Source organism: Macaca mulatta, chromosome 7 (genome assembly GCF_049350105.2).
Source record: "Macaca mulatta isolate MMU2019108-1 chromosome 7, T2T-MMU8v2.0, whole genome shotgun sequence".
Lineage (NCBI taxonomy): Eukaryota > Metazoa > Chordata > Mammalia > Primates > Cercopithecidae > Macaca > Macaca mulatta.
In genome coordinates this window covers 132,513,319-133,026,647 of record NC_133412.1, presented here as the reverse complement: position 1 = coordinate 133,026,647, position 513,329 = coordinate 132,513,319, and the positions used below count along the sequence as shown (strand labels likewise).

General features: G+C 39.5%; 7 protein-coding genes across 9 annotated transcripts; 5 read left to right on the top strand and 2 right to left on the bottom strand.

The window, feature by feature from the left end:
• Positions 1-28,885: 28,885 nt before the first annotated feature.
• RTN1 (reticulon 1) lies at positions 28,886-309,829 on the top strand. 2 transcript variants are annotated; one of them, XM_015143801.3, is made up of 9 exons: positions 28,886-29,272; positions 154,777-155,550; positions 173,542-174,291; positions 298,353-298,560; positions 300,364-300,502; positions 301,974-302,043; positions 302,645-302,691; positions 302,779-302,837; positions 309,031-309,829. In XM_015143801.3, exons 1-9 carry the CDS (start codon positions 29,032-29,034, stop codon positions 309,071-309,073), a joined length of 2,331 nt encoding a protein of 776 aa, XP_014999287.3. In that variant the 5' UTR covers positions 28,886-29,031; the 3' UTR covers positions 309,074-309,829. The 2 variants fall into 2 exon arrangements, with proteins under 2 accessions (XP_014999287.3, XP_014999288.1); XM_015143802.3 differs by lacking the exons at positions 28,886-29,272; positions 154,777-155,550; positions 173,542-174,291 and adding an exon at positions 275,071-275,252.
• LOC702514 (small ribosomal subunit protein eS4, X isoform-like) lies at positions 142,313-143,198 on the bottom strand. The gene has a single exon (XM_001094914.5). It carries the CDS (start codon positions 143,173-143,175, stop codon positions 142,381-142,383), a length of 795 nt encoding a protein of 264 aa, XP_001094914.2. The 5' UTR covers positions 143,176-143,198; the 3' UTR covers positions 142,313-142,380.
• A 15,593-nt stretch (positions 309,830-325,422) lies between the features above and the next one.
• On the top strand, positions 325,423-387,945 carry CCDC175 (coiled-coil domain containing 175). Its single transcript, XM_015143798.3, has 20 exons — positions 325,423-325,579; positions 327,169-327,254; positions 329,440-329,551; positions 333,930-334,065; positions 337,411-337,639; positions 338,825-338,947; positions 341,445-341,554; positions 345,046-345,127; positions 353,130-353,266; positions 354,975-355,085; positions 357,237-357,308; positions 359,151-359,286; positions 359,836-359,967; positions 366,075-366,213; positions 370,703-370,782; positions 372,450-372,602; positions 376,135-376,237; positions 380,206-380,249; positions 381,204-381,366; positions 386,641-387,945. Exons 1-20 carry the CDS (start codon positions 325,423-325,425, stop codon positions 386,685-386,687), a joined length of 2,352 nt encoding a protein of 783 aa, XP_014999284.3. The 3' UTR covers positions 386,688-387,945.
• JKAMP (JNK1/MAPK8 associated membrane protein) lies at positions 386,613-409,044 on the bottom strand. 2 transcript variants are annotated; one of them, XM_015143763.3, is made up of 7 exons: positions 408,965-409,044; positions 406,649-406,722; positions 405,631-405,785; positions 397,957-398,163; positions 394,189-394,370; positions 390,705-390,781; positions 386,613-388,121 (listed from the first exon to the last, which is right to left on the bottom strand). In XM_015143763.3, exons 1-7 carry the CDS (start codon positions 408,966-408,968, stop codon positions 387,903-387,905), a joined length of 918 nt encoding a protein of 305 aa, XP_014999249.1. In that variant the 5' UTR covers positions 408,969-409,044; the 3' UTR covers positions 386,613-387,902.
• A 58-nt stretch (positions 409,045-409,102) lies between these two features.
• On the top strand, positions 409,103-420,952 carry L3HYPDH (trans-L-3-hydroxyproline dehydratase). Its single transcript, XM_001094065.5, has 5 exons — positions 409,103-409,750; positions 414,255-414,424; positions 417,372-417,494; positions 417,583-417,720; positions 420,453-420,952. Exons 1-5 carry the CDS (start codon positions 409,243-409,245, stop codon positions 420,576-420,578), a joined length of 1,065 nt encoding a protein of 354 aa, XP_001094065.3. The 5' UTR covers positions 409,103-409,242; the 3' UTR covers positions 420,579-420,952.
• A 3,021-nt stretch (positions 420,953-423,973) lies between these two features.
• GPR135 (G protein-coupled receptor 135) lies at positions 423,974-430,055 on the top strand. The gene has a single exon (XM_077941074.1). It carries the CDS (start codon positions 428,303-428,305, stop codon positions 429,800-429,802), a length of 1,500 nt encoding a protein of 499 aa, XP_077797200.1. The 5' UTR covers positions 423,974-428,302; the 3' UTR covers positions 429,803-430,055.
• Positions 429,789-439,770, top strand: LOC144330265 (uncharacterized). Its single transcript, XM_077941075.1, has 4 exons — positions 429,789-432,543; positions 434,523-434,669; positions 437,318-437,398; positions 437,764-439,770. Exons 1-4 carry the CDS (start codon positions 432,517-432,519, stop codon positions 437,908-437,910), a joined length of 402 nt encoding a protein of 133 aa, XP_077797201.1. The 5' UTR covers positions 429,789-432,516; the 3' UTR covers positions 437,911-439,770.
• Positions 439,771-513,329: the final 73,559 nt, after the last annotated feature.

Sequence of the window (513,329 nt, the reverse complement as noted above, 5' to 3'; positions counted from 1 at the left end):
TAATGCCCTTGAAAATAATAGTAAATACAATAAAAGCTTATTTTATATATGTATAATAGAATATATCATATGTATTTGCATTTGTATATATGTATTTATATATACATATAAGAATTTTACTTAATATAGTAGATTTTGTATTAATTATCATAGTTTTAAAATTGTGTTTTGGGGACATTGTACACTAATTTAATTTTTATCTTAAAACAATTACACTTAAAATCATCCAAGATACACTTTCTTTGGAAGATATATTAACAATCTTCTATTCTGATTTAAAAAATACCTGCTGTCAGGACATTCACCCCATGCCTAACCTAAATCTGGAATGCTATAGTGTCTGCCTTCTTTGTTCTTTTTGATCTTCAGTGAAGACAGCTACTGACTTGATATCTATATTAAAAAGTTTATATTCTAGATCAATGTTGTTCCATAGAAATAATTCTAGATGTTTTATTAGCCACATTAAAAGTAAAGATAGATGAGGTTAGTTTTAACAAATATTTTAACCCAACAGAAGACAATATTATTTCAACATGTAATAAATATAAACAGTTACTAATGAGCTAGTCTTTTTTTCATACTAAGCCTTCAAAATACAGTGTGTATTTTATACTTACAACACACCTAAATTCAGTCTAGCCACATTTGAGGTGCTAAAGACACATGCGGCTACCATATTCAAGTATGCAGTTCTAGGTAATTGTTTTTAATTTTTTCATTTCGAATTTAAATTAATATTTGGTTTTAATTTGGTAACAGAAAACCAGAAATAATCATGACTTTATAGAGATAGAAGTTTATTTATATCTAATACAAAGTTGGGAGGTAGTAGTCTGGGTTAGCAAGGTGTCAGGAACCCAGACTTTAAAAAAAAAATCTTGTTGCTTTGCTACGTGTGTCCTCTATTAGGAAGGTCACCTTATGGTTCAGCTCAAGTCACCACATCAGCATTTCAGCCAGCCAGCAAAGAGGGGTAAAGGAAAGGAGGAAATTTCATATATAAGCATGTTCCCTGAGCCAGAACTTAGTCACAAATCCACAGATAACTGCAAGAGAGGCTGGAAATTTTAATGTTAATTTAAGGCAGCCCTATTTTCATTTTTTAAATGGGGGTTTTATTACTACAGAAGAAATGGAAATGGATAATGAGGGGGAAACTAGTAGTCCTCATTTCAATAGGGTCTTTGAAAACTTGATCGATTTTTGAGGAGGTTGCCTTATATATACCTGTCACTGTTTGGAGGTGAAATGAGACATCTCTAGGGTTATACTCACTTTAGAATTAACCCATGAATGTGTTAGTTTGTGGTGAATCTGCTGATATTTAACATTTCCACAGCAGAGAATCCATGTGACCTTAGAACTATGATAATGAGGATGACTGGAGCTATGCTTGTGTAATATTCAGAGGGATTTCTGCCACAGAAGAAAGGTCCCCTCAATCTTGGTTTATAACTGGATCCTCTGACATGACTTTTTTGTCTTCAGACATGCAAACATTTAAATGCTTAGTTTAAAAATATGTGTTGCCATGTGTCCAAGAATGTTACCCTGTTGAATTGAGAGTTTTTCTAAATGTGGAGCTATCTTCTGGTGAAACAACTGGCTAAGTGGAGGGTAGACTCCATTTTCTTTCTTTCTTTTTCTTTTTCTTCTTCTTCTTTTTTTTTTTTTTTTTTTTTTTTTTTGATGGATTGCTTTGTTTAACCATTTTGTTAGGTATCTTTTTTTCCTTCCTAAATATCTTCAAATGCCCAGAAGGCAAAGGCCTGTATTTTATTGCTTTCGTGTTTTCCAGACACAACTTTAGTACAGCATTGGAATAAATAGATACTGAATATCTCTAATTAAATGTACTACTATGTTAAAGCTATGAAATCTAAGGCAAATATCCAAGGGTTACTATTAAAGATGGTACAAAAAACTCAAAGCTATACTCTTCCTGCTTTTCTTCAAAGCCAGTTTTTCTACACTCTCAAGATATATCTGTTAGGTTTTGAAGGGAAGGGGAGGGTTAAAGAAAGCGAGAGAGAGTTGGCAGCTCTTTGGTAATGCAGATTTTTTTTCCAGCACAAGACCTGCAGAGGTCAGGGAAGCCAGTTTTTCTGTCTCCCAAGATATATCTGTTATGTTTTGAAGGAAAAGCAAGGGTTAAAGAAAGACAAAGAAAGAGTTGCTAGCTCTTCAGCAATACAAGTTTTATTTCCAGCACAAGACCTGTGGAGGTGGGGGACCCACTTAATGCCAGAGCTCACTGCTGCTTCCAGGCTGGGGTAATTTATAGGTCTAGGGGAGGGAAACAGCGGTCTGGGTGGTCTGGCTTTCTGCCCAGCAGGATATTGATAAGATGTTCTTATGATCAGGTGGTTTGGCCCTTTTTCTGGTGGGATGTGATAGGATGTTCCTTGGACCTTTGCTCAGCGGGATATGATAGGGACGTTCCTTCAGTTGGGACTTTGCCTGGCAGAGTATGATAAGGATGTTCCTGTGCCTTGTGGTCAGTTGGTCGTGGCCCAAACCCCTGTGGAATGTTTCACTCTGACCAAGACTGCGAAATGGCAAGGGGCTTACAAAATGGTGCAGTTCGGACTAACACTCTCCTAACAGTTGAAATAAAAGTCCTCTCATTCTCCCTCCCTCAATCAATCTTCTTAATTTCTGGTCCAAGAAAAATCATCACTGTCCTCAGAAAATTACTTAAATTGTGTGAAGACTTGAAGACTGGTGATAAGCAAATGAGTTTCCAGCTCAGGTTTTATGGCATCTCAGAGTGACTTCTATAAACTAAACAGGTGTAGTAAAATTTTCAAAATAAATTCTTTTTATTTGATTTTAATTTAGTAAATGAACACATTAGTACACAGTGGGCTTTTTGGTTTGTTTGAGAAAGGGAAGGCAGAGAAACCAATGAGGGAAAGTAAAATGGCATACAATTAAATCAATGGGAAAGATTCACTCTGTCAGTCTGAGCCTCACCGTTATCTTCTCCGCTAGACTGGGCAGCTCCCAGTTGCAGGGCCCCTCTCTCAGTTCTCTCCGGGCCTCAGGTCTCAGGAGTGCTCCTTCCATGTAGTGGTTACTCAACAAGTGTGAGTTGTGAAATGACAGAACAGTTATGACTCTTATTCGGTATAGAGACCCTAGGAAATAACTCCTGAAATTATGCCAATTTCCTTTTACTAATCAAAGCTGGTTGAGTTACAAAAGATACTTGAGCAAAAATGATTTTAAAGAAATCACTGTCAACTTTCCCACACGAAACTCTTTTTCACAAGTTTAATCATGGTTACAATTCTCATTTAGAACTATTTCAGCAGCCCCTTGATGTAGTTCAAAGGGAAAGTAGACTTTAGAAGACTTTAGGCTTTTCTAAAGTTGTAGATCAGAGAATGGAGAGGAGAAAACAAATGAGATGATCGCACATGAGATCTTTGTGTTCTTCAGTTGTAGATGTTTCTCATTCCCCCAGGTGCACTTTATATCTTTAATTCCTCACTTATCATTTTTACTTATTCCTAATTCAACTGAATTGCTTATTTAATTCATCTGCAATCCTTGTTTTGTATGCCTCAATTCTTCAGATTGTCATTTAGAATTTTCCAACTGGATGTTCCATTTAATGAAATAAAAGTTTATTTCTTCAACACTTCCTAAACATTCTTTATTTTGCTCACTGATTTTCTTCCTGTTGATGGTTTCTACCTCTAATTTAAATGAGTTGCTAAGCATTAATAGTTTTGTTAGAGCCACGAATACAGGGAGTCAAGTGTGAGCTACAACGTATCTTGATGAATAGCCATGAGTGATTGACAGGTGTTTCTCATCACAAGTTATTGGGGCTTTTTGGTGATAATAATATCGAAGCATATTTAATGATAGCTTTTAATTTAGAGTTTCACCACAAAGATCTTTTGATTAGAAACAGCTATTCTCCAACTTTCTGGTTTCCTTCATACTCTTAAAAATTACTGAGGACCCCAAGAAGTTTTTGCTTATGTGAGTTACAACAATTGATGTTAATCATATTAAAAATTAAAATTCAGAAATTTAAAACATTTATTAATTTTGAAATAATAAACTCATTGCATGTTAACATAAAAACATGTTTTTATAAAGATACTCATATCTTATGAAACAAAACTGTAGTGAGGAACATGATGTGGTTTTACATTTTTTTAAAAAAACCAATGTCTGACTTAAGGGAAATCATTTACGATTCGCATACTGCTTTCGCAGTCAGTCTGTTACAAAATCTCAGATCATGTAGCTTCTGGAAACCTCCACTATGCAGTTGTGAGCAATGAGAGTGAAAAAGCAAATAACATCAATATTACTGGAAAAGAGCTTACAAACCCTGAAAGTCACTAGCCACACACTGAGAACTACTTGTTTAGAACAATATTTGGTTCATGAGGGGAAATTGTACAATATTCATAATTGAGAGTGAATCAGTGTAGAACTATAGGGCTAGAAGGTGTCCTATTAGTTATTGGAACATGGTTTAAAAAATATATCTTAAAATAATTTACTGTTTAAATTTTAGTAGAAATTAGTTTAAAAATTCTAAAAACATCACATATTTGACATTATTGAGTGGCAAAAAAACAAGGATATATATACATTGAGCAGCACTTTAAAAAATAACAGTCTTTAGAAGTTACCATTTGTGTCCTTGCTACTTGAACTAGTTACTACCATCGTATTACCTGATCAAGTCATCATGGTACAGTAGAAAGAGCTCAGAAGTCTGAGTTCTAACTTCCAATTTGACTGGTTTTATGAATTTGGGCAAATTACTTCACTGCCCTAAGTTTCAGTGTCCTCATTTGTGAAATGGGAGTAAAAGTACCTACATTGCAGAATTGTAAGGTAGGGGAATGGGGGAGCCGTGAGTATAATGATTAAGCTCCCACCTCAATATTTAGCACAGATTTTGATGGACACCAATATTGAATTCCACCTAGAAACAGGTGGGGGCAGTGGTGAACTGCGTGAGTAGGGAGGCACTGACAAATCTTAGCTGCAAATAGCTGCAAAGACCCTAGTGAAAGAGTATCAGGCCCCTGGACGTGGTGGCTCATGCCCCTAATTCTATCATTTTGGAAGGCTGAAGCAGGAGGATCCCTTAAGTCCAGGAGTTCAAGATCAACCTGGGCAACATAGTGAGACTCTGCCTCTGCAAAAAATAAAAAAATATTAACTGACATTGTGGCACACACCTGTGGTTTCAGCTACTAGGTAGGCTAAAATGGGAGGATTGCTTGAGCCTGGAACGTCAAGGCTGTAGTGAGCTGTGATGTACCACTGCACCCTAGCCTGGGTGACAGAGCAAGACCCTATCTCAAATAAAATTACAATAAAATATCAGGCCAAATCCAAGCTTGATGCAGCAGTGGCATCAGAAGACCAGACAGATCAGAGTAACTATGAGGTAAAGAGATACAGAAGCCAGAAACCAGGGTGAGCACAGGAACCAAAGCCAAAGAGCAAGCTACCATGTCACAGAGGGGAGAGTCAGATCAAGGCCAGGAACCAGGAGTAGGTTAGGTCCAGGAGGGGGTACAAAGAATCCTGAGAGAGAAATCTCGGGCCCTGGGTGAACTTGATGAGGAGTGAAGCACTAGGAAGTGGTAGCCTTGGCTAGTCACATAGGCCTAGGCTGATCCAAAGGACAATCAAGAAAGGGGCAGGTTGGGCCTCTTCCCACACTTCTACCCAGGCATCAGATAGATCTGGCCTGGGCGAAGTCAATACTCCCCCTGCTTCAGCCCCTCTCACCTCTTCATCTTGTAACAGAAGTGCTCTTTCCTGTGGAGAACTCATTCCAGACAAAAAAAGTAAGGCTGACTCCACCTAGGGTGACCAAACTTCCTGGTTTGCTTGGAACTGAGGGAGTTTCCTGGGACCTAGGACTTTCAGTTTTAAAACTGGATGAATCCCAGGCACTGGGATGAGCTTGTCACCCTGCCTTATACTATAACTGCCCCTACCCTAAATGAGTGCACATATGCCCCAAGTTGGGCTGATGGAGAGGCTCCCCAGGACATTCGTCTCCGAGCTGTCAGTAAAGATGGTTCTATTACTTCTGGCTGGACTAAGTCGGTGGGATAGATGTTATCTGTCAACTGCCATTTCATTGACTACAGGAAGAATGTCTGTCTGAGAGATGAATATAAATCCCTATCTCTGATGAGCATCTCAATCCTGCTGAACCTGAAGCAAGCACTGCCCAGGAAACTTTCAGCGACATGAGCTTATGAATTCTTTCTTCTGAAGTTTGGATTTGGTTTCTGGCCTGGCTTAATATAGTGGGTACTTTGAATATAAGGCAGATATAAATCATGGTATATACTTACAGGCATTTAGCTACCAGAAGACTCCCTCACTTCATGAGACATTATAGCTCACTGGGTTAAAAGCTATAATATAGGACTGCCTAAATGACAAACTCCTCTGCCTTGATCAATATCACACAATTGCCTATCTTATGGTGTTTTGATGTGTGTGTCAATATGGCCTTCTTTTTCTGTGTTAGCTTGTTCTTTGAATTCTTCTGTTCCTTGAATTCAGTGCCTTCTTTCTGCCCTAAACTGTCCTCAGTGTCTCTTCATTCCTCTGTCTCACCTCCTCTAACACCATACCTTGCTCTAAATACCCAATCACATTTCCTCCAGCTGCCTCCTGGTATTAAATACTCCCAGCTCTGCCAGTCTTTCTGGGTTCCTAGCTACAAAGAGTTCTCTCTGCCCTATCTAACTATACATGGCACCAAGAGGGACTTAGAACCAATGAGTGGACATTTGGCTTAATCTTTGGGTGATTGGATGTTGCTCTCAGTTGCAAAAGCCTGTTGTTGTCATTATTGGAAACATGGTCCTCTTCCAAATAATGCTTTCAGGATTTGTGTCGTTTTAATGTTCAAGAACTTTCCATCACATATGACATAACTGACTGGGTAATTGAGTAGGGGTAGGGGATAGAGTGTGGAGAATTTGCAGAATAAGTTTGTGAAAATGCTGAGTCAGAGCTGAGTTAGGAAGGATGCTGCCACAGCTACAGTTTTCAAATTTTACTGCATATAAAAATAACTTGAGGTGCTTATTTAAATTGCATGTTCCTGAGCCCATCTCCAGTGAATCTGATTCAGTAGCTCTGGAGTTGAGCCCAGGAGTAATCATGTTAAACAAGAACTTCAAGTGATTCTGATGTAATCTGGTCCCCAGACCATACTTAGAGAGACATTCCTCCACCCTGTGTTTAGGAACTATGCTTGGGGGAGGAAAGACCCTGAAAATCAGGATGTGTTAGAACAAATGCAGGATAGATCATCTTTGAGTTTTTGTGTGTTTGTGTGTGTGTGTGTGTGTGTGTGTGTGTTTTTAAATGCCTTTTGAGTGTTTTGGAATGCTGGGCTTGCTTTCCTTAAGCAGTTTGGTAAACTTGGAAGTCAGGATAGGGAAATATGGTGGAAACTACATATATGTTCCATGTCTATCCCATAATATTGCACACACCCCAAAAGTGTTAAGGACTGTTGGAACTCAGTGGCCTGCCCAATCACACATATCATGGAATGTCTTGAGCGGGGGTTATTCTGGATAATTGACCTTTACAATCTTATATTTTAAATTATTCAACTCAGCAAAGAGCCAGCATTGCTAGCAGCAATTTCGGGTTATAAGGGAGAACGGGTCAGGTGCCTGAAGTTGTGAGGCGATCGTCTGGAATATGATGCATACTCCAATTCAATATGTATCAAAAGATCCATATCCTCAGTTGGAGCACTGTCATAGATTGGTTGGAAGGAAGTCTCAGGGTACCTGGATCTCTTATTCCGGGATGGATGGAAACATCCCATCAGAAATGCAAGCTCTTAGCACCAGGACGATAGTGTCTATGGTACTACTAGTGTACTGGAAGTGTTGGTAATTCCCACATATCTCAGGAAGGCTTTGCTTGACTCCTGGCTTCTGGGTAGAGTCCAGGAATCCCACAGGCCTTACTAGGTGAGCAAAATGCTAGCTCTGGGACAGACTAAAAATTCTGAGACCTATAGGAAAATTGTAGGATATATGATGCATTCAGTGTGACAGTCTTTTCTGAAACTAAATATTTATCATAAGTAGTTTATTCTCAAGGTTGGTTACCAATGGTTTCAACACCAGTGGAGCAACAAAGGCTGCTGCTGTGTTTGATTCCTAAGGATATATACACATAGAGTGCAATGGGCATGGAGCATCAAGGAATATTTTTAATACGATAACATTGGGAGAAACATTGAGTAAAAATATATATGATCATAGGTTATCAGCCCAGGTTTATAGTTCTTGAGGCTGCTGAGGTTGGTGGAATCTGTTAGGGGAACTGTAGGGCGATAGATACAGGTGCTGGTGGCTCGAGGATGAGACAGACTTTGCTAAGGACCTCAAAATTGACCAAAGCTGATTTTTTTCTGCTCCCTCTCTCCACTTGGGGCTTGTAAATGGCATAGTGACTGGCTGTCCAAATGTAAAGAGGAAGAGAAAACTGGAGTCTGGCCAGCCTAAGCATATCAATTTAAGTTGGTCCCTAAGAAGACCATCAACTCCAAGAATAATTATGTAGACACCTGAGCTGGCATTTAACGGGTGTTGAATCAGCTTCAAACAACGGGTGTTGAATCAGCTTCAATCAGTAGGCACAGTGATCTGGACAGAATCTTAATTATCTCCACTTAGGTGGCCCAAATGGACTGACTGTTCAGAACTTCCCAAAACTCATTATCTAGGTGGCTTTCTTCCATTCCAAACTTAGTGCACTACATTAAATAAGCAATCTAGGCCAAGACTAAGATATGGCTCTACTATCACCACTGAAGCTTTCAGACCCAGCCATAGCCCCTGGGCATCCTTCAAAATCAACCCCACTTTAGCTGTGGAGGATTCTCCATAGCAGTCAAGCAGGAGACTGTATTTATTATCACTGGAGTTTTAAAATTCTCTATCTGTCTTTCACAGTGGTTTTGGAGGAAGCCCAAACTTCAAGCCACCTGAGGTGAAATGATTTGAAATGTAGGCCAAAGATTTTAGCTAAAGCTACAGTCATGCCAAAAGGTTGGACAAAGTCTTTTGTTTCTTTCAAATATCTTTGGAAGGATGAAGGGGAGTATTATAAGAGGATCAAGAGAAGAATGCGATAGACCTCAGTTTTCAAAATACTTGAGTGCTGTGACCTTCATCCTGCATGGCCTTGGGCTGGGGGCTGTTTTCCTCTGTGCATATTGGTGTTAATGAGTAGAGATGGCATGGACTGACAGTCTGAGAGGTTAATCTCAGAGCCTGCAGGTGCCACAGCTGCACAAGGGTCTCTATCCTGTGTGTAATGGCCATAGGGAGCAGAAAGCTCAGGAGTGGAGAGTTAGTGACTCAGACTTATCGAGGAAGCAGGGGAGAATACTTGCAGGTGAAAAGAGGTTGATGAGGCAAGGCCAAGTCATCAGGGTTGAAGCCGTATCTAAGGGAGAAACCAGGAAAGACAGGGATAAGGAGCCAAAGTCTAAGCCACACCATCTCCAGAAGGTCAAAGGACCCAGAATATCACAAGACCTAGAGGTGCCTGCTGGAAACCCTGGGCTGATATCCCAGGGCTCATAAGGAGGAGCAGTGTCCCTTGGAGGAGTTAGGCTAAGGGTTCTGTGATCCTGCTTAGTCTAAAGGATCCCCAGTGTGTCTTGTTCTTATGGAATTCTTCATACTTCATTCATTTATTCAGTCATCATATATTAAGTATCTACTATATGCCAGTTACCTCTATACAATATGCATGCAAATTAGTGAGATAAAAGGACATCTGAGAACTCAATGATACCCTGTTTAACACAACATACAGGAAGAAGTTCATTTGTACAGGACCAGAATAACTCTTAATCAATATGTATCAGTCTTCACAATGCTCTTTCACAATAGTGCTCCTGGCAGCATGCCCAGCAGGTCTGCCCAGCACTGCTTTTTCTTGGCATTTTGTAGCCAAGCTGCACATCATTGCCTTTGGCTGTGTATCCATTGATTTTATGCAGTTTCTTCAGCCTGCAATTACTTCAATTTTTTTTTTGTTCATGTCAGAGTAGCTACTTAAAATCTTGCAGCCATTTGTGCTTTATGTGTGTTCTGCTCAGGTGCTGTAAGATAATTTAGTTCTCAGGAGCCCAGCTTGCTGCAAATATGTAAAGATGCCTTTCGTTAATGGTGTTTGAAATACTGGCATTGTCAAACAGGCTTGATCGTCAAATATTTAATACTGCATCAAAATCGTCTTGAAGAGACACTAAAAACTTTATTTTTAGAAAAATTTAGAACTGTTAATTGAGAGTGCTGTGTCAGGCATTGTGCTGAATACTTTACATAATAATAATACATAGTATTTATTAAACCCTATATATCAGACACTACATTAAGTGCTTTCCATTATTTCACTCAACCTTCACAACAGTCCTGTGACGACATGCTATTATTCTGATCTTGCAGATGAGAAAACTGAGGTATAGAGAGTAGTTTACCTAAGGTCTCACAGCTAGACAGTGGTAGAGCTGGTATTAAAACCCAAGCAGTCTGTTTGCAGAGCTCATGCTCATAACCCTATGTTATGGTTTATTTATGCTATGGCTCATTTTATGTGACCTTCACAACAGTACTGTAAGGTCTACATTGTGACTACTCTTTAACCAGCTATATTATTATTATAGATTTTATCAGAAACTGAGGCTTTGGGGAGTAATTTACCTAAACTGAGTAGGTTGAATAGTCACAATCTGAACCCAGGAAGCTGGTTGTCACAATTCTCTTCTGCTAAACTATTCTCTAGCAAGTGGTGCAACAGGTTTTCAAATCTTGCCTGACTTCAGAATTCCTAGCCAATCCAATACTAGTCCATCTGGAAAATCAATCTCACATGGTTTTCTTTGTCATTTTGTTTTGGTTAATGATTTTTACTAAGATCTAGAAGTAGTGGGATTGCTACTGTGGCCGTTTAAACATTAAACTCCACTGGTGTCAGTGAGAACTTTTAGAAATAGAATATCTTAAAATGCTTTGTGTATGTTCAAGTTGATTATTCATTTCATTATTATTTTCTTCTACAGAGAACACATTAGAATGCTTTGGATAAAGAGCATTCAGAAAGCTCTTTAATCATATTGGAATTCTCCATTTGAAGATTTAGAACCTAAAAGATCTGAGTAAGAATGTAGTGTAAAGTTATAATGGGGAAGTCAATTGGGAAAAGCAATACAAATTACATACAATAGACTTACATGCAACCTTTCTTCTCCTGAAACCCCATCCTTGCTGGCTTCATGCTTTGCAGATGACTCTGCCTTATGAAAATCATAAGCCATAGAACACAAACCTCCCTCATCTTCAGCTTGAACTTTTTCTCAGTCTTCATCTGTCTTGTGTTTTTTTCCATCTATGGAAAAGAATTAATTTTTCTACATCCAAAATTTAATCCTTACCCTCAAATGCTTATACCAGGTATGAGGTCCCACAGTGAGACTAGATGGGGTAGGGCATTTTCCTAGCTAAGATGGGAGTTGCCAAATTTCAAAGGGTTACTGTGAGATGTGCACCAAGAGGGAGACCAAAGTCATCGCTGGAGACAAGTATCAAGCATCTATTGCACAGAGAGCTTTCAAAGCTATGGGGAAGGAGTCAGAATCTAGGATCTAAGAAAGGCAGAAACATATCAGAATGTGTTCATTCATATGAAATGGCTTAGGATCTAGGCAAGGACAAAGGGAGTGAGTTGGTACCTGCTTCTTTTTGGTGATGAGTACGTGAGATGAGGAAAATCATGTGCTTGTTCCACTCTTATCCACTGGCTTCATCAATTATCTCCTCTCTTTCTTGAATCTACAGTTTTCCCCTTTCCATTGTATTCTCACCCTCACCCCTTTAGGCTATACACTTTCCTCTCCCTTTCCAAAAACCCACTTTGCCCCTTTAGATCTTCAAGCAGGTGTCATCTTTTCCCCACTCCACACTCCCCAACCCCCAAAGGCTACAGTCAATGGTTTTGATCAGTCATGATGCTCATGAGGCTCTTTGTGGCATTAAACATTATTGAACATGCCCACTTTTAAAACTCCTCCCCTCGTTGTGCCTTCCTCCTGCTTCTTTGGGTGTGTTTTCTTTCTTCTTTTTCTTTGGATCTTTAAATATGTATTTTTATAAGGATATGTTATTGGTCTACTTCTCAGCTCTATCTGTACTGTCTTTTCTTTGGAAGACTCATCTAATTTTATGATTTGGATTCTTCTCTCTACCCAGGTGACTCCTAAATCTGAATTACCAGCTTTGACATTGATCTCCCTTTTCTCCCTTTCACATTTCTAGTGGCCAGCTAGCTACTTGCACCTAAGCATCTCATCTGCATTAAGTTCTACATGGATAAACATACACTCATTATTTTTCTACAACCAGTTTCTCTTCATGTTTTTTATTTATGTTAATAATATTTATGAACTCCTAGTCTTCTAAATTCTAGACCTTTGGGTCAAGATTTACTCTTCCTGAATTCAGTCAGGTACCAAGTTCTGTTGATTGAAATATTCCTAATATTTATCTCTCCTTTTGATTATTATTTCTTCTTTCCCAATGAACTTCATCAAAAATAACTTCAAGTAGCCTGCTAGCTGACCTCCTTACCATTAGTTTTCTTTTCCTCCAATCCATTTTAATTAATTGATTCTATCAATTTCCAAATAATATCTGTCATATCTCTCATTTAAACTCTTCTCCACAAACAAGTCAAACACCCTAATCTAGCATCCTAGGTTCTTCACATTTGACCCAACAGATTTTTCTATTTTTATTTCCCACTTTGCATACCCTTTGCTGTAGAAAAAAATAGACTGACCTACTCTTCTCTGTAAATGCCTCAGAATTTCTCTCTCCCATGCCTTTGCTGTTCCTTTAGACCAGAGTGAGCTCTATTCATCAACTCCTTATGTACAAATCCTACATCATTCAAAACCTAATCTGATACCTCTCATCCCATGAAGGTTTTCTTGATGTCTTTAGGTGGCAGTAATCTCTATAGTTTCTGACCTGCCATTGCACTTTTTCTCTGAGTTTTTCCTAATTCTTATAACTTTCTAATTTGCATTTCAATTATTTACAGACACATTTTATCTCCATGGTTTCACTGTAAACATCTTGAAAATGGTTCAGACTCTGATTCATTTTTGTATTCCCAAAGTGTCTTGTGTAAATATTTGAACAAAGTTGATAAGACTCACCAAATATTACACAAACTTACTTAATTCCCCAGCATTCCTTGCTGTTCAATTCAGGGCACATGATTAGTCTTGGTGAGTACTTTATAAAAGTTATGTGTAACACTTCCAGTTTGAGGTATTTTGGAACAGAGGAGAATTATCCACTCTTTCATCCCTCTTTCCCTTCTACAACACTGTGTGTTCCAGATGGCCTGTCTACAAGTTGGTGGAGTTTCTATAAGCCTGAGTCCCTTATTGCCCCTGTGGATCAGAGCTCCCCCTGAACTTTACTAGATGTGAGTCTAAGTGAAAAATTCCATTATGTTAAGCCACTGAAATCTCAGTGTTAATATGTTACTGCAGCATAGGCTATCCTAAGCTGACTAACAGAGGAGATATCCAATAAATTTATGAATATGATCAAATGGCAATTGTGTTGCTGGAACTGTTCAAGAAACTTGATCTACAGTTGTTAGGAAGTTACAGTTTCATAGCTGAACATCCCAAAAGAACAATATCATCAGATTATAAGTAGTCTACCATTTGATTACAAATCTTACAAACCTGTTGCCTTAAAAAATTTATTTGGTAATCTATTACGCATGTAGTTTCATGTTTTGTTTTCAAGTAGTAGAATTTAAATTTAGGCACTAGAGCTGCATTTCTCATTAAAAGGTATAAATGGGGTTTTCTTGACGTAGTCAAATGCGTAATCTTTATTGTCGTTGGCTTACTGACAGACAGTAGTGTTCCTTTCATGAATTGATTCTTGATGTCTAAGATGACCTTACAGGTATAATTTATAAGCAAAATGTATTCATATTTAAAGAATGCTGGCTGATTGAGACATCTTTAGTGTAATTTATTTTTTCTTCAAGAATTCAAGAAAGAAGGAAAAGTTTAAATAAACTTATTCACAACCTAGAGATAACTTCTGTTACCCTATTACAGTCTTCAAGGATTATTGAGCATGTTTACAGTTTGTCAAAATGTATTCAGCCCTGAGGAAGTTGAAACATTTTCCTCTGGCTCTCAAGGGCTTGTGATTGCAGTTTCCCAGACTGTTTTTCTTGCAGAGTGTGAAGTGCTTTGGATATAGCCTCCTCCCCTTACCAAAATCTAAACACAGCTTAGTACAGCTGCCTGATAATTTACTATGAGATATTAATACTATGAATGCTGAGTTACCTTTCCTGAGCAGCCTGCCATTTATAACAGTACCAATCTACCAAATCTATAAAGTCAAAATGTTAATTTCCATGACAAATGACAGGCTAGAGTAGGGGCAACATTTGGCACAGAGATCCTTCTAAAGTCCCCAAAACTAAGTTGCACAGGAAGCCATGACTGTTTAAAAACAATATTATTCCAGAGGGTCATCTAGCTGTTCCTGCAGATCAATTGTTTCCCTACATAGCTGGCCTAGCACTTTCGAAACAGAAAGCTAGCTTCTGGACTGAGGTTCTAGTATGCTGTGCCCATTTCAAAGAGACAAAGTTCAAGGTTCTCTTTCCTTTTTATTTCTTCAAATTAAATGAAACAGACCCAAAGTGTTTCTGCTTATTACTGACTGTGCTATGTCTCCTGGACTATCTTCATGCTAAAGACTTTTGTTTGGAACTTTCTGCTACCATCAGGACTTTCACAGAGGCTGTTTTCCCACTTGTGATAGGCTTATCCTGATTTATCACTGTCTTATACCTGTAACCAGATAAGGCCACTGTGGGACAGATGACCAACTATTCAGTACAACTCATAAGGGCATACAAGCACAGAGTTTGAGTGGTCCTATCTGCTCTATGATACCAGTGGCCAAGTTATAATATATTCCATATGTATTATGGTGCAAATGGAATTATAAATACATCTTGACTCTGCCCTTTTATATCAGTATTTACCCCAGCTTTCATTGGCACTCTAAACTTAAGCTTCAACCAAGTATTGCTTCAGGTCCCCATTTACAGTCCAATCTCTAAATGTGGATGGAAAGGCAGCCTTATGGATAAAGGGATCCAAGAAAGAGGAGAAAGAAAACAATTATACTTTGGACTGGCCTAACTCCAAAGAAGCTCTAGGGACCTAGGAGTTTCTATCATATTTGTTAGGCTCAAAGATGAGAGAGGCCATGTCACTTGACAAAGACTATGAACTCTTAGACGATGGTATGGCATTTTCCCCTGGAGAGGCTGGAGCCGTATAAATAAGGTTAGAGCCCTTTAAATTGGAATTAACCCCATAACGTATGAGATTTTAACTACCAGTCTGAGGTTTCAACTACTGCAGTTTAAAGTTAGATGAAAACTGGTTTTTTTTCCCATGTTAACTCAGAACTGCCCAGGGTTCTGCCTGCCACACAGGACATCGGTATTGTTTCTATCCCTGGTCTTGATGCTGGTGTTTTGCTTTAAATTCTGCATACTTTGGATATGGCCTGTGATCACAAATCTTGACTATCTTTGTAGTTTATTGTGAGCTTTGCTAAGGTAGGCTCTTGTTAATGGCATACTGCATAAAAACTGAAAAAGTGATTACAATAGTTCAAGATTTTTAAATTGGGGATCATGAGACATAGCCAGAAGACTTAGACTTTAGTAACAGGTATATTAAGCATGTGACTTTGGAGAAGTCTCTGAATTTTTCTGATAAGAATCTAGCTTTTCTTATCCCTGAGCAATAAAATATGAAAAATATTTGCAACATAAATGCCAATATTCAATACAAAGAACCTTTAAAAATATAAGAGGAAAATAATGCTTGATTGGGACAGTAAGCATAGAACACAAAAGGCAACTCACAAAGTAAGAAAGACAAATTACCCACATGATATACATGAATTAATTAAAAATGGGTCAAAGGCCTAAATGTAGACTTAAAACTACAAAACTCGGGCCGGGCGCGGTGGCTCAAGCCTGTAATCCCAGCACTTTGAGAGGCCGAGACGGGCGGATCACGAGGTCAGGAGATCGAGACCATCCTGGCTAACCCGGTGAAACCCCGTCTCTACTAAAAAATACAAAAAACTAGCCGGGCGAGGTGGCGGGCGCCTGTAATCCCAGCTACTCGGGAGGCTGAGGCAGGAGAATGGCGTAAACCCGGGAGGCGGAGCTTGCATTGAGCTGAGATCCGGCCACTGCATTCCAGCCTGGGCGACAGAGCGAGACTCCGTCTCAAAAAAAAAAAAAACAAAAAAACCAAAAAAAAACCCTACAAAACTCTTAGAAGAAAACGTTGGTGTAAATCCTAAACGTTGGTGAGATTAGGCAATTTTTTAAAGATATGACACCAAGTCTATAAGCAACAAAAGAGAAAATAGGTAAGTGAGACTTCATAAAAAATTAAACAGTCTTGTGCTCCAAAGGACACCATCAAGTAAATGAAAAGACAGTCCACAGAATGAGAAAGAAATTGCAAATCATGTATCTGCTAAGGAATTTATATCCAGAATATATATTTTAAAAAACCTTTTATAACTCAATAATACAAAGACAAGTCAATTTAAAAATAGGCAAAGTACCTTTGGAGAATAGACATTTCTCCAAAGAAAATATACAAATGGTGAAAAAGAACATGAAGAGATACTCAAATCATTAGTAGTCAGGGAAATGCAAATCAAAACCACAATAGATACTACTTCACACCCACTAAGTTATCTTTAAAAAGACAGAAAATAACAAGTGTTGGCAAGGAGGTGGAATAATTAGAACCTTCATACACTAACAGTGGGATTTTTAAATGGTACAATTGATTTGGAAAACAGTCTGGCAGTTCCTCAAATGGTTAAACACGAGGTCTCCATACAACACAGCAATTCTTATCCTAGATTTATGCCCAAGAGAAAAGAAAACATGCCCACAAAAAACTCATGTATACATAGCAGCATTGTTTGCAATATCCAAAAAGTGGGAAAACCTAAATGTCCATCAATTCATGAGTAAATAAACAAATTGTGGTGTAATCATACAATGGAGTATTATTCATCAGTAAAAAGAAAGGGAACACTGATACATGTTACAACATGGATGAACCTTGAAAACATCATGATAAGTGAAAAAATAAATTGTCTGATCCCATTTATGTGAAATGTCCACAGTAGGCACATCTATGGAGACAGAGAGTAGATTAGTGATTGCCTAGGACTGGACTTGGGGTTTTGAGGTTAGAGAATGACTCTTAATGGGTATGAGTTTGGAGTGATGAAAATGTTTTAAAATTAATGGTGGTGATGATTGTATAACTCTAAGAATATACTAAAAATCATTAAATTTAAAGTATATGCTTTAAATTGTATAATATATAAGTTATCTCAATACCATTATTAAAAATACAAATTAACAAACTCATGAAAAAGCTTCCAATTCATTGGAAATAAAAATTAAAATTAGCATGAGACACCATATGTCTCATCAAATTATGAATGAAAAGTGCATGTGTTAAATGCAATATATATGTGTATATACTCTGTAAACTGCAAAGGAGTACTTATAAGCAATTTACTTCTATCATATCTATTTTGGTTCTGCTTCTCAAGCTCAGAATATGTTAGACGTTTTTATTGTGAGCCCAAAGCATGGATAATTCAAATTACAGACTTCCTAATGTTTTTTTTTTTTTTTTTGCCCAAAGAAATAAAAAATATTTACAGTTTTACAGAAATGTACAAATAAGTAAAGAAAGAGGAAACTGGGTTCAATGAAAAGTGGCCAACTTTCTTCTTCCCACCCCCTGCTGGAGGACATTAGAAGCATCTATGCTTTATCCCTTCAGATGGCAGATTAAATAACAGCAGCCACTCTCCATAGACAGAAGGAGCCTGGTGTGTTCCAAATGTGTTGTGTGGCATTTATGAGTGCTGTAGTGATGTCCTGGAGAAAACACAGCTGTCTCATGCACCAGCCTGTAGCCTCTATAAATTAGTGTCAATCTAAATATTCTTTCCTTGCATTGGGAAATGGAGAACTCTTTTCTGTATCAAATTCAAGAGCTTCCACACGTTGTAGAAAGTGAAAACTACGTTACAAAATGATTTGGATGCTACACAGACAAATTAAGCCCTAAACCAACTCCACATAGATTGATTTCAGAGAAATTTGAGGCACCAGAATGAGTTTCATCTTAAGTCAAACATTTATCTTGCTAAGTCACGGGAGTGATTCCACCATTGCATTCTCTCTTAAAAGGTTCTAAAATAGGCCCTTAGCTTGGATGCTGATAAGCTTAAATATAAGCCAGAGAAGGAAAATATTTGGCATGTGTTGTTGCTTGACTCCTTCACTTACCTGAATGTAGCTATTACTTATCCTTCTAGACACATCTATGGAATCTGAATATGGCCCAAGATTCTTTCTTAACACAGCCCTCTCAGCATTCATTACTAATTAGTCAACGAACCCTGTTTGCCTTTCCTGTTATAGGTTATTCAAAGTTGAAATGTATGTGTATATATTTTTGACCCAACTACTTAAAATCACTTTAAAAGTATATTTGTCTTTATATAAGGTTTACCTTTTGGAATATAGGAATTGTACGTAGAAACAGTCCAGTGGTTACTCAATATAGGGGAACATTCCTCATCTAATTTGCTTTAAGTGCCTGAAGTGGTTACCACTGACTCTTTGGTCTGTAACAAATGTAAATACCCAAGTAGAACTTTTAGCATTATAAGCCATTTCCTAGAAATGATTTGGCATGTGCTATTATCATCTTAATTAATAATATGCTTTAAATATGTCAACCCATTTAGTACTCTCCTAAAGCCCCTGCAGAATGTACAGTTAAAATCTCCAGGGAGAGGCTGGGGGTGGTGGCTCATGCCTGTAATCCCAGCGCTTTGGGGGACTGAGGCAAGTGGATCACTTGAAGTCAGGAGTTCGAGACCAGCCTGGCCAAACTGGTGAAATCCCACCTCTACCAAAAACACAAAAATTAGCCAGGTGTGGTGGCACATGCCTGTAATCCCAGCTGCTCAGGAGGCTGAGGTAGGAGAATCGTCTGAACCTGGGAGGCGGAGGTTGCAGTGCAATTCCGCCACTGTACTCTAGCCTTGGCAACAGAGCGAGACTCCATCTCAAAACAAACAAACAAACAAACAAATAAGTAAACAAAATCTCCAGGGAGAAAAGGCAGAGCAAGATGGCAGAATAGAAGCCTCCAGCGATTCTTGCACCTCCCACAGGAACACCACGTTGAACAACTATCCATATAAAAAAGCAACTTTATAAGAACCAAAAATCAGGTGAGTGACCACAGTACCTGCTGTTAACATGATATTAGGGAAAGAGGCTCTGAAGAGGGCAGGAATGACAGTCTCGAATTGCCTACACCAACTCTCCCCAATTCCCTTGGAGTGGCCACATGGTGTAGAGAGAGAATCTTTGCATTTAGGAGAGATAGCACAGTGATTGTGGAACTTTGCTTTGGAACTCACTGCTGCCCTGTCACAGCAGAAAGCAACCTGGGGAAGAATTTAGCCAGGGCCCATGGAGGAAGTATTTAGGCCAGCCCTAGCCAGAGGTGAATCGTCCATCCCAGTGGTCAGAACCTGAGGTCTAGGAAGCCCTGCCACCATGCACTAAAGAGCTCTGGGATCCTGAATAAATTTGAAAGGCAGCCTAGGCCACAAGGACTTGCAGTTTCTGGGCAAGTCCTAGTGCTGTGCAGGGCTCAGATGCATATGACCCAGTGAGACACAAGCCGGGGTGGCCAAGGGATGGCTTACATCACCCTTTCTCCAATCCTAGGCAGCATGGTTTGCAGCTCTAGGAGAGACTCCTTCCCTCTGCTTGAAGAGAAAATGGAGAGTAAAGAGGACTTTGTCTTGCAACGTGGATACCAGCTCAGCAACAGTAGAATAAGGCATCAGGCAGAGTCCTGAGGCCCCAGTTCCAGGTCCTAACTCCTGGACAACATTTCTAGACACACCTTGGGCCAGAAGGGAACTCACTGCCTTGAGGGGAAGAACCCAATCCTGGCAGGATTTATCATTTGCTGACTAAAAAGCCCTTGGTCCTGAATAGTCATCAGTGGTATCCAGGTAGTAGTCACTATGGGCCTCGGGTGAAACTCAGAGCTATGCTGGCTTCAGGTGTGATCCAGCATATTCCAAGCTGCTGTGGCCATAGGGAGAGACTGCTTCTGCATGAGGAAAGAAGAGGGAAAAGGGGATTTTGTCTTGCAGCTTTGGTACCAGCTCGGGTACCAGCTTGACCACAATGGGGTAGAGCACCAAATATCTCCTGGGGTTCCTGCCTCTAGGCCTTGTTTTCTGTATGGTACTTTGGGACATACCCTAAGCCACAGGAGTGCCCACTTCCCTGAAGGGATAGACTCAGTACTGGCAGCATTCACCTCAGACTGAACTAAGAGCCCTTGGACCTTCAGTGAACACAGGTGGTAGCCAGGCAGTACTTGCCATGGGCCACTGGTGGTGATGGCCATGGGGAGGGTCTCCTCTGCTTGAGGAAAGGGTAAGGAAGAGTGGAAAGGGCTTTTTCTTGCAGCTTGGGAGCCACCTTATGTGCAGCAGAATAGAGCACTGGGTAGATTCCTAAGGATCCCAACTCCAGGCCCTGGCTCCCAGATGACATCTCTGGACCTTTCCAGGACTGGGGGAGCTTACTGCCCTGAAGGAAAGGGCACAAGCCTGGCTGGATTTGCCACCTGCTGATTGTAGAGCCGTTGGTCCTTGAGTGAACATAGGTGGTAGCCAAGTGGTGGTCACTGCAGGCCTTAGGCAAGAGACAGTGTTGTGCTGACTTCAAGTCTGATCCAGTACAATCCCAGTGGTGATGACCACAGGGTGCTTTTATCACCCCTCTCCCAGCTCCAGGCATCTCATCACAGAGAGAGAGACTCTGTAAAGTAAGGGAAGACAATAAGAGTATCTCCTTGGTAATCCACGGACTTCTCTCAGATCTGACCCAAGTTCAGCAAGGCAGTATATCTATGAGTCTGCAAGAGCCATAGCATTACTGGGTTTGGGGTGCCTCCTAATGCAGATATGGCTGCAGTGACCAAAGACTTAGATTACAATGCCTAAGTCCCTCTGAATACCTGGAAAGTCTTCCCAAGAAGGATGGGTACAAACAAGCCCAGACTGTGAATATAAATATTTAACTCTTCAGTTTCAAAACAACATACATCCACAAGCATCAGGACAATCCATGAGCTCATGAGATGAACTAAATAAGTCACCAGTGACCAACCTTGGAGAGACAGAGATGTGCGGTCTTTCAGACAGAGAATTTAGAATAGCTGTTTTGAGGAAGCTCAACAAAATTCAAAGTAACACAGAGAAAGAATTCAGAATTCTATCAGACAAGTTTAACAAAGTCATTGAAACAAACTTTAAAAAGTAGAAATTCTGGAGCAGAAAACATAATTGACATACTGAAGAGTACATCAGAGTCTCTCAACAACAGAACTGATCAAGCAGAAGAAACAATTAGTGAGTTTGAAGATGGGCTGTTTGAAAATACACAGAGAAGACAAGAGAAGAAATAATAAAAAGAATGAAACATGCCTACAAGATCTAGAAAATAGCCTCAAAAGGACAAATCTAAGAGTTATTGGCCTTAAGGAGGAGATAGAGAGAGAGATAGGGGTAGAAAATTTATTCAAAGAGGTAATAACAGAGAACTTCCCAAATTTAGAGAAAGATATCAATATTCAAGTACAAGAAGATTATAGAACACCAAGCAGATTTGACCCAAATAAGACTGCCTCAAGACATTTAATAACCAAACTCCCAAAGGTCAAGGATATAGGATCGTAAGAGCAGCAAGAGAAAAAAAATAACATGCAAAAGAGTTCCAATACATCTGGCATTAGACTTCTCAGTGAAAATCTTACAGGCTAGGAAAGAGTGGCAAGACATATTTAAAGTGCTGAAGGTAAAACAGCTTTTATCCTAGAATAGTATATCCAGCAAAAATATCCTTCAGACATAAAGGAGAAATACAAATGTTCCCAGAAAAAAACAAAAGCTGAGGTATTTCATCAACACCAGACCTGTCCTAGAAGAAATGCTAAAGGCAGTTCTTTAATTTGAAAAAAGTCAACTGAAGGTACAATACTCACTGGTAGTAGTAAGTACACAGAAAAACACAGAATATTGTAACCCTATATTTGTGGTGTGTAAACTACTCATATCTTGAGTGCAGATACTAAAAGATAAACCAATAAAAAATAATTACAATAAGTTTTCAAGACCTAGTCAGTACAATAAGATATAAATAGAAACAACAAAAAGTTAAAAAGCAGGGGGATGAAGTTAAAATATAGTTTCTGTTAGTTTTCTCCTCGCTTGTCTGTTTACATAATCAGTGTTAGATTTTCATTGGTTAAAAATAATGGGTTATAAGATAGTATTCACAAGCTTCATGGTAACCTCAAATCTAAAAACACATGACACACACAAACAAAAGCAAGAATTTAAGGCATACCACCTGAGAAAGCCACCTTCACTGAATGGAAGACAGGAAGGAAGGAAGAAAAGACCACAAAACAAGCAGAAAACAAATAAAATGCGGGAGTAAGTTCTTACTTATCACTAATAACACTGAAAGTAAATGAACTAAACTCTCCAATCAAAACCACTTCAATACAGTGGTTGAATGGATTAAAACCCAAGACCCAATAATCTGTTGCCTACAAGAAACACTTCCCCTATAAAGAACTACATAGACTGAAAGCGAAGGGACAGAGAAAGGTATTTTATGTGAATGGAAACAAAAAAAAAAGCAGAAGCTATACTTATACCAGATAAAACAGATTTAAACATGGTAACTATAAAAAGAGACAAAGAAGATCATTATATAATGATAAAGGAGTTAATTTGGCAAGGGGATATAACAATTATAAATATATTTACACCCAACACTGCACCCAAATATATATAGCAAATATTAATTGAGCTAAAGAGAGGGACAAACCGCAATACAATAATAGCTCTAGACATGAACACTCCACTTTCAGCATTGGACAGAACATATAGATAGATAATCACAAAAGAAATATTAGACTTTATCTGCACTATAGACCTAATAGATATTTACAGAATATTTAACAAATGGCTGTAAAATATACATTCTTCTCCTTAGCATATAGATCATTCTCAAGAATAGACCATATGTTAAGCCACAAAACAAGTCTCTAAAATTTCAAAAAAATTGAAATCATGTCAATGATTTCTTCTAATTTCTTTATTGAAATTCAGAATGAAAAAAATGTCTTAAACTACATGAAAATGGAAACACAATGTACCAAAACCTATGGAATACACTGAAAGCAGTATAAGAGGAAAGTTTATGCAATAAGCCGTACATCAAAAAACTAGAAAAACTTCAAATGAGCCACATAATAATGCATCTTAAAGAATTAGAAAACCAAGAGCAGATCAAACCCAAAGTTAGTAGAAGAAATAACAAATATCAGAGCAGAAATAAATGAAATGGAAACAAACAAACAAAAATAAATGAAATGAAAAGTTGGGTTTTTTTGAAAAGATAAATTGACAAAGCTTTAGACAGACTAATAAAAAAGAGAGAAGACCAAATAAATCAGAGATGCAAAAGGAAACATTATAACCGATACCTCAGAAATGCAAAGGAACATTAGAGACTACTATGAGCAACTATATGCCAATTAATTAGAAAATCTAAAAGAAATGGATAAATTCATAGACACATACAACCTACCAAGACTGAACCATAAAGAAATCTAAACATGAATAAACTAATAACAAGTAATGAGATCAAAGTTGTAATAAAAGTCTCCAAGCAAGAAAAGCCTGATGCATTCATTGCTGAATTTTACCAAACATTTAAAGAAGAACTAATACTAAACCTCATACTATTACAAAAAATAGAAGAGGAGGGAATACTTCCAAACTCATTCTGCCTGGCTAGTATTACCTTGATATCCGAACCAAACAAAGACATATCAAATTAAGAAAACTACAGGCCAATATCCCTGATGAACATTGATGTAAAAATCATAAACAAAATACTAGCAAACTGAATTCAACAACATGTTAAAAAGATCATTAATCATGACCAAGTGGGATTTATCTCACAGATGCAAGGATGGTTCAACATATGCAAATCAATCAGTGCAGCACATTGTATCAACAGAATGAAGGGCAAATACCATGTGATCATTTCAGTTGATACTGAAAAAGCATTTGGTAAAATTCAACAATTCAACATCCCTTTGTGGTAAAAACTCTCAAGAAACTGGATATTGAAGGAACATACCTCAACACAATAAAAGCCATATATGACAGACCCAAAACTAGTATCATACTGAATTGGGTGAAAACTGAGAGCCTTTTCCCCAAGATCTGAAACATTACAATGATGTCCACTTTCACCACTGCTATTCAACATAGTACTGGAAGTCTTTGCTGGAGCAATCAGATAAGAGAAAGAAATAAAGGGCATCCAAACTGGAACAGAAGTCATCAAATTATCCCTGTTTTGCAGATGATATGATCTTATATTTGAAAAAATGTAAATTCTCCACCAGAAAACTCTGAGAATTGATAAACAAATTCCGTAAAGTTGCAGGATACAATATCAACATACAAAATCAGTAGCATTTCCTTTTTTTTTTTTTTGAGATGGAGTCTCACTCTGTCCCCCAGGCTGGAGTGCTGTGGTGCAACCTCGGCTCACTGCAAGCTCTGCCTCCCAGGTTCACACCATTCTCCTGCCTCAGCCTCCTGAGTAGCTGGGACTACAGGCACCCACCACCATGCCTGGCTAATATTTTGTATTTTTAGTAGAGACGGGGTTTCACCGTGTTAGCCAGGGTGATCTCGATCTCCTGACCTTGTGAGCTGCCCGCCTCAGCCTCCCAAAGTGCTGGGATTACAGGCGTGAGCCACCGCCACTTGTCCATTTTTGCTTTGGTTGCCTGTGCCTATGGGTTATTACTCTAGAAATCTTTGCCCAGACCAATATCCTGGAGAGTTTCCCCAGTGCTTCAATGTTTTCCTGTTTTTGTTTGTTTGTTGGGTATATACCCAAAAGAAGGCAAAAGTATATTGAAGAGCTATCTGCACTCCAATGTTTATCGCATCACTATGTTAGTCACACTAGCCAAGATTTGCAAGCAACTCATGTGTTCATCAAGAGACAAATGGATAAAGAAAATGTGGTACATATACACAATGGACTATTATTCATATGTGGACAAATAGGATCACATCAAGTTAAAAATCTTCTGCAGCAAAAGAAACAACAAAGTGAAGAGACAACACACAGAATAAGAGAAAAAAATTGCAAATTATCCATCTGACAAGGGATTAATAACCATAATATATAAGGAGCTCAAATAACTCTATAAGAAAAAATATAAAAATGGGCAAAATATCTAAATAGACATTACTCAAAAGAAGACATACAAATAAATACCAAACAGACATATGAAAAGGTGCTCAATATCATTAAAAAGGTGCTCAATATCATTTTTATGATCTCATTCATAAAAAAGAATGAGATCTTGTCATTTGCACAACATGGATGGAACTGGAGGACATTTGTTAAGTGATATAAGCCAGGCACAGAAAGACAAACTTCTTATGTTCTCACTTATTTGTGGTAAATTAAAATTAAAACCATTGAATTCATGGAGATAGAGAGTAGAAGGATGTTTCTCAGAGGCCAGGAAGTATAGTGCTGGGAGGTTGGTGGGGGCCTGAGGGGCACGGAGGTGAGACAGTTAATGGCAGATATAAAAATATAGTTAGATACGAGTGAATAAGATCTAGTATTCACTAACACAACAAGGTGCCTACAGTCAACAATAATTTATTTTATATTTCAAAACAACAAAAAGATTATAATTGGATTGTTTGTAACACAAAGAAAGGTGAAATGCTTGAGGTGATGGATACCTCATTTACCATGATGTGATTATTATCCATTGTATGCCTGTATTAAAATATCTCATATACCCCATAAATATATACACCTACTATGTACCTACCCACAAAAACTAAAAAAAAAATCTCCAGGTTACAGCTGGGATGTAGATATGTTCAGTAACTTTAATAGTGAGGCTGGAAAGAATTTCATGTTGGTTAAAATTTGTTACTTGCGGCGCTCTTCCTGCATGTCCCCACACCCTGTTTCCCCATTATACATGGTTTGGACTAAGTTAAGAAGCTAGTGCTAAATAAATGCTCCTCATTCCTTCTTTTCAAATGATGAACAAAACTTCTTTTCCTGAAAACAAAAGCTGAAAACAAAACCTGACAGTTCTTTTGTCTCAACTCTTCTCACTCAAAAGCATTTTAGAGTAATTCATAACTTAGAGCAACTTGTAAGCCCCAGAATCCCATTGCCGACTGTGTGTTTTGCCCATAAATCTTCAAATTAGTCAGGCTTTGTCAGTTCAGAGGGGTGCAAGTCATTTCAAGTCATAGCATAAACCTGAAAATTTCTTCCCCCAAATAGATAATTTGTATACATTCAAAGGTGGAGTCTAATAAGGAAAGTTAGTAATGAAAATTGCTAACACTGAAATCTTGTGTCATCTCTTTTCAGCAGTGTAAAACAGAATACTTTATCAAAATGGAGCTGTCAATAATGGTCAATTTCCTTTAACAACTACACTCTAAATAGATTTAACTGGCTATTTCCTTCACATGTTCTCAATGAGAGTATTGAGCAGTATGAAAGAAATATGACAAATAATTAGAATCATATCCCCAAACTTCCTATCTAATCATAAGGAAAAAAGAGGCTTGCTTAAGCCTCCTAGTTTTTTAATGATGACTTTCATTTATGTTTCTCAGAGAAACAAAAGAATATACTTCCTATTATTTTGTATGTAACTCCTTTGCATAGCAGTTCTCAAATATTAGTATTCATCAATAACCACTTTAAGGTTATATCATTAGAATTGCCTATGTTCTTGTCTTGTTATTAGTAATAAAACCATGATAAATTCCCATCTAGTATTTCTGAAGCTTTAGGGAATACTAAGTAATAGATTTGAAAAAAGCTTATAAGTGCCCTCTAATTACAAGGCAGGATAGAAAGACAGCAGTGGAATAAGCTTTTCAACTTAACGGTTTCTTAAATACGCTCTTGTTTTCCCATGGAAAGATATTTAAAAATCTTTATGATTCATGATAACCAATTATTTTGTTGTTTTTGGATGAGATTATTTTTATAGCTTTATTGAGGTATAACTAACAACACATTAAATTGTTCATATTTACAGTAAACAGTAAGTTTTGACATATGTATGCACCTGTGAAGCTATAACCACAATCTAGATAGTGAACATTTCCATCATGAGAGATAATTTTGAGTATATCAAAAATGTAAAATTTTGGTGACCATCAGATTTCCAGGATATCTGGCTTTAGGAAGCCATATTTATTGTTTAGTGAATGATTTTTCTCTAATTTATTGTCATCTGTTGAACATTAGTGCACTAGCAGAACAAAAGATTAGGCAGAATCTGGGCTTTTTCATTTTAGCATTATTGAGGAGCACCTGAATGGTCCTGAAGTTGGCCTTTGAATATACCAATGGACAGGTATGAAATCCTCAAGATAAGCATGGTGGCCTAGAGTCCCACAGTCTCACAGTGTGCTGTACCGTCTGCGCCCTCCTTTTCTAGAGAAGAAACAGTGGATAAACCTATTCCTTCACCCTGTGTGTTGTGGTGAATCTTAGTTTTTAAAGGCATATTATTTTATTATTATATAAACAACTGGGGAACCAATAAAACAAGACATTTGAAAAGATGGGTCTTCATATGGGCATAATACATGATAAGGCAAGTCACTTTCCTCCTCTGAGTTTGGGTTTATTTGCTATCTTCCATTTTGTCGCAGTGAACTGTAAAGAAAAAGATGCAAGCTTATGGAATGTCCAACTTCTGAAATACAACAGACTGCAGAGACAACGTATGATTAGGATGGCCTTGGCTCAGTGTTTCTGAAAGGATATGTACAGCTTTTGTCCTGCCTATTGATATCCTGTTTGCACTCAGGGCTGGTCAGGGTGAGATGTGTTAAGCTTTTTTTGGAGGCCGTCCTGATAACTCATTCCTTTACTCCACTATTTTCAGGCCCATTCTGGAAACGCAGGATTTAACCTCGGGGTTGCAGCTTCCCTGGTCTCCATCTGCCATCAGAATCCATCTCCACCCCTTCCCCGCTCAGACCTGTGTCCCCTCCACAACTCATACTGCTCACTCTCAGAACTGTGGCCCTGAGTTCTCTAGTTTTTCCTCTTTGCCTCGGGACCCAGGACACCAGTCGGGGCTTAACTTTCTGAGTTGGGAAGGCGACGCTGCTGGTGGCTGCTTCTACCTGCTGGTTCTTCCTTTTTATTCCTCCCCAAACGAGAGGAAGATTCGAGTGGATTTGGCACATCCCCTAACCCGGGCCTGCCATTTGCAGGTTGGGGGCTGACGTGCCCAGGAGGACCCGGACCAAGCAGGCCATTTTCACCTGCGTAATAACAGGCTTGGGAGTAGCGAAGCGGCGGCGGCAGCAGCGACTGGAGTAGGAGGAGGAGCGCAGGCAGCGGCCGCGGCGGGGCCGGAGGAAGAGGAGGGGGGAGAAGGAGGAGCTGAAGCGGGAAGAACAGCAGGCAGCGGCTCGGCGGAGTTGCAGCAGAGGCGGCGGTGGCGCTGAGACACCGCAGCTTCCCCGAGCGCCGAGTCCCTCCGGGGACAGCAGCAGGGAGCGCCCGCGCAGCCACCGAGCCTCGGCCCAGCCAAGCCGCCGTCGCCGCGCCGGGGGACCGCCAGCCATGGCCGCGCCGCCGGATCCGCAGGACGAGCTGCTGCCGCTGGCCGGCCCCGGGTCCCAGTGGCTCAGGGACCGGGGGGAGGGGGAGGACGAAGCGGTGACGCCGAAAGGGGCCACGCCAGCGCCGCAGGCTGGGGAGCCCAGCCCGGGGTTGGGCGCCAGGGCCCGGGAAGCGGCGCCGCGGGAACCCGGCTCGGGCGCCGCCCGGCAGTCGCCCGTTGCCATGGAAACTGCATCCACAGGTAAGGCGGGCGCCGCTGCCCCTCAAATGGCGTCGGGGACCCGGGCCCCCCAGTCAGTCCCCTTCTGCGCGGCTCTCCTGGGCACCTGCCTCGCGCTTTCTGCCTTGAGCGCCAACCCCACCCCCGCGTCGCCACGGGCGACTGGGAATATTCGCGGGCTGGTAGAAAACAACAATTTTATTTTTCCCAAAGGCTCAGAAGTAGTCAAGATGCTTTTGATCCTTTTATTTCATTATCATGATTATTTCCGCTTTAAAAATTGTTCTCATCGACAAACCGCAGCATTCTGACTGTTGGCGAGTCTGGGTACAAGTTTCTCCTTCCTGCCAGGGGGCTCCGAGCTGTAGGGCCCGTTTGACAGGTTGTGGGGATTTTGGGGGGCGTGTTTGCGCGCGGTGTGCGCGCCGGCTGCAGGAGATGCTGACAACCCAGCGGCAGGCAGGCCCGCAGCCCCTGGACCCGGCTCTGTCCAGGGCAGAGATGTGGCTGTAACTGCCCCTTACACTTGCCCTCCACCAATCGCCACCATACCCTACTCCCCCCACATCCCTTCACCTTTTCCCCCGCAGAAAACAAATCCCAGGGAGTTTGTCCCTAATTCGGAAGGCACAGCTTTGCAAGGGTGCTGTGGCTGCCCCCGCCCAAAACCTGTATTTCGTCGCTGCCCGGATGGCCCCACCTTGCAGGGAGCGTTGAAACTTGGAAGTCCGAAATGCGGCGGACCTGGCTGTGGGTTGTAGGGCTTGGGTGGTGGTGAGTGGACGTAGCACAGTTTACCAGCAGTCTGACCCGCCCGCCCCGCCCCCCCGTCTCCCCCCAGGAAATTGCCCTGGGTTTGGCCTTTCTTCGCCTGACGCCCTATTCGAAGTTTGAGCGCGCCAGTGTCCAACGGGAGGCCAGGCCCCTGGCGCATCCTGGTCAAAGAATCCAGGAAGCGTGCTTTGAGGCTGCCGGCCTGGTTAACGCTGTTTCCAGAGAGAGGAAAGGGGATGCTGTGTGGTGCTCTTTCCTGAGAAAGCTTTGCTATGGTGGAGTGGGAGCTGTGTAGTTTTGGCAATGTAGAGCTAGAAGGCCTGGGGTGGTGGGTGCTCCCAGAGGAGGGGAAGGGGAGTGTGACTGGTGTGTGTGCTCTTGGTGGTTGATTTAAAGAAACCCCTTTTCGTAAGCTTCTCTTAAGGGTTATGTGGAATGCCTAAGGTAATCGTAATTAACCGCCCTGGTACAAAAGATCTAAGCTGGGGAAAAGAGGTTTGGAGAATGCGTTGAATAAAATTTGTCAGTATCCTGAAGGGAAGAGAAAAAGTGGAGACCCTATATAAGAAAAAAGAAAAAGAAAGAAAGAAAAGTACTCAAAAGCCCCAACGCCAAACGCCAGTGGTTGTATGTTAGTTATTATATCCCTGGGGGTGGGGGAGGATTTAAGTCTAAGAATGGCTGCGCAGTCTCTCCTTCAACTTCTGCATCCAAATGGAAACAAAACTCTTTATAATTGCAAAAGAAGATGGCAAATGATAATAGACAAAGGAAGGTAGTTTTTGTCTTTACCATTCTTTGCTGAGGCTAGACTGCTCATAGTTCAGAATCTTTATCCACTGTAATCAAAGTAAATCGTTTCTTTATGAAACATTACCCACCTCCTATTAATGCCACCAAGATTATGTGAACTAGAAAAGGGAAGCTAAGTGCCCCATGTTCAGTAACATATCCACAAAAGTTATTATATAGGAAATGCTTAGAATATATATTTGTGGGGTACAGTGTGATGTTTTGATATATGTCTGCATTGTCAAATGATTAGCTAATTAACAAATCCATCATCTCATGTACTTATTTTTTGTGGTAAAATCATTTAAAATTTACTTTTTAGCAATTTCAAAATGTATAGTGCATTGTTACAGAAAAGTGGCTGTAATAAGTAACAATGCATTTGGCATTTTTAGTATTATTATTATAGAAATACCTTGCTTTATTGAATGTGTTTAGGGTTTTCTATCCTAGGCAACAAATATAGTAATAAAATCAAACATGATACTACTACGTTTGGATAGGAGAAGAATGAAGAAAGATGGAAGGAACACATTTTGCATATTTATATAGAAATTTTTTAGTTTATGATTGTGGCTTGAAGGAATTTCTGATATAGTTGTTGATTGGTTAATGTCTTAAATCTCTATGTTTCTTATTAAGTAGACTGGATGTGCTGCTATAAGAGACTCAAATGCCAGAAATTATATATAAATAAATAGCTAGATCTTAAAATTCCAGAGAAATCTTGTCCAACTTCCTGGTCTGTTATTTTGGCAGTTCTATTGCTATAAGCAAAGTTAGCAGGTCAGCCCTCAATTGTATCAGAGACGCCTATTAAGCACACTACTTTACACTGTATTTCTTAATTTACTTTTTTTTTTGGCTTATACACAGAAATTTATTTTCTCACAGTGCTAGAAGCTGAGAAATCTAAGATCAAGGTAGAAATGGTGTCTGGTGAAGGTCTGCTTCCTGGTCCATACACAGCTGTCTTTTCACTGTGTCCCCACATGGCAGAAGAGTGCTTTTTTTTTTTTTAAAGAGTGATGCTTTTTGGGACTCAACTCAAACTAAGAACTAACTTAGACTTCGAGTGTGATGCACTGTAAGCAGAGTTTGTTTCTTTTTCAGATGGAAATTTAAGACAGATATTGATGTTTTAAAAACTGTTTTTCTGAAAAACATCACCAATCATGCCATCTGGACAGATATTCTGTTATTTATTTTTATACATCGATGGTAATTAAAATTCTCCCAGGAACATTTCCAAAAATATTTCTCAGCAGTGTCCTGGAATGAATATATGTTTAAACATCATTAAAACTGCACCATAAAACGCCATCCGTCCTCTATTTTCAGGTATTCTCATTGCTTCTGTCCCTTTTGTGGCGTGGAAATAGTCTCAACAAAATAACACTGTCTTCTAAAATTACAACTTCATTTCTAAATTGATAATGGACATGTGAAATTATGTCTGTTGACAAGGGAACATTTAATACACCGTGGTAGCTACAACATGTTAGTGTTAATCATACAAGTACCATCATCTAATAACTTTATACAAAGAATGTTAAGAGCAACTGTTTTGTTTTTTCATGATCAGTTATTTTATTCCTGGAAACTATTCAAAAGGAGCATACAATAACAAAAGGAAAAAAGAATGGTCCTTTGTTTAAAGAAAGAATTTTAAATAGAACATTTGAACAAAATGAAATAGAAGTTAACTCATTGCATGCTTTGGAAATTAACTCATTGACTGCTTAACATATGGAAAGCAAAATCAAGAACATGATGGAGAATGGTCAGGAAAAATCAGTCCAATATGATTTGCTGCCGTGATATCAATTTATAGATAATTTGACTTAAATTTCAAGATAATTACAAAAAGCATTTTCCAATTTACTTTCCCATGGACCATATTGTTTATATGTCTGCATTTTTCAAATGCTAAATGTGATGCTGTATTGGAAAAACTATTCTCAGTCTATCATGATTTAAATAACTTTCAGAAGGTTTCATATACCCTGTGTTTATTCTACTTAATATAACAAATCTAAAGAACTATAACACATTGCTAGTCATCTTCTAAATTCCATTTGGAGGCTAGATTAACTGTCTTCACTTTTGGATGTGTTTGACAGATGTGTGGACATTTTTTATTTGGAGTCATTTCCAGGTAATCCCCTTCAGAAGGTATAAATTCCAATCTTCTTTCTTTTGAGAAAGCTACAGTTCTATTGAAATGGTAAGGAACATTACACTTTGCTATTACTATTTTTAAAGAAACATGTAAGATGAATAAAAGTTTGGAAAACGAATGCAATTTATTTCTCTGGGCATATCCTCTAGATACAATCAATACCATTTCTGTAAGTAAGTACAATATATATTCTTTAATACAGGGAATTCAAATTAGGTTAAATTAAAATTTAGAGATGCTTACATACTTTAAAAGTACATTGATAAATATTATAAAGGCTTTCAGCTTAACTTTCCCTTCATGAACTTACTGTTCCAACAAAACCACCCTGCTCATTACCTTGGTCGTAGGCTCTCCTCTCTCCTCTTTTTTAATTCCGATTCTGAGGGTTGAGAGAAGGGTTGTTGGTTATCTTGCCCATTTTATTGTCTATCCCTGGGAGCGTGGATTACAGGGATTACAGAAAGCTTTTATTATCTTTTGTAAAGTGAGAAACCATTGCAGTTCAATTCAACTTAGTAGACATATTAAATGCCTCCTTTGTGTAAGGATCTGTGCTAAACACAGGTTGGTCATGGCTTCCTAAAACATGTGCACCTTTCTGATTCACAGTATTTACTTTAGCCAAATCATTCCTTTCGTGTTATTTTTCATTTTCTTCATTCCCAAGTTATTGCTGGAAGCTTGACTAGAAGGGAATTATAATAATCTAACCCCATGGGCACAAGGGTATGAGTTAGTGTTCTGAGATCAACACAGGATAAGTAAATATGAGCACAGCTTGCTCAGACTGTGAAAGACAAAATCTGCCTTTTTGTCTAGCTGTGAAAAAGAAAATCTTTCTCTCCCTTTATTTCTATCATCTATCTCATTCTCTGCATCTTCAAAGAAATAACTGGCTAAATGTTACATCAAGATCTTTGGATTAGTTAGTTGTGATTTTATTCAACAATTAGATTATTTCAGTGGTGACTAAGGGAGTTTTGAAAACGATGCTGGAAAATTCAGAGAGCAGTGAAAATAAAAGACATTTCAAGAGACTAATATATCTATATAGGAATGCTGTGCACTAAAGTCATTATAAAGAACATGGTCCAAAAATGAAAGACAACCAGTTTTGTTTGGTTAAATAACATTTGAGGGCAAGGAGAACGGTGAGAAGAGTGCGAGCCAGAGAGGCCCACTGTTTGTGGAAGATGCTGTAGTATTAGGATATGAGAAAAGGGAGGGAAGAGCTTCTCAATTCTTATTTGAGCTCCCTAATTTAAAATGGACAGTGATTGTTAAGTTGGAAAATCGAAACATACAGAAAGAGATACCTGGATCCCAGGATAAGTAAACAGAAGGTAAAATCTTGTATTACTACTTTGATGAGATCAGTCCTTCACATCCAACTACTTTACATCTCATGGAATTGAATGAGTGTGCTGAGCAGCTTTAAATTCATTCCCAGTATCTTTGGAGAATAAGACTAGGGCTAGAAAAGCTGAATTTGATAAGTGATTTTCAAAAAGGGGAAAATGGTGGATTCTTAAAACTTATAAACCAGTATGTTTGACACTGATTGCTGGTAGAATCTAAGAATGTGTTATTATGCTAAATATTCATAGACCCTTAGAAAAGAATGAAAATGTTGTTCAGAAATTCCCTCTAGTTCACTAAAACATAATGCCTGTACAACATTATTTCCCTCTTTTTCAGATTTTGAATTACCAACACGCATGTAGCACTTCCTATTTCTAGGAACTTACAAAATGCTCAACTTACATAAAGATATAGAAAGCATGTTCTTTAATTTATAAACTGCACAAAATTTCAAAGGATAGCTGATATGCTACAGGGTAGCATTGCTATGAAAAAGAATCTTGATTTTAATGTTTATTCAAAAGCAACAAGATAAATCTGTTTATTAAAATTATTTTTGCCCCAATTTTAAAAATTGGGGGAGGGTAGAAAATACATATACATGGTATTAAAATCTAAAAGGTGCAAAGGGGTAAGCAGAGAAAAGGAAGTCTTCACACCTTACCTTTCAACAGTCCATTGCTCCTCTCCAGAGGTAACCATTGTAATTAGTTTCAGCAAGAGAGCATTACTTATGATTATACTACTGTTTATTGAACTCTTGCTATATGTCAGGCATTGTCTAAGCACTGAGGATTATAGTACAGAAAAGGACAGATAAAAGCCTTTCATCCATAAAATATACTTTTTTTCTTGGTAGGGGCAAGGAGAGAGTAAGGAAGGGCAACAGAGACCAGAACATCTATATCAAGGGATGATAAGTATTATGAAAAAGGTCAAAACAGAGTAATGGGAATGAGAGGGTTAGTCAAAGAAGACCTCTTTGATAAGGTATCTTTAAAGCAGAGACTTGAAGAAAGTGACAGAACAGTCATGCAGATGTCTGAGAGAAGAACATTTTGGGCAGAGGGAATATCCGTTGCAAAGGTCCTGGGTGGGAGTGTGCCTAGCACATTCAAGGAACCACAGGAAGAGCCATGAGGTGGAGTAAGCAAGGGGAGAATGATAGAGGATGAGCAAAGGGTCAGAGGTAGAGTGGAATGGATAGATTAGGTCCTGTAGGCCCTTATAACAGCTTTGAATATTACTCTGAGTGTGATGAGAGCCACAGGAATGGGAGAGGTGTTAAATAGAGAAGGAACATATTTAGAGTTCAGTTTTAAGTTTAATGACTCACTCTAGTCTCTGTATTGAGAATCTGACATGGGGGTGGTGGTGGTTGGTGTGGAGCAAGAATGACCTACTAGTAGGCCATTGCAATAATCTGAGAAAGAAATCATGGTGGCTTGCACCAGAGTAACAGCATTGGAAGAGGTGAAAAGTGGTTGGATTCTAGATATATTCTGAATGTATATAATGTGTTAGAAAGAACACAAGGGATGTGCCGTGATTTTTGGCCTGAGTAAACACAAGAATGGACTTGTTATTAGCTGGGGTTGAGAAGACTTTAGGAAGAGCAAGTTTTAGGGAAAAACCAGGAGTTTGGTTTTACAAATGTTAATTTTTGAATGTCTGTTTGATGTCCAAGTGGAGACGTCAAGTAAGCAGTGTAGAATGGGGCTGGGGAGTGATCTGACCTGCACGTATACATTGGGAGTTGTTTGTATAGAGATGAGATCACCAAGGGAGTGAGTGTTGACAGTGACGAGGTCAAGGAGTCCTGGGTCACTCAAATATTCAGAGGTCTTTCAAAGAAAACTGAGTAAAAGTGGGCAATGAAGTAGGAAAACTGAAAGAGACTCCAGAAGAAAAGATCGTTGGAGGAGTCCAGAAGAAAGGTGAAAATAGGAGTGAAACAGTCACCTGTGTGATTTATGACATCACAATGAACCATGACAGATCCTGGGAGTTACAGTAAACCAGACGCTAATGGATATCTTTAGGAAGGGACATAATGGCCTAGGATTCTGCCTAGGGGCGTTTAGAGGGAAACAGTGGCCTGTAACATTATAGATGTAAAATCTTGACTATAAGTTCTGAAATTTCTATTTAATATGTATAGAACGTAGGAGATGCAACTTAAAATAGTTCATGGTGGGGGTTGGGAATTTTGAGGATTGTAATTAGCTAAATATGAGCTAGTGGTATGGTGAAAGTACTAAAATATCTTACATAATTTCAGGTAGTATTAATAGAAAGTCTCAGGTGCACATTATACAAGGTAATAGCTCCCCTATATTCTATTCTAGTCAGGCCAAATTTGGAGTCTCATACTAAAGGTTAGGTGCCATGCTTTGAGAGACATTGACGAGCTATAATACAGTGAGAGCAGGGCAATTGGGAGGCTTTTGGAAAACATGACGTTTGAGAGATAGCTAAAGAAATTAAGAATTTTTATCCAAAAGAAAAGAATGGAGATCTGAATGTTAAATACTAGAAGAACTTTCACGAAGCAAAGGAAGAAGACTTGACCCGGCTGATTTCACAGAGCAAAATTAGAACTAGTGATTTGGAGAACTAGATTTCTTCTGAATGAAAGAAAATATTCTAATAATTAGAACTTATCAGAAAAGAGAGATTCTCTCCCAGTTAATGACATTCAAGCAAAAGCCAGGTTGCTGTTTTAATGGGGGAAATGCAGAAAGAAAGTCATTGGTTACACTAAGATGTTTATATCTTCCTAAAAGACAATTCCTAACTTGACATTGTTATTGTTACATTATTACTTGTATTAGTCCATTTTCACACTGCTGATAAAGAGATAACCCAAGAGTGGGCAATTTACAAAGAAAAAGGTTCAGTGGACTTACAGTTCCATATGGTTGGAGAGGCCTCATAATCATGGCAGAAGGCAAGGAGGAGCAAGTCATGTCTTATGTGGATGGCAGTAGGCAAAGAGATTGGGCAGGGAAAATCCCCCTTATAATACCATCAGATCTTGTGAGACTTATTCACTATCATGAGTATAGCACGGGAAAGACCTGCGCCATGATTCAATTACATCCCGCCAGGTTCCTCCCACAACACGTGGGAATTCAAGATGAGATTTGGGTGCGGACACAGCCAAACCATATCATTCTGCCCCTGGCCCTTCCCAAATCTCATGTCCTTACATTTCAAAACCAATCATGCCTTCCCAACAGTCCTTCAAAGTCTTAACTCGTTTCAGTATTAACTCAAAATTTTATAGTCCAATGTCTCATCTGAGACAAGGCAAATCTCTTCTGCCTATAAGCCTGTAAAATCAAAAATAACTTAGTTGTTTAGATACAATGGGGGTACAGGTATTGGGTAACATAACCATTTTAAATGGGAGAAATTGGCCAAAACAAAGGGGCTACAGTCCCCATGCATGTCTGAAATCCAGCAGGGCAGTCAAATCTTAAAGCTTCAAAATGATCTCCTTTGACTCCGTGTCTCACTGATGCAGGAAGTGGGTTCCCATGGTCTTGGGTATCCAGGTCACACTGATGCAGGAGGTGGGTTCCCATGGTCTTGGGAAGCTCTGCCCCTGTGGCTTTTCAGGGTACAGACTCCCTCCTGGCTCCTTTCATAGGCTGGCATTGAGGCCTGTGGCTTTTCCAGGCACATGGTGCAAGCTGTTAGTGGATCTGCTATTCTGGGGTCTGGAGGACAGTGGCCCTCTTCTCACAGTTCTACTATGTGGTACCCCAGTAGGGAACCTGTGTGGGGATCTGACCCTACATTTCTCTTTTGCACTTCCCTAGTAGAGGTTCTCCCTGAGAGCTTCATCCCTGCAGCAAACTTCTGCCTGGACATCCAGGTACTTGCATACATCCTCTGAAATCTAGGCAGAGGTTCCCAAACCTCAATTCTTGATTTCTGTGAACCTGAAGGCTCAGTACCACATGGAAGCTGCCAAGGCTTGGGGCTTGCACCCTCTGAAGCCACAGCTTCAGCTTGTTGGCCCCTTTCAGCCATGGCTGGAGTGGCTAAGAAGCAGGGCACCAAGTCCCTAGGCTGCACATAGCACGGGACCCTGGACTCACCTGGGAAATCATTTTCTCCTAGGCCTTGGGGCCTGTGATGGGAGGGGCTACTGTGAAGACCTCTGACATGCCCTGGAGACATTTTCCCCATTGTCTTGGGGATTCACATTTGGCTCCTTGTTACTTATGCAAATCTCTGCTTCTGACTTGAATTTGTCCTCAGAAAATGGGGTTTTCTATCGCATTATATCAGGCTGCAAATTTTCCGAACTTTTATGCTCTGTTTCCCTTATAAAACTGATGGCTTTTCATAGCACCCTGGTCACATCTTGAATGCTTTGCTGCTTAGAAATTTATTCTGCTAGATACCCTAAATCATCTCCCTGAAGTTTGAAGTTCCACAAATCTCTAGGGCAAGGGCAAAATGTTGTCAGTCTCTTTGCTAAAGCATAACAAGAGTTACCTTTGCTCCAGTTCCCAACAAGTTCCTCATTTCCATCTGAGACCACCTCATTCTGCACCTTATTGTCCATATTGCTATCAGGCTTTGGTCAAAGCCGTTTAACAAGTCTCCAGGAAGTTCCAAACTTTCCCACATTTTTCTGTCTTCTTCTGAGTCCCCCAAACTGTTCGAACCTCTGCCTGTTACCCACTTTCAAAGTTGCTTCCACATTTTCTGGTATCTTTTCAGCAGCACCCCACTCTACTGGTATCAATTTACTCTATTAGTCAGTTTTCACACTGCTGATAAAGACATACCCGAGACTGGGCAATTTACAAAAGAAAGAGGTTTAATGGACTTAACAGTTCCACATGGCTGGAGAGGCCTCATGATCATGGTGGAAGGCAAGGAGGAGCAAGTCATGTCTTACATGGATGGCAGTAGGCAAAGAGAGAGATTGGGCAGGGAAACTCCCCTTTATAATGCCATCAGATCTCATGAGACTTATTTGCTATCACAAACAGCACTGGAAAGACCTGCCCCATGATTCATTTACCTCCCACTGGGTCCCTCCCACAACACGTGGGAATTCAAGATGAGATTTGGGTGGGGACACAGCCAAGCCATATCATTATTTTAAAATTATTACATATTTCTCAAAAATGAACCACACACTAATGAAACTGGAAACTGTCCATCACAAAAACCATAGTTATCCCAAATTGACTACTTAAAATGTGCTTTTCACAGAATTGTGGCCTTTTAAAAATCCTCCTCTAGTTCTCCATTGTCAAGAAAACTCCGTAATGTGACATATTTGCTTCTTAAGAACTACATAATTTTATCCAGTTTTGGATTATTAACATAAATATAAAATATGCTATCTGCAAGTATCTCTTTTATTCTTTTTGCTGAACTATCTTCTTCATTTTTTACTGAATCTAGTTTCATAAATATTCAACATATTCTAAAATGTTTTGGAAATTCATTAAATAATTTTGTAATGCTAAAAGCATCATAAGATCCTTTCCTTCTTTCTCTGCCTCACTATCTATATATTTATGGCAGATTATTCATTGGAAAACCATGTTTCCTGGGTTGCTTACTGAATTAAATTTTTAGCTGGAAGAATTCTCCATTCCAATTTCCACATCCAATCCCCAAATGCCTTTTCTAATTCATCTATTGCATGAGATTTTTTGTAAAATCAGTTATAGACCAAATTCTTGCTTTCTGAATTTCGAAAATTTGTTGAATGTCACATTCTCCAAAATTCCTAGAATTTTGTTTTATGCATAGCAAATCTTTGGCTTTCTTTTTGTTTGTTTTTTTTTTTAAACTACTCTTGAACAACAGAAAATTATATATATTTGAATGATTCCTGATCTAGTTGATAAGCAAAGGAATAGAAAACAATGTCATGTCTGCCTTCGGCATTAATTTTTCAACTCACTCTGAAAAAATCAGGGCTTCTCAAAATACGGCCTGTAAACTACCTGCTCCAATATCACGTGGGGTGACCACAGACCTCATCCTAGGGAAACAAGCCTACCAGGTGCATATTAAAGCTATAAGAAGCACTGATTTATTGGCTTTCCTGCTCATGCTTGGCATTTTATAGGAGATGTGGGGAATAGAGGAGCATGAGCCATGTCCCCTTTCCCTGTTTCTTCCTGGGCTTATTACCATCCAGTTGGGAGATATGGCGGACTCCCACAAAGCAAAGATGAATAACTCAGGTCAGCATGCAGCTTGTTCCTTGGATGGATGGTAGAAACTATATGTGTGATGGGAATTTCGTGACTGTATGGGTTCCAATGTACCTGGTCTCTTGAAGAATGGATAGAATTGGAAGGGGGCAGAAGTGAGCAGAAAGGCAGTCTGAGTATGGGGATGATGATAAGGAAGTGAGCAATGATGAGCTCAGTTTCGTAGCTCATCCAGATGAGGAGAAAGAAGATTCTGGGGGGCTTGATGGCTACACAGAACTCTAGTCTCCTTTTCTATGGATTCTGGGATCTTTGCAGGCTTATATGTAAGGGAAGTAATATCACAGAGCTATGTTAAGGAAGATTAGTCTGACAGTAGAACAGAAGATGAATTCAATGAGGATAATCCTAAAACCTGTGAGTTTTGCTGGAAGAAAGCCAACCCAGTAACATCAATTTCAGGGCCTTGAATAAGTAGCCATGGGAATAAAGAGGGAGGTATATGGGAAGAAAGATGAGAGGCTTCACAGGAACAGTCAACAGGACTTTGTGACTAACAGACATGATCTGGGGACGAGGGGAGGAATAAATCAAAAATGACTACAGTTTTGTGCCCTATGGCTGGGAGAAAGTTATGCTATAAAGGGTGGGAGGGGGAACTGGCTAGAGGAGTGAGGATAATGAATTCACTTTTAGTCATATGAGGCTTGAAATGACGACAAGCCATTTGAATGGAAATTTCTACTTGGCAACTGTAGATAAAGAAATGGATTTTGCAGGTGAAAACAGGATTGTTGATATGGATTTAGAAAATTAGAAGAGAAGCCATAGCGATTATGTAGTATGGAAAGGACAGAGGGCCAAAGACAGAGGAAATGCTCCTTGCCCCTCATTTTAAAAAGCTTAAAGCTTTAGCTTTAAGCTCCCTGAGCCTCAGATTCTATAGTAGGTATATATGGTATTAGATCCTGTGGAGTGCCTGGCAATCATATGGTAACTACAGGTACTCCTGTTATTATAGTATCACAGAAGCCAAGATGACATGGTACAGAATGAGTCCTGACTGAGAAATCAGATTTATCTAGCCTTGGCTTTGGTACCTAATATCATGTCAATGTGGGCAAGTCATATGACTGCTTTATGTATCAGTTTCTTCATATATGACATAACATGAACACAATACCATTCTGGCTATCTTACAGGATTATATGAAGATAAAATGAGATAACGTAAGAAGATGTATGGAAATGGCAAATAACTCTGTATCTGTAAGGTACTATTAATAGGAAGCCTGGTCAGCAGTGTCAGATGCTGAAGAGAATGAAGATTGAGAAAGAACCTCAGCCTTAGATGTTTTACTATAAAATGCTTGCTGTGTCCAGCTGGACCTCAGCCAAATAGCAATGGGGAAGGACAGTAGAGCCAGGAAGGATGGGGGTGGAGATAAGTCAGTTTTGGTAATCCACATGGGAAGATATTTTGGAGGAGGGCAGTAGGAGTGGTGATCTGCTGCATTTCCCATGTCCTGATGAATGATCTGTGAGTACAGGGCTGAGGTGTGCCCATGGGTACCAGCTGGAATGAGGGAGGACAGCAGATGGAATCTATTCTGATTCTCCTGTTCAGTGGAAGGGCAATAAGCCTAGGAAGCTGTCCCAGGTATGTGTGGGAGTTGGTCTGGAAGAGGCTGCTTCTCTTACTAGAGAAGGCAACACAGTGAAAGCTAGCTCCTGCTACGCCCAAGTACAGGGCTAAATCAACTGGCCCTGTGGGCTTGTGAGAATCTGCAGGCTAGTCTTATAACTCAGTAGATTAATGTCTTACATAAAAGCATGATTGCTCTAGAAAGATGGGGTCTGTATCCCTTCTGCTAAATACAGCTAAAAATCCTGGACATTTCATGTGAAATAAATAGAAAGGGTCTCTGAAAGGTGAATGAAGAGAAGAAGGCAGACTTACTAGAGACCATGGGACCTGTGGAAGGACACAGCAGTAGGTTCTCGGGGTTTTCTGTTTTCATCCTATATCTCAGGCTGGATACTGGAGAAGCCAGCAAGCAGAAAATGCCAATGGGCACAGACAAAAAATACCCACAAAAAAATGGGTGTTTCTAGTGAAAGGATCAGAAAAGGGCAACCTAGCAGGATAGAAAACTTTTAGACAATAATCACTGTATCGAGCCAAACACCATGAAATAAACTGAGGTCCCACCTCCATGCCCACCGCAGAAGCTAAGTAGGGAGATTTGCCTGCCAGCTAATATGGTGTTAGAGGAAGCCTAGAGGAGAGTCAGGAGTTTCACCACTGCTCAATGATGAGACTGAGTGGAAAACGTGGACTTCTATTTAAGTAAGATACATAGTCTCAAGATATAATACCAAAAATGTCCAGGTTTTAATGGAAAATTACAAGAACCAGTAGGATATGAACTTGAATGACAAAAGACAATCGACACCAAATTAACACAGATGGTAGAATTATCTGAGAAGGATTTTAATGTAGCCATCACAAAAATTATTCAACAATTACAAACACACTTGAAATAAATAATAAAATAGAGAGTCCCCAGCAGAGAAATAGAAAGTCCCAGCAAAGAAATTGAAAGTCTCACCAAAGAAGTAAAAGCTATGAAGAACTAAATTGGAATTTTAGAACTAAGATATACAGTAATCGAGATAATTTTTATAAAAGCCTCAGTAGATGGGCTTAACAGCAGAGTGAAGAGGAAAGAAGAAAGTGTTAGTGAATTTGAAGAGAAACAATAGAAATGACCAATCTCAACAACAGAAAGAAAACAGAGAGAAAATAAGAGGGGATAAATAATAAAATCCCTGTTCTCTGCAGCACAGGAATGTTTATAGGACATGTTCCCCTTTTCTGATGTTCATTGAGTATTCATATTAATAAGGTACAGTGAAAACAGACTGACCAGGTGTATTGCCTCATGTTTGCTAAATGCATAAAATCTAAGCTATGTTGGTCCAGATGTGGGCTTCAGGGAAAATAACCATATAGTGCTACTTTTAGTTGTTGAGATGTTTTCCACATTTACAGTACTTACTGATTTCCGATCTGTACTTATATGCACACATAAGCTAAGTTACTTATGAAACGAGCATTTCTATAGGACTTACAATGTGTTCTGGGCTCTTTACATTTAATCCTATCCTTAATCTCAATGAAGTAGGTATGATTATTTACCCCATTTTACAAGTAAGCAAACTGAGATAGAGAGATATTGAGTGACCTGCCTATGATCATATAACTAGTAAGTGACAGCACCCAGATTTGATGAACCTTAGCAGTCTGGATCTAGGGTTCATGCTCTTAATTACCTCACTCTGTTGCCTGTTTTAGGCTTTTCTTGTGCAGCATCTATTTTTTTTTTTTTTTTTGAGACAGAGTCTTGCTCTGTCACCCAGGCTGGAGTGCAGTGGCACACATCTTGGCTCATTGCAACCTCCACCTCCTGGGTTCAAGCGATTCTCATGCCTCAGCCTCCCGAGTAGCTGGGATTACAGGCAGGTGCCACCACACCCAGCTAATTTTTGTATTTTTTGTAGAGATGGGGTTTCACCATGTTGCCTAGGATGGTCTTGATCTCCTGACCTTGTGATCTGCCTGCCTTGACTTCCCAAAGTGCTAGGATTACAGGTGTGAGCCACTGTGCCCAGCCGCAGCATCTATTTTATGATCTGTGCAGTAAAAGTTGCATATTAAATAAGGAATTAGCTTGCATGAAAATCTATCTGAACTACGGTGAGCATAAATCTGAATGGGAAAGACAGTGGTTAAAACTTGGGTTGACAGAACTTGAGAATTTTTAAGAACCTCAGCCAAAAGCAACAATTAATTGCATTTAAAAAGTAAAAGTTTTACTGGGTGCTGTGGCTCACACCTGTAATCCCAGCACTTTGGGAGGCTGAGGTGTGCGGATCACCTGAGGTCAAGAGTTCAAGATCAGCCAGTGTAGTGAAACCTCATCTCTACTGAAAATACAAAAATTAGCCAGAGGTGGTGGTTCATGCCTGTAGTCTGAAGCAGGAGAATGGCTTGAACCCGGGAGGTGGAGATTGCAGTGAGCCGAGATTGTGCCACTGCGCTCCAGCCTGGGCAACAGAGCTAGACTCCGTCTCAAAAAAAAAAAAAAAAAAAAAAAAAAAAAAAGGAAAAGTTTAATAGGGATAATTGCAAAACCCTGCAATAGCATCCCCAAACTAACTGCATGGATAGACTGGGAGGGCCATGCATAGTGGAACTGCAACATAAATAGAGAAAAAACAGGGATTTTTAGTTAACTTTAAGTTCACTTTAAGTCAGTAGAGTGAAGCAGCTGTCCCTGACGTGATAAATGTTAGTCTCGTTAACTCGAGATGCCCAGAACAAGTAGGAGAGAGCTGCAAATACTTGTTTCAACCCTCAAGATGGGAGGGTTGGAACATGTGCAGGTCTGGGCAGAGTTCTGGGTACACTGAATGATGGGGTAGAAGTCATAGTAGAAACCTTGACTGTGGTTGAAAGAGCTGAGGGTTTACAGACTGCTTGAAAGAAGATAGGATGGGTTATGACAGCTGTCTAAAAATACATGAAGGGTTGTCAAGTGGCATAGATTCTGGGCATGTTTATGTGACTCTGGCAGATGGAGCTGTGGTCAGTCAGAAGTTACAGGGAAGGAGTTAGAGCCTAGTATTCATCAGAGCCATCAAAATAGCCTAGACTGCCTCATATGGTAGTGAGTTTTTTGTTACTGGAGATGTGTAGCAGAGTTGGGTTGATCATGTCTGTGACAGAGGGGTTATAATAGAAAAGATACATTAGATTAATAATTTAAAAAGTCTTTTCATGATCACAGACCCCCACTGGAAAATCTGTACAAACACCCACAAATTCTGGAATTTTTCAGAGGCTTTTTATGGATGGGGAAATGAAATAACTTTCTAACTCTTAAATCAATGATTCCAGATACTCTCATAGAGATCACTGTTTACACAGGGGCAATAGTTTTATCGTTCAATAAAATCTCAATCATCCATTTTTTATTCAACAAGTATTTATTGAGCATTTACTATATATATATATGTCCACAGACACAAAATGTGCAGTCGGGTAGATGACACAAATACGTAATAAGAATATATAGATAAATTCAGTAAAATAACAATATGGTCAGACTATGAGGAATAGCAGTCTAAATCAGGCAAAAGGTCTGCATTCCATAAATTTTGATGTATTAATTTCAAGAATATACTCTAGCAGAATTTGTGGCTCTCAGAGGATTACTATGGAGAACTGAGAGAAAGAGAGAGGATTTGGAGATTCCATACTGGATTCCAGTCATGGCTCTACGAGTAAACAGTAGCTAATCTCAGCCTCTGAGAAGGGCTTAATGATGGGTCTATGTGAATATTCATTGCCCAGGTAAGTGATGTATCATCATTCACTGAGTCTGTGTACACTTCAGTCACTGCCAAAGTTTTTGGAACCAAATGTTGTTTTAAGTAGATTAGACAACAGTCTTTTACCATTATTATTAGGAAATGTTTGGGGTGGGACTAGGAGAAGATGTTAATTCTCCCTCTAAAAACATCAGCCATCTAATGCCACCCTCAATAAATATGTGTTCTTTAATGTGGACGATCATTTTTTCTCAATTTTATGTAAAGTATGCATATGATGTTTTTTAAAATCTGCTCTACTTTTATTTATGTATGAACATACCATCAAAGTAAAATCAGAGTGCTTCTCATGCAAATGCAGCTTCAAAATAAGTCAACTGACTTCTATAACTAGATTGTAGCCCCTATGTGCCATTATATGTAGAAAATTTGGAGTTGCCACTACTTACTATACTATCAATTTGTTTAGCAAACCTTTTATTATAGATAATACAAGAGTGAATTACAACCCATTATGTTTGAATTACCAGAATTGAACTTCTGTGAGTTTCTTTTAAATTGAATCCATGGTGTTAGAGAACTGTTCCTATTTTACCAAAAGTCTGGAAAGAGCAAATGCCTAATATTGCTTTCTAGAAATTGTACAATATTTTAAAACCGAGCAGTTTCTGTTTACAGTTTGGATGTTTGCATATCAATTCTCAGAAATAAGAATTGGTTCATTCTTTTTTTTTTTTTCTGAGACGGAGTCTTGCTCTGTTGCCAGGCTGGAGTGCAGTGGCGTGATCTTGGCTCACTGCAATCTCCACCTCCCAGGTTCAAGCGATTCCCTTGCCTCAGCATCCCGAATAGCTGGGACTATAGGCACGTGCCACCACACCCAGCTAATTTTTGTATTTAGTAGAGGCGGTGTTTCACCGTGTTGGCCAGGATGGTCTCGATATCTTGACCTTGTGATCCGCCTGCCTTGGCCTCCCAAAGTGCTGGGATTACAGGCATGAGCCACCGCACCTGGCCAAATTGGTTTATTCTTATAAATAACATTAAGGAACAACAACAACAACAAAATCATATTTTAAAGAAGTACAGAAGTAATATACTTTCTAGGGCAATAAGCCCCAGACAACCCCTGTTTTGAAAGTAAATGTGCTGTCAAGGCTCTTTGTGTTGCTATTATTTTTTAATTATACTAATCTGCTCTGTGCTTATTTAACCCCTATGTGGTATAGTAACTCCCGGGAACATGGGTTTCTAAGAGGAGTCTTTAACAATCTGTTAAAATGAAATTCTCTGCCATTCTATCAGACAGGAGACATCAAGGTCAACCTTTAAGTGTATTATTTAACACATAATGATTATGTTTCCTAACAGTAATGATTGTGTTTCCACTGTGATCATTTGTGTGACAATGTCACACAACGTTTATTGAAAGATATTGAATGATATGCTCCATGTATTATCACATCAATATGAATCTTTTGAAGCATTATTTTCTGTTGAGAAAAGGGAAAGTTGGTACATAGGTTGATCACAACAGCCTGGAGTTTTTTTGTTTTTATTTTTTCTACGAATGACCCTGCACTGCAGGGGAAAACAATCAGTAGACAACTGTGTATAATAAAACTGAAAATTCAGTCAAGTTTCTTAGTGAAATAGAAATGCTCAACTCCACAGCCTCGTTTTAAAATTGTAAAAACAGTGATAAAAGAAACTTTTGCAAGAGAAAAAAACCTACCCATGATCCCACCCACTTTGCACATTCTCAGTGCCCATGTGATGGTTTGAGGATTCAGTGGGCTTCTTTGAAGTGCTTGGAACAGTGTTTGAGACATAGTAAGGACTGTATAAATATTTGCTATTTTTATTGTTATGCTCTATCAGTTGTTGTTTATTTGCATAATAACCACTAACCTCTTTCAAGTGGTTGGAACACTGACGTCATTTATTGAGTGATCCCCATTTTACATTTGTAGATTCTGAGAGAGGGCAAAGCCACATCTCTGACTCCCAAGTCTCATGCTCTCTTTATTATACTCCCTGGCTTTCTGTCTTCAAAATGTATATGGTCCCCAATTTAAAATAGCTTAAGATTTCTAACTTTACAGTGGTGCAAAAGCAATATGCATCCAGTAGAAACTGTACTTCATGTACCCATACAACCATTCTGTCTTTCACTTTCAGCACAGTACTTAATAAATTACATGAGGTCTTCCACACTTTATTATAAAATAGGCTTTGTGTTAGATTATTTTTCCCAACTGCAGACTAATGTAAATGTTCTGAGCATGTTTAAGATAGATGAGGCTAAGCTATAATGTTTGAGATACATTGTGTTTTCAACATATGATATTTTAAATTTATGACTGGTTTATGAGGATGTAACCCGATTATAAGTGGAGGAGTGCCTGTGTAACATAAGGAAAAATAGAACCGTCCTACAAGACAACAAAGCCAGGACATGGAATTCAGCTTTACTTTGCAAAGAGGGAAGAAAGTAATGAGTGTCAGCTGAAGAGACAGGAGAAGAGACACCAGAAGCGGAAGTGAGGGTGAAGAGAGGAGCAATGGGGCTGGGAAGAGGTGGCGGTGAAAGGAGAGGCTTGGCCCCTGGAATGGACACAAATAGACAAAAGGGAAGAGGAAGTGGAGGAATTCAGAAAAGAGAAAAGAGAGTTAACAAAGAGAGAAGTACACAGAGAGGGGGAAGCCCTTTGAGGAAGCAAAAGAAAAAAAAGGAATGGCTTTGTAAAGAAGAGGAAAAGAGAAGTAGATAAGAAGACTTTCCTAAATTCTAGAACCTAGAGTAAGTGAGAGTGGGAGTTCTTGGCTTTACTTCCCTTAGAAATTGTGATTCATGTGTTTATGATTGCTTAGATCCTTAAACCAGGAGAAACTTCTATAAGTGGGGTGACTCCAGCAGGCCCCTGGGGCTCAGGGGTAGGAGCCATTCTTGGGGTTCTGTACAGGGCCACCCAAAGCTTTCTCACCCCCAGCTGAATGAAATCAAGCAGTGGGCTGAGTCAGGCCTGTGGGCTGAAATGTTCCTTCCTCGGTCTGGGGATTTTCCAAAAGACTCACATTAACTTTATCTAAATGGAGAAGAATTTAGCTGAGGGTTTTCCCTCAGATATAAGGGTGTATTTATATACTTTTTCTCTTCTGCATGACTAGCCTGGAGATTTGCAAATGCAGTGTTTGGATAGCAATATCAGGGAGTTAATTGGTTTTTCTTTTACCATGCTCAAATATTAAAATGTACTCTATACTTTGGGGAAAAGAGAGTAGTTAAGGAAAAGAGAGGAAATAGATAAAAGTGAAAGAAGTTGACATGTATTTAGCACCTAGTGCTAGGCAGGCAGGCACTGTGATAAACATGTTATATACTTTATTAGATTAGATTTATGATCTAATGGCCTATTGAATATATAGCAGAGTATTGAACTATGATTTGGTTAATCTAAGTAGGGGTGACAACTAATTTGCATAATTCTATTGTTTCCAACCAAGGCCATAAACTACATATAGAAAAGGAGTCTTCCAGCAAGGTCCTGCTAAGTTGATCGGGGGATGAGATATTGGGGTTCAAGTTATAGCTGGTAACAAATGTGCGTTTTCAGGAAAGTAAACCACATATTCTTCCTGGGGGGTGGGGACTATTGAAATAGATAGCTAAGGATTTGGAGTGCTTCCTGTCCTTTCGTCAGTGATGATTTGTGTACATGGACTTTGTACTGTATCAAGTGAATTAATGTTTGATTTCCTTGTCTAGGCAGAAATTCCCTTGAGGTAGAGGTTATGTCTCCGATAGTCTCTATAATTCCTTGCAGACAGCCAAGCATATAAGTACCAGAGTTTTATAATTTGGTGGTGTATTTTTTTCTTTGGTTACATAAAATAGTCTTAATACCATACTGGGATCATAGCACATTTTCAAAAGCTTTCAAAGTTCACAGAATCAATGACTATTCAAAGCCTTTAGAAGCAGGATTTGGATCTTTTATGTATGACTCATATGGCCAATCTTAAATCAATTACAGTGTAAATTCTTGCTCCTATTTATATGAGTTATAAGAATAATCAGCAAAAACCTTCATATGTTATATCACTTTGAATTTCTTTAAAAACTCTAGCATGCTAACTTAAAAAATAAAACAATTCTTGACAGTTATGATTAAAACTATGATGATAAATGAATTCTGTTAACATTTTAAAAATTAATTGGATGAATGTCCTTGATACAGCATTCAATTATCTTGAGAATTTATATAATAAAATGCAGTAGTTTGTGCTGAGATTAGTTTGACACAATTGCCATTAACAACTCCTCCTCCTTAGCACCTAGCAGTGCACCTGGATGCTCAGTCCTCAAAAAGGCGATGCTGCATTCAGGTGGTGACCATTACGAGTTAGATCCTAATTTTCTGTTGATAAAAGGCACAATAATGGTGAATTGATGTTTCATTAGTTTGTGGAGAGGAAGACTTGATGGTCTCTTCAACTCTAGGCCTTCAAAATCTGAGGCATTACTCAGATGAACGATGAAAGTGGTTGCTAAGATGAAGGAGGCTCTAATGAAGTGGGGCTTAGAAGCAGGTTTGGGCCTGGTGAGAAAAATTATTTCAGGTCTCCAGCAGAGTGGCCTGGCTAAAAGTCTTCACGTGGGATTTGTAAACAAATTCAGGCCCTGGGCCCACTTCCTGACTGCTGGGCTGGGCAATCTGTGCCAGCTTCCTCTGCAGTCTCTTCATATGCAGGAAAGACTGTGGGTTCAGGTGTTAGAGCTATTCCAAAAAGCATGTGGCATGAAGCAGGGCGTTCTCCAGCACTGGAAGGGTCCAAGCAGAGGCTTCATGACCACTTACTGGGGAGGTTTAGAAGGAGGCATAATTTTTTAAGTGGGAAGTCAGTTGAACTTGATCACTTCAAATGTTCTTTATATTCCTTTTGTCAGGATTCCATGATTTTATGATAGAAAGTAGATAATTGTTTTGCACTAAGTCCTGTGAATGACTATAAAATGACGCACATTTTAAATATTGGGGTTTTACACCTTTAGCTAAAACTTGTATGAGCCCACATAAGCAAAACAAAACAGCAACAATGTAAATTAACAAGTAATTTTAACACTTAAAAGGATTTCCGTTTGTTATATTTATGGACATGCTCAGATAAAACATCTGATTAGTCAAATGGAAACATTGGTTAATCACTATGTACTTTAAAATACTCTTGGTAGACAAAAATATTGTATAATGTAGTGCTTATAGAGAACAATGCTGAAGAGATGGGGACTGTTTTTCATTGTTATACACTTATCTGCCAGATATTATTATGCTACATTTGTGTGGATATAAAGGTTTAAGAAATTATTTCCTCAAGAAAGTTATAGTCTAATGAAGGAGATAAAGAAACAATGATATTTTATGTGAAGAAATATGATAGAAGCATGTACATGATCTACATCAAGCATCTAAGCAGAAGGGAAAGTCAGAAAAAGCTTTTTACTGGAAAAGGTTCTGGAAATGAGTTTTAAAGCATGAGAAATTAGCAAGATGAAGCATGGGGAAGGCTATTCAGAGAGGACAGCACCACTTAAAACTGTTATTTCTCCCTTTTTGACTTCTTCAATGAGGAATTTTGTTTTTCCTCTCAGACACTCGGTTTCTAGAATGGTGAGGAAGGGGTACAGAGCTCTTCATTTACATTTATCTTTAAGCCTCCAGGTTATTCCTGGTTCTCAAGCAAAATCAGTGTCATCAAAGTGACTGCTTCTCTGAGAGTACATATGGCTGTCAGAGTTGGACAGACTGTGCATCTCAAACAGGTGTGCAGACACCTGGCTACAAACCAAAGGGCACTTGGAGCCAGACTACACAAAGTCCCTTTTCTCCAGTAGTAAGCCATTCAAAACACTGTTTTATTACAAATAAATGTATGCATCAAGGAGTAAAAGCACACGTAGTTTTAAAATGTGAAGCTTTAAATAAACTCCCTGTGTCATGGGTGTAGGCTACATCCAAAGGCCCTTGGGATACACACTTACTCTTCTTTTCCATTATGCTTACTTGGTAACCATTGAGAAACACTAAACAGAAAAGTGTCTGGGTAGGGACTCTGAGGTGAATACTGAGACTGCAGGAACAAAGTGACAGATGAGTGTGGATGTGTGTGGTACACACGTGTGTGTGTACACACATATGTGCATACACCAACTCTGATCCATGGGCTGTGGCTGCACAGATATGGGTGCTGGCATGAGAAGAGTGCTGTGGAAAGAATGCCTGGCTTAATGAGTGATGTCTGCTGTAGGTGAGCAATGAGGAGGGACACAAGCAGCAGATGGACCAGGATTTATCATCTCAGTTCATTCTGTTTCTTCTTCCACAAAAAAGCACCACTGGGGTAAGGAAGAAGTCACAGCTCAGCTCTGGTACTGGTTCTTTTCTTGCATCATCCTCATTCTGTAGCACTGTTGACCTTATCTTCAATTCCTACCTGATTGACATCCTATAATGACCCACCTACCCCTGGCTGACTGCTTACAGACATCAGGGTTGTTATTACTGTTTTTTGGCAATTGTTCCAAGCTCAGATTTTTAAATACAGAGACTTCATCAGCTGTACGTTTAGAGTTCAAGCTTCTGCTGTTCCTCATCTACTATAGTGCAGATATGTATGATGCTGGAATTTAGGATATATATATTTTTCTCCTCTAGCATGTTCTATGTAGAATTGTCCATGGCAGCTGCCTGGCCTTTCAACGATGTCATATGCTGGAAAATTGTGGTGGGGGTTTGGGGGAGTCTTCTAGGGAAAGTGTTCAGTGGGTCCAAAGGAATAGACTTGTAAAGCTGGCATAATCAGATATTGACAAGTACTAGTTCTATATGTGACTAGATCTTCCTGGGGAAGGGGTAGCTGAGAATGGAATGGCAGACAGGCCAGAGTAGGAACTTTAGATTTTATTCTCTGTTAACAATAGAGAGTAATTTGGTATTTTTGGTGATATAAAAGCCCTCTCAGATTTATGTTTATAAAGCACTCTAGCAATGTGGAAGGTTGTAGTAGAGTACGGTGAGGCATGAGAGGTTAAAGAGACTTCCACAATTAGACACAGTGAGGCCGAAACTGTGGCAGTGGAGAGCAAGAGGGATTGGGAAATACAGTGGTTAGAACTTGGAGTGAAGAAGACTTAAGAATTATTTAAGTTTCCGGCTCAGACATGTGGGTGGATAGTGATGTTGTTAAGTGAGATGCGGATACAGGAAGAGAAAATCAATGTAAAAACACTTTCAAAGATAATAGCACTCCATTGCAAGTGTAATGTATTAATATTAAAATCATATTCACTGAACTTACCTTTTAGTTTAATGGTTATAAAGAGTATTGATTAAACAGATACAGAGAAACCATTAGGAATCACAAAGCTAGTGCTTTTGCAACACTGTACAAAAGATGCAAACTATGAACCCTTTAGATTTTAAATTTTTGATTGCTGCAGGAAATCTACAATGTCAAGTTCATTTATAAAGCGATTAAATTTTACTTTGATCATAGATTTTACTTTATTAGCACTTTATGATGTGGAGAAACATTAACTAGTTCTACTGGTTGGCTATAAGTTGACTGCACAGTTGCATTCTTATAATTTCATTATTTGTAATCCGTAAATATTAAGTGAAATTTTAAAGTCTTAACTAGAGCAGAAAATAAAGTTTGCCAAGAGCTAGTAAGATGTATTAGAAAGACCTCGATCATCTATTAACTCATTTAATAATTTATTAAATAAAACAATGGAAGATTTATCTATATGTTTTCCCTAAGTGGTTATCTTTTTTAAAAAATATTTTTAATTGTGGCAAAATGCACATAACGTAATATGTGCCATCTTAATCATTTTTTAAGTGTATAGTTTGTGGTGTTAACAACACACCCGCTGTTGTGCAACTGTAGTGACCATCCATCTCTAGAACTCACTCTGTAACTATTAAACATTAACCCTGCATCTCTCCCTACCTTCCTGCGCCTGGCAACCAAACCACCATTCTACTTAAGGTCTTCATAAATTTGACTACTCTAGGACAACTCATTATTTAAGCAAAAGGGAATAATATAGGTTCTCTAGAACCTCTTGTTGGTTCTGTGTTGGCTTACGTGTAGCTAACTATATGATCATTTTAACTATTTTAAAGGTTTTAAAATAGCAGAGTGCATTGGCAAGCGAGCTTTCAAGACAGCAAGAAAAAATTAGCTGAATTCATCCTTTTATCAGAAGCCCACTCCCCACTAACTAACCCACACCTGTGATAAGGACATTCATTCGTTCATAAGGGCAATCACCTCTTTAAGGTTCCACTTCTTAATATAGTCACAATGACAGTTAAATTTCAACATGAGTTTGGGAGCGTACATTCAAACCATAGCACATTTATCCCCCTTCTATACCTGAGGCTGTGTTTATAAGGCCTGTGCCTCCAAGAAAAACCTTTTCTTGTTCTTTTGCCTAGAAAGGACTCACTCCTCCATTGCTAAACCAGCCTGTACTCTTGCAAAGAGGCAGGGAGCAAGGGAATCCCAAGAGAATGCCGAGATTCTCACAGCAGCCTTTCTCATGGAGCAAATTAAGGACGAATACAAATCATTTTGGGATTTTGACCTAAATCTTAACCCATTTATTTTCTTAATATAAATCTCTTTTTTCCACTAGTGCCTTTAAAATGTTTATAAAAAAACACTAGGCTACAATTGTTGCTTGCTAAATTGAAGGCTTCGAAAACAAATGACATTAGTGACAAAACTCCCAATGGCTGTATCATTTATGAACATTTTCTGAAGTTCATCAAGACATTTATAGGACACAGGCTTTATGAGTTCTGTGTTTCTTCCAGTGTCTTACTTTAGATAAATTGTGCTCACATTTCTCCCACTCTTTCACAAATGCGCTTTTCAAATCACGTGTGCATTCCTTTTTCAACTTTTTTTTAGCTTGTCTTTCCAAGTGTGTGCAGTTACACGAGCTTAGCAGATGTTAGTAACAGGTATATAAGTTGAATAGCAGTAATAGCTATAATGTATTAAACATCATTTACCTGTCAGACTGATTCTGTGATTTAACTTAATTATACCATTTAATCTTTTTAAAAATACTGAGATATAATTCACACCCAGAAAAGGAAACAGATCTCAATTGTACAGTTTGGTGGATATATACCTTGTAACCACCCAGATCAGGGCAGATCAAAAAAGAACATTTCTATCAGTAGGGAGCCTCGTTCATACCGCTCCTCCTAGTCAATCTCCTATTCCCAGAGGCAACCATTATTCTGGCTTCTCTCAGCACAGAGTGGCTCTGCCTGTCTTTGGACAGCATAGAAAGGGAATAATTTTGTGTTTCTCTTCTTTTGCTCAATATAATGCTTTGCTAAACATTATTGTGTGTATTGAGAGTTTTAAAAATTACTGTGCAATATTCTACAATATAAATATATCACAATTTGTTTATCCATTCACTTGTCAATGGAAATTTGGGACTTTTTAAAAGCTATTATGAATACAACTGCTATGAACATTCTTGAACATATTTTGTGAACCTGTGGAAACATTTCTCTTGAGTATGTACCTAGGAGTATAGCTTGAAGGCTATAGGGTAGGCTAATGTTTAGTTTTATTAGAAGCTCCTAAACAGTTTTCCAAAGTGCCTATACCATTTTGCATTCTTATTTATAGTATATGAAAGTTTTAGTTGTTTTCCATCCTCACCAGTACTGATCAGACTCTAATTTCAGACATTCTAGTGGATGTGCAGTGGAATCTCAATCCTCCCCACCAATGAGGTGTTCCAAGATGTAATTTACATTTAATAAAATGCACTCATTTTAAGTGTATAGTTTGATGTGTTTGCAAAAGCGTTTAAAACCATGTAACTATTAATACCACCCCAATCCATTTTTAGGTATAAATGTTCTATAAGTGCCAATTAGGTTAAGTTAATAGATAGTGGTTTTCATATTTTCTCTATCAACCGTTTGCAACTGGGCTCCTCAGATAATTAAGCCCGAGTGCCTTAAGACGTGCATTGTATGGATCTAGAATGGTGCTAGCTATGTCCATCTTTAGGGAAAATTGAAAAAAAAAGTCATTCAAATTATTTTCCAAGTGCTGAAATTTCTCCCACAAATCCAGTTCTCGAGGCTGTTCTAGATTCTTGCTTTTTGTCTATTTATTTTGTCTATTATTGAGAGAGGGATTTCTAAATATCTAATTATGATTGTGCATTTTTCTATTTATTCCATTAGTTTTCTTAGGTTTCCTTCATAGAATTCAAGTTTTGTTATTAGATTCATATACGTTTATGAATGTTATTCCTGGTAAATTGACTCTTGCATGATTATAAAATTATGCTAACACTCCTTATTGTGACGTGTACCTGCTCTACTTGCTTTCTTTTTTCTTTTCTTTTTTAAAATATTTTTCAAGATGGAGTCCTGCTGTCTCACCCAGGCTGGAGTGCAGTGGTCTGATCTCGGCTCACTGCAACCTCCACCTCCTGGGTTCAAGCGATTTTCTTGCCTCAGCTTCCTGAGTAGCTGGGACTACAGGCGCGCACCACCATGCCCAGCTAATTTTTGTATTTTTAGTAGAGATGGGGTTTCGCCATGTTGTTGGCCAGCTGGTCTCGGACTCCTGACCTCAGGTGATCCACCCGCTTCAGCCTCCCAAAGTGCTGGGATTGTAGACGTAAGCCACTGCCCCGGCCTTGCTTTCCTATGCTTATTGTTTGCAGGTGTATTTTTGTCTACTCTTTAACTTTCTATCTATCTAAATCAATATTTATAAAGCATATCTCCTATCAACAGTCTTCTAGAGTCTGCTGGGTGTTTATTTTTTTTCTTTTTTTTTTTTTTTTTTTTTTTTTTTGATGGAGTCTTGCTCTGTTTCCCAGGCTGGAGTGCAGTGGCGCAATCTTGGCTCACTGCAACCTCTGCCTCCTGGATTGAAGCGATTCTCCTGCCTCAGCCTCCTAAGTAGCTGGGATTACAGGCTTAGGCCACCATGCCTGGTTAATTTTTGTATTTTTGTATTTATTTTGGCAGAGACAGGGCTTCACCATGTTGGCCAGGCTGTTCTCAAACTCTTGACCTCAAGTGATCTGCCCACCTCAGCCTCCCAAAGTTCTAGGATTATAGGTGTAAGCCATGGCGCCTGGTTGAGTTTTGCAGTTTTATCCAGTCTGACAATTTCTTCCTTTTAATTGGAGTGTTTAAATATTTATATTTGTGTAATTATAGATATGACTGGGCTTAAATTACCATTTTTCATTCTTATTTGTCTCATCTAGGTTTTATTCCTTTGTTACTTGCATCTTCTGTCTTTTCAGCTAAAAAAAGGATTTTTTACTTTCCATTTTACTTTATCTATTGTCTTTTTAGTGGTCCTTAACCTATCAAATTCTATTCAGAGCTGATATTCAGCACTTTTCACTATTTCATCTTCACTTCTCCTTATGAGGTATATATTATTATCCAGACTTTTTAAATAGATAAAAAAATGGAGATCCAAAGAGGGTGAGCTGCTGAAAGTCACGTATGGAAAGGGATGAAGCAAAGATGCCACCTGAAGAATGCTAATTACTTAAATGACCCTGGTGATACTTAATTCAGTGGTTCTCTCTATATGGTCATTGCTTGTGCAAATTACTTTTGTGAACGGCATGAAAAAGTATTTGTGCTAAGGACTTGGTGAATTTCCGTGTAAGTTATCATCAAAAGCTCCTAATAAAAGAATTTGGCATCTCAGTGCCTACCCAGTTTGGCTGCTTTCTTGTGAAAAATTTCTTTAATTATGAGAAAATATTATTGCTAAGTTTCCCCAAAAGGGCACATCCATGAAAGATGAATTACAGTGGGAAAATGTTGAATGTTTTGAACAAGAGAGATGGGAGAATATTTTAGTTTTGGAATTATTATACAAGTGAAAGTCTGAAATAAGATATAGGGTAACAAACATTTCTTGATCATGTAGTATATACTAAGTGCTTTTCAGATACATTGCATGTACTCCTACAATAACCATACGTGGTAGATACTTCTTTATCTCTAACTTGTAGATGAAGAGATTGAGGCACAGAGAATATGAGATTGTGCCGAGGATCACACAACTGAAAAAAGCTAGTCACTTGAAAGCATGTGCTCTCTGCCACTATACAAATTGACGGTGGAGAGCACGGGATGGCTTTCCATTTACAGCTCCTCTGGACTGTATTTTATGTAAGCCTCACATCAACTTTCTGAGTGGATAAATGTGATTCTTGTTTTTATGGATGGGAAGAAAGAGACAGTGGCCATGAGCTTACCAACATCCAACTTCGCTATCAATAAAAGTCTGCTGAGTCCAGGTCTCCTCCAGTGACCAGGATAGACCCATCCTAAAATGGAATAGAATCAGAAGTAGAAGAACTGCATTCAATAAAGGGCAAAGCATATGATGGGCTCCGAAGGCCAAAAGTGGAAGAGTATGAAAGTGAGTCTGGAAATTGGTCTGGAAAAGTTTGGGACAAAGGAAAAAAAGGAAAAGGTGGAGAGAAAAGTTAATTATGGAACACCAAGAATTGAGGTAATCTTAGAACAGAGAGGACAGGTTGATTTTATGAGACAGAAAAGAAGCAATTTAAATGATTTTTTTCTGCATGTGTAATACTAAAAACATATTTTTAATGACTCTTTATATGAATGAATTAGATATATTAAATTATTAAATTAGATATATAAAATGAATTAGATATATTAGAGAGAGAAAAAACACCTGAGTTGTCTCTGTGAGTCAATTTGAGTTGGTTAAATTTATCCCAAATTTATGGAAAAGATTTCCTGCATCAGAATTGGAATGGTTAAAGGTTTTGAGTCACTTTTGACTTATTTCAACTGAGTTTTTCATATATAGATTAAAACTTTGCAAAGCCAGAATAAATTTTGCTAATGGGCAAAAGTTTTGCTTTTTTGAACTTTTTCTTTTCTCAAACTAAAACAAGTAGATTAGAGAGTGCCAAAGGATAATAGTCAAACAGTTAACCTGCGATCCTCAGGAGTGTAGGATCTGGATCAGAAGAGGAAGATTATCAATTCTTAATATCCCTTTGGGTTGCAATAGGCATGCATGACTTTGAAATAATAGTGATTATACAGTAGTAATAATAAATGAAAGTCATTATGTATTGTATGAGCTGAAGCTAAAGACAGGCTAATGAGTGTTTTAAACGTTTTTAAAGGAAGATAGGGTTCCTGTAATCAAAAGTTACTATTATTTTTTTTAAATTATACTTTAAGTTCTAGGGTACATGTGGACACCGTGCAGGTTTGTTACATATATACATGTACCATATTGGTGTGCTGCACCCATTAACTCATCATTTACATTAGGTATATCTCCTAATGCTATCCCTCTCCCCTCCCCCTCCCCACAATAGGACCCGGTGTGTGATGTTCCCCTTCCTGTGTCCACGTGATCTCATTGTTCAATTTCCCACCTATGAGTGAGAACATGCGGTATTTGGTTTTCTGTTCTTGCGATAGTTTGCTGAGACTGATGGTTTCCAGCTGCATCCATGTCTCTACAAAGGACACAAACTCATCCTTTTTTATGGCTGCATAGTATTCCATGGTGTATATGTGCCACATTTTCTTAATCCAGTCTGTCACTGATGGACATTTGGGTTGATTCCAAGTCTTTGCTATTGTGAATAGTGCCGCAATAAACATACGTGTACTTGTGTCTCTATAGCAGCATGATTTATAATCCTTTGGGTATATACCCAGTAATGGGATGGCTGGGTCAAATGGTATTTCTAGTTCTAGATCCTTGAGGAATCGCCACACTGTTTTCCACAATGGTTGAACTGGTTTACAGTCCCACCAACAGTGTATAAGTGTTCCTATTTCTCCACATCCTCTCCAGCACCTGTTGTTTCCTGATTTTTTAATGATTGCCAATCTAACTGGTGTGAGATGGTATCTCATTGTGGTTTTGATTTGCATTTCTCTGATGGCCAGTGATGATGAGCATTTTTTCATGTGTCTGTTGGCTGTATGAATGTCTTCTTTTGAGAAGTGTCTGTTCATATCCTTTGCCCACTTTTTGATGGGGTTGTTTTCTTCTTGTAAATTTGATTGAATTCTTTATAGGTTCTGGATATTAGCCCTTTGTCAGATGAGTAGATTGCAAACATTTTCACCCATTGTATAGGTTGCCTGTTCACTCTGATGGTAGTTTCTTTTGCTGTGCAGAAGCTCTTTAGTTTAATTAGATCCCATTTGTCAATTTTGGCTTTTGTTGCTGTTGCTTTTGGTGTTTTAGACATGAAGACCTTGCCCATGCCTACGTCCTGAATGGTATTACCTAGGTTTTCTTCTAGGGTTTTTATGGTTTTAGGTCTAACGTTTAAGTCTCTAATCCATCGTGAATTAATTTTCGTATAAGGAGTAAGGAAAGGATCCAGTTTCAGCTTTCTCCTTATGGCTAGCCAATTTTCCCAGCACCATTTATTAAATAGGGAATCCTTTCCCCATTTCTTGTTTCTCTCAGGTTTGTCAAAGATCAGATGGCTGTAGATGTGTGGTATTATTTCTGAGGGCTCTGTTCTGTTCCATTGGTCTGCATCTCTGTTTTGGTATCAGTACCATGCTGTTTTGGTTACTGTAGCCTTGTAGTATAGTTTGAAGTCAGGTAGCGTGATGCCTCCAGCTTTGTTCTTTTGGCTTAGGATTGTCTTGGCAGTGTGGGGTCTTTTGTGGTTCCATATGAACTTTAAAACAGTTTTTTCCAATTCTGTGAAGAAAGTTATTGGTAGCCTAATGGGGATGGCATTGAATCTATAAATTACCTTGGGCAGTATGGCCATTTTATAGTAATACAGAACTTTGATTTCTAGTTTAAACTGAGTTACATCTGCATATATTTGTTAGGAACATGAAAACATAGTAGAAAGCAAAAAAAAAAAAAAATACTAAAGATTATCTATTCAAATGAACTCACTTGGTAATCTGATTCTATTGATCATTTGAAGCCTTTCTTTTTGATTCATAATGAAGAATTTCAACTTGAGAAATCTGCAAGATTTTGCTAGTAAAATAGTTTTGGGACAGCATCTCTTTATTTTGGTATGATGCTGTTTCCCTATGAAACTTTGTAATATATACTATACTGGACAGTCAGCAGAAAGGGCAAAATAAATAAAACTGGACCATTCTGGAGGGAAATTGAAACATTTAAAACAAGCAGAGACAAATTCATAGGACATTTTGTAGGACAGAAATACAACTATATTTCAACGATCTTAATCTTCTCAATTATGTGGTGCCTTTAATGACCAAAATATTACATATGGTTTTTTGTGCCCTCTCAATTTTCACATGGTATTAACTCTTATGGTTGTGTTGCCTACAGTTATGTACCCTGGAGAACTTCAGTAGATGAAGTAAATTCATATTTTGGTATGTATCCTTTATATCTTAATATACAGCCATATATACATGTGTGCCAAAAACATTTGGGATCATCTTCTACGTACTGTGTACTGGCTTAATTTGTTTTCAGTTTTCTGGTATTTTCAACATCTTCTGACATCATTAGCTATTTTTCATCTTCATGGTTTTAAAGTTTGCCTAGTATTCCATCCTATAGATGTACTACAATCATCAAGTTTCATATTACTGAGCCTTCAGATTTTTCCCATTTGAAAAAAATTATAATACCCCCTGATATGGAACATTCCTATACGTGGTTGGTTGTGCACTTTTCTAGTTATTTCCTGTGAATTCCTGGAAGTTCTGGGTCAAAAGATGTGAATGTTCTTCAAGTTTTTGATGCAAATTGTCAATCCTTTCAGAAAGGTTGAACTGACCTTTGCAGCAGCATAGATGCAGCTGAAGGCTATTATCTTAAACCTAAGAATTAATGCAGGAACAGAAAACCAAATACTGCGTGTTCCCACTTCTAAGTGGGAGCTAACCATTGGGTACACATGGACATAAAGAAAGGAACAATCGACACTGAGTCCTACTAGAGGGGAGAGAGAGGGATAGGGCCAAAGGCCGAAAAACTACCTATTGTGTACTTATGCTCACTACCCTGAGTGATGGGATCATTTGTACCCCAAACCTCAGTGTCACACATTATACCCATGTAACAAACCTGCACATGTACCCCCTGAATCTAAAATTAAAATAGGCTTTATTTTAAAAAGACCCCAAACCCCCCAAATCAAGGCAAGACCCTCCACCAGCAAAAAGATTATGACTTGCTGAAGACTCAGATGTTCATTAGCATTTTTTCAACAATAAAGTGTTTTTAATTAAGGTTAAAAAAAGGGTTGACCTGATACGTATTCCCAGCAGTATGGTATGAGATTGCCTGTTCTAAAAAAAATGGATATTATTATTAAAATAATTTTTATCAATTTGATGGTCAAAAACATATTATTTATTTGATTACATATGAAGTCAGTTTTAAATGTTTACTGCCATTTGCATTTACTTATGAATTCTTAGTTCAGATCACTTACTTGAATTTCTACTGGAGTGTTTCTCTTGATAAAAGTTCTTTACATTTTAAAGATATTAACTTTTCTGTTATTTACATTTATATATATTTATCAGTTTGTTATTTGATGTTTTTAATGGTGTTGACATATTAGAAATATTGTATGTGGGTGTGTGTTCAAATCTATTACTGATTTCCTTTCTGTTTCTTCCTGTAGTTTTATGTTTAAAAATCTCAGTTTGAGGTTAAACAAACTCACATTTTTTCTATTTCTCTTAAATATTTTATTTTTTTACATTTTATCATTTAATCAATTTTGAATTTGTTTTGGTTAATGAATGTAGAAACCCATGTTTTTTTCAAATTAACCAATCATCAACACCATTTACTGCTTATTTATTATCATGTAATTTGAATTACTATCTTTACAATCTACTAAATATTTGCTTTCGTTTAAGTCCGTTTCTCTTTTTTTTTTTTTTTTGAGATGGAGTCTCACTCTGTCGCCCAGGCTGGAGTGCAGTGGCGCAGTCTCGGCTCACTGCAAGCTCTGCCTCCCAGGTTCACGCCATTCTCCTGCCTCAGCCTCCGGAGTAGCTGGGACTACAGGTGCCCACCACCACGCCTGGCTAATTTTTTGTATTTTTAGTAGAGACAGGGTTTCACTGTGTTAGCCAGGATGGTCTCCATCTCCTGACCTTGTGATCCGCCCGTCTCGGCCTCCCAAAGTGCTGGGATTACAGGCGTGAGCCACCGCACCGGGCCTGTTTAACTCTGTTTCCAAGCTACCTACTCTGTTACATTGATCTGTTTAGTGCTATACTCGTTGTATACTATTTTAATTACTGTAGCTTGATGATATGTTTTATTACAAGGTAGTCTTATTTCTCCTTTAAAAAAAAAAAAAAAAATATATATATATATATATATACACCTGACCATACTTACTGCTTATTCTTCTGTGTGGCAAAGTATTTTTCTTAGGCTGCAAGTAAAAAAAGTCAGCAAAGCATTTTATTAAAATTTCAGGGGCATGATATGCTCTCAGTATATTCATAAAACATGTCTTTTTATGCTTTTCAGAAGAGTTTGACAGCTTTTATCACGTACGTTCTGTAATTTCTCCCCTTTACTCCCTTCCTTTTCAGCTAGAACCTTTTGGATTGATTTGTCTAAGCACCCCTGCGATGTGTCACCCTGCTCAGCATTGGCTTTCTTCCTCCTTGACCCATCTTTGCCTATTGAAGTGTGACTTCAGGACCCTGTTTCCCGCCTTCTCTCTCACTACTCCCCAACACACCCTTTGCCCTGTCATTCTGATTCCTTGCTGGTCCTCAAAAATGCATTTTTGCTTTCCTGCTGCCACCATTTTGTTCATACGATTTTAAAAATCTGGGATGTCCCTCCTCCTGTTTTCGTCAATTTTTTCTAATAGCAACAGATTTTAGCCCATCCATAGATGAAAGCAAGAAAGCCAAAACCTCTGAAAACCATGACTTACAAAGAAGTTATAAGAACTGGAAAAATTAGTTGTGTGATGTGGGGAGTTCCTTAATCTCTCCTCATCTCTGTAATGGGGACAATGGGACCAACCTCATGGGATTGTCAGAATGGTTCAGTGGGATGATGCGTGTAAAGCCTTTGGCAGCATGCCTGGCACATGTGAATGCCGAAAATGTTAACTGCGATGGTAGGCAGAATAATGGCTCCCAAAGGTATCCACGTCTCTAATCCCTGGAACCTATGAATATGTTACCTTATCTGGCAAAGGGACTTTGCAGATGGCTTAAGTTTAGGATCCTGAGTTGAAAAGATTAGCCTCAATTATCCAGGTGGGCCCAGTGCAATCACAAAGGTCCTTCTAAGAGTGAGGAAGGAGAGTCGGAATGAGAGGAGATGTGATGATGGAAGCGGAATTGAAGTGATTGGAAGGAAGAATAGAGCCAAGGACCTGGAAAAAGGCAAGAAAGCAGTTCTCCCCTAGAACCTCCAGAAGGAATACAACCCTGCCGACACCTTGATTTCAGCCCAGTGAGACCCATGTCAGACTTTGGACCTACACAGTTGTAATATAATAAATTTGTGTTATTTTAAACCCCTACATTTGTGGTAATATGATATAGCAGCAATAGAAAAATAATACACCTGTTATCATTAATTTTATCACCATGATCGTAATTATTGTGAAACCTAGAAAAGAGAAGCCTTAGGACATAATCACAGTCTTAACATAATTAATTAATTTTCTGGTTGGTTCAGGGGATAGAACCAAAATCAATGGTTAGAAGTTACATGGTGCTTGAAATGCTCTCTCTCTTTCTCTCTGTATATAATAGGTATATAGAAATACATACATAGAGGATATATATTAATAGAATATATATCTGATAGTAGAATAAAATAGCAAATTACCAGTATATTAGAGGAATCATGCAATGATGACCTCTTATTAGATAAACTATATATCCCGTAAAGAGTCAGACTAGATTTTGGTCTTTGGTTTGGTGAACCATCCCCCAGAACCTACCTCTAATGGCTCCCCTCTCATTGTTATGATACCATCATGATCTCTTGGACTCTCTCTCTCTGCTTTATCCTCATTATTCTTAATTGTTCCACTTCTATGATATTCATCACATATGTCCTTGGGTTAAATATTAAGATTCCAAGACTCTTGAGCATCAGGGCAGTAGTATTTTGCACACCTAGTAACTTACCCATGGCTTGGCATGGTTTCTTGAACTCACCAAGCACATGTTGAAAAAAATTCATCACAGTTCAAGTGTGTAAAATACTGAAATTGCTATTCATTTTCTTTTGAGTTGATTCACAGGATCAGAGAACTTTTCTGCAATTGGTTAAATGTTGGTTCAGAATTTTATTGATGACATCATGAAATGTAGGGTAGGCGGATAGTACCTATGGAAAGGAGTGTCCCTTTCTCCACCTCCCCTTGTGCTTAAAAACATTGCTTGCTTCCTATTACCGTATGCTTTCCATTTATCTTTTACGTGATTTGAAGTCAGTGTGTTCTCCTGGAAACCTGAATTCTATTTCTGAGCAGTACCACTCTTAGACCATTTCAAAAAGGGACCCTAATTTGAGTCCTGCTTTTAAGAGGGTTCTGCATATCACACTGAGAGATAAACACCTCTAAAAAAATTTTCCCATCTTGTAAAAGTTATTTTTTTTCAAGTTTAGGAACCAGGTGAGCAAATGACCAGGACTACCTGAGCCTGCAGGCCTAGACAAGGATGTAGATGTGAGAGTGCAGGAGTCCACCGAGAGGAAGAGGGAAGTTTCAGCCTCTGTCTTAGACACCAGCGGGTGCCTAGGCAGATAGAGCTCCCCAGATAACTGCACTCCGGTCCTCTGCTCTGCCCAAGCAGTGTAGTTTTGGGAGGCCATCTGGAAATCCTGTGTCTGGAAAGTGAGGCCTCAAGGAGACCCAGCTTCCATCCTGTCCCAGTATTTTCATGTCCTTCTTCAGGCTTGTGAGTGACAGGGCTGCCCCGGGAATGGGGGTTCTTAGCCTCAGGCTTGTAGGGCCTTGGAGGAAGTGTGGGCTGGGCTGGGGTACAGCTTGATTGATCTCTTCAATATATTAGACATTTGCTGTGGGCCTTTATTTGTGCTCTTGCCCTGGGCCCTGCAAATGCTACAGGAGGGCCTGCTCCAGACTCTGTCAGTTTCTAACTTTTTTTTTACTGGCCTTAAGTAAATAACTTTATGTATAAAATACAGATACTATTTTTATTGTATTTTGTCCAGTTTGATCACTATTGAATCCTAGTACCTACAACAGTACCTGGAACAGAGAAGATGCTGAACAAAGTTTTGCTGAATAAATGAATGAAATTATTATTGTCTTTTAAAAAAGTTTTATTGAAGTAAAATCAACATAAAATAAACTACACATATTTAAAGGGTACAATAAATTTGACATGTGTACAGACCTGTGAAGCCATTACCACAATCAAGAAATGAACACATCCATCACTCACAAGTTTCACTGGTCCTGCCCTCTCCCTGCCCCTTTTCTGTCACTTTTCGTTAGTTTCCTTGATTTTTATATAAATGGAATCATACCATATATGCTGTTTTTTTTTTTTTGTCTAGCTTCTTTCACCCCACATAATTATTCTGATATTCATATTGTTGGGTGTATCAGCATTTCATTCCTTTTTATTGCCGAGGGGTACTGCATTGTGTGGATACATCACAGTGTGTTTACTCATTCACCTGGTGATAGTCATTGGGGTTGTTTCCAATTTGGGATATTGCAAATGAAGCTGTTAACATTATATACCAGTGTTTGTATTAACATCTGCTTTCAATTTTCTTGAATTAATACTTGGGAGTAGAATGGCTGGATCATAAAGTAGGTATACATTTAACCTTCCAAGAAACTGCCAAACTGCTTTCTAAAGTGACTGTACTATTTTACATTCCCACCAGTATACAGGAGTTCCATTTCTTCACATCCTTACCAAGATTTGCTATTGTCAGTCCTTTTGATTTTGACCATTCTAATAGGCATGTAGTGGCATTTCACTGTGGTTTTAATTTGACTTTCCCTAATGAATCACGATTTTGAATTTTTTCTTTGCTACTTGCTTTTTCTGTGCTACAAATGCCATATATCTTCTTTGCTAGCCATATGTCTTCTTGGGTATCTGTTCAAAACTGTTGCCCATTTCACTATCAGATTTTTTCTTATTATTGAGTTTTAATAGTGCTTCATGTATTTTGCACACAAGTCCTTTATCAGGTATATGATGCGCAAATATTTCTCCCAGTCTGTGGCTTTTCCTTTCATTCTCTTAACAGTCTGTTTTAAAGAGGACAAGTTTTAATTTTTGATCAAGTTCAATTTATCAATTCCTTCTTTTATGGAATGTGCTTTTGGTGTTGTATCTAAGAAAGCTTAGCCTAACCAAAGATGACAAAGGTTTTTTCCTGTGTTTTCTTCTAGAAATTTTATAATTTCAGATTTTATACGTAGGCCCATGTTTTAAGTTAATTTTTGTATATGATGCGAGATATGGATATAAGTTCATCTTTTCTTTTCCTTTTTGTATTTGGATATTCATTTTTTTCCAGCATCATATTTTGGAAGACTATCCTTTCTCCAATGAATTGCCTTTATTGAAAATCAGTTATCCATTTATGTGGGAGTCCAGTTATGGACTCTCTATTCTGTTCCATTGATCTTTCTATCTATCTTCAGGCAAACACCATATGCTCTTGATAACTCTAGCTTTATAAGTTTTGAAATTAGGTAGTAATAGCCCTCCAACTTGGTTTTTCTTAAGGAAATGATTTTTAAATCAAGGGAAAACTGTGAATTATTGGTTGTTTAGAAGAATCTTGCAATGTTTCAGAGATAGCTTTTGCTTTGGGGAGTAATATGACTGTGTGACCTTTCTTATTGTTTGTGCACTGAATAAATGGAAATTGCCATATCGTTTACTAGAGCCTGCATATTCTCTAAAATTAGTGTACACAAAGAAGGGAACAATAGACACCAGGGCCTACTTGAGGGTGGAGGGCCGGAGGAGGATGAGGATTGAAAAACAACCTATTGGGTACTATGCCCATTACCTGGGGGACAAACTTATATGTACACCAAACTCCCAAGACACGCAATTTATCCATGTAACAAACCTGCATATGTACCCCCTAAATATAAAATAAAATTTGGAAAGAAAAAAAAAATTTTTCAAATAAAATTGGTGTGTAAATCTTGTCACTTTTTCACAATTATTTAATATTTTCCTATAATTTAGTTTTATATATTACTGCATTGAACATTTGTCAATCACCATGAGACAGTCAAAATTTATTTTTTGTTTTTCATTATTTCTGTCCCTCTTAGACTTACATCTCCCATAGGAATTCATTTGGATATAAATGTCCCATTTTCAGAAATATATCTCTGAGTTATGAACTGTTTCTCTAGTCTTGTAAGTTCTGCTTCTTGGAAAATATTTATTCAGGCTTCAGTTTAGCAGTTAACCCAGATGTATCTTATCATTATTTTTTCTCCTGAGGCCCCATTGTCGTATTCCCTTCCAGACATGCTGGTGTACCTCAATTATAAAGATGCTTCCTGATGTGTAATCATCTTAGAGTGCTTTCTTGATTTGCTCTGTATAGTTCTTTTCTTGACACCCTACACTCTAAGGGAAGCAGGAGAAAAAGAAATGGATTCAATGACCATTTATGGCCTCTGGGAATTCATAAATAAATAAGGCACAATCTTCATGCTGGAAGAGCACTTGGACTCCATAAGGAGGAAACAGTAATTATAATACAGGGCACTGAGGGATGATAGGGGTGTTTGCAACATGCTGAAGCAGTGAGGAGACGAGGGAGTTTCCATAACCAACAATAAGATCGTGAATCTCCGGAACCTGTCTAAGGCAGAGGTCATTGTAGAGCCTTCACAGAATAAGAAGTAATAGAAATAATGAAAAAAAAAAAAAAAAAGATGTAGGGAACTTTATTTTTTCTTAAAATCTTGGAGCTCATGCACCCAAATTGTTCTTCAATATGGAAGAGAGGGTTGGTTATTTGTTTATCATACTCTATCTCATTCCCACAGATACAAGGATCTGAAGACAATGTGTACTTCCTTACACTGGGCCTTCATTTTTTTTGGTCCATATATATTTAATTTTGGTAGTATAACCTACCAAATGACCCTTTTAAGATCCTTGTAACCGTAAATTCAGATTATAATTTGTTCCATCACTGCCCCTGTGGAGCTTGGCATGTATTGTGACTCTCCAAAGCCCATGGTCTTCGGTCTAAGTCAGTTTTACCAGAGTGTGGAGAGATCATCAGTGTGATGCTAGAGACATGTTGCCTCAAACTGCCTTGACTAGGAGGGCCGTCTTCTGTGCCACAGAGAGTGAGGGGGAAACAAGGCAGAGTGTCGGCTGGTAAGTTCGTGAGTGTTCTCCAGAGAGACAAAACCAATAGGATGTGTGTGTGTGTGTATATATATATATGGATTATATGTATATATATATACACACATATATATAGATCCTGCCCTACTGCCATGTTCTGGGACTGCCAAGAGAGCAACAGATAGAATGAAAAAGAGATGTAGGACACTTTCTTTTTTCTTAAAGTCTTTTCTTGAAATTCATATTATACATATACACACATACATATGGAGAGAGAGAGAGAAAGATTGATTTATTGTAAGAAATTAGCTCACACACAGTTATGGAGGCTGACAAGTCCTGAGATCTGGAGGATGAGTCGGCAAAACCTGAAGACCTGGAAGATCTAATGATGTAGTTCCAGTCTGAAGGTTGGCCAGCTTGAGCCCCCAAGAGAGCCAGTGTTTCAGTTTGTGTCAACAAGGATGAAAAAGCCAGTGTCTCAGGTTTAAGGCAGTTAGGCAGAAGAAATCCTTTCTTACTTGAGGGAGGGTCAGCCTCTTTGTTCTGTTCAGGCCTTCAACTGATTGGATGAGGCCCACCACATTACGGAGGGGGATCTGCTTTACTCAGTCTACTGATTTAAATGTTAATCACATCCAAAAACATCTTCATAGAAACACCAAGAATAATGTCTGAGCAGGTATCTGGGCACCCCTGGCCCAGTCAAGTTGACACATAAAATTAACTACCACAGATGGGTTGAGGAGGTATGTCCTTCTTTCAAGTGTAGATGAAGAGAATTGGATTTTTCTAATGTCCAGAAGCTAGCAAAGTAATAATTTAAAATTTTTTCTTTTGACTCATAACTGATACCTTTAACTTTTATCTTTAAACTCATACTCATTGGGAAACTGATCTAAAACATACTTATATCTTTTCATGAACTGGTCCAGGACACAGAGCTGAGAATTTGGAGCATTGCTTCTCTTTCTTCCTCTTAGATTAATAATAGTAATACCAACAATGATAATATAGATAATAATTATTTAGCCTTTGTCACATGCTAGGCACTGTTCTCAAGGCTTTACATATGTTAATTCATTTACTCCTTAAAACCACCCTATGAACTACATCCATTACCATCCTTATTTTGCAGATCAGAAAATTAAGGCACAGAGATGTTAAGTACGTACTGAAGGTCACATTGCTAATTAGGGACAGAGCTGGTATTCAAGCACAAATGATCTGGCTCTTAATTTGAAAAGGCCTCAGAGATGACCTGAGATAATCTCCTGATTTTAAAGATGAAGAAAAGGAGGCCTGGAAAAGGTAAACTATTTGCTCAGAGGAGGCAACCTGTAGGAGGCACCTCTCTAGTGCCTCTCTAGTAGGCATCCTGGTTCTTTCCCATGATGCTGCCCTGACTATAGTCACCTTACTTTTGGGCTCCTTGGTCCTCATTCATCACTTTCATTCATCACTATTGCTACCCAGATAGAGACTTCCCTAAGCTTCCTTGACTTTATGAAGGATGCTAACGTTGCAGACTTTGTGAGTGAGAGCATTAGTTTCATTGTGGCTTGCTGTTTGATAATCTTCTTACAGAATGCGCTTGAAGAATCAGCATAGAACATCTTTAATGTTGGCACTGAAGATCTTTGGCCACTTTAAAATTCAGATGCATATCCGATGTAGTTGGGATTACTTTCCAACCAGCATTATCCACAATGATTCATATTCTGTGTAATGCCTTCAGGAAGGAATTGTAACAGCAGAGTGCTGTTGGTGGGCAGAGGGCTAAACAATGGAGAGAAGGCCGCATAGTTATTCCACAACTAATCAGTTTGGGTGACTGTGTTCTAGATTAAATGCATTTCAGAGTTTGCCTTGTTGTTATAAGAAAGTCACACAAGACTAAACACATGCCCCCCAAAAATACATGCTATTTTTTGAAATAAAAAACTCTCAAACCCCAATGACTCAGCATACAGTTTGTGTCTTTGGGTGCAATATTCATTACTGCTATTTGAGAAATATTTTTGGTTTTTCTCTGGGTACATTCCTGTCCCCTGGAAGTTAGGTATGGCCATATGATTTGGTTTTGCTAATGAAACAGGAGTGGAAATGTTGTGTGCCTCTTCAGGGTAAAAGTTTTAAGAGTGAGTGTGTGCGTCACCACATTTCCTTCCTCTTGCTTTGCGGAAGCACAGGAGTGGGGCCTCCCTCTGCCTGCTCCCTGTGTGAGGACTGTGGAGAGCAGAGTCCCCAAGCCAACCTGCCTGGACAGGGAGCATGAGCAGGAAATGAAAGGTTGTTTGGTCCCCTGCCCTCCACCTATGTCTAGCTGTCTTCCATCTATCTATTTATATTTTTAAGTATAGATTTACAGGAAGCTGCAAAAATAATAGAGAAAAATCCCTTATAGCCTTCTTCAGTACTTCCCCCATGGGTGTAACTTACATAACTATAAAATATTTAAGTCACTGAGATTTTGGGGTCACCTCAGCATTAACTATTCTATTTTGACTAATAGAGGTGTTTTTTTAAATGCATACCTTAATTACAGGAGCATGAAACTCTTCAAACCCCCATCACAGTTTGATTGCCCCCGCTTTTGTGCAACAGCGTGTTTTTCCCTGTTGTAGTTACGTATATTTTTATTGCTCATCTGCCAGATCACAAGCTCCCTAAGAGAGTACATCTTATTCATCTTTAAATCCCTCCCAAAACATTGTTGTAGAAGGCACTTTAAAATGTTAATGAATGAATGATGTATTGCTATGTAGTTGCTAGCCTTTTAGGTATAAAGGATGGGAAATAAACAGCTCATCTGGAGACTTAGAGGGGTTAAGTGTCCTAAAGTCCATCATTATTCAGCTGCTTCAGTATTGAGCAGTGGGATCATCCAAGGATATGGTGGAAGTCTGGGAGGTTGAATAATAATAATAATATTTGGCAGAAGTATGGCAGGCAGAGAGAGAGATTCCATTAGGCATAGAATTAATTCTACCTTGCATTTACAGGCCACATTCCTTCCTTATTTGCCAAACTATAGACTTTCAGTGCCTTCGAAAATTTATCTATGAGTATATGTATCTTTTGAGTTAAGATTTTCATTCTGAAATCATGTTACTTCCCTCTCCCCCACTATGAGATTTTTGTAGCCATCTACCTTTGGGAGAAAAATCATACCCCAGTTGAAGTTGAAGTCAGCAGTGCATGTTCCCCTGTGGCCAGGTGTTTTGTGATGGGGACACTTTCGTAAGGACCTCTGTAGTGGGCTATTGCCTGAGACAAAAACTGGAAAACAACTGGACCACTGATATCTGGTTTTAGGGCTGCCCATTTTTCTTGTGCTGCTGGGATGTAAATAGAAGTCTGCAACCTTCCCTCTGGGCCCCATAATACCAGCTCATCCCCACCGATCTCTTCTTTCAGATCTCTGTCCAGTCTTCCCTCTGTACTCTAGCCGGCGTTCTCCACAATCCTCTTAAGGTGGGCTTTGTCCAACCCAGAAATGAGCACAGCACTCTAGAGACTGAACATTGTAAATCCCTGGCTTCTGTTCAGGATTTACACTGGTCTTAGGCTCTCTCTTCCTCTCTCCATTCTAATGATGTATGGTTAACCTAGTACTTCAATATTGAGAGAATAATTTGATCATGGAGTAGTTGTGATCATATTTGTTTAATTTTTTTTTTTTTTTTTTTTTTTTTTGAGACGGAGTCTCGCTCTGTAGCCCAGGATGGAGTGCAGTGGCGTGATCTCAGCTCACTGCAAGCTCCGCCTCCCGGGTTCACGCCATTCTCCTGTCTCAGCCTCCCGAGTAGCTGGGACTACAAACGCCTGCCACCTCGCCCGGCTAGTTTTTTGTATTTTTTAGTAGAGACGGGGTTTCACCGTGTTAGCCAGGATGGTCTCGATCTCCTGACCTCGTGATCCGCCCGTCTCGGCCTCCCAAAGTGCTGGGATTACAGGCTTGAGCCACCGCGCCCGGCCGTTTAATTTTTTTTTTTTTTTTTTTTTTGAGACGGAGTCTCACTCTGTCACCCAGGCTGGAGTGCAGTGGCACGATCTCCACTCACTGCAAGCTCCGCTTCCCGGGTTGACACCATTCTCCTGCCTCAGCCTCCTGAGTAGCTGGGACTACAGGTGCCCACCACCACACCTGGCTAATTTTTGTATTTTTAGTAGAGACGGGGTTTCACCATGTTAGCCAGGATGGTCTAGATCTCCTGACCTCGTGATCCGCCTGCCTCGGCCTCCCAAAGTGCTGGGATTACAGGCGTGAGCCACCGCGCCTGGCCATATTTGTTTAATTCTTTGGCTTTCCTTTGAGAATAAAAACTGAGGACAAATATTTGAAGGTCTTCAGAAGATGATTTCAAAGATACACAGAGGGAATGTCAGTGTCAGAAGAAATGATTCTGAATTATCATTCAAGATGTAAGATTGCACTTGCTAAGCCACATTCCAATATAAGGTGAATAAAAGTAAACAAGCCTCACCTGAACTCATTTCCTGGGAGATAGATAGGGTGGTAACTTATTTTGGTCTTATATCATAGCTCATAAAACACAGGAGCATTCTGCTTATCTTCTTGTATGGGAGAACTTAAATTAGATACCACAGATGAGTAGAAACAAACTGTACATAGGCTGCAGCTTCTGGGAGTATATCTTACAGAAATATTTGAAATCAAAAGACGTGCCCTGAATGCAGATATATCCAGAGTGAAAATAGGAGAGTTTGACTACAAAGCGTAGATAAGAATATCATCTGGTGTCAGGCAGGGCTATTATAAGTCACTTGGGTTGGCTGCCCTGAGCCTTTTGTTGAAAGCAAGATATAAACTGGCTTGAGGAGGCCGAGCGAATTGTTTGTGAAGGATAGGCAATGACCGAGGATTTCTCCTGGGACAGGGCTGCCTGATTTATTATCAGTTACAGCTTAATAGTCCTTGGAGCTGATGCAAAGAGTTAGGGACTCTATTGTTTTCTAAATAATGTTTCCATGACTAGTTGCTAGGATTGGGTAGGAGCAGAGTGTGGGCTGAGGAGTGACTGGGTGGGCAAAATACAGTGATCTGCCCACGTTGTTATGGCAGCCAACAGGAGGGCAAACCCAGTGAGAAAATGAACCCAAGTGATGCAAAGAAAGAAACTGCAGTAAGAACCACATACGGCCAGGCGCGGTGGCTCATGTCTGTAATCCCAGCACTTTGGGAGGCCGAGGCAGGTGGATCACGAGTTCAGGAGATCGAGACCATCTTGGCTAACATGGTGAAACACCGTCTCTACTAAAAATACAAAAAACTAGCCGGGCGTGGTGGCGGGCACCTGTAGTCCCAGCTACTCAGGAGGCTGAGGCAGGGGAATGGCGTGAACCCGGGAGGCGGAGCTTGCAGTGAGCGGAGATCACACCACTGCACTCCTGCCTGGGTGACAGAGCGAGACTCCATCACACACACACACACACACACACACACACACAACAACAACAACAACAAAACACACATATATACATGTCCTTGTTGGCTATAGATTGATTTAGTGTCCTCAAACTGTCACCTGGCTGGATGCTTCTTGTCATCCAGCTACCAGCCCAAATGCCGCCTCCAGGGCTACCCATTCTAAATATTCTGCTTCCACCCTCCCTCTCTCTCTAACAGTCAAGTCTATTTTATTTCATTTTTTTGCACTCATCACTGCTGATATTATAGTTTAGTTATTTTTTATTGTCTTCCCTACACTAGGATGTAATAACCATGAAATCAGGGCTCTGTCCTTTTTCCATGATATCCTAGAGACTGGTATAGAGCCTGGCACACAGTAGGTACTCAATAAACATTTGCTAGATGAAAAACTGTGTGCTGCCTGGGAAGAACACTATTTTCTTCATATTTAAAGTTTGAATTTCTGGCTAAAAACATTTGTTTAGCAGAAATGCGCCTCTGTGAAGCAATGAGATTATCCTTGCGATCTTTGTGTTTCTCATAGCTTGTTCACAGGAGCCATTAGTCAATGCAAAGTCAGGGGGAGGAATTCTGGGGCTTCCAATGAGCTTCTGTAAGTGATGGTCACATAACCAGACTGGGACTGGAAATATGGCAGTCTGAATATGGAGGTGACATAGACATAGCTCACTGGAATCTAGGACAACAATCAGTAACAGGTATGAAGTGCTTACAGTGTGCCAGCTGTTCTGCTGAGTGTTTTATATACAGTGTCATTTCACCTTCACAACTACATAATGAGATAAATTCTATCACTTAGCCCATTTTATTGATGAGGAAACAGGCACAGAGAGTTTAACTTACCAAAGGTTATCTAGCTGTTTAGTGGTAGAGCTGGTCTTCAAATGCATTTCATAGGATCATGCTGAAAAGTACTGAGATCATTAGTCTGAAGTGTTTAGTTTGTGCTTAGTATAGTTTGTGCTCAGCAACTGTGTCCTCTCTCTCTCTCTTTCTTTTTTCTTGTTAGTGCTTTTCTAAACTCCTGATATTGTGGTTTCTTGCTTTCCCATGGACTGCTCTTTTTGATTGGGTGTTGAGGAAATATAAGTATTCTATGATATGTTTAATAGTGCAAAACATGCACGTGCAAATAGAAAAGTCAATACTAATGAAAGAAATGTCTGAACTAGGGTACTGGGAATGGGTACCACAAACTGTTAGGTCCCTACTCATACCATTCCTGGAATGAGTGGCCTGTGACAAGGTTACAGGCTCCTGGTCTGAGTTCAGTCACTAAGTAACTTTGAGAGCTTGGGTAATGCCATTTAGTTTCTATGGCATACCCAAGGTCTATGTTTTATTTTCTCTAAAATGAAGGGTAAGATGGGGCACTGAGGAAGGTAAACTCTAAAATTCTGTGTAACTCGAAGAACACACAGTAACACTATTCCTTGGCCACTGTGCTTTGTGTGGACTCCGTGGTTTGATGCAGCACTAGGCTGGCCTTCCAGCAGGGGTGCTTCTGGAAGAAGGCCCTGCTGCGGCCAGCTGCAAGTCCAGAGGGCTGGGACACAGCCGCCTTCCTCTCATGCTGCTGGCTACACCACAGGCAGCTTCCCCTCAGGCTGATAAAACTTTGACAAAACAGAAAACACATTGTAACTATTTCTAAAACTATTTTATGGCAACTTGCCCTGAATCAGAGCATTTTCCTGGATACCTCAGGCTGCAGGAAAGAGCTGGGAGAAGCAGAGCAGTCATTGCCTAGACCGTATTAGGGCTGGTAAGCAAAGGCTATAGGCCAGGTAACACAGAGGTCAGATACAAGATGGTGAGCTAAGGTTCTCAGATGGGGGTGGGGAAGCAGTTTTTCTCCCCAGGGGAAATTTGTCAGTGCCTAGAGACATCTTTAATAGACATGACTCAGGGGTGCTATTGGCACCTAGTGGGTAGAGGCTAGGGATGTTGGTAAAGATTCTGCAATGCACAGGACAGCTCTCTAGAACAAGTTAATTTCACGTGTACACTATAGTATTATTAACTGGAGTCACTATGCTTTACATTAGATTTCCAAAACATATTTATCTTATAACTGAAAGTTCTTACCCTTTGACCAGCATCTCTCCATTTCCTCCCTCCCCCACCCCCTGGCAACCACCATTCTACTCTGTTTCTATGAGTTCAGCTTTTTAAGATTCCACGTATAAGTGAAGTCATGCAGTATTTGTCTTTCTCTGCCTTTTTTCACTTAGCATAATGCTCTCAAGGTTCATCCAATGAGAATATAAACTCTAATGACAACTTGAAATTGGAGATCTAGATTTTTTAGTTGGCAAATAAGACATTAAAAAGTAAAATGCATTGTAGTAGCTTTTTAAACTAGATGTCAACCCTTTTTGTAGCTGCAGTACCTAAAACTATTTGGGAAAAAAACCCAGTGACTTCTTGAATAAAAGTGAAGGACTCCAGCATGGGAGCTGTCACCACATTTTTCTTCAGGTGTCACTTGGCCAAAGGGAAGCAAGGGGAGTATTTTCCTGTAAAACAGATTTCTAGAGTCACATGAATACAAACATTTGCAGGGTAAACACTGTATAATATCTTACTTTTCTGAAGATCACTTTTTGGGCACTTTTAGGAAATGATTGTGAATCAAAGAGTGAACTCTCCACCCTCTACACATTTTAATCACCAAAATCATTGTCACAGCATTCAGAAAATAAAGCTACAGTATTAGCAGAGGCCCATAGGCCCTCTTTCACAAGTATTTATTTTATAAAGCCATCCATACAGTAAGAACAAGCAAAATTAAGATAATAAAGAGCATGGTAGAATAAGAGAAAATATTTTCAATCATTTCATCAAGTTTATGTTTATTATAATACATAAAACATAATAGGAGTACTTACAAATCTGAAAGAACACTAAATTGACAATGGATAAGTAGACATTATAGTTATCATCTATTGAATCTTTACTACATCCAGGTATTGGGTTCAGCATTTTAAGAACATTATTTCATTGATTCTTAAATAACACTGCAGAGGTGGGTATGTTTGACATATGAGGAAACTTAAGCTTAGAGAAGGTAAATAATTGGTTCAAAATGACATACAAGAAAGAAAACCCAGTAAATTGGCATTTGAAACTATTTAATAACAAAATGAACAAAATATCTGAGAAATATTGGATTATGTAAAGATACGAAGCCTGCAACTCATTGGTCTCCCTAAAAGAGATGGAGAGAGAGCAAGCAACTTGAGAAACATTGTTGAGGATATTGTCCACCAAAATTTCCCAAACCTTGCTAGAGAGATTGACATGGAAATTCAGAGAACCCCTGTGAAATACTATATAAGACAACCATCCCCAAGACACATACTCATCAGATTTTCCAAAGTAAATGTGAAAGAAAAAACCTCAAAGGCAGCTAGAGAGAAGGAGCAGGCCATGTACAAAGGGGACTTAATCAGGCTAACAGTGGACCTTTCAGGAGAAACTTTGTAAGCCGGAAGAGATCGGGGGCCTATATTCAGCATCCTTAAGGAAAAGAAATTCCAACCAAGAATTTTACCCACCAGACTAAGCTTCATAAGTGAAGGAGAAATAAAATCCTTTTTAGCCAAGCAAATGCTAAGGGAATTTATTACACACAACTGCCTTATAAGACGTCCTTAAGGGAGTGCTAAACATGGAAATGAAAGACCGATATCTACCACCACAAAAACACATGCAGTGACACCCATAGGCTCACAGTAAAAGGATGGAGAAAGAACTGTCAAGCAAAAGGGAAACAAAAAAGAGCAGGGGTTTCTGTTCTTATTTCTTTTTTTTTTTTTTTTTTTTTTTTTTTTTTTTTTTTTTTTTTTAAGACGGAGTCTCGCTCTGTAGCCCAGGCTGGAGTGCAGTGGCCGGATCTCAGCTCACTGCAAGCTCCGCCTCCCGGGTTCACGCCATTCTCCGGCCTCAGCCTCCCGAGTAGCTGGGACTACAGGCGCTGCCATCTCGCCCGGCTATTTTTTGTATTTCTTAGTAGATACGGGGTTTCACCGTGTTAGCCAGGATGGTCTCGATCTCCTGACCTCGTGATCCGCCCATCTCGGCCTCCCAAAGTGCTGGGATTACAGGCTTGAGCCACCGCGCCCGGCCTTCTGTTCTTATTTCTGACAAAACGGTCTTTAAACCAATGATGTAAAAAAAAAAAAAAAAAAAAGGGAACAAAGAAGAACATTACATAATGGCAAAGGGCTCAACCCAGCAAGAAGACTTAACTCTTCTAAATGTATATGCACCTAACATTGGAACATCTACATTCATGAAACAGGTTCTTAGAGATTTGTGCAGAGAATTAGATCACTACACAATAATGGTGGGAGTCTTCAACTCTTCAGTGACAACAGTGTTAGATAGATCACTGAGGTAGAAAAGTAAAAAAGATACTTTGGACCTAAACACGACACTTGACCAAATGGACTTAATAGACATCTACAGAATACTCCACCCAACAGCAACAGAATATACATTCTTCTCATCAACACACAGCACATACTCTAAGATGGACCACACCCTTGGCCGTAAAGCAATTTTCAACAAGTTAAAAAAAAAATTATATCAAACTTACTCTTGGACCACAGCACAATAAAAATAGAAATCAATACCAAGAAGATCACTCAGAGTCATACAATTACATCAAAATTAAACAACCTGCTCCTGAATGACTTTCAGGTAAAGAATGAAATTAAGGCAAAAATAAAAAAAGTTATTTGAAACTAATGAAAACAAAGGTACAAACTTACCAGAGTCTCTGGGATATAGCTAAAGCAATGTTAAGAGGAAAGTTTATAGCACTAAATGCCTACATCAATAAGTTGGAAAAATCTCAAAATTCACAAGGTAACATCACACCTAAAGGAACTAGAACAACATGGGCAAACCAACCTCAAAGCTTGCAGAAGAAAAGAAATAACCAAAGTCAGAGTGAGAGGTGACAACATGCTAGCAGCGCTCGTTCTCGATGCCTCCTCGGCCTTGGCGTCCACTCTGGCTGGGGGCTCCAGGAGCCCTTCAGCCCACTGCTGCACTGTGGGAGCCCCTCTCTGGGTTGACTGAGGCTGGAGCCGGCTCCCTCTGCTTGCAGGGAGGTGTGGACGGAGAGGTGCGGGTGGGAACCTGGGCTGCACACAGCACTTGCGGGCCAGCGTGAGCTCCAGCCCCGGGCAGTGAGGGGTTTAGCACCTGGGCCAGCAGCTGCAGAGGGTGTGCCAGTCCCCCAGCACTGCCGGCCTGCCCGCACCATGCTGGAATTCTCACTGGGCCTCAGCTGCCTGCCTGTGGGGCAGGGCTTAGGACCTGCAGCCCACCATGGCCGAGCCACCTGCCCCTGTGGGCTTCCATGCGGCCCTAGCCTCCAGGATGGGTCCTGCCACCCACTCCCCAGTGACCAGTCCCATTGACCGCCCAAGGGCTGAGGAGTGCAGGCACCGGACTGGCCCAGTGGTGGGATCCACTAGGGGAAGCAAGCTGAGCTCCTGAGTCTGGTGGGGACTTGGAGAACTTTTAGGTCTAGCTAAAGGATTGTAAATGCACCAATCATCACTCTGTGTCTACCTCAAGTTTTGTAAACGGACCAATCAGCTCTCTGTAAAACGGACCAATTAGCTCTCTGTAAAATGGGCCAATCAGCTCTCTGTAACGTGGGCCAATCAACTCCCTGTAAAATGAGCCAATCAGCAGGATGTGGGTAGGGTCATATTAGGGAATAAAAAGCAGGCTGCCCGGGCCAACAGCTGCAACCTGCTGTGGTCCCCTTACACACTGTGAAAGCTTTGTTCTTTCCATCTTTTCAATAAACCATGCTGCTGCTCACTGTTTGGGTCCGAGCCGCCTTTTTGAGCTGTAACACTCACCGTGAAGGTCTGCAGCTTCACTCCTGAAGGCAGCGAGACCACGAGCCCACCAGAAGGAAGAAACTCCGGACACATCTGAGCATCTGAAGGAACACACTCTGGATACACCATCTTTAAGAACTGTAACACTCACCGCGAGGATCCGCAGCTTCATACTTGAAGTCAGTGAGACCAAGAACCCACCAATTCCAGACATAAGAGTAGAACTGAATGAAATTGATATGTGAAAATTGATGTAAAAGAACAACGAAACTGCATGTTTGTTCTTTGAAATATTAAACAAGATTGATAGACTGCTAGCTAGATTAATAAAGAACAAAAGAGAGAAGATCCAACCAAACACATCAGAAATAACAAAAGTAACATTACTACCAACCCCACAGAAATACAGGAAACCCTCAGAGACTACTACAAACACCTCTGTGTACACAAACTAGAAAACCTAGAAGAAATGTATAAATTCCTGGAAACATACAACCTCCCAAGACTGAACCAGGAAGAAATTGAAATCCTGAACAGACAATTAACAAGTTTCAAAATTGAATCAACAATAAAAAACCTACCAACCAGAAAAAGCTCCAGGCCAGATAGATTCACAGCCAAATTCTACCAGATATACAAAGAAGAGTTGGTACCAATCCTGTTGAGATTATTCCAAGAAACTGAGGAGGAGGAACTCCTCCCTCACTCACTCTATGAGGCCAACATTATTCTGACATGAAAACCTGGCAGAGACACAATGAATAAAGAAAAATTCAGGCCAATATCCTTGTTGAACATAGACGCAAAAATCCTCAACAAATTACTAGCAAATTAAACCCAGGAGCAGATCAAAAAGCAAATCCACTATGATGAAGTAGGCTTTACTCCTGAGATGCAAGGCTGGTTCAACATATGCCAATCAATAAATGTGACTTCTCACATAAACAGAACTAAAAAGAAAAACTACACAATCATCTTGATAGATACAAAAGGAGGCTTTCAATAAAATTCAACATCCCTTCATGTTAAAAACCCTCAACAAACTGGGCATCGAAAGAACATACCTCGAGATAGTAAGAGCCATCTATGACAGACCTACAGTCAACATCATACTGAACAGGCAAAAGCTGGAAGCATTCCCCTTGGGATCTAGAATGAGACAAGGATACCCACTGTCTTCATTCCTTTTCAACATACTGTTGGAAGTCCTACCCAGAGCAGTCAGGCAAGTGAAAGACATAAAGTACATCCAAATAGGAAGAGAGGAAGTGAAACTGTCTTTGCAGATTATATGATTCTATACTTAGAAAACCCTATAATGTGTATCCAAAGGCTCCAAGAACTGATAAACAACTTTAGTAAAGTTTCAGGATACAAACTAGAAACAATGTACAAAAATCAGGAGCATTTCTGTAGACCAACAACATCCAAGCTGAGAGCCAAATCAAGAATGAAATCCCATTCACAATATCCACAAAAGGAATAAAATACCTAGGAATACAGCTAACCAGGGAGGTAAAATATCTTTACAATGAGAACTGCAAAACACTATTCAAAGAAATCAGAGATGACATACGCAAATGGAAAAACATTTCGTGATCATGCATAGAAAGAATCAATGTTGTTAAAATGACTGTACTGCCCAGAGCAATTTACAGATAGATTCAGTGCTATTCCTATCAAACTACCAATGTAATTTTTCACAGAATTAGAAAAAAAACTGTTCTGAAATTAATATAGAACCAAAAGGAGCCCAAATAGCCAAAGCAATCTTAAGCAAAAAGAATAAAGCCAGAGGCATCACACTACCCAACTTCAATTCTGCTACAAGACTACAGTAAACAAAACAGCATAGTATTGGTACAAAAACAGACACAGACCAATGGAACATATTAGAGAACCCTAAAATAAAGCTGCATCCCTACAACCATCTGATCTTTGACAAAGTTGACAATAGCATATGATAAGGTTTGGCTACGTCCCCACTCAAAGCTCATCTTGAATTGTAGTTCCCATTATCGCCACATGTCATGTGAGGGACCCCATGGGAGGTAATTGCTAATACAACATGCAATGGGGAAAGTACTCTATTCAATAAATGGTGCTGGGATAACTGGTTGACTGTATGCGTAAGATTGAAACTGCACCGACCCCTTCCTTTTGCCATATGCAAAAATCAACTCAAAGTGAATTAAAGACTTAAGTGTAAGACCGAAAACTATAAAAACCTAGAAGAAAACCAAGAAAATACCCTTCTGGGCATATGTCTTCACCAAGATTTCATGACAACGTCTCCAAAAGCAATTGCAACAAAAACAGAAATAGGTAAGTGGGACCTAATTAAAGTATAAAGCTTCTGCACAGCAAAAGAAACTATCAATAAACGGACAACCTATAGAATGAGAGAAAGTATTCACAAGCTATGCATCTGACAAGGTCTAATATCCAGAATCTCTAAGGAGCATAAACAAATCAACAAGCAAAAAAATAACCCCGTTAAAAAGTAGGCAAAGGACATGAATAGACACTTCTCAAAAGAAAACATAGATGTGGCCAACAGGCATATGGAAAATTTAACATTACCAATCATCAGAGAAATGTAAATCAAAACCACAATGAGATGCCATCTCACACTAGTCAGAATGGCTATTATTAAAGAGTCAAAAAATAACAGATGTTGGTGAGGTTGCAGATAAAAGGAAATGCTTATACCCTGCTAGTGGGATGTAAATTAGCTCAACCACTGTGGAAAGGAGTGTGGAGAATTCTCAAATAACTTAAAACAGAGCTACCGTTTGATCCAGCAATCCCATTACTGGGTATATACTCAAAGAAATATAAATCCTTCTGCCATAAAGACACACACACTCATATGTTCATTGTAGTACTATTCGCAATAACAAAGACATGGAATCAATCTAGATTGAATAAAACATCAATTTTAATATTTATTCAATTGAATAAAAATGTATTTATTAAATAATAATTAAACATTTTGAATTAATATTGAAATAAATATTTATTAAGCCTCTGACTCTGTCTCAGGCACTGTGTGAGTGCTGGAGATACAGAGTTGAATAGGATTCCATTCTTGTTTCCTAGGAGTCCCCTGGGGATTGGAGAAGGCAGGTGGTTCACCTTGTTACCGTGTGGTCAGCTTTCTAGTGGTAGAGAAATGGACAAAGTGCTAGTGGAGATGGGTGAGAGTGGACAGAGGCCTCCAGAGAAATGGTTATGCCCACCAATGGTGGACTGGATAAAGAAAATAAGGTACACACACACCATGGAATACTATGCAGCCATAAAAAAGAACAAAATCTTGTCCTTTGCAGCAACATGGATGCAGCTTGAGGCTATTATCCTAAGTGAATTAACACAGAAAGCCAAATACTGCATGTTCTTACTGATAAACAGGAGCTAAACATTGAATGCACATGAACACAAAGATGGGAACAACAGACACTGGGGCCTACTTGAGTGGGGAATGTGGGAGGAGGGTAAGGGTTGAAAAACTACCTATCAAGTACTATGTCCACTACCTGGATGACAAAAACATTTATACACCAAACCCCAGTGACACACAATTTACTCATGTAACAAACTTGCACATGTACCCCTGAACCTAAAATAGAAGTTGAAGAAAAAAAGAAAACTATTTGATCTCACAATAAGGAAACAAGTGTTAAGCACTGGTTTATATCTGTTTAACTAGCAAAAATGGAGAAGACAACACAATGTGCTGCCAGCAAAGCTATGGACAAATGGGTGCACTTCGACATTATACATGGCAGGACACTAGGCTGGCACGGTGGTCAAAGAGTCATGGAAATGTTTATACTATTCATGCAGCAGACTTGCTCTTCAAAATCTTTTTTAAAAAAAATCAAAGGGAGATGGTGTGTAGATAGATGGATGCTTTAGTATATCAACAATTTCCCATTAATAAGGAAGTGGTGGAGGACATTGAAGCATGTTTATTAAGAGGGCTACATGACAGTCTTTACAAAGAGAGTAATGAAGACTGTCTTCTTCAGGACACCCCCTTTGTCAGGATCATGGACTGCAGGGCTATTTTGACAGACATTGTAAGAGACAATAGGGCAGCTTGATGACTTTTGAAGAAGCTGATCCAGGTTGGTCTTGTTTTGTGTCTTTAAAAAAAAAAAAACTAGCCGGGCGAGGCGGCGGGCGCCTGTAGTCCCAGCTACTCGGGAGGCTGAGGCAGGAGAATGGCGTAAACCCGGGGGGCGGAGCTTGCAGTGAGCTGAGATCCGGCCACTGCACTCCAGCCCGGGCGACAGAGCCAGACTCCGTCTCAAAAAAAAAAAAAAAAAAAAAAATGCAGTTTTCCCCCTATCAAGCATCATCTTGGTCAGATCCTCCTGTAGATAGTCTCATGGCATCCTTTATTTTTTCTTCATAGCACTTACCACAGTTTGCAATGACATTTTCATTTTCCTTACTACTAGTTAATATTATTTCCCCCACTAGACTATAAGAGGTCCTGTGAGAACTGGGACCATCACTCTCATAATCCCAGTGTTTGGCTTGGTGCCAGTCACACATAGGCTCTTAGTAACAATCTCCTGAATAAGTCGGGGAAAAAAAAAGGTGCATTAAATATTTTTCAAGATGCCCTCTCTTATTCTCTTGTAGGTTCACCAGGCACTATTTGTCATGCCTAGATTTACCGTTAAGATGTACATAAGACAACCCTTATTGGTACTGTGTGTTTTATTTTATTTAATTAATAATTAATTGATTTTGAGACAGAGTCTCTTTCTGTCACCCAGGCTGGAGTACAGTGACGCGATCTTGTCTCACTGCAACCTCTGCCTCTCAGGCTCAGGTGATCCTCCCACCTCAGCCTTCCGAGTAGCTGGGACCACAGGAGCGTGCCACCACATCCAGCTAATATTGTATTTTTTGTAGAGGCGGGATTTTGCCACGTTGCCCAGGCTGACCTTGAATTTGTGGACTCAAGCGATTCATCAGCCTTGGCCTCCTAACGTGCTGGAATTACAGGCATGAGCCACTGTGCCCGGCTAGTTCTGGCTATTTTATAACTTGATCCTCCCCACTTCTCATCCCCGAACGCCATCTTAATTTTATCTTGGATGTTGATCACAGCCTGATTTCCTGGTTTGAATCCTCCATCTCAAAACTCATTTCTACATGCGATAAATATTTATTAAGCCTCTTACTCTGTCTCAGGCGCTGTGTGAGTGCTGGAGATATAGAGCTAAATAGGATTCCATTATTGTTTCCTAGGAGCTCTCTGGGAATTGGAGAAGGCAGGCAATTAGCCTTGTTACCATGTGATTAACTGTAGTGGTAGAGAAATGGACAAAGTACTAGTGGAGATGGGTGAGAGTGGACAGAGGCTTCCAGGGAAATTGTTATTTTGTTCTTTACTAAAGGTGTGTATCCATTCACACCTTTAACTGAGTAACTAGTGTATGTGTTTGTGTGTGTGTGTGTGCATGTGTGTGTGTTTGCATACCTTAGTCTCTAAAAGTATGCATGGAGCAGTAAAAATAATCATAAAAGAAACAGGAAATAAGGATCCTAAACTCAAGTATTAGGGAGAGAGAAATTGTGCTTCTGTGTATTTGGTGATGTTGAATAAACTATGTGGTGTAGGGATTAATCAAGGAAGGCTGCATGAAGGCACTTCATATCTTGGTTGAAGAGCAGGTGGTATAAGTGATTGGCATTTGTGATTGGTTAGCAGGAATAATACCCTGAGCAAAGGCATGAAGGGTGGGACAAGTGAACTACATAGGAAACAGCAGATTCATTGGGCAACTGGGGACAGTTGCGGATATACAAGGGCCCAGTGAGACCTTCAAGGGATGGAAATCAGTAATACGGGAAGGAAAAATGGACTCTAGGAAGGAAGGTCAGGTATTGAAAAGGCTGACCGCCGGATCCAAGTTGGGAAGGGAGGAGTGCGAAATCAGTTCTCCAATAGGACAGGAGAAGGCCTGAAGGTTGGAGAACTGGGATGAGCCGGGCACCTTTGTGTTCCTGTGAGGTCACAGAAAAGAAGTGCCTTCTGCAGAAGTACCTGGCTCAATGGAAATGGGTCATTAGGCAATGAGCTTTTGGTGAGACTAAGAGAGTAGGAGTTGAGGAGGTGAGGACAGCATAAATTACCACCTAAGAATCTTGTGAAGAGAATGCAATAGAGAGATCATGGAAACTGTAGGGGTATTTAGGATTCAGGAGGAGATTTTTAAAGTCTGGGAGAGATTTAAACATGAGAGGGAAAGGGGATGAGCAGTGAAGTGACAGCTCCAAGGAAGTGACAAAAGGAGGGCTCCTGTGCACAGGGACACTTGCACTGTGTGCTGTTGGCCCTCAAATGCTCTGCTTCACTTCTTCCAGAGCTATCACCTTCCAAGTAGAAAACCCAAGAGGGAAAATTCTATTTTTGTTTCAAGTTATAGAATGGAGCTTTACACAGTGCAGGAGGGCATTATTAGGATGGTCATCAATGCCTATGATAGTAACTCAAAGAAAAAGCTTTCTGAAATGAAATCATTTTTCAGAGTAAATAGGAGCCGTCTTTTTCCAAGTGATTGCATCTCAGCTGTAATATATTACATGCCCTGTTTGGAGTAAATGAATAATGCACAAGACTGTGAGTCTTGAGCAATATAAAATAGCTTGAATACACTGTTGTGAACAATATATAATCTTGGCTTTAAGTTTTACTACTATTTCTGCTGTTTTAACAAAGTGGCTGATTCTAACTACTGCAGAGCAAAAAGCCCAAAAATATTATATATGAGAAAATCACACTGAACATAAATCAGGGTAACTTTTCCTTATAAGGATAAAATTATCCCAGAGAGAATTTGGCTGTCCTTCTCAGCTGTGAACATTTATACATTCTGTGTACATTTCCTTGTTTGGGTTGCTTGTAGTAGCCTAAAATCATGGAGGTTGATTTACATGAGTGAATGAATGAGATCATTTGAAGATTAACTTTCAGCATTTCTAATCAGAGTTTTCTCAAAGAATATGTTGAAGTTGGCACCAATCTGTTTTGTTGAAGCCATAGATGACCAGATATACTATTGTTTGCAAAAATGAGTTAATGGATTAAAAAATGTGAGAGTGATAGAACTTGGAAGAATGTCATTTAGCTTTTCCTTTTCATAGTCTGCCTTTCCAGAGAAGCTGCCAACTTGATCTCTTCAGAGCCTGTGCTTTCAGATGCAGAGTAGACTCCACTATACAACTGCCCTGACTCCAGTCTAGGAAATGGTTGACATCAGCCCTCACTGCCAATATGCAACCGCTGTCTATCAATTGAGCTTTTTGCTCACTTTACTACAGTGACTCTTGTGGATGCCCAACTTTCAGCGTCTGCCTTGATATAAATCTAGTAAGAGCCTTCCTGCTCTTGACCACCCTGGATCTTATTCCCCAGGTGCCTAGCCCTGGGGTATTTGTTCTGCTAATGTGAGTTCTGCCTTCTTTCCCTCACTTTTCCCTCTTCTGCCAGCCTGGAATGTGGACATGATGTCTGAGGGTACAGCAACCATTTTGTGTGCATGAGGGCAAATCTATAAGTCAAATAAGGCTTTGTAGAAAGGCAGGACTCTGGGCTTCACAGGAGTCCCAGCCTGGGACTGCCTACTCCTAGGCATCTTTCTCATGAGAAAATTTAACTCTCTAAGGTGTTTCTGATAACATGCAGTTGAATACAGTTCCAACTGTTTTATTTCCTCATCAATTCCAGCAGTGGTCTCTCAAACTTTTTTGCTAATGACATCTATCAGTAAAAAAATTGAACACATCATATTTATGTACATTCATTTGTATTTTATTTATTTATAAACTATCCACATGTTCTAATAGTATCTTGGAAACAGAGAAAAAATAATTAAAGTAAAACACATTAAAACTAATTTTGTATTTTATTCTATTTATTACTGATATGGAGTCTTTTTTTTACTCTCAGTACTGAGGAAAATAGAGCAATGTGAATGTGATTCAATGTACTTTCAATTTATTTTTCAAATCACACTCTTTTTTTTCAGAATTACACTTTGTGATAGAATGATCTGAAAGTCTGGCTCTTAGGTTAGTTCAGCTATATGCTTGGTTTTATTGGCAGTCAAATTTTAAAAAGCAGTCTTACAAAGATACACATATTCAAATGGAATAAGTAAATGATTGGTTGAACTTATTAAGTCTACATAGTCGTTTTTCAATCCCATCCATCAATAATACAAAAGTATTTTTTAATTGAATTTGGCCAGTAAACTTTATTTCCCCTGATGACTTTCCCCACAAACTAATTGGGAGTGATGCTTTTAATACATTTAACAATTGGCTTCAAAACTCACAGAAACTTCTCATGTGGAAGATTTTTAGATGGATTAGAAAATCCAGTTTCCAATTTAATGTGTGCAGATATGAGAGTTTTTATATATGACACACATCAGCAAAAAATTATCTAATAATGAAATCATTTCCAACTGTTCATTTTCAAAATGTTCCACAACTCAAGTTTCTTTTAGAAAGCCCTTACTTTGTCCCTGTTGGTTAAAATGCGACCTTTACAATGAAGGGAGAGTGCGCATTTGTTTATTTTTATTTAAATATCTACTCAGTAGCTTATTACAGAGGCATTTGTTTTTATTCTAGGAGAGGTCAGCACATTTAGGTTACTTGTTTTTTTTTTGTAAAAGAAAAATAGGTAGTAACTCAACTTAAAGTTCAGCAATTCTTTTATTTACTTTGCTTTGAGATAATCCGCAAACCTTGATAAGATACAGAAGATTTTCTTGGCCACTCTCCATCTCATTGCAAACTATTGAAAGATTGTGCTATATTTCAATGTGTTGTTTTTGTACTTTTAAGTGCAATAAGTTCTGCTATGAAGCTTGTTTGAGAATGTGTGTTCATTCCAATGCATTTGTTATATTAGGGAATAGTTTTAGCGTAACACAAATTTTGTGTTTGCTTATGCACACTTTTGTATGTGAGAAACACTAAGTGAAACTAGGTAAATGGAGAAAATAGCTGAATTGACCAACATGGGAATACACAAGACACATGTGCACACCCATCACATACCCATCAAATATTTACCAGCTACTTCAATTTACCATGTTATGTTTGCGTGTGTTATGAACCATGCTTGTTCACATCTGGTGAACTTTTCATACAATTTCAGATAACCCTCCTTCACCATTACACAATAACCTACAAGCTGCAACAATTGTAATACTTATTTTCACAAGCCTTCAGACCTTTTTCAAGGTACAGTGCCAAGTTTATTATATATTTATGTATTTCTTAACCATTTAACACATGTAAAACTCCTTCTGTTTTTATGAAATTTCTACCTTTTTTTAAAAAAAAATCCATCACTTATGAAGTTTTTGAATGTTATACCTTTTACCCCCATTTTCCCCTAAAATGCCCTGTGGTTTTAATTGTAATTTTGCATAGGGTGGTGTGGCGATTTTTAGGAACGCATATGTTATTTTATAGCAGAACTGACTGCACATTGAGGACCTCCAGCAGCTGTTTGTGCAATCCTGGCTCTTGACTTTAACTTCTTTGTAGCAATGGTTTGCTTCTGAAGATTCAGTGAATGGGTTTCACAGTGAGGTGCTATTACACCTCAGTATGAATAGCACAGTGAGGTGCTTATTCAGTGAATGCTATTTCACAGTGAGGAAAGGCACTAACCTTCTCTCCTTTCCTCCTTCCTAACTAAAGAAGTATTTACATTGGTTCTGATTTAATTAGTCTGGAAAGGAATTAGTCTGGCTATGAGCATTTTTTAAATGTACCCAGTTAATGCTTACGTGTGCAGTTAGGATTGAGAACCACTGCTTCAGTTGTTCACATAATGTAGCTCTTTGGATATTTTATCACTAAAACGGATACTAGCAAATACCATAGGCGGAGACATGTTGAAACTCCAGTGTTTTCTCTTAACTGTGTAGCAAACCTCCCACATTGTATAATTTATACTAATATGAGTCTTTCCAAATATATGGTGATATTTTTAAATGCATCTTCCAACAATATTTGTTGCATCAAGGCATATAGAACTTTAAGCAGCCCTGAAAAAAACTGTAATGTTTGATTCCCTGTTAGATGTCCAGTTTTTAAATGCCTTGCCAGTTGTGATGACCTGACACCATTATTAGCTGATCTTTCAAGAATCAATATGTACTTACAATGCAGTACACACTTATCAGTAGGAGATATAGATCTATATTTCAGTTAACAAGAAAACTAATTTCTGTGGTCAGATCTGATTAAATTGTCATTGATTTTAGCTTGTAATGTGGCTGATGAAATGATCAGACTGGAAGTGTCAGTTCATTTTGGGGTCACTTGCTTGTGTTTCCCTTATTAGGGCTATCATCAACCTATGGTTTCTTTGCTGGTAATCTTTTTAAGCCGCTTGCCCATTTGTGACAGTTGGACTAATACAACTTGGTGATACAGTCTGCAAATATTCCTACTGTGTATCCATAGACTGCAATTCTACAATATGGTAAAAGTTCACCAATGATTGAGGAGGTTCACCCTTCCCCTGGGAATCCCTGAGCATCAAAAATACAGATCAAGTGAGGGAGTCTGTGCCAATCCATATATTTGATATTAACAATTTTTTTCAATAAGACACATACATAGAAGTTCCAGTATATTTCTTCCTGCACCACAATGGATTGCTTTGTTTGCTTCTCTTTGGAGAAAACTGGGCTGCAGCTACGATCCAGGGTCCTTTAATAAAGGGTCTCTAGGGTCTGGCCTCTACCTACTGCTTCAACTATGTTTGGGGTCAATCCTAGGTTCACACTTGATGCTTCAGCATCAGGGACTTGTTTAGTTCTCTACATGCAACATGTTGTCTTGCTGCCATGGCTGTACTTGTCCTCTTCACCTCGCTGACGCCTATGAATACTGAAGATTCTGTTCAGATATCATCAATTCCTGGAAACTTTCCTTGAGTGTTCCTCCCCATCGATTTCACAATATTCCCATACACATTAAGCATATTTTTATCACTCCAGATACTATATTGTTTTATAATTTTTTATCACTTTTAATCTCCTAAAAGACCACGAACTCCTTGATGTGGAGAAGTGAATGTCCAAAACTGTGAAGGGTCTTAGATTTTACCCTGCCTGCAAGCTAACAATTAGCCTACCATAATTTCATGGATGCTGGTAGAAGACGCAAGACTCCTAAATCAGAAACAGAGAACTTTATTACTTCTACAGTAGGCATATATACTTCATGTTTGCATCAGTTTCTCTTAACCCCAAATACTATGCAGGCAATAGAGCAGCCCACATGGACGCTGCACACACAGCGGGTTTGTGTCACAGCCAAGGAACCCTGAGCTTAGGAAAACCTCCCATCTTCTCAGAGGGTGCTAGTGAACCTGACCAACCTTTGCTTCAGAAAGAAACATTATCATATCCAGACTGGGAAACAAACCTGCCTCTTGCCTGGGAAGAAGACACTGTCTCTACCTTCCAAGACGGTTTGCTGTACAAACATTCTTCAAAAGATAGTCCAGATCAAAGCAGTCAATACCTTTTCATAAGGTATATGGGAATTGCAAGAGACCCAGGAAAAATAATCTCCCAACATGAGTCTTTTCTTTCTCTTGCATCTAGCACAGGGCTAGGAATGTAGTGGGTAGTCTAAATATTTGTTGAGAGATGATTGAATACAGCTGGGAATTTTTTAAAAACTTTGAGAGGAAATTTAAAAGTGCTTATTTCAGAAGTTTTCCCTTCAAAATCCTTGAACAGAGACCAAATTTTTTTAATATAAAAAAGCACAAAAATCAGCTTAAAACACTTTTATTACCTCACTAGGGCATCTGGGGGTTCTATCATGTCTTTGGCATTCATGAAGTCCTCAGTCTTTGTTCAACTGCTTTGCACTTGTGGGCCCAAGGTAGGAGACTTTCACACGGAAAGTCCTGTGACTAGACTTCCAAAAGCCTTTGGGACTCTGTTATTTCCTGTGCAATGGATACATTAAAGCTAAATACTGAATGTTGATGCTTACAACGAGGAAAGACAGTTAGCAGATTAATTAACCTTCTGTTTACCTTTATATTTCACTGAGCCATTAATTTGTATAATTATGGCCTTTTGCCTTGTCTCAGTGATACTAGCGTAAGAAAGTATTTGCTGAGCCTGAGTCCCTGGTGTGAAATGTTGGGAAATTCCAACATACTTAGAGAGAGGAAGCACACTTTTATTTTTATGAGTGTCAATCTAAAAACAAAATGACACTAGAAAGAATTATCTCTAAATATACTGAGTTTATAAAGAAATAATAATCATAATCTAGGATACATGGAATGGCAAGCCACCAGTGTGATCAGTGAGGGAAGATTAAGGGGAGCTTTTATTAGCAAAAAGAGATTTACATAGGATATACAAGTCTTAGAAACAGACTTCATTGGTTCCAGAGGTTCAAAGCTAGAGTTGTTATTAGTTCATTGGTGGAGATACTGTTACGGGACAAGTTTTCTTCTCAGAGCATTTTATCTGACTTATGACAGTCTTAAAGACTGTCTAGTGATAAGCCGTATGAAAGCAAAAGATGAGTGAAGGATGCAAAAGTGTTGTTAGAAAGTCCTTGGAAACAGTTTGTGTTAGTCCATTCTCAAATTGCTATAAAGAAATACCTAAGACTGGGTAATTAATAAATAAAAGAGGTTTAATTCGCTCATGGTTTTGTAGACTATATAGGAAGCATGATGCTGGTATCTGCTTGGCTTCTGGGGAGCCCTCAGGAAACCTGCAATCATGGAGGAAGGCAAAGGGGAAGCAAGGCCTCTCACGTGGTGGCAGTAGGAGCAAGAGAGAGAGTAGGGGGAGGTGCCACACACTTAAATGACCAGGTCGCATGAGAACTCATTCACTATCGTGAGGATAGTATCATGAAGATGCTGCTAAACTATTTATGAGAAATCCACCCTCATGATCTAATCACCTCCCACCAGGCCCCACCGCCAACATTAAGGATTACAATTTGATATGAGACTTGGGTGGGGACACAGATCCAAACCATATCACAGTTCTTACTGCAGTCTTGTAAACGTGAGCCTCCTCTTCTTCAGGGTTCCTAGCCCTGTTTTGTCTGGGTCTGACAAAAGTGAGTTCATCTTGGTATCTGCAACTTTCACAAAAGTAATAGCCAATTAATAATGTGCTTGTCAACATAAATAATCAAAAGGGTCAGAATCCAGTTTAAAGAGAGCTTATTCAAGTGCAGAAGGTTTGAGGATGAGCCCACTGGGAAGCACAGATTCCAAAGAATGGAAATCAGCATTCCAAAGTGTAGAAGTTTGAGATTATTTATATAGATAAAGTTAAGAGAATCTTAATAGAATTTCAACATCTTTCTATGTAAGACTTGATGCATAATTACAACAGTCTGATTAGTCAAGGTGGTCTTTTTCTTTAGGAAAGGTATATTTCACATACCACACTGAAGATGTAACAGTTACGGGGTTTGGGGCATTATCTGGTCTGAGTTAAGTACAGAACAATAAGGTAAGCAGTTAATCTATAACAAAGATCCATGATTGAAAGGGAGAAGACCTGGTCTCTGGTCTCTCTTAGTCATTTACAGAATAAGAACAATGAGGAAGAGAGTTAATTTATAATCTAAGAAGCACAATTGCAAACATCCTGTATGACTCCCTTGGCTTAATAAATTTAGAGGGTCCTGAATTTTTATCTTTTACATACTTGATGTATATTTTATACTTTAGAGTATATTGAAACAACAGGACCCACAGGGTTTAAACGAAAACAATTTTATTTTTATCCTCAGCGCTTTCTCATCCACTTTGTGGAACTATTTCTTCCTTCTTTTTGGATGAATGCTGGAATAAGTTCCATAACTTGTCTGGTCATTCTTGGAAAATGTCCTCTGGCTACCTCAAGTGGCAAAAACAGTTACATTTTATAGTTAAAATGTTATATCCCTTGTAAACTGTATCCCAGTTTCATCTAAAGTTAAAGCTTTTCCTTACCACGACTCAGGGTTACTCCCTGTGGGAGACCTCAGTGAAAAAGAGGAGCCAGTCATCTTTTATGTTAACTCTGCCATGTCCTAGAAGCAGCTTGTGACCTTCTAGAGTTGACGTGGTGGTGGGGAGAGGAAAGTTCAGAAAGGTTTCCCTTGAATGGCACTGGTGTGGGAGGAAGATGTTTGAATCTTTTATGGGGCATTATGGATTCTTTGTGGATTACACCCATTCCTAAAGAGCTTTCCTCTGCAGTTCCTTTGCATCTCTAGTGGATTTTCATATCCTGCCTCATTTTGCTGAAGTATTCTAGCAGTTCTAGACTGACCTATGGAATTGCGTCTAATTTGACCCTGGGTCAACTTTCCTTTGGCTATAGTAGGTAGAATGCGTGCACTTTCCAAATTCAGCTCTTCACTCTGCAGCCACATGCCACCTCACTGTCACCACCCACAGTGCTTCCTAGAAAGCCCTCTAATTTGACTTGAAAGTCATACTGGCACCTTCCGTCATTGAAAAATACCTTTCAGTTTCTTTCATTCTCTCAGCCTCTCCAACTTTAACACTTTTATCACATTGAATGAGTTAGGGGTAAAGAGTTACAAAATTGGTTTTCCCATTTTCTTTGGAATATGGAAGTGGTAGTCTACTCTTTTGTCCTCACCCTTTTGGGGCCTCAGCCAAATCTGAGATTTAAAATTCCATTAAAAAATGTTGCTTTACTATTTGCAATAGCAAAGACAAGGTACCAACCTAATGACCCATTATGGTAGACTGGATAAAGAAAATGTGGTACATGTACACCATGGAATACTATGCAGCCATAAATAAAGAATGAGATCCTGTCCTTTACAGGAACATGGATGGAGCTGGAGGCTGTTATCCTTAGAAAACTGATGCAGGAACAGAAAACCAAATACTACATGTTCTCACTTATAAGTAAGAGCTAAATGATGAGAATACATGGACACATGGAGGGGAACAACAGACACTGGGGCTTACCTGAAGGTGGAGGGTGGGAGGAGAGAGAGATCAGGAAAAATAACTAATGAGTACTAGGTTTAATACCTGCATGATGAAATAATCTTTATGATAAACCCTCATGACACAAGTTTACCTATATAACAAACATGTATATGTACTCCAGACCTTAAAATATAAGTTAAAAAAATGTAGCTTTGAAAGGTAAAATATGAAAATATATTCTAATTTATGTTTATTTTTTTCTGCTGGATTATAGTCAGACTTTTAAAAATAAAATAAAATAAACCAATGATATTTCTGCACATCAAAATTGAGAAGACGTATGACAATGAGAAACAAAAGAAATATAATTTAATAGGATTTTATTCACAATTGTATTAAGTCAAACATACATTATTATTTTGTTTTTTTGAGAAGGAGTCTCGCCCTGTTGCCAGGCTGGAGTGCAGTGGTGCAATCTCGGCTCATAACCTCCGCCTCCCAGGATCAAGTGATTCTCCTGCCTCAACCTCCCAAGTAGCTGGGACTACAGGTGTGCACCACCATGCCCAGCTCATTTTTGTATTTTTAGTAGAGGCAGGGTTTCACCATTTGGCCAGGATGATCTCTATCTCTATCTCTTTACCTCATGATCCACCCACCTCAGCCTCCCAAAGTGCGGGGATTACAGGCATGAGCCACTGCGCCCAGCCATATGATTATTTATGTTTGCAATTCATATCATTCATAAGAGACATCCTTTGGTCCCAGTTTTGTGAAAGTCGTTCAAATAGGATTGAATTCAGTAAACAAAATGAAAGGCAGTCTTTCTTTACCTTTGGTTTGTGCTCTTCCCTTTTTGGAACTTCATTCATGTAATTTGGGAAATAACCTAATAATGTAAAATTTATAATATTTTCTTTAATTGTAAAAATCAGAGGTTATCTGGGAAATCTAGCTGATGGATAATAAAGACTTTCATGAAAGAAACTTTTTTGACAATATTTTTTAGGTCAAACTTCTGTGGAACAATCAAGGTTTATGACACTAATAAGCCTTTCAGGAAAAGATTTGTTTTATGTGTGTAATTATTAATTTGAGCATCAGAGATTTTAGTTTTAAACTGTTACATGCTCCTAATGTTTAATTCTTTGATATAAATAAGGGCCTTGGAGAGGGGCAAGTGGGCTGCCATGTCAGTGGTTCAGTCCCAATGGGAATATTCAGGGGCAGAGACCTGGCCAGACATAGCTAGGTTCTCAGGTGCTCCGGACTGGTCACAGCTCTCTCTTCCCTTGTTAAGCCTGTGAACCTGAATTCTATGTCAGAAACTGTTTTGAAATTCAGTGGTAGAGCAGTGAAGAAGGAAAGGTCCCTATTATGGAGTTCACATTCTAGTGGGGATGGAAGAGTATAATAAACAATGTCAGATTGTGAAAAGTATCAAAACAACCAGAAGAGGGGTAGAAACTAGGATTTGGGGATGCGATTTTAGATGGAGTGATCAAGGAAGGCCTCCCTGTGGAAGGAACTTTTGAATGAAGGAAAGCATTGAGCCACACCAATACTTTGGTGAAGAGTATTCCAGGTAGCTGGAAGAAATGCAGAGTCCTCAAGACAGGAACATGTTTGGTGTGTTTGAATATCACCCCATGTGAATCATTCCTTTTCCTTCTCTTTGTGAAGACATTATTAAGATCTGTGACCTGCTTGGAGAAGAGGGTAGGTCACTGTGAAAGTCACCATCTGCAAAATTCTCACTTTAACCTAAATACCATAATATCTTTCAGTTTGACATTAAGCACTAAACTAAACAGACTAATTCATGCCAAAATACAAATTCCCTTGGAATACAAAATTCACTTCCCATGCAGTTTTGCCAGAGGCTGGCTATCTAGTTTTTCATTGCTTTTTGTAGTAATTCTGATGACCATCACCCATAGCAACCACTTATCAACATACTTTGTGAACCCAGCATGTGAACAATCTTTCATGTTCTCGGTGACTTCTTCGGACTCTAGGATTCACCAAATGGGTGAGTATTCTATAATTCTATTTAAAATAAATTATGAGACAAGTTTTAAAAATATATTTTAAAAATACTGTTAGATACAAATATGAATATAGATTTACAATCACTGTGGCATTAAGGGTTTCTATCAGTAATTTTGCAGTGAAGGCACCAGGAGAACACTACCTCAGGTGACCAAGGTTAATATCACCAGCAATGTCATGTCAGTGTCACCATATGGTGAGAATGGCACTGTCCTCTATGGTATTCATCCCCCATATGTATATCCCCAGTCTAATAATGAGGAAGGAAACACAATACAAATCCTAACTGAGGGACATTCTACAATATACCTGACCAGTACTTCTCAAAACTATTAAGCTTATAAAAAACAAGGACAGTTGGAGAAACTGTCATAGCCAAGAGAAGCCTAAGGAGACATGACAATTAAATGTAATGGGGTGTCCTGGATGGGATCCTGGAAGACAGAAAGAACATTAGGTAAAAACTGAGGAAATATGAATAAAGTGTAGACTTTAGTTCATAATAATATGTCACTACTGATCTATTAATTATAACAAACAGACCATGTAAGATGTTAACAAGAGAGGAAACTGATGTACAGCATGTGGGAATGCTTTATACAATTTCCACAAATTTTCTGTAAACCAAACCTGTTCTAAAATTAAAAGTTTAAACATAAATAAATAAATAAATAAAACCCCAAATCACATTTAGACAATTAAGTATAGGATACTGTGGCCTCAGGTTTCTGAATCTTCAAGTTGAGAGGCCTAAACCACCCACCTGCATACTGCCTCATTTGCTATTTGCTGCTGTTTTTCCTCGGGTCACAGGTAGCGCAGCTCAGGAAAGGAAAGTGCTATTTAGAATGAAAAGCAAAGTGTAATGTATCCAGGCAGAAAGAGCCGGATGACGGATAGAAGTGGGTCACATTAATACTTTTACCTCTTGGCTTCTCCGAGGCAGTAAATGATGCTGATTTCCCAGGTAAGAAAATTCTGGGGGATCTAACACCCTTATGAATTATATGGGAGATAAGAACCTGCAAAGAAGGTTGTATTTAAGTTGAATAATTCAGGCCAGAGTAGATTTGGGTGGCCTGAATTATCTGGGTAGTTGCCCTAATTCTTTGCTTTGACTGTGGAGACTTGGCTTTTGAGGGAAGTAGGTCATTCATTCCCCGAGATACTAGTTCCCCTCCTGAAGGATGAAAACTTACTTAAACGTGTGGAAACTTTTCACATCTGGATTGAATTCTTAGCTTGTAAAGGCATTTGTTCAATTGTGACCTCTGTGAGAGTCAGAGCAAGTCATAAGCAGCTTGGTGTTGTGTACGGAACCAACTCTCCCTGTCTAATCACAGCTCCAGGGACTCTGATTACAGGTGTACTCTTTCTAGCTGTGTTTAGTCAAATAAGAATAGGAGGCATCCTGTCAGTTTGATTTCATTTAGATAGAGAGCTGTTTTCTGCATGGCCTGTGTGCTTATCCCAGTGCAAATGGCAAATGACTTTTTAAAATCAGTTTCACCAAGAGGATGGTGGATTGTTGTGTGGGCTTTTTTTTTTCCCTCAGTGAAAGCTGAGAAAATTAAATGTTATCTGTAAATTCTGTTTCTCTTCTTTGTATAAGTCGTCTCTTCTAGAGAGGTATTTACATTTTATTGTTACCTTTAGATAGGCAAAAGACTGGTACCTGGCCTGGCTCTGGCTTAGTAAGATTGTGACATCATTCTGATTAAAGAAAAATATTTGTTTACAATTAAAATTAGTTGCCATTTTAGCAAGTGAGATTTTGGTTTAGGTCATAGTCAGAGATCGGGAAGACAAAACCTGTGACGCTTCCTCAGTGGTAAAATTCTTGAGCAATCCCAGAAGCTTTCTTTGCTGTGGCTGCTTGAATATTGCAAATGGTAACTAAAGAAGATCTTAGGTGCTAAATATATACATTCTAAATACATTACTAAATTCCAAATGCTATTTCATATAAAATCACATCAAAATATTAATTGTGAATAATGCGTATTAATGGCCAAAATTTGAATTAAAGGTTGTTTTCTAATAATCATTCAAGTTAATGGAAATTCAGATACTCTGACAGCTCAGATCAGATACACTATAAATGAAAATCACATCCCCCCAGTGTTTAATGACACAAAGAAAGTCATATCACTCTGTTGTAGCCTAGTGTCATGTATTTTTCTGGTACGGTATAGATTAGGATTCAGGAAGTCTTTGGCTTAACCTGAAATTCTGCATGTCAGGCAAGCTCCAGATGATGCTGTTGCTGCTGGACCACAGATCACAGTTTGAATAGCAGTGTTCCAGCCCCTTCCTCTGAAAAAGTCACAGTTCTTTTTATCTAGATTTTAATTACATTTTTATGACTTGGTTTTTACTAATAAGTAAATAGAGCCAAAGAGAAAAATTAGCTCATTTTATACAGATTTTATTTAACATTAGTAACTCTCCCAGTTGCTTCAAAACCTTCAGGTGTACACAGTGTTCACAATTTCCTCCATCACGTTAACTGGAACACAACTGAGATGAGATATTTCCATACTGAAATACATTTGGGGAGTAATTCATAAGGTGGAAAGACGTATTAATGTGTCTGAGGAGTGTGATGAATTCTGTTTGACCCCAAACGTATTTGACTGGGATACTTTTTTCCTGTGTTACCCATGAACACAGGTTTTTACATGGGACAGTATAGGAAGAACTGAAAATGGTGGAATTTTCTCTAAGTATAGAAGACTTTAGCTTATCATAGTCCATCTTCTAATAATATATCTCTCATGTACACTGTGATAATCTTATAAGAGTATACTTCCATTCCTCCCTCATATCTTTGGTGCTTTTGTTAAGAATACAGTCTTGCTATTGTTCCTTCAGCCAGTTATCTGTAGTTGCATATATCTGAAATTTCATAATTTATCTTCTTTCTGAAGAACTATCTATAACTTTTCTCTCATCGCCTAGCTGCTGATAATGATTCTCCTTGCTATGGTTTGTCTGAAATGATGGCTTTATTATGCCATTATTTTTGAGATAAGTTTTTGCTGAGTATAGAATTTTGTATTGACAGTTAACTATTTTTTCTTTCAATATGCCAAATATGCTATTCTGTTGTCTTCTGGCTTGCATAATTTCTGGTAAGAAGGCTGCTGTAGTTCTTATCTGTCCTCCCCTGTCTGTAATAATTTTTTTTTCTTGTCTTGAAGATTTTGTCTATATCTTTAGTTCTCAGCAGACTGACTATGGTGTATCTAGGTTGGTTTAAAAAAACTTGTTTTACCTGCTTGGAGTCTCCTAGGGTTCTTGAATCTGTGATTTTTTTGTGTTGATTAATTTTGGAAAGTTCTCAGCCATTATCATTTAAAATATTTTTCTGCCTTATTTTTGGTCTACCTTGTATTTCTGAGATTCTAGTTACATGTATGTTGCCTGTTTGATGTTGTCCCAGAGAGCTTGGATGCTGTGTTTTGTTTTTTCCTCCCCCATTCTTTTTCTATATGTGTTCAGCTTGGTCAATTTCTAGTTATTTATCTTTTAGTTCACTGATTCTTTCCTCAGTTGTGTCCAGTAAGCTGATGAGCTTTTTGAAGGACTTTTTTTTTTTTTTTTTTACCTTTTTTATTTCTAGCATTTACATTAGAATATTTAAAAAATTTTTCACCCCTCTGGTGAAATGTCCTTTTTGTTTGTTAATCTTTTATATTTTCTACTAGATCTTTTATTATATTAATCATAGTTATTTTAATCTCTCTGTATGATATTTCTGACATCTGTGTCATCTCTGAGTCTGGTTCTACTGATTATCTCTTGGCAATGTTCTATGTTTAAAGAATTATTTTAAGATTTATTTTTGGCTGGGCACCGTGGCTCACGCCTGTAATCCCAGCACTTTGGGAGGCTGAGGCGGGCGGATCACGAGGTCAGGAGATTGAGACCATCCTGGCTAACACGGTGAAACCCCGTTTCCACTAAAAATATAAAAAATTAGCCGGGCATGGTGGCGGGTGCCTGTAGTCCCAGCTACTCAGGAGGCTGATGCAGGAGCATGGTGTGAACCTGGGAGGCGGAGCTTGCAGTGAGTTGAGATCGCGCCACTGCACTCCAGCCTGGGTGACAGAGGGAGACTCTGACTCAAAACAAAAACAACAACAACAACAACAAAAGGATGTATTTTTGTGTTTCCTTTTAGTTTTGAATAAATGCCAAACGTCAAAGAATAATAGAGAAAGAGGCAAATAGCATTTATGCCCAGAAATGAGCGTACCCTAATCTTATGTAAGGCTGTTAGTGTGGGGGTTTGAGTCAGTGTCTGGTTGAACTAGGCTGGGGTTTTGTTTCTAAAGTTGCCTTCAATGCCTCACAGGCTTCAAATTCCTCTCACAATGGGTTACTGTTACCTTCTGCCTCTGTGGTCATATAATGCCAAAAGGCTTATCTCAATTTTCCCGCCTCACTCTCAGCTTCCAGCAGGCTCCGTATATCTGGGCCATGGAGGGGTTCTCTTTCCTTGCCCATCTTTCACCAGTAAATTAATATTTCTTATTACTTTGTGCAAGGCTTGTGGGGGTGGAGATAGGAATTCTCCCCATCTAGCTTTAGTTTTAGGCGAGTTCTGTGTGTCTAGATCTTAAAGGGAGGTCTTTTTCCGTGTTCCAGCCCTTCTACCCCTTTGTCTATCAAACTCTGCCTTGAGTCTCTGGAAGCTCTTGAAAAGTACGGAATCCTCTCTCCCAGCCAACCCCAGCCCAGTGACTTACAGCTTTTTTTCCTGTAAGGAGAAAAAAAGAGAGAAGAGTCTGTCAAAGTGGGCAGTATTTTTTTTTTTTTTTTTTGAGATGGAGTCTTGCTCCTCTCCCAGGCTGGAGTGTAGTGGTGCGATCTTGGCTCACTGCAAGCTCTGCCTCCCAGGTTCATGGCATTCTCCTGCCTCAGCCTCCCGAGTAGCTAGGACTACAGGAGCCCGCCACCACGCCCAGCTAATTTTTTGTATTTTTAGCAGAGACGGGGTTTCCCCGTGTTAGCCAGGATGATCTCGATCTCCTGACCTCGTGATCCGCCTGCCTCGGCCTCCCAAAGTGCTGGGATTACAGGCATGAGCCACTGCGCCTGGCCAGTGGGCGGTATTTTATGTTTGCCTCAACTGGCAGCTGGTCACGACCTGAATGCCTGTGCCACCAAGGGACACTCCCTGCTCTCCTGCCCTTTTCCAAATATTTCTTGTGAGCACCCAGTGGGAGTCCATGGAGAAGAATGTGAACTCCCCATGTGTCTGGGGTACCCAGTTATTCTAAAATTATGCATTAGCCCACATTTAAATTTGATTTATTCCATTATGGTGGCTGTCTCTTCCATGCTGTATCAAAGGTGAAAGAATTCATGTGTCCCATCTCTCTAAGGAGGACTTTGACTTTGAAATTCGGTTCTCTTGGTTGCCTTATTACCTCAATTCTCTGATGGCCCTAAGAAAATTGACGATTTTATAGATTATCCACATTTGTCTCAATGTTAAAAGGAGAGTGATGTTCTCCGGAAGCTTTCTACTTCTTAAGAAGCAGAATTCCCTCCTACATGGTTATGATGATGAGTGGAATTTGATGAGTATGGCTTGCCTGTTTGTTCTCATTCTATAAGGTATTTTGTTTTTATTCAGATTAAGTGTACTATCCCTTGGCCTCTTTTCTGAATGCCCTTTTAAAGAATTTTAAATCCTTTTCTTTCATCTCAAATCATGAGGTAACACCCTAACTTGCATGAAGCAAATCACATGTTTAAAATAATACTACACTTGTTTGTGCAACCAAGTCGTAATTTACTTGACCTAATTGGAGAGAAATGAGTTAATACATTATTAGAAAAATTCAGACACAATTGCTTGAAAAATCTGGCAATAGTTTTTCAAGAGACCTTAGCAAATCACTCACTGTTATGGGGGTGCTAAGAATCCTATATCATTTTAATAGTTTGAGTCACTTTTTAAGTCACCAATATTTGAAATAAATTTTTATCTGTAAATTTATTAACTTCAACACTGTGGTAAACAGAATAATGTCTCCCCACCCCCATCCCTGCTGTCACCAAATGACATCCATATCCTAATCCCTGAAACCTGTGAATATGTTACATTGTATGGCAAAAGAGATTTTGCAGAAGTGATTAAGCTAAGAATATTAAAATGTCGAGATTATCCAGGTGGGCCCAGTGTAGTCACAAGAGTCCTTAGATGAGGGAGGCAGGAAGATCAGAGTCAGGGAAGAGGATGTGACCAGGGAAGCAGAGATCCTAATCAGAGAGAGAGAGAGAGAGAGAGATTGGGAGATGTTATGATGCTGACTTTGAAGATGGAGAATGGGGCACAAGCCAAGGAATGTAGGCAGCTACCTTTTCTCTTAGAGCCTCCTAAAGAACCCATGCTGCTAACCCCTTAATTTTAGGACTTTTGAATTCCATAACTGTAAGGTAATAAATTGGTGTTGTTTAAGCCACTAAATTTGTGATAATTTGTTACAGTTACAGTAGCAATAGGAAATTAATATACAAGTTGATGTAACTTGTATTAAGTTACAAACTGATGTAATTTGCCCAAATTCGTGCAGTTAGTCAGTGGTGAGCTACATTTGAACTCTGAGGCATATACCTCCAAATCTTAGAATAATACTGTACTTGTTTGTGTAGCCGAATGATAATTTGCTTGACCTCATTGGAGATAAGTGAATTAACACATTTTTAGAAAAATTCAGACACATCAATTGCTTGAAAAACATAGTACAGTCTATCTCTGGAATAAGGAGTGTTATATCTATTTGCCTAGGATAAGAGGACGCTAAGAATCATGACTCTGCTCATTCTGTGAAAATGGATAACTTTTTTATGAATCTATATCCGCTAAAATCACAAAACAAAATCCATTAAGCCCCTCAAGTGATATTATAAAGGACCAATGTCAGTATTGCTAACTAAACTTGTATTTGACTAAAAGGCTTTTAAAATGTTGACATCACTGGGTCAACATTTCTTATGCTATGAAGACAAGTTGGATTTTAGCCTTTCAAACACTATAAACACTGTTCCTCGATAGTGTTAACAAGGATGACAGTAGCCAAAAATAATGAAACCAGCAGAATTTTATCTTTAATATGACTCTGGTACCTCTACTTCTTTATAAGGAATGAGTAAATATAATGCTTTAAACCAAAGAAGTAATTCTAGTAATGGGACTTTCAGAACCTGAGTCTGGTCACAAGGGCAGATATTTAGTAGCATTCAGATGTTTTGGTATATCGCCAATGTCCTGCCATGTAGGTAGCCGCCTCTTTGACTATGCTGAGAAGCATCCCTGGAGTATTCTTTTTACTAAATAGTAGGTTCTGGTTTCCGATTGCTCAATGGACTTTTGAATAACTAAAGAGAAAGCTCTCCCTATAGCTTTACAGAATAGAAGACTGCTAGATATTGCAGTGCCTTTTCTGAATCAGAATCCACTGGTTCCCCACTTTGACTCTTTTCAAAGCTGATTTTTAAATGGCATAGGTTGCATTTGCAGTACACGTAACCCACTGGAATTAGGGAAACCAAGATTGTTGTTGGACAAGGGAATTTTTCCTATGTTATTATCCCATACTCTCTGTGCTTATAGAAGTTGCTCAAAAATGGTGTACAGTGGTGATGATGAAGATTTGTTTTGCATTTAGCAATAGTTTGTTACATAGAATAAGAAACTCAAACTGCTTCATAGAAAATAAATAATAAATCTTCCAAAGGAATCATCTGTGGAAGCAAAGAGCTTATATTAATTCCAACAATGATGGAAGGAAAAGTTCTGAAAATTCAAGTGATCCATTTGGAATTTGAATAAGTTATTCATAGATTATAATAATTTTCATTGAGTTCATATATAACCTTAACATACCTGATCTTTTATTGATTAACTCAACACACTTTTATTGAACCCCTGCTTTGCGTGAGGCACTATTTTAGGCACTGTGGATATGAAGATAGGATAAAATCACTGCCTTCAGGGACCCACAGTCTAGTTGGTGAAAGAGATCAGTAAATTAACAAGTGGAAATAACATGATGAACGCAACCAGAGAATAATTTCTTTGGAGAAAATTGGAAGGAGTACCTCTACTGTTCACAGAGGTTGGGGTAAACTGTCCTCACAATAGAGGTGAAATCTGAGTTGAATTTTGAAGAATGAGTTCATTAGACCAGGAGGAGATGAATAATTCCAGAGTGAGGTAGGAGTTTATGCAAAGCTACGAAGATGCGAGACAGCATAGAATGTTCATGCAATTACAAGTATTGATGTAAAAGGGTATAGAGTGTTACAGTAAAGTGTAAGTAAATAAGAGCCAATATATCATTAAAGTCCTATATTCTTGCAAAGAAGTAGGGGTATTTTCCTGCAGGCAGTGGAGTCACTGAAGGTTTTAAATAACAACAAAAAATGATATGAACAGTGCTATATTGATAAATAGCTTTTAACACAAGACTAAATGCAGTCATGCATTAAGTATGGGGCTATGTTCTGAGAAATTGGTCATTAGGCAATTTTGTCATCATGTGAACATCATAGAGTGTACTTACCCAAACCTAGATGGTATAGTTCGCTACATACCTAGGCTATATGACATAGCCTATTGCTCCTAGGCCACAAACCTGTATAGCATGTTACTATATTGAATACTGTAGACAGTCATAAAATACTGATAAGTATTTGTGTATCTAAATATGGAAATGGTACAGTTAAAAACATGATATTATAATCTTATGGGACCACTGCTGTATATTTGGTTCATAGTTGACCAAAACGTCTTTATGGGACATGTGATTGTGTATCGTCGGGGCAGAGACCTTATCTCATTCTTTTTTATCTGCCCTAGTACCTCTCGTGGTACTTAGGACATAGTTGGTGATTAATGTGTAATTTTTGGATAATGTAGATTATTCCAATGATCATATTTAATATAAAGCCCAATTCTGGCCGTTTCCTCATCCCCCAAACATTACTTTCCTGAGGAGAGGTTTTACTGGGGCATCGAGATGAGAAAATGTCTAAAATTCGTCTTCTGTGACATTAATCATCAACAATTACATGTATATACACCTAAATCTGTCAGTCTAGATACCAGTGTGCTACATATGTACCAAATATCAATGCCAAGGTTTGCCCCTTATCTTTTAATGAACATCTTAATGAGATGTTTGTTTTAAAACTCTACAGGTGAGTGCAACTTCCTTGGTACTGGGAACTTGTTCACAATAAATATGTAGATGAACACTAGCAGATAATACAGATAGATATTTTGATTTTTAACTTTTTATTTTTACTTTTATAAATAGAGATGGGGTCTCACTATGTTGCCCAGGCTGGTCTTGAACTCCTGGGCTCAAGTGATCCTCCTGCCTTGGCCTCCTGCAGTGTTAGGATTACAGGCGTGAGCCACTGCACCTGACCCAGATAGACTTTATGTATTAAAAAAGTTCAGCATTCTGGCTAGTGTTGCCATTGCCCACATTAGTTTTTAACATTAATCTAGTTATTTTGAAATTGTTAAAAAACCAAAGTATCTCCTCATTAGCTGGTCTTAGAGAATGATTGCTCATACTTGTTATGCTACTATTTTTTTTAATCTTTAATGTCATCAAGTGAAAACAGTTTGGACAAATTCCAGTTTTGTCCTATCAAAGATTAAAATGAGTCACAGAATATTGAAATTAGCCAGAGTTTGAACTTCAGCTGGTATGCACACAAACATACACACAATATGGAATTATTTTCATGTAGAACTCAGCAGATGGGATTCTGCTAAATTGGGGTGGATATTAAATAGGTTTAGAAGAACACATGGAAATGACTTGGTAGATCATGGAAGATGGATTATTGCACCCAAATCAAACAATCTGTGTAAAGCTCAAGGTACATAAGCTGCTAGGTTTCCTCTAGTATCTATTCCTTCCTTCTCCTGTAGTGGAAAAACTTTTTTGCTAGACATTTGGATACCTAGATAAAAGCAACGTATCTCAGACTCCCATTTAGCTGAATATGGCCATATAACCATCCTCTGGTCAATAGAATATGACTACAAGTGATGTATGCTACTTCTGAATTGTTCCCTTAAAAGAAAAGGGTATGTCCTTTCCTTTCTCTTTTTCCTTTCTCTCATCCTTTAACCAAGAACAAGGGTTTGGTGATGAACCACCTTCAACCATATAGATGACAGCACATCCTGGGTGTGACAGGGCAACAAGATGGAAAGAACCTTGCTCTCAACACCATGGAGCAGACATGGATCTTTATTATAGTAACTAAAACTTTATTCTAATATAGTTGGGAAGCAGGAGGAAGATGTTTCAGTCAAGTGCTTTGTGTTGCAGCTAACAGAAACTCAAATCAGAATGTTCAAAACAAAAAAGACATCTATTAGCTGATGAAACTGAAAATTCTAGACGTAGACAGGCTTTGGAGGTGATTTGATCCAGTGGCTTAGAGTATTTTCAAGTTTGTGATACTTTTTGTCTGTAATTCCTTCCATCTGCCTTCCTCTGTAAGTTAACAATATACTTGGGTTATACGTGTTTCTGTTAACACCCAAGGGAACAGAAATCTTCTTGTTCTTCAACCAGTGAGTAAAGAGGGTTTAATTTCAATTGGAACAATTTTAAGTCACATGTCTATACCTGAATTAATCATTATGGCCAAGATAATACCATAAACTTACTGACTTATCTTTGGGCTATTAGTAATTTTGGTAAAGGAGATGGTACCATTCTGATCAACTTAAGCCTGTCAGCATCGCTGGGACTAGAAGAAGGGTCAGTCTAACTCAAGATTCATGGCTGATACTCAGTGGGAGGGGAGTGTAATGGGTGCTGGGAGGCATCTAGACAATGTTCACTATTGAAGATGACGTGATCTAAGGAAAGAGCATGGGGACTTATGTGTTACAGGAGTGTAGTATATGCACTGTTGCGTGGGGGCAATGTGCTTAGGGTTGGATGGAGCTACTACTGACAGTGTTTGAAAGTCAGGGTCGGAATTTTGTATATATGAGTTGGGGATTTGGGCTGAGGCTTTGCTGAACATGATTTTTGATAGTAGGACAATAGCGAGTGTGTGTTAGTATAACAACTCTTAAAAGAGTCTAAAGGAGTAAAGAAATGAGAATGTGTATCTGGTTAGCTTTTTGTTCTCATCACTGTGTGTGTGTGCATGTGTGTTGTGTGTATGTGTGTGTGTGTGTGGTGTGTGTGTGTGTGCGCCTGTAATTGATAAGGTAATAGAATTTTTATGCATTCTATGATAAAAGACCCTGGCATAGGGAATGAAACACACACATGCACATACTTACACACAGTAATTAGTTTTTTACTAGATTTCTAAGATTACAAATTGGATATATTTGTTGCCATTGCTCTTGTTTTGATTTTACTTTGGAATGGAGTGTGGTGCTTCTGTACTTAAGAAAAAAGGTTGCATTTAGAATTCATCCCCACCTTTTATTCTAAGGACAGCTAAAAGTAAAGTTGGAGACCATAGTCACGTGTCCTGAGTCACCTGCCTGTGCCTAGGATAGAATTCTGCTTCTGTCCCTCAGCAGGATGAATATCACTGGGTAATCAGTTTCTACAAAAAAGTGTTACTTTTGTCTGGAACAAAGTAAAATGCTACATATTGAGTTCAAAATGTGTACTGGATGTTAATTAGTAAAGGCAGCTATGTGAATGCCAGGTCTCTGTTTCTCTGTAGAGTATGATGTATGTTCTTCAGATTTTGCTAGTTTCAGTAATTTGTTCATAAGGCTGTTATGGTTTGACCTTGGGACCCGAGCGTATTAATTGCTCAAAACAATATTTTTAGAGCCTTTAAAAAAAAATCAGGCTAAGTTTGTCACATGATTTCAGGGAAGTTTTCATTGCTGTATTACCTTGCTAGTGGCACATGAAGTAATACAGATCATTTCAACTCAGCATGACACAGTGAAATAGAAGCTTTTCTGTTCATTCTGAGGGGACACACACAAAATTGCTTTTTAATAATTCCCCTCACTAAGAAAAATATTTACTAGAACTCCTAGGAAATCTAGAAAGAATTATTGACTATTTTTTGTTTCCTACTAGTATTTTCTGAAGCATCCTGTTTTACAATGTGCTTTTGAGGTTGTCGAGGTGATAATATTTACCATTAAGTGTGACTGGGTTAAAGTACATAGACCTTGGCATTTCTAATGAAATTGGAATGACAGTCAATACCAAAAGCATGAAATGGACGATTTTGACTCCTTTTTCACAATTGAGCCATTGAGAGTATTGTTGATGTTGGCCCTCCTTTAAATCCCTGATGATACTAAGGCAGATGTTATCTTGGCATTTTTAAAAATAAACAATTAAAGCATACCCAGTTGAATGTGGCCAGTTTTCTATTTGGCTTTCCCGTTTACTTACACAAGCATGCACACACATCCATGCATGTTAGTCAGAACGTGTGTGTGTGTGTGTGTGTGTGTGTGTGTGTGTGAAGTCTTTTCTCTTTTCTCTCAGATTGAATTGATACTCTGATGTTTTCACTATTGAAGAGAAAAACTTACTTAGAGCTGCTTCTGGGAGGACAGTCCTTACCTGAAATCCACTTCCAGGATAAGATGATGAAGTGAAGCCAAATCACAAAATTTCCCTCTCCCAAAACCCAATGACATGCTCAAAGACAGAATAAATTTAAAACCCTTTAAAAAGCATGCTGGCAGCCATCAAATAATGGCAGCAGTACAGCCCCATGCTATGTAGCAGCCAGAGAAAGAAGCATAAGACTCCAGGAACCTCCATGACTCCTAATTCCAATCCCTTACTTTCTGCTCCCTTGAGGTAGGGGAGGGGGCAGGAGAATGTGAGTAGACAAAATCCTAAGAAGTCTCCCATTCCTCCTCGGTGTAGAGAGAAGCAATCTGTTGCGTATCAGGCAGCCCTGGGGAAGGATTTGGAAAGCTCCCCCTATGCCCTCCGTGTCTCCTCAGAGGACAAAAAAACATCCAGGCTAACCTTTATAAAACTGACCAGGTGGAAAGAAAGCTGAGAGGGAATAAGGTGTGACTATAATTACCCAGAGCAAATTATGCTCAGCACTAATTGGTGATTTAGCTGAGTGGAGGACAAAGGATACAGTAAAGTAAATGATGGAGGTAAGGGCCTACAGGAAGAGGTACATGGAGGGTTCGGTTGTTAGTCCCTAGTAGGATGTTAGTGTGGCAGAATGCACATCTTTGGCCTCTGTCTGTGAGGAGGAGAGTGGGATCCACTGCTGGCTAGAGGAAGGTGAAACAGAGGGAATAGGCACCTTAGTCTTTCTGAATGAAGTTTCCTTGGCTTTACCCCAAATTGGGATAATGAGACTAACACCCCTTGTCATAAGGGGAATGAGACAATGTGCACCCGGGTGTAGCACAGAAAGGAGAGCAGCGTGCAGGTCTCTGCCACCCATAGCTGCCTATAGTGCCAGCTAAACTCGCCCCTGGAGGGAACCTGAAATTCTCAACTCTCAGACTGAACATACAAGAAGATGAAGAGGTGTCAGATAATATGGAGGAGAGCTGGGGAACATTATATTGTCTTGACAGAACTGTTCAGGTTAACCATGAGCAAGGAAAAGAAAACATGGAAACTAGGATAAAGAATAAAGGAGCAAGAAGGGAAAACAAAAGAGAGGAGAACAGAATACTAAGGAGAGCTGAATTTATTTTGGAAGAAAACGACCCATGGAAATGGAAATATCTTACCTCAATGATTGCTTTTCGCTATAAAGAAATTTAAAAGAACATGAAAAAAGGAAAATAAAGACAAAATGATAAGGCTATCGAATGAGATAAAAAAGGGAAATGCCAGAGCTAAAGAAATGAATTGAGGACCAAAATGATATTGTTACCAAAGTGATAGATAATTAGAAATAGATAGGAGAAGATAGGCATGAAGAAAACCTGAAATGACTTAGAAGAAAGGCTTCAAATAACCAGTGAACATAAAAGATACTGAGTTAAACATAAGAAGGTAATAGATACGAAACTCAAAGATGATACAGCCAAAGAAGAATCAGTATATCTGGGATAGGAAATAGAACAAATGAAAAAGAAAAAATATTAAAAAGAAATTACTGGAAGGGGAACATCACACACTGGGGCCTATTATGGGGAGCGGGGAGGTGGGAGGGATGGCATTGGGAGTTATACCTGATGTAAATGACGAGTTGATGGGTGCTAATGAGTTGACAAGTTGATGGGTGCAGCACACCAACATGGCATAAGTGTACATATGTAACAAACCTGCACGTTGTGCACAGGTACCCTAGAACTTAAAGTATAATAAAAATTAAAAAAAAAAAAAGAAATTACAAAAAAATCTTGAAGTAACTGATTTTACACGTCAAAAGAGTAAACTTCATGCTAGGAAAATTTGATACAGAAACTTCAATGCCAAGACATATATTCTCTGATTAAGCTTTGAAGCCAGAGAATGAATTCTTCAGGCATCTTTCACACACAAAGCCAAATCCCCTAGAAGAGGAAAAATCAAGCTTCTATCAGAATTTTCTAAGGCAGCAATCAAAGCCAAAAGACAATAAGGCAAAGTGGAGAAAAATTATGAATAAAAAGTGGCACAAGAATTTCATATTATTATTAGTTCTCAATTTAAACATAAAAAAAGGAACACAAACCTCTGTTGCTACCATTCAGAAATGACTACTACTATCAATGTGTTGCCACATTTCCCACTACTTTTTTCCTAGGGGTATGTGTGAGTGTTTGTGTGTGCATGTGACATACGTAATGAATGAGTAGATTGTTACCACTTAAAAAGTTACAGAATTACAGATTAGTCAAAATCTCCCAAGATGCACAACTAGACTCTAAGTTTAGTTTGTATATAATTCCATTTTCATTTTTATACTTTCATATGAACTTACCTATAAATCCATGTAAAACTTTGTGTATTTTTAACGTATTGTGCTGTATACAAAATTTTTCAACTTGCTTTATTTCCTGACAAAATTTTTAGATTTGTCTTTTTTGATACCTATCAATGTTTTTTATTCTTTTTAACAAGTATTTTATTACATTATATGTAGATATTTAGATTGTTTCTAGTTTTGTTAGTTTGACAAATAAAACTGCAATGGACATCCTAGGTGTCTCCTCGTGCACAAATATAAATGTTCCTCTAAGGTAAACATTAGATGTAGAAGTTATGAATTACAGGATTTATAAATTTTCTTGGTCTCAAGCATGTTGTTATACCTAGCCAAATTGTTGATGTCTAAGGAGGACAGAATATTTTCAGACGTGCAAAATTTTGAAGCATATAGTTCCTAGAAAAGCATCATTTCAATGAGGCTTTCAAGCTCATTTGCATGAAAGTTTACAGATTTTCATTATAATTAATTTTGTTTTCCTTTGTCAATTAAAGGATAAAAACACCTAATCATTTTAATAGATGCCAAAGAAGCACTTGATATAATTCAGTCTTTTAAAAAAGGAAGTAGTAACTTTTACCAGAATAGGAATGGATGATGGACTAACGTTAAAAAATAAACATATATCATACAACATTAAATGTTCTCCCATTAGAATCATGAACAAATGCCATCCATTTTTATTACTTAGCATTTTCCTGTTGGCAAATGTACTTAGACCAAAGAAAGAAATAAAGAAAGGAGGATGTAAAATACTGTATATCAAGAAAATTTGAGAGAATCAAACTAAAAAAAAATCAAAATGTTAAAAGAACATGGTAAGATGAATGGTTACATAATTAAGTTTAAAGAAATAAATAATAGAAAATATGAAGGAAGAGCATACTTTTAATGATAATCAAATGATTAAAATATGTAGGGGAAAATTAACAATATTACATAATATACAAAAGGTTTTTGAAAAATTAAAAATCTGCCAAATGACATAAAAGTAGACTTATATAAATTTGTGCCTTATTCTTGAATAGGAAAATTATAAAATAAAGATGTTAATTTTTCCTAAATTGACCTCTAAATAAATGCCAGCTGAAATCAATGCATCCTTATTGGAACTTGACAAGTTCATCTGGAAAAATAAACCCATATAAATTGCCAGAAGATTACAGGAAGAGTAGAATGATAACCTATCAAGGTATGAAAATAAATTAGGAAGCTATAGTAACCCAGACAGCTTAGAGCTGAGAAAGAAATAGATCAATTGAAAGAATAAACATTCTTGTGAATGCAAATTCATGTAAACATTGGGTATTTAAAAATGAAGCATTTCAAATTAGTATTAAAAACAATCTGATAAATTACCAATGTATTTAACTGACTGACAGAAAGAACAGATCCCTTCAAAATCGAGAACTAAACAAAAAATATGAACAGGAACTTCATAGAAAAATAAATACAAATGCCAAACTAACATGAAAAACAAATATTATGATTATCTCATTCATAATCAAAGGAATGCCAAAACAATGAGATGCTGCTTTTTGCATATCTGATGGCAACATTTTCAGTGTTTGCTGATTCTCAGTGTTGGCCAAGGTAAACGGAAGCAGGAACTCTCATGCTGTTGGTAGGAGTGCAAATCAGTGCCTTCTTTTTCTAAAAGAAAATTTGGCAGGAATTCTCAAAAGAAAAAAAACCCCCAACATACCATTCAGTTCAGCAGCCCCATTGCTGGAAATCTGCCTCTTGATAAACTTGCAAAATACATCAATTTATGTCTACAAGGATATTTATTAGAGCATTGTTACAAAATTCCGGGAAAAAAGTTAATGTCCACTGACGGCAGTCCAGTTAAAAAATCAAAGTACATTCATACAATGAAATACCTGTGAATCATTACAGAGAATGAGACAGATCAATAATTGCACATGTGAAGAGCTCAAAGATGTATTTATTGGGGAAAACGGTAAGAAAGATCCCATCTAGTGCAATCCTTTATCAATAAAGTGTAAGAGGTTTAAACACAGGTATAGGGAAAGAAAAAGGTATAGAAATCGATTTAGGCTAATGTATGCATAAAATAATTCACTGAAGGATACACAAGAATGAACAATGGGTAGTTGGAAGGGGGGGGGAACCATTTTTCTTTCCATCTTATGCCTTTTGTCCTGTTTCAATTTTTAACTTCGTGCATGTAGAAGTGTTATACAAATCACCCAGTCTACATGAGACCCCAGACAAAACAGCCCTGCCACCAGCCTCTTCCCCACCTCCCAACATTGTAATTTGGGCCACTTTTGACACAAGGTCCCCACCATTTTCTCCCTGTGAGGTGAATACAATTTTATCACATTCATGGCCATTTCTTTAGTTCTGACTTCACACTGGCAAGTAAAAGCTGCATAGAAGGAAGACAGAGATCCAGGCCTGCACTTCTGCTGCTAATACTAGCATCACTGACATCTAGTAAATGCTCACCAAGTGCTGACGAAGGGGGAGGAGAGAACGTTGTGTGAAGCACTTCATGTCTCTGGTCTCTGTTATTCCTCACACGGACCTATGAGACTGGTACTATTTTCACAGCCATTTGACAAGAGGGTAGACTGAAGATTATAGACATGTGGTTGCTTGCCCAGGACTCTACATCTAGTAAGAAGCAGGTCAAGGATTCAAGCCCTAGTGAGCCGCCACCGCAGCAGGAGAGCTTTTGACAGCTGTTACACCACCTCTATAGCTCCCCTAGTGGGGCTCAGCTCCACAGTGAGTCACAGAGGGCTTCCTGGGCCAGTGCAAATCATCATTTATAACATTATTTTCTTGATGGGGAGATGTGTTTCAGGTTCAAAACAGGGACTCAAAATAGGCTTTGGGAAATGAAGCTCCTGTTTTATAAGCTGAAGACCATCTGAACTTAATGTTTAATTCTCTTCAGTAATAACTGTATAGCAGAAGTTCCTTAAGTACTTTTCTGTCCCTTGATTGCTTTTCTCAAATACTTTCTGATTGCTCAATTTTATAATCGTTAGGACTACTTTTGGTACTTCAAAGCTATATTTTTGGTATTACTCATTCTGTTGCAGTTCGGTCACTAAGTTCTGACATGGTGACTCTTACAGCTAAACACAGTCCCAGCCAAGCCAATATTTCTTTCTCTCACAATGGTATGTTGCTCAGACAGCAAAGGTGAAATCATTGGCTGGAAGTTTATGCCAATGATGACATAATTATTAGCCTGCATATTCATCAGATTCTTTGAGCAGAAATTAATGGTAACTTTTCCATAGGTTATACATTTTTGCCTCTTTGTCTTTTTCCTTCTTCCCCATCCTCCCTCTTTATCCTATACTTTTACTCTCTCTCAAAACTCTTTCTGCCCTTTTTCAGAATGAAAAATCTGAAAAGGGTCTTGCCAAGACCGGTTGTAATCGTCTCCATTACTAATAGCAATAATAATACTAACACTTATTGGGTGTCCATGAGCCATGCATTGTGGCAGGTACTTTATATTCAGTATCATTTATTTCTTCACGTAAAAGAAAGGTAGAGGAGCTCAGGCCTGCACTTCTGCTACTACTGGTATTTCTAGCAGTCACGGCCACTTACTGAGTGCTGTGTTGTGGTTCCAGTCACTCCATTTCACAGGTGAATTAAGGCTTTAAAAGTTGCCCCCAAAGTCACGTAATAGTAAACAGTGTCACTTGACTTCAAACCTAGGCCTATCTGACTGCAAAACCTCTGCTGTTTCCACGGACTTCTGTTTGCAACCGGACCATCTTGGTGGTTTGGTAATGTCTAGCAAGGTGCTTTTCCCTTTTTCTACTCTATGCTGCTTGTGGTCCTCACTGGGACATTGACTTCTATGAGCTATTGATGGGCTCTTCTACCTCTAAGTGGCTTCTTTCAATACCCTCCTGTTTTCTGATTAGAGGAGAGAATTTAGGTGCCTTGTGGCCAAAATGAGAAAGCACAGAGAAGACTTGGAAAGAAGAAGGAACTGCTTTTATGGATGGCTCCATTGTCTTGTGACTGTTGGGGTTTCAACCTTTAAAGCCTTGCTGAGATTAACTCTCTCTCAAGAGAGAACAGTGAGGACTCTAATCCTGGAGTCAGAGTCAAATAATAACATGATACTAATCTTCATGGGTGAATGGAAGGGTGGAAAGGGCAGGGGTGTGGAGTGAGGCAAGCTCATTCACCCAGCCTCTGGGGGAATATAATTCCAGCTCCATTGCTTAAGAATCACATGACTTTAAGCAAGTTGTTTTATCTTTTTCAGTGGCAGTTTTAAAAATATGTTTAATGCAGATAACAATAGTTATGGCATGGAGGGTGTGGTGGATACTAAATAATAAAGTATGATTTCTTTAAGCAAAAATATTTGCCATTTGATATGCAAGCCAGATTAATGCAGGGAGATATGTTAATTTGCTTAAATAAGTTTCCAAACAGATGGGAAAGAAACAAATGTATTTAGGTAGAGACAAAGTACCAGATGACAAAATTTACCTTGGCATTCAGATCTGGGAAGTTTTATTTTTGTTGTAATTTTTCTTAAGGGTTTTAGTAATGTGTTTACATTATTAGGCACTCAAATTAACTCATATAATGCAAAATATCACTTTTTTAAGAGGAGAAAAATAAAAATAAATGATGCAGGAAGAAGTCAGATGAAACAGCTTGAGCCCTGATGAGTTTCATGAATTAGATTAGCATAAATGATTGGAAGACACATTATTTTGTGAATGGAAAAGGTGTCCAAGGTAATACCTGCAGCATTAGGAGTAGTTGAAACCCAGCCTTTTGGAACAAAAGCCGGGATATTTACAGTTGTAAGACAGAGACCTCTCTCCATCTGAAGCAACTACTGTGGGATGTATCCAGTGAGGTAAACTCTGTATCATCTCTACATTGTTGCAGGATCTATGAAAAGAAGTTAAATTGGAAATAAAATGTGACAAACAGATAGATCAATTCAGATAGATACAAAGCTATCAAGAAGCTCAGGAAGCCTTTATGTTATTAAAAGGTATCAATTCAAAAAGTGAAACTACATAGCTTGACAAATTCAAAAAGTTTACTTGCTTCCACTCCTATTTTTCATCCTGTCTTCCCTATAATAGATGCCCTGGTAATTACAGAAGCAAAAGTATCATTAATTACATACTCCTCAGCTACCAAGAGTTATTATACTTAACTGCAACAGAAAATATGAATTTGCACATGGCAGATAGTTTTCTTTTACAAAAATATTCAAATAAAGAGAGAATAACATATTTCACAAAGTGGATTTTCAGTCTGAAAAAGAAATACTGCTGAATTTCCCTCCCAAAAGGCTATACCAAAACATATTCCCAAAGTATTTGTCAACAATATTAAAGTAATATTTTCCCCACAGTACCCAAACCCAGAAGACAAACAGCAAAAATCTGTAGATTTGACCACAAACTAAACCTTTTGTACAGCCATAGATACAGTAATTAAAGCTGAAAAAAGTGATAGGAAGATTTTTAAAACATAAAGACAAGATTAACAATAAAAATACATAATGAGTTCCAAGACAGTAATATAAAAAAAGACAAATGACTTAATAGCAACTTTGCAAAGGATATGAAGAGTCAATCTGCAGAGGAAGAAATGACAAACAGCCAATAAGTATTTGTAAGGATCCACGCCCCTGTCTGGAAACCAGAAGTATGTGCATTTAAACCACCAGTTCCTTTTTTTTTTTTTTTTTGCCCCCAGATTGGAAAATTATAAGGTTACAAAATTTTATTACAATTTTTTTGTTTATACTACGCTTTTAATTCCTAGAGGTCTATCGTACATTTTGCTAGCTGTTGAGAAAAACATCCCTTCATTGTTTTTGTTTTACCTTGTGTTATCCTCAAAGAAAGGAACCCTTGGTGTCTGATACCCCTGTGCTATTCAGATATCACTGGTCCCACTCCCTTCTCCCTTATTTAGGGAAAAGCAGAAGGCATGCTCTAACTATTTCCATTGCATCTTTTATTTCTGAGTCCAGAGGCTGCTCCATCACTGCTCTCAACAAGAAATACCAGCATCCAGAGCACTTTGTGAATGTAATCTCTTTGCTGAAAATCAGAGGGCCTGTGGTGGAGGAATCAATTCCCATGTCACACAGGCTTGGCCACCTCACCTTCTCTGTCTCCCACGTTTCCGCTTTCCCAGCTATTTTGTCCTCCATCCCTTCCAAAATTCAGCACCCAGCCTCTTGAGGAATGTAATCTAAACCCCATTCCAACTGCTTCTCTTACAGGTTATAACCCTACCAGAACACCTTTCTTGCTTCCCTCTCTACTCCCCACCCCATCCAAAATTTTGGTGCTTATATTTTTTTTCCATTTTATTGCACAGACAATGGAAACTGGGAGATATTTGTGATGAACCGACCAAAAACCCATATATATAGGCATATAGGGGTGTATCTCAACATAGGGATGAAGATATAGATTTGATTAGAAACTTAGCCACTAACTGAGTGTTCTTGGACAGCTTTCTTAACCTTTTTTCTGTCTTGCTTTCTTTGTCTGTAAAATCAGATTGATAGAACTTTCCTTCTGAGGTGGTTGTGGGGAGTAAGTGGGATGATATCTGCAAAATGTGCTAAGTGCTTATTAGCACAGTGTAGGGAGTCAACATAGTCAGGGCCCCTGCAGCCTCCTCAGAATGATCACTCAACATAGACTGCATAGTAGACTTTAGTCATCTTGAATGCCCTCCTGCAGAACTTTAAATAATCATTCTCAAAAAAAAAAAAAAAAGAGAGAGAGAGAGAGAAAAACTACACCAACACGTAACTGCTGCTATTCAGTAACATTGTATAGCAGCTACCTGAAAAATATGTTGGTGAAGTACATTACTTTTCTTGCAGCAATAGGGCAGCTGTAAATCAGGTCCTAGATCATAAAAACAAAACATTATAGCCTCTTAGAAAATCATTATGAAGCATTATTCTACCTTATCCATTTAGTTACATTTTGGCTCTTTTTGGCTCTTAATAATTAATTAGGTAAGAGACGTGGGATAAAAAGCTGACTTAACTTCTTTCCATTCTTGCAGCTGTGTGCAGTGAAGTTTTATTGGTGCTTTAAAATGTTTCTGGCATTGTCAACCCAGGGGAAAAGTGCACTATCTAAATTGGCAGAAAGTTATTTAAACTTTTCAGCTTTAATTCTTGCTCCCAAGTACTTTTCATTGTAAAAGAAAAGTTCGAAACCAAGGATTAAAACATGAATCTGCTTTCTCCTCTAACAGATTTTGTTAGATAGTGTTGCTGGTTGACTATCTTTCAGTAACAATGCCTTCATGACCCACTTTACTGTGAGTCTGTGTACTCTTCTATCATATGTCTTAATCTGTTTGGGCTTCTGTAGCAAAATACCATAAACTAGATAGTTTATAAACAACAGAAATGTATTTCTTGCAGATCCAGAGGCTGGGAAGGTCAAGATCAAGGCAGATTTGGTGTCTGGTGAGGACCCATTTCCTGATTCATAGATGGTGCCTTCTCACTGCATCCTCACATTGTAGAAGGGACTAGCTAGCTCTCAGTGGTCTCTTTAAAAAGGCACTAATCCCATTCATGAAGCTGCCTTTATCATGATCTCATCACCTTCCAAAGGCCCTACCTCCTAATACCATCTGCTTGGGAATTAGGATTTCAACATATGAATGTTGGGGACACCCAGCCATACAGATCATAGGATCATATCTTCATGAAATGTTTATCTTTTGTTCCAGAAATATTTCAAAAGCTGTCTGTAATATAATTTTGAAGTAATTCTTGTCTAACTTATTCACTTTAATTTTTTGCAATTTTGTAATTTTAATCAAAGCAAATACCCAGGGAATTCAATATACAAGAAAAGTAAATTTTAAGTTGTAGTTAATTTGGGATTTCTTATCATTTGTAAACATCTCAATGGCAAATAATAATGGGAATATAGGAAAAAGGGTACATGGAAACTATTCATGATTACTTGGAGGGAAAAAGTATTGGCCAGAATGGAATATTTTATGGCCATTAAAATGACAAGTGGTGTGAACCATGTCAGAACATGGGGCTAGGTTTTGAGAGTAACATTGAGTAGAAATAGCAAACACTGAAAATTATATCCTAATTAGAACGAGGCAAACCATATTTTAAGTTTATGTTCCACTTAACCGTTCTGTTCCAATTGTTGTTGCTGAATAGATTCATATTCATATATGCATATTCAGCAACAACAATTGTAACAGAACAGTAAGTGGAACATAAACAGTCAATGACTGACACTTTGGAGATTTTTGTTTCTCTAACAGTATTAAATTCTGTAATAAAGTTATTTTAAAACAAAGAAAATGGCCCAAGAGGTGTTGCTGTTTTTTTGTTCAGTGAACAAGCAGAAGGGAGCTGGCTGAGTGATGGGGAGCATGGGCCCTGGCATCAGGGAGACCTGGGTTTGGATCCTAGGCCCACTTTTGGTGCAGACACTTCCATTTCCTTATCTGCAAAATAGGGATAAGACACCAGTTGCACATGGTTGTTGGGGTACTAAACAAGATGGTGGAAGTAAAAGGACTCTTTATGATTATGATATAATTATTACATGTTATTACATACTGATAAACATGCCTTCCATGCAGGTGCCATGCCCTGGAGTGGCATCCAGTGATAGTACTGTAGGGAGAGGGGTGATGGAATCAGAATTTGGGGGGCTTCCTCTCCTTCTAAGACAGGTGTCTCCACTTCTAAGATCATATCCATTGCTGTTACAAGGTGCAGATGCAGTGAATAAATATTTATGGAACTAATGATATTGGGACACCTTCCTATATTTACCTTGCTCTCTATGATACAATTGGATTCACTACTACCAAAATGAACTTACATTGTGGCAATCCACAGCCTTCTCAGTCCTTTATTTGTGAGAAGCAATGAGAAGAAACAAAAAGAAATGAAGTTGCCTTAAATAGGAAAGAAAGAAGAAAAACAAAACAAAACAAAAAAATGGTCTGTGACGTCTGAGATTTGCCCTAGACCTTGTCTCTTGCTTTCTGTAGCTTCGTAATTCACTTAAAATGATTATGCTCCATATTTTTTCTTGAGTTTGATAACCACCAGCTTTGATTTCCTCTGGAATGGTTGGCACCATTAGGTAATGCTTTCTTCTGTTAAATGGTTTTCTTTTCCCTAGCATCCTCTCGATTTCAAGACAATTGGATATAAGTCCAAGATGATATTAAGTTTTGCTAATATTTGACATATATCCTCATTTGCTAATTTGAATTTCTTAGTTTTTATGGCTGTTCACATGCTAGGAAGGTTAGGTTTCAGTATAAACATTGTATTTCCTAAGAACCCTCCATAAACCTCAGGATGGAATTCCGTACCTCCTCTCTACCCTTTGTGGCACCCAAAAATACCTCTTTTACAGCACAAATCACAGTGACCTCTAACTGTCCACCGGTTCAGCTTCCCACTAGCCTGGGAGTTTCCTTAGGATGGGACCATGGCTTTTCACCCTTTATCCTCAGCACTTACTCAGTGCCTGGCACAGTGGTAAATGAGGGATCAAGGCCAGAATGTGCAGAAAATACCAATTAGTGTAGAGTGATCTATGATTTTTCTTTCAAGTCCTGGTAGAACTTCAGTGTAGCAAGGGAAACTTGATGATTCTGGGCTTAAGTTCCTGCCCTGCTATTGACTAGTGACGTAATCCTTGCTAAATCATTTAATACCTGTGCCTTAATGTTCTCCTCTGAGATTGCAGGGTGAAAGGAGGGGGAGTAAGACAAGCCATGAGGTTATGAGCAATAATTTCAAAACTAAGCAACATATAGACAATTTAAATGTGTATGCAGAGAGCTGGGCCAGGACCAGGGAAGCAGTAAGTTCTCTAAAAGAGGGTCAGGCAAATTCTCAGAATCACTCAGCAGCCTGGTGAAAGTGTTCCAAAATGCCATGAAAATGCCCAGAAAATGAATATAATGTACCAGGAGGAGAGTATGATTTTCCTCACATGCTAGGAATCATTTTCCATTGTCTACTGCTTGGAATAAGAATGTTGGGACTCTTGTCCCCTTTGCTGGCTCCTGCTCCTTGGTCTACACCTGAAATGGAGATTTGGTTCATTGGAATTCTGCCTTCCCCCTCTGCAGGATCTCCCTGTCACCTGTGCGTGGTCATGGTCCACCTGCCAACATCACACTGAGGTTTCTCACATTCATTTCTCTAGCCCAGTAAGCATGTTTAAAGTATGTTTCCCAGGCAGTTTAAGGGATCTTAAATATTAATAGAATTTATTTTCTACCTCCCCAAACCTTTTTCTCCCCTTCACATGACAGAAAGTTATACTACCATCCACCCAGTTGGCCTTGCCCTAAACTCTGGGATTACCACAGACTCCTCCCTCACTCTTAGCTTTCACACTCCATCTGTATCAAATCCTATTGGTTTCTTTTTCTTGAATAACTCCTGTATCTACTCCTCTCCATCCCCACTGCAAGGGCCCTTATTAACTGCTTCCCTGGTCCTGGTCCTTATTACTGCTCTCCTGGACTACTGCTATGTCCTCTTCTATTCTGATCTTCCAGTTTCCAAACTCCCCTGCCCCTCATCTGTGTATCACACTTCCAGAGTGACTTTTCTGAAATCAGGTCAGATCTCCCTTGATTAAAGTCCTTCAGTGACTCCCCATTGCTATAGCATAATATCTGAAGTTCTTATATTGCATATGAGGTCCTCCCCAACCTGACTCTGTTCTTCCTCTCCAGCTTCATAACCTGTGTTCCTGCACCTACAGTCTGTTTGCTTGGTCTCAGGGGCCTCACTCTCATGTTCTTCCATCCCTTTGCTCCCAGGGTTTCTTCCACCCTAATTCCCTTATTACTGGTCTATTTGGTAAGCACTTGCTTATATATATTTTTTTGTCTTTTTTTTTTCCTTTTTATGGAGAACGGGGTCTCACCATATTACCCAGCCAGGTCTCGAACTCCTGGGCTCAAGCTATCCTCCCGCCTCTGCCTCCCTGAGAGCTGGTATTACAAGCGTGAGCCACCGCACCTGGCCACACTTGCTTATATTTTAAGATTCATTGCCTTTCAGTACAACTGCCCACCCTCTTCTCCATATGCCTGCTGTATGGTTCACAAATATCCTAACTTGTGTAATATTTTACTTGACTTATTTGTTTACAAAATTCCCTCACTCAAATAGACTAGGAGGCTCTGAAAGAACTATGACTTGTTTTATTCCAGTGTCTGGCACAGAACAAAGCATGCAGGGAGCACTCAATAAATATTGGACGAATGCATGAATAGGTATGGTCTCAAGCTCTATCACTTACTGTGACTTGGACAAATCATTTAGCCCACAGAATAGCACTTCTTTATCTTTAGAAAACAGAGTTTAAAATATCTGTAGCACAGGACTTTGTGGGAATTAACGAAAGCCATTCATTAATTCAACACATAGCTTACAATATGCCATGATGAGAAAAAGCATACGTGGTTCCTGCTGTCATGAAGCATACGATATAGTTAGAGAGAAATTAAAACAATCACAAAAATAAATATAAAATTACAACTGTGATTGCTTCAAAGCAAAGCCATGTGACGCCAAGAGAATCCATGATAGAGGTATTGACCTGGTCAAAGAAGTCAAGGAAGCCTTCCTTCAGGAGATGATGAGTAAGCAAAGATCTGGAGGATGAGAAGGAGCTACTGGGGAAGGGGAAGGGGAAGGGGAAGGAAACCATTTTTTAGGCAGGGACAGCACATGCAAAAGCTCATTAGAAAACAGCACATCCAGGGAACTTAAAGCAGGACAGTGTGCCTTGGATGCAGGGAACAAGAGTGAATGTGGTACAAAAAGAAGCTAAAGAGACACATAGAGGCTGCATCATGCCACCCTGGATTGGCACAGGAGAGACACAAAGTAAATATCAGAGTGTTTGTGTGTGGGGGGTTGTTTTTTGTTGTTGTTGTTTGTTTGTTTGTTTTGTCTTGACTTGCCTCTGTTTTTGATTTCTGAAGACTTCGATAGAAAATGGAGGGAAAAAGGTGATTATGTTTTGCTGGAAATACAGTGTCAATCTCATGAAACACCCACACCTTCCCCAAGAAAGGAGGAACATCCCTTTGGTCCTAAGGAACTCCTGAAAAAAGGGAGAAAAAGGGCTGGGATTCAGGGCCCAGCATTAAAACTTCCTTTAGCTGAACTGAAGAAGACATCATAAACTTCCAGTTTACTCTAGAAAGAGATTGTTTGGAAGGAGTGCCACCAAGTCAATGTCCAAAGGGAAAAAGGGACCATCAGTAGGTACCAGTCATGATAGACAGGCATTTAGACAGGAAAGCCACAAGGTCAGCACACACTTAAAAAGATACATTGCTAAAATGGTATATGTGTAGCCTTGTTGCATCTTTAGTGAATATAATGTGGTCTATTTCCAATTGATGAGTAACTATTATTGAGAGAAGAGGAAGTGTTGAGGGGTACAAAGTCTGTGGGCGAAAAAGAAAGACAATCAAACACAAAAGCAAGCAGACTCCCAGGGATTTTAGAATATGCTTCTAAACCAAGAGAAGATGATGAATCATCATGCCTATGATGATGGTGTGCACCATTTGCTCTTCTCCAATAACACGGTATCAGACCAAAGACAGTGCAAGGTAGAGAGTCTCATACTCTTCTGCAGTATGGCCAGAATTTTATTACTGAGATTTCCATGCCTGAAGGACCACATCTGCTCATGCTGACATGTTCAGTCTTCCTAGGTAAGAGACATGTCACTCTGTGATGAACGCTTGCCTGTTGTAGCCTTTCAGTGATGGCAGGTGGATTATTTTTAGTTTAAGTGCTGTAACTCAATAAATAATTTAGAATATCTATGGGAGTTTCAGAGTACCAATTAATCTCACTCATGTCCCTCTGAGTTCTGAGCCAATCCCGTCAGATTGAAGCCTACATTGTTGCTTTATTTCTGGTAAACTGAGTTGGAAAGCCAGCCTGGACTTGTGGTAAAATAGGTTTTTTACGCCTCCTCCTGAAATAAATTTTTCATCTGGTCCCCAGCAGAGCCTCCTACTGGATGAAGGAAAGGAGTGACGTGAAGCTCCAAAGGAGCATCAGAGAGGGTAAGAGGCAGGCCACAGGGAAGACCCCACACAGCACAGGAAGGCTCAGCCTCTTCTGGTTGAGAACAAATGAGATGGAGAGAAGGGCTAAAAATCTCTTACCACTTTCAAGATGAACAAAGTTCCTATTTTTGACTCTCTTAGCCCATTTCATGTTGCTATATTAGAATGCTACAGGTTGGGTAACCTATAAAGAGAAAAATTTATTTTCCATAGTTGTAGAGGCTGGGACGTCCAAGGATGAGGCCTGCACCTGCTGAAGGCTTTGCTGCATCATGGCATGGTGGAAGGCAGAAGGACAAGAGAGCATGAGAGAGCAAGAGAGCAAAATAGGGCCAAAGTTGTTCTTATAGCAAGCCCACTATCACAATAACTAACCCACTTACACTATAACATTAATCCATTCATGAAGGCACGGCCCTCATGACCTAATCCACCTCTTACTAGGCCCCACCTCCCAACAGTGTTGCATTGGGACTTCAGTTTCCAACACATGAACTTTGAGGGACACGTTCAAGGTCCATAGCAATGAACTTTGTCAGGAAGAGGAAGAGAAGACAATGGCTCAGCAACATCGTAATGTTGGCACAGGGTATTTATTCTCAAAGATACAATAGGCTTTTGACTACAGAGCAAAAAGTGATAGAAAATGACTAGGAAAGTGCTAGAAATGCCCTAAACTTGATTATAATATGACATTAATTGAATCATATTTATTTCATTTTTAAATTATTAGATATTATTTATACTGATTTATCTCTGCTACCCTTAATTTAAAACTTCTTATTCCTGGTTGTGAGAGGAACAGTTCAGACTTCAAATGGCTTCTCTTCTTTATTTCAGTTAATAGAGACAACTTTCTGCTGTATGAAAGGGTGATCTTTTTAACAAATCCGATGACCAGTCCACAATTGTTATTGCTTCTCTGCAGAATGTATTAAAATGTACATGGAATAGAAGATGTACTTGTAAAATATAGAGTACAGAGTGTTTTATTTTTGGTCTGGAGATGTATCATCTTATTTTTCAGTTCAATTTCTGTTACTGTGTGATCTTACTCTCACTATGCGTCAATTTTCTCTTCTGTTAAATGGAAATAATTAATAGTACCTGACTCATGGGGTCGTTATAAGGATTGAGTGAGCTGATACTTGTAGAGGATTTAAACAGTATATGACATATGGTAAGCAGTTTATAAGTATTAACTATCACCACCATTATGCAGTGAAGAAAGCTTCCGGGAAAGATGCATCATGTTCAGAATGCTGGCGCAGGATTTGTGTAAGCTACAGTAATTCTAGCTGCTACAAAAAGGTCAAAAATGTATAATTCTTCAATTAGAATACAGGCTTATTTCTTACTCTCACATAAAGTCTAGAATTTGTGTTCCTAATTAGCAGGCAGCTGGCCTCAAAAGGTGATTCAGGGACCCAGGGCCCTTTCATATTTGGGTTCTAATACTGTCTGTAATATGAGATTTTCAAGGTTTTATGGGACAGTGACATTCAGCCAGTAGACAGAAGATGAGAAGTGTCTGAGATACTGCCCTCTTAACTCAGTCTTGACGTGGCACTCATCACCTTTACAAGAGCAGTTCTCATGGCCCCACCTAAGAAGAGAGCTGGGAAATGTACTCCCTGGCTGAAGAACTACATCCCGACTGTACCTTATAATATGGCAGAGTGGCATGAATAGGTGGCTAGGTAGCCATCTCTGCCATAGATGTGAAGGAGGTTTCTGTCTGTTATTGCAACAGTTTTCCCCTGAAATGTTAATCCAGTCAAGCGTTGTAGAAGTGGTTACTTGGATGTTTTTGCCTCTTCACTTAATGAGAAAAAGATAGTACTTTAATCATCAAGAAATTGTTCAGAAGAGTGACTTCTGATCATGTGGTCTCCTGGGGAGATATTTATGAGCTGGCTGTTGGCTGATTTTACCATACCACTCCTCAGTATCAACTGTAGTCGTGGTGACTTATTGTGACTAGATTTATCCACATTGATAATGGCTTATTTAGAAAGGAACATTAAGAATACACATATAAATATGAGATTCCAAATGAAAATTACTTATATTTCGTTGGCTTCATGTGCTTTTACTTAAGGCTTTTAGGGAGGAGAAAGCAAAGTAAAGAACTGGACTACTTTGAACTGATTTTGATCAGTGTGGAGTGAAATTGCCAAGTAGCTTTCAGTCATATTTTTGGCCTGCATTATTTGCCTAATTACTTCAGCTCTCAATTTTGCCCATGTTGACACAGCTAGAACAGCAGGCAACACAACTGAAACTGCGGAGGTTGAAAGAAACCAACCCTTCAGAGCCAAATTATAATAATCTATACAGTGTTATGTAGATTATAAATCATCTTTACACTTTAATTCAGAGTCGAGTCCACATTCTTAAAAGTGGAATGCAGAATGTTTTAGGGGAAAACTTCAGCATGTTAAACAGTCAGTTTACTAAGAGACTCACATTCTTTGTCATAGAAAAATAAAGAGCTGTGCCATTATTAACTCAGCAGTTGCATTATGTTTTAATTCTGCTACTTAAAGCATCTCTTTCATGTAAGTGGAACTGTCAGTTCACTATAGACACTATTTACCATAATGTGGATACTTGCCCAAATTTGTAAATCTGGCATTCTGTTTCACAAATGTGGATGCAGCTTTATCCTAGTTTTTCAGTACTGGATAAATAATGAACTCTATTCACATGAAAGACAGAAAAGAAGGCATATATGAATGAAATGTCCAGATAATCTAAAATCTTCATTTTAGTCACTATGTTTCCCTTTCTGAAAGGGTCAAAAATGAAGAGGATGGGTTGAATATTTATTTCTTTTTCTGTCTCGTGCCTTTTTCTTTAATCTTCTCTTGTTTAAGATAATTAATGAGATCGTAAAAACCAGGGTAGAAGAAAGACAGTAAGCTTTTAAAAAGCCAAAATAAATCAGCTCTTGAATAATTGAAAAGAGGTGTGTACCCCATACACTTTTAACATCGTGCTCTTGCCCCCATTAAATCTCAGATACAGGGTTATAAGTTGGTAACTCAGGTGGGGAAACTGTCTTTAGGAGATTCTTAACTTGATGGAAAGACTGTATCTGATTCTCAATTATGGAAAATTGAGCTTTCAGAAGATCCTTAAAGGCTTAATGGAAATTAGAGTATTTGTCATCTGTAAATAAATATTGCTGTGGTTAAAAATAAGTTCTGTCTTTTTTGTGCTGATTTATTTATCAGAAACTAACTTTTTAAAGGCATCAGAAGATATATAATAGACATAAAATACTTCTTCATTTATTCTTGGAACCACAACACTGAATTACATGACATAGTACTATCTTCAGTTTTTTCCTTATTAGACTTAATAAGATAGTGTTTTCACTATAATGAGAAATAAATGATGAGAATTTTTTTTCTAATGTAACTAACTGGGCATGGTGATACTTCATAACTGATGAGTTTGAATAGCCTTTGAAAATGACTCAGATTTAGATTTTACTGTCTTTGGGGTTGTTTGATAAGAAGCTACTTCAAATAAAATGTTTAATGAAGTACTTTAAGATAAGGAATTATATCCTTAATTAACAAGTTTGCCATTATATTAATTTATAGCAAACCATCTGAAATTAATTGCTCTGCAGTTTTACTGTAGCTTTATTCATTAGAAACAGAATGCAGCATAAGCTGGGCATAATTTGAACCTCATCTAAGAGAATGCAAAGAATAGTGGACAGAAGGATTGCGTTATAAGGCTGGGCCATTTACTGGACTTCGTTCACAGGGATTAGAGACATAGCTACAGGATTTTATAAGTATTACACAATTTAATTTTTTCTAACCTCTAAATTTCCCACCTCTAAAATGGTCAAAAAAAAAAAAAAAAAAAAACCCAGTCCTTTTTTGAGTAGTCATGATTTTATTAATGGGTTGCCTAAGGTATTTTAGATGCTGAACAATGAAGGACAAAGACTATGAGCCTCATTCATCTTGGGGGATGAGTGTTTTCTACAGCCCAGGCTCTCCCTATATCAGAAAAGCAGTACCCTAAAAGATGTGCATCATAGTTTTATGATTTAGCATCATTTTAGCTAAGGAATCAGCCAGGAGCAATGATTTCCTTTTGCTGTATTTCCATTGTTTTTTTTTTTTGTTTGTTTGTTTGTTTGTTTTATTTTTGTTTTTTAATATTGGGGAGAAAGAGGAAGGAATTGGGCTGTCACATAACTTAATCTGGAAAGATATAAACAACAGTTTATATCTTTCGCTTCCTTCTTTTGCTTCCTCTGTAGCACTCAAATTACCTAATAGCATGCTGAGCACACTAAAGGCAGTTAAATGTACTTGCACATGCACTGAACAATGGAATTGGAATATAATTAGAACATTTGTAAAGAAAAGTGACTAAGAAGTAGAAAAAAAATCTATGGGAGATAACATAATACATTCAAATTTAAAATCATTTCAGGATCTTTCTAAAAGATGTTTGAACAACAGGTTGATTAATATCCTTTTGTTTTTTAAAAGCCAATTGCATTATATAAAAACAAACAGATGTTTAAAATATTGTGTAGACAGAACATCAATTGATTAACTACAAATTTTATTTTTCAGTTAGTAGCATGTATTCTCAGTCTTCAGATATAAAAATTCATTTCAGTGCTATGGTCTTCAAATGTTCTATTTGTTCAGCTTTTATTAACTTTTTTAGTGTACATATTATCAGAAGTAATTACAAAAGACACGCAATAAATAATGAATAGTATAGTGGAGTCTAAAATAAAATGGTTATTTGACAATTTAAATGCAGACATTTCTTCTTACCGTGTATCTGATTGTCTAATAACTTTTAAAAGCACAATGCAAAATGGCATGAATCCATACATGAGTAATTCTTCTGGGAATGCTGTCTCATATCCACAGGAAGCATAATTGGGATGACATAAAAGCCTTCTATTTACTGATGAGGATACTTGAACATGAAGCACTTCTGTGAGATTTTCACCATATGGGAGAAGTTACTCCATTCCACAGCTTATTTGAAATTTATGGTGGGTACATTCTCAGTGAAAGAATATCTTTATTACTTCCAGCAGCCATTTGGCATTTATTATGAAGTATTTTCATGGCTGAAGATATAGTTTTCTGTTGCTAATATGCCTCACACAGTGCCATGTGTATGTGGGATGTGGGAGTTTAATAAATACTATTTGATGATAAGACTTAATTTAGGCATGGCATTTTATGAAAGCTTGTGATTCACATGCCTCTGTGGTGCTCACAGATGCACTTGAGTTTTGGTTTTGTAAAAGTTAAGAAGCCAAGTTGACACCTTAAAAAGCAACGCCTGCACTTCCTGCACACATTTCAGACTGATGGGTTTACCAGCAACTCTGCTTATTCTTAGCCAACCCATTGGGTTAGCAGTCTGCTGATGACCCCTGTTGAGGCCTGAGGTTTCATTTGATTCCATGGCCACAGGTAGCTTCTTGGTCTGATCCAACTGTTTTGCAAATATGAGACCAAAATGTCCACTGGGAGTGAAAATATGAATGGGCCCTCACAAATCCATCATGGCTACAGAGAGATAATACAGATGATGTTGATGAGGGACAACTTTGATATAGAAAGGAAAGCTCATGCCATTTCAGAATTTTTTTTTTTTTTTTTTGAGACAGAGTCTCACTCTGTCGTGCAGTGGTACGATCTCGGCTCACTGCAACCTCCGCCTCTTGGGTTCAAGCAATTCTCTGCCTCAGCTTCATGAATAGCTGGGATTGAGATGCCAGCTGCCATGCCCAGCTAATTTTTTTGTATTTTTAGTAGAGATGGGGTTTCACCATCTTGACCAGGTTGGTATTGAACTCCTGACCTCGTCGTGATCCACCCACCTTGGCCTCCCAAAGTGCTGGGATTACAGGCATAAGCCACTGCGCCCAGCCAACAGAATTCTTAAATAAAGTATTTAAGGTTAGTAAAGCCTTCAGGGAAATGAGCCTGGTTTGAAAATCTAAATCTTTATTTTCATTTTTGAATACCTGTAATTAATTTGATCAATATCAATTCTAATGAATTTCTGGGTTTTGAAAATAATGCAAAAATACATACACACATAAATACATATATAAAGCTTTACCATAACATTAAGGTTCTTAATGATAAATTCTGGGAAAGAACCACAGAAATGAGTAGAGTTCTGAGAATACTGAACTCGCCTTACTGCAAATCTGATGCATTTCCAAAGTCCAGACTTCTAAACAAAATGAAATCATGCATTCGTCTTTGAAATCCTAAGTTCTATGTCCTTTTTTTTTTTTTTTTTTTTTTTTTTTTTTTTTTTTTTTTGAGACAGAGTTTCGCTCTCATTCCCCAGACTGGGGTGCAATGGCACAATCTCGGCTCACTGCAACCTCCACCTCCCAGGTTCAAGCGATTCTCCTGCTTCAGCCTCCTGGGTAGCTAGGATTACAAGCGTGCGCCACTATGCCCAACTAATTTTTGTAGTTTTAGTAGTTACGGGGTTTCGCCATGTTGACCAGGCTGGTCTTGAACTCCTGGTCTCAGGTCATCTGCCCACCTCGGCCTCCCAAAGTGCTGGGATTACAGGCATGAGCCACCACGCCTGGCCCCCAAAGTTCTATGTTCTTTTGGCTTTGGGTTTATTTATTTTATTACATTCCCATATGTAGTGTCAACTATACCTGACATTTTTCTTAAGAGTCAGACTTCCTATGGCTTTGCTCATTCCATGGTCTCTGCCTGGGAAAGGTAGGGTTCCTTATCTCCTTTTGCCATTCAATCCACCCATAAAACACTAGTTCCTCTGGGAGATTCTTCCTTGTCCCACAAGTAAGAAAAGACACTCTCTCCCGTGTATTCTCACAGCACTTTCTCCTTCCTGTATCTTCCGTTCATTGTCTTTCATCACAGCTGTCGACAATGTACTGTAAACTCCTGGAGGGCAGCACACTGCCTTACTCACCTTGCAATCAAGGTGAACTGATGTTATCAGGACTTAGGTAGACTGTTGTGTGATAAATACCCTTTTATCTTAATTCTATTTCAGTTTACTCTTAATGCAAAACAAAGTCTACATGGCAGGTCTTATAAGACTGTATTTTAGTTTTCTATACTTTCTCAGATTCTTCTGCCATGGGTCTGGTTTTACAGGGGGCAGCGTTTGCTCCTTCAGGGTTTCCAACACGGTTCTCAGGATTTATTCTGGAATTCTAGAGGCAAAACAACTCATTGCTGGGGAAAGTATCCATGAAAAATTTATGTCATTTATAATGAGGCTTAGTGGTAAATGTTTTTATATTCATATTGTGTAGCTAGTACTTTAAGCCTCAGAAATGCTTGCTATGCATTGATACTTTATTCAGGTGCCAAACCAAAAAGTATCTTTCTCAAAGTGCGTACGCTAATAGTATTTTGAAAAACACCCTAACATAAATTGCAGTGCAGAATGACATGACCTCATGTAAAAGACTTTCTGACTATCATCACTTTTCATTTAACATTTACTAGATGCCCTAGAGAGAAATTTCATTCTTTTTAGTAATGAACACTTTAAAAAAAAATCAAGCAGTATTACATAATGATTAAGACCAACTGCTTTAGAATTCAATGACCTAGTCTTGAATTCTTCTTCAGCTACTTATAGGGTGACTAACTCATCCTAGTTTGTCCAGGACACTCCCAGTTTAAACACTGAAGGTCCCACATCCTACAGAATCCTTTGGTCCTGGGCAACCTGAGGTGATTGGTCACCTTAGAAAGGTAATACCTTGCTCAAGTCACTGACTTTTCCCTAATTCTCAACTTCCTCAACTACAAAATGGAAATAATATTGCCTGTCTCATAGCGTTGTTTTAAAGCTTAAATGAGTTAATTCATGTACAGCTATTATCAGAGTGCTTAGCATATAGAAACGTTAAATAAATGTAGCTATTGTCATCCTTATTATTAGCCAGTAGAATTTTTTTTAACAGCGAGATATGTGGAGTTAAATGAAGGGAAAAGAACAGAGCCGTATTAGCATGTTAGTGGAAAGATTCTAATAAGGTTATCCCAGGGCTAAGCCTCCCCTCTTTCCATCCCTGAGTCATTAATAAGGTAGAAACTGGAGTGGGGAGTGGAGGTGCAGAGGATGTTTAGCCTTCTACACACAATCCAGAGCTCTGTGGTAGCAACGACCAGATCAAGAGCCAGGATGCATTCAACGTTCTAGGGGCAGAGTCACACCCCAGTTACCTCCAGTTGCCTGGCCCAAACAAGGGCAAGAAAGAGTATCTAAATCCTGATTTCAGTCACTGGATCATTACCACATCCTTAGAAGAGCTGTCTTAAAAGGTAACAAACTCCTGTCTTTGTGTTGCCAAAGAAAAGTCTATAACCAGGTAATGTCATTTATAGGGAATTTATCTTAAACATTTGTCAAGTTGTTCTTTGTAAATGTGGTCACTCAATAAAATGTATTGAACTCTTATTATAAGTGCTGGGTACTGTGCTAGGAATACAGAGATAACAGGACCATTCTTTCCCTCGAGTATCTCCCAGTCTCAATCATATCAATTAGTAAATAAGTGGAGATTCTAAAGTAGACATTTGGTAATACCATAAGAATTATGAAGACAAGCCGAACCTAATAACAATATAACAAACTTGATAGTTTTCAGTGTTGTTATTTAACTTCATCCATCTAATATATCAGTAGTCACTGACAGATAGTGTGACTATAATGCAAGGTAAACCACTGTTCAGTAAGATTGTCACTGGCTGGTTAACTGAAATATGTAGCTTTTCACATAAAGGCAACAGCTGTGGCAGGTGCAGAGCGATCAGATACTATGCTAGGGCTTTTATGCAAGTGTATAATATTTGCACTCAGGCCCATAGCAAAGGTAAGAAGAACAAAACAATGAAAACATAGGAAAAGAGAAAGAACTAAAGGAAGGCACCATAGGGAAATTTTAAATGTTGCATATTCTCTCTTTTTATCCTTTAGGTCTCAGTTTAAATGTCACCTCCTTATAGAGGCCTGAGCATCTTATCTAAAGTAACCCACCCCTCTCCACTGATAACTTTTTATTCTTTCTACTGTCTACTTGTTTCCTTCAATCACTTGTAATTCCCAGTCGTTTTATTTGCATGCTGTATTGGTTAGGCTAAGCTGCCATAACAAAGAAGTACAAAAATAGAATGGCTCAAGCAAGTAAAAGTGTCTCTCTGATTTATCAGTCCAGAGGTAGGTGAGTGGTCACGTAAGTGTCTGTACCAGGAGATCATTCAGGGCTCCATATTCCTTCTACTTAACACCCCTTTGGGTATTGCCTTCATCTGCATTGTCAGAACTGGTTCAACAAGACCATGTTCACAGTTTAGCCCATGGGGAGGGTAAAGAAAGAGGGAAGGGCAACCAGTTTCTTCTTTAAGCATGTGATCCAGAAGCAACACATATTGCTTTGATTCAAAACACAGTCACATGTCCACACCTAGGAGGAAGTTGGGAAGCATAGTCTTCAGCTGGCTGGCCATGTGCTAAAATTCCTTGGCAGGAAAGGTGGCAAGGGTGGGGACAGGACTTAGTAAAGGGAAGAAAGGCAGGAGAGACACTAGGGGACAATTTAGCAGGCTCTGCTATGCCTGCATAATTATGTTTTTGGTTTTGTTGTTGTTGTTGTTGCTGTTGTTTGGTTCTGTCCTCCATGGGACTGGAGACTATCTGTTTCATTCCTTGTTAAATCCCCAGAAACTAGAATAAGTACCTACCACATAGTAGGTGCTCAGTGCCTACTGATATACTGGGATGAATGGAGTTAAATAACTAAATACTGACACTATCAAGTTTGTTTTATCATTATTATATTTGTCTTGTCTTCACAATTCTCATAATGTTACCAAATATCCACTTTAGGATTTCCACTTATTTACTTATTGGCATGACTGAGACTTTAAGCACCTAGCATGGTGACTGGCACATAGCAGGTATTCAACACTCTTTCCTTCCATTTCTTCTAGTCCGGAAGAAAAGATCCACATACAGGATATAAAAATATGATAAGAAATAATATTGAAACTGTTGTCTTGCCATTCAAGGAAGAAATCTGAAGCATTATCACTTAAAAATACTCTTAAACCTTATCATGGGGTCATCTGATAAACAACAACCAGCATCTAGGAGACAACTGGATAGCTCTGTTTGAACCTCTAGTTTCTTCCCCAAGTATAAGAGCAGCTACCTTACCAGCTTACAGTTAAGTAGAAAATAATATGTTGAACAATACATATGAGTTTGGGGCAGAAATAATAAAAACAAAGGTAAAATAGAAAGTATTCCTTGACTCTGGCCTGTTTCTACACACTTAGGACAGGAAAATTTGATTCTCTGTTTTCTGTCCAGCTGCTCTTTTCAATAAGCATTTATTTTGAAAACTACTTTGTGTCGAGGTACAGATTAAATTCTAGGTAATTGTTAATGAATTTTTTTTTTTTTTTTTTATGGAGTCTCACTCTGTCACCCAGGCTGGAGTGCATTGGCATGATCTCTGCTCACTGCAACCTCCACCTCCCTGGTTCAAGCAATACTCCTGCCTCAGCCTCCCAAGTAGTTGGGACTACAGGTGTGTACCACTAAGCCCAGCTAATTTTTGTATTTTTAGTAGAGATGGGATTTCACCATATTGGCCAGGCTCATCTCGAACTCCTGACCTCGGGTGATCCACCCTCCTAGGCCTCCCAAAGAGCTGGGATTACAGGCATGAGCCACCCATGCCCAGCCGAGTTTTTTTTTTTTTTTTTTTAAAGCATCAAATGCAACTGACTTTTGTTTGTGGCCCAATCTGTTCATTCAGTCCTTAACTAGTACAAAGCACAATCTTTAGGAGTCATGATTAGAGGACGCCAAACACCAGATGTTGGAGATAATGTCTTACAGATTATTTTTAGGCGTTTAAAAAAAAAAAAAAAAAAAAAAAAAAAAAAAACCATGAGCATTTAATACTTATACTGAATTATTGACATAGTAATTGGTTGCTGGTTCTTTTCCAGAACACATTTGGTTTTGGCTTCTGTTTACATTTTATAAAATCTTACAGAACAAAGAAATGCAGTATCTTTTGCAAGCTCTTATTTATTTATGGTTTTACCTAGACCATTTTAACTCACATACAAGCTTGTTTTGATGTCTATTTTGCCTTCAAACATGACAGATTCATGTCAGACTACTCAAAAAGGATGACTGTAAGCTAGTATCCAAAATTTAGATGGAATATATAGAAATCCAAATAACTATCTGAATTTGTTGGCTGAACATCAAAGCATCAACACTTCTGTCCATGGAAATTCATGACCTATTCTTTAGCCTGTATAAATTCTCCACATCCTTCAAGATGGAGAGGTCTCTTAAATCTCTTCAGGTCTGTGAAACTTCCCTAACCAGGCACTTCTGCAGTAAAAGGACTTTTGTTTGAATTCATCTTTTCCAGTCTCTTTAAAGGTGACCCTGTTGGGGAGCCTAGAGCTCCAGGCTATACTTAAATGCACTATTTTTTTCATAGTATCTACTTGAAGCTCTTTTTATCTTAGTCTTTGCATTATTGAATCCTACTCCTTCTTTGTTTGTTTTTTTTTTTTCTCCTAGTTCTTCCAGCTTAACACAAAGAACAGCATTTTACAAGGCAACTTTAAAATAATGCAAAGTAAAAAATGAAGTAAAAGACATTTTAAAATATTTTACATCTCTGGACTTCAATGATCTTATCAAAAAATCATGTACTCAAAAGATACTCATTGCAGCATTGTTTAGAATAGCAAAAGAATTGCTGACAACATAAAGAGGAATGCTTAAATGAATTGTAGAACATTCATTTCATGGAATACTGACTTTTAAAAATATAAGGTAGATCTTTGTCTACTGAAATGTAAGTATGGCCCTGGTACAGTGTAGGAGGTAGAAAGCAAATGTTGAAGATAATTATCCCATTCATATAAAAGATAATAAAATTTCTAAAACTCTCCAAATAATATCTGTTGTGGTTTCTGAGGAATAGGGGTAGAAACAGGGAATTTTTCTCTTAAACTTATATACTTCTATTTTTAAAAAAATGTTGTAGTGATTATTTGTAATGTTTAAAACTTCACAAATGCATTTGGTGTAACCCCCGAACCTGAATGCTACCATTTTGGAAAGTCATTATTGGACTACTTGTTCCCAGTCACCTCTATGCTCTAAAACAGTCACTGGATCCTTGTTTCCCACAATTTTCTAATACCCTCACAGTGACTTCATAACCCTCACCACTCCCTCTGGCCTGAGTTACTATGGCTCCCTCAGCTCTCATATTTGTGTAGGAATTCCTTCCCACTCATTACTTCACCTTTGGTTTTGCTATTAGTTCTGCCCCTAAAATGGCTTCCTGCTATTTCCCTCTGCCTGTCAAAAATCATATGTATTTTCAAGGCCCCAGTGCAAGTCTCACTTTTCTCACAAGAGCAAACCAAATTCCTAAAACAATGTATTTTTCTTTTTATCATCACCTAGGTAGGTTGCACCAGGAGAATGTAGTATTTTAACCATTCCTTAGAATGTACAGTTGATTAAAATTTTGTGTTAATGTCACAAATTGTGCATCTTTTAAATTTATTGCTTATAATGTATTGCCCTTTTTCTTCCTGGAGATAAAAGAAAAGAGAGAAGAAACTAAATCTTGATGTAGTTTCCTGACTGAGCATTCAGAGTCACTTGGATCAATATTCCCAAACTCTGGCTCATCAACAGCTGAATTATTGTCTTGCTTTAAACACAGAGTTTACCTCGGCTTATAGATCAGATAGCTCAGAGGAGCAAAATGAATGCTGCTATTGATAAAGGACATTAATCTTTCTTGTCATTTTCGTTGATTAGTATGGCTACCTCTGGGGCACGTCTTCTGTACACTCAGTATAATAACTTCTATGCTATATTCTGATTTTGAGTACACGGGGAGAGAGAGAGAGTTAAAGTCAAAGGGTTTGCCTTTGAGTCTACCAAGTGGTATGTCCTGAATTCCAGGTTTATGCTATTTGTCCCAAGATGTCATTCACATTTTCTATTTTTATAAATTACATTCCAACATGACATTATGTTTGTAATGAGGAATGCTCAAAATACAAAAGTAAATTTCAAATGTCTCATGACCAGCAGAACATGTGAGTTAGATTTTGAAAACTTGAACAAGAAGGCAAGGCATACTCTGTTTAAAGGCAAAATAGTGGCTAATGATAATTACATTTCAAAATAAAAACATTGTCCTTTGCACAAGTACCTCAAAAAGGTGTTAAGCCCATGAGTTTTTGAACTCAGAAAAATATGTTTTACATACACTTTCTTGACACAATCCTTAACAAATTTTATAAGAAATGAATATTGATCAGCTATTGAATTAACTTGAGCAGAGATTCTTTCTACTTTACTGCTTCATTAGTTGTGATGTGACGGCAAATTCAGATCCATCTAGTTTAGCTTGAGAAGCCTGCCACAAACCATCCAGTCTCCTTTAATCATCACAACAATTCCAAGAATAGTGCGGATAGCATCAGCGTTGGAGTCATATTGCCCTAAATCTGAGTTCTGCTTCTGCCGCTTCTGGCTGTCTTCCTAATAACAAGTTCGTTAACCTCTCTAAGCTTCAGTTTCTTCATCAGTAGTATGGGTGTGGTTAAACAAAAGGTCTTATAGACTGTTAAAACATGAAATGAGATCATGTATTTAATGCTCTCATTTAGCACATAGTGAGCATATATTTTAAATGTTAGTTGTTGTTGTTATCCTCCTTTTGCAGGTGGGGACATCGGGCCTTCCTATAAGTTTAATGACTTATTAAAGGTCAGTGATTTGATGGGGATGTCCAACCCCAGACCAGTAATTCGATGGGGATGTCCAACTCCAGGACTCTGATGCCTGTGATTTTTCTACAATGGAATGCTGTAACCATGAAGCATACCACACCATACACCATGCTATGCCCTGCTGCATCATCCCATGCTCCTTGTCACGTCATGCCACAGCACAGCACACACACCCTACTGCCTACCATGTCATGCCACACCACAGCATGCCACACCACACCACATACCACATACCACATCACACCACATTGTCTGCCATGTCATGTTCCTAACAGCATTACCCCTTTAGTAATCATCCTCATTTGCTTGCTCTATGTGCTTCCCAAAGGATACCACTTTCCATGATATTGCTTTAGATCCCAGAGACCTATGTTCAATTCCCAGCACTGGCACAAAATCCAAGGCTTTCAGCAGAGGATGCAGGCCTCTGGCACAAGTCTGTGACCACCAGAGGAAGGGCACCTTTCTTTTTTACCAAGACATGGCATGGGCTGGCTGTACCCCTACAAGGGATGGTCCTGTGCTGTGTGGCCCTGGATTTCCCTTAATAAAACACATTCTATTGAGAAACCCCAACTCTGGCTTTAGCTTGATCTGTGGATTATTCCAGACTGTGGTAGATTCCCTTTCTAGGGTCTTCTTCAGTCTGTTTTCAATGGTAGATGTATTAGTCTGTTCTCATGCTGCTAATAGAGATATACCTGAGACTTGGTAATTTATAAAGGAAAGAGATTTAACTGACTCATAGTTACACATGGCTGGAGAGGCCTCACAATCATAGCAGAAGGCGAATGAGAAGCAAAGTCCCATCTTACATGGTGGCAGGCAAGAGAAGGACTGAGCAAAATGGGGAAAGCCCCTTATAAAAACCATCAGATCTCATGAGACTTATTCACTACCACGAGAACAGTATGGGGGAAACTGCCCCCATGATTTAATTATCTCCACCTGGCCCTGCCCTTGACACATAGGGATTGTTACAATTCAAGGTGAGATTTGGGTGGGGACACAGCCAAACCGTATGAGGGTCTAAGACAATTAGCATGAAAATTCTTTGCTTCTGACTTTAATGTCTTTCAAATTTATGAGATACACCCAGTGCAGTGGCTAAAAGTGCATTTTGAAATGATGCAGTTGTTTAAAAACACTGACAACTTATGTACTGGCATGTTTTAGTTGGCCACAAATGCAACATAGCTAATAGTGTGGGCAGTGGCTATAAAAATCTGTGAATAAAAATAGGAAATTTAAGTCAAGGGACTCAACACTAGGAGAGGAAATAGTCTCACTGCCCCTCTGTATCATTATTGTCCCTCTGAATCATTCGGTATCATTAGGTCCAGGTCATATTTTAGAGGGACCAGGATGAACTACCGTGTATTCTCTGGTTGGAACTGGCACGATGAGTCTGGAAACATATTCACTGATTTGTTCTATAAGTACTTACCAAACAAAAATCTAGATGTCAGGGGTGTGCTTAGCACCAGGGAAAAGTGAAGCACATGGTTCAGCTCATGTTTCTTATGAGCTCACAGTGCAGGGAAAACAAAACATGTGAAGAAGAGGATGAAGAAGGTTCTAATCTGAATGTTGAGAACCTAAGACAGGCCATAGCTGTCTTCAAATGTTTGAAACTCTGTCATGTGGAAGAAGGAAGCTGGGCTGGAGGTTCCCATCATAATTTGTGCAATACTCATACTATCATCCTGTATTGTTTTCTTTTTCTTTGTTTTTAAATGAAATTAAAGTTTTAAAGAGTAATACATTGATTTGGTTGAAAAGGGAAAATAATTTTTAAAAAGAAGTGTACGCAGTGAGAAAATCTCCCTTCCACTTCCGGTCTCCTATCCCACCTCCATGGTGAATAATTGGTTTCTTGTGTATTCTCTCAAGTGTTTTCTTTGTGCAGATATGAACAAATACAAACATATATTCTTATTCCTCTTTTTCTTACATGAGAGTTAGTATTCTATATATCTGCATCTAGATATCTATAACTATAAATCTATACACACATATTCTGCAACTCACTTTTTCACTTAATATTTATCTAGAAATCTTCAATACATGGAGATTGTCTTCACTCTTGTACAGCTACACAGTGTTCTATGTATAGAAATACATTGTTTAGCTAGGCTTTGTTGATGGATATTTGATTCCAATTTTTTTTCAACTTACGCTACAACATACGACCTTTTATGTATTCATTTTGTACATGGGCAAATGTGTCTATGGACTAATTCCTGTAAGAAGGTTGCTGGTTCCAAGAGCAAATACATTTGTAATCTGGATAGGAATTCCCAAATTGCCTCCCATTGGGGTTATGGCGTATTGTACTCCTCCCAGCCTCCTCCTAATATGAGAATGCCTGTTGCCCTCCAACCTCACTAAAGAGTGTGTTGCCAAACTTCTTTGAATTTTTTCCAAACTGATAAGGAAGAAATGTCATTTCAGGGATTTTTCAATTTGCATTTTTATGTTCAGGGTCATACATCTTTTTCCCTGCAAAGTGTTTGTTTATATCCTCTATATATTTTTTTTACTGCCACAATATTTTTAATTACGTACAAAGGTCTGATATGGCACCCAGGGACCCATTTCACCCACTGCTCTGTTTGGCCGCCAGTCTTTTGTCTCTCTCTTCAGCAATGGTGAGGCGGATACCCTTTCCTCGGGGAAGAGAAATCCATGGTTTGTTGCCCTTGCCAATAACAAAAATGTTGGAAAGTTGAGTGGCAAAGCTGTTGCCATTGGCATCTTTCACGTGAACCACGTCAAAAGATCCAGGATGCCTCTCTCTGTTGGTGAGCACACCAATTCTTCCCAGGTTAGCACCTCCGGTCACCATACACAGGTTACCAGTGTCGAACTTGATGAAATCAGTGATCTTGCCAGTCTCCAAATCAATCTGAATGGTATCATTCACCTTGATGAGGGGATCGGGGTAGCGGATGGTGCGGGCATCATGAGTCACCAGATGAGGGATTCCTTTTGTGCCCACAAAGATCTTTCTCACTTTGCATAACTTGTACTTGGCCTCCTCAGGTGTAATACGATGTACAGCAAAGCGACCCTTGGTGTCATAGATCAGACGGAAATTCTCTCCCGTCTTGTCAATGCTGATGATATCCATGATGAATCCAGCAGGGTAGGTTATATCAGTTCGGACCTTGCCATCGATCTTAATGAACCGTTGCATGCAAATCTTCTTTACTTCATCTCCTGTCAGGGCATACTTAAGTCTGTTCCTTAGGAAAATGATGAGGGGGAGACACTCTCTCAACTTGTGGGGACCGGTGGATGGACGAGGAGCAAACACACCAGTCAATTTATCCAGCATCCAATGCTTTGGAGCTACTACCCGCTTCAGATGCTTCTTGGGACCACGAGCCATGGCTGTGTTAGGCAAGGAAAGAGGACCTCCGTCTTCTGGTGTGCGTAAAAATTGGGCCCCCTCTATTTTTTTTTTTTAATGGAGCGATAGTCTTTTTATTCCTGATTTCTAGGAACTCTTTATATATTAGGGGAATTTCCCCTTATGTGCTGTATTGCTTTTTAATTATTTGTTGAGGTGTCTGTTTTCACTAATAGATGAAGACAAAACCGGGACTAAAGCCTGGAAGCAACAGTGAGATACTTTGGGGTTCAATTTTAAAAATAATAATGAGCCCTTAATAAGTGTCATGTATGACTTTCAGTGCTTTGATTCTACTATCTCATTTAGTCTCCACCATAATTCTTTGAAATGGCTATTATTATAAACAGATGAGACAGAAGCACAAAGATATTAGATAATCTGTCCAGGGTCACACAGCTAGTAAATGGGGGAGTCAGTATTCAAAGCCATGCATTTGAACCCAGGACCCAGGCTGGTAATTACAACATTTATTAAGTGTGCAGAGCAAGCAATAAGATCACATTAATGGAAATGTTTAAAATAAGGTTGGGAGATGGATACTTCTGAGTCTTGTGGATAAGTTCCTAAGATTGGGAAGGCCTTGCACTAGATGACCTGAAGAAGCTCTTCCAATCCTTCTTTGTTTTTTTCTGACAATGCCATGCCTGACCAAAAAGACGAATCAGGATATATGATGTACCATATGGGACCTGTCTGCTCCCAATATGATCCATCAGCAGACACTGCAACCCACTCAGCATCACTTCTGCTGCATCCAAGGGCACCTGAGCTTCCATTTACAAGCAATGATTTTGTAATAGACTTTGGGGGCACACTAGGTTACTAAGTCTATGTACATATGAGAATGTCCTTCATTTTGGTGCTTTGCACATAGTAAGCATTCAGAAATTTTTTTCATTGAATTAACACATGATTGATGGTAAAGCTTATTCCAAAGGCTCTTGAATGTGACTCAATCAGATGGCAACATGGAGGTAATAATCCAGTAATTGCTTTGCACAGACTGTGCAAAGATATGAAGATGTATATGAAATGTTTCTTAACAAGTGTATAGAAAAAGACAACTCACAACAAAGGCAGGAAAGCCAATGAGTCCCAGATGAATGGTCATGACCCTTGGGGTGGAGATGAAGAAAACACTGAGGAGTGGGGTAACAGGAAAAAACTTCCCAGAGGAGGCGGGACTTCACCAGAGATGTTATTTGGATTTGGAAAGAGTGATTTGGAAAGAGCGAAGGAGCCTTTCAATTGGGGAGAAGGGCTTGAGCAGAGGCACTGAAGTAGAAAATCTTACGTTATGTTTGTGGGCTTAAGCAGTTGTGTTTTTTGTGCAGTCTCAGAAATAAAACCCTAAAGGCAGGCTGGGACCCTGCTGAAGCGGATCCTGAATTCTAAGCCAAGGGTTAGGCAAAGATGGTCACAGTAGGCTTTGAAATAGAGAAGTGACGTGGTAATAGTGCTGCTTTGGGGAGATGAATATGTCAGCCATGTGCAGAGTAGTGCAGGGTGAAAAGAGGTGAGGCTGGAAGCTGGAGAACACTTAGGAAACAATCACAGTACTCCTGAGAGAAGGTGATAAGTGTCTCTCTAGGGAGGTAGCCATGGAATGGAAAGAAAGCTATAAAAAGAATTATGGGTGATTCCAAATATATGACATTTTGGACTAGGCAAAATTGTGGAGACAGTAAAAGGATTGGTGGTTGCTGGGGTTAGGAAGGAGGAAAGGATGAATAGGCAGAACACAGGAATTTGGTGGAAGTGAAAATATTCTATATAATACTGTTATGGTGTATGTATGTCATTATACTTTTGTTCAAACCCAGAATGTACACCACCAAGAGTAAACTTTAATGTAAACTACAGACTTTGGGTGATGATATGTTGTTGTAGATTCATCAGTTGTAACAAATATACCATGTGTCTTGGTCAGTTAGGGCTGCTGTAACAAAACACCATAAACTAGGTGGCTTATAAGCAGCAAACATTTATTTCTTACAGTTTTGGAGTCTAGAAAGTCTAAGATCAAGGCACTGGTAGATTCAGTGTCAGGTGAGGGCCCACTTTCTGGTTCATAGATGGCATCTCCTCTCTGCATCCTCAAGTAGTGGAAGAGACAAAGGCGCTCCCTTGGGTCTCTTTTATAAGGGCACTAATCCCACTTATGAGGGCTCTGTATTAGTCCGTTTTCACACTGCTAATAAAGACATACCCAAGACTGGATAATTTATAAAGGAAAGAGGTTTAATTGACTCACAGTTCTAAATCATGGGGAAGGCCTCACAATCATGGCAGAAGACAAAGGAAGAGCAAAAGGATGTCTTACATGGTGGCAGGCAACAAAGAGAGAATGAGGACCAAGCGAAAGGGGTTTCCCCTTATAAAACCATCAGGTCTCATGAAACGTATTCACTACCATGAGAACAGTATGGGGGAAACTGCCCACACGTTTCAATTATCTCCTACCAGATCCCTCCCAAACATGCGGGAATCATGGGAGCTACAATTCAAGATGAAATTTGGGTGGAGACACAGCCAAACCATATGATCTTCTCACCTCCCAAAGGTCCCATCTCCCAATACTATCATCTTTGGGGTTAGGATATTAACACAGGAATTTTAGGGCAACACAGACATTCAGACCACAGCAGCTTGTGTGGAGGCAGGGGCATATGGGAAATCTCTGTACCTTCCTTGCAATTTTGCTGTGAACTTAAATCTGCTCAAAAAATAGTAAGAATAAAGTATTTTTTTTAAAAAGAAAGGGCTGGGTGCAGTGGCTCATGCCTGTAGTCCCAGGTACCTGGGAAACTGAGGCGGGAGAATTGTTTGAACCCGGGAGGTCAAGGCTGCTGGAGTTGTGATGGTACCACTGCACTCCAGCCTGGGCAACAGAGAAAAAAAAAAAAAAAAATTATAGGGACTGGCTAGATAATTCTATGTGGGGGGAGGGAGCAAAAGAGCTATTGAAGTGCAAACGAATTTATAATACACGTTTTTTGCTATTATCCATGTTATACATAGCATTGAGGGAATCTGACCAAGAACAATTATTTTTCTCTTTAGAAATCAGAGAGCAAAATTCTATCAGCAAATGATAAATAGAAAGATGTTTGGGGATAGCCCCTGTTTTTGTTCCAAGGTAATTATTTACATAGTAAAGGTAGCTTAGAGCCCTCTCTGATTGGAAACATTAGGAGCAGAATACATTTAAATTTAAATTAGTTAGGTGAATTGGAAGGTAGTGGTGGTGGTTGCATAACTATTAGTATACAAACACTACTGAATTGTACACTTTAAAAGAGTGAAATTTATGGTATATGAATTACATATCAATAAACCTATTCTTCAAAACAGCAAAGGAATGTCTATATAGGATTTTAGGCATCTTTTCTTAAGATCTAAGTAAATTATAAATAAGTGTTCATCTCTACCATTTCCCTAAAAAAGATTCTTTCTCAAGACCACAGAATCACATTTCCATCTTTAAACAGCAGGCAAAAACAAATAAACAAGATCCAAAACATGATTCCAAGCTTATCAGAACTTTCACCATCATTTCATCTCAGTGCTCTGCAACTTTATGCTTTCCAAGGTACTACTGAGGACTCTGAAAAAGATTTAGACCCTAGTCTGTCTGCTAAAGCAATTATTTTTCCTTTAAGAGAATTTTTTGCTAAAGTGAAAACATCCTAGGCAATGCAAATCTTGGCCCTTCATAGAGAAGAGAACAACTTGCTGAATCATTTTTATTGAATATTAATTATGCAAAACCAAAAGCGAAAGTTATAATTCTGGCAGACAAGCTTTAAATAAGGCAGTGAGTTGAGGAAAGAGTAGTTGCTCATATTCTTAAACCCCCAAACATGTTCATCAGCTTTGGCTTAGTCTTTTGCTAGAGAATGCAGGCTCTTTTTATTTTTAACTCTCTTAACTAACCATACAGATAAAACTGATTGAAAATGGGTGTACCTGGATTTCTCAGTACCCATTTGTCATGTTAAATCACAGTCCACTTAATTTGAGAAAGAGGATGTTTTCTAGGTGACATAGAGCTTCCTAGAGTCTCTCTGGCATATTCATCCCTCATGGAGGACTCTGTTGTCAAATGTATCACAGCCTCCAGACTGTGGGCCTGCTGAAAAGGTGAGTGGGAGTGTTCAGGGAAAAAGCCTCCCAGCCTAACCTCTGTGCAGGCTGCTGCTATCCATCACATGGGCAGCTGAGGGCAGGGGATTCTGGGAAAGGTGAATGCAGATTTACTTTCGGTCATTGATTCTGGCTTTTAATTCTTGAATTTTAACATGCACCTTCCTCTGCACTGTCATTACAGTTTTTTATTATGCCCACACTTTAAAAAAAAAAATTCTCAATTTAATAGGACTAATGTCCCCTATACCTGTTAATATTGGCTGTATTCAAACAATAATTGGCATTTTTGTTTCTCTAATTCCAGGGAGAAGGGTAAACCAGATGTTTGTCTAATGGAGCATTTCTATCTCTGTTCTCAGAAAACCTTTTTGTATAATTTGTTATTTATTTTTCTTTCTGGCATTTTCTGTCTCCATTTCAGTGCAGTAAGAGGAGCTTTATAGAGTTGTGGAAGTACAACCTTAAACCATAAGCTCCTTATCTCAACCCTAGCAAGTCAGAATAGGCTCTGTCCACAGGAAGAAGGCTCATCTGTAGGCACTTAACCCTCTCATTCCTTTTCTATCTGTAGTTTTGGTAAATTTCAGCTTTTTGTGCTCAAGTCAGTCATCATCACAGTCATGACAGGATCTATGTCCATTGAAAGTACTTAATGAACCGCCACCTGCTCATGGAGCTGTGAAGACAGCATGGCCTTGGACTCTGGGGACTTAGCATCTAAGGCAGACCCCAGAGAGCATGGGTGTGGACTGGATACATGAAACTCCTTCTGGCCCAATCTACCGTGAGAGGTATTAGAGATAAAGGAAGAAACTAACGAACAGATGGTAATATGTTGGAGATGAATAGAGTTCTCCCTGAAAAATAGAGATAGTAAGAAAATCAACAGCTCTCATTTATTGAATGTGTACGATGTATCAGGCAAAGATCTAAGGGCATTATCTCATTTAGTCCTCCTAGCAGCCCAATAAGGTGGGAATTATTGTTGTCATATCTTAAAGATGAATAAACCAAGGCTCTAAGAGGCTAACTTGCCCAACGTCTCACAACTGCCAGTTAGTGGTAGAACCAGAATACAAACTGCCTAAGCTATGGATCACCAATTGAATGAACTCCATTCTGTGAGGATGAGTCAGCGTTAAGAACTATTAATAGAATTTTAGGATTAAAGCTTTTCCTTGAGAAAAGTAGAATCATCTTCAGCAAGTCATTGTTGTCACCCTATCCCTTAGTGTTGCCAGAGAATTTTTAAAATAAAACACCTACCCTTTATGAGATTACTGAATTTGTCTGCCTCATGATGAGTGTTTCTGACCTCTGCATCAGTAGATTAAAAAGCTTCACTTTTATCAACACATATTGGGATTTAATGGCAATAGTTTCAGCTTCTTTTCATCCTTCTCCTACTTAGCTTTTGACTAGAAGTAGTGGCCTGTGAATCCTTCAGTTTTTATTATAAGTACTTTTTTGAAGTTAATATAAATTGAAATTTTGAAAATCAATGCCATTTTAAATGCATCCAGGTAACTGAATTAGCTGTGTCCTCCCAGAACAGCTACCTCCCAAGAGGGCATCTGTAGGTTAACACAGCGACTGTCAAGGTACATTTGCCTCTGTGTGAATTAGACCTCTAGATGGTCCAGGAAACAGCTGCAGAGCAATATCTGAGGAAATCAGATATTCCACAGAATCCTTGGTTATGTGGCCATTTCTAGTCTAGACAAGGCACTTTTATTTAGTGGATTTGTATTTAACAATATGGCAATGTGGGTTCCTACCTGGGGCAAATGGCTTGTGCTCTCTCAGTTCCCACATCTGCCAGCTCTGCAGGAAGTGCTGACAAGAATTAATTGGCTTTCCTGGGCCCTCAGGCGCAGTTCTGCTTCTCAGTTCCAACAATCCCCACAGGACTCTGCTCCAACATAATTTACTGTCTAGGAGGAGTTTCTGTTTACAAGAGTTCTAACTGATAGGCACCATATCACGTGTATATATTTTTAAATTCAGTGAGTTAGAACCTTGAGAATTTTTCAGGGTATTTAGCTCAATTTTTTAAAATGGGACATAACTACATTCAAAGTATTTGAACTATTCTTTGTTTTTATGATGATTCTAATACGATCCCGTCTAAAATGTGTGAAAACAGTTTTAAAAATAAAATGTGTCATTTACGCAAATAACTTTGCTCCTCTTCTCTTCCTCTAGCTGGCAGTATTTTTAGAGCGTGGTAAAGGGGTCCTTCCAATTTCATACTGGGTTTTCTGAGCAAGACAGAGCTGGTAGGGTAGGAATGGGACTTCTTCCCAATTGTGGATTATATTTATAGCCTCTCAATAATATTTTATTTATAGAATAATATAGATGTCATTTAGATTCTGTTCCCTCAATTATTACTGTACATCTTAGAAGCCCCTGTTCTCAGAGGCATCACCTTGGGGGAAATTATATTGATTCTGTTACACAGGAAAGCAATAAGTTAAAAGGAAGTTGTGTCACACTACAGTGGTAGCCAATTAGTATAAAAATCATGGAAAGTTGGAAGGGAATTCTGCAGTTGTCTCATCCAACTTTCTACAAAGTACTGGTTTCTGTCTAGACAAACACTGGGTCTCTCTCTGCCTGTGTCTACCATGATCAGAATACTCTTGTTCTGAGAATACTGTCGCTCTATTTCATTGTTGGATAGCTCACATTGTAGACTCTTTTTTGCACGATAGATTTAAAATGTCCTCTTTGTAATTTGCATTAATTAGTTGTAGCTTGTTCTCAGTAGCTGCACAGAATAAGCCCACTCATTAATGGATTGATTGAACAGTCCATTTATTTATATTCATTTTGAATTGGATGCTTACTATGTGCAATATAGTGTGCCATACATAAGCATCAAACTCCAGGAGCTGACAGTTTGGAAGAAGGTAATATGGACATATATAAACTGTATGTGATACATGCTACATGAGCAGTATAAATTCAGTGCTATGAGAATGAAGAGGGAGAACAATAGGATGGGATCAGGTCCTGCAGGCATTCGTCAGTGCTGTGATCTGAACATTTGTGCACCCCCATCCCCCACAAAAATTCATATGTTAAAATCCTAACCCCCAAGGCAATGATATTTGGAGGTTGGGCCTTTGGGAGGTGATTAAGCCACAAGGGCAGAGCTCTCATGAATGGGATTAGTGACCTTATAAAAGTGGCCCCAGAGAGAATCCCTCACCTTTTCTACCATGTGAAGTTACAGCAAAAAGATGGCCATGTAGGAAGTGGGCCCTCACCAGACACTAAATCTGCTGGCACCTTGATCTTGAACCTCCCAGCCTCCAGAATAAATTTCTGTTGTCTATAGTCTACATAGTTTATGGTCTTTTTGTTGCAACCGCCTAAATGGACTAAGACCGTCAGCATATTCATCATGGAGATGGTGACATTTAAAGATCCTTATGTTTAATGGCTTGAGATTGAAGGGCGGAGGTTTGGATGTGGAGGTTGGAAGGATCCAGTGTTGAAGAAGTGTTGGGTAGTTTCTATTAGTGGAGATTAGAATTTGAATTGGAGAGTTGAAGACAGGGCTGGAAAAGCTGGTCAAGTGAGTGTGAGACTGTGAAGGGCTTTGTATGCCTGGAGTGGAGGGTGAGAGGAATGGTGGCAACAGGGCTGTGACCAGGTGGAATTCACATCGTCTCAAATGCCAGGCTGCAGAGTTTAAGAATTATCCAGCGAGGCAGTGCAGAGCCCAGGGGCTGGGCACTGAGCAAGTGACACTTGTGTTTAGTGAGATAACTCTGGTGGGAGGAGACAGTGGTCTAGAGGGATATGCAACAGGCCAAGTAGAGGTAATCAGAGCCAGGAGCCCTGTTGTGGCCTCTGCAGTGGGGGAATTGAGTGAGATTTGCATGATAATGACTGAGACACAGCCTTGGAAACCAAATAAACCACCTACTATGTCTTCTCCAGGTTCCCTTTCTCACTCGCCACCTCTCCAGACTATTCATTTATATGGACAAACCCCTTCTCTCCTCACTTTCTGGTGAATAATTACTTATTAACACTTGCAAACAGTTCCAAATAACTGGTAGAGAATCCTAGGATCCAAATATCTGTAGTGAAATATCTATCTCAGGTTGATTTTCCTGCCTCCAGTGAGGTCTACATATAAGTTGAGCCCATATAATGAAAGAAGCTTTAATAATTGTTCAGGATAAATGTGTGTGTGCACCCATGGATTTAAATTTAATAGTTGTTTTCTCTGGTGTTCTGTCTATCCTTAGGCAATAAGGGCAATCTTTATTATTATTCCTTTTGTTACTGAGATTTTTTGGTCTAACTTGAAAAGAGGGGCTGCCATATGCAAAAAAAAAAAAAAAAAAAAAAAAAGTATAATGAGAAGCCTAGCTGAGATGTATAGATTTGAACTGGTCTGTTGCTCACAAAATTAAGTCACTTTTTAAATGAAGTATCATTAGCAATTTGGGAGAATCTTCTAACCTGTCTTCTCACACAATACTGATATTTGTGCTTAATTCTAAACTTCAAAATTACTTTCCTTGGCCAGGTGGGATTATCATGCCAGTAATCCCAGCACTCTGGGAGGAGGCCAAGGCAGGAGGATCACTTGAGCCCAGGGGTTCAAGACAGGCCTTGGCAACACAGTGAGACCACATCTCTAAGAAAAATTGAAAACACAATTAGCCAGTCATGCTGGTTGCATGCCTGTAGTCCCAGTTACTTGGGAGGGTGAAGTAGATGGATCTTTTGAGCCCTGTCGGTTGAGGCTGCAGTGAGCCAAGATCATGCCACACTACACTCCATCCTGGGTGACAGAGCAAGACTCTTTCTCAAAAAATATATATATATATGGCCCAGCGTGGTGGCTCATGCCTGTAATCCCAGCACTGGGGAGACCATGGTGGGAGGATCACCTGAGGTCAGGAGTTCGAGACCATCTGGCCAACATGGCAAAACCCTGTCTCTACCAAAAATACAAAAATTAGCTGGGTGTGGTGGCACATGCCTGTGATCCCAGCTACTCGGGAGGCTGAGGCAAGAGAATTGCTTGAAGCTGGAAGGCAGATGTTTCTGTGAGCCAAGATCGCTCCACTGCACTCCAGCCTGGGCAACAGAGTGAGACTCTGTCCTCCGCCCCCCAAAACAATCACTTTCTCTTATTTTGCAAATATGTGTTGAGTACCTACTATTCATCAGGCCCTGTTTGAGGTGCCTATATTGGTGAACAAAATAGTCAGAAATTCCTGACCTTATGGAGCTTACCATGCTGTGTGTGTGAGTTTCCTTATTTTGCAAATATGTGTTGAGTACCTACTATTCATCAGGCCCTGTTTGAGGTGCCTATATTGGTGAACAAAATAGTCAGAAATTCCTGACCTTATGGAGCTTACCATGCTGTGTGTGTGAGTTTCCCTAGCAAGAGGGGACAATCAATGCATAATAAATATGTTAATTATACAGTATTTAAGAAGGAGATAAGCAATATGGGAAAAAGAAAAATCAGAGAAGTGTAGAGGAGAATAGGATTGCCAGGAGTGGGGAGGGGAAGGCAAGTTGAAATTTGAGATGGAGGGTTAGGGTCATTTTTCTTAAAACAGTGACATTTGAGCAAAGATTTGGGGGTGAGAGAATTAGGGATATAGGTATCTGGGAGAAGAGAGTTCCAAGAAAAGGAAACAGGTAGTGCAGAGTGCTGAGGCAGGAAAGTGCTAGAACGGTGAAGAGGCTTTGTGCTTTTCCACTGCCCATAGGAGAAACAATAGCTTGTGCAACCAAAAAGAAAACTAGGAAAAGACAAAAGTTGTTTGTTTGTAATAATGCTGAGTCAACATTACCTGGAAAAAAAAACAAAAACAAACACCTCACAGACTGACTTAACCGGGGCAAAGGGCATTAGGGGAGGTTTCTTGGCTTCCAGGTTACTTGGGTGTGAATCCTGGTTCTGCCACTTACTGCCTGTGAGATCTTAGGTGAGTTATTTAACCCCTTTGTTTCTGTTTCCTCATCTGCAAAATGAGCCTAACAATATTGCCAACCTTCTAGGATTGTTTTGATTATGAAATGAGTCGATATTAATGAAAAGTTTAGAACGATGCCTGACACATAGCAAGTACTGGCATGTTAGCTATTGACTTGTTACTGCCACTGTTTTGATTACTTTTATATGTGTTGTTGCTCTAACCTATTCTTCAGGTGTGTCTTAAGAGCTTTGATATTGTACATGCTGTGTGTGTGTTTGTGTATATGTGTGTGTGTAATGTGTTTGTATGTAGATGTAGAGAGTGTGGGACTTAATTTATACAATTGTAAAAATTAGGTTAAAAATCCCACTGCTTAGCGTATAGTGAGGCCTCAATAAATGTTGGTTTTCATCCCTTCTGGTAGAATTTTACAGCAAAGTAAAACAGTGGAGGGTTTTCCTTTTATGCTCACTGTGTTTTTTGTTTTTTTGGGTTTTTTTGAGACGTGGTTTTGCTCTTGTTGCCCAGGCTGGAGTGCAATGGCTGATCTTGGTTCACCACAACCTCCTCCTCCCAGGTTCAAGCGATTCTCCTGCCTCAGCCTCCTGAGTAGCTGAGATTACAGGCATGTGCCAACACGCCCAGCTAATTTTCTATTTTTAGTAGACATGGGGTTTCTCCATGTTGTCAGGCTGGTCTACGAACTCCCGACCTCAGGAGATCCGCCTGCCTTCGCCTACGAAAGTGCTGGGATTACAGGCATGAGCCACCGCACCTGGCCTGTGCCCACTATTAATGAATATTTTGGCTGGAGTATTAGTAGAATTAGAGCCAGGTGAAAATATTCTATAGACTCAAACTTGGAAACCTGTCTTACCCTTAGCACCACCAGTGGAATGAAGGAATTCCCGGTGGGTCACTTTGAATATCACTGGATGGCAATGAATGGGCAGTAGGGGAGTAAAAGAGGAGGGAAACAAAACAAGGAGGAAAACTGAAGAAATAAACAGGGAAGCACACCATTAGGTGTTAGCTATCCTATTGTTGCAGTTACAATCCTGAAGTAGCCTAATTTCCACCTCTACTTAAAGAGCTGTTAATACTTTAGATAAAAAGAGGGTTTCTTTTTAATAATACTAAGATCAAGTCACTGTGTGTTGAGGTGGTAGATGTTGAAAATAAATTTCCTAGTCTTATAGGATCTGTCCCCAGCTTATGTAGTCCTGGCAGTTTATGTGAGCCTCTGGGGTCTGTTACTAGAAAAATACCAGAAATGTGGACTATCAGGGAGATGAGGAAATTTAACATGCTGGTGCTCTGAGGGAGCACCGAGGGAACTCCGAGGACTTGAGGAGAAAGGATGTCGTGCCTCCACCAGGCAGAGGTGGGTGGGTGGGTTAGACAGGGAGAGAGAGCTGACGCCAAGCACCCACTCACTGTCTGCTGCTGCTTTGATTCATAGGTATGGCAGGTGTTTCCAGTGCCATGGACCACACCTTCTCAACAACGTCAAAAGATGGGGAAGGATCATGTTACACATCTCTGATTTCTGACATCTGCTACCCACCTCAGGAGGATTCTACATATTTCACTGGAATTCTTCAGAAGGAAAATGGCCATGTCACCATTTCAGAGAGCCCTGAGGAGTTGGGTACACCTGGCCCCTCCTTAGCTGATGTGCCTGGGTTAGAGTCTCGTGGCTTATTTAGTTCTGATTCTGGAATAGAGATGACTCCTGCAGAGTCCACTGAAGTGAACAAGATCTTAGCAGACCCTCTAGACGAGATGAAAGCAGAGGCCTATAAATACATTGACATAACCAGAGCCGAGGAGGTGAAGCACCAAGAACAACATCACCCCGAGTTGGAAGATAAAGACTTGGACTTTAAGAATAAGGACACTGACATCTCAGCGAAACCTGAAGGGGTCCGTGAACCTGACAAACCAGCTCCTGTGGAGGGAAAAATCATCAAGGACCATTTATTTGAAGAATCCACATTTGCTCCGTACATAGATGATCTCTCTGAAGAACAGCGCAGGGCTCCTCAGATCACCACCCCTGTCAAAATCACACTGACGGAAATAGAACCTTCTGTTGAAACCACTACCCAAGAGAAGACCCCTGAGAAGCAAGATATATGTCTAAAGCCAAGTCCTGACACAGTCCCCACTGTCACTGTCTCGGAGCCTGAAGATGACAGCCCAGGATCTATCACCCCTCCATCTTCTGGAACAGGTAAAGGCCCTGTTATTGCTTGACTTAGGAAAACCCAGCACATGGAAATCTCAATCCCTAAAACAAATATTAACGAATGACAATTTTCATTCAACATACTTTACTATCTGGGCCCCTTAAATTTCATTTGGTTTAACTAGTTTAATTCATATTCAACGTTTTCAATTTGTTGCTGACTGTACAAAGGTTGCAATCTGGGATTTCTCCTAAAGTCCTATCAGGTTTTCTTTGTAAAATATTTTGTTCTTTCTTTGAGGGGAGATGTTAGGATGACATACGGGGAACATTAACATCCTCATGCCACCCTGCTGTCCCGAGCAGAGAAGGCAGCACTGCCTGCTTCTCAGTTAGCTTTCCGCTAGGGTCTGGGTTGTCTTCGCCTATTTTGTGTTGCTTATAACAGAATACCTAACACAGGGCAATGTATAAGAAACAACATTTATTTCTTAACAGTTCTGGAAGCTGGGAAGTCCGAGGTCAAAGGGGCGCTTCTGGTAAAAGCTGTCTGGCTTGCTAGTGGGGACTCTCTGAAGGGTCCCAAGTGGGTGCAGGGTGTAACATGGTGAGGGGGCTGAGCATGCTAACATGTTGTGCTCAGGTGTCTCTTCTTCTTAGAAAGCTGCAAGTCACATTTCCATGATAATCCATTAATCCATTAACTCTTTAATCCATTACTCCATGAGTGGGTTAATCCATTCATGAAGGCAGAACCTTCATAGCTCAGTAGTTCACAGTCCATAGCCTCTCAAAGGCTCCACCTCTCAATACTGCCACATTGGGTATTAAGTTTAAAGATGAGTTTTGGAAGGGACATTCAAACTATAGCACAGGTCTCTTGGAGACATTATGAGGAGAGCACACTGGCTGTTCTCTCTAGACTTCCTGAAGCACCTCGGCCGGGGGGGCATTTAACACTCCTGTCCCTAGCTCTAAGTCTGTACACTTAAAGGGGAGGAAAAGATGGACTTCTGGATCTTTTAGGGATGGCACAGACAGGAAGAGGAAACCTGAACAAAACAAACTCCTCCCTTCCCCTTTCAGTCTCAACACTGTCATTTTATATCTCTAGTTTATTGAAGTTCTGCATATAATTTTATTTTTGAAACCAAAAGATGTACTTCATTCAACTTTGTAAAGTTTAGACTTCATTAGGCTATGGTCTTTTTCAATTTGAACATTCTCCTACTGTGACTCAAGGCAGGATATTAAACAGCACTCATGCATATTCTCTCAAACACAAAGCGGGCCTCTTATACCCCTGGCTAAAGGCCAGAGAGGTGGCAGGAAACTCCTCACCCCACCCTGTGCCACCCTCTTCTCTCCAGCCTTTGAATCTCCACCTCTCTTGAATGCCCATGAGGCATCAGATGAAGAGGACAGTGACAGGTCCTCAAACCTTCCCCTGCCCCTGGTGACCGGCATTCTACCATATCCCAAAGAGCTTTGGTATGCATCTCAGGTGAAAGAGCTTCTAGTAAACTCTGAAAATGGAGCCAAAGCCTGTAGAGGAGGAGTGATTGCTCTAAACCCTGATGGTATAGTACAAATTCAAGTGTTGGAATAGAACAGAATTAATGAAAGTTCCTCCTATCTTCTTTCCCTATAGATTTTAGCATTAATTCCTTCTTCCCAAAGTTACTTCAGACTCATTCAACTATAAAGCTCCAAGTGTCTTAAAGATTCACTGCACCAAGTCCCTGATTTTCAAATTCACTCAGCAGTCACTTTCTACTTACTTTCTTTTGGTTGGGTACTCTGTGAGGCATGGGTGATGAGGAATTAACGAAAAATAAAAAACAAAGAAAAACCAGTCCCTGCCTCCAGGGGGCCAGACAACCAAGCAAACAGTCCCAGTCCAGTGTGCTTGGTGTTCTGAGAAAGGGAAATGTATGGTGCTGAGGAGCCCTGGAGTCCAGCGGCTCCCCCAGGTGAACTGCGACCACAGGTGACTCTCAGAGGAATAGGAGGAAACAAACAGGTGAAGGGAAGGGAAAGGTGCCCTTCCAGTGTGAGGAGCTGCATGGACATGGACTTGTGAGGGCCCAGTGAACTTCACTTAAGATGTAAATTGAGATTTGGGTAGTAATGACAAATCAGAAAACCAAGGCTCCAGGTGGGTTAGATACGACTTGCCCCTGCCTAAAACACGAGGTCGGAACACAGGCGAGTTTCCAAGCTTCCTTGTATTCTTTCTGGCAATGCGTAGTAAAACTCTTCTATTATTTCCTGCCATAAAGATACTTGATGTTCTGAAGATGTAAGTTATATAGTCAGCTATGTTTTACAGAGCTCCAGGGTTGTCCAGTAGTCAGTCCAGAAGAACTTCAGCCAGTCCTCAGGAATAGTGAAATGCCCTAGCACATAGAGGTCTAGTTACACAGCACATGCTTCATGTAAAAATTACAGTTTGCAAAGACTTGACAAAGGATCCATTAATTTTTAGGGAATTTCCATTTTTAAGTAGCCGTGGCCCAATGGGGTTCTGGAGAAGGTTCAAGAGAAAACAAAGGCAGATCTGGCTCACATGACATTGGAGTTCTATGATGTTGGGTTGCCCACTTGACAGTATGGGGTTAGGACAATGGTTGTCTCTGCAGCTGCAGTCAAGTAAACATTCCAAGCAAGGCTTATTCAGGAAAGAGAGAACGACCCATTACACATTCTCTCCTGTGTTCAGCTCCTCTCTCTATATACATCCCACATCAAAATACCAGAGTCATATGACAACAGATAAGAATGAAATTAACAGAAAGAATCAGCTTCTCACTGAAGCCTTTCTCCCTGCCCTTTATATCCTGTGAGGTTTCTGACCCCCTTCCCATCTTCTTGTGACCCCTGGCACCACGTGACACTGTGCCCATAGACATTAGAGGATATGGGCTTTATTGCATCTGTTGAGTCTTGGATCACTCTGCCATTTCCAGTGGCAACAGATAAAATAAAAATTGAGAATTACACATAATTGTACATAGAAACTGACGAAAAAGAAAGCATGTTAAGCAAAAAGTAGTTCTGTTTATCATTGTTTAAATATATTCCTTAAATAAGGAAATTATCAAATCTGGAGAATAACTGAAGAGAAATTCTAATTTAGGTTAGTTTTAGCCACAGATGCTAATGTTTTAGCAAGGTGTCTAATATATTTATATTTCTTCCAATTCCAATGGATTATTCCGTTTTGTAACGTTCTCCAACATACTTACCTATTTTCACTAAATAATATACACTGAGGTGGAGAGGCGAGAATTCTTACAGCGGAAATACTGGAAGTCTCTTTTAAGCCAAGATCAGTCACGAAAAAAGTGAAGCAATTTAGGAAAACATAATAAATGCCCTGATGCAACATACATTGACCAGGAGCACCATGTTGTTTCTGACACAAACACCAAGAGGCGTATTATGATGGTCCTGGCTGTTATGTGAGCTATTAGCCTCAAAAAGGACAATAATCAGGAAGTCATCCTTAAAACACCCCAGTTTCCCTCAAGAAGAAATGAGCAATTAAAAGTAAATCAATTTAAATTTGAAAACTACCATTGCTATTTCCTTGCATTGATGGGATCTGTGATTCTCCTACCCATTTTTAAAATTCATTCTTTTGTTCAAAAACTATTTAGAGTGACTTCTATACATCAGACATGCACTGGCCACTGAGACATTGTAGTAAATAAGATGTACAAGGTCCCTGCCCTTGTAGAGCTTACCTGCTAGTCAGAGGAAACAGGCAATAAAAAACAAACCCATAAATAAACAGTGTAATTTCACAGTGTGAGCACTATGAAGATTGATAGAGGGTTGGGTGTGAGGGGGCCAAGACTGCCCCTCTAAGGAGATGACATGTGAACTGAAATCTGAATGAGGAGAAGGAGCCCACAGTTCAGAGAGGGGCTAGGAGGTACCTCAGGTGTTGGGGAATAGCAAATGCCCAGGCCCTGAGTCTGTATTATATGAGAACTGAAAGAGGGCCAATGACACAGGGGAGGAAGAGGGAAGTGGGGCAGAGAACACCACTGGACAGGTAGGCAGGGCCAAAATCGTGGGGAAGGAGTTTGGATTTTGTTCCAAATGTAATTGGAAGCCATTGGAGGGTTTTAAGCTGAGAAGTGACATCATTGATTCATTCATCTATTTATTTTAAAAGTATATGTTGGCCATTTACTCCACATCAGGCATTATTCCATTACTGCCAGGACTCACGAGTGAGTGGTGCCTCATAAGAAAGTCCTGGCTGCATGGAGCTTACAATCTAGTTGAGAAGACATACACACAAATAACCAAATATATAATATAATATCAGTTAGTTATAATGGTTATGAAGAAAAATACAGCAAGGCAAAGTGTAAGGGAGTGGTGGCAGTGGGGGTGAGGAGAGGCTTCTTCAAGGTAACAGCTTGAGCAGAGACTGAATGGAGTGAGGGAGCAAGTCATGTAGCTATCTGAGGAAGCGAGGCGAGGCTGAGGGGCCTCCCAGTGCAAAGGCCCTGAGCTGGGAATGTCTTGTCTGTTCCAGGAGCAGCTGGAAGGCCAGCATGGCTGGAGTAGTGGGGAGGAAGGGAAGTGTGGCAGGATCAGACTTGGGTTTTCAATTGATCCTTCTGGATGCTGCATGGAGAATGAGTCAGGAACAAAAGGAGTCCTAATACCAGCATCATTCACAGTTGGACACTAGTGTCTGCAACTTGCTATGTTCACCTGTCCTTTTATCCCTCTCAATTATATCATCATAATTATCAGCAGCAGCACACACATCACCCTGGGGTGCCTTTCTTACCCTCTCAATTTTCCTATTTTATCTGATAATTTTAGGTGACTGTTTCTAGCTTTGCAGTGTCAGTCTTGATACATAATAACCAATATCTTAGACGGCCTTTGAAACTGTTGAAATTTTAAACAAAGATATGGAAACTTCTGTTTTGTCCTAAAATTTTCCCTGATTACTCCTATCATTTTGTTAAAAATTTTAGTTTCCCTTAAGAACATAGGGCAGTATCCATAGGAGCTATGAGTCCCTTCTGACTTATGGTAAAGGTAGATTATTTTTAAGGTAGCACCTTCACTTGCTCAAGATGGAACTCCTCAGACCCTTTTCTCCTCCACCCTGCAGCTGTCTGGAATCATCCTTACTCTTGAGTAAATAAAGCAAGACCCTGGGCCTTCTTTTTCTGAATGCACTAACATAGTAGTTTTCAACTGGAGGTAGAATTGCCAGATAAAACACAAATAGGTATGCCCTATACTAAAATAATTTCATTGTTTAGCTGACAGTCAAATTTAACTGAGTGTCCTGTATTTTTATTTCCTAAATCTGCAGCCCAAGCTGGAGGTGACTGTTAGAATCACACATGGAGTTACATCCAGACCTACTTCCTCTAAGGCAGAATTTCTGAGGGCAGTTTTGAGCTACACACTTGAATAAGAGCCACTGTTGTAAAAATTTGAGCTGTCTCTCACATGAGTGCTATTTATTGAGTACCTCCTGTGTGCCAGGCACTGTGCCGGGTGCAAGGATATAATAATGAACAAACACAACTTGGCTGTACTTTACTCCCAGGGCGCCTTCAGTCTGAGGTTAGGGAGAGTGGGGAAGGGTGCAAGGGCAAAGGTTAATGAAATCATCACACAAACATACAAGGCTGCCTAGGGGCTCCCAGTTGTGCAGAATGAGTGGGCACCAGCCTGTCTCCCAAACAACGCAGCATCAGGCCAGCTGGCACAAGGGTGGGCTGCTCTGCCATGTGGCCTCCAGGAATATTGTGCAAGCAGGAGTTTCCTCAGTCTTAGCAGTTTGGGTGGTTAGACAGAGGCCTCTGCATGTGAAACCGGAAGGATGTGTGCCTCAGAAAGGGAAGAACCATCCAAGATAAGAATTTTCTTCCCTGTCCCATCAAACAAGCTCATTGTTCTCCTGTTCATTTTATTCACTCAGGCTCACCATTTCTGAGTAGCTTTTGAAACCCCTCTTTTTCTCACTCACCACATGAATCAGACCCCAAGTCAATGATTTCTCTCTTTTCTCTTCTCTTTTTCTCCTCTTTCTATCTTATGGCCACCACAACTCATACCCTACCTCAAGTTGTCATAATTCAACAATTGCACTATCCTGTTAATGGGTTATCCTCCTTCTACTTCCCTCTTTTTTTTTTTTTGAGACAGAGTCTCGCTCTGTTGCCCATGCTGGAGTGCAGTGGCATGATCTCGGCTCACTACAACCTCAGCCTCCCGGGTTCAAGTGATTCTCATGCCTCAGCCTCCTGAGTAGCTGGGATTACAGGTCTCCACCACTACGCCTGGCTAATTTTTGTATTTTTAGTAGAGACAGGGTTTTGCCGTGTTGGCCAGGCTGGTCTCCCCCAAACTCCTGACCTCAGGTAATCTGCCTGCCTCAGCCTCCCAGAGTGCTGGGATTACAGGCATGAACCACTGTACCTGGCCTTCCCTCCCTTTTAAGCTCCTCCTAACCCTTCCAGGGTCCACTAATGCCTACCTGATAAAAGACTGACTTTTTTTTTTTCTTTTAAGCTCAGGGTACATGTGCAGGATGTGCAGGTTTGTCACATACGTAAACACATGCCATGGTGTTTTGCTGCACAGATCATTCCATCACCTAGGAATTAAGCCCGGCACCCATTAACTATTCTTTCTGATGCTCTCCTTCCTCCCCCTTCACCCTCCGACAGGCCCCAGTGTGTGTTGCTCCCCCTCAATGTGTCCATGTGTTCTTATCATTCAGCTACCACTTATAAGTGAGAACATGTGGTATTTGGTTTTCTGTTCCTGCATTAGTTTGGTAAGGATAATGGCCTCCAGCTGCATCCATGTCCCTGCAAAGAACATGATCCTGTTCCTTTTTATGGTTGCATAGAACTCCATGGTGTATGTACCACATTTTCTTTATCCAGTCTATCACTGATGAGCATTTGGGTTGGTTCCATGTCTTTACTATTGTAAATAGTGCCGCAATAAACATACGTGTGCCTGTATCTTTATAATAGGATGATTCCTATTCCTTTGGGTATATACCCAGTAATGGGATTGCTGGGTCAAATTGTATTTCTGCCTCTAGGTCTTTGAGGAGTCGCCACACTGTTTTCCACAATGGTTGAACTAATTTACACTCCCACTAACAGTGTAAAAGCATTCCTTTTTCTCCACAACCTCGCCAGCATTTGTTGTTTTTTGACTTTTTGGTAATAGCCATTCCGACTTGTATAAGATGGTACCTCATCGTAGTTTTGATTTACATTTATCTAATTATAAGTGCTGTTGAGCTTTTATTCATATTTGTTGTCTGCTTGTATATCTTCTTTTGAGAAGTGTCTGTTCATGTCCTTTGCCCAATTTTTAATGAGGTTTTTTTTTCTTGTAAATTGCTTAAGTTCCTTGTAGATGCTGGATATTAAACCTTTGTCAGATGCATAGATTGCAAATATTTTCTCCCATTCTGTTCTGTTCACTCTAATGATAGTTTCTTTTGCTGTGCAGAAGCTTTTAGTTTAATTAGATCCCATTTGTCAATTTGAGCTTTTGTTGCAATTGCTGTTGGTGTCTTTGTAATGAAATCTTTGCCCATGCCTATGTCCTGAATGGTATTGCCTAGATTGTCTTCTAGGGTTTTTATAGTTTTGGGTTTTAAATTTAAGTTTTTAATCCATCTTGAGTTGATTTTTGTGCATGTGTAAGGAAAGGGTCCAGTTTCAATTTTCTGTATATTGCTAGCCAGTTATCCCAGCACCATTTATTAAATAGGGAATTCTTTCCCCATTGCTTGTTTTTGTAAGGTTAGTCAAAGATCAGATGGTTGTAGGTATGTGGTCTTATTACTAGGTTCTCTATTCTGGTCCATTGGTCTATGTGCCTGTTCTTGTACCAGTACCATGCTGTTTTGGTTACTGTAGCCTTTTAGTATAGTTTGAAGTCAAGTAGCATAATGCCTCCAGCTTTGTTATTTGTCTTAGGATTGTCTTGGCTATTCTGGCTCTCTTTTGGTTCCAAATGAATTTTAAAATAGTTTTTTCTAATTCTGTGAGGAATGTCAATAGTAGTTTAATGGGAATAATGTTGAATCTATAAGTTGTTTTGGGGAGTATGGCCATTTTCATGATATTGATTCTTCATATCCATGAGTATGGAATGTTTTTCCATTTCTTTGTGTCATCTCTGATTTCTTTAAGCAGTTGTTTGTAGTTCTCCTTGAAGAGGTCCTTCACATCCATTGTTAGCTGTATTCCTAGGTATTGTATTCTTTTTGTGGCAATTGTGAGTGGGAGTTCATTCATGATTTGGCTCTCTGCTTAACTGTTGTTGGTGTATAGGAATGCTAGCAATTTTTGCACATTGATTTCATATCCTGAGACTTTGCTGAAGTTGCTTATCAGCTTAGGAAGCTAATGGACTGAGAAAATGGGGTTTTCTAGATATAGAATCATGTCATCTGCAAACAAAGATAGTTGGACTTCCTCGCTTCCTATTTGAAAACAATTTATTTCTTTCTCTTGTCTGATTGCCCTGGCCAGAACTTCCAGTGCTGTGTTGAATAGGAGTGGTGAGAGAGGGCATCCTTGTCTTGTGCTGCTTTTTAGTAGGAATGCTTCTAGCTTTTGCCTATTTAGTATGATATTGGCAGTGGGTTTGTCATATATGGCTCTTATTATTTTGAGGTATGTACCTTTAATACCTAGTTTATTGAAAGTTTTTAATATGAAGGAATGTTGAATTTTATTGAAGGCCTTTTCTGCATCTTTTTAGATAATCATGTGGTTTTGTCTTTAGATCTGCTTATATGATTAATCACATGTTTTGATTTGCATATGTTGAACCAAAGTTGCATCCCAGGAATGAAACCTACTTGATGGTGGTGGATAAGCTTTTTGATGTGCTGCTGGATTCAGTTTGCCAGTATTTTATTGAGGATTATTGCATCAGTGTTCATCAACAATATTGGCCTGAAGTTTTATTTTTTTGTTGTATCTTTTCCAGATTTTGGTATCAGGATGATGCTGGCCTCATAGAATGAGTTAGGGAGGAGTCCCTCCTTTTCAGTTTCTCTGGAATAGTTTCAATAGAAATGGTACCAGCTCTTCTTTGTACCTCTGGTAGAATTCAGCTGTAAATATCCTTGGTCCTGGGCTTTTGGTTGGTTGGTAGGCTATTTATTGTTGTCTCAATTTCAGAACTTGTTATTGGTCTATTTAGGGATTCAGTTTCTTCCTGGTTCAGTCTTTGCAGGGTGTATGTCTCCAGGAATTTATCCATTTCTTCTAGATTTTCTAGTTTATGTGCATAGAGGTGTTTATAGTATTCTCTGATCATTGTTTGTATTTCTGTGGGGTCAATGGTGATATCTCCCTTATCATTTCAGATTGTGTTTATTTGATTCTTCTCTCGTTTCTTCTGCATTAGTCTAGCTAATGGTTGATTTAAAAAGAAATTTAAAAAAAAACAGCTCCTAAATTTGTTTATTTTTAAAGGGTTTTTCATGTTTCTGCCTCCTTCAGTTCATCTTTGTTCTTGTCTTCTGCTAGCTTTGGGGTTTGTTTGCTCTTGGTTCTCTAGTTCTTTTAGTTGAGATGTTAGGTTGTTAACTTGAAATCTTTCCAGCTTTTTAATGTGGGCATTTAATGCTATAAATTTCCCTCTTAACACTGCTTTAGCTGCATCCCAGAGATTTTGGTATGTTGTCTCTTTGCTCTCCTTAATTTCAAAGAACCGCTTGATTCCTGCCTTAATTTTACTATTTACCCAAGAGATTCAGGAGCATGCTGTTCAGTTTCCATGTAGTTGTGTGGTTTTGAGTGAATTTCTTAATCTTGAGTTGTAATTTGATTGTGCTGTGGTCTGAGAGACTGTTATTATTTCACGTCTAATATTGTCATTGGGGTGTTAAAGTCTCCCACTGTTATTGTGTGAGAGTCTAAATCTCTTTGAAGGTCTCTAAGAACTTGCTTTATGAATCTGGGTGCCCACATGTTGTGTGCATATGTATTTAGGATGGTTAGCTCTTCTTGTTGAATTGAACTCTTTACCATTATGTAATGTCCTTCTTTATCTTTTTTGGTATTTGTTGGTTTAAAGTCTATTTTGTCAGAAACTAGGAGTGCAACCCCTGCTTTATTCTATTTTCCATTTGCTTGGTAAATTTTCCTGCATCCCTTTATTTTGAGCCTATATGTGTCTTTGCATGTGAGATGGGTCTCTTGAAGACAGCATACCAATGGGTCTTGGTTCTTTATCCAGCTTGCCACTTTGTGTCTTTTAATTGGGGCATTTAGCCCATTTACATTTAAGGTTAGTACTGTTATGTGTGGGTTTGATTCTGTCATCACAATGCTAGCTGGTTATTTTTCAGACTTGTTTATGTGATTGCTTCATAGTGTTACTGGTCTGTATAGTTCAATGTGTTTTTGTAGGGGCTGGTAATGGTTTTTCCTTTCTATATTCAGTGTTTCCTTCAGGAACTCTGGCAAGGCAGGCCTGGTGATAACTAATTCCCTCAGCATTCGCTGTCTGAATTGGATCTTATTTCTCCTTTGCTTATGAAGCTTACTTTGGCTGGATATGAAATTCTGGGTTGGAAATTCTTTTCTTGGGAGTGTTGAATATTGGCCCCGAATCTTGTCTAGCTTATAGCGTTTCTGCTGAGAGGTCCACTTTAGTCTGATGGGCTTCCCTTTATAGGTGTCCTGGCCTTTCTCTGTGGCTGCCCTTAACATTTTTTCTTTCATTTTGACCCTGGAAATTTTGATGATTGTGTGTCTTGGGGATGATCTTTTCATTGATTATCTTGCTGGGGTCCTCTGCATTTCCTGAATTTGAGTGTTAGCCTGTCTTACTAGGTTGGGGAAATTCTCCTGGATAATATTCTGAAGTATGTTTTCCAGCTTGGTTCTATTCTCCCCATCTCTTTCAGGTACCCCCATTAGCTGTAGATTCAGTCTCTTTACATAATTCTATATTTCTCAGAGGTTTTGTTCATTCCTTTTCTTTCTTTTGTCTCTATTCTTGTCTGCCTGTCTTATTTCAGAAATATACTCTTCAAGGTCTGAGATTCTTTTCTCTGCTTGGTCTATTTTGCTATTAATACTTGTGATTGCATTGTGAATTCCTTGTTGTGTGTGTTTCAGCTCCAGCTGGTTGGTTATGTTCCTGTCTAAACTGGCTATTTTGGCTGTCAGCTCCTGTATTGTTTTATCGTGATTATTTACTTATTTGTCAATGGTTACCACATGTTCCTTTAGTTTAGCAAAGTTTTTTTATTACCCACCATCTGAAGCCTACTTCTGTCATTTCAGCTGTCCCAGCCTCAGCCCAGTTCTGAGCTCTTGCTGGGAAGGTTTGTAGTCATTTGAAGGAGAAGGGGCACTCTAGCTTTTTGAGTTTTCAGGGGTTTTGCACTGATTCTTTCTCATTTTTGTGGGCTTAACTACCTTCAATCTTTGAGGTTGCTGACTTTTGGATGGGGTTTTTATGGGTTTGTTATTGTTTTTTGTTTTATATTTGTTCTTCTTTTAATAATTTGTCCACTCTGCTGTAGGGCTGCTGCGGTTTTTTTGGGGTCCACTCCAGACCCTAGTTGTCTTGGTTTTTCCCATACCTGGAGGTATAAGCAGTGAAAGTTGGGAAACAGCAAAGATGGCAGCCTGCCTCTTTCTCTGGAAACTTCATCCCAGGGGAGTACTGACCTGTTGCCAGCCTGAATGTGCCTGTAGGTGGTGGCTGGAGACCCTGGTTGGGAGGTCTCACCCAGTCAGGAGGAAAGGCATCAAGGGCACACTTAAAGAAGCAGTCTGGCTGCCTTTTGGTAAGGCAGCTGTGCTGCATCCCTTCAGCCCCAATTAATTTGGGCTTTCCAAGCCCCACAGGCTGGACCAGCTGAGAAGCCTGAATGGCCAAAATGGCAGCCTGTCCATTTCACCCAGGGAGAATATGAACAGGGGTGAACAGAGACGCCAGCTAGGAGGACCCACCCTGCAAGGAAGAATGGATTGTGGTCCCACTTAAAGAAGCAGTCTGGCCATGCCTCGACAAAATAGCTATGTCATGGTGAGGAACTGCCTCTGCCCTGTCAGCTTGGACTCTCCAAAGTCCACAGGCTAGAATGCCAGCCCAGGGGGGAGCCCCTCCCCTCCTCTGAGCACTCCATCCCAGGGAGAGATCAGAGCTCTGTCCCTAATATGTGCCAACAGATGTAGCTGGAGGGTCCAGCTGGGAGGTCCCACCTAGTGCGGAGGAATGGATGGCAGCCCTGCTTAAAGGAGCAGTCTGGCCAGCACAGTGGCTCATGCCTGTAATCCCAGCATTTGGGAGGCCAAGGTGGGCGGATCACTTGAGGTCAGGAGTTCCAAGACGAGTGTGGCCAACATGATGAAACCCTGTCTGTACTAAAAATACAAAAATTAGCCAGGCATGGTAGGGCACCCCTGTAATCCCAGCTACTCTGGAGTCTGAAACAGGAGAATTGCTTGAACCTGGGAGGCGGAAGTTGCAGTGAGCAGGGATTGCACCACAGCACTCCAGCCTGGGCAGCAGAGCGAGACTCTGTCTCAAAAGAAAGAAAGAAAGAAAAAAATCTGTCTGACCACAATCTGGCAAAGCCCCTGTGTTGTGCTGTTGGGGGGACCCTTCCTTCACTGGACCATTTGGACTCTCCAAAGCCCACAGGCTGGAATGACTGAGTTGACCAAACTGTAGAGATGGTGACCCCCACTCCCACCGGGACTCCATCCAGTCTCAGGCAGGCTCTACCCTGTTGCTGGTGGCTGACTGGAATTCCAAGCCAGTGGGCCTCATCTTGTGACGTGCCATAGAAATGGGGCCCACAAAATGGCACTGCTTAGCTCCCTGGATTCTGCCCTTTTCCTAGAGGTATGTGCGGACCTCCCACCTTGCGTAAATAGCAGGCACATTTGTTGGGGGATCCTGGGGCTGGAGTATGCAAAGCTCCTGGGTCTCTGTGCATGCCTGAGCGGCTGCTCTGCCAAGACTCCACATAGGTCTGTGTGTTGGATCCAAGGCCCTGGTGGCATGGACTCTTGAGGGGATCTCCTGATCTGAGAGTTGCAAAGATCCATGGAAGAAGTGTGGTTTTCCAGGATCACACAGTCACTCACTGCTTCCCTTGGCTGGGAGGCAGGGGGGTTCCCTTGGCTTTGTGTTGCTCTTGGGTGGACTGTCACCCCACCCTGCTTTTCTTTATTCTCCATGTGTTGTTTTCCTAATCAATCCCAGTGGGAGAACCCGGATATTTTAGCTGAAGGTACCGTATTCATTTGCCCCTTTCGTTCCTCTCCGTAAGTGCCAGGGACTGCAACTGATTATATTTGGCCATCTTGGCCCCTCCATATGCTTATTTCTTCAGGACTGACTTTTGAACTAGTTTTCAGGGCCTTCCATGACCAGGGGCCTGCTTCCATTTTCAGTTACATCAACCCTGCATCATTCCCAACAATACTCCAGTTAAACGTTTGACTTTGTCCTTCTTTGAGCAGACCCCTTCCTTTTTCACCTCCATACCTTTGCTTTTGGAGTTCACTCTTGGACAATGCCTGCCTTTCATGGTTCTATTTGTGTTCCAAGATCAATTCAAGTGCAGCTTCCTCAATGACCTCCTCTAAGTTCCTCTAGAATGTTGTACAGCACAATTGCACCTAGCCCATTCTGTTTTGTTTTCTTCTTATTCTCTGGGAGAGGCAGGGAATACTGTGAGTCATAAACATAGTAATGGTAATTGGGACCTAGTGATGGTGGAAATGGGTAAAATCACCTTGAGATGGACTGGAGTAAGAAGAAAGCCTAGGGAAGAACTCTGGGGGAGACCAACATTTCATATCTGGAAAGAGATGAGATCCAGGAGAGCTAGGAGGAAAATCTGAAGAAAGTAGAGTTGCAGACACCAAAGGAGGAGTGGGTAGTATGTCAAATACTGTTGAGAAGTCAAATAAGATGAGAACTCAAAAGCGACTGGGAAGTTGCCAGTGAACTGAGACAAGCGGTAAGGGTACAATCCAGAGTGAAATAATGTATTCACTATAATTCAGGTAAATCCCAAAATCTTGGTAGCTTAACATAATAAAAGCATTACTTTTCACTCATAATACAGACCAATGTTAGTTCTCCTGTAAGTTTAAATTGAAGGCCAAGCTTCCTTCTGTTTTTTTTAAAACAGCTTTATTGAGATATAATCCATATACTATACAATTCATTTAAAGTGTACATTTCCATGGTTTTTAGTATATTCACAGAGTTGTGATCCATCACTGCAATAAATTTTAGAGCATTTTATTACCCCAAAAAGAAACCCTGCACCCCCTTTTCTCACCCTCCAAATCTCCTCACTCCCTACAACTACTAATCTACTTTCTTTCTCTATAAATTTACTTATTCTGGACATTTCATATGAATGCAATCACATAATATGTGGTCCTTTGTGACTGTCTTATTTCACTGTTTCAAATATTTAGCTTTGTTGTAACACATATCAGTACTTCATTCCATGTATGGGATATATTACATTTTTATTTATCCATTTATCAGTTGATGGATGTTAGATTGTTTCTGCCTTTTCTGGCCATTATGAATAATGCTCTTATGAACATTCATATACAAGTTTTTTGTGTGGACATATACTTTCATTTCTCTTTGGTAGATATCTAGCAGTGGAATTACTGGGTCATATGATAACTCTATGTTTAAATGTGTAAGGAGCTGCCAGGCTTTTGTCCAAAGCAGTTACAACATTTTTCATTCCCACCAGCAGTGCATAAAGGTTCCAATTTCTCTAAATCTTTGCCAGAACTTGTTTTTATCTGACTTTTTGATTATAGCCATCCTAGTGGGTATGAAGTGGTATCTCACAGTAGTTTTGATTTGCATTTTTTGGTGAATAATGACGTTGGGCATATTTTCATGTGCATTTTGGCCATTTGTAAATTGCCTTTGGAAATCTATCTATTGAAGTTCTTTGCCCATTTTTAATTGGCTTGCCTTTTATGATTGAGTCATAATAGTTTTTTATATATTCTAGATATGAGTCCCTTATCAGATATATGATTTGCAAATATTTTCTTCTGTTCTATTGATTGTGCTTTCACTTTCTTTATGGTATTCTCTGAAGCACAAAAGCACAGTATATTAATTTTTCTTTTGTTGCTTCTGTTTTTGGTGTCATATCTGTGAAACGATTGTCTAATCCAAGGTCATGAAAATTTACTTCTATCTATTCTTCTAGAGTTTTATGATTTTAGCTCTTATATTTAGGCTACTGACCCATTTGAAGGAAATTGTAAAATGTGACATGAGGTAGGGGTTTAATTTCATTATTTTGCTTGTGGTTATCCAGTTCACTTTTCCTCTGCTTCTCATGTTCCAAAATATAACTTGCCACATCTCACGTCTGAGATGTGTCTGCATCCCCCTTTTAAAAAGATGTAGCATGATATAGTGTAAAACACTATATCATGATATAGTGTAAAACACATGAAATAGACATGCATTCAAATTCAGGTCAAATAATTTCTAACCATCTAGTTATATCATCTAGGGTCCTAGCAGGAAAAAAGTGACACACTCAAAGGTTGTGACTGAAGAGAGTTTAAAGAAGGGGCTAATTACAGATGTGTAAAGATGGCCAAGAAAACCAACAAATGATGCCAAAGCCTTAACATTAGGGAGGTGTTACTACCCCTAGACCTAAAGACCAAGAGGAAGGAACAGCATTCTTGAAGCCTGCTAAGAGCTGGAACTTCAGAAGCAGCAGGGGGTATAAATAGCTCAACATCCCAACCCTCAGGCTTCCTATTGGCTAAAAACAACCAGGAACCAGAGGGACAGAAATCCTGGGTATGCCTTCTATATAGGTCAGCCTCTCAGAGCATAGGAGAGGGCAGAGAAAGGAATGGATCCAAGCAGGCAAAGAGAGAAAACCACTACAGTGACCTTGGACAAGTAGCTTAATCTATTGTCCCTAGACCCTAAGTTCCATGTGTAAAATGCCTGGCACCCAGCAGAAGATGTTGCTGCTACTAGCAGTGCTCTGGAGGTACAGAACATTTCCTAATTTACGCCACTCCTTATCTTCTTTCTCAGTGCTCTGGACAACCATTCAGAAGTAAACTGGTGAAGCTTTTACACTTTTCCGCTGTCTGAAATTGTATCAAACAACTACGTGTACAACTTATTAAGGAACTAATTCCTGTAAAAATAGAGTTGGTGATCATAAAATAAATTTTTAAAAACAAGAATCATATGAGAGATAATGAAGTAGTTGTTGTTTTAAGTTACTAAAAAAAGGGGGGAAACCCATAGATCATATCCTTCCTCTGCTTAAAGCCCTCCAATATCTTCTAATCTCACTCAGAATAAAAGCCCTATGAGATCCTACATGATCTGCCCCTACTCCCCATGTCACTGATCTCCTATTTCTTAACTCATTCACTTTGCCCAGACACAATGGCCTGCTTATGATACCTGGGAATCAGGGCAGCTCCCACCTCTGAGCCTTTGCACTATATGTTTCCTCTGCATGGCGTGCTTTTCCTCTGGATATCTTCATGAGTCACTCTCTCACCTGCTTCAAGTGTTAAATGTAGGTTACTTTCTCAATGAGGCCTATACGGACTCCCCTGTTTAAAATTGCAAACTCATCTCCACCCTGACCCAGAACTTGTGTTTCCCTTACCCTACTCTACTTTTTTCCATAGCACTTAACATCTTCTAACATACTCTATACTTTACTTATTTACTATATATATTGTTTGTATATTGTGTTCCCTCCACTAGAGTATAAGCAGAGACTTTGTTACCTGTTTCATTCACTAATATATCCCAAGTGTGTAGAAAAGGGCCTAACACATATTAGGTTCTCAATAAATAACAGATGAATGAATATGGATAAAGAATAAAATCAATTCTGATTCATAAAGAATTAGGAAAATCTAAAATGTTTTATCCATTGGTGTTCTCCCACAGTCCTAAAGCCACAGGTCCCTCAAAGCTTTGGATAAATGCAACTAGTTATTGCTAACAAAAGGACCAGATCTCACTAAGATATTCTGAAATAAAGCCCTTCTGTATGGCAAGGGAAAACAAAGCTCTTGAACACTGTTGTCATGGTGATCCCAGGTCGTCTCATCTACGGGAGAGAAAGCTCAGCAAGATTGCCAGTGTAGCCTTTAGGCCATCTGGATAAACATCAGGCAGAAGGCAGGCATTCATCCAGGGGTCCAGGAGTGACTCTCAGGTTTTGTTCTTCTTGAGAGGAAGTGAAGAGAGAAGAAAGGGAAAGAATACAGTGGGCTGCCACTATGGGAAGCCTTGTAGGATAGTCCATTATGGCAATCTGCACAGCCTGCTTGGTGGAATTGGCAGAAGTGATCTCTTACATTGCTCCACTTAGTGGCAAAAAAAAAAAAAAAAAATACTGATTCTTATGGGAAATATAAAGCTCAGAAGTCAAGTTGTATCCAAGGCTCAAAATTACCTGTCTTTGTCTTGCTAAAGGAGAGGATGTAAACAGCAATGGACAGGGAATAACAGATGATTTTCAGATTTGTTGATATTGGTGGGCCCAATTAGAGAGCTGTATACATCAGATTATCTGATAAAATCTGTGAAATTGAAAAAGTTCCCTGAGAGAATGAATCAGAAATTAAAACGATGACTTGTATAATCTTCTCTGCATTGAAACAGGAAAACCAACTGAGATTCTGTTGCTAAGATATTGCTGGGTCATTTTTTAAAATAGCTAGCTGAAGATAGATAGGTCTGTAAAACACTGATTAATTGGGCCATAACAGTAATTAGCCTTTTACTTCAGGTGGCCTGTCTTTCCAGCATAGCCCTGGAAACAGATTATTTTTGTGCTAATGAGATATGTGTTTCTCAAGCAATGACAAAACATCTCCCCTAATGGAATTTTGTTTTATCCCTCCTCTCTCTGTCCATCTGTCTGTCCGTGTGTGTGCCTCCCTGGCTCTCCTTCGCTCTGTGGGACGACAGAACCATCTGCTGCAGAATCCCAGGGGAAAGGCAGCATCTCCGAGGATGAGCTGATCATCGCCATCAAAGAAGCAAAGGGATTATCATATGAAACCACCGAGAGCCCACGGCCGGTGGGCCAGCTGGCCGACAGGCCCGAGGTCAAGGCCAGGTCCGGACCACCAACCATCCCCAGCCCGCTGGACCACGAGGCTAGCAGCGCAGAATCGGGGGATTCAGAGATCGAGCTGGTGTCCGAGGACCCCATGGCCGCGGAGGACGCGCTGCCCTCGGGCTACGTGAGCTTTGGCCACGTGGGCGGCCCACCGCCCTCGCCCGCCTCGCCATCCATCCAGTACAGCATCCTGAGGGAGGAGCGCGAGGCCGAGCTGGACAGCGAGCTCATCATCGAGTCGTGCGATGCCTCCTCGGCCTCGGAGGAGAGCCCCAAGCGGGAGCAGGACTCACCCCCGATGAAGCCCGGCTCCCTGGACGCCATCCGGGAGGAGACAGGGGTCCGGGCCGAGGAGCGCGCGCCCAGCCGGCGGGGCCTGGCGGAGCCGGGTTCTTTCCTGGACTACCCCTCAGCTGAGCCCCAGCCTGTCCCCGAGCTGCCCCCTGGAGACGGAGTCCTGGAACCTGAGACGCCCATGTTGCCACGGAAGCCTGAGGAAGATGCAAGTTCCAGCCAAAGTCCTGTGGCCACAAAGGGCTCTGGGCCTCTAGGTCCTGGCCCTCTGCCCCCACTGCTGTTCCTCAATAGGCAAAAAGGTAAAGGATCCGACTGCAACAGGGATGCTTGGTTAGTGTCCTCCCTCTGGGTGCTCTGAGCATTCAGCAGGGGTGGTTCTGGCTCAGCCCCGGAGTCATCCCTATGCTGATCAAACAGTTGACCAGAGAAGAGTTCCAAAGGGGATGGGAGGAGATGAGAGAATTCAGATTTGCAGCTGGGACAGAAGTCGGTGGCAGAACCACATGCTCAGGGCGACTCAGGACTGGCTGAACCGAGCCTCCCTAATAATGAGCGGTTTTGTGTTCACTCCAGGATCTCCTGAATGGAGTACATGCGCCTGTCTTTCCATTCCAGGACTGGATTTCCTTCCCCAGGAAAGCGATGCTTTTCTTGTTATTGTCCAGGCTCCACTCCAGTCCCCCTGCTCAGTCTCTGTAGGTGCTGGAACCCACCACTAGCATGTTCTATTTTGCCAGTCAGGCCTGTTTCTTAAGTGTGCAAAGTGGAGCTCAGCTCCATCCTTTCTCTTACCCAAGGGCAAGGGATTTGGACCTTGATAAGGTTTTTGTGTCCCAGTGAGTCAGGCAAGACAGAGACCACAGTTGGGTCCAGAGTTTTCTCTTGTCCCTAAGCAAGACTGAAGGTGATTCATTCATTTTTAAAGTCTCTTTTACTTAGAATGAATTTAATGTGGTCATTATGTTCTCCCTATGAAAAATTTTGAGGTGAGTCTTCAAATGCAAGAAAAAATGGAAGTCATTATTTGTTTTCCAGACACTATATGTGTACAAGAGATTCTTCCCCAAAAATCGTTCACCACACCTGATTGCAGTTGTCTTATGGAATTCAAGAAAGAAATTAGAGTCACATGACTAAGTGAGGTCCTGCTCTTTCTATTTTTGTTAATGGGTGAGGTTAGAGAACTTCTACCCAGTTCCTGGGGAGAGAACACTCAGGTAGGACTTTAAAACAAACCCTAACAACTGTATTCAAGGTCCCTCCCACCCCTCTCTTCTACTTTTCAGCTGAGCTGGGGCTCAGCTGAGGGGTAGTGCTTCCTTTAGAAGTGCTTTATTTGCCTTCGCCTTTTGGAGATAAGTGATTTCAAGGGTACACCCTCTTTCCTGTGCCTCTGCTAACTTCAATGATGTTAGCAGCAGTTAAAGTGCTTCATATAAAAATAGAGGACAAAAATCTTTCTCGTTATTTTAAATTGGAAGCTAGTTGCTAAATTCTTTAAAATTAACACATTGGAATAGAATGGAGGAACCTAGAGGACTGAAATAAAAAGATACATGGTTGCTGTGGCTCAGACACGTGGCATGGTGTGGGGGCTGATATAATTGACTCTTGATTTCCCAAATAACTCTTCTTAAAGAGCTGAAAGCATATTTCTTGTGTGTGATAGGTAGGGAAGATATTTGAAGACAGATGTAACGGTGGGAATGTGTTTGTTGGGTCAATATTAAAACCATTTTGGATTTTTTTTGCTACTCTCCTGACATGGTAGGAAAAGACCCTGCAGCTTGCAGGGAACCACAGGAAACAGTATTAACATGAACAACCTTCAGCCCCTTGGGGCCCCAAAACAGTCAAGCTTGAGTCATGCTGAGCATGTGTTCATGTCACTGTACTGTAACAAGCATGTGTCTCCATTTTATCCCCTAACTAATGTTCCTGAGATAGTCCCCATGTACACAGTGCTGTTCAAATATGTTTATTCTCAAAAGTAAATAAATCTGAGAGCTAAAGAGAAAAGGGAACTTTGCATGCCTATTGAGAGACAAGGACAACAGCTGGCACGGACTGACCAGACGCCTGATGAAGAGCTGAGGAGATGGAAAACTGCAGCTGTGAATGCAAAGGCTTCAGAGTATCTTTTATGGCCAATTTGGTGTCATTTGAATCTCTGTAAAAGTTGCCCCATATGGCTTGGACCCTGTGCTGCCAAGTTTAGAAGGTAGAGAGGAGGGAGTGGCAGCCTTTTCAAAAGATGAAGGCATGCCAGGGTGAATAATCTCCACTCTCTTCTGCACTGTGGGGTCCTTTGAAATCTAGTCTCCCACTGAAACTCACTGCTCCACTGCACTATCTATGAAGAGTCTAAAAGGCCATTCTGAGGCAGCCAAGAACTGGAGGTCCTGGGCAGGTGATTCAACAATGCCAGCAGTCAATTTGAGCTCTGAGGTTCTTTTTGGTCTCACTTGCTCTGTCTCAGCAGGTGAGAAAGGATCAGTGCTGCCCAGCCTCCCCCAGGCTGGGTTTTTTTTTTTTTTTTTTTTTTGACAGAGTTTTGCTTTTATTGCCCAGGCTGGAGTGCAATGGCGTGATCGTGGCTCACTGAACGTGACCTTAGGTGATCCGCCTGCCTTGGCCTCCCAAAGTGCTGGGATTACAGGTGTGAGCCACCGTGCCCAGCCCCAGGCTATTCTTAATCACTGTTGGTGGACAGCAGGTTTGTGCTCATGCCAAGCTTGGTTCCTGGCAGCAGTGAGGTCAGATCAGCTTCTGTGGTTTCCTGCTCTTATCCACTGAAGCTTCTGGCGGTATGCACGCATTTAAGTTTATGCATTCACAAGTATCCAGGGGATAAGCCATCCTGCTGATGCTGGACAGGGTTTCAGAAGAGCCTAGAAATATTTAGAATAATATTTAGGATAAGGTTTGACAAATATTTGATAGCATCATTGCATGCACCAAGGAGGAGCACCAGGGTAACTGCTGCACGGGCTCTAACAAGGCCTGCTTTTGGAGCTTTCTCACCTTTCAGAGACCTCTGCAGTTACTGCACTGGAGACAAAATGCAGTTCTTTCTTCATGCTTCAGTTTTTGTCCTTGTATACCCCTGAGCTCTTGCTGCCCTGTATTTCTGCTCCCCTACACCTTCTAGGATGACCTGTTATAAACATTAGATTCTAAAGCAGGTAGATATGTTTTACTTTCTACAAGGTTGGCCATAACTGTTAGGAATGTCCAAGTAAAAACCTAATTTAAAAATTCTCATAAAAGTGCTAATACCCAGTGTGATTAATCAGGATAGGTATGTGATATTTACCAAACCTAGTTGATTGTAGAATATTTTTTATTAGAGTGTGCCATTGGGTTCATATTCCAGGGGAACACCCTTTGGGAAATCATGGTATCTTTGCCCTTGAGCTTGTTTCCTGCATTCTGATTACTTATCATGCAACTCAAAAGTGTGTGGCTTGGACCAGCCACGTTGATATCATGTGGGATGTTGTTAGAAGTGGGGAATCTCAGGCTCCTTCCAAGACCTACTGAATCAAGATCCCCTGTGCATAAGTGCATATGTGATTCTTACACCCTTTGAAACTTGGGAAACAGGGTTTTTTTGTTTATTGTTTTTGTTTTTGTTTTTGTTTTTGAGATGGAGTCCCACTCTGTTGCCCAGGCTGGAGTACAGTGGCGCATCTCGGCTCACTGCAAGCTCCGCCTCCCTGGTTCATGCCATTCTCCTGCCTCAGCCTCCAGAGTAGCTGGGACTACAGGCGCCCGCCACCATGCCCGGCTAATTTTTTGTATTTTTTTTTTTTAGTAGAGACGGGATTTCACCATGTTAGCCAGGATGGTCTCGATCTCCTGACCTCGTGATCCGCCCACCTCGGCCTCTCAAAGTGCTGGGATTACAGGTGTGAGCCACCACACCCAGCCAGGGAAGCAGGGTTTTAGATGATGGCAGTCTGCTTTCATATTCCTACCTGAAACCGACTCTCTTCTTGCCAAACAAATGGCCTCTTTTCAGTCTCATCTTTCTTGTTCTCTCTTGTAATCTAATATCATACTGATGATCAGTCCTTAAAACGTTAATAATAAAGTAATGTATATTTGTTGTAATAAATTCAAGCTGTACGAAATGGCACAAAATTCAAAGTTAAAGAGTCTGGGCATGGTGGCCCACACCTGTAGCCCCAGCACTTTGGGAGGCCAAGGCAGGTGAATCCCTTGAGCCCAGGAGTTCAAGACCAGACTGGGCAACATGATGAAACTCCATCTCTACAAAAAACACAAAAATTAGTTGGGTGTGGTGGTGCAGGCCGGTAGTCCCGGCTTCTCAGTTGGCTGATATGGGAGGATCACTTGAGCCCAGGAGGTCGGGCCTGCAGTGAGCTATGATCATACCACTGCACTCCAGTCTGTGCAACAAAGAAAGACAAAGTTAAAAGTTCCCTACTCAACCCTCCCATCCCTAATTCTCAGACATCACTACAGGCCTTTGTATTGGTTTTTTTTTTTATTGTTCTTGTTCTTTTCAGAGAATTTCTTTAAGTATTCAGGCATATATAGTTTTTCACTGAAAAAGTAACATATTGAACATACCGTTTTGTAACTTATTTCATTTAACAGTAAAGTTAGGGACAATATCAGCTCACATGGAAATTGTTCACTCCTTCTGAGAACTTTTTTCTCCCTTATCGTACTGATGTTTCTCTTTTTTGGTTCTCCTCTTACTCTCTGACCTCTTTTCTAATCTCTTTTGCTACCTCCCTTCCAGTTCCTCTGTGTTGTCCCTGAGTTCTGTCCTTGTCTTTCTTCCTCCCGCATATCCTTGCTGTCAAGGCTGCTATCACCCATGCAGGTTTTCAGGCACTGCCTTATGTGTGACACTTCTCAAATCTCTTGCTTTGAAGAAGTCCTCTTTTCTAAACTCCAGGCCGATTTCCCTCACTGTGTATTGGACATTCCATAGACCTCCCAAATTCAGTCTGTCCATGTTAATTTGTCAAAATTTGCTCTTTTCCTTCCTCTGTTCCCTTCATGAGCAAATGAGGTGATGAACACTCAACCTCCAGGACTCTAACCCTCTTACAGTTCTAAGTTCTCATACCTTTTGAATACTGTTAGGAATTTATCCCATAGAAATGCTATAGCAGGTGGGCAAAAATATATAAATTATACACCTGTGTAAATAGAGTCAGAAAGATACATGTGAATATCTTTCCTACAGCATTTTTCATAGTAATGAGAAAGTTGGAAAAAACACTACCAACGGGGAGTTGAGTAAAATGAATTTTCATTCATCCATCCATCGGAGAGCAACAAAATAATTTAAAAGAACTAAGTCTGGATCCAAGTAAAGACTCATTAGCCTGAGGCAAAGTTAAAGTTACTCAGTGCTGACCTGACTATAAATACTTCAGTGGAAGTCTTGCAGTAGTGTTTGGTTATAAAATTATCACCCAAATGATCCAGAATGTTCTTACTATTTGAAAAACTATTATCAAAATAAAAATACAAAAATGTAAAAATTCTCTTTTTGGAACCCTAAAGTATGCAACCAGTGACCCAGGTTGAGAAATATTTCTTTAAGCTGGCACGGACTTAAGTGTTGCTTGGGGACCAGGTACCTCAGAACCTTTTGGAGTGCTTGTTCGGAATTCAGATTCTCACTCTACCCCCACCTCAAAACTACGGAATGAGAATTGGCTGGGGCATAGATCTGCACTTTTAATAATGATACTGAAGCTTGAGAATTTCTATTGTAAACAGATGAGCTAAGCAGCCCAGACCTTCTAAGAAAACATGTTGGTGAGCATGCCTTAGACATATCATGCTTTTAAATTAAAGATACTGAGGGGGACTCAGCTGTTTCTATCTCTTTCTGTTAGAGAGGTGCCTGTCCATGCCCTGGGAGGCAGGCCTCTGCAGCCTCCTCACCCATGGCCTCCTCTGTGTATAGCAGTTACAGCAGCTTGAGCCTGGAGGGCTCAGCCCCTTGTGGCAGGGAAAAGCCTGTCTTTCCCTTGGAGGGGTGATTCGTGGGATGGCTACCAGATGGAGGTCTTCTCAAATAGAATAGATTTTCATCTGTCCAGCATTTATGATGTTTGTTATTACTTTTCATTATTATGCTAGATATTACTTCTGTCCTGAAATATTTGGGAGGGAACCAAAATAAGTGTGACCCATGTACTTTCTTCTCATAATTCTAAAAAAAAAAAAGAAAAAAAAAGTCATTATACCCTAGTCCTGTATGTATTCACTGTCATGACACTGTATTAATATACCAGGCTGTGAAGATTCTTGGAAAGTCTCTTTCTTTCATGGTACAGATATTAGATTCCACTTGAGCTCTGGGCCCCTCCACTGAAGCTGCTGTTCTTTGTCAGCTTTCAACAAGATGGACCAGTAACTGCTGGATAAAGTGTGACTCCTGTGTTGGTGTATGCTATGCCATGGAAATACTTAGATGGAGACATTGATTTTCCACCTTAGACTATTTTTTTTTTTTAGACAGGGTCTCACTCTGTCACTCAGGCTGGAGTGCAGTGGCACGATCTCAGCTCACTGCAACCTCTGCTCCCAGGGTCAAGCGATTCTCCTGCTTCAGCCTACTGAGTAGTTGGGACTACAGGTGTGCACCACCATGCCTGGCTAATTTTTGTATTTTTTTGGTAGAGACAGGGTTTCGCTGTGTTGGCCAGGCTGGTCTTGAACTCCTGGCCTCAAGTGATCTGCCCACCTCGGCCTCCCAAAATGTTGGACTTACAGGCGTGAGCCACTGCAACCAGCCCACCTTAGACTATTGAAAGCCACTAAGCTACTTTTGTGAGACTTTGCCCAGTGATAGAAGGAGCTCTTCTGGTCTAGGCAACCCTGGATGAGGCTGCCAGCAGCCAGCTGAATTCATGGCTTTTCCTTCTGAAGCTGTCACAAAATTAGCTCTGTTCCAATTGCATATTGATCTGGGTTTTTTTTTAATGGTGGCTTCACTGAGTGGCGGGGTTTCCTTCTCAGCCTTGGATAGATATTGCTGCCAATCTTGGTGGCCCCAGCACTTATTATTTCTAGGGACAGGTATTCTTACCACTTCAATTCCAAGATGTGTATAAAGATCTAAAATGGTTATTGTACCTTTGTAATACTTTTAATACCAAATCTTTGGGACACAGTAAACCCTTCTAGTAAATTTGGTTTGGGCATGCAGTAGGGCATTGATCACCTCCTAAAATGGAATCAAGTCAACCTTAAACTTGCCTGTAGAGAGAGAACTCCCAGGCAGCAAACATTTTTATGCCTCCAAGAGATAATGCTCCTATTTATTAATAGATGGCAATCCTAATTCCCTATGCAGGCTCTTTTCTCCTCTGTTCCTCACATAGATCAACCTCACTTAAAATAATGGAGTTTGGAGGACATAATTCAGATACTTCTAATTCTCAGAGGCAACATGAGGTCAAGGAGATTCTCTACTCTCAAATGCTAACCCTACTTCCCTCTAAAGTCTGGGTGGGACCCTCATAGACATAGTTTCTGCACATCTAGATGCTATCTTTGTGACCCCACAAAACACTCCTGTAATACAAAAATATAATACATAAATTTCACTCAAGGTTATGCCAGTCCCACCAAAGCAATACTTTACCTATTCATACATCCATCTTTCCTTTGATTCAACCAATATGGCATAGGAAGTGACTGACACTAGAAATGTAGTGTGGTTACCAAAGCAGACTTGAATCTACCCCTCATGGGACTTACATTCTGGTGGAGGAGGGAGTAGACATTAAGAAGAAAATCAACAGAGTGATGTGTAAGAGAGTACCTGGTGGTGGGTGGCACTTAGGAAGGTCAGAGAGAAGGCCTCTGAGAAAGAGGAAACTGAGAAAATCAGCTCTGGCAAGAGCTGATTAAAGTAAGTTTCAGACAATAGAAAATGCAAAGACCAGAGACAGGAAAGTTCTGGGGGTATTCTATAAATGGAAAACAAGTTGATGTTGCTAGAATGTGGTAGGCAAGGGGAAGAATAGCAAGAAATGGAGGCAGAAGATTGGCAGTGCCCTTCCATGCACACACCATGGTGCTAAGCTTGGTCTTTCCTAAGCATACTAAGAAGCCTCAGAAAGGTTTTTAAACTAGAAAGTGACATGACCTCCTTTGCAGGTTTTAGAGGTCACATTGGCTGCTCTAGGGAGAAAGAGCTGAAGGAGGACAAGCAAGCATGCAAGTGGGAAGACAAATTAGGAAGCTCTTGCAGGCATGAGATGGCAATAACTTGGAGAGGTGGTAGCATTGGAGATGGAGGGAATGGATGGATTTGAGATATGTTTTGGAGATGGACTTAATAGGACCTACTGATGCTTTGGATTGGTGGTAGGGGTGACTTTAACCCCAATACCCCTCAAATTATATTTCATTTTTTATCAACACGATGATTACAAAGAGATGCAAAAATATTTACAATGGGGAAAAATACCCCAAACTCTGATGCTGCTTCATTAGTCATTGAACTCATATTTTTGTGTGTCTGCTTTTCGAAAATCTCATCCATTTGAATTATGATAGCACTGAAATGATCTCCCTATTTGAGCACTATATCTAGAGTATTTCCCTGGCCAAGCAATGGGTTTAATGTATTTAGGTGATGGTGATGTTCGGGTGGCTGAAACTGGAGCTGGAATGGTCCAATATGGTACCTGTGGAGGTTAAATAAGACCCCTAGTGAGATAGGTAGGGATTATGGTCAAGCAAGTTGGTTATTTAGAGTTAGATACATGCTTGCCTAGGGCCAAGAAATCACAAAAGCTTCAGAAAGTCTAAAGAACATCCCAAATATGAATCAAAATTATACTAACAGGCAAGGAAAAGTCAGCAGCCTGTCAGAGAGCAGAGGCTAACGTTAGAGCGAAGGCAACTTTAAAGTAGATACTCAAACTGGGGCTTCAACTTGGGGCAAGCACACTACTCAGTCTGGTTACTTCAGCTCAAGACTGCAGTTGGCCATGGTCTCTCTTGGTGATTTACTCAGAGATTCCTAAGTTGCCCCATCTCTGTAATGGCGCTCCTGGGTTTTAAGTGACCTAGGTTGAAATGGTGGTCCTCTTGGCCAGGCAAAGCATCGATCCAGGACTTTTCTCTCTCCTTGTGGAAGTGGGTGTGAGTGGCAGGAAGAGCAGATTAGGGGCTCAGTGGAACTGTTCAGTTTTTTTAGATAGTGTTTCTCAAAGGGTAGTTGGTAGACCATTTATATCAGAAGCAGTTTGTTGAAATACAGAATTCCTGGGCCCGCCCCAGGATTTCCTAGGGAGGGGCTAATGCATCTGCTTCATTAAGTAGCTCCCCAGTTAATTGTAGGCAGAGAACTTAAGAATCATTACTCTAGGGACTATGTCAGGGCTGATCTCTCAACGTCCTCAGAGTAATCTTTGGCAGGTTTTTTCTCCAGTGACTTAACTTTTTCCAAGGCCAGTTGGATTTTCTGTTTAGGCTTAGATGTTAGTTAAAATGGTTCTTGTGGGTAAATAGAATTTAGAGTGAAATGTGTACTGTTTACACTTCTAGACTTCCACCTCCTTATGGGAGAGTGAAGGAGAGAGCATGTAAACACAGCTTGGTCTTGCCAGCTCACTCCAGGGGATGCCACCTAACATCTCTCCACCCCACAATGCCACTAGAGCAAAGGCCCCAACAGTATATGGTGGGGACACAGAGGAGCTAACCATTTGTTGCTTCAGTAGTTTGGGATCTCCTGGGTCAGAGGAGTCCTCTGGGTGATCTCTATTCATAGCCTGGAAAATTTGTAGCAGGAGAGGGAGAGGAGTGGGGTTGAGTTTTAGTCTTCCATGCACAAATCAGGAGCAACCAGCATGACTTTATTAAACAAGATCAAACATTTCACTACCACTAATAGTAATCCAGTTCAAAGTTGCATATTCTGGTAAATATAACATTCTGGCTTAACTCTTCCCTTCTGGCAGGCACTTCATTTTCTTAAAACTCTTGACTGAGCACTGAAATCTTGAGAGATTTGTCTGCCTACAAAGCACTTGAAAAAGCAGAGTATGTGTCCCAAAACCTAATTCTTTCACTTCCGAATTCACTCTTGTTTACCTCTCCCTAACATCTCTAGAAGCTCAGTTTGATTCTACTTCGGAAAATGCGGAGAAAGTCAAGTAAAGCAGAAAGTTGCTTTTGTATTGATTGTCCCCACTCACTGTTAATGTCTATTGCCATCCAGTGGTTGCCATGAAAATATTCAACCTCTACTTCTTTTTTGTTTGTTTGTTTGTTTGTTTGTTTAGACGGAGTCTTGCTCTGTTACCCGGGCTGGCGTGTAGTGGCGTGATCTCGGCTCACTGCAAGCTCCGCCTCCCGGGTTCACGCCATTCTTCTGCCTCAGCCTCCCTAGTAGCTGGGACTACAGGCGTCCACCACCATGCCCAGCTAATTTTTGTTTTGGTTTGGTTTGTTTTAGTAGAGACAGGGTTTCACCATGTTAGCCAGGATGGTCTCCTGACCTCGTGATCCACCCGCCTCGGCCTCCCAAAGTGCTGGGATTACAGGTCAACCTCTACTTCTTAACCTCTTCTCACACCACCACAATTTGAAATTTACAATAAGATTTCTTGGTTTATGATGTAAGAAAATATGTCTTTAAATGAATTTACAATGTTCACATGGCTGTACTGTTTCTGTGGTGACTGATTATTTAAATTCCCCTCCGAATTTTCCTTGAAACAAGCACAAGGACAGAGTTCCAAAAAATATTTCCAAATGGGTAACTTAGTTTTCAGCAGAATTAATTGTAAGGCTACACCATTTGGCCTCTACCAAAACAAAAAATATAATACCATGTATTTATGAACTATGTAGAATTTATGAACTATGGTTCCCTACTAATTGGAGTTTTGAGTCAACATCTTCATTTCAAATTGAAGTCAAGGGTTGAGGTACAGTTGGTTGTTCTAGGTTATTTCTCAGGGGTAGAAGAACCAGGATTTGAAATAAGAGCTACTCATTTTCAGTCAGTGTCTTTTTCCAACTAAATTGATTTCCAGGTACTTGGCCTCCTTATAAGCAAAGCTAAATGTTCTCTATGGTAAGTTTCTTTAGAATTTTGAGACTTAAGATTTAATATCAAAAATATATGTAGATGTAAAGAGTTTTATAATGCTATATAACATAGGCAGCTAGTTCAAGTGTTAGCATGGTCTATAAGCTGGAAATTCACTCCAATCATTTGGAAAGCATTTAATTATTTTCTTTAGCTTAGCCAATTTATACTTGAATCTTTTTTACATACAAACATGGTTTTCTTAAATGTTGAAAATAAAGAAAATCATGAATAAATGATTCTAGAAAGTTTGGATAGAAGTAAAATAGTCTAATTGTCAATTTATTCCTTTTATTTTCTTCCTTCTCTCTTTGTTGAGGTCCACATTTTTTTTTTTTTTTTTTTTTGAGATGGAGTCTCACCATGTTGCCCAGGCCAGTGTGCAGTGGCATGATGCTGGCTCACTGCAACCTCCACCTTCCAGGTTCAAGCAATTCTCTTGCCTCAGCCTCCCAAGTAGCTGGGATTACATGTGCCCACGACCATGCCTGGCTAATTTTTGTATTATTAGTAGAGATGGGGTTTTACCATTTTGGCCAGGCTGGTCTCCAACTCCTGACCTCAAGTGATCCACCCGCCTCTGCCTCCTAAAGTGCTGGGATTACAGGCATGAGCCACCACACCAGGCCTAAGGTCCAGATTTTTAATGCCCTTTCTTAGTTCTCTGAAAACAGAATCCTGAAATTTAGAGAAGATTTTATATATTTCACCAAGACATGCTATAGTTCCAAAGCCAAAAATCTTGGCTTTTAATGATTTATAAGTCCTCTTATGATTTACATTTTAGTTCTTATGGAGACATCTTTTCCTCAGGGCCCACTACTCTGGCCAAAAACATAAAGGGACTTGTTGATGAGGAAAGTCTCAGAGCCAAACCTAGAGCCTGAGGACAAAGTTCTCTGAGAAAGGGATACTTTTGGGGTTCCAGCCTTACTGTTCCTCTGTCAAATTGGAACTGAATTGCCTCTGGGATGAGACATAAGGTCATTCACCTGAACTATTAAGTTTTATCTCTCCCGCTATATATATTTGCCCCTGTAGTTTTTATCAGTGGTCCCCAACCCTTTTGGCACCAGCGACCAGTTTCATGGAAGACAGTTTTTCCATGGGAAGGTGGGAGGGTGGGATGGTTTCAGGATGAAACTGTTCCACCTCAAATCATCAGGCATTAGAGTCTCGTAAGGAGCACACAACCTAGAACCCTTGCTTGTGCAGTTTACAATAGGGTTCACACTCCTATGAGAATCTAATCTCCTAATGCCACTGCTGATTGCATAGGAGGTAGAGCTGAGGCAGAAATGCTCACTCACCCTCCGCTCCCCTCCTGCTGTGTGGCCCAGTTCCTAACAGACCATGGACCAGTACCGGTCCGTGGCCAGGGGTTTGGGACCTGCTGGTTTATATGATACCCATGTTGTAATGGGTAGAGGTGGGTAACTTTCCATCAAATTGATACTTGCTGTTCTGTAGTGTCCTTCTTGGGAAGTGGCTCTCAGTCAGGGACTGCATTTCCCAGCCTCCTTGCAGCCAGGTGAAGCTCTGAGTCTAATTCTTATCAATAGAATGTGAGTGGAGGGGATATGGGTCACATCTGGGAAGATGGCTGAGATGCAGTTGTGCCTTTTCCTCCTTCAAGGCTCTAGACCAAGGGGATGGCAAAGGAGAAGGAACCTGGGCTCCTAAATGACTACCTGGTGGAAAGCTACCTGCTAATGAACACTCACACTCATCTTTTAAATTAGCAGCAACAACAAAAAATTCCTTCCATGTTAAGCCACTGAAATTTTGGGGTTATTTATTACTGTAGCTAGCATTATTCTAATAGGATAACCCATGATGTAATATAAAATTCAGAAAGAAGATCTATAGTTAGAAAGTATGTTGTGGCACATGTCCCATAACTTTATTCATCTTTTTTGTTTCTTTGTTTGTTTTTTTAGACAGAGTCTCACTCTGTCGCCTAGGCTGGAGTGCAATGGCGCAATCTCGGCTAACAGCAACTTCCACCTCCTGGGTTCAAGCGATTCTCCTGCCTCAGCCTCCCAAGTATCTGGGATTACAGGCGCCCACCACCATGCCTGGCCAATTTTTAAATTTTTAGTAGAGACGGCGTTTCACTATGTTGGCCAGGCTGGCCTCAAACTCCTGACCTCGTGATCTGCCTGCCTCGGCCTCCCAAAGTGCTGGGATTACAGGTGTGACCCACCACACCTGGCCTATTAGTCTAATTTTTATAAGCATAATTTTATAAGTCTTGCTTCTTCTCTGTACCTTTCCCCTTTATACTGTCCTTTGCTGGTACTGTCCTTTGCTCAACTGCTAGAATTACTGGTATGGTAATTCTGGGCAAATTTTAAAAAGACAGTTCTGTCTTCAAGATGTTTTATTGCTTCTTCCTGAAATGTTGTCATAAAAACTATACAAATCTTTTATAACCTCAAGGTGAGTAGCTGGCACCCTCTAAAAGCCAGGAGACATCTAGGAAAACTGAAGTCCCTCTCTAGGGCTAGCCTAGCAAACTCGGGAAATTGCTGATTCTCTCTGAATTGGGCAAAGGAGTGAGCTGCCTGAGGGTAAGACATGCCTGCGACTTCATGCAGTGTTTTCCTTAGTCCAAGTCCCCATTCTCAGCAGTAAGTGCTCTGAAGCTTGTCTGAATCTGGTCTAAACCAGAATGCCAAGTTATGAGTTACACTGGAAATGTATGAGGGGAACTTCATCCTAGTAGGGAGCTCAGCTCATTATTGCCTGGAGCAAAAAGAGTAGATTGTTTTCATCGGAAATTTCCATCATGCTTTGGCATCCTGTGAAGCCGTTCTGTTTTCAAAGGACTGGGAATTCTCAACTAGAATCAGAGCAGCTGCTCCCAACCCCATGCCTGCGGTCCTTTCCCCCACCAGTGGCCACTTGTCTAGATTCCCTGCCTCAAGAAACTGTATCCTTTGGATTGTATGTCCCCTTTTCAGTGCGTTAAAAAATCATGCGCCAATTGGATCTGGGTCTTACCTTCTCCATTTACTACTAGCTGTGTGACTCTGGGCAAGTTAACCTGTCTGCATTTCAGTTTTTTTTGTCTGTTCAAAGGGGATAATAGTACCTACATCACAGGATTCTTGGGATGATTATTTGAGATAATTTAGGTAAAGTGCTTATCCTCTAATGTTGTTGCTATTTAAATATTTATTTTAATAATAATTATACAATGAGATGGGGCTTTGGGAGAATCTAATACAGTTACTCTTTTTTTTTTTTTTTTTTTTTGAGATGGAGTTTCACTCTTGTCACCCAGGCTGGAGTGCAGTGGGGGCGATTTCAGCTGACTACAACCTCCACCACCCGGGTTCAAGCAATTCACCTGCCTCAGCCTCCCAAGTAGCTGGGATTACAGGCGTGCCCCACCACACCCAACTAATTTTGTATTTTTAGTAGAGACAGGGTTTCACCTTGTTGCCCAGGTTGGTCTCAAACTGCTGACCTCAGGTGATCAGCCTAGCTTGGCCTCCCAAAGTGCTGGGATTGTAGGCATGAGCCACCACGCCCAGCCCAGTTATTCATTTAATGCAGGAATATTTTCTGCAACATACTGTTTCATAACATTTCAGTTAGTAAGTTTGTAGGTTTTCTTCCTATTTTGCAGTTTGATTGACTGCTTTCCAACAATTTATCGGAAGTTGAATTGATCTCACTAATAAGCTCTTTCCAAAGTATATTGTGGGACAGGTTGCCTCTGGGGAGGTTTCCTAAAGCCAGCTGACCCAATTTGTCATTTTCTGTTGACTGCAGTTTTCAATAAATATATGCTTAGTTCCTCACCCATAATATCTCAAAATGTAATATGTGGATATAACATCTGTAGATCAGTATTTTCTAGTATGCCTCAGCTGATTTAGAATGTCCAGCCAGGGTTGGGTACCACTTAGCCCTATCTGTTGTATATAGATTTTTGTTATCATCTTTAGGCCTATGTATTTTGGGGCTCCCTCCACAATCCCCACTTAGCCTCAGGTGTATGCCTTACTCTTTTGACTCTGTTAGGCCATACTATAGTAACAAACCTCAAATTTTCAATGTCTTAGCTCAACAAACATTTATTTCTAGCTTTCAACTATTGCTATTTGGTGGAGGCTTTCCTTTATTCAGCTACAAAGGGATCCAAGCTCCCTTTCTTCTGTGCCAGCTGAATCTCAACGTATGGCTTCTCAAGTTGCTATGCCAGAGGAAGAAAGAGCTGATACCAGCTCTTAAAAACTTCCCCTGGAAATGACACATGTCACTTTTGCCTATGGCTCATTGACCAGAATTTGTCACATGACTGTATGCATCTTGATGCATGGAGCACACTGGAAATTCGATGAGGTCCTTATCACGGACCTCTTGCACAGTGATCTCTTGTCTTGATCTTCATAGCACTTATCATCACCCAGTACATGATGTGTGCCTTCCTTTATTTGTTTATTGCCTGTCTCTCCCAAGTAGACTTTAAGCTTTTTGAGATCACAGCCTTTTGTTCACTGCTATATCTCTAGTGCTTACAGTGATGCCTAGTGAATAGTGGGAACTTAATAAACATTTAATAAATAAGTGAATGGCAACTCCATACATGAAGGTGAAGCCACTGAAGTCTTTTGTGGGATTTTATTGTATGTCAATGTGCTTTATAGCTTGTGTTCTTTTTCAAAAGCACATTTAAATGTTATTGAGTCCAATGAGAAGTTAAAGAATAATAGGCTAATTAAGAAGGGAACATTATATGTGGATCTCCTACTATTACTCATGAAAAGCATTTCTCTCTCAGTTGTTCATTCCTGGAGTGATCAGCCCAGGAGAGGGCAAATGTAGTCAGCAGAGAAGGATGCTTTCTGAGGTTCAGCTGACATAGTCAATAAAAGACTTGAGTTGGCAAAGCAGAAGGTGACATCACTGTGGGCCTGTGATCAGCCTTTTCTTTACTGAGCTGAGCCTATCGAATTTGCACAAGACCAGTCTGTTGAAACTTTATAACCCCCATAAAATGGAAAACCTTCTGCAATGAATGCTTCTTCTCATTTTGAATACTGCAGAACCCAATTAAAAACAAGGTTTGTTATTAAGGCTAGTATAGAGACAGGCAGTATTATGTTGTGATTAAGGCATGAGCTCTAGAATAAGAAAGATTCGGGTTTGAACCTGAGTCCAATACTTACCTCCCTGAAACTTCCCAAGCCTCATCTATAAAATGTGGCTAATAATTCCTACTTGCTAGAATTGTAATCAAATTTAAATTGAATAATACTTTTAAGGTGGTTAGGTTGGTAGAAGAAATGGCAAATTGTAAATGACAGCAATTATTTTCACATGCTATAATTGGATTGTTTTCCTGTACTAGATATGGCAACATCCCCAGGTTATAGTCAGTGATGGGGTTTACTCAGGAAGATGAGAGAATGTGAGGCCACACAGATGGGCTGTCTTTTGTGGATCGGCGGCGACCTGGGGCTTCCAAAGCTGGCTTTCTGGTGGGCCTGTAGCGCATGGCCACGGCAGGCCTGCTTTGCCCCTGAGCTCAGTTGGCAGCCCAACTCCTTTGGTACACTCAGCATCTTTGTTCCCCAGCATGGGCTGCTTTTTCACCATCCAGTGTGGAGCTCACCTGTCACAGCCCACCTCAGGGACATTATTCCCCCCATGCTCAACATTTAACTCAAGCCTCCAATTTTGGTCCTTTCAGTTGTGGCCAGGCTAGCAGGATCGATTCACAGAAAGAACCATTAGGGGAACTTCTCTTTAAAAGGGACTGAATATTTGTCAAGCTTGGAGTGCTGCAGACTCCTCTCCTCTATTTTTAAAGTGAAACTTTACATGCAAAGAAGGTTCAGCCCTGGCTGGGCACAGTGGCTCATGCCTGTAATCCCAACACTTTGGGAGACCCAGCCAGGAGTTTGAGACCAGCCTTGGCAACATGACAAAACCTCATCTTTACAAAAAAAATAATAATAATAATACAAAAAGTAGCTAGTTATGGTGGTGCACTTCTGTAGTCCCAAAATCTCAGAAGGATGAGGTGGCAGGATCACTTGAGCCTGGGAGGATAAAGCTTCATGATCTGAGAAAAGAAAGAAAGAAAGAGAGAGAGAGAGAGAGAGGAAGGAAGGAAGGAAGGAAGGAAGGAAGGAAGGAAGGAGGAGAGGGAGGGAAGGAGAGAGGGAGGGAGGAAAGAGAGAGAGAGAAAGAAAGGAAAAGAAAGAGAAAGGAAGGAAAGAAGGAAGGAGAGAGAGGAGGGGGGAGGAAAGAAAAAGAAAGAGAGAAACAGAAAGGAGGAAGGGAGGGAGGGAAGAAGGAAGGAAGGAAGGAAGGAAGGAAGGAAGGAAGGAAAATAAAAGAAAGGGAGGTGTTCAGCCCTATGGCTATTTTTTATGGGAAGCTACCTTTGAACAATGAGAAACTTTAGGAATATTTGAAGTAGTATTTGTGGGTGAGGTTCAGTTACATTCTTCCCGTGATAAATATGGAATCGCCTCTTTAGAGTAGATAGACAAATCTCTTAGGGTTTCATCTGTTTCTTACATAAAATGCTTCAGATGACTGCCATTTCTCTCAAAAAGCTCTGTTGTTTTTGTTATATTCTTTCAGTTATCTGAACTGGGAAGTAAGCTTTGGTGTACTTCTAATTCAGGGCAGTTTTTTGTCTGCGTGGACCCCCATAGGCAGGTGGACTGGCACCACGAGGCAGGGGGCAAGATTCTCCTTATAGGGAAGTTTCTTGTAACAACTTGTTTGTTTGGTGCATTGTGCTTCATCTTTTTTATCCACTGTTTACATGCTTTCTAAACTAGTTGTGCATCTGCTCGCTCCAGAAATCCATACAGTGTATTTCACAAGTACTAAGAAATGCCATCCATAAAGTAGAATATATTTTAATTATCCTTTAAAGAAGACAAGATAAGGTTGTCCCTTCAAATACCTAACTCTTATCTATGATTTGAAATGAGTATTCATAGCTCCATTTTTGAGACATTTTAAATAGATTATTATGCAAAGATGCATACATTGAGCAAACAAAATAGTATTATGAACTTGCATATATAGATAAAATTTAACAATTATTATCATTTTGTCATATTTGTTTTGTCTACTTTTGGGACAAGCATTTTAAAATTAAGTCACAGCCACCAAGACATTTCACCCCTACATGCTTCGGTGTACATCTCTAAAAATAGGACATTTTCTTACATAACTATAGTTTCATTATTACATCTCACAAAACAAATACTTAACATCATCTAATGCCTAGTTCATATGCAGATTCTCCCAAGAATCCTCCAAATGTTTTTTCTTCTCCTTCAGTTGGTTAGTTTTAATTAACCAATGAGCAAAAATCTCTTAAACTTCTATTTTCCACTACATTAACTATAATAAGAATATGGAACAGTAGAAAGTTCTCTCAGTCTGTATGTTATGTGATGATCAGATGGATTTTCTTTTTTCCCAATATTTTCTTATGAAATTCCTCAAACATATAGAATAGTTGATAGAATTCTTCAGCGCATCCCTGTTTCCATGGTTCTATTTTTAATTTTCTTCCTGACTTCTTAGTAACTGGGACTTGATAGTCTCTACCCCTCAGATTCAGTGAGAAAGTAAATAAGCATTCTGTGGCTCCTTTTTAGGTGGAAGCCTTAAATAATATTTGCAAAGCAGATGGATGTAATTTCTTTGCATGCCTTACAAATCTTGGGAGTGTCGTCTCAACTTCTCAACTGGGTAGCTCATGCCAGTCTATAAATATTATTGAGCCTGACTTTCAGTTGACAATACTTTACTGGGGCATCCCCAGAGAGCCAGGTGCTGACCTGTTGCCAGTGGAATCACCATGTGAGTTAAGAGAGAAAATGATGAGCCACCCTGTCTAATACTGAAGCAATTGGAACAAACCATGTGTTTACACCTTATGCAATGTCAGCTGTATTTCAACATTATCTGAAAATACCATGCAAAGGTATTTGGAAAGGAGAAAAACAAATCTGGTTTTTAAAAATGTCTGTCTGAGGGTTGCTGCCGTTGCTATGGAAATCAGAGAAGCAGATTTTCATGCTTTACCACACCGAGCTTGTTTTTGAACAGATTCCTGAGACTGTGGGCTTCCCCCCACCTCCTATTCTGAGTGGTTTTGTTAGATATAACCTTGCTTGAATAATATTAACATATTCCTGTGGGAAAGCACATTAGGTGCTAATGCTTGGAGTTGTTTTTAGCGGAATGATTTAACAATACCAGATTCATTTTTCATCTGTATGTTTTTAAATAGACTGGCTCCTATAATCAGCGTTAACATACAGCTCAGCTTGGAGCATAAGGAAATGTTAGTTTAATATTTTAGTGCCATCTGCTGTAAGTTTCATGACATTCTACTCCATCTGGCTTACTTGCAGCAATTCCCTATTTTTTTTTTAGTTTTAGTAGAACACAGCAATCTCTTTTCAAATCTTTCATACTGATTGGGTCCTGTTTCTTCCTACTGAATACTGGACGAGGCTGTTGTCAGAATGTTTCCTTGACTCTAGGTGTTCATCTCCTGAAGACTTCTGTTTCTCCCTCTCTGTGTGTGTGTGTGTGTGTGTGTGTGTGTGTGTGTGTGTGTGTGTGTAAGAGAGAGACAGAGGGAAAGAGAGGGAGAGAGAATTATCAAGCAGTTAACTCCTTCCTAGACCTTTCTTCCTCATTTCAAATGATGCTGACTCTTGGTAAGTGAACATTTGTAAATTCAGCAACATTACTATATCAACAACTATTGAGAACCCATTGCATGCCAGGCTGTTTTGTAGGCACTAGGGGAGAGAGTGGGGAAGAAAGCAGACTCCCTGCTCTCATGGAGCTTAATTAGTGGAAGAGACTAACAGTATACAAAAAAAACACATCATATAGTATCAGGCAGTGGTAAGTGCTGTGAATTCCAAAATAAAGCAGGCTAAAGAAAGCTATTTTAAATACAATCGTCAAAGAAGGCCTGACAGATGATAGAATTAGAATATTGGAATGGACATGTTAAGGTTGCTACAAGGACAACAAATGTGCCCTCTAACCCTGTGCCTCGAGGCTCTTGTTAAAGATAGACTCTTGTCGTTAGCTAATTAATTATATTTCAACATTAACCATGAACACTATATGGATGAAAAACAAATCTGTTCTTTAAAAGCCATCAGAGTTTCTGTTGTTGCTTTGGAACTAGATGGACCTTGGGCTTAACTCAGCTTGTTCTTCAGTTCTCAGGTCTTCAGAACTCAGCAGTTCTTCAGTTCAGCACATGGTTAGAACACCTATATGTGTCTGATTCTTAGTTGAGTTCCTTGGAGAGTAACAAACTTTTCTCCAGGAATTGCTTTTAATGGTATATGCTTTACCAACCCTCAACCCATCAAGGGGATTGAATAATACATATAGAATATTTAAAGAATAACACCAGATACTATTGATTGACTTCAACTACAAATCCTGTCAATCCTAAGTGCTATTGGATTTCAGAGGAGGGAGAAGTGTTAAGATGTCCAGCGCCCTTCTCTTTACCTACCCTCTTTAAAGGTCAGTTTGAGCAGAACATTGAGCATCACGGAGATTACTAATACTCCTTTCATTAGAAACAAAGAGATTCTGAAGTCAGGTAATTAGAATCAGGAACAACCCATGTGAACTCTTCTGTGTTTATATGTCTGTGTTTGCTCACACATGTGCACACACTCACATGTGCACATGCTCCATACATTCATTCAGGAATCAAATCTTAGCCAACTACTGCATGTGAGTTACTGGTCTGTGGCTGGAGAAGTGTAGGGAGAACGTTCCCCTCTAAAGGTTCAAGTCATTAAGTCTGTTGAAATAAACTGACAAGAGACAGATTAACAGGAGAAAAGGCGTTACAAGTGTTCATGGGAGCCATGCAAAATATGAAACTTTAAAAAGGGTCAGATGCCTGATGCTTAAATATTCTTTTCCTAGGGGAGAGGTAAAGTGGGGGATGTAGGCTATTTTAGAGGAAGATTACATGGTTTTTAGGGGATTTTAGTGGCCCCAAAGAAGAGACAATAGCCTGGGACACAGTTCTTTTGGCCTCTGGGAGAGGTGATGACAAGTTATGGGAAGGTGAGGGGCAGAATGACACTGCAAACAAAGTTTGTCTTATTATGCAGGTAAAGAAGAATAGTTGAGAGAATAGGTGAAATGTCTGTCAGGTATGGTGCCATGAGCATGCAATATGAGTTAACCTTCTGTGCCCAATGTAGATTCAACGGAGGAAGGCCACAACAATTGCATTCCTTCTGGATGAACTTCCCTTAGTCAGGTAAGATAATTTCAGAGGCAGCCCCTTTCTGTGCCTTGAAAGGAAAATCTGGAGGTGAGGCGTGAGGCAGGAGAAGGTCAGAGAGAGACTTTGGCTCTGAGGCCTTTCAGTCTCCTTTGTTCAAAGCACTCAGCGTGCCAAAGGGCCATATTTTGGGGTATCATTTTCTGAGCACCAACAGAAGCTAATATGAGTAAGACACAGTGCTTGCCTGGAAGGCATTTGTAGGGACATACATACAAACAGATAGGTGTAATAAAGTGTTATAAGGGCAATGAAAGCAAGCAATGCTTAGCCTAGCCTTGTCTGTGTTAATGATTTATGTTGTGATGTTCGAGATGTATGACTCTTTTAATTTTTCTATGCCTGTTTTCTCATATCTTCAAAAAATCTGGGACAGGGAGAAACATTAGCAAAATAATGACTCTTAGCCTTCTTACTTTAGGGAGAAAGGTTGGGTTGTCCTAAAGTAATGACAATATTTGTTTTGGCTTATTGGGATGTGAGGCACATAAAAAGAATCATTGCTTTAATAGCTTGAGTACCATTATCAGATGCTGTAGCGGTAGCTAGCACACCAGTGGGAGAGAAGCTAGTCATAAGTGCATTTCTTCCCTGTTTTCCTGTTTACACAGTGTACTTGGAGTTACTGGATAACTTTAGAGACTCATTAGTCCTCTGTACAATTAAACGTAAATGCTCATCTTGGTAGAGGTTGATCAAAAGGTAGCTGCAAAGTTGGGGTAGGGAGTAGAGGGACAGGCAACTATATGAACTCCTAAGTATGCATAGACTTCCGTGGGCTCGTTCCTGGGAGCCTGCAGCAGCCTGCGTGGAAGCAAAAGTAAAATTGAGTTTGGGAATAGGGGGAGGTTGTTGAATGTCTTATTTCACCTCCACTCTCAAAAGTGCTTTCGATAAGGTTCTTCTAGGCACAAAGGAAAGATTTAAATCCGTCATATTTCCCTTATGATATATAAAATTTTTTCCAGTTGAGCACCACTTTTCAGAGCCAGGAAAATATTTTTGAGCTAACTAAAAGCTGTAAAAGCTGCTTTTTGCTTAATGTTTATAATGATGATCCAGCTCTCTGATTACCCTCTTCTCCTTTCCCCCAACCCAGTATGTTCAGTTGTCTATGGTCTGTGGCACCACCTTTGGGAGAGGTGGGTTTTCTTCCTGATCACAGTGTACGGGAATCAGCTACAGCAGCAAGTCCAATTCCAAGACCAGCACTGGCTGCCCCCAGATGCTTTCACTGCCATTTTCATACCCTTCTCTCCTCTCTGCTCTCTCAGTGACTGGCAATTTGATTGTTTCTCCAATTTCCTTTTACTTCTGTCTGCACAGCGCAATGCTGAATTCAGAAAATGAGAACTCAGCCATCACTTTATTCTGATGTAGGGGCACCCTGTCAATGGAAACGTGGACTAGTGTGTAGGTTCTAGTGACTCTGGGCCTTTGAAGTGCCAAAAGCTGGCTATTTTTGGTGTCAGCAGGTTTTCAGAGCTCTGAGAATTTCTGTTTCCCCTTCCCCTGATGGCAGACCATATTGTATCTACTGCTCTTTCACTCCATCCTCACAAAGACATAAGGAGAGGTTTGCCAAGGGGGAACATCGTTCAATATTGAATGGGATTTCTGAGCAATGTTGCATAATCTTCTTAGTCAATTTTTGAACCTAGCAGAGCTTTGACTATTCATGGCAGGGGGTGGGGGGTTGTTCTTGAAGGGACTAGAATTAAAATTCTTATGCTTGGACTGCGAGTCCCTGGAGGGCAAATTGTGCAAATATTTGCAGGAGCATTTTGCTAGGCCAAGATCGTAACTTTCATCAGACTCTCAGTGGGATCTGTGACTCCAAAAATAGGTTTAAGGTTAAAAGGGGAAGAGAAAACACTGGATTTGATAATTTCAAGAGCTCCATACTGCTGAAAAACCTGAATCTGTGATTTCCTGCAATATTATCATCCTTCCCTCAGAAGGAAGAAAAATACAATATAATTACCTTTCTTTTTTCAGGGGCTTCCAACTGTGGAATCACATTGCTGATGAGTAGGACTCAGCCTGGAACACTCCTGTTCACTGCATAGTATCTGACTGAGCAGTGTGCCATTTTAAATAATGGTCATATGAGCATTGGCTAACAACCAAAATTTCAGTTACATCATTCCATATAGATAGATAGATAGCTGGCTTACTTATATAACAAATATTTCTTGTTACATCTTATATATCAGGCACTGTTTGAGGCACTTGAGATACTTCAGTGAACAAAACAAAGATTGTGCTCTTACAGAACTTACATTCTTGTTAGGGGAGAAAGACAAGAACAATAAACATAATATGTTAGTCTGTTTTTGCATTGCTACAAAGAAATACCTGAAGCTGGGTAATTTATAAAGAAAAGAGGTTTTATTGACTCATGGTTCTGCAGGCTTTACAGGAAGCATAGTGCTGGCATCTCATTCTGGTGAGGCCTCAGGAAGCTTCCAATCAGAAGATGAAGGACAGCAGGCATGTCAAATGGCAAGAGTGGGAGCAAGAGAGTGAGGTGGGAGGTGCCACACTCTTTTAAACAACCAGATCTCATGTGAACTCAGAGTGAGAACTCATTGATCACTAAGGGGATGGTGCTAAACCATTCATGAGGGTTTCCCCCATGATCCAATCATCTCCCACCCTGAGCTCCACCTCCAACATTGGGAATCACATTTCAACATGAGATTTGGAGGTGACAAATATCCAAATGATATCACATAATATATATGCAAATTACATAGTATGCGAGAAAGTGATAAGACTCTGGGGAGGAAAAGAAAAAGTAGAAAGAGTTAGAGGCATCAAGAATGTGGTAGAGGGAGGGGCAGGTCACAATATTATATCAGGTGGTCAAGGGAGAGAGAACTCATTGAAGAAGGTGAGAGTGGAGCAAAGATTTAAGGAAGGCAAATAACTTAGGTAAGCAGCTATGGGGTGGAAGAGCAGCCTAGGAGGAAGAAACAGCTGCAGTAAAGGCCCTAAAGTGGGAGTTATCTGATGTGTTCGCAGAACTGCAAGGAGGCCAGGGTGGCTGGAAGGGAGAGTCACTGGAAAGGAGGTCAGCAAAGCAAGAAGAGGCAGACCACAGGCCTCATGACTCTCACTGGAGTGCAATGGGACCCCCATGGGGTAAAAGCAGAGGAGTGAGCTCCTCTGATGTGAGCACTCACTCTGGTTGCCATATAGTGAGTAGACTGGAGGGACCACGGCAGAAGTAAGAAGACCCATCAGAGGCTCTTCAGGAACACGAGTGGGAGATGGTGGTGGAACAGGGTTGTAGTAGTGGCAGTAGTGAAAAATGGTCAGGTTTTGGAAACATTTTGAAGGTAGAACTCACAAGACTTCCTGATCAGCTGGATGTGGGGCCAGAGAAGAAACAGGGATGACTCCCCGGTTTTTGGTTTCAGCAGCCCTAGAAAATGGATGGGTAAAACCTTGCAAAAGAATGAAATCGGGCCGGGCGCGGTGGCTCAAGCCTGTAATCCCAGCACTTTGGGAGGCCGAGACGGGCGGATCACGAGGTCAGGAGATCAAGACCATCCTGGCTGACACGGTGAAACCCCGTCTCTACTAAAAAATACAAAAAACAAGCCGGGCGAGGTGGCGGGCGCCTGTAGTCCCAGCTACTTGGGAGGCTGAGGCAGGAGAATGGCGTGAACCCGGGAGGCGGAGCTTGCAGTGAGCTGAGATCCGTCCACTGCACTCCAGCCTGGGTGGCAGAGCGAGACTCCATCTCAAAAAAAAAAAAAAAAAAAAAAAAAGAATGAAATCACAAGGGAATGGGTGCAGTCGTAAAGAGAACCAAGGGCTGGCAATGATAAAACTTTATATATCAAAATATATTAAAATATACTTTAGAAGTTGTAGCCAAATAAACAATCATAAGATGAGTAGCTTATGAAAACGTTTATCTTCGGTTATTTAGGACAGATGTGTAAATCATAAGTAAGTTTTGAAGAGGAAGCAACCTTGACATATTGTACAGTGTACTCACAGGGAGTCCTGCTGGCACAGACTTTCCAGTGCAGGGCAGCACTCTGGGAAGGCAATTAAATGCCCTGATTTAATTATTGATTAATCAATGCTTTATCAAAAAGCATTTTTGTTACTATAACCTCCATTGTTAATTATTTTCTAAAATATGTTAATATTCTTATCTAAGCAAAACTGTTAAAAAATTGTGTGGTTGGTGACAAGATTTACAGGAGCCTCAGGATCTCAATTCTGAATATAATTTTTTTAATAAAAGGAGAATTTTGTTTTACCTGAAAGCCATCTTAGAGAACATTTACTCCAATTCAGTAATTTTACAGTTAGGGTAAGTGAGGCACAGATAACTATGTAAGAATCTGAAACAGGAGTCAGCAAACTATATCCAATTTGTGTTTGTTCATTTGTTTTTATACAGCTTTATTGAGATATAGTTCACATACCATAAAATTCACCCTATTAAAGTGTACAATTCAATACCTTCACAGAGTTGTGCAACCATCACTATTATCTAGCTTCAAAAAATTTCATCACCCCAAAAAGAAACCCCATGCCCCTCAATGTTCATTCCCCCTTCCCTCTTTCCCACAGTCCCTGGCAACCACAAATCTACTTTCTATTGCTATAGATTTGCCTATTACAGACACAGTTTACATTTCCTGTTAATGGAATCATAAAATGTGTGGCCTTTTGTGTCTGGCTTCTTTCACTTAGCATAATGTAATATAATATTTTAAGGGTTCGTCCATGTTGTAGCATGTATCAGTACTTCCTTCCTTTTTATGGAAAAATAATATTCCATTGTATGGATATACCACATTTTATTTATCCACTCATCATTTGGTGGACATTTGAGTTGTTTCCATTGCCAGCTATTAGGAATAATGCTGCTATGACCATTCATGTACAGGTTTTTATGAGGACACATGCTCTCATTTATCTTGGGTATATAGCTAAGAGTGAACTTGCTGGATAATAAGATAACTCTACATTTAACATTTTGAGAAGCTACCAAATCGTTTCCAAAGTGGCTGCACCATTTTACAATCTCAGTAGCAATATGTGAGAATTCCAATTTCTCCACATCCTCACACTTTTTAATTTTAGCCATTCTGGTGGTTTTGATTTGCATTTTAATGATGACTAATGGTGTTGAGCATCTTTTTATGTGCTCATCAGTCATTGGTCTTCTTTGCAGAAATGTTTATTCAAATGATTTGTCCATTTTTACATTGGGTGGATTTTCTTTTTACTGTTGAACTATAGAGTTCTTTCTATGTTCTATGTACATGCTCCTTATCAGATACATGATTTCCAAATATTTTACCTTGTTCTGTGGATTGTGTTTTCACTTTCTTGGTGGTGTCCTTTGATAAATAAAAGTTTTTAATTTTTATGAAGTTACACTTATCTTTTTATTTTGCTGCTTCTATTTTGGTGTCACATCAAAGAAACCAGTATGACCTAATCCAGGTTAACCAAGATTCATTTATTTGTTTTCATCTAAGAGTTTTAAAGTTTTAGCTCTTACATTTAGGTCTTTGATTCATTTTGAGTTAATTTTTGTGTGTGGTATGAAATAGAAGCCCAACTTTTGCGTATAGATAGCCAGTTGTCTGTTAAAAGGGCTGTTCTTTTCCCAATATATTGTCTTGTCACCCTGGTCAAAAATTAATTGGCCATAAATGTAAGGGTCTGTTTCTAGACAGTTTTCTTATATTGCTTTATTGTCTAGACTTACGCTAGTATTATACTATCTTGACTATTGTAGCTTTGTAGTAAGTGGAATCTGGAAGTGCAAGTCCTCCAATTTGGTCTTCTTTCTCAATATTGTTTTGACTATTCTGGGTCTCTTTTATTTCCATATGAATTTTAGAATTAGCTTGTCAGTTTCTGAAACACACTTAGCTTGTACCTTGTACCTTGATAGGAACTGCATTGAATTTGTAGTTTGAGGAGTACTGCCATCTTAAATATCGCCTTCCAATTCATGAACATAAGAAATCTTTTCATTTATTTAGGCCCTATTTAATTTATTTCAACAACATGTTGTAGTTGTCATTGTATAAGTCTTGCACTTTTAAAATAAATTTATTCCTGATTATTTTATTCTTTTTGATGCTATCATGCCACCGCCTGTTTTTTAAAATAAAATTTTATCAGGATGCAGCCATATTCATTTTCTCACATATTTTCTTTGACTTGTTTTGTGCTACAAGGGTAGAGCTGAGTAGGTGCAAATGAGACCATATGGCCAACAAAGCTGAAAAATGTTTACTGTTTGGCCCTTGACAGAAAGAGTTTGCTGATCTCTGGTCTAGAACATAATTTGTTGGCAGGAAAGGCTGATTCTTTTCTTTTTCTTCCTTAGAGATGCTGTGTGGTAAGATAGAAGAAGAATCAGTGTTAATATATTTGATGTTGAGAGACATAAATAAGATTGGATGGCATGAGTTTTGGAGTAAGTGAGACCTAGGTTCAAACTCTGGACCATCGCTTTCTATTTGGTCTCTCTGAAATTCTGTTTCTCCTCCTTGAAATTTTAGTTCCTTTTCTTATAAGGGAGGAAAGTGACTTGTTATGGTCATATATAACAGCCAATGGCAGAACTGGCCTCAAACTTCTCCTTTTTGTCCATTGTCATTTCCATTGCTTGAAAGTTAAATCTCTGGCCAAGAGCTACAGTCTAAATATTGCTCCTTCCCCATTCTCCACACTAAATCCTTAACATCAACTTGTTAGATGTGTCTTTATGGTACCATTTGTTTATACCATTTGGGCTTTTTTTCCATAAAAATTTAAGTGCAGGCCGGGCACGGTGGCTCACGCCTGTAATCCCAGCACTTTGGGAGGCCGAGGCGGGGAGATCATGAGGTCAGGAGATTGAGACCATCTTGGCTAACACGGTGAAACCCCGTCTCTACTAAAAAAAATACCAAAAAAAAAAAACTAGCCGGGCGTGGTGGCAGGCACCTGTAGTCCCAGCTACTCGGGAGGCTGAGGTAGGAGAATGGTGTGAACCTGGGAGGCGGAGGTCGCAGTGAGCCGAGATCACACCACTGCACTCCAGCCTGGGCAACAGAGCGAGACTCTGTCTCAAAAAAAAAAAAATTTTTAAGTGCAGAAAAATATGTTACTCAATATTAGATGGAACAAATTTTGTTTTGTTTCTTTTCCTCTTATGAAAAAGGTAAGTGATTTCATTTCTAGTAAAGGTATTCTAGTTTGACTCATAAATTTGCAGGACACATTCTTTTCTTTATTAAGTTTTATTTTTATTTTATTTTATTTTTTATTTCCATAGGTTGTTGGGAAACGGGTGTTTGACTACGTAAGCACTTTAGTGGTGATTTGTGAAATTTTGGTGCACCCATCACTCTAGCAATATACCCTGCACTTAAAGGATAAAAGACACATTCGTATTAACCATGATGACATAGAAAAGTGCAGCAGTTTCAGCCACCAAAATTATATTTCCAGCAACATCTATTTTGTTGATATAGTTGACAACAAGCTTCCAGCTGGAACAGTTTCCTCTTGCTCAATATTTGAATCTACTCCAGAAAATGATGGCTAGACTAAAAGGAATCAAAATATGACTTAGCAACTCCAGTTGTATAGGTAAAATGCAGACTGCCAATTACAACTAAAAGTTCAGAAATGCTTTAGAAGTGTAACCTTGTAGTGAAATTATCTGGCACTTAAACCTTAAGTCTAGTGCTTACAGCAAAATAGAGGTGTTTTTCAGGCACATTTTTAGCTTGATTCTTAATGCCTTAGGTATTAGCCCATTTTTGTGCTGCTGATAAAGACATACCTGAGACTGGGCAGTTTACAAAAGACAAAGGTTTACTTGGACTTACAGTTCCATGTGGCTGGGGAAGCCTCACAATCGTGGCGGAATGCAAAGAAGAGCAAGTCATGTCTTACGTGGATGGCAGCAGGCAAAGACAGAGTGCTTGTGCAGGGGAACTCCTCTTTTTAAAACCATCAGATCTCATGAGACTTATTCACTAGCATGAGCACAGGAAATACTTGCCCCCATGATTCAATTACCTCCTACCAGGTCCCTCCCACCGGGTCCCTCCTACAACATGTGGAAATTCAAGATGATATTCGGGTGGGGACACAGCCAAACCATATCACCTTATTTTTTAAATTAGCTACTGTAATCTATTGAAAAATGGCAGGCCACTATGACTATTCATTCCTTCCAATTGAACATAATATTAGAAAAGATCAAGTGTTGATAATCATGTTACCTATTTGTAGAAATCAAGGAATCACCATTTATTTTTAACCTAACTGAACAAAAGGCTCAGAGTCAAAGAATTTCTGGGTTGGAGGGAACAAGTGTTTAAAAAATCTTACAAACATTCTCAGTACAGAGAATTCACCACCTTCCAAACTGACTTTTCATCCTTGGAAAGTTCTGACTATAAGAAATTTATCTCATATTGATGTTACTTATCCACTAATCCTGTTTTATCATGCAGGGCCATAACATAAAAAGATCACTGTCATATTAACCTTGAGTCTTCATTTTTCCAGACACTACATTACCATTGCTGTTTATCATCACAGAGTGCTTTTAAGTCCATTTATCCCCTTTTCTAAATGTTGTGCCCCTAAACAGTATATCTTTTTGAGAAGTATGTGAGTTGGATAGTGTAGTTTACAGCAAGAGCATGACTTCCCTCACTGTGCGCACCCCATTTCTACTGATTCAACCTGAAGACACATCATGTGTTTGTCAGCCACATCACACTGTTGACTTGTGTTAAGCTTACATCATCTAATACCCATAAGTCCTTACTTATTAATGTGCTAGGAATAAGCTATATATTTTTCTATTTCATAATATTATGGTTGGCACTTTGGGTGGAGGTAGTAGGCCTTGTATTTTGTCTCCATTAAATTTCATATTGTTAGGCTAACCCTATTTTTCTTGAAAGATTTGGGAGGATTCTATCACTCAATGCTTTTGCTGTCCCTGTTGCATTATCTTTAGGTATGATTACTCTCTTCCTACATATCAGTGATGAAAGATTTGAGAGCTCAAATCCTTTAACGGGCCACTGAAACTTCTCTCCAGATTTAAATTCAATTCTGCAAACATATATTCAGCATTTACATTATAATGGACTGTACTTAATTCAGTGATGAACAAGATATAGTGGTAGTCTCAAGCCCATCGTTACTCTATAGTGGGAGAAAGACATCCAGAAATAACCATGTATAAAATATTAAGTATAATAACAAAGGTGTGAACAATGAACACAAAGGAGAGGCCAGTAATTATCTGGGAGAAGTTAATGATGCATACCAAAATGAAGGATATCTAAGCCAAGTTTTGAAAGAGAAGGAGATGTTTGTGAGAAGTACAAGAAGAATCTGATTGTCATTTATTAATCAGCATTTATTCATAGGAAAATGAAATGTTATCTTCCTACTAGTTCTTCCCTGAAGAGACAAATGGACCAAAAAAAATGAGACTCTACAAGGATGAATAACATAAGCCAATTAAAACTAAACTCAGGAGTATGTAGTGGCTACTTGACAATGCCACAGCAATCACATTATTTCAGAATGGGTGACTACATTTAAAATATTTTCTAGATGTTGTGATTCTTGTTTTTTGTTTGGTTTTTCTTTTTTCCATGAGAGCAGTTAGGAAGCTCTTACTAATATTTCATAAATTTAGAGTTTAGGGACCAAGAATAGGAAATTCTGAAAAATTGTTTCCTATCCTGTTTACCTGAATCTCTGCTTTGTAAGAGACTCCTCTGTCTTGGAAGCATAACTCCTGTCCAGGTTAGATCTATCAACAGCTAGGTTACAGCAGCTTCCAACTTCTTCAACCAGTATTTGGGACCTGGGAGTCATAGTGGACTCCACACCTTGGTAGAAATTTAGAAGTATGTTGCTGGCAACAATGGATTTGTACCCCAGCCTGCCAGCCCTGCCCTTGGATCCTTTCATGCAGCTGTAGTAAATAGCATTTTCCATGTAGTATCTTTGCAAGGACAATCAATTCAGCAACAGACTTTCTCCTTTGAAAAATGAAAAAAAAAAAAGTAATTAAAAGCCTCTATCTTCTCACAACAAAGACCTAGAATATAAAAGTACTTCTTCATTTATTGGGTTATGCTACTGACCTTTTAAGTGGTGTCTTAGTGCTGAGGATGATGAGTGACTTGGGCAGTAAACAATCTGAAGACACCAAGGTATTCTGCTGTGGGCCAAGTCATTCATTTAGTTGAGAGTGTTCCTTCCATTTAGCAATGAGCCTGCAGCTTTTAAAAGCTAAGTCACTTGACCTGCTGCCTCAGCATAAAGGTACATGACCTTGTCTGCTGCCAGGCAGGTAAATGCAAGTATTAAATTGCCATTGACAATAGAGAAGTTTAAGACTTAGCTGACTGTTGGAAACTTAGCCGAATAGTTTCTCCAACTTCAACAAAGTCACCTGCTAAATCTGTCTGTATATCCAGGGAAGTCACTAATAAAATGGCCCTAAAAACACAAAATTTTCAAAACTACATATTTTATATATATGTAAAACTACATGCATATAAAAAATATTTGGGGCTAAATCAACATATCATTTGAATATTTTTCTATAGACTTCACAGACTATACAGACTTTACAGTATATAAAGTGCTAGAATCTTTCTGATATATATGTGTATGTGTGTGTGTATCATATATGTATGTATATGTATATATAAATGTAATAATATATAGCAAAATCGTGCTGATATAATCAAAGGTAGATTTAGGGATTAATAAAGTCAGATAATATTTATTGGAAAAATAAAGAATTATCCTTAATTGATAAGGCTAAAAGAGATGGTAATGTTTTGTCACCTATTAAGTCAGTGAATTCTTTGACTTTTCCTAGTTTGTAACAAATAAATCCCAGATCTCAGGGGCTACAATGAGAAATAGTTTTTCTTCTGCACAATACATCAGGGTTTGGTTCTGCTGAAGTCTGTTGGGCTCTGCTTAGCTTGGCTTAGCTCCATGCGTGTTTTCATTTTGGAACCCAGGCTAAAGGAGCAGCCCCTGTCTAGGACATGCTGTCCTGATACAAGGATGGCACAGAAAGGCCGTAGCTAAGAATGTGGTAAATGAGCATCACGTTCCCTCACATCCCATTAGCCAAAGCCTGTGCCACAGCCAAGCCCAAAGCCAGTGGATGAGTAAGCAGGATGAAGGTTGTATAGTTGTTTGTTCACATCCTCATCTTCCTTTCCATCACTCTCTTATCATAAGCCTAGGGAGTGGTAAAGAGAATGTTCTTCCAAATGGAAAGCTCTGGGGTTACAGTCTGAGCTTAACTTTCCCTCCTGCCCACCACCTCACTAGCTACCGCCCTCACCCCATCACTCAACCATGGCACCAAGTGCCGTTGCCTCTCTGGGAACCTCTCTCCACCCTGAAGGAGGACAGAATACTCTGGTGCTACTTTGAGAAGCTGGTATTGCTGTTTTTCTGTCTCCAGTGACCTATTTCAAGGAAATACAGGGAAAAGAAAACTAAGAAGCCCCATGCCATTTGTCCTTTGTCTGTGGCTGCCCAGTTTTCCTACACAGGGCTGCTGTTTGCTGTCCACACTGGAACCCAACCACTCTCTCGAATGGTTTCTATATGAGTTTCTGAGATCTGTCAGCCTCCTTTTTCTTTCTGTGGCTTCTGTAGGGTTAGGTTTGGGGAAGGAACAAGTAGCCGGTGTAAATGACTTGTCAAACTACTTTGTCAAGCTACTTTGAGTTGTATAACCAGTTATTTGCACATCCTAAGGATAAATTGATCTGTAATGTTGGAAACTTAGCAACAAATTTTGAATGGCACAGAAGGTAAATAGAAATTTTCTTTTTCAACCTGAGCTTTGAGGCTCTAAGACACCATATAGCACTTTTCTCAGTTTTGTAATTGATACGATTTAATGTTTTTGCACCATGCAAATTTTCAGAATTATTTCCAGAAGCCTACAATTCATGTTTCTTGAAAACAATATTTAATTATGCTTTTTCATATAAAATATATTGTGATAAATCTCTCTTGAAAAAGTGCCATGTATGTGTAAGTACATACACACACTTACGTATGTGATTTCTTCCTTCCATTCTTAGAGTGTTTGTCAATTATTTATGCCCATTGGGAGCAGTTTTCCCCCTCTTCCCACATGCCTAGAACTGTGACTCTCCTTTCTTCCAGATGGGTAATCTGATGCTTTTAATTATTACACTAGCATTACTTTCACTAAGAGTTTATCATGAATCAATATTTTATTGAAGTTAAAAAAAATCCTGATTTAGAAAACAAAGTAGTGAATGTCCAACTGAGGAGTAAGAGCTGAGTGATGAAATACCTGGCTAAAGAAGGAAAAGGCAATGAAGACCCTTTGCTGAAAGGTGGTATTTAGAATTAAAGTAAGATTTCAGAACTCAAATGGACTGTTTTTTAAGATACATCTCCTTTAAACTAAATTGAGGTGTGGACAAAGGTGAAAGGAACAAAAAAACTCAGCCTGATTCTGAGTAGGTTCTGAGTCCAGCGGAAAACTCAATTCAGATGTGCTGCCGTGGAGCAGGTTCACTTCCTTTTTTAGCTAAACACATTCATCTGCTGTGGCATAGACCAGCCTTTGGATTCTTAGAGATTCTTGTATTGGGTACATTTTTTCTGTAGTAGCATTGTCTCAAAGCATTATAAGGCAAAACTCAGCCACAAGGAGAAAACTTTGGACAGCAGCATTCATATTGAATTGGACTTGGAGTCCGGGTTTATAGCATACCTTGTACAAAAAAGTAAAAACCAGGAAGGAACAAAATAATGGCATTCACAGTGACCTGGATGGAATTGGAGACCATTATTCTAAGTGAAGTAACGCGGGAATGGAAAACCAAACATCGTATATTCTCACTCATAAGTGGGAGCTAAGCTATGAGGATGCAAAGGCATAAGAATGATACAGTGTGGCCAGGCGCGGTGGCTCAAGCCTGTAATCCCAGCACTTTGGGAGGCCGAGACGGGTGGATCACGAGGTCAGGAGATTGAGACCATCCTGGCTAACACGGTGAAGCCCTGTCTCTGCTAAAAAATACAAAAAAAAAAAAAAAAAAAAGCCGGGCGAGGTGGTGGGCGCCTGTAGTCCCAGCTACTCCGGAGGCTGAGGCAGGAGAATGGCGTAAACCCGGGAGGCGGGGCTTGCAGTGAGCTGAGATCTGGCCACCGCACTCCAGCCTGGGCGACAGAGCGAGACTCCGTCTCAAAAAAAAAAAAAAAAAAAAAAAAAAAAAAAAAAAAAAAAGAAGAATGATACAGTGGACTTTGGGGTCTGATAGGACGGTGAGGGTGGGAAGGGGGTGAGGGATAAAAGACTACAAATTGGGTACAGTGTATACTGCTCGAGTGATGGGTGCACCAAAATCTCAGAAACTACCACTAAAGATCTTATTCATGTAACCAAACACCACCTGTTCCCCCAAAACCTATGGAAATAAAAAAACACAAATAAAAAAGTAAAAACCAGGAGGCTTATTAAATTAAATGAACATAGAAATGTCTGCTAATATAGCAAATGCTGCAAAAGATAAATTGTGCAAAAAGTGATCTTTGCTTTTAACCAATACTGTCTTGTCAGTTTGGGCGGCTATAACAAAATACCATAGACTGGGTGGCTTACAAACAACTGAAATTTATTTCTCACAGCTCTGGAGACTCAAAGTCCAAGATCAAGAGCAGAGGGAGAAAGCCAGCTCTCATGTGTCTTTTATAAGGGGACTAAACCCATTCATGTGGCCTCCATTTTCATGACCTAATATATCCCAAAGACCCCACCTCCTAATATCATCACGATGGGGTTAAGATTTCCACTTAAAAATTGGGAGAGGGGAGTGGTGGCAAATATTCAGCTGGTAGCAAATACATAGTTATTAAAGATGGTGGCTCATTACTTCTTCATATGGCTAATCAGCTATCCCAGCACCTCTTAATGAATAGGGAGTCCTTTTTCCATTGCTTATTTTTGCCTTTTTAGTAGAATAATTTATTTTCTATTTAAGATAAATCAACCTTGTTGAATATCAGATGACTGTAGGTGTGCAGCTTTATTTCAGGGTTCTCTATTCTGTTCCATTGTTCCATATGTCTATTTTTGTGCCAGTACCATGCTGTTTTGATTACTATAGCCTTATAGTGTAGTTTGAAGTTGGGCAGTGTGATGCCTCCAGCTTTATTCTTTTTGCTTAGGATTGCATTGGCTCTTCAGGCTCTTTTTGGTTCCATATGAATTTTAGAATCATTTTTTCTGGATCTATGAAAACTGTCATTGGTAGCTTGACAGGAATACTATTGAATCTATAGACTGCTTTGGGCAGTATGGCCATTTTGATGATATTGATTCTTCCAGTCCATGAGCATGGAATACTTTTCCATTTTTTAATGTCATCTATAATTTCTTTCAGCAGTGTTTTGTAGTTCTCTTTGTGGAGATCTTCTACCTTTTTGGTTAGATGCGTTCCTAGGTATTTTTATTTTTTGCAGCAATTCTTGATTTGGCTCTCAGCTTGAATGTTATTGGCATATAGAAATGATACTGATTTTTGTACATGGAATTTGTATCCTGAAACTTTACTGAAGTCGTTTATGAGTTCCAGAAGTCTTTTGGCAGAGTCTTTAGGGTTTTCTAGGTATAGAATCATATTGTCTACAAAGAGAGATAGTTTAACTTCCTTTTTCCTATTTGGATGTCTTTTATTTCTTTCTTTTGCCTGTTTGCTCTAGTTAGCACTTCCAGTACTATGTTGGAGTGGTGAGAATGGGCATCCTTTTCTTGTTCCAGTTCTCAAGTGTAATGCTTCCAGCTTTTGCCTGTTCAATATGATGTTGGCTGTGTGTTTGTCATAGATGGCCCTTATTATTTTGAGGTATGTTCCTTTGATGCCTCTAGTTTTTTGAGGGTTTTTATCATAAAACAATGTTGGATTTTATCCAAAGCTTTTTCTATGTCTATTGAGATGATGAGATGGTTTTTGTTTTTAATTCTGTTTATGTAGTGAATCGTATTTATTAATTCACATATGTTAAATTAACCTTGTGTCCCAGGAATAAAATGATTTTGGGAATTAATTTTTGATGACCTGCTGGGTTTGGTTTGCTGTTGTTTTGCTGAGGATTTTTGCATCTGTGTTCATCAGTAATATTTGGTCTATAGTTTTCCTTTATCGTTGTGTCTTTGCCAGGTTTTGATATCAGGGTGATGGTGCCCACACAGAATGAGTTAGGGAGGAGTCCCTCCTCCTTGATGTTTTGGAATAGTTTCGGTAGAATTGGTACCAGCTGTTGTTCGTATGTCTGGTAGGATGTGGGTGTGAATCAGTCTGGTCCGGGGCTTTGGTTGGTACATTCTTTTTATTACGAAATTCAACTTCAGAACTTGATATTGTTGTATTCAGGGTTTCAGTTTCTTCCTGATGCAGTCTTGGGAGATTGTGTGTTTTCAGAAATTTGTCCATTTCCTCTAGATGTTCTTGTTTGTGTGCATAGAGGTGTTCAAAATAGTCTCTGAGGATTTGTTATATTTCTGTGGGATCAGTTGTAATGTAAACTTTGTTGCTTCTGATTGTGTTTATTTGGATCTTCTCTCTCTCTTTCTTTATTAATCTAGCTAGTGGTCTATCAATTTTGTTTATCTTTTCAAGAATCCAACTTTTGGGTTTGTTAGGTTTGCATGGATTTTTGGGTCTCAATTTTGTTCAGTTCTGCTCTGATTTTAGTTATTTCTTTTCTTCTTCTAGCTTTTGGGTTAGTTTGTTCTTGCTTTTCTGGTTCCTATAGGTGGGATATTAGATTGTTAAGTTGATATCTCTCTTTTTGAGGTAGGCATTTAACACCATAAACTTTATTCTTAGTGCTGCTTTTGCTCCATTCCACAAATTTTGGTATGCTGCCTCTCTGTTTTCATTTATTTAAAAAAATTTTTTTTATTTATACCTTAATTTTGTTGTTTATCCAAAAATCATTCAGGAGAAAGTTGTTTAATTTCCATGCAGTTATATGGCTTTGAGAGATGTTCTTGCTATGTATTTTTATTTTTGCTGTACTGTGGTCCAGAAGTATGGGTGGTATGATTTAGATTTTTTGAATGTATTGAGACTTGCTTTATGGCCAAACATGAGGTCAGTCTTGAAGTATGTTTCTTGTCCAGCTGAGAACAATATATATCCTGTGGTTGGTGGTTGGAGTATTCTGTAGATGTCTATTAGGCCTAGTGGGTCAAATGTTGAATTTAAGCCCAGAATTTCTTTGTTAGTTTTCTGCCTCTATTATCTAATACTGTCAGTAGGGTTTTGAAGTCCCTTACTATTATTTATGTGGCTATCTAAATCTTTTGTAGGTCTGGAAGTACTTATTTTATGAATCTGGGTGCTCCAATGTTGGGTGCATATGTATTTAGGATAGTTAAGTCTTCTAGTAGTTGAATTGAACCCCTTATAATTATGTAATGCCATTTTCACCCTTGTTTGTTCTTATATGATATAAGGATAGTGACCCCCCCCACCTCCACTCTTTGTTTTATACTTGCATGATAGATCTTTCTTCGACCCTTTCCTTTGATCCTATCTGTGTCATTATCTGTGAGATGCGTCTCTTGAAGACAGCAGACTGATGTACTTTTTAAAATATTCAACTAGCCACTCTGTGCCTTTTAAGTGGGGTGTTTAGGCCATTTACATTCTAGGTTAAGGCTGGGTGTGGTGGGTCATGCCTGTAATCCCAGCACTTTGGGAGGCCAAGGCAGGAGTATAACTTGAGGTCAAGAGTTCAAGACCATCCTGTTCAACATAACAAGATCCCATCTCTACCAAAAACAAAAAAAGTAAATTACATTCAAGATTAATATTGATATGTGAGGTTTTGATCCTATCATGAAGTTGTTAGCTGGTTGCTTTGTACTTTCTATTGTGTGGCTGCTTTATAGGGTCTGTGGGCTATGTACTTAAGTTTATTTTGTGGTAACAGGTATCATTCTTTTGCTTTTATGTTTAGAACTCTCTCAAAGAGAAAAAGAATTATTTCTCCTTCACTTATGAAGCTTAGTTTGGTGGGATATGAAGTTCTTGGTTGGAATTTCTCTTCTCTAAGAATGCTAAAAATAGGCTCCCAATCTTTCCTGGTTTGTAAGGTTTCTGCTGAGAAGTCTGCTGTTAGGTGATGGGGTTCTCTTTGTATGTGTTCTGACCCTTTTTTCTAGCTGGCTTTAAGATTTTTTCTTTAGTGTTGACCTTTGACAGTCTGGTGACTACATGCCTTCATGATGTTTATTTTGTATAGTATCTCACAGGTGTTGTCTGGATTTCTTGTATCTAGATATCTACCTCTCTAGCAAGATGGAGGAAATTTTCCTGAATTATTCCCCTAAATATGTTTTCTAGATTGTTGACTTTCTCTCTGTCTCTCCAGGAATGCCATTAATTCATAGGTTTGGTAACTTTACCTAATCCCATATTTCTAAAAGACTTTGTTCACTTTTAAAAATTCCTTTTTTTTTTTAAATTTTTGTCTGACTCTGTTACCTAAAAAGACTGGTCTTCACACACTGAAATTCTTTCTTCTGCTTGGTCTGGTCTATTGATGAAGCTTTCAATTGTATTTTGAAATTTCTTAGATGAGTTTTTCAATTCTAGAAGTTTTGTGGCTTTTTTTATGATGTTTATCTCTTTCTAACTTTCCTGGATTGCTTAAGAAGTTTCATTGTGTTGATTTTTAACCTTGTCCTGGATCTTTTTGAGCTTCCTTGCAACCATACTTTTAATTCTTTACCTGTCATTTCTGAGTTTCCATTTTGGTTAGGGACCATAGCTGGAGAGCTAGTGTGATCTTTTGGTGGTGTAACTGCATTCACAGTTTTCATAGCGCTGGAATTCTTGCATTTGTTCCTTCTTATCTGGAAATGCTGGTGTTTCTAATTTTTGTCATTATTTTTGTGTGGTGGGGATTTTTTCTTTTTCTGCCTTTCCCTATAATATTATTGTTGTTTTCTTACTTTCTCTTTCTCTTTCCCTTTCCCCCCCTCCCTGGGGGATGTGATTTTAGAGAAGGTTGGGTAGTGTCTTTTGGCTTTGCTTCTGTCGCCCTATGCACTTCTGTTGACAGGTCTTATATTAGGCTGTGTAGTTCAACCTACAAGCCAGTAGATGGTGCTTATGGGTAAGAGCTGTCTGTGGCCAGTGTGACTGGGTATATCCTTGTTTACTGGGAGAAATTCTCTGTTGCCTCAAGCAATGGGCTAGTTTATGGTGTGCACATTGGTCTGAGCTCCCTGCTCAGCCCCAGAAGGGTTGGGAAGGTGGCAAATGGGTGGGGCTGGACCAGGCAGGCTTCTTTACAGGCCCTCTGATGGCATGCACGAGCACCAGTGCCAAAGGAGAACCCAGTGGGCAGCCACCAAGCAGCCAGGTTTGCCTAGTTTGGGAGCTGAGAAACCGCCTCTGCCTCAAGTTCTCTGCATGGTGATGGAGAGTGGCTGAAACTCCTAATCCAGGAGAGTGAGTGTTCCAGATGGCTGGAGAGCTGCCTGAAAATGGACCGTAGAGGACCCTACTGCACCAGAATCTCTGCACAAAGAGGGTGGGGTGGCTCTAGCTGCTAATTCAGGAGGACAGGTACTTTGAATGCCTGGCGATCTGCCTGGGCATGGAGTAGAGAGGACCTCTGTGCACCAGGATCTCTGCCTAGAATAGTGGGGCAGCTCAGGCTTCTGTTCTACATGAGCAGGTGCTCGACATTCCTGAATATCTGCTTGGGCGTAGAGCACAGAGGGTGCCCCTTTACCGATATTTCTGCACAGGAATGGTGGGGTGGTTCAGGCTGCCAATCTAGGCAAACAGGTTATCTGAATGCCTGGAGGTCTGCCTGGGTATGAAATAGAGAAGGCCCCCCCTTCACCAAGATCTCTGCACATGAGTGGTAGGGTGACTCAGCCTGCTGACCAAGCAAGCAGGTGCTCCAAATGATTGGAGATTTGCCTGGGCATGAAGTGAAGAGGGACCCCCTGCACCAGGATCTCTGTATAGGAATGATACGGTGGGTCAGGATGCTAATCCAGGTAAGTGGGTGCTCTGAATGCCTGGAGATCTGCTTGGATGTGAAGTGGAAGGAACCTCTTCGCACCTGTATCTGCACTTTTGCACAGGAAAGATAGGGCAGCTTAGGCTGCTGAACTAGGTGAGCAGATGCTCCAAATGCCTGGAGATCTACCTGGGCATAAAACGGAGAGAGCCCTGCTGTACCAGGATCTCTGCACAGGAAGGATGGGCTGACTCAAGCCATTAGTCTTTGGGAGCAGGTGCTCTGAATGCCTGGAGATCTGCCTACATGTAGAGCAGAGAGGGCGCCTCCATACCATGATCTGTGCACAGGAAGGATAGGCTTGCTCCGACTACCGATCCAGGCAAGGGGGTGCTCTGAATTCCTGGAGATCTGCCTAGGCATGGAGTGGAGAGGGTCCTTCTGCACCGTGATCTATATCCATGAAGGGTGGGGTGGCTCAGACTGCTGGCATAGGCAAGCATATGCTCCAAATGCTTGGATTTCTGCCTGGGGATGGAGCAGAGAGGGCCCTGGCACCATGATCTCAGGGGAGCAGCCTGGGACACCCACCAATGACACATGCAGACTGGTTCCAGGTTGCCAAGCTATCCCTGGCTACAGGTCTCATCACCCAGGAGATGCAGCTGTAGCGGCTGTCCTCCCACCCCGGGCCTGCAATAGGAGAAAGCACAATTCCAGCACCTACTGCTGAGGCACTTTCCATAGCTCTGGCTGCAGAAGCCACTACCCAACTCCAGAGCAGACACTCCAGTCCCTGACCTAAGACTGTTATAAAATGCCTAAGTGGCCATGCTGCCAGGTCACTAAAGAATGGCTGCCTTTTAATGTGCCTGGATTAAAAATGGTGTCCTGTTCTCGGTTCCAGGCCCGGGAAAATGTCTGCAGCTTTTCTCGGTGTCTTTCCCTCACAGCATTTCCAAGCCTTTCCCCAAGTTATCTCCAGGGCTTGGAGAAACATAATGCTCGTCCTTCACCTGGGTTGCTCAGATCCCAAGTGGAAGGGTGAGTCACAGAGGAGGCTCTCTGCTCCTCTCATGTGCTGGGGCTTCACTCACGTTTATCAGACAGATACTGTCACGAGGGCTGTTTGCCCACGTTTTCCTCCTAGAGATCTGGGGTGTCCCTCATAAATCTGGTGGATTCTCATTTACTTTGTGAATTAAAGCTTATCTTTATGCACTATTTTAATGCACTATGTTGCTATTTCCAACTGGCTGAGACATGCTTTAGCATTCACCATCTTGGAAAACAATGAATCCTTATACATTTTGAATATTAACTCCTTATCAGAGGTATAGTTTGCAGATATTTTCTCCTACTCTGTAGGTAGTCACTTCATTCCGTTGACTGTTTCCTTTGCTATGCAGAAGTTTTATAAATTTGGTATCATTTCATTTTTCTGTTTTTGCTTGTGTTGCCTGTACTTTTGAGGTCATATCCAAAAAAATCATTGCCCAGGCCAGTGTCACAGAGCTTTCTCCCTAAATTTTCTTCTACTAGTTTCATAGTTTCAAGTGTTATGTTTAAGTCTTTAATGTATTTTGACTGGATGTTTGTATATGGTGAGAGATAACAATTTAATTTCACTTTTCTGCGTGTGGCAATCCAGTTTTCCCAACACCATTTATTGAAGAGACCGTTCATTCCCTACTGTGTGTTCCTGGCACCTTTGTCAAAAATTGGTTGGCCATAAATGCATGGATTTATCTCTGGGCTTTCTATTCTGTTTCTATTCTACTCTGGGTTTATCTGTCTGTTTTTATGCCAGTACCATCCAATTTTGGTTCCTATAGCTTAATAGTAGTACATTTTGAAGTTAGGTAGTGTGATGCCTGCAGCTTTGTTATTTTTGCTCAGGATTGCTTTAGCTATTTGGTCGCATACAGATTTTTGGATTGTTTTTTCTATTTCTTTGAAGAATGTCATTGGGATTTTGACAGGGATTGTTTTGAATCTGTAGACTGCTTTGGGTAGGATGGACATTTTAACAATATTAAATCTTCTAATTCATGAATATGAGATCTCTTTCCATTTATTTGTGTCTTTTTCAATTTCTTTCATCAATGTTTTACAGTTTTTAGTGTAGAGATATACATTTAACCTCCTTGGTTAAATTTATTCCTAATATGTTTTTTGTAGTTATTGTACAGGAGAATATTTTCTCGATTTATTTTTCAGATAATTCACTGTTAGTACGTAGAAATGCTACTCATTTTTGTATGTGATTTTGTATCCTGCAACTTTACTAAATTCATTTATTAGCTCTAACAGTTTTTTAGATCTGAAGACTTTCCTATATACAAGTTAATGTTGTCTTCAAAGAGGGACAGCTTAGCTTCTTCCTTTCAGATTTGGATGCCTTTTATTTCTTCCTCTTTTCCTAATTGGTCTGGCTCAAACTTCTAGTACTATGTTGAACAGAAGTGGCAAGAGTGGTCATCTTTGTCTTGTTCCAGGTCTCAGAAGAAAAGCTCTCAACTTTTCCCATTTGGTATTATGTTAGCTGTGAGTTTGTCATATATGGCCTTTATTGTGTTGAGGTACATTCCTAATTGTTGAGAGTTTTATCATGAAAGGATATTAAGTTTTATTAAATGCTTTTTCTGCATCTATTAAAATTATCATAGGGGTTTTGTCCTTCATTCTGTTAATGTGATGTATTACATTTATTGATTTGCATATGTTGAACCATTCTTGCATCCCTGGAATGAATCCCACTTGATCATGGGATAAAGTTATTTTTTAAAGCTTCCATAGTGAGGAGAATAAAGAATGAAGAACAAGGAATGACAGGATGAGAATTAGGCAGATATTATATTTCTTGTCAGCAGCAATGTACGTGAGAAGACAGTACACAATGATTTCAGATTTCTGTGGAGAAACTATTTTGAACTTAGACTTCTATACCCACCCAAACTATTATTCGTATAAGCAAAATCAAGATATTTTCTGACACTTAGACTTTGAAAGTTTATTGCTCAAGTACCCCATATAAAAAAATCTCAAGGAGGTAATCCTAACAAAAGTAAATTCAGGGAAGAGAATGGAATACAATATAAAACATAAGAAAATGTAGTAGCTGAATATGACCTATAAAGCATGAAGAAAAGTGAAATTAGTAGAGAATTTATTGAATCTTTATGCTTACAGTTTTTTTCTGTTGACTGGTAGGGCATTTAGTGATACAAGATCACAGTTTCCTTTTATTTGAGTCTAAACATGCTTCTTATTTTTATAGAAAATAATATCTAAGTCATGATAATACAATAATTCTATATATTGCCATAAATTTGAGAACCATCCTGTGGATAAAGTAGAGAAGTCCTAATTATAACTTTTGAAAAATATGTAAATTGTATAAATCTTGGCACTAAAACTAATGTGAAAAATCAGTAACTGGAAAGGATATAAATGATAGTGAAAATGCACTAAAGGTTTTTAATTTTTTATAACAGGAACTACTTCAAATTACTAAATCTAGAAATAGTTACAAAACACATCATTTAACTAAATCATAGTAAGCACCATAAGTAAAAAAATAAAAAAGCAAGAAGAGTGAGGTGAAGGGAGGGAGAATTTAACTTTTAAAAAGCCTTATTCTAATTAAAATTAACGAAGTATTTCTCTTTTTGTGATTACAACATTGCAAACAGAAAGTACACTGCATATACTTTGCTTGGTCATTAGAAAACTTTAAATGCAGAAGCCTTCTGAGCCTGTGAAAGTCGATCACTGAAATTACTACTTTTAAGACACTAACTCAAAGGGCAATCCTTGGTAATAAGAATCAGACAAACACTCTCAAAACACCAGAGTACTCTTCATGGTGAAGGGAGCTGGCTTTGGCAAGAACTAAAAAACAAAGAAAAGCAAATTAGATGGATCACCAGTTTTCTTTCATGGCAGACAAAAGCCCAAAACTCTTATCTGACCAATAAGGTCAACTACCTGAAACCAAAGATATTAAGGAAATAAGAGAGTAATTCTAAAGCAAGAGAAAGAAGCCCTTCAAGGGACCTACTGTGGAGATAGAATACTAAATACTCTAGGATCTAACCTTTCAGGAAATACAAATGAATAAACAGATTTGTAACTTGGCTCACCTGCTTTGAAAAACAAAGGAAGTTTTCAGAAGTTGTGGTAAAAAGCCATCATTGGTGACATTTAATTCTACAGTGAATGGATCTCAGGCAAGTATATTGCAAAGTGTTTTGAGACTGGCCAGAGACAAATTCTAACTAAGGTTTTCGTTTTGTTTTGTTTTGTTTTTTTCAATTTTCTAAAAGAAAGTTAAATAAAAACCAAAAGAAACCCTAGTATTAAATGCCTACTGAATTGACATATAAAGATGTGTATTGAATCCACATCATTTCAAATCTGCAAAATGTATTTTCCATGTCAGTTATATTAGAAATGCGTATTTCACTTACCCTATCCCAGGATGATTTGGAAATATTTACATCAGAAAATAAGTCATTGTGTTAATACACAAAATTTAATACTATCTTCATACAACTTTAAATGGATTAATGTATTTTTTCAGCTATATAAAAGCAAAGAGTTGATGCCAATTAAGTGATTTCCAATAGAAAGAGAACATGAGGTTGAGTTTGGAATAAGCTTCAGTATAGGACCAAAATAATGCCTTAGTAAGGAGAAATGGGATTGGCAGATTCATACATCAACCACAGTGAATGTCAGCAAATATCTTGTGTCAGTTGACTTTTAAATATTAACCAAGAACCAAAATGTCACTCCCCTAGGTACAAGTCAAATTGCTTCTCCTTTCTCTTGCCTGCACTCTTAAATGCTGAACAACCTCATAAGTAAGATTTCTGTTAGGCAAATTAGTGCATGCAGATTAGGAACCACAGTTTCTGGAGTGGAGTTCAGTGGGACTAACTATATTCCCTATGATCAGTCACTTTAATCATAGAATTATGAGGAAACTCATAAATTATCGAATCACATCCTCAAAGCATTTTTAAGCAATGCTTAACCATGTGCTCTATAAGTATACATTTGAGTTTGTTCCCTAGAAACATAGAATTGTTTCTGTTTTATGAAGTGTCAAACATTACTCATTGGCAATTATGAGTTACTTTTATACTTGTTAAGTTTTATTGTTCTGTTAGTGTAACCAGAAACACTTCTGTTTGTTTCCATTGGTTCAGTACACATTTATTAAGCATCTACTTTTGCCAGAAGCTGGAGGATACAAAGATGACCATGAGTCAGTTCCTGCCCTCTAGCAGTTCAAAGGAGACATAGGTGTAAACTTCAACGGCAGGAAAGGCAAATGGAATCCTTCTGTGGAGGCAGAAGTAGTGTATCTACGCAGCAGCCAGCACAATGCATGGTATAATATTGGATGTGTAATAAATCTTCTTTGAATAAATAAAATAATCATGAGAAGATGTACCAGAAATAGTAATGCCATAAGGAAAGGAAGACAAATGGAGTTGAACCTTGAGCTAAGTCTTGAAATATGGAGCACGTGAGAGAATTTCAGTTGAAGAAAAGAAGTAAAGTCCCCAAAGGCTGAAATACCATGTAGGTTCAGGGAATTAGGATAGTTCCATTTTTCTGGAAAGTATGTCAGTGGCAAAACCGTGGGAGATGAAGATGGGTAGATGGGAAGGAGCCATATTAAGAGGCACATGCTGGATCTTCTAGCTTCTTAAAGGGTAGTGCCATGATGAGATTTATGTTTAGAAAGATTTCTCCATGAGAAGGACAGATTGGTAACCAAAAGGGTAGTTAGAAGATCATTTAAAAATCTAGTGAGCAGTGATGAGGGTCTAAACTATAAACTAAAGCTGTAGCAGCTGAGAGGATGAATTTGAGAGAGATTTGGAAAGTAGAAATCAAGGTCTGAGGGTAAGGGAAGGGAACAGTGAAACAGAAACAGGAATCTGGGATGATCCTTGTGTTCTGATTCGATTAGCTGGGTGAAAAAGAAGGCTACTTAGTGGAACACCATCTGAGAAGGTGATACAGGGAAAATGAGTTCATAAATGCCTAGGAGACATTCAGGAAGATTTATTTAGTAAGCAGGTAGTGACCTGAACCTGGAACTCAAGAGCTAGGTCCAGGCTGGAGGTTCAGAGCTGGTGGTACTCATGTCTGGTGGTAACTATGAGCATGAGTGAGAGAGCCCAGCAGAGCATACAGAGTGTTAGTGACACAGATTCATTATTTCCCAGTGTTTACTGCAGTGTATGATTTGGGGATGGAATTGATATGACACTCATCATTGATAATCATTATTGGAGCTAGAAAAAAGGGTTGAAAAAAATAGTATGGAGAACATTTTGGCATTTTCAAATTACCATTTTTTAAGATTCAGAATTATTTTCTATTGAGAGACAGTTACTCATAGAATAAAACATATCAATCAAGAACCAAGTAAATTAAAATAAAAGTAACTGACTTATTTTTGTTAGAGAAAATATATGTTCATATGTCTAAATTAAGAATTGTTGGTAGCAAATAATGCCTGGTAAGATTTTGATGGATTTGTACATGTGGAATTCTAAGATGTATGTAATAAATATGGAAATAATAAAATAGATTTGTAGTTTTATGAACACTTAGATGAAAAGAGAAGTAGAGAAAAAAGAGAAAATGGGAAATAGTGATAGACACACACATACTATTAATATAGAAACTTAGACAAAATAACTGTAATCATAATTCAACCACTATTGTCAAAATTTCAACATATATTCTATTATTATGTCTGTACATATTTTTGTATACTTGTTATGTTGGCTATATAAATTCATATACTTCTTTTTTTAACTTAACATGATATGATAAACATTTTCCCTATTTATTAAAAACTCTTCATAAATATGGTTTTTCATGACAGCATAAAGATGCCTATCACTTTTCAGTTACTTATTTACACATTCTTTATTGTTTAACATTTAGATTTTAGCTTTAAAAAACTTTAAATACCACTCCATTGAGTATCTTTGTTTATAAGGCTTTGTGTCCATTTCAAATTATTTTCTAGAGATAGATTTCTGGAAATAGAATTACAATAGTAAAACATATGAACATTTTAAGGCTCCTTTTGCCAAATTGTGTTTTAGAAAGATGATACCAATTTATACTTCCATCAGCTTTATGTGGCAATGCCTGGACACACCAAGTAATAAAGCATGCTATAAAGCCTTGTATTGGGGTTCATTGGGAAATTAGTAATTGGCACTAACCTTGTATTTTATTCAGTGAATTCACTGATTAGCTCAAATTAGTAAAGATAGCCTTATTGTAAACAATCATAACTATCTTCTTTTTTATTTAACTTTTATGCAAAATAACTTTAAAATGGAATTCAAAGCACATTTCCCTACATTTTGCATGGCTTCACTTGGAAATGCTTATCCAGAAGGAAAGAAATGCTTCTCTAACTGGTATGGAGGGAAAGCGGGATTGCTGTTTCTTTTTTAGTACAATTAAGCAACAATTGTCTATTTTGGAGGAGTTTTATCACTTCTTTCAAAAACAAACCATCCCATTTTTTCCCCAGAGCAAAGCTCTTAGAAGGCAATAGCTAAAAGCTATGTTACTAACATGATTGTTCTAGGAGGAGCACTGCTCAGCTCCCATGGCAACAGGTACCATGGAAATAGACACACTTTGTCAGAGGTATTGTAAATGCTATTGGGTATGAGGGCAGCAGTTGCAGTGAAATTTCATTGTTGCTATGTTGTAGAGGTTGCACAACATACCAAGCCTTATTTAGATTCTGTTCATAAGTCTGACCTAGATTTTTTAAAGAAGTTCTATTGTTTTAATAAGAAAAACAAACCCCAACCCCCAACCTATTAGACCTAAGATAAAATGAGAACAATTTGCAAGGTTCACTGTCATCTTAAGCAAGTCTGTATGGAAGCTCCGGAAAATAATATGATATTCCAGAGAACTGTGAACTTTGAAGTGTCTGTGGCAATAAGTGATAAGTTGAGTGTGAATAACTTAAATCCAGAAGTCATCCCCAGACTTCATTTGAGCTAAACAGTTCAGCTTCTTCTCATAGATCAGATCACTGTTAATTTTTGCAGTGACAATGATTAACAGTGAAATTATTAAGTGATTACTAATAATAACACCTGTTTTGTACTCTGCTGTTTTACTGCTCAACCCTTTTTAATAACCATTAAAAGGTACCTATGACTAGTACTATAAGCAGATTCATCCCACAGTTGGGGAAATCAAGGCATAGAGAAGAAATAAAGACCTCATGGTCTTAGCTGGAGAGAGGTAGAGTCTGGATTGAGAAAAGTTAGAGCCCCACTCTCTGGCCTTATTTTACAAACATTGATACAATGGCAAAGATGAAACCTAAGTCAAAGGGTGTATGGGTTATCATTGGTGGCTCTGTTTGTTTAATAGATAATTCAATTTAGCAGAGAGGGCTGTATTATTATTTCATTTCAGAGCACCTGTGCAACTTCTGATGATTAAGAGGGAAATTGAGAGTACTTCTCTAATTCATACCCAAGCCACCCTAACAATTACACATGATAATACTCGATACAAAATGTCAAGTTAGGGATTATCTTCGCCTTTTTCTACTAGATTCCTACCTGTTCCCAGTCTTTTCCAGACACTGTCATCCCTCACAATCCAGTCTCTCACTCTGCAAACCCCAGGAGCCAAGAGGATTCAGATGCTATCCCTGCTTTTTGAAATCACAGTTGAACTCAAGAACCCAACACAGTTAGATACTAAGACCTTGCACCTGTATCTGTGGTCCTTAAACTTATATGTACATAAGAATTACCTGGATAGCCTGTTAAAAATGTACATTCCCAGCTTCCCATTCTGACTAAGTAAGCCTGGGGTGAGGCCCAGGAAGCTGCATTTTTAACCAGCTTCCTCAGTGCTTCTGAAGCAGGTGGTCTGTGGCCACACTTTGAGAAACCTGAAGAGCAGCATGTCAGTCTGTTAAAGTCTCTTCCACACCAGTGAGCCTAAGGACAATGGGGACAGTGGAGGTTGAGGAGGGGGCAGTAGTGAGAGGGGAGGCCCATGCCTCTGTGCCTGGGAGCCCAGCAAGGAACCTTCAGCTCTTGAGGTCCCAACATGTGCTGTGGCCCACGCTGGACCTTTGTACATGGGAAAAAGCAACCAGCTTTCAGAATTCACAAAGGATGAGGCACAAGGTAGAGAAACAGGGATGCCGCAATCTGCAATCTGAGCGCACTGGCCCCTGAGTCAGTAAGAGTTGTCCGTAGATACCTAAATGTTCAAATCAATTTTCTTCTCTCAGACAGTGGAATCCAGAACGTGTATTAAAAAGAGACCACTTCCAGCCTGTAGGAAAAATGAAAAGTTTTGTAGCTTGTTGATGGCTTCTTGCTTGCTGTTAGGAAGGCCAGGCCAGAGAAGCTAAAATAATTGAGCTAGGCCATTTTAGCATTAGCATTCAACCTTAAATAAAACTCTGGAGAAAAGACCCCTTTTCACATTCCCCACGCACCCCTACCACCACTGCCCAAGCTTTGGCAGCCTTCCAAATCCTCCAGACCCCAGAACAGGGCTTGTCCCTGGGCTTGTTTTCCAGGGTTTACATTACGCCCTTGTTCCCTTCTTGGCAATTTAAGTGAAACTCCCCATCTCAGGCCACAGCGTGGTAGTCATTGTTGTAAATAGCTTTGACTATTTATTTTTCTAAAATGCCTAGAATAGCACTCAGATGCCAAGATCCTGGGAGTGGGAAAAGAATGTTATTTTTGTAAGAAAGACTATTTTAGGGGACTGTTCTAACATTAAGAAACAGAAATGGGCCATATGGTTTGCTAGGAAATTTCCTTGCAAAGCTCAAATCCACATTCCTGCCTTTCATGAGTGGGGTAGTTAGCCACTTTCTCACTTTATTTTAAATGAGATCATGACTTCTGAGTTATTGACACCTTTGGAAGCTAGAAGGATGGGTTAAGTGCCAAGTGCTTTGAATCTACTCAAAAGAAAGCCAACGTGCAATGATTTTCCATTTACCTGTAGAAGGCAGGTACATATCATCTTTGACAAAATAATTACACCTGCTCCTTGCATCTCCCGCCTAAGGACCTGAATTTTTGTTTGTTTGTTTAGTGATCAAAAATCTCCAATATTAATATTAATCTTTCTGTTTGTTTTGTTTCCTTTACCATCATGCTCTATCCATTTACTGCAGTGTTTGACTCCTTGAGCTCCATTTCAAATCATAAATCTCTCCTCATGGCTCCTTAAAAAAGTGGATCTTTCTTGTGTCCCTACTTACTGTTTTTATTACCAGATTATAACCATGATTGTCTCATTGACCACAGCAATGGGCTACCAGCATCCCTGGAAAAAGATGTCTTGAATATCCTACAGTGAATATCGAATGGAGATAGCCTCTGCCTGCTCAAGGCTGAAAATCTGAGAAAAATCAAACTCATGTTGTTTTTTAAATTCAGAGATGTGACCACTGTGAATGTATTGCATCAACATAAGTCAAATATTGGTACCTATGAGTATAGAAGGATTCAAAGACTGGGGTTCTGGAGGAAGAGGGTCAGAAAGCATCAGGAGGAAGAGCAAGACTTGCAGACAACGCTGAGGTGGAAGCCAGCTCCCCTCACTTGGAAAGTGTGGGCTGGTGCACCTGACAGGAATGGAGCAGGGCACACACGGAGATTTGGGGTGAGCTCGGCTTTCATAAGTAGGGTGCACGGACTATGATCAATCTGTTCCCATCATCTGAACTTATAATGCCTTCCCAGAAAACCTCTTTGGGCTACCATCATACCTCTTAGAGAACAAGCATATCTAAGCCTCATCGCTTTTCAATGCTATGGTTATTTCTCATGTTTCCTGGATTTAAGAAGTAGTGGTTTACTATTTCTTCAGTGTTTAAGAATGACCTTAGAAACCTGTTAAAGTGCACATGCTTGGGCTTCATCCCCAGCAATTCTGATTTGATTAATTGGGGATGGATCCAGAAATTTTTATTTTTAGTGAGTATACCGAATGATTTTAAAGAAGATAGTTAGGTCAGCAGAGCTACTCTTTGCTTCTTTTTACTTCCATCTTTCATGCTGTCCTGCCTCCTCTTTAATCAATACATACTATGCTTGTGCATGTGCCCTTTGTCCTCAAAAGTCTTTTCCAATCATCGATTATGTAGGCATCACCTCAGCTTGGGTTTCTTACATAATCTCATTAATGCTTCTTTGCTTCAAATTTTGACTTACCTTTCAGGCCATATAACTACTGATATTTAATTGAACCTGTTCTCTAATTGCCACCACTGCAGTTACAAATGATGATGATGATATTTTCAAGGTTATTTATATATCACAGAAAAGAACAGTAGCACTTGCTATATACTTAGAGCTTTCTGAGGATCAGCTCTACACAGAAGACACTGACTCATTAATTTTTACAGCTTCTGTGCAAAAACTAGCTAAAATTGCTTTCCACTTCCAGTTGAAGACAATTAGTCATAAGTGTACATTCCAGCATTAATTTTTTCCTATTAACTTTGATGCATAAGGTTTGTTTATTTATTTAATGGACATTTCTGGACTGTCTGTCATATGTCGGTCACTGTGCTAGGTACTAATGATACAATGAAGAGCCTGCCCTCATGGAGCATCCAGGCTAGTTGCAGAGCAAACAAGAAAACAAAGAGAATAATGATTGTATACACAGTGGCACCAAACACAGCATTCAATGGGAAGTGGGGTTTATCAGAGAGTTGTCTTGGAGGATTGAAAGTTGAGTAGGACGAAAGGTTTGAATGGAGGCTGAATATATTGACCCCAGATCATTCCCTTAATAGCTGTTTGCATTTAAAGCAGAATTCCAGCCATTGTAAGAATTTATTTTCTTGTGTTTTGTATCTTAAATACAAAATTCAAATGAAAATGGATAATAAAAGTAACCTGGCTGGGATCCCTGGGTGTTGGAATTGGATCCCCCTGAGTTTCAACCCAAGCTCCACCACTTATACATGGTGTGACTTTAGACAAGTTACTTAACCTCTCCAAATCTTAGGCTCCTCATCTGTGAAGCAGAAATACTAATTTAATAATAATAATATATTATTACTAAATTATTAAAATTTTTTATTATTAAATTATTATAAAATATATTATAAAGAATATATTATTAAAGTATTATTTATTTTTACAATTTAATTGTGAGAGTTAAATGAAAGAACATACTGAACTAGATAATTTGGTATCTAGAACATAATAAGTGCTCAGTGAATTATAGTGCCCCCCCAAGTCCTATAGGTCTCAAATAATTAATTTTTCTACTTTAACTAGTCTCCTGACCTCCAAATTAGCATTCCAGCTTCCTACTGAGCACTCTGACTTCTGTCTTTATATTCCCTGGCCTAAAAGACTCTCCACGTGCAGTCCAGTTTCCCCTTTCTCTCTTTCCTGCCTTCACCCCCATATGCGCACACGGTTTGTGTGACTTAGTTTATTCATCTGCCAAGACTTAGCTTAGACACTATTTATTCCAGGAAGCCTTCCCTGACCCTCTTTACCATATCTTGGCTAGCCACCACTCCTCTGTGCACCATAACTCACTGAGCTTCCTCCATCATGGTGCCTTTCACACCCTTTGATAATGTGATAATGTGTGTGTGTGTGTGTGTGTATTCATCTGCATACCCCACTGGGCTGTATTGTCTTCATGTGTGACTTGCTTGCCCTTTTATCTCCAGCACCTAGAGGAGATAGGTGCCGGCTTCAATATATATTTTCAACAAGTATTTTTGAATAAATTGAGATACCAGTTTCACCTAATTTTAGGTGAGGAGTGTACCTGATACATATACACTAGCCTTATTATAATTTTTATAGATAACTCTGTCTTTTAATCTGTGCCACTTGCGATTTTTAGATACTTATTAACTTCTCTTTGCTACTTCTTCCTTTGCCATTTGCATCTTTCAATTCAGAATTATACAATGTCCAGGTTTTTTCTTTTTACAGTATAAAGCTCTGAACTCCTGATGAATCTTTCAATATGTTGAATAACATACACACACATACGGGCACACACATACAGCCTTTATGTTTGGTTTCTTTCTTTGAATGCCATTTGTTAAATAGTTCCTTTGGTAGTAATCCCTCTGGCTTTAGGTAAAGCCAGTTCAAAACATTTTTAGAGACTGGCAATTCGTAGCTCTCTTTAAAATATTTTTTCATCTCTCCAACTCTGTGCTTCGTAATCTGTACTAGAAACCAAACATTTGAAAGAAACTAATATCACCTGCATTGTGGCTGCTTCTTTGCCTTTCTGCTTCCCACCTTTTACTGTAGTTTATTCATCTTTATTTCTCCAGCATCTAGCCCATGCCTGGAGCACTAGGCACACCATCTCTGCTTCTTAAATTAAAATTTGAAAAACTACCTAGTGCAAATATGTTTCCCACTGCTAGTAGATGACCCATATTGGTAGCTATCTGGCCTAGTTAGCTGACATGGCCAATAAGGCTGCCATAGAGGTGTAACTTTGTCTTTAAAGTACTTATTCATTTCTGTTTCTCTTGTGGACTTCAATACATGTAGAAAACAGAGACACTGAAAATGGAAACAGTTGGGGGAAGATTGAAGGGATATGGGTATGGTTATAAAAGGGTAACACAAGAAATTTTTGTGGCATTGCAACTGCTCAGTATCTTTATTGTGGTGCTAAAATTGTAAATAACTTAATAGACACTCACACAAATACTCACAGATGAATACAAGTAAAACTAGGGATATATGAATAAGATTGGGGAATTGAATCAATGTCCATATCCTAGTTATAAGATTGTATTACAATTTTGCAAAATGTTACTGATAGCAACAAGAGACAGACAAATTCCTAGATAGACAGGGACAGTCCTCAGTGAAACCTGACCTTCAAGTGAAGGACAGTTTAAAGCCTAAAAACCAAGCTGCCAATTCTCAATAGAGTCCATGACTGGAATGAGGACCTGTATGCCCATCTTACCCTCCTCTCTCTCTATTGGTTCCTTCTGGATGATGCCTTTTAACCAGTCGAATGATGCTTTTTCCAAAGACCACCTATGGACCAATCGGCATGCACTCTTCCATTCTGAGCCCATAAAAACCCCATACTCAGCCCCATAGGGGGCTACCTGCCTTTGAGCCCCCACTCACTGCTGAAGGGTCCCCTCTCACAGTTGAGAGCTTTCCTTCTGTTGCTGAATAAAACTCTTTGCCTTACTCACTCTCTGGTATGTGAAGACATTATTCCTCTTGGTTGTGGGACAAGAACCTGGAACTCACCAAGCTGTGGGCAGCAGGAACAAGAGAGCTGTAACACACCCACATTCACCAAGCTATGGGCACAAAAAAGCAAAGCCACTGGGTACCACTCCCTCCCACTTGCTGAGCAACAAGAGAGAAAAAGCTTCTGGGCACCACTCCCTCCCACTCACAGAACTACAAAAGCCACAGCATTTCTTGGGGTCTCAGACCGTGGCACTCCCCAAGCAAGAGCTATAACACAGCAGCTACAGAGATTTCCAGCTGGTGAAGTGGCACCAAAGGGATCCTGTAACATTACCATTGGAAGAAAGTGCACAAAGTATACAAGGGATCTCTTAGCATTATACAAATATTTCAATAAAAGTTTTCATTTAAAAAATAAAAGTTAAAAAAGCTCTAGAGAAACAGGAAACCAGTGTCATAAAGAAAAGGGGATAAATTATTTGACTTTAAGCTTCCTAGTTAAGCAAAGAAGTCAAGGCAAAAAAGAAATGTCTTGTGTTCATTCATTCAGCAAATCATTCATTCAACAAATAATGAATACAATAAATAACCATCATCTAATAAAACATACAATCTGCTTGAGAAAGACAACACCTATCTTGATACTAATTTTGAAATTTGCCATATGATGTATTCTTTATGTGGATTATTATGAAACTCAAAGCACCATAGTAAAAGGATAATAATTATCCTTGGAATATGAGTGTTTTAAAGTAACATCTTTTGAGATCCTGCACTGGCTTTATTCAAGCTGGGGTAACGTCATAGCGCTTTACTTGCTATTATGGAGTGGCTTTTTATGTTGAGGTGCACTGTCTAATTTCACTCTGCTGAATGGACACCAGCAGCTATTTACTGAACACCATAATTGCTGGCTATTTACATATGTGTGGTGAGCAGTATCTCCTTTTTCCTGGTGACAAACCTGAGCTCAGAGAGGTCAAATGGCATCTAAGGTAGTAAGGCTAATAAGTATCAAAGCCAGGGCACTCTTCCCTGCCTGTTGCTATAGCTTAACCAGACTAGATTCACATCCCAGCGCCAAGAGAGAAGGCAAGGCTGATTTTAGAGACTTTCCACATTTGCGCTTCCAACTATTCGTGTTCCAGTCACTGTGGCATGGCCGGGCGTGGTGGCTCACACCTGTAATCCCAGCACTTTGGGAAGTTGAGGAGGGTGGATCACAAGGTCAGGAGCTCAAGACCATCCTGGCTAACATGGTGAAACCCTGTCTCTACTGAAAATACAAAAAATTAGCCGGGCGTGGTGGCAGGCGCCTGCAGTCCCAGCTACTTGGGAGGCTGAGGCAGGAGAATGCTGTGAACCCAGGAGGCAGAGCTTGCAGTGAGCCAAGATCGTGCCACTGCACTCCAGCATGGGTGACAGAGTGAGACTCTGTCTCAAAAAAAAAAAAAAAAAAAAAAAAAAAAAAAAAAAAAAATCACGGTGGTATTAGGTTGTATAGTGTCCATTTCAGGAAAGAGAAAAGCAGGAACTAAATGTCAGACATATAATATCAGGCTTTCTTGTTTTTATTTTGTGGGAAGTAGCCAAACACTAAATAAAACAAAACATTAAACATACAGTATCATCTCTCTGCATTGAATTCTGGGCCCAGGTCCAGCTCTGTAGAGTGGACACATGGGGGAAGCTTAGAGCTGTTCCCACCTAAGCATTGGCCTTTTCAGGTTCAAAAGCTTTAGATCCTTTGTGTGCCCTGGCCCCAGCTTCCCTGGTGCAGACAGTGGGTGGTTGTTAGAAAGTGTCAGTAGGTGGTAAGGTGTCCTGGTGCTCTGAAGCCAGGCAAACCTGGGTCTGAAACCTGATTCTGCCATTGAGGGGCTTTGGGAGGGTAGTCAAGTTACCTACTGTGAACCTCAGTTTATCCCTGGTAAAGTTGAGTATTAGCAGCCCTTCCTCGTAAGTCTGTTGTGAGGATGAAATAAAATAATCCATGTGAAACACTTAGTCCAGTGTCTATCACTTGATATATGTTAATAAATATGTGCAATTGTTGGTATCACTCATTCTTTTTAGTGTGGAATATTTTCTCTGGTCTTTGGTTTGTGTATGGGTTACAAGTAATTTTCACTTTATGTTATCTGACAGTTGCAAAAGAAGGAATGAGGAGAACTTCTTCAGGAACTCCTGATGGTGGGTCTGTAACTAATAGGGTTTAAAATAAGAAAAAAGAATCCTTCTCCACAAATATGGTAAAGCTATAATTTTTTTTAAATGTTCAAACAGAGGAGAGGTTGACTCAACATTTTCTCTGTTTTTCCACAAGTATGACTTTTTGGTATGTGTCTTTACAAGACAAACTCTCTTTAAAAACCTTATATAACAACCCTCTCTCCTCCCCATGTACACTTCCATATGTACCCACACACAGACTGGGCCAGTATATGCTTCTGTAGAGTCCACCACTTAAAACCAACAGGACGGAGTGATGGATGCTCATAGTGGCATCAGTGAGGGCACTGCTATTAACTACATGTGGTAGCTCAGATTCAAAAGTCCTGAAAGGCATGTTGTGCATGCACACCTTTCCCAATTTACTCATATTTTAATGGGAATTGCTTTAAAAGACTTGGTTAATAACCATGTTGATGTTATAGAAGCATTCCAAGGATACCTTCTGAAATGGCTCAAAATACAAATGCAAAAATACACTAGCCATCATGACACCTGGATGTCATTTACCTTCTTTGGGCATAATGAGTTACTACATTAACACTAATTTAGCCTGTTCTAGCACATTTTTCATCTTCAAGCGAATGAACAGACTGAAAGACTGCTGTATGCTATGGAGGTACTGACACATATAGTTGAAGGAGATTGGTTAAAACGTGCTGAATTGGTCAAATTTCTTTTCACTTCAAGTTTAACATCAGATGTGAGTTTTTCTGAATACATTTAGGTCCATGTTGCTATCTTCAAGACTTTTTAAAACCATCTTCACCTAAACTTAGATTACATTAAAGGAAAAGTAAGAATATATTTGGAGCAGAGCTCTAATTTCATTTTATACCACAAGAGTAAATCTATGCTCAGAACACAGAAGTTGAATCAAGAAGTGACCCTAACTGTATTGTTGAGATCAACAGACTTATACAGTAGACTCCTCTGTCTACAAATCCAGTTAACCAATGTCAAAAGCATTCCTGAAGTGTCAGTGGACAAAAACAGAGTCATTAACCAGAAATGCCATTTGACCCAGCAATCCCATTACTGGGTATATACCCAAAGGAATATAAATCATTCTACTAGAAAGACACATGCACACGTATATTTATTGCAGCACTATTTACAGTAGCAAACACATGGAACCAAACCAAATGACCATTAATGATAGACTGGATAAAGAAAATTGGGTACATATACACCATGGAATACTATGCATCCATTAAAAGGAATGAGATCATGTCCTTTGCAGGGACATAGATGAAGCTGGAAGCCATTATCCTCAGCAAACACACAGAAACAGAAAACCAAACACCACATGTTCTCACTCATAAGTGGGAGTTGAACAATGAGAACACATGGACACAGGGAGGGGAACAACACACACTGGGGCCTGTTGAGGAGTGGGGGGCAAGGGGAGGGAACCTAGGTGACAGTTCGATAGGTGCAACAAACCAGCGTGGCACCCATATACCTATGAACCAAACATGCACGTTCTGCACGTGTATCCTGGAACTTTAAAGTAAACAAACAAAAACAGAGTCATTATAAGCATCTATTCAGACTCATCTCACATGAGTTTTTTCTGGGGGACTTGCTATAGCCATTATTATGACAGAAAGAATACCTTTCTGGTCCTTGAAACTTCCAGACTTACTGTAACACAAATGACATCCTATACATCAACAAAAAAACAAACAAACAAACAAACAGTTAAATGATTGTTAACTAAGGATAGAGAGACATTCATATTCTAGGAAACATATTGATTCACTCTTAGTGTTCTTGTTCTGTTCCTTTTGAGCTCCTATGGGTATGTGCTACATAATTTTAGAGTGGTTTATCCTAGAGTGTGTCCTCCACAATAATCCACTATTCTTGTCCTTTGTCTGCTTATTGTTTCTCTAACACAAAATCTCTCCTCTGAAATTTCAAATTTTAAATTGTGACACTCTGATTTTGTGGATTCAGGCTGCGTCTTGCTGAGAAGAAATTTCAGTGCTGCTTCAGCAGCTTCCTGGGCTTTCAGATTATTATTTTGTTAATTTCCTTCTAGATAAGTTAGGAGTGGTTTGCAAAATTGCATTTGTTTGCAAAACTTTACTACTGGTCTATAAATGTTTAATGAGATCGTTATTTTAAATCTAATTCTTGGTCCTTGCTTATTAATGCACATTCTGCAAAGGAAACTTTGAGTGGGGGACTTTACACCATCTCACTACTATTGCACTAGGCACTATTGCAAAATTCTTAGTATTTCCCTTCTATGATGATTTATTGAGAATGTTTCTATTATGTTGAAGTACTGGGCAAATTTTTGCAATAGCAACCCATTCATTTAGTTATTCTATTTGTCATTACACTCTTTCAAAGTGATCAATGATGACCTTCAAATAAAATGTTGGAAAATGTCTAACTCATTCATGGTGAGAGAAATAAGCAAAAAAATGGAGAGAGAAGGTTTTGTTGCTCTGGAACAAGGAGTCTGCATATGAAGGGACCAGGGAAAAGGTACAACAGTGCTACTAAACCTCAGTCAGCAAGTTTAACACTAAGAATGCTTTTGGCTACAAGTGACAGAAAATCGGTTCATCATCAGTGTGAACCTTAAGGTTATTCACTATTTACTTAAAAAGAAGTTTAGACCGTATGTTGAACCAGCCTTGCATCCCGGGGATGAAGCCAACTTGATCGTGGTGGATAAGCTTTTTGATGTGCTGCAGAATTCGGTTTGCCAATATTTTATTGAGGATTTTTGCATCAATGTTCATAAAGGATATTGACCTGAAATTTTCTTTTTTTGTTGTGTTTCTGCTTTGGTATCAGGATGATGCTAGCCTCATAAAATGAGTTAGGGAGGATTCCCTGTTTTCCTATTGATTGGAATACTTTCAGAAGGAATGCTACCAGCTCCTTTTGTACCTCTGGTAGAATTCAGCTGTGAATCCGTCTGGTCCTGGACTTTTTTTGGTTGGTAGGCTATTAATTATTGCCTCAATTTCAGAGCCTGTTATTGGTCTATTCAGGGATTCAACTTCTTCCTGGTTTAGTCTTGGGAGGGTGTATGTGTCCAGGAATTTATCAGTTTCTTCCAGATTTTCTAGTTTACTTGCATAGAGGTGTTTATAGTATTCTCTGATGGTAGTTTATATTTCTGTGGGATCGGTGGTGATATCCCCTTTATCATTTTTTATTGTGTCTATTTGATTCTTCTCTCTTTTCTTCTTTATTAGTTTTGCTAGCGGCCTATCAATTTTGCTGATCTTTTCAAAAAACTAGCTCCTGGATTCATTGATTTTTTGAAGGGTTTTTTGTGTCTCTATCTCCTTCAGTTCTGCTCTGATCTTAGTTATTTCTTGCCTTCTGCTAGCTTTTGAATGTGTTTGCTCTTGCTTCTCTAGTTGTTTTAATTGTGATGTTAGGGTGTCAATTTTAGATCTTTCCTGCTTTCTGTTGTGGGCATTTAGTGCTGTAAATTTCTCTCTACACACTGCTTTAAATTGTCCCAGAGATTCTGGTATGTTGTGTCTTTGTTCTCATTGGTTTCAAAGAACATCTTTATTTCTGCCTTCATTTCGTTATGTACCCAGTAGTCATTCAGGAGCAGGTTGTTCGGTTTCCATGTAGTTGAGCGGTTTTGAGTGAGTTGCTTAATCCTGAGTTCTAGTTTGATTGCACTGTGGTCTGAGAGACAGTTTGTTATAATTTCTGTTCTTTTACATTTGCTGAGGAGTGCTTTACTTCCAACTATGTGGTCAATTTTGGAATAAGTGCTATGTGGTGCTGAGAAGAATGTCTATTCTGTTGATTTTGTGTGGAGAGTTCTGTAGAGGTCTATTAGGTACGCTTGGTGGAGAGCTGAGTTCAATTCCTGGATATCCTTGTTAACTTTCTGTCCCGTTGATCTGTCTAATGTTGACAGCAGAGTGTTAAACTCTCCCATTATTACTGTGTGGGAGTCTAAGTCTCTTTGTGGGTCTCTAAGGACTTGCTTTATGAATCTGGGTGCTCCTGTATTCTGTGTGCAAAAATGTAATCCATCACATAAACAGAACCAAAGACAAAAACCACATGATTATCTCAATAGATGCAGAAAAGGCCTTTGATATAATTCAACACCACTTCATGCTAAAAACTCTCAGTAAACTAGGTTTTGATGGAATGTATCTCAAAATAATAAGAGCTATTTATGACAGACCCACAGCCAATATCATACTGAATGGGCAAAAGCTGGAAGCACTCCCTTTGAAAACCGGCACAAGACAAGGATGCCCTCTCTCACCACTCCTATTCAACATAGTGTTGGAAGTTCTGGCTAGGGCAGTCAGGCAAGAGAAGGAAATAAATATATTCAATTAGGAAAACAAGAAGTCAAATTGTCCCTATTTGCAGATGATATGATTGTATATTTAGAAAACCCCATCGTCTCAGCCCAAAATCTCCTTAAGCTGATAAGCAACTTCAGCAAAATCTCAGGATACAAAATGAATGTGCAAAAATTGCAAGCATTTCTATACACCAATAACAGACAATCAGGGAGCCAAATCATGAGTGAGCTCCCATTCACAATTGCTTCAAATAGAATAAAATACCTAGGAATCCAACTTACAAGGGATGTGAAGGACCTCGTCAAGGCGAACTACAAACCACTGCTCAACAAAATAAGAGAGGACACAAACAAATGGAAGAACATTCTATGCTCATGGATAGGAAGAATCAATATCATGAAAATGGCCATACTTCCCAAGGTAATGTACGGATTCAATGCCATCCCCTTCAAGCTACCATTGACTTTCTTCACAGAATTGGAAAAAACTACTTTAAAATTCATATGGAACCAAAAAAGAGAACGCATTGCCAAGACAATCCTAAGCCAAAAGAACAAAGCTGGGGGCATCACGCTACCTGACTTCAAACTACACTACAAGGCTACAGTAACCAAAACAGCATGGCACTGGTACCAAAACAGAAATATAGACCAATAGAACAGAACAGACCCCTCAGAAATAATACCACACATCTACAAACATCTGATATTTGACAAACCTGACAAAAACAAGAAATGTGGAAAGGATTCCCTATTTAATAAATGGTGTTGGGAAAACTGGCTAGCCATATGTAGAAAGCTGAATCTGGATCCCTTCCTTACACTTTATACAAAAATTAATTCAAGATGGATTAAAGAGTTAAATGTTAGACCTAAAGCCATAAAAACCCTAGAAGAAAACCTAGGCAATACCATTCAGGACATAGGCATGGGCAAGGACTTCATGACTAAAACACCAAAAGCAATGGCAAAGAAAGCTAAATTGACAAATGGGATCTAATTAAACTAAAGAGCTTCTGTACAGCAAAAGAAACTACCATCAGAGTGAACAGGCAACCTACAGAATGGGAGAAAATTTTTACAATCTACCCATCTGACAAAGGGTTAATATCCAGAATCTACAAAGAACTTAAACAAATTTACAAGAAAAAGTCAAAAAACCCCATCAAAAAGTGGGCAAAAGATATGAACAGACACTTCTCAAAAGAAGACGTTTATGCAGCCAGCATGCATGAAAAAAATGCTCATCATCACTCGCCATCAGAGATATGCCAATCAAAACCACAATGAGATACCATCTCACACCAGTTAGAATGGCAATCATTAAAAAGTCAGGAAACAACAGGTGCTGGAGAGGATGTGGAGAAATAGGAACACTTTTACACTGTTGGTGGGACTGTAAACCAATTGAATTATTGTGGAAGACAGTGTGGCGATTCCTCAAGGATCTAGAACTAGAAATACCATTTGACCCAGCCATCCCATTACTGGGCATATACCCAAAGGATTATAAATCATGCTGCCATAAAGGCACATGCACACGTATGTTTACTGCAGCACCATTCACAATAGCAAAGACTTGGAACCAACGCAAATGTCCAGCAACGATAGACTGGATTAAGAAAATGTGGCACATATATACCATGGAATGCTATGCAGCCATGAAAAAGGATGAGTTCATGTCCTTTGTAGGGACATGGATGAAGCTAGAAACCATCATTCTGAGCAAACTATCGCAAGGACAGAAAACCAAACCCTGGGTGTTCTCACTCATAGGTGGGAATTGAACAATGAGAACACTTGGACACAGGGTGGAGGACATCACACACCGGGGCCTGTCCTAGGGTTGGGGGAGGGGGGAGGGATAGCATTAGGAGATATACCTAATGTAAATGATGAGTTAATGGGTGCAGCACAGCAACATGGCACATGTATACATGTGTAACAGACCTGCATGTTGTGCACATGAACCCTAGAACTTAAAGTATAAAAAAATAAATAAAATAAAATAAAAAGTAAATAAAAATAAAAACCCTAAAAAAGAGAAAAGAAAATTTGTTACATGTAGCAGAAGAAAATAAATATTAAACAAATTTTTAAAAAGTAGTTTAGAGCAAGGAGATCTCAGAAACGTCAGTGACTTGACAGAGCTATAGTGCCAGGGCACTAGATTTACAGAGTTATCCTCATCATCATCTCCTCATGATCACAAAATGGCTGCAACAGTTCTAAGCGTCATGTCCTCATAGAAAGCTTGGGGGCAGCCAGAGTGATTTCAGGTGCTTTTCATCAGGAAAAAAAAAATTTCCCAGAAGCCCTCCCACATATTTTCTTTTATTTATTATTGCCTAAAACCTAGCTTCATTGCCACCCCTACGTGTACAGACTTTTGGAAAAGCAACTACATATACATATGTATGTTCTATAGTGGGGAAGATGCCATGAGAGAAGAGAGTTTGAAAGGACTACCACTGTGTGCCAACTACATTTTAGGGTATTCATTACATGCATTTTGCCTCCTTAAAAATATATATCATTTACTTTTATTTCTATTCTCATTCCAAATAAATATAACTATTCATAGCACAAAAAGAGAAAGAATTGTTCATCATAACAAGCTAGGACTTCCAATACAATGTTAAATAAGAGTAGTCATTCTTGCTTGGTTTCTGATCTTAGAGGCAAACATTCAGGAAAGCACTTTATCTTTTACCATTGAGAATAAAGGTCAAGTGTGGTGGCTCACACCTGTAATCCCAGCACTTTGGGAGATCGAGGAGGGAGGATCCCTTGAGCCCAGGAGTGCAAGATCAGCCTGGACAAGTGAGACCAGTCTCTACAAAAAAAAAGAAATTAAAAATCAGTCCGGCATGGTGGTGTGCACCTGTAGTCCCAGCTACTCAGGAGGCTAAAGTGGGAGGATCACTTGAGCCCAGGAGGTTAAGGCTACAGTGAGTTGTGATCACACCACTGCACTCCAGCCTCAGTGACAGAGAAAAACTCTGTCTCAAAAACAAAATACAGAAAGATGTCAGCTGTAGAATTTTCTATATGTTCTTTATCGTGTTAAGGGGGTTACCCACTATTCCTAGTATTCTGAAAGATTTTATCATGAATGACTGTTGGATTTTGTCAAATTATTTTTCCTTATGAATTGGTATGCTCATATGATTTTTCTCCTTTAGCTTATTGACACAGTAGATTACACTGATTGATTTTTGAATGCTGAACTAGCCTTGCATACCTGGAATAATTAAATAATTTTCCTTTATGAAAGCCTATGTGTACCGGTTTAAAAAACAAGCTATACACTGGGTGAAATATTTGTAAAGAGTCTATCTGACAAAGGATTTGTATCTATAATATATAAAGAATTTTCTTTTTTTAATTTTTATTTTTTTTAACTTTTTTCTTTTTATTATTATTATTATTATTATACTTTAAGTTCTAGGGTACATGTGCACAACATGCAGGTTTGTTACATATGTATACCTGTGCCATGTTGGTGTGCTGCACCCATCAACTCGTCAGCACCCATCAACTCGTCATTTACATCAGGTATAACTCCCAATGCCATCCTTCCCCCCTCCCCCCTCCCCATAATAGGCCCCAGTGTGTGATGTTCCCCTTCCTGAGTCCGAGTGATCTCATTGTTCAATTCCCACCTATGAGTGAGAACATGTGGTGTTTGGTTTTCTGTTATTGTGATAGTTTGCTGAGAATGATGGTTTCCAGCTGCATCCATGTCCCTACAAAGGACACAAATTCATCCTTTTTTATGGCTGCATAGTATTCCATGGTGTATGTGTGCCACATTTTCTTAATCCAGTCTGTCACTGATGGACATTTGGGTTGATTCCAAGTCTTCGCTATTGTGAATAGTGCCGCAATAAACATACGTGTGCATGTGTCTTTATAGCAGCATGATTTATAATCCTTTGGGTATATACCCAGTAATGGGATGGCTGGGTCATATGGTATTTCTAGTTCTAGATCCTTGAGGAATCGCCATGCTGTTTTCCACAATGGTTGAACCAGTTTACAATCTCACCAACAGTGTAAAAGTGTTCCTATTTCTCCACATCCTCTCCAGCACCTGTTGTTTCCTGACTTTTTAATGATAAAGAATTTTCAAAACCTAACAGTAATAAACAAAAACAATTCAATTAGAAAATAGGCAAGAGACATGAGCAGACATTTCACCAAAGAGGATATATAGATGTTAAGTAAGCATGAGAAATAACAACAGAGAAAATGTAAAGTAAAACCACAAGGAGACTAACAACATTAACAGAATGGCTAAAGTCATAAGCAGTGGCAACACTAAATGCTGACAAGAATGTGGAGACACTGGATCACTCATCCATTGCTGGTGGGAATATAAAGTTGTACAGCCACTTTGCAAAAAACTTGGATTGTTTCTATAATGAAACATACAATTATCATATGACTCAGCAATTGCACTCTTTGGCATTTATCCCAGGGAAATAAGAACTTATGCTTGCACCAAAAAAAACCATACACAGATGTTCAGAGCAGTTATATTTATAATAGTCAGAAGCTTTCTTCAGCAGGTGAATGATGAAACAACACATAGTACATCCATAATATGGAATGTTACTCAGAAAAAAATAAATAAAAAGTAACAAACTGTTGATACATGCAGGCCTCTCAAGATGTCAAAACATCATATGTTACAGAAAATACAAAACATTTAATACACATGGGCATAGGTTTAAATAGTCTATGTTACTGATTTCTTAACTGAGTTATATTTCTCAAGACTGCATTAAATAAAAAATAATGTTAGTCACCTCAGATGAATTTAATTTTACCATATTGTGGTTGTTTTGTGACTTTTTTTATTGCACTTTAAGTAATGGGATACATATGCAGAACGTGCAGGTTTGTTACATAGGTATACATGTGCCGTGGTGGTTTGCTGTACCCATCAACCCGTCATCTACATTAGGTATTTCTTCTAATGCTATCGCTCCCCTTTCCCCCTACCACCTGACAGGCCCCAGTATGTGATGCTCCCCTCCCTGTGTCCATGTGTTCTCATCACCCAACTCCCACTTATCAGTGAGAAGATGTGGTGTTTGGTTTTCTGTTCCTGTGTTAGTTTGCTGAGAATGATGGTTTCCAGCTTCATCCATGTCCCTGCAAAGGACATGAACTCATCCTTTTCTATGGCTGCATAGTATTTCATGGTGTATGTGTGCCACATTTTCTTTATCCAGCCTGTCATTGATGGGTTTTTGGGTTGGTTCCAAGTCTTTGCTATTGTGAATAGTGCTGCAGTAAACATACGTGTGCATGTGTCTTTATAGTAGAATGATCTATAATTCTTTGGGCATATACTCAGTAATGAGATTGCTGGGTCAAATGATGTTTCTGGTTTTAGATCTTTGAGGAATCGCCACACTGTCTTCCACAATGGTTGAACCAATTTACACTGCCATCGACAGTGTGAAAGCATTCCTATTTCTCCACATCCTCCCCAGCATGTGGTGTTTCCTGACATTTTAATGATCACCATTCTAACTGGCGTAAGATGGTATCTCATTGGGGTTTCTATTTGCATTTACTTAATGACCAGGGATGATGACCTTTTTTTCATATGTTTGTTGGCTGCATAAATGTCTTCTTTTGAGAAGTGTCTGTTCATATCCTTTACCCACTTTTTGATGGGGTTGTTTTTTCTTGTAAATTTGTTTAAGTTCCTTGTAGATTCTGGATATTAGCCCTTTATGAGATGGATAGATGGCAAAAATTTTCTCCCATTCTGTAGGTTGCCTGTTCACACTGGTGATAGTTTCTTTTGCTGTATAGAAGCTCTTTGGTTTAATTAGATCCCATTTGTCAATTTTGGCTTTTGTTGCCATTGCTTTTCGTGCTTTAGTCATGAAGTCTTTGCCCATGCTTATGTCCTGAATGGTATTGCTAGGTTTTCTTCTAGAGTTTTTATGGTTTACTTCTTACATTTAAGTCTTTGCCCATGCCTGTGTCCTAGGTTTTCTTCTAGGGTCTTCATGGTTTTAGGTCTTACATTTAAGTCTTTAATCCATCTCAAGTAAACTTTTGTATAAGGTGTAAGGAAGGGGTCCAGTTTCAGTTTTCTGCATATGGCTAGCCAGTTTTCCCAACACCATTTATTAAATAGGGAATCCTTTCCCCATTGCTTGTTTTTGTCAGGTTTGTTAAAGATCAGATGGTTGCAGATGTGTGGCGTTATTCCTGAGGCCTCTGTTCTGTTCCATTAGTCTATGTATCTGTTTTTTGTACCAGTACCATGCTGTTTTGGTTACTGTAGCCTTGTAGTATAGTTTGAAGTCAGGTAGCATGATGCCTCCAGCTTTGTTCCTTTTACTTAGGATTGTCTTGGTTATATGGGCTCTTTTTTCTTCTATTTGAAATTTAAAATAGTTTTTTCTAATTCTGTGAAGAAAGTCAATGGTAGCTTGATGGGGATAGCATTTAATCCATAAATTACTTTGGGCAGTATGGCCATATTCATGATATTGATTCTTCCTATCCATGAGCATGGAATGTTTTTCCATTTGTTTGTGTCCTCTCTTATTTCGTTGAGCAGTGGTTTGTAGTTCTTGAAGAGGTCCTTCACATCACTTGTAAGTTGTATTCCTAGGTATTTTATTCTCTTTAGAGCAATTGTGAATAGGAGTTCAATCATGATTTGGCTGTTTGTCTATTATTGGTGTATAAGAATGCTTGTGATTTTTGCACATTGATTTTTTTTTTATCCTGAGATTTTACTGAAGTTGCCTATCAGCTTAAGGCAATTTTGGGCTGAGACGATGGGGTTTTCTAAATATACAATCATGTCATCTGCAAACAGAGACAATTTGACTTCCTCTTTTCCTAACTGAATACCCTTTATTTCCTTCTCTTGCCTGACTGCCCTGGCCAGAACTTCCAACACTATGTTGAATAACAGTGGTGAGAGAGGGCATCCTTGTCTTGTGCCAGTTTTCAAAGGGAATGCTTCCAGCTTTTGCCCATTTAGTATGATATTGGCTGTGGGTCTGTCATAAATAGCTCTTATTATTTTGAGATATGTTCCATCAAAACCTGGTTTACTGAGTTTTTAGCATGAAGTGGTGTGGAATTATATCGAAGGCCTTTTCTGCTTCTATTGAGATAATCATGTGGTTTTCGTCACTGGTTCTGTTTATGTGATGGATTACGTTTATTGATTTGCATATGTTGACCCAGCCTTGCATCCCAGGAATGAAGCTGACTTGATCATGGTGGATAAGATTTTTGATGTGTGCTGGATTTGGTTTGCCAGTATTTCATTGAGGATTTTTGCATTGATGTTCATCAGGGATATTGACCTGAAATTTTCTTTTTTTGTTGTGTCTCTGCCAGGTTTTGGTATCAGGATGATGCCAGCCTCATAAAATGAGTTAGGGAGGAGTCCCTCTTTTTCTATTGTTTGGAATAGTTTCAGAAGGAATGCTACCAGCTCCTCTTTGTACACTCTGGTAGAATTCGACTGAATCCGTATGGTCTTGGGCTTTTTTTTTTGGTTGGTAGGCTATTAATTACTGCCTCAATTTCAGAACTTGATATTGTCTATTCAGGGACTCGACTTCTTTCTGGTTTAGTCTTGGGAGGGTGTATGTGTCCGGGAATTTATCCATTTCTTCTACATTTTCTAGTTTATTTGTGTAGAGGTGTTTATAGTATTCTCTGACAGTAGTTTTATTTCTGTGGGATCAGTGGTGATCTCCCCTTTATCATTTTTTGTGTCTATTTTATTTTTTATCTCTTTTCTTCTTTATTAGTCTGGCTAGCAGTCTATCTATTTTGTTACTCTTAAAAAAAAAAAAAAAAAAAACAGCTCCTGGATTCACTGATTTTTTGAAGGGTTTTTCATGTCCCCATCTCCTTCAGTTGTGCTCTGATCTTAGTTAATTCTTGTCTTCTGCTAGCTCTTGAGTTTGTTTGCTCTTGCTCCTGTAGTTCGTTTCATTTTGATGTTAGGGTGTCAATTTTAGGTCTTTCCTGGTTTCTTTTGTGGGAATTTAGTGCTATAAATTTCCCTTTAAACATTGCTTTAGCTGTGTCCCAGAGATTCTGGCACATTGTGTCTTTGTTCTCATTGGTTTCAAAGAATTTATTTATTTCTGCCTTAATTTCATTATTTACCCAGTAGTCATTCAGGAGCAGGTTGTTCAGTTTCCATGTAGTTGTGTGGTTTTGAGTGAGTTTCTTAATCCTGAGTGTTAATTTATTGCACTGTGGTCTGAGAGACTGTTACGGTTTCCGTTTTTTGCATTTGCATTTGCATTACTTCTAATTATGTGGTCAATGTTAGAATAAGTGTGATATGGTGCAAAGAATGTATATTCTGTTGATTTGGGGTGGAGAGTTCTGTAGATATCTATTAGGTCTGCTTGGTCCAGAACTAAGTTCAAGTCCTGAATATCCTTGTTAATTTTCTGTCTCATTGATCTGTTTCATATTGACAGTGGGGTGTTAAAGTCTCGCACTATTATTGTATGGGAGTCTAAATCTCTGTAGGTTTCTAAGAACTTGTTTTATGAATCCAGGTGCTCTTGTATTGGGTGCATATATATTTAGGATAGTTAGCTCTTCTTGTGGCATTGATCCCTTTACCATTATGTAATGCCTTTGTCTTTTTTGATTTTTGTTGGCTTAAAGTCTGTTTTATCAGAGACTAGGATTACAACCCTTGCTTTCTTTTTTTCCCCCCCCATTTGCTTGGTAAATATTCCTCTATCCCTTTATTTTGAGCCTATGTGTGTCTTTCCATGTGAGATAGGTCTCCTGTATACAGCACACCAATGGATCTTGACTCTTTATCCAATTTGCCAGTCTGTGTCTTTTAATTGGGGCATTTAGCTCATTTACATTTAACGTTAATATTGTTATATGTGAATTTGATCCTGTCATTATGATGCTAGCTGGTTATTTTGCCCATTAGTTGATGCAGTTTCTTCATAGTGTCAATGGTCTTTACAATTTGGTATGTTTTTGCAGTGGCCAGGGCCGGTTTTTCCTTTCCACATTTAGTGCTTCCTTCAGGAGCTCTTGTAAGGCAGGCCTGGTGGTGACAAAATGTCTCAGCATTTGTTTGTCTGTAAAGGATTTTATTTCTCCTTCACTTATGAAGCTTAGTTTGGCTAAATAAGAAATTCCGATTTGAAAATTCTTTTCTTTGTGAATGTTGAATATTGGTCCCCACTCTCTTCTGGTTTGTAGGGTTTCTGCAGAGAGATCTGCTGTTAGTCTAACGGGCTTCCCTTTGTGGGTAACGCGACTTTTCTCTCTGGCTACCCTTAACATTTTTTCCTTCATTTCAACCGTGGTGAACTGAAAATCATGTGTCTTGGGGTTGCTCTTCTCAAGAGGTATCTTTGTGGTGTTCTCTGTATTTCCTGAATTTGAATGTTGGCCTGTCTTGCTAGATTGGGGAAGTTTTCCTGGATAATATCCTGAAGAGTGTTTTCCAACTTGGTTCCATTCTCCCCGTCACTTTCAGGTACACCAATCAAATGTAGGTTTGATGTTTTCACATAGTCCCATATTTCTTGGAGGCTTTGTTCGTTCCTTTTCATTCTTTTTTTTTTTTCTCTAATCTTGTCTTCACACTTTATTTCATTAAGTTGATCTTTAATCTCTCATATCCTTTCTTCTGCTTGATCAATTTGGCTATTGATACTTGTGTGCTTCACAAAATTCTCTTGTGTTTTTCAGCTCCATCAGGTCATTTATGTTCTTCTCTAAATTGGTTATTCTAGTTAGCATTTCATCTAATCTTTTTTCAACGTTCTTAGCTTCCTTGCATTTGGTTAGAACATGCTCCTTTAGCTCAGAGGATTTTGTTATTACCTACTTTCTGAAGCCTGCTTCTGTCAGTTTGTCAAATTCATTGTCCATCCAGTTTTGTTCCCTTGCTGGCAAAGAGTTGTGATCCTTTGGAGGAGAAGAGGCATTCTGGTTTTTGGAATTTTCAGCCATTTTGTGCTGGTTTTTCTTCATCCGTATGCATTTATCCACCTTTGGTCTTTGATGGTGGTGACCTTCAGATGGGGTTTTTGTGTGGACATCCTTTTTGTTGATGTTGATTCTATTCCTTTCTGTTTGTTAGTTTTCCTTCTAACAGGCCTCTCTGCTGCAGGTCTGCTGGAATTTGCTGGAGGTCCACTCCAGACCCTGTTTGCCTGGGTATCACCAATGGAGGCTGCAGAGCAGCAATGATTGCTGCCTGTTCCTTCCTCTGGAAGCGCTGTCCCAGAGGGGCACCCACCAGATGCCAATGGGAGCTCTCCTGTATGAGGTGTCTGTCATCCCCTGTTGGAGGTGTCTTCCAGTCAGGAGGCACGGGGGTCAGGGACCCACGTGAGGAGGCAGTCTGTCTCTTAGCAGAGCTCGAGTGCCGTCCTGGGAGATCTACTACTCTCTTCAGAGCCAGCAGGCAGGAACGTTTAAGTCTGCTGAAGCTGTGCCCACAGCCGCCCCTTCCCCCAGGTGCTCTGTCCCAGGGAGCTGGGAGTTTTATCTATAAGCCCCTGACTGGGGCTGCTGCCTTTCTTTCAGAGATGCCATGCCCAGAGAGGAGGAATCTAGAGAGGCAGTCTGGCTACAGCAGCTTTGCTGAGCTGCGGTGGGCTCCACCCAGTTTGAACTTCCTGAGGCTTGGCTTTGTTTACACTGTGAGGGGAAAACCACCTACTCAAGCCTCAGTAATGGCCGACACCCCTCCCCCAACCAAGCTCGAGCATCCAGGTCAACTTCAGACTGCTGTGCTGGCAATGAGAATTTCAAGCCAATAAATCTTAGCTTGCTGGCTCTGTGGGGGTCAGATCCGCTGAACTAGGCCACTTGGCTCCCTGGCTTCAGCCCCCTTTCCAAGGCAGTGAATGGTTCTGTCTGGCTGGTATCCCATGTGCCACTGGGGTATGAAAAAAAAAAACTCCTGCAGCTAGCTCGGTGTCTGTCCAAACAGACGCCCAGTTTTGTGCTTGAAACCCACAGCCCTGGTGGTATAGGCACCTGAGTGAATCTCCTGGTCTGCGGGTTGCAAAGACCATGGGAAAAGTGTAGTATCTAGGCCAGAATGCACCATTCCTCATGGCACAGTCCTTCACGGCTTCCCTTGGCTAGGGGAGGGAGTTCCCTGACCCCTTGCACTTCCAGGGGCAATGCCTCACCCTGCTTCTGCTCTCCCTCCTTGGGCTGCACCCACTGTCTAATCAGTCCCAGTGAGATAAGCCAGGTACCTCAGTTGGAAATGCAGAAATCACCCACCTTTTGTGTTGATCTCACTGGGAGCTGCAGACCAGAGCTGTTCCTATTAGACCATCTTGCAAGCCATCCCCCCCCCTTTTCTTTTTTTTTCTTTTTGAGACAGAGTCTCACTCTTTCACCCAGGCTGGAGTGCAGTAGAGCAGTCTCGGTTCACTGCAACCTCAGCCTCCCAAGTAGCTGTGATTACAGGCCTGTGCCACCACACCAAGCGAATTTTTGTATTTTTAGTAGAGACAGGGTTTCACCATGTAGGCCAGGCTGGTCTCTAACTCCTGACCTCAGGTGATTTGCCTGTCTTGGCTTCCTAACGTGCTGGGATTTCAGGTGTGAGCCACCATGCCTGGCCTGTTTTGTGACTTTTTGTGCACTGTTTGATATTCACAACCTTTCCTCTTTCCAGCTATTTGTGCATTAGGTATTATATCTTTTGTTTTTGTTTTTTATTTTGCTATAAGCATGAAATGTTTCATATATGCTTGAAAAAAATAAAAGTGGGGATCATGCTAATTCCTGTGAGTCATCCACTGAGTGATAGGTGGTAAGACAAGAAAGAGAAAATCTAGAGCTGCTGTAGAAGGAAGAGATGTGTGACGAGCAGAAGTCTGAGGAACTGAATTCCTAGTAAGATTAGGATTTTTTAAGTCTGCTAGAATTTGCAGACTCTTATACAATCATGCCTGTGTTTGGTGGAAATGTGAAGACTGCAGAAACCAATTAAAGTTATGTACTTGGGCAGCCCAGCAGGGAACATTCTGAGAGATGTATAGGACAGGAAGACCAGGAAAGGGACAGCAATAAATTCAGGTTGCCACGGAGTTCCAGAGAGGAATCGTGGCCTGAGCTAAGGAGTTGTGCTGTGATCAGAAGCACAGACAGAGGACAGGCTGGCCTAGAGGGTGGGCTAAGAAGCAATCCAAGTGACCATGTAAAGCTACCAATTCTAGACTCTCGATTCTGTTCCATTAATCTGTATGGATATGTGCCCCTGATAAGAGTCCCTGGCCAAGCTGGCCAAACTTGCAAGTGAAGCTTGACTCCGGCTCACTCTGTTCACCAAGCCTTGTGTTGTGATGCAGCACTGCAGCCATCTGGAGGAGGAATCTTACTCCAATTTTTTTTCTTCCATATTTCTTTTTAATTAACATATAATTTATATACCATAAAACATACCCTTTTAAAAGTTCAGTAGTTTTTAGCATATTCACAAAGTTGTGCAGTTAAGTAATTTCAAAAAATTTTCATTACCCCCAAAAGAAACCCTGTACCCATTAGCAGTCATTTCTCATTCCCCCCACCTCCCAGCTCCTAGTCTGCTTTCAATCTTTATAAACTTGCCTTGTCTGGCAAGTTATCTCATATAAGTGGAATCATACAACATGCGACCTGTATATCCAGCTTCTTTCCCTTAGCATAATGTTTTCAAGGTTCATTCATGTTACAGCATCAGTATTTCCAATTTTTTTATGGCTGAAAAATATTGCATTGTATGGATATACTCCATTTTTTGTCCATTCATTAACTGATGGATATTTTAATTGTTTTCAATTTGTGACTGTCAGGACCAATGCTTCTGTGAATGTTCATATCCAAGTTTTTGTGTGGGTCTTGAAGATTATGCTCTTGTTTTCTTTGAAGAATTTTCTAGTTTTATGTCTTACATTTGGTCTTTGACCTATTTTGAGTTCATTTTTGTGTATGGTGTAATGCAGAGGTCCAAATTTGTTCTTGTCCATATCCATTTGTCCCAGGACTGTTGTTGAAAATACACTGTTGAAAATACAGAAAATTCTTTCCATTGAATGGTCTTGGCACCCTTGTTAAAAATCAGTTAACCATATATGTCATGGTTTAATTCTAGACTCTTGATTCTGTCCCATTGATCTATATGCCTGGCCTTATGCCAGTATCACCACCCTGTCTTGATCATTGTAACATGGTAGTAAATTTTGAAACCAAGGAGTATGAGGCCTACAACTTTGTTCTTTTTCAAGATTATTTTGTTTATTCTGAGTCCCTTGCATCTCTACATGAATTTTAGGATCCAGTTGTCAATTTCTGAAAACAACACAAAACAAACAATAAACTAAATGACATTTTGACAGGGATTGTTTGAATCTACGGATTTATTTCAGGAATACTGCCATGTTAACAATGTTAAATCTTTCAATCTATGAACAAAAAAAAGTCATTTCATTTAATTAGGTATTCTCTAATTTCTTTCAACAGTAAGTTGTCGTTGTCAGGGTATGACTTTTGCACATCTTTTGTTAAATTTATTCATCAGTATTTTATTCCTTCTTACGCTATTGAAAGTGGAATTGTTTTCTTAATTTCATTTTTAATGTTCACTGCTACTGTGTAGATATACAGTTGAGTTTTGTACATTAACTTTGTATTCTGTAAACTGCTGGACCTATTACCTCTAAATTGTTTTGTGTGGATTCCTTAGAATTTTCTATATACAAGATCATTTTGTGTGCAGGTAGAGATTGTTTTACTTCTTCATTTTCAATGTCAATGGCTTTCGTTTCTTTTTCTTGTTTCATTGCCCTAGCTAGATCTCCACAGTACTGAACAGAAGTTGTGAGAATAGGCAATCTTTGTCTTGTTCCAGATATTAGGAGAAAATCTTCCAATCTTTCACCATTAAATATCATAATTGCCATGAGTGTTTTTTGGAGATTCGCTTTATGAAGTTACAGAAGTTTTCTTCTGTTCTTAGTGTTTAATAGTATTGTTGTTGTTGCTTTTAACATGAAAAGGTGTTAGATTTCTCATTTTTTTTCTGCATTGAGATAATTGTATGGTTTTTGTCCTTTATTATATTAATATATTACTTTAGTTGTTTTACCATGGAACAAATCCCACCTAATCATGATATATCCTTTTTTTATGTTGCTGGCTTCAGTTTCTTAGTTTTTTTTGTTGAATATTTTTGCATATATATTCATAAGAGCTATTGCTCTGTAGTTGTTTTGTTTGTTTGTTTGTTTGTTTTCTCATAAGGCCTTTTTCTGATTTTGGCATCAGGAAATAGCGACCTTACAGAGTGAGACAGTATATTTTCTCTCCTCCTTTTTTTTTTTTTTTCTCACAGAGATGGAGTCTTGCTCTGTCGCCCAGGTTGGAGTACAGTGGTGTGATCTTGGGTCACTGCCATCCTCCCCTCCCCGGGTTCAAGCAGTTCTCTTGCCTCAGCCTCGTGTAGCTGGGGCTACAGGCACGAGCCACCATGTCCAGCTAATTTTTTTGTATTTTTAGTAGAGTCGGGGTTTCACAATGTTGGCCAGGCTGTTCTCAAACTCCCGACCTCAGGTCATCCGCCCGCCTCGACCTCCCAAAGTGCTGGGATTACAGGCGTGAGCCACTGTGCCCGGCCCCTCCTCCTCCTCTTCTTTTTGGAAGAATTTGTGAAGTACTGCTGTTAATTCTTTTTAAATATTTGGCAGAATTCACTAGTGAAACCATCTGGACCTGAGTTTTTCTTAGTGGGAAGAATCACTTGAAACTGAGAGGCGGAGGTTGCAGTGAGCCGAGATTATACCACTGCAGTGAGCCTATATTGTGCCACTGCACTCCAGCCTGGGCAACAGAGCGAGACTCCATCTCTAAATAAATAAACAAATAAATAAAATGTTGTTCAATTCCTCTTTCCTTGTTATAACAATATCCTGTTTAGTTCTATCCATTGTTGAATGTGGGATATTGAAGTTTTCAGATATTATTGTTGAATTATGTATTTATCCCTTTAATTCTGTCCATTTTTGTTTTTATTTTGGGATCCTATTTTTATGGGAGTATATATATTAGGGGGATATATATATATATATATAATTTTTGTCTTCTTAATAGATTGCTACCTATGTATGTTACAAATTCAATAATATAGTGTTATGACTGTTGCTTTATATATATAGTTTTATTTTATTGCTTATATTTTTATTTCTTATATTTATTGCTTTATATATATTTTTACATATAGAATAGTCTCATTCTTAAAGAAATAAAAAACAGAAACTAAATATTATGCAGTCTATTACATACACCAAAATATTTACTATTTCTGGAATGATTTGTTTCCTTCTATGAATTTTAGCAGCTCTCTGGGGGAAATTTCCTTTCTACTTGAAAGATTTTCTTTAGAATTTTTTCTAAAATGAGTCTGCTAGCAGTGAATTATCTTTGTTTATCTGGGGATGTCTTTATTTCACCTTCAGTTTTAGATAATTTTCTGGATATAAAATTCTTGGTTGACAGCATTTGTCTCAGCATGCAGAATGTCATGGAACTTCTTTCTGGTCTCCATTGTTTCTAATGAGAAATCAGTTTGTATTAGTATTAATAATCTGCATGCAATGAGTCATTTTTACTTCCTCCTTTCCAAATTTCTGTCTTTTATTTCAAGTGTTTGATAAAGGTTTGTCTAGGTGAGGGTCTCTTTGTATTTAAACTACATGGTTTGTTGTGTTCTTATATCTGTTGACTAATCCATTTTAAAATAAAATTTGGAACATTTTCCAGGATTATGTCTTAATTTTTTTTTTCTGTTTCTTTCTTTTTCCGCTCTCTTTCTGGAACTCCTATTATACCTACATTGATACACTTGATATTGTACCACAAGTCTCTGTACTTTGTGCATTTTTCTTTAAGCTTTTTTCTCTCTCAGTTCTTCAGATTAGATTGTTTTTATTTATCTATCTTTGTTTAATAATTCCATTTTTTTAAACTTTTATTTTAGATTCAGGGGATACATGTGCAGGTTTGCTATATAGGTAAGCTTATCTTACAGATTATTTCATGACCCAGGTACTAAGCCTAGTACCCAATAGTTAGTTTTTCTAATCCTCTCTCTCCTCCCACTCTCAAGTAGGCCCCAGTGTCTGTTGTTGCCCTCTTTGCTTCCATGTGTTCTCATCATTTAGCTCCAATTTAAAAGTAAGAACATATGGTATTTGGTTTTCTGTTCCTGCGTCAGTTTGCTAAGAATAATGGCCTCCAACTCCATTCATTATCCTGCAAAAGACATGATCTTGTTCATTTTTATGGATACATAGTATTGGATGGTGTATATTACCACATTGTCTTTATCCAGTCTGCCATTAATGGGCATTTAAGGTTGGTTCCATGTCTTTCTAATTGTGAATAGTGCTGCCGTGAACACAGTGTGCATATCTCATTATGGTAGAATGATTTATATTCCTTTGGGTATATACCTAGTAATGAGATTGCTGGGTCAAGTGGTAGTTGTTTTTAGCTCTTTGAGGAATCACTACACTGCCTTCCACAATGATTAAACTAATTTACACTTCCACCAACAATGTATAGATGTTCCCTTTTCTCTGCAGCCTCACCAGCATCTGTTATTTTTTTTGAACTTTTTAATAATAGTCATTCTGACTGGTGTGGCATGGTATCTCCTTGTGGTTTTGATTTGTGTTTCTCTAATGATCAGTGATGTTGAGCTTTTTTTCATATGCTTGTTGACTGTATGTATGTCTTCTTTTGAGAAGTGTCTGTTCATGTCCTTTGCCCACTTTTCAATGGGATTGTTTTGTAAATTTGTAAGTTCCTTATAAATGCTGGATATTAGACCTTTGATGCATAGTTTGCGAAATTTTTCTCCCATTCTGTAGGTTGTCTGTTTAATCTACTGATAGTTTATTTTGCTGTGCAGAAACAAATTTAATTTAAATTAAATTAGATCCCATTTGTCCATTTGTCGTGATTGCTTTTGGTGACTTCATCATGAAATCTTTACCCATGCCTATGTCAGGGGTTTTTTGTTTGCTTGTTTGTTTGTTTGTTTGTTTGTTTTGAGATGGAGTCTGACTTTATCACCCAGGCTGGAGTGTAGTGGTGCGATCTTGGCTCACTAAAACCTCCGCCTCACGGGTTCAAGCAATTCTCCTGCCTCGACTTCCCAAATAGCTGGGATTACAGGTGCCTGCTACCATGCTCAGCTAATTTTTGTATTTTTAGTAGATACAGGGTTTCACCATGTTAACCAGGCTGGTCTCGAACTCCTGACCTCAGGTGATCCACGCAACTCAATCCCAAAGTGCTGGGATTACAGACCCCATGCCTATGTCTCAAGTGGTATTGCCTAGGTTGTCTTCCAGGGTTTTTATAATTTTGGGTATTACATTTAAGTCTTTAATCCACCTTGAGTGATTTTTGTATATGGTGTAAGCAGGGGGTCCAGTTTCAGTCTTCTGCACATGGCTAGCCAGTTATTCCAGCACTATTTATTGAATAGGGCATCCTTTCCCCATTGCTTGTTTTTGTCAAGTTTGTCGAAGATCAGATGGTTGTAGGTGTGTGGCCTTATTTCTGAGCTCTCTATTCTGTTCCACTGGGTCTATGTGTCTGTTTTTGTATCAGGACTATGCTGTTTTCATTATTATAGCCCCATAGTATGGTTTGAAGTTGAGTAATATGACACCTCCAGCTTTGTCCTTTTTGCTTGTGATTGCATTAGCTTTTCAGGTTCTCTTTTGGTTCCTTGTGAATTATTAGTTTAAAATAGTTTTTTTCTAGTTCTGTGGAAAATGTCATTGGTAGTTTGATAGAGATAGCTTTGAATCTATAAATTTCTTTGGGCAGTATGGCCATTTTAATGATATTGATTCTTCCTATTCATGATCATGGAATGTTTTTCCATTTGTGTTATCTCTGACTTCTTTGAGCAGCGTTTTGTAATTTTCATTGTAGAGATCTTACAATCCCTGATTAGCTGTACTCCTAGGTGTTTTATTCTTTTTGTGGCAACTGTGAATGGGATTGCTTTCCTGATTTGGCTCTCAGCTTGGCTGTTATTGGTGTACAGGAATTCTAGTGATTTTTGTACATTGATTTTCTATCCTGAGATTTTGCTGAAGTTGTTTATCAGCTTAAAGAGCTTTTGGGCTGAGATGATGGGATTTTCTAGATAAAGAATCATGTCATTTGCAAACAAAAATAGTTTAACATCCTCTCTTCCTATTTTAATGTCTTTTCTTTTTTTTTAATTTTACTTTAAGTTCTGGGATACGTGTGCTGAACGTGCAGGTTTGTTACATAGGTATACATGTGCCATGGTGGTTTGCTCCACCTGTCAACCTGTCATCTAGGCTTTAAGCCCTGCGTGCATTAGGTATTTGTCCTAATGTTCTCCCTCCTCTTTCCCCGCACACCCAACAGGCCCTGGTGTGTGATGTTCCCCTCCCTGTGTCCATGTGTTCTAATTGTTCAACTCCCACTTATGAGAACATGCAGTGTTTGGTTTTCTGTTTCTGTGTTAGTTTGCTGCAGATGATGGTTTCCAGCTTCACCTATGTCCCTGCAAAGGGCATGACCACATTCTTTTTTATGGCTGCATAGTATTCCATGGTGTATATGTGCCACATTTTCTTTATCCAGTCTATCATTGATGGACATTTGGGTTCGTTCCAAGTCTTTGCTATTGTAAATAATGCTGCAGTAAACATACATGTGCGTGTGTCTTTATGCTAGAATGATTTATAATCCTTTGGGTGTCTACTCAGTAATGGGATTGCTGGGTCAAATGGTATTTCTGGTTGTAGATCCTTGAGGAATTGCCACACTGTCTTCCACAATGGTTAACTAATTTACACTCCCACCAACAATGTAAAAGCATTCCTATTTCTCTGCATCCTCGCCAGCATCTGTTGTTTCCAGACTTTTTAATAATCACCATTCTCACCAGCATGAGATGTTATCTCATTGTGCTTTTGAGTTGCATTTCTCTAATGACCAGTGATGATGAGCTTTTTTTCATATGTTTGTTAGCCACATAAATGTCTTCTTTTGCAAAGTGTCTGGTCATATCCTTTGCCCACTTTTTGATGTTTTTTTTTTTTCTTGTAAATTTGTTTTACGTTCTTTGTAGATTCTGTATATTAGACCTTTGTTAGATGGATGGATTCCAAAAATTTTCTCCCATTATGTAGGTTGCCTGTTCATGCTGATGATAGTTTATTTTGCTGTGAAGAAGCTCTTCAGTTGAATTAGATCCCATTTGTCGATTTTGGCTTTTGTTGCCATTGCTTTTGGTGTTTTAGTCATGAAGTATTTGCCCAAGCCAATGTCCTGAATGATATTGCCTAGGTTTTCTTCTAGGGTTTTTATGGTTTTAGGTCTTACTTTTAAGTCTTTAATCCATCTTGAGTTAACTTTTGTATAAGGTGTAAGGAAGGTGTCTAGTTTCAGTTTTCTGCATATGGCTAGCCAGTTTTCCCAACACCATTTATTAAATAGGGAATCCTTTCTCCATTGCTTGTTTTTGTCAGGTTTGTCAAAGATCAGATGGTTGTAGATGTGTGGCAATATTTCTGAGGCCTCTGTTCTGTTCCATTGGTCTATATATCTGTTTTGGTACCAGTACCATGCTGTTTTGGTTACTGTAGTCTTGTTGTAAGCAAAAAGAACAAAGCTGGTGGCATTGCACTATCTGAATGCCCTTTATTTCTTTCTCTTGCCTGAGTGCTCAGGCCAGGACATCCAATACTGTGTTGAATAGGGGTGGTGAGAGAGGGCATCCTTGTCTTAATGCCAGTTTTCAAGGGGAATGCTTCCTGGTTTTGTCCATTCTGTATGATGTTGGCTGTGGTTTAGTCATAGATGGCTCTTATTATTTTGAGGTATGTTCCTTCAATACAAAGTTTATTGAGAGTTTTTAACATAAAAGAATGTTGAATTTTATCAAAAGCCTTTTCTGCAGCTATTGAGCTAATAATGTGATTTTTGTCTTTAGTTCTGTTTATTTGATGAATCACATTCATTGATTTGCATATGTTGAACCAACCTTGCATTCCAGGGATAAAGCCTACTTGATCATGGTGGATTAACTTTTTGATGTGCTGCTGGATTCAGTTTCCAAGTATTTTGTTGAGGATTTCTGCCTCAACGTTCATCAAGGATATGGGGCTGAAGTTTTCTTTGTTGTGTCTCTGCCAGGTTTTGGTATTAGGATGATGCTGGCCTCATAGAATTAGTTGGGGGAGGAGTCCTTTCTCATTTTGTTGGAATAGTTTCAGTAGGAATGGTACTAGCTCTTCTTTCTTTCTTTTAGTGGCAGAATGCAGCTGTGAATCCATCTGGTCCTGGACTTTTTGGTTGATAGACTATTTATTACTGATTCAATTTCAAAACTCATTATTGGTCTGGTCAGGGAATCAATTTCTTCCTGGTTCAGTCTTGAGAAGGTATATGTGTCCAGGAATTTATCTCTTCCAGGTTTTCTAATTTGTGTGCATGTGTGTATAGAGGTGTTCATAGTAGTCTATAATAGTTACTTATATTTCTGTGGGGTTCGTGGTAACATCCCATTTGTCATTTCTGATTGTGTTTATTTCGATTTTCTATCTTTTCTTCTTTGTTAGTCTAGCTAGTGGCCTACCTTATTAATGTTTTTCAAAACACCAACTCTTGGATTTGTTGATCTTTTCATGGCTTTTAATGTCTTGATCTCCTTCAATTCCACCCTGATTTTGGTTATTTCTTATCTAATGTTAACTCTGGAGTTGGTTTGCTCTTGCTTCTCTAGTTCTTTTAGTTGTGCTGTTAGGTTATAAATTTGAGATCATTCTAACTTTTGATATTAAGTTGGAATTTAGTGCTATAAATTTCCCTCTTAACACTGCCTTAGCTGTGTCCCAGAGATTCTGGTATGTTGTATCTTTGTTCTTATTAGTTTCAAAGAATTTCTTGATTTCTTCCTTAATTTCATTATTTACCCAAAAGCCATTCATGAGCAGGTTGTTTAATTCCCATGTAATTGCATGTTTTGAGTTTTTTGTAATTTGATTTCTATTTTTATTTCACTGCTATCCAAGAGTGAGTTTGGTATGATTTCAGTTCTTTTACATTTGCTGAAAATTGTTATATAACCAATTGTGTGGTTGGCTTTACAATATGTGCCATGTGGTGATGAGAAGAATGTATAGTCTGTTGTTTTGGGGTGGAGAGTCCTGTAGAGGTCTGTCAGATCCATTTGGTCCAGTGTTGAATTTAGGTCCTAAATATCTTTGTTAATTTTCTGCCTTGATCATCTGTCTAGTTCTGTCAGTGAGTGTTGAAGTCTCCCACTATTATTGTGTGGGAGTCTAAGTCTCTTTGCAGGTCTCTTGAGAACTTGCTTTGTGAATCTGGGTGTCCCTGTGTTGGGGGCATATATATTTAGGAGAGTTAGGTTTTCTTGTTGAATTGAACCCTTTACCATTATGTAATGGTCTTGTCTTTTTTGATTTTTCTTTGTTTAAAGTCTGTTTGTCTGAAATTTGGAATGCAACCCCTGCTTTTTTCTGTTTTCCATTTGCTTGGTAGATTTTCCTCCATCTCTTTAGTTTGAGCATATGGGTGTCACTGCATGTGAGATGGGGCTCTTGAAGACAGCATACCATTGGGCCTTGCTTCTTTATCCAGCTTGCCACTACATGCCTTTTAAATGGGGCACAGAGTGACAAGCTGGATAAAGAAGCAAGACCCATTCAAGATTATTATTGATATGTGTGGGTTTGATTTTGTCATTGCATTGTTATCTGTTTTTTATGCCAGCTTGTTTATGTGGTTGCTTTATAGTGTCACTGGCCTCTGTACTTAAGTGTTTTTTTTTTTTTTTTTTTAATTGGCTGGTAATGGTCTTTCCTCTCCATATTTAGTGCTTGTAAGGCAGGTCTGGTGGTAATGATCTCCCTCAGCATTTGCTTATCTGAAAAGGATCGTATTTCTTCTTCACTGAGGAAGCTTAGTTTGGCTGGATATGAAATTCTTGGTTGAAGATTTTCTTCATTAAGAATGTTGAATATAGGCCCCCAATCTCTTCAGGCTTGTAGGGTTTCTGCTGAGAGGTTTCTGCTGAGAGGTGTGCTGTTAGCCTGATGGGGTTCCCTTTCTTTCTAGCTGCTTTTAACATTCTTTTATTTTGACCCTGGAAAGTCTGATTGTATATCTTGGTGATGATGTTCTTATGGAGAATCTTACAGAGGTTCTCTGTATTTCCTGAATTTGACTGTTGGCCTCTAGAGTGAGGTTGGGGAAGTTTTCACAGAAGATATCCTGAAATACATTTTCCAAGTTGTTTGCTTTCCCCCCATCCCTTTCAGGGATGCCAGTGATTTATAGTTTTGGCCTCTTTATATAATCCCGTATTTTTATATGTTTTAGAGGTTTTATTTGTTCCTTTTCATCATTTTTTATCTGTATATGACTATCTTGTTTCAGAGAGCCCGTCTTCAAGTTCTGAGATTTCTTCCTCAGTTTGGTCTATTTTGCTGTTAATTCTTGTGATTGCATTGTGAAAATCTTGCAGTTTGTTTTTTAGCTCTATCAGATCAGTTTGGTTCTTTTATACTCAGTATTTCATCTGTCAGCTTCTGTATCATTTTATTTTGATTCTTAGTTTTCTTGGATTGGATTTTGCCATTCTCCTGAACCTCAGTGATCTTTGTTCCTATCAGTATTCTGAATTTTCTTTCTGTTATTCCAGCCAACTCACCCTGGTTAAGAACCCTTGTTGGAGAATTAGTGTAGTCATTTGGAGGATATAAGACACTCTGGCCATCTGACTTGTCAGAGTTCTTGTGTTGGTTCTTTCTCACTTCTCTGCATTTAGGTGTTCTCTTAACTGTTGGGCTGCCTCTGATTGAAGCCATCAGGCAGGAACAGAGTGGTTGTGCTGGAGTCCTGGGCCTGGTGGCTCTGCCCAGTGAAGAGAAGTGAGGACCAGGACCTGTGTGGAGAACAGTATGGACACTTTTCCATTAGGTGGATGCTCTGTGCTGGGGGTTCATACCAGTGCCTGGTCCCCATGGACTCTCCAGAGCCTGGAGACAACAAGGGTGAGTGCTGTAAGAGAGCAAAGATGGCAACCCAACCCTCTGACTGGGAGCTCTGTCCCAGAGAGCTGAAGGACTGCTACTGGCTCAATAGCTCCAGTGGGGAAAGGCTAGAGACCCAGGCTGACAGAACCTGCCCAGTGAGGAGATATGGGAACAGGGACTCATGTAACAAACCATCTGGCCACTTTTCCACTGGGCTGCTATAATATGCCGAAGGTCTGCTCCAGTTTCTAATCACCTCAGATTTTCCAGCACCTGAAAGTATCAACAATCAAGACTGCAAAACAGCAAAGATGGCAGCATGCTCCTACCTCTGGGAGCTCCACCCCAGGGAGGTATGGATCTGTTGCCAGCTTGAACACACTGGTGAGAGCAGTTGTAGATCTTGGTCAGGAGATTCTGCCCAGTGAAGAGAAACAGGGTCCAGGACCCATAGAAAAGGCAGTCTAGTTGCAGCTTCATAGAGCTGCTTTGCTGTGCTGGGGAACTGCCCCCAGTCCCTAGTTTCCTTGGACTTTCTAGAGCCCTGTGGCAAGAAGAGCTAAGGCTGTGAAACAGCAAAGATAGTGGCCTGTTCCTCCCCCTGGGAGCTCCATTCCAAGGAGGCTTGGAAACACTGCCAGCTGGAAAACACTGGCAAAGGTGGCTGGTGACCCCAGTCAGGATGTCCCACCCAGTGAGGAGAAGCAAGGCCAGGGACCCATGGAAAGAGAAGTAGTCTGGCCACTTTTCTGTAGGGTGGCTGTACTGAAGGCAACAACAGCCAAGACTGGTTTTTAATAGTGGGTTCCTTTTATTTTATAGTTATAACAACAATCATATTTTCATACTTCTTTCTGAGTCAGTTTTGGTATGTTATATTGGTAATAAAACATCTAAATTTTCAATTTTATTGTCATAACTATATAACATCTTGTGATTTAAAATATATTATGTGTAACTGTGTTCTTCTTTTCATCCTTAGTGTTTACTTCTGCCTTTTTTCAGTCAGTGATGTCAAAGTTTGCCTATTTATTGTGTTTTCAAGAACAAGCAGTTGGTTTAATTGATATTCTTCTTGTTGTGTTGTATTGTTACTTTTATTACTAGACTATTTTTAGAGTAGTTTTAGCCCCACATAAAAATTGAACATAAAGTACAGAGACTTTCCATATATTTCCTGCCCCATACAGGTATAGCCTTCCCCATTGTTAACATCCCACACCAAAGTGGTACATTTCTTATCATTGATAAGCCTACATTGATACATCCTTGTTACCCATAGTACAAAGTTTACATTATGGCTCACTCTTGGTGTTGTATATTCTGGGGGTTTGGACAAATTTATAATGACATATATCCACCATTATCATATTGTACAAAGTAGTTTCACTGCCTTAAAATTATCTGTGCTGCACCTATTCATTCCTCTCTCCCCCAACCCCGATCTTCTTATTGTCTCCCTAGTTTTGCCTTTTCCAGAATGCCATATAGCTGGAATCATATAGTATACAGACTTTTCAGGTTGGCTTCTTTCACTTAGTAAAATATGCATTTAAGTATTCTTCCTGCCTTTTCATGGCTTGGTAGCTCATCCCATTTTAGCTCTTATATTCCATTGCCTGAATGTACTACAGTTTGTCCATTTTGGGCAATTATTTTAAAAGCTGCTATAAACATGTCTGTGCAGGTTTTTGTGTGCACATAATTGTTCCACTCCTTTGGGTAAATATCAAGAAGAATTGCTGGATCATATGGTAGGAGTATGTGTAGTTTGGTAAGAAATTTGCAAACTGTCTTCCAAAGTGGCCAAACCATTTTGCATTCTCACCAGTAGATGCTCCACATCTTTGCCCAGCATTTGGTGTTGTCAGTGTTCTGGATTTTGGCCAGTCTATCTGGTGTGTAGTGGTATGTCATTGTTGTTTTAAATTGTATTTTCCTCTAACATACAGGTGGCACAACTTTTCATATATTTATTTGCTATCCATATATCTTCTTTGATAAGGTGTTTATTAAGGTTTTGGGCCATTTTTAGTCAGAATTTTTGTTTTCTTATTACTATTGGGTTGTAAGAGGTTTTTGTATATTTTTTTTAAGTCTTTTATACAATATATGTTTTGCAATTATTTTCTCCCCGTCTGTGGTTTGTCTGTTCATTCTCTTGACAGGGTCTTTGACAGAGCAGAAATTTTTAATTGTAATGAAGTCAGCTTATCAGTTCTTTCTTTCATGGATCGCGCTTTGGCATTGTATTTAAAAAGTCATCACTAAACACAAGGTAATGTAGATTGTCTCCTATGTTATCTTTTAGGAGTTTATAGCTCTGCATTTTACGTTTAGGTCTGTGAACAATTTTGAGGTTGTTTTTGTGAAGACTGTAAGGCCTGTGTCCGAATTGATTTTTTGTTTTGTTTTTTGTGTTTTGTTTTGTTTTTTGCATGTGGATGTCCAATTGTTCCAGCACCATTTGCTGAGAACACTGTCTTTGCTTCATTGTATTGCCTTTGCTCCTTTGTCAAAGATCAGTTGACTAAATGTCTGTGTTTATTTCTGGATTATCTATTCTCTTCCATTGGTCTATCTGTCTGTTTTTTCACCAATACCATACTGTCTTGAAGTCAAGTAGTGTCATCTTTCAACTTCATTCTCCTTCAGTATTGTTTTAGCTATCCTGAGTCTTTTGGTTTTCCACATAAACTGTAGAATTAGTTTGTGGATATTCATGAAGTAACATCCTGGAATTTGGATTGAGACTGCATTAAATCAATAGATCAAATTGGGAAGAATTCATATCTTCACAGTATTGTCTTCCTGTCCATGAACATGGGATAGCTGTCTGTTTAGCTCATTCTTCTTTGATTCCTTTCATGAGAGTCTTGTAGTTTTTCTTACATAGATTCAAATATCTTTTGTTCAATTTATACCTGAATATTTTGTGTTTTGGTGCTAATGTAAATGGCATTCTGTTTTAAATTTCAAATGTCATTTGTTCATTGCTGGTATATAGGAAAGCAATTGACTTTTAATTATTAACCTTGTATCCTGCTATATTATTATAATTGCTTATTAGTTCCAGGAGATTTTTTGTCAATTCTTTAGTATTTTCTATATTGGCAATCATGTCATCTTTAGACAAAGATAGCTTATTTTTTCCTTCCCAGTCTGAATACCTGTCTTTTCTTTTCTTGTCTTGTAGCATTAGCCAAGACTTCCATTACAATGGGGAAAGGTAGCAGTGAAAGAGGACATTCTTGCCTTGTTCTTGATCTTAATGGAAAATCTTCTAGTTTGTCACTACTCTGTATGATGTTAGCTGTAGATTTTTTGTAGATATTCATTATCAAGTTGTGGAAGTTCCCTTCTATTCCTAAGATACTGAGTTTTTTTGTTTGTTTGTTTGTTTGTTTGTTTATCATGAATGGGTGTTAGATTTAGCCAAATACTTTTTCTATATCTATATTATATGATCATGTCATTTTATCTTTTAGTCTATTGATACCATGGATTACATTGATTGATATTCAAATTTTGAAGCAGCCTTTCATGCCTGGGATAAATCCCACTTGGTTGTGGCATATTATTCTTTTTATGGATTGTTGATTTTGATTTCTTGTTATGATTTTTGCATCATGTTGATGAGAAATAATGGCCTGTAGTTTTCTTTTCTTATAATGTTTTCATTTGATTTAGTATTAGGTTAATTTTGGCTTCATAGAAAGAGTTAGGAAGTATTACATCTACTCTATCTTTGGAAATAAAATGTAGAGAATTGGTATAATTTCTTCCTTAAGTATTTCATAGAATTCACCAGTAAACCTATCTGGGTCTAGTGCTTTCTGTTTGGGAAACTTATTATTGACTCAATTTCTTTAATACAGATAGGCCCATTCAGATTGCATATTTATTCTTGTGTGAGTTTTGTCAGACTGTGTCTTTCAATGAATTGATACATTTCATCTAGGTTATCAAATTTGTGAGTATAGAATTGTTCACAGTATTCCTTTATTATCTTTTTAATGTACATGTGATCTGTTTTGATGTCCCCTCTACATTTATGATACTAGTAATTTGTGTTCCTTCTCTCACTCTCCTTTTCTTTTTTTCTTTTTTTTTTTGAGATGAGGTCTCACCGTGTCACTCAGGCTGAAGTGCAGTGGCATGATCATAGCTCACTGCAGCCTTGAACTCTTGGGTTCCAGAAATCCCTCCGCCTCACCCTCCCAAATAGCTAGGACTACAGGTGCACACCACCATGCCTGGATCATTTTTTATTTTTTGTAGAGACAGAGTCTCTCTAAGTTACCCAGGCTTGTCTCAAACTTCTGGCCTCAAGCAATCTTCCCACTTTGGCCTCCCAAACTGCTGGGATTACAGGAATGATCCACCATCCCTGGCCTTGTGTTCTCTCTTTTTTCTTAGACTGGCCAGAGGCTTATTGGCCTAAAACAATCACATTTCAAATGATATCTATAAGATCACTGAAACCACAGGTGGGCCTACCCTTACTAAAACTGCAGCCCACCATAACTCAGCCTAATTTCTGATGGAAACTTGTCAATTCCTCAGTTGCTACTTACTAGTGGAAGGAGGAACTTTTCTGAAGGAAAATAGCATCAACTGTCAGTCTTTGTGATTCTTTTATACACAATGCCCATCATGCTATAAGATACTATTAGACATATAAGAGGCAAAAATATGAGACCAACAATCAAGCAAAAAATGAGATGATAGAAGCAGACACATAGATGATCCAGATATTGGATACAGCAGATAAAGACTTCAAAATAACTATTATAAATATGTGAAAGAAAATTGATTAAAAAGATGAAGAATTTCAACAGAGACACGGAAACTATTTTAAAAAGTAAAATTACTAGAACTGAAAGGTAAAATTTCTGAAATTGTGACTTAATTGACTATGTTTAATAAGACTTTGAACACAGAAGACAGAATTAGTAAACTCAAAGATAGCTCAATATCAAATATCCAAAGTGGTAGATAAAGAGAATAAAAATATAAAAAGAAAAGAGTATAAAAAACTTGTGAAACATTTTCAGAAGGTCTAACATATGAAAAATTGCTTTCATAGAAGAGGAGAAAAGAAAATGGGTCTCAAGGAATATTTGAAGAAATACATGAGACATTATTCAAAATTGATAAAAGGCATCAATTCACAGACTTAAGAAGCTCAGTAAACCCCAAAGGAATAATAAAACTATCATAATCAAGCTGCATCAAACCAAAGCTAAAGAAAAAATGCTAAAAAACAGCCATAAAAGTTACTTTCTAAGAAGCAAGAACAAGACAAATTACTGACCTTTCAACTGAAATGATGAACTCTAGATGTTGGTGGAATGAAATATTTAAATTGCGGAAAAAAAAAAAAAAAACTGCCAAATTAAACCTCTTTGCCCAATGAAACTATCATTCAAAAATGAAAATAAGATAAAGTTATTCTCAAACAAAAGTTGATATAAATACTTGCATGACTTGAGATAAAAGGAATAGTAAAGAAAATTCTTTGGACTGAAAGAAAACGATCTCAGATGGAAGGAATGGTATGAATGGTATGACAGGAGGAGATGAAGAACACTGGAAAGGATAAATATGTGAGTAAATGTGAAAGATTATTAATTTTTGTACAACAAAAAAACTGTTGTATAATTTGGTGTTTATAGCACCAATAATATACAAAAACCCTAGCATAAAAGGGGACAGAGACTAAGGGAGTTTGATGTTGTAAGAAACTTGTATTGTACAGGAATTTGTAAATTTGCTAATTTAAGATTTGCTCCAACATATTAAGGATGAACATTGTAATTTGTAGAATAATCACTCAAATGTTCAAAAAGAGGCCTGGCGTGGTGGCTTATGCCTGTAATCCCAGCACTTTGGGAGGCCAAGGCAGGTGGATCAACTGAGGTCGGGAGTTCAAGACCAGCCTGACCAACATGGTAAAACCCTGTCTCTACTAAAAATAGAAAAAATTAGCTGGGTGTGGTAGTGTGCACCTGTAATCCCAGCCACTCAGGAGGCTGAGGAAGGAGAATTGCTTGAACCCAGGAAGCAGAGGTAGCAGTAAGCCAAGATCGCACCACTGCAGTCCAGCCTGGGTGACAGAGTGAAACTCTGTCTCAAAAATAAATAAATAAATAAATAAATAAATAAATAAATAAATAAATAAAATGTTCAAAAAGATAAAACTATAAGCTATTAGAGGAAATGATCTATAAAAATATACTTGATTAATTTCAAACAAGGCAAAAAAGGAAGAACAGGCCAGGCATGGTGACTCACACCTGTAATCCTAACACTTAGGAGGCCAAGATGGGTGGATCTCCCAAACCCAGGAGTTCCAGGCCAGCCTGGGTAACATGGCAAAACCCCATCTCTACAAAAAATACCAAAAAAAAAAAAAAAAAATTAGCCAGGTGTGGTGGCAGGTGCTTGTAGTCCCCAGCGGCTTTGGAGGCTGAGGTGGGAGGATAACCTGAGCCCAGGTCAAGGCTGCAGTGAGCCATGATTGCACCACTGCACTTCAGTGTGGGCAACAGAGCAAGACCCTGTCTCAAAAGGAATGAAAGGAAGGAAAGTGAAAATAAGCTTTCATTTGAAGGAGTTAGTAAAACAATAGTGAATTAAAGCAAAAGAAAAGAAATAAAGGAAAATAAAAGGAAACAAAATGGAATGAAATAGAAAGCAGATATACAATACATAAAAAGAAAAAAGTAAAATAATTTATTCTTTAAAATGAACTCATTGAAAAATCTTCAAGATGATCAAGAAATAAAGAGAAAATAAAATTTAACAGTATCAGAAATGAAAGAAGGGACATGGCTATGTCACCTCCATTTTGTTAAAAAACGTAAGATGATATAAAAAATTTATGCCAAGAAACTGACAACATATTTTAAATGGACAAATTCAGGCTGGGCACAGTGGTTCACGCCTGTAATCCCAGCACTTTGGGAGGCTGAGGTGGGTGGATCACGAGGTCAAGAGATTGAGACCATCCTGGCCAACATGATGAAACCTCGTCTCTACTAAAAATACAAAAATTAGCTGTGCATGGTGGTGCGCACCTGTAGTCCCAGCTACTCAAGAGGCTGAGGCAGGAGATCGCTTGAACCTGGAAGGTGGAGGCTGCAGTTAGCTGAGATCATGCCACTGCACTCCAGCCTGGTGACAGAGCAATACTCCATCTCAAAAAATAAATAAATAAATAAATAAATAAATAGGACAAATTCATTTGGAAATAAAAACCAAAACTGACATAAGAAGAAATTAAAAGTTAGAATAATCTTAATATCTATTAAAGAAATCTATAATTACAAACTATTTTACAAAGAAAAGTCCCAGCCCTGATGGGCTCGGTGGTGAATTCTTCCAAATATTCCAATATGAAATAATACCATCTTACATAAACTTTCAGAAAATACAGGATGGAGTAACATTTTCTAACCTGCTTTGTGAGGCCAGTATAAACCTAATACAAAAATCTAAGCTATCACAAGATGTACAAGCATATTGCAAGAAAAGAAAATTGGAGGATGGTATGTCTTCAATATGGATACAAAAATTCTACACAAAATATTAGCACATTGAATCCAAATTGAATACTGATGTATTAAAAGGATGTCACATAGGAGCCATGTGAGGTTATTCTAGAAATGCAAGGTTTAACATTCAAAATTTGATGCATGTAATTTTTATATTAAGAAAATAAAGAAAAAAAATCCATGTGGTCATCTCAAGAGCTTTAGAAAAAGTATTTGATAGAATTCAATACCTGTTCATAATAAAAACTCTCAGAAAACTGGAAAACAAAGGACACTTTATTAATCTGATAAAGGAGAGCTAAAAACTCACAGCCAACATCATACTTGGTAGTAAAAATTTTGAGCACAGTTTTCCCTTCCCTTACTTCAGGAGTAAGACAAAGAATAATCTGTTACCACTTCTACTCCTCATTATACTGGAGGTCGTAGCCAGTGCAGTAAGACAAGGTAAAAGAGATAAAAGTACAAAGATTGGAAGGGAAAAAATAAACCCATTTTTATTCACAGAAGATATGATTACAAGCATACCTCATTTTATTGTACTTTGCAGATACTGCTTTTTTTTTTTTTTTTTTAAACAAATTGAAGGTTTGCGGCAACCCTGCATTGAGCAAGTCTATTAGCACCATCTTTTCAACAGCATCTGGTTACTTCATGTCTCTGTAACATTTTGGTGATTTTCACACTATTTTACACTTTTTTCTAGTTATGACAACTGTTACGGTGATCTGCGATCAGTGATCTTGATGTTACTGTTGTAATTATTTTGGGGTGCCACAAACCGCACCTATAGAAGACGGCTAACTTAATCAATAAATGTTGTGTGTGTCTGACTGCTCAACCAACTGGCCATTCTCTAGTCTTTCTCCCTCTGCTCAGGTCTCTTTATTCCCTGAGACACTACAGTATTTCACTTAGACCAATGAATAACCCCACAGTGGCTTCTAAGTGTTCAAGTGAAAGGAAGAGTCATACATCGCTCACTTTAAATCAAAAGCTAGAAATGATTAATCTTAGTAAACAAAGCATGTTGAAAGCTAAGATAGGCCAAAAGCAAGGCCAAACAGTTATCCAAGTTGTAAATGCAAAGGCAGGATTCTTGAAGGAAATGAAAAGTGCTATTTCAGTGAACACATGATTGATAAGAAAGCAAAATAGCCTCATTGCTGATATGGAGAAAGTTTCAGTGGTCTGGTTAGAAAACCAAACCCACCCTAACGTTCCGTTAAGCCAAAGCCTAATCCAGACCAAGGCCCTCACTCTTTAATTTTACGAAGGCTGAGAGAGGTGAGGAAGCTGCAGGAGTTGGAAGCAGCAGAGGTTGGTACATGACAGTTAAGGAAAGAAGCCCTCTCCATGACATAAAAAAATGCCAGGTGAAGCAGCAAGTGCTAATGGAGAAGCTGCAGCAAGTTATTCCAAAGATCATTGATGAAGGTGGACTACATTGCAGCTGGTGACTTTAAGTTGAAGACAATGCTAATTTACTATTCAGAACATCCTAGGGCCCTTAAGAATTATGCAAAATCTACTCTGCCTATGCTCAATAAATTTAACAACAAAGCCTGGATAACAGAACATCTGCTTACAGCATAGTTTACTGAATATTTTAAGCTAACTGTTGAGAACTACTATTCAGGAAAAAATATATATATTCCTTTCAAAATATGACTGCTCATTGACCATGAACCTGGTCCCCTAAGAGCTTTAATAGAAATGTGCAAGGAAATAAATGTTTTCTTGCCTGCTAACACAACATCCATTCTGCAGCCCATGGATCACACAGTAATTTTGACCTTCAAGTCATATTTAAAAATACATTTTGTGGCTGGGCACAGTGGCTAAGGCCTGTAATCCCAGCATTTTGGGAAGCTGAAGGGGGTGGATCACCTGAAGTCAGGAGTTTGAGGCCAGCCTGGCCAACATGGTGAAACTCCGTCTCTACTAAAAATACCAAAATTAGCCAGGCATAGTGGCAGGTGCTTGTAGTCCCAGCTACTTGGGAGGCTGAGGCAGGAGAATCACTTGAACCCAGGAGGCGGAGGTTGCAGTGAGCTGAGATCGCGCTACTGCACTCCAGCCTAGGTGACAAGAGTGAAACTCCATCTTGGGAAAAACAAAACAAAACAAAACAAAACATTTTGTAAGTCTATAGCTGCCATATTAAATGCTCTGGAAAGGATTCACCATTCTAAATGTCATTAAGAACATTCGTGATTCATGGGAGGAGGTCATCCTCCATAACAAGTGTTTAGAAAATGTTGATTGCAATCTTTATGGATGACTTAGAGAGGTCCAAGACTTCAGTGGAGGAAGTAACTGCAGATGTGAAAATAACAAAAGAACCAGAATTAGAAGTAGAGCCCAAAGATATGACTGAATTGGTGCAATATCAGGATCAAACTTGAATGGATGAGGAGTTGCTTCTTACGGGTGACCAAAGAAAGTGGTTTCTTGAGATGGAATTTACTCCAGGTGAAGATGCTGTGAACACTGTTGAAATGACAACAAAAGATTTAGAATACTACAAACTTAGTTGAGAGAGCAGTGGCAGAGTTTGAGAGGATTGACTCCAATTTTAAAAGAACTTTTACTGTGGGTAAAGTGCTCTCAAACAACATTGTGTGCTGCAGAAAAATCTTTAATGAAAGGAAGAGTCAATCAATGTGGCAAACTTCACTGCTGTCTTACTTTCAAAAATTGCTAAAACCACTCCAACCTTCAATAGCCATGACCCTGGTCAGCAGCCACCAACATCGAGGCAAGACCCTCCACTAGCAAAAAGATTATTATGGATTACTGAAGGCTCAGAAGATTATTAGCAGTTTTATCAATAAAATATTTTTAAATCAAGGCATGTGAATTTTTTGTAATCATAATGCTATTGCACAATTAATAGACTACAGTATAGTGTAAACATAACCTTTATGTGCACTTGGAAACCCCCAAAATCATGTGACTCACTTTACTGCAATATTCACTTCATTGTAGTGGTCTCAAACAGAACCCACAGTATCTCTAAGGTATGCCCGTATGTGCATAGAAATTTTTAAAGAACCTTCAAACAGAGTTAATAAGTAAATTTAGCAAGGTCACTATATAATACTGTATTAACCTAGTGTGTTAGGCTGTTCTTTTGTTACTAAAAAGAAATACCTGAGACTGGGTAATTTATAAAGAAAAAAGGTTTCATTGGCTCATGGATCTGCAGGCTGTACAAGTATGGCACCAATATCTGCCCAGTGTCTGGTGAGGGCCTCAGGAAGCTTACAATCATGGCAGAAGGTGAAGTGGGAGCAGGCACATCACATGGCAAGAGTGGAGCAAGGGAGCAGAGGGCAAGAGGGGTGGTCCCAGACTTTTAAACAACTGCACCTCATATGAACTGAGTGAAAACTCACTTATCACCAAGGGGATGGTGCTAAACCATTCATGAGGGATCCACCTCCATGATCCAATCACCTCCCACTAGGCCCCACTTCCAACTTTGGGAATCACATTTTAACATGAGATTTGGAGGGGAAAAATATCCAAACCACATCACCTGGTATAGCATTTTTCATTTCCACTTTAAACTTTCCTATTTCAACTATGTACTCAGATTTTCTTTTGTAGGCATCCTATGGCTAGATTTTTTTCATCCAATCTGACAGTTTCCATCTTTCCAGCTGGTAGAAGTTAGATATATTTAGATGTATTTCCAATAATATAAGTCCTCAATGTCATAGGTTCTTGGAAACTATAACTTGAAGTGAAAAGATGTATAGCAGGTTCTTCAATAATGTCATTTCATGCAAGGTAGGTTCACTGTTAACACTGGTGAGAAAAAAAATCGTTCTGTTATATGTCTTTTTCCTTAAAGTTGCAGTTTCCAAGAACCTATCAACGATGTTAAGTGAGGACTTATGACATTTCATTTTGTGCTTTCCATTTACCAGTTCTTTGTATTTTCTTCTTATTTTCCCCTTTCCTAATTTCTATTGTTTGATTGAATTTGTTAATTTTCTAGTTTATGCAATTTATTTATTTAGAAGTTATATGTTCTAATTATTTTCTTTTCAGGTGACAAATACTTAATACACAAATCTAAGTTGCCAAAGTCTACAGTTGGTATTTCTATTTTCCTCCTAAACAATGAAAGGACTGTAGAATGCTTTTACTCTTCCCACTCTTTTCCACCTTATGTTGTTTTTGTCTCCTGTTTTAGTTTTACCTTTCTTTTATAAATCCTCAAGCTAGCCATTAACAATTTTTATGTCCAGCATTTTTTTCATGCAACTCATTTCTAAGGTTCAATTTTCTTCTTCCTAAAGTGTCACCTTTGGTAGATTTTTCTTCAGAGTCTGCAATTAGTAAATTCTCTCATTGATTACATATTTGAAAAGGTCTGTTAGTCTTGCTGGGTATAGAATTCAAGATGATGATTACATTCCTTTGCTACTTTGAAGATGTTATTTTCTCAAACTATTATATTCTGGTTCTATTAAAGACTGCTGTTGGTCTAACAGTTTCTCTGAGGTAATCTGCCTTTGATTTATGCTTGCTTTTAAGATTTTCTCCTTGTCTTTGATGCCTTACATGTTCACTATAATGTGGGTTAGGGTATTGATTTATTATTTGTCTTGCTAAGGGCTGACTGACTGTCATAACCCTAGAACTTATCAATTCTGGAAAACTGCAAATTTGGATAAATTATTCAAGTTCCCATGTTATTCCACTTCTCAAAACCCTTCAGTGTCTCCCTCATTTACTGCCAGTATTACTACTCAGGCCTGGCATGATCTGGACCCTGCACATTTCTGTAATTAAGTTTCCCATTAATTCCATTTCTGTCTGACAGGAAATCCCCATGACTCAAACTGATGATGCTATTTCTTGTTCATAACTCAGCTTTCAACTTTACCTACCCTCTAAAGCCTTTCCTGAAACCTGTTCTTCTCCCTAGCCACTCTCTGTTTTCTGTACCCACTCTTTCCTGCTCATAGGTCTGTTAGTTGATTGCATTTATCTATTTATGTGTAAAATTTTCCCCCTCTAGACTCAAGTTCCCAGTGGGCAGCTCCCTTTGTATTTATGGAGACAGGTCCTTAGTATGGGCTCTGTAAATATTTGTAGATCAAATGAATAAATGAATCACAAAACGAGGGTAAACACTAACTCATAGGGATCTTGTAACAACTAAATATATACCACATGAAGAAGCACCTGGCAAATAATATGTGCTAATCTATTGTTTGAATCTCCATATTCATGCATTATTCTGCTACAGCGGGTTATGTACCAAACTGGTTGCCTTTTAAAATTTCCTTATTCCATATGGCATAGAGTTCTCAGTGTTCTTTGATCATAATGAAGTATATTTTTGGTTCTGTGCCTTTTATTCCAATTGCTATATTTCTCAGCACAAGAAAAAACTGAAGATGCTTATATAGTTTACCAGTTATTACATTCTGTCATGGAAACGCAGTGCATCTGTGAATGTTCTTCTCCCATATATCTTAATGGCATCTCCTGCTCCTTTAGGTGTCTGCTCCAGGCCTTTGCTGACCCTCCTTACAAAATAGCAAATTTCCACCTCACCTCCACTCTGTCCTCTTTTATGTGCTTTATTTTTCCCATATACTTGTCCATAAATGAATATTACATATTTACCTTTTTGGTTATTATTTGCCCACACATACACACCAGCATATAAAGTAGGAACTTTGCTTTATGCCTAGAACAGTGTCCAGTACACAGCAGGTACTCAATAAATATTTGTTGAATAAATGTATCAATGCAGATGCCACTCTTTCCCATCAGTAAAATTCTAGTGCCAGAGGAGACAGACACAGTAAAACCCCTCTGGGAATGCTAGCCTTCAATGTTCATCTTGACCTGGGATAAGATTACAAAACTTGACTATTTTGCTTTTCCTGAGAACAGACTGCCTAATGCATGATTTCATCCTGAAAAATAAAGAAATCACTTCCTCTCCTGGCAAGCACCTTAACCAAGTTCTAAGCTGGCTGCAGATAAAGCCCGTCTGTTCTCTACTGGTTTAAAGATAGTGGCAGTTCCTGCCTGCTTTTAGCAAGCTTTATTTTGCTTTCTGTTTTCTTTCACCACTTAAGGAAAATTTACATATCTTTTCTACCCATTTTATCATTTTGATCTTGGCAAGAGCTTTCAATTAATACTGTGTGAACAGTTGTGCAAAGAAAGCACCCACTTACAATGATTATGGGAAATAAATTCTTATTATTTCATAATGACAAACACCTAAAGCTTCCAGTTATTTGTGTTGTAATTTTGAGAGGTCCAGAGATGACAAATGACTTGCTGAAGGCCATGTAGCTAACTTTTACAATACAGGTGATTCCTAGTTTTCCATGAATAAGTTCATTTATGTTTCTCTTACCACTTACACATTAACCTAAAGCCTGCCAATTCTTACTTCACTACTGTGAATCTGTCTGTGAAATAGCCATCTTACTTCCTCAACCTTCAACTATCAAACTGTTAGAGTGGGTTTTTTGTGTGCCATCCAACATCTCTCTCCACACTTAGCGTAAATGAAAATAATGTGGTCTTTCAGCTAAGCTGACATTCCAAGGACAGGGTCTCACTGTGTCACCCAGGCTGGAGTGCAGTGGTGCGATCACAACTCACTGTAGCCTCGACCTCCCTGGGTTCAGGTGATCCTCCCACTTCAGCCTCCCGAGTAGCTATGATTACAGGTGCATGCCACCATGCCTGGATAATTTTTTTTTTTTTTTTTTTAGAGATGGGGTTTCACCATGTTGTCCGGGCTGGTCTTGAGCTCCTGGGCTCAAGCAATCCACTCACCTCGGCCTCCCAAAATGCTAGGATTACAGGAGTGAACCACTGCGCCTGGCCCCAAGGTCAACTTTATGGTCAATGTAAAATGCCTGGCCCAGGAAGTCTGACCTAATGTATCCTCCACTTTAAAGAGAGTTTGCTTCTCCCTGTTCCTTATTGGGAACATTGTGTATTCGCCATACACATTATACAGACTGTCAGATTGGCAGTACACACAGTTTCTCGTAATGTAGTGGACACAATACTCGTCACTAAAGGTACCTGCTGGCACCTTCTGGACTTAGGGGGGATAACTGGGGCTATCATTGGACTGGCAGTGCCTCCTAGTGGCCACAGCTCTAAAGATCTCCCTCCAACTGAAAAGCAGCCAGGGCAGCAAGAGCTCACCAGGCAACCCCTACCCTACCCTCTCCTTTCTTCTTAGTCCTGTCCCCATATCATGCAGTGAGAATTCGGTGCTGATCAGGCTGTCATCATATATACCAGTCTTTTCAGTATTTGACAGAATTCCCAAAAATGACGTGGCAATGAAAACAATTGGGAGGAGGGAGGAAAGGTAGGGAATATAAATAGAAAAAAAAAAAATCACGGAAATATCCTTAGAGTAGGTCATTGTGAAAAGTGCTTTGTAATAATGTGGTCATTGTTGTTCCTTCCCATCAACCCTGTGGGAGCTCTGACACCCGTTAAGCTTCATTCGGTTTCTCCACAAGCTTGTATCCTGAAAAGAATACACACGATCCCAAAGATCGTATTTTAAAGTGTATATGCTTCATTAAAATGAAAGATGATAAGTCATGTCTACAAGCATAACCTTGAGATTACTGTCCTTAGGCCCTTGCTGGTGTGGGGTATGCAAATGTACATTTTGATCTGGGAAAGAACACCTCTGGGAACTGTAAAGGTATCGGGAGGGCTCCACTTCTCTAGGAAAAAGACCCTGTAATGGATAAGGCCGTGCCACAACAAGATGAAGTGGAAAGTTTGTTCCTGCTCCCTCGGAACTCTTCCTTCTGTATGCTCCCGTGATTTCCAAGGCATCCTCTGTCCTCATGCAGTGTCTTGCCTCCTCTAGGCACCTCTTCCAACACTACCTTCTTTTCCAGACAATGCCCACATTCCAGTCCTTTCTCTGTCCTATTTCTATCTTTTCTTCATCAAAATACTTTTATCCCATCCATTCTCTCAGGGTCTTGATGAATGTTCCGATAAAGTAGTTTATGGTAAGATTTTAAAGTAGGTCACCACCCATTGTTCTGTTCCTTCCTTAGACATTTGCATTTTAACTGGGGACTCCTGACATCTTTGACTACCTGGGCTTGGAAACCAAAGCCTTATCTCCCAAATACACATCACCCACCTCCATTGCCCCCCAGTGGTCAATCCTAAAGATGACACTGTTGAGACAATGCCCTTTGCTTCCTTGAGTTCTGTCTGAACATCCCCACAACTGATACCCTTGGATTGTCACTGCATTAATCAATGACTCCACGTCCCAGAGTCCAAGGGCTTTGGTCTGGGGTCTACAGGCACCGCATTCTGGCATGGATTCCCTCAACCCACAAACAGAGAGGGGTAACCCAAGAAATACACAAGCCCTCTGGGACAGAGCAGTAGGATTTCCCTCCAATGATTGTTTCTTGCCAACAAAGGTTTTGGATATCTGTGGAGTATTCCAAAAGAAGGAGAGAATCTGGCAATTCTTCGTAAGATTCTAGGCAATTAAAATTCATTGAGTCCAGATTTTTAAGAGTTAGGTAAGGGAGAAGTGAAAGGTAAACGGTGGCGACAATTGGGGAACATTATGCTGCAAGCCTGACATTTATGATGCCGTTGACTTGGTCTTGTCCAGCAGGTTTCTTGGGTTTCTCAGAAATTTCTAGAATATGCACCTCGCATATTCTGGGAGTCAAGAACTCCCGGGAACAGCCCAAGTCCCCCTCCTCTCACCCCCACCCTCAGCCTTTTTTCCCCTCCTCCCAAACCTCCCACCCCCTGTCCGCGTCAGCGCCTTCCCGGCCAGAACCGCTTTACCCGTCTCCAGGGTAGCACCCTTGGGCAGCCCAGCCAACGCTGTCGCGTCGAGCGGCGCCCGCATCCCCATGCGCGCAGGCGGCTCCGGAGCCGCGCAGCGCTGATTCGCTGCCGGCCGCGCAGACTGCGGCGGCAGCGACGCTCCCGCCCCTCGCCGCGCGCCTCCTGGTGCAGCCTCAATCTCTCCGCATCCGCGCGGCCACGGCGAGCCCAGCCGCAGCAGTCGGGCACCAGTGAGTGCACACTCGGCGCCCGCAAGGAGAGACACGGCGAGCCCCCAAAGCCCGCACGATGCAGGCCACTGCCGATTCCACCAAGATGGACTGTGTGTGGAGCAACTGGAAAAGTCAGGGTATTCTCTTTATTTCAGTAGTGCATGCCTGAGGCGCACGGGAAACCCGGGACCCGGACTCATCCATTGTGCATCATTTCACCTGTGGGACCGGTGCATGCTTTATACCCCGGAGCTTTCTGTTGGGGGATAGTAAACCTGTTATTTCAAGAATCAAAATGGATGGTGCTTGTTGTTTTTTTCTTTTCTTTTTTCTTTAACCCCACCCCCACCCCTTTGTTTTCTTATTGTAATGCTGGTATTTTAAATAATGCATCAGTCGCCTCCTCTGGGAGTTCTTTTGGGATCTGTGGATCATTCAGTACTTGTTTAATGTTTCCTCATCGCCGGAGTTAAAGTGCTTTCTTATTGTTTCATGCATCCCAGTGAATTTATTTCTGCCCTAAGGTTGAAATCTCCTGGCAGAACCATTAACTGAGAGGGCTGGAGTGCATCCTTTTAAGAGGGACACACCCATTTCAGGGTTATTATTTGTGATCACACAAAGGAGAGTAGAGATGCAGACTAGCTCTCGAAATCCTGAAAATATGATGGCGTAGCCACATATTAGGATGGTTCACTTTGAAATATTTGGGGTTTTTTTTCTGTCATTGGAGTAACCTGTGACTACTATTTATTAATAATAGGTATCTGTGAAATAAATGGAGGGAAAGAACGAAACAGTGCCGTGGCCCTTGGTATAACAGATTTATTTTGGAATAGTCCATATTAGCACTGGGTGTGGCTACCCTCCAGCCTCGTTTGGATTGCTTTTCAGCCATTTTTATTCAGCCTCACACTTCACACATCCATCTCTCCTTTGTTACATTAAAATTCACCTTGCTCAGTTACAGAGTATGAGGAGAAAGATAATTTGCAAGAATGAATTGTGTGTAGGAACTTGGGTGTTTGTCGGAGGTAGTGTGTCTTTTCATATTTAACAAAGATGGTTCTGAAGAAGGCGCGTTTAATTTAACCTGCAGGGTTTTGCAGCATCCCTCAGGAGACCAAGAATACTCTGGAGCAGCAGCTGATTCTGTAAAAACCTGGCATCTTCCCCTTGTAATTTTATATCACAGGAAGGATAGGGCGTCCTTTCCTCTTTAATGCCTCTGTGGGGTTTTGCTTCGGTATATATTTTAAGAAAAAGTAAACATAAATCTCAGAATTAAAAGCCTACTTACCTTCCCTCTTGTTTGTTGGATTGGGTGGCAATGACATAAAATCCAATCGTCTACTTCAAATTATATGAGTGCTGGAAATACAGTTGTCAAAAGTAAATCGATGGAGCTGATAAATTTAAAAGCCAGTAAATAAGAAATATATGGCAATTGAGGCTCAATGTTTTGAAGAATGATGACAATTACATGGAAGAGCATATGTTCAATATAGAAGGCAGCTGTGAAAATATTTTGTAACATTTTATTCTTGTTCTGTGTTTAGACCCATCCAGTTTATTTGATATACACACCTGACAAACAATTATAGCTTGATGTAATATCAAATGTAGTTGGACATAAACACTGGTTTTTAGACTAAGATTATGAGTTTCTAGTATTTTTAACAAAAGTAGATATTCAAAGACAGCAGGTTTTCTGTTCTATTTGTATAAGATATTCACAAAATCTTCTGAATTAAATATCTTAATCTATTTCATCACAATCTTATGCTTTTTGACTTGGTTGCCTCAGTTTATGTCTCCGAGGTTTAAAAAATCACATGGACTTTTATCATTAAAATTAACACAAAATGTCATCGTTTCGCCATTGAAGACGAAATAATTTTTCATTTCTGAGATAGGGCTACTTGTGAAGATTAATTGAAGATCATTGAGAATCTGTTATACTCAACGACCTGTGGTAGTCTTCAGTACCACTGATTTCCTTTTGTCAGATGGAACAAATCCATTATCTTGAAAATTGACTAATAAGTAACTGGATGGGAGGACTTATGAGCACAAAAGAGAAATTGTAAGGAGTGAATTATTCCTTTTTTTTCTCCTCACTGTGAGAATTTTTAACCTTAACAGAATCTACATTGAGGTGGTGGTGGTGGTGTTGTTGTTGTGTAGCATTTTTAGTGTATCCTCTTCCCTTTAATTCCCTTATTATCAAAAACAGTTGTTCTTAACCCTGTCTGCCTGTTAGAATCACCTGGGAAGCTTTAAAAACCACAAAGGATGCCTGGGCCCCACCCCTTGCGATTCTGATTCAATTGAGCTGAGTATCCGTATTTTTTAAAAAGCTCCTTAGGTAAGTTTAATATGCAACCACAGTTGAAGTCACTGGAATATTATTATTATTTTGTAGAGACATTGTCTCGCTATGTTGCCCAGGCTGGTATCAAACTCCTGGCCTCAGGCAATCCTCCTGCCTCAGCCTCCCAAAGTGTTGGGATTACAGGCTTGAGTCACCATGCCCAGCCTGGTGTGTAATAATTCTTAGTGAGCCAAACCCATAGACCAGCAGAGGTCCAGGATACCAAAAAAAAAAAAAAAAAAAAAAAAAAAAAAAAAGCGTGTGATCTAGAAGCAGCTGTGAATGCAGTGGAAAAAAGTCAGTGCAGCATTGTTGATGATGTCCTCCAGAAGGATTAGGAGGACAAGTTTTACTTGGAAAGGAAGTAAGCGAGCTTTCGGTTTTCTTCGTATTATTAAATACTACATGGAGAAATTGCAGCAGATTGAATATTTCATGAAGACTCCACTGAAACTAATTTTAGTGTTCTATAAACACTGTAGTGCACATGCAAGAGGAACCTTATCAACATATATAATTTCAGCTACAGAAAAGAATGTTTAAAGAAAGGGAGGCTAAAGTCCTCCTTATATATACCAAATCACACCAATTCTGCTTCCAATTTTAAAAAGTTATACTACCACCAAGTATTGGTTAATAATCAAAGCACATTCTACTCAGTGAAAACAAAATGAGAATTAAATGACAACCTAATAAAACACCTGTATAGATAATAATCTTACAGATCAGTACCATCCTACTATTTACAGGACTCTTTTACAGAGTGGTTTGTTTGAATTACTGCATTTAGTCCCCACAAAACCTGTGCGGTGTAAGTTTTATTATTGTCCTCATTTGGAAGGGATGCCTGAGGCTTTGGTAAGGGCACACAGATAGTAATGCCAGAGGCTGGCTGCAAGCCTGCACTGTCTCCAGAGACCCTCACTTCCCACTGCTCCACCTTCTGCCTCTGAGGTTGATGGCTTTTTCCTCAATGATTTTTCTAAAGGTTTAAATTATCTATGTAATGGTGATTCTATGGGCTTAATAACCCCTTCACATTTACAAGTCTTCATTTTGCACATGTCTTCTCATTTGAGCTTTTCAGTTTACTCTTGAACATGATGAGGCTCTGAAGTTAACTGACTTGCCCAAGGCTTTTTGGTAGCAAATTGTGTAGTAAAAGGTGATTGTCTTGGCTTCAAATCCATAACTCCTCCCATCTCAGCACTCACTGCCTATCTTACTAACGCTAAGTCAGAGAAAATGAACTCTCATCTACCTCATCTGAGATATTTTCACAGACATTCTAATCTTTACAAATACAGCAAAATTTAGCAGGAAGGCTGTGATCTTGACCAATTTATACCATGGTTGTCACTGTCATCACCACCATCATCAATTCATCATTCTAAATTCTCTGTAAATATTAGCTATGTGCCAGTTGCTATCCTAAGCTCTTGTTACATACTTGCTTTAATTAAGCCTCCGTGAGACTTTTTTTGTTACTCTCATGTTATAAAGGAGGTAACTAAGGGATTTAAGAATGAGAGGGGCAGCAGTTTGCCCCAGGATGTAACTGGGTTCTGAACACAGTACATTCTGATCGTGAAGCCTATACTTTTAACACTTCTACTATACTACCCAAATCCAAATGATGTTATACTAGTGGAACAAAATTTGGTAAGAACCATGCATTCACAGGATTCTGTTTGTTCTCTAAAGATCATTTTTTCTCCCCAGACCTCACTGTACTGAACAAATTCACCTGATACGATGCTTAGTCGTATATGGTGGATTGATACATGTGTGCCTGGGACTAAAGGTCACCTCCCATTTTACTCTGTGGGGCAGCATTTTGTAGTTACAGATTGCCAGAATGTAAGTTATTGATGAAAGATGAAACAGTTTCCGGAGAGCATAACCTAAAGGCAATCATTTTTTTACAAAATATTTTGAAACTTTTATGCTGGTCTACAGTGCTCATGGAAACACTTCAGGATAATCTATTTGAAAGGAGCTAGTCTGAAATGTTAAAGAGCTAAGCATTCCAGAACACACAGAGGAAATAATCTGTTTTAGCTACAGTAAATGAAAAAAAAATGCATGCCTTTGGGAATAGTATTTGGGAAAGACATTTTACACATACACATAAAGGCAGACTAATATCACCTTTTATCAAAATCAGCATTTTAGACCCATTATTATTAAAATATTGCACAAATATTACAATGTAAGTATTAACATTTGCAAACTGCCTGGCTCTGAAGATTCTTATGGGATCCAATGGGAAAACTGCCTTAGCTGGGGAGATGGGGATTTTTTTCCCCCTTAGTGAAACCAAACTCTTATTATGCAGATAATATCCCAAATGTAGGTAATCAATCACTCCATTGAAAAATAAAATTCTTTTTCAAAATGTATTAACATTTTCAAGAGAAACTTTTTAAGGAAATATTTCGAGCTCTGGGAGGGGAATAATGGCTTTATTTTTTTCTAAAAATGAGGAAGGCACATTGTGAACATTTTCATTTGTACAAAGAGAGGTTCAAATAAAGCCATTAATTACCCAAAATCCTACCACTCAGAGTTAATCATTGTTAAGATTTGCTGAATATTATCTAGATATTGCATAAAAATGAAACTAAAGGGCTAGGTAGGCAACAAAAACAGTGTTTATAAAATAAGATTGAATATATTACAAAAAGTATTTAAAATAATTTAATAGAAGAAGTGGACATGAAATTGAAAGAATTGTGAAACTTCAGATACATGTTTCTTTATTATATGAGCTTTTCCTTCCTGGAAATTGAGAAAAAGACTATGATAAACATCAAAAGGTTTGAATCATTTTTAGTTACATGTTGCAGTTTTAGACCTACAGATGGACGCTCTGCAGTGTCCAACATTTTTTTCAAAGATGCATTATGGGTTAGAAAGGTTGACAAAAATGCTGATCTAAATTTACATCTTCAACTCTATTATTTTTCTCAGATTTCTGTGAATACTTCTTTCATTAAAAAACAATAATCCTACTGTTCCACGATAAAAGTATTATGATTACTATATATCAATAGGGATTATGGATAAAATCTTCCATTATAGTTACCAGGCCCTTCCTTCTTCATCATTTTTAAAAAGTCTGTCTTTCCCTCCTTCTCTCCCTGCCTTATATTTGAAATCATAATCTGTACACAATTATTTCTCATCTTTAGACCAGTTAATATGTTCTGGAACAGAATGTGAAGAAATTGATATATTTTAAATTACCTTATAATAGAATTAAATTCTAAAATCCACTGAATCCAACAAAACCAGATCTATTATGAGTTAGGCCTTGAGTGGTTAGCTTTCAGAATAGCACTTTTTAAAATAATTAAATGTTTGTCACAGGCAAATTTCCCATCCTCCTCTTAAGTTGTGTGCATGTTTGCACCTATGTACTGTTGATACACTGTCACCTTTCAAGTTCTTATGAAAATACAGTCCAGGCACAGTTGGCTCACGCCTGTAATCCTAGCACTTTGGGAGGCCGAGGTAGGTGGACCATCTGAGGTCAGGAGTTCGAGACCAGTGTGGGCAACATGGTGAAACTTCATTTCTACTAAAAATACAAAAGTTAGTCAGGCATGGTGACACACGCCTGTAGTCCTAGCTACTCGGGAAGCTGAGGCAGGAGAATTGCTTGAACCCAGGGGGCAGAGGTTGCAGTGAGCTGAGATCACGCCATTGCACTCCAGCCTGGGCAACAGAGCAAGACTCCGTCTCAAAAAAAAAAAAAAAAAAAAAAAGACACACAGCCATTCAAAGAAATATGGCTGCCTTATAATTAAGTTCATAATTTGAAAGCTAGGAATTTGATATTAATGATTCTTTAAAAGCCATCTTCTGCCTAGGTGACAGTTAATAATTCTAACTACTTTAAAATCTTGATAATTAAAATTATATTCCAAACTTACAGCATATATTTCAAATTAGAAGATTGTTAGGAGTTTTAAAACTTAAAAGTATAGTATTCTATTTTTCCAAAATATGTTTCAGCTGTGTCTTTAAGTTCAAGCCAAGCAAAGTTATTTTATTGTTTCATGAAATAAAATTCTAAATTCTTCCTTATTTTATATGTTGCCAAAGGAAAAAGCATAATTTCAGCATTACTCTTGAGCTCTTTGATAAAGCTGGTGTTAATGTTGAACAAATGAAACTCACAACTACAAGTTTTAATTTTTAGAATGTATCACAGTTCTACCCATTTTACAAAGAAAATGCTTTAAATATGGTCATATTTTATCTCCTTTCTTCAGAAATAGTTCACCAAACTGCAGATTGGCAAATTTCAAATTTGGTAATAATTGGCATCAAGAAGAACGTGATATTTTATTGAATGGAACAGAGGTACAATGAGAAATCAATCCTTTTGTCTTTTTAGTTGAAGAAATATTTTTGCTGTTATCATCTTGGCCCAAATTTTAAATGTATTCATTTTTTTAAAAAGGAACCAACAGCTGTCTATCTCGTGGTCCTTTTCTTTTCCACTACAATGATGGGTTTTAAGAAGGGGTGACATGATCTTAAGATTTTGTGGTTAATTATGGTTGATGACCAACAGACCAAATGAACAATTTGTATTTTGAGGAGGTCAAAAAGCTTAAAGAAAGAAAAAGTACATGAAGATAGTCATTCTTGAGTATCTCAAAATTCTTTCTTCATGCCTCAACTATCACATTCCCAAAGCCTGTCTTTTCCTCCCTGTGACCATCTCTTCCTTTGATCCCGGTTATCCTGTGAAGATCCCTCCAAGTGAGCCTTGGCTTTGCAAGAGGTCTAGGAGGAGGAGGAGCTTACCCAACTGTCTGAAATACTCAGGCCCTGCTGTTTCACTTCCTGGGCAGGCCTGTCCCACCATGGTCACCAAGGGTTTACACATCATTATGTTAACCTGAGAGCTTGGAAAGAATGGGAATGTTCTAGTCCTGGTGGTTAGACCTAACAAACAGGAATCATATTCATTTCTAACCAAGGAAAATGTTAAGCCCTCCATAAGGATAAAGTAGTTTTTGCCTTCAGTCCAGCCCGAGAAGGAGCCATTCAGGAATAGTGTAATTCCTTTTGTCTCTCATGGAAGAAAAGCAGCAGAGATTGCTGTTGGCTGTGGCTTTGACACTCAAATCCTTCATTTTCCTTTGTTCCACCAAAGCTCATTTAAAGTGGTGGATTAAATGCTATGCTCTTTTACTATCTATAGCAAGCACCAGGCTTAATGTGTCTTTCCTTTCAAAACATCCACAGAATTATTTAAGAGTCTAGAAATAGTGTTGGCATTTTACTCTTGACAGTCACATAGGTTGTAGTTAGGAGGTGTGAGGGAAGGGCCTGGAAAATGAAATCATAGGTGTCTTACTAGCAAAAGTCCCTGCCAGCAGTTTTCCCTCTGGGTTCAGGGCTCCTAGATTACCATGTGAACCTTCAACTGATGTGGGATCCTATCTTGGTAAATGAAACTCATGAGTAGAAGATGTCATCTTTGAAGGTCTCTGTGTTAAAGCATTTTATTACATCTACTTCTGTTTTCTTTCTCCAGTTTAATGTCAAACGAGGGAAGATTAAAGTAGGAAAAATTACTTCTATTTTTTCTTGTTAACATTTTGTGGTGATATTTTGTTTCCTTCATGAAGATCAGTCAGAAAAAATCACTGCTTTGGACCCTGGGTTGGAAACAACTGAGGTTTGTCTAGCCTTCTTACTCTGTCCACAAAGTAGTCAATTATTGTAGTTAAATCATTGGAAGCTTGCTAAAAAGTAAATAAATTTCAACAGCATGTCATTTTTCAACAGTCCTTTTGTTGAAATGCTGATATTATTAATGAACAGGAACCTCTCATTTTCTCACTTGGCATTTATTTATTTATTTAGAGATGGACTGTTGCTCCATCGCCCAGGCTGGAGTGCAGTGGCTTGATCTCGGCCCACCACAACCTCTACCTCCCGGGTTCAAGTGAATCTCCTGCCTCAGCCTCTCAAGTAGCTGGGATCACAGGCATGTGCCACCATGCCCAGCTGAGATAGATAGATATATATATATATATATTTTTTTTTTTTTTTTTTAGTAGAGGCAGGGTTTCACCATGTTGGCCAAGGTGGTCTCAAACTCTTGACCTCAGGTGATCCGCCCACCTCAGCCCCCCAGTGTGCTGGGGTTACAGGTGTGAGCCACTGGGCCTGGCCTCACTTGACCTTTGAAAAAGTAACATTAACTTGTCACATAGCAAGTGGTGTAGTGCTGCCTGAAATATTTTCTGGACCAAAATGGAATAAAATTACACAGTTAAGACTATGGTACCATAATGCAGATAATTATGCACAATTGATTGCCATTTTATATTATCCACTTATATCACATTTTTTGCCTTATAAATAAAATATAAATAGCTGCACTACTTGTCTTTTCAGTTCATACATTTTTAATAAACTTTCTGAATACTGTAGCCACTATTGGGTCATTTGAATGCATTTAAAATATTTTTACCAAAACAAAAATTTGGACTATGGCAAAGGAGTTTCTAGAAATTTGACATAGGATTTAATTTCCACTTAGCTGTTAATTCAAACCTTGGATCACTTCTGTTATTCTTCTTTTGTTATTGATTGGATTCTAGAAATAAAGGGATCACTGGTTTCAACATTTGATGTTAGAATTCTTCAAATCTGCCACTTCACTTTTGGCCAAATTTATTCTAAGACAGTCCCAGGCAGGCTGCAGTGTGTGTGCTCATAGCTGTGGTTTGCGGACCATGATGATCACCAAGCCCAGTTCATTTCTCAGATTGACAGGACATACTGATCTCTCTTTTCAAAGGCAATGTGTTTCTCCTCAGTTTTTAGCAAAGTAGCTTTAATTTTTACAACTGGCAGAGCAATATAGTAATATGCCTGTCCTAGTAAGTATTCTTAGTTAATGTATACTCAAATGTTGAAACTCTTGCCTGGCTTTTCTGCATTAGGAGGATATTAAAAAGAGAAAAGCTGATCGTACTTTGTTATAACAGAAGACCATCGGGGGTAATTCGTTTCAGTAACAGAGTTATATTTTTCTTACTTGGGTTCTAAGGAAACTTTATTCAAATACCTACTTTTCTGGATTGGGTACTATAAAGCTTCCTACACAAGTTGATATCACTCTAAGCAAAATTAAAATGTGAAAAATCGGCATTTACACAGCAGATTTGGAATGCAGAAATTCTCTACTCTGATCCCATCACCTCCTACCCTTCCCGCTGAATCATCAGAACTTCAGGCCATTTCCTGGCACTCTGACCACACACGGCCATTGCCACTCTCCCAGTCTATCAGTCACCAGCCATCTAGACTGTCCGTCATTTCCAGCCTGAACCCTAGGGTTGTTCGTTTCATTTCTGTCCTCCTGGACCTTAGAGTCCTCTGATCATGCTCCTTGTGCCTCTTCACAGCCCTGGACCAGCCCCACCACCCATTGATCAGAACATTCAGCACCTAATTCTACTGAATGGATCCCCAAGAAACCCTTGACTTTAACCAAGGCCTCTTCACTTTTTGGCAGTCCATTTATTCATTCGTTTTTGAAGCCTTATTGCATTTTTCTAAACCAGCACTATTTAATAGGAATATAAGCCACAAATATAAATATTCTAATAGCCACATTAAAAAGAAGAAACAGGTAAAATTCATTTTGATTATATATTGTATTAATAGATCAAAAGTATTAGCCTTTCAACATACCAATACAAAAAGCATTAATGAGATATTTTACATCCTTTTTTGTACTAAGTCTAAGATCCAGTATGTAGTTGACACTACAGAACATCTCATTTGGGACTAGCCCCGTTTCACACACCCAGTAGCCTTATGTGACTCATTGCTACTGTACTGGACAATGCAGGCCTTGACTTTTCGTACCCTCTTCAAGTCCCACCATTAATCTCCTTAGTCTCAGGAACCTCATGACTCATTTTCCAGGGAAAATTCAAGTTAATTTCCCTCACTATATTATTTTACCACTTGAGGTTATTTCTGTTCCACCTCAACACATATCTGTGGCCACACCTATAACTTCCCAAAATGTCCTTCCGTCTTTACCTCTTTTCTTCTTCCTCCTTTGAAAACAACTGTGATTAATCCCATTTTTTCCTTCCTTCGTGGAGACTTTGCTTCAGCAAATCTGTTTTCCAAAATCTTCACCCCTCCCTTCCCACTAACATTCCTGGGTTTTGCTCCACCTAAAGGTTTACTTGTTGCTACTACTCCCCAAACTACCATCTTCTTTATTACTTTGAACTTCCCCCCACCCAGCCCCTTACAATAAGGCTTCCATCCCCACTACTCCTAACACTGCCCCCTGCAAAGTTATGAATGACCTTCCTTTAAGTCTCTAAATCCAGTGGTCTTTTCTACATTTCCATTTCCTTATTATGTCTACAGCATTCCACACTGTAGCTTACTTACCCGTTTCTTCTGGGAAATGTCCTTCTCCTTAGCTGCCATAACCTACACTATTGTGGTGTCCTTTCTAACAGGTGGACCTCTCTTTTCTATGGACCCACTTATTCCTTTGGTTTCATCCTAGACTGCATCCCTTAGCCTTCACTCCATTGGAGATTTCCTCCACTCTCATGGCTGCAGTCATATCCACGTAGAATACACCCAAAAGTAAATATTCAGCCTCCTGTACTAAATTTTAGCCCTGCATTTCCAATGGCCTACTGTACATATTCATCTGAATATCATTGGATATATGATATTAAGGACCATGTTAACTCAGGGCTACTGTGACAGAGTCTAAAGAGCAAATCATTTAACTTCTAAGCATTTAAAACAATTAGTAGTGTGTGCAGTTGTCAGCCTCATTTCATCTCTGATCTCATCTCTGCCCCAGGCTGTGTCAGAATGCCCTGCTTAGATGTCATCATGTCAGAATCCGGAGATTTAAAGACAAGTGTCAGTTTTTCCCCAAACCAGTTCACCCTCAGATTTCCTGTTTTTGGCAGTGATACTAATTACTCAATCACCCAGCTTTGAAATGTTGTTTTCACCCTTGATTAGCTCTTCCTCGTTTCTCCCACAGTTAGTCACCATTCTTGTCAACTAATCCTTTGTAATATTTCCTTTTATCCACCCCATCTCCTTAACAAATTGTCTGCCACACTCACATTCCACCCCACATCCTCTTTCTACGTCGATTCTAGTACTATCTCTTCCGCAAATTCATCTTTTGCCACCTACAACAGTACAAGATGTGTTGGCATTGAGACAACATTTGTTAAAAGATTGTTCAATCTTCTCAGCTAGACCTAAAGTTCCTTAAAAGCAGGATCCAAATTTTATGATTTCTTCATTCCTATGCTTACTTAGATAATAGGTGATCAATAACTTTTTAATACTGAAATGACTTTTTACCCAAAGAAATTTCTCTTTAAATATCTAGTTCTAAAAGCAGTTTTAAATATAATCAGATTTCCCTAAACTAATTTTACATAACTTTTGGGGACATTTAACATGTAATGTGAGAGAGGCAACTATTTTGTTTTGGAAAAAGCATCAGAATTACGGTTTGATCCTGATTCTCCTATTAACTAGCCAAGATACAAGAGTAACCGCCCAAGGGGTTCACCTTGCCTGCTGCCTAGACAGCTGATTCATCAAGACAGGGGAATTACAATAGAGAAAGAGTAATTCAAATTAGTCTCTCGGAGCATTCAGGGAGCCGAGTTTTTAAGGATAACTTTGTGGGTTGGGGGAAGTCAGTGAGCCAGAAGTGCTGATTGCTCAGGGATGAAATCATAGGGAGTCAAAGCTGTCTTCTTGTGCTCAGTCAGTTCCTGGGTAGGGGCCACAAGATCAGATGAGCCAGTTTATTGATCTAGGTGGGGCCAGCTGATCCATCAAGTGCAGGGTCTACAAAATATCTCAAGCACTGATCTTAGGAGCAGTTTAGGGAGGGTCAGAATCTTGTAGCCTCCAGCTGCATGACTCCTAAACCACAATTTCTCATCTTATGGCTAATGTTAGTCTTACAAAGGCAATCTAGTTCCCAGGCAAGAAGGAGGTCTGCTTTGGGAAAGGGCTGTTACCATCTTGGTTTAAACTATAAACTAAGTTTCTTCCAGAGTTAGTTCAGCCTACACCCAGGAATGAACAAAGACAGCCTGGAGTTTAGAAGCAAGATGGAGTTAGTTAAGTTAGATCTCTTTCGCTGTCTCGGTCATAATTTTGCAAAGGTGGTTTCAATCCTTCCCTTTGGGTTTTATAACACCTTAATCTTAAGGAGTAGGCTGTGAAGATGGGAAAAGGCCATCGACTGCTCTGGCTTCTTCCTGCTGACAGGGGATGAGTGGGAATGGGAGTGAACCCCAAGGTGAGAAGAGTGGAACTGCTTTGCAACTATCTGAGTGTATTCATATAGGCCTGGCTGGGATTTCAAGGCTTGCGTGGCAAAAACAGTACTCTTATTTATAGTTTGACTACAGTGTTTAAGTGAACAGCCTAGTATAAGGTAAATAATGAGTTCTAAGATGAGGAGTACAATTCCCAGTTTTAAAAGCAAAGATTTGAAAGGGTTAGTTTGGGGACTTCTAACCCACAATGAATTTAGAATTTAGTTTAAACTGCAGGAAAAAAACTCAAGAACAGCTAACAACAGTGTATTATAGTTTTTCTTTTGAAGTATAATTTTTCTCTCTCATCACCATTTTTATTAAAAACAAATTATGAGAGAAATGATTTTGTTTATAAATTTTACTCTTACTGTACTTGGCCTGATTATTTGCATAAAGTACAACAAGAGTAATTATTTTTCATGTAGGCTTTTTTAATTGGCTTTGATAGAACTCTGTTCCATGAAGAACTTTAGATAATACTTTTTAAAAGCCAAGCCCAGCAATAGGTTTGTACCCTTTAATACCTATGAGGTGGGAAAAATTCCTCTTCTCTTGAGGTCCCAAGATAACTTGGGGTTCCTGGGCCTGTTATAAAATGACATTCTTTACTTACCACAGGTCAGGAACCTTGTACAGGGACTCTGTGGACAAGGTATGAGACCAGATTCCCCAACGGGCTTTAATTGGCTTTATAAGTCAACTTTGATTCTTTAAAGGAAGCATGCCGTTCCAGTTAAAGCCTTGGTAAAATAACCAGTTTCTCCATTTGTGTCCTGTTAGAAAAGAAAACAGATTCTTATTACACTTATGCAATTAACTATACTTCCATAAATTGATAATATTCACAAATAGTTTCCAAATTTTGGAGAAATTAGGTAGAGAGGAACAAATGTGCTCCAAATTTTGTTTACAGGAGTATATTTTACTCACTTGTTAAAAGTTGCAAATAGCTCAAAAGAAATAGGTTCTCGTGACTCTGAAAACAAAAGGTTTAGCAATGTTTAACACATTAACTTTCCATGAGACCCTTAAACGTTTGTTATTTTCCTCTCTTTCAATAGCACAATTTTTAAAGTTATTTGAGACTACACTTAAGAGTCTTATATCTAATTATAAACTGCCTTTTGAAAAGAATCAAAGCAAGACAAAATGTCTGTGGATGACAAAAGTCTATAGCCACTATTAAAGCTACAATTAACTATGTATTTTGGTTACTTCTGTGGCATACAACAATTTTACATAACAATTATAATTATTAATAATGTACACTAAATTATATCAACATTAGAGAAGTTTCCCATAATTTTGCAACACATACTAATAACATTTAAATAAATAAAGTCCAAAGTAAACCAAGCACCACTTACTCTTCTATTTGAAACATTTTCCTCTATTTTAATGTTACAATCTCCAGCATTATTAATTAGAATCCTGAATTTAAGAGCACCTGTTAAATTTGATAGCTGATTATGAAACAATTTTTACCAAAATGAGACAATTGTCTGTGGATGATAAAAATATTTTAAGGCAGCCACAGTTAAAGACACGATTGACAAGAAAATTTGTTACCTCTGAGGCACACAGTCTGTTAACATAATAATTATGATGATTACTGATAACATATACTAAGTTATATTAGAATTATAGGAGTTTTACATAGTTTCAGAGCATATACCAATAACACATTTTCACAAATATAGACTAAAGAAAGCCAAACACCATTTCATATTTGACAGTGCTTTCTGTATGATTTTTGTACTAAATAACCCAAATGTTATTTTTGGATTTTAGAGGACCTAATATCTAAAATATTAGGTTAAAAAAGAGACATAATTTATAATTTGATGTTGGAAAGTTTGTTAAATATCAAAGGTTTAAAACGCTGGTTATCACAAATTAGAATCCCAGGTTATCATAAGTAATTCATTTGGCCAAAATGATAACTCCAAAAAATTCTTTAAAAAAGAAAAACCTGGCCGGGCGCGGTGGCTCAAGCCTGTAATCCCAGCACTTTGGGAGGCCGAGACGGGCGGATCACAAGGCCAGGAGATCGAGACCATCCTGGCTAACACGGTGAAACCCCGTCTCTACTAAAAAATACAAAAAACTAGCCGGGCGCCGTGGCAGGTGCCTGTAGTCCCAACTACTCGGGAGGCTGAGGCAGGAGAATGGCGTGAACCCGGGAGGCAGAGCTTGCAGTGAGCTGAGATCCGGCCACTGCACTCCAGCCTGGGCGGCAGAGCGAGACTCCGTCTCAAAAAAGAAAAAAGAAAAACCTTCACTCTGATAGAGGAGACTTAGCTTTCCAAACAACATGCAATGAAGATAGCATGAGGCCAATGAAATCCATCTCTTCTCTTCTTTCTTTCCTCCTTTTATTCCCTGCCATTTACCCAAAGGAGAAAACAAGACCCTTTTATTATCTTTTAACATTACATAAAAATCGTCTTTAAAAGAGAGAAAAACATATTTCATGTTTGCATTAGTGCACCATTAATGTTAAAGCTAGTGTTTTCAGATAAAATTTTGTATCTTTATTCAGTTTTAATTAGTTTGACCATAGGATAAGATTTTCACAAACCTTTTAGAACTTTTTACAATTTTCCATTAAACAGCAGATCAATTTTCTAAGAAAGCCCTATTATTCAGACACATGGGCCCAGATTCAGGCCCCACATCAGTATGATTTTGATGTTTTTTGTTGTTGTTGTTTTGCTTGTTTTGAGATGGAGTTTCACTCTTGTTGCCCAGGCTGGAGTGCAACGGTGCAATCTCTGCTCACCACAACCTCTGCCTCCCGGGTTCAAGTGATTTTCCTGCCTCAGCCTCCCGGGTAGCTGGGATCACAGGCATGTGCTACCATACTCGACTAATTTTGCATTTTTAGTAGAGATGGGGTTTCTCCACGTTGGTCAGGCTGGTCTCAAACTCCTGACCTCAGGTGATCTGCCAGCCTCGTCCTCCCAAAGTGCTGGGATTACAGGTATGAGCCGTCATGCACAGCTGATTTTAATGTTTGAATCTAAGGAAAAAAGCTAAATAATTTATTTTAAATATGAGCCAACTTGTTTATATCCACAGAATTTTTACAAGATTAACCCTTTACAAACCCTTTCATTTTGCTTAAGCCTTCAGTTTTGTTCTGTTACTCTTTTAGGTTCAGACAATTTTTAAAACCCTCTGAACTAGACAAAATTACATTCCCTTTAACAAAAGCTATATTCCCATGCCTTCTTAAAATCTTTTACCAAAAACGCATTCCCTACATACCTTGTATGTAAAACTGTTTCTTCAGTGGTCTCAACTTCATATTACAATGTTAACTCTTAGCAACTTTTATTTTTATTGAAAAACCTGATGAGAGATTTTAATTATGTACTAAGGGTGGGGCCTAGGACATCAGACAGAAACGAAGATAAGATCGGACTCCTTTTAGCGTAGCTAAAGGATATGGCTTTCCGTATGTCCCCAGGCCTTATCTATAATCTGCTCCAAAGTACGTAAATCGAACAATTTTCAAAAGTCAAAGAAACAGCTTGACCTTAAAGCATTTAGCAAATTTGATATTTGACCTTAATTTAGACCAAATGTCTACATTTTCAAGACATTTTATTTTGCCAATAATCTTTACAACTGTCTTTATTCCCAAAAGATTCCTAAAGTCACGTGAACAAAACGGCATTAAAGTTTCTATTTTTCTGACAAAATATTTGATTTAAGCACTTATGTTTCTAAGCCAATTAGAGCTTTTTTATATATAAACATACAACACATATAAATACACAGACAGGAGATTGAGCACTTGTGAAATTTTTCATTTGCCAGTTTCTTAATTGGATAACTGGCTTCAGGGTGGAGCCCTTGGAGGAGCAGGGCCAGGAAAACATGAATTTCCAGGGCCAAATAAGCAGCATATAAGCAGCTGAAGGCAAAGACAGATCCCCAAAATTAAGGGTGCCATTTTATACTGGATCCTGGATCCCCAAAAGGAGGAAAATACTCAGGAGAAGACAGCGCAATGCTTCTACCCTGCATTTTATTGCAAGGCAAGGCAAAGTCAATCAGCTCATTTTGTAATCAGCCCATCTCTCCTGGGAGTCTTATCTCCCAGTGGGGGGTGGTGGGGACCTTTTCTTATCTTCCAAGTTGCCAAGAGCATGCTTCTCTGATCCAAGTGTGCAAAGCATTAAGTATCCCTCTGTAACTACTATTAGCCATCCCTTATATTTCCTACCTAATTTTCATAATATGAAGTGATTTCTGATACCCCCAAAACTCAAAACCATCAGATAACACGATTCAAAACAGAGCAGAGCCTTTAATTTTGAGAGGGATTTATGTGCTTTTAATTCCTGGGGTTTTATGAGAAAAACAGAGGCTTTTTTTTCAAAAACAGGATCTGTGGTACCTCCTCTGTTTTTCCCAATGAGTCCCAGGCTACCAGAAGTTATCTCAGGGCCTCTCGTGTGTGCATTAAGAGGGGCAAGACAAAAAAAATGGAGAAAAGTAATACAGTCAACTGAGAAGAAAAAACCTTTTTCCAGAAAAACAAGTTCCAAGAAGAGAAAAACATAAAGGCTTTTTAAATATATTTATAGGCCGGGCGCGGTGGCTCACACCTGTAATCCCAGCACTTTGGGAGGCCGAGGCAGGTGGATCACAAGATCAGGAGTTCAAGATCAGTCTGGCCAACATGGTGAAACCCTGTCTCTACTACAAATACAAAAAATTATGCAGGCGTGGTTGCGCGCACCTATAGTCCTAGCTACTTGGGAGGCTGAGGCAAGAGAATCACTTGAACCCAGGAGACAGAAGTTGCAGTGAGCTGAGATCATGCCACTGCACTCCAGCCTGGGCGACAGAACGAGACTCCATGTCAAAAAATGATAAATAAATAAATAAATCTATAGCTTGTTTATCCACTTTTAATTAAGCTGACTTTGAACCATAGTGCTCTTTAAAAAAGAAATCCTTTCAAATCTCTTATTACCTGACATTAGCTACGCCAAGTAGCCAATATTTTTACCTTCTGAACTTTACCAAAGGTAACCTCCTCGGTGCTTCAAAGACGTGGTAAACAGTTTATTGTTTTACAAGATTTAGAATTTCCGCAAGGTAGTTCAAAGAAAGGAAAATTGAAGAGAGGAAATTAGAAGCTATGAATGGGGGGGAAAGAACTCAATAAATGGCAAAATTACACAAATAAACCAGAAAGGAATTATTCCAGAAGCCAACAATTGAACCCAGGCCACCATCAAAAGATAAAGCTGTAGCTACTGAGCTATGCAGCGTTGAGCAGCTTCTATTGCTTTTCCCAGAAGGAGCCTAGAGAAGCCAATTTCAGGCTTGGAAAGCTTTTAACTGCCCAAGAAAAATTTTTAGGACTAACTACGACATGAACCCCAAAATTCCTGTCCTCTGGATGGTGGAAACCAAAAGAAAGTATCCCCACCTGGTCACAAGGTTAAGCTCTTAAGGACACAAAACAAGACAGAGAAATTTTATACAGTATTGATTTCAGGGACCTGTAGCAAAGTTTGTTAACTGACCAGCCTGCCAAGCTGGCTTGAAAAGCAGGCTTATAGGGGTTGTAAACCCACATTCTATATCCTGCGATGTCCTTCTCTCCATTACAGAATACAGAAAGACAGATTTTTAGCACAAAGTACACAACATTTGCTACAGCCTAAGCCTAGTTTCACAAATCCTTTTTTCTATTAATCAAACCCTTGCAGAGAAGACCAATAGTTTACTGTTTTACCCAGATAGAGAGAGAGAGAGAGAGAGAGAGAGAGAGAGAGAGCAGAAACTTGGCTGGTAAGAATTTCTTACTCTTTTTGCTGGCATACCAGGTTTCTGGGTCCCCTTTCTCTGCAGCTTCCAGAAGAATGGAGTAGCTTCTGATTACCCTGCTCACTTGTGCTATAGCAGTGGGGTTCCAGCCACTTTACAAGAGAAAATCACCCTTTACTGTTTTATGGAACCACAGGCAAGATTCTTAATTTGCAAGATGCTGCCTAATAGGCTGCATGAGGAACCAAATTAACATTTTCCATCCTGGCAAAATACACATAACAAAACAGACATTAGTCACCTCTTCAGCACCCAGTATCAGCCTGGAAAAGCTCAAACTTTTTCCCTTTGGTCCCTGTTGTCTTTAATCCACTCCAGGTAAGGACAGATGACCTCCAAATGGTAATTCACAATGGGGTCTCTGGGCAAGGCAAAAAGCAGATAGTCACCCCAAGAAGCCTGTTGAGCCTTCTTTAGGGCTCATGGAATGTGACCAAATAAGGACGGTTCTCTGAGTTAGTCCTGCTGGATTTCCATCAGCAACCCCCTCTGAGATCCCTTCCACATATACAAACACACACAAAGAGGAGATGGACAGAAGACCTTCCAAATTAGATCCCTAACCAAGAACTCCAAGAGTATCCCTTCCAAACTATCCTCCTATTCTCTGTCTGAGAAACTTCCTTGAAATCTTCCTGATTGAGGAGAAGTCTCCCGAACCAGGACTCTTCATACTAGTTAGAAAGAACCAACTGAGACCCCCCCCCCCAGGAGCCAAACAGACACCCTGCAATGAGGCTACAGACACAGACACCCCATGGTGGAGCTAGAAACAGACACTCCACAATGGGGCTGCAGACACCCACCATAGGGCTACATTACCAGTCAGGAGAAGAGAGGAGGCATTGGCAGCACCTAGGTTACTCACCAATCTGGACAACCTGCAGTGGGGCTACAGACAGACACCCCATCATGGGACTACAGACACCCCATCATGGGACTACAGTCACGCTGTGATAAGACAACAGTTAAGGGACATCTCCACAGGACTATTTCTCCATTGCAATTAAACCCATGCACATTGGGTCAGCAGTGCCACACCAGTTGAAAGAATACCAGAGTCAGCCCCCAATCCAAGAGAACTAGGAGGCCACTTGGGCTGGCTTCTGGATCCATCACTGGAGGGGGGCCACTGAACCATAGGCAGGTAGCCACAAGAGCAATCCTGGATGAGCCCCCAAATTTGTAACCGCCCAAGGGGTTCACCTTGCCTGCTGTCTAGACAGAGCTAATTCATCAAGACAGGGGAATTGCAATAGAGAAAGAGTACTTCACACAGAGCCAGCTGTGTGGGAGAACTGAGTTTTATTATTACTCAAATCAGTCTCTCTGAGCATTCAGGGAGCCGAGTTTTTAAGGATAACTTTGTGGGTGGGGGAAAGCCAGTGAGCCAAGAGTGCTGATTGGTCAGAGATGAAATCATAGGGAGTCAAAGCTGTCTTCTTGTGTTCAGTCAGTTCCTGGGTGGGGGCCACAAGATCAGATGAGCCAGTTTATTGATCTGAGTGGGACCAGCTTATCCATCAAGTGCAGGGTCTGCAAAATATCTCAAGCACTGATCTTAGGAGCAGTTTAGGGAGGGTCAGAATCTTGTAGCCTCCTGCTGCATGACTCTTAAACCATAATTTCTCATCTTATGGCTAATGTTAGTCCTAAAAGGCAATCTAGTTCCCAGACAAGAAGGAAGTGCACTTTAGGAAAGGGCTGTTACCATCTTTGTTTAAACTATAAACTAAATTTCACCTAAAGTTAGTTGAGCCTATGCCTAGGAATGAACAAGGACAGCTTGGAGGTTAGAAGCAAGATAGAGTTAGTTAGATTAGATCTCATTCACTGTCTCAGACATAATTTTGCAAACGTGGTTTTACAAGTTTCTAAAGGTTTAGTTTCCTCACCTGTTACATACCTATATAATGGAGTTTATTTTGAGGTTTCAGTGAGATAACATATGAAAGTGCTTTGAACATTTCAAAATCAATGTAAATAGATAATTTTGTTACAAAGTATCCAGAATCAACAGCCTATTGTTTCAAGATAACAGTCCTTTTGTTAACCTCCTTCTTAGAAACCTCCTGCAATCTTAGCAAGCAATTGAAAAACCTGCTAAGAGATGACTCTACACCAAACTCATGTTACTTAGCTAATGCTTTCTGCCCACAGTTTCTTCAAGGAAAGTCCATGAAGTGCCTGGCATTCACAGACTTCTTGAGCAGGTGGCCTCGTGGTTGGAGATTTAGGAGGCTTCCCTAGAGGGCATGCCATTTCTACCAGGTATAAAACAATTCATTCAGAGGGGATTCACTTGAAAATAGCAAATTTTATCTTCTCTTTGTCTGAAAACTCCTTTCAGGCTCTTCTGAGCCCCTTCACATCTCACAAGTGGGTAAGCATCTTCCTTCACACTAAGGAGTGCCCCCTTCAGCACACATCATGCTGTCTTATAATGTATTTGTTTCCAAATGTGTATGGGCCTCATAAAACAGATTACCATTTATTTCTTATCCATTTGTGTGAGTGTGTGTTTGTTTTGTATAATTCACTTATTTTTATATCCCCACCACCCAGCACAAAGCCTGGCACTTAGTTCCTGCTCAATAGATGAAAACAGATGTGTAAGAGGTAACATTTCAGTTAGTGGTGGATGCTTTAGTTTCCTTTTAATTCCCCTTTACCCCTCCCCTGCACAAAGAGAGTGAATACCTGGAGGCCCTGGACCCTCAAAGACCTTCAGCCCTGCTGCCCAGGCTTTAGACCTTTAGCCTAGGCTTATCCCAATTTATTTTCCCCAATCCATTCAACCCAGGAGCCGCTGGGCTTCTGTGGAGAGCCCCTGTTCTCCCACTCTGCCCTCTACTCTCAGAGTTCCAGGGTTTATTGCAGATTATGTCTTCCAAAAGATCCCTCTTCCCCACCTGAAAAGGATTATAGCTTTTGGTGCTTCATTCTAAACAAACTCTTCTAAAAGAAAAATCATTTGGTGAACTCATTCATATTTTGTTGTTAAGGACAAGCAAATCTTTAGTGCATTATTCTATTCTAGCATCTTTGCATTTTAAAAAAAAAAAGATGGTAACAATTACTTTGAGGATGGAAAACGGTTAGGCCAAAGGAATGAATTTGTAATGGTCAGTGTCACTGGGGTTGGGATAGGGAGAAGAGAGAGGCTTTAGAGCACAGTCCCTTTTTTATTTTTTATTTTTGCCTCTGGAAACCTGTTTGTAGGACCAGTCCTACTCAGAAGAGAAAAAAATATGTTTCATCCCCAAAACATGCTTGTGAGCCTCTTCTCTATTTCCTAAATGGCAGAACTGTTATAGAGGAAAGGGAACAAATTTTGCCCAACAAAGGTCTGCCTACTGGAGTCTTTCTGAGTTAATGTCCCTGATGGACCAGATAGTGGTGGTGGGTGGGGAGTTTGTGGGGAGTGAATTCTCTCTCCGGCTTCAGATTACTGGGACTATCCTCAGCCTGTTATGAAAGAGACTCTTTTAGACCTGATTTATTCTCCAGCCAGCCTGAGGTAAGTCTGTGGGCAAAGAGAGGGTTAGTACTTTACTCTCCAAAAATTCCTTACGTAACCTCTATTGCCTTGCATTGTCATGAGGGTGTGTGACTTTTTCGATACTTTTCTTTCAAGGTAATTACACAACCATGTAAGATGGGAGTAGCTCCCTGCTCTCTTCAACCTGGTCACTTCTATCTTCCTATAAGCAAATGACTGGAGTCTAATTCTGTAAACCAGGTGTCTGCAGGTACACTGCAGGTGAAGCTGGCAGTACAAAGCACTACCACTTACATTTGGTTGTGAGATGGGAATTTTGCATCTTATTTCTCTTCCTTAAAATTGATTGGCATAACATTCTATAAAAACCATTTGTCACATGCCCAGTTGGAGAATAAATTCGCATAGTTAAATAAGGGTTTTATGCTTTTTTTTAATATCCTGGGACTGGCATGTTTAAAGTATTTCCATTTTGCATGACATTTGAAGCACTATAACTACCTTTTTACCTATAACTATTTTTTGTTTCTAAGTTGAAAGAGGGTAATAACTGAATGATGGATGCAATGTAGATTTTAAAGCCTGCATTTCAGATTTTTAAATCACAGAATGTAAGCAACAAACCATGTTGAACAAAATGGTTTAATCCACATGTCAGCTCCAGGGTCTCTTTTTTTTCTTTTGTTTTTTGTTTTTGTTTTTGTTTTTGTTTTGAGACAGAGTCTCACCCTGTCACCCAGGCTGGAGTTCAGTGGAGTGAAGTGGTACTTCCAGAGTCCTCTATATTTTCAAGTTTGTTTCAAAGCCACATAATTCAGGCCACTGTATGGCTGGTGTAGCCCATGGAGCTACACCCGTCGCAATATGGTCAATGGAGATTCAATAGTCTTTTCTTATATGTGAATTTGTGAATTATCCTCAAGGGTGGAAAAGATTCTTCCAAACCAAAGTAGAATGACAGTAAGTGCCCTTGGCATAGCCATGTGTCTGCTCACTTTTGTTTAGGAATCCAGATGCCAGGTAAGAACCCACAGCAACCACAGCTTGGTGGAGTGAGCCACAGTGGTTCATGTGATGGCACTGCGGGAGCTCAGCCGGGTGTGTTTTGTGTCTCCTTCTGCAGCTATTGACCTGCTGTACTGGCGGGACATCAAGCAGACGGGCATCGTGTTTGGGAGTTTCCTGCTGCTGCTCTTTTCCCTGACCCAGTTCAGTGTGGTGAGCGTCGTGGCCTACCTGGCCCTGGCCGCACTCTCAGCCACCATCAGTTTCCGCATCTACAAATCTGTTTTGCAAGCTGTGCAGAAAACCGACGAGGGCCACCCTTTCAAGTGAGTGCCTCGGCTGAGGAACCCTCACCCCGTGACCAGGGGCTTTTCCCCTCACCTCTATTTCAGCTCACAGGTGCACTTGAGTCATGTTTCTCTGAGACCCAAAAGACCTCTTAGAGTCTCCCCTAACACCCTGTCTTTGAATATCTAACATTTCTGGTGAATTTCTGAAACAAACTCAATTATTCTTATTCCAATACTTATTGCTTTGTTGAGTTTTTATATGTATTTACTACTAACAGTAATCATAATCCAACAATTACTTAATCCTCTCAGCAATGTGAGAAAGGCACAGCAGGCATTTTCATCCCTATTTACAGGTGGGAACACTGAGGTTCTGAGAAGTGACGTGACATGCTCAAGGCCAGGTGGCCAGTAAATAGCACGAAACCAGAACTAGGGTATTTGGGTCTTTATTTCCATGCTCTCTCTAGAAGTTTAACACCAAAGGGCCAACCTTCTGGCGGGGGTGCAGGGTTCATGAACAGTCTTCTCATGTATCCTCCTCTACATTTTTATACTGGGGAACCCGATTTGAATGCACATTGAAGAGGAGGAAATACAAAAATAAAAGGGCAATTTACTAACTAAGAGGATATATGACATGTTTCAGAGGGAGGTGTTAGCACTGCCAGCTGCTATAACAAAATACCATAGACAGAGTGCCTTATAAACAACAGAAATCTATTTCTCACAGTTCTGGAAGCTGGGAAATCCAAGATCAAGATGCCAGCAGGGTAGGGTTCTGTTGAGGGCCCTCATCTGGGTTGCAGATTGCCAGGTCCTCACTGTGTCCTCACTTTTACTGTGAGACAGAGTGAACAAGCTCCCTTGGGCCTCTTTTCTAAAGGCACTAATCCCATTTATGAGGGGTGTCTGCTTATGATCTAATCACCTCCCCAAGCCCCCACCTGTTAACACTATCACATTGGAGGTTAAGATTTCAACATGAATTTGGGGAAGACACATTCAGTCCGTAACTCTCCTGAAAACTCAAGGCAAATACTGCTTTACTCTTTTTAATCTCAATTCACAGAGTTAAGTAAGCACTTAAAGCACTCCAGAAATATCCACTAGGTAGATAACAGGTGCTCTCTTAAAGCAGAGGGAAGGCAAGAAAGGAGAGAGGAAGGATGGACATTTGTAGAGGAGCTGGTCAAGCAGAGGAGGCTTAAGCTGGGATGATTTTTATATATTTGTATTTTACGTGTTTTTCCCACTCAAGAGTTACATTTAACCATTTGAACTAATGAAAAATGTCATTACTAAAAACACCACTCAGTAGAATCCATGAGTATTTTAATATGGCCTGGGTCACTTGAGTTTTCAGTGCTCTTTCTATAAACCCGGAAGTAAAGCCCAGAATTTAAACTTGAATTCTTAGAGTTCTGATGAGGAACAGTTGGCAGCTAGGATTTGGGGCTATCTCAACTACTTAAAAAAAGATAATTTATCTCCATGAAGTCATGTATGCAGAATTCAGCAAAAGAGCTGGTTTGACACTGATTTCTTTCTCTGGTCCCAGCTGGTTTCTCTGAATTTTCAGCCCACCCATGCTGTGTCTTAGGTAGCCAGAAACAGTCACAATGCTCCACTGAGAACCATGCTTTCTGTGTTCCCAGTGCACTGGAAGCAGGTGTGTATGGTGCCCTGTGGCCCTCACTGGCTGGCATAACCCCCCAGAGATGACACCCGCCCTCACCCTCAGAGTAAGAGTAGGAACGCTTAGCTGTTACTGGGGTTTGGAAGCCTGTCTCATGATTCCCTCTGATGGAATTCTCTGTGGGGATGGTTTGTTGACAGGGCCTACTTGGAGCTTGAGATCACCCTTTCTCAGGAGCAGATTCAGAAGTACACGGACTGCCTGCAGTTCTACGTGAACAGCACACTGAAGGAACTGAGGAGGCTCTTCCTTGTCCAGGACCTGGTGGATTCCTTAAAAGTATAGTTGCTTAAACTGTTCACTTTACAGTCTTGACTGTTATTTTCCCTAAAGGTGTAATATTATAAACTGCTACCTCAAGAAGAATAAAAAGCAAGTGCTAATTATATTCTAGAGTCAGAAGACCTCCAGTTGTATGGCACCATGAACCAGTCTAATCCCTTCATTGCACCAGTGATGAAAATGTGGCTCAGACATTTGTCCAGGGTTGCCCAGTGAGTCACTGGCAGAGCTGGAATCAAACCCAGGTCACATAGCTTCTAGCTCTATAGTCTTTAAAACACACCGGATTCTCTCCTTAAACCATTTTTAGCTCCTCCGACAATTTCCCAAAATGAATATTGAGATTAAAAATCTAGATAGGGAATGCGAAAACCATATATACTTTTGCACTGAAGGAAACTCTAGATTCTACTAATATTAATAGTAAGACCTCCAAGTGTGCTTACATAGTTACAGCTGTGAGGCTGAGCCATCTGAAGGGTAGAGGTATGCCCAGCCCTTCACTTGATAAGGATCAGGGGCACCTGGGGCTCTCACTGAATTTGCTGGGTTCCTTTGAACAAGTTGCTTTGGCCTCCTGGTGACTTACATGTAGAATCAAAGTTAGTCAATTGTGATTCGGCACGGCCATAAGCAGAGCTGGGGAAGCCTAGGCAAGGTAGTTGTAAAGTTTCTGTACTCCCACAGCACTTCATACACACCCTGGCAGGCGCTTGTACTGGGAGCTGTCTGGTAACTGTTCAAAGAAGGGCAGAAGAAAAAGTGAAAAATGTGGTCTTGACCCTCAAAATGCCTGACTGGAATAATGACTTGCCATATAATGACTGAAGAGAGATACCAGGGCAATTGTAATTACTTACCTTAGTGCTTTTAAGGCCATGGTTGTATTTGTAATGTAAAAATTGTGGGCCAGAACAGGGGTCAGCAAACCTTGTCCATAAAGAGACAGATGGTAGATATTTTAGGCTTTGCAAGCCACACCATCTGTGGTACCTTTTCAACTTTGCTATTGTAGCACAAAAGCAGAAAAAGACAGTACAAAAAGGAAGGGCTTGACTGTGTGCCCATAGACTTCTGAACACTGAAAATTTGATTCAATATCATTTCATATGTTAGAAAATATGACTCTTGTTTTGATTTTATTTGAACATTTAAAAATGTAGAAACCTTTATTAACTCGTGGGCCTATGCAAATACAGGTCAAGGGCCATAGCTTGCTGACCCCTGGCCTAGATTATTTCCTTGAGTCCCTCAAACCTTATAACAAAGTGATCCAAAGGGTTCCAAGAGAACTAAGGACTGGATCCCCTTTCATTGATTCTGCGATGAGCTTTCAACGCCTATCATTGACTATTGAAATCATGATGTACTCTGACTCAAATTCAAATTCTAAGTAAAAGTCAATGATATGAGACTCTTACTTGTCAGGAAGGGTTTTAGGAGCACTGATAATGCTTTCGTTCTTCAGTTTGCAGTCCTGATGTGGCTCCTGACCTACGTTGGCGCTCTCTTCAATGGCCTGACCCTGCTGCTCATGGGTAAGAGCAGATGAGAGTGTATATGCCTTCCTTCACACCCTCTGTGAAAACGCTGCTTCCTAGGCTCTAAGCTTTTTGTTTGTTTAAAGAGATTCCTAGGAACAAATGCCAGAGATCCCTGCGTGCAGAGCACTTCTCTTACCATCATAGTTCAATTAAAGAGTGTAATATATATTATACACTAATAATGAATTCCTAAGTCTAAAGGGTTTTTTTTCTTCAAATGTAACTGGCTTCTTTTTGGCTTATTTTATTTTTATATATATATATATATGTATGTATGTATGTATTTGGATCTGTTTACAGTGGCAGCTATGGATAGAGATTCATTTTCATCTTGGGAGGGGAGAGTTTATCCTAATTCTAGGAATAATTACAAAATACCTGTACAGGGCTCAGTGTCATTTTATTTTCCCTATGAACTGCCCTGTCATCTTTTATCTAGAATGCTGGATATTGCTTTTCAAAATAGGAAATAAAAAATAAAATGCTGAATATTCCAAATAATTCTATAATATCATATAACCATATTAAAATGTGTCTATACATGTATTCTTATTGATAACTCAGAATTTAATACTATATTTGTTTTTCATCCCAGCTGTGGTTTCAATGTTTACTCTACCTGTAGTGTATGTTAAGCACCAGGTAAGTTCTATGTGATGTCAAACAATGACATTAAATTTTCACCTCATCATCTTTGGATGTGCTCATTATTTTTTTTTCTTTGTGTAGGCACAGATTGACCAATATCTGGGACTTGTGAGGACTCACATAAATGCTGTTGTGGCAAAGTAAGTCACATAGTGCAATGCATAAAAAGAGAGACTCATGGATTAGGGTAGGGGTAATGAGAAGATAGTAAAATGATAGATTGATTTATGATCATTCACTTACTGGAGTCATATATTCATTCTCTTCTCAATTATATTATTTTAGAAAATAAGCATAAGATTTTTAACTCTCAATTAAATAAAACCGAGTAGTTTATTTCAGGTTTCATAGTAAGTTTTAATGAATGAATGATATTAACCTCTAAGGACTGGCCCATGTACAAGAACAAGATGCACTGGAGGAAAGAAGGAAACTTGATTCAAAAAAGTAAAATTAACAGTTTAATTCAAATAAAAACAATTAAGTTAACATTTTTAATCTTTTAAACAATGAATAGCCCTAATTTTTAAAATCATTAAAATTACTTTTAAAACTTTGAATTATTTTTAAAACTTTAAAATACATAAAATGTTTGCCAACTAAGTACATCACAGCATTTTAACTCAACAACTGTGTGTATGTGTGTAATACCACTGCTTTTTAAACCTGAGTCTTAAGCCTTACTTTATGGCTCCCTTATATATTAGGAGACAGAGATTTCAGTTTTACATCTCCACAGCTAACGTGGTCATTAAACTTAGGAGTTTTCCCTAATTCTTACATACTATTTTTAGGTATATAGTCAACTAAAGTGATAGCTCTTATATTGAATTTTTATTCAATATTTTATTTTATTAAAAAGCTAGCCTAATCTTTAGCTACAAATATATGTCACCAAAGGACTAGACTTTTTCACAAAAACTCTATCTAATTATCTGATAATAATGTGGCTGGACCTAGGTGAGGGTCAGATTTAGAGAGAGGCATTTTAGGTAATTAAAGATGTGTAATAACAAAATAAGAAAGGCTAATCACATTAAAGTTCCTCTGCTATTAGATTATATGTGATGTGCTTCAGTTCTCTCTGAAGTTTATAAACTTGTTTTTTACTGTGTATTATTTACATTTTTCCTCTTAAAGTCATTGGGAACTCATAGGATTCTATGTTGAATTTGGATCTTTGAGAGATCTGCGACACATTTCAAAATCCCTGAACTTATGAGCTTGGACCCAGGTGTAACCAATACCTAATGAAAATCAACACATTAAGCATAAAATAATCATTTTATGTTGTATTAAGAAATGGTAGCATAGCACAGTATGAGACTTGGTGGTACCCAAACCTGAGGAGCCTGTTTAAAAATATGAATTCTAAGACTCCACACAGACCTATAGAATTAAAATTTCTAGGATTGGTAATCTGGAATTTATATTTTAATGAACTCTCCAGGTGACTTTTTGGCAGCTAGAACTGTGTTCATAAACTATAGCAAAGAACACCAGAATAGGAGTTCGGAAACTGGAAGACAGAAGTTCTAGACCTACGTTGTCTAATACTTAGTTTGGGGATCACAAATCATACCTATTACTTTTTCAATTGGTTTGTTGGTTTAGTCCAAAAACAGGAGAGTACCTGTTATGTTCTGGACACTTCATATGACAGGTACAGAGGGTATAAAGATAAATGAAATGATCTCAGCCCTAAAAGAGCTCTTAGCCCAGTGGTGCAGACAAAATTATACAGAAATAATTATAATAAAATATAATAAGTACAATAAGTACAGTAGAGCTATATGAAATACTAAAGTTGGAGAGATGAGGAAACAATTGTTCCTTCCTGGACGGGATAGTGGAAAACCATTAAGATAAGGTGGCATTCGACCTGGGCCTTGAAGGATGGGTAAACAATCATTACGTGGATGATAAGGGGAAAGACGTTGCAAGAGGAAGAGGTAATAAAGCAAAGACAGACAAGCATGAAAATGTAAGTCTCTCCCCTCTCCAGGTTAGACTACATCCTTTCCTGGAAAGAATGTAGGAAGAGAGGCTGAGGCCAGGTGGTGAATGCTCTGTGGAGTTGTGACTCCAACCCAGCAGAAAATGGCCAGCCCTTGATGTTTTTAAGCAGGGGATTGAGGTCATCAGTTTTTTAAAGATCACTATGGCAGTCTAGTGAGAAAATAATTGGAGAGGGGAGAGACTAGAGATGTGGCCATCAGCTAGGAGGTTATCATAATTCAAACAAAAGTGACAAGGGCATGGCCTGGTTAAAATGGAGGAAAAAGAGAGACGGCAGAGAATATAAAGTATATACAATGTGCTTGTTAAGTTACATTTGGAAATCAATGCTGTGAAAAAGAATGGAAAGGAAATGTTAGCTATGACTAATATGGCTTCTGTAATTGAGCTTCAGGCAGAGTTGGCTCTTAACTTCCTGGTAGCTAGGACAAAAAGAGAAACTAGGCAAGTTACATGGTTCTTCCTATCTATCAGAAAGGAGGAAATAACAATTCTTCAAAATAACCTGTTTTGCCTGGCACTACATTTTGAAGGAAATTTATTGGTGGGTTCTTAACTCTAAGGCCTCTTCAAACTCTGAAATTCTAATTCTACCTTAGAATAATTCCAGTGAAATAACTTACACCATTTTAGTGGAACAGTTAAGAACATGATTGTTAGAATCAGATAGACTGAGTCCATTTCTGGCATTTTTAGCTGTATGAGCTCATCATAAATGTTATTTGACTCTATGAGCCTATTTCCTTATCTGTAAATTGGAATTGTGAATACCTCACAGGGTTCTTGATGATCAAATGAGGTAATGTCTGTAAAGTATTCTTACTTAGATGTTGGAAACCCTCATTGTCATCATCATCATCCTGTTACTGCTTAGAGATCAGTTCATGGGGCTTGGAGGTAGAGGACAGTCCCAGACTGGGCCAGTAGACCCCAGGACCACCCTGTCCTCCATACTGAGTGACCCTGTCTAGGTCATTTCACCTTTGTTTGTCTCAGTTTTCCAGCTTAAAATGGGGGTTAATAATACATAATAACACTTCTTAGAGTTTTGAAAATAAGGAAAAATGCCTCAAATTTCAAAAGGCAAAATAAACACTGTAGAGAAAATTAAAGCTTTGAGTAAGTGAGACCATAATAAGAAATCTGCTTTAAGTGAATACAATTCCCTATGTCTAGGTGAGTTATATTTTAGATGAAAAAATAGCTTGTAATTTTACCTAGAAGCCCTCTTGGTGACCTTTGATAAATCTCATGGAATAAAGGACATCCTGAAAACTAAAATTGGAAAGGAGCTGTCATGATCTTCAAATGAGAAGAAAGATTCTAGATGTTATATTTGATAAATTGAAGGCCTGATTTCAAGCAAAAATCCAGAATGAATTAGTAAAACTGTAGATATTCAGAACAGATCATTGTATGTTCACTAGACCCTGAGATGAAATGGACTTCCCTAGCCAGTGAGTATTCTGATTTTAGTGCGGGTAGTCAACAAGTCTTCTTGGTGTCCTTGTGGAAAAACATGGAGATGTATGATCCAGATGACAGCACAGGTGGTAGAATTCTAGAAGGTTGAAATAGTAGACCCTAAAGATGTTCATTAAGCCATCAAATATGTGTCTGGAGCAAGGTATGTGACACACGGCTCTGCCTTTGATCCCATTATTTTCAACCCCATTACTTCTCATGACTATGTGAGGACAAATCAATTATCTTTGTCAAAGTTCCAGATGATGTACAGTTTGAAGCCAAAGCAAATTCAGAAGATGGCAAGCTCAAGATTCAAAATGAATCAAGGGATCTTGAGTAAACAAGAATGCTGAATTGAAATCAATAAAATGAAATTAATAAGGAAAGTAAAGTCCTACATTTAGGTTTCTAAAAAGTCAACTTACAGCTATAGAATGCGGGGAGGGATAGATGAGAGAGGGTAACAATAAGTGTGTATGTGAAAAATACCTCAGGGGTTTTTAATTGCTTGATTGGTCACAGCCAAATGTGAGTCAATGATGTGCTGAAGCATCTTTAAAAAATCAATGCAAGTTGAGTTGTTATTAGTAGGAGTACAAAGTCTAAATCAACAGAGGCAACAGTCATATTATATTCCACATTAGCCATCCCATATCTGTGTTCAGTTTCAGGGTTGGACATTTTAACAGATGCATTAATACATTGGAGTAATGCCCCAAAGATGACCAGGGTATTAGAAATGTGATAGTTAATGGGCAGTGAAGAGTAAACTTTGCTGGGGATGATTACCCTGGAAAAGAGATGACTTTAAAAGGACACCATAGCCATTCTCAAATACTTGGAGGTCTAACATTGTAAAAAGAGTAGGATTTCTCTTTTTCTCTCAAGAGCACTGAATGGAAATTTTAGAAGTTCTGAGATTTGATTGAAATATGGGGGAAAGAGTAATGATTAGAGTTGCCATCTGCCCCATGAAGGAGTGAGTACTCTGACATTCATTCAAGTATTCAAATAGAAGTTAGACGGCCACCATTGCACGTGTCCTCTCCTGGCTTCTCCTCCTCTTGTCCACCTCCCTTCTGGTCCTGTGACCCCAAAGGTTATCTCATGTCTACGGCTCCAAACTTGTGTCTCCAGCCCAGACCTCTTCAACTAAGCACCAGATCTATCTGCTTATTTATGTAAGGTTTCTCTAAAGTGTCTCATAGACCTTTCAGATTCACTTAGCCACACATCTTGCAATCTTACCCTAGAACTTGTATTTCCTTCGGTCATCACCATCTTGGTAAATGGCATTTTCACCTGGTTCCTCAGGCCAAAAACCAAAGAAACTTCCTTGATTACTCTTCCTCTAATCCTAGCCTGTACATTCAGTTCATGAACAGATCAAGTGGGTCCCGCAGCCTCATCTCTAAACTAACCCTGAGACTGTTCCCCTCTCTTCACTTCCATGTCTACCATACAATCCAGGCATTGCCTTCTGGTATTTGGACTGCTGTGGGTTTCTCTCCCTCTATTCATTGCTTCTACTCCCATTTCCCCATTTTTTTTTTCACACAGCCACCATCATGATGTTCTTACATTAATCAGATCACATCACTCCCCTGCCTAAATTCATCAATGGCTTCCCATCACACAGGTTAGAATCTAAACTCCTTACCACATCTCACAAACTCCAATATCCACCATCTGGTCCCTGCCTGCCTTTCAGACCTCCCCTATCCATACCCCAAGCACACGAGCTTCTCAATTCCTTGCTGCCAGCTTGTCCTCTCTGTGATGCCTCTGCACTCGTTACTCCCTCTGCCTGAAACACTTCACATCCAGATCTTGGCCTGATGGCCCCTTCCTGTCCTCTGAGGATCAGTTTCTCAGATGAATGGATTTAAAGGAGGTACTGCCCACCTTACCACTGTGCCCCTCACTGCCTGCCATACCACCTTGTTTTTCTTTATAGCAGTTATCACCATCTGAACTTCTCTTGTCTTCTAGTTTATTTCTGTCTCCTCAATTCCTACAGGAATGAAAACTCCATGAGAGTAAGCATCTTTTCCCTTTTGTTGACCACTGAATCCCAGTACATGGAAGGGTACCTCGTGGCACAGAGGGAGGTCTCAATCAAAATCTGCACAATGAGCTCTGCATGATGAGCTCATAACTCTTCAAATTAACAAAACACTTCCAGTGTAAACCTGTCCTAAAGTCATGCTGCTACACTGTGAGCATCACAGAATTTCAGGACCCTGGAGATAGCTAGTCTATGCCCACATTTTAATGATGAGTGTTTAGGACCAGGAAAGTCCCTTAGCTTGCCGGATGCCACATAGCTAATTAATAGAATAGCTGAGACTAGGACCCAGGTTTTTAAATTCTAGTTGTGGGTACTTAGACTACTCTGAGGGTGAACATAGGTTTCTTTTCCTATGTCCGACATAGGAACAGATTACATCCCTAGTTATATAACCATTCCTAGTTATGCTCATCTTCCTGGCATGGTCAGTAATAGCACTTTATCTCTCTTTCTGAAGTGCCCCAGATGGGGGATAAATAATCACCCTAACTATATCATAGCTTCTGTAATCCTGAAATAAGTCAATATGTTCATCCACCTAAAAAGATCTAAAATATGTGGCTTTCTTCCAATTCTCTTTTTTGTTGTCGTTATTTTCATTATCCAGTTTTTACTTCCTTCTTACTGCTTTATACAAGAGTATTTACAGATGTACATACATAAAGACTATAATATCTTCTGGAATACTAAGCTCTTTGGTCACTTAGCTAATTAAAGCAACAACACATAAAATGATTTCATTAATAACACTTGTGATTTTGATATTGTCTTTTTAGGATTCAGGCTAAAATCCCAGGCGCTAAGAGGCACGCTGAGTAAACTGATTTCCCACCGGGGACTGGACACAAACAGGAATGTCTGGAGTGGTAACAGCTCTCTTCTTACTCGTTACTGCAAATTGATTGTTCCCCTCCTCCCCCCAGTACCATAATCTTAGAGACAAACCTTAAAACAGCTGTTTTTAGGCTGTTCCTTGTATCTTAGGATATTTGAGTCACTTGTGTCAACCACTAAAGTATAGAGAAAAGTGTATTAGATGTGGTTTTTAATTTTGTGTTGCTAAAAAAAGTGCATGATGGTGAGAGCCCAAGTTCTCTTTCCCTCCTCAGTGTTCTTCTCTTCTCTGCAATGCTTCTGTAGCTTCTAACGTTCCCTGTGGCTAGGCCTTTCCTGCCGAGTGCTCTGATGCAATAGTGGAAATCGCTTATATGTCCTTGGGTTGCTGGTTGGATTAATCTTTAATAACAATATATAGAATTGTAGACTGATGTTTTAGCATTTTTCCAACACACACAACGTAAAAATAAAAACAGTCGACCGTACTTATGGTAATCAGTTTTGTATAACTTAAAATAATTAAATAAATGAATAAACCCAAAACAAACATGCTGTAGTTTTGTTGTATGGGATTGGTGGGCTGATTTACATGTATGGTTACTAAAAAGTACCAGCATGTTAACTTTATTACAATTTGTATTACTTTCTCTGTAGTTCCTAATGGATTCAGTTACGGACTCTGGATATTTGCACTTATGTACTTGATACTGAATGCATAAATAAATGTTACTAAATGTAGAACGTTCTCCCTCTCTTCTCATGCATGGTCCCACCAGAAAACACAGAAGCTCGAAGTGACGAAGTCACTCAATGACATTCTGGGAGGGCTGAGAGCAAGTGCTCACCTTATTTCTCTCCAGGACTGTGGCGTCAAACCCCAACCTGGCTTATGGTTTTTCTGGGTCATTAATAGAAAACTGAAAAGTGGTAAACTGTCAATCACTCTTCACATTGTACTTTGTGGGGTGGATGCAGATATTTAAGATCGTTTTAAAAAACTTGAAAGTGATATAAATCCTTACATAAACTGTACAGCAATAGGCAACAAAACACGGGCAAAAACAATTGTAATTGCCATGAACTCACCCTTTTAGTAATTACTTATTAAGCACTGACTGTGTGCCAAGCACTAAGAATGGGGCTGTGAATAAGAGAGATGATAATTCCTGCCCTCACCATGTGAAGTCTTCTAATAATTCCTCACTGCTTTTTGTACAAGTCCAATTGCATATTTTGTTTCACTGCTACAATCAAATGTCAAAGACAAAGAGGTAGAAGTGAATGAAAGGAGTAGCAGTTGGAGAAAAAAAGGAATGATTGCTTATAAAAAGCTGCCTTTTACCAGTTTTACACATGGGTTCAGTGAATATTTGTGGAGTTATCCTTCTGTGCAAAGTGGTGTGAAGGTTACAAGGATCACTTGGCACTGTGCCAGCAGCCAGAAACTCTCGTCACTGTGCTGGGGGAGAGGGCAGGTGGCTATGTGGAAATGTTAACTAAGCAAAGGGTAGCATAAAACAAGAGCCACTGGCAAGGCACGGTGGCTCACGCCTGTAATCCCAGCACTTTGGGAGGCCGAGGCGGGCGGATCACAAGGTCAGGAGTTCAAGACCAGCCTGATCAACATGGTGAAACTGCATCTCTACTAAAAATACAAAAATTAGCTGGGTGTGGTGGCACCTGCCTGTAATCCCAGCTACTTAGGAGGCTGAGGCAGGAGAATCGCTTGAAACTGGGAGGCAGAGGTTGCAATGAGCTGAGATCGCACCACTGTACTCCAGCCTGGGCAACAGAGTAAGACTTTGTCTCCAAAAAAAAACAAGCCATGATGCAGGGTTTGAGCAACAGAAGATTCTCAGGGGCGGTGAATTTCAGAGCCGGGTCCTGGTTTGGTTTTTGCCAGATGAAGAAGGTCCAACCCGGATAAAGAAAGAACATGAGCTAAAGTGCCAAGATGTGGAGTGTGAGACATATGCAGAGAATGGTGAGTTAAACAAGCTTAGATGGGTTGTAAAGTTCTTGGGGTGGGAATGATGGTGCCAGATAAGGCTGAAAAGGTGGGTTGAGATCACAATGGGAAGAAACTTGGATGCCTGTGCCAAGGAGTTTGGGCTTTTTTCTCTACATCTCAGAGAGTCACATACACACAACAAAGGTGCAAGATACTGAAGGCTAGTTGAATAGAGTGATAATTGTAACCTAACTCCACCTGGGTGCCAAAAGACCCAGATCTTTACTAGAACAGCCACAGAAAGAATAGAAAGATGTTCACCTGTCCCTGATCCTTGATGTTAACCCAGCATCCCTGCCAAGCACCCACCATGGATAGGTTCAGCTAACAGATGGTGTGGAGGGAGATTGGACTGGAGCTGGTAACCAACTAGCTGTGGGGCTTCAAGATGAAAGCTGGCCTTGAGCATGAGTTCCTCCTTGAATTTTGCACCCAAGGAAGCTCAGTTGCCTCACCCTAGCCCAGCACTAAGACTCGCTGATCAGCAGGGTGCAATGCCATTTTCCAGGACAGAGCCCAGAAGAGATGATTTGGGGAAGGAAGATAGTAAGCTGAGTTTTTTTTTTTTTTAATGGTTACTAGATTTAGAAGAGGGTTTTCTTTTTTCTTTATGTTTTTCAGCCTCCAACCTTTTAGACAAAGTTTCTTCTACATGGCTTTATTGTATATAATAAATCTTCAATATCTGTATCTGCAGCATTGTCCCCATACTGTAGACCCAGGATTCCTTTCACAGGCAGCTGCTCATTAGGAAGGTCTAATTAGGAACTCGCTTTGCTGGCAGTGGTGGAGAAGATGCCTAAGGAAACTCCAGGCTTACAAAATGATAGGTATGGATGTAGATTTTTCACAAATGGAACATGGGGCACATTATACTCTGTTTCCACAGGGAGCATCAGCCCAGGTGATATTCAAGATGATGGAAGTAATGTGAACAGATGAGAAGAGGACCAAGAGCAGAGCCCCTGGAAAACCCAGAGTGAGTGAGGTGATTCTGAAAGCTGTGAACAGTAGAAAATTCTTAGAGTCCATATATGGATGAGTGAAGGCAGTCGGAGCAGGTGAAGAAGCTGCAGTATTCTAATGGATAAAGCACGACAGTTTCTATGTCCTCTGCTCTTTCCCCACCCATGTTAGTTTCCTAGGGTTGCTCTACCAAAGTACCAAAATCTGGGTTTTTGGGTTTTTTTATTTTTGTTTTTGTTTTTGAAACTCTCAGGCTGGAGTGAAGTGGTGCAATCTCAGCTCACTGCAACCTCCACCTCCCGGATTCAAGTGATTCTCCTGCCTCAGCCTCCCAAGTAGCTGGGATTACAGGTGCATGCAACCACACCGGCTAATTTTTATATTTTTAGTAGAGATAGGGTTTCACCATGTTGGCCAGGCTGGTCTCAAACTCCTGACCTCAAGTGATCCACCATCTCAGCCTCCTCCCAAAGTGCTAGGATTACCAGGCATGAACCATCATGCCCAGCCTCAAAATCTGGGTCTCTTAAAACAATAGAAATTTATTCTGTCACTGTTCTGGAGGCCAGAAGTCCAAAATCAAGATGTTGGCAGGGCCATGCTCTCTTTGTTGGCTCTGAGGGAGAACCCTTCCTTGCCTCTTCTAATGTCTGCATTTGTCAGCCATCCTTAGTGCTCCCGACTTGCAGATGGGGTACTCCAGTCACTGGGCGCCTTCTCCCTGTGTATCTTCATATCGTCTTCCCTCTGTGTCCAAATTTCCCCTTGAATAAGGACACCAGTCGTAATGGAATAGGGCCCACCCTAAGGACCTCATTTTAACTTGATTATCTCTATAAAGACCCTGTTTCCAGTAAGGTCACATTCTGAGGTACAGGGGTTTGGGGCTTCAACATATCTGGTTTAGGGGTGGTGCACAGTTCCACCCCGCCACCACCTGATGGCTCGTATGGGCCCTTACCCTACTATAAAGACTTCCTCCTGGTGTAGATCCCAGACCTATCTCTGCATTTTGTTTCTCCCTGTAGGGAATCACTACTGAGTAGTCCCACAGCTTTCTACTTCACCCAAATACATGTGGGGTATGGTTGATTGCTGGGCCTTGCTTCACAGATGTGAGGTTCCAGCAATCACCACATTGTCCGTGAATAGTGCTGCGCCGAGCATCAGAAGGTTAGCATTCTTCTGTGTGCAGAGATGCACATTGGGCAGACAGAGGAGCCACCACTGGAGCTCACACCAAATGCAGTCATGGACCCTCTACTGATCCAGGCAGAAGGGCCACCTGCCATCAGACGCTGACCCGCTTCCCTAGTGCTTGATATTGGCACCCTCCTCAAGCTCCTCAATCGGATTTTTATTGTATGATTTTATTTTTGTGGTTTATGATTTTAATTTCTCCTTAATTCAATACATTTATTAAATTCAATGTTACAAAATCAGTCTGGCTGACCACATTTTCTTTGATAAGTAAATTGAAATGCATTAATATGCATTCTAGGCCATTATTGTCTTTGAAAGCAATTCTGCTAGAATCAGCTGTCTCTGGTTTCTTGTGGCAGACTGCCACAATTACTACTTGAGACGGTCACTACGACAGTTACTGTTACTACTTGAGACCATCATTATAAGACTGAAGGAAGAGGGACAAACGTAGAAATAATAACAAAAAAACAAAAGAAATGGTTTTAAAGGAAGTTCCCAGGGGAAGAAGAAGAGGGCTCCCGGCTTCTAGTGAGCAAGAGCAGCAGCCCTGAGCTTCTACAGCTCTTTGTATTTATTGAGTAGAAAGAGCAGGGAGGAGGAGCTAACAATTAGTCAGCTGCTTGATTGATCACAGGTTCATATTATTGCTAACAGGCTTCAGATTTGCCTAATCATAAGAAACACTTGTGCCTGGGTCATGACTGCCCTCAGCGTTCCTTCTGGGAGGCAGATGCAGTTTGTCAATTTGCCAACATTCTGCATTTATGAGAACAGTTTGCTGTTTACTCATATAGCCTCCAGTGGTATACTGAGTTGATCACAACCCTCACTCTTTCGGCCTGCAACAGTTTCTCCCTAAAATGATAAAATGGACCTTAAGAATTAACACTTCATCTTGGCCTGCTTTCTTTAAACATACAACTGCTCTGGATTTTGCTTTCTATGTTTGTGTTTTTATAAAACAAGAGAAGTCATCCCTAAATTATGACAGAAGTCTAATTCTTAAGTGACTAATGGCAGCCTATGTCAAAATAATACTCATAAAAATTAAACAGTTCATATGAAGGGTGACTTTTTTCAACTTTTATTTCTAGCCATCTCTAACAGAAATGAGGTAGCCAATATAACAGAAGAGACATTAACCTTTTTAAAAAATATATTAAAACATTTTAAGTAACTAGCATTTTATAACAAAACTATCACATTGAATTATATCTTCCCCAAAGTGATTTTTAATGATGCATTTGACATGTTAGAATCAAGATATTTAAGACTGCTTTTTAAAATGTATTATTAAAATCAAATTTAACTTGTTTTTTAATAAAATATGGTTTTAGCATCTCCCAGCCAGTTTTTAAATACTTAATAAGCTCAATGGAGGAAATGCTTAAGTTTGGCTTATAAATCAATGTAATGGTAAAATGTACTTTGTCAAAATTCAAGTAGTGAATGGATAATTCTCTTTTTTGTCAATGTTAAACCTTTGTTCCCTTGACTTATAAATCCAGGGCCAGTCAATAAAAAGGGTGTGTGTGTTGTGGAGACAGAGAGGAGTGAATAGGGAAGAGCATACAAAATGGGGTACACAGATTTGCCTTCAGCTTTTGGAGCGGTGCTTCATCCTTTCAGCAAAACATTCCTCAGGAATACCTGGCCAGTCCCCACCCACAGTGCCTCTCCAAAGCTCTACACTTCCCTAAGACATGTTCCTGGAATGCTTTCTCACATCCCTGTGGTTGAAGAGGCACATGCAACCATGTGGAAGCCCACTGCGCTTCAAGCTCCCACTTCTCCCCTGTCAGGGCAGCTCCCCACTGGGAGTAGAGTGTGAACGTATACTCCTTCAGTGGAGATGGTTCAGAAGCCAGCTTTGCAAGCCAAGAATTTCTTTAATCACATATTTCATCTTAGAAGTTAATGTGAACTTGTCTGTCATTGCATAAGACATTTGCATTTACCTTAATTTAAAAATTCTTCCCCATACTTCTGCATTAAGTTGATTCAAGGAGAATATGCCATGTTTTTCTTTTTACACCAAATAGCCCTAGTTTGAGATAAATGGTCTTCAGTACTCAAGATGCCATGAAGGCAGTTTTGGCTGGGAGATGAAATAGGTTTTGACCCTTGAAAGGGGGCTGCACCATGACAGCAGACTTGGGAAGACCATGCTGCATCTTAGCCAAGCTTGTTTTTGAAGCTGGGCTCTTTCCACTGAGCCATACTGCCTTTCTAGTGTTTCCTGGCCCCTCTCCCTACAATCCCTAGCTCAGGAACAACACTTTCTCAGCGCGACTATTTGGTTGCAGGTAATAGAAACCCACTAAAGTATATTAACCATAAATGGGCATTTACCGGAAGAACACAACAGAGTCCAAAGGCTTAACTGCAGGGCAGGCAGTATTTTTCTCAACACACAATTTTGCTGCTTTGACCTTTGTGGTTAAAGACGGAAGTGCTCAAATCCAGGCATTACCTAACAATTCTGCCATGAATAGAGGCAGAAAAGAAAGCACACAAATCTTAAGGAGCTTTATATAATGACTTAATTTTATATACACATTCATCCTGAGTCAGAATACACATCTACATTGCAACAGGAAAAGAAGCTGTAACAGTTGGAGTCGTGGTGACAATTCATTCTGTAACTCCGGAAGCTCATTTATCCAGCAGAGCTGAGAATCAGGAGTTCTCATTAACTAAAATCACAGTTAACTAAGATTTACCCCTTTAAAAATAGTAATTAGGCAATAATTCTGGTGCCATAAAATTTACTTAGAAGCAACCTTTATGTACAATTTAATCTGATGATTCAAAATGTCCTTCAGCATCTTATAATGGTAATGATCAGGAAGACCATTGTGAATGTCAGTTCTTGCCATACTGGCCTGGATACAAAAGTGGTGTGAAAGACCCTTTGGAAGTTGCTTTTTTCCCTAGTATTTTTTTCTTTCTAATACTAGGCCTGAACTGCAGAAGATATTGAGCCCTATACTTTTAAAAATTCTGAACACATGAATCTTTTCTATTATCTTTTCAACAATATTGTAAATACCTATTATGGGCAAATGACTGTACTAGGTGCTGCAGATTTATGCATGTGGCTTATCTTGCTCCAAGCATTGTTTTAAACATTTTAACTACATTCATTGATTTAATTCTCATGATTATCCTACAATGAAGGCCCAGTTTTACAGACCAGAAAATTGAGGCATAAAGTTTATAAAGATATTAAGTAAGAAGACTATTACACAGAAAACCATAAATCCACTCAGCCGGTGATAACTATCACCTAGGAAAAGTTTAAACAAAGTGCTTTGAAAACTCGGAGATTATTGGGATAAAGGAAAAAAATAATGGATGTTAGCTTTTGAGATGGGTTGACAATAGCAGTGTGATTTCAATAGGCAGAGAAACAATCTGCAATGCAGACTCTGAGTTTGAACAGGCTGAAATTTCACATGCTTGCAGCATAGCCAAATGAGAATGTTTAGTCTTCAGGATTAACACTTAGGGGAGAAGATGGGCAGGAGATGCAACTCGAGAGTTATTTGTGAAGATTTACTTCTATGCGAGAGGAGAGTTTAGAGAGCATAAAGAGACCAGGATGGAGCGCAAGGAGAATGCCCTCTTTTAGGAAAGAGAAGAAAGAAAACAAGGGAGCCAGTGAAGGATGTGAAGAAGGAATAACCAGAATGAGAAAAGTAGAATGGCATGGTGTCTTGGGAGCCAATAAGGAGTGAGTTGCTAAAGACGGGTTGAGGGAGCTGGGCAAGGGTGTCAGATTCTGCAGGAAAGAAGATGGAGTTGAATGAGGCTTGAGCAAAGGCAATTAGAAGATGAGGAGGAGGTATTTTAGAACACAGAGTAAAAGGATGCATTACAGCCAAGATGTAGACCACACTGTTAAGAAGTTTGGCAACGAAGGGAAGCAGGGGGATTCCATGGCAGGGGGGTTTATGAGAGGCCTAGGTTTAGTAAGAGAATACTGGGCAGGAGGTCCGAGGAACACTTGGAAGACCTAGGTGAGCAGGAGCTCATTGAGGAAGGTCCCTGAGGAGATGGGAGGGAATGGGAGTGAGAGCTGCAATTATTTATGTGTATTTTTACTTTCCCTAAAGAGCTCCAGAAATTCTTACCTGCATCCATATATGGAGGTCATTCAGTGACATTTTGTAAATTAATAAAAAAGAAAAAAAGACAGATTTTTAAATCAAATGGAGCGTTTACCTACTCCAAAGATCTTACACTTTTTAAAAATAAGAACTAAATTAAAATAAGAAAAAATAAGGAAAATAAGAATATTGCTCCTTAAAGATCACAGTGTTGGAATTGTCTGTGAAAATGCTAAATGAGCATTTAAAAAAATAATCATTGCTACAAGGATGGCCCCTGCAACGTAATTTAAGATAATAATGATAAAATGAAATAAGGTACCTTTACTAAATATGGCATTGGTTGTTTCAGGCCTAATTTAGTTTCTAATTACTCTGCAAATTCTCACTCGAAAAAAAAAAAATTATAATGCCTGTAAATTGATATCCTCTCCTACCATAAAATGTTACCTTAGGCAGAAACAAACTGATTTGTTACCAAGCAGCTGCCAGCAGGGAGCAGCCCGATCTGTTCATCAGTACCATATTCACAGCAGTATTGTCCGAAGCACAAAATCCAGCTTCACAGTTTGGAATTCAGGCCCTTCACAGTGAAGTCACTAACCAAGTTTCTGGTTGGGCTTCTGCTTTTCCTCTCCAAGCACCTCACGCTCATTGGCCACACCTCCACGGCTCTGCTAACATCCTGTAGAATGCGGAGTGCCCTCCTCACCCCAGGCCCAACTCCCTGCCCCGTTGTAGGGCCACAGGACAGCTCTGGCAGAGCAGGCAGTGCTCCAGACCTGGAGTCGGAAGTCCTTCCATGCCACTGTTCAACTCTACGGCTGGGGGGTTAACCCCAAGGTTATTGAATCGTTCATCTAAGAGTAATTTTCAAAAAATAGGATACTGATAATAATCACCCCGGAGAGTTGTGATAAAGTCATGGAAGCAAGTACATTTTGTAAAACTGTAAAATGCCTTGCAGTTGTGGGCAGTAGTTATGGTACCCCACTTCTTATACGGAATTACACCTGGTTCTCAAGTGAGCTCCAAAATCCTCCCTTTTCCCACCTTCAAGGCCGTCTTCTTGGGAACAGGATACAAATCTCATCCACGTGTTTAGTCAAATGACTGATTAAACTATTTGATATGTAAGAAAGCCCCACACAGGCCGACTGGATTAAGTGAGAAAGTGAACCTCTAGGGAAAACAGCACTGCCCAAGCTCTTAGTCCCTGGAATGGGGAGGGCTCTAGAAAGGAGGATCCTGTGAGCGGAAGCAGCCAGCCGACAGCACCGATTTCTACTCCCCCCCCCCCCTTTTTTTTTTCTTTTTTCTTTTTTGAGACAGCGTTTTGCTCTTGTTGCCCAGGCTGGAGTGCCATGGCACGATCTCCACCTCCCAGGTTCGAGCCATTCTCCTGCCTCAGCCTCCCAAGTAGCTGGGGTTACAGGCGCACGCCACTATGCCCAGCTAATTTTTGAATTTTTAGTAGAGACGGGGTTTCACCATGTTGGCCAGGCTGGTCTCCTCCTCTTTCTCGCCTCTCTCTTCCTCAGCGGGCCCTCCCCTAGCGCCACCTATAGGTCTGTTTTGTATAATACATGCTCAGGGCCCAGCACACAGTAGGCACACAACTAACACGCCATCCAGTGACAATAGCATTGAAATAAAACCAATTTCCCACCTCTGTGACAGTGACTGTTGATTTAATTACAGAAATTTTCACTAAGGATTGAACGACCAAGAAGCTTAAGGAAGCCTAGGGGTGGCAGAAAGGAGAGTCGCGTTTCTATTTCAGAAGAAATGCTTTTTGTTTTCCATTAGTAGAAAGAAAAGATGAAAAATACTTAGCCTGTGCTCTGTGGTAAGCACATCTTTATTCTGCTTAATCTTCTTAATCCCAACATGTAAAAATCCCATTGTACAGATGAAGAATGGAGAATTGAGTTTAAGCCAGTCTAAAACCTCTAGCAAATAATGCAACCAATATATGTCCCAAACCTGTTTAGTCCCAAGAAATTCCTGGAGATAGATAAAAACAAAGAAAGAAGGCCGGGCGCGGTGGCTCAAGCCTGTAATCCCAGCACTTTGGGAGGCCGAGACGGGCGGATCACGAGGTCAGGAGATCGAGACTATCCTGGCTAACACGGTGAAACCCCGTCTCTACTAAAAAATACAAAAAACTAGCTGGGCGAGGTGGCGGGCGCCTGTAGTCCCAGCTACTCGGGAGGCTGAGGCAGGAGAATGGCGTAAACCCGGGAGGTGGAGCTTGCAGTGAGCTGAGATCCGGCCACTGCACTCCAGCCCGGGCGACAGAGCGAGACTCCGTCTCTAAAAAATAAAAAATAAAAAAATAAAAACAAAGAAAGAAAATGGAAAAGGGATCCTCTTAGTAGTGACAAACACTGATATGGTCTGTTCTTCCTCAGACATGCCCTGCTTTCCTTGTTTGGCATAACTCCATCAGAGGCACCAATCCATCTGTTTGCTTCTCTAACAATCTGGCACTACCTGGGGAACATAATCTTCCTGCCATTTTACCACAAAAATACCCATATGCTGGAGTCACTGTAGCTGAGAATTATAGCCTGACCACAGAACAGACACTTTAGAAGCTGTGAGAATCCCAGGGGATAGGAAATCTTTGTTGAATATATAAACCTCTTTCAGACCATGGATCGAGGAGGAAAGCCTTAAACTTGAAGGCTTAAAATGGGGAAATCTTACCAGTACACAATGCAAGAGGACCAAGCCTTTGCAGCCCCAAGGAGGGATTCACCCAGCCAGCTAGGTGAGTCACCCAACATCACAAAGGACTGATGCTGGGCTTCATAAATAATAGTTTGGAGAACATATGTATGGCTGACATCCTGTGGAAAAACCTCCAGCTCTTCTCAACCCTCTTCTCTCCCGCTGCCTCCCCAGAGAGGCTAGTAATTCAGATTCTCACTGTCCTAACCTTTTTTTCTTTTCTTTTTTTCTTTTTTTTTTTTTGAGACGGAGTCTAGCTCTGTTGCCCAGGCTGGAGTGCAATGGCGTGATCTCAGCTCACTGCAAGCTCCGCCTCCTGGGTTCACGCCATTCTCCTGCCTCAGCCTCCTGAGTAACTGGGACTACAGGCGCCTGTCACCACGTCCGACTAATTTTTTGTACTTTTAGTAGAGACGGGGTTTCACCGTGTTAGCCAGGAGGATCTCCATCCCCTGACCTCGTGATACACCCGCCTCGGCCTCCCAAAGTGCCGGGATTACCGGCGTGAGCCACCACGCCCAGCCTCTAACCTGTTTTTCATGGGTGGTCTTGGGATCTAGCTGTAGCTGTTGAGACATAAAAGGAAGTATATGGGACTCTGAGAGGATTTTCTTCCTTGAGGAAAAGGAAGAAGGGCTTCTACATGTGGCTCCTTTCCACTTCCCCCTGCCTTTGCACAAGGGTGGGATGTCTGGGGCTGCAGCAGCCATCTGTGACCATGAGACAACAAACTTGATGATGAAATGACAACATGTACAAAGCACTGAAACACGCAACCACTTTCTATATGTGAGATATTTGACCCAACTAACAAGAATGGAACCTTGCCTTGATCTAACACAGGGTCTAGGCCCGAGGAGTTTAGACTTTGCCTAGAGATACTAGATTTATGCAAAGATGCTCTAGGAGCAATGTTATCATCCAATATGATATAGACCTCACATACAGAGACTGCAAACCTGCCCGAACACATGAGCATATTCATTCCTGCGCAAGTTAGGGGCCAAACTCCAAGGAACAGTTGGGGTTCTTTCCCTGGCTCTAACAGCAGCAAGGGGTAAACAGCAACAAACTTGCTTTATGATAACTAAAAATCTATGTCAGCACCGGACTGGAGGATTCTCAATGTCATACTGGCTGTTCAGCAAAAGTTCTCTTTAAAATACTGACTGAAAGATAAATGTATCCGTTTGTGTTACCAAAGTAAAAATACATGAGAAAAGGACATGCATTCTGGCCAAGTGAACACCATCTGTAAGTAGTGAAGGCTGAGAAACCTTTTTTTATATGTCAATTATTTTTAAAGTTTCCTATGGCTGCTGTTACAAATTACCACAAATTTAGTGGCTTAAAACAGTACAAATATATTTTTTTAAGTAAAGCAAATTTACTTAAATTTAAACAATACTTAAATGTATTGTTTTACCATTTTGGAGGTCAGAAGTTCGAAATGAGTCATTCCTAGTGAAAATCAAGATGTCAGCAAGGCTGCATTCTTTCTGGAGGCTCTAAGGGAGAATCTATTTCCTTACCTTTTCTAGTTTCCAGAGACCACCTGCATTCCTTGGTTCATGGTCCCCTTCCTCCATCTTAAAACTAGCAGCATAGCATCTCCAAATCTTTCTCTGACTTTGATATTGACTCTTCTGCCTCTGTCTTTCAGTTATAAGAACTCTTGTGGCCGGGTGCAGTGACTCACGCCTGTAATCCCAGCACTTTGGGAGGCCGAGGCAGGCGGATCACCTAAGGTCAAGAGTTCAAGACCAGCCTGGGAAAGCCCATCTTTACTAAAAATACAAAAATTAGCTGGGTGTGGTGGCGGGTGCCTGTAATCCCAGGTAATCAGGAGGCTGAGGCAGGAGAATCACTTGAACCCAGGAGGTGGAGGTTGCAATGAGCCGAGATTGCGCCACCAGACTCCAGCCTGGGTGACAAGAGTGAGGCTCCGTCTCAAAGAAAAAAAAAAGAAAATCTCTTATGATTACATTGGACCCACCTGTACAATCTAGGCTACTTTCCCCATCTCGGAGTTTACTTATTAACAATCTTACTTCCCTCTACAACTTTAATTACCCCTTACCAGGTAACCTAATATATTCACAAGTCTCAGAATTAGGATGTGGACATTTTGGGGAGGCATTATTTTACCTACTACACCTATAATTTCACTAACCAGGAATAACTACAGTTAATATTTTAGTAAACAATTCTTCTCAGACCGTTTTATATGCATGTGCATATAGAGATATACCTATATACATCTCTACAGATATATAGATTTGTAAAAATTAGATATTAATTGAATACTATACATTTCTTTTCAACTTGCTTTTCCCATTTTATACATATGTATGTGTATGTACATGTAAATTTCTACCCATTATTCTTAATAGGTACCCCTATTATTACTTTATCATCAGTGTTTTTTAAGTATCTACTATGTGCTCACTTAATTTAACCCTTTGAACAATCCTATGAACTGAGAACTCCTATCACCGTCACCACCCCTTTAGAGCTGGGACACTGGCAGCATGAGCTGGGCGGCTGTCTCAGGAGATACTCAATCCAATCAGTAGTGGAACGCATTTAAATCCACCAGAACCCAAGCTCTTAACCACATGGTGGATTGCCTCCTAGATTGTTCCACTGCATGGATGTCCCATAAATTACTTAACAACAGTGTCCTCCTATAGATCATTTGGGCTATTTTTCACTATTTAAAACAGGACTGCAATAAATGAGTTCACACCTATGTCAATGGACTAAGCTGTGGTTATTTCTTTAAGAACAGTTCTTAGAAGAATTACTGTATGCCAAGGCTCCTTATACAAATTTCCAAATTGTCCTTCAGATAGTATGCATATTCCCAGGATCGATATTTTGAAGTATTATTCTTTTTAATCTTAATATTATGAGGAAATGAGAGTATTATTTTTCTTTGAATGCTATTGAGGATAAATGTTCTTTCAATATGTTTCTTGGAATTTTTTCCTTTTGTTAAGTGCTGATTCATGTTGTTTGCCTAGTTTTCTATTTCAGAATTAATAAAGTTTCTTTTGAAAAATTATGGTTGAATTTTACACAGGGCATCCCACATAAAAGGAACCATGAGACAAGGTAGAAGCTGATCATTTTTCACAAAACATTTAATTTGTAAAAATTAAATATTAATTGAATACATTTCTTTTTCAACTTGCTTTTCCCACTTTATACATATGTATGTGTATGTACATGTAACTTTCTTACAAAGTTCAGGGAAAAAGAAACTATTAGAGACATGAAGGGAAATAGAGAAATGTAAAAATTCAGAAAACCTATAACAAATCCAGTAAGTGAGGAGGACACAAAATGCCCCCTTAAGATTAGCCTTTATTCATAGATAATGGAGAGGAATGTGATCCAAATGAGGTGATGAGTAGGAAAAGTCTTCTGGTGACAGCCTAAGGGTTGCCTTGAAGTAGTCCAGTCTAGATATTTCCAGAAGAGAGAAGTATATCACAAGGAATTTGTTACAAGGGCTATAGAAGCCAAAGGGTAAGAAGATAAAGAAGACCCCAGATATCAGAGCCGCTGTAACACCTGTACTGTACACACACAAGCTCACATTTAGTGCTGAGCAGCTGGAGACTGCTGGAGTCACCGGCTCCTACTCCTGCCACCTCTAGAGCCACCAAAACTGCTGGGACCTACAGTCAACTGTAGCCTGAAACTACCACTTCTGGAGGCAGAAATAGCAGGATTTCTTGGCCTTCTAATCTCCCACCAGTGTTTCCCATTAGTGGAACTTACCAAGAAAACAGCTGGCAAGGATATCCAAGAAATTTCATATCCAGTCTTCTTGCTCCTGCCACACAGAGGAGGGCCCAGAAGGGCAGGAGCAGATTTGAATACTAATAGACCAAATCCAGCAAAAAAAGAGGATGTTGTCCAGGGTAGTGTCCAATGCCAAAATATGGCTCTCCCTGGATGAAAGAGGCCTGGATTCTAGAACTAGTTCTGCTACTGATATGCTGTGACCCCTCCAAGGCAGTGTTGCACAGTGGTTCAGGATGTAGCTCAGTGCCCTCATTTGCAAAGCAGGCAATAATACCTAGCTCAAAAGATTATTCGTGAGGGTTAAATGGGGTACTGCAAAGTATGTAAAACAGTGCCTGGAACAAAATAAGCATTTAACATTTGATAGCTATTGTCATTGTTACTATCATTCTAATTTCAGTTTTGCCATCTGTAGAGAAAAGAAGAGGAGGGTTGAATCACCTTTGCTTCTCTCTAACCCACCAGAGGAAAAGTAACTAACAGACTCAGACTGAGCCTCATGCTAAGCTGAATTTTGGAGATGCATAGAAAAATGAATAATTTCCTCCTGTCCCTGTTATCACAGACCTCACAGTTCGATGGGAAGACAGAAAAAAATCACTATGATTCAAGGCAAAATGAGCTCAGTGATATACTAAATACAAGGAAAGTTCTAAAGGAGTACAAAAGAAGGTTTTGTAGCATAGTAGAAAGATTCATACAGACTTCACTTTTATTTTATTTTATTTTATTTTATTTTTTAATTTTAGATGGAGTTTAGCTCTTGTTGCCCAGGCTGGAGTGCAATGGCTCCATCTCGGTTCACTACAACTTTTTCTCCCGGTTCAAGCGATTCTCCTGCCTCAGCCTCCTGAGTAGCTGGGACTACAGGCACGCGCCACCACGCCAGGCTAATTTTTGTATTTTTAGTAGAGACGGGGTTTCACCATGTTGATCAGGCTGGTCTTGAATTCCTGACCACAGGTGATCCCACTTTGGCCTCGCAAAGTGCTGGGATTACAGGTGTGAGCCGCCTCGCCCGGCCCAGACATCAGTTTAAATCCAGTATTATCCTCTTGTGGTCTTGGGCAGTTCATTTAGTCGCCCGCGCCTCAGTTTACTTGTCTGTAAAAGTGGGGGTATTAAAAGTGCCTGCTCACAAAGTTCTTGTGAAGATTAAGTGAGCTACTGTATATAAAGGTTATCCGACAGTACCCGGCACAAAGATGCGCTCAGAAGTGATCATTATTATGATTCCAGTGCTCCACAAAAAAGACACAGGCCTGAACTAACGAAATGGAAACTGAAAGGGGGAAAAGTTAGCTAAAGAGAGAGTCATTCTTCCCAGACTGCTTAATTATTGTCAATAAAATTAGAGAACCAGGGAGGTACCTACTAGAGGTGCGGGCCACGAGGGGGCGCCCCAGGACCTCGGCGTCCTCGTTGCCCCTGGCAACCGGCAATCCTTGGCTCTGGCTTAGGAGGAACTCAGCTAGAACGGCAAAATGGCCCTGAGCCCCTGGACCCCAGGGCTGGGCGCTGGCGAGAAGCTGGTGCAGGCGGCCGCCGTCTCCACCGGCCCCTCCCTGGAGTTATGCGCTTTCCCCTCCACCCTGGGCTCCTCTGTCGCCGTCGAGGCACTGGAGCAGCTGTTTGTTGTGGGTGAGACGCCCCTCGGGCGCTGGAAGGGACGTCTCCTCAGAGGTGGCGCTTAGGAGGCGCTCAGCGGGAACCCTGAACGGGGACTCTCCTCCCGGAACCAGGGCATCACTGGCCAGGGCAGAGCCTTCTCCCCGCTCCTTGGAGGCTGGGGAGAGAGAAGTGGCGGGTGGGACCAAGTGCCCAGCTCTCCTGCTCTAGTGCAGCTGGGGTGACTTCGCTCAACCCTCAATAGTGGTTGGTGACAAATCCGGGACTCCCAAGCCACTGCCCTATGCCTGCGACCTGAGTACACACCTGCATTTAGATTATGCCTTCTATTTCAGTCCTCTTCCTGCCTTTCCTTTACAAGTTAACATCCTCCCACATTTTGCCATGGCAAACTGGAGAATTTAACAAGCAAATAGGAAAGGGAGTGTTTAAGAGGCTCCTGTTGTGTTAAGCAAGAAAAATTAGATGTAAAAGGTTGTTTAGGAGATTCTAATAGAAAATTACCTTGGATGGGGCCAGGTTAAAATATTTTTCAGTTAGAAAGCTGAACCTGTAATCAAGTCACTGAAACTTAAGGTAAGACAATCCAAGAAAGGGTGTTTCTTGGTCGGTGCAAAAACCGTTTAGGCCAAACAATAAAACATTTCAGTGCTTCACTAGAATCATCCCATTTCTTCAAGATAATCGTATTGATTTATGTTACAATGTTACTATTAATTTGGGATAGTTTTTATTTTCCTCCTTAAATGCACTAGGTTGATTTCACAATTCTTGGCAAATATGCTTGGGTAAATGTTATCGTGAAGAATGCTGGCCGGGCGCGGGGGCTCACGCCTGTAATCCCAGCACTTTGGAAGGCCGAGGCAGGTGGATACCTGAGGTCAGGAGTTTGAGACCAGCCTGGCCAACATGGTGAAACCCCGTCTCTACTAAAAATACAAAAAATTAGCCGGGCGTGGTGACGCACGTCTGTAATCCCAGCTACTCAGGAGGCTGAGGCAGGAGAATAGGTTGAACTCGGGAGGCGGAGGTTGCAGTGAGCCGAGATCGCGCCACTGCACTCCAGCCTGGGCGACCGAGCGAGACTCCGTCTCAAAAAAATAAAAAATAAAATAAAAGAATGTTAACCACTGAGGAGACCTAAAGTTATTAAGACCTAAATTATTCGCATGTATCTGAGGTCATTGTCAATGACAGAGCTAGAACCTTGAACTCTCTTCATACTTGATCTCTAGATCAGCATGCCATTGCAACCCTAGTACTTATGTACAAATACATTTTTCTGTTAATAATATCTAGACACTCAGAACATATTTCACAGGGAAAAATATCATTACACCTTCTTGCCCTGAGTAGGAGTTATAAAATATTAATATGTAAATCTCCAGCACATTTGTCCTCAAGGAGCATAAATTATATACCTAAATTATAACATTATGGAATAAGAAATAAGTACAAAAGAGATTAGTGTAACGTACAATAAAAATTCAGAGATTGAAGATGTAACTTCCAACCAAGTAAGCATTTGAGCTAGATCATAAAAGGGTAAGTAGAATTTGGATAGATAAATAAGAGATCTTTATTTTCTAATTTTTTTTCAGAACGATCACTGCAAAGTGACTATTTTAAATGTAATGAAGAAGCTAAGATCTTTCTTAAGGACATTGCTGTAGCGGTTAAGAAATTGGTATTGTATTATCTATAAGAACCATTTCTTCAATCTTCCACATATTTCTTCATCAAACTTTCATTTAGCACCAATTCTGTTCAAAGTATTAAATAGATGACTAGAGAATATAGTTACCTTGAACTTAAAAATATTTTTCTCTCAATTTTGTAAGTATTTGCATAATTATTGATCAACTGGATTGTTACTGGATTTTCCATGGAGAAAACTAAATTATGGGCTTATGACTGTGGATGAGGGCAAGCTCATTTAGAGAAAGCAATGTGGGTGATAATAGGGTTCAGTTAAGAGGTGGACCACATGGGCAAATGCTTGGGACACCAATATACAAGCATTCCTTAAAACAAATACACACACAATCTCTGGAATAAATTGCAAGCATGGTGCTAATTAACTCAGTTCTCTATAAGCAATTCCTTGCATAACTGGTCAAAGATTATTTGACATATGTTTCACTGAAGTAGACTGTACTGTTAGTGAAAACAAAGAGGAACTCTTTCAGTTATGCTTATCTGGCCCCTATCAAAGACATGTTGAAGAAGTATTTAAAGAATTTCCTTCTGAGGTGTCACAGACCTCTCTTTTCGGCCAAGGATGATATTGACAATGCTTCCTTGGCACAGTCAGAATGGCGAAGGCTCTCTATTTTATTTGAAAATATTGAATAAGAATCTACTACATATCAAATTGCTAAAAATGTAGAAATATGGCTGTAAATGAGTTTGAATCCACAGACTGCTGATAAAACTCGTATTACTTTATATTTCATATGATATAGACACACACACATATATATATCTATACTACATAATCATAGTTTACAATCCTACTTATTGAGTAGATACATGTAAACACTTAGGGATGTGTGTTGTGCAGCACTGTGGTGCTGTGGAAACATTTTTCCCTACTTGGTTCTTTCTTTCAGTTATGTCTTTCACTAGGATTTTGAAGGGCCAAAATATTAATTGTGGTTAAAGTATCTAGTCCGTATTCATTTAATATCTGAGCTGTGAAATCTCTTAAAAAACAGAGATCAGGCTGGGTGTGGTGGCTCATGCCTGTAATCCCAGCACTCCGGGAGGCTGAGACTGGTAGATCACTTGAGGTCAGGAGTTCGAGACTAGCCTGGCCAAGACATGGCGAAACTCCATCTCTACTAAAAATACAAAAATTAGCCTGGCATGGTGGCAGGAGCCAGTAATTCTAGCTACTTGGGGAGGCTGGTAGGAGAAATCGCTTGAACCCAGGAAGCAGAGGTTGCAGTGAGCTGAGATTGCCCTACTGCACTCCAGCCTGGTCAACAGAGCGAGATTCCATTTCAAAAAAATAAAAATAAAAATAAACAGAGATCAATCCTTTTATTTTTAAAAGTAATAAATGTTCATTATTATAAAAGTAATACATGTTGACTCTGAAAAATTTAGAAAAAAATAGATAAGCAAAAGGACCACATTAAAATAATCACAATTAATGCTGATGAATATACTTTCCACTTTCAGGGTATAGATGATGACTACACTGTATTTCATTTTTTACAGAAAAGTGATCATGCTATATATGTAATTATATAGTCTGCTTTTTATAATTCATAAAATATAATGGCAGGTTCTCAGGTCATAAAATAGCTATAGCTATTATGACAGTTTATTTAAAAGATAATTTATCTATTTTTTCCCACCAACTGATTTCTCAGCAGTGTTTCCTTTCTTAAAGTAGCCTCACCTAAAAGTAATAATAACAGCTTTACCTATTTGTTTGGGTTTGTAGGTGTGTATGAGAAAACCATTGTTCTCTTTATACCTAAGCATATTTTCATAGGCAATTTCCATATTTTAATATACTTATTTTCTTTCTTTCTATATACTTTCTTTCTCAATATTACCATTTTTGTTAGCGTCTTTCCTTTTAAATGGATTGAAACTGCATATAAGAAACAGATACTCATAAAGAAAAGATAATTTCTCAGTAGAATAAAATCAATAGAAAGTAAGAGATAAATTAACAGACACCTTGAATAGTGACTGTAGATACTTGTCCCAGTTTCTGTTCCAAATAAAAATAATGGCAGAAGATATTTAATGAAATTATATTTTGTCCTCTGAAAACATTTATAGGGCATTGTTTAGGAAATCAATCTTACTATTTTAGTGTCTTAACTTTTTAAAAATATAATTTAAATTTTCAGGAAGAAATGAGAAAAGCCACAATCGATCTTTTGGAGATTGAAAGCATGGAACTCAACAAACTATACTATCTATTGGAAACTCTTCCCAGTAGCATTAAGAGGGAATTGGAAGGTACTTTTCAGGTTATCAACTCTAGAAATTTAGTTGATCTTATAACAGAATGAAGTACTTTCAACAAGATAAGTTTCATAGTTATTGCTCATGTAAGATATAGCTAGAAAGCATACATGACACAAACACAGTAAAGTCCATAATAATTTTCTCTTATATTTTAAGTGGAAATAGTATATATAACACTTGAATTTATATAATTTTGTTTCTAAATAGACTATAGATAAATGGATCTGCCCATTCCAAATTGGTATTTATCCAATTAAATTAGGCAACTTGGCTGGCCTGAACCATCATTCTACTTTCTGTCTCTGAGTTTTGGCTACTCTGGGTACCTCATATAAGTAGTAGTATACAGTATTTGTCCTCATGATCAGCTTCCTTCACCGAGCATAATATCTTCAAGGTTCATTCATACTGTTGTATGTGTCAGAACTGCCTTTCTTTTTAAGGCTGAATAGTATTTCATTGTTTGTATCTATCACATTTCCTTATCCATTCATCTGCAATTTGTCACTTGGGTTGCTCCCATCTTTTAGCTGTTGAAAAACGCTGTTATGAACATAGGTATCCAAATACAAGTTGAGCACCACTTATCCAAAACAGTTGTGACTAGGTATGTTTCCAATTTCTGATTTTTTTTTGAATTTGGAATATTTGCATTATGCTTTCCAGTTGAACATCCCTAATCCATAAATCTGAAATGCTTCATTGAGCATTTGCTTTGATCATAATGTAGGTCCTCAAAAGGTTTGGGGTCTTGGAGCATTTCCAAAATTATGCTCAAAAGAAATGTTCTTCAGAGCATTTCAGTTTTCAGATTTTTGGATTAGGGATACTCCACCTGTATCCAAGTCCCTGCTTTCATTTTTTTTGTTGTTTGTATATTTATGCATAAGCAGAATTGCTAGATTATATGGTAATTGTACATTCTTTTTTTTTTTTTAACTGGGGTCAGATCTTACAGAGTCATATATTCAATATTTTGAAGATCTGCCTTGCTGTTTTCAACAGTGGCTGCACCATTTTGTGTTTCCACCAACAATGCACAAGGATTCCAGTATCTCTACATCCTTGCCAGTACTTGTTATTTTCCAGATTTTTGTGTTTGTGTCTTTTCTGATCGCTATCCAAATGGCTGTGAAGTGTTATCTTATTGTGATTTGATTTGCATTTCCCCAGTGATTAGAGATGTTGAGCTTCTTTTTGTCTGCTCATTGGCCATTGGTACATCTTCTTTGGAGAAATGTCTATTCAGGTCCTTTATCCATCTTTTAATCAGGTTCGTTTTTTTGTTGTTGTTGAGTTGTAGGAGTTCTTTATGTACTCTGAATGTTAACCACTGATTAGATACATGATTTGCAAATTTTTTTCCCATTCTATGGGTTGCCTTTTCACTCTGTTGATAGTGACCTTTGAAGCACAAAAGTTTTAAATTTTGATGCAGTCAAGAAATCATTGCCAAATTCAATGCCATGAAGCTTTTCTCTATGTTTTATTCTAAGGGTGTTATGGTTTAAGCTCTTATGTTTAGGTCTTCAATCCTTTTTTTTTTTTTTTTTTTTTTGGTAAATTTTGTATTTGGGGTAAGGGTCAAACTTTATTTCTCCAGATGCCAGGTATATTGACTGAGGCTCACAGCTGAGTTCTTCTCCAGGAATTACCTTCAACAAAAGAGAGAAGGCACCGGGTGCGGTACCTTACGCCTGTAATTCCAGCACTTTGGGAGGCTGAGGCGGGTGGATCACAAGGTCAGGAGTTTGAGACCAGCCTGGCCAACATAGTGAAACCCCATCTCTACTAAAAGTACAAAAAACAATTAGCCAGGAGTGCTGGCACATGCCTGTAGTCCCAGCTACTCAGGAGACTGAGGCAGGAGAATCCCTTGAACCCGGGAGGCAGAAGTTGCAGTGAGCCAAGATCGCACCACTGCACTCCAGCCTGGGTGATAGGGCGAGACTTTGTCTCAAAACAAAAACAAGCAAACAAACAAAAACAAAAGAGAGAAGCTTCACTCCAAGTTATATTCTCTCCCTAGTGCCTGCCACCCGCACTCATGATTGTTCACTATGAGGGTACAAAGGCCTGGCTCCTTGCCTCAATGTAGAACAACTCCACAGCATGATCATAGCTCCAAAGCTCATCACAGTTTAACCTCCTCCTCTGCCCAGCCTTTCATTTCCTCGAAAGAGATGTTCCTCAGAGCACTACCCAATAAATGCTCTACACACACATTTTATAATCTATTTCCCAGAGAGCCCAACCTAAAAACAGTGGTCTTAATAAGTAAAAAAATACAAGGTAGATTTTCCAGTTAGCCATTTATTGCCTCTACTTTGTGATAAGGAAGCTGGACCCTGTAAATTTTCCCCTTTACCAGCTGGCACAATGTTCAGCTTTGTCCGCAGAGGGCGTAGGAGGGATATGGAGGAGGAAGGGGTTCTCTTCCTGGTTCCAGTGTGCTCAACTTGGCTGACTCTTACGGTGTGTGCAGCTTCTCCAGGCCATGGTCCTGCAGCATCCAGCAGTCCACAATGCCCAGCAGCTTCCCCCAGTACCCCTTGGGTAGCTTCAACTACCAATGAGGCACCTCTCCATGAAGAGCTTCTCTGGCACCCCCTTGGGTAGTTTTGCAGTGAGTTCTGAAGTATGGCACCTCTCTGTGGGCAGAGACCCCTAACACCCCCAGAGAGCAGATTTCCAGCAAGTTCTATCAGCCCAGCATTTCACGAACTTCTTTGCCATCTAATGAGACACAGCCTCTCTAATGAGGCCTAGCTCCCAAGTCTCGAGGTGCTGTTTCCTCGAGCACTGTATCTCAGCCCTAGGGATGGTGGCTATTCCTTATGTCTGCCATTTCTGAATGCTTTCAAGTTCTCTTCACTTCTTACCACCCATTCCCTAATCCTCTAATTACTCTAATCCTCTCTTGTAGTTAATAATTTATTCTATTAAGCTTTCCCTTTTCAATTTACTGTGAGATTTCTATCTTCTAATTGGACCTTGACTGATAGAGTGGGTTTAAAACAATATGCTTGGTGTTAATCTAATTTGACAGGGAAAATACAACAAACTATATGTGCAGGAAAAGAAAATCAGATTTAGAAGAATCTGCACCAAAGGTAGAATTAAGAGTGTTTTTTCTTTTTTGTTTGCTGTTCTTTAGTTTTTAGATTGGGTTGCTTTTATAATCAGAAAAACATATTTTGAAGGGGGAAAATACCATAATAGCTTATAAGGTCCTTGATACATGCTAAATGCTTAACCATGTAAATTTAGTTAGTTGGCCTTATGTCATAAGTCCTTGCTACTCAAAGTGTGGTCTTTGGTTCAGCAGCATAAGCAACATGTAAGAGCTTGTGAGGAAATACAGAATCTCTGGGCCCACCCTAGACCCGCTGTAGCAGAAGCTGCATTTTAACGAGATCTCCAAATGATGTATGTGCATATTTGAGACACAAAGTTTGAGAAGGCCTGCTGCAACAAGCAATTTAATTAGTAGCCTAGAAAAAAAAAAATTCCCTAGCTCTCTCAGGAGAGCTACCAGCTAGTTTCTAGGGCGTTTGTTGTGTAGAAATGAGTAGTTAGTACAGCACCTTCCTAAACAGCAGTGTTCAAAAATTCATGCATATTGACCATCTGTCATACACTGAGCTAATCCTTTGAAGTCATATGTGATTACACTGACTTATTATTTATGGATGAATAATTGTTTCTTTAATACATTGGATTCTCCCACAAAGCAGAACCTGAGGCATTGGCTTTTGCATTATTATTTTATTAGGGAGTAGAATCCAAAGAGGAGGATGGGATAAGGAGACCAAAACAGAGGACAAGGGAGAGCCAATATGGGGTGGATTATGATGCTGGCTGCTGCTAACTGAAACTAATTAATTATGAGAAGAAGCCCCCAAGACCCAGTGTTACTTCTTCTCAGGACCATCTATCAGTGTGAGAGAGGGAGAAATATTTCTGCACTGGCTCCTGTCTATCATTGGTCTGATGCTTGCCCTACCTCTTGTACTTCTGGGTTATACATGCATGGATGTGGGTGCATAAAGAAGTCCCATGTAGAAATTGCAGAAGTCCTAGGCAGGAGGTGAGAAGTGTATGGAACGGGCAGGAATCAGGCACTATCAGACTGCAGCTGTCTGAAGTTGATCCAAGCCCACAGAAAGCTGGTTACCATAACAGCAGCAGAAATAAGAGAAATAATTAGTAGGTAAGATTGAGAGGGACCAAGGGAGTAAGAGGTACTTGATTCTCAAAAACATTATTAAAAGAATATTTCAAAGAAAGACTTTTTTTTCATGAAAGTCAGTATCTACAATTGTGCTCTTCCTCAAATAATGTAGTAACATTTCCACTTACTTTGAAGAATGTGTCAGAGACGCTCGCAGATTAAATCTTTTTGAGATAAATACAATAAAAATGAGAATTACAAGGACAGAAAATGAAATAGAGCTTCTGAAGAAGAAAATAACTGACCTGAAAGAATATAATGAAGCTCTGGGGTAGGTATTCTTATATTCAATATTTAGGGGAGTAGGGGTCTGTGGCTGGAGTGGGAAAATTGTCGGGAGGGGTTTACTGTCTGATCTGAACTGGGGCAGGGCAAGTTGAGAGATGAAGATGGGTTGTAGGAGATGATCCAGGCTGATGGCGTAGGGAAGGTGATGGCCACAGAGGGCTGAGGAGGAGAGCAGAAAATCTTCAACCACAGCAGCCAGGAGGCCTGTAATATTTCAGAGGCAATCCAGCTTCTCAGCAGCAACAACTGTTTGTAAATTACACACTACCTCTACTGCTGCCTCCAAAGGTAGACACCCAGTGGGTTTAGGTTTCATTTTCATAGAATTAAGTTTACAAACCCCCACCACCAAAGTAAGAAATCTTGCAGGGATTATATTGTAAATCTAATGTCAAACCAGACCTGTTGTATCTAGTTCAGTTCATTGAAGATATTTAGTCATATTTGTAATTCGCTGGAGGACTGAGGATGAGGCTGGTTCCCAGGACAGGGTTCCAGATTTTATCTGTAATTAAATGAGATAATATATGAAACTGCCTGTAGCTCAAGATCTGATACCCCTTAGTGAGCCTCATTTTCTCCATCTGTGAAATGGGGGTCACAACTCTTTGCTAGCTCATGAAAGGAAGAGATATATTCTTAAAGATAGAACCCCTTGAGGCTGGGCGCGGTGGCTCAAGCCTGTAATCCCAGCACTTTGGGAGGCCGAGACGGGCGGATCACAAGGTCAGGAGATCGAGACCATCCTGGCTAACACGGCGAAACCCCGTCTCTACTAAAAACACAAAAAATTAGCCAGGCGTGGTGGCGGCGCCTGTGGTCCCAGCTACTCGGGAGGCTGAGGCAGGAGAATGGCGGGAACCCGGGAGGCGGAGCTTGCAGTGAGCTGAGATCTGGCCACTGCACTCCAGCCTGGGCGACAGAGCGAGACTCCATCTCAAAAAAAAAAAAAAAAAAAAAAAAGATAGAACCCCTTGAAGAATTACTCACCCCGTGAGAAAATTTGATAAATTTTAATAAATACCATAAATATCAGCATTTTGGTTTCCAGAGTGAGAAATGTTCACAAAGAGCTCTTATTATAGGGGGAAAAAAGTGTTCTTGGGAAGCCAAAATTATCACAGGGTGCCCCAGATATCAAAGATCAGTAATCAGGTAGAGACCTCAAGGCCCAGGGACATGGATCCTGAACCAGGCTCTCAGTACACCTGTGCTGGGAGACGCTCCACAAAAGAGAAAGTTCATGATTACATAAGTTTGAGAAATACCACATTCTACCAAATCCTGTTGGGGATTCACAATACAGATTTGTGCATGGTGCATGCTAGCCACCATGGCCAGAGCCTGCTACATAAACTAGACTATTCCTAAACTAGTCCTATTCCTGAAGAGGAAACCACAATTGCTAAACTAATAGCAAGAAAAATAAAACCCAAGCTAGATATTTATATCAGCCAGTCAGCAGCATCACATTCCTATAGACCAGTGATTCTCAAACTTGAGCTTGCATCAGAATCACCTGGAGGGCTTGTTAAAACACAAATTACTGGGACTTGCTTCCAAAATTGCTGATTTAATAAATCTGGGAGGAGTGCGGTGGGGATAAGAATTTGCATTCCTGACAAGTTCTCAGGCGATGCTGCTGCTGCTGGTCCTGACCACATTGGGAGAACCACTGTTCTAGACAAATCTTTATGGAAAGGCAATAACAAACAGAAGGTGGTGGCAGGTGTGTTGGCATCATCAAGCTACAATCATTTGTTGCATCATTTTTTTCAAAGAAAAATGCATCTCGAAGTGTTCACAAGCTCTGACTGGTGGTGGATATGTCTCCTGTCCTGGGCAAATTTCAAAAACTAGATACAGACAGAGCAGCTCTTTGAATGTGTTTTCCTGAGGTTCCACACTGTGTGAGTGTTCTTTTCTTCTCAGCCCATCACAACACACCTAGTGAGGTTTTTTGATTTCACTTATTTTGCTTTGTTTCCCCAAGGCTCCACAGTCCTCAGGTTGACTCATTCTTAGAAGGCCTCCTCTGCTGCATCCACAAAGCACCCATTATCTGACCACCTACTGAGCCTCTCACCTAGACTTCTTTTTATTGCATTTCTTTTGTGGAGTTTGACCTCTGGAAGTAAACTTCCCAGCAGCCTGCTTTTATTTTCCTGAGCCTTCAAACACAATTCCTCTGAAACTCCAGCCTTGAGGACTAGCAAAAGGGAAAGGGTCTTTACATTGCAGGAGCTTTTAAAAAGGAAAATAGAGAAATGGCACCAATTGTCCCTTTTGTAAACCTTTTGTTGTTAGCCTCGGGGTAGACAAAATCTTAAGGTCTTCCTCACATGATCTTGAGGTCTTCCTCACATGATCTTAAGGTCTTCCTCAGATGGACACCGCCCAGCAATGGATGTGTGAGGTTAATGACTCCTAATGAGCTCAGAGTTGGCTACAGATGGGAGAAGGTAAGAGGGCTCAAATGAGGTTTCAGGCATCCTCCAAAACATAAAGATAGACTCTTTTCTTTCCCTAGTTTCTATCCAGAGGAAGGAGAGCTTTCTGTTGGCTCCTGCCTGCAGGGTTGTAGCATCCAGGGTAGCTGGAGATGTGATGAGATTTCTCTTTCTTTAGCTTAACAGCGTATCTCAGGTTGATGAGCTAGACATGATGACAATACATATCAAAACACTCATCTGGTCAGATCCCATTTACCCGCTCAAAACTACTTTTGAGTCATTGTGTACTTTAACCCAAAATGCCCTGTGGTTAATACCTGGCATGTGGGGACCGGTGGTGTGAGGCAAGGCCACGTTACATTGAAAAGTGGTAAAAGTTGCAAGGTTGATGCTTGTTTTGTGTTTCCTTCTGTCCTCATCTCAATTTTTTTTTTTTAAATTTCAGACAGAGTCTCACTCTGTCACTCAGGCTAGAGTGCAGTGGCATGATCTCGGCTCACTGCAACCTCTGCCTCCCAGGTTCAAGCAATTCTCCTGCCTCAACCTCCCGAGCAGCTGGGATTACAGGTGCACACCACCATCCCCGGCTAATTTTTGTATTTTTAGTAGAGACAGTGTTTCACCATGTTGGCCAGGCTGGAATCTAACTCCTGACCTCTCAGGTGATTTGCCTGCCTTGGCCTCCCAAAGTGCTAGGATTACAGGCATGAGCCACTGCGCCTGGCTTTCAACCAAGTTTTGACAATCATAAACACAGTCATAAAATAACTATTCCTTACACTTTTCCTCTTGCTGAGGGCTCATCTCACCACACAGACTTTATTCCTTTCTTAAGAGCTGTGCTTCTCACTCTGTGAGCAATTCTTTTCTCCTAGGGAGAAGCAGGAAGAGCTAGCAAGGAAGCATGCAAGGTTTGTCCTGTCACTCAACAAAATTATGGAGAAAAAAGCCACCACCACTGTTTACATAAATGAGACTTATACCCAAATAAATTTGAAGAGAGAAGACATAGCATTGCAAAAAAAATGTATTCAAGAAGCAGAGGAGCTAATGGAAAAAGAAAGGGCAGAATATTTGATAAGAAAACAAGAGTTGACTGCACAGGTAAGTGGCATGATTTATTCTTTAAAATACAATAATGTATAGAATCTGGAGCAGGAAACAGGAAATAATTTATTTGTCCTCAAGGCTGGCAAGCAGCCTCCGTGGTATCTTCTGTGAACACCCTGGGAAAACGGGATGAGCGGGAGACTCAAGGACACTTCCGCTCTTGGGGAAGACATTTGATTGGTAGCAGCATCTCAGTTCATGGGGAAGAATTTAAGTGACAGAATTTGTAACACTGGGGTGTCCCCTTGCTTATATGCAGCCATATAGGGACAAGGAATAGGCTACCATCTTATCCAGTTGCCTTTGATAACCCTGAGACTGTGTCTGTATGGACAGGACTAGGGTGTTCCGATAGGGCACCAGCCCAGCCCTGCTGCTCCTGATAAATGAATGAGAGAGAGCAGAGGCCTGCAGTGGGGCCAGACAAAACTGAGGGCCTTAAAGAGAAAACAATATTTCGAGACCAGCAAATTTGTGAGGGTGGGGTGGGGATAACTACGGCATCTTTTTCTGCCACTGCAGGAGCTGAACTGCCTGCTGTGTCATGTTAATTAAAATTCAGCATCAGATCTGTAATGATTGTTTCTTCCTTGTTCTTCTCTGGTTGACTTGGGAGAGGTGGTTTTGATAAGAGGGTGACATCGTTCATTAGGGTCTAGCAAGTGGTGGTGTGATAAAATTGTAAGAAGTTTTCCAGGATTACAAGCTGCTCTGTCTTTAATTACTTTGTTTACTCTGTGTTTAGCTGGTTTTATTTCCCATTAAATAATGTGAATTTAGATTCCCAGATAATTTCTTCAATTCTTCCTTTGACTCTTCTTGTCTGCTTAGTACATTGTAAATCTGGTCACCACTGCTGTGGTGATTTACTATGAAATCACTACTGTGACAATTACTTTTATAATTAGTTATTTACAATCATTGTTATTATTGCTCTTATAAATTTACTATTTCAATATTCAATAATTACAGTTCGGCCCTTGTGGCTCATGCTTTTTCCTGTGATACTGCAAAATAAGGAAACCCTTGTTTTTTGGTTTATTTTTTACTTATTACTATACTTGAATTGAATATGTTATACTTAAATATGAATTAGGTTGACACTGTTTTTAAAAGATTTTCTAAACTTTGTTGTGCTAATAGGCTTTTTAAATTGGTTTCTTATGCTTGTCACTATAGATTAATGAATTTAAAGATATCTGTGAAATAAAGAGAGTGGAGACTTATAAAAAGAAGAAAGAATTGGATAAATTACAAACTAAAATGTCAAAAATAAAAGAAACAGTTACTGTTTCCGCAGCGGTAAGAAACAATAATGTATGTTTAAGCCTTATCTAGCACCTCAGTAAAAAAGGAGTTGATTGTAATGCATCTTCATGTCATGCTGAGAGGATGTTTTCTGCACTTGAACATTTTCTGACACTTTCTTTAAAGCGTTATGGTGCAATTGTGGTTTCCTCTTCAGGGATATCATGGGAAGAAGGAAATGTGGAATGCCTTAGATACAAACTGCATTGGATGGGCCAAAATACTGTGAAAATATTGATTTAAACAAACATACAGAACTCACCAAATGTATTGATATATATAACATTTCCATGAGATTGCTTCATTTTGTATAACAAAATGAATAACCATGGGCTGAGTCCTTAATTCTGAATGTGGAATAATAGAACCAAGTTTAGGCTCTGTATTGAGTACAGCAATATTAATATGTAAAGGAGACCATTTGTCTATTTAAATTAGAAAATACATCAGAGCTCTGCACTTCTGTTAAAAAAAATTGTGATAACATTTACTGAAAGGCAACACTGTGAGAAGTATTTTGTGAGGATTATCTTTATTTGAAAGATGAGAAAACATAAGCTTATGGCGGTGACTATAATTGAAGTGGTTAATGTAAATACTACTTGTATGTTATTTAAAACAAAAATGCCTGTTAACTTCTTATCACAATTAATTGAACTAATGAGTCTTTAGTATATTTTTTCAATGTGTCTTGAAAAATCACATGCAAAACTATACTGGTACAATAGTAAAACTGAATATTTTATAAGGGGTGGTTCTGTTCATTTTAATTACAATGTATCTATTATGATATTCAATTACAAAGCATTAGTAAAATGAAAATTTTCTCTCAAATATGTATATTTAAAAACATCATTATCTGTTTTTAAATTTCAACATAGTAAGGAAGCACTAGGCCTACAGGAGAATAGAAAGGCTATATAAAACATATTTTATCTGCATGCCCAAGCTCATATTTCCAGTTTTGGCCTCATAAATCATAAATCAAGCACACCACCAACTAACTTGAGAAAATGAAATATGTGTTCCTTAGCCTGTACTCCAAGACTCCAAAGATCTCTAAGCCCAAATTATTTTGAAGGCAGCAGGAGTAAATTTGCCTCCGGGTCCTTCCCCACTCCCCACAATCCAGCCTGCCCACTCTCCTACCCCTCCATTGGTAGATAATAGTTTTGGAAGCACAGACTTGAGTATCACACAGAGCTGGATTCAAATCCTAGTTCTACAAATGTGAAGTTTCCTCATCTATAAAATGGAAGTATTAATATTGCCTACTGCAGAGCGTTTTTGTGGAGATTAAATGAGGTCATGCCAATTAAGTGTTTTATATTTGGTAGTTTGTTGTCGTTGTTGTTGGCTGAGGTTAGAAAACAGTGTTTTGGCTATAGACTGAGACCACAAGGAATTTCAGATTAACTCTTACATGGGACGTCTCTGCAGCCAGGTAATGTTGATACGATGTTGGCAGAAAAAAATAATAGCATGGGATCCTCAAGACGTCCTACCTGTCCAGGCAAGGAGGACTGAGGACTAAAGATAACAGATGTCAGGCCTATCAGGCCTTCAGCATGTATCCCTAATTCTGATGATTGATCAGAGGCCTCTCAACATTTGGCTCATTCTGATGGTAGTTCTATGACTCCAGTTAGCTCTGTAACTAGCTATGGGTACTCTAGAGAAAGAAACCATTTTGAGTAGTTTTTACCCACCTCTCTCACCTGACGTGGTTGAGAGTACCTCCATTCTCCCCTCAGGTATATCTCTGATCCCATATCGCTGTCCAGGGTTAGATGGCATTAAATATTATGTCCATGGTAATTCTGCGTTGAATGAAGAGGAATTTGTTTGATCAGCCTTGTCTAAGCTCCATTGTCCCTCACAAGCTGAAATGCAAACCCAAGGCTGAATAAGTTAGACTTTCCTTTCCTTCATCCCAAAATTGCATTGCAAAAATGTCTGTTTCATTATGAATTTTCTCCATCAATTTTCCCTTCCTTTAAATCATAACATTTTTTCCACAGTATCCAGTTATTCTATTTCCTAAATTTAGATTAAATATTAAGAAATAAAAGTTCTTTTCATCATGAACATAGCTATTAAGGGAGACAAAAGACACAATTTGTTTTGGCTTTTAAAAATAATACTGATTTTGGTATCCTGGGATGATAAATGAAGATGATTGTGACAATATGGATTTGTTTAATTTTTTTAAGTGTTAGATGAAGTTAATTCTTGTCACAAAAGTTTGTGAAAATAGTTTTCACATTCTCACTGCTGTATTTAGCCATCTTCCCCTCTAAATTTTGGGTTTTTCTGATGATTTCAGAATGATTTATGTCCAAGTTTATTTTATAGAGAAACAATTATAATGATTGATTTTTTCCTTGAAGGACACTCCCAATGTAAAAATTGAATATTGAGTGGAATTGAACTGCTGTTATGAATCACTTGGTGATGATTGGATGCCATATTTTTGTTTAATTTTTAATAGGTTCTTAGTGATCACAATTTAGAGATAGCACGACTACATGAATCAATAAAGTTTTGGGAACAACAAGTCAATGAGCTAAAGAAAGCCCTTGCAATTCTGGAGGCTAAACTGTAAGTGTAATGCTTTATTTTTACTGAAGTGTTTTGAGACATGTTAATATGATATTATAATATAGTTAATATGCTATGTTTTCATTTTTTAAAATGTCTTTAATTTGACATGAAAATTATATTCTCTTAGTTTACTAAAATATGTGTGGAAGCTTTGTAGAGTCACCTTTTCATTGTGAAATTAGCTGATGATCAAGAGAAAAAAATTAAAGACGCTGTCAGCTTGGGGAAAGGAAAGGACTCTTTGGAATGTATCTCATTTCAGTTCCGGACTCCCTATAAACAAAAATGCCCATGGGGGACAGCATTAGTGGGACGTATCATAGGCTACAACCCATCTAGCCATGCTGTTAGAGTTGTTCTTACTCAAAGGAGACTTGCCAAACTTCCTGAGAAAATACAGGGAAGCCTCAGGGCAAAAACTGCTACACATGGGACTAGAACCAGAAACTGAAGGAGGTCTTCCATCCATCCAAAGCCTCAGTCTGTGCTTCATTTTGTGAAAGTGTTTTATTCCTCTCTTTATTGCACACGGTATTCTCTTCGTGGTGAGCCTATGGCAATGTCTGCCTATGCCAAATCCTCTGAATTGACCTGGCACAGGTCCAACAATCTTTAAAGACTGGTCAATACACTCTCTCCCCTGAAAATCCCCAGATTTCATATCAGAATGTGTTTGGCTCCGCTTTGGTTCCTGATCCAATCAGCTCTACACAAGAAGATGGAGTCATAACATTTCTTCCGGGGACTACTCCAGTAGTTCACTGACAGTTTAAGAAACAAATTGTGGACTGAGAAGATTCCCAAAAGACTAGTAACCTCACATGTAGAATCTTGCTATAACTTGGCTATTTCTATATACATTTGAATATATTGTAATTAAAATTATAATAAGTCTTTCAAAACACAATTTGCAGAGTACAATGCTGATTTACCATCATCAGTTTGTAAAACAGGCAATAATCTTGATCTTCAGTATCAGATTAAAAAATAAGAAAGCTCAATTAATACCACAACTAAAACTCAAAAAAACTTTTATTTTGTGATTCAATAGTATTAGTTTATGTATATTTTGAAGAAAAACTAGACAAAAAAGTCATAATGGAAGATATGGATTACCTCAAATTATTTCTAGCTGTTATGAATAAAATACTCACTACATTGATGAAATTTTATTTATAAGCAGGCTTCATGTTAGCTAACATGTATGAAGATTCGTTGATCTTCCATTTATAGTGATTTATCATTATCTATATTCCCAGCTTTTTAAGAGTTTGGATTCATATAGAATCTCACCAAAGAAAAGTGCTTTATATTAATGTGGTGATCGAGGATATAAGTTATCCTCCTTTTTATTCAAAAATTTTACTCTTTCTTCTTTATTACCTGGAAAATTAAAAAGAAAGTTCCTTTTATTCTATTTTCTTCCTTAGCTGATTTCCTCTGTCTGTTAAGACAGGGGGAGGCAACCTAGTTCCCGCTTGGTGGGTTTGAAGAATCAGTGCTGTTTTATAAGATTTCTATAAGAAATTATACAAGAAACTAAAATAATTTGCACGACACATTTTCCTATCAATATTTAAACCTTCATTTTCTTTCATGAAATCTTTAACTTGCAAGCTGGTTAATAGCACTGTTACCTACTTTGAATTCAAAATACTGCGGAAAACAAAATCACTCAACCACAAGTTTAAATTCCATATATGTTTGGACAAATAAGAGTAACTCAGATGCTCCATAGATCCACAGGAGGCACTGTAGTTTGATCCTTGTTCTTTCTTATCATTGATATCCAGTGTGATTACACAGATAAAGGTGAATCCAATGCCTACCTTTCTAAATCGCTATGGTGTTTCTTTGGCATTCAACTGGTTTTCAGCATATGAGAAATGTGAAAGTTAACTGTTGTATATAAATGACATCCAATTTGTGGCCTAGAGTATATCCTTGCCATTAAAGTATATGAGGGTATGAAGACTGTAGATGCTTTTTTGGACTAACATGGTTTCAGAATTGCCACGGTTACCAATGACTTCCATCCTGTTAAACTTTAGTGGTCTAGTCAATTCCTGAAAGTTCTCAAATTCATTATAGAATTTGACAGTTTATCACTTCCGCCTTCTTGAAGTACTTCCTTCACTTAGCTTCCTAAATATCATGTTTTCACTGATCACACTGGTTGCTGCTTTTTAGGATCCTTTAATTGTTCCAATTCTTTTTTAAGACTCTAAATTTCAAGTTCTCAGTCCTTCACTATTCTCTGCTCATACCCTTCTTATGTGATTTTATTCAGTCTCATGGCTTTAAATACTTTCTTTACCTCAATGACTTGAGCTCTAAATGCAGATACTGTACACCTTACTTGACCTCTCCACTTGGAAGATGTCTATTATACATCTCAAACATAACATGTCCTGAACAGACTCTTGATTTCTCACCTTCCTGAATCAGCTCTTCCCACAGTCTTCCATTATCAGTTAATGTGGCGCTGCCATTTACCTAGTTAGTCCAGCCAAGAGCCCAGGGGCCACCTGCCATTTCTGCTCTCCTCACTACCCAACCCCGACTCAACTCTTACTCCAGCCAAATCCAGAGTCACGCCCTATTGCCTTCATCTTCAAAATATATGCTGAATATGTCTATTTCTTACCACTACCACCACTGTAGCTTTAGCCTGAACAGCCATGATCTCTTCTGGACCACCACCAGAGCCTTCTACATGATCTTCCTCCACAGTTGTCTTTCTCCACAAAGTAACCAGAGTCATCCCTACAAGATGTCCATAGGTTCATGTTGCTCTTTCGCTTAAATAATCTACCCCTGTTCCCTTCAGAATAAAATCTGAACTTCTAGCCTGACCTTAACACACTACATGATCTGGTTCCAGTCTATATCTCCAGCCTCACCATCCTGCTTCCTCAAACACACCAAGCTGTTGCCTGCCTCTGTCTTGTCATCTGATGTTTCTTCCACCTGAAAAGCTCTTCCTTCAGATCTTCATGTGGCTGGCTCCGTCTTAACATTCAGGTCTTTCACAGGTCATCCCAAAAAGGTCTTCCTTGACCACCTGTCTAGAGCTGCATTCTTGCTCTCAGGAGTGTTTTATGGTTTATCTTACTTTGTTTTCTTAGGAGCACTTAATAGTATCTGAGATATATTACTTATTTTTTGATAACTTGCTTATCTCCTGATCTCTCCATGGAATGTAGTTGTCACGAGGGTAGGGACCTTGCATATGCTGTATCCCTAGTACCTGAAACATATCTGGCAGGGTATGTGTTCAATAATTGCTTCTTATGTGAAAGAATAAATAAATGAAATATTAACTCATCAGTTCAAAGGAGTACACATTTTTGCTTATTTTGATAAATATATACATAAATATGTTATATGGGGAGATGGGGACTGGGACTTGTCGATTTCATAAGTAAATATGACTTTTCTGGAAAGTATGTTCTTATATGAATCTGTTTGGCTTCCTTTGTTCGTAGGTGTTTTTTCGCAGATAACAAAGAAAAACTGGATGATACATCTAATGATGAAAAAAATGAATTCCTGAACAAGATAAAACAGGTAAGAAGGCAGAAGTAATGACTTTTAGATTATAATTACATTTCACTTTTAGTTAATATTTAAAATATGTGTGAGAAATATAGAAGTTTTCAAAAGGATATTTTTCATTGACCAATAATATGGTCGTTTGTAGTAATGTTAAACATTTTATCTCCTCCTAAAGTACTTTAAATATATGAAAGAGCAAAGGTTGGCCACCTACAGAGGAACTGTTTTTTGGTAACTTTTCATGTGAGTATGGGTACATTAGGAATATCCATGATTAATGGATTAATGGATATTTTTCATGTGAATTATTTAGAGAGTTAGAATCTTCTTGCTGTTGTGTGCTGCACCTGTGAAGTACAGCAACCTGCTCTACACTTAAGAATATTCTAAATATTATATATCATATCGTGATGGTTAATACTGTCAACTTGACTAGATCAAAGGATGCAAAGTATTGATCCTGGGTGTGTCTGTGAGGGTGTTGCCAAAGGAGATTAACATTTGAGTCAGTGGGCTGGGAAAAGCAGGCCCACCCTTAATCTGGGTGGGCACCATCTTAATCAGCTGCCAGTGCGGCCAGGATATAATGCAGGCAGAAAAACGTGGAAAGACTAGACCAGCTTAGCCTCCCAGCCTACATCTTTCTCCCATGCTGGATGCTTCTTGCTCTCGAACATCAGATTCCAGATTCTTCAGCTTTGGTACTTGGACTGGCTTCCTGGCTCCTCAGCTTGCAGATGGCCTATTGTGGGACCTTGTGACCGTGTGAGTTAATACTCCCTAATAAACTCCCCTTTATGTATACATCTATCCTGTTAGTTCTGTCCCTCTAGAGAACCCTGACTAATATAATATAATAGAGTTATATTATGTTATAATATAATATTCTAAATACTTATTTAGAAGTATTTGAGTCAGATTTAGCCCCCAGGAGAATTCACTAGACATTTTTTTCAAACTTAGGTTAAAAAAAAAATCATATCATAAGTAGATAATCCTGTGGGTAAACCAAAATTTAGCCTCAAAACATTCAGTGAAGCATTCATTATGATAGTGAAAAATTGGGGGTGAGGGTGAGTAATACAATTAAAATTCAACAAAAAGGCCTTGATTAAATAAGTATCAGTATTGCTCATAATATGTTATTGAGTGACAAATACTACATTATAAAACAGTAAGCTGGGCATGGTGGCTCACGCCTGTAATCCCAGCACTTTGGGAGGCCTAGGTGAGTGGATCACCTGGGATCAGGAGTTCGAGACCAGCCTGACCAATATGGTGAAATCCCATTTCTATAAAAGTACAAAAATTAGCTGGGTGTGGTGGTGTGTACCTGTAGTCCCAGCTGCTCAGGAGGCTGAGACAGGAAAATTACTTGAACATGGGAGGCAGAGGTTGCAGTGAGTTGAGATTGTACCACTGCACTTCAGCCTGGGCAGCAGAGGAAGATTCCCTCTAAAAAAGAGAAACAACAGCATGTATGATATGATCCCATTTAATTACTTATATACACAAATACACATATACACCAGACATAACTGAAATTCTTCTTGTCCCTTGTATTGAAGGAGAAATATCCTTAGTATCTCTTCCCACACCTCTTATATCCAAACTTAATTTCCTTTCTTTTCTTTTATTCCTTTTTTTTTTTTTTTTTTTTTTGGAAACATAGTCTCACTCTATCACCCAGGCTAGAGTGGAGTGGCATGATCTCAGCTCACTGCAACTTCTGCCTCCTGGGTTCAAGCAATTCTCCTGCCTCAGCCTCCCAAGTGACTGGGATTACAGGCTTGTGCCATGACACCTGGCTAATTTTTGTATTTTTAATAGAGACAGGGTTTCATCATGTTGGTCAGGCTGGTCTCAAACTCCTGACCTGAAACGATCCACCCACCAGGCTGGAGTGCAGTGGCACAGTCACAACTCACTACAGCCTCAACCTCCCAGGCGTAGGTGATCCTTCTGCTGCAGCCTGCTGAATAACTGAGAACGCAGGCACTCACCACCATGCCCAGCTAATTTTTAAATTATTTGCAGAGACAAGGTCTCTTTATGTTGCCCAGGCTGGTCTCGAACTCCTCAGTTCAAGCAATCCTCCTACCTTGGTCTTCCAGAATGCTGGGCATTACAGGCATGAGCCACCACCCCTGGCCACACATACTTAATTTTAATCGTTCAGGACTTAGGTCAGGTACTCTCTGTCTACATCCTCTATCTTTGTTTTACCCAAGTCAACCAGGATATAAAATTCACATTTTTCACTAGTTTCTAAAACAAATTTAATTACACTAAGCATTTCATGATCTATTGCAAGCTCTGTTGGAAATTTTAGTGGTCATGGGGAGAAATCCTGTTGCAGAGCATAAAGCCATTTTGTTCACCACCTTTTCTTTCTCTCACAGTTCCTCATCTATCTTCTTGTGGTAGGATACCACCCCACATACAAATTCTTCTTTCTCTTTTACAAAGCCTCTGCACCCATGCCCTGAGGCTCATCAGGGATATCAAAGGCAGCTCCCTCCCAGAAGAATGATTTGTACCAATTAAATGCTTTCCATTTTTGCTTTTGTGAACTATCACCATTAGAGATGGCTTCCCCTCCGGGCTACTCTGATTCTTTTAGTTGCAAGGATACCAACAACAGACAGAAACCAGACAAGGTTGGTTTGTTGGCTGGTTGGTTGGTTTCAAATTTGTCCTTCATTTTCTGAGCAAAATATTATTTTTCTTCCCATTTATTTCCTACTGCAGAAGCTATGAGACAACTTTCTGACAATAACTCCACATTGTCTAGCCCACGTGATTTTCTGAACAGTCTAGGACCCCTAAACTGGCATGGCTTACTTGGTCAAAGAGTTTCTCCTTAATTCTTAGCTCTTAGCCAAATTCCATGGTTGTGAGTGAGTGATCACTTCAAAGAGTGCAAGGCTCTGGCCTATTTATTATTTTCACTAGGTAGAAACTATGGGCTCTTAGTGACATCCAATCATAATTCTCATGAGTTATTGGAGGAACGTTCAAAGATTGACATTAAACTCAAACTTAACCTTTGTATCCCAGCCTCTCCCCTCCCCCACCGGCCCCTGGCAACCACCATTCTACTCTCTATTTCTGAGTTCAGTTTTTTTTAGATTCTGCGTGTAATTGGGATCATGTAATATTTGTTTTTCTGTACCTGAATTATTTCACTTAACATGATCATGATGTCCTCCAGGTTCATCCATGTTGTCACAAATGACAAGAATTTCTTCTTTTTTAAAGCTGAATGTATTCAATTGTGCATGTGTATACCACATTTTTTTTATCCATTTATCTGCTGATGAACACTTAGGTTGATTCTACATCTTAGCCACTCTGAGTAGTGCTACAATGAACATAGAAGTACAGACATCTCTTTACATACTGATTTCATTTCCTTGGGATATATACCCAGCAGTGGCATTGTTGGATTTAACTTTTGTTATTATAAAATATTACACATTACAGAACAATACATAAACCACAAATGTACAATATTTATGTACATATTTTTGATGAATATAATTTATTAATTTTAATGAAGCCAAGTTTATCAATCTTTTTCTTTTTAATTAATGTTCTCTATGTCCTATGCCATGAGAATATTCTCTTCTGTTACCATTGAGAAGCTTTGTTGTTTGACCTTTCCCATTTAAGACTATGAACCATCTGGAATTTACGTGTGTGTGTTTTGAGATAGTGGTCAAGATTCATATTTTTCCATAAGGTTGTCCAGTTAACCAGCACCATTTACTGAAAATACAATCCTTTCCTTCACTACACTGTGGTCATACTATTGTCATAAATCAAGTGTGGATCATAAATATATATGTGGATTGTTGACTCTATTCATTTGAACTAGTCATCTCTCCTCACACTAAAAGAATATTGTCTTAATTAGTACCTTTAAAATGAGATTTTATGGCTAGTAGTATAAATCCTTCACCTTTGTTCTTCCAAATTGTTCCAGCTATTCTTGACGTTTTAAATTTTGTCATGTTCTTCCAAAAAACCTGTTCGGATTTTGATTGGGATTGCATTAAATCTGTAAATCAGTTTGAAGAAGGTTTCACATTTTCACAGTATTGAGGCTTCCAATCCATTAACATGGCATATGTCTTTTGTTTTAGATCTTCTTTGTTCCCTTTGCCTTAGCTGTTCGGTTTCACTATGATGTGTCCAAATTTTCTTTTCATTTTTCCTCCTTGGGATTTATTTGACTTCTTAAATCTGATAATTTCTATTTTTCATATGTTCTGCAAATTTTTCAGCCATTATGTGCTTACCTGTTTCTTTTGTCCTGTTCTCCCTGTATTGCCCAGGCTGGTCTCTAACTCGTGGGCTCAAGTGATCCTCCCACCTCTGCCTCTCAAAGTGCTAGGATTACAGGCACGAGCCACCATGCCAGGGCTACAGAAGATTTTGATTGCTTTTTCTTACAGTGTTGATTTTACTCAAATGTTTAGAAACTCTACATATTTATTCATCTTTTAATTGTGCATTCTTTTTTTTTTTTTCGAGACAGTATCTTTCTCTATCACCCAGGCTGGAGTACAGTGGCATGATCATGGCTCACTGCAGCCTTGGACCTCCCAGTCTCAAGCAATCCTCCCACCTCAGCCTCCCAAAGTGGTAGAATTACAGGTGTGAGCCACTGGAGCCAGCCTTAATTGTGCATTCTTCCTGTCTCTTCTGTTTACTGAGCCTGCATGTAGTAATTCTGTGGGAGATGCTGGGTCCAATGGTGTGCTTGTAATTCCAGCTACTAAGGAGGCCAAGGTCGGGGGATCATTTGAGCTCAGAAGTTTAAGACCAACTTGAGTGACATAGTGAGATGCTATCTCCAAATAGAAAAAGAAAAAGGAAAAAAAAAAAAAAAGAATTTTGTAGCAAGAGTGGAATGTGTTGATTGGGCTTATACATGGTGGGGGGTGGGAGGGATGTATGTCAGGAAGAGGACCTGTCTTGTCTTAGGTATGACAATTCTATACCCAATTCTAGACTCCTGGGAATAGTTGCTGCCTGTGGTACTCACTGGTTTGGTTTGGAGAAAATCCCCACTACAGTTGGCTGATTAGTGTAAGTGTCAGAAGTAAGGAGATAGTTGAAGCAAATACTCCAGATACAGTTGCTCAGTTGGCCACCCCAGGGAATGGCCCAGGGCCCTCTTTTCTTTGTATCCATTATCTCTGACTTTAGGGTGGAGTTCTTTCTGAACCTTTCTACTTTTGCAACAGCCTTTTGGTGCAAGACTTTTTAATGCTAGTGTCAATCTTTTTCTGAGACTCCAATTGTATGTATGTGATTATTTGTATTAATATATGTATCCTCTACATATCATACCCACTCTTCTGTATTTTCTACTTTTTGTCTCCCATTCCTGTATTCTGAACAGAGTGGTCTTATTTGAATTCTTAATTTTAGTTATTGTATTTTTATTTTATTTATTTATTTATTTATTGAGATGGAGTCTCACTCTGTTGCCCAGGCTGGAGTGCTATGGCACCATCTCAGCTCATTGCAATCTCCACCTCCTGGGTTCAACCAATTCTTCTGCCTCAGCCTCTGGAGTAGCTGGAACTACAGACATGCGCCACCATGCCCGGCTAATTTTTGTATTTTTAGTAGAGACGGGATTTCACCATGTTGGCCAGGCTGATCTCAAACTCCTGACCTCAGGTGATCCACCTGCCTCGGCCTCCCAAAGTGCTGAGATTACAGGCATGAGCCCGGCTGGTATTGTGTTTTTCAACTGGTAATTATTTGGTACCTTTCAAATCTGCCGTGTCACTCATTACCATTTCTAATTCCCTGTCATCATTTTCAAGCATGTCTAATATTTCTTTAATCATAATAAGCATAGTAGTTTTGTAGTTCAGTGTCTGATAATTTCAATGTCTTATGTCTTTATGGGTCTGTAGTCTGTTTCTGTAGTGTGTTGTTTCTGCCAATGTTTGTCCATGCTCTTATTTCCTTCTGTTCCTGGTGGAATATTGTATACTGGACATTGTACTTGAACAAAAAATATTTGTGCTATGGTTTGGCTCTGTGTCCCCACCCAAATTTCATCTTGAATTGTACTCCCGTAATTCCCACAATGTTGTGGGAGGGACCCGGTGGGAGATAATTTGAATCATGGGGGCAGTTTCCGCCATGCCGTTCTTGTGGTAGTGAATAAGTCTCATGAGATCTGATGGTTTTATCAGGGGTTTCTGCTTTAGCATCATCCTCATTTTCTCTTGCCACCACCATGTAAAAAGTGCCTTTTGCCTCCCACCATGATTCTGAGGCCTCCCCAGCCATGTGGAACTGTAAGTTCAATTAAATCTCTTTTTCTTCCCAGTTGCAGGTATGTCTTTATCAGCAGTGTGAAAATGGACTAATACAGTTTGTAAAAACAGTTCGAGGATTAAGATAATGGTGTTTTTCCCAGGAACAGTTTACATTTACTTCTGTCAGATGGGTGGGGTGTTACAAGTTCCAAGCTACCTTAATCCGTGCTAAGCATCCCTGGTGATCAAAGTCAAGTTGCACTTGTTAACTTTCAATTTACCTTTATCCAGAGGGTGAAGCTCTTCGGAATCCCAGACTAAAATAGTGGGAGGTTTATGTAGGCTCAACAACTGGATGAGCATTACATGTTGGCTTTTATTCCACTTGCCATGCAAAAAAACCCCAAAACTTGGTTTTCAAGTGGTTTCTTCTATGTTAGTAAATGTCTTCAAGGCAAGAGGAACTTTAAGTGCTAACCTTACCACTCTGGATTCTTGCGTTCTCCTAGAATTAGGCCTAGTAATTCCCTATTATCCTTTATTTATTTTTTATATTTTTAGATTCAAGTACACGTGCAGGTTTGTTACAATGGTATATTGCATAATGCTGAGATTTGGGCTCCTAATGATCCTGTCACCCAAGTTGTGAACATCGTACCCAGTAGGTAGTTTTTCAACCCTTCCCCACTTCTCTCTTCACCTTTTTGGAGTCCCAAGTGTCTATTGTTCCCATCTTTGTGTCCGTGTGTATCTAATGTTTAGCTTCTACTTATAAATGAGAACATGCAATATTTCATTTTCTGTTTCTGCATTAATCCACTTAGGATAATGGCCTCTAGGTGCACCCATGTTGCTGGAAAGGATATGATTTCATTCTTTTTTATGGCTGCATAATGTTCCATGGTGTATAATTACCACATTTTCTTTATCCAATCCACTGTTCATTGGCACCTGGGTTGATTCCATGTCTTTGCTATTCTGAATAGTGCTGCAATAAACAGGAATGCAGGTATCCTTTTGGTAGAATGATTTATTTTCCTTTGGGTATATACTCAGTAATGAGATTGCTGGGTTGAATAGTAATTCTATTTTTGTTTTTTGAATCATTTTTTATTGTCTTGTGAGTTCTTCAACACTTCTACAAATATTTTTTCATGCAGCTATTTGAGTTGTCCTGAGATAGAAGGTTGTTTTGAACTATTCAGCCCATTGTTTCTGCTAAATTTGACTTTCTTACCTCGTTTGAAGCAATCTATAAGCAAAATTTCTGATCTCATGTAGGGTACTATTTTTTGTCCTCAAATAGAAATATTTCACAAGAAGCAAGCATAATATCAACTCAAAGATGTTTTGAGGAAGAGCTGAGGATGTTACTTTTTCTTTTTACATTTTCTATAGTTTATATTCTGGAAAAAGGACATACAAACATTGCAGAGCAGGCACGCACAGTTTATTCATCCCATTTTGCATTTCAATATGGATTATTACTGTATGGTTTTGCAGCAGGGTTTACTATTTTTCTGTACTTAAAAGCAAATTTATAGTAGAGGTCCCAAAGTATACAATTGCATGTTTGCTATAGAATTAAATCACTCAGCATTTATGGCATATTCACGGTGGGCTAAGCAATATACCAGGTGCTCTCCGAGTTGCCACCTGATGCAGATGGCCTCAGAGGAGCAGTGAAGCCAGTTCTCTCATTCTCCTCCTTTGTTTTTCTCTAGCTGGTTGAAACACTGCATGATGCTCGTATGGAATACAAAGACCTACGAGAGAAAATGAAAACCCTTGCCAGACAATATAAGATTGTTTTAAGTGAGGAAGAAAAAACTTTTTTGCAAAAACGAAAGATCTATGATGAGTATGTCTTTACCCACACATGTGATTCAACATGCCATCGTTATGGGGTGCTTTTCTTACTATCAAAGTGGTGGCTCTACACTTAATCTTATCCTAGTTTTAAAATCTATTGACAAAAATGAAAACGTTTGCTATCATTACTGGTTTCTGTCTCAGCAGCTCAGGCTGCCATAACAAAATACCATAGACTGGCTGGCTTAAGCAACAGAAATTGATATTCTCACAGTTCTGGAGGCTGGAAGTCTGAGTGAGGGCCGTTTTCTAGCTTACAGCCACCCAGCTGCTTTCTCTCTGTGTCTTCACAGGGTGGAGAGAGAGAACACGTTGTCTGTCTGGTGTCTTTCTTTTATAAGGTCCCACCCTCATGTCCTCATCCAAACCTAATCACTTCCCCAAAGGCCTTCACGACACTAACCCCCCACAATGTTCCTTTCTGCCATTCTAAAGCACTTTAAATTTTAATTTTTTCTGATGAAAAAAGTAATGCCTATACCTGATTTTTAAATTCAAATATATGAATGTATAACTTAGAGAGTAAAAATGACCCAACTGTCTCTATTTCTTCATCATGTTGGGGGTTAGAGTTTCAACACATAAATTCTGGAGGTGGGGGAGGTGCAATTCAGTCCACAGCAGTTTGGAAGATGAGTCACTTAGATCAAATAGTTTCTATTACAGGCAGCTTCCTATCAATATCTGGGCATTTGAACAAGACTATAAACTTCTCTGAGCCTCATTATTTTCTCCTGCAAGTTAAGACAAAAAAATAACTACTTGAAACCCCATCTCTACTAAAAATACAAAAAATTAGCTGGCATGGTGGCACGTGCTTATAATCCCAACTACTCTGGAAGCTGAGACAGGAGAATTGCTTGAACCCGGGAGGTGGAGGTTACAGTCAGCTGAGATCACACCATTGAGATCACACCATTGCACTCCGGCCTGGGCGACAAGAGCCAGACTCTGTCTCAAAACAAAACAACAACAACAACAAAAAACCTTATCAGTCCACACACTGAGAGGAGCACTTTACCTCTTATTAAATTCATTCATCCGTGGAGCTAGGCATTGCAATTCTCATTTTATAGCTGGTGAAACTGATGCTTATTCACAGGTGAAGCTAATTGTTAGCTGTTATTAAGATCACACTCTGATTAATAGGTAGAGCCAATATGCAAAATTAGTCTGACTGACTCCTTCACCTTCCACAGAAGAATATGACAGAACTGATAAGCACGTTAGGAGAGACACACCCCCTAGAGAGATGGAGCACTACACAACTGTTCTTGTTTTGTGGTTACTATTGTGGTGAATGTTCTTTCAGTGGCTTGGGAATTTTCATAAATTTTATAAAAATCCTATGTGTAGGCCGGGCGCAGCGGCTCACGCCTATAATCCAGCACTTTGGGAGGCCAACATGTACCAATTGCATAAGACCAGGAGTTTGAGACCAGCCTGGGCAACACAGGGAAACTCCATCTCCACAAAAGTACAAAAATTAGCTGGGAAAAAATTTGAAAAAAAGAAAATCCTGTGCATAAATTTAGATCTAGCTACCACCAGCAAAAATACTTTGTTTCTATTTTTTAATAATTTATTTAGTGAATAGCTCATGATCTGAACTTTCAAAACTGTTTTTGAAATTCTTATTTGTGTTTGCATGTTTGATTATGTCAGCCTTCAACAAATAACTCTGTTTTTCATGATAGAAATCAGAAACAGCTGACATATATTACTCAGAAAGAATACTTTCTGTCACAAAAGAGAGTAGACATCAAAAATATGGAAGAAGGACTCATCACACTCCAGGAACTTCAACAGTATGTTTGTTGCCTTTGAAATTTTTTATCTTTACTTTCTCTGCATTTATTTTTTAATAAATGATAGCAATAAATCTATGTTGATTTCTAACATACTACAGAAACGGAAGTTTATAACTAGCTCTCTCTGTTTCACAGTCTGGAAGTCATTCTCATGGACTTTTTCATTGAAAGGATAGACAGGTTCTGAATTCTGTGGGAGCTCCTGGGTCCCAGGAATGGACCAGTTGGGGTGCAGTGACAAGAATGTGCCTGAACATTGTCACAACACTGAGTCCCATTGATGTTCATTTCTGCATTCTAAGTCATTTTAATTTTAATCTTTTTCTGATTAAAAAATAATACCTATACATGATTTTAAAATTCAAATATAAAATGCATAACTTAGAGAGTAAAAGTTACCCTAATCTCTCCATCTCTCCACAGGCATAATCACTGTTAACAGTTTACTATATATGCTTTCAAATATGTATTTATTTGTATGTATCCAAAAATTGGATTATACTCTACTATAACCGAATTTGTTCCACTTAAAATTATACCTAGGAGGATGATAAAACAAATTAGGTAAAATGGTAACAGTTGGAGAAGTTGGTGAAGGATATATGGGATTCTTTGTACTATTTTTTGTACTTACCTGTTGAGTTTGAAACTATTTCAAAACAAAGATTTTATATATATATATACACACACACACACACATATCTTTTCTCTAACTGCATAGTATTCTATCGTATAATACACATTATACTATATTGTATTTAACCAGCACTCTACTGATGGAAATTTACTTTTGTCTGTTGCCTATATTACAAATATTTGAAGTTAGCATATCTCTCTCTACCCATATGACTTTTTTTTTATTTGTAATAAAGTCCTAAAAGTTGAAGTGCTAGATCAAAGGAGGATGCATCTTTTTCACTTTTATAATGATTGTCAAAATGACCTATGTAAATATTCTACGATTGTACACATTAAGACTGAGCATAAGGCAGCTTATAGTTCAGTTGGGCAGAGAAGCAAGACTAACACATTTGAAATAATTAATGAACCATATATGATGGTGAAAAATAAACCATGTATGACAATGAATTATAAAAAACAGTCAGGCATGAAAGTGAAATCAAGGAGTCCTTCGTTATACAGGATTTAAAATTTGAACTAGACCTTTAAAAGCAAGTCAGATTTTTCTGTGCTCATTGTATGGGGGAATAATATCACCACACAAAGGGAGACACACGATTTAAATACAGGACAATGAAGAAGCTAGCTTATAGAAGTAAGATAGGTGATGATGAAAATTCAAGCACATACCAACAGAAATCCAAACAGAGAAAGAAACATGAGACCAGGTATGTTTCTAGTTTATTTAAGAGTGTTTCCTATGCTAAGTTTTATTTCTGAATATTTCTTTCAAAAGATATAAAGCAGCATTTTCCTTATGTGGCTTTCAATTCATTTCTGTCCAAGAAGCACTTCATAGGGAAAAGGCAGGGCAGGGGATAAAAATAAAGGCTTCTGTCACCTATGTTGGAATCTTCACATTTCCATCCATCCTACCGCAAGAAAATCTTCTATCCTTAGTTACTACTTTTCCCCAGCTCAAGAAACTATATTGGCTTTCTGAATTATATATTATATCAAATCAGAGCTCAATCTAGGGTCTGGAGTTCCTCAACAATGTGTCAACCTTACTTCCTCTTGTGTCATAGGGTTATTCTCTCCTTCATGTCCTCTGTATACAGCAAGCCTACCTTATGTCATAACAGAGGCCTGACTTGCTGTTCCTTCCCTCTCTGTATTTGCAAATGATGATACCCTTTCCTTGATAAGATTGCACCTCCATTCTGACAATCCACATTCCTCCCTCTGAGAAACATTAACCTCTAGTAACACTTTGTCAATTACCTCCCTAGAAATCTCTTCTCTATCCTTGGCTATTCACCACAACTGTTGCAGAATCAGTTTGCACTAACACAGAATTGCAGTTGTCTATCAATCTGCCACTGAAATGTTTAGTTGTTTCACAAGGCTTATTTTGTCTCCCTATTAGACTATAGCCTTACTGAGCATACAAATTATACATAAAGAGTCTATTGTATATTCTAACAGTTCCCACAAATGCAAAATCCAATATGTTTTTCTTTTTAGAGCAACAAAAACAGTATATCAGCAACAAATCAAAATCCTGAGTGCTAACCTGGAAAGAGAAAGTCAGAGATGGTAAAAAAAAAAAAAAAAAAGGTTTATTTGTGTTTTGTGTTATCAGCAGTATATGTTATCTTAATGCACTGTGCAAAATACTTGTTGTTACTAGAACCCAAGGGAATGATTTTCCTAAATTATGTGTAAATTATCTCAGATCTAGATGTATTGGTTAATTTGATTTTTTTTTTTTTTTTTTTGGTATTGAACAGAACCAAAGTTTTCCATTTCAATCAAGTGCAGACACCAAAGAGTAAAATTGCTAATATTTGTGCAATGCCTTTTGCTCATCCAGGCCTCTTTGTGAACCAGTAGGGAGGTGACAGGTGTGATAAGAGAGGAAGGTGGCGTGAAGGCTACCGGCTCTCCAGATGGCCTGCTTTGGTTGCTGTCCTTATTAGCTCTGTGACCAAGGCTAAGTTATTTAATAACTTATCTTTGCCCCATCCCTATAAAGTGGGGAAGGATAACAGTACCTACCTTATAAAGTAGCTGTGAATGTAAATGAGATGATACATGTAAAATGCTGTATTTAGATCAGTGCAGCTAAAAAGCTCTTGCTTTTACTTAGCTGTATTTTATTATCATTGTTGTTGTTATTGTTAGTATTATTATTATTATTTTGAGAGAGAATCTTGCTCTGTCGCCCAAGATGTAGTGCCGTGGTGCCATCTCGGCACGCTGAAACCTCTTCCTTCCAAGTTCAAGTGATTCTCATGCCTCGGCCACCAGATTAGCTGGGACTACAGGCATGCACTACCACGCCCAGCTAATTTTTTTTTTTTTTTTTTTTTGAGACGGAGTCTCACTCTGGGGCCCAGGCTGGAGTGCAGTGGAGCAATCTCGGCTCACCACAACCTCCGCTTCCCAGATTCAAGCGATTCTCCTGAGTAGCTGGGATTACAGACATGTGTCATCATGCCCGGCTAATTCTTGTATTTTTAGTAGAGACGGGGTTTCACTATGTTGGCCAGGCTGGTCTGAAACTCTTGGCCTCAAATGATCTGCCCACTTCGGCCTCCCGAAGTGCTGGGATTACAGGCATGAGCCACTGTGCCCGGCTAATGTTATTATTGAATGTGCACTTAAAGACTCTAATTGCACTTTTTTTTTTTTTTTGAAATGGAGTTTCGCTCTTGTTGCCCAGGCTGGAGTACAATGGCACAATCTCAGCTCACCGCAACCCCCGCCTCCCAATTGCAAGTGATTCTACTGCCTCAGCCTCCCAAGTAGCTAGGATTACAGGCCTGTGCCACCACATCTGCCTAATTTTTTTGTATTTTTAGTAGAGACAGGGTTTCTCCATGTTGGGCAGGCTGGTCTTGAACTCCTGACCTCAGGTGATCTGCCTGCCTCGGCCTCCCAAAGTGCTGGGATTAACAGGTGTGAGCCACCGCGCCTGGCCCTAATTGCACATTTTTACCATTCTTCAAATATGTAGCTTTTTAATGTGGTGGTGGAGAAAAATTTGAGAACCCAGAAGTCTGAAATCTATTAGTAGCACATCCGGTAATTTAGATAATTCTATTACTATTTCTGCCTGGGCCTTGTTTTCCACTTTGCCCCAAGCCTTCCTCATATCTATCCTTTACCTGAAGGAGGCAAGCTGCCAAGTGTGGTTTGTTCACTGTTCTATTGGACGTGCAGATGTAACTTCTTACTCTGAAGCAACTTGCAGAGACAGAATTGAGGAAGTTAATGTTTTGTCTTACTTTTTCATGCAATGTGTGTAGTCTGCAACACTAATAGTGCAAACAATTTTGTGTAGTCATAGTATAACTTGTTTGCTTTGAATTTCTTCATCTTTTTAGTAAACTGCTATGTCAACTTAATGGCAATTCTTTTTGCTCTAATCTGTAGTGTTATAACTCAGTGGAAAATAGCTTGCTTGAGAAAAAAGCATGCACGTTGGACAGCTCAGATAACAGCTGAGATACAAACTATTACAGAAAAAATTCAGAATGCAGAAGCTAGACGAATTGAATTACTTAACGAGGTAAGAGAACTGAAGGAACTTAGAATTAGTCCCCTACATTGCATATCAGCAATTCTCCTTCAATATTTAATTAAATCCTATCTTATTAAAAAGTATTTTCCTTTCTGCTGATTTCATGTTTAGAGTGAGTTATTTAATTTTCTTAGGAAATGTATTCATTTGCTGTATATTAACTAGAGAGAATTAGCAAATACAGTAGAATATGCTTTTGAAGCATGTAACCAGAAACTTACTTGAGGTTAGTCTTTAGGGGAATTACCTCTAAAAATATGAGCGCATGTATAATTTTTTTAAGCTTTTATATTTACCCTCTGCTCACCCACTGTCCTCTACCCTCCCCACTCCTCATGTCATATTTATAAAAATATCATTTGGTGAAGAACTTAATTTCTGGAGGAAAAAATATTACTCTCAGTGGTTGCTGAGAAATTATATGAACTGAAATCAGAAGCAGGTCTCATGCAAAGAGATATTAATTTCCTGGTTATTTGAAAATGTAAGGCTGATCACTACAAGAGAAATGACAAATTCTCATTTTTCTCTAATTAGACCAGTCTCAGAGAAAAGGAGATCAATGACTTTGTGGCACAGATTGAAAAACTTACAATAGAATTGAAAGAAGAAGAGAAAGCATTTGTTAACAAAGAAAAAATGTTAATCAAAGAGTTAAGCAAGTATCAGGTAAATTTTATTTTGCATCTAAGAATACTTTTGGATGACTACATGAGGGGGAGGGGGAATACTATTTCATGCTATTCTAATCAGTTAAATGTAAAATAAATATTCTAGTATGAAAAAGGTTACAATTTTATTTTGGATCTTTCTTCTTTTCCTGAAGAGGAAGCAGAGCAATAAGAAATATTTTTTCAGCAAAATAATAATAATAATAATCACACTTCAAATTATGTAGAACTGTTGGCAACGGCCTTGGAGACAGGTGGAGTTGTGTAGGGAGCCATTTGGAGCTGGCTTGAAAATAGCTGGGGCAAGGGAGATTAGTAAAGTCAATCTCAGACGTGCTCCTTAAAAAGAGGGTATCATGCTGCCTTGGGAACTGCCAAAAGCCAACCTGAGATAGAACAGGGCATGGATGCTGGGGGAGGTGGAGAGAAAAGGCACTGAAAGTACCCAGAAGTGCCAGGTCCACAGAAACACAATAAAAAAAATGCACCTTTTCAAGGCGATGGTATTACCCCAGAGGCAGCCATTAGCAGAGCAGCTGAGAATAGGGATGGTGGTAGAAGCCTTCCTGAGCTTAATTAGGTTTGAAAAGGAAGAAGAGGTCTTGGCTACACCAAAGAGGGGCTTTATTTGAAGGAAATAGTCTCATACCGCAGGACGAAAATAGGGAGTTCGAAAATTTCCTAGTTTAGAGTCTTATCTGATCCAAGTTGTCTTCCCCGACCCCATCCCATCCTGCCACATCCTGCAGAAACCCTCTGCAGATGTCTGGCCCAAGGATAACCAATTATTTCTATTAATAATATTAGTAACCAAAAGAAAGTAGTCACATTTTTCATACAAAAATACTAGGAGAAAAACAACTGAAAAGAGGAACAAAACTTTCCAACAAATAAGAACACTCAGAAAAAATGGTGGCATGGAACAAATAAAAACTATGATCAGGCCAGACGCAGTGGCTCATGCCGGTAATCCCAGCACTTTGGGAGGCCGAGGTAGGTGGATCACGATGTCAGGAGTTCAAGACCAGCCTGGCCAAGATAGTGAAACCCTCTCTCTACTAAAAATACAAAACAATTAGCCAGGCGTGGTGGCACACGCCTGTAATCCCAGCTACTAGGGAGGCTGAGGCAGAGAATTACTTGAACCCAGCAGGCAGAGATTGCAGTGAGCCGAGATCGCACCACTGCACTCCAGCCTGGGCGACAGAGTGAGACTCCGCCTCAAAAAGAAAGAAACAAACAAAAAACTATGATCAAACATTCTTCTATGAATTTAAAAAAATAATTTAATAGCAGTACAAAGGAAAATTATTAGTATGGAAATGTAGGAACTTAGGCAAGAGATATCAGAAGGTGATGGCCAGAAAACAGGAAGAGGTGAAACAGAAACCCCGCAACTCGGAGAACAAACAAAGGAAAGAAAGCATGACACAAATGACTACAATGTTAGAAGAAAAGGGGTGAGAGGGTAGAAGAGGCGGGGTGGAAAGCATTAGTCTAGGTGCCTGGCATTCTTCTAAATGCTGCAAAACAGGCAAAAACTCTGCCTTTATGGAGCTTACTATCTAACACGGGAGAATGAAAATAAATGAGAGAAACAAGTAGAACAAGTAGTATATTGGATGGTTATAAAAGCCATAGAGAAAAATCAGGCAGGGAAGTGGGACAGGGAGAGTGCACGTGATATGGTGTGTGTGCTGTTGTAAATAGGGGTAGTCAGAGAAGGGTCCAGCCCTGAATATGAGGAAGGGTGCCCTGCAGATGTCTGCAGGAGATGGCTCCAGGCAGAGGGCATGCTAGGCAGGAAGGGCCTGAGGCAGGACCCTCCTATCTAAGGAATCACAAGGGGGTGGGGTTGCTGAATAAGAGCTGGGAGTGCCAGGCGTGGTGGGAGTCTTCTTCAGGAAGCAGATGCTGAGATGGAATTAGGACTGATAAGGTATATTAGGGAGAAGTATCTGTGACAAGATTGGGCAGGGAAAGCTGTCAGGCCATTATGTAACCTCTGGGGAGCTCCGGAGCAAGGATTGCCTATTAGAAGAGGCTCCGGAGCAAGGATTGCCTGTTAGAAGAGGCCTGGCTTCGGCAGAAATGGCTGGATGCATCCTTGTATCACCTCCTTGCTTAGTCATTGAATGGGGACTGTCCCAAAGGAGCATGATACTGGCTAGATAGCTGAGCTTACCCTGAAGGAGCCAACTATTGGAGGTGTGAGCTAACCACATTCCTCACAATGGTGTGGCGAGTCCGCCTTCAAGGGGAGATCCAAGTGGAGCATCAGGCACACCCTTATAGGCCATCAGAAGTACTTTGTCCTTTGCTCTGTCTGGGCTAGAAAGCCATTGGAGGGTTCTGAGTGGAGGGCTGAGATAATCTGAGTTTTTCCTTTAAATAGGATCACTCTAGCTTCTATGTTGAGTAGAATTTAGGAAACAAAAGGGTGGACACAGGAAGAACAATTAGGGACCTAAAGCAATAACCCAAGTTAGAATGAAGGTGGCTTGAACCAAAATGGTAACCAAAGAGGTGTTAAGAAGCGGTCAGCATCTCAGATATGTTTGATAATTTTACCATCATACCTACTGGTAAAACAATGAGGGCAATCCCCTTTGAGTCATGAATAGGATAAGGAATAAGGATCCTATTTAACTTTTTACTCAAGTTTCTACAGTGTAATTTGGCAAGATACGTAAAATAGAAGCATAAGACTTGGCAGATGAGATGACTGGTAGATCACAGGACCCAAGAAAATCAACTGCAAAACCACTACAGACAGGTCTCCAGCCTGCGCTCGGCTTGCCAGGCTGTGTGCTCACTGCGTGCCTAATTCACACAAAGGGATAGGCCAGTGGCAGCCTGTGCACCGTTATTACATAGCAATAACCCGATTTCCCCTTGATAATCACCACCAACAACCTCAGGCACATTGTAATCCCATTTCTGCCTTTGATTCAGTGGCATGAGGAGCCCAAAATTAGGACGCAACCTCACGTAGTGGTTTACGAAACTCTTGTCGTGCCCCTGGTGGAACCATTTTTTTCCCCAGTAGTATCTCTAAATCAACAGAACCCAAAGTCACGGGGAGGAAAAGCAAAATCATTAGGTTGAATAGCAAGAAGTCCCACTACCATTTGGGTCCGTAACCCATAAATTTGAAGGAAAGCAGCCCTGAATAGTAGTTAGATTAGTCACTGGTTCATAGTATAAACGTCCCAGTGTTGGGATGTGTTGTTGACAAGGCAGTGCTGTGACTGACTTTTCCATAGGCCTGGCTCCAATCCCGGGCCCTCCATTGTAAATCTTCTATAAGAGCTTTCCACAGATTTTGCACATCATCCTGATATTGCATGGACAAGCCCAGGCCAAGGACCATTCGCTTTTCTGGGTCCTACAGCCCTGTGTCTGTCAGAATTTGATCAGAGAAGCACAGCCACCAGAAAACGGGTTTATTACAGGACTTGACCTCCTGCAACTGTGGTATCTAGTTACACAGTCTGGTGAGACTGTCAGCTTTACATCTGGTGCTGGGGCCTGAAGTCAGCAGGGCAGGTACTTGGGATGGAAAGACCAACAGGAAGTGAATGGAAGCAAAAACAAACCGGAACTCACAGGATGAGCGGGGGTGGACTGGAATCTGCATTGGTCTCTCTTTTCCAACGCTCCAACTTCAGGGAGATGGGGGATCTGGAGCAGAAACTGGAGCCTGTCATCACTGACCTCTAAAATGTGCATGTGGCTCAGGAATCAGAGACCATGAGAAAGCATATGGAAGGATCTGAAGATCATGTGAACCTGACTGGCTGCCCCACTCCAACAACCTGAGCCCACAGGCAAGCAACAACTTGCTACACTGAACCTGGTACCCTACAGTCTCTTTCAGAGCACAGAACAAGACAATGGTTCCCAGGGCAGCCCTGGGAATCTGAGCTGCGTGCAGGCAATGGGGATGAATTAATGCATGTACATACAAACTTGTATTTACAGGCTATTCTTTTTAAAAAACATAATATGGATAATACAGGATTGAGTTTCTTTTTTTTTTTTTTTTTTTTGAGACGGGGTCTCACTCTGTTGCCCAGGCTGGAGTGCAGTGGTGCGATCTTGGCTCACTGCAACCTCCACCTCCTGGGTTCAAGCGATTCTCCTGCCTCAGCCTCCGAGTAGCTGGGACTACAGGTGCATGCCACCACGCCCGGCTAATTTTTTTGTACTTTTGGTAGAGACAGGGTTTCACCATGTTAGCCAGGATAGTCTCGATCTCCTGACCTCATGATCTGCCCGCCTCGGCCTCCCAAAGTGTTTGGATTACGAGCCACCGCGCCTGGCTGGATTGAGTTTCTTAACTCAACCTGCCTAAATGTTGAAGTCTGGAGAAATGTACTCCTGCTTCTGCGTTATGATATTTTTGAATTATGGTATTTTTCTATGCATTTTAGCTTCTTTGTATTTATTCATAATGATGCTAATGGCAATTTGGGAGGAGATACATCAGCCAGCATATGAATGTATTAGTTAAGGTGCAAGAAAACTATTCTATCAAAGATATACTAAAACATGGTGAGCATAAGCAAGATGTGAAAAGGGTTAACAACCCTCTTTCCTTTTTTTATTGGGAAACTGGCCCTGGGTTAACTTCCTGGCTCCTTCCCCTAATAGCCTGATGAAGGTAGAATATCAGCTGTATTATGAAGCAACATTGCTTGTATAACAATGACTCCTGATTTGTACGCTGCATCTTGACTGGAAAAATAACCCACGGGAAACTGTGGCATTGGGCTTCCCTGGGTTTGGTGGCTGTCTTAAGTGGGTATGCCCTTTGAAACCTGGAAGGTGTGTCCAAGAGATACTAGTTCCTGTATGAACATGGGGTTTCTAAGCCAGAGAGGCTATAACCCCACCTGTGTGAGTCTCTCTCTTTTGCATCTAAATTATCACTTTAGATGAAGCCACTGGTCTGCTGTCTTTGTGCAGACACCTCCCAATAGGAAAGCATGCCTGGCACTGCCCTGCTAAAATTTAGCATTTCCTTCCAATTATGTGTGCATACGACTTGGACAAAAATGAAAACTAAAACTGAAAGTTTTTAAGAGTAAACGGGGTCAAGTGTAGCCTAATCAAATTTTGTGAGTCTGAGCATCTAGTCGAGAAAATGCTCAAAGGGGTCATTATAGCAAGAGAGATGTTTGTTTCTCTTTCCCAATCCAGGCCATTGGGAAGGGGTCCAGGGCTGGCAGGGTGGCTCTGCCATTCTCAGCATGAGCCTAACATCTGTGTGTCAAGGAGTAGCTTCCATTCTCATTCTCCTCTGGCCAGGGGAGGGAAGAAAGGACCGGGGGAGCACACAGCCGTTCCTGTTGCAGGAGCAGAGCCCAGAAGTGGCACAAATGACTTCCGTTCACAAACTCCTTGGTCACGCCCATCCGCAAGGGAAGCCTGGAAACCACACTCTAGCCAGAAGCCATGTGCTCAGCTGAAACTCAGGAGCCCTCATATTGAAGGAGAAGAGAACAAATATTAAACATCAGCTGGTGGTCTCTGCCTTAGTCACCATTTAAAATCCATTCTGATTTGCTAAGAAAGGTCTAACTATTATTCCATTTGAAACTAAACAAAACTTGAGTTTCAATAAGTAGGCAGGCATCTTCATGTTTTGCTTTGGGCACTTTTTACCCATTTATTTTAACGTTATATCCAATTACTTCTATCCTCTTCCCATTTCTCACATCCAGCATTTCTTAGAAGTGTATTCTGTTTATCTGCCTCTTTTTGGTAAAATATTACTGAAGGAAATTTTCTCAGATATGTTTTTGGGCTGTATACATGGTAGTGTTCATAGAGATATAGCAGAAGAGGTTAAAGCAGAAGGGATCTTTAGAGAACCAATTGAATCTAATCTCCTTACTCTGTGGATTGTCAGAGTGTCAGTGAGTCAGGGAGCAAATATTTATTAAAAGATTAGTATATGCCATATATCTTTCTATGTACCTCAGGATAGGAGACCAAGACAGATGAAACTCTTTCCCTCAAAAAACTTACATTCTACTTTAAATTGTTGTGTGAATTATCCAAAATTATATTTCTCAATTGGTTTTATTTTCTTTAAAGGAAATATTTGTTAAGGAAACACAAATTAACAAAGAAAAGCAAGAAGAACTAGTTGAGTGTCTTCCACAACTTCAGGTGGCAGAACAAGAGTATAAAGAGAAAAAAAGAAAGTTACAAGAGCTCAGTAATGCTATTACAGGTACATATGAAGCATTTAGTAATTAAACTCAATCCCAGGTAAGGATTTCACTGTCATCTTCTAACACAAGGCAGGTCATCAGTTGCAAGCCAATGGTGAAGCTCACCGACCTTTCCCAATTACCTTTAGCTCTCTACTCTCTAGTTTTTGCTTCACCTACTAATTTCTCCTCCACACTACAATCTTACTGTTGCTATTGTCAAAATTTTCCTTTTCTCTTTTAAAAACTATTTAACACTTAGTCCTTTACTATATTATTTTATTTCTCTCTATACTTGGGAAAAGTAGAACTAATTCATTTGTTTGCTACCACGTGGAAATTTTTTCTATTTCTTACCATGAATTTGCAAATTATATCTCTTTTCCTGCTATGATTTTAACCATTTATTGAGTAAGCACTCCTCAGATTTGTTTTCACTAAGTTCCTCCTAAGGCACAGATAGGTAAGAGCTTGTCTCAGATCTGGGAGTTAGTAGAGGATGTGAAATATGTCTGAAAGTATGCATATTTTTAATTACATTACATAGTATAATCATGTATGTTTAATATAAAAATAATTATTTTTTCCACAAAAAATTGGATGTAATCATTCAACCCTGTGCCCAAGGTCCAAAGTTTATATATGCAGAATCTTTTTTTTTTTTTTAAAACAAAACCAAAAACACACAGGGTCTCACTATGTTGCCCAGGCTAATCTCAAACTCCTGGGCTTAGGAGAGCCTTCTGCCTTGGCCTCCCAAAGTGCTGTGCCTGGCCCAGAATCATCTTTTTGGATTTTGAGTCTTGTATTGCATTTGGGGAATAGAGGGTCATTATCTAAGGAATCTGCCCAGGTCTTTTAGTGGGAACAACTTCCAGAATTTGTATCTTCTAGATGATGAAAGAAGACACATGGGAATCAGAAGGCCAGGACCAAAAGTTACAGAAAGGATTAGAATGGGAAGAAAAATTGTCTACTGGTTAGCAAAGACGAATATGGGGATAGGAATTAAAATCGCCTGTGTCAAAATGGTACATTCATATGGAACTCCAGTATATTCAAATGTAGAATAAAAAAAATTCAGAAGTGAATAGTGATTATTGCCAAGGAGGGTGGATTTTTAAAAATGTAAGAATGTTGTAATAATAATACATGGGTAATTGACCTGGTTCCCATTCCTCAGATGATTTTCCACTTTCTTGTCAGGTTTTCATGTAGTCAACTTAAGTAGGTTTTCTTGGCCTCTTACTACTTTTACCCAGACTTACAATCCATAGGTCTCTTACTTGCTTTTTCTTTTTTTTTTTTTGAGATGGAGTCTCGCTCTGTTGTCCAGGCTGGAGTGCAATGGCGCAATCTCGGCTCACTGCAACCTCCACCTCCTGGGTTCAAGCAATTCTCCTGCCTCAGCCTCCTGAGTAGCTGGGATTACAGGTGTGCACCACCATGCCCGGCCAATTTTTGTATTTTCAGTAGAGATGGGGTTTCACCATGTTGGTCAAGATGGTCTTGAACTCCTGGCCTCATGATCTGTCCACCTTGGCCTCCCAAAGTGCTGGGATTATAGGTGTGAGCCACTGCACCCGGCCTATTCCCAGTTTTCTACTTTCCCAGCCATTCTTCCTATCCCTTCGTGTACTAGGTAAAGGATGTAAGAAACACTAGGAGCATAAAAGTAAGTAATACATTACAAGTACTGAACCTCTTAATGTAAACAAAGGGGAGAAAATGCTGAAGAAAGTAGATAAAAGAGGGGAAGACAGGAGAAAAGAAGTAAAGGGAACATAAGAGCAGGAAAGTTGGCTTGTCAGCAGTTACATTTACAGAGAATGGCATGCATGGGCTCCACACACAGAAAGCTTTTAGTTAAATCTGATGGATAAAGCATATACATATATCTTTGTTCCCTCATAAAACTCCCAAATATGTATATAAAGGTTTTTTTTTTTTTTTAAAAAAGATACAAATCCATAAGTACCAAAACACTGGCAGAGATAAGACATTTGCTATCTGCTGATTTATTATTTATTTATTACCTGATAATAAATATCAACAAATTTTGGGAAGACGTAATTGGATAGAAGTAGAAAGAGAAATATAAATACCAAGAGCCTGCCAAAAAGAGCACCATGTAGGCAAAAAGTTCTTTCCCCCAAAGCTGTAAAGTCACAGGCAGTGGCGTCCCCTGAAACTATGACAGCTGAGATGAGTCACAGGGCTAAAGGTTGGTTGAAAAGTCTTTATAAAGAGCAATTAGAGCTCCAGGTCAAACCCCCTCCTTGTGCAGTTAGCTGAGTGACTCCTCCTCAATGCTGGCAAAGAAACTGGACCGGAAGTCTTCAGACTGCAAGGTATCAGATATGGTTGAGAGCAGAAGACAGGTACTGTACTGAGATCCCCACTGAGATCCCCCTCTGAGCTCAGCTTGATGAATGCTGCCAGCCAATGGTGTTGTGAACTCTTCCATAATCCCTTACCCCAACCTGAGGAAGGAGACTAATGTATTCTTCCTCTAAGGAAACTGAACAGTTCAGGGAAAAGCCCCACAACAGCACCAGCATTCGATGGTCCCCTCAAATGGCTGGTTCGTTCCTGATCACTGTATACTGAAGCTCACCCAGGACTATTAAATGGGATCAGACAAAGATCTGAAGCACCCAGTGTGAAAAAGAAACTGAAATGGAAAGAACAAGAGAACTTGGTGGAAACAGAGAAAATGCAAAGAGCATAAGCATACTTTTAAAGAGTATATTCTTAGATAAATAAATATATTGCATTTATGAAAAAAGAAAATATGCTTGAAAGAAAGATTAGAGAACAGAAAGAGCTCTCAGAAGTTAAAAGTATAAATAACAAATGTCAAAATTCAATAGGAGAATTATAAGAAAAGTTAAGAAAATCTCTGTAAAAATAGAGCAACAACAACAACAAAAGGAGATGAGGAAAAGGAGAGAATGGTAAGCAAATTTAAAAACTATTCTGAGATGCCAAATATCTACCTAACAAGAAGAACAGAAAAAAATCAGTGAATAATCCTTACCTTATTATAATGATCTAAACAGTTACAATTTATTTAAATGAAAACCATAACTTTATAGGAAGGTTAGGGATGAAATGTAGAGGGTGTGGGTGTGGGTGTGGGATGTGGGAATGGGAGTAAGCATGCTAAATTATCCTCTACTATATATGACAAAGTAAATAGAAACTGCCTGACAATGATAAATCAAGATATAGCCATATATTCATGTTTTTAAAGAACTAATAAAATTATCATAGAAATAATACAAAAATATTTCTTATAACTAGAGAATATAGATTTCCATTTTTAAATGTCCAAGCAAATCCTCAAACAATATTTAAAAGAAAAGACTAAGCCATATCACTGTGGAATTTCAGAAGGAAAAATAGAAAGAGAGGATCCTAAAAGCTCCTAGAGAGAAAAATGAGATCTCACACAAACTGTTAGAAATCAGAATCATTTCAAACTTCTTAACAGCAACATTATAGAAGTTATAAGACAATGCCTTCAAAATTTGAGAGAAAATAATTTCCAACATTAGATACCCAGCTAAACTATCAATCGAGATTATAGAATAGAAACATACTGAGATATACAAGATCTCAAAACATTTATCCCATTTACTCTTTTTCCTGAAGCTGTATAGAATTTGCTTCAACAAACAGAAGGAATGAATCAAGAAAAAGAGTATAAGAAATTTAGGAAACAGGAGGTCCAACATAAGAATAATGCAGAGCGTTCTGGTTGAATAAAACCTTTAAAAAAAGAAAAAGAAAAATGCAAAAGGAAGTCCCAAGAAGTCAACTGCAAATCTAGCACAAAGAAAGAAAAGATTCCAGAAGGCATATCTCAGAGGGAGGTTCTGAGGGAGAGGGGAGAAATGAAACTGATATGTTAATGTGTTTGACTATATGGGAAATAAAATTTGAAAGGTGGTACAGTTCTGTTGTAGATGTTGGTATGAATTAATTATATGTACATGAAATACTGAGCAATTTTTTAATAAAGCAATCTTTAACTCCAAGAAAAAATAAAATGTTATACTAAAAGGAAAATATAATTATATTATACCATTTGGCTCATTGGGGATAATCCTTATTGCCATAATGATCTAAATAGTTACAATTTATTTAAACAAAAACTGTAACTTCATAGGAAGGTTAGGGAGGAAATATAGAGGTTGTAGGTGTAGGAGAAGGATGTGGGAATGGGACTAAGTAAATAGAAAATGCCTGAAAATGATAAATAAAAATAGGCACATATGCCTATTTTTAATGAAAATTGAACTAAATGGAAGAAGAAACAACTAAAAAGAGTGAAAAATGTTTGCTTCTGAGGAGTCATACGGGACTAAACATTGCAATGTGGAGCGCCTGACAGCTGGGTTTTGTTATAAACCTTGTGAGAGAATTTGACTTTTAAAACTAGGTACTTCTTTGATTAATATTTTTAAACTAAATTTTTGAGGTTTTTTTTCTTTGTTTTAATAGCACAAAGACAGGAGGAGGATTTGCTGAACAATCATATTTTTCTGTTTACAAGGGATTTTTCAAGATACATTAGCAACACGGTAAAGGATCAATGCATTCATTCATTTTTTTAAATTAAAATAGTGGTATATACAGATGGTAATATTTAACTGGCATTGAAGTTTTCATGAAATCACATTTGTTAAATGTACCCGTGCAATCTCAATGTTTAAAAATCTTTGTTACAACACATGCATACATATATATATGCATATGTATACACATACACCTGTATATATATACTTATGTACATATGTGTATATATATACTTATGTGTATATGTATATAGAGAAAGAGAGAGAGCAACTATAACCGACTAACATGTAATTGTGGAACAGTCACTGAGTGGACCTTGGTTTTCTTATTTATAAGTTAGAAACTTGATTCTGCTTTTTAAGGGTGAGTGAAACAAAGGTTGTGGTGGGGGAGTGGATGAACTAGTAGCAGGTAAAGAGATGTTTAGTGCCTTTTAAAAATTTATAATCAATAGTTGGTGATAAGCATGTGCATGTGGAGTTGGTTAATTAAAATGGAAACATTCTTTGAGATGCATTGATATCAAAATGTGACTTTTGTTTTTTTTTTAAGACAGAGTCTCACTCTGTTGTCTAGGATGGAGTGCAGTGGCAGGATCTTGGCTCACTGCAACCTCTGCCTCCTGGGTTCAAGCGACTTCTGGCTCATTTTTGTCTTTTTCAGTAGAAACAGGGTTTCACCATGTTGGCCAGGCTGGTCTCGGACTCCTGACCTCAAGTGATCTGCCTGCCTTGGCCTCCCAAAATGCCAGGATTACAGTCATGAGCTACCACGCCTGGCCTCAAAATGTAACTTTTAATATGTTATAAAATATGAAGGAATATATAGGAAAATATGAAGGAGAAAATTACAAGTGTAGTATATATACAGTTCTATTTTCTTAATAAGATGCTGCTGGTGATGATTATACAATGAATAAATATCATGCAATTTATAATAGTATAATAACAGAGAACTGAATAGAGAATTCAATAGAGAAAACAATAGAGAATTCTGAAAAATTCATAAAGTAATCTTCTTCTTTCTTCAAGAAACATTAAGTCCTCCTTTAAAAGCCTCAATAAATTTCACCTTCTCTATTTTTGCCGAATGATTGTTTATATATCAAGGTACAGTCATCCCTGGATATCTATGGGGGAGGTTCCAAGACCAACATGACTATCAAAATCCACAGATGCTCAAGTCCCTTGTATAACGTGGTGTAATATTTGCATATAACCTACCCACATTCTCCAATATACTTTAAATTATTTCTAGATTACTGATAATACCTAATAAAATGTAAATGTTATGTAAGTAGTTGTCATACTGTATTGCTTTTATTTGTATTATTTGTTGATGTTATTCTTTTTATTTTTGTGAATATATTCCATTCATGTTTAGTTAAATCCACAAACGCAGAACCCACAGATACAGAGGGCTGACTGTATATTTTATTTTGTGAAGTTGTCTCAATGTCTGGGGTTCTTATCTTGAAGTCCACAGACCCCCTTCCTAGAGTCCATGAATAAATGTGGGGTTGATAGGTTTTTCTAAGGAAAAATATCTATTCTCTGCTGGATGCTTCAGGAATTAATTTAGAATCTGGCTCCAAATGTGACCTAGGCAGTATAATACCCTCATGCCCTACTCTTTGAACTCAGAGATAATTTGGGGTTTTCTGTTTGAGCAGGAGGATATAAAACAAGAATTAAAACAATTACGAGATCAAGAAAGCAAAAAAACCAAAGATCATTTTGAAACTCTAAAGAACTTAGAAAATGAATTCTATATAAATGACCAAAAAGCAGATCTTCTGCTCCTGGAAAATACAAAATTAAAAGAAGTAAGTTTAAGAGCACCACGCTTTGCATGATGGCTTTGATTAATTGACTAGACCTGTAATAGTTACGAGAGAAGAGAATAGCTCTTGACAAATTTTTAATGGTGATTAAAGTACACACAGAAAAGTACCCAGATTGCAAGTGTACAGCTCCATGAACACACTTGTGTAACCAGCACCCAGATCAAGTAACAAAGCATTATCAGTATCCAGATATCCTCTATGCCCCTTCTAGTCACTAACCAGCCCCACTAAGGGTACCACCATGCTAACACCATAGACTAGTTTTCCCTGTTTTGGAACATTATAGGTATAAAACAATACAGTGTAGGTTCTTATGCTCAACATTATGTTTGTGAGGTTCAGCCTTATTGTTGCGTGTAGTTTGTTATTCTTAGTTCTGTATAGTATTCCATTATATGACTACGACTACAATGCATTTGTACACTAGACTATTGATGAGTATTCAAAGAGTTTCTAATGTTTGGCTATTACAAATAGTATTGCTGTGAACATTCTAGTTCATGTTTTTTGGTGAATATGCATACATATTTCTGCTGAGTGTACATCTTAAGTGGAATTGTAGAGCTATAGGGATGCATATCTCCCACTTTAGTACATACCACCAGTCTCCCAAAGGAGTTACACCAATTGCCACTCCCACCAGCAATGCATGAGAGCACCAGTTGCTCCATACTCTTACAAAACTGTCTTTTTCAATTTAACCATTCTGATGGGTGTACAGTGGTGCCCCACTAATTTGTGTTTTCCTGATCACTGTTGAAGTACCTATTCTATGTAGCTGGCCACTTGGATATCCTTTTTTTGTGAAGTGACTGTTCAAGACTTTTGCCCATTTTTTAAAAAGTAGGTTGTCTATTTCACACTGATTATAGCTCTTTTTATAGCAGAGGAATTTGTTCATCCAATCCCTACAATTGAAGTCTTATTTATACTTAAAATTTATTTGTTTTAACATTTTAAAATGTTATATTTAATAATTAGATATTTATAAGACACTGATTTTTAATGCCCGGAACTGTTGCATTCAAAGCATATTTTTAAAGTGCATAGAGTCCTACATTTTATATACTGTGACAAAACAATAACAACAAAACTTTATGTAATATTCTCTAGTTTGAAAGACATAGATTAGAGTCTGTCATTCACCAGTGACACTGTGTGACTTTGGGCAGATCACTGAACTTGTAAGCTTCGTTTTGGCCTCTTAAAATGGGAATAGCTGCTACTTACAGGTTCAATGTCACTTCTTTATAAACTGAAAATGCAAAAGAAATACAATTTCTAAAATCATTTTTTCCAGTCATCCATAATGACCTCATGGTCAAGATCTGTTATCAATGTACCCCAAGTGTTTTGCACAATACCTGTAATATTAGAGGGATTCAGTCTCATTTGATGTTTAAGACTGTAACCTTAAAAAGTGGATAATACATTATGTCCCTTTTATAGATGTGTAAATTGAAGCTGTATTTTTTTTAGAAGTGTTAATAGCTAGAAAAAAATCAGTGACTAGTCCAATGGCATGAAGAAAATCCCTAAACCTCACTGGGTAATTTTTTTCATCTGTTAAATGGCAATAGTTATCCCACCACTCATGCTTTTTTAATAAACTAAAATGGCATAATAGGTACTAATGTACTTTGAAAAGGTAATTTTGCAGCCGGGTGCGGTGACTCACGCCTGTAATCCCAGCACTTTGGGAGGCCACGGCGGGCGGATCATGAGGTCAGGAGATCGAGACCATCCTGGCTAACACGGTGAAACCCTGTCTCTACTAAAAATACAAAAAAAATTAGCCGGGCGCGGTGGTGGGTGCCTGTAGTCCCAGCTACTCGGGAGGCTGAGGCAGGAGAATGGCGTGAACCTGGGAGGTGGAGCTTGCAGTGAGCTGAGATCGTGCCACTGCACTCCAGCTTGGAGGACAAAGCGAGACTCCATCTCAAAAAAAAAAAGTAATTTTGCTAAAGAGCCTAGATACATACCATCAAACCAATTTGTTCCACTAGACTGTCTTCCTATCAAGATATAGATTATTTCTTAAACGAATTAGAATTTGTATTGCTGTTTTGGCAATGGGTGAGCAGATGGATGTGTTGATGAAAGACTGATTACAAAGGTCCTGTTTTTTTTAATTCAGTTTCCATCTGCTAGTCACCAAATGACCCTGTGCTGTTTTCTTATTCACTCACCACTCAGTTTTGCTGGTTGCATCTCTTTACTCTAAACATGCACTGAGTCCCAAGCACTGGGCAAGACACAGTGAATACAGAGATAAGTAAGATACTGCCCCAGCCCTTTGGAAGCTCATGGTCTAGCTGAAGAGATGCACATACAGACAGATCATTACAATTCAGTATGTTAAGTGCAACAATCTGAACAAGACACATACAGTGCCCCAGAGCAAGGACACCTTGCCACACCAGGTGAGGAGCTCAAAGGAGAACTCTCACTGGGTATCATTAATGTAGAGGCAGGATTTACACCTGGGAGCTGGATGAGTCTCTTCAGGGACAGTGTGTTGAGTGAGAAGATCAGGGGCTGTGAACAGAACCCTGGAGAAAAACAACTTTGAAGGAGTGAGCTGTGGAGAGGAGATGAAAAGACAGACTGAAAGAAAACAGAGAGTTTGGGAGAAGCACAAGAGTCCAGCTGAACTAGGCAAGTCTGCAGACCTGTGTTCAAAGAGGGGCAAGAATGAGGTCTTGCAGTTGGCCTAAGGTGGCTTTTACTTTTGTTTACTATAATACCAGAAAACAAGCTATGAAAAGACTGACACAACATCAAAGATACATGAGTAGACCCTATAATACATGCCTAGAAACAGTCTATGTAACAGTCCCTTGTCTACCTCATCTATAGCACTGAACACAATTTCTAAGATTTTTATGGATAGTTTATAGTATTTGTTTCTTTCTTGAAACTGGACCAGTTTTATGTCCCAAAGCCCCATTTTCAGAGTTCCTGGGACTTTAGAGTTTCTGGGCATTGGGTGATCAGAACAGAAATCCATGACTTTAATACTCAAAGTCACCTGTCACTACTGCCACCACGGGCACCCAACCCAGTGAACGTCTGACTTAAGTAAGTAATTCCATGCAGTCTCCTAACTCAATTAATCATCTCTCTGAGGTCTTACACTGAACTCCAGTCTGGCAGCATTACTGCTTTGTGACATCTACCGCACACACATTTTGCATAAGGAACATTTTTGTTGTGGACATAATGCATTCAGACAGAACACCCTCTAATTTCTTTTTGTGGAAAATTATACTCAGAATGCCATGTTTATTTAAGTGCTGAAGCGAAATGCTTCATAGGAAGCAGAATTCTTTATCTCCTTTCCCAGGATGGAATCCTGACCAAGGTATATTTTATTCCCCACTGTTACCCCTGTACCTAGAATGGTGGGTGACACAGAGGAGGAATTTATACATGTTTGCTGAATGACTACATGATAATTTATCTATGGTAACTAAACTGCTAAAAGCAATAACATGCTTTTAATTTTCAGTACATTTTATACTTGAAGAATAACATAGAGAAATACAGAAAAGGACAAGAAGCCCTCATGCACACCTCAAATGACTTGTCTCGGCAACTAATAGCTCAGGAGGGTAAGTAATGTGTGGCTGCTTGTATTAGTCAGGGTTCCTTAGTGGGACAGAACTAATAGGATATATGTATATATGAAAGGGAGCTTATTAAGGAGAATTGACTCACATGATCACAAGGTAAAGTCCCATGATAGGTCATCTGCAAGTTGAGGAGCAAGGAATCCAGTGGTGGATCAGTCCAAGTCCCAAAGTCTGACAAGTAGGGAAGCCGACAGTGCAGCCTTCAGTCTGTGGCCAATGGCCCAAGAGCTCCTGACAAATCACTGGTGTAAGTCCAAGAGTCCAAAAGCTGAAGAACTTGGAGTCCAATGTTCGAGGGCAGGAAGCATCTAGCACAGGAGAAAGAGGAAGCCTGGAAGATTCAGCCAGTCTAGCCGTGCTGGCAGCTGATTAGATGGTTCTCACCCAGATTGAGAGTGGGTTTGCCTCTCCCAGTCCACTGACTCAAATGTGAATCTCTTTTGGTAACACCCTCACAGACATACCCAGGAACAGTACTTTGCATTCTTCAGTCCAATCAAGTTGACAATATTAACCATTACAGTGCTCTTTACACATAAAGTTTTCACTTCATTTAAATCCATTTTATTGATTTCACACAAAAAATGCACCCATTTTTAGATTAGTGAATTTTGACAAATGTACATGCCATTGTAACCACTACCACCACAAGCAAGCTATAAAGCATTTTCATGACTACAACATTTTCTCTGTATCCCTTTGCTGTTGATCACCTACCCCATCTCTAGTTCCTGGAAACCATTGATCTGCTTTCTGTCATTAATTATGAGATACAAATGAAATGACAGAGTATGCACACTTTTATACCTGGCTTCTTTCACTCAGCAAATTGTTTTAAGGTTCATCCAAGTTGTTGCATGTCTCATTAGTTTATCCTTTTTATAGCTGTACGGTAGAATCCCATTGTACAGATATACCATATTTTGTTCATTCATTCACCAGTCGAAAAACATTTAGATTATTTCCAGTTTGGGATAATTATGAATGAAGCTATTGTGAGCATTTGTTTACAAGTGTTTTTATGGCCATGGTTTCATTTCTTTTGGGTAAATACCTATAATGGAATTGCTGAGTTATATAGCAATTAGTGTATGATTAACTTGATAAGAAATCTATATGGTTAATGTATGATTAACTTTATAAGAAACTGCCAGATAAATTTGCCAGAGTGGTTGTTAAGTGTCTCATCCCACTAACAATGAAGAGTTCCCATTGCTCTACATTCTCATGAACACTTAAAATGGTCAAAACGCTTTAAATTGTTAATATTTTGGTCATTTTAATAGGTATGTAATGGCATTTCATTGTGATTGTAACTTGTACTTCTCTAATGACTAACGTGGAGTATACTTTTTCATGTGTTTCTTGGCCATTTGAATATTATCTTTTGTGACAATATTGCAAACATAGTAGCTGAAGACAAATTATTTACTTTGCTCACAAATTGGCAATTTGATCAGAGCTTGTTGAAGACAACTAAATGTCTGCTCCGCATGGCATCAGCCAGGGCAACTCGAAGGTTGAGGGTAATTCAGCAGCCGGGAACTGAAATCATCTGAAGACTTACTCATTCCTGTGTCTGAGGTTAATGTTGGCTCTCAGCTGGATCTCAAGGGAGACCATTGGCCAGAACACCTCCTCATGGCCACTCCACGTAGCTGTTTGGCCTGCTGGGTTCCAAAAGCATCCCAAGAGAACAACGTGGAAGTTCATGGCATCTTATGACCTAGCCTCAGTCAGTGTTACTTTCATAATAAGCTAATGGTTGAGGCAGTCACTCAGGTGCAAGGGGAGGGGTCATAGCCACCACCTCTCGATGGAAGAAGTGTCAGCATCATGCCAGGGAAAAAAACTTGTGGAATGGAATATATTGTGGGGCTATCTTTGGTAAATACAATCTGTCACATGTCTGTCCAAATCTTTTACTCCTTGCTTTGTATTGTTTTCTTATTATCGAGTTAAAATCTTTTTTTTTTTTTTTTTTTTTTTTTTGAGGCGGACTCTCGCTCTGTCGCCCAGGCTGGAGTACAGTGGCGCGATCTCGGCTCACTGCAAGCTCCGCCTCCCGGGTTCCGGCCATTCTCCTGCCTCAGCCTCCCGAGTAGCTGGGACTACAGGCGCCGCCACCACGCCCGGCTAATTTTTTTTGTATTTTTAGTGGAGACGGGGTTTCATTGTGTTAGCCAGGATGGTCTCGATCTCCTAACCTCGTGATCCGCCCGTCTCGGCCTCCCAAAGTGCTGGGATTACAGGCTTGAGCCACCGCGCCCGGCCGAGTTAAAATCTTTATAGTTTCTGGAAATGAGTCCTTTTTCAGTCTGAAGTTTGGCTTTTCATTTTCTTCACGGTGTCTCAGAAAGAGTAAACATTTTTCATTCGAATGAAGCCCATCTACCTATTTTGTCTTTTAAGGTTAGTACTTTTCGTTTCCTGCCTAAAACATTTTTGCCTACCCCAAGCTCTTGAATATTTTCTTGTACATTTTTTTTAGTTTTAGTGTTTATATCTAGATCTCTGATTCATTTCAAGTGAGCTTTTTCATATGATGTGAAGCAAGGCTTGAATTTCATTGTTTTCTCTTGTGCCCATCCAGTTGTTCCAGTACTATTTTTGAAAAGACTATGCTTTTGCCATCGTATTACCCCAGCAACTTTTCAAAAATCAATTTTATGGGTTTGTTCCTTTGTTCTAAATGCCTAACTTTATACCAATACCACATTGTCTTAATTACTATAGCTTCATATGCAGTCTGGACATCGGGTAATAGAATTCTGCACCTGTATGCTTGTCTTTTAAAATTACGTTCACTATTTTAAATTCTTTGATTTCCATATACATTTTAGAATCACCTAATTAATCTATACACACACACACACACACACACACACACACACACACACACCCCTGCTGGGATCTTAATTGGGTCTGTGCTGAATCTATAAGTCAATGTTGGAAGAAAAGACATTTTAATAAAATTGTATTTTCTAATCCAAGCATATAGTATATATCTCCATTTATTTAGGTCTTTATCTCAAAAAAATTGTGCAACTATAGCACAGTATCAGGTATCCCAGGACTACCCTTAGGCTTAATGATTAGCTAAAATGATTCACAGGACTAAAAAATTGTTATACTTATGATTATTGTTATTACAGTGAGAGATACAGAGTAAAAGCAGCAAAGGGAAAAGGCACAGAGGGCAAAGTATGGAGGAAACCTGGTGCAACCTTCTCAGGGATGCACTTAATTTCCCCAACAACAATGTGTGACTCCACATACAAAGTGTTGCCAACCAGGGAGGCTCACCCAGGCTCGGGTGTCCAAGCTGCTTATGGGGTGTCCAAGCTACTTATAGGGTGTCCAAGCTACTTATGGGATGGTCAGTCATGTGGGCACAGAGTGCCTTTGTGACTGGCCTCAGCTGCTCAGACAGCCACTGAGATGCTCAGCTAGTGTTACTCCTTTATGGTGTTCGTGTGGTAAGTTGCACTGATTGAGTTTGACTTTTAAACCAAGCTCCCATTCTAAGCATAAAGCCCACTTGTTCAAAAGCTTTTATTGTTGTTGTCTATTGCTAGATTCAATTTGCTAAACTTTTTGTGTCTGTGTTAAGACCACCCCGCTGTGCTAGTGCCGTGATCTGGAAAGTGCCCCCCAGTGGAAAGCTGGGTGATTGCAGGACCCACCTCCTTTGTTTCTCTTCTTCCAGGTATCACAGTCCTGGGGGGCCCATTCAATATCTGAAAACATTTCATTCATATGTTTTGCTTCTTTCTTCTATTTGTTTGCAGTGGGAGGGCAAGTCCAATTCACTTATTCTGTCATTTTGGAAGTAGACATTTTTAGATAAAAATAATTTTTGAAAAAACAAAAATGAATAACACGACTTTTATTAAAATGTTCAAATTGTGTCAGTAACCATTGTATTTTTTAAATCTTTATTTTAGCACAATATAAGGATTTGTGGGCTGAATTTCAGACCACAGTTAAGGTGAGTTTTGCGTGTGTGTGTTGCCTCCATATAAATATCATATTTCCAAAAACTAAAACCTACCTAATAAGTGCGTGTGCTTTTATGTCTGTGTGCACCTGCATGCACACACATCAGGGTGGAAATTCACGCTAACTCTGTTACTCCCTTGCAGTCCTAGATGCTACTGTGACCACCACCCCCTAAAATGTGTCCTTTTTTACCAAACGTCACTATGAAATCTTAATTCTTTGGGAAACTATCTTCCCACTCTACCACTCAGTTAAGGTGGGAAAGACTTTTTTTTTTTTGCATGCCCCAAATGAACACATTTTGTTTCAGGACAAAGTTGTCAGTTCTGGACTCCTTACCTCTTCATGTTTTACCAGTGCAGCATCTGCACCCTCCCCACTTCAGAGTCAGATAGGCTGGGGTCAAAATCCTGGCTCTGCCACTTTTGAAGTATTTAAAGTTTCTGGTTAACTAAATCCTCATTTAAGTATTAAAACACTGGATTAGGAAAGCGTTAAAGTGTCCTTTTCACATGGAGCTGTGGAGGCCCAGAGAGTTTATGTAACTTGCCCAAGACCAAACAGTTCGTGAACGTATGGGAATTTACAACCCAGATCCTGCCTGATTCCAAAGCTCCTTTTGTTAGGCTGAATCTCCTCTGCAGCTCTGTGCTTCTCTGAGGGTGAAACTAGCTTTTTATGCTACCACCACCATGGTTACCATTATCCACTTAAAAATTTGAGTTCAGTGAGCATTCCATTATTCTTCTCACTTGATAATCCATTTTTCCAAGATTATTTACAGAACTTCGTGAATTGGCTGTGTACACATGCACTTATTTTTATGACTGATACCAATTTTGCATATATGATATTTTTATTTTGGACATGATCCTCTTAGAATGTGTATCTATTTATGTTGTTGCAATTTATATTGACACACCCTAAAATGCCATTTCTTTAGATCTTGGTGGACAATGGTGAAGAGACCTTGCATGACATGAAAAATCTAACAGACAAGCTGTGTGAAAGAGATGAAAAAATGCAGCGTGTCAGTACATGGCTACAAGGGAGTCTTGAAGGGCTGCGTTCGCTTGTGAAACAGGAACCACCAATGGACCTTGTTAGTAAGTAGCAGCTTAGAGCTTTGGTAACTTGGGACTTCCTGCTATTTTACTATATAGCTGGTAACATCAAAAGAAGAAAAACATGGCAACTAAGTGACTTAGTTATCCCCAATTATGCCACAAACATTCCATTGAACATTGATACTTACTTGTGGGTTGAATACACGTGTAGTGTCAGCCAATTCTGCCTTTCACCTAAGAGAATTTTCTGGATAACTAAATCTTCTTTATAATTTTTTTAAAAAGTTTATTTTAAACATTTTCCAGAGAGGGCTTTTTAAACTCTTTTACACATTTTTTGGTCTTCTTAAGCAGAAGTTGAATATAATTTTACATTTTCTTCCTGAGCTGAGTTTAGCATTACAAATAGCAACTGTTATCTTCTCCAAAAAATCTAGCGATGGCTTCAGGGGCTTCTGAGATGTTAATACATCATGTCTAACATGCTTGCCTCATGAGCAAGCAGGCCAGTCTCTTCAGAGGCATATCAGCTTCATCCTCAATCCCCACAATAATGTCATGTTAGACACAGTCACAAAACTCTGTCCAGATTAGGGCAGTGGTGAGAATTGAAGGTGAGTCCTTGCACAGGTACAGCCCAGAGGTCCCCATGGCGGAATCATCTGGGAAGATGGGATGTGGGGGTAGAGGGAGCTTGGGAGAAGGAAAGAGAACAGAGTTTAGAAAAGACATGGAGTAATGAAACAAGAATACTGTCATCTGGCAAGTGTACAAACCTATTTGTGGTTATTAAGGCTTAATTTTAAAGAGCATAATCACTAGATAAGCAATTTTGAAGGTAGGATGTAGAAAGTAAAATGGGATAAAAGTAAAAAGAGGTGGATGCAGTGACTCATGGTTATAATCCCAGCACTTTGGAAGGCTGAGGCAGGAGATCGTTTGAGACCAGGTGTTCGAGACCAGCCTGGGCAACATAATGAGACCCTGTCTCTACAAAAATAATTTTAAAGTTAGCTGGGTATGGTAGTGCCTCTGCCTCAGCTACTAGGAAGGTTGAGATGGGAGAATTTCTTGAGCCTGGGAGGTCGAGGCTGCAGTTAGCCGTGATTGTGCCACTGCACTCCAGCCTGGATGACAGAGTGAGACCATCTTAAAATAAATGTAAAAAGAGGGATAGTGATAAGATTAAAAACATTCCAGTATTTGGTAAAATCTGTGTTCTGGGGCATTGCTTGACAGAAGAAGTAACATTTCAGTGGCCAATGAAGAACTTTGTGGGTAAACACTTAGCTGCAAAGCCGTTTTGATGGTCGTGCCTGGTGATCATGATGAGCCTGGTGATACTTATGATGTACAAATGCATAAGGGATCCCTTGTGGGCCTTGCTTCTATTTGTATTTCCTTTGCTAGGCCAGGCCTTTCCTTCCAACTATAGATCAAGCAGAATTTTGAGAGCTAAATCATCTCTTAAGTGTCAAGTGCACTGTCTTCACATGAATGAATCTTCGCCATTTTTATCTGACACCTGCTGGAATCTTTGTGTTGCAACAAATTTAAATAGACCTTTGAGAAAGTTTCGCTGAGTTACTAATATCATATGCCCTTTTTCATATATTTTGAGGACTGTCTGATGGATAATCTATGACAAGTAGAGACTAGCAATGTGGAAATAAGTAAAGACCACCCAAATAAGAATAAGCAGAGGCTGTTTATGCAGAGCTTGCTATAGCAATGGAGCCAGCCAGTGTCTTAGTTCGTTTGGGCTACTACAACATTCTGTACACTGGGTAGCTTATAAACAACACGAATTTATTTCTCACAGTTCTGGAGGCTGGGAAGTCCAAGATCAAGGCACTGGCAGGTTTGGCTTCTGCTGAGGGCCCACTTTCTGGTTCATAGAATGGTGCTTCCTCACTGTGTCCTCAAATCATTTAAAGGTTGAGGCAGCTCTTTGGGGCCTCTTTGAGAAGGGCATGAATCCCAAGACCTAATCACCTCCCAAAGGCCACACCTTCTAATACACACTGGAGATTAGGTTTCAACATAGGAATTTTGAAGGAGACACAAACTCTCAGACGATAGCAACCACGATTACTGGCTGTTTTTTTTTTTTTTTTTTTTTTTTTTTTTTTTTTTTTGAGACAGGGCCTCTCACTCTGTTGCCCAGGCTGGATTGCAACCTCTGCCTCCCAGGCCCAAGCAATCCTCTCACCTCAGCCTCCCAAGTAGCAGGGACTACAGGCACATGCCACTGTGCCTGGCTACTGTGTTTGTGTGTGTGTGTGTTTCTGTGTATTTTGGAGACGAGGTTATGCCATGTTGCCCAGGCTGGTCTTGACCTCCTGAGCTCAAGCAATCCTCCTGCCTCAGCCAGTGCTGGGATTATAGGTGTGTGCCACGGACCTATTGAACTAAATGAAGGGGAACGAACGCAAGAATAAAAGACAAGAGAGTATATTTGGAAGAAGGGGTCAGGGAGCACCTTGCCTCTAGTGGACAAGGGCCCTGAGCTTTACACAGCCCTCTGTATTTATTAGGCAAAAGAGATAGCAAGGTGGGGGTGGGGGGGTGGGGGGGTGGTTGTCTGCCAGCAGCTTGATTCACAGCAGGCTTGCAAGACTGCATTCTTAGAACAATAGGCGCTAGATTTCTCAATAGATAACTTCAAGGAACCCTGTACCAGGGAGTGAGGCCCTCAGCACACCTTTTGGTGGCAGGGCCATGTGAGTTTGCCCACATCCTGCATTCATGATAAACAGTTTGCTGTTTGATCATATAGCCTCTAGTGGAAGGCTGAGTTGGTCACATCCCACGGGCCTTTGGCTCCCCACAGGTGTGAGCCACAGTATCAGCTAAGCTCTGCTTCTTACATGTTATTTAACCTCCACTCCTCAGTCTCCCCAGTTGTAAAATATCACTGATACCTAACAGGAGTTATAAAACACCAGACCCATATTAGGCACTCATCAGATCCCTGAAACCTATCACCCTCCTGGGGAGGTAACAGTTAAGTTTGGCTCCTTGAATTCCTTGGCCATCTCTGAGCCACCTGTAATCTCCCAGCTTTTGAATGTTCCCTGTTGAGTTGGTTCTGCCACAGGACTTCTGGAGAAGCCCTTATCTCCATTCAGCACCCCTCTACTGCCCTCTTCTGGCCATGATAGTCATTGCAGCCCTGCAGGTCCTGCCCTCTCCAGGATCACTGCACTAGCTTCATTAACATTGGGCACTTTGGAGCCTGGCACTGGAGCAGATGTTACAGTGACAAAGTTGAATAAACCCCAGGCCCTGAACCTTAAAGTGCATACCCTGTGAGAAACAGACAACTGAAGAGCTGGATACAAGAATATATTGGATTCCTTCTAGAAAGTGGCTATAGGAGTGTAAAGGAGAAGCACAGACATAAGCTGGTTAAGCACTGCAAGTAGCAAGGCTGAGTGGAGATCTGCTGGGGGAACCAACCAGCACGAGCAGCAAGAGTGTGGAATAGGCTTGTCAGAATGTTAAAGGCCAGATGTCATCCTGAAAATGAATCACTAAAAACTTACTTTTTGCTTTAACATTTTTTCTTGTAAATCAAAGGTAAATAATTCTTAATGTATATGTAAGCTAAACAGTAACTTAGTACAGTTATTTTTAAAGTATTAAAAATAATTTTGTCTTAAAATTACAAAAGTCCTTGAGTATTACATCATATGTTAGGTTACATAAATAATTTGTGTATTAACCAAATATCTTGATACATGGACTACAGAAGACATTTTTAGGATTAGGTACTTTAAAAGAAACATTTAAAAAATCAATTTATATAACTGTCAAAGTTATCTCGTTATTGTGATGAGGGGCTTGATACAATCATCTACATTTTAATTCTAGAAAAGCACCTCTTTATAATTAAAGCAGAATCAAAATTTCAGAGAGAAGAAAATCATTTGCCTAGTACTTGTCTCTTGGAAAAATTAAGATCTGAAATAGGAGTTTAGATCAGTGGTTCTCAAACATTAGAATCACCTGGAGGTTTTAAAAAATCCCTGTGCTCGGCTGGGTGTGGTGGCTCATGCCTGTAACCCCAGTACTTTGGGAGGCTAAGGTGAACAGATCACTGAGGTCAGGAGTTTGAGGCCAGCCTGACCAATATGGTGAAACCCTATCTGTACTAAAAATACAAAAAGTAGCTGGGTGTCATGGTGGGCACCTATACTCCCAGTTGCTTGGGAGACTGAGGCATGAGAATCACTTGAACCCAGGAGGTGGAGGTTGCAGTGAGCCGAGATTGCATCACTGCACTTCCGGCCTGGGCAACAGAGTCAGATCCTGTCTCAAAAAAAAAAAAAAAAAAAAAAAAAAAATTCCCCATGTTCAAACAGCACCGTAGACCAATTCAACATGAATTTCTGGGCGTGGGGCCCAGACATTATTTTTAAAAATCTCTCCAGGTGGCTTCAATGTGCAATAGTCTCACAAACCAATGGTTTTAGACAAATATATAACAAAGTAGTTATTAAATTTATCAACTGACCCAAATTAATCAAGAAAACACAGATTTAGTATCCCTGGTCTGAAAATCCAAAATCCAAAATGCTCCAAAACCCAAAGCTTTTTCAGCACCAACATGACACTCAAAGAAAATACTCTTTGGAGAATTTAAGATTTCAGATTTTAGGATTACGGATACTGTTAAGTATAATGCAAATATTCCAAAATCTGAAAATACCTGAAATTCGAAACACTTCTGGTCTAAAGCATTTTTGGATATGAGATATTCCACCTGTATTTTGACTTTTAAATGACCTCTTCAGGACTGGTTAGCAAAATTACCAGACACTGTAGTGATGAGGATTGTGGTGTGCTACAAGAGCCTAAGTCAAAACTTAACAAAGCTAAGACAAGGGTCGATTTTAAAATTTCAATGACCATGTTTTAACAAATTATTTAGTAACATTAGCAACTGCAGTGGCTATGAGTTGTTCTAGTCTTATTCTTACCAAAGCAAATTAAAAATACAGATATATGTTAAGTATTCTGGAAATGATTTGCCTGGGAGGCCTTGTAATTATAATTTCTTCTTTTGCATATATACTTTTCTGCTAGAACAGGACATATGAAAAAAAAGATTGTAAAAATGGCTCCAAGTGGACCAGAATATAGAGTCCTAGTAATCAGACACATGACACCCTCCCCACTCTATCCCGATTATACAATTACCCAGTTGAGGATTCTTTGGGCAACTCAGAATTTTAATGAACACTAATAACCCCCCAAACATATGTGCAGTACGAATAGAATTTTTACATTTATTTTTTATTCCTACAGAAAAGAAGAAACACATTCGTACCAAGAGTTCATTTCCCAGTGGTTAAATGTACTGAGAAAAATACATTAACAAAGAATAACTAACAAAATAACTCAAGGATACAACTGCTGTGAATTCAAAAGACAAACACAACTACAGGAAAAGTGAGTGCACTTGCTTTCACATTTTGCAGCTGTTAATAGAAGTCTTAAACATTTAAAATTTAACTAACTCACACAACCTCCACCAAGTAGCAGAATCAATAAATGAAATTCTAAACAATAAAAATGGATAAACATGGTCAGGTTGTTAGGTTAAGAGCTAAAAATCTCATTTTGCTTCCATGGTTGCGACCCTAAGTCTCAAGGCCTTCAAAGCATAAACATCACAGAAAACCTATCACAAACCACAAACCAACCACAGGAAAACCTTTTATACTGTGTATCTTCTGTATTTCATAAATCTAATAAGCCATCAGTTGTAAGATGCATCCTAATTCAGAGATGTCAAAACATGAAATAAAAAGTATCTCTGGATCAATAAAATATGCTATGTATACATACCCGAGATATGAGAGGAAACTATTTACCAGTTTGAATTACTTCCATACTATTGTGCCAAACAACAATTAAGTGTCAAAACATTGAAATTTTATGTAGTTAAGCTTTTTATTGTTGTTTTCTTTACAGGAACAATAATCCAAACAAGCCTTGAACCAGTCTATAGACAGAAAACATGTCATATAAATTATTATCTATTTTTGCAATACATCAAAATACTGTATTGGTGAAAATAAATAGATAACAAAAAACAATATACATCATTTCTATGTTTGCTATCAGACCCCACAAGTATGTGTGTCTTTACAATTCATTATAGGTGAAAAACAAACTGAAACACAACAGGTATGTACAATTATGCCACTGTTAAGGAGTGAACATTACATGTGTTGAAGTTTTTCTTCATAAAATGGAACACATTGCTAGGTACACAGAAACATGATTTTGCTCGAAAGAACAGCTGAACTGTTGAGAGAGGCAAGGGCTTCCTAGTGGGCTTCCAGTGTAGCAGATATTACCCTGTATAACAGAGTATTATGGGGTTTTGCATTTTCCAAGTCTGTAAGTCTAACCATAAGCAAAACAAAAACAAACCGAAACATTAAGATATACTGACAATCTTATTCCCATATATGACAGAATAGTTCTCATACAATGTTAAGACTGATTTACTTTTTTATTAGGAGCACTTCTTAGGTTTTTGGCATTTCACATGTCTACACTCAGTGTCCGTTGGCTCCTTCTGAGAGTATCCGTGAAGGTTCGGTAAATTTTGCAGTGAACAAGTAAAAAAGGGCTGGTGTAGGTACCAAAGCCAAAAGGGGCAAATCTTGCTCAAGTTTATCCACTCTGGAAATGGAGATTATTCCATAGGCATGAAGTAACCAGTGGCTGAAGAGAACAATAAGTCTTTTCTTTCTGACCAGAAGATCATAGCAGTTCTATATAATTTTGTAAAAGAAAGAAAAGAGAAATACAGATTATCAGGCTAAATCAGCTGGATAATTTATTTTAATGTAAAATGTATTATTTATAATCTCAGAATCATAAAATATTTGAGCTACAAAAGACTTAAGAAATCACTCAGTCTAGCCACTCCACTTTGTAGATGAGGAAAGTGAGGCTCCTAAGGTCATATAAGCACTCAGCAGCAGCACCCAGACGAGAGCCACGTCATCATGTCTCTGAAGTCCTAGTCTATGCCATCATTCACTCCTGGAAACACTATAGTTTCTTCTGAAAGAAAGATATAAACTAGAAGGGAAACTCCACTTTATATGCTTTCTTCCTGGCCTGATCCACGGTGGTTATAGATCTACAGGTGAGAAATAGGAGGTACAGAAACGCAACCTCCTTAACTTCTAGCATTCCTGGAGCCTGCTGCATGAATAGTAAGGGAGCAGAAATGACACATGAACACTCTGATTTTCTTTTAATCCTTAATACAGCTGTATAGTATGCAGAAACTAGAAGAATGAAATTAATACAAAATTAATACCTAAATGTGCTAATGAACACATTAAAACGTAATTTGCAACAGGTTAGTTACCAACTTTCTCTTATCATTAAACAGCTCATCAACTCAACCAGTACTAAGCTGTCTTTTCCTGCTTTAGGTCCCCATTTCTGATTCATGCTAATTGAAGTATGTGAACATTTTATATAGGAGATTCACAGGGGCAGAGAAACAAATAAGTTCAAGCTAATTTAACAGTGTATGGCTAATTCTTAACTCTGGATAAGATGAAAAAATTCAAGACCGGGTCTGGTGGCTCACCCCTGTAATCCCAGCACTTTGGAAGGCCGAGGTGGGTGGATCATGAGGTCAGGAGTTCGAGACCAGCCTGATCAACATGGTGAAACCCCGTCTCTACTAAAAACACAAAAATTAGCCAGGTGTGGTGGCGTGCGCCTGTAATCCCAGGTACTCAGGAAGCTGAGGCAGGAGAACTGCTTGAACCTGAGAGGCGGAGGTTGCAGTGAGCTGAGATTGCACTACTGCGCTCAAGCCTGAGCAACAGAGTGATACTCTGCCAAAAAATAAATAAATAAATAAATAAATAATTAAAAACCTGATTTTATCCAAATATCCAAATATCCAACTATTTCCTCCTTCAAATCTTTCCCTAGAGTTGATAAAAGTGCCAAAACTAATTTGCCTCGCTTCTTTAATTAATTATATTTCAATGCTGGTTAAAGATTACAAAGGAAAAATGAGGATCATCTCCAGATGAAAACAACTGAATAATCACTATAAAAACATTCTGTCTAGTTCTTCCACTATTATCCTACCTAAAAGTCACTATGATTCCTAGATGTTTTCCCCCACTCACTGTCTCACTAAGGCAACAGAAAAAGTGGCATCAACAGCAACCACTCCAAAATAGTTTACAACTTATTTTCTCTCAGTTGAGTTTTCTTTTATGTTATGAATTATGACAAAGCACATATCAATTGTCATGGGTAGTTTGAGACAGTTCAAAGGCCCTAGATTAGCAAGTATAGGATGGAAGAGTACTAAGACACTTCAGATTGGCCTCAGAATAAAGAGTTCTTAAATCAGAGCCATTAACGTATTTAAAAGCAATAATTTAAATGTAATATATTAACAGTAGAGAGCCACATAATTATTTTAGAAAGAAAATGTCAGATTGCATATGAACAAATAATGTACAAGAATGCCCATTTTGATTCAAAGTTTAATGAATACATTTTCCCCTAGATATAGAGTCAAATATACTACTACTTCTCATTTGTTGTTCATGTTTTCCACCAATAGCTTAGTTCCTTAATAGAATATCTGAAAATATAAAAGTTATGACATGATGTTCTATTCTACCCAGTGACTATAAATATGTCAAAAGATACTTTTTTGGCCAAAAATATTCTGAAAATAAAGACATATATAGTTTTTAAAAAGGAGTTCTTTATAATAGTGGCCTTACACTGAAATATTAAAAAGTTAGAGGTACAAAATGGATACCGTGAAAAAGGAACAGTATCAGAATAATGTGGCTATTAATGTTAGCTCCAAATCCCCCAAACATTATGGGATAAAAGTAAACATCCATAATCAAGAAAATAAAATTTGTGATAAAACAAAGAAGGATATGGAACACATAATTATTGATGACTGTTAATGTTGCCATTGTAAAATAAAGTTTAAAATTAGTTCTAAATATAAAACATTTTTATGGTTTTTCTCAAAATAGTGCTAGTAACTTTCAACATTTCAATAATTATATGTTTGCTACATGGGTAAATTGTGTGAAACGACTTTTCTCCTTCATGCTGGATACTTGAGCCCGACTACTTCACTCTTTCACTCATTTCCCAGGGAAATATATAGTCTGGTACACAACTTTTCATAAAGTTAACAAGCCAAAAGCTACCAAGTGGCATCAATCAACCAAAGATTACTAAAACAATTAGTTGTACTATATCATATCATATGGACTATTCTGATATTTACTTGTCAAATTTATCAAAAACAGTCTTTAACAAAGGAAAAAAAGACTTCCTACCTCTATTTCAGAAGCAGACATGTATACAGCCAGAGTAACCAAAGATAACACTAATATAATGTATGGGAAGGCGTAATCTGAAAGAGAAGCATTGGTGTTATGTTGGAAATTAAACAAATTTTCTCAATAAACCATCAAATAAATTCAAATAGTAATTCTTAGAGTCAAATCCTTTCTCAACCAGTTCTGTGAGACTTACAACCTAAGGTTCTGAGGCTGGGGCCAGCAAGCTTTTTCTGGAAAGGGCAAGATAGTAAATGATTTTAGCCCTGCACGTCTCTGTCTCGATTACCCAGCTCTGCAGCTGTAGCAGGAAAGCAGCCATAGACAATACATACATGAATGGGCATGGCTGTGTTCCAATAAAAACTTTATGGACAGTAAAATATAAATTTCATACATTTTTCACATCAAGAAATATAAGTCTTTTGATATTTTTTAACCACAAAAAAATGTAAAAACTATCCTTGGGCCAGCTTTGAAGAACCCTGCCTTAAGGCATCCAGTGAATGTAAATAATTAACTTCTCTCCTCTGCATTCTAGAATAGTACCGGTTATGTACTAAACTTAGGAGAATTCAAAAAATGGTCAAATAATTTTCTGTGTTTTGTGGTCCAGGTGGGGAACCTCAGTTGAGAAAGGTTATCTATAAGAGTAACTCAGCTTTAATTAATCTTTAGAAAAGGTCATTTATCAATAAACTTTAAAGGATAAAGAGATCATTCAGTATTCTTAATATCAAAATTCCAGCAATCTCTACTTTAAATACAGTACAATAATACTTTAAGCAAATTTTTTCCTCTAAAACACCACTTTTCTCTTAAAATGTTTCAAATTTATAACACACTAAAATAAATGGACAAATTGAGAAAAATACCTTTGAATTATTTTTCATACAATTATTTGTAAATGACTTCAGTTTATGAAACTACTAATCATTCTACATTGCAGTAGAACCCATTTGGAACAATTTCAAATGTTAACTCAGGATTCAGCACCAGAAACTGAATTATCTATACAGGCCTGATTCCGAATTACTAAAGAACTAAATGACTTATTTGACATTTATAACCTTTTATTTCATAGACAGTGATTAGGTCCTCAATCAGCCTTTCAAAAAATAAAAAATAAAAAACAAAATTCTAACTTATACGTAGCTAAACAATGTTGCTAATGATACAAATTTAAGACCTGGTAGTAAAAAGCCATATACAGTAAAAAGGAATAAAGAGGAAGTTTCTAACTGAGCCCAAATTTGTGGGGAGTAGAGGGAGGTGCCGGGCTAGAGATAGGATTTGGAGTGGTTCTTAAATTCTACTGCATAAAAAAACTTGAGATTTTGTGCAACCAGGTCTGGAGTAGGGTCTAGGGATATGCATTTTAGTTCCCCTGGTGGTTCAGATACAGATCACACTTAGAAGCTGGCTTCCATAATACTTGCAAAAAAGGTAAAAGTTTGTCACTGACATATTCCTAATCATGCCCTAGACCCGCAGTCCTTCATTATCTTAAGCTATCAGAAGCTTCCTGGTGCTCTGCTTTCCTCAGACTTGCTATATCCCTACAAACCAAAAATTATCTTTTTTTCAACATCATAACATTATGAGTTAGTAGTGCAAATGAACAGTACCTCCTTGAGTCCCCCATGAATGTGTTTTGAGTGGAAGCTTGTTAAAATGATAAAAACATTCACTGTGGGAAAAGTTATTTTTCAATACAGACAGCTACAATATAGAAAGCAATGCTGTCTGGCATCTCTTTGGGTTAGCTTTCCAAACGTTTTCCTGCTTTTCACAGTGTTTCCCTTGTTTCCATTTCATAGCCAAAAGGCTCTACACAATAGCACCACCTGCAGTCTAGAACCTACAGATTTGAGGTCGGCCAATTCTTAATTCTTCCAGCCTAGCAGAAACAACTACCTGTAATCTTTTGGCTATTCCACGAATACTGAAACTGAATTCATTTCTCTTCACCAACCTACTTGCTGCTTCTAATATTCATATTTATCCCTCCACTGGTTACTAAGTCAAAAAGCTACTTTATAAAATTCTTGTCCCATTCCTTCAACCCCTATATTTGTTACCTAGCTTAGTGAATGCTATCTTTGAAGCTGCTCCTCATTCCCAGTGTTTTGCTACCATAGGTAGAGAATTCCACATGTATCAAGTTATCTTTCTACAGTGCAAATGTAATCATGTCACTCTTCTGCCTAAATCCTTTTAAAAACAGGTCCCTATTCCCTAGAGCAAGAATGGCAACCTCAAATGACACAGAGGCTAGCCAGGAAGGTACAGGGAATGGGCCAAATCTAACAGGGAGAGAGGAGCTAGAGGGAACTATAGATTTTCGAATCCTGTGCAGGCCAAATGAAACAGTTCGTCTGTAAACCAGAATATGGGGGATAACAGAATTTCTGGTTCCCTTGGTCTTACCCTCAAGCCCCACCATCACCTTGAACCAAATTACATTCCTAAACTATATTACCAAATTATATTACCAAGCTCCATATAAAGGCTGATGTCCAACATCCTTGGAATGTTCAATGTCACATATTCAAAAGAAACACACTACGTTTTCTCAGCCACTGGGCTTGCCTGCTTTATCTCCTGGTTGTATGTGAGGTTTTTAATAGTGAATTTTTCTTATTCTTCTGAGTCACAGTTTGGTCTAAATGGTTACTAAGCAAATGAATTAATGGTTACATTAAAATAAAAGATATTGAGGACTTTTACTATAAAAGGTTTTCATAAATGAACTTAGAAACCTAAGACCTTACTTAATAATAAACAGTATACATTATCAAAACTAATTTTCATAAATTCCTAAATAAAAACCAATTTCTATTTCTTATGATATACTTAGATTTTTAAAATCTTCTAATTTGGTCATAAGCTTCAAATGCAAAGTATTCTCTAAACAGAAATCAGTTTTGATTAGCTGTCACTGATTTCTTGAGAATTTTTATTCCATTCCAAGAAATCCATGACTTTTCTTTATAATACTGATCATATGTTTTAGCAAAAACATACACTAAGGTTTATTTTCAAGGATTAAACAAATTAGCTGGACGCAGTGGCTCATGCCTATAATCCCAGCACTTTGGGAGGCCAAGGTGGGCGGATCATGAGGTCAGGAGATCGAGACCATCCTGACCAACATGGTGAAACCCTGTCTCTACTAAAAAAAATTACAAACATTAGCCGGGCATGGTGGCATATGCCTGTAATCCCAGCTACTCAGGGGGCCAAGGCAGGAGAATCAATTGAACCTGGGAGGCGGAGGTTGCAGTGAACCGAGATCATACCACTGTACTCCAGCCTGCTGACAGAGTAAGATTCCATCTCAACAAAAAAAAAAAAAAAAAAAAGAAAGGATTAAGCAAACTATTTTAAGGAAAAAGTTCCAAAGTTAAATCTAGAGGAAATATTACTGCATACAATAATAAATATATTTCATTGACTTGACTGTACCCATCAAACTTACATAAAAGGCCTCCACCAACTGCCTGAAGCACAGTTAAAATTGGGAAGAAGTAAAGTGCAGCATAAATACTTTTAAATCGATCAGACTTCCCTAACCCACATGCAATCTTCTTCACCAGAAGAGGTCGGAGCAGCATCATTAATACCAAGCAGAATGCATAATAGATAAATACAATGGTGTATCTGTAAAATAAAATGGAAAATTTGTAACATCAAAAATGTTTTAAAAATGTTTTTATCCTTGATCACTTTTAAATGAAAGAGCCTAAAAAAGGTTTAAAAAGCATATTTACTCTATCCATTGGATATTCAGATTGGCGGAAGGCTGGCCAAACAGGCTCTCATACACTGCTAGCAAAGGTACAATGGTTGCTTTCTTAGGTAGTCTGGAAATATGTATCAAAAATCCTAAAACTGTTTATCCCTTTTGATTCAGCAATTTTACCTGTAGAAATTTATCCAAGGGAGACAACCAGGGATACATAAAAAAACCTACTGTACAAGGATTTTTATTGAATCACTTACAATAAAGAAAAGTCCTAAAGAAAATAAATATTCAATTATAGGAAACTGGTTATATTTTATAGTATATTCATGCTGCAATATTATGCAGACATAAAAATTTAGTTATGAAATAAATGTTAACAAAATTAACTGTGCCTAATATATTAAGTACCAACAGCTTACAAAATAGCATGTCATAGTATAGCCTTAATAGTCTTTAAAATGTATGCATACACATGCAGAAATAAAACTGGAAAGACAAAATTTTTAGCAGAATCCATCTCATGGAATAGAATTACAGATTATTTTATTCTGTGTGTGCTTTTATTCTATGTTTTTGAAATGTCCCATTTTTAATGTAACTTTTATAATCAGAAAAAAAAAGCTGTAGAAAGAGCTCTGTGTCACCAGACTTCTAGTACTTTATTTTGAATAATGGGACTTTTATCCACATAGTTCTACCTTAATTTTCCTGAGTATTTTCAAATTGTTTTTACTATCTTGCTACTCAAACCCTCTCCCTATACAGGGGAGTGTCCTACGAAGTCAGCAGTCATTTCAGATCACGGACCACATGCTTTCTACCCACACAGCAAAATGATACCATAATCCTGTGTTTCTGTGATGCTTTTAGGTTCAGTCCTGTATGGTAATACATTAGTACATGTTTGATCTCTTGGGTGATACTTTTTTTGTCTTGTTATACCACCCCCAACCAACATCAAAAGAAAACAAAATCTATCCATTCCTGCAACTTGTAGTTCCTTAAGAGCGCTAAAAAAGATGATTTTAATCAAGAGGAAACCATCATGTGTTACCTCTTCTAATGAATTAGTTTCCTAGTCTTGTTTGCTACCTCCTATCAACAGCAAAACAAAACAAAATCTGTCCATTCCCACAACTTGTAATTCCTTAAGAGCTCCAAAAAGATTATCACTTTAATCAGGAAGAAACCATCCTGTTTCTCCAAATGAACTAGGAAACTAGTTTGTGGAAGTGATTATGTTTCCCACTCCTGCTTTCCACCAGAAGACCTCATCCCATTCCACTCTTCCCCTCTTTCAATCCATGCTGCCTACATGTGGGGATAGTTTAAATTTGACAAACTAAAGCTAATTATTGCTATAACAGTAATAACTGCCATTTTCCATAACTCATTCTTAAAGTTTTAGTAATGTAAAAGTTATTTTTTGCAGTAAGTTATAATGATAGAAGCTTACATGTTTTTTCATGCCTCATCTAATCTGTTTCCCCTTAAAACTATAACTATCAGTAAAGTAGTGTGGTATTTTTCAATTTGTAAGAAACTAGGCTATATATACATTGGGAAAAACGGCCTTCATTTGTCAATGCACTAGTGTTCCAAAGATTTCTGGTAATTGTGTGCTATTACTTTTTGTTGACTTGCAAAAAAAAAAATTACTATGACTTGTGGTAGCCCTACAACCTTCAGAAATGTTTAGCCCAGTCTGACCAAACATTTATTATTTAGAATGGTTAGGTAAATAAATAATATGCCTAAACCCAATGCTATAAGACAGTATATCTCATAATTTTAAAAATCACTGTTTTGTATAATTAATAAAACAAGGCAGGCAAGCTGTTCTACAATGACTGTTGGTAAAGGTGCTGAGGAAGAAAAACAAACAAACAATCTTGATTCAGGGATAGCGAATAGATGGAAAATGTCCTAATCAGTGAAGCTGTGTGATGATTATGATTGACAGAGAGTGCTGCCACAAGATTCTTAGCCTACACTCAATTCAGCAGAAAAAGTGCTATAATAAATTAGAAGTGACTATTACAGGTGCAGATGAGTGTTGGTAGTACCTGTTTGCCATTTCTCTTCCAATCTTATATTTTCTTACCCTCCTAATATAGGCTTTACAAATATTAGTATAAGTAACATAAATGAGACTGTTGGTAAGTAAGTCTGATTTTGTTTTAAATAAGATTACCTTATATCTTATTTAAATATAATATTCATTTCACTTATTAAGTTTTCCAAATAGGACTATGTTAAGTTATGCAAGGCCTCAGGAGAGTTACATGACAAGAGGGTAATTAATGCTTAGAGCTAAGCTCTACGAATCAATGAATCAACAAAAAGGACATTATCGGTCTTTTATATAGTATTTTATATAAAAATTATAGCTATATATGTATATATATGTGTGTGTATATATGTGTGTGCATGTATATTATATGTGTGTGTGTGTATATATGTGTGCGTGTGAAAATATATATATATATATATATAAACTAATTTGTCATACCTAAAAATTGGCAGTGAAAGGCCCCAGTGGCTCATGCATGTAATCCCATCACTCTCGGAGGCCAAGGTGGGTAGATCACTTAAGGCCAGGAGTTCAAGACCAGCCTGGCCAACATGGCAAAACCCCGTCTCTCTACTAAAAATACAAAAATTAGCCAGGCATAGTGGCACATGCCTGTAATCCCAGCTGGGGAGGCCGAGGCACAAGAATCACTTGAACCCAGAAGGCAGAGGTTGCAGTGAGCTGAGATCTCGTGCCACTACACTCTAGCCTAGGCAACAGAGCGAGACTCTGTCTCAAAAACAAACAAAAAACTGACAGGTAGAAAAGATGATTTTCATTTTTCTATATCTGGTTGTTTTGTACCTATATGCATGTCTATGTTTTTGATGTTTTATTATTAAGAAGTTGCTCAAAAAGGACTAATTTCCCTGAGCATATTATGTACTGAAAGCCCACTACAATTATAAGAATATAAATACCAGACTTCTATTTTCCCTTTCCCCCAAAAAATATCAAAATGAATTTGATTCATTTTCTAGTTCTAGAATTTACAAAAATTCATAAAAATTCTGAAACTGGAATAGTCTGGCATAATTGCATACATAATTTTATGAATTTAATATTTTTGAAACAAAACATTCTAATAGAAATTACACTTATTTGGGGAGAAAAAAAGAAAATACACTAACCCAAACACTCTAATAATGCCATTTACTATAAAGTGCTTCCTATATCTAAGTTATACAGTATCTGAGAATGTGTGGATTAATTTAATCCTCAAGACATCTTATAAGGTATCATTATTCCCATTTTACCAATGAAAAAACTGAAGTTACAAGAGGCTGTTTACATGTTCAAAGTAATACAGCAGCTGGCAGACCCAGAACTCAAACCCACAGCTGTTTTTGTCTCCAAAGGCCATAAAATCTATAATAATTCTCAGAGATTAAAAAAAAAAAAGATCTTAAGTCAAAATAAACACTTACAGTGGGTAGACAGCTTCATGAGTACAGTGCACTGTGGTAACGTAATCTGGACTTGGGTTGTAAAGCATCGTGTACCAGTCAGAAAGCATCAATACTCGACATGAACGAATATAAAGAACACCAACTGGATCACTCACAAGTAAGGTGATAATAGCTGCCATGCTGCATTCAAATAATGCAGTGATGTGTTGGAAAAGTGCACTGGAACTAGAGAAGGAAAAGCATGATTACTAGAAAAACTGCAATATTTAAATGGCTTAAATAAAACATGTACATGTGTCAAGATACAGATTTCTAAATATATAAGAAAAGTCAAACAAAAACTACTCAAGAGTATAACCTTTTATTCTCAAAAGGGATAAATAACACTGTAGCAGTATTATCTAAATGTGTAACAGAAAAGTAGAAATTAGATCTACCTTGTACCTTTAGTATCTTGCCAAAATGTTGCTAAAAATTTCTTAGTTATCTGTATATTATTTAATCTTAATATGCACATAAAAGATGGCAGGTAACATATGTTTGTTATAAAGTATAGTAATTATAATATTATAAGCTCATCTCCTACCCAATAACTAGAACACTGTCAACAATTTATGACTACTTCTTTGTTCCTCCCCATCCATCCCTCTGTCTCTCCCTTAGAGGCAACCATGTACCAAACTGCTTTTATCACTTCTTTCTAGAAAGTTTTTATCCCAATTGTATTTATGCTTCACAACTATTCTGGTTAGTTTTGCTTATTTTTGAATACTATAAAATGGTATCACACTAATGGAAGTCTTCTGACATTTTTTTCCACTCAAAATTACATTTCCAACTTTCATCCATGCTATTGCTTACAGCTGAGGTTCAGTCATTTTTGCTACTGTATTAGGATTCCACTGTGTGACAATACTGTGATTTGTTTCTCCATTCTGCAGTTAGTTAAATGTGTTGCAAATGTGTTCCTCTTAGTCTGTGGGCTCAATTTTCACTTTCTTTGTGAAGTCTTTTTATAAACATGTTCTAAATTTTAATAGACTGGGCTTTATTTTTTTTCCTACTTAGCAGTTTAAATGTTTTAAAAAGTCCTTCCACACCCTGAGATAATGTGTGTGTATCTCACACACACACTATTTTCTTCTAAAAATTTTAAGGTTTTGCATTTCACATTTATCTTTAATTCACCTAGAAGAGATTTCTGTGTCTAAGGTAAGGTAGAATCTAACTTTACTTTTTCCCATTTGAACTGTCAATTGTCCCAGCAGCAGCATTTTACTGAACAGGTACTTCTTCCCAACCCTACCCTCCCAACTAATTTGCCATGACACTTCTGTCATATAAAGTTTCATATATAACTGTGTTTTGGCTCTCTATTCTGTTTCTTGAGTCCATTTATCTATTCCTGAGCCAGAAGAATAATATGATCATAATCCTTGATGTTACATACATTTTTTCTACTTCTTTGGTGGTCTTGGCTATTCCTGGCCCTTTGCTCTTCCATATAAATTTGAAAATTGGCTTGTCAAGTGCTCAGATAAATCCCATGTAGCTTAGCTCTCTTGGTCTGGCTATGTCACAATACTTTACTGTACGTGGAATATAGGAAATAGTTTCATATATTTATCTTATACTCAACCTTTTTATTAAATGGTTTTGTTATTTCTCATATCTAGCCTATAGGTGACTTTGAGTTTTCTACTTGAACATTTTCCATTATGTGGAATAATTTCCATGATTCCATTGCATAGCAAACTACCTCAAAACTTGGTGGCTTGAAACAAGAACCACTGATCATTTCTCACTATTTTGTGATGTGACTGGGCTCAACTGGGCAGTTCTTTCTGCTCCACATGATGTCAGCTTGGAGAGCACTCATCTAGAGGCTTGACCATGCTGCAGCATTTAAAAGGACTAACTCACATGGCTGCAGTTAAGTGCTGGCTGTTGGCTGGAAGCACAACCAAGGCTGTTAAAAGGTATGCCTTGGTTCTCTTCCACATGGCTTCTGTTTTCAATATTATGCAGTTTAATTATGATGCATGTAAGTGTAAATTTCTATTTATTCTGCTTGGGATGTGTTTTGCTTCTGGGATCTGTGAATCTGTTACTTATTATTTTTGTAAAACCTGAAGCCAGTATCTCTTTTTTTTTTTTTTTTTGTTATAATACTTTAAGTTCTAGGGTACACGTGCGCAACATGCAGGTTTGTTACCTATCTATACATGTGCCATGCCAGTATCTCTTAAAATACTAGCTCTCCTTGGCCGGGCGCACTGGCTCACGCCTGTAATCCCAGCACTTTGGGAGGCTGAGGCGGGCGGATCACGAGGTCAGGAGATAGAGACCATCCTGGCTAACACGGTGAAACCCCGTCTCTACTGAAAATACAAAAAATTAGCCAGGTGTGGTGGTGGGCGCCTGTAGTCCCAGCTACTGGAGAGGTTGAGGCAGGAGAATGGCATGAACATGGGAGGCAGAGCTTGCAGTAAGCTGAGATCACGCCACTGCGCTCCAGGTTGGGTGACACAGCGAGACTCTGTCACAAAAAAGAAAAAAAAAAAGAAAAAAAGAAAAGAAAAAGAGGTTAGGACAGTGGAAATCTGAATTTCTAGCCTCTCTGGGGAGGCAGCAGGAGAGAAGAGGGTTCAGAAGAGCTGGAGGTTTTTCCACAGGATGTCAGCCAGAAAAAAAAAAAAAAAAATACCAGCTCTCCTTCATAGTCTCTATTTTTCCAGAGACCCTAATTAGATACTATGGGCAAAAACTTAACAAAACATTTATGAGAATCTGGCCTTCAATTAACTCTCTAGCTCTTTTCCTCTCAAAACCTGGTAAGGATAGAATGTCAACTATATTGCTAGGCAACACCGCTTATGATACTAATGATCCTGACTGGTAAATTACATCTGGACTGGGGAGAACCATAAATGAATTATAAATGCCTGATGGGGATACCATGGTTTGGCTTTTTTGAATTCAGTGACTCTTGTAATTGGCATGTCACTTGCAGGACCCCAGAAGTTCATGGAATTGTTATGAGAGAGACTGGCTCCTGTGAAGTGTAAGACTTTAAGCCTGCACGACTCCCACATCCACCCAACATGGATCTCACCTTCTTGCACCTGATTTTCCATCTCCTTCTTTCTCAGTGCTATATGCCATTATTTATATGCATTCTTTTCTAGTTCACTAATTCTATCTTCAACTGTTTAATATGCTGACTACCTTTTTTTTTTTTATTTTGGCAAGTATAAATTTTCATTTCTAAAAGTTCCCTTTTCTTCCGCCAATACATCTGTTTATTCCAAATAATCTTATTATTATGGACAGCTTGTGACTACACCCTTACTTTCTTTATAGGTAGCAGTTACATATCCCATAGGTGAAAGTCCATTATCTGTGTCCTTTGAGAGCATAAATATATTGTTTGTTGCATCTACCAATAAGTCCTAGTGCTATTTTATTTAGTAACCACAGACTATGAGGTCATTACTAGATCTTAATGAGCAAGAGTCTTATAGGGTTAAACTGAGAATGGGGAAGCTTTCCAGCAAAGAGACTCTGCTACTTTTGCCAGCAGCTATGGCCACTACTACCTTGGGCTTCAGGCCCTTGAGGGTCTAGTCTTGGCAGAGGCTGCCCAAGATTCAGTATCCAGATAACACTGCTGCTACCAGCAATTGACCTTAGACAACCCTCTCATCCCAACTGCCTGCCTTGTCACTCTGGCCTAACTCAGGGGGGGTTGGTTTGTGTTTTGAAAGAGAAGAGTTCCTGGAGATCTCTCCATCTCCAGCTGGGACCAGCAATGTCTCACATAGTTTATCTATCCCAGACTTTAGTTATTTCATGCAGGTGGGTCACTTGGAGCTCCTAATTAACTCACATTGTTGGAAGCAGAACTCCTGTGCCATTTTACAAAGATGAAAACACTGAAAACATAAATCAACACACATTCACATTATGTAATTTGACATTTTGCTTCCTTATAGAATTAATATTTTTAGAGGCAAAATCCCAACTTCATTATTTCTTGCCATTACTTTGATAACGTTCTTACTGGTCTTCTTGTCATGTTCTATGTCTTTTTTATGTGTCTGTCTGCAGCCAGACACATAATCTTTACAAAACGAAATACAATTTTAAAACTCCTCTCATTAAACTAATTTTGAGTCTTTTTGTCTTTCTGGAAAAATACCCCTTGCCAGCATCATCTTCTATATTTCCTGGCCACGCTAAAAGGCTTTAAGTTCACTTGTGCCTCCACACATCGGGGCATGCATCACCCTCCACCTCAAAACACATTTTACCTATCTGCCAAACCATGCATCCTTCCAGATCAGCTCAGGGGTTATCCCCAGTTTTTAGGAACATTTGTTAAGACACCTCCAGCCCCAATCTATCCGGACTGTAAGTGCAAAGTTTCAGGAAATTGTTAAGAGATGGCCCTTGTGTTCCTTGTTACCAATTTCCTAGGCAAAGCATAGTTGTACAATTCCCTTTTTAAACCCACCTCCTTTCCTGTCTGAGCATTAGTCACTCCTCGCCTTCCCTCAAACCAACCTCTAGTCTCTGATTCAAGTCTCTCCCTCAAAACACAGCTGATATCTGAATTCAAATGCATTTGGTGAAGACATACCTATGGCCTTTAGCTCTTCTCTACTTTGGGGCTGAGAACTTCCTGCCAATTGACTGGGCAATTATTCTGTTTCAGCTTTATCACATCTCTGTTCTCACCCCATCTCTCATCATTCTATTAATATACCGGAAATTAAAAGCTGGATGAAAGATGCTATTTTAAAAGTATTTTTATAAATTATTCTGAAAAATTATAAATGCTTTCCCAATGTAAATAACCACTCTGGATTTATCAGGTACGCCCCAGAAAACCGCTGATTCTATTTCCATCTGGACCATCCTTTCCATTTCCATTCCAACTACCACAGTCTATTTCTTTGACAACAGTCTTCTATTAAATATCTCACCTCTAATCTACCCTCCACAGAAATTTTCTTCCTAAAATATACATCAAATGATGCCACTTCCATACACCAGATCTTTACCAATAAATGATTCACTCAAATAAGGAGTGATTTTTTTGGATGCTCATTCCCTCCGTATCTCATGTTGAAATGTAATCCTCAACGAGGTGGGGCCTAGTGGGAAGTATTTGGGTCACGAGAGTGAAAGCTTCAGGAATGACTTGGAGCTGTGCTCACAGTAATGAGTGAGTTCTCACTCTAGGAGTTCATGTGAGATTTGGTTGTTTAAAAGATCCATGGTGGCTCACACCTGTAATCCCAGCGCTTTGGGAGGCTGAGGCAGGAGGACTGCTTGCGCCCAGGAGATCGAGACCAGCCTGGGCAACAGAGAGAGACTCTGTCTCTACAAAATATAAAAAATTAGCAGGGTGTGGTGGTACACACCTGTAGTCCCAGCTACTTGGACGGCTGAGTCGGGAAGATCACTTGAGCCTAGGAAGTCAAGGTTGCAGTAAGCAACGATCACACCACTGCAATATAGCCTAGGTGTCAAACCAAGACCTTGTCTCGAAAAATAAAAATAAATAAATAAAACATAAAAAAATAAAAATGAAAGAGGTACCTCCTCCCTCTCTCACCATGTGGTTCCCCTTTGCCTCCTGCCTCCTCTCACACTGGTACCCCTCTGCCTTCTGCCATGATTATAAGCTTCCTCAAGCCATCACCAGAAGCAGATGCCAGCACTATGCTTCATGTACAGCCTGCAGAACCATGGGCCAATCAAACCTCTTTTCTTTATAAATTACCCAGTCTCAAGTATTCCTTTACGGCAATGCAAATGGACTAACAGAAAACTGAAACTGAAGGGTAGGGCAATACTATAAAGACACCTGAAAATATGGAAGCAGCTTTGGAGCTGGGTACCAGGCAGAGGCTGAAAGAGTTTGGAGGTCTCAGAAGAAGACAGGAAGATGAGGGAAAGTTTGCAACCTCTTATAGCCTTAAGTGGTTATGACCAAAATGCTGACAGAAATATAGACAGTGAAGGCCAGGCTGATGAGGTCTCACATGGAAATAAGGAAGTTGTCAGGAACTGTAGTAAAGGTCATCCATATTATGCCCTAGCAAAGAACTTTGCTGCATTGTGTCCAAGTCCTATGCATCTGTGGAAGTTGGAACTTAAGAGTGATGACTTAGGGTATCTGGTGGAAGGAATCGTTAAGCAACAAAGCATTCAAGATGTGCTGTGGCTGCTTCTAACAGCCTATGATCAGATAGATGGGGGAGCAAAGGAATGACTTAAAAATTGGGACTTATACTTAAAGGGAAAGCAGAGTCTAAAAGTTTGGAAAATGTGCAGCCTGGCCATGTGGTAGAGAAGAAAAGAGCATTTTCAGGAGAGGAATTCAACCAGGCTGTAGAGCAACAACTTGCTAGAGAGGTTAGCATGGCTAAAAGAGAGCCAAGTGCTAATAGCCGAGACAATGAAAAAAAGGCCTTAAAGCCATTTCAGAAGTCTTTCAGACTGCCTGTCCCACCACAGGCCCAGAGGCCTAGAAGGAAAGCATAGAAAGTAAGCTGTCTTCCTTATTTTTCTCTTTTAATAGCACTCTTTGTTTTGTTGTTGTTGTTTTGTTTTAAGCACTCAACTTTCTGAGTGACTTTTAAATTGAAATCAGAAGGAAAAGAAGGTAGCTAGGTAACAAGTTGCAGTTAGATGAAGAAGAGAGTATTTCAGACAGCAGAAAGAGTTTGGAGGAAGGGAAAGAACCTAAAATAGGAAAGATCCTGAGCAGTTGGAGGAACTAAAAGAAAACCAGTATGGCTGAAATGTACTAACGCAGAATTTGACTTCCCATTCCCAGCAGATTAAAGTTCACATGCTTATCAAGAACCTTCACATTCTGGCCCCAACCTATCTTTCCTACTCCCTTTTATATTACTTTTCTTCATCTGCAACCCACTCTTGACTACCCCAGATTACTTCCATTCCTACCTACCACAGATCACATATTTCATACCTCTATACCATTATTCATGCTGTTTCCTCTGCCTAAAATATTCCTTTTTTGAAATCTTTCAGATCCCATCAGGCATAATTTATCTCTCCATTCTTTGTAACTCCAGAGTACTTTGTTTATAACTCTTCCACTACATTTCTAAGACTGATTTATAATTATATACACACTTGTTTTCTCCACAAGATTATGACTATAAGCCATGTCAGTTATTTTTATATCTCCTTCCCTGATCTTTCAAACATAAAATGCAGTGCTTAGTAAATGTGTGCTGATTTAATATGTTAGTATTAGGTTACAGCTATATTGTTTTTAACTACATCATACTAGATTATTAGTATTAAATTAAATTACAAAGAATGTGTTCCATAACAATAAATAGCTTGTCATCATAACCAATTTTGTGTAGAAAACCAGTAAGAATTACAGTTGAGAAGTAAAAAAGTATTCCTTCAAGATCATTGAAAGTAAAATGGACTAAGGACAGTTCCCCTAAAAATTACTAAGTCATGCCCTATTGTTAAGTTTTCTTGTCACAGTTAAGAATAATCTGAAGATAAAGGAAAAACATGTTTACCACTTTTAAAACAGAAGAGGCAGAATTACTTAATAAGGTCTTCTGAGTGATAATTATTCCAACATTAGTTGGATATAACAACAGCCAGATACAGTCATAGAAATGTGCTAACCTCTTTTTCCCCGAGTACCATTCAATGAAGAACCAATGTAAAACCAGAGGAAGCATTGCCATAAATCCAAGATAGAGCCAATCATAAAGTTCAGGAGATTCTGTGCAAGGCTGACAATATTTCTGTGCATTTGTTCTCTGTCCTCTTGGGCATACCTACAATATATAAAACCAGTATTTTGTGTACAGATATTATTTTAGAATATTAACACCCCCCCCAAATCATTCTATAAGACATCCCATTTCAGTTTAAATATTTAAGTTTACATGTGCAGCTTTTAGAATTAAAAAAGGCATAAGTAAAATAAAAAGAAATCTATATTGTATGTGCTATATTTGTACAATGCTCTTAAAAGATTCCTTTTACTAAGTTACTAAAATAGTTGACTAACATTCAATGAAAAATCTAGTTATGAACATTATATAAGAATAATTGCAGATAAATGTTCTGGATTCATGATGTTCAACTTACTGTACGAGACACGGTACTAAATCATAAATTAGAAATTATTAAATTATTAAATGTTTTAAAAAATAATAGACATCAAAATGCCAACATAAACAATGACTACATTAATGCCTCCATATTCTTTTATATTTCTTTATTTTATTTTTTTTTGAGATGGAGTCTCCCTCTGTTGCCCATGCTGGAATGCAGTGGTGCGATCTTGGCTCCCTGCAACCTCCACTTCCTGGGTTCAAGCAATTCTCCTGTCTCAGCCTCCCGAGCAGCTGGCACTACAGGTGCACACCACTATGCCCAGCTAATTTTTTTCTATTTTTAGCAGAGACGGGGTTTCACCATATTGGTCAGGCTGGTCTGGAACTCCTGACCTCAAGTAATCCACTTGCCTCGGCTTCCCAAAGTGCTGGGATTACAGGTATGAGCCACTGCGCCTGGCCCTCCATATTCTTTTATAAATTAGTGAGTATAATAAGAAAAAATATTCTACGTGTGAAAATATTTCAAAAGCAAACAGATTTTACAACATGAAATAAGACACAAACATAAGACTTACCCCACATTCTCCATATATTTCAGTTGAGCCGTTTTTAAATAATAGGGTCTTCCCACAATAAAGTCCAAGGCATGCTGGTTGGATATCGACAGCTTTTTAAAAACAAATGCCAGTATAGTAACATCTTTTGTGATTATAAAAAAAAATGCAATAATAGCTGAAGCACTTGGCAGAAATAACAGTTTCAAAATTTTAAATAACACATGTTAGACAAAAGTCTTCAAGCATTTTTAAATTTAAATTTCTCCTTTTACACTGTGACACTGCAGACAGTTATCCTGGAACCTTGCTGTTAATACTGTGCCTTATGATAAAGGTCCTCAACCAGCAGAGCAGGATCTATCCCCAGGACTCAAGGCCCAACCCGGTACGATCAGAGGATACTTTTGAGTTTCACTGACTATAAAGTTCAAATATACATATATTTTTAAATTACAGCACCAGTAGAGGGTCACCAGCTTCTATTTTGCCCAGTCAGGACATTAAGCACCCACATGTAGACATACAATTGTCATCTATGTTCATAACAGAACACATTTTCACATGGGAAAAGCAGAGAACATAATTTCAGAACAGAGGTACATAAATTACCTTTATAAAAAGCTTCCTACTTTGTCCTAGCTTTTATCATTTTTGTGGAGGATAAGTGAAAATTTCATCAAGGCTGTCATTGGGCAAATATTTAGGAACTACTGCCTTAAAATTAATCCCCTGATCTAAAGGCTTAGGGGAAAAGCTGCTATTCCTTACATAAAAAACCCCAACAACTAAGAACCTAATACGTTGTCTTTGACCTTATTCACAAGAAGAAATTATGGAAGGAGTTTTCTTCATCAGTGACATCTGATTCCCTTCATTCATTCATTGATTCATCCAATAAACATATACTGAGCTTGATTCCACTGGTTAGGGGCCACTAAAAGTCCAAGGAGAAACAGAATTCCTGCCAAAACCCTACAATCTAATGTGGATTAAAACAAACAGGTTGGGTGAGGTGGCTCACGCCTGTAATCCCAGCACTTTGGGAGGCCGAGGTGGGCAGATCACGAGGTCAGGAGTTCGAGACCAGCCTGGCCAAAACGGTGAAACCCCGTCTCTACTAAAAATACAAAAATTAGCCAGGCGTGCTGGCGCACCTGTAGTCCCAGCTACTCGGGAGGCTGAGGCAGGAGAATCACTTCAACCTAGGAGGTGGGGGTTGCAGTGAGCCGAGATCCCGCCACTGCACTCCAGCCTGGGCTACAGAAGGAGACTCCTTCTCAAAACAAACAAACTGTGGTCTACATGTGAATTAATTTGAAAAAGTATGCATCTTTGACTATTCTTGAACAATCATTTCCAAATTATTCACAGATTCACAATCCAGACTGCCTGGTCTACAGTGCCCTCTCTCCTTTCACGTTCAAGTAGACTTTTTATTTCCTTCTCCTTATGCTGCTGAGAGAAAAAGAGAAGCAGCATTGATTAAAATTCCTCAAGTTTAATATTTTCGCTTTTAACAAATTTCGGACTTAGCTTTTTAAACCCATTGGCCTCTTTAATGGGCGCTTTTTTTTTGGTAATCCATTGTAATCACAATGTTCTAAATTAATACATGAAAATGAATTATGTTTCAGGTTTTTCAAGAATGCAGAAGTTAAGGAATTGGAAACTTCTGTATGGGTTTTACATCTAGTAGATGCTTAATAAGTACATGTGAATATCAATAATCTAAAGTTTCTCAAAATCCAAGGCCTGAAAACCAGTATGATAAACTGAACTGAAATAAACAGCCTATCACCTACTAAACAAAACCCAGGCTCCAAGTGACTGTGTAATTTCCCCTTTCATTTCCTTTAGTGAACGATGGTTAAAGTTTTAAGATTCTATTTTTTTGCAGCGGTCTTGCCCCTTTGTGACGGGCCCTACAAATCTACGTTTGAGGTTGAAGCAGGAGACAAATTATGCAGCAACTTGCTTCTGCTTTAGTTTTTTCTGCACTATCACCCGCGTTTTCAATTCTGAAGTCAACCCTCATGCAAGTGTTCCCTTCACATTGAACTAAGGGACTGAAGGGACATTTCGGACCAAACAACAAAGACCTGGCCTTTCCGCCGCAGACAGCGCGCCTCCCCTGGCAGCCCGTCGGGGACAGAGACCACCCCAACCCGGCAAGAGTGCGGGGCCCGGCCCGAGGGCGGGCGGGGTCAAGGGGCGAGCCTGCGCCGCCAGCTGAAGGCCGCCTACAGAGAGCCGAGCCCGAGGCTAGCCGTGTAGGAAAGCAACCAGGACTACCAGAAACAACCAGGACTTCCCGGGACCTTGCCGACTACTCACCCATGGGCCGCCTGAAGGTTTTTTTCCAGAAGCACTAGACCAGCGGATCTGGCAGCTGCACCGAACATCCGGGCCACAGCGAGCTCGGCGGCTCCGCCTCCCAGTAACCTGAGCAACCGCTCCGAAGTTCCTCCCCCATTTCCGGGTTTAGGCTCCGATGTCCCGCCCCACGAGGGGTCGCTGCTTCGCGTCCCGCCCTCCTCGCCAGGAGTCAGTGGGTAGGGGTCGGGCTTGAAGTCATCGCTGCAGGACGGTTCTTGTGTCCCCGGACGCAGACCATGGAGAGCGCGCTGGCGGTGTCCCGGCTGCCCCCGCATGATCCGGGGACGCCGGTGCTGTCGGTGGTGGACATGCACACGGGCGGCGAGGCCCTGCGCATCGTGCTGGCTGGGTGTCCGGAGGTGTCCGGGCCCACCCTGCTGGCCAAGCGGCGCTACATGCGCCAGCACCTTGACCACGTGCGGCGACGGCTCATGTTCGAGCCCCGAGGGCACCGGGACATGTACGGGGCTGTCCTAGTGCCGAGCGAGCTGCAGGACGCGCACTTGGGCGTCTTGTTCCTGCACAACGAGGGCTACAGCTCCATGTGCGGCCACGCACTGCTGGCGCTGGGCCGCTTCGCCTTGGACTTCGGGCTTGTGCCGGCGCCCGCTGCGGGCACCCGCGAGGCCCGCGTCAACATCCACTGCCCGTGTGGGCTGGTGACCGCCTTCGTGGCGTGTGAGGACGGCCGCAGCCACGGCCCGGTGCGCTTCCACAGCGTCCCGGCCTTCGTGCTGGCAACAGGTAACGGGCGGGACCTTTCCAGCCCAGGGCAGAGCTGCAACCGGGACGCAACTAACAACATTAACGGTGTCTCTAGGCTGGAACTCTCGCAACTAACCCATCCCGCGTGCCCTTGCAATTAATAAAAAGGTAAATCACTGCAAACGTGTGTCAGCAGTCTTGCGTATTTGCTTGGTGCGTGCAATTTTTGTTTTCCCTGACTCCCGTCCGCCTGAGGTTTTGAGAGACCCTTGAGGAGTGAGGAATTCCGTGTTACCCTGACTCAATGCCTCCTTCTGCACTGGTGAGGCGTTCCTAGAGATTTCACCGGTGGGTAAAGCAAAGTACGGTCAGTGTCAAGGAAAGAGCGAAGAACAGCCAATGTACCAGGGTTCCAGGCTGGCTCAGAATATGCTTGGTAGACACAGAATCACAGTAAGTTACTAAACCTGGTCTCCTTTCCTCACCTCCCCCACTTCTTTGAGGAAGAATTAAATGAGAAGGAATGAACAAAGCAGTTTATAAATCATTAAGATACGAATGTTGCTTTTCTTTAAGAACAGGAACACACATTGCCTGGTGTCAAATCCTGATAACCCCCTAAAGCTGTGCAACCTGAGGCAAATTACTTAATCTCTCTGTGCCTGTTTCTTACCTCGTAGAGTTTTTTGTTAGGATTAAATGAGAGTGTGCAAGATACTGTATTCCTGGAGATAGATGGCAAGGTATATATGATTGCTAAAGTTCCCTAGGCCTATTGTGCCATTAAAAGGTTTTGCTGGATTCCCTAGTACAGATCCTTGTACAGCTTATGTAAAGCAGGGCCTCTGTATAACCATAACCCTTACACGAGGGAGATCCCTCATGGGGATGACCTGGCAAGTTGGCATCTGGTTTCTCATGTGAATACTACCTCCTGGGGGCCGCAGTCTATCAGTAAGAATGCTTTAGTCGTTGTGACTGGAAGTGAGCCAGGAGCCAGTTTACCAGGAACAGAGTTATCCTTCTCTTAAAAATCTTAAGCCATGCAAATCATCTGTTAGAAAGTTGGACCTTGATTCCCCCTGAAGAACTAGGTTTCAGATTAGCCTGATTATGAATGATAAGTAATAAAACAGGCACTTTTAGAGCAACCTCAGGCAGCTGAAACCCACAAGTTAACGAAGAATGCCTCTGGAGAAATTGATGCCATTTTCCCAGAGAATGGTGTCACTTCCAGATTGGGAGGCCACTTGAGGGAGACAGAATTTATGTTTAAGATTCCATTTTTAAAACCTCAACAATTTAACTAGCGTGGTTACCAGAATTCCCCGCAGGCAACTACAGCAGCAGATTAGAAACACTCTAGACTTCTGTGGGAAATGGCAGCCGGCAGCAAGAACACAAACTACATCACATTTCTGGGTCAGTTAGGGCAGGGTCAGTCAACCACTTGACCTCAGTAGTTCCTCTCAGTAGTTCCTGAAAGCATCAGTGTGTGACTACAATAATTAATGGGCATTAATGGTAACTGAGTTAAGAAAATGAAATGCTATATTCTCTACTTTGAAAAATGTATACAAGGCAGACATAGAGTTCAAGGTCACTGCCCCACCTCTCCCCATCTCAGTGACCTTGTGCTAGAGTTCATACCTCAGTATCACAGTCTGTAAAATGAGGATGACAATAGTACCCACCTCGGAGGGTTGCTGAGTTCTTCTCCACCCCACTGGGCTAAAATGCAAACTCTTTTTTGTTCACAGTATTCTAGGTCCCTGGAAGAGTAGTTAGTCAATGAATATTTGTTGAATGAGTAACTAAATAAATGAAATTTGGAGAAGAATATGCTGATTGACAAATGTAAACATCTGGTCCTCTTGAGAAACCTATTCCCATTGGAAATTAAAGTTTTGGCCTTTGAGTCCCTAATCTGTGCCAGGAACTCCCCACACATGGAATTTTCAAAACAACTCTTTTAGGAGAAATAGCAGTTACAGTTTGCACAAGACACCAAAGACACACTAAATGGCAGAACTATGGTTGGAACCCTGGCCTATCATACTGCTTGGCTCTCATCCTTAAAATTTTTTGTAGTTTAAGGAGATATGTTTCAATTTCTGGAATACTGCTTAGTGTATCACCCCTCATTCACAGATACAGCGTATTTTAAAATCTATCTTGTCCAACTAAACTCCAAGAAGGGAAAAGCCTATGTTTTATTCTTCCTTGTACTTCTTATATCTTCTACAGTAATCGGCACATAGTAGGTGCTCACTAAATCTTAAGCAAAGTAAATCAAATTGAAATTTCAGTGATATGCTCGTATAGAAGAAAAGAAAAACCCTTAGACTTTGGATTGCATTCTGGATAGAGGTTGTGTATTTTAGTAGAAAGAGTTTGGGCTTTGGAGTCACCTGGTCCTGGGTTTGACCCCAAGCTCTGCCACTTATTTGGTGGGTAAGTCAGGGAATAATGTGAGGATAGTAAGTAAAACAGTACCTACCTCTCAGGGCTGTAGTAATTAAGGCGCTAATGTAATGAATTAAGGGGTTAGTATATGTAAAGACCTGCCACATAGGAAGTACTCAGGGGTGAAATAAATATCTTAATTTTTAATTTTAGTAATTTAGTGATTAAAAAATGAAGTAATCACAGATAATTGATGGACAAGGGTAACTTTAAAGGAAATTTGGTTCGTTTTAAAGAAAAGGAAACCAAAACTCAGTGAGGTGTAGCACCCTACCCAACTGCCCACCCTGAGAAAACCAGACCCAAGATTCTAGAAAGGGTGGGCCAGGGAAATGATTGTAGGCTCAGGGATGACTTCTCCTGAACCAGCTTCCCAACTCCATCCTGGCCCCCTGATTGGGGGCCAATGCCCCATTCAGGTGTTACAATCAAGAGAAGAGGGCAGGCAGACTGAGCCCCGGGACCGTCACCTGGGTCTCCTGGTAAATGCTGATCTGCACCCTCACCTTAGCTCTCCACCTTCCAGCAGTCTCTCATTTCTATCTACTTCCCCATTCTCTTTTCATTAAATTTGCTTTTCTTGTTGCACCAGCATCAAGATAAAGACATTTTTGATTCAGTTTTGTTGTTACAATCCACAGCATGTTTTACTCTTTCGATGATAAACTTGCTCTGTGTTAACAAATCATGGGTTAAAAGGGCTTCTGTGGACTAGTGTGGACTGACAGCATACTGATAGCCTTCTGTGGACTGATAGCATGCTGGTATCTTTGTGTGACTTAGCATGAAAACTCAGGAACACAAGACATATTTTCTTTCCCAAAACTTAATTTCTGAAATTGAAACCCTACTCTGTCCTTTTGGTTCACTTAGCCTCATCACTCCATGTGTTGTCCCCTTTCCTGACATGTGTGAGCCAAGATTTCTTAAAAGTGCTGTGGCCTTGGAGAGGATGGCACTTCAGTCCTCAGCTTACACAGTTAATCAGCGAAGTGGAGCAGCAGCATTGGCTGTCCCACCCCACCTGGTCCATGCCCTCTGCACCACCTTCCCGTCCTCTGTTTCTTCACGTCCTGCTCCTGTGTTGCCCTGCGGAAGTTAACACAAGTCCTCTGTGCACTAAGGACCTTCAGCCTCCACTCTTCTCAAGGCAGAAAAAATGTATCTCTAGGAGAAATATTTCTACCTTCAGGACACTCCTTTGCCAACAGATGTCTTTCCCTTAGAGCTTAGGCTTCCGTAAAATAAAAACATGAAAGACAAACTTTCTCCCCTGCCATAGGCTTCCCTGAAAGACAGTGATCAACAAGCCAGCTTAAATTAGGGAAGAGGAAAAGAGGAAAATTTGAGAAGAGGGGAAATAAACATCACCCAGCCCCCTTTCTTTGGAAATACAGATTCAAGATTTCAAACTACTGACCTTCAGGTGAAACTTTGGGGATGTTGAGACTTAAAATGCTCAAATAAAAACCCTGGTGCAAGATGATGCTGTAGCATTCAATGATTCTACAATGTCTTTTTTTCTGTGTGTTTGCCTGCAGGATACCTTAATGAGATGAAAATATGTAGATAAGTATATATAATTTATGTAGATCTTTTAAAATTTTTGTTTTGACATTACAACTGAAGAAAACCGATTTGTAAATAGGATCCAAGATCCTTACTATTTTAAACCATCTCTCATAGTACAAGTGGGGAATAGACATTTTCCTTCTTAGTGTTCACAGGGATGCCCTTGGGTTTCCCTCTCTCGGTCTCAGTGGTGTTTCCTAGAAAAGATCCTCAGAGAAGTTCATGAATATGTCTGTATGAGTTAGGGAAAGCATGGCATTCAGTTTGTAACTTCTGCAATCATCAAGTTAAAATAGAAAATAGAATGATGCGTCTAGCTCTTATTCACTTGATGCTTACTAATTTTAAAAAATTGATTTAAAAAAAATTGATGTTTACTTCATTTTTTTATGATAGGAAAAGAACATCCCTCTTGAAAGATAAACATATTAAAAATCCTTTGAATTTTGTTGCTAAAATACTTATTAACAAACACATCTTATTTCCAAACACATCTTTTTTTTAGATCTCATGGTGGATGTTCCCGGACATGGAAAGGTGGTGGTGGACATTGCATATGGCGGTGCATTTTATGCATTTGTTAGTGCTGAAAAGTTAGGACTAGACATTTGTTCTGCAAAGACCAGGGACCTTGTGGATGCAGCGAGTACGGTAACAGAGGCAGTGAAAGCTCAGGTCAGTATTACTCTGCTTTCATAACCAATGCCCTTCTCTGTGGCATGGAGGAAATATACATTATTAGGTCTATAAAGAAAATTAAATGATGTTTAAATTATTAGTAGTACTAAGAATAGGGTACTTATTAAAATCTTAGCCTCCAAAGCAAGCTTGTCCAACCCATGGCCTGCGAGCCACATGCAACCCAGAATGGCTTTGAGTGTGGCCCAAAACAAATTTCTTAAACCTTCTTAAAACATTATGAGTTTTGCAATTTTTTGTGGCTCGTCAGCTCTCATTAGTGTTAGTGTGGCCCTAATCTTATGTGTGGCCCAAGACAATTCTTCTCTTCCAGTGTGGCCCAGGAAAACCAAAAGATTGGACACCCCTGCTCTAGAGCAAAACTCTCTATGAATTCTAGCTTTACCACTTGTAATGTATATAACTTTGGACAAGTTACATAACCTCCATATGCCTCAGTTTTCCTGTCTGCAAAATGGAAATTAAAAAATACCTGCTTTGTAGGGTTGTGAGAATGAAATAAGTCAATAAATGTAAAGGACTTAGAGTAGTGTCTGGCCAATAGTAAATGTTCAGTAAATTATAATATTATTTTTTTGAGACAAGGTCTTGCTCTGTCACCCAGGCTGTAGTGGAGTGGTGTGATCAAAGCTTGCTGTAACCTCAAATTCCCAGGCTCAAAATGATGCTTCTGCCTCAGCCTCCAGAGTAGCTGGGACCACAGGCATGCCCCGTCACACCCAGCTAAATCTGTGTGTGAGTGTGAGTGTGTGCGTGTGTGTGTTTATATAGAGACAGGATCTCACTATGTTGCCCAGGCTGGCCTCAAACTCCTGGCATCAAGTGATCCTCCCAACTCGGCCTCCCAAAGTGCTGGGATTATAGGTGTGAGCCATCACACCCAGCAATTACTAAATTTAATAATACATACATACTAATATAGTTTATAGTTCCTTAAATGTGTAGAAATGTATTTATAGAATTGTACAAATTTTAAATGCATGTGTGTGGTCATTCTGTAAAACTTGAATAATAAATGTAAAATATAGCATACAAAATGGATTTAAACCTTTTTCTTATTTCATAGAGAACATTAATTCCTATTATTTTTTTCCTATATTGCTAAGAAGTTACTCAAATAACTACTTAAATAACTCTAGTTTTTACTTGGGAAAGCTATTTTGATAAAATCAGTTTAGATAATAAATAATTCTAGAATATTCTTTCACTTCTAGCACAAGTGAAGCACATTTTACCTTGAAATTGGGACCTATAAATAAAGCACATGTACAGTATTTGAATGTTTAGTATGTGAGAATTTATTGGTAGTAAAAAGTAACTTGTGTAAGATAGTGTCTAATGTACTAATAATTATTATGTTCTGAAGCTTTATTTTAAAATAATTTATAACTTAAATAACAAAATGAGAATATATACTGTATCAGTATTATAAATTATTTTTCTGGTACTGCCAGTACCAATATATGTAATTATATTATGATAGTAACTTTTGAAGCTCTGAATGTACATTAATTTTCTGTTCCATTAAGCAGGACAGCTAATAGTTTGAGTTAACAACTTGGCACAAAATAATTTCTCCTAATTTTTAATGAATTGAAGAGAAAAAGTCATGGATATCTTAATAAAAGGTGTAATTTTGTCCTTCTCATTTGAGTTTGAACTCAACAAGGTGGCAAGGGGTCGACTTTGAGGGAGGAAGGATTCTGAGAAAAATGAGGACAAGTTCTATTATTGATGTATCAGACAGTACAATTAATTACTCTGTGAACTGTTGACCATTCACACTGCTGAAGCAGATTTAGGAAAAGGCCATGGGGATGGAGAGTTAAAGTTAATATAAATTCATCTTCGTTCATTCACTCTTTTAACAAACATTTACCAAAAACATACTGTATGGATGTTAGACACTATGCTAGATCCGAGAGAACAAACTCCATCTTCGAGGAGCTAGCTCCAGTGGGGGAAGCAAGCATTGTGTTGGAATGTGCTATAGTGGAGGTGGGGCATATCGCTTTAAGAGGATGGAGAACAAAGATTCAATCTGCAGGAGACTTTAACGTGGTTTCAGATGGACTCTTTGGATGTTAAGAACCCAAAGCTGTTCCATTGCTTTAAATGACATGTAACTGGAAGTAGAAAGTACTAATTATAAGGATATACAAGGGAAGTAAGATTATAGCAATCTCAGTCATACTACAAATGTTTGCAGAAATCCAGGAAAAGTTAAAGAACTAGACTTCCAAGAACAAGTAGCTTTGCACATTTGGACCTGAATCTACCATTGAGTGACTTAGTTACCCTGCCAGTGCCTGCTTCTTTGTGTGCATATCTACTGCTTTTTGATGAATCAACTGACTTCATTGGCTACAATAAATCTATTTTTCATCCAATTGTTTCTCTTACCTAATAGCTTCTGCATTCTTACAGAATGTTATGTCCTCTCACAGCCTTTGTCTCTATCATTGATATTAACTTCAGCTCTAGATACTCAGAGCCTGATTTTCCCACATTATCCTTTGTAAGCTTCTGAGAATAAGACTATGATTGCCTTAGCTCATCCTGTTGGAGAAGCCATCACCAGCCTGTGGATTGACCATCCTGGGGTCAGTGCTGCAAAGACTATGTGTATTTGGGGTGGCAGGGGTGTATAAAATAGGACTACTTTTTTTAGCAAAGGCTACATGCAGGACAGCTTCCTTAGAAGGGACTCAAAGTATGATAATAATTATAACTTCCAATAAAGTTGTTACTTCATCTAGACAACGACATAATTTCTAGCAATTAGTATACGTTGCCCGAAATGGTATTTTAAAAATGATGATTAAAAAGTTACGTCTAAAAATGACCCATCTGCATTATTTATAAAGATAAATTTGAATCAAAATATTTATTTTTTGTGTGGTTTTTTTTTTGTTATTTGCAGTTTAAAATTAATCATCCTGATAGTGAAGACCTTGCCTTTTTATATGGAACCATATTAACAGATGGAAAAGATGCTTATACCAAGGAACCAACCACCAACATTTGTGTTTTTGCAGATGAACAGGTATTAAAACCGAATGTTTAGGGACAAACGCCAGGTAATATGGAACTAAAACATTATGAACATTCTATCTTCATTTATTCTGAAACAGGTTGACAGAAGTCCCACTGGCTCGGGAGTGACAGCCCGAATTGCCTTACAGTATCACAAAGGGCTTCTGGAACTGAACCAGACCAGAGCCTTCAAAAGCAGTACCACTGGCTCAGTATTCACAGGGAAAGCTGTGAGGGTAAGTGACACCGTTCGCTTCTTATTTATAAATGTGTCACTCATGAGACTGAAGAGGCCTGAGTTGGGTGTTTGATAAATTTCTTCAGTCAGCTTTCAGAAGAGAATTTTAAAGCAGGCCTGTAAAAACTTCTTTTTAACTAGGACATTGGTTCTCCAGTGTGGTCTTGGGACCCCAGGGGGCCCCTAAGTTCCTTTCCATGGGTTCAGAAGGTCAAAACTATGTTTACAATAATGACATTACTTGCTTTTCACTCTCATTCTCTCAAGATTGTACAGTGGAGTTCTTCAGAGGCTACGTGATGTATGATAACCCAACCAATTGAATGCAGAAGCTAGATATGAGAACCTAGTTGTCTTCTATTAAGCCAGACATGAAAGAAGTTTGCAAAAATATCAAACATTGCCAGTTTTCTCATAAATTTTTTTTGTTTTGGCAAACATAGTTATTTTCACAAAAATATGGGTTTGTTATTTTTAAAATGAAGTAATGAACAGATATATCTAATTCCTAATACAGTAAATATTGATAGATAAAACTTATATAAAGAAAAACTCTTTGGGGTCCTCAAATCTTAAGGTATAAAAAGGTCCTGAGACCAAAAGGTTTAAGAACTACTAAATCAGGGTTTGGGTTTTTTTTGTTGTTTGTTTTTTGTTTTATTTTATATTAGTGTTTTATTTGATATAATAGGATGTGAAAGCCCTGAAAAGTTGTGGAACATCAAATTTTTGTAATGGAATAAAATTTTAAATGTGCTAACTGCTAAGTAATGAATCTCAGTAGTAAATGAAATCTACTACAGAATGATTGATCTACATTCAGTAAATTATTCTACTCATAAAGAGTCCTTTAACATAGCAAACAATCTACCCTAATATAGCTGTTTTTAAGATTTGGTGTTTCTCAATATTAGAGTTTCCTTAAAGATCTCTACATCATATAGCAATCTTAGACATGTGAAACCATTTATGTTGTATGCAAAAATTTGGAACACACTGTCTTCAGAATCTGAAATGGAACATAAAAATAATAACATACATTTATTGGATACTTCACTGTTCATCAGTTTTCAAGCTAAACACTTGATACATGCCATCTCATTTAATCCTCACAAGAATCCTACAAGGTCAGTACTGTACTGTTGTTATCCTTTTAAATAGATGATAAAATGGAGAATTGGAGAAGTTAGGTAATTTGCCAGAGGTTAGTTAGTGAGTAGCAGATCCAGGTCATGAACGTGGGTCTCTCTGAACAGACCAAAGCATTACATTATATTGCTGTCAGAGCAAAAGGTCAATGAGGCTTTATATTATAGGAACTGTTATGAGAAGAATCTGGGACTGCAATGTCCCCCTAAATAGAGAGGGAGCCGAGAGACCAAAGAATGACTCAGACACGTCCAGGTTGGCAAGTCGATGCATTTATTAGAACTTCCATACAAGGCACTCCTGGGAAGCAGCTGAACAACTATGGAGACCCATCCTGCCTCCTGACTCTAAGCTGCTTTTAAGCTAATTTTCTGGCTCTTTGCCTACTGTGTATGTGTGATAGGACTGTTTTCCTTGGTATGTTCCCAGATATTCTCTGGGATATTTGGGTTCTCAGGGATACCTGCTCCTTGGCTGGGCGCCATGCCCTTGGCTTACCCCCCCAGCCTTCAGGGTTCAAGCAGTGCACGTACATCCTTACATAACCTGGTGAAGGACCTGTCACACTACAGCAACTTTATAAAAAGATAAAGTATTATACCCCAACAATATTTGACATTTTACCTTTCGCTTCAGTTATTCTTCTTTTAAAAAGTAGAACATAAAAAGATATGCTGAAGTTAATGTTTCCAGTTATTTGTTTTATAGTTATTGATCATGCTTGCCAGAACGTCTTCACTTGCATCATGCTCTCTCCCTGTCTGTGTGGGCCTGTCCAGGCTCCCTAATGGTACCTTTTCAGTTTCTTCACCTGTCCCAGCTTCCTTTCCCTGTCCTTCCATTTAGATGTTCCCATCACTTCATCCTCAGCTTCCTTCTCATCTCATCTACAGTTTGATGCTGCTGGGCAATTTCATCCACTTCCTAGGCTTTAGTTTTCAACCATCTACTGATGATGACTCCCAAACCTTTATCCCTGCCCTGCCTACCTACCCTGTATGTCTTTCAGAATATAATGCACTTAATCCCGACTGTTCATTATACTCATCTCTAAATGACTGTCCCAGAGGTGTCTCAAACTCACCTTGTTAAAAAGTTCTTCCTTCCTTCCTTTCTCAAATGTGCTCTTCCTTTCTCTCCCCATTATGGTTAATGCCATCACTAGCATCATTTCCAAGCTAGAAACTATGGTTATAATTAACTTATTGCTAGTCCTCAGTTCCCACATGCATTGGTCAAGAGGCCTATCAGTTCTACCTCCAAACTGTCTCTGTGTTAGTATATATTCTCCTTCTCCATCTTCACTGAAAACTCCCGTAGTGACTGTGGAATCATTCAGTGAATTGAGGTTATCTCAACATGTTTCTGGGTCTTTTGTCTCTCTCTTTTCCAGTTTGATCCCCATTTTACAGCTACAGTTATCTAAAACACAAGTCTGACCATGTCACTCTCCTTAAAAACCTTCCCTTGCCCGTAGGATTTCCTTGCCATTCCTTCACATGATAAAAGTCAAGAGTACAATTTTCAAGCCAGATACAATATGAGTGCAATATTTTGATAGTATACTCCATCTTTTTTCAGGAAGCGAAATGTGGTGATTTTAAAGCTGTTATAGTGGAAGTATCAGGACAAGCCCATTACACGGGTACAGCAAGCTTTATAGTAGAAGATGACGACCCACTGAGGGATGGATTTCTTCTCAAGTGACTTCTTCCATGATTTTAAGGGCTTTCTTTTTAAAGTAATCATTATCCATAATGATTGTTTTCTCTAAATTATGTGAAAACCAATAATCAAATTATACATATAAACTAACTTTCTTTCTAGAATACTACCCTGTGACTAAATATAAAGTCATTATACCTCATATTTGCAACTGTATTTTGGTATAAATATCACTTATGTCTAGCATACAAAATGCCAGAAATGCAGTCTTTTTCTCGTGATTAACACATCAGGTAAAATTAAAGCAGTAGTTACTTTTAAAATATTGCTCTATGGTAATTACTATTAATATCATATTTTGTTTTAAAGACTCTTTGAATAATATGTGGAATTTAACAATGAACTTTACAAGCTCATTATTTTTGTCTTCCATTTTTTTTGAGTAGAATAATGTCCTCTCTATAAGCAGCATGTAAAGGAGATGGATTATTATAAAGTACTCAACACTTAGCACAATAGCCTGGGAAGGATGGGGTTGGAGTCAGCTTCTTTGTTACAGCTGCTGCTAGGGTGTTCTCTGTGGTGCAAAGCCCAGCGTCTACACCCACAGGTAATGAAGTATCAGAGACTGATGCTAAGAAGACCAACTAGTAATCAGACTTGTGCTGTATCTTTAGGGCTTTTATAAAAGGGGTTGCTTATTGCATTATTAAAATGCAGATATACAGTAGAAATTAAGCAGTGAATCCTTACAATGGAATGAGTCTCATACTCTATCAGCTGCATGCTAGGTAGATTTAAAACATGAAATAAATGCTTACGATTGGCATTCCTTCTAGTTAATACTTATCTATGAGCCTGTTAAAAATAGCTGAAGCATTAAAATATTCTAAGATGTGATGCTCTCCGAGAATTCAGTAGACTCTTTTGTGAGATAGGTAATAGTATTTTATTTCGGAGCATCCAGAAACTGAAGTAAGTAATTCATTTAACTGGCTTTATCACCCAGAGAGTCTGTATAGGCCTTATTATTAGGTCTGTGATTTAATTACCTGACCAAAAGGAAAGCTATCATGTTAATGTTTTTTATTTCTCTATTACACAAAAACAGTGAGGATGTTTTTCACTCATTCTCCACAGAATTCTGTAGTAAATAAATCACTTACCTAAAAAAAATGACATTATCACTAACTCAGTATGACCAAATAATTTTTGCAGATCAGATTTGCTATACTTAAAAAAAAATAAAAATAAAAACGGAACCGTTATTTTCCCTCTGAATCTCACAAGTCACATGAATTTGAAGGAAAATTGTTTAAAAATTACATTTTGTAGCATTTTATAATCTATCAGGTACATACTGAAGTACATTCAGAAATGCATATTATGATTCCATGGCCATCAAGGTAGGGGGTAGTTTTACTCACTGACCTTGTTTAGAATTGTCAGCACTTGGTGATATTACAAAGACTTTTAGTTGGTTTTAGTATTGTTCTAAAATTCTCTGAAGACGGCACACCCCTTTATCAACTGCACCAGGGAAAACTACTACTCCTGCCCTAGCCATGGTATGCCACTGTTTTTATCCCATTTATCCATTTAAGGCAGATGCAAGTCGAACATGTTAAATAACTCTCCTAAGGTCATTTAGAGGCTGCAAATCTAGGAGTTCTGACTCCAAGTCTAGTATTTTCCTACAACACTTCCTCCAATTCTAAGATAGGATGGCCATAACTTGGTCTAGGACATAGTACTGTAATAATAAGAATGTTATATTTCTTGAACATTAAACAATATCTATTACCTAAGTCTTCCTAAATTTCAATCCAAACCAGAGCTGAACCCTTGCAATAGTGTTCATTCCTGCTGTACTTCACCCTGGTTCCCTTGAAGTAAAAAACATTAGGGAAATCAACTCCTCCTCCTCTGACCTCCACATGTCTAGTCAGTCACAAAGCCCTGTTGATTCTGCCTTCTTAATACTGCTCACATCTATCCCTTCCCATCTCAGTGAGGGTGTTGCCTCATCAATTAACATCTTTCAGGTGTCTCCAATCTCCTGCCCTCCCCCCCCACTTGTTCCTTCCCCTAAGTATTTAAATGTGCTGATTGTAAACAAAATGAAACAAACATCCCTGTCCCTCCTTCCCTCTGTAGATGGCTGTCACTGCTAACTCCTTCCCTTGGTATTTAAGCTTCTAGATTCCTTACTGTCTCCTCAATGGGTACATTTTCTCACCTTCCATTTTGCTGTTCAACTATTGCAATCTGGCTTCTACCTCATTACTCATTAGAAACTTTACCTAATTGCCAGGTCTAATGGTTTGTGCAATCCATGGTGGCCCCCACTGCTTGCTCCCTGTAGGCAGGTGTGGTCCATTTTAGAACAGGCAACTCTAGTCCCTTGGTGCTGAGCTCACCCACAGAAGCACTCAGTTAGGCTTATGAGGTTGTTACCCAGTCCCCTTAGTGCCCACCAAAGTGTTGCAATTGTATGGGCCCAGGCCCATCTCCTCTTCATCATGAACTCACAATGCGCTTTGCTCCAAGTCCTCCAGACTCAATAAGAGTTAGGTCACCCTTCTCTTCAATCCTGAAAGCCACAAATTCCGTATCCCTCTTTAGGACACTGTTCTTCATACTTCAATGTGCATGTGCATCACCTGGGAATCTTAGAGTCTCATTCATCAGACACAGGGTGGGCATTTCTAACAAGCTCTCAGGCGATGCTAATGTTGCTGGTTGGAGTACTGTGAGTAGCCAACTTTTGGACGAGCCTATCTTAATTACCTGTTTGGGTAATCCTAGCTGGCAACTTCTCCTCTAAGCTCTGAAACAGATGAAAAGCCTGTTAGCTCTCCACCTGGAGGTAAAGGATAGCACTGACCAGATGATCACAAATATGTTCCTCATAAGAGGCTGGGAAAATTGCCTTACCTTCTTTTCTGAAAATCAAAAACATAAAACAGCTGATTTATCAATAGACCAATGTGCCTCATTAACTATATCATTTACCTGCCTAGCTTTGCTTTCTTTATCTGCTTCTTAACTTTTAGTACTCCCTAGCATTCCATCCATGGTGCTTTTCTTTCTTCCCTGACTACTCTGTCCTTAAATTGTCACACTCATTCCCATGGTTTTCCCTCTTGTAGAGAGACTAACCACATCCGCATCCCTAATTTCTGAGGTCTAAGACCATACTGTAGATTCAGTACTTAGGGGACAACCAAGATCATTTTCCCCCTAGATTGTGGCCCTTTTCCCATATTCCCTAACTTGATTAATGGCACCGCCATCCACCAAGCTAGGGACTTGGGATTGACCCTTGGCTCCTATTCACAATCTTTGTCCTCTTTGTTGATGCTCCTGAGGTGGACAGCTGTGGGTTTCTCCGGCCATCATGCCTTTCCCCTTCTTTTACCTCCCCCCCCCCTTTTTTTTTTTGAGTTGGAGTCTCACTTTGTCGCCAGGGTGGGAGTGCAGTGGCACAATCTCGGCTCACTGCAACCTCCGCTTCCCGGGTTCAAGTGATTCTCCTTCCTCAGCCTCCTGAGTAGCTGGGATTACAGGTGCCTGCCACTACGTCCAGCTAATGCTTTTGTATTTTTAGTAGAGACGTGGTTTTACCATGTTGCCCAGCTGGTCTTGAACTCCTGGCCTTGTGATTCGCCCACTTTGGCCTCCCAAAGTGCTGGGATTACAGGTGTGAGCCACCACGCCTGGCCTCCACTTCTTTTATCAACAACATTCTCCTTTTTCTTTGGGAAACTACCTGCATGTAGTCTTGCTAGGACTGCCAGGAAACTGGTACACCAGTCAGACTTTCTCCCCCAGACCTGAGATCTTGAGAAATGACATAAGGTCTGAAAACTGAAGCTGATATATTCCAGTGGTGGCCTAAAGAGATCACTCCCATCAGTTTCTGCTCTTCCTACCCACAGGACTGCTCTGACTTTTCTTCTTGGAGCTGCTGTTAGACTGTCCTTTTGTAAATGGAACCTCCTCTGTCCTTTCAGTGAATTCCTATATTGCTTATGTGAACCAGTGTCCTCACTGTGTTACTTACACCCAGAGAATCCTAATCCATATACTACCTGCCCTAATCTGTACATAACACCTCCTTCTTCACTGCAAAGGTCCACTTCAGACTCTCATTTTTCACCTGGACTATTACAATGCCTCTCCTTAAGTGGTCTCCCAAATTCCAGATTCTCCTCTTACAGTTACTCAAAAAATATTTTTTTGTATGTTGGCATTTGTATAGCAGTTTGTTAGAGTGCTAAGTGCTGGGGATCTCATAAAATAAACAGGCAAGGTTTAGGTCCTCGTATAGTATACAGTGGGAAGGCAGGTAATACTTAGATAATCACACAAAAACGTATAGACCATGATTATGTACTACAATGGAAAATACAGAGTGCTGTGAAACTAACAGGGGAACTTGGCCCAATACATGGGGAGAGGAGGGTATCAGTCAAGGGAGGCTTCCTCCATGGACTAACCTTAATGCGAAGATGGGGATGCTAGGGAAGGGAGGAGGAAGATGGGAGCTTTCCAGGCAGAGGGGATAGCAAGTGCAAACGCCCTAAGATGGAAGGTTTAAGGAAGTCATAAAAGCCGAGTGTGGCAGGAACACAGCAAAAAAGAAGGAAAGTGGTACCGAATGAGACTAGAGAGGAAGCAGGGGTCAAATCATGCAGTGCCTCACAGGAAATATTAAGGATTGGGGTCCTTATTCTAAAATAAATGGGGAAAGCCAATAGGATTTTTTTTTTTTAAGAGACATGGTCTCACTATGTTGCCCAGGCTGGCCTCTAACTGCTGGGCTCAAATGATCCTCCCTCCTCAGCTTCCTAAGTACCTGGGACTACAGGCACACGCCACTACACTGGCCTGATTAGAGGAGTTTAAATAAGTAAGTGGCATGAAGAAATTTTTTAAGAGCGTTATGCCTATCTGCCTACAATGTAGGGACTGGATGTGGGAAGACCAGTTAGGACAACAGTGACAACAGTAGTCCAAAGAGAGGATGAGAGCCAAGATTCAGGATGGAGGAGGTGAATGGATGCAAAGATAGTCTGAAACTAAAATCCATAGGTCTTGGTTGATGAATTGGATGTGGACTGGTGGTAAGGAGGAGGGATTTATCAAGGAAAACTCTTAAGTTTTTGGCTTAAAGGCTAGAAGGATGGTTCTACCATATTCTGAGATACAGATTATTAAGGACCAAGTTTTTCAGGGGAAGTAGGAAGAGGATCATGCACCCATTTGATACACCACTGGCACATGATGCCAAGTAGCATGGCATGTAGGTTGGGGCCGCAGACATAATTTGAGTAATGAATATATAGATAATCTTTCAAGTCCCAGATGTGAGTGAGATGGGGCTGAGGGGGGAGTCCAGAGGAGCCGAGAACAGGGCTTTGATGAACTCCAGCATGTAAAGGCAGGTGGAAGATGATGAAATGGCAGAGGAGAGGACACTGAGAAAGATGAGGAAGGAAGGAACCAGGAGAGTGCAGTCCTTCTGGTACTTCTGAACCATGCACTTGCTCACAGCCCTCCCTTGTGGTATAGCCCCTCCTCCCCTGATGAAGTTTAGTCTCCAGAGCATGGCCTACAAGGCCCATCATAAGGCGGCCCCAATACACTTTGATCATTTATTTCCTTCTTCACTCCCCATCTCCAATATCCTAGAATTCAGACACTGATCATTTCAACACTAACCTCAAGACTTTGCACATGCATCAAATGTTCTTCCCCTTTCTTCTTTTTTTAAAAAGTCTAATGTCACCTCTTGTACAAAGTCTTCGTCAGGAAGAGTTAGTTACCTCCAAATAATTTCACTCACATATTTTTAAGACAATATTTAGCACACTGTAATATACTGTGTTGGCCTGTGACTTAAGCTTATTTTGGGCTGGGTTTCCTATCTTATTTGTTGTTTTCTAAAACTAAGCACAATCTTAGAAGATTGTGTTTGCTAAATAATGTATGATAATTATATTTTTGTCTTGATTGACAAAATTAAGATGAAATCAGTCTAGATTAAGCTGGGGTTGACAGATCCCAAGAGGACATTTGGCAATATCTGAAGACATTTTTAGTTGTCACAGCTGGGAGAGGTGCTACTGGCATCTCGTAGGTAGGGGCTAGGGATGCTGCTGAACATCCTACAGTGTATAGATGGCCCCTGCAATAAAGAATTATCTGGCCCAAAAAGTCCATGACGCTGAGGCTGAGAAACCCGGTTTTGGTTTGCCACCTTAAATGTTCTTCTATTTATACTGTAAATTTCCTGTAGGATATTTTTTCTGAATGAAGTAAGCACTCCCAATACTAACACCATTGATGCTAAGACCTACAAATGTACTAGTCATTCTTCAGAGCAGTGTTTCTCAAATTTGTGCATCAGAATCACTGGGAGGGCTTGTTAAAACATAGGTGCCTGGGCCCCACCACAGGAGTTTCAGTAGATCAGGGGTATCCTATGCACTGTAGGCCTGATAATATGTATCTCTCAAGGTTTCCAGGGGATGTTGATGCTGCTGGTCCAATGTCCATACTCTGAACCACTGCTTTAGAGAAGAGCCCGGGGTTAGTTAACCTGAAGGTTTATCACACTTTTCCCCATTACGGGCCATGCCCAGAAACTTGAGATGCAACTTCCCCGGGTAGCCCTGCCTTTCTTTTCCCTGTATCTCCCAGCCAGATACCTGGAGCTGCATCTGTGATGACTGCCAGGCTGGCAGCATCTTAGACTCAAAACACACCCCATTCCTGAGAACAGATGAAGGCTGCTAGTAGGGCAAGGCACCAATCCCTTTCCCTCCATTTATCAGCCAGTAGGGGCCTGAGGTCCAGGCCCATGGAAATGAAGTAACATCTAAAGAAGATGCATATCCTAGCTCCTCAGAGCACCTGTATCAGAATCACCTAGAGGGTTTAGAGTCATGGGCCCATCCTCAGTAATTCTGTCAGCCAGGGAATCTGCATTTTATGAAGCTCTTGACATCAGTGTTTCTCAAAGTGTGGTCCTGGAACCAGCATCATCATCATCATCGGCGAGCCCGTTAGAGATACAAATTCTTGGGCACTTCCCCAGACTTATCCAAAACACTGGGGTTGAGACCTTGTCACTTGTATTTTAACACACCCTCTATGTGAATTTTCTGTTAGCTCAAGTTTGAGAATTATTGGTTTAAATTAGTCGACTTCTCAAGTTGAAGATGTCTGGATGTAGACTTCTGGATTTTTCTTTCACTTCACGTTCTAGATTCCTTTCCTACCTGTATATACCAAAAGCACCCACAGGAAGCAAAGCACCCCCCACCCGCTCCCCAAAAGGCCTGCCTGTAGAACATTTGTACCCTACAAAAGAGAGCAAGAGTGAACTTTCGCTGAATGTGGTCATTGGTTTGCATGCCACTCGCGCTTTATCTGGCCGGACAGTGGTCCCTGAGGAGGTAGACCTGGCACTCTCGGAAACGCGAAGCCCCCGGCCGGAGGGGCAGTGTCATGGGCCGGCTTTGCAGCGGGTACTGGGTTGGCGTCCCGCCCCGCGCTCCTGCGTAAACACGCGGTTCCCTCGGCAACGCTCTGAACCCACGTCAAAGGCTCCGCCGGGTCCCCAGAGACCGCCACCCCTCCGGCCGAGCCCAGCTCCCCGCAGCGGCCGCTAGCCCCCGGCCCTGAACCACCCCTCCGACCTAGAGGCCGCCGCCCCCGCTGCGGGATGACCAGATCCGCGGCCGCCACTGGGCCCCATGGAGGAGCCGCCGCCGCCACCGGCCCGCTCACCAGCGAGCATGGCCTTACTGGGCAGCCCGCACCCCGGCGCCCCCTCCGCGGCCGGCCCGCCTGGCGGGACTTCCTCCGCGGCCACGGCAGCCGTGGTCTCCTTCAGCACCGTGGCGACCGCGGCGGCCGCGGCGCTGGGGAACCTGAGCGACGCAAGCGGAGGCGGCACAGCTGCCGCTCCCGGTGGCGGCGGCCTTGGCGGGTCCGGGGCAGCGCGGGAGGCGGGGGCGGCGGTGAGGCAGCTCCTGAGCTCGGAGGCGGCGCCGCTGCTGTCGCACGGAGCTGCGGTGGCGGCCCAGGCGCTCGTCCTCTTGCTCATCTTCCTGCTGTCTAGCCTGGGCAACTGCGCGGTGATGGGGGTGATCGTGAAGCACCGGCAGCTCCGCACCGTCACCAACGCCTTCATCCTGTCGCTGTCCCTATCGGATCTGCTCACGGCGCTGCTCTGCCTGCCCGCCGCCTTCCTGGACCTCTTCACGCCGCCCGGAGGCTCGGCGCCTGCCGCCGCCGCGGGGCCCTGGCGCGGCTTCTGCGCCGCCAGCCGCTTCTTCAGCTCGTGCTTCGGCATCGTGTCCACGCTCAGCGTGGCGCTCATCTCGTTGGACCGCTACTGCGCCATCGTGCGGCCGCCGCGGGAGAAGATCGGCCGCCACCGCGCTCTGCAGCTGCTGGCGGGCGCCTGGCTGGCGGCCCTGGGCTTCTCCTTGCCCTGGGAGCTGCTTGGGGCGCCCCGGGAACTCGCGGCGGCGCAGAGCTTCCACAGCTGCCTCTACCGGACCTCTCCGGATCCCGCGCAGCTGGGCGCGGCCTTCAGCGTGGGGCTGGTGGTGGCTTGCTATCTGCTGCCCTTCCTGCTCATGTGCTTCTGCCACTACCACATCTGCAAGACCGTGCGCCTGTCGGACGTGCGCGTGCGGCCCGTGAACACCTACGCGCGCGTGCTGCGCTTCTTCAGTGAGGTGCGCACGGCCACCACCGTGCTCATCATGATCGTCTTAGTCATCTGCTGCTGGGGGCCCTACTGCTTCCTGGTGCTGCTGGCAGCCGCCCGGCAGGCCCAGACAGTGCAGGCCCCCTCGCTCCTCAACGTGGTGGCGGTCTGGCTGACCTGGGCCAATGGGGCCATCAACCCTGTCATCTACGCCATCCGCAATCCCAACATTTCGATGCTCCTAGGGCGCAACCGCGAGGAGGGCTACCGGACTAGGAATGTGGACGCTTTCCTGCCTAGCCAGGGCCCGGGTCTGCAAGCCAGAAGCCGCAATCGCCTTCGAAACCGCTATGCCAACCGGCTGGGGGCCTGCAGCAGGGTGTCCTCTTCCAACCCGGCCAGTGGAGTGGGAGGGGACATGGCCATGTGGGCCCGCAAAAATCCGGTTGTACTTTTCTGCCGAGAGGGTCCACCAGAGCCTGTGACGGCAGCGACCAAACAGCCTAAATCTGAAACTGGGGATACTAGCCTCTAAGACGGTTGGGATGGCCAGCTTATGAAGGCAAATTTCCACTCGCATTATTTAATGATGGAAGATTCTGGGGGAGAGTCGTGGATTTCATAAAACCAAACATTTAAAGCTGGAGACGGGGGAGGCTTACCACTTTCCCCAAACAACATAAAAAACAATGTCCCTTCTTCAAAAGTGCCAAAAGGAATGTAAAATGCAAAAATTAAAACAATCTTAAACCACATAACCAAGCATTGTGAACTGTAAGTGCCAAAAATGACAAAAATAACATTCACTATAACTGAAAAGCTCATATTACAGGACAACACTGTGAAACAAACAAAACATTGAATGCAGCTAGTATTGTTCAACTACATAGAATTTCAGGAATGAATGGAGACCCTCAGAGCTGCTTGAAAGCCCCTCTAAATCGCTAGCATCCAACAAAACTGTAGTTTCTAGAGCTTGCACCCCTGACATGCCTTGGGTGGTTAGATTGCTAGTGGAAAAGTCTTATCCTTACACACATTGGTGCACTTCCTCACCCCACCCCCAATAACCTTTGTGGAAAATTGTTAATTCATTTAACCCATTTAAAATCATTTTAGGATTTTGAAAAAGTGGTTATTATTAGATAAAATTCAACCATCTGAAGGACAAGTAGAAGTATGAGCATAAATGTGTTTTAAAAATGTTTTCCAAGATTATATGTAAAAATTAACATTCCTTCCACCCGCATCATCTCTCCAAAATGATCTTCCTTGGAAAACTTTGAAGCTTTATCCTTACTCTAACATGCTACTTTTATTTCCGATAAATTTTGGGATGCTGCTCAGAAGTCTTTTGAGGTAAATTTGATTTTTGGATATAGCCAAAAATGTAATTTGAAGTCAAGTTGATTGAATAAGGTGAGTCATGCCACTTCATTTAAATTATTATTATTTTTTTAAATGAGACCTCTATAAAGCCACAAGGTTGGGTTTCCTATGTGGCTTTTAGTTAACTGAAAATGACTCCAAAGAGAAATTCTGTAACTATTTTGAGAAGCAGCCTCTTGGAATTAGCATAGACTTTTCCAAGAAGATCATACTCTTCTACATTTAGAAATTTGGTGTATTTTGTGTTTTTTAAAATAGCTGATGGTTGCTTTATAGCTATGACTTGTCGAAGATAATGTAGTATTAAAGGGAGAATAGGTGTGGGACTATATGTAACCGGGTATTAAAAACACAGGCATAAAGTTGGAGAAGAACTTCAAGCAAACTGAAAATATCTTTAGAAATATGCAAATCAAAGATGCTTTTTAAATTTCTATCCTAGCAAAAAAGATGGTTTTACAATAATTCAAAAACATAATTCAGGATTTGTGTAGGTGAACTTTCTAATGTTAAATACAACTATACACAGGATCATTTACTCAGAATTTTAAAAAATGTTATTTTTCCCTCTTTCTTTCCCTCCATCCTGCCCCTCTTTTCTTCAATATTTCATAGCCTTAATTGAACAAGTTATTTACAGTAGATGTGAAAAGACATTAGCTGTCATATGAAGATTTCAATGTGAAATAGCCAGCATTTTCTTCCTGTAAAGTATTTAAATATGTTTTTAAGTATTTCTTTGTTTGACAGGTGGGTGCATGTCATTATTTTGTAATCAAAGGTGGAAATATATGATTCATGTCAGAGCTAAAGATGTTTTAATTTTTTCTGCTTCTCAGTGTATCATCACAAATCAGAAGTTTGTAAATTGTGTATATTTTGCTACACTCGATGTAGTACAAAGTAGATGAGATAATCTCTCCCCTCTAGCCCTTATTTTATAAAGCATATACAGACTTCATGCAGCTGTACTAACAAAAACAGGTATCTGTAGTATTTGCCTGTTAAAGGCAAAAAATTGTGTATTTTTTGGCACCGAGTCACTTTTGGGATTTAGAGAGAAATGATCAAGTCTTCCAATTATAAAAGATATCATAGAATAGGAAGTACAGTTGTGAATAAAGGGCAGAGAGAGATCTTAGAGTAAGGAGGTGAACGTGTTGCAAATTAGTGTGTTGCCTGGGAAGAAGAATTGAAGGAAGGCATTGAAAAATAAACGTGATATAGAAAAAACCTACCTGGTGAGTGAAGGAAAAATCTGAGAGATTGGAAGTGACAAGGTGATGGCAGGAAGAACTTTAAGGAAGAAAAGGAATTCCAGCCCTACCTCTTCAGTGGCAGGAAGTTTTAGGAAAAGCATGGCTTGTGAAAGAGACCATTCTGTTAGTGGCTCTGAGAGTCATGGTAGGCAAGAATTAGAGGGGAAAAAGAGAAAGTTGTTCATAAATTACTGAACAATTTACAATGCTCTAAATTGTTTGTTTTTAATCCAAGGCTATCCAACTATTTAGTGGTAGAACTAGGATTTGAACTGCAGTCCATTTGGCCTCAGAACCCCATGTTTTTTCTCTGTATTCCCACAGAAGTCTACAGGTAAGGAAATCAAGAATAATCACTTATGGTACTGTCATCATTATCATCATCATGATCATCATCTACCATTTTTGTTTCCTACTTTATATAAGGGCAACTTCCTGGGAGCTAAGGCTACTAAAAGGTAGAAGCCACAGTACTCATCTGCAGAGGGCTTACAGCCTCAGCAAGGACCTTGTGGCTTTGTAACAACAATCAGCCATAACAAGTTTACTTGTGGAGAAGAAAAGGTGTAGCATTTTCAGAAGAGGCTATCAAAGAAAAGAGATGAACTTGGAAGCAAGAGATATGCAGGTATAAGTCAGCCACCCATTTGACCCAGTGTAAATACTTACACAATCAATACCTCAAAAAGTGAAGAAAGAATGATTCTCAAAATAATCTAAGAGTTTGACCTTTCCATCTGCTTACTATGAGTATGCAATTATAGTGACTTCGTGGGAAAAGGAGAAAGAAAAGCTATGAAATAATGGAATGGATTAAATATTGAGTACTATGTAAAGGCCAGAATGTAATCCTTCATGTCTCATTCTGCTTCCCGTTTGGGTATTTCATTTGGGAGGAAATAATGCAGCAACAGGTAATACTCTGTATAGTAGGTGCATTAGCTTATTTAATCCTCAGAGCAATCTTATGAAGGCATACTATATTATCACTCTCCCCATTTTACAGATGAGATAACCAAGGCACAGAGGTGTTATGTGATCACACAGCTAGTAAGTGCTAAACATGAGATTTGCACCTGGCAGATTGGTGCCAGAAGTCGTCTCTCAACTGCTATACTGTACTGCCTCTGTCTTTTGGAAAAGACAATGAGAAACCTGGGAAAGTGCCAAGGAAGATAAAGACAACTATCAAAGGGATAGGAAAACAGCATAACATTTAAAAGAAAAGATTTTGTTTTTGATTTGGAAAACAACTATATGTGTGTGTTTTAAAAAAATACATATGAAGAGTTTCTGAGCAGTTGTTTTCTGGAAAAATTCCACTCAAGATGACCCCAGTCATCCAACTTCCCCATTCCTGCTCCAGCACATCTGAACACCGTTGGAGAAAAATTACAGAATCAGATCAATTAGTACCCACTGCACTTAGAATCCATAGCCTTGCCTGCCCCTTCCACCCTGCTGGCAATGTCAGCATTTTCACATGTCAGCTCACTCCTTCTGCCCCCTTTTGTGACCCTTCAAACTTTCTCCACTCAAACATTTAACCAACCCTAACCTCTTGGAATGTGACTTTTGTTGCTACTTCTCCATGAAAATAGAAGCCATCAGATACACATTTCTTCATATTTTAGCCACTGAACCTAACTAAACTAGATTTGTACTAGTTCTCAGCTATGTTTTCCAGTTATAATGAAGCTGGTCTTTTCTCCAGCCTCGGAAATTTCATGCTATCTATTATTTCTGTTCCCTGGTATCCTTAGCCTTCCCACTGAACCATATCCCTGCCATGAGCACTTAAGCATGCCCTAATCTCTCACTTGAGAAGAAAAATTCCCATTCTTCCCTCCTTTTCTCTCCCTCAGTTCCTTTCCGTCAGCTAACCCATTGAAAGAATTGCCTGTACTTTTACAATTGATCTAAATTCTAGTCTACACTTTTAGTGGTATAAGAAAGAAAGTAATTATTTTTCTGCAACTCAGTATCTTACTCTGCCAGATGGCAAAACTTAAGATGACAGCATCTAGGTTCTAGGGGCTTATTAGTGCCAATGCACTGGTGAACCTAAGTCCTCAATTGTCATCCATTCACCCTGGCATCTGCCAAGGCATCCATCAGTCTGTCTCTGGCCTTATATCCATGGCTTGCTGAGTAATTATTTCCCACTTAAGTCCAAGAGGACCCAGCTCAAATGACCACTTTGGAGCCCCTCTCTAAACACAAAAAAATCATGACTCCACCTCAGAACCATAGAGGGCTGCGACCACACCCATTAGGAGGTCACAGGCTGCTTTTAAAAAATTTTTCAGATATTTTTGATTTTTGATATATTTTGATATTGTTGGGTCAATAAATCAAAATTATACATAAAACATGCATTGGAAGTTCCACTTCTGGAATGGCAATGAAGAGCTCTGTGGATCCCAATTAAACAAGTGTAACTGGTGAACATTAGTTGCAAGACAATCATTTTAAATCTTTTTAAATTGTCCTAATGGCATATAGAAAATGGAGAAACATTAATTAAGAAAATCTACTAAAACTCAGTAAGAATAGTGAGTCTGTGGCATTTGGATTATAACCCACTCACTCTCTCCCTATTGCCAGCTCAGTATGACAGAGACTCCATTCCAGGTGGAAAAAAGCACAAGGCTCCCTTCTCTGAGATCCCAGGACTATCTTATTCTCCTCAGAGGAGCAGGTTACAAGAACTTCACATCTCTCAGGCTACATGTTGCAGAGGTTAAATTCCAGGTGAGTGCAGCCAAGAAGTTGGGGGTTGTCTTCTACCTACCTCCCACTCATAGAGCAAATGCTTTACTAGGGTGTGGCATGCTGGGAATACTGGGGCCATGATTATTCTCAAAGAAGCTCATTTGTAGGACTGAGACTTCATGCTTGAACAGGCAAACTGAGAAGACCAGATGTTATGACCCCCCACCCAATGCTCTACTTTTGGAGCAACCATTCCAAAAGAAGCAGGCCACCATCCCTGCCCCCACAGTTCAGAGCCATGACTCAGACAGTTTGCATAGGAGTAGAGACAGGCCTTTAAACAGACGGCCCTGAAGCTCTCTCCAAGGGAACTAATTTTATTTAAAACAAAGTGTGAAGAAGTTCAAGTCTATGGGCATTCTCAAAAACAGTGGAGTTTTGGTGGTAATTAAGAGGAGGCTAGAAACTTCATGAGAGATAGAAGCTAAACCATAGGCAGCTAGTTTACCAGAGAGAACCCAGAAAAGAGACAGCTAAAAAGAGCTCTCTTGAGGTCTAAACTAACCTCAAAAATTACCCCTGCAATTGGATCAGACCATGAAGCAATTTATGCCCTATAACATTGTCAAAACCAATAAGGCAATTAGCAAATAATTGGTGACTCCTAACATCTAGAAGTGATCAGGAAAAGAGACAAACAGAGCCCTACTAAAGCCACTGTTCTCCAAGGGTGACTGTAGGCGTACCCAAGGCTGTGTTCTCTGAGGAACAACACCAGAGGCTTCACAACACCGAGCAAAAAGACTACCCCAAAATAGTCCAGTAACTAAACAAATAAATAAACAAACAAACAGACAACAGTAATAAGCCCCACAGAAGGAGGAGTAGAAACCTGTATCTGGAGCTGCTACAGAGTTGCTCCATGAATGTTTTTCTTAGCTGCCTTTTTCCTTGGTTCTCTCTATTGAAAGCATCCAGTTTGCAACCACAGGAACTATAAATATATGAGACATGCACAGAAATAGGAAAATATGAACCATACCTAGGAAAAAAAAGGCAGGCAACAGAAGAAACTGTCCATGAGAGGGATCAGATAGCAAATTTAACAAACTCTTTAAAGTAGGCATTATGAATGTGTTCAAAGAATTTTTTAAACTATGCTTAAAGAAGTAAAAGAAAGCATGTTGAAAATGTCTCATCAATAGAGATTAGTAAAGAAGATAGAATTTATAAAAAAAGAAACATGGAAATCCTTGAGTTGAAAATTGCAATAACTAAAATTAAAACTTAACTGCAGGGACTAAACAGTAAATTTGAACTGGCAGAAGAAAGAATTAGCAAACTTGAATATAGTTCAATAGAGATTATGTAAGCTGAACAACAGAGAGAAAAAAATGCAGAAAAAATGAATACAGTCTCAAAGACCTTTGGGAGACCATTAAGTACATTAACATATGTGTAATGTGACTACCAAAAAAAGAGAGAGAAAAAAGAGCAGAAAAAGTATTTGAAGAAATAATGGTTGAAAACTTCCCAAATTTGAATCTTAAAGGAATTAATCTACATACATCCAAGAAACTCAAGAAAATCCCAAGTAAGACAAACACAGAGAGACACACACAGCTAGCAAATAGTAAAATAGTAAAAATGCTGAGAGACAAAGGCAAAGGAAAAACCTTGAAAGCAGCAAGAGAAAAACAACCTGTCACACACAAGGGAATCCCAATAAGATTAACAACTGACTTATCAGAAACAGTGGAGGCCAGAAGGTAGAGGGATAACATATTCAAAGTGCTAAAAGAAAAAACTGTCAACCAAGAATCCTATATTTAGCCAAACTATCTTTCAACAAATATACATTAAAAGTCTCTTGCCTACATCTGCCCTATTCACCTTGTCCTCACCTTTCTCAGGCAACCACTTTTTATTAATTTTTTGTTTCTTTATGTAAAAGTAAAGAAAGGCATATTAATTTTCTCCCTCTTTTACACAAAAGTTAGCATACTATATGCACATTGATTTTTTTCATTTAACAATATATCCTGGAAATTGTTACCTATGATATATTCAAAGTTATTATTTTTCTAAATAGCTTCATGGTATTCCACTGCATGGGTATATCAAAATATCCAAATATTTGGTAATATCAAAATGTAGCCACCTTCTTTTGATCAACAGGTTATCTCTAATTTTATACTATTGGAAAATGATGCTGCAGTGAAGCAACTTACACATAAAACATTTTGTATGTGTGCAGGTATTTCTATATGGTAGAATCTCATAGGTAGGAGTGATGGTTCAAAGGCTAAATACATTTATAATTTAATACAAATTGCCACATTACCTTCTCTATAAGTTGTACCATTTTTCACTTCCACCATCAAGTTATGAGTATAATTGTTTCCCTGCAGTTTTGCCAATAGAGTGATTTTAGACTATTTACATTGTGGGTTACAACCAATGGTAAGTCATCAATTTAGTGTAATGGGTTATAACCAACATTTAAAACAAACTGAAGTGGTGTAGGACGGAATAAAACATATCAGATTTCACCACACATAGTTTGATAGTTGTAAAATTCTTTGGTACTCCTCCCTTCAAATGATATAAACTAATTTTTTTTTCCCTTAAGTGTGAGCTGTACTTAGTGACTCATTACTTATTTTTTTTTTTTTTTAACTCATTAGGGGTTGTCTCAACAAGTCAAGGAAGGAGCAGCCCAAGAATACCATCAGAGATGCAGCTTTCCAGGCCTCCATCCTGGACTGGTAGGTTTCATATTAAAATACATTTGCTAGATGACTTGCACCTCCAGGTCTCTACTCTCCATTCCAAGAAAGAGAAAAGGGAGAATAAGGGCTTTTCCCAAAAAGTTTTGCCTTTCTAATGAGGAAGACATGACCTTCCCAGAGATGCCCGATTACATCTTATTGCCAGAACTATATCACATGGCTATCCTCAAGTGTTAGGGAGATTGAAAAATTGAAAGATTTTAGCAGAGTGCATTTTCTTCCCCCTAAATAGTGTTATGGTGATCACTTTTGATGAACAGAATGTGGTAGAAGTGAAGATGTCTTAAATATTAGGACCAAAAAACGGTATTGACTGTGGCTTTCTTGTTGCTCTTTCTCAGTTCAATTATTCTGGGGAAACTCAACTGCCATGTTGTGAGGACACTCAAGCAGCCCTATGGAGGAGCCCACATGGTGAGGAACGGAGGCCTCTTGCCAACACACATATGAGTGAGCCATCTTGGAAGCAGCTTCAGCTGACATCTTAATTACAACCCCCTAAGAGACCTGTATCAGAACTACCCAGCTAATCTGCTCCAAGTTTCTGACTTACAGAAGCTTTGAGAGAATAATTGTATTAAGCTGCTAAATTTGGGGCTAGCTTGTTACACAATAATAATACACATAGTAGAAATAAGTATGGGTTCATAAAACATTTCAGTTATAGATGAGTGTGTGCTAGGTCTCAGTATAAGATGAACCCCTTCTTATAGGTTGCAGTAAAAAACAAAATGGAAAATTCTGCACAAAACGAACCAAGCAACAGTTTTCTACTCTGAGGTCTTGCTGCTGCCTTCCTGAGGTCTACATGGGAATCAAGATACAGGTCCTCTTTGCTTTCAGGTGCCCCAAACTTATTAGTGGCTCATGCAGCCTTCATTGCCCCATCGTTCTCTAGCCAGGCCAGTCACCAAGGGTGGGCAGGAATACACAGGGCACAAAGACACTTCTCAAAGTGCTATCTACATCTAAATTTTTTTTTTGATACGGAGTCTCGCTCTGTCACCAGGCTGGAGTGCAGTGGTGCGATCTTGGCTCATTGCAATCTCTGCCTCCAGGGTTCAAGTGATTCCCCTGCCTCAGCCTCCCAAGTAGCTGGGACTACAGGCATGCACCACCAGCCCCAGCTATTTTTTGTATTTTAGTAGAGATAGGGTTTCACCATGTTGGCCAGGATGATGTCAATCTCCTGACCACGTGATCTGCCTGCCTCCGCCTCCCTAAGTGCTGGGATTACAGGCGTGAACCACCGCACCCGGCCTCTCCTTGATTTTCTAAACTCCTCTCATCCAACCTGAAAACATCTTTATCTAGTCTTTAGGATAGTCATCCTGGCTTTTACAGCTTTGTGTGTTCTCTTGAACTTATTATCTTGATTACAAACCTTCCTATTTAAAGCAGGACCAAAACTTTAACCAACCAAAGACCTCTCTGTTTTTGGCACAGCCTCCTTTAGTTCAGAAAATCCTAAAGGTAAGGGAAGTCCTGTGTGTATAAGGAAATACAGTGGAAAAAGCCTTCAAATAATATTTGAAAACGTTATTCACATATTGTCTTTATTTCAACTCACATTCCTTTCTCATTCCACTTTTATCTGACTCCTACACTCATTGCTTCACTATTAGCTACAGAATTAGCTACAGAATAGGTGACAAATGACCTAAATCCAATGAATACTTCTCAGCCACCTTACTTGACCTTGCCAAACATAAACCATGTGTATTAGTCAGGGTTCCCACAATAGGCTGTCTGCAGTCTGAGGAGCAAGGAGAGCCAGTCCAAGTTCCAAAAATGAAGAATTTGGAGTCCAATGTTCAAGGGCAGGAAGCATCCAGCATAGGAGAAAGATGCAGGGTGGGATGCTAGGCCAGTCTGTCTTTTCACATTTTTCAGCTGATTCGATTGTGCCCACCCAGATTAGGGGTGTGTCTCCCTTTCCCAGCCCACTGACTCAAACGTTAATCTCCTTTGGCAGCACCCTCACAGGCACACCCAGGATCAATACTTTGCATCCTTCAATCCAATCAAGTTGACACTCAGTATTAACCATCACAAGTCACTCCTTGTCAACCATCACTCCTTGTATTAACCATCACTCCTTGTCAACTTGAACCCATACACATATCCTGAGATCATACATAATCTTCAAATAAAGATAATAATAAGGTCATAATTACACCTAACATAATATAATTATCCTTTGTACAACTGGAAATGCACCAATCCCCAATCCAAATGCTATTTCATAAAGTTTACAATACTTAAATGCTGATGTGGAGTCAGTAAATCTTATGTCACATCATGAAGGAGAAAGGAAATAAAATGAAGACATTTTCTTAGTACAAATGTATACATACACACAAACATGTTTTTAACAAAAGAAGGAGGAAATATTCATGACAGTTTCAGTCCCTGTTTCTGCAGCTGGTCATGTGTTCGTAGCTGGTATTGATGACTACCTACTTCTACTACCCATTCTGTATTCCCTTTGCCTTCAGCAAGCACTTCAGCAGGTCATGTTTTTTTCCTGTGGAGTGACCCAAACCTTCATTCCTGAAGGGTCTGGGCCATTTGTTGTTCTGCCTGGATTGGGCTGTGGTAGTTTCCCATTGACCTTAATCACAGGGCATGGTAATACTAAGAGAAACTCTAATGGAGCTCCTATATTCCATGCATACTCTTCTTTACCTCCATTGTGGAGTAGTAGACTGAGTTTATCTTGATAATCCGGGTCAATCACCCCAGCCAACACTGTAACTCGCTTCTTAGCCTGTTGACTTCAAGGTAGGAGGAGCCCAAAGTGTCTAGGTGGCAATCTTAACTTCCAGTTTAATGGAATCATTGTTGTGTCTCCTGGTGGCAACGTTCCTTCTTCTGGAACTAAGACCTATAGGCCAGCAGGATGTAATGTCGTGGGAAAGCTAGTGGATCACTAGGGGGTGATGGTGAGTGGTACCACTTCCACTTCCACCCCTTGATTCCTGAACCTGTGAATCCTGGCTATGAGACAAACAGTACCATATACTGGACGCCGATTCAGAGCATATATGACCTTCTGGAGAACTTTGCCCCAGCCCTGCGAAGTGTTGTCACCTAGTTGGCATTGTAATTGTGACTTCAAAAGGTCATTCCACCGTTCTATCAATCCAGCTGCTTCAGAATGATGGGCAACATGGTTAGACCAATGAATTCTATAAGCATGAGCCCACTGCCACACTTCTTTAGCCATAAAGGGAGTGCCTTGGTCAGAGACAATGCTGTGTGGAATATCATGATGGTGGATAAGGCATTCCGTGAGTCCACGGATGGTAGTCTTGGCAGAAGCATCATGTGCAGGATAGGCAAAAACCCCTATTGGGAGTAAGTGTCTGTTCCAGTGAGGACAAACCTCTGCCCTTTGCATGATGGAAGAGGTCCAGTGTAATCAACCTGCCACCAGCTGGCTGGCTGATCACCCCGAGGAATGGTGCCATATCACAGGCTCAGCATTGGTCTCTGCTGCCGACAAATTGGGCACTCAGCAGTGGCCGTAGCCAGGTCAGCCTTGGTGAGTGGAAGTCCATGTTGCTGAGCCCATGCATAACCACCATCCCTGCCACTATGGCCACTTTGTTCATGAGACCATTGGGTGATGACAGGGGTGGCTGGGGAAAGAGGCTGAATGGTGTCCACAGAACAGGTCATCCTATCCATTTGATTATTAAAATCCTCCTCTTCTGAGGTCACCCATTGGGGAGCACTCATATGGGATACAAATATTTTAGCAGTTTTACACCACTCAGAGAGGTTCATCCACATACCTCTGCCCCAAATTTTTTTGTTGCCAATTTTCTGATCATGCTTCTTCCAAGTCCCTGACCATCCAGCCAAACCATTGGTTACAGCCCATGAATCAGTATATAATCGCACATCTGGCCATGTCTCCTTCCATGCAAAGTGCATAACCAGGTACAGTTCCCTTCACTGTTGTCCTTCGGATGTCCTAGAAAGGGACTCTAGGTGCTGCAGCTGTCCACTTTTGGGTGGTGCCTGCATATCGTGCAGAGCCATCTGTGAACCCTAGTCTTCTCTTTCCCTGTGAACTGGTCATAGGGAACTCCCCATGAGGCCATCGGTGCAGGCTTGGGGAGAGAAGGCAGGGTGGCAGGAGTGGGGACCACGGGCATTTGAGCCACTTCCTCATGTAAATTACTTGTGCCTTCAGGACCTGCTTGAGCCAGATCATGTATATACCACTTCATTTGATGATGGAATGCTGCTGTGCACAACCCACTTTATGGCTAGATGGGTCAGAAAGCACCCAATTCATGATAGGCAGTTCAGGTCACATGGTGACTTGACTACCCATAGTCAAACGTTCAGTTTCCACCAAAGCCCAGTAACAGGCCAAGAGCTGTCTCTTAAAAGCAGAATAGTTATCTGCAGAAGATGGCAGGGCCTTGCTCCAAAATCCTGGAGGCCTCTGTTGTGATTCATCTATGCAGGCCTGCCAAAGGCTCCAAACAGCATCCCTGTCTGCTACTGACACCTCGAGCACCATTGGATCTGCTGGGTCAAATCGGCCAAGTGGCAGAGCAGCTTGCACAACAGAGTGGACATGTTGCAGAGTCTTCTCCTGGTCTGGACACCACTCAAAACCAGCAGCCTTTCAGGTCACTTGACAAATGGGCTGGAATAACACACCCAAATTAGGAATATGTTGCTTCCAAAATCCAAACAGATGGCCGGGTGCAGTGGCTCATGCCTGTAATCTTAGCACTTTGGGAGGCTGAGGTGGGCAGATCACGGGTGGGCATCCTGGCCAAGATGGTGAAACCCCGTCTCTAAAAAACGTATACAAAAAACGTAGACGTATACGAAATGTATACTAAAAAATGTATACAAAAATTAGCTGGGTGTGGTGGTGCATTCCTGCAGTCCAAGCTACTTGGGAGGCTGAGGCAGGAGAATCGCTTGAACCTGGGGGGCGGAGGTTGCAGTGAGCTGAGATCGCACCACTGCATTCCAGCCTGGTGACAGAGTGAGACTCCATCTAAATAAATAAATAAATAAATAAATAAATAAATAAATCCAAATAGGCTCACTAGGTGTTGTGGCTCTTTCTTGGTTTTAGGAGGGGCAAAACACAGCAACTTATCCTTCACCTTGGAAGGAATATCTTGACAGGCCCCACACCACTGGACTCTTAGAAATTTTACTGAAGTAGAAGGTCCCTGAATTTTAGTCGATTTTTTTCCCATCCTCTGGCACACAAATGTCTCACCAATAAGTCCAGTGTGTTTGCTACTTCTTGTTCACTGGATCGAATCAGCATAATGACATTAATGTAATGGACCAGTGTGATATCTTGCAGAAGCAAAAAGCAATCAGGGTCTTTCCAAATAGGATTATGACTCAAAGCCAGAGAGTTGATATACCCCTGAGATAAAATAGTAAAGGTATATTGCTGCCCTTGCCTGCTGAAGGCAAATTGCTTCTAGTGGGCCTTATGGACAGGAATGGAGAAAAAGGCATTTGCCAAGTCTATGGCTGCATACCAGGTACCAGGAGATGTGTTAATTTACTCAAGCAATGAAACCACATCTGGTACAGCAGCTGCAATTGGAGTCACCACTTGGTTAAGCTTACAATAATCCACTACCATTCCCCAAGATCCATCTGTGTTCTGCACAGAACAAATAGGAGAGTTGAACAGGGATGTTGTAGGAATCACCACCCCTGAGTCTTTCAAGTCCTTGATCGGGGCACTGACCTCTGCAATCCCTCCAGGGGTGTGATATTGTTTTTGATTTACTATTTTTCTAGGTAGAGGCAGCTCTAATGGCTTCCATTTGGCCTTTCCTACCATAACAGCCGTCACCCTACCAGTCAGGGAGCCAATGTTGGGGTTCTGCCAGCTGCTAAGTATGTCTATTGCAAGTATATATTCTGGCACCAGGGAAATGACCACAGGATGAGTCAGGGGACCCACTGAACTCACTGTAAGTCAGACCTGAGCTAAAACTCCATTAATTACCTGACCTCATAAGCCTCTAATTTAACTAGAGGACAACAATGATGTTTTGGGTCCCCTGGAATCAACGTCAGCTCAGAGTCAGTGTCCAATAGTCCCCAAAACGTCTGATCATTTCCCTTTCCCCAGTGCACAGTTACCCTGGTAAAAGGCTGCAAGTCTCCTTGGGGAAGGATGGGAGAAAGATTCATGGCATAAATTGTTGGTAATGTAGTGAGGTCCTTCCTCAAGGGGACCTGTCCTCCCTTCATTCAAGTGGTTCTGGGTCTGTAAACTATCTCAAGTTTGGAAATTGATTGAGGGGCTGGGATTATCTGTTTTTATATTTCAAATTAGTTTTTTGTCCATTCGACCTAGAAGTTTTCTGCTTATATAAATTAAGTAAGAATGCAGTAGGCTTCCTATTAATTTCACTTCTAGGAACACAGTGATTAATTAGCCAATGCCAGAGCTCTATACAAGTCAGACTATTCTGATTGCTGCTTTGCCTCTGCTGTCCATTATGGTAGCTATGCCTACCTTGCTTTTGATGGTTGAGTGCCACAACTTGGACCCTGCCACCCTGGGATCCAATTATTCCCATTGAATTTAAATTTTTTAGTTGAGTGACTGCAGTTCCCACTGTTAGATCTGACATACAGAGAAGAGCAATTACAGGGTTCTTCAAAGATGCAAGTGCTGCCCTCACAAATCTATTTTGCAAGGCATTGGTCAAGGGTATATATTCTGGACCCTACCAGCTGGGATGAGTAGGTCTAAAGTGACTAATCCATTCCACCATCCCAATCCCCCTAAGCCTTTGGATCCCTTCCTCTACATTAAACCAAGGGAGATTAGGCATTTCCAGCTTGCTCACAGTGGGCCATCTTTTAATCCATATTTCAGCTAACCAAGCAAATAAACTATTAGAACCTTTTTTAACTCCCTGAGCTGCAACTTTCAATGCAGAGTTCCTACTTAGTGGGCCCAAATCAATAAATTCAGCCAAATCTAACTCTATGTTCCTTCCACCATTATCCCACACCCTTAATATCCGTTTCCATGCCTGTTCTCTAGATATCTGTTTATATAAATTAGAAAACTCAAGTGCTTCTTTTTGACTGTAGCATATCTCCTCACAGGTCATACTCTCAACCTCACCTCTAGGGGCCCACCAGGACTTTAGTCTAGTTATAGGTCTAGAAGCAAACAGGGGTGTTAGGGGTGGCTCCTGAGGAGAATCAACCTTATCTTGCCTGACAACTGCCTCAGGGGAGGCCATTACTGTTGCCGGATCAGCGCAACAGTGGATCCTGAGGCAGCACAGAGTTTATCTCCTCAGACAAAGATGGAAAGGCTGATGGCAGCAAGGGTCGAGGAGTGCATGTTGCCATGCCACTACTGGGGATATTTCTTCTGGCAAGAAAGGTTCATCAGAGTTTACAAACTCAGTGTCCCCAGCTTCATCAGGGTCTTCCCACATGTCCCCATTCTGAGTTGCAGGGTTTCATTCTTTTCCAATCAGTGCCCTCACTTTAACAGTAGACACCTGGAGAGACTGTGCAGGCACCTTTTGTTGTGGGTCAGTCATTTGCATGATAAGAGCTTGTGTTTGTTTTTCCACAATTTCAGTTCTTTCTCTACAGGCGACAAGACTCTCATTCAGGGCAATCTTAGCAGATTTAAGGCTTAGTATCTGCTTCTGAAGCCAGGAGGTAGAATCCCTGAATTCATCATTTTCTTTCATCACTTTGTGCACTAAACTTAGAAGCAACCGACCAGCTTCATTATGTTCCTTAGTTCTCCATGTATGGTCAAGGTATTATGTATAGAGTCACTAAACCCTTTGCCTCTCATGAAAGATGAATCAAGAGTGTCAAATATATTTATTTTGTATAACTCTCTAAACAGTTCATGCCAAATACTATCAGTGTTCTCCATACTATTAGAAGTAGAGTCCTTAGCATTTGTTGTCTAATCATGCTACATAGCCAACTCCAGAAACCCCAAAACCAATGAAAAAACTCCATCCTTAATATTCTGTTTCTCTGGAACCACTCCTGGCACCAAAATGTGTATCAGTCAGGGTTCTTTGGAGGGACAGAACTCTCCAAAGATATATATATATATATATATATATATGTGTGTGTGTGTGTGTGTGTATATGTATATATATATGTGTGTGTGTATATGTGTGTGTGTGTATGTATTTAAATATATTTAAATTTTGTAGTGGAGTGACTGCAGTTCCCACTGTTAGATCTGACATACAGAGAAGAGCAACTACAGGGCTCTGTTTATTAAGTATCACCTTAATTACTTTTTTAAGTATTAACTCGCACAGTTACAAGGTTCCACAATAGGCCATCTGCAGGCTGAGGAGCAAGGAGAGCAAGTTCAAGTTCCAAAAAGGAAGAACTTGGAGTCCAGTGTTCAAGGGCAGGAAGCATCCAGCACAGGAGAAAGATGTAGGCTGGGAAGCTAAGCCAGTCTCTGTTTTCACATTTTTCTCCCTGCTTAGATTCTAGCAGTGCTGGCAGCCAATTCGATTGTGCCCACCCAGATTAGGGGTGTCTCTGCCTTTCCTAGCCCACCGACTCAAATGTTAATCTCCTTTGGCAACACCCTCACAGACACACGCAGGTTCAATACTTTGCATTCTTCAATCCAGTCAAGTTGACACTCAGTATTAACCATCACATCATGGTTGGTCCCATTTCCTTTTTGGAAATGTTCTTGTTCTGGTGTTCACATTTTTACTCTTTCCTGGTTTTCCACTAACCACTCTGATCATTCCTTCCTAACCTCTTTTACTACTTTCTCTGCTTCCCCATCTCACATTTTAAAAATTACTTTAAAAATAGGTAATATGTGCACATGATATGAATTTGAAAAGGTCCAAAAGGGTACAGAGTGAAAAATAAATGTTTCCCTTTTCCTTCCTACCCTTGACACCTAAAACCTGCCAATCATCAAGTCCCTTTTCCCTGATCTGTTCCTCTTCAACCCCAAAGTCATTACCTAGGCCAGGCTCTTATCACTAATTTCAATGGAATTGATGACCTAGTTCTGGATTCTCCATGAGAAACCCAATTTAACATCTATCACAAAATATTTTGGAGTTCCCAGTTGGCCTTCTGCATGTACTCAAGAAAATGTCTATTCCTATGGTCTCTGTGTTACTCTGCCAGACACCATTGTTAATCCAAGTAGCTCTGCCAAGAATAGTAGCTAAGAAGGAAGTAGAGATTGTGCTTAGCGGACAACATTCTTCAAACATGGCATCTTTTCAACTTTTTTTTAGTGGGCTTTATTTTACAGAGCATCTTTAGGTTCACAGCAAAACTGAGTTAAAGTACAGAGATTTCCCATTTATTTTCTGCCCCAACACATGCAAAACCTCACCTGTTACCAATATCCCCCACCACAGAGGTACATTTGTTATAATCAATAAGACTACAATGACACATTGTCATCATCCAAAGTCCATAGTTTACATTAGGGTTCATTCACTCTTGGTGTTGTATATTCTATGGGCTTTGACAAATGTCATAACATGTATCTATAATTACAGCAATATGTAGAAGAGTTTTATTGCCACAAAATTCCTCTGTGCTCCATCCATTCATCCCTTCCTTCTCCCAGTCTCTTGAAACCACTGCTACTGTTACTGTCTCCATGGTTTTGCCTTTTCCAAAATATCATATAGTTGGAATCATACTGTAGGAAGCCTTTTCAGATTGGCTTCTTTCACTTAGTAATATGCACTTTAGGTTTCTCCATATCTTTTCATGGCTAAATAGCTCATTTCCTTTTAGTGCTAAAATTCCATTGTCTGGATGTACCATAGCTTATTTATCTGCTTATTTACTGATGGCATCTTGCTTGCTTCCAATATTTTGCAATTATTAATAAAGCTGCTATAAACATCTGTATGTACATTTTTGTGAACATAAGTTTTCAACTAATGTGGGTAAATATCAAGGAGCATGATTCTTGAATTGTACATTAAAAATATGTTTAGGTTTGTAAGAAACTGCCAAATGGTCTTCCAACGTGGAGGTACCATGTTGCATTCCTGCCAGCAATGAACGGGAGTTTCTGTTGCTCCATATCTTTGCCAGTATTTGGTGTTATTAGTGTATTAGATTTTGGCCATTCTAATAGGTGTGCGGTTATATCTCTATGTTGTTTTAATTTGAAATTTCCTAGTGACATGTAATGTTGAGCATCTTTTCATATGCTTATTTTCTATTTGCATATATTCTTTGACGAAGTGTCTATTCAGATCATTTGTCCATTTTAAAATCAGGTTGTTCATTTTCTCGTTGGGTTTTCAGTAATTTTGTATTTTAGATAACAGTTCTTTATCAGATATGTCTTATGCAAATTTTTTTCCCAGTCTGTGGCTGGTTTTCTCATCTCTTTTCAACATTTTCAAAAAGAAAATACATAAATATGACAGTTGGTAAGATTGTGATGAAAAGGCATACAGTAGCTCTTATCAGTAGGAATATTACTCCTCCCTAAAGAGCATTTCAGAAATTTGGGGAAGCATTTTTTGTCTCACAACATCGCTAGCATTTAGCAAATGGTGTCTGAGAATTCTGTATGTCCTACAAAGTGTGAGAGAATACTGGTCAATACAGATTGTCTCACATCCCATACAGCTTTCAAATGTCCCACCAGACACTGAAATAGCTGACAAATTTATGAATCATTATGTAATTCCATAACTTTAGTTCATTCTGCATAGATAAAAGTGTTTTAAGCATGGTTTTAATATAAACAAAAAGTTTCTAGAAATGCAACTGTATTTATAAATTGCAATTTTTATTATATCTATTTTGTTTAGATTTTTATTAAACAATATTCACCCATTTGGAAAGCGCTATCATAATTTACTACACCGCTTGAGCTAATGGACTGTGAAAAAACACTTTTGTATCAGTCTACATTTGTAGCTATTATAATCGCTGTGATTCTACATTTAAATGTAAGCATCTAACTACTTCATTTTGTTTGTTCTGCAATAAAAAGAGCCTACAGATCATACAGCAACATAAATGAATGCTACAGGCATTTTGCAAAGAGAAAAACCTGGATACAAAAGAGTACATACTGTATAATTCAATTTATATGAAGTTCCAGAACAGACAAAATAAGTATATGGTGAAAACAAATACAATTTCTAGTTCTTTGCTGCTAGTTTCCATATGTCATCCACTATGTCCGTATTTTCCTTTAAGCGCTAAATACATTTTAATAGGTACCTTTAGAGTCTTTGTCTTCTATTTCAAACACCATGGTTATATAAAGTTGGGCTTTTATTTACCACTTCCCTCTCTTGGATTATGGGTCATATTTTCTTTTCTTCCCTTTTTTTCCATGTTTAGTTAACTTTGATTACATGCATAATATTATAGATGACACATTGCAAAGAATCTGGATTTTATGTCTTGTTTTAAAGGGCATTTATTTAAATTGCTAGAAGGTCCTCCAAATCCTTTCAGGCTTGGTGTCATTCTGTGTTAGAGTCAGTCTCTTTTGGTTTTGTCCCTTGTCCTAGCATGTGGCTCTTATTTTAAAACTTGGCTTTTATTTTGAAGGTATTTGTTGTCTTAAACGAATTGCCTGAGGTGCTCAGTGAAATCTCTGCACTCTGGAGGGACTATCACATGTACGACATCATCTAGTCCAGTGTAATTTTAGGTATCTCTGTTCACCACTCACTCCTACAGTAGCCACTTTTTCCTAGTTCTCATGGTGATTTGTTCTGCACATGTGCAACCCAGCTCTATACCCAAGATTTATGGAGAGCCTCATTGCAGACATCTGTCTCCCTCCATCACATCACTCCTTTCTCTCTCGCCCACAAATTCCAGTCACTTCAACTGTCTTGAACTCTGATCTCTGTCTTCTCAGCTTGGGAAGACCACCATTTTCTACTGGAACTCTACCTCCCAGGGTCAAAGTCTGAAAAATAGTCCTAGGTAGAAGGATGAAATAATTTACATAATGCATACGCCTATGAAGCGCTTAGCATGATGTCTGCACAGAGTAAATGGCCAATAAATGTTGATTTTTATTATGAAATCCATATTTGATACACATTTTATCTATAATATTTTATTAAAGAAAAAAGTCTTATAAAATGGTATAGAGTAACCTCATTTTTGAAAATAAACATATTGAAATAAATTAAGAAGGATATCTACCAAATAATGTTACTATCAAGTAAGAATATCTTTACCAAACAATATAATTATAGATGCTCTTCAATTGTTAATAATTTACTCCATTATATTTTTTATAATAAGCATTACTTTTTAAAATGAAAGAATTTATTTTTGAATAAAAATAAATTACTAAAGAGCATTTTGAGGTGTCTGTGTTGAAGAAGAAGAAAGGTGTAAGTCTCTCTACTTAGCCTTGGAGGGAGTGAAATAATTTACCTATCTTCTATACACACTGGGACCTCGGCGTTTTCAGTCCTGTTGGCTGGAAGTACTGCCATTTCTGCCTTTGTAGCCTCTGAGGGAGGTCTGAGTTACTGGCTTGGTTCCCTGACAATATACCAGACTGTAGGAACCCTTCTGAGTTGTGTATTTAACTAGTTAAAAATAATCCTGGAGAAAATTCAGTTAAGTTATAAACCAGTCTTATCTTTTTATTTTTAATCATGCTGTTATATGATCCTTCTCTCTTGGATTAAGATCATTTTTTACATTTAACACTCAGTTCTTTCCTTGCCACATATGAGAGAAGGAGTAGAGGATAGCCTCACCATCACTACTCCCTTGGTCCTGACACCTGGATCTCCCTGTATCATTGGCTGAGAAAGCACAAGCCATCAGATTCAGACATAAAAGTTGAGCTGGCTCAGCTGGATTGTTGCCATCTCTCTCCCCAACCTCAGGACTTTCTTGAGTAAGTCTATCTTTCTTAGAGGAATGTGCTCTCTGGTCAAAAGTAGAGAATAACTACATGAGATTAAAACAAAACATGCATCTACCTGATTCAATATGTTCAAGGGCCCCACTACATGGGGCAGTTTAATTGTTGTTTTTTTTGTTTTTGTTTGTTTTTTTGAGACAGTGTCTTGCTCTCACCCAAACTGGAGTGAGGTGCAGGATCATAGGTCACTGTAACCTCTAACCCTTAGGCTCAAGCAATCTTCCCACCTCAGCCTCCCAAGTAGCTAGGACTACAGGCATGCACCATCATGCCCAGCTACATTGGACAGTTTAAAAGTAAAAACAATTGTCAATCTACCTGTTTTCTCTCCAGAGAACATAATCGATTTGACTGAAAAAAATTAATACTGGTTTATCTTTAGCTACCAGGACTACAGACAAACCAAAAAAAAAGGCAGCACAGATTTCCTTACTTCCTGGTAGTCATTAAGTTCCTGCTGGTTTCTGGATGTCAGGGGTCCAGAGACAAGTACATATTTTCTTGATAGCACTGCTACAGTACATCTGTTCCCATTGTGAAGGGAGAAAATTCAAACAGCAGTTCACCTGCGATTTGAAAGCCTGAAATACTGCTGATTCCCCACAAGGAGGCTCCATTATCAAGTACAACAATTTTCAAAGCGGGAATGCCTCAACCATTTTGAAAAGCAACACATCATAGCACATTAAACTTTCATAATCTTTAAATGCTTTAACATTCTTATTGATAACAGTTTGGCTCTAATTATCACATAAAAAATTAATCTATCATTTTAGTGCTATGCGAAGCCAAGACAAATGTCTCATATATTAAATACATAATTTAATTAATCTGAGTATTTAAACAAGACCGAGTTTTTTTCTCAGTGGGAGGAAGGGAGGACGATTGGTAATTATACTAAAAACAAATGTTCTTATGCTTCGGTTATTACATGTGATCAAAGAGTTGTCACATAGGTTCAACTTTGGCTTTCTAAGTCAGACAAACAAACAAAAGCTTTACCTTGGCTAAAATTCTTTATCTTTATAAGGCAAAACATATTGACTGTTAGCTCATTGCCTAATCGATAACACATATGTCATGGCATTATTTTAATATCACTCTTTAACAATAAAACAGTTAATATTTCCTATTGGATGGTGTAACATCTTAAAATATTGGTAATAACAGTTCCAAATGGTTATAAATGTATTTGCAGTATTTGAACAGGAAATAGAGACTAAATATATACATAAAGAATTTGTTACAATTTAGATTTCTTTCAATGCATAATGTTGAAACTAGCTTTTCCTTTTGCCTCTTTAATTCTCTGAAAAAAGAACTTAGAATGACTTTTAGTGCTATAAGTGTTCAATTAACTTTTCATTTAAATTATTTATTTTATATGATGGATGGAATGCATCAGGGCAACTGAGAAATTAGGCAAATTTCTTACATTTGGAAAATAGAGTTGGGCTTGTGATTTGAAAGTTTCTAAGACTTTATTCTTTAGAGAGTAGGATTTTGGATGTATCTAGCATTTATTGATTGCCTCTATCAAGCCCTTTGCTCGTATTATCTCATATCAATAGGCCAGATATTACTATTCCCCATTCCATAGATGGAGAAGCTGAGACTCAAAGAAAAATAACTTGTTCAAGATCATATAGCCAGCTAAACAACAGTAGGACTGGGATTAGAACTCACAGCAGGGATGGATGGGAAGAAAGGCAGACAAGGGTGGAGGTTTGGGGATCTCAGAGTGTGGAGGAGGCAGGATGAAATCAAACAAGGGTAGAATCTTATCTGGGAGTTCACAAAAGTAGTAATTTATATCCTTTAGCATGCCTCCTTTATCCTTATCAGGACCTCTGCAGCTGGATGAATCTCTATTTTTCCAGTCAGTTTGAATCTTAAGCATCAATATTATATTTGAAACATAAAAGTGAAATTGCCTTTCTGTGACATCTTTTTAACTGATTACTGGGTGCTTAGGCAACCAGCTCCTGAATGTCTGTTTACTCTTAATAAAGATCAGGATTGCACCTAGCTATCCTCACTAATAGAGTAGACCTTGTAGCCATCTTTCATAGCAGCCTGAGGCAAGTTGAACCGAATTCACTGGAACTTGCTGATTTCCCCTGTGCACCTGAAAGAACCTGGTTCCCTTAGTGATGTCCAGTCAGCCTGAATAACTCTACTGCTTCCCCTCTGCCAGGACACCACCCACCCTGTCGACGGTGGTGAAAATCTGCAACCTCTTATTTACCTTCATATCTGGGGAGCCTCTCCTATCCTTCTCACAAGGATAAAAGGAGATTGCATTAAAACTCACTTTGATTACTCTTAGCTTACATACAGACCCACCTCTTTAGAGGAAAGGGAAGTTTCTCCCAGTTCTGTCTTTGGAAATGGGAGGTTGGTCTTGAAGTCTTAGACTAATACAGATAGATCATTCATCACAAAGACTGTCTCTGGGAACTGAAAAAGGTAAGATTCTCTTAGAAACTGTGGGGTGGGTGTGGTGGTACATGCTCACAAACCCAGCACTTCGGGAGGCCAAGGTGAGTAGATGGCTTGGACCCAGGAATTCAAGACCAGCCTGGGCAACGTGGTGAAATGCCATCTCTACGAAATACAAAAAAAAAATTAGTTGGGCATGGTGGTGCATGCCTGTAGTCCCAGCTACTGAGGAGGTAGAGATGGGAGGATTGCTTGAGCCCAGGGAGGTTGACACTGCAGTGAGCCAAGATCATACTACTGCACTCCAGCCTGGGTGATAGAGTGAGATCCTGCCTCAAAAAAATGAGTAAATAAATGAAAAGAAAGAAAGAAACTGCACAATAAGACAAGGGCAGGGTGGAGAGTTTGTCTTAATTACACAAGACACCCATACAACACTACGACACCCCTTTAAAACATACAAAGTCACGTAACTTCAGAATTTCAAGATTTGGTTAAAAAAAAGAGAAAAGAAAGGATGGAAAATGTGATACTGTATACATTTTCTGCTCTTTTTTTGCTACTGAACATTCTTTAATGAATGTCTCCTAAACATCTTTCTGTGACCTACTTTGAAAGGAGAAGAGAAGGGAGGGAAGAACAGAGACGAGACTAAAGAGAAATAAGAAGAGGGAAGGAAGAAGAAGGGGCTAAGGAGGGAGTGAAGAAGATAAAGAAAATTTACAAAAGAAAGGAAGAAGGAGAGAGTTGTCTGCAATTAGGGCGTATCAGGTGAGCATTGAACACTTTGTACATTTATTCGTTTGACACACAGTTACTGAGCACCTATTATGTGTCAGGCTCTCAGATCCCAGCGGAAAGTAGTGAAACAGATAGTTGTCTTATGAAGCACATAGACTGGGCGAGTCACAAAATTTTTAAAATAAAGTAAATTAGGTTGCAAATACACTCTTAGTTCACTTTATTTTTACATTATTCCTCTCATCCTCCATAACAATGCCTCTCATTATTCTATTCATAAACCCAAGTAAATATAAATGAGCCACTCTAGACTATCAAAATATACCATTGTCTCAAAAAATATTTTTCAATGTAAGTATATTTGTGCTTTTGCTTTCTTAATTGGAGCAGTGTTTTTATATTACTGCATGTCTACACATTTTTTAAAGAGCTGATAAGATGTTTGTTCATTTCCATATAGTCAATCGGCCTATTTGCAAAAATTTTCCTGAAAAATAGGTAATGGAAAAAAGTCAGAGTCAAGAGTGGATTTTATTCTAAGTCAATAATTGGGATAAATGCAAACAAAAATAATCAGAAATTACACAAAGAATATTGGATTTAACATGAGATGGATAACCTGACAGCCTCTTCTAAAACAAATAAAATACTCTTGTGTATCAAAGTGCTTAAGTCCGTAACAGAGGTGAACTTGAGGTCAATGCTGTCAAATAATTTTTAAATAGTTTCCAGATTTTTTTTTTTTTACCTTTGATGCTGAAAAGGTTAATCAACTTTATATACTTACAACATACCTTCAATTTATCAAACTGCAGGTATAATAGTCAAAATATTTAACAACCAATATGGTATGAACACAGATGCTGCTTCCATATCTTAAAATGTATTTTTCAGCATCCTGGCTGAATAAACATACTCCCTAATTATGGGAAAAGTGGTGCGTCATTAGCATGGAATGAAGTTCCCCTCCTGACCCATTAAAAATTAAGCTATTCCTTTCACTAATTTTGTCCTCAAATAGTATAGCTTACATGGAAAAAGGGGAAAGGACATTCCTCCTGAACATATTCTCTGCTTTGGAGAACTTCTCAACCTTTCTAAAATATTGTGTTGGTATTCTGGTTATTGACATGATGTGGAAAAGATGTAGAGGATACAGTTGGAAAGAAATGTCAGTTTATTTAGTACACATTGAAACATCAATAGTCATGCTGTGAGACACAGAGCAAGAGGTTGAAATGTGGACTGTTAAGTGCTGGCTTCCACAGATGTGAGAACCTAGGTATGCTTTGGGACTGCATTTCAAACAACCACAGGTTCTGGGGGAGGCAGGACTGCTGTTCTACAATGGGGAAGGAGAGAATAGGTTTGCTCCATGTGATATACTGGGGCATCTCTTAGTGTTCTCCTGTCTAAAGTTGACAGTGAAGGAACAGTGCAGCACATTGGCCCTTAAGGAGGGCATAGTGAGCAGGGCTTCGATGGCACAGTAATGAGGGTCTGGGTCACCCCATAGGCAAGTCACCCAGACTAGTGGAGGTGCCATTGAAAAGTAATGAGAATTCAAAATGGGTAATAGAGAGGAAAGATGTTGAATATTAGTTGCAACTCTGCACTCAGGTGCAGCAGTGGGGATTATACTTCATCCCACCAACTTTCCTTTTGTCAATTTCACTTGAAAAGAGACCAACCGAAAGGAAGCTATTCCCAGGTGGTGTGAATGTTTTATAGAAAACAAATGGGTCTGAGCAGTTCAAAGGATGGACTGAATGGATAATGTGGTGTCTTGCTCAGATATCTGCTTCGGGACCAAGGCATTCATTTCCCCAGCTGTCGGAATTATTACCTGTTGATGGCTCAGAGCAAATCCCTCCCCAAGAATTGCCTGCAGGTGAAAGGAATTTCTTCGCCCAACATTATGCCCACTCCCCAGGTGCAGCCCACATCCAACGATTGGTCACTGTGGAGCTATACAAATCAGGCCCCCTTGCCTTAATTTGGAACAACCCCGAAAGGCCAGCATAGCTTCCAAGCTCCTGTGGGATTAGCTGAGATGTTTTTTTGCAATTACGTCACAATTCGACTCTCTTTTTGCTCAATCCTGGTTCCTTTATGTCTCACAATTTTTATCTTGAGACCATTGCACAATAAACTTCCCATACACAAATCTGTTTCTATATCTTTATCCTGGGAAATATGACATAACAGAGTATCATATTAAGTATTTTAAAAATATGTAGGAAATGTGTGTTTGTGACATATTTTATCAAAAATATGCTAGAAATATGCTATGCTTGAGTTTATTTTAACTAATTTAGCAAACCTCAGTAAAGCAAATGTAAAGATTTAGCAACAGAAGAATATTTGGCAATCAGCTGTAAATCACTGGACAGGCATTTAAAGCATGCTATTTGGATGGCTATGCTTCATTTTTAAGTAATTCATATGTGTTCAGCCAAATCAAATAAACTGCTTTAGTTCTTTTCATAACATTTGAGGTTAATAAAATAAGTAAAAGTGTTGATGAGCTTTCACTTTTCCATGTTTTTAATTTATGAAACATTTTTAAACTAAGCTTTGTAGTCATGAAACGTGTTTTTACACTTAAGGTTTATTGATTTTCTACCTCATGCTTTCAATAGTTCGACTTAACTTTGTCTAAATATGACAAGTTCAGAATTCATTAAACATTATTTTGTTGAAATTTTATTTCTCTAAATGGGAGGTTCTACATTATATGTCTTTAAAAGTTCATTTCACAACTATAGTGATGCTAACGAGGCCTGAGAGATAGTAAGTGATAAAACAAAACTGTAGAAGCTGTTCAAGCATGTTTGTTTTTTATAACAAGTCAGAGATATTATTCACAAACCATACAATTTATCCTTTAAAGTATACAATTCAGTGGTTTTTAGTATATTCACAGACTTGTGCAACTCTCACCACTATCTAACTTCCTAATCTAAAAAGAAATCCCATACCCACTAGCTATTCCTCTGCATCTCCCTCTCCTTCCAGTCTCTGGCAAACACTACTCTCTATCTCTATAGATTGGCATATTCCGGATATTTGATATAAATTAAGCATACAATATGTGGTCTTTGGCATCTGACTTCTTTCTCTCAGCATGATGTTTTTGAGGTCCATTCATGCTGTGGCTCATATCAGTATTTCTTTCCTTTTATTCCTGAATAATATTCTGTTTTTCAGATAAAAACACATTTTGTTTACTCATTCATTAGGTAATGGACATTTGAGTCATGCCCACTTTTTAGGTATTGTGAACAGTGCTGCTATGAACATTGTGTATGAGTTTTGTGTGGACATTTGTTTTCATTTCTTCTGAGTATATACCTAGGATTGAAATTGCTGGGTCATATGGTATCACTCTGTTGACCATTTTGAGGAACTGCCAAATCATTTTCCAAGGCGGCTGCACCATTTTACATTTCCACATGCAATGTATAAGGATTCCAGCTTCTTCACACCCTTGCCAATACTTCTTATGGCTATTGCTTTGTTTTGTTTTTAGTATTAGTCACCCTGATAGGCATGAAGTGATATCTTATTGTGTGGTTTTGACTAGCATTTCCCTAATAATAATGATGTTGAACATCTTTTTATGTGCTTGTTGGCCATTTCTATTTAATATGTCTTCTTTGGAGAAATGTCTATATAAGCATTTTCTCCATTTCTAAATTGGGTTGTCATTTTATTGTCGACTTGTAGGTGTTCTTTATATACTCTGGATACAAGCTCCTGTCATATATCAAGATTGCAAATATTTTCTCCCATATTGTGGGTTGTCTTCTCACTTTCTTGATAAAATCTTTGATGTCCCCAAGTTTTTTATTTCTATGAAGTCCAATTTATCTTTTCTGTTTGTTTTATTACTTGTGCTTTTATTGGCATACCAAAATAGGCTTATCCTAAGTTCTCAAAGATTCACATCTGTGTTTTCTTGTAAGAGTTTGTTTTTTTTGGCTCTTTTATTTAGGTCTATTTTGAGTTGATTTTTATAGACAGTGTGAGGTAGGAGTCTAATTTTATTCTTTTGCACGTAGATATCTAATTGTCACCGTACCATTTATTGAAAAGATTATTCTTTCCCCCATTGAATTATCTCGGGACACTCACTGAAAATCAATTGATTATAAATATGAGGGTTTGTTTCTGGATTCTCAATTCCATTCCAGGATATGGGTTTATCCTTCTGTCAGTTTCACACTGTCTTGTTTACAATTGCATTGTAATAGTAAGCTTTGAAATTGTGAAGTGTGAGCCTTCCAGTTTTGTTATTCTTTTTCAAGATTGTCTCTGGGCCTCTTACGTTTCCATGTGGATTTTAGAATCAGCTTGTCAATTTTTGCAAGAAAGCCAGTTGGGAATTTGATAGGAATTTCATTAAATCTGTAGTTTAATTTATAGAATATTACCATCTTAATGATGTTAAATCTTCCAGTCAGTGAACACAGCTGTCTTTCCATTTGTTTAGATGTTCATTCATGGCATTCAACATTTTTTTTTGTAGCTTTCAGAGTACAAGTCTTGCACTTTTTTTTTTGTTAAATTTGTTCCTAAGTGTTTTATTCATTGTGCTGCTATCATAAATGGAATTCTTTTCTTAATTTCATTTTGGATTTTTCATCATTAATGTATAGAAATACAACTGTTTTTAATATTATTTTTTAGCCTGCAAACTTGCTGAACTTGTTAATTAGTTTTTGTAGCAGATTTCTTATTCAAATGCAATATCATGTCATCTGCAAATAAAAATAGTTTTACTTTTTTTCTTTCTGACCTAGATGCCTTTTATTTGGCTATAATTGTGGTTTTTGCCAATAAAAAGTAATGGCAAAAACCACAATTACCTTTGCACCAACCTAATATTTCATTTTTCTTACCTAACTTCCCTGGCTATAACCTTCAGGTTGAATACAAGTGGTGAGAGCAGACATCTTGTCTTTTTCCTGTTCTTAGGGGGAAAGTATTGTCTTTTCCAGGTAAATATTAGCTCTGGGTTTTTAGTACATGCCTTTCATCTGATTGTGGAAGTTCTCTTCTATTCCTGTTAATAGTTTGTTGAATGATTTTTGTCATGAGAAGGCTTTGGATATTGTCAAATGCTTTTTATGCATCTGCTGAGGTGGTCATGTGGTTTTTGCCCTGGAGTCTTATAATACAGTTGATTGATTTTTGGATGTTAATCCAACCTTGCATTCCTAGGATAACTGGTATATAATGGTGATAATGGTATGTAATCCATTATGGTTGAATTGTCTATTTCTCCCTTCCATTCTGTCAGTTTCTCCTTTATGCATTTTCAGTTTCTGTTAGTTGCATATTTGTTTATAATTGTTACATCTTCCTTTAGATTAACCCTTTTATCATTGTTCAGCATTTTTGCATGTCTGAGAAATGAATCAAGTGATAATACAGCAAATAACCTACAGAATTCTGCATCTGCTGAGCCAAATTTTCTGGTAATTTTGTTGAAATTGCATTCGGAGCAACAGATGGGAGTGCAAGAAAGAAGCATGTCTCCAAAGGGAGATTGATCATTATACTAGTTAGGAAGCTTTCAGCTGTAAGAAATGGTAACCTCAACTCAAACTAGCTTAAACAATAAAGATGACTTATCAGTACACCCAACTGCAGAGTCAAATTGCTTTTGCAACCAGAGTTCCTCATTTGAACCACAGAACATAAAAGTAATTTGAGTGATTGTTTTCTCAGTTCTCCCAAGGATAGGACATACTTAGTACCATTCCAGTTGCATAGGACAGAAACTACTTTATTGCATGCAATGTGTATCTTAGGGCTTAGTTCTTCTGTCTTTCTTCTATTGAACTTTGATTGAGAAAGGCTGGTCCCATAGTAATGCAAGCTTCAGATTTATTTTGATCAAGAATCCTGTTTCAATGTGAGTGTGGTGTTTTTGTTTAGTTATGTTTTGTTTAAATTCTGGTCTCTCTCATGTGTAGAGTTTATCTTCAAACTGGTTTTCCTCTGGATTAATAGGTGGGTGCAATAGCAGCCAGGGGAAGGAGATAGCTTTTCCCCTCAAAGCCATGGAAAAAAATGTCCTGCTCTGATGGTCAGCATTAAGTCATATGTCCATCCCTAATCAATCTTTGTGGAAAATTGAGTTCAAAGCAACCTGGGGGCACCCCTGGATTTGGGAGTGAAGTCAACCCCACCCAATGCAACCTATATAAAAGGAGAGATTGAAACTGATATTGGGGAGATACTACAATGTCTTCTACATTTATCTCCATATTTAAGGCCTAAAATTTTAGGAGCTAGTTTCATGTTTGTGACAAATGCTGATAGCTGCCTTAGTGGCATTCTATTTCAATGGTAATAAGAAAATAAACAACTCATGTTATGAAGAAATAGGATAATTCCTATTGTAGTAACCCCAATGAAGTTAATTATCTTAATTATCTTAATAATCAGATGATAGAATAGCAGATTTGTCTACTGCCATTTGTGTTTCACATGTCTGTGTGAAGAGACCACCAAACAGGCTTTGTGTGAGCAACATGGCTGTTTATTTCACCTGGGTGCAGGTGGGCTGAGTCTGAAAACAGAGTCAGCAAAGGGTGGTGGGTTATCATTAGTTCTTATAGGTTTTGGGATAGGCGGTGGAGTTAAGAGCAATGTTTTGGGGGCAGGGGGTGGATCTCACAAAGTACATTCTCAAGGGTGGGGAGAATTATAAAGAACCTTCTTAAGGTTGGAGGAGATTACAAAGTACATTGATCAGTTAGGGTGGGGCAGAAACAAATCACAATGGTGGAATGTCATCACTTAAGGCTATTTTCACTTCTGTGGATCTTCAGTTGCTTCAGGCCATCTGGATGTATAGGAGCAGGTCACTGGGGATATGAGGGCTTGGCTTGGGCTCAGAAGCCTGACAATTTGGTGTGAAGCCCTTTGTACCACCAACGCTGCCTCTGTTGTATCTTTAAAGAGTCTAGTGACAGTAGATCCCTTTCTGCCACAGTTACCATGTGACAGCAAAGTCATTGGCAGGCAGGGGAGTCTTTTTGGATTCTGGTTGTTTTTAGTTTAGTGCAAATTCCTAAGTACAGATGAATTTTATCCCAGGGTGATGAACAAATATGGAGATGCTTTCGGAACTGCTATATATAATCTTCAAAACTGTTGGGGGTAGTTGATGTTAGGAAAATGGAGACACCTACTCATCCAGATTTTCAAAAGGTCAAATCCTGTAAGATGATGTCATGTGCTAGAAAAATTCAAGAGCTCATTTTAAACAGATGGTGGAGGAACATTAGAAAATAAGTTATCACTAGGAGTCAAAAAAGTAGTTCAGTAGTTGTAAGACAGGCCAAATTATCCTCATTATTGATTTGTTACATCTGGGGAATGCCATACCTATAATGTACCATGACTAGCTTGGTTGGAAGTCTTCCAGCACAGCCTTCTGAAGAGGATGGAGAAATGCTGGCTCTTTATTGAACTGTGAGGTGGAGTCACAGCTGGCTGAACCAACACAATACCCTAAATATCTATGTAGCAGGATATCTCTTTTAGAGTATCACAGCGTTTAATCCTTACATTTTTTTCTATAAAACTTTTTTTATGATTACTTGGAAAAAGATACAAAAGAACATAGTTTGGTGTAATTATTTCAATGAAGCTAATGAGATCTCATGCCACACAGATGAATACAGAGCATTACCTTCATAACTGTTATAACCTGTTGTGGCAGATGACATCTGGAGTATTTGTCCTGGTCTGAACAATATATTATAAAACTCGTTTAGAAAAATTTGCAGCAGAGGAGATTAGTATGGCTAGATCTGCCTGGAAAATGACCTATGAAGGAAAGTTAAGAAAAAAATGTGTGTTTAACTTGGGGAAAAAAAATTTTTGGAAGCAGGGCCTGTGATATAGTTTGGATATTTGTCTCTGTCCAAATCTCAGGTTGAATTGTAATCCCCAATCCTGGAAGCGGGCCTGGTGGGAGGTGTTCGGATCATGGGGGCAGATTCCTCATGACTTGGTGCTGTCTTCACCATCGTGAGTGAGATCTGATGATTTAAAAGTGAGTGGCACCTCCCCCAGCCCTTGCTCCTGTTCTCTCCATGTGATGTGCCTGCTCCTGCTTTGTCTTCCATCATGACTGGAAACTTCCTGAGGTTTCCCCAGAAGCAGATGCCGCTATGCTTCCAGTTGACAGCTTGCAAAGCCGTGAGCCAATAAATCTCATTTCTTATAAATTACTGAGTCTCGGGTATTTCTTTACAGCAATGCAAGAATGGTCTGATATAACCTGATGCTATCTACAAGTCCTTAAAAGAGGACAGGATTGGGCCAGGCATGGTGGCTCACGCCCATAATCCCAACACTTTGGGAGGCCGAGGCGGGTGGATCACCTGAGGTTGGGAGTTCACCACCAGCCTGACCAACATGGTGAAACCCCGTCTCTATTAAAAAAATACAAAATTAGCCAGACATGGTGGTGCATGCCTGTAATCCCAGCTACTCGGGTGACTGAGGCAGGAGAATCGCTTGAACCTGGAAGGCAGAGGTTGCAGTGAGCGGTGATGGGGCCATTGCACTCACTCCAGGCTGGGGCAATAAGAGCGATACTCCATCTTAAAAAAAAAAAAGACAGGATTTTTTTTTTATTTATTTATAGATAAATGATGAGTTGATGTCAGAGAGAGACAGAGTTTTATTCTATATAAATTAACTGTCTAATGAATAGGTTGAACAGGGAGGGTGTAGGTTCCCATTCCCTAGGGATATTCAAGTAGATACTATAGAAGGATTCTGTAGGGCTGAGTTAGATGACCTCAGAGAGATACTCTGATGTTCTGTGGTTTGTAAACATGTGTGGCACATTTTAAAAGCATATTGTAATTATATTTTAAGCTATACATATGTAATCTCGGCAAGAACATTGTTTCTTCTTGAGTCATTCATATGTTAATAGGCACTCTCTGAAACACAGTCCTATGCCAGTTGGAGCCTGTGGGATGTGGACAAGAGAAGGTTCCAAAGCTCTTATATTAGGTGAATACCAATTCTATCTGGATTTGTCCTTCTAGAAGCCATCAGGAAACCATGTTGCTGACTCCTCAGGATTATACATCTTTTCTTTTCTTTTTCTTTTTTTTGAGAGGGAGTCTCGCTCTTTTGCCCAGGCTGAAGTGCAGTGGCGCGATCTTGGCTCACTGCGAGCTCCACCTCCCAGGTTCACGCCATTTTCTTGCCTCAGCCTCCCGAGTAGCTGGGGCGTCCACCACCATGTCTGGCTAATTTCTTGTATTTTTAGAAGAGACGGGATTTCACCGTTTTAGCCAGGATGGACTCGATCTCCTGACCTCGTGATCCACCCGCCTTGGCCTCCCAAAGTGCCTGTATTACAGGCTTGAGCCACCCCACGCCCGGCCATACATCTTTTCTATATGCTCCCAAACCACTGTTTAACAACATACTAAAGACTTTCTAGGGCATGAGAGATACCATATTCTGCAATTTGCCTTTTTGAAAATCAGTATCTTCACTGTTCTCACAAGTCTACTATAAATAAGGGGAGTAATTTAATTCCTATTATATGTATGTGCAGGTGTATGTACATATATGTATACTTTTATATGTGTGTATATATGTATCGATATGTATATATTTTATATATAGCAATAATTACCTATTTAATGAATGAATGGTGATGATTTAAATGTAAAGGGAATGATGCCAGAGGTTATGAAAAAAAAAGCTGCCTTCAATATATGAAATAGAGAAAGAATAGAGAGATGCATGCCAAGCTCTAAATAATTTTTTTTAAATTGTTATTATACTTTAAGTTCTAGGGTACATGTGCACAATGTGCAGGTTTGTTACATATGTATACATGTGCCATGGTGGTGTGCTGCCCCCATTAACTCACCATTTACATTAGGTATATTTCCTAATGCTATCCCTTCCCCCACCCTCCCCACAATAGGACCCGGTGTGTGATGTTCCCCTTCCTGTATCCAAGTGTTCTCATTGTTCGATTCCCACCTATGAGTGAGAACATGCGGTATTTGGTTTTCTGTTCTTGCGATAGTTTGCTGAGAATGATGGTTTCCAGCTGCATCCATGTCCCTACAAAGGATGCGAACTCATCCTTTTTTATGGCTGTATACTATTCCATGGTGTATATGTGCCGCATTTTCTTAATCCAGTCTGTCACTGATGGATATTTGGGTTGATTCCAAGTCTTTGCTATTGTGAACAGTGCTGCAATGAACATACGTGTGCATGTGTCTTTATAGCAGCATGACTTATAATCCTTTGGGTATATCCCCAGTAATGGGATGGCTGGGTCAAATGGTATTTCTAGTTCTAGATCCTTGAGGAATTGCCACACTGTTTTCCACAATGGTTGAACTAGTTTACAGTCCCACCAACAGTGTAAAAGTGTTCCTATTTCTCCACATCCTCTCCAGCACCTGTTGTTTCCTGATTTTTTAATGATTGCCAATCTAACTGGTGTGAGATGGTATCTCATTGTGGTTTTGATTTGCATTTCTCTGATGGCCAGTGATGACGAGCATTTTTTCATGTGTCTGTTGGCTGTATGAATGTCTTCTTTTGAGAAGTGTCTGTTCATATCCTTTGCCCACTTTTTGATGGGGTTGTTTATTTTTTTCTTGTAAATTTGATTGAGTTCTTTATAGGTTCTGGATATTAGCCCTTTGTCAGATGAGTAGATTGCAAAAATTTTCTCCCATTCTGTAGGTTGCCTGTTCACTCTGATGGTAGTTTCTTTTGCTGTGCAGAAGCTCTTTAGTTTAGTTAGATCCCATTTGTCAATTTTGGCTTTTGTTGCCATTGCTTTTGGTGTTTTAGACATGAAGTCCTTGCCCATGCCTATGTCCTGAATGGTATTACCTAGATTTCTTCTAGGGTTTTTATGGTTTTAGGTCTAACATTTAAGTCTCTAATCCATCTTGAATTAATTTTCGTATAAGGAGTAAGGAAATGATCCAGTTTTAGCTTTCTCCTTATGGCTAGCCAATTTTCCCAGCACCATTTATTAAATAGGGAATTCTTTCCTCATTTCTTGTTTTTGTCAGGTTTGCCAAAGATCAGATGGTTGTAGATGAGTGGTATTATTTCTGAGGGCTCTGTTCTGTTCCATTGGTCTATATCTCTGCTTTGGTACCAGTATCATGCTGTTTTGGTGACTGTAGCCTTATAGTATAGTTTGAATTCAGGTAGCGTGATGCCTCCAGCTTTGTTCTTTTTGCTTAGGATTGTCTTGGCAATGTGGGGTCTTTTTTGGTTCCATATGAACTTTAAAGCAGTTTTTTCCAATTCTGTGAAGAAAGTCATTGGTAGCTTGATGGGGATGGCATTGAATCTATAAATTACCTTAGGCAATATGGCCATTTTTACTATATTGATTCTTCCTATCCATGAGCATGGTATGTTCTTCCATTTGTTTGTGTCCTCTTTTATTTCACTGAGCGGTGGTTTGTAGTTCTTGAAGAGGTCCTTTACATCCCTTGTAAGTTGGATTCCTGGGTATTTTATTCTCTTTGAAGCTATTGTGAATGGGAGTTCATTCATGATTGGGCTCTCTGTTTGTCTGTTACTGGTGTATAAGAATGCTCGTGATTTTTGCACGTTGATTTTGTATCCTGAGACTTTGCTGAAGTTGCTTATCAGCTTAAGGAGACTTTGGGCTGAGACAGTGGGGTTTTCTAAATATACAATCATGTCATCTGCAAACAGGGGCAATTTGACTTCTTTTCCTAACTGAATACCCTGTATTTCTTTCTCTTGCCTGATTATCCTAGCCAGAACTTCCAATACTATGTTGACTAGGAGTGGTGAGAGAGGGCATCCCTGTCTTGTGCCAGCTTTCAAAGGGAATGCTTCCAGCTTTTGCCCATTCAGTATGATATTGGCTGTGGGTTTGTCATAAATAGCTCTTATTATTTTGAGATACATTCCATCAATACCGAATTTATTGAGAGTTTTTAGCATGAAGGGCTGTTTAATTTTGTCAAAGGCCTTTTCTGCATCTATTGAGATAATCATGTGGTTTTTGTCTTTGGTTCTGTTTATATGCTGGATTATGTTTATTGATTTGCGTATGTTGAACCAGCCTTGCATCCCAGGGATGAAGCCCACTTGATCATGGTGGATAAGCTTTTTGATGTGCTGCTGGATTTGGTTTGCCAGTATTTTATTGAGGATTTTTGCATTAATGCTCATCAAGGATATTGGTCTAAAATTCTCTTTTTTTGTTGTATCTCTGTCAGGCTTTGGTATCAGGATGATGTTGGCCTTGTAAAATGAGTTAGGGAGGATTCCCTCTTTTTCTATTGATTGGAATAGTTTCAGAAGGAATGGTACCAACTCCTCCTTGTACCTCTGGTAGAATTTCGCTGTGAATCCGTCTGGTCCTGGACTTTTCTTGGTTGGTAGGCTATTCATTATTGCCTCAATTTCAGAGCCTGCTATTGGTCTATTCAGGGATTCAACTTCTTCCTGGTTTAGTCTTGGGAGAGTGTAAGTGTCCAGGAATTTATCCATTTCTTCTAAGTTTTCTAGTTTATTTGTGTAGAGGGTTTATAGTATTCTCTGGTGGTAGATTGTTTTTCTGTGGGGTTGGTGGTGATATCCCCTTTTTCATTTTTTATTGCCTCTATTTGATTCTTCTCTCTTTTCTCCTTTATTAGACTTGCTAGCAGTCTATCAATTTTGTTGATCTTTTCAAAAAACCAGTTCCTGGATTCATTGATTTTTGGAGGGATTTTTGTGTCTCTATCTCTTTCAGTTCTGCTCTGATCTTAGTTATTTCTTGCCTTCTGCTAGCTTTTGAATGTTTTTACTCTTGCTTCTGTAGTTCTTTTAATTGTAATGTTAGGGTGTCAATTTTAGATCTTTCCTGCTTTCTCTTGTGGGCATTTAGTGCTATAAATTTCCCTCTACACATTGCTTTAAATGTGTCCCAGAGATTCTGGTATGTTGTATCTTTGTTCTCATTGGTTTCAAAGAACATCTTTATTGCTGCCTTCATTTTGTTATGTACCCAGTAGTCATTCAGGAGCAGGTTGTTCAGTCTCCATGTAGTTGAGCGATTTTGATTGAGTTTCTTAGTCCTGAGTTCTAGTTTGATCGCACTGTGGTCTGTGAGACAGTTTGTTGTAGTTTCTGTTCTTTTACATTTCCTGAGAAGTGCTTTACTTCCAACTATGTGGTCAATTTTGGAATAAGTGCAATGTGTTGCTGAGAAGAATGTCTATTCTGTTGATTTGGGGTGGAGAGTTCTGTAGATGTCTATTAGGTCCGCTTGGTGCAGAGTTGAGTTCAATTCTTGGATATCCTTGTTAACTTTCTGTCTTGTTGATCTGTTTAATGTTGACAGTGGGGTGTTAAAATCTCCCATTATTATTGTGTGGGAGTCTAAGTCTCTTTGTAAGTCTCTAAGGACTTGTTTTATGAATCTGGGTGCTCCTGTATTGGGTGCATATATATTTAGGATAATTAGCTCTTCCTGATGAATTGATCCCTTTACCACTATGTAATGGCCTTCTTTGTCTCTTTTGATCTTTGTTGGTTTAAAGTCTGTTTTATTAGAGACTAGGATTGCAACCCCTGCTTTTTTTGTTTGCCATTTGCTTGGTAGATCTTCCTCCATCCCTTTATTTTGAGCCTATGTGTGTCTCTGCATGTGATATGGGTCTCCCGAGTACAGCAAACTGATGGGTCTTGACTCTTTTTCCAATTTGCCAGTCTGTGTCTTTTAATTGGAGCATTTAGTCCATTTACATTTAAGGTTAATATTGTTATGTGTGAACTCGATCCTGTCATTATGATATTAGCTAGTTATTTTGCTCGCTAGTTGATGCAGTTTCTTCCCAGCATTGATGGACTTTACATTTTGACATGTTTTTACAATGGCTGCTACCTGTTTTTCCTTTCCATGTTTAGTGCTTCCTTCAGGATCTCTTGTAGGTCTGGCCTGGTGGTGACAAAATCTCTAAGCATTTGCTTGGCTGTAAAGGATTTTATTTCTCCTTCACTTATGAAAGTTAGTTTGGCTGGATATGAAATTCTCAGTTGAAAATTCTTTTCTTTAAGAATGTTGAACATTGGCCCCCACTCTCTTCTGGCTTGGACAGTTTCTTCCGAGAGATCTGCTGTTAGTCTGATGGGCTTCCCTTTGTGTGTAACCCGACCTTTCTCTCTGGCTGCCTTTAACATTTTTTCCTTCTTTTCAACTTTGGTGAATCTGACAATTATGTGTCTTGGAGCTGCTCTTCTCGAGGAGTATCTTTGTGGCGTTCTCTGTATTTCCTGAATTTGAATGTTGGCCTGCCTTACTAGGTTGGGGAAGTTCTCCTGGATGATATCCTGCAGAGTGTTTTCCAACTTGGTTCCATTTTCCCCGTCACTTTCAGGCACACCAATCAAACATAGATTTGGTCTTTTCACATAATCCCATATTTCTTGAAGGCTTTGTTCATTTCTTTTTACTCTTTTTTTCTCTACACTTCTCTTCTCACTTCATTTCATTCATTTGATCTTCAATTGCTGATACTCTTTCTTCCAGTTGATCGAGTAGGTTACTGAAGTTTGTGCATTTGTCACGTAGTTCTCGTGTTATGGTTTTCATCTCTATCAGTTCTTTTAAGGTCTTCTCTGCATTGATTATTCTAGTTATCCATTCATCCATTCTTTTTTCAAGGTTTTTAATGTCTTTGCGCTGGTTGCATAGTTCCTCCTTTAGCTCTGAGAAGTTTGATTGACTGAAGCCTTCTTGTCTCAACTCGTCAAAGTCATTCTCTGTACAGCTTTGTTGCATTGCTGGCGATGAGCTGTGTTCCTTTGGAGGGGGAGATGCACTCTGATTTTTTGAATTTCCAGCTTTTCTGCACTGCTTTTTCCCCATCTGTGTGGTTTTATCTGCCTTTGGTCTTTGATGATGGTGACGTACTGATGGGGTTTTGGTGTGGGTGTCTTTTCTGTTTGTTAGTTTTCCTTCTAACAGTCAGGACCCTCAGCTGTAGGTCTGTTGGAGTTTGCTTGAGGTCCACTCCAGACCCTGTTTGCCTGGGTGTCAGCAGCGGAGCCTGCAGAAAATAGAATATTGTTGAACAGCGAGTGTTACCGTCTGATTCTTGCTCTGGAAGCTTCGTCTCAGGGACGAAGCCCACCGTGTGAGGTGTGAGGTGTCAGTCTGCACCTAATGGGGGATGTCTCCCAGTTAGGCTACTCAGGGGTCAGGGACCCACTTGAGCAGGCAGTCTGTCCATTCTCAGATCTCAACCTCTGTGCTGGGAGATCTACTGCTCTCTTCAAAGCTGTCAGACAGGGGCATTTACCTCTGCCGAGGTTTCTGCTGCTTTTTGTTTAGCTATGCCCTGTCCCCAGAGGAGCAATCTACAGAGGCAGGCTGGTCTTCTTGAGCTGTGGTGGACTCCACCCAATTCGAGCTTCCCAGTGGCTTTGTTTACCTACATAAGCCTCAGCAATGGTGGGTGCCCCTCCCCCAGCCTCACTGCCGCCTTGCAGTCAGATATCAGACTGCTGTGCTAGCAATGAGGGAGGCTCCGTGGGCATGGGACCCTCTGGGCCAGGTGTGGGATATAATCACCTGGTGTGCCGTTTTTAAGACCCTTGGTAAAGCACAGTATTAGGGTGGGAGTTACCCGATTTTCCAGGTGTTGTGTGTCTCAGTTTCCCTTGGCTAGGAAAAGGAATTCCCTTCCCCCTCACACTTCCCAGGTGAGGCGATGCCTCGCCCTGCTTCAGCTCTTGCTGGTCAGGCTGCACCCGCAGACCAGCACCAACTGTCCAACATGCCCCAGTGAGATGAACCCAGTACCTCAGTTGAAAATGCAGAAATCACCCATCTTCTGTGTCGGTCACGCTGGGAGCTGGAGGCTGGAGCTGTTCCTATTCGGCCATCTTCTTATTTTTTTCTAAAATGAAGTCTTACTCTGCCACCAGGCTGGAGTGCAGTGGCGTGATCTTCACTCTAAATAATTTATTGTAATTTACTTGACTCTTGGTTTTCTAAAACTGAAATAAAGAGATAATATTGAGCTTAAATCTTAGTGAGACTATGACAAACGATAGACATGCTTAATAAATTTTTTTTTAGTTTCTTTTTTTTTTTTTTTGTGGGGGGGACGGAGTCGAGACTGTTGCCTAGCCTGGAGTGCAGTAGCGTGATCTCGGCTTACTGCAGCCTCTGCCTCCCATGTTCAAAGGATCCTCCTGCCTCAACCTCTTGAGTAGCTACAGGCCACCGTGCCTGGCTAATTTTCATGTTTTTATTAGCAATTGGGTCAGGCTGTTCTTGAACTCCTGGCTTCAAGTGATCTGCGCATGTTGGCCTCCCAAAGTGCTGGGATTACAGGTGTGAGTCACTGCGCCTGACCTCAAAATAATTTCTAATATGAGCTTTTTTACTGGCAGAGTACAAAAAAGTTAATTATTAGAGATTATACAATGTCTTGCTATGGGAGTTGACTGATTTTTTTGTTTTTGTTTTTGTTTTGTTTGGTAAGCTTTCAAGTGCACAGTCTACATAGAGTTTATAAGAAGTAAATCTTGCTTTCAAATTAGTATTTCAATAAAATTAAACACAAGAAAGAGTAAGCTATTGCTTCATCATATTTTCCCCTCTTTATTTTCTTCTACTTCAATTAATTTCTTGTTGCTATTGTAACAAATTACCACAAACTTAGTGATTTAAGAAAACACATTTATTCTTCTCTTAAACTTTGGAGGTCAGAAATCAGAAATGAATCTTATAGGGCTAAAATCAAGGTGTCAGCAGGGCTGATTCCTTCTGAAGGCTTCAGAGGGAATATTCCTTGCCTCTCCCAGCTTCCAGTGGCTGCCAGTTTCCTTGGCTATGGCCATATCATTCCAATTTCTGCTTTCCTTAACAAATTGTCTTCTCTCTCTGAACTCCCTCCTCCTTTTTGTAAGGACCCTTGCAATTACATCAGGCCCACCTGCATAATACAGGCTAATCTCTCATCTCAAGATTCTTAACTTAGTCACATCTGCAAAGTTCCTTTTACCATGCAAGATGACATAGTCACATGTTCTGAGGATTAGGACATGGACTTCTTTGGAGGACTACCACTCAGCCTACCACAATATAGAACACATATTTTTAGAATAACATATCCTAAATCACTTTTTGAAGTGAGGTAGGTACATGCCATGATCCAACCAACCAGTCATCTCTCATTGATATTATCTCTTTCTTGCTTTCTCTGATTTATCACTTAAATACCTATCTAGTTCAGAGGAGGTATGAACTTAAAACAAAACAAAACAAAAAATAGTAGGTTCATTTCCAGCACTGAATACTTCATTGATTCATGATATTAACTCAAGTAAGTGCTTTTTACTGGATTAGAAGGAGGGAAGCTGAACTTCACCTGGAACCTGACATTTGTCTGAAGGGCACACTGCCTTATCTAGAGTGATGCATGAATCAGTCTGGACAGGGTGAAACAAGTGACATCCAAGTTATAGCTGAACACAGGATTTAGAGAGACCATCTTTTTATGATTAAAATATTATTATAGATTTTTTATTCTGAAAAAGTTTTTGATTCCCATGCAGTTGTAAGAAACAATACAGAGATCCCAAGTACTTTTATTTTATTATATTTTATTTATTTATTTTGAGATGGAGTCTTGCTCTGTCACCCAGCCTGGAGTGTAGTGGCATGATCTTGGCTCACTGCAAGCTCCACCTCCCAGGTTCACGCCATTCTCCTGCCTCAGCCCCCTGAGTAGCTGGGACTACAGGTGCCTGCCACCACGCCCAGCTAATTTTTTGTATTTTTAGTAGAGATGGGGTTTCACCGTGTTAGCCAGGATGGTGTCGATCTCCTGACCTCGTGATCCGCCTGCCTCGGCCTCTGAAAGTGCTGGGATTACAGGTGTGAGCCACTACACCTGGCTGATCCCATGTACTTTTAACCCAGTTTTCCCAATAGCAACGTCTTGCAAAACTGTGTACACTATTACATCTAGAATATTGATGTAGATACAGACAAAATACAGGTCATTTCATCACCCACACAGTCCTTCATGCCCTTTAAAGCCATTTCCACTTCCCTCCCACATTCTTAACCCCTAGAAAACGTGAATCTTATGTCCATTTCTATAATTTTGTCATTTTAAGAATGTCTATAAATGGAATCATACAGTACGCAACATTTTGGTATCAGCTTTATTCACATAATCATCTGGAGATTCACCCAGGTTTGATGTGTTAATGATTGGCTTCTTTGTATTGCTGAGTAGTATTCTATCATATAGATGTACCACAGTTTAACTTATTTATCTGTAGAAAGACATCTAGGTTGTTTTCATTTGGGAGTTATTACAAATAGAGCTCATATGAACACTAGTGTACAGGTTTTTGTGTGAACATAAGTTATCACTTCTCTGGGATTAATGCCCAGGAGTGCAATTGTTTGGTTGCATAGTTATGTGTTTAGTTTTTTTAGAAACTGCCAAACTGTTTTCCAGAGTGGCTATACCATTTTACATTCCCACCAGTAGTGCATGAGTGACATGGTTTATCCCTATCTTTGGCAGTATTTGTATTATCACCCTTTTTTATTTTAGCTATTCTCATAGGTATGCAGTGATACCTCATTGTCGTTTTCATTTGAATTTCCCTAGTGGCTAATGATGGTGAACATCTTTGTGTGTGCTCATTTTCTTATGTAAACTGCTGTCTCCAGAGCACCTTTGGTGTCACTATGAGGTGGACATGACAGCCAAGAGGGCTTGACCCAAGGCCTGTAATCTCTGCTTCCACCAAAGCTGCTCCGTTTATACCCATTTGATATATTGTACTTCTGAGCAATTTTATTTAAACAGAGTGTTCTTTGTTTTGTTTTGTTTTTTGGGTTTTTTTTAAAGATATGAAGTCAATGTACTTCATCTAGTTTGTAGGAAATGACTTGGCTTCCCAAAATCCTAGATGAAAACTATATTCAGAAGTAGGAATAAATACACTCAAATATATTTATATAAAACATGTTCAAAAACCAACTATTTAAGCTTATCTGTTTTTCTTACTTTATTTCTTTATAGTAAATAACTACAAGCTGACTCTAATTTTAAAAAATGAAAATTGTATCTCTCACCAATTTTAAAATGGCTCAAACATCTCTCATTAATAGTTTGTGATAGCTTCCTTTCATGCAGGACCAGCACACTGATTATCCTTCTACATGTCAGGCAGGGGGAGCTGCATTGTGGAAGAATAAAAAGTAGACACAACTTGGTTATAAGACTTTAGTTATAAAAGTAATATACTTGTGACATGTAACAATGATGAACATGTGCAAAATACTTGCATACAGTCTGGTTTTATGATTCTATAGATTCAGTATTAGAACATAAACCATTTCCAGGGAACACGAGTCACCCTGCAGTCGTGTATGCCTTTGAAGGCAACTTCCCCTAGAGACATTAGTATTTTGGCTCCCTCCCACCCCCACGCCCATGCTCAGGCCCTCTTGCTTTTTTTCCTTAAGGAGAGGTATGTTTTGAGCAAGGCTAAAAAACTTGTCATACTCTTTAAAAAGCTATTCCTACTACATTTTTCTTAGTCATTTTCGCAGCCCAGCAGTAGGAGCGTCAGAGTCTCAGTGCTCTCAGAGGGGGACACAGGAAGACATTATATAGCTCTACTGTTGCTAACTTACCAGTAACTCATTCTGCCTCAGTGAGGCCATCTGAGGTGACAGTCTGCTGTGGGACCAAAGCCAGAGAACCAAAAGCCAGAGGTCAGTCCATCCCAGCTCCCAGGGAGCAACCTGACCTCCCCAGCTGCTTCACGGGCCAACCAGGGCTCCCGGCTGCCCGTCCACGTGCATATAAGTGACTCTCTGGAGGAACACAGACTGGCCACAGTGGAACATTTTTCTCGCATGTTATCATCCGTCCTGATTCTTCAGCTGGGAAATCTGTGAAAACTCAAGGATAGGTCTGCTGAAAAGAAAATTAAAACAAAATACATGCCTGCACCTTCATTCTGTCCATGTGCCTTCCCCGGGCATTGCTCTCCCCACAGCTATATTTAAGGGTTTCATACATGGTGGTCAGAAGCTCTCTGGAGAAGTTCCCAGCTATTGGCTTGTACATGGTTTTCCTTTTCTCTGTGTGTGGTAGAAGAAATCAGTGGGGGGGTAATCTCTTTTGGAATCGTATGTTTTATGGTCCCATTGGACCTTGGGTTCAAAAGCATAAATAAATGTTTAGAAGGAGTGTTTGCCTCAAGGTAGGACTGAGGCTGCTGGCTGAGTGTACCCTGGGGAAGAGTTTGGGCTGCCTGACCTCACGCTTCATTGGATTTCCCTCTCTTTTTTTTTTTTTTTTTTTTTTTTTTTTTTTTTTTTTTTTTTTTTGAGACGAAGTCTCACTGTGTCGCCCAGGCTGGAGTGCAGTGGCCAGATCTCAGCTCACTGCAAGCTCTGCCTCCCGGGTTTTTACGCCATTCTCCTGCCTCAGCCTCCCGAGTAGCCGGGACTACAGGCGCCCGCCACCTCGCCCGGCTAGTTTTTTGTATTTTTTAGTAGAGACGGGGTTTCACCGTGTTAGCCAGGATGGTCTCGAATTCCTGACCTCGTGATCCGCCCGTCTCGGCCTCCCAAAGTGCTGGGATTACAGGCTTGAGCCACCGCGCCCGGCCTGGATTTCCCTCTCTAGGCACAGCCAGGACCACAGCAAAACTGGAAGGGAGAAACAGGGTGCCGGCCAATTTCATCTTTCCCATGAAAATGTTAATGACATTCCCACTAAATGCACTTTAACACCAGTCAGAAGATATTAGGGCTGGCAAAGCATTTGCTCTTTTTCCTAAGGAGAGTGGAAGACCCTAGTACCTAAAAAAAATGCAAGACTTGAGCCCATCCCCAAATAATTATAGACTCAAGTCAATGATAGTATCCATCTGGTCCTGGCCCTTCTAAAATAAATGTGGCTGAGGGTTTTAGCAGAAGAGTAGTGCTGTTCTAAAGCAGTACACTATCAATTTGTGCCCTGGTTTTAATAATCTACAGGTACCAGTAGCCAGATAATTATGTGAGACACTTTGAAAAGAATGATTAAAAACTAGAATTGGGCTTTTGTATGTATCTCATTTAATCTTCATAACCACCTATCAGAAGGTATTCTTATAAGCCCTGGTTTACATATGCAGGGATTGAGGGTGGCATGGCTAAATAACTTTCCCAAGGTCACACAGACAGCAAGATGAAGTGCTGGAAATTGAACACAGAGTCTGACGTCAGAACTCTCACTCCTAACCACTCAGGAATAGCCCCAAGAAGCCCAACATGAAGGGGTGTGGGGGCTCAAGGGAGACACCCTGACAGACTGGGTGTGGGCATGAGGGCTGAGACAGAGAAAATTCTCCTAGGATTTAAAACTTGTGTTCAGTCTTGAAGGGTGGAAAAAAGTTAGAAAGGGGAAGAAGGGTCGAAAGTGAGAAACAGGAAGATCAAGCCAGAAAACACAATGGGATGTACAAATATGCAGAGGCCATGAAGAACACGGCAAGGCTGAAGAAAGCTAGGCAGTGTGGTATGCTCAGGTGATTGAACGTGGGTTGAAATGAGGAAAGGGAGTGGGGACAGAAGTAGAGGCTAGAATTAATGTTGGACAACTTTCTTTTTATTTATTTATTTATTATTATACTTTAAGTTTTAGGGTACATGTGCACAACGTGCAGGTTTGTTACATATGTATACCTGTGCCATGTTGGTGTGCTGCACCCATTAACTTGTCATTTACATTAGGTATATCTCCTAATGTTATCCCTCCCCATCTTGCCCACCCCTCGACAGGTCCCGGTGTGTGATGCTCCCCATGCTGTGCCAAGTGTTCTCATTGTTCAATTTCCACCTGTGAGTGAGAGCATGTGGTGTTCGGTTTTCTGTCCTTGCAATAGTTTGCTCAGAATGATGGATTCTAGCTTCATCCATGTCCCTACAAAGGACATGAACTCATCCTTTTTTATGGCTGCTTAGTATTCCATGGTGTATATGTGCCACATTTTCCTCACCCAGTCTATCATTGATGGACATTTGGGTTGGTTCGAAGTCTTTGCTATTGTGAATAGTGCTGCAATAAACATACGTGTGCATGTGCCTTTATGGCAGCATGATTTATAATCCTTTGGGTATATGCCCAGTAATGGGATGGCTGGGTCAAATGGTATTTCTAGTTCTAGATCCTTGAGGAATTGCCACACTGTCTTCCACAATAATTCAACTAGTTTACAGTCCCACCAACAGTGTAAAAGTGTTCCTATTTCTCCATATCCTCTCCAGCACCTGTTGTTTCCTGACTTTTTAATGATCACCATTCTAACTGGTGTGAGATGGTATCTCATTGTGGTTTTGATTTGCATTTCTCTGATGGCCAGTGATGATAAGCATTTTTTTGTGTGTCTATTGGCTGCATAAATGTCTTCTTTTGAGAAGTGTCTGTTCATATCCTTTGCCCACTTTTTGATGGGGTTGTTTGGTTTTTTCTTGTAAATTTGTTTAAGTTCTTTGTAGATTCTGGATATTAGCCCTCTGTCAGATGGGTAGATTGTAAAAATTTTCTCCTATTCTGTAGGTTGCCTGTTCACTCTGATGGTAGTTTCTTTTGCTGTGCAGAAGCTTTTTAGTTTAGTTAGATCCCATTTATCAATTTTGGCTTTTGTTGCCATTGCTTTTGGTGTTTTAGTCATGAAGCCCTTGCCCATGCCTATGTCCTGAATGGTGTTGCCTAGGTTTTCTTCTAGGATTTTTATGGTTTTAGTCTAACATTTAAGTCTTTAATCCATCTTGAATTGATTTTTGTATAAGGTGTAAGGAAGGGATCCAGATTCAGCTTTCTACACGTGGCTAGCCAGTTTTCCCAGCACCATTTATTAAATAGGGAATTCTTTCCTCATTTCTTGTTTTTGTCAGGTTTGCCAAAGATCAGATGGTTGTAGATGAGTGGTATTATTTCTGAGGGCTCTGTTCTGTTCCATTGGTCTATATCTCTGTTTTGGTACCAGTACCATGCTGTTTTGGTGACTGTAGCCTTGTAGTATAGTTTGAATTCAGGTAGCGTGATGCCTCCAGCTTTGTTCTTTTTGCTTAGGATTGTCTTGGCAATGCGGGGTCTTTTTTGATGCCATATGAACTTTAAAGTATTTTTTTCCCAATTCTGTGAAGAATGTCATTGGTAGCTTAATGGGGATGGCATTGAATCTATAAATTACTTTGGGCAGTATGGGCATTTTCACAGTATTGATTCTTCCTATCCATGAGCATGAAATGTTCTTCAATTTGTGTCCTCTTTTATTTCATTGAGCAGTGGTTTGTAGTTCTCCTTGAAGAGGTCCTTCACATCCCTTGTAAGTTGGATTCCTAGGTATTTTATTCTCTTGGAAGCAATTGTGAATGGGAGTTCACTCACAATTTGGCTCTCTGTTTGTCTGTTATTGGTGTATAGGAATGCTTGTGATTTTCGCACATTGATTTTGTATCCTGAGACTGTGCTGAAGTTGCTTAACAGCTTAAGGAGATTTTGAGCTGAGATGATGGGATTTTCTAATATACAATCATGTCATCTGCAAACAGGGGCAATTTGACTTCCTCCTTTCCTAATTGAATACACTTTATTTCTTTCTCTTGCCTGATTGACCTGGCCAGAACTTCCAACACTATGTTGAATAGGAGTGATGAGACAGAGCATCCCTGTCTTGTGCCGGTTTTCAAAGGGAATGCTTCCAGTTTTTGCCCATTCAGTATGATATTGGCTGTGGGTTTGTCATAAATAGCTCTTATTATTTTGAGATACATTCCATCACTACCGAATTTATTGAGAGTTTTTAGCATGAAGGGCTGTTGAATTTTGTCAAAGGCCTTTTCTGCATCTATTGAGATAATAATGTGGGTTTTTTGTTGGTTCAGTTTATGTGATGGATTATGTTTATTGATTTGCATATGTTGAACCAGCCTTGCATCCCAGGGATGAAGCCAACTTGATCGTGGTGGATAAGCTTTTTGATGTGCTGCTGGATTCAGTTTGCCAGTATTTTATTGAGGATTTTCGCATTGATGTTCATCACAGATACTATCTTTTCTTGTTGTATCTCTGCCAGGCTTTGGTATCAGAATGATGCTGGCCTCATAAAATGAGTTAGGAAGGATTCCCTCTTATTCTATTGATAGGAATAGTTTCAGAAGGAATGGTACCAGCTCCTCTTTGTACCTCTGGTAGAATTCGACTGGGAATCCATCTGGTCTTGGACTTTTCTTGGTTGGTAGGCTATTCATTATTGCCTCAATTTCAGAACCTGTTATTCATCTATTCAGGGATTCAACTTCTTCCTGGTTTAGTCTTGGGAGGGTGTATGTTTCCAGGAATTTATCCATTTCTTCTAGATTCTCTAGTTTATTTGCATAGAGATATTTATAGTATTCTCTGATGGTAGTTTGTATTTCTGTGGGATCAGTTGTGGTATCCCCTTTATCATTTTTTATTGCATCTGTTTGAGTCTTCTCTCTTTTCTTCTTTATTAATCTTGCTAGCGGTCTATCAATTTTGTTGATCTTTCAAAAAAAACCAGCTCCTGGATTCATTGATTTTTTGAAGGGTTTATTTTTGTCTCTATCTCCTTCAGTTCTGCTCTGACCTTAGTTATTTCTTGCCTTCTGTTAGCTTTTTAATGTGTTTGCTCTTGCTTTTGTAGTTGTGATGTTAGGGTGTCAATTTTAGATCTTTCCTGCTTTCTCCTGTGGGCATTTAGTGCTATAAATTTCCCTGAACACACTGCTTTAAATGTGTCCCAAAGATTCTGGTATGTTGTATCTTTGTTCTCATTGCTTTCAAAGAACCTCTTTATTGTGTCTTCATTTCGTTATTTACCCAGTAGTCACTTAGGAGAAGGTTGTTCAGTTTCCATGTAGCTGAGTACTTTTGAGTGAGTTTCGTAGTTGAGTTCTAGTTTGATTGCACTGTGATCTGAGAGACAGTTTGTTATAATTTCTGTTCTTTTACATTAGCTGAGAAGTGCTTTACTTGCAACTATATGGTCAATTTTGGAGTAAGTGCGATGTGGTGCTGAAAAGAACGTATATTCTGTTGATTTGGAGTGGAGAGTTCTGTAGATGTCTATTAGGTCCACTTGGTGCAGAGCTGAGTTCAATTCCTGGATATCCTTGTTAACTTCCTGTCTCATTGTTCTGTCTAATGTTGGCAGTGGGGTGTTAAAGTCTCCCATTATTATTGTGTGGGAGTCTCAGTCTCTTTGTAGGTCTCTAAAGACTTGCTTTATGAATCTGGGTGCTCCTGTATTGGGTGCATATATATTTAGGATTATTAGCTCTTCCTGATGAATTGATCCCTTTACCATTATGTAATGGCCTTCTTTGTCTCTTTTGATCTTTGTTGGTTTAAGGTCTGTTTTATCAGAGACTAGGATTGCAACCCCTGCTTTTTTGTTTCGTTTTGTTTTCCATTTGCTTGGTAGATCTTCCTCCATCCCTTTATTTTGAGCCTATGTGTGTCTCTGCATGTGAGATGGGTCTCCTGAATACAGCACACTGATGGGTCTTGACTCTTTATCCAATTTGCCAGTCCGTGTCTTTTTATTGGAATATTTAGCCCATTTACATTTAAGGTTAATATTGTTATGTGTGAATTTGATCCTCTCATTATGATATTAGCTGATTATTTTGCTCGTTATTTGATGCAGTTTCTTCCTAGCATTGTTGGTCTTTACAATTTGACCTATTTTTGCAGTGGCTGGTACCGGTTGTTCCTTTCCATGTTTAGTGCTTCCTTCAGGAGCTCTTTAAGGCAGGCATGGTGGTGACAAAATCTCTCAGCATTTTTTTTTCTGTAAAGGATTTTATGTCTCCTTCACTTATGAAGCTTAGTTTGGCTGGATATGAAACTCTGGGTTGAAAATTCTTTTCTTTAAGAATGTTGAATATTGGCCCCCACTCTCTTCTGGCTTGGAGAGTTTCTGCTGAGAGATCCACTGTTAGTTTAATGGGCTTCCCTTTGTGGCTAACCTGACCTTTCTCTCTGGCTGCCCTTAACATTTTTTGCTTCATTTCAACTTTGGTTAATCTGACAATTATGTGTCTTGGAGCTGCTCTTCTCGAGGAGTATCTATGTGGTCTTCTCTCTGTTTCCTGAACTTGAATGTTGACCTGCCTCACTAGGTTGGGGCAGTTCTCCTGGATAATATCCTGAAGAGTGTTTTCTAACTTGGTTCCATTCTCCCCATCACTTTCAGGTACACCAATCAGACATAGATTTGGTCTTTTCACATAGTCCCATATTTCTTGGAGGCTTTGTTTCTTTTTACTCTTTTTTCTCTAAACTTATCTTCTTGCTTCATTTCATTCATTTGATCTTCAATCACTGATACCCTTTCTTCCATTTGATCAAATCGGCTACTGAAGCTTGTGCATGCGTCGTGTAGTTCTTGTGCCATGGTTTTCAGCTCCATTAGGTCATTTAAGGACTTCTCTACACTGTTTATTTTAGTTAACCATTTGTCTAATCTGTTTTCAAGGTTTTTAGCTTCTTTGCAATGGGTTCAAACATCCTCCTTTAGTTCGGAGCAATTTGTTATTACTGATCATCTGAAGCCTTCTTCTCTCAACTTGTCAAAGTCATTCTCCGTCCAGCTTTGTTCCTGTTGCTGGCAAGGAGCTGCATTCCTTTGGAAGAGAAGAGGCACTCTGCTTTTTAGAATTTTCAGCTTTTCTGCTCTGGTTTCTCCCCATCTTTGTGGTTTTATCTACTTTTGGTCTTTGATGATGGTGATGTGCAGATGGGGTTTTGGTGTGGATGTCCTTTCTGTTTGTTAGTTTTCCTTCTAACAGTCAGGACCCTAAGCTGCAGGTCTGATGGAGTTTGCTGGAGGTCCACTCCAGACCCTGTTTGCCTGGGTATCACCAGTGGAGGCTGCAGAACAGCAAATATTGCAGAATGGCAGATGTTGCTGCCTGATCCTTCCTCTGGAAGCTTTGTCTCAGAGGGGCATCCAGATGTATGAGGTGTCAGTCGGCCCCTACTGGGAGGTGTCTCCCCGTTAGGCTACTCAGAGGTCAGGTACCCACTTGAGGAGGCAGTCTGTCCGTTCTCAGATCTCAGACTCTGTGCTGGGAGAACCATTACTCTCTTCAAAGCTATCAGACAGGGACGTTTAAGTCTGCAGAAGTTTCTGGTGCCTTTTGTTCAGCTATGCCCTGCTCCCAGAGGTGGAGTCTACAGAGGCAGGCAGGCCTCTTTGAGCTGCGGTGGGCTCCACCCAGTTCGAGCTTCCTGGCTGCTTTGTTTACCTACTCAAGCCTCAGCAATGGCACACGCCCCTCCCCCAGCCTCACTGCTGCCTTGTAGTTCAATCTCAGACTGCTGTGCTAGCAGTGAGTGAGGCTCAGTGGACGTGGGACCCTCTCAGCCAGGTGCGGGATATAATCTTCTGGTGTGCCGTTTGCTAAGGCTGTTGGAAAAGCACAGTATTAGGGTGGGAGTGTCCCGAATTTCCAGGTACCATCTGTCAGGGCTTCCCTTTGCTAGGAAAGGGAATTCCCTGACCCCTTGCACTTCCCAGGTGAGATGATGCCCCACCCTGCTCCGTGGGCTGCACCCACTGTCTGACAAGACCCCGTGAGATGAACCTGGTACCTCAGTTGGAAATGCAGAAACCACCCCTCTTCTACGTCACTCACACTGGGAGCTTCAGACTGGAGCTGTTCCTATTCGGCCATCTTGGAACCTTTCTGGTAGTGCCAAGGCTGGACAACTTTCTAAGTCATACCAAAGAGAAAGGAGTTTTGAAGACTAAGAGAAGCCAATAAAGGATTTTAGGCAGAGAGCAGGGTTACAAGATTTGCATTTAAGAAAGATCATTCTGCATGTATAGGAGATCACTGTCGGGAAATTAGAGCCTAGGACATGGCAACAGAGTTAAATGTGAGACAGCAAGACCAGTTAGTAGACAATGTTTTAATCTGGTAGGAAATGACAAGGGCAGAGATTAAGAGAGTAGCAATGGGACTGAAGAGGAGGGAACTGATTTGAGAGATATTAAGGGAAGTGCAAGGGCTCTAATGATTGATTCAATGTGAACGCAAAGGGCCAGAGGTGTACTGATGAAATAACATTTATGCATTTCATATAGACATAATGGTGGTACTCATTCATATGGACAGAGCAGGGTGGAAGAAGAGGACAGGCTGGGAAGGAGAAAGGTAGTGAGAGCAATTTAGAACATACTGAGTCTGAAGTAACCATAGGGCATGCAAAGAAATATTCCAACAGGGGATTGGTTTAAAAAACCTGGGATTCAAGAGAGAAACTTGAGCTAGGGAAACAGGTTGTTGAATCCTCCAGTGTGTGTATGTATGTATGTATGTATTTATTTATTTTTGAGACAGAGTCTCCCTCTGTTGCCCAGGCTGGAGTGAAATGGCACGATCTCGGTTCAATGCAACATCCACCTCCCGGGTTCCAGTGATTCTCCTACCTTAGCCTCCTGAGTAGCTGGGATTACACATACAGCTAATACTTGTATTTTTAGTAGAGATGGGGTTTCACCATGTTGGCCAAGCTGGTCTCAAACTCCTGACCTTGGCCTCCCAGAGTGCTGGGATTAAAGGCATGAGCCACCGTGCCCAGCCCCTTCCAGTGGTATTTGAGGCTATGGAGTTGTGCCCATTTTTATCTTTTCCTCCAAATGTACTCTCCATACATGCTTTCTGATGCTAGAGCTGGGACTCTGCAAACCACATTTCTGCTTGACCATTTGGCTTTTTCTTAGGCTGTGCCAATAGAGGGAAGCTGCAGGGCTGGAGGGAAGATGAGGTGTGATTCTCCCCACAACCTCACTGCTTCCCTCCAGCAGTTGCAGATCATTCTAATAACAGCTGTTGGGGCCAGTGTATAGTTTTTCTAACACTTGCAAAACCAGCTTCCTCTTACCCCTGCTTAGAGACACTAGCAGTGACGAACTACGGCCCTCTTCCAACGTCTGGGTCCCACCCTAGACAGTCTGTTTTCTACATTCTAGTTTGAGTAATGCCAGCTTCTTCCTTTGTCCTTTCAGCCCTAGAGGTGGAGTTCCTTCCTGCAGATGCTACTTTTGCCATATCTTAGAGTTTGCTTTTCACTCTTTGGGTTACTTAGTTAACAAGTTTATACCTAGTTAACAATTCTTCGTATTAATTTATCTCAGTTAATGTAACTGGCGTGATTCCATCTCCTGACTAAACCCTGACTGTTACAGGGTAAATATGGAGATATCAAAGAAAAGTATAGAGAATAATAAAAGAAGAGAGCTTTGAAAACAACTGGGACCACCTACATTTAAGGACTGTCAGCCCAAGATGTGGACCAGAGAGGTGGCAGGAAATCCAGGAGAGTCTGTGTCTGCTAAGAGAAAGAATCAATCAAGGAGAGATAGAACATTCATGCCAGAGAGATAATAGTTAATGGAACAAGGTTCCTGAGGGAGGTGGAAGGAGTAGCCTTGTCCCATGGAATGAAAGGAAAGGAAAAAAGGAATGAAGGTGGGTGAGGAGTAGATTAGCTTGTGAGTGGGGAGGTCGTTGGTCAAGAATAGGGATGGAGGGAGGTGGTTGGGTCTGAGGGAGGGGGAGACTTTGAAGAGGATGGAAGAGAAGGCTGCCAAGGGCATCCCGTGGGACAGCTCTAGGGCAAGGGGAGGGGAGAAGTCCGAGAACATGAACTTGAAGTGGCTCCAATCCATGTGACTGTGTGTTTTTTTTATTTGTTTGTTTGTTTGTTTGATTAGGACATAGTGGTCCTTTGTGGGATGTTGAAAAGTCAGACAATGGGATTAATCTAGGGAAGGAATCTGCTCCAAAGAGACCCAGGTCTCAGCAGGAAAGGGATGAACATGGGGGACCCTGGGCCTAGGTTGTCTAAAATATGAAGTGATGGGGGGTGATAGAAAAGAAAAACCCCACACAACTCTATGTGTGTTCATGAGAGTTTGTGTAGAGGTCAACTCTCTTCTTTAACTAACGCCATAAAAGGAAAAGTTTTCAAATGTGCTCTGGCTAGAGGGAAAAATATTCCCCACAGAGACTGGACACTAGTTTTAATCTTCTCAATAAAACCATCGTAGTTCCTCCTTAGGTCGAACCTATTTTACAAATTACTCTTGTCAAATGGCTTATAAATCAGTATATTTTAATTTCTTTTTATTCTAGGTAAGGAATCTCATTGGAGAGGCAGCATGATAAAAGAGCTCAGAAAACTTTAGTGCTCCTCAAATCTGAAGAAGCAAGGATATTGCTGTAATGATGTAGGTCTTCTTTGAACGCTGTTTTACTATTTCAAATTTTCTTAGGGCTGAGATCAAGTCTGATAAGCACCGTAACTTAGGCAAATAATCATGGTAATAAAAGATTATGCCACAGTGCCCAGGCTTCCAAACTTTTCCGACTATTTTTTTGTAAATACATTTGTACAGCGGTAGTTTTCCCCTAGGACAGACCATAATTTTAAAAACCTGTATTCACTGCAGTCCTATAAATTACTGTTTCCCCTTAATGTTGGAAAGTAGTGATTTATTTTAGCAAAATTGCAGACCTCACTAAGCCATGCTTTATGTGTATCTACTTCCCTAGGGCAAGGAGACCCGTTCAGATAATGTTTGGGGAAAGCATGAAAACTATTAAATTAATGTACATGTACATTCTTAGTTTACTCTGATTTATCATATATTTTGCACAAAATGGCGGTTTTATTTGCATTATCCATGGATAACTAAAATATACAATTTAAAATAATTTCTATCTTTCTAGAATAGAATTTATTATTGCTAAGCACTTTCAAATTTATTTTTTTCATGTTTGCAATTTTGATTATGAAATAATATTCTGTAATAATATACATAGAGCTGGGCATAGTGGCTCATGATTGTAATTCTAACAACTCAGGAGGCTGAGGCAGGAGGATCTCTTGAGCCCAGGAGTTTGAGGATGCAGTGAGTCATGATCATGCCACTGCATTCCAGCCTGGGCAACAGAGCAAGACCCCATTTCTAAAAAAAACAAAGTTATATCAAAGTACTTAAAAAGTACTAATAACGATGTACCTGCTCACTGACATGAAATTGATTTTAACCCTTCTCTTGTCACAGATTCATCTAAGAAGAGTATAGGAAAAATAGTCACACTGAAATAGGAGTTGATTTCTTTAATTCAATCATAGAGGCATTTGAAAATAAAATACATCCAGAACAACATACGGAATGATGAATTTAGTATAAATGGTGAAGTGCTAAATGGTTTAAGAAAAAAATAAAAGATCCAATGCCATGAAGTACAGTTTCCCCACTAGCTGTAGTCTGAGGATCGATGCTCGGCAACTGTCATGGTAAACATTTGCAAGAATTGTCACAAATCCGACAGAAAGAAGTTATTTAGTAGAAAAAACACAGGAATTCGACAAAAGAAGATTCAACTTCTAGCTCAGCCACTTGCTAGCATTTGACCTCAAGAAAAGTTAAGAAAAGTTAACTTTTCTTAGTCCTTGTCTGACAATTGTAGATAAAGTAACGAAGTCTTACAGCCCTTGTGGGAAACCGCTGGGATTACAAGTGTCAGGTACTGGCACCTGGAAAGCTTGGTGCCAGCGCCTGACACTTGTAACCTCCTTCCCTTACGGTGACCTCCTTCCCTTATGGTCCCTGACTTCTGGGCCTCAGGTTCTGACCTCCCAAATAACCATCTAGGGAGATATCAGAAAAATCTGGCTAGCACTTAGGGGCCAGTGCTACTAACCATCCTTTGACTGGTTACAAACTTTAAAATGTGGAACTATTTATACTTGAAAAGACCTGATGCAAAATGTGTGATGGGAGAAAAGGAGTTTATTCCCGAAGTTGTTTCTAGCAAAGAAAAGGACAGTAGATGGCACCATTGATTCCCATACCAATGCCTTCCCATCAAAGACCCCAGGGATCATTACTTAATTTGCATAAATGGCTGAACGTACAGACTCAAAAAGCAGTTGACATAATCAAGAACATTGGAATGACCAGCAAGTTATTTGAAGCATTCAAGAGCAAATGTTCTTGTCAAAAAACCTTGTCTTCATGACTCCTTTGCCATCACATCCTACCCAAGGGACTAGCAGTGTGATTAATCCATTTGACTGTTTATGAGAACTATCAAAAAATCACAGTGGTACCGTTGGTTCAGGAAAGGGCTCCCTGTGGCCTTCTCCACAGCAGCTGTTCATTCCTCTGCTTCTCATCAGCTTGAGTCTCTGCAGTACTTGACAGTTTATGAAGGGCTTTCCTCTTAGTAACCTCTTTAGACACGCAGGACTAGTCTCATGTATGTCTCAGTTCCTGTTTCTCTTCCTCTTTACAGCAGTCTCAATGCTCTTGTAAGGATCTGTGTCACCTACCCCTCGCTTCCACCAATAGTTCTTGGCGGGTGACTCCAGAGTTTCTAGCCAGGACCCTTCTTCCTATTGTCCTTTCTGTCCACAAGACACCTTCACACAGATGCCTCACAGGTACCCCAAACTCTTCGGAGCCAAAGTATTATCTCATTATCTCTCCTCTTAGCTCATTCTTCCTGGCTAATGACATTATTATTCTCCCAGCTATGCAGGCTCAAAAGTTTGCCTTCTCTTTTGCCTCCAAAATGTAAGCAGTCGCTATATTCTGCATCGCCCACCTTTATAAAGCCTTTTGAAGTGACTCCTCATTTTAATTTCTATACTTCCTGCCTTATCTCAGGTCCTCATTACCTTTCCCTAGGACTAATCCCATGGCCTTCTGAAGACTCATCCAATTTTATCCCATTCTATATGCTCCTGCCCAGTGGAACTCTAATGAGGTCGCTTTCTTACTCTAAAATCTCCGTAATTCCTTCCTGCTTACGGTGGAATTTCCAACTTCTCATCCCACATCAAGGTTCTCTGCAATATGGGTCCAACCTACTTTCTACTGTCTTACATCTACCTAGAATTCCAACCAATTACCTGGAAACTAACTTTTATTGAGCATTTATTATGTCTTAGACACTGTAATGAACATTTAAAGTATATTATTGTTTAATACTCACAGCATATGATGGCATTATTTTGCCCATTTTTAAAATGAGGAAACAGTTACTTGGTGAATTCAAGTAAATTACAGGTAAGAATTCAGGTAAGTATTACGGCTAGTAAGCAGTATCGAGGGAAGGGAAATCTGAACTACCCGTAATAGACCCTTTGCTTTGCTTATCCGCCTTTATTCATGTTATTTTCTTTCAGTTTCCAATGTTCTCTCCACATACATTTACATATCAAAATCTTACTCATCTGCCAACACATGTCAAATGCCACTTTTTCCTTGAGGTCTCTCTTCATGTCTCCAGCTGATGGCGCTTTGTCCTTCATCTGAGCGGCCATGCACGAATGCATGCCTGGCATTAGTGATTGGTGAGCTCGTCCAGTCTCATTCTCATCACTGGGCTGTGGGCTTTGTAAGGAAAGTAACCACGTTTGAGTGATATTTTTACCCCCTGCACTAATCAAATCCTAGATGCTCAGCATTGAAATAAATTGTCTCTTAAACAGATGAGGCGCAACATTAATGTCAAAATAATGGCAAACACTCTCTATACTGCAGTCTGTATTCCCTGAAAACCATGGCATTGTATATAGCAATTAAACAATTAATATAACACAAAACAGGTGAGAGTGTCTTGCTAAAGATTGACTTTTGACATCAAATACCTTGTCTGTGTGGTTTGTACATCTGCATAACATAGAGGCTTCCTTAGATAATTAATGGACTCAGTTGCTGACTGATTGATTTTTCTTCTATAAGTGATAGGTTGTTACCTAGTTTTTGTTTTGAGCAAAATAATTATGTAGTAATGTTGAAATGTTGTCCGCAAAATGGACTCTTCTCTAAGTCCATACATTTTCCTGTGTTCATCAGTTGTAAAATCTGGAGGTATCCTTGTTCAACACTGAAAAACAGTCGACATGATATGACCCAGCAGGTCTATACCATGTGGAACATATGAGAACACATGTCCACACAAAAATGTATGCAGCATTATTCATAACAATCAAAAAGTGGAAACAACCTAAATGTCCATTAACTGACAATGGATAAACAAAAGTGGGGTATTATTCAGTAATAAAAAGGAATGAAATGTTAATACATACTGCAGCACTGGTACACTGTGAAAACATTATGCTAAGGGAAAGAAGAAAGTCACAAAAAATGGCAGAATAAATGATTTCATTTACATGAAGTGTCTAGAATAGACAAATCCATAGACACAGAAATAGATTGGTGGTTGTCTAGGGCTGGAGGGAAGGGGAATGGGGAAATTGAGGACTGACTGCTAATGGGTATTCTTTTTGGAGTGATGCAAATGTTCTAAAATTGATTGTGGTGATGGTTGCACAGTTTTGTGAATGTACTAAAAGCCAATGAATTGTACATTTTAAATGAATAAATTAGATGGGATGTGAACTATATCTTAATAAAGTTGCTATTTTTCAAAAGCAATTGAAATGATATCCAGGATTACTATGAGATAAGGAGCTATGCTAGTCAGCAGTGACCTAAGATGCTAACAATTCTGCTTGAAAGAAGAAAGTCAGCATTTGAGCAGGCACCCATCAAACCATCTCCTTCTCAAAACAGATGCCAAGGAAGCAGAAGACCTGGGAAGAAAAAGGTATTTTGTTTTTTGCTCAGTTCCCTGGGACATTTTATTTTTATCAAAGATTATACTTTGGTTTAGATCAGTCAGGAAATACTTTTTTCCCAACATCTTTTTTACTCTCCTATATCTTAAAAAGGCAAAAATGACTATTTTATTGTTTGGACAATGGGAAACTTTTATTTTTAGCTTTTGTGTTAAATTTGAAAGGCACTTAGCCCAAATGAGCACTTTTCTCAGCTAGATACTTTTTTTTTTTTTTTTTCACACAAGCAGTTTAAAACTTATCTAAGAGTGCTTAACAACTGGGCTGTACACTGAGACTATAAAACAAGCAGCTGTGGTGTTAATGACTATTACGCACCCTGGCCAGCTGGGACTTGACAGAACATTGAAGCACAGAAACCCTGTAAGTGAATAATATAGGAAACAGTCTGTAAATAGGAAGAATATCGGTTATTCGCCAAAACACACAGATTCTGGTGTGACCACACAGGAGTAGGAACGCTATCAAGATTTCTGACAAGCTGACTGAACCTTGGACACGAAGACAGCAGTGGAAATGTTATTTTCTCCTGAGCAGATGTTAGGGACTAGCTTAAACCTCATCTCTTCCTTTGGTTACTTTCCAGCTCTTGAGAGGGGAAAGCAGGGCCTGGAAATCCTGGCTGCTCATGAGTGGGTGAGGGGGACTTTGACTCTTGAGCTGGGTTTCCTGGGTTCTCTAAAAACCCAGCACATTGGGAGGCCGAGGTGGGTAGATCACCTGAGGTCAGGAGTTCGAGACCAGACTGACCAGCATGGAGAAACCCCATCTCTACTAAAAATACAAAAATTAGCAGGGCGTGGTGGCGCATGCCTATAATCCCAGCTAGGGTGAGGCAGGAGAATCACTTGAACCTGGGAGGTGGAGGTTGCGGTGAGCCAAGATTGTGCCATTGCACTCCAGCCTGAGTAACAAGAGTGAAACTCCGTCTCAAAAAAAAAAAAAAAAAAAAAAAAAAAAAAAAAAAAAAAAAGCCAACACATAGGAATGGGGTTGGCACGGTTCTGGTTGCGGGACCATCCACTTACTTCAGAGATGCTGAAAGAGTCTGGGGAACCTGGAGAGCCCTCCTGGCCGATGTTCTTCCAGCAGGGAAGTTTCATCCTGCCCTGCCATCTGCTTCTTAGGATGGTGCGCAAGGCCGCTTGAGTTTCTCCCCCACTGAAGTTCTCATCATTTCCAAACATACTTCGTTTGATACTTCCGTCTTTTGGCACGTATTATTCCTTTTAGTTGGAATTTTCCTCTTCTTCGTCTGGTAACCTCCAACTCATCCTTTTAAACTTACCTTTTCTGTGAAGCCTCGCAGTTCCCTTAGGCAAAATTAGCCATCTCCACCTATATATTCCTAAAGCAATCTCCATCATAGCCCAGAAATTATGCATGATTCTCCCTCCCCAGACGATGAATGTCTCAGACACAAAGATTACATCTTATTTGTTAAAATCTCTATTGCTTAGCATGTCTGACAAATAGTAAGTTAATAAATGTTTGTAAATTCTACTAGATTGAGATCCCGATAAGCAGCCTAAGAATACAAAGGTGAGTAAACCAGCTGCCTGGCCTAGAAGGAGCAATGAGAGAGAGAGAGAGAGAGAGAGAAAGAGAGAGAGAGAGTGTGTGAGAGAGACAGAGAGAGAGATTAAGTAAGATAGTGTTAAATTGAGTAGCCAGAGACAAAAGACCGACTCTCTTTAATGGGAGTAATTCTAGGCACCCAGAGAAGAGAGATTGTTTCAAATCATACGATAGTGGATGTATTAGTTTGCTAGGATTGTAATAACGAAGTACCTTAGAATGGGTGGCTTAAACAGCAGAAATTCATTTTCTCACAATTCTGGAGGCTACATACAAATTCAAGACCTGTCTGTTGGCAGGGCTGGTTTCATTCTGAGGCCACTCTCCTAGGTTTGTACCTGGAAGTCTTCTCTCTGTTCCTGTCTTCACACGGTCATACCTTGGTCTCTGTGTGTCTGTGTCCTAATCTCCTCTTCTTCTTAGGATGCCAATCATACTGGATTAGGACCCACCCAAGTCACCTCATTTAATCTCAAGCATCTCTTTAAAGGACCTATTGCCACAAAACACAGTCATGTTCTGGGGTACTGAAGGTGAGGACTTTAACATAAATTTTGGAGGCGGCTTCAATTCAGCCGGTAACACTGGGTAACTACTTTGCCTGAAGTTAAGGCCTGCCTCATGGATCAACTCTGCACACTCGTACTTTCCTCGGACTTGATCTTGAAATCTAAGCAATGTTGACAGGGCCCCTTTAAGCACACGATTCGATGTAATTGGAACTGGCAAATGCAGAGCCGGATGTTAACACAGACTCCAGCTTTTCTCAGTGCTGCATTTGACGGAGAGACCTAGCCTGGGGGGCCTTTACCAGGATGTCAAAAGGTAGGTACACAGTCCCTGACTTTACAAGCTGCAGTCTGTGTGGGCTGCTTTTGTACCACAAATGAATATACCTTGGAACGTTCTATGCCAGCATTTGCTATTCAGCGGCACACAGCACCAAACCATAAGCCGAGAGAGAGAGAGAGAGAGAGAGAGAGAGAGAGAGAGAGGACCCACTGTAGTCTCTACACCATCCTTACAAAACTAGAGTCATGCTCAGCTAAAGGATTGCATCCCCAGCACTGGACGGAAAGCTAGGCTGATGGCAGCAGCACATCATTCAAGGAGTTCTGACTCCAAGTGCAGATGTTCATTTCCACATGGAACAAAAGAATCATCATACTGTTCTGAAACTATTCAGAGTAGATTCCTCATGGAAAGAGCAACTGGAGTAATTTCCTGAAATCAAATAAATTTAGGTTTATAAGGTTGACACTCTGGAGGTGTTCTTCCCCTCCCTTAGTTTACTATTTCTCTAAGTGAGGTACTAGGCCACCTGTGTGGGACTCACATGGGGTTATTCATCAAAATGTAAATTTCTGTTCTGCCCTACCTTGTGCCGACTGAGTCAGAATCTCTAGGTGGACCTAGGAATCTTAACTTCTATTCTTGTCTCAGGTAATTCTTGTGCATACTAACATGTGTGAGCCACTGATTTAGTAACTACTGGAAGTGTAGGAGGGGCACCACCAGGTGAGTAGTTCTACCTGATCCACCAGACTTCCCATGGATGTGGCTCTCTAAGACTCTGAGAGACTCAGCCACGAGGCCAGTGCCTGGTAGGCAGGTGCCACTGACTCAGCTCCTGATTCACTCCAGAGATCTGCCCACAACTCCATTTTTCCTCTCCTCCCTTGGTTCTTTAAAGTCACACCTTGGATGATCCCTCATTTAAAAAAAAAAAAAGAAGCGCCTAAAAGTTGTTTAATTCTGATATTACTCAACATTGATGATGGTGTGGTTAGTAGAAGGGAACTCTCACACCCAACTGCTGGGAGTGTAAACTGGGATGATACTTTCCAGAAGGCATTTTGGTAATCTATAGTGAGAAACTATGAATTCTATTTCTAGAAGTGAACCACAAGGGAAAAACAAAAGATTCGATTGAAGATTTACATTCAGAATATTCATCAGAGCCTCATTTATAATGGTGAGACATGTTCAACAGACATGCAACTGGTCAAATTCAAAAAATTAAGATATTAGGAAGTCATCTAGGTTGTCACAAATTACCTAGCAGGTGGAAAAATACAGTTTATTAAGCTTTAAGAAAGGTTAACAGTCTATATATAATAATTTTAATTTTTGAAAAAATTATTTCTCTCTGAAGAGAAATGTACCTAGTCATTAAAAATGACCATTACCAGTCATGGGTTTCCACAGAGGAAAGGGCAAGAACCAGGAGGATGTCACGACCCAAATCTTCAGTAAAATCACATTAATCTGTTGCTCAGCCAGCTGGAGTGAATAGGAATTTGGATTTGGGGTGGAGGTCAAAGTATGCAATTAGAAACTAAAATTCTTGAGACAGTGGCTCTCAAACCTCAATGTGTAAAAGAAATCACCTGGGGGAATGGGTTAAAATGTAGATTTCTTGTCCCCACTTCTAGAAATTTATATTTATGAGATTGGCCTTAGTAGTCTTCATTTTAATAAGTTCCTGGATACCACCGACTCAGCTGCAGGTGGCCTGAAGGTAGTAGTTCCTGAGGGAAGCACAGTCAGAGAGAGAACCCCAGGGGATACCAAGGGAAACAAAGGGCTCTAGGAAGCTGGGGTGAGGGGCAAAGACAGGGGTGTCAAATTTCAAAATCTTTCTTTATACCTTTATTAGGACTGAACAGTACCGTCTGAAAGCCTTTTGTAGGCTAAATTTGAAGACATGGCTATTAATTTGAACATGAATTCCAATGGAAATTATACTTCAAGTTTTAAATAACTATCTTGTAAACTTTTGAAATGCAGTATGTTCCTATCTGCTATGTCCACCGAGCTGTAAGACTCTGAGCTGGAACATGGGCAACTACTCCAGCTCTGATGTAACTGACTCTATTTGGGAATCCTTCAATTTTCACATGACATTAGCTCATGTATTAAAATAAAATAGAAAGAGAAACCTGGTTTTGAGAAGAGAGGACAGGGGTCTGCTGTTAAATAGTGGATTACATTGCATCTCAAGCCCGAGGGTTCACATGTCAGTTTGAGCCTCTACTTCTTTTCATAAAGACATTTGGATTCTTGCCTTTTGAAAGAGGATAGTATGAGAAGTAGGGAATTTATCCATTTTGGTCGGCCTCTTTAGATTTAGTTTTGAATTTGGAATGGTCTCTTCAAATTTTATAAACTTCAAATTCAACAAACTTAAAGAATAAATTGAGTTGAACAAACCTCTTTTGACAGGCATGGAATAGAAAATAATAAAATTTGCTAACATTAAATATGGACAAGCAAATGTGTCATTGTACATTTACAACTTTGTGACAGTAATAAGTTATCTAGGCCGGGCACAGTGTCTCATGCCTGTAATCCCGGCACATTGGGAGGCCGAGGTGAGTGGATCACGAGGTCAGGATTTCGAGGCCAGCCTGGCCTACATGGCAAAACCCCGTCTCTACTAAAAATACAAAAATTAGCCAGGTGTGGTGGTGGGTGCCTGTAATCCCAGCTACTCAGGAGGCTGAGGCAGGAGAATCGCTTTAACCTGGGAGGCAGAGAGGTTGCAGTGAGCCGAGATCATGCCATTGCACTCCAGCCTGGGTGACAAGAGCAACAATCTGTCTCAAAAATAAATAAATAAACAAATAAATTATTTAAAGGAAAGTTCAGATGTGATTTGGAAGCAGGTTTGAAAACGTTGTCATTGAAGGTGAGTTGAGATGGCAATTATTTCCCAGTCTGTCTCTTGATTGGGTACAAATTGTTGGACAATTAAAGGGACTCTTTAGGTGCCATTTTCTCATTCTAGGCATTTTAGTTAATTTTCAAAATAAATTAGTATAAAAAACAAAATTAAAGGATCTAAGAGCTGGGCTGGATGATCACAATTTTAGCTACCGAAGACTGAGGGTGCTTGAATTAGATTAGTGACATTTCAAGTTTTTCTTTAATAACAAAACCTTTGGTTCAAACAGATCACTTTTGCTTAAGCAGAAATGGGGGCCCAGTGCCTTGCTTATCTGGCCCATCAGCCCTATGAAGACCCCAGATTAGTCATTTGCATCAGTTAGGACCTTCACTTGCAAACAATGGAATCTGACTTTGGCCAGTTTTCAAAATTGCTAGGAAAGCTGAAGAATTAAGCTTCAGAAAGGAAACCAGAATGAGAGAAGCTCCTGGGTTCAGAGACACGGGAACTAAAGGGCAGTCTCTTCAGGAATTGTCATCAGGACCAGACTTGGTGTTCCTTAGTGCTGATTGCCTTGCTTGGGTCACATGTCTATCCCGTGGTCTGGGGGGTGTGGGATGTTTTGATTGCTCATCTGATCCGGCAGGGGATGCTTAGCAGAAAAGGGGGATGTTAGGAGAATAAAAAAACGAGTGTCTGCTATAGTGCCTTTGAGGTCCCCTCCAAGCCCAGGATTCCATGGCTGTTCCATACTTCTACTGTTCCATCATTAAAGAATTCCCATTTGAGAACCAAAGTGATGCCTTGGCTCCAGAGAACTCGCTGCAGGCTCTGTTCTCATTTCAAGGTTTAAACTTGTAAAATAGCAGCATCAACACAGAAGACAAAAAAAAATTAAGGAGATAATGGCAGTGTCTTTTGTGGTTCTTTTTTTTTTATTCAGTATTTGTTAAGAGCCCAGAGTTTCAGTTAGATCACAATTAAATTATGTATGACGTCGATTAAATATCTTAATTTTCCTGAGCTTCTGTTTCCTCATCTGCAAAATCTGACCAAAAATACTTCATTGGCGGTTTTATTGGGTTGTTGTGTGGGAAATGCTTGTTTCAGTGCCTGGCCTTAATAAGTGGCAGTTATTACTATTTTTCTGTAAGGGAATTCCCACTCAAATGTTAGTCATGGAAATTTATATGGTCATATTTTAATGAGTTCATTTTCATTAATTCACTGAAGCTTGGAGGCATGGGAACAGGTATATATTCTTGGATTCTCAACAACCAAGCCCAGGAGACTAACAAAATGAATGGTGAAAATTCAGCAAAGCTACAGGTTTGTGCTCCGTGAACCCAAAGGCATATCACAGGGATGTGTCCAGGATTGTAATTAGTATATATATTTGACAGCAAAAGGGGCAGGATTATAGAAGGTGCATTACAAAGCTCACTCTGAAAATTTACCCCAGCTTTTTCTGAAAGGGTTTCCTCCCTGGTGACTTCCATATAATGGCATGAATACTATATTTCTGTAGAGTTTTGATTATATTCTGTCTATCCTCTGTCCTTTGGCAAACTGGAGCAGTTGCTATGACTCCCTGGTACATCATTGTGATGACTAAAGTAAAAATGAGTTTCAGGGAAAAATGTGTACTGGGAATTGTGAAACCACATGCTTCTACAAGAACACACTAAAGGAAGATTTTAAAACAAAGAGTGACTGAAGTCTGGGGAGAGAATTTTATTCACTTAGTTCATCACAAGCACTTTATTAAGAATGGGAAATGGGGAAAAGAGCTGTTTCTAATGCAGATTTACAAATTATCCTGGTGTTACCAGAATTATATCTGAGAGGGGGAGATTCCTGCCCCTTTGTCAACAGAACATCCTTCTTGTGGAGATTGTGAGTAGAAAAGTCTATCCTTCCCTACCAGAAACAAATGCTGGTATTCAGAAATTGAGTCAATCCTTCAGAAGTCTTCCATCTCATTATTTCTTAAACCAATGAACCAAAAGCATTTATTGACCACCTACCTACCTTTTTATTCATCACCATGCTGCCTGCCTGAGCTCTCAGAAGAGAAGAGTGATTCCAACACTTATGGATTGTATATTCTACATGGGGAGACAAGATGTAAACACACAAAATGTTAAGGCCAAGTAGAAATCCATTTGAAATGAAAACTCATTCCTGTGGCTCCCAGGCCCGTTAGAGCAGGATAACTGACAAAAATCCGTTGCTCAGCTGGAGGAGTTTTCAATCAGCAGGCTTTTCTGTACCTAATGGAACAGAGTCCAAATTTGTCAACAGACCACGTTTGAAAGAACAGGCAATTTGTTGAAGTCATTTCGGATGCAGGAAATCCTGTGTTTACTACCTAGGAAATACTACATAAAAATTTGGATTTTTTTTCTCCTTGTAATGCTCTTTTGAATTGAAATTTGGCAATAGAGCCACTGCTGATAGGAACATGGCTCAGGAAATGACAACACAGTGATAGAAGATCATACACAATAGACCTTGCTTCTTTGTTTTCACTCTGGTTCTCAAAGATAGTTGATAGACTTGAATCCATCAGGGAGTCCAGACACTCCCAGGTTCATTCTAAGCCCAGGTCTCTAGCACTAACGCTTCTGAGAGGCATTGCTGTCTCCCTGAAAATGTCTCAAGGACATAAAGAAATGTCTTGGGGTTGCTGGCAAGATGGCCGAACAGGAACAGCTCCGGTCTGCCGCTCCCAGCAAGATCAATGCAAAAGGTGGGTGATTTCTGCATTTCCAAGTGAGGTACCTGGCTCATCTCATTGGGACTGGTTAGACACTGGGTTCATCCCACAGAGGGTGACCCAAAGCAGGGTGCGGGGTGGTCATCTCACCCAGGAAGTGCAAAAGGTCGGAAAACTCCCTCCCCTAGCCAAGGGAAGCCATGAGGGACTGTGCCATGAAGAATGGTGCATTCTGGCTCAGATACTACACTTTGCCCATGGTCTTCACAACTCGCAGACCAGGAGATTCCCTCAACTGCCTACATCACCAGGGTCCCGGGTTTCGAGCACAAAACTGGGCAGCCATTTGGGCAGACACCGAGCTAGTTGCAGGAGTTTATTTTTTATTCCCCAGTGGTGCCTGGAACACGAGCGAGACAGAACCATTCACTCCTCTGGAAAGGGGGCTGAAGCCAAGGAGCCAAGTGGTCTAGCTCAGCAGGTCCCACCCTCATGGAGCCCAGCAAGCTAAGATCCACTGGCTTGAAATGCCCTAGAACTTAAAGTATAATTAAAAAAATAAAAATAAAAAATAAAAAAAGAAATTCTTGCTGTCAGCATAGCAGTCTGAAGTCGATCTGGGATGCTTGAGCTTGGTCGAGGGAGGGGCATCTGCCATTACTGAGGGGTGGAGGAATATTTACCAAGCAAATGGAAAGAAAAAAAATCAGGGGAGTTGCATTCCTAATCTCTGATAAAACAGACTTTAAACCAACAAAAATAAAAAAAGACAAAGAAGGGCATTACATAATGGTAAAGGGATCCATGCAACAAGAAGAGCTAACTATCCTACATATATATGCACCCAATACAGGAGCACCCAGATTCATAAAGTACGTTCCTAGAGACCTACAAAGAGATTTAGACTCCCACACAATAATAGTGGGAGACTTTAACACCGCACTGTCAATATTAGATCAACGAGACAGAAAATTAACAAGGATATTCAGGACTTGAACCCAGCTCTGGAACAAGTGGACCTAATAGTCATCTACAGAACTCTGCACCCCAAATCAACAGAATATACATTCCTCTCAGCATCACATCGCACTTATTCTAAAACTGACCACATAATTGAAAGTAAAATTTTCCACAGCAAATGCAAAAGAACAAAAATCATAACAAGCAGTCTCTCGGACCACAGTGCAATCAAATTAGAACTCAGGATTAAGAAACTCACTCAAAATTGAACAACTATATGGAAACTGAACAACCTGCTCCTGAATTACTACTGGGTAAATAATGAAATGAAGGCAGAATAAATAAGTTCTTTGAAACCAGTGAGAACAAAGACATAATGTACCAGAATCTTTGGGACACAGATAAAGCAGTGTTTAGAGGGAAATTTATAGCACTAAATGCCCATAGGAGAAAGCAGGAAAGATCTAAAATCAACACCCTAACATCACAATTAAAAGAACTACAGAAGCAAGAGCAAAGAAATTAAAAAACTAGCAGAAAACAGGAAATAACTAAGATCAGAGCAGAACTGAAGGAGACAGAGACACAAAAACCTTTCAAAAAAATCAATGAATCCAGGAACTGGGTTTTGAAAAGATAAGCAAAATAGACAGACTATTAGCCAGACTAATGAAGAAGAAAAGAGAGAAGAATCAAATAGACACAATAAAAAATGATAAAGGGTATATCACCACTGATCCCACAGAAATACAAACTACCATCAGGGAATACTATAAACACCTCTCTGCAAATAAACTAGGAAATCTAGAAGAAATGGATGAATTCCTGGACACATACACCCTCCCAAGACTAAACTAGGAAGAAGTTGAATCCCTGAATAGACTAATAACAATTTCTGAGATTGAGGCAATAATTAATAGCCTACCAACCAAAAAAAGCCCATGTCCAGATGGATGCACAGTCAAATTCTACCAGAGGTACAAAGAGGAGCTAGTACCATTCCTTCTGAAACTATTCTAAACAATAGAAAAAGAAGAACTCCTCCCTAACTCATTTTATGAGGCCAGCATCATCCTGATACCAAAACTTGGCAGAGACACAGAAAAAAAGAAAATTTCATGCCAGTATCCCTGATGAACATTGATGCAAAAATCCTCAATAAAATACTGGCAAATTGAATCCAGCAGCACATCAAAAAGTTTATCCAGGATTCCCATTCCAAGATGGCCAAAGAGGTCTGCAGCTCCCAGCGTGATCAACGCAGAAGATGGGTGATTTCTGCGTTTCCAACTGAGGTACCCGGTTCATCTCACTGGGACTGCTTGGACAGTGGGTGCAGCCCACAGAGGGCAAGTTGAAGCTGGGCAGGGCATCGCCTCACCCGGGAAGCACAAAGGATTGGGGGATTTCCCTTTCTTAGCCAAGGGAAGCTGTGACAGACTGTACCTGGAAAAACGGGACATTCCCGCCTAAATACTGTGCTTTTCCAATGGTTTTAACAAATGGCACACCAGGAGATTATATCCCACACCTGGCTCAGCGGGTCCCATGCCCATGGAGCCTTGCTCACTGTTAGTGCAGCAGTCTGAGATTGACCTGTGAGGCAGCAGCCTGGCAGGGGGAGGGACATCCACCACTGCTGAGGCTTGAGCAGGTAAACAAAGCAGCTGGGGAAGTTTGAACTGAGTGGAGCCCACTGCAGCTCACCAACACTGGCTGCCTCTGTAGACTCCACCTCTGGGGGCAGGGCATAGCAGAACAAAAGACAGCAGAAACACCTGCAGACTTAAACCTCCCTGTCTGTCAGTTCTGAAGAGAGGAGTGGTTCTCCCAGCACGGTGTTTGAGCTCTGAGAATGGACAGACTGCCTCCTCAAGTGGGTCCTGACCCCTGAGTAGCCTAACTTGGAGACAGCTCCCAGTAGGGGCCAACTGACACCTCATACAGGTGTGTGCTCTTCTGAGATGAAGCTTCCAGAAGGAGGATCAGGCAGCAATATTTGCTGTTTTGCAATCTTTGTTGTTCTGCAGCCTCCGCTGGTGATACCCAGGCAAACAGGGTCTGGAGTGGACCTCCAACAAACTCCAACAAACCTGCAGCTGAGGGACCTGACTGTTGGAAGGAAAACTAACAAACAGAAAAAAATAGCATCAACATCAACAAAAAGGACATCCACACCAAAACCCCATCCATAGGTCACCAAGGTCAAAGACCAAAGGTAGATAAAACCACAAAGATGGGGAGAAACCAGAGCAGAAAAGCTGAAAATTCTAAATATCAGAGTGCCTCTTCTCCTCCACAGGATCACAGCTCCTCGCAAGCAACGGAACAAAGCTGGACAGAGAATGACTTTGACAAGTTGACAGAGGTAGGCTTCAGAAGGTTGGTAATAACAAACTTCTCTGAGCTAAAGGAAGATGTTTGAACTCATTGCAAGGAAGCTAAAAACCTTGAAAATACGATTAGATGAATGGCTAACTAGAATAAACAGTGTAGAGAAGACTTTAAATGACCTGATGGAGCTGAAAACCATGGCATGAGAACTACGTGACGCATGCACAAACTTCAGTAGCCGATTTGATCCAGTGGAAGAAAGGGTATCAGTGATTGAAGATCAAATTAATGAAATAAAGTGAGAAGACAAGTTTAGAGAAAAAAGAGTAAAAAGAAATGAACAAAGCCTCCAAGAAATATGGGACTATGTGAAAAGACCAAATCTACTTTTAATTGGTGTGCTGAAAGTGATGGGGAGAATGGAACCAAGTTGGAAAACGCACTTCAGGATATTATCCAGGAGAACTTCCCCAACCTAGTGAGGTAGGCCAACATTCAAATTCAGGAAATATGCAGAATGCCACAAAGATATTCCTCAAGAAGAGTAACCCCAAGACACATAATTGTCAGATTCACCAAGGTTGAAATGAAGGAAAAAATGTTAAGGGCAGCCAGAGAGAAAGGTCAGGTTACCCACAAAGGGAAGCCCATCAGATTAACAGTGGATTAATCTTCTCAGCAGAAGCTCTATAAGCCAGAAAAGAGTGGGGGCCAATATTCAACATTCTTAAAGAAAATAATTTTCAACCCAGAATTTCATATCCAACCAAACTAAGTTTCATAAGTGAAAGAGAAATAATATCCTTTACAGACAAGCAAATGCTGAGAGATTTTGTTACCACCAGGCCTGCCTTACAAGAACTCCTGAAGGAAGCACTAAACATGGAAAGGAACAACCAGTACCAGCCACTGCAAAAACATGCAAATTGTAAAGACCATCGATGCTAGGAAGAAACTGCATCAACTAATACGTGAAATAACCAGCTAGCATCATAATGAGGGGATCAAATTCGCACATAAAAATATTAATCTTAAATGTAAATGGGATAAATGCCCCAATTAAAAGACACAGACTGGCAAATTGGATAAAGAGTCAAGACCCATCAGTGTGCCGTATTCAGGAGACCCATCTCACATGCAGAGACACACATAGGTTCAAAATAACGGGATGAAGGAAGATCTACCAAGCAAATGGAAAAAAAAAAAAAAAAAAAAGCAGAGGTTGCAATCCTAGTCTCTGATAAAACACACTTTAAACCAACAAAGATCAAAAGAGACAAAGAAGGCCATTACCTAGTGGTAAAGGGATCAACTGAACAAGCAGAGCTAACTATCCTAAATATATATGCACTCAATACAGGAGCACCCAGATTCATAAAGCAAGTCCTTAGAGACCGACAAAGAGACTGAGACTCCCACACAATAATAATGGGAGACTTTAACACCCCACTGTGAATATTAGACAGATCAACAAGACAGAAGGTTAACAAGGATATGCAGGACTTGAACTCAACTCTGCACAAAGTGGACCTAATAGACATCTACAGAACTCTCCACCCCAAATCAACAAAATATACATTCTTCTCAGCATCACATCACACTTATTCCAAAATTGACCACATAGTTGGAAATAAAGCACTCCTCAGCAAATGTAAAATAATAGAGATCACAACGAACTGTCTCTCAGACCACAGGGCAATCAAATTAGAATTCAGGATTAAAAAACTCACTCAAAATTGAACAACTACGTGGAAACTGAACAACCTGCTCCTGAATTACTACTGGGTACATAACAAAACGAAGGCAGAAATAAAGATGTTCTTTGAAACCAATGAGAACAAAGACATAATGTACCAGAATCTTTGGGACACATTTAAAGCAGTGTGTTCAGGGAAATTTATAGCACTAAATGCCCACAAGAGAAAGCGGGAGAGATCTAAAATCAACACCCTAACATTACAATTAAAAGAACTAGAGAAGCAAGAGCAAACACATTCAAAAGCTAGCAGAAGGCAAGAAATAACTAAGATCAGAGCAGAACTGAAGGAGATCCAGACAAAGAAAACCCTTCAAAAAATTAATGAATTCAGGAGCTGGTTTTGTGTAAAGATCGACAAAATTTATAGACTGCTGGGAAGACTAATAAAGAAGAAAAGAGAGAAGAATCACATAGACGCAATAAAAAATGATAAAGGGTATATCACCACCGATTCCACATGAATACAAACTACCATCAGAGAATACTATAAACACCTCTATGCAAATAAACTAGAGAATCTAGAATAAATGGATAAATTCCTGGACACATACAAACTCCCAAGATTAAGCCAGGAAGAAGTTGAATCTCTGAATAGACGAATAACTGGCTCTGAAATTGAGGCAATAATTAATAGCCTACCAACCAAGAAAAGTCCAGGACCAGACAGGTTCCCAGCCAAATTCTACCAGAGGTACAAAGAGGAGCTGGTACGATTCCTTCTGAAACTATTCCTATCAATAGAAAAAGAGGGAATCCTCCTTAACTCATTTTATGAGGCCAGCATCATCCTGATACCAAAGCCTGGCAGAGACACAACAAGAAAAGATAATTTTAGACCAATATCCCTGATGAACATCAATGCGAAAATCCTCAATAAAATACTGGCAAATTGAATCCAGCAGAACATCAAAAAGTTTATCCACCACGGTCAAGTTTGCTTCATCCCTGGGATGCAAGGCTGGTTCAACATGCGCAAATCAATAAACGTAATCCATCACATAAACAGAACCAACAAAAAAACCACATTATTATCTCAATAGATGCAGAAAAGGCCTTCAACAAAATTCAACAGCCCTTCATGCTAAAAACTCTCAATAAACTAGGTATTGATGGGACATATCTCAAAATAATAAGAGCTATTTATGAAAAACCCACAGCCAATATCATACTGACTGGCCAAAAACTGGAAGCATTCCCTTTGAAAACTGGCACAAGACAGGGATGCCCTCTCTCACCACTCCTATTCAACATAGTGTTGGATGTTCTGGCCAGGGCAATCAGGCAAGAGAAAGAAATAAGGGTATTCAGTTAGGAAAAGAGGAAGTCAAAATGTCCCTGTTTGCAGATGACATGATTGTATGTTTAGAAAACCCCATTGTCTCAGCCCCAAATCTCCTTAAGCTGATAAGCAACTTCAGCACAGTCTCAGGATACAAAATCAATTTGCAAAAATCAAAGCATTCTTATACACCAATAGCAGACAAACAGAGAGCCAAATCATGAGTGAACTCCCATTCACAATTCCTACAAAGAGAATAAAATACTTAGGAATCCAACTTACAAGAGATGTGAAGGATCTCTTCAAGGAGAACTACAAACTACTGCTGGATGAAATAAAGGAGGACACAAACAAATTGAAGAACATTCCATGCTCATGGATAGGAAGAATCAATATAGTAAAAATGGCCATACTACCCAAGGTAATTTATAGATTCAGTGCAATCCCCATCAAGCTACCAATGACTTTCTTCACAGAATTGGAAAAAACTACTTTAAAGTTCATATGGAACCAAAAAAAGAGCCCACATTGCCAAGACAATCTTAAGCCAAAATAACAAAGCTGGAGGCATCACGCTACCTGACTTCAAACTATACTACAAGGCTACAGTCACCAAAACAGCATGGTACTGGTACCAAAACGGAGATATAGACCAATGGAACAGAACAGAGGCCTCAGAAATAACACCACACATCTACAACCATCTGATCTTTGACAAACCTAACAAAAACAAGCAATGGGAAAATGATTCCCTATTTAATAAATGGTGCTGGGAAAACTGGCTAGCCATATGTAGAAAGCTGAAACTGGATCCCTTCCTTATACCTTATACAAAAATTAATTCAATATGGATTAAAGACTTAAATTTTAGACCTAAAACCATAAAAAACCTAGAAGAAAACATTGGCAATACCATTCAGGACATAGGCATGGGCAAGGACTTCATGACTAAAACACCAAAAGCAATGGCAACAAAAACCAAAATTGACAAATGGGATCTAATTAAACTAAAGAGCTTCTGCACAGCAAAAGAAACTACCATCAGAGTGAGGAGGCAACCTACAGAATGGACAAAAATTTTTGCAATCTACCCATCTGACAGAGGGCTAATATCCAGAATCTACAAAGAACTTAAATTTACAAGAAAAAAACAAACAACCCCATCAAAAAGTGGGCAAAGGATATGAACAGACACTTCTCAAAAGAAGACATTTATGCAGCCAAAAGACACATGAAAAACTGCTTGTCATCACTGGCCATCAGAGAAATGCAAATCAAAACCACAATGAGATACCACCTCACACCAGTTAGAATGGCGATCATTAAAAAGTCAGGAAACAACAGGTGCTAGAGAGGATGTGGAGAAATAGGAACACCTTTACACTTTTGGTGGGACTATAAACTAGTTCAACCATTGTGGAAGACAGTGCAGCGATTCCTCAAGGATCTAGAACTAGAAATACCGTTTGACCCAGCCATCCCATTACTGGGTATCTACCCAAAGGATTATAAATCATTGTACTATGAAGACACATGCACATGTATGTTTATTGCAGCGCTATTCACAATAGCAAAGACTTGGAACCAACCCAAATGCCCATCAATGATAGACTGGATGAAGAAAATGTGGCACATATACACCATAGAATACTAAGCAGCCATAAACAAGGATGAGTTCTGTCCTTTGTAGGTACATGGATGAGGCTGGAAACCATCATTCTGAGCAAAGTATCACAAGGACTGAAAACCAAACACTGCATGTTCTCACTCATAGGTGGGAATTGAACTATGAGAACACTTGGACACAGAGGGGAGAACATCACACACCATGGCCTGGTGTGGGGTGGGGGGCTGCGAGAAGGATAGCATTAAGAGATACACCTAATGTAAATGACAAGTTAATGGGTGCAGCAAACTAACATTGCACATGTATAATTATGCAATAAATCTGCACGTTGTGCACATGTACCCTAGAACTTAAAGTGTAATAATAATAAATAAAAAAGCTTACCCACCACGATCAAGTTGATTTCATCCCTGGGATGCAAGACTGGCTCAACATATGCAAACCAATAAACATAAGCCGTCACATAAACAGAACCAATGACAAAAACTACAAAATTATCTCAATAGATGCAGAAAAGGCTTTTGATAAAATTCAACACCCCTTCATGCTGAAAACTCTCAGTAAACTAGGTATTGATGGAATATATCTCAAAATGATAAGAGCTATTTTTGACAAATCCACAGCCAATATCATTTTGAATGGGCAAAAGCTGGAAGCATTCCCTTTGAAAATTGGCACAAGACAAGGATGCCCTCTCTCACCACTCCTATTCAACATAGTGGTGGAAGTTCTGGCCACAGCAATGAAGCAAGAGAAAGAAATAAAGCATATTCAAATAGGTAGAGAGGAAGTCAAATTGTCTCTGTTTGCAGATTACATGATTCTATATTTAGAAAACCCCATCATTTCAGCCCCAAATCTCCTTAAGCTGATTAGTAACTTCAGCAAAGTCTGAAGGGATGTGAAGAACCTCTTCAAGGAGAACTACAAACCACTGCTCAATGAAATAAAAGAGGACACAAATTGAAGAACATTTCATGCTCATGGATAGGAAGAATCAATACTGTGAAAATGCCCATACTGCCCAAAGTAATTTATAGATTCAATGCTATCCCCATCAAGCTACCAATGACTTTCTTCACAGAATTAGAAAAAAAACTACCTTAAATTTCATATGGAACCAAAAAAGAGCCCATATAGCCAAGACAATCCTAAGCAAAAAGAACAACGCTGGAAGCATCATGCTACCTGACTTCAAACTATATTACAAGGCTACAGTAACCAAAACAGCATGGTACTGGTACCAAAACAGAGATATAGACCAATGGAACAGAACAGAGGCCTCAGAAATAATGCCAGACATCTACAATCATCTGATTTTTGGCAAACCTGACAAAAACAAGCAATGGGGAAAGGACTCCCTATTTAATAAATGGTGTTGGGAAAACTGGCTAGCCATATGCAGAAAACTGAAACTGGAGCCCTTCCTTACACCTTATACAAAAATTAATTCAAGATGGATTAAAGTCTTAAACATAAAACATAAAACCATAAAAACCCTAGAAGTAAAACTAGGCAATATCATTCAGGGTATAGGCATGGGCAAAGACTTCATGAATAAAACATCAAAAGCAATGGCAACAAAAGCCAAAATTGACAAATTGGATGTAATTAAACTAAAGAGCTTCTGCACAGCAAAAGAAACTATCCTCAGAGTGAACAGGCAACCTGCAGAATGGAAGAAAATGTTTGCAATCTATCCATCTGACAAAGGGCTAATATCCATAATCTACAAGGAACTTAAACAAATTTACAAGAAAAAAACAAACAACTCAATCAAAAAGTGGGTGACAGATATGAACAGACACTTCTCAAAAGAAGACATTCATGTGGCCCACACACCTATGAAAAAAAAAAGCTCATCATCACTGGGGATTAGAGAAATGCAAATCAAAACCAATATGAGATACCATCTCATGCCAGTTGGAATGTCAATCATTGAAAAGTCAGGAAATAACAGATGCTATAGAGGATGTGGAGAAATAGTAATGCTTTTATACTGTTGGTGGTAGTGTAAATTAGTTCAACCATTGTGGAAGACAGTGTGGCGATTCCTAAAGGATCAAGAACCATAAATACCATTTGACCCAGCAATCCCATCACTGGGTATAGACCTAAAGGATTATAAATTATTCTACTATAAAAATACATGCACATGTATATTTATTGCAGCACTATTCACAATAGCAAAGACTTGGAACCAACCCAAAGGCCAGTGATAGACTGGATCAAGAAAATGTAGCACATATACACTATGGAATACTATGCAACCATAAAAAAGGATGAATTCATGTCCTTTGCAGGGACATGGATGAAGCTGGAAACCATCATTCTCAGCAAACTAACACAGGAACAGAAAACCAAACCACTGCATGTTCTCCCTCATGAGTGGGAGTTGAACAGTGAGAACACATGGACACAGGGAGGGGAACATCACACACTGGGGCATGTCGGGGTGTGGGGGGAAGAGGAGGGATAGCATTAGAAGAAATACCTAATGTAGATGACAAGTTGATGGGTGCAGCAAACCACTACGGCACATGTATGCCTATGTAATAAACCTGCACATTCCGTACATGTACTCCAGAACTTATATATATATATCCCAAAGTGCTAGGATTACAGGTGTGAGCCACTGTGCCCAGCTATAATGGTGGTTAAATAGCTTCCCTCAGTCAAAAGATGAGTGACTGTACCCAAAATCTGACTGACGTGGCCGGGCGCAGTGGCTCACGCCTATAGTCCCAGCACTTTGGGAGGCCAAGGCAGGCGGATCACGAGGTCAGGAGATCGAGACCATTCTGGCTAACACAGTGAAACCCCGTCTCTACTAAAAATACAAAAATGAGCCGGGTGTGGTGGTGGGTGCCTGTAGTCCTAGCTACTTGGGAGGCTGAGGCAGGAGAATGGCGTGAACGTGGGAGGCGGAGCTTGCAGTGAGCCGAGATTGTGCCACTGCACTTCAGCCTGGGCGACAGAGTGAGACTCCATCTCAAAAAAAAAAAAAAAAAAAAAAAAAAAAAATCTGACGTAACACAGCGTGATGATGATATGCAGTTATATATCTAAAGGAAAAAGACATCAACAGAAGACATTGATGGAGCATCTAGAGTGGTGAGTAAATGTTAAGCTTTATTAGAATGTATCCATCACTGTCCAAGGATCAAAGAACTTGGAATATTACAGTCCCATCAGCAAGGCTATTACTAGAGCGGGCAAGGGTTTCTTCTGCAAATTAATTTAACTGTGGGAGAGTCCTTTAGATTATTTATATTTGTTTTCTTTCATTTTATTTTATCATTTTCTAATTTTTCAGTTAAACTTTAGTTCATTTTTAGTCATTTCTCTTTTTAAGAAATGAAGGCATTGACAAACATACCTTTGTCTCAGTACAATTTTGGCTGTGTTCTATAGGTAGTGGCTATAGTTTTATACGTAGCAATCTTACACTCATTATTTTATAAATTGGAATTGCCAGATTCAGCAATTATGGCAATTCTCCTGTTAAATTAGAATTTCAGATAAACAACAGATAAATGTCTGGTGTAAGTATGTCCCAAATGTTGCATAAGACATACTTAGACTAAAAAATTACTCATTGTTTTTCTGAAATTTGAATTTAACTGGGTTCCTATATTTTATCTGGCAACCTTATGAAAAATAGATCTTAGATGTTGTTTTGGTTAACTTTTGACCCAATATTTTTGGAGAATTTTTTCCAATTGATTGTGATGTTTTTTGTTGAAACTTTTCTTATTAAATTATGTATTTTTGGTGTGTATATGTGGCTCAACTTTAGGAATTACCATGGGCGGCTAGTCTCCACTAGACAATGTCTGGAGACATTTTTGGTTGTCCTGACTTGAGAATGGAAGAATATTGATTGTACTAGCATCTAATTGGTAGAGGCCAGTGATGCTGCTAAACATATTAATGTACACTGTAATATGAAAGCCCCCACAACAAGGAATTATTTGACATAAAATATAATAGTTGCTGTTGAGAAACCCTGCCATAAACATTTGAAAATAGGGGTTTATCTTTTCAAATATATCTCTGTTTAAAATAGATCTATTAAATCCATCTCGTCAATTGTTTTATGCATATCTTCTCTATTTTTTTCATCTTTGACCTATCAAAGAAAAAGAATGACATACTGAAGTCATTCATTCAATTTAATAAACATATATTGAAATACCCCAGTATGTCAGACCTTATTCTGACTGGGAGTACTCAGTAAATGAAACAGACAAACATTTCTGAATTCATGGAGCTTATATTCTAGTGTGTGGGGTAGGATCAGGAAATGTAATAAACAAATTATAGGCAAAATATATGATGATAAGTGTTACACAGCAGAACAGAGCAGAAAATAGGGATGGACTCTGGGATGGGGACATGAATTGTAATTATAAATTGGGTCGTGGGAAAGTTATTACTGAGGTCACATTAGAGCAAAGACCTGGAGGAGATGACAGAGAAAGTGATGTGATATTTAAAAGTATGTTTCAGGCAAAGGAAACAAAAATGCCAAGCCTCTGATGTGGGTTGGTGCTTGGTATGTTCTAGGAAGAAGAGGAAGCCAGTGCGGCTGAAGAAAAGGGAGGAAGAGGGGAAGTGGTGGGGACAAAGGTCAGAGGGTTGATGGTGCTGCACTGGTGTTCAGATCATTTAGGGCGGAGGAGGCCATTGTGAGAACTGTGGCATTTGCTTCTATGTGAGATAAGAAGCCACTGGACAGTTCAGAGTAATATGGTTTTGTATACATTTTGAAAGCCTCACTTTGACTGTTGTGTTGACAATAGACCACTGGCAGGAGATGGGAGGGCAAGGCTGAAGCAGAGAGGCCAGTTAGGAGGCCACTGCAATAACCCAAAAGAGAGATGATGATACTTTAATAAGGGCAGTAACAGTGGAGACTGTGAGGACAGATCGAATTCTGGAGTGTAAGTAGAGCCACAGGAATTTGCTATAGGTGTGTGTCTGGGCTGTGTGAAGACAGAAAGAGTTAGTGATGACCTCAAGATTTTTGACCAAAGGAAGTAGAAAGATGGAGTTGCTATCATTCGAAATCTAGTAGACTAGAATAGGAGCAAGTTTAAGACAGATCAGTTTGATTTTGAATGTGTTGGGTTTGAGACATCCACTAGACTCTCTACTTCAGAAATTGAGTAGGAAGTTGGATATATAAATCCAGAGGCCTGGACTGGATATGCAAATATGTGAGTTGTGAGTATACGTATGAGATTTAAAACCTCCTACGTATCATTTTTTACTCTACTAATATGAAAACTTTAAATAAAAATATTTGAAACTCAGTTTTTCTGATTTCAAAATAAAAACAAAGCCAGGTGTGGTGGCTCATGTCTGTAATCCCAGAACCTTGGGAGGCTAAGGCAGGTGGATCACTTGAGCCCAGGAGTTCAAGATCAGCCAGGGCAACATGGCAAAACTCTATCTCTACAAAAAATGCAGAAATGAGCTGGGTGTGGTGACATGCACCTGTGGTCCCAGCTACAAAGGACGCTGAGACAGGAAGATGGCTTGAGCCTGAGTGGTTGAGGCTGCAGTGAACCATGATCCTGCCACTGCACTCCAGCACTGATGACAGAGCAAGACCCTGTCTCAAAAAAGAAAAAAAAATTAAAAAAATGACAACATATCCCCAAATTATGCCTTATAAAAAAATTAGGAAATTGTCTTGCATTTACTTCAAGATTTATTCCTTGAAAGTACCTGTATTTATCCATTTCAGAATTCTTAAATTTTATTAATGTTTTGGTTGTCCAGAATATATGGAGTATATGTTTAAGAAACTTAGGAGGAAAGGGGCCAGGCACTGTGTCTCACGTCTGTAATCCCAGCACTTTGGGAGGCTGAGGTGGGTGAATCACCTGAGGTCAAGTGTTCAAGACCAGCCTGGGCAACATGGTGAAACCCTGTCTCTACTAAAAATACAAAAATCAGCCGGGTGTGGTGGTATGTGCCTGTAATCCCAGCTACTTGGGAGGCCAAGGCAGGAGAATCGAGGGAGGCGGAGGTTGCAGTGAGCTCAGATTGCGCCACTGAACTCCAGCCTGGGCAATGGAGTTAGACTCGGTCTCAAAGAAAAAAAAAAAAGAAAGAAAGAAAAAGAAACTTAGGAGGAAAGGGCATATGAAGGATGCTAGGGTCTCCAAGGGGATCCCCAATAAGTAAAACCTCTCTTTCTCGCTTTCTCTTCTGGGTTTTGAAAAAATTGAAGACAGACAGATGGGAAATGTTATGGACTGATTTTTTTCCTCGCAAAATTCATATATGGAAGCCCTAAGAGCCATATAACTATATTTGAAGAGAGAGTCTTTTGGGAGATAATTAAGGTTAAATGAAGTCAAAAGGGTGGAGCCTAATCCAACAGGACGAGCGTCCTAATAAGAAGAGGAAGAGACACCGGGGTGTACGCTCTCTGTTTCCGCGCGCACAGAGAAAAGGCCAGGTGAAGGCAGCAAGAAGGTGGCAGCCTGCAAGCGAGGAAGACAGTCCGCACTGGAAACCACTCTGATACCTTGACCTTCAACTGCTAACGTCTAGAACTGTGAGGAAGTACATTTCTGTTGTTTAAGCTGCCTAGTGTGTGTTATTTTGTTAAGGCAGACAGCAGACTAATATAGAAGACTTTTTAAAAATTGTACTTTTATTTGGCTTTCTGGTTGGAGGATGTAGCTTAAAATGAGAACAACTAAGCCTGCTAGCTGTGCCCTAGAAAAAAGCAGCCCATCCAGTGCAAGGGATCAAGGGCTCACAGCAGGCCTCTTCATGAGGCAGAGCCCCTCTGGGCATCTTGTTCTCAAGAGAAAAATGGTCAGAATGAGATTAGAGTAACCTGTTGTTATTCTGAAATTTACCAATCCCTAGGGTAGAGTGAGTAAATGGGTAGGGAGAGGCCCAGAAGAAAACTCAGTCCTCATGGGAACTGGGAGAAGGGAAAGAATTCTCCCGCTAAAAACGTGTGTGCTTTCTGAGCTCTTGTGTGTGTGTGATAGAGGACAAAGTCAAAAGGGTTTGGCGCTTCCTGGTGGGCTCCAACTTCTTTTCTTCTTCCAAGGGGAAGGAAACTGGGGAGAGGGCTGGTGGGGTGTTTAAAATCCCTTTAGGGCATAGCAGTTTAGAGAACTTATTTATAAAGGGTTAGGTCCTGAGGAGTATAATACTCGTTCAAATGGTTGTTTATTAGGGCATAAATACTAAGCCATAAGGGCCCCTTAGAGTACACTTGTTTCCATCAATCATCATTCATCTTTCTGTTGTCAGCTAAGTCTCATCCTTCTTCCCCTTCTCTTCTCTCTCGCCCTCCCATCACTCATTCTTTCCCTGGGTTCCTCTCTCCCTCTCTCCCACTCCCCATCCTTCTCCTTTGGAGTCCATCTCCTGTAAATGTCTTGTTGTAATAAAAAAATCAAGAGGTAGTTTGGGGACTTTACTTTGCCACCCCCAAATCTTCTCAATTTCTATAAGCCACCCCAAGTATGACACGATTTAAGTACAACTAGCGTGCTTGCTCTTCGTTTATTCAGGTATCCATCCATTCATTCCACACACATGGGCTGAGGCACCCAAATGTACTGGGTACTTTTTCCAAATACTGAATATTCCAATAAACAAAATAGGTAAAAAAAACCCTGCCTTTGTGAATCTTATATTCTAGTATGGGATGGGAGGACAGATAATACACAAAGTATATAAATTAGATGTGTGTGTTAGAAAGCAAGTCCTATAGCAAAATAGAGCTGTATAAGTGAGATTGGGATTTTGGGGTCAGGGGAATTTTAACTAGGGTGCTCAGAGCAGGGTAGGCCTTACTGAGAAGGGGTCTTTTGAATAAAGACCTGATGGAAGCAAGAATGAGAATCCCATGGAAAATGAGGGGAAAAGCATTCTAGTCCGAGGGAGATGCGGTTCAAAGGCTCTGAGGTACACACCTACGAGAGAAATCAAGGAAGGCTAGGCTCAGTGGCTCACACCTGTAATTCCAGCACTTTGGGAGGCCAAGGTGGGCGGATCACTTGAGGTCAGGAGTTTAAGACCAGCCTGGCCAACATGGTGAAATCCTGTCTCTACTAAAATTACAAAATTTAGCTGGGCATATTGGGAGCCACCAGTAATCCCAGCTACTCCGTCTCAAAAAAAAAAAAAAGAAAAAGAAAAGAAAAGAAAGCAAGAAGGCCACATGGCTGGCATCAATGAGCAGAAATGACTCAGGGATGACTTGAGAGAGGCATGGAACAGGGGGTAGCTCACATAGGGTCTTGTTCATTGTAAAGCCTTTGGCTTTTACTCTGAAGTAAATGGGGACTATTGATTGATGAAATGGGAATCTTTGATTGCTATATCAGCACATAATAAAGATAAATCCTCTAAGACCAGTGACTTTCTCTCTTTTTTTTCTCTCTCTCTCTCCCTCCCCCTACCCCTTTCCCTCTTGCAACCTGATTGCCACCTCTAAGCCTTATTAAATAGATGTGATTAAGCCATCTCTGCTTGGGTTTGAGTCAGAGTCCCTGAGATGCTAGAATGGTCAAAACCATGTATGCTGGGAGTTTTTGGTATAATAAACATAATTCAATCTGGTTACTAAATTTGTTTTAAAGTTTACATTTGATACGAAAATGTTTCCTCCAAATATCTAGGTCTTGGTTTCTTTTTACTAATTTTACCTGTAACGGAGATATTTTCTTTTATTTACAAACTTAAATCTTTGACTCACTAATAGGAGGAATAATGGCCTTCTAAAGATAACCATGCCCTAATCCCTGGGACCTGTGAGTGTTATTTTATATGGCAAAAGGGGCTTTGCAGATGCGGTTAAGGTTATGACCTTGAGATGGGGAGATTTTTGTATAACAGATTATTTGAATGGATTTGCTCTGATGAGATGAGTCCTTAAAAGTGGAGAGCTTTTTTTACATGTAGTCAGAGAGAGAGATGACCATGGAAGAAGGGTCAGAGAGATGCAATGTGAGGAGGGCTCATGGCTCACATTGTGATTTATACTTCCTTTAAGCTGCTTAGTT

Excerpts from the sequence above, each read along its gene's own strand:
- RTN1 (XM_015143801.3), top strand. The coding sequence starts at position 29,032 with ATGGCCGCGCCGCCGGATCCGCAGGACGAGCTGCTGCCGCTGGCCGGC. Across the intron at positions 29,273-154,776 it reads CATGGAAACTGCATCCACAG|GTATGGCAGGTGTTTCCAGT; the intron begins GTAAGGCGGGCG and ends TTTGATTCATAG. Across the intron at positions 302,838-309,030 it reads ATAAATGCTGTTGTGGCAAA|GATTCAGGCTAAAATCCCAG; the intron begins GTAAGTCACATA and ends TTGTCTTTTTAG.
- LOC702514 (XM_001094914.5), bottom strand. The coding sequence starts at position 143,175 with ATGGCTCGTGGTCCCAAGAAGCATCTGAAGCGGGTAGTAGCTCCAAAG.
- CCDC175 (XM_015143798.3), top strand. The coding sequence starts at position 325,423 with ATGGCCCTGAGCCCCTGGACCCCAGGGCTGGGCGCTGGCGAGAAGCTG. Across the intron at positions 334,066-337,410 it reads GAATATAATGAAGCTCTGGG|GGAGAAGCAGGAAGAGCTAG; the intron begins GTAGGTATTCTT and ends CTTTTCTCCTAG. Across the intron at positions 372,603-376,134 it reads AAAATACAAAATTAAAAGAA|TACATTTTATACTTGAAGAA; the intron begins GTAAGTTTAAGA and ends TTTAATTTTCAG.
- JKAMP (XM_015143763.3), bottom strand. Across the intron at positions 394,371-397,956 it reads CATGAAGCTGTCTACCCACT|ATACACCATTGTATTTATCT; the intron begins GTAAGTGTTTAT and ends TTTATTTTACAG. Across the intron at positions 388,122-390,704 it reads TGTCTGCTTCTGAAATAGAG|AACTGCTATGATCTTCTGGT; the intron begins GTAGGAAGTCTT and ends AAAATTATATAG.
- L3HYPDH (XM_001094065.5), top strand. The coding sequence starts at position 409,243 with ATGGAGAGCGCGCTGGCGGTGTCCCGGCTGCCCCCGCATGATCCGGGG. Across the intron at positions 414,425-417,371 it reads CAGAGGCAGTGAAAGCTCAG|TTTAAAATTAATCATCCTGA; the intron begins GTCAGTATTACT and ends TGTTATTTGCAG. Across the intron at positions 417,721-420,452 it reads TCACAGGGAAAGCTGTGAGG|GAAGCGAAATGTGGTGATTT; the intron begins GTAAGTGACACC and ends ATCTTTTTTCAG.
- GPR135 (XM_077941074.1), top strand. The coding sequence starts at position 428,303 with ATGGAGGAGCCGCCGCCGCCACCGGCCCGCTCACCAGCGAGCATGGCC.
- LOC144330265 (XM_077941075.1), top strand. The coding sequence starts at position 432,517 with ATGAACTTGGAAGCAAGAGATATGCAG. Across the intron at positions 432,544-434,522 it reads TGGAAGCAAGAGATATGCAG|CTCAGTATGACAGAGACTCC; the intron begins GTATAAGTCAGC and ends CCCTATTGCCAG. Across the intron at positions 437,399-437,763 it reads CAGGCCTCCATCCTGGACTG|TTCAATTATTCTGGGGAAAC; the intron begins GTAGGTTTCATA and ends GCTCTTTCTCAG.